Source organism: Pimephales promelas, chromosome 15, assembly GCF_988280905.1.
Source record: "Pimephales promelas chromosome 15, fPimPro1.hap1.1, whole genome shotgun sequence".
In the NCBI taxonomy this organism is placed as follows: Eukaryota; Metazoa; Chordata; class Actinopteri; order Cypriniformes; family Leuciscidae; genus Pimephales; species Pimephales promelas.
In genome coordinates this window covers 20845221-21296494 of record NC_142783.1, presented here as the reverse complement: position 1 = coordinate 21296494, position 451274 = coordinate 20845221, and the positions used below count along the sequence as shown (strand labels likewise).

Genomic DNA, 451274 nt, shown 5'->3' with positions numbered 1-451274 from the left:
AGTCGACTACTAAAATGACTAAAACTGAAATAAAATGAAATTAAAGCCATAACAAACTAACACAAATTACAAAAGTACATACAATTATTAAAACCTAAACTTAAGTTGAAAATATTCCAAATGAAAGCTAGTTCAAAACATTAATAAACACTATAAAGATTTATAAATAGTAATGATATTTTGAAGATTGAATTTTCATTTTTGAAATTTGATTTCATTTTTGAAGTAGTGTACTTCACATCTCCAGCTATGCATTTACCCAAAAGATGGAACAAACCCAAGAGAAATCAGACAGAATTATAAAATTCTTCCAACTTTAATCAGTTCAAAAAGATTCACAACAAATGCAACACATATTAAATGGGAAATTCACCACTGATCATCAGGATTTGGATTGGTACATTCTACTTCCTAATTAGAATGTTGGCATTTACGTCTTTTTCTCTGAATACAAATCTTGTGTTTTATTTGGACAGGACTTAAAGATAAAAATGAAAAAATACAAAATTAAATGTAAACTGAGATTTATTTTGCTCTAAGTAGTGTCCTGCAGCACTACAGCATGGTAAACAATGTAAATAAGTAGAATTTGAAAAACTCCAAAGCAGTCTCTGAGTTAACATGAGCAGTTATAAAGGTGTAGCCTACAAGAACCCATAAATATTTCAACCACTTCTTTTAAACTTCAATTTAATGAAAGCTCACAAAAGGAGCAACCGTCCTCATTGAGGAAAACAAAAAACCTGATGTCGGCTTAGCGACAACACGCACGCACGCTCGCACACCCACAACAAAACAGGACGAAACATCTGTGTGTTCCCATGGTAGCAAAGATGCTGTACAGTGATGCTGATATGAACACGTAGACGGCTGCTGAACACTTCCGTGTGGAAAAAGCAAACAGAGCGCCACTTCAAAGTCCCACTCACAACCGCAGCAGCATCCATCAGACAGCTCAACTCAGCGATCTACTTCACATTCTGCTGAGATCTACTTTAGTCCCGAACCACTTCTGGATTCCCGACACACGAAACGCCGACCAATGAGTACGCAGCACCTCTGCAAACTCACCAATCACAAACATTCTTTGACATTCTCATTGGCTGGATCAGGTGCACAGCTCATTGGCCCACACACTGACACTAGGTACCATCTACCTGCGGCCAGAACACATACAGCTCTCTGCAAACACAACAAACTGCACTCTGGTCTTTATACATGATAATATACATAAACAAATACGTGAGGAGGAAATAGAAGGGGAGAGGGGCAACGAAAAAAAGCGAGCACAAAGCGAGTTAATTGTACAGATGTGACACTTCATGCATCGTTTGGATTACAGGGACCCAACGTAAGCAGTTAACAATGGAAAGGTAATACATAAAAGTGTGTATGAAACACGTGCTATGCAAAAAGGTGATGGTATCGTTTACATATTGGCATTGTTTTGGTCAAGAGACAGCCAAGTGCAGATATCGCCTCCTCACAGGAAGATCCTAAAGTACTCACACACACACACACACACACTTATGAGAAAACACACAGGGGGCCCACAGAAGAGTAGCCACAACACTGCTTTAGCTGTGCGTTTAGTTTGTTTAGGAGTCAGCGGATTGTGAGCGCTGCGTGTTTGCATGCGAACTCAGTCGCACATCTCCTCTGGTATTTCGTGAGGGTTGAGGATGCCAGGCACAGACATCTGCAGCTTGTGTTTTTCCTCCTGGGCCTGGCGCAATGAAGCCTCCCTCTCCTCCAGAAACAGATCAGAGGTGTCCTCGCCTGCAAACTCCTGCAGGTACACAGAGAGAAACATGTGAGCAGCATTTAGTGGGTTTGGCTTGCACTGACTGCTCTGCCAGGATGCTGTCATCTCTGCAGTAATTGCCCTCTCTCCATCTCACATACAGCCTCTGTGCCTGTGCACTACAGATGACCCATATAGTTACACCATGCTTCACGATCCCTTAAAGGTCAAAAGGGACAGCACGCTTTCTCTCACACCATATCTATTTCCTCGATCCATGAACTCCACATTATTACTGATTATTATTACTGATAATCAAAATCGATTTATTTGCCTATTACAAAGACAACATATTTCAATAACCATTATTATGCTATTAACTATTATAGTTCTCAGAGTCCTTGTCTCAGTAGGATAAACGTCTTGCACCTCACCTTGATCTGTACAAGGAAATCCCTCAAGTGTTCTTTGAATGCTGGGATGTCTTGGTTTAAACTGAACAGGCCAGTCACAAATACTTTCACTTGGGCACTAGAAAGAAAAAGAAAAAACAGTCAGAAAGCAAAACTAATAAAACTAGACTTTAACATAGTCCTAAGCAATGATGTCGCACGGCCGCGCACTTCTGATGCCGTGGCAGCGCAGAAAAGAATAAAATGCCACAGAGGACTGCTGAGAAATATGTGGGGATATCCATTTGATTGCAATTATTTCTTATTTACTACAGTGCTCTGGTCAACCGCTATAGAGTGAAAACTGGTGAATGCGGTTTACAGGTTTCATAGAAAGAGAAAGATGTGAGCATGTGATTGGCAGCGAGTCGTATGTGCGGACCAAATAGCTCAATACGAGAGGCAACGGGAAACGCAAAGACGTGAAATAAAATCACATCCTAATGTTTTAAAGAAGAGTGCTTTGAAAAATAACGGTTGATGAACACAGAACGGTAACAATTACACACCCACCCGCATGCAAATTCAAAATACATAATTATTTTAAATAGTAGGGATGGTAAGATTCACCAATTCGCATCGGCATAAAAGCTAACGATGCGATGCATCGATTTAAATAAGTGTGCATCGGATACAAGTTGGCATTTGTAACGCAATGACGCAGGTCTGGAGGGTCCTGTGGCACGAGACGCGTTTTAAGCCCAATTTATACTTCTGCTTCAAACTCACGCCGTAGCTACGCAATTGCGTGTCAATTCATTGAATGTACAAAAACACTTTGTAACAGTGTAACAGCTTACTTTTCTTCCTATTCTATACACTATATTCTATTATTGTAAAGAATTGAACTGTCCTGTAGAAGATTTTGCAAATAATTTTTCATAGGATTTCTTGGTAAAGACTGTACAGTTAATAGCACTGTAAAAAAAAAAAAAAAAAAAAAAAAAAATCAGGTAACCTAAAATGTGCTTCATTTACTGACTTCTTAATTAACTGCTTGTATTTCAAAAATATGATTTAATAACAATAAGTTACATCAAGGGGCAAATAAAATATAAATGGCACATTCAAGTTAAAAGTTACAACTGAATGTTGAAACCATTGTGTTTACGTATGTTGTACAGGTCAGGTATAAAGAATATTTTTGCTCAGGTAGCGAAAAATATCCACCCAATAGAAAAAGAAGTTTAGCTCAGCAAGAAAAAAAATTAGAGGGAATATTGGTCCTAAGCATTTCAAAAAGACTGATGCTGCTGGATTTAACCAATTGCAAAGAACAATTTTCTTTAATATTTCTTTAATAAATCCACATGTTAAGACAACACATGCCAAGAACATACAATGGCCCTACATGTTTTGGAACGTCACACTTTCTATTACATTACACAACAATTTATCAAACCTTGTGACATTTTTATTAAAGATAGGACACTACTGTAATTGTAAAAGTGACATTTCATGCAGTGCCTCTCCAGATGCGTTTTTTGGAGTGCGCAATTTCTTGTGAATAGGGATGCACGATATTGGATTTTGGACGATATTTTCAAACTAATTTTGCCGATACCGATGTATTTTATATATTTTTTAAAGTGCAAAAAAAAACTCTTATTAAAAGCTTCTATTAAAGTTCTCAGTCAAGAGCAGTGAGTGATTTCCTCTGTGTTTTGTTGTTTTATCAACATTAAAGGGATAGTTCTCCCAAAAATTCAAATTGTCAATTTACTCGCTCAAGTTGTTTTAATTTCTTTATTTGGAAGAATGTGGCTAACCAAACAGTTGCTGTACTCCAGTGACTTCCATATATGCATATACTACCCTATACGCACACTACGCAAGTTGTCTACCCTCCTGTCAAAGCGCGTCAATCAAAGTTTACCACATCGATGAGGTAAATTAAGTGGAACTATCCTTCTGGTCACAAAAAGAGAGACAGAGAAAACACCATAAAAGTGAATTGCGGGAACAGCGATCAGGCAGACTTGTGTTCTCTCCTCTCCAAGTTTGATATCAGCAAAGAACAGTAAAGTTAAGCTGATGTGCATCTCTTTCTATCTGTCTAACCTAGCAGCAGTGTATCCGTGTCTTGCTTGCTAATGCCAGCCACTTCCAGGGCTGTGTTCTGTGCCTTTGTGCCAGACAAAAAGAAAAAGGGAGATGGAAATATTTATTACGTTTGATAATACCAAGGGCAGCGGCGTATGTTTATAAACTGCAGCTCGGAAAAGATAACCGCATCGTGCGTTAACATGAGTTCATATGAGCGTGGACGAAATGAAACGTGCACTTTCCAGAAAAACATCTATGGGGACCAGTTACCAGTACAATATGGGCATGATGGCACTCATTATTAGGCACTCATACTTTTAAAACAAGACAATGATTATACATTTTTAAAATTAGCATTTTTTAGCATATAAATTAGATAAATTTATAAGTCAGTTTAGTTACAACTCTGCAATAAAGCAAGATGGAAAGAAATTTTTTAGAAAGAAAGTTTTAGTTCCTGCGAGCGTCGGGTGCATATTAGAACAGCACATCAGCACGTGAATGACATGTTTAACTAGCAAGACTTTGACAAACATGCAAATATTGAACTTTTGTGAATTGCAGTGTCCCGTGAGTGTAACTCTACCTCTGCGTTTACACGTGATGTGAATGTACGTTATGATTTTTCTTCAAAAGCAGATTGTGGAGAGATTTTAATAGTGATTTTAAGCTTTTATCGGCCGGCACCGATGTTTTCCCGATATCATTGTGCATCCCTACTTGTGGAGCATTAGTTTGTAGGATACTCACTCTTGTAAGTGGGGGAAAGCTGATTTGAGCAAGTTGGCAACATACTCCTGGATAAATCCTTGGTTGTTTACTGGGTTTGTGGGGTTCAGAGTTGCACTGATTTTTCCTTCCTCAACAAGGTTAAACATGTACGCCAAAATAGAAGCATGCATGGTCAAACCTGGATGACAAATATGCAGAGGTTGAACAAACGGACGCATTTACAGATTTAATCATGTCACTATAAAAAAATATGCTAGTTTTATAACATAAATAACAAAAACAGATTCTATTAAGGATGAAGAAAAAAACAACAACGTGGCTATAACTTTAATCTTCACAAGATATAAATCAGTAAATATCTGAGCAGTTAAAGATTTTTAAATCATTTATAATTCAAGTTAAATTAGAAAATAATAATTTTAGCAATGTATATGAACTGTTAAATTATTAAATTGATTATTCCTGCACTATTTTAATGATTATTCTAGAAAAACCTTAGTGCTCATGATAACAACATGGTTACACAGTGTTCAGGCAAAAAAAGAGAGAGAGAGAGAGAGAGAGAGAGAGAGAGAGAGAGAGAGAGAGAGAGAGAGAGAGAGAGAGAGAGAGAGAGGGGAGGGTGGCAAGTACTGACCGGCTGTATGTGATGTATCCGTGACAACAGAGAAGATGTGTTGTAGGATGTCACAGAAGTATGTCTGATAGAAGCTCTGAGCTGCCGCATCCTCCTGGGCCACGTTCTGCAGCAGCGTGTAGAGAATCTGAAGGCCTACGTGACATTTTTCATTGTACAGTTTTGTATGCATGTTATGATAAATGATTAGGGTAAATCTGACATCTAGCTGTGATGAGTGCATCTGTGTTCTCACCAGTGTCTGCCACGTTTCTCATAGTGTGTTTAAAAGCCCATATAATGGAGTCAAGCACAAGCTTAAACTGGGCTGGTGGGATAGCCAGGAATGCTGGGAAACAGTGAGAGTTCACTGCCTGCAGCAGATAGAAGAAATGTGTCCGGTGTTCTGGGTATTCTTCAAAATCCTAAAAAAAAGAAAAGAAAAGGATATTATGCTCTTTACAATTCCAAAAAATAGACAAATTTCAAAAGATTCTTCAGATAAAAAAACAAATGCAGTCTGATTTCAACAATAACGGACAATAGAATATTGCATTTTTATCACACAATGTTGCTGGATAAATAAGGGCAGCTTACTTTGTTGATCATGTTTAATGTGCACTCGAACACTGCATCAAATATCTGAGGGATCTCTCCAGTAATGTGTCCACCCAGTTTGTTTACGATTGTTGCCATGGTACTAAGCACTTCCGGTTCTCTTGCTGCTGGGACATTGCGCTGGTAATCAATGAGCACAGCATCCAACAGCGGAGGGACAAAGTTCTCCCCCACCTAGAGTATGAACAATAACACATGCGCAGACAGGCTTAAAGGATGAGCGGATAAGTGTGTGTTGTGTAAGGACAGTGCTAATCTGAACATGTCCAAACTGCCGGCTCTGGATCAGGTATAACAGAATTATCTGCACAGAGATAGAAATACTGGATCTATCAAACACACAACACAGAACAGCCTTGAGCTGGACAAATAGTCTCATCATGAAAAAAAACAGAGCTAGAATCAAGATTTTAGTTTTAAAATTAGATGAATGCATTAGAGAAAGGTCATATTTTACATCCATGTTTTTTTTATTTCTTGTCGTCAATAGTAATGTGCTGTGACAGTTTAAGTAATGTGCTGTGACAGTTTAAAGTAACAATGTGCAGTGTATATATATATATATATAACATTTAAAATTTTGGTTTGCATAATAAATCACATTGCAGAAAAAATATGCTACGGTCATATTTGCTCTTTTTTTCATTTAAAAATGTATTGTATTTGTAAGAATAAAAAATGATGAGAATGCAGTTTTGTTTAAGATTGAGTGGGTCATCTTCTCAAAAGTATTTCAACAACATGTACACAGCTTGATTTTCAGTCCAGACCCTTTGCCTAAATGTAGGGATGAGCCAAAATTTCAACATTTTTGGCCAAAAGAGACAAATGGACGAAAATATACGCTCTAATAATCATAACACCCTGCTGCTTAGGTGTAGTGCTGTGCATAGTCCACTCCAGGACACTAAAAAAAAAATGTAATACTGCAATGCTGCATGTTTTAAAGAAATCTATAGTATAAATTGCTATATAACTAAACATGCCTTAACTGGAGTGCTGAATAGTGTAAATATCAACATCACTCTGATTAGATGCTTTCATGCTGCTGCCACCGCTGTCATTTTCATTGCGTGTTTATTTTGTTATTGAGAGGAAAGCATGGAGCGCATATTTACATATTCTACTGAAACGCCACACTCAGCAGCGCGGATGGTGTGGGGATGTTAAATGAGCTCTCAGATTCAATGTTTCCCGAGTATTGTATTTAGCATGGCTTATTTTGAAAACAACATGACTCTTGTCAATTTCCTTTGTAGTTTCTTTATAGTGGTAACCAAAATGAGTCCAAACTTCAGTGCTGTATACCGTGGCAGTATAATTCTATCATCTCAGGGTTTAGCTGGGCTTACTAATACTAACGCTAATGCTAGCGAGGCACCGTTATGCTTCACCACATCACAGTTTGATTCTCTATGGAATAGCCCTACTGTGCAGTATCATGGTGTGGTATAGCCGTGCTGGGCAATGATGGTAAAGTGACGTTACCCTGTTGTTCACTGATCCGCTTCCCACTACACTCTGCTCACATGATCCGATAATATCAGCTGTGTAGGACAATATATTATTTGGGGAACTGGTCAAAAATAAATCTTTTAAAACTGATTTTGTTGCATTAAACTGAATAAAGAAAAATATATTGATATTTAATATTCATTTATTTTCTACCCAATTTTACTTTCAATCAAAGTGTAATTATTTTATTGGCTTGTATTTCTTAAATTCAGATTCATTAAAATGACTGAATTATATAAGTCTAATATCAATACAATTACACAAAAAAGCGCTAATTTTAAATAATAAATAAATAATTGTCTGATTTGGCCCATAATTTTCATCTCGGTGCATCCCTACCTAAAAGCTGTGATTTGTGTCTCACCATCTGTGGGTCATTGGAGCGGCTGACCCAGCCTGAGATCAGCTTCAGAGTCTCTCTCTTCACGGTGCGCATGCTCCTGATGAGAGGCTGCTTTGTCACCATCTCACCTACAAAAAAACAAATCAAATAAACAGACATAAAGCACTTGAGGTTTTTGAGTTAAGTCTATTATATAATGTTTTTGTCATGTATTCAGGGAAAGTCAGACTTTCTCATTAATAATAATTTTCTTAGGCAACTATTTATTTAAACTTAACTCATTCTGTTCTAGCTATAGTGCTATATATAGCTGCTCAGACAGCCCTGTAATGGACCGCTGTGTTCACACACACACACACGCACGCACGCACGCACGCACGCACACACACACACACACACACACACACACACACACACACACACACACACACACACACAGCTAAGCTCTGTGACAGCCTTTTGTCTTCCAGCTGAGCAGGTTTGTGTAATCAGACTGTCACTCTGAGACAACCAACTAGACATGTGCCGGTATTCGGTAATGCGATAAATCGTGGTAATGAATATGCACGATATAGTTATTGCGCCACTTCAAAATACCATGAAAAATAATAGATCCGAATTCAGATTTTTTTTATGTGCATTAGTTTATTTTCCATCAACTACTGTAAAAAGATATGCTACGCAGTGCGCACTCTAATATAGACTAAAATAAACAATCCTCACATGAAGAAGAAGCATGGCGGAAGGAGGAACGCTGCCGACGATGTATCCCTTCTAAAAACAGGGCTGAGCTTTCAGCTTGAGACTCGCGCAATTTACACTTTTCACATGCTCTCACGCCACACATCCATTTTCTCACGCAGAGAAAAATCGCAGAGTAAAGGGGAAACTGCCACTAACAGACAAGACAGAGCAGGATCCTTATGACATGAAAAAAATATAAGCTCCCAGGTTCTGTCCTTTTTAAATGAAATTTAGAAAATAAATACTGTTTTGGCGCTTGTAAATGTGACTAAACATAATGAAATTCTGTTTAGTTACCAAATGTTTTGACAATCACAATTAGACATTGTGATGCAAGTTGTTTTTTTAGATACCCCCAATCCATCCGTTTCTCGTGCAATTCAAATATCGTGATAACCATATACCGTGATAAAAGCTCAATACCGGCACATGCCTACAACCAACAGAGATGCATATACACGGAAAATATACACATGAATACACTCTAGAATTAAACTTCTTGTCTTAAACATGTGCGCACACATATGATAAAATCTGAAAAGTACAGAGAGATTTGATAGACTAAAGAAAAACACACCGTTGGTCTGGATGGCAGCAGAGATGTTTTCACTGAGGCACTTGTATACATTGAGCATGTCCAGGTAGATGCGACCCAACTGAATAACAAAAGGGTGTCCCACGGCTTTACACGCTCGGACGTTGGTCTTCAGGATGCTTCCCAACTGCTTCACTGTCTCCGGGTCCTTAAGAATGTCCACATTCTATAGAATAACACCATAAACATACAACACCATAAATTTAAGATCAGTCTTAAATTTTTTTTTTTTTTTAATTGAACAAAATTTGATGTTTGAGAAAACACACACCTTGGTGGCCTGCTGAATGATGCTGTCCCACACCTGGTTAGGCAACAACATGTACTTCTCTATTAGGTGTTCCTGTACAGCCTGATCCGTCTGTGCTCCAATCATATAGCCAACAGCCTCGTAAAATGTATGCACCTACAAACAACAAATGGTCGTTCAAGTCCAGCAGAGTTGCAAAAACTTCTCAAATGTTATACATTTCTAAAGCATAATGTGACCGTTAAACATGGAGCAGGCTAACGGAGACAGATGAGGTTATTTGATACCTGCTGGGGCTGCAGGTCACAGATGATGGTGTTGATGTTGTTGAGGATCTCATCAATGAAGGGCATCACCTCTCCCACCTGCACCTGCACAAAATGCCTCCTACACTTCTGAGCTATCTTTATAAACGTGTCACACGCCATGTCTTGAACTCCATCATGGGTTTCTGAGAAGAATAAATAGTAAAAAATAATTGTAAAAGAACTGATGTAATCGTGTTAATTTAATCAAGCTAAAATTAGAACTCTGTATATGTATAATCAAATCTGACATCAAAGATGCTTTTATTTAAAAATCAGACCAAAAGATATCACATCTGTATACAGATGCAAATCTTTGATTCTATTCTAAGGCTCAAAGCATTTGCTACTCACCATGCATAAACTCAAACAATTTATTAACAACAGTCTTCAAGAATTTCCAGTGCGCACGTAGGAACCGTGGGTACTGGCCAACAATGTACATGATGTTGGAGGCAATGATGGCCTTGTTATCCTTGCCTCTCTTCTGCTCACATAGTCCCAGCAGGTCCTGTAGATGTTGTGGGAACATTGTTATGGTTCTTATTTTTCATTACAAGACTTTACATCTTTGCATTTTAAGATTTCCGCACCTTTATGACAGTGACGAGGAAACGCTTCTCATCTTCTTCATGCATAGCTCCACTGATGGAACCAATAGCCCAGCATAGTGTGTTCAGGTTCTTCCAGGACCACTCTGTACCGTTCACCTGATTGTGAAGCTTTTCTGTCATAATACGCTCTGTGTCGGCATAATCCAGATGGGTAAGATAGACTGCAGAGAGAGAGAAATATGATCACACTTATAATAAACACAGATTAGTGGGCAAAAAAAAAAATCTGCATTCATAGTACAAAGGAGCATAGCGCTCACCAAGCGTCTCCCTCATGTTCTTGTAGAGGTTGATGGAGTCTGTATCCTTCATGAACTCTCGAACCACCTCGCCCTGATCGTTCTCCACCACCAGCACTTCCTCTGGCTTGGCCATGCGGCTCACCATCAACAAACGTACCTGCAAAACAGTATCACAAAAAACTCTATTGTTTCTACCAAAAAAAAAAAAAGAAGTATTTCATCACAAATTGTAAGTGAGCTAACCTTAGACAGCACAGGTAGGTAGAGCTGTCTGCGGGGCGGTACATCAAAGTGTTGGCTGCCTGAGAGTAAGGGAGAAGTCGAAGTTGAGAAAGGACTCTCTCTGTACAGCTCAGCTGCAAGGTGGTTCCAGTACTCCAAACAGATCTTAAAGATCTCGGTCTCCTCCACCTCTGACACCAGCAACATGTAATGTAGAGCCTGAACAGAACAAACAGGGTCTTAACACATTGGCATCTAATCAGCAAAGAGACAGTGGTTGATTCTCCACAACCAAGTTCAGTCTGTGCATACCTCCATAAGCGTCTCTCTGATGTTCAGTCTCTTTTCTATCAGCTGTCCGTGCTCTTTGAGGAAGGTGCAGAGGAACAGGCTGAGGTTCTGAATAAAGTTTTGCTCATCATCTTTACCGTTTGCATACGCCAGCCGGATGTTGGTGTTCAGTGGAAGCATCTTCAACACACAAGTAAGAAAGAGAACATCAGAATAGCCCAAGACCAATGGGTATATGGGAATTTTACTTTGATTTAAACAAGAGAGGAGGTTACCTGTTTGAGCTGCATCATGGTCAGAGTGAAGAGACTGACAAACTGCTCTTCGTACTGGCTGACACTGACTCCTGCTATTTCAGTCAAGCATTTCAGTGTCACATTGCGAAACATCGGGACGTTTAAAAACTAGAAATAAATATAGAAGAGAGAAGAGAGGTCAACAAATATCTCAAAGACCACTGCTTGAAATGCAATCTTTAGGGCCCAAGCCCTGAAAGGGCGAAGGCCCTATTGTTTTCCTTGGGATTATTAGGGCCCAAGCCCTGAAAGGGCGAAGGCCCTATTGTTTTCCTTGGGATTATTTTTCTTTACTATTATTATTATAATAATTATTATTTTACTACCTTTTGGGCACTTTTGGGGCCCTTAACGTGCTCGAAAACTCTTGAAACTTTGCACACGGGTCAGAACCCGCGGCCATCAGAGCCGGGCTGAAGCTGGTACCCGGGCGTGGTAGGGCGGCTCGTCAGCGCCCCCTGGAACGGGGTCCGAACACTTGGTCCATAACTCAAACACGCTTGTATGTAATAATATGAAACTCGGTACACATGTTGATCTCATCGTTTCATCTATACCTCACACTCTTACTTTTTACCCCAGCCCAACAGGAAGTCGGCTATTGAGGTTTGTTTGTAAAACGCTCGCAATGGAATGTCATATACTCCTCCTAGAGCTTTGATCCAAATTCGACGAATCTCGGTCAGCGTGAAGTCAAGACATTGAGGATGAAAGTTTGCGAGGGGATTTTTTATATCTCGAACGGTTTGTCCGTGGCGAGGAAACGAAATCATGGCGAGAAACGTGAAACAGGAAGTGTGTTATAACTTCAGCATACATTAACTGATCTTGATGAAACTTCAGCAGTGTGTTCGCTGTAAGAGGATGATCACATGGATGTGACTATTGTGAGTCAAAGTTATAGCGCCACCAACTGGCAGCAGGAAGTGTGTCACTTTCAAAATGCTTTGATATCACCCTTTTATTTTTACCCGATTTGCTTCAAACTTCATCTGTATAATGTAAACATACGGCAGATGTAGACCTGTGAATGGATTCTTGATATCTTTGAAACTGTTGCCGTGGCGACGCATCAAACTTTACCCTTCTTTTAGGATGCTTTTTGGATGCTTTTGAGACCCTTAGCATGCTTCAAATTGCATGAAACTCGACAGACACATCACATTTATTAGCCAGTAGACATGTGCAAAGTTTCAGAAACGGGCGTGGTGAGGGCTCAGTAGCGCCACCTTTTGACAAAAGTGGGGTTGTTAGTTTTAACTAGAGTTACAAAAATTGGTATGTATATTGTACTCCTCGAGCTGGACAACTTTCTAATTGACACTTATTAGCTAGGACCCACAGAAAGTCAGATATTTTTGTTTGAATATGGCCACTCTGAGCCTACATGTCTCTGTGTCTCTGTGTCTTTGGCTGGCTGGCTGACTGGCTGGCTGTCTGTGTGTGTGTGTGAGTGTGCAGGGGGAGGGGGCTTAACCATTTCACTGCTGTGTGTATGGCCTGCATAAAGAAAATACATTTCTCAAGCCTGGTATTTTTTAAATAAGTTTTTATTTTTATTTTTTATAAGTAAAGGCATATAACTAGTTTAATTGTAGTGAATTGACAATAGTTTTATATAATTAGTTTATTAATCAGATTAACTTGGTCAATAAACTTGGTCTGAAAATTTGGTCCATAAATCAAACACACTTGCATGTAATAATATGAAACTTGGTACACATATAGATCTCATCGTTTCATATATACTTCACACTCTTACTTTTTACCCCAGCCCAACAGGAAGTCGGCTATTTAGGGTTGTGTTTAAAACACATGCAATGGAATTTAAATTATTGCTCCTAGAGCACTGAACCAAATTCGACGAAACTCGATCAGCGTGAAGTCAAGACATTAAGGATGAAAAAGTGCCACGGGATTTTTGATATCTCGAACGGTTTGGCCGTGGCGAGGAAACAAAATTATGGCGAGAAACATGAAACAGGATGTGTGTTATAACTTCAGCATACATTAACTGATCTTGATGAAACTTCAGCAGTGTTTTCGCTGTAAGAGACCGATCACATGGATGTGACTATTGTGAGTCAAAGTTATAGCGCCACCAACTGGCAGCAGGAAGTGTGTCACTTTCAAAATGCTTTGAAATCACTCTCTTATTTTTAACCGATTTGCTTCAAACTTCATCTGTATAATGTAAATACACGGCAGATGTAGACCTGTGAATGAATTTTTGATATCTTTGATACTGTTGCCGTGGCAACGAAACAAACTTTAACATTCTTTTTTGATGCTTTTGGGACTCTTAGCATGCTTGAAATTGCTTGAAACTCAACAGATACATCACATTTATTAGCCAGTAGACATGTGCAACTATGGCAAAAGATTAAAGTAATGTGAAAAAAGTAAACACTAAAAGCCTCATATCTTCTAAAAATGTAATTATACATCATTTGTTTCTAAATTAAATTATACAAATATTATAACTTCCCCAATTTTTCCCTTTTTTCATTTAAGAATTATGTTTACGTTCAAAAACAGCCAGAATTGTTGTAAAATTCAGAAAAAAATAATAATCTGAGTCATACGTAGTGCTATACTGCCCTCTTGTGTTCAATATCAGGTAGGCCTATTGTGTATATTCCCACCGGTTAATCAACGTGTGACTCCGCTGGGACTTGGGAGCTTTTAAATCGCTTACTTAAAACCGAAAGTCAAAATACGGATGTCCGCACAAGACATTAATGGTGTGGAGTAGAGCGAGCATTTTAAATAAATTCCTATTAAGTAGGATTGAACTAAACAGAAAGAATGTTCACTCTGTTCTGCTGGTTCCTCGCTGGTGGATCATATGATTACTTTGTCATAATCTATGACAAAAATGCTATTATAAACTATATTAATAATAGATAATACACATTGCTCTTATTTTTAAAAAATACATTCATGAAAAACAAGATAACAAAAATCATAAAAAGATATAGCCATGGCTGCTATAAATGTTTGAAATGCATAGGACAGATGTTTAATGACGCAGCAACATATAATTGAAAGGCAATTAATAATCTGTCATTACGTCACTGCATTATGATATTACGGCTCTAATACGGTGCAGCACAAAGCACTTATGTGCATCCCGAGCGGAGAATGATGTGCTTGAAGCCACATGAAGTTACAGCGCATTGAGTCCGTATTGAAAAGTTCAAAGCACAAAGGAAATACATATTTATGAACAGTGTATTATACATTATATATCTATGCAATAGTTTATTGAGCCTTTTCTTTTAAAGGTTTTAAATTTCAGTTACTGTGTGCGTGAAGAACAATTATAGTGCTCTGACTCTAGTGTTGTGATCTAACCGACAGCGTCCGACACCCGGTAGAAAGTAACACGATTAAGTTACAGCAATAAAGTCCAGCAAGAAAAAGTTTCTTCATTCGAAAATATAGACCTTTAGACCTTTATCTTAAAGACCCAGTATAATAGGATTAACATTGAATCATCTTGAAGATCGTTTCATCATTGACTGTAACCGAATGCGACGTGCTGTTTGAATGCTGAATGGAGAATGACTGACAGGCGCAGAGAGGGAAAAGTTTACGTGTTCTTGAATTTAATGACTTAAATATTAATTTCTATATCACACAATAGCTTCAGAACACTTATAATACAGTACACAAAAACTTTATGGTACTTTAGAAAGTTTTTGTGCCTTTGTGCCTTACATAGAATAGTATATGCACAATATAGAATTTGAATCAGCCTCGTCAAAGATGGCAGTGTCAGAGCCGATACCGATCCTGAGTATCTAATCGGCGCACTTCTTTTCAACAGTCAAATTGAAATTGAAATTGCTTGAAACTCAACAGATACATCACATTTATTAGCCAGTAGACGTGCAAAGTTTCAGAAACGGGCATGGTGCAAGGACTAAATAGCGCCACCTTTTGACAAAAGTGGGGTTGTTAGTTTTATCTACAGTTACAAAAATCGGTATATACATTTTACTCCTCAAGCCGGACAACTTTCTATTACATAGTCATTAGCTCGGACCAAGAGGAAGTCCGATATTTTGGTTTGAATATGGTGAGCCTCTCTCTGAGCCTATGTCCCTGTATAAAGCTAAGTTTGCCTATCCGGAATTAACATTGTATATCAACAACGTCTTTCTGTCTAGTCGTAATTACATTTTGGATAGTTTGTATTATCATTTAAGATATCTGTAACATAATTTTGACTAGTCGAAATGACAGAGTATGGCAAGCCGTTTTAACATTTAATCATGAAAGGGCCAAAGCCTTCGGCACCGCCACCCGGGTGCCTTTAGGTAACTAAAGGAACCGGGGTTGCGGTGCCACCGGCTTGGGCCCGCCATCGCTGCTCGCAGCTATATTTATTCTTTAGTATTATTATTATTTTGCTACCTTTTGGGCACTTTTGGGGCCCTTAACGTGCTCGAAAACTCTTGAAACTTTGCACACGGGTCAGAACCCGCGGCCATCAGAGCCGGGCTGAAGATGGTACCCGGACGTGGCAGGGCAGCTCGTCAGCGCCCCCTGGAACGGGGTCCGAACACTTGGTCCATAACTCAAACACGCTTGTATGTAATAATATGAAACTCGGTACACACGTTGATCTCATCGTTTCATCTATACCTCACACTCTTACTTTTTACCCCAGCCCAACAGGAATTTGGCTATTGAGGTTTGTTTGTAAAACGCTCGCAATGGAATGTCAAATACTCCTCCTAGAGCTTTGATCCACATTCGACGAAACTCGGTCAGCGTGAAGTCAAGACATTGAGGATGAAAGTTTGCGAGGGGATTTTTTATATCTCGAACGGTTTGTCCGTGGCGAGGAAACGAAATCATGGCGAGAAACGTGAAACAGGAAGTGTGTTATAACTTCAGCATACATTAACTGATCTTGATGAAACTTCAGCAGTGTGTTCGCTGTAAGAGGACGATCACATGGATGTGACTATTGTGAGTCAAAGTTATAGCGCCACCAACTGGCAGCAGGAAGTGTGTCACTTTCAAAATGCTTAGATATCACCCTTTTATTTTTACCCGATTTGCTTCAAACTTCATATGTATAATGTAAACATACGGCAGATGTAGACCTGTGAATGGATTCTTGATATCTTTGAAACTGTTGCCGTGGCGACGCATCAAACTTTACCCTTCTTTTAGGATGCTTTTAGGATGCTTTTGAGACCCTTAGCATGCTTCAAATTGCATGAAACTCGACAGACACATCACATTTATTAGCCAGTAGACATGTGCAAAGTTGCAGAAACGGGCGTGGTGAGGGCTCAGTAGCGCCACCTTTTGACAAAAGTGGGGTGGTTAGTTTTAACTAGAGTTACAAAAATTGGTATGTATATTGTACTCCTCGAGCCGGACAACTTTCTAATTGACACTTATTAGCTAGGACCCACAGAAACTCAGATATTTTTGTTTGAATATGGCCACTCTGAGCCTTTGGCTGGCTGGCTGGCTGTCTGTGTGTGTGTGTGTGTGTGTGTGTGTGTGCAGGGGGAGGGGGCTTAACCATTTCACTGCTGTGTGTATGACCTGCATAAAGAAAATACATTTCTCAAGCCTGGTATTTTTTAAATAAGTTTTTATTTTTATTTTTTATAAGTAAAGGCATATAACTAGTTTAATTGTAGTGAATTGACAATAGTTTTATATAATTAGTTTATTAATCAGATTAACTTGGTCAATAAACTTGGTCTGAAAATTTGGTCCATAAATCAAACACACTTGCATGTAATAATATGAAACTTGGTACACATATAGATCTCATCGTTTCATATATACTTCACACTCTTACTTTTTACCCCAGCCCAACAGGAAGTTGGCTATTTAGGGTTGTGTTTAAAACACATGCAATGTAATTTAAATTATTGCTCCTAGAGCACTGAACCAAATTCGACGAAACTCGATCAGCGTGAAGTCAAGACATTAAGGATGAAAAAGTGCCACGGGATTTTTGATATCTCGAACGGTTTGGCCGTGGCGAGGAAACGAAATTATGGCGAGAAACATGGAACAGGATGTGTGTTATAACTTCAGCATACATTAACTGATCTTGATGAAACTTCAGCAGTGTTTTCGCTGTAAGAGACCGATCACATGGATGTGACTATTGTGAGTCAAAGTTATAGCGCCACCAACTGGCAGCAGGAAGTGTGTCACTTTCAAAATGCCGTGGCAACGAAACAAACTTTAACATTATTTTTTGATGCTTTTGGGACTCTTAGCTTGCTTGAAATTGCTTGAAACTCAACAGATACATCACATTTATTAGCCAATAGACATGTGCAACTATGGCAAAAGATTAAAGTAATGTCAAAAAAGTAAACACTAAAAGCCTCATATCTTCTAAAAATGTAATTATACATCATTTGTTTCTAAATTAAATTATACAAGTATTATAACTTCCCCAATTTTTCCTTTTTTTTCATTTAAGAATTGTGTTTACGTTCAAAAACAGCCAGAATTGTTGTAAAATTCATAAAAAAATAATAATCTGAGTCATACGTAGTGCTATACTGCCCTCTTGTGTTCAATATCAGGTAGGCCTATTGTGTATATTCCCACCGGTTAATCAACGTGTGACTCCGCTGGGACTTGGGAGCTTTTAAATCGCTTACTTAAAACCGAAAGTCAAAATACGGATGTCCGCACAAGACATTAATGGTGTGGATTAGAGCGAGCATTTTAAATAAATTCCTATTAAGTAGGATTGAACTAAACAGAAAGAATGTTCACTCTGTTCTGCTGGTTCCTCGCTGGTGGATCATATGATTACTTTGTCATAATCTATGACAAAAATGCTATTATAAACCATATTAATAATAGATAATACACATTGCTCTTATTTTTGAAAAATACATTCATGAAAAACAAGATAACAAAAATCATTAAAAAAAAATATAGCCATGGCTGCTATAAAGCAACATATAATTGAAAGGCAATTAATAATCTGTCATTACGTCACTGCATTATGATATTACGGCTCCAATACGGTGCAGCACAAAGCACTTATGTGCATCCCGAGCGGAGAATGATGTGCTTGAAGCCACATGAAGTTACAGCGCATTGAGTCCGTATTGAAAAGTTCAAAGCACAAAGGAAATACATATTTATGAACAGTGTATTATACATTATCTATCTATGCAATAGTTTATTGAGCCTTTTCTTTTAAAGGTTTTAAATTTCAGTTACTGTGTGCGTGAAGAACAATTATAGTGCTCTGACTCTAGTGTTGTGATCTAACCGACAGCGTCCGACACCCGGTAGAAAGTAACACGATTAAGTTACAGCAATAAAGTCCAGCAAGAAAAAGTTTCTTCATTCGAAAATATAGACCTTTAGACCTTTATCTTAAAGATCCAGTATAATAGGATTAACATTGAATCATTGAAGATCGTTTCATCATTGACTGTAACCGAATGTGACGTGCTGTTTGAATGCTGAATGGAGAATGACTGACAGGCGCAGAGAGGGAAAAGTTTGTGTTCTTGAATTTAATGACTTAAATATTAATTTCTATATCACATAATAGCTTCAGAACACTAATAATACAGTACACAAAAACTTTATGGTACTTTAGAAAGTTTTTGTGCCTTTGTGCCTAACAGAATAGTATATGCACAATATAGAATTTGAATCAGCCTCGTCAAAGATGGCAGTGTCAGAGCCGATACCGATCCTGAGTATCTAATCGGCGCACTTCTTTTCAACAGTCAAATTGAAATTGAAATTGCTTGAAACTCAACAGATACATCACATTTATTAGCCAGTAGACGTGCAAAGTTTCAGAAACGGGCAATGTGCAAGGACTAAATAGCGCCACCTTTTGACAAAAGTGGGGTTGTTAGTTTTATCTACAGTTACAAAAATCGGTATATACATTGTACTCCTCAAGCCAGACAACTTTCTAATACATAGTCATTAGCTCGGACCAAGAGGAAGTCAGATATTTTGGTTTGAATATGGTGAGCCTCTCTCTGAGCCTACGTCCCTGTATGGCAAGCCCTTTTAACATTTAAAAGCTAAGTTTGCCTGTCCGGAATTAACATTGTAGATATCAACAACGTCTTTCTGTCTATTCGTAATTACATTTTGGATAGTTTGTATTATCATTTAAGACATCTGTAACATAATTGTGACTAGTCGAAATGACAGAGTATGGCAAGCCGTTTTAACATTTAATCATAAAAGGGCCAAAGCCTTCGGCACCGCTACCCGGGTGCCTTTAGGTAACTAAAGGAACCGGGGTTGCGGTGCCACCGGCTTGGGCCCGCCATCGCTGCTCGCAGCTATATTTGTAATTGTTATTGCATGAATCATTTGTACAACAAAAAATACATACACTATAAACATAGTTATTACACTACTGTCGGGAACACTTAATTCTGATTGTTCACTTGAAGCATGCTGCTGCTCAATATTGTTTTTTTTTTTAAATAAAAGTGGTGATTTATAGCAGTTACTAATGAGTAAAGGTAAAAATGAAGTCATCTATCAAACAACTATATTCCTAGTTCTTCACAAAGTCTCTAAGAGTAATAAAACATTTAGATATTTTACCTTGTACACCAGGGTACTGATGAGTTTAGTTTCAAAGATATAGCCCAAGGGAATCCAGTTGAGAAACCTTAGCAGAGTCTCCAAGGTAGCATGCACAAGAGGGGCATTCTGGGAATTTTCCTAAAAAAATGTTGAAAAAAACTAAATTTTCAAGCCAATAAAAACTTGATAACATGATTTTTATACATATGCAAAACAAACGTATGGTTCAATTTTAAATGTTATAGCTGTGACATTAAAATCAGAGATTTCTTTTAAGGTTTATGAGAGTTATGTTGACAAATCACAAATTACAAAACACTAGATTGTCAGTTCATCATTTAATAATTAACTAGAAAAGCTGAAAAAGAATTTAGAGAGTGTTTAAATGATTAAGAGAAAGTTTGCATATACTTTCACAAACTCTTTTTGTATGAGAGAAAAACAATATATAAAAAAAAAACAATACATACCATCACAAACTGGCACAACTGGAATATCTGAGAGAACTCATTGCACATGCTGCAGATGGATCACAAAACAATACAGATTAATTTTCAAGAAGTAATATGATACAACTTCGTTTAATAATAGAGGTGTCCCCGAATAAGGATTTTGATAGTGGAATTAGAATCGTCAAGTCTTGCCTTTAGTCAACTAATAGTCGAATAGTGGGTGGGGCTTTAACATTTTAAAGCCACGATGTACAGAACAGTGCTCTTTAAGCATTTAAGCGTTTTTCACTTTAAGTGTTTTAGAATCTCCTGAAGAAAAATAACTTGTTATAACATTATACAAATAACATTAGCCAGCAGAAGTGCGATCATGGTTTAATTTCCTGATGCTAAATCCAGCCTTGGAGAATATCCTTTATGATGATGTGCATCCACACTTTAGATTTTTTTTAATCCATTGTTAAAGATTTAAATCTCTGCTGCCAAGATGCTCCTCTCTCGGTCACGGATCATGGAAAGTGAAAATTAAATCTCTCACATGGGTGGTTGAATTTATTCACACACATTAAAAATATTTATTAAAAGCTTCTTTCTTTTCACATTTTTATTTACAGCATTATCATAATAGGCTGTATATTAACTTCTTGGCAGGTAGTTAGATGTGAAATCAGACACTGAGCACCCTCATTTAGCCAAAATGTTCCTCGTTTCATAACATCTCTGCAAAGATTCAACCATGAGATTGGTAGTCGACTCAAGCTCCTCCTATCAAAGCATTGAATCTTCGACTATTCGGGGTCACCCCTATTTAATAGTAAACCATAAAATATGACAGTTATTCTCTTTTAATGCGATCTCACCTGTCCTTCAGATGTTTGGCTTTTACTTGTGTCATCTGGCCACTGGAGAAGTCAAACACCTCTTCACTGAGGAGTTTCAGAATGATCATGTTGTTCTGGCAAAGGCTCTCACTGGTGCGGCTAGCACCAACAATGTCACTGATAAATGTGGGCCAATGTTTTGGCCATTCCTGCTTCAGGATCTAAACACGAACACATCAAGAAACATGAAGGGTAACAGACATTTTTATTGCAGTCATCAAATATATGCCCCCACATCATCATTATGAATGGCTATGAATCCCTCTAATGTGCACTAAGAATAAGTAGTCAGACAAAACTCACCTGTACTAATATCATGTTGAGTTTTCCAATGTACACCTTTTCTTTCTGAAAGGAAGCAGAGCATAGAATAAAACAGATATCAACTAAAGAAGACAGTAAACAAAATAAGTGGACATTCACTGACCTCAACATTGGCTGCATCTGATGATGTCTTGATAATCAGCCCCACAACATACTTTTTAATGCCTGAAATAAAGCAGAGCAGTGAAGAGCGTCAATGCATACTGTAAGACAGCACATACCTCCAAGAGCTCTCCATTCAGATGGAAGCAGCTCTTCTCAGAAGACTGTCTGATCACCTGCAGATCTGCTAAATCATACTTCCAACAAACAACATTTTTAAACACCCTCAAGTTGTTCCAAACCTGTATGAATTTCTTTCTTCTGCTGAACACAAAAGAAGATATTTCGAAGAAAATGGGTAACCAAACAGTTGATGAACATCATTGACTTCAAATTATTCATTTTCCCCTAATAATTTATTTTGGAACAACTTGAGGGTGAGTAAATGATGACAGAATGTACATTTTTGGGTGAACTATCCCTTTAACTTTGTATAAGACACACACACATATTTATATATATATATATATATAGTCAAGTCAAATATATTTGTATAGCGCCTTTCACAATACAGATTGTATCAAAGCTGCATCTAAGCTGTATCAAAACAACTTAACATTGTTTGTTTACTACTGGAAAAAAAACCATCCAAGTTTGGTAGAGCAGATCAATGGTATGATGGGTCATTTAATTTGAATATCCCCAACTGAGCAAGGAACCGAAAAACTCCATCAAGTGACCCGATGGTGTCCTAAAACTCCATCAGATGACCCAATGGAGAAAAAAAAAAACCTTGGGAGAACCCAGGCTTAGTCAGGGGCCAGTTCTCCTCTGGCGTTTATGAACTAGAGGCCAAATTTACAGTAACTGCAAGATAAAAAATCCCTTTTTTCCCTTATGCCATGTTTTTCTATTTCATTTTATCTTTAACAGAGCAGATTCCAGTCTTTTTGGAAGCAAATGAACACTAAGCTGAGCAGACAGCCTTCCATGCATTTTTAAAAGGAGAATTCAGCTCAACTTGGCAATCACTCACTTGACTAATGAATGTGCTGGCCTGCTAAGAACGTTTTGTAGAGTCCGTCACAGAGTGAAATGTTTACTTCTACCTTTTAATGATCCCTTCACCACTTGTCCAAATCCAGCCTCCTTTGAGCTGCTTATGACTTAAGAATTGATTTAAACTGAGCTATGAATTAGTCATTTATCTCAAAGTGGTAAGGGGGAATTCTTATGAGTAAGTCCTACCTTCACATTGGTTTCTGGGCAGAATCTTCCATCTTGTTTTAATAACTGTTTCCAGAATCTGCAGAGCATAGTACTGTAATGCCAAGAGAACAAATCAAGATGTAAGGATCCAAGCTTTAACCAGCCAATCTGCCAGAGCTGTACCGTTAAACAAGGAAAACAAAAAAATTGCTCTTAACTTTGACTGCCTAATATATTTTCACACATTCTTTAGATTGTTCCAAATGGATTCAGATTGAAAAAAACTTCATGCAGATTTGACTTCAGTGAGAAATTTTTATTACAAACTCAAAAAAGAACACAAAAAAGTCCATAATCCCCCATAAAAACTATACAATGTTTGTATGAGATTCTGTAGAAGTTTTGCTGTTTCTGGCCATGTCACACCAGAATGTGAAAGACAGGAAAGGAGACGTTACGTTAATAGCAAAAAGCTAATGGTTTGATTCTGTGCTCGGCCACAACAAAGCAAGCAGCTTGGGGGAACGACGCAACATGTGTCCAAAAATAAAAAGAACCGAAGGATTCTTTTATGAGTCAATGGCCACTCACAAGGATTTAATCATCATAGATACGTTTTCCCATAGGCGAACTAAAGACCAAACCCCTTTCTGTTTTAAAGTGACACTAATGTTTCCACCAATAACTGGTGTGGGTCTCAGGAACAGCAAGACAAGCCACAGGTTTGGGTCTATAGACTGCCTTAAGACTGCCACCATGCTGCTTTTAAGAGAGTATTCATGGTGCATTAGTGTCCTTGTCATGATCACTATTGTTATTTGGATCATCAGCATTTCGACTGTAGGGATTAATGAGGAAAGAGGAAAAACATGACGCAAAAAAAGTAATGTGTAAAAGCAAAACAGGGAATACAGATCATACACTATGTGAGTGTATTAAAGGTGAGGCCTGGAGAGGTAGGTTACATAACAGACAGATTTAATTTTCTCAAATCACCAGGATCTTTTCACCTTTAATTTTTAAGAGGTTTAAAAATAAACATAAAAGAAAAAGAAAAAGGGCAATGCCAAAAAAAAAAACATTGCAACAGGACGCTTAGTCACTATGGGCTCTATGCACGGCGTTATTGCCGGTGAAGGTGTAAGGATGCTCGATAACTTCCCCGATCATAGAGTCCAATGCAATACAGAGAATTTATATTGAATTTTATACTCCATGGTTATACTAATGAAACGTTAGTCACAAAAACAGATAAAACAGACACCCCTCGTTGTGTTTATGCTTCTTTTTAAAATTATATTAAATAAACATAACTATATATAAAATTACATCTAAACGTATGTAAATTTCGTTTCAAAGACGGGAGGACAGTAAATATTGAAGACTCTGCCATAATCCCGTTTTCTCCGGTTTTCGTCCGCTTTAATCTACACAACCGGAAATGGACGAGCATCCTTGCGTCAAATGCGGAACTTATGCGTGCATATAGCCCATTGTCCACATGTGATGTTGCTATATTTCTTGGTGCATGATCAAGAGGAGAAACAAAATAGGGTAGAGGAGAAACGTGATCCGTGATGGCAAAATTAGTCACGATGAACAAATTTTTAAAAAAATAGTTATTATTTTTACATTCTCTCTATAAAAATATATATATTTTTAATGAAATATGATTTGTTGGAATCAGACAAAAAAAAGATGATTTGTGCTACACCAATTGGTGGATAAAGTCAGCAAAGTCAATTTTGAGAAGAATCGAGTTTTCAGAAGGTTCCAAAACAATTCACCTAGCAATCATCCATTAAGCTCCCTGGTAATAACACCAAATTTGGCACACACCAAGTCAAAACCCATATCTATAGAAAAAATATATATATTAATTTTTTTTTTCCATGATACCATAATTGTTTGATTAACATTGATGAGACAGACAGCCTATATATTAGGACCTACTTAATGCACGGATCTAACGTTAGTACACATCAGATGTTTTTGCCCAACAGTTAAAAAAATGTTAATTTAAGACATAGCAGATGTTTGCAATTGCATGAATACACAAAAATTATTTTGAAATGCTTTAATTCTCTGTATATCGGGATTGCGCGCTGTCTGAGAAGCGTCTTTGTGTGCATGCTTCGGATGTGCCAGTCAGCGAGAGTAAGATCAAATTAAGAATCACATTTCATTGGTTCAGACTCATGCCACTGAGAATTGGCTATGAATATTTTCAAAGTTGGAATGCTGCACTTTACAACGATACCAAACTTGAGAAGCACTAACCGCCGAGAAGCGTGCAGAGAAAAACTGCATTTTATTAAGATTTTGAAAGGTAGCCTAGCCTCTCAGAAAATGTACAAATAAAGATAATTGTAGATGCTTCATCATTACTATTTGTGGCATTGGAATCGCTAGTCGAGGGCTTACTGAAAGAATTTTTGTGAAAACCTCAAATTCAACCAAAACTGACATTTCACTTGTTTTGCCTGTAGCTCATAATTAGCTTGTGCGCATTACGACACATTTTGCCAGCACGGGTCACAAATGCTTGGGGAGAAAATGGGAACCACAGCACACAAAGACACTGATGATCCCTACAGTGGAAACAACTGTTACCATCCATGACTGGGGTAAAAACAAAATGGGGTAAACCGCCTGCCTATCTCCCTGCCGTCTCTCAGCTCCATATGAGGCATGTGCAGTGTGAATGGAGGCACAGCAGAATTGAGAGTAAGGGAATGAAAAGGTAGACCTTGTGGAGGCCTGCCGCCAAAGCCTAGCTGTGTCAAGGTGCACAGGAAGACACACCCCTTTTCGTCCTATTACAAGCAATCAACATAATGGAACATTGTGATTAATATCAAAAATGAACAACTTCAATTAATTGTCTTTTGTTTGCTTTTTCAAGGCTGTAAATAAATTAAGCAAAAAGCCAAACGTTCAAAAAGCACTTTAAATGCGCTCTGTCTGTATTTTGCTTGATGAATTTAGACAAATTCAAAGAATTTACCTGCTCTGCATTTTTTCCTGTCTGTTCTTCTAGAGCCCTCACTTTTGGACCATTATCATTTTGATATTACAGATACTGTTGATAAATCAACTCAAACATTAGTAATGACCAGAGTGTTAAGAGCAATCTTAAAAGGCAAGCAGACGGCAAACTGGGTCAGCAGTACTTTGAGGAAGTCTATTAACACACTGAGGAAGACAATTCATCCCAAATACTACACTATTCACTAAATTATTTACATTCAGTCTACGCACTACAAAGTGAACAAATGTTATGAACTCTGGGAGTGTGTAGTTTATCAGAGCAGAAATTCTGTTTCAGGCTTCCAGAAATTCTACACTACATGGATCCTCTGCTTTCATCATCAATATCAAAATAAAAATCCATGGCTCAGAACTTGGATCACATGGATCAGGTGCTTTATATATCCTGACCTCAAACAGTCAGTCATTAACACACCTCTGGCTACTGTACAGTTGAAGGTAGTACTGAGGTATTTCACTGTCAACAGAGGATCCTCACACACCAACTTTAACTCTGACTTAGCTTGACCAAGACAGGACTGTGAGGAGAGGTGTAGGAAAATGTGATCTCAAATGTGTACAGAGGAATCTGTTTCTGACATGATGCTAAGCAACCCCAATACACATCAGAAAATGGGTATTTGCTGATATAAGGCAATCGTTCTGGTTTGAAGGAAAAGAAAACCAAATTGTGTTCCAGTATAATATGTGATAAGAGATCAGATCTTCCTCAAAGTATAGAAACCATGACCCTCCACCAGAGTAAGTTGGGACTTGGCTTACTTTGGTGTTCATATTCTGAGAGAACTCTAGAATGGTGTCAACTCGTGTCCACGCGTCTGGGTGCTCCTTCAAATGAGTCAGCACCTCCTGGGCCATTCTTTGCTGAAATAGAGAAACACTTGTCTTAACTTACACTATAAAACAAAAACAACAAAACTGTGGACAATATATATAATGATGTCAGAATGTGTATTTATACACACAAATATGATTAATTCTTTTGAAAGACAACTTCACAAAGGCAGCATTTATTTGATTAAAAAAATTATTTGGACAAAATCCCTATCTCTAAAATAAATTTTAAAAACCAATTCAGATGCAGCTCCTGAAAACAAAAATCATGGCCCTAAACATTTATGTAATAAATTCTATGTATTCTATGTAATAAATAATATATTTCATTGTAAAGCTACTTTTTTTAATCTCTATTTGATGCTTTTCTCATTGAACACAATGATGACTTTAAATTATCTTTTGGGGGTAATTTCTCAGCCAAACTTAATGTACGATTAATTCGATTTATTAATCGGCATATCCTGTAAATAATTGGATTAAAAATTGTAATCACTTGACAGCCCTAAATTTAACGTAACATGTTGTAAAATGTAATTTATTCCTGTGATGGGAAGATTACATTTTCAGCATCATTACAGCAGTCTCCAACGCCACATGGTACTTTAGAAATCATCCTAATATGCTGATTTGGTGCTCAAGAAACAGTTCTTATTATTATAAATGTTGAAAACCATGTTGCGGGAACTGTGAACGTTTTTTCAGGACTCTTTGAATAGAAAGTTCTAAAGAATAATATTTCAATGCATCTAATGCAGTTTATTTCTTAGACACACACACACACACACACACACACATATAAATAAATAAATTTATTTATATATATATATATATATATATATATATATATATATATATATATATATATATTTATATATTTACACACGTATACTTACATTTGGTACTATGTTTCACCGGTTTGTGAAATGGTCTTCCTTACCTGTGGCCCGACCCCATGGTACAGGCAGTTGACCACATTATCCAGCAGGTTGATATCCAGTTTCTGGTTAAAGTCCAGCAGCTGTCTGGCTGCATGGTCTGCTAACATTGTCATAATTGCTGGCATAGAGCTCTGTGGGGCACAGGGAGGAAACATCCAGCAGGGGCAAAGTCATGTGAAATGAAGATTTGGGTACACAAATCCAAACAGCTGACCGTCACCCCCCTCCCTCGACCCAGGACTATCCAAAAAGCCTTATATGACCTGGCCTGCCAATGGAAACACACCAATGCCTGCTGGAGGGATCAAACCTCAATTACAATGGGATAGGTGGGTGGGTGGCGCGATAAAGGTAACATGCTTGCAGTCTGCACATGCTGATATGTCCGAAGAACAAGGGCCACTCACTAGGCAAGTGATCACACGAGCCATTATTCTCTGAATGAGACCACGTGCTAGGCAGCCCTTTCGCTGACGTCATTCTGTTTACATATAACACAAGAGGCGTTCTGAATTACAAACTGTTTTCCCTACTCTGATCGAGCTTCCATGAGACCACGAGACTTTAAGAATGTGCACACAGTTGAAGGACAACTGAATGAGAATAACCAATGCTAAAGCTAATTCAATGTGAACCCCGGAGGCAAACTATTGCGTAACGATATAAGCATTACGGCCAAGAATAAAAAAATAAAAAGGAAATTTCGAGAATTTGCTTGTTGGACGACACGACACAGTCGAGCTTTGTGAGTCTTTCAGGCCTAAATAAAGTGATGGTGCCATAACTACTGCTCGTTACTGCGCAACCTGTTGATTTACCCGCCTTATCCACACCATATTTCATTCAGTAAGCAAGTAACGTTACAACTCCTACAATAGGATCTGTCTTCCAACACAGAGCTGCTTATCAGCTGATTTCATGCATGCACACGTCTTCAAAACACAACTAAGTTAGACTAAGATCCACAGCAATGAGCACAACTTGCAATACTGATGCGAAAGCTGTTTTTTATTCTCTACAGTGGTTGTTTAGTCACGTTTAAGCGTTAAAAGCCCCATCGCGTTCCATGCTTTGGCAACAATCACGCATGCATGCTGTCATGAGAATAGGCTTAAATGGACAACGCAACTGACGTTTAAAACGTTCCAGCGAACGACTCGTCTATATTATCAAACACCGATGTTTCTAACGGTCTACGCCATCTAGAAATGACTTCTACGGGGGTGACGGGGTGACTTAGCAATGATCTCCCTTCCTGACTCCGGTGCAAGCCCTCCCACCAATCCCTTGCTCTGCTCCCTACACCCTAACGTTACACCTGAAAGCTCTGCAGGCTTACTTGCAGTAAATCAGGTAAGAAATAAAATTGTGTATTTTTACATGCCGTTAATTATTTAAATGAATTCTACAACTTTAGAATGATTCTGCATAACGTTACATGATTTTACAATTGAATTTTGATAGCTATGTCACGATACCCTGGCCTATGCTTACGGATAGCACTTAGTAGCATTGTGAATTCGTGATTGTTTTTTTTTTATGTTAAGTGAGATATAAAAATTGCTAAAAAGAAAAAAGAAAACCCAGATACATTATCCAGACCAGCGTGACACCAGTGCTGAACACGAACCATCACGCAACACACACCCGCAACATCCCTCATAAACCCTGAGCAAAGCCATTTCACTTTCTTTCGACCTTAACCTCCATACGTACAATTTCTTTGCATTTCTAACGATACACAATCTCACAGCATCATCATTCTCCACAGACCAACCCAAACACTAGCTATAAGTTTTTACCCCATATTTACCTACCTAAAGTCCAAGCCTTTGAGAGAAAGAAGGTGGGCTTGTCTGCCAGAGTTGCTACAATTATGTTTAATTTATCCAGTATCGTTGGTGCCTGTTTGTACAGCTTTCTGGCAAAAAAGCTTTAGGATGAGCCGTTGACTGGCCAGTCACACTTATTCCTCTGTGAAGACTGTACACGAGCTACTTGCTTGATATAAGGACCACTAGGATGTGATTTCCGCACCAACAATCACGGCGAGATGAGTATTTTCTCAGTCCGATTCATTTTACGAAACAAAGTTAAGCTTAATTCAGAAATGTGCTCTGTACTGAAGTATATTTTGCACTAGGGCGGTATTAGAGACTGAGCCTGTGCCTCTTCTTCTCACAAGCAACAAACTCGTAACCGGTTGAAACCGGTTCAGACTGGGAGATTCCATCTCGGTTTAGTTTTCAGCCGATGGCGCCGCGAAAAGTTTGGATTAACGTCACGCCCATGGGGGTGTGCTATTGGCCGCAGCGTTCCTAACCACGTCCTTGCTCACGATCCATTGGACAGCGTGCACGTCAATCAATCTAAACTCTATTGGCCGCCCACGCGAATGCACCGCCCTTTTGGAGAAAAAGAAGGCAAACTGCGTGCTGAGTGGATTTGTAAATTGCGATAATATTACGGTAGTGTATTATTTGTTGCTTTATTTAAGCTTTGTCGCGCGACTTCAAACTAAAAACACTCGCGTTTATACTCTTCTTGAGCTTTAAATGGTCCACTTGTTTATATTTAACAACAGTGGCCGCTTGGTAATTGTAACGTTATACATGTTCGGAAAAATTAATTTCACTGTGGACTGAAGGAGATCGAGGGCATCGAGTCCGTGAGGCGGATGTTAGAGCTTGTACTTGTGCTGATTGTAAGCTGGTAATTTTCCACGAGCCAGAGCCTCGAAGGGGAGTGGTTGTTCAGGGTATGAAACGCATGGCATGAGTCAGAGCCTGATACAATTGGCTTGTGATGGTCTCTATAAACTTAACTACCGAGATATTAACTCCAATGTGGCAGTAATGTATTATAAAAGCATCGAATCACCCGAAAACATAATAACAAACTGTCCGTGTGCTGCTTTAAAGGGACGTCAAATGCTTGCATGTTTCCCCCTTCCCTCCAAATCACGTGACGCAACGCCACTTAAACGTCAGTTGATGGAAAAATACTGGATTTTGCGTGCAAAACTACTGTAGTGTCTGTTGTGAACAAAGAATGAGAAAAAGAATACATTCTCCTTTAGTCTAGCAATCATTTGACAAACATTTTACAAGGTCACGACTGCACTTTTATACATGTTGAATAACTGATAAAGTGTTTTTCTTTAGCTGCATTTGGACGATTTTACACACCTTTAAAATGGTTAACTAAATAAGCAGTTTAGGGCCAGTAGTTTGGTAAATTATATGCTCAGCCTTAACCAACAAACTGATCGCACTTCTAGTGAAGGTGAACCTTAGTCCAATGGCAGCTGGTCTTCGTTTTGTGCATTTAATGGATCCTGTCATCATTTGATAATCAGCTGATGTTGTGTGGATCAGATTCATATTCACTCCTCTTTTATCTTTGTAAACATGTAATAAGTCATTTGCTGCTGTAAACTTTGGAAGCAGAGATAAGTGTGATGTGGTGTAAATGAATTGTATGTGAAAGTGCCAATAGAGAAGTTTCTAGAAACAAGTCAACATGCTTTACAGCATCACAGGCAAAATTCTTAGTTTGAGCCCCTAGACTGATGTTCCACTTTTTAAATATCAATAAGATCAATGTTGAATTCTTTACTGCAGGTTTCATAATAAATCTATTAGTAATTAATGATTTAGTGGGTGTGTTTTCAATTTTTTTAGATTATAAATTGTTAGTTTGTCAGCTGACCAGTATGAGCAGAATAATACTGGATTTGTTGTCATGTCATGTTATGTTTCTGTTTTGTAAAAACTTTTTGTTTCTCAGATCATCATTTAAGAGACATATTTGTGCACGTTGAGTTGAAACATTTTAAAACATTGTAACTGATTTGAAGTCAGCAAATGTGCTTTTATTTTAGAAATAAGAAATGTCTGATGTTCCTCGCCATGCTTCCTTTCTTTGTTGTCTCAGCTGTTTAGAATTATTTTGAAAAATACAATAAACCATTGAAACTCTTCTGGATGTCTGGTTTAGTTCATTGCAGGACAGGTCACCAAGATCATGCATATGTACGAAAGGACCGAATGCGTTTTTGTCATTTTGTCAGTGTTTGATCTGAAAACCTTTCCTCTATTAAAGTATGTCATCAATCAGCAACATGAGTAGGTCTGAAAGTTAACAGGGTCAGGGGCATGATGACTGAAAGAGGTCATCTTGCTGAAGTGAGTAGTTGGAGGTGCACGTGCATTGTGGCACATACATGTGAAATGAAGTGCTCTGCTCAGGATTGGGCTGGTTTAAGCCCGTTCTGTCTGGTCCTGCCTGTTCATTTACATACATTATAATGACATCACCTGCTCCTCCCATGTCACTCAAACAAGTTTGACAGTTGTCTTCTTTAGGGTGTTTTATATATTTTCTCAGTACAGTGGTCATTTATAAGTGCTTTTTTATTATTATTATTGAAAAATGTTTCACTACAAAATCAGCATGCATAACATCATGAAGCATCACAAAAGATTTACATTACTATTATGATTTTGAGGTTATTTATAATTATACTCTGGCTTAATTAAATTGTGCATGACATAATAAAGCATTATAAGCTATTTGTTTTGTATTTCTAGCTCAGGTTTTTTGCAGGAGTCTCTTCATAATGGTGGTCACTATAAATAGCTCTGTCCTTCCTGAGAGAAGTGAACTTCATGACAACAACACAGACAATGAGGCTTGCTGCACAGGAAGTTTGGCTTCAATAAGAGAAGGTCTAGATGCAAACAGCTCCCTCTAGCGACGATACAACAACCCAAAACAGAAGTAATTCATCATTTTCCCTTGATCTAGAAATGACATTGAGGCTAACCAGTGTTGCGATATTTATAGTTTCAGCAGCTAATAGGAGCAATGCGGTATGGGAAGTAAATTAGCTTTAATGAAATATACACTTGTATATTTTATAGGCTAGTGTATTTTAGGTGAAGTGAGATGTAAATAGTGGATTATGTTAAATATAGAAATATTTATACATTAATTAAGTAACATTAATTAAGATTGTTGTTGCAGTATCGTAATACTGTCATTCTTGAAAGCAAACAAATCCAGAAATGTCTTTCTAAACAAATGCACAATGCCAACAAAGCATTTGCAGCAAGTAACAATAGACAAAAGACCATTGAATGATCAGGATGTGACCTTTGACCAAGTACTGAGGGCAGCTACTGTCCGTCCATCTTTACCAAGAATCGCTGCTCTTTCTGCTCCTTATAACTAAAAAAAGACAGGCAACTGGGAACTGTCAGATCCCTGTCACCTGTAGAATTTTTATTACAGCGTGACTTTTTCCATTGACATGAAAGTTCATTTAAAATCTGCATGACACATCTAAATCTAATTTAAACTTGTAAACAAATGTGTTAAAATTGCAGAATTAACATTATGAAATAAAATTAATTAAAAATAATAATTTGTGATGAGATTAGTTATTCTTCTCACTCAAAGTGTAACAATTTGTAATGGAAAAGAAAAAAGTCAGCTTTTCAGAGTAAGAGAGAGAGAGATCCGATGAATTGAATTGTGGGGGTTGTGATGGATCTGGTTCCTACCAGTAAAGAGGAAATTAACACATGATCATTTGTGTTCTTGGCTGGCAAGCGGCCCAGTACTGTAACCCAACCTGCCTGAGCTCAATCAAACATCGCCTGTCACCAAAAAAGGCAGACCAGCTCATCAAATCTCCCCCGCCTCTGTCCACACATGCAGAACGTTCTACTTCCCCTTCCTGTTGCGGTTTTTTTAAACAAGACAATGCATGAAGTCATTGTTTAAAATAGGACTGTGTATTTACATACATGCATTTCTCAGGAAATTACTCGTAACTTGTAATTTAAAACAATTCTGCCATAGTAAAAAAAAGAGAGAGAGACACAGGTTTATTTTAAATGATTTATTCTATTGATTCTGTACTCTACCCCATGTCACATTGGTCCAAATGGCATAGTTGTGACAGTTCCAGTGCAACATAATCATGGACCTCACAGGTATTAGTCGTCAGCGTCACTCTTTACCCAGTGGCTACTTTGCGTATTATACAGGTTTGAGTCATTGCATTAAGACGGCTTAAAGTGCAGGGTCAGTACCACGGAGATGAGCTTTGTCTGGTCACCTGAGTCGGCTAAAATGAAGCAACTCACTGCGGCTGGAATGAATCCTGAGCTAGAGATGAGATAAAATAAAGCCAAAGATGCTAAATAAACTGAAATGGTAATGCATACAATTTCTTTAGTGGGTGCAAACAATTCAATAGCAGCCAAAAGCTTAAATTGTTTACAGTGCAACAGAAGGTTTAATTAGGTCCATTGTTTATGCTCTATAGCTACAATTATGACATCAGAGACCACACCAGCAATCCATTCTTCTCCTGGGATTGTAACGGAAAAGACTATTCCTGCTGTGTCAGGACAGAGTTCGGACGGAGGGTGGGGTGAGGTGAGGTGTGGCGCAAAGGATGGATGAAGAGAGCGATGGTTTCTTCTGCCTCGTCAAACAGCAGAAAACTCTTTTAATCCTCGTTTTTAAAAACTCATCCACTTATCTCCATATTTCCTCTAAGTCGGTCTTGACGGCCCCGAGCGCGTCTTTGCTCTAAAAAAAGACCAAAGTGCTGGTTAAAAATAGAACTGAGAGAAAAAGGAGTAAGTGAGTAAGAAAAAAGGTAAAGCCACACACAAGTAAATCGAATAAAAAAGTAAAGCAATATTATATAAACAGTGGCGTTGGCTCTTTCATAAAAGTATTTTAAAGGGATAGTTCTGCCATCATTTACCACCATAACACCCTCATATTGAACTATCCCTATAAATGTGCCTGACAAGAGCAGACAAGTCAGTTTAGTTAGTGCCCCACAACAAACATGTTCCTAATCCCTCCAAATCTCATGATTAATATCATGAATTATAATTTAATACTCTTTCACTTGTGGCCTGCCTGCACTGTGTCTTCAGTGCTTGAGGTGACTGCGGTACCTTAGAGTTTTCTCTGAGCTGCTGTGTCTTCCGCTGGACTGTGGGGAGGCCTTAAACTGGGCCTCCAGTCTCGGGTAGAGCCCCCCTGCAGGCTGCAAGCACACAAACACACATGGGTGCAAAATACTAGAATACAATGCTGGAATACTGCTCAAAAAGATGGTAATGACATAGCAACAAATCAAAACGTACAATCACAGTCTTAAAGCGCCTTTAGCTGGTTTATCTAAAGGGAGTAAAGATGTTTTGTACCTCTTTTGTGTCTTTAAGCTTCGTCTGCTCCAGGTCACCGAAGCGCATTTTAGTGAGATTTGCTATAATCTCCTCCATTCTCCTCTGATCTAGAAAGAATTTGGACGTATAGACATCCATCAAGATCATTACAAATCTACACATAAGCTCATGATACCTTTAGTGTTAGAAGCACAGCTAAAATTGTCCATAAGATATTTAATACCATTGATTAATTACCATAAAAAAAAAAATCATTTAATAATGCTTAGCTTACAGTTTTAATCCTATTTAGAATACAAAAGTGTTTATAAAACAAAAACATTTTTTCTGAAGAGCTGGCAGATTTTCAAGGGGTTTTCAAGAGGTTTTAAGTCACGATAAGACTTTTATAAGACTGGCTCTACCACTGTACATTTGTGAGGATCTTTATTATAGTCAGAGCATCTGAAAAAGATTCCTACCCTCCTCCCTCTGTGCGTCCTGATTGTACCTCATGGAACGATTGCTATCCCACTTATTCTTCTGGATGCTGACACTAAGAGCGAAATAATGTATTATTCAGAGGCCTAAAAATTCCTTCTCAATCATATGGCATGAGTAAGCATATCAATAAAGCGTTTAAACAGAAGTCTTTGGAATCACTCACGTGAACGGGGTTGAGTCTCGAGATGGTGCCTTTGAAGGAACAGGATAGAATGGAAAGAGAAAAGTGGCATACACAACAAATAAACCAGACATTCATATTTTCTGAAGAAAATGCAGGTGATTCCTATGTAAAAGCTTACAAAAATCCAGCACCAATAAATTTGCAAATCAATGTGTTGGATTCACCTTTTCTCCCGATTTTTCCTTACGCTGAAAATTCGGGGAGGACACCTGTCTTTTCAAAGGTTTGCCAGATTTTCTTGCCTTCTTTGCAGCTGTGTACAAAAAGAAATCTGTCAGAATCCTGAAAATTGTATGGGACTGCCATCTTCTGACCGCAATGAGGTACTGACTAAAGATCATCTGATGATTTTCTCACAGATGGGTAACATTTTAGCTCACCTTGTTTTTTTGAAGTCTCTTCTTCATCCCCGACCTCATCCTCTGTGACCTCTGACCCTGTAGTGTACTCCTCATCTTCAGACAGCAGAGACTGCTGCCGCTGCAAAAGGATATATGAACATGTGAGATGTGTCATTTTCGTTGTAGGCGTGTACCGTAGGAATGGTGTTACGTTAACTATTTGAGGAATTTGCTTCTTACCAGCTGAAGACTCCAGTTTTTTAAGAGTGAAAACTGCAACAGAAGAGAAGGGAATGGTGCTGTCATAATTTGAGATTGTCAACAATAAACTGATGCATACACTCACCGGCCACTTTATTAGGTACCCCATGCTAGTAACGGGTTGGACCCCCTTTTGCCTTCAGAACTGCCTCAATTCTTCGTGGCATAGATTCAACAAGGTGCTGGAAGCATTCCTCAGGGAGTTTGGTCCATATTGACATGATGGCATCACACAGTTGCCGCAGATTGGTCGGCTGCACATCCATGATGCGAATCTCCCGTTCCACTACATCCCAAAGATGCTCTATTGGATTGAGATCTGGTGACTGTGGAGGCCATTTGAGTACAGCGAACTCATTGTCATGTTCAAGAAACCAGTCTGAGATGATTCCAGCTTTATGACATGGCGCATTATCCTGCTGAAAGTAGCCATCAGAAGTTGGGTACATTGTGGTCATAAAGGGATGGACATGGTCAGCAACAATACTCAGGTAGGCTGTGGCGTTGCAACGATGCTCAATTGGTACCAAGGGGCCCAAAGAGTGCCAAGAAAATATTCCCCACCCCATGACACCACCACCACCAGCCTGAACCGTTGATACAAGGCAGGATGGATCCATGCTTTCATGTTGTAGACGCCAAATTCTGACCCTACCATCCGAATGTCGCAGCAGAAATCGAGACTCATCAGACCAGGCAACGTTTTTCCAATCTTCTATTGTCCAATTTCGATGAGCTTGTGCAAATTGTAGCCTCAGTTTCCTGTTCTTAGCTGAAAGGAGTGGCACCCGGTGTGGTCTTCTGCTGCTGTAGCCCATCTGCCTCAAAGTTCGACGTACTGTGCGTTCAGAGATGCTCTTCTGCCCACCTTGGTTGTAACGGGTGGTTATTTGAGTCACTGTTGCCCTTCTATCAGCTCGAACCAGTCTGGCCATTCTCCTCTGACCTCTGGCATCAACAAGGCATTTCCGCCCACAGAACTGCCGCTCACTGGATGTTTTTTCTTTTTCGGACCATTCTCTGTAAACCCTAGAGATGGTTGTGCGTGAAAATCCCAGTAGATTAGCAGTTTCTGAAATACTCAGACCAGCCCTTCTGGCACCAACAATCATGCCACGTTCAAAATCTCTCAAATCACCTTTCTTCCCCATACTGATGCTCGGTTTGAACTGCAGGAGATTGTCTTGACCATGTCTACATGCCTAAATGCACTGAGTTGCCGCCATGTGATTGGCTGCTTAGAAATTAAGTGTTAACGAGCAGTTGGACAGGTGTACCTAATAAAGTGGCCGGTGAGTGTATATCACAATAAATGAAAGCCAGATTCCTCCACCAAAAACATAAATAAAAAAAGAACTCTCACTTTATATCTCACAATTAATTAACTTAATGTTTATGGCTTTATATGTAATAATGCGATTATCTCACAAATGTGAATGTATTTCTCGTAACTGTATTTACAATGTGAATTTGTCATTATGCAACTTCATATCTAAATTTATTTTTATTAATTTAAACGTTGTCTCACAATTGCACATGTAGTTCCTGCAACTTTACTCCTTCCAATTGCAACTATCTTAGAATGTGGCTTTATTTCCTATTTTAAACTATCTCACAATCATTTTATTTTTGTACTCTGGGGTAAAAATTGGTTTCCATAATATAAAGAGGAAATATGTTAAAAAGAAGATAAATTCTCCAGTTATGTAAAAATATCATGCATGTAATAATGACTATGATTTATTTTTTTTCCTTTGATATACTGTATACATTTTTGTATTTTTGTCTGTCTGTATTTGTGCAGTGCAGTATTGTCTTGATTGTGTTAATCTGTGATTGGATGTTGCTGATGGTTGCATAAATAAAAAAGAAAAAAAAGAAGAAAAATAAAAGACCAAAAATGAATAAATACAAAGATGATAGAAAAATGTGATAGACTCACAGCTGTTGTTTCCTTGGGTCTTTGAGCTGTAAGCATCCCTGGCTCCAGTGTTGCATCATATCCTGGCACTTGTTCAATGGCTGTGGAAGGGTCCTCAGAGCTACAGCAAAACAAAAAGATGGATTAGATCTTAAAACATCAGTCAAAAGATCTGAACACAACACTATACAAAGGAAACAAATCTAATATGGCATGCAGATAGTCTAATAGTTTTTTTTCTGAAGGAAGTTACTATAGTCTGACCTATCGGGCACACACACAGCCTCTCTGTGGAGCAGCAGGTCATTGAGTATTCTGGTCTGGGTTGAGTTTACAATGTGATCGCCGCAGTCACCACCATCTACCGCACTTACAATGTGGTCTCTTATTTTACAGCCCTGCACCAAAGCATACACAGGCATTCGCCAAGTGAGACGGGTTCAAAGGTCATCTGAGTTTAAGAGAACGGATTCTAAAGCAACAACACAAACCTTGGGCATGGAGGAGGGATCAAATCGTAGGACCTTCTGGTTGCAACAGGGGTAAAGACCAATGCCGTGCCATCTATGATCTGCCCCAATGCCAGGATACACAACCGCCTCTGGGTGGTATTTACACTGGCCCAACTCCGTACACAGGAATTCCTGCCGTAAGCCAAACAACTTATTCAATTAGTAACCAATCAATATCTATGTTTATCTACATATACACACTGTATTAAAATCTTAAACTATGATTTGTGAATCGTGAAGTACATATTTGTTTTACCTGTTTGCAGCGTGAGCAGGCAAGGAAATTGATGGTGCCCCAGATCCTCCAGTAAACCAGTACCCAGGACTTCAACTCTTCATAAAGCCCATTCAAATACTCATGTACCTCCCAGGCCTTATGTCTACACAGACACAGCACAATTACGTATAAGACTGGAATATCAGCATTTGGAATCGAAGATTTCAATGAAAGTTAAATACATTTGCTGTGTATGTGATAGAAATACAGAGTGCCTCATTTAACCTGGTGTGAGTGAATATAATGTTTCCCCGGGCATCGATGTTGATTTTGTTTGGAACACAAGGGATTTTTCTTTCAGTTTCTTTGGTTAGAAGCTTAAGGCAAAGACTACATCTGGGGAAAGAATCACAACATGAAATTATTACACTGAAATCCACTTAATTGCGCCAGAAGAATAATTTGTAATGTACCAGTACACATCTATACAATATTACATCATGATATTATCATCATTACAGCTTGCACAGGAATGCAAAAGTTTCTCACCTGTACAGAGTAGATGCATTACCAGGGGAATCGTGATTCTGATAACCATGATCAAATAATCTCTCAATCTTTTTCTGAAACAGTTTACTGGTGAGAAAGTACAAATCATCACAAATAAAATACAAATCAATAACAAAATATTTTGTATGAACATTATGTATTGTATAAACAACATTATATTATCTGTACACTACAGTTTTGGGGTCAGTGTTTTTTAAAGTAATGTTTTTATTAAGCAAGTACAAATTAAATTTGTTAAAGGCAACAAAGATAAAGATATTTGTAATGTTTCAAAAGTTTTTTTTATTATTATTTTTTATTCAACAGATAATAAGAAATGTATCTTGAGCAGTTAATCAGCATATTAGACTGATTTCTGAAAGTTCATGATTTATTTTATCATATAAAATGTACCCTTGGCAAACATAAGAGACTTCTTTCAAAAACTAACTCTAAACTTTTTGAACGGTGAACAGTATATACTTACAGAGTATACAATTAAAATCAATTTGTGCATATTATATAATGATATTAAGTATATGTTTACATTTATATTGAAATCTTAAAATGGTATTCATGTATTATTATTACATGTTAAATATAGAATAAAGACAAGAGCGACAACTGAATATAGTGTTTACATGTAAAATATTTAAATGTTAAAGCTAATAAATATCCAGCTCTTTTGAGTAACTCCAATTTTGTCCTGTGTATGTTTGCTCTCACCTTTTGAATTTATCTTTTTTGTCCTTGAGGTCATCTGCCTCATTGTGGCTGAAGAGATCAGCGATGCGTCCAGCCAGGTTGTTGTTGATGCAGTTCATATTGCACGGTGTTGCTATGATGGCATTCATATGTTTGTGACAATACTGGATACACTCCTCAACCTTCAGATCCACAAAACACACACGATAATCAAACACCTGAAGCCCATTTATCAAATGGATGAATAAATAAATAAAATCAACCAAACATGCTTTCTGCACACTGCTCAGACAAGGTTTAAATAAAAGCTAAATTTAACTATAGATAATTCGCTACAAGCACATACAATAATCAAGATTCACCAAGTCTTTCCTGAAAATATTGTGTCTCATTAGCGCTCGTTTGGGCAGTGCACAGTTTTCCAGAAGAACAACACAAATGATGAAACAGCCATCATGCATCATGCTCTTTAAAGTGTCCACTACAACCTAAAGGTCACTCAGCTCAGAGCACACTTACTACATTACCCAAAACATTGTCACCCCTCACAACACTTACTAAAGTTTCCATCTTCAAGAACTCGGAGGAGATCAGGATTGAGATGACATTGCTGTGCTCTGCAACCAAACACCACAATAACATAACCGACAACATCACAAACAGCAAAACGTCAAACTCACAGCCAATGCATAACTGTTTACAACCACGTCAAACACCATTCAGCCAGGTCATAGAACACACATTACACAACACCTCTGATGGCATCTTTGATTATAGAAATAAAAGTCAAATAAAACACAAAAGTAAACACACACACAGAACTTCTGAAACAGTTCCAAAAAGACAATTACCCAGCCTGGGTTTGTCCACGTGTTTTCCGTGCGAATGTTCAGTGTTGTGACTCTTGATGTAGTTCATGAGCCAGTCAAATATCTGGACATCACAGTGGACAGAAATGTCTACCTCGTCCCAGCGCTGTGGGTCCACAGAAAGATACTCTTCAAAGTATCGCATCTCTTTCACCAGAAGGTTTCTTGGACACACAAAGTCCTGCTTCAGGTTCTTTGCCTCATCGCAAACGTGGATTACCATATTGGGGCTGTGTGAAAGGAAAAGAAAACCGCATTTAGTGAACATATACAGGGGCATTATTAGTAGATGATTCATTGGTGGCCCTGGACCTTCTTGCACAAAGTAGCTCATCACACCCGGTCCGCAACACGCTCGTTATGCACAGAGTAATTTTTAACACCACTAACTAACAGAAATGCTATTTTTACAGAAATATAAATGCTATTTGTTTATTTATTTTTTATTGAAATGTTTATCATTAACATTAATGCATGACTGGCATACTTCTTTACATTATAATTAGTCTTTCCTGGTGCACATCTTTTTTCCATACAGGGACTGTTTAATATCACGTAAAGTTCAGTCCATATAACACAATGCTCTGGTATGGTCTCTAGACTGGTCAGAATGTGGACTGTTTTTGTGGTGGCTTTCTTGTGGTTATAGTATCTGTCCTTTTTAGGAGCTTGACATCTCGTGTCAGTTTATGCAATAGAGCTCCAATTGTGAAAAACGAGTGTGAAAAGTCTTATATTTATGAAAAATACAGCATACTAGAATGGTTTCTGAAGGATCATGTGACACTGAAGGCTGGAGAAATGATGCTAAAAAAATTCAACTTTGTTGGATTCATCATTGATTCAACAAGGTGCTGAAAGCATTCTTTAGAAAAGTTGGCCCATATTGATAGGATAGCATCTTGCAGTTGATGGAGATTTGTGGGATGCACATCCAGGGCAATATGAAACTCCCGTTCCACCAAATCCCAAAGATGCTCTTTTGGGTTGAGATCTGGTGACTGAGGGGGCCATTTTAGTACAGTGAACTCGTTGTCATGTTCAAGAAACCAATTTTTTGGGTGAGCACTTGCAAATTGTAGCCTCTTTTTCCTATTTGTAGTGGAGATGAGTGGTACCCAGTGGGGTCTTCTGCTGTTGTAGCCCATCCAGTGGCCAATCTGATTGGTATGAATGTGCCTCACCTTTTATTCCCTTCTGTGGTAGTATCTGCAATCTCACACTCTGCAGAAGCTCCTCGACCAGTAGGGATCACAGCTAGGCCTGAATACATAAAAACAACCCCCTTTTAATGAGTTTTTGTTACCCAGTATCTATGAAATCGTCCCATACAAGTGAGATAGGACACCAAAAATTTTGAGTCCAGCACTAAATAAAAGAGCATTTTTGTCCAGACCCCACTCACTGACTCACCTGACACTGAGAGAGTGGCCTGATTGGACTGTGGTTCCCCCGTATCTCCGGTATTGTCCAATAAATTGGATTTGATGTAAGTGGAAAAGGGTTCTGATGGAGAGCTCACTGCCCCGGTTAGTGGGTTACACTGCTCATCAACATGAGGGAAACTGCCTGTGGTCTTCAGCTCTTCAAACCTCTGTGCACACTACAAAAATATAAGATAAGCTGATAAACATTTCCAAACATTTGCTAATGAAACTTCTAGATCTTTGTATGGAAGGTGTAGGTATTAACCTCTCAAATGTATGTACTGTGTTTGACAGCATTCTGTAATGGGAAATATTATTATTATTACTGGTATTATAATATATTATTATAGGGTCATTCCTTGTCAAATCCACCAAATTTGCGGAAACTTCTGAAAAAAAAAAACTTTTTTTGTTTCTAAAGAAACAAACATAAACAAGTGATGAAAGACAAAATATTAAATAGTGGTCCACTATTTTGTAGAGGGGGGTCAAAATTAAAATTTGCACGAGATTTGGAGCCAAATTTATGTATTTTGATATTCACCCACTTTCAGTTAGAATGTCAGAAAGTAGCTCATGCACGGAATGTTGATGGATTTAGACAGTTTGAAAAGGTTGAAAAGAATGTTGTTTCATTTTACTGGTTATAACAACACTACCAACTATGCCATCTTCAACGAACTTCCATTGAGTTCCAGGGGTATTAAATGCATAAAATACTTTTTCTCTTGTACTTGTGATTTGGTGGGGAACAGTAGCTAAATGTAAACGTTGTGTTTTTAGCAGGCTAGCTAGCTTGCAGATTAAACACTGTAACAGTAACTGCTACAGTGCAGTCACGGCTGCTCTCAAACGCGTCACGTGACAGGTACACCACAGGTATTTGATTCTGAACCATTTGCAGTGTCTGGGTCTCAGAATCAATCTATTCAAGGGCAAACTGAATCCCAGCCAGAGTGTGATCTTTCACAGAGAGCGTGCGCTCTCTATTCAACAGCTCGCAGCCTCTTTCAGGGTGGGTGAAGGCTCACGCCTAAAAAAAGTTTCAGCAACGTTTGGGGCTCATGGAAGCTGCATCATCAGTGGTCTCTTTAGGACTACTGTGCATGCGCCCAATGCAAGGTTGAGGGTTAGAGTTAGGTTAGGGTACTGGCTCAAGCACCGTATGCCAGCCCGCTTGTGGCGGTTAGGCAGCCTATTAGTCACGGTATCAAGACTGGTATCTCAAGGGCGTGAGTTTAGGTGTGATTTCCACTTGGAAGGTGGTTTTCACAGACGCATCCAACCAAGGTTGGGGAGCATTACACAAGGGCAATCAACTGCCTGGAAATTAAAGCAGTTTTTCTGGCCCTAAAAGCTTTCTGCTTTGAGGACAATACATCTGTGGTGTCTTACATAAATAGCCAGGGCGGCATTAGGTCAGGCAGCCTGTGCGCCCTGGTGAGAGATATCCTTATTTGGGCACAAACCAATCTGAGCTCCCTGAGAGCAGCACATATCCCAGGCATCCTCAACATGGGTGCGGATATGCTGTCATGGGGAAACACTCCCCTAGGCGGGTGGTCCCTGAACCCTCAGACGGCGCACCTGATATGGAAAGTGTTTGGTGAGGCCGAAGTCGATCTCTTTGCCTCGACGAACAACATTCATTGCAGTGTTCTTCTTGAAAAGCAGGGATGCGTTGACCCATCGTCGGCCCATCCGCCCCCTTTATTAATTTCCCTCTATCTCAGTGATACCCCAGGTTATCGAGTGGGTCCGGGAGAGCTGATGCCCAGTCCTCCTCTGGAAATCCAGACCGTGGTTTCCAGAGCTGGTTCAGATGGTGGACAAAGTCCCCTGGTCGATTCCATTGAGGAAAGACCTGCTCACGCAGGCGGAGGGGAATGGCTTCCACGACCTGATTCATGGGTTCTCCACGTGTGGTCCCTTCAATGGGTACCCGGGGGCCTTCCTGAGAAGGTCCTGATCATGATCAATATAGCCAGGGCCCCCTCTACCAGGTGCCCGTATGCTTCTAAATGGTCAAGACAAAAGCAAAGTGTATGTGGCAGTCATCGCAGCTTATCATGCTCCGGTGGCTGGCCGGTCACTGGGAAAAAATGACTTGGTGGTAAGGTTTCTGAAAGGAGCTAGGAGAGGATACAAAGAATGACACAACTACCTACATATCTTGTAAATATCTATATAAATTATTTACACACAACAAATATGGAAATGGTTTATGTTTTGTTCTTATTCTTTTTTTAGAATATCATTGTTTTAAAAAGCAGTTATTCATAGGAATATAGTTTATTATACAAGAATATTGTTTATCGTATTTAGTTTAACATAAGAATATAGTTTTACAATATCTTATAATTTAAGAATATAGTTTTTATAGTTAATTGCACAGCAAATACAGTGAGCAAATTCTAGAGGACTTGTGTCTCTTACCTCTTTAGGTGTGAACCCTGGCACTAACTTGGCAACATTCTCCCAGTTGATTGGCTGAGGTGATGCCCATAACGAGCTCAGCACTATGTCCAGGACCAGGAGGTTGTTGTCATATGGAAAGTTATTATTGACAGAGCAAAGACGATTCATTTCTGCGGAAAAGTAGGAAAATGATCATCTATAGTCTAGATTTTAACATTAACATTGGCAATTAAGCCATCTACTAGCTCTCTATTGTCCCTTTGTATTGATCTCCACTCCAGAGAAAGGGACAATTTGATGGAATGACAGCTGTTTCATATTTGGTAATTTGAGATTATTAGCACAGATACAACAAACACTAACGGTGCAAAGGAAATATAACTTATACAGATACGTATGTTAGGTGTGTGGACCTCTAAAAGATACTTAGACAGCATAATAAATACCAGATCGTGACACTCCCCACGTTTCGTGTCGCATCGCTCAGTGAAATGCTAAGCTAGCCTAACACACAATCACATTTACCCTGTTCCAGGTTTATGCGCTGTTTCCTCAGGTAGTAATGCTCTTCTTTCATTCCAGCTGAGCGGTGCTGATAACGGGCTGGATTTGAGTAACATCAACAGAGATGCTGTGGTTTACTTTGATTTTATCCGGGTAAACCAGTAAAGTCCACATCCACACAGCATATACAAATAATAATAAAAACAAATGGTCAGCGTGAGATTCGCAGATTTATTGGGCATGACTACCCACGTTCGTATCTCTCTCTCCTCTTGCTAAAATGCCAGAGATGATGCGGCGTGCACGCGCATCGCTCTGAGTGCTTGTGCCATGATGATGCTCTCGTCTAGCTGCAGTGTCCCCGGTTGAGCGCCTCCTCTCTCTGCTGTCTGTCTGTCTGCTGCGATTTGACTGGATGCCAAAGCTCACGGACCCGTCCCTGATAAAGTGAACTGAGAAAAACGATTAAAGGCAGCCCGTGGAAGAGGATTAATAACTCCTCTTAACATCCCCTGCGCTGCTGCTGTGTTGTGCCCTGTTTCCGGTGCCGCAGTGCAGCAGGTGCGCGCCGGCGTCCACGTTGCCAGGCGACAGCCCCAACATTCTATTTGATTGATGGGATTCTGTTTTTAATATGAGGCCCAGAGAAACAAAAATAAATAAATAAAAATTAACTCTCTATAATCAAGTCAGTTAGATTGCTGAAAGAAATGTAGCACTGTAGATGTTCTGACTGACTAAAGGCTTATTTTTAGACAGAAAGAGAAGAGGTTCAGTACAACTGTGGGGCACATCAAGGTCCAAATTATCGTGCAACACAGTCTCCTGTTTTAATAACCATCGTGTGCAGCCATGGATTTAACTTGTCTACCATTCGAAATTTTGGGGTTAGTATGTTTTCTCAGCATGGACATAATCAAAAGGGAGACATTTATTATGTTGCACTTGCATTGAGAAAAATATTTAGAATAATATACAATTTGTATATTAGAATAATTCCTGAAGGATCATGTGACACTCAAGACTGAAATAATGATGCTGAAAATTCAGTTTTGCCACCACAAGAATAAATTACTTAAAAATAGAATTCAGTTGTTTTAATTTGTAATATTACACAATATTAGTTTTTTTTACTGTATTTCTGTACAAGTAAATTCAGCTTGGTGAGCATAAGAGACTCTTTTACATCTAAAAATGACCAACCCCATACTTTTGAACAGTAGAGAAACTGATTGTTAAATTCATTGTGTAACACATTTTTATTAACTTCCAAATGCAATTTCTTAACCAGCTGAATTTCAACCAGTAATTCTGTAATATTAGAAATGTTGGATCTATTATTTATTATTGTATTTACAAAATTGCACATTGAGTAGCAGTAAGCGAAAACAAACAACGCAGAAAACACACAGAAATGCACAAACTAATCCTTGATACAACAGCTTTAAAAGAAAATATAAAATATTCATAACATTGAAGAAAGATGAACAGCAATCTAAAACTCTCACATTGGAGAGTGAGAGAATTCCCATAATGAAATTCACAAGAAACGCTCTATTACAAATTTAGATTGATATAAGAAATCACAATTTAAACTAATCAGATGCGTTGAAAGTTTATAGATGAATGACAACATATTTGTAATATTTTATGCTTAATGCAAGCATATCATTACAAATTGTATCCATTATTCTTCTAAATAAATGAATGGGTCTTACACAAACTTACAAACTAATGTTGAAATATCCACCATTTTGTTATAGGAAAAAAAAACATTAGTAATGGCTTTGAGCCTAACAGTCTACTGAAATTTGTGAAATTATGCAATTCAAGTTATAAATATAAGACTATTCACCTCCCTTTCAATGCCTTCATTTTTCATTTGTTCCTCTCCTTTTTTTAGCTGTTGGACCAATATATATAGAGGGCGATACATTCTAATGAAGGATACTCTTTTTCTCTTAGCTCCCACCCACACACACACACGCACTATTCATAAGTCCATCTTTTCTGAGGTGATCACTACAGTATCACTGCTAATGTTTGTGGAAGGTTGCACCTCCAGAGAAGCATGAAGGCCTTGTGTCTCCCCGTAAACAGACTCCAGCAGATCATCTGGATGTGACGTGGTAGGGACAGTCAGCCTGGAGTTGGGAAGAGAAACTGCAGCCAGGGCAATTTGTGGTGCTGGAAGGTTCTGTGCCGCCTGCTGGGCCTGTGCAATCCTCTCTAATTCTGCATGCTTTCTGCCTCTCCTCCGGCCCAACACTTTAACGTAGTTGGCAGGGACGAGGCCAGTGATCTGCCCATCCACACTGGCTAACAGCCAGCCACGCACCCTGGGTTGTTGTTCTGCAAATAAGAGTGGAATACACCGAGTACAAGCTGTAAGACAATGCCTAGAACAAAATGTACATGGTACAAAGTGTATATGCTTGACATCAGTCAAATTTAAAACATTACATTGTTGATGAGTTGCTGTGAAAAAAGGATTTGTGTTTTATTTAAATGTTCCCATTGGATTATCTAGACAGTGTGTTTTCGTGTGTTAAAGTGGGAAGTGCACTTCTGTTCAGATTATGTTAAGCATGTGTCTTGTTCTTACCTTTAGGGGCAAGATTAATCATGTCTCCAGCCTGTAGAGAGATCTCTTCCTCAGACGAAGCTGTGAAGTCATACTCAGCTCGTGCAACTACATGGTCATCCTCCCCACTTGCCCAGTTAGTGGCTGAAAAACAGAACATAAGTTATATTAAGCACAAACATACAGACACAACTATATATAAAGCTACTTTTTCAGACACATACGAAAAAAAAAAAAACTACATACAAACATGTTTGAGCGCTAAACAATAAAGGCTGCCTGACATCCTGGGCCCAGCATGAAAGACAGTTGTCAGTTTTGTACCTTTAATAACGTCTGTATTTAATTTATGCAGTTTTATTTTACATTTTTCATAATTTACTCATTACGTTTTATTTATTACATTTTTGTAGCAGTGATTATTTTGAAAGGGCTGGTAAAAAAATCCCTATTGTTGAGCCGTGCATTTACTGTAGAGCAGCAAATATTTTTATAGGGTTCTGATGTACAGGGCTTCTGTATAATTTATGAATGAAGAGTTCAGATGCAAAAGCCTCTAAATGCCAATTGAAATTTTCTTCTTTAATGATGATTTTTGTCAAACTTGTATATTTAAGTTCAGTAATTTCACTTAAATAACAATTAATAGGTAATTATCATTGCCATTTAAGTGAAATCACTGAACTTAAATATACAAGCTTGATAAAAATGATCATTCTAGGAGAAAATTTCAAATGGCATTTAGAGGCTTTTGCATCTGAACTCTTCAAATGTATAAGTTTCTTTCAGAGATGTTTGTTTAGTGGTACAATATACTGATACTTTTTTTTTTTTTTACCAATTTATTGCATCCTTTCTGAATAAAAGTATTCATTTATTGATAACACTTACCAATATAAGGTTTCAATAGTTAAAATTTGTTAACCTCTTTATTTAACAAACTAAGAATGAACAATACCTCTACAGCATTAATTAATCTTAGTTGATGTTAATTTAACATTTACTAATACAGTATTAAAATGAAATGTTGTATTAGTTAACAATAGTTAATACACTGTGAACCAACATGAATTAACAATGAACAGCTGGATTTTTATTAACTAACATTAACAATGATTAATATATATTGTATCAAATGTATTGCTCATTGTTAGTTACTATATCTAACTAACATGACCCCTAAAATATCTTAATGACCCCTAGTTTTTGAACAGTGTAAACCATTCTCATTAACACTCCCATGTTCCTACATTAAAACCAAAATAGAAACGGAAGAGATAGATATGGAGTAATACTGGACTCATGTTAGACCAAAATAAATAGTGAGAAGAGTGGGTGAGGTGTAAGACTGGAATGAGAACAGACAGAATATTAAGGGAATTTCTCACCCTTTTCTTCAGGACCCTCAGCAGAGCTCAAAAGCCTCCAGATCAAATACGGCCCTCCAAGAACAACAGCAAAAAACAAGAAAATAGGCCATGATTTGACAGAATTCACACTGGGGTCATCAATCCCTGCACCTCTAGTTCCTGAAGCAGACACCACAGAGGAGGCTGCACTGTCAGCCCACAAATCGTCCACCTCTGAATCCTGACGCAATCCCAGTAGCCTCTGCAGCCTGCGATATAGGTATCTAAGGGTCCTAACGAGGGCGAAAGCAGACAGCACTTTTGTGAAATGTATGCGTAAGCGGGAGAAGTGATTGGCCACATCCAGAACAGCGCGAAAGCTGTTGTAGACAGCAGAGAAAGTAGCGTCCATCATCATGCTGACCGACGAGAAGGCGTGGACAATACTCTCAATGGACTGAAATGCTCCGCGGCTGCTCTCCTCCGCCTGCTGGACAAAACGGCTGGGTGGGACGTCGTCCCCTAAGTTATAACGGTTATAACCCAGGCCACCTCCAACTCCATAACCACTGTAGCTGTAAGGGCTGTAACCCCCCGCATACATGGAGCTCCCATAAGGGCTGTATGAGGAGGGTAATGAGCTGTATGTAGGGCGGTATGGCTGTTGGATGGATCTTGGAGGGATGGGTGGTGGCACACGTGTTAGAAGTGGAGGACCAGACATTGACGGCCCACTATGTGATGCTGATCCAAAATCAGTAGAGCTAGATAGAAGAAAATGAAAACATTCAAAAGAAATGGCATAACTGTAGAAAAGCAATAATAATAATAAAACATAGTTGAAAGTTGTCAAATATTCTCTATTTAAAAGTAAAAGACTGAACACACTATGTGTGAACTTTGACACTCAAGCAAACACTTATTGACATGCTTGAGTACGAGCCAAACATTAAGTTTACGTAACTTAACAACAAAAGTATACGTTAATTGTCAATGTAATCATACAGAACTTTTTATCAGAATCATTGTAACACCAAACTTATGCACATATTATTTTTACAGTAAAAATAGAACTACGTCGTCGAATTTAGATATTATATTTGCTTGAGAGCTAATACTTGCTAGCGTCCCAACACTCTGTCTATTGGACATGCTGGCTAAAATAAGAAAAGTTATTACGAACCGATAGTTTAATGGTCCAGTTATGGTTCCAGGGATTCGCCTTTCCCATGGTTTTGGTGGAGGCTGTGCCATTATTTAATATTTTACACCAAAAGTCTAGCAACACAATAAACGTCAGGAACAGAACCTGTTCCATTCGCCAGACTAAAGCAATCGATCATCCTCACAGTTCTGACTCTCTTTCGACACGAGACTAAAGCAATCTATAATTGAATCGATGTGGTCGCTTCTGTGTTTAAAGTCTTGTTAAGTTTTACTTTTTTAACATTCTGTATGTGCGAGAAGTCATTAATGAATTCAATATCGAATTCCGGTAATTTGCCGCTAAAATGCCTGAAACCAGACTGCGTTTTCGTCTGATCCATGTATCAAGCACGATCAATGACTAATCTGAAATATTTTACATGGAAATCGTGACCGTGAGACTTGACAGCTAGAAATCTGTTTTTACATTCCTCTTGCTCACGACCTATGCTCACGACGCACCGCGTGAATAAACCTCGTTTTAATTTTGAGTCCTGTCACTCTAAAAGACTCTCGTCAGAAGTGGGATTTGAACCCACGTACCTCGGCCATTCTGACAAGATAGCCTTGCATGATATAATATTATATTATAATTCCATATTTTATTGTACAGACCTTTTTGTTGTAAACTTAGCCTAGCCAAATAGATTCAAAATTGTCTCAAAAACAGATTTTATTTTTATTTTAAAAATCTCTCGTTTAGAAATGGCAAGTCAAGTGATCATTTATATGTGTCTAATTTGTAAACGGAATGCACACAGGCATTTAAACGTATACGTAAGGTATTTTTTATTTAAAAAATCTAAAACATATTGTCAGAAGTGGGATTTGAACCCACGCCTCCATTCGGAGACCAGAAACCTCATCACCTGAGAAGGACGTAATCCTTGAGTCTGGCGCCTTAGACCGCTCGGCCATCCTGACACTAAAAAACACGTGCACTGAAACATACTCCAACACGCACTAATAGCCCTAGTGGTAATTTGCAGTTTTATTACCTAGCTGATTTTTAAATAAAATGTAATTAAAATAAACATAAAATTCTTACTGTCAAATTGTATCCTTCAAAATTATTATCCGAGCATGTTTGTATTGTCTCATAAACATATTCTTACCGAGCATGTTTGTATTGTCTCATAAACATATTCTTACTATGCTTTCACCATTTTCTTTCTTTAAAATGCTAATTTTCAAATTCCATTCATGTTTTAAAGCTTTACCCTTCTCCCAAACCCAGTCTTTCAATGATCGAGGATTAGCTGTCATTAGTCTATCAAATTCAAATGTAGTATTTGTAAGCTTTAGCTCTTTTCATAATACACAGTTTCAATTGATTTCAATTGTCTCAAACAGCGTTTCAGCAGCTTTACAAAAAATGCATATCAGTGTTACTTTCTGAAGTAATGTTAACTAAGGAAGCCCGTTTCTGCCACAGTTGAGTAAACAAATATAATTCTGTAAAAGTCATCATAATGAGAAACTTTCTTAAAATAATGACTGAGACGTTTTCCATAATAATGACTTAACTTCTACGCATGCGCAAAGCCGCGGTGCAGAAGGTAGTGCCACGCTAGCGACATCCGCTGGTCAAAGCCGTGTAAATCAATCACAGCAAACAGGCACACATTACTGAACACAGCACGCTCTGCAGATGTTTGCATTACAGTCTAAAAGTCATTAAAGTTATGAGATGAATTCTACGAGTCGATTTTTTTACTCAACTTCCATATAGTTATCAGTCAGAGATGAGTGAATCAAATTGATGTGTGTGAGATGTGGTAAATATATATATATATGTGTCGAGAAAGTGGTGGACTGGTGGAAAGTGGTGGAATGGTGGACTAACCATATATATATAAATAAAATATATATATAAAAAAAATAAAAATTGCACCGGTTGCAATAGAGGCAGAATAGTGCATTTTTTGCCTGTTCTTATTTTTGCAGCAAGATCTTTGACAGCCCACAAGATGGAGCTGGAGCATTTACCTCAATTTGGATTTGGTTTACCACTTTTGTAATCCATAAATGTGTCTCTGGACTGAAATAAATCAGATCTCCAGCACCAGTGAAACATGAGTTGATAAAGATCAAACAGGATTGGTGAGAGTATTGCTGCCAGCCAACATGGGGATTAATTGTTTCAATCATTTTAATGGCTGCACACCCAGTGGTTAAACATACGCATTGCTATTGGCTGAGACACAATCCTCAGAATCAGCTCCATTGATTTATGACATATAATAATGACACATGTTGCTTTTGAATTTATACAAAACATCATGATGTTAATATCAGAAGATTAACATTATGCAATGCAAATGGAACTTCCACTATTATTAATTATGTTTTCTAATAATTCATGGTTATTGCGTTATATAATCACTTACATCTAGCTGTAAAATTACATTCAGGACTTAAGGAGGAACACCCCAGCACTCCCTCCATTCTCCATCATGAGCAGCTCTCTGGAAGCAGTCGAGTCACTCAGGTTCCTAGGCACCACTATCTCTCAGGGACCTAAAGTGGGACAATCACATGATTTCATTGTGAAAAAGGCCCAGAAGAGGTTGTAATTCCTTCACCTGCTGATACAGTTGTCAGCTATCATTGAGTCTTTCCTGTGTTCATCTGGTTTAGTTCAACCACCAATCAGACATCAGGAGACTAGTCCGACTGATTATTGTGCCCCCATGCCCACCCTCCGCCTTCAGATCAGGCAATATCGCATTTGATTTGTGCAAAATCCTTGTACATTTATTTAGTCCTATTTATTCATATAATTATTCACAATAAACCTAGTGTCAATATTTTTAAGCTGTATGTTTATTCTGACTAAAACTATCTGTGTCTTTATACTTTTTCAAAGTTTTTATTCTTAAACGTTATTATGTGCCTTGCTATATTATATGTATATGTGTGGACTGGAAGCTTCAATACCATGGTAAATTCATTGTGTGCAAGCACACTTGGCAATAAAGCTCTGACTCTGAAAGTTCCCGCTTTATGATATTTGTCAGTTCAAAACATCTTTGCAAATAGACAATGTAAAAATGAATGAAAAAAAAAAATGTTTCATTACAAAAACTCATGACTAGTCAATATTCAGCAGACGTTCGAGTACATGTTTCTTGTGACAATTTTATTTGTTGAGATCACATCCAGAGCCATCACATCCATTCGGTGGCTGCCCGGCAGATGCCGTCATGACGCAGGACTTCCAGCGCGTTGACGTGATGATACGTTCCACCAATCAGCGGAAGTTTCCGAAGCCCAGCCAGGAAAGGAGCAGATGATATGGCAGCTTTGTGAGCGGCCAGGTGGAACTCGCTTTTGTTTAATCGGGGTGACAGCGGAACATGAGTACAGTTTAACCCGCACGCCGCAGCGGGGGATCCGAAAATGATATACCTGATATTAATTTCTGCCTTCTCCGGGGCCATCGTCACGCTCCTTCTGCAGCTCTTACTGGTGTACCGGAGGAGCCCAGAGCCTGTCGCTAGGACTGTTCAATATGTCAAAGCAGTTCCTGATCCCGCACTGAGGGATTACTTTAGCAACCAACAATGCGAATCAACGCAGCTACAACCGGATATCACATCGTCTGCCTCCAAACAACCGGAGGCCTCTTCTCCAAAGCAGCAAGAGACCACCGTCCCCGGCAGCAGCCCCAAACAACAGCCGCCGTCTTCGCCACCGCCTTCCCTGAGCGACTTTCAGCACGCCTCCAAAGCAGAGACATGCGATTTCCTCAATGCCATATTTCTGTTTTTGTTCCGAGAGCTCCGAGACACCCCCGTCGTCAGGCACTGGATCACTAAAAAGATCAAGGTAGAGTTTGAGGAGCTCCTCCTGACCAAGACCGCCGGGCGTCTGCTGGAGGGGCTCAGTCTGCGGGATATCTCCCTGGGCAACTCGGTGCCCGTTTTCAAAACAGCCAGACTCATGAAACCCGTGGCTCTCAATGAAGACAACATGCCAGAGGAGCTCAATTTCGAGGTTGACTTAGAATATAACGGCGGCTTTCATCTGGCCATTGATGTCGATTTAGTATTTGGCAAATCGGCTTATCTGTTTGTGAAGATGACCCGGGTGGCGGGCCGCCTAAAGCTGCAGTTCACTCGCATGCCTTTCACGCACTGGTCATTCTCCTTCCTGGAGGACCCGCTCATAGACTTCGAGGTGAAGTCTCAATTTGAGGGCCGTCCTCTGCCCCAGCTCACCTCCATCATAGTCAACCAGCTCAAGAGAGTTATCAAGAAGAAGCACACTTTACCGAACTACAAGATAAGGTAATGTGTCTTCTATTCATGCTGTCGCATTCCAACTGCAATCTCAATCTGTCCCTTGCCTCTTTGACATGACAGTGACGTTCATCTGTGGTCTCAGGTCCATCAGCTACGGCTGGACAGTCACAGTTAGATCTCATGAAGACCAATGATCTATCTATCTACTTTTTAAAAAGCAGCAGCAGCAGCAATAATAAAATCAGTAAAAGATGTGCCATGCAATTCCTTAGAAGTCTGTTGGTATTTTCTTATTGTTTTTTTAGCATTGCTTTGGAGAGGTTGTGAAACTGGTAGTGTGTGTTCATGTTTGAATGGGGTTGTGAAAACAGGCAAAAGTACAGTGGCACTGCAATAAGAGACTTCTGAGGTGATTGGTAAGGTCATGTGATGACAACAGAAAGTGTGCTGAGGGTGTGAGTCGAAACTGGAAGTGGAGAAAATGGTGGCCTCATTTTGTCACAAATTCTCTTTACTGTGGTCACTCCTTACTGTTAAAACTGAAACAACTTCGAGACTGAGTAACTTCCTGTTTTTATCTGGTCTGTGACTATGGCGATCAACCAAGCTGTGGATTGATTGCTTGCTCTATTCATCCACACCTCACTGCTCTCTATTACTCAACATTACTTGGCATACCTAAAACGTTTGGTTGCCAATACACATTAAGACATCTCAGCAAGTGGGTGTGGTTTGGCTTTCTCAGCTGTTTTAAGTTTTTTAGGTTTAACATTGTCTTTGTAAGTCGGGTTGGGTTCACAAAATGGTCTGATGATGTTTTTTTGGCTCATCAGTCAAACGGCTCATCTTTATGTTGACATACTGTGTCTGTGTACAGTCAATATGAACATAATGTTCAATCACAAAGTCAAACACAACACCGCACTGTGATTTTATCCATTACGGTAATTCCATGAAAGGCAAAAACAGTGCATTTGAACTTTGACCTCACACAGCTGGGTGTGTGATTAGTGAATTAAATCACTGTGCTCTCTGTTAAATGCCATACTTAACTATTGATCAGTTTCTCAAAACAAGAGCATGATTCCCAGCTAACAGTCTCAGAACTTTCGCTATCGTTCTGGCAAGGTTTTCAATGTTACGAACAAACGTTCTTCCAGAATGATAATTTAGAGTTATCTTCTGGTCTTTAATAATGTTCACAAAATGTTAGCACAAAAATGTTATTTATAAATCATTCATGAAAAGTTTTTTTTTCTGAAACTTTTTAGTCGCACGTTCATCCGTTTAAAAAAAAAATGTAATGCTTGTTTCATAACGATCCTAAAAGTAACTTTTGCGAAAATTGTTCCTCAACGTTTGTATGATCAAAAAAAGTTTAAAATGTTTCAAAAATTGACGTTTTGAACTTCTCAGAGAATATTTATAAATAACGTTTTCATGACTTAAGGGGGAACGTTAGCAAAACTTTCTCAGAACGTATGTTTGTTTGCTTGGTTAGTGCTGAGAGTTTAGACTTCATCAAAGACTTTCCTTTGGATCCAGCATTAATGCTGTGCCTTCTGCTTTAGGACGCATGCTACACCAGAACTAAAAGAGTTTTAGTCATCACAACCGGCAGCTAACTCTTAACACTTTAGATTACCCAAAGGGAAAGAGCTTCTCAGTGGTGCGAGACATTAAATGACACAATCATTTTCTCAGTATTGCTGTCTTCCCAAAAGTGGGATTCACTTCTTTTGATCGTTGAGATGGCAGATCTTCCTCTTTAATTCATGCGCTAGTCATGTTTTACTGCCTCAAAGTTCAATGTTTGCTTTAGGGCTGATACAAAAAGTACTTACTGTTTAATTTGTCACGTGGGAGGTGACTTTAAGAAGCTGACAATATTCTCTTTTAAACAAGTGTGTGAGTGGGAACTTTGTTCAAAAAGCAGATAGCATGGCCCAGGGACAAAACAAGGGGGCAGGCCACAATCCATTTCAGTCATCTCTGTGTGGGATGGAAGTGTCACAGATGGAGGAGGTGTTCTGAGCAGGACAAGTGTGTGTGTGTGTGTGGGGACCAAACTAATGAAGACTTGGATTTACGTAGTGTGGTTAAAAGGCTTTTAATATACTTTGGCAATAGATGTGGGATGAAAAATCAATAGATTTGCTGTCTCTATTTTGGATAACTGTTTTATGCATCACCGGGATTAAGAAAGAGAGGGAGGGTGGGGTGTTTTTTTGTGGAATACAGCATTTAATATCTATTTTTTAAATGTTTTGGAACGAAAGTCTATTATGCTCACAAAGGCTACATTTATTATTTATAGGGCTGCAACAAACGATTATTTTGATAATCGATTAATCTAACGATTATTAGTACGATTAATCGACTAATCATCGATTATTTTGCCGGCTAATCATTACGTTTGGAACGTTTATTCAGATTTTTCAATTTTTTAAAACATTGAGTTATACATATTCTTACTATAATGTAAAAAAAGAAAATCAATTAAGCTTTTGAAATGGTTGTTTTAATGAACTTTGAGCCAACTAAACAGGTCATTCTCTTTAAGTTTTCAGATTTCGATCCAACTCAAATCACACACAAATGCTCTCTCTCTCTAAGCATTGTTTAATAGACCCACTGCTTTTCTTAGGACTGAAAAAGAAAATGTTCATTTACTTCAGGACACAAAAATGGTTAAATATTAATCTGTAAACCATTATTATAAATATAAAATGATTACAATCTTTTTTTTAACATGACAATTGAGCTGACATAGACGTTCTCATCCGCCTTTTAATTTACAGAATGAAAAAAATAAGTAACTGCCATATTCTAAGTTCCTAACATCTCCTTTTGTAAAGCTTCGATTATGGAACAAAATAAAGGCAAGTGATAAGACTATAATACCTAATAGTGTTACAATAATAAAAACAGCCCCAACTCCTGAGCTCGATCAAGCTTTATTAAATAAATCATCACATTACTGTAATTATACGATTATTGATAATATTATTACTGTTATTAGTAGTGTATTGTCTTATATAATAAAGGGATTTACGTTACCACTAGTTAGTTGATCCAACTGGAGAACACTCAATTCTCACCGGCTCCTCTTTTGCTGGGATGTTTCCTCTTTAAGTGCTCCAACATGCATGTTGTGCTCCCGTGAAAAGCAAGTTGCGCCTTGCATGTATTGCACATGACAGCATTGCTGGTTTTAAGTTTTGTGAAACTTTCCCAAAACTTGCTAGTTCTGTTCGTTTGCAGTCCGTCATAATTCCAGCATAATTCGCGCTGTTTTTTCTTTTACCGCATTTGTATGGGCTGCATTACACTCTAGCGCCACAGCGCCCGTAGCGGTCAAATCGCGATATTGTACGCCATTACATTAGGTCAAGTGAGAGAAAACGACTAATCGACAACAAAGATATTTGTCGACAATTTTTTTATTCGATTCGATTATTTTATGCTTTGGTGGTCAAGAAACAGTTCTTGTTCAACATTACTATCAATGTTGAAAACAGTTTTTAATTAATAGTCAATAGATTCACTGATTAATAGTTTTTAGGGGAACGTTTTTTTTTTCAGGATTTCTTGATAAATCAAAAATAATCTTTTGTAACATAAAAATATGTATTGTCACTTATTAATGCACTCTTGCTAAATAAAAATAATACTAATTTCTAACCAAATCTTTCTGATCTTTTTCATTTTTTTCTTTTGGGAAAATGGGATTAAAATTATTGATGACTCATCCTGCAGTCTTTGTTTTCATCTTAAATTTAAAACATTTTCTAATAAATAACTAAAATGCTAAGCATGTTCACTAGTGATCTCAGCCTTTTGGAACTCGTACATTTGACAAAAATGCTGCATTTGCAGTGCACTGATTCAATGCAATATAAAGGGCATTTTCAATCATGCAGGGAAATGCTCTAATTTCCTCCGCAAACACCTTCTGTTATTGTATAGCGGACGGTCTGATTACGCTGATCCAGCTCCCATGTCCGATTGTAGATCTTAACAGTCCTCAAAGGCAGTTTTAAAGTGAAATTGCCATCTTAATCTGCAGAAGTGCCATGTAAGGTCTGTATATTGGGATATCAAATGCAATGTGTATAAAGAATTGAATTGGCTTAATGTTGTAATACTAGTAGTAATAGTATATAAATTGTATGCAAATTGGCTATTTAATGCACATGAGTCCTGTACTTTGTACCTGTGGAGGTATTTAGAAAACCCAAAACAGTATGATGTCATCTCTGGTGCATCCTGGAAAGGCTCCAAGTCACAGACTGGCAAAACTTGAGACTTCAGAAATGTGCGTTTGTTGTTTATTTGCATACTTGTTGTTCAAGTGAGTGTGAAGGAATCACTGTGTATTGAGATTGTTAGGGTTTTTCCCTCCCCATAATCACTAATTTCGTTATTAACAATGAACTATGTTCTCAGATGTTGTAGATGTTTGATATGGTGCACTTTGTGTGTGTGTGTGCGCATAAGAATGTATTTTTGCGAACTCCAAGTATTGACCTGGACTGGTCTCTCTCCGGTTACCTTATGCCGAGTTCAGACTGCATGATTTTAGCCACGATTTTGGCTCGCCGACAGGTTTTGAGAAATCGCCGACAAATGCCCGAAATCACAGGCAAATCGGCGCTCGTTCACGCGAGTGACAATCACGCAGTGTGAATGAACAAAGACGCGAACTGAGAGAATCACCGACAAGTCGCCGACGCCCATGAGATATTTGGCATGCTAAATATCTGGACCTGTCGGCGATTCAAAATCCTGCTGTGTGAAAAGTGTTTTGACTGAAAACTACATCGGCGATCACCGGCAGCCAGTGAGAGAGCAAGATACAGAGCAGCAGGGAGTTCGGGGAGGAGTTATAGATCACATATCAACATGATATGGCATTGTTTCAACAAAAAAAGCTTCTTCTCGGTCTATTTGGACACAATAAATGGAAGAAAAATTAGTCGAAATTTGGCAGGAGCACTCGTGTCTGTTTCACCAGCTGTACCACAACCGGGTCGAAAAAAAAAGTCTCACATGAGAACTCCGGTCTTGCACGTGTGATGTCGCGCGTTATTTCCTTTTCATATCTCACGTGTGTTTGTTGTGAAATGTAGTTTGCGTGCAGCGTGCTAGACAGAGTCTGTCGGCGATTTTTCTAAAGTCATGCAGTGTGAAACCTTCTGTCGCCGATCCATCGTCCAGTGTGAACACAGCAGCGACTGAATGCTGGCCAAGATAGTCATGCAGTGTGAAAAGAGCAGCGACCCGACTACTTTGAAAATCGTGCAGTCTGAAAGAGCCATTAGTTGATGTCATGTCTATGTGTGCTTGCGTGTCCAGCTGTTATTGATAGGTGTTTAATGACACCTTCTGTTCTCAGAGTTCTCAGAGGGAGTGACTGACTCTATCTTGGTATGTTTGGGCCAATTGGGGGGTGATCTGTACAAAAGAGTTACTGATAGGCCCCTATCAGCTGCATGCCCTTGAGCAAGGCTCGGGACAAATTTTCCTGACTGTGCTTATTTAATGGTCCAGTTCCTCAAAGGCACTAGAGAAACACATTCTCATTAGAGATAGACATGGCATTCAATCCATTCATCCATCCGTGTGACACTGATGGAGTTTGGCTTTTTAAATTCCCTTTGCCAGAGAAACTGTCAACTGCTGCACTCGTTTAAAACTGTCAATTTACAGCTTCTTCCCGTGGAGCACATTCAGCGTAAACAGGAATTGATATCTCTGTCTCATGATTAACTAGTAACCTGTATTCAAAGTGAGATGCCATTTTCGTTTCATTTGGGTGTTTAATGAAGGGCAGAGACAATGTTGATATTGTAGCACATTTTTGGTCTGCCCAGTTTTTTTGTCACGAGAAAACACATTTTGAAGGACTCATTTCGTAAGATGACCTAGAATAAGAATAAAGTTCAAGAATATTTTATAGGGTTACATAGGCTACAAATAGGCCTTATTTAGGCCGCGTGTCCACCAAAGTGTTTTTAGTCAGCTGAAAACGCCTATTTATGAGCGTTTGAGAGCGTTTTGGATGCGCAGCATTTTTTTCAGTTGAGACACTTGCTCGTTATGATACGGAAAATCCGCGAAAGTGTTACTTCAGTTTCCGGCTGATGGATTACCCCCCTTGATGGTTAAAACCAAGTGGCAACCTCCCTGTCTCTCTCTTGAAACCAACACAGAAGTGAATTAAACTGCAAATCTTCTACTGACCGCTTGTTCCTATTTTATCACTGAGTGTTTACTTGTCTTCAGTGAGCTTGAGGTTTTTTTTTTTTTTTGTATATTAGCTAGGTCTAATTTTAGTTTATGTAATTTTGAGAAGATATTTTTCAATATTATAACTTTATTTAAAGCAGAAATAGCTGTATCGTGATATATTTAGCATTTTTATCGTGAAATAAAATTATTCATATCAAGATTTAATTTTGGTATTTAATTTAAACACCCATTCCTAGTAGCTACAACCGATGTATGCTCAACAGCTAATGAATACCCATAATGCACTGAGAATCTGACCCACTGGTTAATGTGGCTACAGTGTAATAACATACAGGTATACATTTCTTTTTAATTGATTGTTAAATTGTTAAATTAAGGTTTATACATAGTTTATTTCAATGATAAAGTTCAAGATCAATCTTTTCATACTGAGTTGCCAGTTTGCTTAGTTTCAAATAATTATTAAACGGCAACCACAAACTATACAAAAGCAAGCAGTAGGCTTACTGGCACAGTCAGTGTCTGAATTCACTCCCGAATTCGTTTTCATTCTCTCCCTCAAGTGAACTTTTAGTGGACTAATATAGGAAATAGTGAATGGGGGTACAGGGGGCGATTTCGGACACGTTCCTGAGCCCCAGTTTCCTCGTGTGTAGTGTGGTTGTTCTGTTTAGTGTTCTTAGTATTTTAGTTCTATTACTATTTTTCTTGGAGTATATCCTATCTCGTCTTTTTTTGCAACCCAAGTGTGATAATCTCTCAGTGACTCAGTTCAAAATTCATCTTCTGCCTTTGTAATACGCATTGCGGCCGTCTCAGATCATCAGCTGTTATTGACTTGACCATGATGGATACTTGTACCTCATTCTCTCTTCTTTCCTGCTCACCATGTCTCTAAAGTCCACTTATGTAAGTGCTCTCCAGAAAACATCTGTTGTGCTTCCGTGCGTAGTACACGTACGGTATTTTATATCCCCCTCTCACGATATGCATCTCTCTCTCATTTTTCTCTCTGTAGACTTAGGAGTAAGCCTCAGCAGTGCATTTCAAATAACATTAACCTGTCCCAAGCCAGATGGCACCATGATGTCATAATGCACCTCTTCGATCATATGTTTCATCTGACCACTGAGTGATTAGACGTCATATCTCAAAGTGTAAACCTGGAGGAAAGAGCTTGGTAAATACAGTCAGGCCAAAGTTCAGCTGAAATGAAATCCCTTTATCATATTTGTAATCACTTTTATTTGATTGCACCGCAAACCCCTGGGAAAGCACAAACATTACCAAGCACATTTTCCAGTCATGTTAATGCAAGCAGCTGTTTTTGTACCTCATTACTAAGGGCTGAAAATTATCTCGTCTACATAAATCAGGGCTACACATTATTAAAATTCTGGCTTATGCAGATAACCTGATCATTATTTTTAAATAAATGACTGATAATCTACAAATGGACTATATTTAAGCTAGGGATGCACCGATACCATCTTTTTCAGATTCAATCCGATCCGATACCAAAAATTCTGACCATCGACCGATACCGATCTGATACCAGCACAGTTTTTTTATATTTTATAAATCAAGTAGAATTTCTATAACTCTGTATAGACCTGATACTGTAATCACTATTTTGTGTGTTAAACACACAAATACAGACAACTTCATTATAAAACTTAATCTACTTCATACAGATAACTTCATTATAAAGATAAACAACAAATCCCAAAAATAGCTATAATATTTTGTCCAACTATGTCATGGGACCTTTAAAATGCTGGAAGTGTATTTAGGCATCACAGCATTATTTAAAGTATGAAAATAAATATTAATTTTGAGATTTACAAAAGGTTATTATTTGATAGTGTTATTACATTATTAATGTTTATAAAAAAGTAACTAAAGGTAAAAATAAATTGAAAACATTAATACTGGTAAAAAAAGTAAAATGGTACAGATATTGTGCATTGATTATGTAAATTAGATTTTATGACAAATGTTTTTATGGTTCTCAATTGCCCACTCTTTATAACAATTATATCAAATGAAATGCTCATCATATCTTTCCTCTGCAGTGCTCACATGTTTACATGTGCAGTGTGAAACAGGCACAATTTTTTTTTTTTTTATCAGCTTTTTATTTTTTATTTTTTTGCAGTCAGTTTGCAGAACACACGATAAGCTCCTGGCACTCTCTCTCACCCGATTGGCAAAGTCATACATTTCTTCCTGCTGCATATAAAAGCAAAGCTGATGGGGTTTGTCCTCTGTGACCTAGTTGTGGTGTATATGAGGTATTTTAGAGAGGTGCTGGTGATATCATGAGTGGGGTTTTAATCCGGTCAACAACATATTCTCAGTTAAAGACACAGCAGGTGTGTTTGTTTGGCTTTACATGAACTTTTATTACATGCATATATCACCATATAACTGTACTATATTTTCATTCCACTGATAAGATGCTGATTGATATATGTATATGGACTAAAAAACCTAATTGGCTGACACTTACTTTAATGGTTTATCCAAAATGAATGGAAAATGGTGTGCGTGTGGGTATATGCGTGCGCTTGTTTTTTATCTGCGTGTGAGTTATAGTTTGTCTCATTGCAAACCAACGAATTTCCTGTGGTTTCTGGACGATTTTGCAGATTTAGCAGAAATCTGAAATCTGTTGATTTTCTTAAAATGAGAAAATGTTTTTTTAAACTGCTTACACTTAACGCCTCAGGACTCAGGAGTGCAGAGGAAGATAGATGGTGATAAGCTGGACAGGGCCTTCACAGTCAATAGTTGTTTGCTGGCTTTTTTTCCCCTCGGAGGTGATTACAGCAAGTATTCATGCAGTGCTGCTAGAAGCCCTTTAACGTACTTTAAACATCAAAGCATTTCACCACAGGTTAAGTGTTCTTCGTTTTAATTCATTGCCTTGAAGTAATAGAAAGAAATAAAGATTTGACATTTATCGTGATAATTATCGATATCGACTGATATAAAAAAAATTATCGTGATAATTTTTTTTTTGGCCATATCGCCCAGCCCTACATTGAAGTAGTAGCTTAAAGGGATAGTTCAGCCAAAAATGAAAATTAAGTAATTAATTACTCACCCCCATGCTGTACCAACCCCGTAAAACCTTTGTTCATCTTTGGAACACAAATGATTAAATTTGAGTACATAGGATTAGCTAACTCCACCGGAACCGTACAGAGACTGCTTTACTCATTGACTAGAACAGTAGATTTACAAAGTAAATAGAAAGACAGCTAGTCTAGCAGTATGCTAGTGTATGTAAAGTAAACCTGTCATTCGTTACCTAACTCATGCAGAAATTGAATATTGTTTATCAGGTAATTGCTGTTGTTAATATATACCAGTGAATGTGTGTGCATGTATTTTTTGCTTACAGTTGGCTTAGATGTCCAGGTCCAGACTCAATTGTGTGTGTGTGTGTGTGTGTGTGTGTGTGTTTGAGAGGGGTGAGAGTGTTGTATTTTTAATGGTCCAGGCTGGCTATGTTCCTGTAACAGTGTTGGTGGTAAGTGATAGGCCTGCGCTTTGTGCCCTTTGTGTGCTCTGAAACAAACTGAAGTCATGTCCTGCAATTAAGCAGCTGGGAAATGGAGAGGGAGCATTGGGTGCTATCAGAGTGTTACCATACCAGGATGTTGTTCTTAGAATTTTGCATCATGAAGTATTTGAACAGGAAGTAGAATTCATGAACTGCCTGTTTGAGTCATACAACATTTTGGACCATGTTTACACCAGTTAACATTGCATCTTAACATTGACAAAAATAAGTAGGCTAATTAAACATTGGCTACTAATTTTCACAAATACTCGTGGTCGTGAATTGAAATGATATAAAATATGTATATAATATGAAATACATGTTTTAATAGGTTGTGACAATTGTTTGTGATTGTGCATTGGACTCTACTTGTATTATATGCTGGCATGGTCAGTTGAGCAACAAAATCGCAGCACATTGCAGTTCTCACAAGACGCGCTCTGTGTCCTTGCGTCCTTCCAAACTTATTCTTTCAAGGTCACCTGACCTGGCAAGACCGGTCTATACTAGAACCGAATGCAAGTCCATTATTTGCTTTCTTTGAATTGACAAACAGCCATAGTCTTGCAGGCATTTATCCAATGTTGTAATTTTTTCTCTTACGTTCTCTCTCAAGCTAGAATGGTTCAAACTGTTCTCAGGGAATAAAGAAAACATTAAATCAAATTCTCTGTTGTACAGATAGGAGAGAGAATACTGATTAGAACTATGGCATGAAGAGACAAAATTTGAAGAAACTGAGCAACACAAAAATGTTGCCGCTGTCCATGCTGCTATTTTTAGCATGAAATACTAGTACCATTGATCGAAACTATTAAATGCTGAGATATGCGTGTATACAGGCTTTGTTTTCAGGGCGGATGGTGTTTTTGATCATGACTTTTATCCACAAAGCATTAATCTCAGGATTTTGGTTGTGAAAGCCTCATCAGCATTTACATTAGAGAAATTAATGAAATTGCTTTTTGTCTATTTTGTGTGGTTTAGAGGAGTGGTTCATTTCACTTTCACCTCCTTTTTTTAGGCTCATAACAACTTCAAATATTTAGGTATCAGCAGTTTGTGTTTTTTAAAATATAAACGTTAAAGTCGACATGAAATGGAAGATGTGATAGTCTTTTCTTCCATATAATTAATATACACTCACCTAAAGGATTATTAGGAACACCTGTTCAATTTCTCATTAATGCAATTATCTAATCAACCAATCACATGGCAGTTGCTTCAATGCATTTAGGGGTGTGGTCCTGGTCAAGACAATCTCCTGAACTCCAAACTGAATGTCAGAATGGGAGAGAAAGGTGATTTAAGTAATTTTGAGCATGGCATGGTTGTTGGTGCCAGACGGGCCGGTCTGAGTATTTCACAATCTGCTCAGTTACTGGGATTTTCACGCACAACCATTTCCAGTTTTCCACAACCTGCCAGTGTGCGGCAGTCCTGTGGGTGTGAAAATGCCTTGTTGATGCTAGAGGTCAGAGGAGAATGGTTTAAGCTGATAAAAGAGCAACTTTGACTGAAATAACCACTCGTTACAACCGAGGTATGCAGCAAAACATTTGTGAAGCCACAACACGCACAACCATTGCAATATTCCATAAAAAAACAAGAATTTTCCATTTTGATTCCATGGTGATTTAAATTAAGGTCATTACATCCTTTACAATAATTTATCTATTTGTAATATTTTGTACCTCACAAGGGTAAAGTGGAATGCTTTGTCTATGGAGGGAGAAAGCCACTTCCTGTTTTAGGAATGCTAATCTCTCTCCAGTTATTATTAGCACTGGAGAGTCTTAAAATAGCAGAGCCATTCTCCTCAGAGGAATGCTATAATTTGCATGTGGGATCACTCTGTTTGTAAAGTTACCAATGTTCAATCTCAATCTGCTTTCACTGGCAGTTTTTTTTTAATCGAACACATGATGGACCTTTTTTCAGTTTTCATTGTGAAACAAATGCTAACTCATTGTTTATTTGTGCATAAAATCTTCCGAAATTGCAAAAGTGTTTAAAATCTCCAGTCTTCACTCTCCCATTACTAAAATTCAGTTCAATAATTGTTGTTCTAAATTAAATTGTGGGAAACTGTAAAAAACATCTTAATCCCTGCTTGACTGAGTAGATAATGTAAGAGGAAGCTCCAAAAGTTAGTTTTTTTTTTCCCCATGTTGATTTTCTGATCCTTTCTCTTCATTTCACCTTTTTTGGGGTGGTATAAAAGTAATCACAAAGTTTGTCAATTGTGGTTGTGAAGGATTCCATGAATATGGCACAATTTTTTTTTTCTGAGGTGGTTAACCTTTAGAAAATGTCAACCTCTATTTTTGTTCATTTAATGTGATAATGATGATCAGATCATCATGCTAGTTTGATGTTATGTTGGATAGCATTGGTCTTGTACTAATATATAGGATTTGTGCCTCTAATGCTTTATAAAAACATTGGACTCTAATTAATTAATTCCCAGGTAACGATTAGTAGCTCTGACGAGACCTCGAGCAAAGGGATAAGGGTTAATTTCACCTTGATATAGTCGGACAATTAACATCAGAGTTTTCACTTTTAGTTTTGCTTGAATGCCTACTTGTCTGATGATTTGCATAATTTGAAAAGGACTAAAACCCTTGCAGCTGTATTTAACTGAACCTGTTCTTCTGCTCTTTACACACTGTCCTGTTCTGAGCCCCTGAAGTGTTTAGTGTGGAAGGACAAAACAAACAACTAAAATACTTGTTTTCCCTGTAACAGCCGGGTGAATGGGTTACACACACACAAAATGACCGTTGCCTTGGCAAACGTTTCCTGTTGACCTCACTATTCAAGTCATGACTTACTATTGTGCAATAATGAACATACAGTAATATGTGAAAAGCAAGGATTATTTATGCAAAGGCTGATTGTTGATTTGTCTGTTTTTGATTGACAGGTACAAGCCCTTTTTTCCTTTCCAAGTGCAGCCACCTTTGACGTCGTCATGTGACCTGGACATCTCAATCCGAGACACGCTATTGGTGGAGGGGCGTCTACGTGTCACACTTGTTGAATGTAGCAGGTAGGGCAGAGACCTGTTGCTGTTTGACGCAATTAATATTTACCTTTTTAATATTTTTTTTTCTATAAATAAATAAAACACAAGGTGTTAGGAAGCACACTTTACTAGGTAAAAACAGGGATCCGTTATCAAAATTATGGCCAGTGCAAGAAGTGATTTTAGGCGTCACGTCAATGAAAAGTACATCGCAGGCATATTAATTTAAGTTTGTTCTGTTACGCCTATTTCTCCTGTCCTGTTACTTTGTTCTTCCCATCAGAAGGAGTGTGGACGCATGAAGTACGTCAGATATAGTATGGGGCATCAGTTTACAGTTGGGAGTTTGTTGTTGCATTGCACCCCATCAAGTGTAGACAGCATAACTGCTTATAATGGGTTTGATTTGTTTTTGTGGCGCCACTCGCGTTTGGTGTAGACGGTTATAGCTTGCCTTTGTTTTCTTTAGTTCTTTTTACTCGCACACATTTGTTTAAATTGGTGGTACATATAAAACTTCATATAGTACAATGACATTTATATAAGGAGGTTACTGTTATGGGTATGCTGCTTCTGTTTTCTTATTGTTTTGGGACACAAAACTCATAGACGGCCATAACATTCTAAACCAATGAACTTATAAATGGTCTGTTTGCAAGCTGCTGTGTACACACACATCATTCTTCTTATTGTGTCGTTTTTTTGTTTTTTTTTGTCTGATTAGTAACAGACTAATAGTGTTTGTAATAGGCTTCCATTAATAATGCAGAGCCTTTGAAAATTACAAACACAGCTCAGCCATGATGAATGGACACAAACAGTTTATATTCTGCACACTGGATCTTTGCATGTTGCATTAAGTTAAAGAGGTTGGTAAACTTGCTGTTAAATCGCCATCCGGTGTGTTTGCAGCCATCATCCAAGTGGATGCTGCACATTGGTCGTGGTTAAGGAGATTCCCCCTTCCATATGAAGCGCTTTGAGTGCCTAGAAAACTGCTATATAAATGTAATGAATTATTATTTGTTATTAGTTTTTGCGCTGGTCAGTTTATGTCTCAACTGTGCTGAGGCCTATCCGCCATCAGAGGGCAACAGTGGACTATAATTCAGCATTTCGAACAGGAGTGACATCCTGCTTCTGTTCACGGAGAGCCAACATCCATCCAAGAGCAGGATTGACACCTCTGCTTTAGAGTTACAAATGTGATGAAATCAATTGATTTGTATTCATTTGATCAAAAATAATAGTCATAACAGTAAATTATTTTTTACAATTTAAAATGACTTTTCATATGTAATTGTATTACTGTGATGGCCAAGCTGAATTTTCATCATAAATACTGCAGTCTTCGGTGACACATGATCCTTTAGAAATCATTCTACTATACTGATTTCCCGTTTAAGATTAATTTCTAATTTTTTTTTATCAATGTTGAATCTGTGAAACTGATATTTTTTAGCATTCTTTGAATATGATGTTAAAAAGCATTGTGTTTAATTTTTTGTAACATATCGTTACTGTCATTTTTATTAAATAACTGCATAATGCCTGTCTGATTACTATTAATAAAATGAATAATTAATAAGAGGAATAATTAAAAAATAAATATTTCTGGCTCCAAACTTTTGAATGGCAATGAATATATAATAATGCAATTTTATAGCCATTTTGCTTGTTAGTCCTTGTAATGAAAATGTTAGTTAGCTATGTTAGCCTGCAGATGGCAGTAGTGGCTTTATAAATTGTTATTTTATGAACTGAATGACTTTTGATCAGGTTTCAGAGCTACATTTTTGCCTATTCATTTCTTTACATCACATTATTAAAACTTAATATAACATTTCTGTCCTAAACACCTAATCAGTTATTGTATTTATTAATGTTGTAAAACATAGTGGTATTGTTAAATAATTGAAAGTGACTTTTCTCTGTGTCGTCTCTATAGGTTGTTCATCCTGGGCTCATATGAAAGGGAGACATATGTTCACTGCACCTTAGAGCTCAGCTCCGATGAGTGGCGGGAAAAGACTCGCAGCTCCATCAAAGAGGTACACGTACACATCACTTGCATGTGCTTCTCTATGCCTGAGGGCGCTGCAGGACGTTTGCTGCACAAACATGCATGTGCATTGATCCGCATTAATAAATTATACAAGCACATGCATACACACCCATTGTTGTCTATAGCATAGGTCAAGGATATATAGATGAACCAGTAATTATCCAGCTACAATTAAACTATGATTATTTGCTATTCATTATAGTTTGGGCAAAAGTAAGAAAAAGGAGATATTGATGTGCAGCACAGCTCTACAGGTTGAAATTACGTGGGAAAATATGTCTTCACTCCTGGGGGTGTTGTTTGTCAATGCTAGTCATCATGGGAAAATGTTCAGGAAGTGTGTATTTCTATCATTAGAAATGACGCAGTTAAATGCAAGGTCAGCCGTTGTTTTGGTTGGAGTTAGTGTTGCTCATTTGTTCTTCCTTATGAAAAGTTGTTTTCATTAGGCTTCAAAAAGTTGATGTTGGGTGTGCTTTATTGCATAGAAAATCTATGCATTTATTTTTTTAGTTCAGCTTGTTTCTTTTTTGCTTGTTTGCCAAAATGGGCAGCTTTTTGAAGTGCCTTCTCCATAATAGATTTGTGATCTCTCTATTATAGATGTCTATTTGTCTTCCTTTTGGAGGAAGGACAAACGCGTTGTTGACTATTGATTTAAATGAATGCATATTTTACATAAACCCTTTCGTTTTCTACCTGACAACTACTGCTTATCAAAGCAGTCAATGACGGCAGACAGAAAATGTCAACTTTAATGGCTCCATTCTAGTCTTTTTATTTAGTCTCTCCTCAAGCTCACTTCCGGTGTAAAAAGAGTAGGTTGTTTACATGTCACTCACAACTTCTGTAGATTTCTGTGCTGAACTACGTTCACAGATGTTCGTAGATCAGCGATTGTACAACAGTGCATCCAATGCCATTTGTTATCTGTGAGTCTTTTGTTTTTTAATGTGGCTGTTACTTAATGTTGGAGCTGTTTGTGCACTGATGCCAGATTCATCATTCATTTGTTATGAATAATCTTATCTTTTGGCTTGTGTCCAAAAGATGCTAGTAGAGAAGAAAATAATCAAATGTGATGAAGCACCTTTCATGTGATAAGTATTTAATCCAATGGAATATTCATAGCAATTAATATATGGCAATATAAAAAGTTGTATTTCTAGTAAAAATAACCATATTGTGATTCATGATTTTATACCAATTATATTGATATTAGAAAATCACTTATACCATTATATCGGATCTCTGTAATACTAGTTTGTTACTATCTATATATTTTTAAGTAGATATAATACTCCATTAGGTATAGGTATATACCATTAGGAAGTAGGTATAAACTCCATTATAAATGTAAACTGGAGGAAAACACACACACACACACACATACTGTGTGTATGATTATGTATGTATGTATTTATGTATAAATTAAAAAATGGCCTTATGCACACTAAGGCTTTATTTATGTGATCAATGTTCGCTTTATATTTTGACAGTTTTTTCTCCCCAGACTTTTAATGTCATTTTTGATCAATTTATATGCATCCTTGCTAAAGGAAAGTATGCATTTCTAAAAAAAAAAAACAAACAAACATCTTACATTTATTTATTTATATGTGTTTTTACTTCTTTTGAAATGAACCGCTGAACTGAAACGTGAATAGATTTCTTTGTGTGTGGCTGTTGACTCTAATTAAGAGGCACAATGACCCAGACTTTGTGTGAGTGTGTGTTTAGGTGTGGAGGGGATGGTTATGAGTGTGTAAGAGATCTCTCATCTCTATAACAGGCTTGCACCAGCACTGACACTGCATGTGTTCATATGCTTGGTGACTGTTCGTTTATTTAAGGGTTCACATCTTTAGCATTAATCAGTCCCATCACCAATGACTTGCAATGTTGTGTTTGGATGACTTTTTATCCAGTGTGTGTGCATGCATGCAAAAGTGTGTGTTTGAGTATGAATGGTATGTTTGAGTATGAGCATGTTTGTTTGAAATACAAAATTGTGCACGGAGATGCAGATGCACATTGTTCGCAGTGCGTTTTTATCAGCTTCCCCCAGACCCCCAGATCCCAAGACCTCAGCAGGGATTCAAACACAGGATTAGTACAGATATCATCTGGAAAAGGTCATTGTTTTCTTTCCCTCTCTCTCTCTCTCATGTTCTTCTCCCACTCCCACCCTTCTCTTTCTCTCTCACTTCACTTGATATCTCTTTCCTCTCTGTGTTTTTTTTCCTCTCTCAATTCCACTCCTCATATCCTTAACCAATTTTACATTTTCCACATGTAAAATGTCTCTGGTTACTGATGTAACCTATGTTCTCTGAAAAGTGAACGAGAAACTGCGTAGCTTAAGACTGAGTGGGAACAACTAAATTCAATGGCACTTCACCGGAAGGAGAAGTGAGTTTCACTATTCGCAGTTGCCGAAGTGCAGATGAAGAATGCTGAATCCGAATTATTTGGGCCAGAAAATCTGAGACCAAAGGGCTTAAGATGGCCACTTCATGAAGGCAAGGAAATCTGAGCAGCCATCAGATTCCCATTGCGTCTTAAGCTACGCAGCGTTGAGTGAACCTATGAAAGAGAACAGGACTGTGATTTCATAAGAGCAAGCGCAACTTTTCATATACATGGTACTTCTGGTTATAAACATTTTATGTGCCCAAAAAAACTTGTGCATGAGATCATAGCACTTTTGTCTTCGTGTGCATGCTGGGGTATTGTTTTTTAACACAATCTAAACACTAAAGTGTTAAAGCATGTTTTCTTAGCCTACGGCTCTGGTGCAGAGAGGCTAACACCGCTATCAGTAATAAGTAAGTGATACTGAGCCTCTGGGGTCTTTTCATTTGTTCTTATCTTCCAGCCGCTCTCACCATCGACCTGCACTGCCTCGCCCACCCGTCGATGCCCATTTCCAAGACACCTCAGTGTACGTGGCCATCTAGAGATTTTAGAGACTGCAAAGAATGTCCATGCAGAGAAGAGCTCAAAATTAATTCAATGTTTTTAACATTTAATAATTACATTACATCTAACATTATTTATATATATATCCTGTTATATTACATATTAACAGGATTGTTCACCCAAAGATTAAAACATCTGTCATTCATTAATCACCCTCATGCCGTCCCAAACCCAGAAGAGTATCCAACCCAGACCTTCTTTCATGTTCGGAACACAAATTAAGATCTTTTTGATGAAATCTGGAAGCTTTCTGTCCCTCCATTGATGCAACTGACACTTTGACGCTTCAAAAAGTTCATTTTGAAAAGCATTCATAAAAAAAAAGTTCATAAAGATGTAAAGAATTCATTTTTCGAAGCTGAAAATAATTCGATTGTATATATGAATGATCTCCATAATGAGTAATGGTTCGTCATTAATATATCAATAGTCATATTACAGATTGATTAAATGAGATAACCTCACATGGAATTTATTTAGTTATCAAACAATCTGTTTGTCCAGCAAACGGCCGTAAGATTAACTTATCAACCTCCCAATAAAGTTATCGCTTCTTATAAACACCAAGAAATATAAATTTTCTGGCCTTGAACATTAATTTTCCTGTGTTTATAAAATTAACCCTTTCAACGTAGTAAAAATAAGGCTTTTGTAGCCAGGATCAACATCTCACTGACTTTTTTTTTTTTAATACGAGCATTTAAAGAGAAGCAATCATGGATGTAATGTAATACGATTCACACAGAGTAAATATGTTAACAACAGAAACAAACACACGAAAAACATTACTAACACGAACAAGAGAAAATGAGAGAGAAGTAAAAGCATGGCAAAAATCACGATGTAATCTTGCGAGAGACAACAAGAAATTACGTCAAATCAAATCAATAAACAATATACTCTTTCTTACAGTAGTTCTCGTTGTATTGCTGAGGAACTTTGTATTGCGTGTTCTTTTGTGTCTTCCAGGGCGAGCAGACTCGCAGGACGTTTAAAGGTTCAATGAACATGACGCTAACCAAGAAATGATTCAGAGTTCATCTCCCTCGTGGAGGGAGAGGAGAACGTGAAAATAAAGAAAAGACTTAAATAAAAAGAAAATAGAAATGGAGAAAAGCTCCGTCATGTTCCACGGAAAACGCCAGCCTGATCAGCGCCTGCTGATCGCCATGCCCCAAGGGACTCGTAAACAGAGTGTTCTTTATTTACTCTAGAAGAAACGGACTTGGTTTGCCAATCAATATTTGGGAACATTCTTCCAATAAACAGACACATTAGAAAACCACACCTCTATTATAAACTAATCACACATGCATACCTGAGTGTATTTTAAAGGTGCTCTAAGCGATGACCGCTCGATTCATATTTATTACTTTTACAATCTCTTTATGATTTTTTTGAAGCGTCAAAGTGGTAGTTGTGTAGACTGTCAATGGAGGGAGAGACAGTTCTCAGATTTCATCAAAAAGATCTTTATTTGTGTTACGAAAGTCTTACGAGTTTGGAATGACATGATGGTAATTAATGACAGAATTTTCATTTTTGGGTGAACCCACCAGGCTATTTTGCTCATTTGTATTTCCAATTGATTTTTCTCTGTGTGCCAATGACAATAATCAAACTAATTTGACAGCTGTCCCTGTGCATGACAGAGCGTCTGATGCGTGTATTACCAACATTACAGACACACCAACACTCATTGCTGGCTATTCCAGTCCCATTGCTAAATTAATCTAAGCCATGCCCTCCACAACAGAAAAACCAGCGCTCTGATTGGTTGGCAGAATCTTGACGCATGCAACACACAAACAACAACATAGTTTTGTTATGTTTCAAAGATGACGGCGCAAGTTGCAACAGATAACGGAAATGTTATTTTTAATAAATCAATATTTGTGAGATCCGTTTAATGGATTTCTATCTTAAGACACAAACAGGCACAATTTTTGCCGCCACAAAGATTTGTATCTAATGACAGCATTAATATACTTTAGTCAGTTGCGTAGCACCACAGTTTTTCCTCAGCCGCGTGTACAGGGTCAGGGTCGAGGGACTTTGTTCTGAAGTATGTATTGCCCGCAGTCAGCTGCTGGTGTATTTTTTGGTTTGTAGTAGGGTGTCTGACAGGCCAGCTGCTCTTTGTCTGTGCTGCTACGATTTGATGCAGTCTGAAGTATATTGCCATTAAATCTCATTTTTATGCAGTTTATTGCTGCTCTCTGCTTGTCCGAGCACCTTCCAGAGAGAGAGAGAGAGAGAGAGAGAGAGAGAGAGAGAGAGCTGTAGACAGATCAGGACCAGAGAGAACCATGAGGCTCTAATGTTATTTTCAGTTTCTACTGCCTTTTATTTGTTAAGCTTTTTCTTCCTTTCCTTTCCTTTTCTTTCCTGTCCCTTTATTCATTTTCTTTACCCTTTTACCTTCGCTCCTTCCTTTTCCTTTCTGTACTCCTTTAAATAATTTACTTCCATACTCCTTTCTTCCTTTCCTTATTTTGTTATTCTCTTGTTGTTATTTTGTTTTTTGTCCCTTCTACTCTCTCGTTCTTTTCCTTTGCGACTTTTCTAAACTTTCCTGTACTACACTTTCCTATTTCCTCATTTGTTCTCTTCCTTCTTCCTTATTTTATTCCTCTTCATTTCATTTCCTCCTTTGTTTCCATTCATCCTTTCTTAATTTCCTTTTTTTTTTTAAATGTACCTTATCTCTTTACTCTTTTTCTTCCTTCATTTCCTTTAATTTTCATCCTTCCATCTGTCTTTTATTCCTTCTTTAATAAGTGTTGTTTATTTGATGGTAATCTACTACAATCAATGGTGTCTTCCTTTGTCCACATTTCTGACATCTACGTTGAGGGCCTTCAGCTGAAACTGATATAAAAGGATTGACAACGTTTGACACACATTTGGAAGTTTCTCACTGGCCACATCCGTTGCCCAGTTCTCAATGAATACCAGCTGACCATTAATTTCTTGCAGTCAGATTGGGGCCAGTCAACCCTCTGTTCAAAGTCCATCACTCTTTGAAGCCAAATGTCACCTATTGAATATAGAGCTCCAGTGGCGGGTATTATAAAGCCGTGAATCTTCTGACAGTATCAGACAGCTGCCCATTTCGTGGGAAAGGGACATTTGAAACTACACTTTTAAGTAACTGACTCAGTTTAAGCTGAGAGAATGAAAATGACAAACAAAATGCCAGAATGATAAGGATGCACATGGATGGCCCTTTGAGTACTGATACGAGAGACTCTTCATTTGGTCATTCTCATTCTACCTTTCTACCAAGACATTTGCATGTGTGTTAAACTGGGGGAAGGGTCTATGTAGACTAGGAGACAGATCCTGAGCGGTTGAATAACAATGAAGGCGCTAAAAACGGAACCGACTCGGACGGATGTTAAAGAACGCTGTGGCCACTGTGAACAATTGCAAATGAGAGGGATGAGAAGGGTCTTGTTTTTTTTAATGTCCTCTGTCTCCATAACAACCCTCCCTTTTGTGTGGCGCTCTCTGAAAAGCCTCCTCCAATCACAAAAACATGAAACATGAAAATTCAGCCCGTCCGTGATGAGACGCGACTGCATTCATCCCAGCTTTGAATATTTTTTTTTTTTTGCAAATCAGTGTTTCCTAGAATAGGTTTGTCCACGAACAGAAAATGAGAAGCAATTAGTGCAACTTGCTGAACCCATGTTTAAGGGTTTCTTCCAAAAAATAAAGGCTTATTCTATGTTTTCAAAATGGATAATATTTTGTAGTACTGAAGTTTGCTTTGGAATCAGAAGATTTGTGGTAGTTTGTTTTGTTAAGGTTAGTATTGATGTTTTGTATTTAGTGTTCCTTCCATTGACAGCTATGCAACTGACACTTTTACTCTTCAAAAAGTTCATTTCAAAAAGTGTTCAAAAAGTTCATAAAGAGGTTTTAAAACGAATCCCTATGAATTGAGTGGTTTAGTCTAAATTCTCTGAAGAGACATGATCACTTCTCATGATGAACAGATTGAATTTAGACTTTTATTCACATACAAACATTGATCAACTAACACATCAGTTGTGGTAAACATACGCTCAAGCGTGTTCACTTGACGTGCAAGAACCAATGATGTTTGTCTCGCAGGTCAAGTTTGGGTTGAGCTTCTGTTTATGTTTGATATTCTATGTTAAAGCAATCAAGTCTCCTCAGAAAATTTGGAATTAACCGCTCGACTCATATTTATTATTCACAATCTCTTTATGATTTTTTTAAAGCATCAAAGTGGTAGTTGTGTAGACTGTCACTGGAGGGAGAGACAGTTCTCAGATTTCATTAAAAACGTCTTTATTTGTCTTACGAAAGTCTTACGAGTTTGGAATGACATGATGGTAATTAACGACAGAATTTTCATTTTTTGGGTCAACTGGTGGGTTTCCCACCAGGCTATTTTGCTCGTTTGTATTTCCAATTGATTTTGCTCTGTGTGCCAATGACAATAATCAAACTAATTTGACAGCCGTCCCTGTGCCTGACAGAGTGTCTGATGCGTGTATTACCAACATTACTGACACCAACACTCATTGCTGGCTATTCCAGTCCCATCACATTGTGTCCCTCAAACTCATAACTTTGAGACTGAACTGGATAAAGCAGATTTCCTATAAAGGTAACCTCATCTCATTATCATGTAAACTGTGTGACAGAGTTTTGTTAATTTGGATGGATTGAAGGATGGGTGAAAAGAAGAGCAGTGAGTGATTGAATTAGCAGTGTCAGAAAGGGCATATTGACGATCCACCACGCCATCACTTATTACATGTGACTCAAACCAGGGAACTTAATATAACACGCATTAATCCACAGCAATGCATCTTGCTAAATTATCATCACTTCCTGACAGATTCGCCTGTCATACGTTTTGAAATTGAGTTTTCATTTAGTTTTTATTTCATTTAGCAAATTCTCAAACAATTTCCATTACACCAGAGTAGATGTTAACTTCATGCTGAATTGTACTCGTACTCGGCTTTCGCCAAGATAAGCACAAACTAAGACATAGCTCTACAGTAAACTGTGCTTCTCCATCCTTTTACGCTTCTTTCCATATGGTGGTGTGAATCTCCTTCTGTCCGGCGTTAACAGCTGGTTTTGCATCGAAAATACATTTTTGGGCCAAAAATAACAAAAACTACGATTTTATTCAGCATTGTTTTGTCTTCCGGTTCTCGTTCTGCATGTTGTGTGCCGTGAGATTTAACGTAGTGAAATTGCGCAAAGCTTCTTGGTTGCAAGTAGGCTCACTATTGGCCGACGCGTGTGATGCATGTGGCGTACAACATTGCGTAGATTCACTACGTGAAATCTCGAGGCCCACAGAGATGGAAATAAATAGTTGAACAAAGGTGTTATTTTTTTTTGTTTTTTGTGCACAAAAAGTATTCTTGTCGCTTGATGAACTTAAGATTGAGCCACTGTAGTCACTTGGTCTATTTTAACGATGTCTTTTATAACTTTTGGGCCGGCCAGTTTCGATCCCTTAAGAAGCCTATTTAATCAAAAATATCGTAATTTGTGTTCCAAAGATGAACGGAAATCTTACGGGGTTGGATCAGCATGAGGATGAGTAATTACTGAGAGAATTTATTTTTGGGTGAACTAATCCTTTAAAGGGTACATATCATGCTTTTAAATCATTCATTTTTACATATAAATCATACCGTTGTGGTCTATATAAAGCATAACTGCAATGCTTGGGTCTGAATTCCTCATTATTATAGCTCCACAGGCCCCTTTTCTACCCCTTTTCTGATGTGCTTCTTTGAGCGACCCGTTTCAATGCGTCCCCTTTAAATAAAAAGGAGATGCGTCACACCCCGTCCGCTCTCCAGGTCGATGAGTTCACGGTCAGTTCAACTCCCCACGTTCGGCCATTATTGTAGTTTGATTAGAGATATACGATTATATACGATACCTTCAAAGAACATTTTTATTCACAAGTTAATAAAATGTCAACAACAGAAGACTTGTCCATCAAGCCTTACATATTCGAGCCAGAGCGAGCGATTTGAAAAAGACGACGACAACGAACCTGCAGAACAACCTCTTCATGTATTGGTATGTGAAGGGGTGGTTAATCTGTCTAATTTCCCGATTCGATTCGATTACGATTATTGAAGTCCCGATTCGATTACAGTCGATTTTCGATTATTAACGATTCTCGATTACCGATTATTTATTTTCCATTTCACAACAGTAAACGAAAATACACTAGACCAACATATGATTATATTAGCAGCAGCAACATTTTGGTATTAATTGCACTTTTTATTTGTTTGATATTCATTGAAAATATAATGATGGTTAGTGAGGACATGCTAACATGCTTGTTGTCTACTACTTAGGCAACTCATTATCTTTAAATTTATTAACTTAAAAATTTTTTTCAAAAGCAATTTTGTTGCATTATAATGCAAATGCACCTGGTTCTATTAATTGACAGCATTAAAATGTATTTTGTGATTTCCTTGAATTGAAAATATTTGAAGCAAGTTTGGGGGACTTGAAGGGCACCCGATTCAGAGAATCACCTAGAAATTCAAAAGAACAGCATTTATCTGAAATAGAAAGCTTTTGTAACATTAAACAATACCGTTCAAATGTTTGGAGTCAGTAAGAATTTTTATTTAATTTTTTGGGCAAAAGAAAAAAGAAATCTATACTTTTATTCATCAAGGATAAATTAAGTTGATCAAAAGTTAAAGTACAAGACATTTATAATGTTACAAATCGATTATCTGAATCTTTTGTGTGTGACTATAAATAATTTGCTTTAAAAGTACAAAGTAATGACCCATAAAGAATTAATGCACAATATATTTTATTAACATTACAAAGAACGACCAGGAAAATAAATGTGTGCTTGAACTAGGAGCATACTTGTAGTAAATAAATAATATAACCACTGGTGCAGCCGAGTGTTTTTCCTCCTCTGGCTGGAAAGGTGTCATATGGCTTATCATATTTGTCGTGTTTCCGTCGTTGGTTTTATTCCACAAAGCGTACAACTAGTGCGGCTCTTGTCCAGCTCCTTTCCCCCTTCAACTTCAGAAGCCAAAATATTTCCACACGTCAGCTTTTAACCGAAGGTGTTTGGATCTCGCGTGCCATCTCATCTCTGTTATGTGCACGCCACAGACGGTCCGGCCACTGCACTTCCGCGCTTCAGAGTTCCGTCTTTCGCGTTCCGTCAATATTACGTTATTATAAATACATGTAAAAAATGTTGTTGTTTTTTTTAAAATCGATTTTTTGACATTTGTGAATCGATTCAGGATCGTCCACGTCCGCATCGCGATGCATCGAGAATCGATTTTTCCCCCCACCCCGTTATTAGTGAAAGCCGACTATTTTCTCTTGTTAAAACAAGCACACTGACAAGATAAATGACTACGGTCTAATCTTACCACAAAAAAAAAAACCTGTATTGATAATATGATACGTTTAGAAAATCATCAGAAAAGCAGCTAAATGACCATTGATGAAACTCAAGAACAATACTGCAAACGTGTAACGTTACTTCAAAACAAAAACAAAGAAAGACAAAGGTACTGCTAAACCATAACCACCTTGTGTTTTAAGAAAGTAAAGATAATATATTTACAGCTTATCGAAATGCTCTGTTCGACGTCAGATAAGTTAGAAGGAATTTAACGTTACCTCTCATTCAGACGAAGTCAATCGCCAAACCCTTCTTTATACTGGCGGAGGTTGTTGAAGTGGGAATCCTTAAGTGCTTCAGGTCACTACATCCAAAAACCGAACATGTTTACTTGCCCTCTCGTAACTTCTGCATCATTGAGCTCGGACTACAAAATCGGAGCGAGAAATAATAATGGCGGATTGCTCGAAGTTTTGGACCGTTAGTCAATGTCCTTATTTGGCAGTTCCGCTGCAAATACGGTGACACTGTAGTTCAAAAAACGTCATAGAAAACAGAAAAATCGGAACAGGTTGAAAAATATGACCAAAACAGAATATAAAGATATAAACGAAGCACCTGAAGAGAATAATCTCATCTTTTCTGTACTTATAAACACTCCAAATATACAACAAAATGCATTTAAGGGCTAAAAAAGTGGATTTTGCATGATATGTCCCCTTTAATATATTTTGCAGTTTGGCAATCAAAGAAAATGATTCCAAGGATGTTTAAATGCTGTATTTTACTGGAAAATTTGAAAAATACTATGAAAATAATTTTTATACTGTAGTCTGATTTATGGTTTGAGAAAACGTAATTTCTAACATTGATGACGTTCACTTCTGTTTTCACCCGATCCTTCTAAAATCCTTGGGTGGTTCAGTCTAAGTCTCCTTTCTTTCACTTGTATTTTTTCTTCTACTTTTGAAATAAAGTATTAATCGGTAGCTCTCTATGCTGTGTGTGTGTGTGTGTGTGTGTGTGTGTGTGTGTGTGTGTGTGTGTGTGTGTGTGTGTGTGTGTGTGTGTACATATGCCTTGAGGGGACTGCTACCCTATACTCTAACACTAATCTCTCTGACATGTGCCAGATGATTCGATTACTGACCATTGCTCTGACGGCTCTCACTACAGCATCAGGCCACCGAACTCAGCCATTGTGTGTGTGTGTGAAAAAGACAGAGATTTTGTGCTGTAGAACTGGCAAATATACTGTAGATAAAATATATATAATATGTTGATATTTTTCATCTTTTTATGTGTTTGCTCTGAAATGACTTTAAAAGATTTGTTCAGTGGAATCTACAGCTGTTATGGGCAGTTAGTTACATTCAAAATGTTTAATGTAAGAAGTGAAATACAAAACAATATAGTTAATGTTCTGTTTTCATCTTTTTCACTAAATTAACCAAATGGAGAATCGTCTAGAATCATCTTGGTCATCTCTACAAAGATGAATTTTAAATATTATTTAATCGAAATTAGAAATATTAATATTAGAAATAATTTATTAGTAATATTTTTCTTTGTAGTGGCATTACTCTTTGGTTGGTGTTTTCTCTGTGCTTGACGATTTTAATTTTGTTAGCTCAGGTTGCAGATAAAACTAACAGATTGAAGAGAAAATATTAATTTTAAAGAGAAACAGGCTCTTACAAAAAGTCTTTTCTAAACTTTCTCCGAGATTGTTCATCCGTTTGTGTTGGTTTAGAGTTGCTGAAGGCTGCTGCCTCGATCCTTACTGTTTGCTCTAGTCACTGAAACATGTCAAACCACATTACATTTCCAGTGAATTGTTCCATCGTTGTGTGACGATGGATATTTTTACCGAACACCTCATTCACTCAACAAAGCACAAAATAAACCTGCTGCTGCTTTGTTGATTTATCACACAAGAGTTTGACTCAAACTCAGCTCTGTTCTAGATAACCACAGTCCGATTCTATGAGGTGCCCCTAGGGACATTATTCAGAAATGCCATGCATATACATGTACTTTTCCTCTCACATACACATATGAAACCAAATTCATTCACATACTATAATGAAATGCTCACACACATACAAGTGAAATGCTTTTACACACACAACTGAAACGCTCTCATACATACAAGTAAAAAATATACGCTCACACACACAACTGAAACGCTCACACACACACAACTGAAAAGCTCTCACACACAAGTGAAACCCTCACACACACACACAACTGAAAATATTACGCTCACACACACACAACTGAAATCCTCTCTCACACACAGCTGAAATGCTCTCTCACACACAACTGAAACGCTCTCACACATACAAGTGAAATGCTTTTACAAACACAACTGAAACGCTCTCGCTCACACAACTGAAAAGCATTTCGGTTGTGTGTGTGTGAGAGCATTTCAGTGTGTTGTATGCAAGCATTTCAGTAGTGTGTGTGAGAGCATTTCCGGTATGTTGTATGCAAGCATTTCAGTAGTGTGTGTGTGAGAGAGAATTTCAGTTGAAACGGAAGCACATTTCAGTTGAAACGGAAGGTGGTTGAAGTCCCCAGTCCAGTTGGTGGCAGTAGTGCACCTCAAGACGAAGAACTAGAAGCTGTAGAAAGCATAGTAAAAACGCGGCAGCCGCGCACCTTTCACAAAGCACCGTTCGTTCGCTCGCAATCGAGCTACGTAACAGCAATGTCTGCTCAACAGCAAAGAACATTAACCGAGGCAGCGGGCTTGCTGAGCACCATATTAGCCTCAGCGGAGTCCATACGAACCCAGTTGGCAATAAGTGACCTGCAGTTGGCATTGGGTAGGGAAGAGCGAGGCTAGGTGGCTGTCCATCGTGTCCACCACACTTGGAGTTGCAACGGTCGGTTGCTGCCCGAGTGTGGTGGCATTTGACAGGGTTCGTATGGACTCCGCTGAGGCTAATATGGTGCTCAGCAAGCCCGCTGCCTCGGTTAATGTTCTTTGCTGTTGAGCAGACATTGCTGTTACGTTGCGCGATTGCGAGCGAACGAACGGTGCTTTTTTTTTAATTTTTTAATTTTTTTTTTTTTACTTTATTCTGAACAATACACAGGACAATAGGTACAGACAACACTACAGATAATGTAACCTGTTCAACAAAATTAAATCAATAGTGTATAGACCAGAGGATAATAACAAATAAATTAATATAATTATAGAAGGGGAAAAAAATTTAAAAAATATGCAGTTCCTTCAGGAGATTAAATGTTCTTGTAGCTTTCATGTTTTCCATGTTTTCTATTGTTTTATAATATAATTTAAACTCCAAATGAAATGCCTTAAAACAAGGTTGTGAATTAGTGAATTACATTTGTGAATATGGTATTTTCCAAGGATAATAAACAACTGAATGACAAAAATCATTTTTTTGGACAAACCACAAAAGTCAAAGTATAGCATGACATCAAAAATATTGATTCTGATGTTTACATTCAATTTTGTAATTATATATTCTTCCAAATCAGACCAAAATTGTTTTGTGTACATACAGTGATAAAATAAATGAAAAATTGTCTCCTTATTAGATTGGCAAAAAACACAAGACTCTTCTATGTTTATTTTAAATCTTCTTAAAGTATCTTTAACAGGATAAATTTGAGGCAAGTTTTTAAATGAAACTTCTTTCACTTTATTATTAATACAGTATTTGTGACGAACGGTGCTTTGTGAAAGGTGCGCGGCTGCCGCGTTTTTACTATGCTTTCTACAGCTTCTAGTTCTTCGTCTTGAGGTGCACTACTGCCACCAACTGGACTGGGGACTTCAACCACCTTCCGTTTCAACTGAAATTCTCTCTCACACACACTACTGAAATGCTTGCATACAACATACCGGAAATGCTCTCACACACACTACTGAAATGCTTGCATACAACATACTGAAATGCTCTCACACACACACAACCGAAATGCTTTTCAGTTGTGTGAGCGAGAGCGTTTCAGTTGTGTTTGTAAAAGCATTTCACTTGTATGTGTGAGAGCGTTTCAGCTGTGTGTGAGAGAGCATTTCAGCTGTGTGTGAGAGAGGATTTCAGTTGTGTGTGTGTGTGAGCGTTTCAGTTGTGCGTGTGAGAGGATTTCAGTTGTGTGTGTGTGAGCGTTTCAGTTGTGTGTGTGAGAGCGTTTCAGTTGTGTGTGTGAGAGCTTTTCAGTTGTGTGTGTGTGAGCGTTTCAGTTGTGTGTGTGTGAGCGTAATATTTTCAGTTGTGTGTGTGTGAGGGTTTCACTTGTGTGTGAGAGAGCTTTTCAGTTGTGTGTGTGTGAGCGTTTCAGTTGTGTGTGTGAGCGTATATTTTTTACTTGTATGTATGAGAGCGTTTCAGTTGTGTGTGTAAAAGCATTTCACTTGTATGTGTGTGAGCATTTCATTATAGTATGTGAATGAATTTGGTTTCATATGTGTATGTGAGAGGAAAAGTACATGTATATGCATGGCATTTCTGAATAATGTCCCTAGGGGCACCTCATACGATTCAACCAAGGTTTAATTTGCCAACCTTTAGCAAGGATATTAAACTGATTAAAAGTCACAAATTTATTAAAAGTCACAGTAATGACATTTATAATGTTACAAAAGATTTCGATTTCATATAAATGCTGTTCTTTTGGACTTAGCTTTGGACTTTCTTCATCAAAGCAAAATAAAAACTGTTTCTTGAGCACCAAATCAGCATATTAGAATGATTTCTGAAGGATCATGTGAAATTGAAGACTGGAGTAATGATAATGAAAATTCAGCTTTGCCATCACAGGAATTCATTACAGTTGAAACAAATTTCACAATATTACTGTATTTTTGATGGAATAAATGCCATCTTGTTGAGTATAAAAGACTTCTTTCAAAAACATTCAAAAGTCTTACTGACCCCAAATATTTGCTGACCCCAATATTAAGCAAAGTGTGTTTCAATTGTGTGTTTTCTGTTGGGCATCATTAGCACCTGTGTTGCTTAAGTAAATGACAAGGGCCTGCTCTGAAAAGGCTAGATTTATATAAGCGAGTCAGGGAGAAAGGTGGAGGATGAAGGGAGTGGGAGGATGAATGAAATGGATAGCAGCAAAAATGGAGGTAGAGAGAAAAATAAAGAGAGTGGGAGGTTTGACTGAACATGCACACACTCACACCTCCAGCAACAGATGTACACACAAGCCAACTGTCCGTTCGGCACAATAGCTTCAATGGGAATCTGTCAACAATCACACCGCTGCACGTAACACATCTACCACCTACAAACACGTACACACTCACCGACACCTGATGACTAGAAGGAACCTTCCATTTTGTGGTACTGGGATGTGTTTGTGAGTGTGTAGGGCTGATGTTGTGTGACATGTTTTCTTTCTCTGTCTGTCTCTTTGAGTGCACAGTACGATTTGATGTCTGTGCTTTATTAGAGGCTATATTAGTGTTAGGTTGGCCAAGCATTTCACTGCATGCATATTTTTTTTTATGTGTGCTGTGCATATGAGAGAGCGAGAGACAGGCATTCTTTATTTGAGATGCATCAGAAAGACTAGAAAAGTAAAATAAATCAAAAGTTGATGCTGTTTTGTTACTTCAAAACAATAATTCAGACATGAAAAGCATTATTTAATCACTGCCATGTTTCTAACTTATTTGACTTGATATCTTCCATGGGACACAAAATGTTGTCATTTGTATGAATGCTGTTACTAAATGCTGTTTTTTTTTATCTTGAACGTCCATATGTGCCTTGCAAACTTAAATATTTGATTTTGTATTATTTATAGAATATTGTTGATGTGTCACTCAAAAGTTTGTGGTTGATTAGATTGTTACTTTTTTTCTTAATAAGTCTTTTATAACCACCAAGGTTGCAGTAAACAGTAATATTGTGAAATATGATTGCATTTGTTTTCTATTTTAGTGTATTTTAAAATAATTTATTCCTGTGTTGACAAAGGTACATTTTCAGCATCATTACTCCAGTCTTCAGCCCTTACAAAAAATCACTGCAGTTTTTTTAGAAGTAATACTGCATGTAGAAAATGCAGTTTTTTGGACACGAAAAAACTGCATTATTGCAGTATACAGTAGTTGGAGTACAACTGCAGTAGAACTGCAACATAACTGCAGTAGTATTACAATAATACTGCAATATAACTGCGGTAGTATTACAATAATACTGCAATATAACTGTGGTAATACTGCAATATAACTGCAGTAGTACTCCAATAATATTGCAATATAACTGCGGTAATACTGCAATATAACTGCAGTAGTACTACAATAATACTGCAATATAACTACAGTAGTACTCCAATAATATTGCAATATAACTGCGGTAGTACTGCAATATAAGCGCAGTAGTACTACAATATAACTGCGGTAGTACTGCAATATAAGCGCAGTAGTACTACAATAATACTGCAATATAACTGCGGTAGTACTGCAATATAAGCGCAGTAGTACTACAATAATACTGCAATATAACTGCGGTAGTACTGCAATATAAGCGCAGTAGAACTACAATAATACTGCAATATAACTGCAGTAGTTCTGCAATATAACTGCAGTAGTACTATAATAATACTGCAATATAACTGCTGTAGTTCTGCAATATAAGTGCAGTAGTACTACAATAGCACTGCAAGATAACTGCAGTAGTACTGCAATATAACTGCGGTAGTACTGCAATATAAGTGCAGTAGTACTACAATATAACTGCGGTAGTACTGCAATATAAGTGCAGTAGTACTACAATATAACTGCGGTAGATCTGCAATATAAGTGCAGTAGTACTACAATATAACTGCGGTAGTCCTGCAATATAACTGCGGTAGTACTACAATAATACTGCAATATAGCTGTGGAAGCACTGCAATACATAATTCGACTAAGTGCAGAGTGCAGAAACTGCGTTATACAATAAGATCTTCATTCTCGCAATCGACAGACTGTCATCTGCTTCTCATTGCTCATCACAGCAACATTTTATGTGATGAGAATCTAAATACTTAAACTTCTCACGATTCAGTAATCTCGATATCTGTAATAGTAAAAACGTATAATAGTAAAAGTATTCAAGAGAGTTTCACATGTAATATGTAGCTATTTCATATGCAAGCATGTCAGCCAATCACAGCAGTGGGCGGTTGCATTGAATCACACAGCAGACACGCCCCTTCAAACAGAGCGTTCAAAGCAGAGGCTAAAATTAAATCAGGCTAGGAAAAATGCCTTTTATTTCTAAATTATGACTATTTTGGATCTAAAAACATACTAACATTATAAGGGCAACCCAGGAAACATTATAAAATAATAATAAAAAAATGTCAGGGGACCTTTAAAACTGCTCTAATAAGGACACTCGACAAAACTGACATTTTGGCACACATTGTGTGTGTGTTATGGTTTGTTCAAGCCTGAAAAAGAACTCGATACTGAAGCGCACCTTTTCCTCCACACAGCTGGACATTTAAGTTGCTGGCGCTCATGCTACGTTCACGGTCGTCACGTGCGCATAGTATATCCACCACATATTGGCAAGGCTCATCGGCAGAGATATTACTATCGGCCGATACCGATGATCATTAAGCTTTTATCGGCTGATACCGATGTCGTGCTGATGTCATCGTGCATCCCTAACACTTGGCTTTATATGAGAGATCTCGGCTCGATTTTGTCACAAATGCAGTTGAGCAACTTCCTCTTCCAAAACAGTAGACAGCGCTAAACTAAGTGATTAATTTAGTCTCCCAAGAGAAGCCCACTTGCCTTTGCATACAGCTGTGGAAAATGACCGGTGAATAGGTGTTTACTGTATCTTATGAACCTTTTTGAGGTTTTCTTAAGCAAAATGTTATTCTATATCTAGACATATCCATATTAGATTTAATCTTATTGAATTACATCCTATTTATGTTAATTTATGGTTTATTGTTCAGCATTAATAATGAGTTTGAACACTCCAGATAAAAAGTTAAATTACTCACCCTCATGTCATTCCAACCCCGCAAGACACGGGGAACACAACTGAAGATCTTTTTGATGAAATCTTTCTGTCACTCCATTGACAGTCTACACAATTTGCCCAATAACATGCATTTCTGGAAAAAAGCAGAGACACACAATTTTTAAAGTCTGTGAGTGCATATTTGTTTCACCCCAGCCATCGTCTTCTATTTTTAGTTGTTACCAGTACATTTTCCTGGAAATAGCAATCACACAAAAAAAGTAAGTTAGCCTACTTAAAAAAAAAAAATCTTTTTCTGCACATAATGTCAAACTACTGAACATATTTGCTTGTATTTTCCAGTAAGTTAGTGTCTGATATTTCTAATATTCCTGATATTAAATTTAAACAAGTAAAGTCACCGTGTATAGCACTTCATACAATACAGATAGTTTTAAAAAAAATGCGTTAAAAGTGATAGACAATAATGCTGCAAAGTGCAAACATAAGTTACACAATCTGCTGTGACGCAGTTAACACTAACGTTAAACAGTGTAACGTTAAACCGGAGAATGGTGAAATGAACTAAAATTACAGAATAGAAGCGGCGTTTCCGAGTAGTATGAAGCTGCAGACTCGGAGACCTGCATCTAGAGTCCCCCTGCACCTAGAGTCCCGCATTCTCAGACCCCTCGTTTTTCGAGACAGCGCCTCCTATCAAATTGTATCGGATAACATGTGAAGAACTTAAGCCAAAAAGTGAGTAGGCTACCTATCTTCAATTTTATTTAGCGAATCGTAGTAGCCTCGTTTGATTTATTTTTTTATAAAACTAATTTAGCTCGTCGATACAACATTATGAATAGTCCATTTAATATTTGTAAAGATAGCATGTATGAAGTAGCATGATGCTAATCTGTCTATTAAAAAGCCATAGCCTGCACAAGTTAATTCCCATGTTCCCCTTAAAAGTCACCGGTGCTTTCTGTAATATGCATGTACTTGCGGGCGTCATGGTTCGGTGCATGAATTTAAAAATAAATAACTCGCGTGCAATTTAATTAATGTAATGCGGAACTACATTACACGCGGGATCTTTAGGGACATAATCTGAGATTGCAATGATGGAATGTGAGATCAAACAGTGGAAACAATGTTGTTTTGTGTGTTTTTAATACCTCGTCATTTAGTTCATACAGGACATTATTTAAACTGCAATGTGTTAACTTATATTTGTTTACAATCGCAATAAAACACAACATTGTGCTTTTGTCAAACAAATTCTTGCGTGTTTGGAGCGAGTTTCTTTCCTGTTTATGCTCGCCAGCCATAATCTCCGTCGTTGTTCGGACAAAAGCTTCATCCATATGGAGTCTAATGACGGGTATAGTGTAAAATCCCGATTTAACTGAACCTCCGGCACGATTTTAACATCCATCGACCCAGCAGGAGATGACCATTTTCACTTTATAGCACGAAACTCATTTCACTTCGTATTGCTTCTTCTAATGTTTTGCCCTCAGCAATGGCGCCGGGTCGGCAAATGCCCGTATGTTGTGACGTCATGTGGGAACTATGTATACGTAAAGTCTTTTTACACCAATCTAAATTAAAAAAAGAGAAATATGAGGACATTATATGTTATAATTTACTCACCTCTAAGCTCAATGACTTGACAAGGCCTCGCGCAATGAACTTCTTTTCTTCCAGAAAACGCTTCTCTCTTCCATTCCACTTAATGACCGTCGTCACCACGAGTAATGCTGTCATGTCTTTGTGTTTTAATTGTGATAGTTCATAAATATGAACGTAAATGAACGATAATTTCAGTGAGGAAATCAACCAAACCGTATTTTATGGAGCATACACTACGCGGAAAGACGCTAACTGACAGTAATGAGCATCAGCTGCTCTCGAGACTCATTGTCTGGACAACGCCCGCGGCGCGTGCGCGTGAAGGAAGCTCTGGTCACATGGGCTATGTCTCATAACTGCAGTACAGTTTAATATTGGTAGGCCAAGACTTCAGATGCAAAAAGCAAAAACTTCATCTGTCTTTTTTTCATACTATAAAGCTCCTTTATTTAGGTTCAGTAATTCCACTTTTTAATGGCAACTAAACTGATATCATTGCCTGAGAGCCCAATAAAAACATAAAACTAAAAAAAAATGGATTAGTTTTCTCTATCAAAAAGAGTCTATCACTTTTTAAAGTGTATCACTGAACTGAAGTTATTGTATCTATAGGCTACTACTTCATTATACTGCAAATCTACAGTTGTACTGCAGTTTTACTTCACTATTCTGAAGTTGTACTTTTTGTACTGCTGTTTTACTGCAGTTGCACTTCAATGTACTCTAGTCACATTGTGTCTATACTGCAGTTATACTTCGTTAATACTGCAAATCTACAGTTGTACTGCAGTCACATTATATCTATACTGCAGTTATACTTCGTTAATACTACAAATCTACAGTTGTACTGCAGTCACATTGTATCTATACTGCAGTCATACTTCGTTAATACTGCAAATCTACAGTTGTACTGCAGTTTTACGTCACTATTCTGAAGTTGTACTTTTTGTACTGTGGTTTTACTGCAGTTGCACTTCAATGTACTGCAGTCACATTGTATCTATACTGCAGTTATACTTCGTTAATACTGCAATTCTACAGTTGTACTTCATTGTACTGCAATTATACTGCTTTGAACTGCAGTTTTACTGCAGTTGTACTTCATTGTACTGCAGTTATTTTTTTAAGGGAGTAATAAGCTGTAAATATACTAACATGTAAAAAATACTGGCAGGGAAACTATAAATCATAATTCATATTTGCTTCTTTTGTATTTCACAGAAGAAATTAAGTCATATGAGTTTGGCATGACGTGGGTGAGAAATTATGACAGAGGTTTCATTTTATCAGCTGTAGGCTTGTTTTTATCCTGGTGGTATTGAATGTGTGTAATAGTATTTAAGTGGGTGTTTTAATTCTGACATTTATGCTATAATCAATGGAATTGACCTGAAAATGTCCCACAGGCCCCGTGTTTGTTTGTTGAAAAGCTGTGAAGGGTGTATATGTGAACCTTGTGGTGATGAGGAGAGACGGACATCAAATTGACACATGAACAGCGTCCTCACGAACCAGTCGGAGCCGCAGCAGTCCGTTTACCTGCACTCAACACATGCAGACACAGACTAACGCACACAATGAGTGTGTGCGCGTTCCTTCTGCTGTGCCTTTCCATGGTTGTGTAATTACGCCTTAGCCACCACTCAGCAACAGAAATCGCCTGTAATTGCCGCTCAATGTCGCTGTTTGTTTCCTGTGTCAGACAAATCTTTCTTTCTCTCTTTCATTTCTTCCCTCTCACTCTTAGAACCTTGTCATTTTGTCATTCTAAAAATGGGAAAACAGAGGTGCACGTTAAGCGCAGATGTCTTTTTTTTAACCCTCTGCTAGTTGTTATTTACTTTGCAGATTCTTGTTTTCTACTGTAATTCCAAGTGTGTTTCGGTTTTTGACTTAGGCTAATTGAAATTAAGTGTTTTGGTAGTTCTTTAGTTGTCCTTGATGTTCGTTCAGTCTTAGTTAATGCATCCAAGAAGTTCTGATGTTGAGATACAAAATGTGCCTGTACTAGAACACTTAGATCCGGATGTTTGGTGGTAATTTTTTGTGCTTGTTAAGGTTAATATCAGATGAAAGTCTTCTCCAGATTACAGCCCTTGCCCACCATGCAACAAACAATGGTGTCTTGTTGTCTGTGTTTGCTATGTTTGTTTCAGCAATTGAAAAATATAAACCCAGAACATCTTTTTAATTCTGGATCCCACGGGTGGTGAATAAGGAGATTACTCACATAGACTTTGCTTTCATTCTTTTTCCTGAACAGGTTGCAATGAATTATCCCCAACATGCTGGTTAAGAAGACCACCAGTGGCCTCAAAAAAAGCCTGAAGCTTTTGTTTTTCTCCCACAAACCCCCTCTGACATGTGTAAAGTGTTGGATCAGGTTGTGTCCTGAGGGAAGACATGTTCAGAATGAATTATCACTGTGGAGAGTTTAACCGCATCCCTTCAGTCATTAAGATTTATGTTCCTGTGTGTTTGTTTTTTATTCTTTCTGCAAATGTATCTTCAGCATCCCAGCCAAGACTTGTCATGTGTGCAAATAGTATTGGCATAAGTGATCTTCCCTGGTATTTTTTCTGATTCACTCCCACAGCTAACGGTTAATTACAATTTTATTAAAAATATTATTATGCCAAGTAATATATTTCAATAACTGTAGTTTGTTTATTTTTGCTAAGTAAAGTAGCAACTGCAACTTCTGCAACAGATAGATGGATGGATATTAATATAAAATTATTTGTTTTATGTTGTTGAATTTGGGTGTTTTTTGTAAGTTACCTTCTAAGACATTTCTGATGGTTCTTGAATGTTTCTATAGACAGTCATTGTTCAAAACTGGGCAAGTCAGTCTTCAGCTTGCCAGCTTGAGTAGATTGTCTGTTTTTTTCATCCCATGTTTAACTCAATCAGTGCCCTTCTCAGGGGTTATAACAAATGACAGCAGCAAAATTACAGTCATCCATCTCGGCAGTGTGGATCTGCATCCTGTCTTTCTTGCCCACCCCCAGCACAAACGAAGTAGAAAGAGAACAAGGGAGACACAGAGGACATCAATGAAAAGAAATCTTACTAGTGTTTGTGCACCTAGTATACAGCCCAGATCACCATTTTTGTGTTTTGGTGGAATTTTTCCTTACATTGGTCCACTTAACTTGCTCCTTGTGTACCTTGTGGGTGTTGTATGGTGTCAAACCGAAGTGCAGGTGGAGCTACAGGTGGATATTGTGATGCAGGCTTTGTGATACAGCCAGCTCTGAAACAGCAGCTGCTACTTCGTGGCACGTTTGGAGTGAAATTAGCAGTAATTGCAGACCTCCCCTGCCTTCGTTTCAGAGAGCATTGTTTTATCACCATGAAAACTGTTGGATGTGATTGGAAGAGAAAGCTTTGTATAGAAAGTGAAGGCTGTTTTTTCACATCATCATGTAGGTTGTCCGCCCTAATTATTAACTACTGTTGCTGTCAAAAGATAAGCTTAAAAAAACTGTCTTTTGGCTTAACACCTACCATTTCTCTCAACGAAGTAACAAAAAGGTTTCCCCTAACTACTTCTATCCTGTCAAGTCCCACTTGGTGATCTTATGACTGAAAGTAATGTATGCCTTAACAACACCTGCAATAAAGAAAAGATGTTACCATTTACAAAGCTACTTGGAAACAAATTATAATTGTGAAGCCCTAGTTTCTTCAGTTACACAACCTTATCATGAAGATTATTAGCAAATCTGAAATTTTTTCGCTTTGTTTTGTGTTGCAGACAGAGGTGATCAAAGGACCATCTGGGAGCGTGGGGATGACTTTCAGGCATGTTCCGGCCAGTGATGGTGACACAGTGCACGTGAGCATAGAAACCGTCACCCCAAACTCTCCAGCTGCCCTGGCGGACTTACAGAGAGGAGATCGCCTCATTGCTATTGGAGGTTAGAGACTACATAAATGTACTCTTTACCATTCAAATGAAATGTTTGACATGGTGGGTACTGGGTAGGTCATTTGATGCCCAATTTTGGATAGTGTTATAATACATTCGCAAAGCTTCAAGTGTTGTTCATGTCTGTTTGCACAGGAGTCAAAGTGACGTCCTCTGTCCAAGTGCCGAAACTTCTGAAACAAGCTGGAGAGAGAGTGATAGTCTTGTATGAGAGGCCAGTCCGTCACCAGGTGCCTGCTGTGGGGTTGGGGACACTCCAAGAAACCCTTGGCCCAATAGAGGAGCCTAGCTATCTTCCTCATCCTGGGGGCTACGAGGAGGACCCAGCCCCAATAACCACCATGGACATATCTGATAACAGAGACAATGACTCTGAGTTTGAGGAGCTGATCGTTGAGTCCAAATCAACTGCAGCTCCAGTCACTGTTGACACTAAGGAGGATTTCCTACTCTCTGTAAACCAAAGTCCCAAAAAAACTGTGGCCAACCTGGCCAAGCCCCTTGGTTCCATCTCACCAATTCTCAACCGCAGGCTGAACCTTCAGTCACCACTCAAATCCCAGTCCAAAGAATCACCAAAGCCCGCAACTCTCAAGACTGCTGAACCTTCCGAACAGCCACAGAGACCAACAGTGCCCCCTCCTCCACCACCTGCACGCCCTCCTGTTCCTCCCAGGCCCCATATAAAAGTCACATCTGCTTCAGAAAGCCAAAGCCTGGTAGAAGGTAATGAACCTGCTGTGGAAAAAAGTCCAGAGAAAACGCAACCCATTACTGGCAATGGCGAAAAAACATTAGAAAAAATCCCTGTTAAGTCACCAGAGTTGAAGCCTGTGAGCAAGCACCCTGATCCCACAGAGGAAATCCTAAATATTCCAGCCACAAACAAACAAGATTCAGCCAAAGACAAAATATCTGAGAGCTCCTCCAACACTAGGGACAGTGTAGACGAGCAGGGTCTCTGGGAATCGTCTGAGACCATGTACCGCAGCAGAACTGCCCGCTGGAACAAAGCCTCTGTGATCTTTGAAGTGGAAAACAACCACAAATTCCTTAATATAGCACTTTGGTGCAAGAACCCCTTCAAGATCGGGAGTCTCTTGTGCTTAGGGCATGTCAGCTTGCGCTTGGAACACATAGCACTGGAATGCTTATCTACGTCATCCGCTGAATATCAGAGCACCTTCCGTCTATGTGCTCCTGAACCAAGGGCCAGCGTCAGCCGTACCGCTTTGCGCAACTTAAGCACTCACAAAGGTTTTAATGAGAAACTCTGCTATGGAGATGTTACAGTCAACTTCACTTACCTGGCAGACGGGGAGTCAGACCTCTCCAGTGGACTGACAGAACGTGAGCGGGATGGGAGTCTTCAGGAAGAGGACTTAAAAGACCGGGAAAAGGAGAGAGACCAGGTGCTCATGGTAACCCGGGATGAACAGAGTTACAGTGGCATGCAGATAGGAGAGATGCGGCACAATTTTCAAGACACTCAGTTCCAGAATCCCACTTGGTGCGAGTATTGCAAGAAGAAGGTGTGGACCAAGGCTGCCTCGCAGTGCATGACCTGTTCTTATGTCTGTCACAAGAAGTGTCAAGAGAAATGTCTAACAGAGCACCCTTTCTGCGTAGCCACCTCAGACCGGCGTGGGGCAGATCCTGAGGCAAAGTCCACCATTAACCGGGCAACTACTGGACTTACACGACACATTATCAACACTAGCTCTCGACTCCTCAATCTGAGGCAGGTGCCCAAAACCAGACTTGCAGAGCAGGTTGCAGAAATAGGATCAGGGGTGGTGGAACCTTCTCCGAAACACACGCCTAACACATCTGACAACGAGAGCAGTGACACCGAGACCTATGCTGGGGCCAGTCCTTCCAAGCAGCCACCTGGTAGTGGTGGATCCAAACTGTTGCGCAAGGAAGGTGGGCTAGATGACAGCGTGTTCATCGCCGTCAAAGAGATTGGTAGAGATCTTTACCGTGGCCTACCGACAGATGAGCGTTCGCAGAAACTGGAGTTTATGTTGGACAAGTTGCAGCAGGAGATTGACCAAGAGTTGGAGCATAACAACTCTCTAAATATGGAAGAACGAGAGACAATTGACTCTCGACGCAAGGCCCTCATCTCTGCAGCTCTGGCCAAGTCTGGTGAACGTCTCCAAGCTTTGACTCTGCTCATGATTCACTACCGTGCTGGCATCGAAGATCTAGAGTCTGTAGAAAGCACATCACCATCTGAACAGCATGGCTTTCCAAAGGCAAAGTCTGAGGGTCTGGAGGAGGCCCTGATGGGCACAGAAGTGTACGACAGTGACATTTGCAGTCCCGTTGATGTTCAGATGCTGGATGACATTACAGAGGAGCAGATCTGTGTAGAGGCGTTTCCGTAAAGATGACAAAAGGCACTAGGGGCTTGGGACTCAAGAACAAAGACTTTTTATCATGTATGATTTGGATTAAGGTTGACCTGTGAGCGTTCCACATGTGATTTGTGAGGTTTGCAAAAGTATTCCTGAAAATCACTGCAATGTACTGTTGAGGAATTTTCAGAGGGTGTCAGTAGTTTACCAATTTTTTTTACTTTTTAATTTTTAAAAATTATTTCCCCCTTTAGTCTTTTAGTTGCAGCTGTAGAGGACAACCCATCAATCTGAAGACTTTCAGCAGTATTACGTAAAATAGACAAAATACATTGTGATCAAGCCGAGTTTTACCTGCCTTACCTGAAAGGTGTAGTCAATTTTTTAAACATTTAAGCTTCAAAAGGGAGAGTCAGTGTGAGCTTGAAGCGAGATGACCTTGAATACGTATTTTTATTCAAACTTTGTGTATTAGTACAGACTGAATTATATATGTGTGCTGTTAGTGATGTACTTGGTTGGAAATACACCCTGCCTAGTGTGTTTTGAGCTTCAAGCCCCCCTGCCTTATCAATCAACTACAAAATGTAGGATTTTACCTGAACAGTCCATAGAACATGATGCCATTCCTAACCAACATTGTCCCCGCTGATAAGCACCTTTCTCATGTTACTTCACAATTGTTACTAATTTTAAAGTGTAATTTCTTTAATATTCTTTTTTGTTGTTGATGTTGATTTTAAAATGTTTAATGCTGAACTGAGAGGGAATCCTCATAGGACAGATAATCTTGATGTTATTATACTATTGGGGACCATTCTTTGTCTAATTTATGTCACAAAGCCAATGTGACTTTTTCTTTCTTTCTTTTTTTTTGAGGGAGGGATATTTATATTGCATTTCATAATATATGTTTCCAATAATTGTCAATAATCTTGTATTTTAATCTTTCAATTAATTTGCTTTGAACCTTTTAGTTTTTAAGTGGTTGCAATTTTTGAATCCGGGTGAATGGTTATGTTTGTGTGAACGTGTCAGCCAGTTCATTTTTGGTTTCCTTTATGTACTGTAATGTTTTGTTTTGTTTTGATGCAAAGAACTTCTCATTGTGTCTCACATCTGTGTGCTTGGGCATGTTTTAGCACCTTCGAACGTTATTTTTTACATGTGTACTATTGAATGTATCTCCCATATGACTCACTTTACAGTCATTATTCCATTCACCTCTCAAAACATAACTTCTCTAAGTTTAAAACTACATCATTAAAATCTTTCTTTTGTCAATGCATACAGTATTCATTAATTCCCAAAGCTAATGTTTAAATTCATATTTTTTGTTGTTGTTATTGTTCTCATCACTCACATTTTATTATTATTTAAATGTGGTCCACACATGGGTATCCATCATTGGGTACATGCATTGCTGGATCTGTTTTCCTGAATTTCCAGTTGTGCTGCCCTAGTTATTGTTTCTGCTGCTATAACATCTATACTATTCACTGGGCCTGGTACATAATACATTTTTAGAGCGGGTCCCCCACACCCTGGCCCAATAATTACGTTTCACCATAGAGGACCTTATTGGGCCCCCTTGTCACTGGGCCTTAGTTTGTTACCACTCAGACCAGAAAGGAACTTTTTCCTTTTGAACAACTGAAATGAAAAACATTTAAATGCTAAGCTCAGTAAAATAGTCTAAGATAATGTCTAAGATTTTTTTTTTCCTGTTTTAATTCTACTTGTCTAGTTGCTGCTACTGTTATCCTGTGCTTCTCAAATTCAACGCCAACAACATACGGTCTCAAAATATTGCTCCAATAATCTCTTTCACAATGGGTGAAAAACAGTAAAATAACAAGTATAAAACATCATATCCACCGTGGCAAACTGTGGTTAAGCTTTTTTTTGGAAAGCTGTTGTTCTTATTGGAAGCTGTCATGTGCTATTGTAAATAGCCTAGAAATGTGGGTGGCTTTAAACCATGTCCTTTCACCCTGAATTTATATAGTGCTCAACATGTGGATCCACCTTTTCTTTTTTTATGTTGTGTTTGCTTTATGTAAATATGATTTTATTCTTTTTGTGAGGTTTAATTACGGTGGAGGGCATCCATCGACAAAGTGCATAGCTTTTAAATTTGCTGCAAGACCTTTACGCACTGACATATCATATTTGCTTATGCACTTGAGATAAATAAATTGTTAGAAATAAAAAAAAAATGTCCTCTGTAATTTTTGCACCTTCCGAATCAGAGAGGTCTAGTGTGTCACGTATCACAATAGACAATCATTGCAACAGTGGTTCTTTTAGTTGCACCAGTTAACTGATGCCAGTTGCAATTGAATGTAATCATCAATGCGTGTCAGCAGCATGATATGATAGACATGAAAGTAGCGCTGGTTTTACCGGATGATATGCAGCCTTGCCATGTAAAGTGGAGAACGCTGCGATTGACCAGTTAGATTGAAGTATTCCATAATATAATGTTGAAAATGACATTGTTTCATTTTAAACTCAATGCCATAGACCAATGTGTTCAGCACTTTTACATGGAAAAACAATGGAAAAGTCGTTCAGTGGAATAACGTTACAAAAAACAAAAGCATCCGTGTGAACTATCCCCTAGCTCTTACATTAAAGGGATAGTTCACTTTGCTTACCTCAAGGGCATCCAAGATGTAGGTGTCTTTGTTTCCACAGCATTTCAATTTTGAAATTTTTTGTTCAAACCGTTCTTGTCTGTCATTCATATAATGCAGTTTTAGGGGGTCCACCTCAAAGAGCATGCACAGGGAATACAAAATTAAACACGATTTAATGACTCGTAAATGTAAGTACACATTGATGGCCTAAGACACGAAAGAGCGGTTTGTGTGAGAAAATGAACAGTATTTATATAGTTTTTACCTCTTGTTAACAGCCATCGAACTGATCTGAATCAGATGTCCAAACCTTAACTGAACCGAACTGAACCGTTTCCAGACGTTACGCCGGAAGTGATCTCTTGCGCGTCTATGTCACGTATTGTTTACACAGAGATTTCGGAAGTTTTACCTTTCACTAAACATATTTAGATATACGGGAAATCGCAATGGAAGACGATTTCGATATATCTAAATATGTTTAGTGAAAGGTAAAATATTCCCGAAATCTCCGTGTAAACAATGCGTGACATAGACGCGCGAGAGATCACTTCCGGCGTAACGTCTGGAGACGGTTCAGTTGGACATCTGATTCAGATCAGTTCGACGGATGTTAACAAGAGGTAAAAACTATATAAATACTATTCGTTTTCTCACACAAACCGCTCATTTCGTGTCTTAGGCCATCAGTGTGTACTTGCATTCACAAGTCATTAAATCATGTTTAATTTGTACTTCTCTGTGTGTGCTCTTTGAGGTGGACCCCAAAAACTGCATTATAGGACTGACAGACAAGAACGGTTTGACCAAAAAATGTCAAAATTGAAATGCTGTGGAAACAAAGACACCTACATCTTGGATCCCCCTGAGGTAAGCTAAAACATATCAAAATTAATTTCAAAGTGAACTATCCCTTTAACAAGGTAAAATTGTATAAACTACAAAAAATATAAAAATAAAATAATAATCCCCAGTGAGCAGATTGCAGGACTATCATAAACGTAATGTTCATAACATTAGCCATTATTAAGACAGTTGGGAGCAGGTGGCATTCTGTTAGTCGGTGGACCCGTTAACAAGATTGCCACGCTGCAGAATCGATAACAGGAAATAACACTTTTAAACCTTGGGCCTATTGAGTAAAGCAACACATCTTTTTAAATCAATAGACCATATTAGAGTTCGATTTGATTGGATAACACAGTCTTGAATTGCTATTCTAGCAGGGTCACTTTTAATGCCAGTATTATTTAAACTAAAATGATTTGTCAATTTTGTTTGCAAAATGGTGAAGATCATTTGGGGAAAACAAACATGACATCTTTTTAAACATTTATTTTCTGTTGCAGTCACACACATTACCTTCAGAGCTCTAAAGCTGATGTAAAACCTAACCACCAGACCAAACACTGCATATAAAACCATCAACTCAACCTCCTAGCTGATAAACACAAACAGGACATACCAGTCTGAAGGCACACACTGACATTGGCACATACACTAATTTCTGATAAAAACAATTCAAATAAATGACGTAATACCCCTAACCCTTACTGGGTAAACGGGTTTAAAAAAAAATGACATTAAAGGACACCGCAGCAACTCAGTAACCTGACAAACATCGGCAGCACACCAATCTGATTAAACCTGTGTAGACAATTCTCATTTGTGTTTGCTTTTCAAAATCTGAACTTGTTTTAGATCATAGTGGAATCAATCAGTGTAGTGTCTCTGGTGGATTTTTACTGCAATGATAGCAGACTGGAAGCAGGGCAGAGTTCCTCACATCAACACAAACAACCTCCAGTTGTTCAGATACTTAAAGTTGAGCTAACATGATTTTTCTCGAAGGCTACTTCTGGTCGCAACTGTTGCGCTAAACTGATTGTGGCTCCAGAGGAAAACATGATTTAATTTTCCTGTGGGCAATAAAAGAACACGTAACCCTCAGTATATAGATGCCAAAGAAAATAAAGGAGGGTCAAGCAGTATTGAAGACTTATTTCCTCGCTATTTTACCGGTACGAGTCAGATCATTTTCCGCAAAAGCCAACCTGTTTAGCCCACATGAAAATGTACTTGATAATGTACTTTATAATCTACTTGATTACAATATCAAGAAAAAAATGGTAGTTACACATATTTTCAATTTTATACTATCCTGTGATTTATCTTGTTAGAATATGAAGAATAGAATGGATATGGTTTCTGAATTGGGTCAAATCACATTTATAGCTAAACTTACCATTAAATGGTGTTTTGCAGCAGGTTGTCTAATTTTAAGGCATGGAATGCAATTTTATTTTACAAAAGCAAAAAAAAAACCCCCACAAAACTATGGAAGCTTGTTTCCGCCACAAAATATAATTATTTTAAAAGATAATTGGCTTTATGCACAGCTGCACTACTTCCTGAACTTAAGCCAGCTCCTTGTTCCCCGTCTTCCATTATTGGACAAACCTGATTAATTCAGGTGTGTCTGATTATTGTTGCCGTGACTACTGAGGTCAGGCACACCTGAATTAATCAATTTGTCCAATAATGGCAGACAGGAAACAAGGAGCTGACTTAAGTTCAGGAAGTAGTGCAGCTGTGCATAAAGCCAACTGCGACTTTTTCTCTGGCAATTCTGGCTTTATTTCTCAGAATTTAGATATAAAGTCAGAATTGCGTGTTAAGTTCACAATTCCATTTAAATTCCATATAAAGTCCATTTCTAAGGAAAAACTAAGGTTTATCTCACAATTTTGACTTTATAACACACAATTGCAACTTCATATCACGCAATTCTGACTTTATATAATGCAATTCTGACATTTTAACTCTCAATTGTGACTATTTCACGCAAGATAAAAAGTCACAATTGCGATGTAAACTCGCAATTGTGAGAAAAAATGTTTTTTAATTCTGTAGCAGAAACAAACTTCCATGTGAACCTCTGGACAATTAACAAATATTTATACTCTTGATAAAACCCCATTAATTTTGTATATGCTTCAAGCATTTATGATTTAAGGAGCTTAATTTAAGGCCATGTTTCATTTCACAGCCAGTTCAGTTTTTTAAAAGAAGATGGTTAACAAATTTGCTAGAAGAATAAATAAATAAATACAATGAAAAAACTGGAACTGGAAAAAAAAAGATAGAAGCAATAGAGCAATATTGAGGCATTCATTACAAATGAACGTATTAGCAATCCAGCACATTCAAAGGACTTACTAAAATATATAAATATACATATATACTATATACACTTTAAAAGCAAAATATAATCGAAAGTACATAAAGTACCTGGATGCTTTACAGCAATAATCTACTTTTCTTTATTAAACTAAAATGAAACAGCTTGTCACCATGTGTAATAAAAATGTAACTGTGGCAAATCTTTGATAGTACAGTATAATTTTCAGCGGACATCACGCAAGTCACACAAACAGAATGTGACAGTAGGACTGGTTGACATTCTGCTTGATTATCTAATGCTGTCAGACCTTTTGCTTTTTCACAAAAATGAAAGGCCTGCGTGTATTTTTAAATGTGTTAAACTTACGTTCACTCAAATGCAAGATAACAGTAAAATCTCAGTTTGGCCTCTCAAACATCTAAATGAAAACAACAGCAATGCAATCAAAGAATGTACCAGATTCAATCGATACCAAACGTAAAAATTAAATTGGCCCGGTTTTAATTGGCCTATCATGTCCTGTAGCTGTTCTCTATAATATATGTGAACTGATTATGATATGAATGGCAACATTTTAAGGCCCATTTCAAGGTTTATCTGACTCAAACGCACCTTCACTAACGTTTACGCCTATGAGAAGACTTCAACAGGACCGATAGATATGAAGACCACACTTTCCTACCACCACAGGCAAACAATTAATATCCAGTACATATCTGTCCATTAAGTTACACTGAATGAATCTTTCATCATTTATCTTCTCAACTGCCTTTTCAGACTTTTGAATTGGGAAAAAATGACCATTGTTGTGTTGAATAAAAGTACAGTTAATATTTCCCTTTGTCCTCCTCTCTCAAATCGGTTTTTGAGTCGAATACAAGTGTTATCCATTTCAATAAGGCTGTTGGTTAGATATTTCACCTCTCCCACATTGAGAACAAACAGCGACAAGAACAACTTTGGTTTGCTTCAGAATAACATGACCATCACAACCACAGGACAGCATGGGACAGATATGGGACATTCTTACAAATTAGCATTGTGGTTTTCTTTAAAGTCATTTGTTTTCCTCTTTCATACAACAAAATAGATACTCTGGGTGACATACATGGCTGAGGGCTTTGAACTGATGAGGCCTATTCAGGGCTCTCAGGATCAAAATCGTCGCCCATTTGGTAGCTGGAGCCCTGGGTGGAGTAGGAACGGGTCTTCATTGAGCAGTTAGAGTCCATTAGAATGGCCTGAAAAAGACAGATATAAGAAACATCACCTCACAGCCTAGTATCTATACATACAAACAAAGCAAATATACTAAGGGTTTACATCGACTTACTCGGCATATACAGTATAAATTTACACAAAAATTATGCAGGAGACAATGTATCACTCGAATGTTGATTATAGATTTGTGTGCACAAAAGACCAGAAACTACGCATAATGTTTTTAGTGCTTCATTATGAAATCCCTTCCATCTCATTTGTATAAAGTAAAATGCTAATAATCCACTGTACACCCCCCGACCCAAAAAACAAATCTGATAAATTATAACAAATAAAAATGACAAATAAATTGATAATCAAATAAATAGAAATCAAATAAGCTAATAAAAATAAAATGTTATTGTAGCTATTTTTGGTCAATTTGAGAAATGTTTATTCACATTTTTATTTTATATACTTTAAGTGGTTTCCGCTTCCGCAGGTTTAAGATGATCAGAACTTTGACAGGATAAATAAATAAAGGATGAGTATTTAACAACAAAAACATAACATTACTGTCTCCATCAACGATCCTATTATTTAATACCCGATACAACCACTTGTGCATGACATCATCAATCGTGGGTGGGGCTCGTCTCATTCAATATGCCGCTGAAAGTGAGCGATGGTGGGTTTATTGCACTGTGTTTGAATGAAGCTTTGATAAAGAGTGCGTAAGCACAGAGGCGTACAGATCTGGCTTGTGTGTGTGTGTGTGTGTGTGTGTGTGTGTGTGTGTGCATGTTAGTGCTCTTCAGGAGCAGTGTAGTGCTCCTCTAGAGAGAGAATAACCATGATGCTTGGCTTTGATCACGCAGCATTTGAGGGCAAACGCACGAGTCTGTTCAGATCAGCATCACTCTTTGATCTTAGCTTAAGGGCAGTTTTTATTTGTATCTATTATGTAACAATTTTATGTTGCAGTCATATTCTATCAGGTCAGTGACTTGAAGTTAGGGATGAAATCAAAAGGAAAGCATATGTGAATGCCAGACAGAGAGTGAAATTACGATTATTATTTGGAATAATGCTAATGAAGAGAATATCAAAGATTATTTGAGAAAACTCAAATAACCATGTCTAAGATTGCACTTGCTTGTACTTGTTTTCATGCAATACATTATTTACAGTTAATTATATATTATATACGCTGACACTGAAACAGTTGGACTATATTCACCAGAATCTACTAATAAATGCAGTATAATGTTTGTTTTACCAAAACTGCCCATCTGTTAAAGGTAACATGGATGCTTTTTTACTTTAATGCATTGTCCTGGACTTTTTGTAAATTATTAATTGGCGCACGGTAATGTTTGTCTTTGTAATATTAATAACTTGCTATGACTTTTTGAGTATGTTGGCTATTTAAACATTGTATAAACAAACATGCATTTGTTGTTCTAATGCATCTAATAAATTCCCTTCAGATACAATTCAATCCCTACATTTTTTTCTCTTTGAGTATCCTGTTTCACTTTGAAATATGTTACATTTTGGGAGTAAATGGGTTGCAAATTTAAATTTACTCAGAAATATGGAAACGGAAAAAAAGCATATCAGCTATAACACTAAATAACCACTTGGACGTTTAAAAGTGAGTAGATTGGAATGAATGTGGTTTTGAATTGATGAATGACATATAGTGGGGTCTGACCATCTTTTCCTCATTGGCAGGAGGATTTCGCAGGAAGTAACAGAGAGGAGCAAACAGGATGTCTATAACACCAATGATGGTCATGAGCCAGGGGAAGCCGATGCTCCGCGCAATCGCTCCGCCAGCGGATGGACCTACACAGCAGACACGAGTGTTAAATTCCAAGTTGAAATTAAAATTAATTCATGAAAACTAATGAAATAATTTAGGATGGATCCAACATAATTAAAATAAATTATCATTTGGTTTATTACCTAAAGCGAACCCCATGCAGAAGGCAACATCAGCAATGGCGTAGACACTACCGTACACAGACACGTGCCTCAGATCCACAAGGTAACCCATGATAGGCATCATCGAAGAGTCCACCATACCTGCAAACAACAAGATATAGACTATTTCTTACAATGGGTCTGATGTAATGGAAAATAATTCCATTAAAAATAATGGGGTCTCGTCTCCAAATCAACATCCCCTTAATTCTGGCTTTTCTTAAGTCCAGCTGGGCCTGGGTCTCGTCTCCTAATCGACGTCCCCTAACGTTTAATATATCTGTGTTTGGTTGTTCCCTGGGTTAAACACTAGAGGTCCTCAGTTTTCATGGTGTCTATGCATTCTCACTACTATTCCCATGATCCTGTCTGTCACTGATTGACTGTTCATTGCCTTACAGCTGTTTCTTGTCACCCTGTTAGCACTTGTGTATACCCCGTCCTGTCTGTTTCAGTGTTTGTCACCCTGTATATTATTTGAGCCCTTGTATATTGTCCCCATACTTCCGTTGTCTTTGAGCATGTTTCTAGTGTTTGTCTTTTATGTTTTTGGATTTTGACCTTTGCCTGGACTGGTTTAGCGTGTGAATTATCCCTTAATAAATATTGCTATTGGATCATACGTTTCCTGTGTGTGAGTATCGTGACAATCTGGGTCTCCTAACTGACTTGCTGTGCAGCATAAATGACAGACAAATGTCCTCTAAATACTTTAATCATGGTGGGAGAGTTCTTGAGCAATTCTCAAAGAATCTCCCCCAAGAAGAAGCATTAAACATGGCCAGGGCATCTTAGACAAATTCCATTGAGAATCCCTCCAGTTAACACGGATACAACAGTTTTTATAGAATAGGGAGGTATGGCAAAATTACACATTTAATTGGTTCTTCATATGCAAACCCTTCTGTTACTAGGTAGAGCAAACTTTGTTTTAATGATTACTTCATTGTTAATCACAAGGTTCTAACCTAGTCATCTGTCAACTTAGTCATTCATTTCCAATATATGTTATTTTACACTCAACAGGGGTATGGCCAACAACAGTAAAAAAACAGAGGAGAACGTTTTAGCACATGGTGTTTTAAAGTGTTAGTATGTTAGATAAGGTTAGATGTTAGAAACATGGTTAGTTTAATATTCCGTTTCAAATTTCCATCACACAAGCAAGCAGATGAACCCAGAATTTAAGTCATTAAGCGTTTTTCCATAGAAAACCATTATAAAGAAAACAATGAACCATTTGGCCAATTGCACTTATATTTTAGGCTCATCTGCTCACCTGTTTATAAAATGCATTACACTGTAAATAAGGTGTACACTGAATTTAATCTTTTAAAGGTGCAATTTGTAAAAATGTTGAGTAGCCTATCTATTAACAGAAATGCAATTTGACATCCATAACTATGTTTTAGTGGTGTATAAAGAACTTACTTAATAAACCGTAATGTTTTACCTTAGAATGAGACATTTATATCTCCATAACCGCAGGCACCCCCATAGATATCATATAGAGACTAGATTCCCTACTGGCCGCTGGGCACTGAGAAATCCGACCGCCGACTGCCATAGCAGCAGCAGATGCCAGCGCACATATTCCTGCTCAAATCGGCGGACTATCGCTCGGGAATTACTTTTCACAAGTAAGATTTAAGATTTAACATTAGCGTACTATTGGTTGTATTTTGTGAATAAAATATCCCATGTTTGTCCACATATTTGTATTTGTATTCTTCTGAGAAGTGATCTAAATATTCGTGGCTTGAAACAGATGGAAAATTGACCAGGTCGGTGCTGCAGTTCTATGGATGTTTTGCCCTCCAGGTCTCAGTGCCCGTCATGTGACTGAAAACTATGAATACTTGTATTAAGACTCACCTATTGCGAATCCAACTCCAAAGTTAGGCACAATGAGTCCATATATGTCTTTTGCAAAAGGCACCTGTAAGACAATTAGAAGAGCTCAATAAAGGGCGTACCTCATATTTCTTTAACATATTATTGATTATGTGAAAACACCAAATACAGTAAAACATTATGTAGAGCATCAGAATAGAGGTTTCTCCATAAGCAAAACTCCAAATGTGTACTTGACTCTTATCTGAACTTGTTTTCCAGACTAATCTGATAAACATCTATAAGAGAACAGACTGTCTTCCTACTAAGCAGGATGTGTCCAGGGCAAAGAAAGTCAAAGCTCTTTAATTTCAAAATAAACCTTCTTTCCAGCTCTCAACAAAGCTAGTCGGCAACAAAATATGTTAGGCTTCTGTAATCCACAACACTGTTAAAAATACAGAAAGATAGGGAGTTGAAATATTCATGTGTTGTGTGTTCTCTGAGAAAAGTTAATCTCGACATGGATTTAGTCTATTACAACTTACACAGAGAATACTGACTCCAACCAGCAGCATCCCTATAAGTGAGCACAGCCATCTATAGAGAGAGAGAGAGAGAGAGAGAGAGAGAGAGAGAGAGAGAGAGAGAGAGAGAGAGAGAGAGTGTAACAATGTTAGTTTGTTTGACCCTTTTTGGCTGATGAAAGTGACCAAAGCAGTTTATATAAAAAATCATAAACACACCGACATTCAAAATGCATCCTGACAAAATCCTGACAAAATCCTGAAAAAACATAAATATAAAGCAGCACAGCTATTTTCAACATGAATAACTGTTTCTTGAGTACCAAATCAGCATATTATTGTAGAATGTCTTCTGAAGGATCATGTGACACTGAAGATTGGAGCAAGGATGAAGAAAATTCAGCCTTGCATCACAGGAATAAATTACATTTATAATATATATTTAATAGAAAACGTCTCGGTTACGTATGTAACCCTCGTTCCCTGAGTAAGGAACGGAGACATTGCGTTGGATGACGACGAATGGGGTTTCATGTATTAGTAAATGTTGAAATTAACATTAACTAAGATTAATAAATGCTGTAAAAGTATTGTTCATTCTTAGTTCATAGTAACTAAGGAAGTTAAAGGGATACTCCACTTTTTTTGGAAATTGCCTCATTTTACAACTCCCCCAGAGTTAAACACTTGAGTTTCACCGTTTTCGAATCCATTCAGCCGATTTTCTGATATTTAGAAGAATATCAGCAACCAGACCGTTTCTGGTCTCATTGACTTCCATAGTATATTTTTTTTCCTACTAAAAGTCAATGAGACCAGAAACTGTCTGGTTACTGATATTCTTCTAAATATCAGAAAATCAGGTGAGTGGATTCAAAAACGGTAAAACACAACTGTTTAACTCTGGAGGAGTTTTAAAATGAGCCTATTTCTAAAAAAAGTGGAGTATCCCTTTAACTAATGAACCTCATTGTAAAGTGTTACCAGTAAATCTTACTTGAACCGTAAAATATATATATATATGTATACAGTATATATATATATATATATATATATATATATATATATATATATATATATATATATATATATATGTACAATTTTTATAAAAAAAAAATTGCAAGAAATATTTTCAGACCCTGCAGACAAGACATATTATCAAAATGGTACACATGCATACACCTTCTTATGGTTCATAATAAGCAAAGTGTATACAATAAATAACCAAACAGTATGCTAAGACTGATGCTTAACGCAAATACAAAACCTGGCGACAGAAACTCATTTAGAGCTGTTTCAAAACAGAGGAAGCTGATATCAGAGCGTAGGAAGATAAGGAAAGAGAAGTAGGGGAAAAAACACATTAATTTCCCTTTCCTACCTCCCCATTTTGTGAGCCAAAACGGCGAAGATGTTGGTCCCTATTAGATATGAGATGCTGGCTGGCACGAATGCAACCCCTAAAAGGAGAGAGGAGAGAAAGAGAGAGAGAAAGAGAGGGGGGAGAGCTCAGATAAGACAACACAATATCAGTTTGATCTCAAAGCTGCTGTTCGTCTCACAGACGCTGTTATGAAGCTGCTTCTTTCATTCTCCCGCTCCTTCTCTTTCATTAGCTTTTGCTGCTTTTCCCTTGCCTGCCAATGACAACTCAATATCCTGCCAGACCAACGACACTCCCTTGCTAGCCCTCACTCTCCCTGGTTCTCTGCTTTCTTTTGTCTTTCTTTTTATTATCTGTCAAATCTTCATAAACAGCAGGAAAACCACGGAGAAACCCAGAAGACGCTAACTGTTTAAATTGTATTTTACAGTCTGGAGTGTGAAGGGCTCTATAAGGAGAACAAGAGTTTACTTGCTTTAGTACTTTTTCAGTAACACTTTCCAGTAAGTTTCATTTGTTAACATCAGTTAACTGCATTAGTTAACATGAACTAAGAATGAACAATAATTCTACAGCATTTATTAATCATTTACTAATACGATATTAAAATTCAAACTGTGAGCCGTGAACAAACACAGACATGGTTACAGTATGAACTAATATTAACAAAGGATAATAAATCCTGTACAAATATACTGCATTGATCATTGTTTGGTTATGTTAATTAATGCATCCATGTTAAAAATTGAGACCTTAATGTAAAGTGTTACCAGATTGTAATTCAGGAATTCTGTGGAGAAAAATTGTGAGTTTCTACATAATATCTGGCAGATAATCCCTTCACTCACAAAGCTGTAGAGATACTTATAATTTATTTATTTTATAATGTAGAGATACTGGTAATGTATTTTTCTTAATACTTATTAGCAATTATGTAAATCTCACTATAAGAAATTGGTGTCATAAATGAATAAATAAAAAATGTGCAATAAGAACACTACATTTTCGTACATTTTGCCTATTTTTTTCATATTATTATAATGACAAAAAATAGAGACATTGATTTCACCCTAAAATTCTCATTACCACATTAAAACTTGAATTAACATAAAAACAATAATGAAAATTTGCATTAATAAAGTTCAGTAAAGTAAATACTAATATGATGTTTACCTACAACAAATTTACAATTATATAATATTATCTTTTGCATTATAGCAGGGTTTCCAAACTGGGGTTCGTGAGTGAACTGCAAGGGGTGAACTGCAGTTGAAAATAAGCTAATAATTAATTATACATTTAATATAAATAAATACATTTTTAAAATATAAAATATAGTCAAAATAAAATATATTTTTCTGTTTTTGTAAAAAAAATTCTAAATAACCACTTGGACATTTTTCTTGATATTCACTCTCTTTAGCGTGTGCCCTGCTAACTTAACATCAATGTACTAATACATAAAACATACTTTGTCTATCTTTCACTGTAAATTATAACTTATTTTCCATCTTCCAAAAGTGACTATTTCTTTGCAAGGACAGGAATTGAAGAAATGTGTAAGTGTGTACATTAACAAGAGGCAGATTCTCCAACCTAGCTGCCATTTCCTAGGACACATCGTCTCCATCATCCAGATGGGCAGAGCCGGCTCCAGCATAGCAATGGCCATGTTAGCAAAACAAATGGAACCTGAAAAAGAAAATGAGGAGGGTAAGTGGATTCATTCTCTGAAGAATTCTCTCTTTCTGTCCCCCCTCCGTCAGAGCCCATTCTTGTCCTTTCTCAGATATAATAAAGAGCATCATCTTGCCCCTGCACTCAGGCCACTGTAATTGGAGAAGAGGGGAGGCAGAGACAAACACAGATGTGTTTCATGACCACTTCACTCTCTCTCTCTCTCTCTCTCTCTCTCTCTCTCTCTCTCTCTCTCTTTCTCTCTCTCTCTCACACACACACACACACACACACTTTCTCATCCTTCTCTCACAGAAAGATAACCCTCTTTATTGTGTCACAACCCCAAAAGCACAACCAGTGTCACACATGCGGTCAAATAATTGACTAAATCTTTCTTTACGTGTTTCCAAACACACACATTATTCACAAAAACATTCACCTTTGAACAGATAATATGAATGTAAGCATAAAGTGTGGTTTATGCATAGATACTAAGGTTTGCAATTTTTATAATATTCCTAACAGTAGGAATTAACCGTTTATTTGTGTTTACTGGCCTGACCTGCTGCGATGAGGATGTAGGGATCCTTCATGAGGGTAAATAGTGCAGTTCCTTTTTGGTTCTGGTAAAAATAAATAAAAAATATTTTCATTAAAATACAGTTTCGAAAATTACAAAGACATTTCCTTGAACATCAATGTTCCAATGGAAAACACCCATGGGGAAAACACAGTCAACATCAAATGTTCTGGTAGTCACCCATTTATTCCTATGGGGAAAAACAAAAGAAATGTTCTATAGATTTTTGCTATTCTGTATCTGAATTGCAGAATACCACACAAAACTTCCAACAATGTTTTTTTTTTTTAATTTTAATTAAAGCCAAATATGCTGTTTTAACATGTCTACTTTCTTTATTAATTTATTAGGATATATATTATGTATTTATTTGTGGTTGATCTCATCCATTAACAATCCAAGAGGTCAGGCACATTTGTAATAAAGGGATGTACTTCAGTGCATATAATGCCATTTGAGAAACATCACCCTAGTCACCACAGCGGTTCCAATGGAAATGGGCTACTTGAGATCACACAAAACAATATATGTAATTCCCTATACGCGGTCTGTTCCCTTTTTGACACCTCTAAGCGATTAGTGAAAAAATCACAGACAACTTTGTGAGTGACAAAATATACCAGGCCTAACTCTATATATTGATGTGGGAATTGTGGCATCTCTCGTGCAAAAGTCAAGGCTACATTTACTGAAGGGAGTGAAAGATTTCAGAAACAACTTTAGCTATGACTGTTTTGTCAAAAGAAAAATAAAGCTTATCAGTTAGACTTTTTTTTTTCAACATGTGATTAAAATATGACGAGTATAACTTTCTTCAATGTTAAAATAGTAGTGACACACTTCAGCTTTAAATGTGACAATATATTTTGGATATTTCTATCATAACAGTGATTTGGAAGAAATGTCCGTAATGACTTTTCCGGAGTAGTCACCAGGCAACGACTGACAAGTACTCCCCTCATTAAATCAGCACTTCTTTACTCCACTTCAGTGCACATACTGCTCCTCTGTGGTGTGGACATGTCATCCCACTCAAAACACCGTCACATTCAGTTGTACTGCCCTGCGAATGCTCTCATTAATGATCACAGGCCCCAAACAATTAGTTGTCAGACACTGCTGTTCTTCCCCATAATCCTGTTGGATATTGACACTCGAGGAGGCTACTGGTTTAATGATCTGTCTTATCATAACTATTGCCTGATGGCCAAGCATTCTCAATTTGATTGATTATTTGAGATGACAGGTACATCACCTTCTGGCCATAACTGTGCTATGATGATAAAAGCAAGTGACCTTTTAACAAATGTCACTCAGTCATTTGAAAATATAAACATTATGTCACATAATTGACCATGTGAGAGCTTTTCTTTGTCAGTGTATATTAAATTAGTTGAGAGCCTGCAGAACCTGCAGAAGGACAGCCTTTATGAGCCGGTGGCATTAGCACTCTAATCTTTTTGTTCTTTTCCAGAGCAAAATGTGTAGCTTCACTTGACTTGATTATTGCTCTTTTACATCACTTCACATTTTACATCAACTGACAGATATGTTAGATAGCAACATTTGCCTTTAGTTTTTTGTTTAGGCTTATTTATTGCTGAAAAACAATGGGTTAAATTTTTCATTCCTCATGAAGGATGACAAAAAAAAAACAGTTCACCCAAAGAAAAGTAGCTACACAAACAAACACACACACACACACACACACACACACACACACACTGTAGGGGCACTTGGGGTCTCCCTAGTAACTGATACCCATCAACACCACTGATCTAAGTCAGACATGTTTTGATTGGATCAGCCATTCAGTTGTACAATTTCCATTACTGTGACGCAAACCAAGGCACACATACACATTACTCTTAATACACCGACACTCTACACACATTGCTTTCAACATGCAGTACAATCTACACAAACATACACTGTAATCCATATAATCTATGGTTTTGAGGTTTAAAAATACACAGCATGAGAGACCCAAACTCCCCTTGAAAATCATTTCTGTTACTGATAAGATTAGAGCAATCACAGTACTTGCACATCATCCCCAAAGCTTCTCCCATTTTGTGCCCACAAGAGGAATACCATGTAAAGATTCAGTGGGCATCTTGCTGAGGTTACATTTCCCCATTAAGGTAACAAACATCAGCCCTTATAAAACTGACCCCAAGTCATGATTAATAAAATAGGCTGTGGTGATGTATTGCTGAGTCATAGTAAGTCTCGTGCTCCGGATATTAGCCCAATAAAAGACATTTTGAGTCCCAAAATATCAATGTAGACAGTGTTTTAACAGTGGAGTTTTAAATCCAAGTTTTTTTCCAAGTAATTTTCTCTCCCACAAATCCTTCCAAATGCAGAGTTTGACCTTAAGGTGATTGTTTACCTACAGTAATACTATAAAGTACATCACTTCTTAAAGGGAGAATGTGTACTTTTAATGTATTTTATTATTTAAAATCAATATTTTTATTCATAAATATGTCCTCAACGGTGTACAAATACCTCAATGGTGTACAAGTAAACAAAGTATTTATTATCTGTATACACATGAGACGGGTAGGTTAAGGAGGCTTCCATGTAGTTACTCCATCTTGAAAAACTATAATAGCAGAGAGGGACAAAAAGTACTAGGCCAACGCGTTTCAAAAAGCAGCAGAAACGGAGGAGCAGAGCAGTGAGAGAGTGAAAGGCGCTTTTCACTGCCTGGCATAAAGTCCAAAATAGATCGTAAAAGGAAACGTGACCAAAGATTACAAAAAACAAGGGTTCATTTTGGGATAGGTTTTTCAAAAGAGACGCTGAAATCCTGCTTTCTTCTCAATAGGTAAGTCAGTGTTACAGTCTTAATTGCAAGCTTTTTTTCATTGTTTGGTTCTTAAAAGTATATGATGATATCTAACAATGCACGTACATTAGAAAATATACGCATAACTACTTATTAAAATAGTTCATGTTTTTTCACAGTCAGTAATTCATACTGTAACATACGTTTGTTCGTTGTGTTAAGTTGCTGGTTTTTTTTAAATAACAAACCTGTTAACCCGAAGGAACACTCGACTCGAGCTATTAGAAGACATCCTGTCATAGCTTTTTGTTACATAACGGCTACCGTAGATGCAACGCAGATTTGAAAAAGCGAGGCGCTGGAGAGCACAATTCGTTTGAGTGCAAAATACATTTTCTCAGCTACATAGGAGAAATTCCTACACATTGTCCCTTTAACCCTTAAAAACTGGTGTTGAAAAACAGATGGTTAGATCAGATCAGAAAAGAAGGTAATGTACTCACCTCTGGTTCAACTTTCGAAGGTTGAAGCACAAATAGCTGCAGAGCTGCTCATGAAAATGAGGGGAAAACGCACACATCAGATATGAAGCAAATATTGTTGAGCATCAGAAACTCTTTTAATTCCACATGTGTATCACAATAACATGAAGGTTTAAGACTGATTCCGTCATTCCCATTGTGTTGAAATGTTGGAGAGATTGACTCACTCACCTCCATCGAGCACCGCCAGCACTGCCAGGATAAGGAAAGGAGCCGTCTTACCGACAAACTCATACATGACACTGCCAAACGGAGGGCCAACTGCACAACATACACACATATACAGTATATATTAGTCACGATTAATGGCTCACAGACTGCAAGCACTGCACTTCAAACTTAGAGTCTTTACTTTGAAAACGTTGACGTTGCCAGTATGCTTTGAATTATCAGATGCCACAAATCCAATACTAATTGCTCTGCAGAACAGGTTACATAATCAAGGGTAGCAAAGCACAGTAATAAAAAATAAAGTGTTCTGCAGGAACACACCCATTTTTCTGAACTTTCTGGATGAATACAGTTTAATAGGTTAATAGGCTCTTGATTATAGTACTGTATGTGCACACTTTAATGACGACTGACACATTTAATCACATTTAATTGCTGTTATCCAGTGGATCAAGTACATTTTTAGTGATTTACTTGCCATTATGAATAAACAATGATCTATCAAGGATTAAACATCCAGTAACAGTGGTTAAAGCATGACACCATTTACAGGAAGGACCAGGTTCAGGCCCCACTCTTCTGACCATTTCTTCTGACCGCTGCTTCTTTAAAGAGGGCACTTAAAGTTAACTGACAATTTTTAACTCAGAGCTTAACTTATCTCATTTTTTTCTCTGTATGTGCTCAAAGGAGTAAGATTAGAATTAGGACTTGGATCACAATCTCCAGTGGTCCCTGTGCAAACCAAGTATGGCAGAATTTGGATCCTAAACATAAAGTACACACCCAAAACTCCCATGGCTAGTCCTCCTAGAGCAATCCCTATAGCATTTCCTCTTTCCTCATCATCGGTGTAAACACTTGCCAGCATCCCCATACCTGCATTACGACACAGAAAAAGTTACAGAGGGTAAAGGTCAGCCACAAAGGGTAAAATGTCCACTAGCTCAGTTCAAGAGAGATGGTAACTTAAAGAGATTATATCAACCAAAAAAATGATTTTGATTTCTTTTGCTTTTTCTCATAAATTGATTCCTCATGATGTCAGCCCTTTAAACTCACAAAATAAACTGAATCAATTATGAACTGTACAATGAAAGAACTACTCAGGAGTTGCAAGAGTCGGTTATAGTGTAATCTAGATCCAAGGCTGTACACATCTTTCAATGGAAGCGGGGTCCATTGTACACCGGCACCTGAACACCATAACATTAACAGTGGCTTTATGCATGCAGAGTACTGAGAACATCAAAGTCAAATGCAATTTAGTGCACTCAGGTTTACAAATTGTGCACTAAATAAGGAATCATAAGACATTACATTGTAGCTTTTCACAGCATCCTTTTGAAATCTAACGTAATGTTGCACAGAATCTGTTACCTGCCACAGAAGAACAGGAAGAGCCGACACCTTGTAGAGATCTGGCCAAAAACAGCAACGCATAGCTCGAGGAAAATGCAAACACTTCACACAGAGTAAAACACACACAGAAGAAAGAGGAAAAGAAGATTTATTATAGAAATATATCACACCGAATCATTTAAAATCATGCATTGCATAAATATATGGCTTCTTCTCCACCCATAAAGACACTTAGATGTGAGATTGATGTTAAAAACAACACTAGAAACTGTATGTACTCACTGAGGGTAGAAAGAAACATGATGCAGAAACCAGCAAACATGGGGATCTGGTAGCCTATTCTGCAATTACAGATAAGAAATGACATTTTAACATTTTTTTTTTACCACAAACATTGAACTTGAAGTGACGAAGCTGTGTTGTTACATATTGCAGTGCTGGCATCTCTCTTAAGTAAAATTAAGATGTAATTATATTATCTTATATATATATATATATATATATATATTCATTTTTTGCCTCTGGTTCGTGTCTTTTGAATTAATTTAACACTTTGTGTATCACTAATAGTCCTGCACATTGCTACTAAATATTACGGCTGACTGATCTCAGGAGTTTACAAAACTCTAGATGGATCTGTTCAATGCAGCGGTGCTGAATTACCGATAAACTGGACTGGCCAAATCTCAGCATGTGGAGAAGGGGTGACAGGGCATGCACGAGTGATCACACAACTGCTGGTCGCTGAACAGCAGCAGAAAAAGAATTGCACTGCAATATTCGCTTTACTTACACTCCATTTACACTCACTGCACACACAAATATCATGCAATCTCATGCTCCTTTTGAAAGAAATGCTATTTGCTATACTTTCAAAGTTAAATGTGTGTTTTGCCATAACACACCTGTTAGTTAGGGGCCCTATGAAGGGGTTAGTGATTAGCTGTACTGTTGCTTTAGAGGCAAACAACAGACCCACTCTCACATTCTCGTTCAAAAGCTGGTCATCTGCTTTGGGGCAGTCTGACCGATTTTGAGGAGGTGTCCCAAAAGTAGGGGCTGGGGTCACTGGGCCAGCATTGCTCATCTGCGGGGTGAAGCCAGTTAGGCGTGTTGTGTTATCGTACAAAGACACAATGCTCTGGAAGGTGCCAGATGGGGAAAGAGGGGACATGGAGTTATTCCGGACCACCTGAGCAGCCTCGTCATCCACGGTGTACAGGTAGCTTGGAATAATAGGCACTACAGAGAGAAAAGATAATATAATAATAACCAAGAGAGATTAAACAGATTTGTTCAAACATGGTCTTAAATTATATCCTATAATACTTTTGAGGTTTCACAGTTAAGTAAGCCAACTTTGTTCTACTCTTAAAAACGTAATATTCTTACTTTATTACTTTATTAATCAGTTTTAGACCGCTTGAAACGCTGTTTACCAACTATAACCTACCATTTGCCTGAAAAAGTGAAGTGCTGTTTACGATTTATCTAGCTGTGTTATTTAAACCCCATTTGACCTTTCAGGTGCGTCCGTTAAATGCGTTTGACATTATCCTGTGTAAATAAATAACCCACAGGGACACCGTGTGCGACAACGCTCGAAAGACTCTTCATTCAACACTTGTGCCAAAGAGCGACGACGGGTTCAGTTTTCGCCTGGTTCCATCTGTATGTACACAAACATCAAATTCAACGTTCCCGTTTCTTGGCTCGCGGACGTGAGAACAAACACAGACAGTTTAACGCGCGTCACTGTCACATTTAATGAGAGAGCGCGGGCAGATGGAGCAGTGGCAGCGCTCGAGGACATGATCCCTTAATTCAGATCAACTGCTGCCACTGATGCAGCAGACAATTTACACTTTACAAGGGGAAATAAACGTTTAGTATAGATAAACACATTTATTTTCTATCATAAGCGTATTAGCAGATGTATCATTTTACTTGATGCATTTTTTTCGAGCAAATAAAAGTTTTTGAAATATTTTAAAACAAACAATTAGCCTAATTTAAATTAGTACTGCAAAATTGCTTATTATATATATATATATATATATATATATATATAGAAGACCCACCCTAATTTATAGAGAATTTATAGAGAAATAACTGATAGTTTTAATTGCGTTATTTTATTTCTATCCACTCAGAATTGGTTTTTGCCCAGTTTTCTATTTTGGCAAAGAAAAAGAAAAACAGACGCGTGCAGACGTTTGAGTTTCGCTTGTAGGATTCACAATTTTACAATGTACAATTTCTAGGCTAATAACAATGCATATATCAAATTAAATTGTAAGGCACGTGAAAAGCCTTTTACATATATTTTTTATTCATTGTGTCAGTAGACTAATAAGCCTAAGTGATCATATATTTGATCACAAAAAACAGCGTTTGCCTATAGAGTGGTCCCAGTGAGGGATGTTGACTTTGCATCATATGTGCGCCTTCACATGTAACAGGTGTGAGCAACATGTAGCACTTACCGACCACCGTCAACAGCATGTTGTCCAACAGCAAAGCAATGAAAACGATGAACAGAATCAGCCTCCGAGACTGCCTTTCTTCTCTTAGCCATGTTAATAAACTAAAATCTCTAAGAGCATCAAATAATCCCATTTTTTATTAAATCCAATTGCCAGAGAGCGAGCAAGAGATCCTGCAACAGCAAGAAAATGACTGTCAAAAATCACCGAAACATAAAAAAATAGGCTGTTTAGTGATACTGTGAAGATGTAACTTCAGGTGACGATTCCTAATATGAGATAAATATGTCAAATATCAAAGTAAAAATAAAATACGTTAAAAAGATATTCCCTAAAGCTTTCTGAAAACAATAAACTACCAACAATATTGTTTTCTTTTTTTGTCATGCTTTTTCTGGGTCTAAGTATTGTAATGAATAATACATTCAGTGTGGTTTTAATTCTTACCTTATGAGCACATTTGCTTTGAGCTTTGCAGTCAGATCCCGGGTGAAAGGCACGCTGGATGGATGCGTTGGTTGCTCGACTGCTGTTTGACGTCACGCTGTTTCACAGAGAACTCAAATGGGCTGTGCTGCTGAGCCACGGACGAATAAACCGTCACACAAAAAGAAGAAAGGCGGGAGCACTTTATTCAGCCTATAATAACTTCTACTTAATTTCATATCTACATAGCCTGTGCTTAAAATCTTTTCAAAGTTCTGCAGTTCTTTAAACAACAAGTGGCGCTCACCGCATCTGGACGTCATGGGTTGAGCTTGACCTTGTCCAGCACCTCTGTGTGTGTGAATAATGGGCAGAGAGGGACAGACAGAGTTAGGTTGGGGTTAGGGTGTGGTTGGTTGGACCTTCTAGCTCCACCTAATACGCCCACATTACATCCAGAGATATCAAGGCTATATGTTAATATTAATATGAGGCAAAAAGTCCCCACACGGTCGTTACACGTGCTTTAACATTGCAATGATGTTGTTTTAGCCAGCTTGACTAGCGTTAGGAAGTTATTAACAGAGGGAAATTTGCAAACTGTTGATGAGTTTAACATTAGAATCGGTCGGATATCAAGTTGTTATTACGCATTTGGGTGAAATTAGCAGCCTTCTCTTCTTTCAACCGTTTTACAACAGCGTCATCTTGTGGCGTAGGGTGATATGGGATGTTTTACATTTGCATTTGAAAGATGTTTTTGTCTAATTTGTCTTACAGAGGAAGGGTGTATTTCATATGATCATATGTGTTGATAGGACACATGATTGCTCAAACTAGTACCTAGTATTGCTCTAATTTGTACCTTGAATGCAATACAAGTCATTTTGGATAAAAGCAGCCAAATGCATACATGTCAATGTGTTTTTTTGCGAATAAATCCTTTGACTTTGGTGCAGTTAGCACCAGCTCAGGAAAATCACATCCTTTATTATTCTTCAAGAGAGATGGATGCAGATAGATAGGGCTATTTTTGCAAACAGGAAAAGCAACTCATCAAATGGCACTGAAAGATTAATTTATTCACTTGGTTTCAATGTGACTGATCAGTGGATAAGATTACATTTCACAGGCAATGTATTACATATATTAAATCATTCATTTACTAGATTTTGTATTAGTAAATAAATTAATTAGAGAACATATTCCATTCTTTATTATTTGCCATTAAATAAACGAACAAACACTGGACTATATCATCATATTTTTGTCAGATATATTATGAATTATATGGTTATAATTATAAATGTCAGGAATAAATGGATTTACTATTGACTTACAAGTGCATTTCTGATAAGTTACAAAAAATGAACAATGTCTCATGCAATTTTCCAAATATAAACATTGAAGTGATACTTTTTTGGGGGCTCAAATAGTAAACAGGAGTGCATTCATCATTCTGAGTCTACTTGTTCATCACAGTTTTATACTGCAGCACTGTAGTCCATTACCCTTCAACCCACTATATCAAACTGGCAGTGAAAGACATTACCATCTTGTGCTGAGAGTGGTTTTGCTTTCCTGTAGTAATTTCATATGCCATTAGCAAATCCACAAAACCCCACTACCTTCAGTTACTGTCTAGGTCTTTGTGTATTCCTATCTTGCCCATACTAAGAAACTTTAAGCACCGCCTGTAACAGCTAATAATTCGTGATTGGCCGAGTTTGAAGGCCATGCTCATGATGGCCATGCCCATGATAATAAACAAAAAAGTAACCATGAAGTACTTTGGGTGTTTAGGCACAATATCACCAAATCCAATGGTGGTCAAGGTGATAAAGATAAAGTAAAAGGCATCAAAGTCGTTCATCTGTGTCTCCCAGAATCTCAAAATTTGACTGCAGACCACCATGTATGCGAACACCACCAGCAAGATGACCAGCAGAGGGACGTTAAAGTGATTCATCTTCTCTCCGATGTCGGTGAATAACTTGGAGCTGTTTATTGGGGAATCCATATGGTCAAGGTCTGAGCATGAGAAGGATTTTGTCATAGAGTCCTTGACCCTGAAGCTCTCCTTAACGATAATGCGGTCAAAGGTCTCTCTGTTGTTACGAACCTTTAAGGATGTGCGTCTGAAGGAAGACTGGGTTCTTATCACCTTCTGAATGTTCATTGTCTCATGCACCACAACATGGTTGAACGTATAGGTGCTGTCAGTATCATCACCTTGCACCTGTTGGGGAGGTGGTGACTTTTCATGCCTTTGAAGGCTCCTTGAGCAATGTACCATACATTGTCTTAAGAACAGGCTGAGGCGAGTGTACGCTTCAGAGAGGAGAATTGCTAAGATATCGCCCGCATCTGAGATGACCAGCAGCATGAGAGGGATGCCCACCATCGCGTACAGGACACAAGCCACCTTCCCTTCATGGGTCACTGGATACATTTGTCCATAACCTGTTATAAAAAAAACAGAGAACTGCAGGACTGAGAGTTAATTTCACTCATTAGACAACACGTTTCAGTACTGCCATCTGCTGAAGGACTTTATCAGTGCATGGATAATGCAATTGCAGTGCAAATACTGTGTTTAAGCAAAGGAACAGGTATGTACATACAACAACACAAATAAAAGTAATATTATATTCTTAAGTGGATTATTATATTCACTATTATTGATAATAAAATAATTAATATTATTACTGATAAGCAACAACAACGTATTATTAATTTGACATAATTAGTAATTATTTTTATTATTAGATTATTAATTACATTATTATTATTTAAATAATGCGATGATCTAAAAAGTGGTTCTCATGGCAATAAATTTAAGATTTTTATTAGTTGTTTTCAGTATGTTACATGATTGCTATATTTTATCCTATCAAGTATTTTTCTATGAAGTTCAATAACCATGCACGTTTTGCTGTCAAATTTTGTCCAAGTACCAAAACCAAAAAAATTCAAACCAATTGAAAATATTAAGTTGTTCAACCTGGAAAATAATCTGTAATAATTTTGTCAGAGGACAAATGGGCAAAACAAGTGTCAGAGCTGCTGATGTACAAAAAGAGTACACAGAGAAAGAGAAATGAACCCAGTCAACTCATCAGTCTCAGCTGCTTTAAAAAAAACTATATTCATTAAGGTTAGCTGAGATGATCAAATACGCCCTTCCTAGATAACATAATGGATATCCACAGCAACAGACTGCTGCGTTTGGCACTTTTGCATTATGCTTTTCTACAAGATGTCATGAAAGATAGAAGTTTATATTCAATTAATATCTGAGCTGTGGTTAGCTGTGATTTACAATTAGGGTTGAAAGGGACTAAGGGAGAGAGATTTCTTCCACTGTCATGAGATTAACAACGGAAATGTGCCACTGGTAGAAGATAGAAAAGTCCTGTATCCATGAGATTCTGTTTAATAAATCATGATTTTACATAATGGTTTATTGAAAAAAGTTTCACTTGTTTTGGATTAGCCTGTAAATCATTTGTCCATTACTCTGCCCCATCTATATTGCTTGAAAACTTGTGTCCCATAACATTTTGATTATTCAAGGACTTTATTAGATAGGAAAATGTAGACGATATGTACTTAATGAACTGTTCTCTTAATTTTTTCCTCAATAACATGCATCATATGAACATACACTTACTGTATGGTGGCGTGGCTACATGTCATTCCTACATTTAATAACTTAATGGAAATTTAAATGTAATTATATGTCTAAGTGCATAATGGACCATAAATAACTTGTACAAAAACTTATGTATGATCTACATCCTTTATGTTTTTTTTTGTTGTTTTTTTTTTTGCAATAAACACTCCACCACACGCAAAATATCTTTTTAGTGTCATAGACCCTCCATCATAGGGGTCTCATCCAATTTTGCTTCCTTAAATTTTTAAGTATAATCAAATTGGATATTTATATTGAGTTAAAGCAATGTAAAAACTTATATTGATCATAGAATATTTACATTGCACAGCCTATTCTGCTGTTATTTGGCATATAATTAATTTAGGAAAATAACAATTTTCTTTCCTGCTGACACCTGTTTCCTGTCTTATCCTGGTTAGGTTGGTTACTGAGGAAGGCAACAGAGCATGCTGTGTGTGCTGGAAAGAAATACAGCCAAAGGTCAGAACTTCTCATGCAAATAACAAACTCAAAGGTGCATTCAATTCAATGACAGTTTTATACAAACATACAGACTTGGAAAACTTTACAAACTTTTAAGTCCAAGAAAAATAACTACTCACCTAAAGTAGTAAACACTGTACAGCAGAAGAAAAGAGAACTATAGAAGTCCCATGTCTGCCTCTTGTTATCATTGAAATCTTTCAAAATACGTCTTATCGAATCTTCCCATGTCGAGGAATCTAATTCATAAAAAGAAATTAATCTTGAACTTAAAAAATCAATTAAAATCAATACCTTACTTAAAAAGTTAAAGCCTGGCACATAAAAATATTTACATTGCAAGTGTGTATTATTCACACTTTGTAATATCATCTATCATCAAGATACACATTTTTTTATTTAAAAAAAAAAAACACTACAGCATATAGGCAGAAATATGTTTAAAAAATATATAATTTCTATATAAGCTCAAGGAAAGACCTGAGTGATTCTGCACTGTCTCCAACACTTTTCCCACCAGTGTACCGAACTGTTCCGAGTCATTGCAAGTCCTGTTCTCAATCTGTTGAAAGACCAGCGCTCCTAAAACTGCATATAAAATGAGAGATAAAATGAGGAAAACGTGAGGAAACCAACGCCAAAACTGTCTCGCACATCTCCCTTTTGCATATGACTTTCGTTCCTCTTCCACCTCCACGGACATGTCTCTCAGTCAGTCAGTCAGTCAGAGACGCGGTAATGGCTGAGCCTGAGATGAAACTGTGTGCTGCCTGCTGAGGAGCAGTCTGGCCACCACCCCGCTGCAGAAAGAAACCACAAACCTAAACTGCCTGTTCAACCGTGTGTTTAATAGCTCAAACAATGACTTCACTGCTGCATGCTCATGCCTCGTTCAACTTTTTTAAACGTGATAGCCTCACAACAATGGAGATTTAACGAGACAACAAGCATAGGCTATTTCTGCATGAAGGAGCTAAGGGCGACAGGTGGGGATGGGTGAAATTTTAGCCTGGATGCCAGGGCTTCAACTTGTTTTTGTCCACAAGAACATGTGTTAACATTGTTTTGGGGTTAGGCTCACAGTTGTAAAACGTGTAAATATACAGTATATGTTCGTGTTGAATACGACAGTAGGCTACCCGAGTTTTGGGGAATTAAGTTACTCACTGTAATTAAACAACGCTAACCAAAGCTAACAACTTTTATTATTAAGCATTTAGTTGGAGATAAATATTGGCTAGGCATTAATTTAATGAATTGTTGGCTTATAAAAATATTAAAATCCTCATCCTCATTGTTTTGCTAGTTGTATTAAAGTGGCCAGAACAGTTCTTTTTCTCAGTGTCTTAGCATTAGGTGTGGCCTTTTAACAGTATCTTGACATGTCTGAATTATTTATGGCCATGCTGCCATGCACTTATTGAATGCACTTGACTCTTTTGCATCTTCAGTGTTTCGCCTATCTGCATGGGTTGTGTATGAAAACTCCACCGGAAAATAAAGATGCTCTTGATGGGTCACTTATAGCTAATAAACCCACATGTGATGCTCTTGAGGGGAAGTGGTATCATTTGATCATTTAGCATAGGCCTACAAGACTACACACATCATGGACACCCCTTGATGGCTGCTCTGTCGAGTCTTCATTGTTGGTTAGGAACCTGGGTGTGGTCTTAGAAACCAATCTTTCATTTTTAAAAAGTCACGTCTGTAAAACTGCATTTTTCCATCTTAAACATCTAAATTACATCATATGTTCTCAATGACAAATGCAGAGCAATTAGTTCATGCGTTTATGACATCAAGGCTAGATTATTGAAATGCTATTGTGGCTGGTCCAAAACGCAGCAGCTCGAGTTCTTACCAGAACCAGGACCAAAGGTTCATTTTGCACCAGAGTTCTCCTTTAAATGTCCTAATTTAATCTAGGCTTAATCTAAGCCCCGTCTTTGAAACTGGCCCTAAATTATTTTTTTGAAGTCAGTGTCATGCTACTAACATCTAAAATAAGAGCTGATGCTTGTAGGAAGGAGATGGAAAATGAATTAAATTTAGACCATACAGAATATTAAATGTTTTATTCAATATCTGCTCCACTCCTTTTCTCATATTTAGAGATTGTTTAGCACAAATAACCTGGTTTACATTAGACAAAAAAAGTAATTTGACAATGCTGGATTTATGATTGACAATGAAAAAAGAAACAAAACCACAACAAAAACAACATGCATTTAGAGTCATCATATCACACAGTTCATTTCTCAAGTCATTCAGTTGGCAGTGTAACACAAAGCAATTAATGGTTGAACAATCTGAATTTCACCAATTCTGGATTAAATAAACACGTCATTATTTAGAACTTAAAATCTTTTATAAGCCAACACTGGTTTGAATAACATTTCTATCGTTAAAACAAAAAAACAAAACAAAACAAAGAAAAAACAATTAAATGGCATACTGAATCCATCCATTTCAACATGGTACATGCACTTTGGCCACGTCACACATTCACAGGTCTTATCCCACTGTCAGTTTCATTCGAAAGACAGAGTACAAAACCATCATGTTACTTGGGGGAATAATAAAATAGTGTTTTATCCTGCAGGTTTATTAACGTGCAGGTCACTGAAGTGCAGTGTTTCGAAGAACTGTGTAGCTGGGCATTTTAAAGTGCTTTTGAATTTCCTTCCAGTTTTAAACTGAGGACTGCCACTTATTGTACATTCAAAGACTTTTACAGGTCCGCCTCACCCATCATTCAGTCTACCTTTCACAAATACTTGGTTGTACCTTCAGTTTCTTTTTGGTTCTTGCTCCAAAACATTTACAACACTTCTGTCTTTTTAGTGAGAGACTTGATGATCCTCCCTTTGGCTAGATAGAGGAAGCACTGAGTGTGGAAGCAAACTCCCTCCTCCTGTTACCAAACAAACCACTTTTATGGTTTAAACCACACAAATAGGATAGGTGACAGATGAGCGTGTTGTTGTACAGTGTACAACAATAATATATGCTATTGAAATGTATGTAAAATACCACATCTACACACACTTACATTATTATCTTCATGTGTAATATTGTAAACATTCAGTTTATATGAGTGAATCTTTTCTGTAAAGGAAGACAATCTGACTTTCCTTAATATGAAGTTGGTTTCCAAAGCCTAGCAGTGATTCTCTATGCATTATTTTTAAATCAGAGCATGAGCTCATGGTTAACAATTTAATTTAGTTAACCAAACACACACTGGGGTCATTCGCACACACGTTCTTGCATACATCTGAACCACTTTTATCTTGCTACGTAAACACGCACTACACAGACATCTCTGACCACAATTGCTGCGTTTCGTAAGTTGAAAACAGGTGAACTATTAAAACACCAAAAACACATCCTGTGTGAACAGCCCTTAAGTCGTGAAAAAAATAAAACACTGTTCAAGTTTCGTCAAACGAGCGACCAGATCGAAACACTTCATTTCAAGCTAGTCTCTCCTCTATTTCTTCATTTCTCTTGAATCAGTTTGCTAGAACAATGGTACGGAGAAGAAAGAAAATCTTCAGTAATTAATAATTAGCACAATTATCCAATTAAAACGTTAGGAAGTGTGCTTCTGTGTTGATTTGAAGGATTGTTGTAATGTGAAAGGCAGAACTGAACTCCCACATTCATAGCTTCTATAAAAACATACCACCCCGGGTCAATCAAAACATTCGGACAAACAACATTGTGGGTTAACACATTATGTAAATGTACATTGTGGATGTATGGATGCATGTGTATGAGCAGTGTTGTGCCTTAATGCGTTAATTGAACGATAGTTCATGAACTTGTTCATATTTTGGGCGAACGTGAACTGAACGTACTGTACTGCCTGATGAACGTTACCGTGAACGCGTTCATTCTGGTGTCAGTGAACGCACGCTCTCTTAGTTTAACTTTGTTCAATAGGGTGCCAGATTTCTATAGAGCCTTCCAGACCAAACCCGGCTTCAACACACATAAACAGGCCTTAATATGTAGCAGAAAAACACCCAATCTGGCAACACAAGCCACCAGTGTCGCACCTAGGCCGCCGCATGCGTCATCAAGACAAGAAGCAGCATGTAGTCAAGCAAGCATCGAGGAGGCGTCGAATTGTATGATCAGTTTTAAGACAAGGTTGGTGAGGATGGGAAAAATCTTAAATTTCTGTGCATACTTTGCCCGCTGATAATTAGCGAAAATAATTGCTGTAGTGGTTATATATGGGTTGTGGCAATAATTGAAAAAAAATAAATAAAAATAGAACTTGAACTAGTTCATATAGAAAGTGAACTTTCTCAACACTGTGTATGAATGTTTATATGTGTGTATGTATGTGTGTGTGTGTGTGTGTGTGGAAGAAGGCACTATAAAACACTGAAGCTGTACATGTTCCAGCAATCAGGAAGGTACAAATCTAGAAAAGATATTCTATTTGGATGACACTTTCTGTAAAATAACCCTGCAAAATATTTAGAAAAAATTCTTGCTCCAGATTTATTAAAATTATTACAAAAAGATGCTTTTTAAAAAGAAAATCTGTTTCTATAAGTGTTCCAGTTTATTCAATACCGTTTTGGCAGGTAAATTAACCTTAGATTACATATTCTGCGAGGCCAAGTCCAACGAGAGGACAGCAGGAAGGCTCAGTTTTCTATGACACCAAGGCCTGACAGTTCCTAACCATAAAGAGCATCAAATCGAATCCAGTTGTTAGATGCTCTGCTCTACATATACATACCTGCTAGGGACATTGAAATGCTTCGAATACAACAAAATAATCGGTGTATATGCGTCACAGTGCTCAACCAGTTTTGTAGGGTTTGGTGGGAAGAGCAATTTCTGTTTTAGAGTCTCACAGAGCTCCAGCCAATCAGGAGTCAAGGGTCACGACTCACGGGAGTCCAGCTTACTGTACTTAACCCGGGTGCTCATCATCGTTCGCAACAAGAACGGTAGCTGGTAGTTTCGAGGCACAATGCCACGGACGTTACTCTCAAAGTACTGGAATGGGCCGAACCACCACACACGAGAGAACAGGTTTCCAGAGGAATTTTCCTTTAGAGCCTATAGGACAGTGAGAGACATTATGTTAGATTTTGAAATACCACTGTTTTCCAGTTCTTCAGAAATTGAGACGCACAGATGCAGATGAAGGAAGAAAGATACCCATCAATTACAGCAACAGAATCAAAATACTGCCTTGATCAATATATTCAAAGACCATCTCTGTACATTTATCCCAGAATTGTTTTCATAATGTCTTGAAAAAGGTCTATTATATGCAGCGTTGGGGGTAACATTACAAGTAATGCAAGGTAAGTAATCAGATTACTTTTTCCCAAGTAACTAGTGAAGTAATGTATTACTTTTTAATTTAAAACAAAACAGAGTAACTTAATATATATATAATATATATATATACTTTGTACATATATATATATATATATATATTCATTTATATATATTATGTAGATTAATATATATGGAGTGCATAATAAATCAATAAAAGCATTAAAGCTATGAGACATGATTTCTTAATTGAGAACATTATTTTTCAAAAATATTATTAGAAAAATTAAGTGAGCACAAGATGCTTAAATCTGGTAAATCAGCAGAGATTTCAACAGAGTTTCAACTCCAAATTTACCTGCTGATTGGCCATTGTATGGTACCACCAGAAGAGGCGTGTGGTCATGAAGTAGGCCACCACCACGTCGATGGTGTAGTGGTCATGAGCCAACAGGATGCAGAAGATGCCGACAGCACTCAGGCACCAGCAGAGCCAGTGGTACCACCAGAACCTCCGTGGAGAATCTGTCACCCATAAAACATTTGTTAATTCTGCGTATTGGTTTCATAGTGTAGGCAGAAGTAACAAACTCACAGATGTTTCATTGGTTTTATGTATGATAGATGGTGTTATTGCTCTTCATGTCCACTAGATGGAGTTATAAACAAAAACAACATTCAGAAAGAGTTTTTCCATGATTATTTATTAATATGTGTACTCACACTCTTTAATAAAGAGGTATGTAAGTGTCAACATCACTGTGTGCCCACTGTAAAGGTAATCTCCACACAAAGAGTGCGAGCCAGTGATTGACAGGCCACCACCTGCCATCATTTTCATTACTCGCCGTGACTGGGCCTCCCAGTCACCAAAGAGCTACAACACACACACACAAACAAACACATAAGCATATACAAGCAAAAAACATGTATAGATAGACAAACAATTCTTTTCTTGACTATTTCTTCTTTGATTTTAAGGACTAGTTCACAAGTATGAACCTATAAACCAGGCGGTGACCAAAAGTTTCTTTGCTAAAAACATAAAAATGGTTATGTGTTATATCAAGTTATACAAGCTTTGTTATAGGTCACAAAATCGCTGCTGTCCCTCTTAAAGTGCGAATGAGATGTGAGAGCTATGGCAAAGGGCAAGATTTTCGATTTCACATCTATCCACTTTAGATCAACAGTATGGCTATTCTTGACCAGCATTAACCATCATGGTTTAGTTACAGTGTTGAGATAAGAGTCCTGTCATTGTTCAGCAGTTACCTTGGGGGAACACTTGAAGTGCATGCCTGGCACAGGTAATGTTGTAACGTACATGGTCACACATCTGTACAGATACAGAGTTCCCACAATAAAAAAGAACCGGCGACCGATTATAGCCCTGCAAACAGAGAGAAATCAGATACAGTCAGAGAAAATACCAGCTAGAGAAGGATCATAGGATTGGCCACATGGTTTAAGGATGTCAATGCTAAAGAAAACATTCTTGATTATTTAGTAGTCACAACAGGAGTTAAATTATTTTGACTCAGCTGCTCAGGAGATGACGCCATGAGTTAGGTTAGGATTAGGCATTTAGTTGTGATGGTTAAGGTTAGGGGGCTTGCTGGGGGTTTCATTATATCAATAAATGTCCTAGCAAAGATAGCCATAAAGATGACTGGAAAAGTCATGTAGGTTCAAGGGCTAAAAAGAGTGGGATCCAAAAAAAAAAACATGTAATCATGTAATTATTTTAACTGCAATTTTTATAATTATTTTAGTTACTTTTCTTATGAACATATACTAGAACTGTCCATAGATTAAAATAAGAATATTTAGAACATTAGAATATTAATGTGGACATTGCAGGTCCTTGGAATCAAAGAGGTTGAAAACCACTAGTGTAATGAGTAAGGAACCAACCTGTGTTTAAGCAGAAGCCACTGTGCAAACCACAGTCCCACGAGCAGCATGCCATTGATCTCACAGATGGAAAATGCCCACTCCACGCGATCAAACAGATCAAAGAATTTATCTGGCAGGGGCGGGGACTCTTCCTTAGGTGGGACGCGTTCATGCACCACTGAGATCACAACTGTTGTTGTGAGGAAGCAACACAGTGCGTACAGGAAGGCCACACCTGTTTTGGACCACTCCGTGGGATACGGCGTTCGCTCCTGCTCAGGCAGAGGTGGAATCAAGATACGAACTGCATTAGAGTGCAAGCTGTTCTTTGAAAAGCCATTGAGGATCTTGCCGTTGCTAACACTGCCGTTGACAAGGGCGCCGCTGACGTGTCCGTTGGCATGGTGACTGTTTTCATGGTTGTTGCTCTTGTGTGTCTTCATGTGGCTGGTGAAGCGCAATGTCTCTATGCGCTCCAAAAGTTGTCGACCACCGTCCCCGGTGACCAAGGACAAAGGCGAGGCATTAAAGTCTTCCTCAGCGAGTTGCAAGAGGGCAGGGCCGTCCTTGTTCCGCAACGCATCCGTGTACTCCTGCATGCCCTCATCTGTCAGCCAATCGGAGACATCACTGGCTGTCCACAGCCTCACCTCCTTCATGTCTGGGTGAGAGAGAGTAGGGGGCTGTTTCAGGGGCTGGGGAGGGGAGTTAAGCCCACACTTAGCAGTTTGGTGCCCCGACAGCAGTCATAGCGTCTCTGGGACATTGGAAGAGAGTAGCTGGGAGGTACAGTTTTTCACCCCCTCCACCTCTGTGGTGATAAACTCAGTAATGGCAAACTCTGACAAATTTCGTAGTCTCAAGGGTGCTGAATCCCTTCAGTGTGCACCAATGTATGGCCCTGAAAAAGAAAAGCACATTCGAGTAGGTTAACAGACTGTGACGTATACTGGAAAAGCAATTATCTGCCATAGCAGTATATCAGTAATAAAAAAAAAAACATAATATGTGCTGCGAATTATGTAGACATTTGTCTGTGTATATAGCAGGCATCCTGTTCACCAGTTTTGCCCAACGACAGTAATTGTGGCATAGAATGGGGGGGGGGGGGGGGATAAATAAATAAAACTTCATTCCTCCAGTCTTTGGTCCCACAATCCTTTAAAATCATTAAAATATTGTGATCTGGAGCTCAATGAACATTTCTTAATATTATAAATGTTGAAAACAGTTGAGCGGCTTAATATTATTGTGGAAACCTTATTTTCAGGATTCTTTGATAAACAGAAAGATCCAAATGATAGCATTTATTTGAAATATAGTAACACTAAAAATGTCATTTAATGCATCCATGATAAATTAAAGTAATACTTTTTAAAAAAATGTATACATATGTAAATATTTTACAAATATTCTGTTTGAATACTTAAAACCAATAGTTCATAATGATTCATGGGATGTGTCATTCCTTGAAAAAAAAAAAAAAATCTCATACATTAAGTGTAGCTAATTTTAGAGCTGTACAAATTTTTTATAAAAATTTATATTTCAGTTTTAACTATGTATGTACCATATGTTGATGACACAGCTAGATATTATTACTTGTTACACAACAATTCGCCACACACCACCTGAATGTTCTGGTATGAGGATAATGACTTCTACTTGCCAAGCTATAACTTGTATTTGTGTGTAATTGAGCATAAACAATACAAGAGCAAACAAACTTAGATCAACAGTCTGGCTATTCTTGATCTTGACCAGTATTAACCATCATTGAGAGAGATTGAGAGATTGAGAGATTGAGAGAGAGAGAGAGAGAGAGAGAGAGAGAGAGAGAGAGAGAGAGAGAGAGAGATTAAAAGTCTCTGACTCAACATTATGTCTGGAAGACCTTTGGTTATTAAATCAGCTTGGGGAAACACACACACACACACACACACACACACACACACACACACACACACACACACACACACAAAGAATAACCAGTCAGCATTAAGAAACAACAACAACAACAAGAAGTAAATAGCAACTTGGAAATGATGCCAAATAACCACAGGACATTTGTCAGATGACTAGCCAACCATTAGCTTTTATCCTTTTAGCAGCAATTGAACTGACCTGTGGGTAAAAGCTGATTTAGGGTTTCATTTTCCACAGCATGCACTCTTGTTTTATTCTAAAATGATGTTTTTTTTTCATTTTTTTGTGTTCTCTAAACCTTATAATGTTGCAAAACGGGTTCTGCCAGATTCATCAGCTCATATTGTTTCCTTATTTTTGTGATGCACATTAACAGTGCTAAAACACTTCCTTCTTGAAATATCTTTTTGCATGTTAAAAGTTACATTTTAACTGAGGCTGTTAAACTTCAACACAACCTTGTTAAATAACAAGAAGACTAATTGCAGGCTATTGGTATAATTATTTTAAACTAAAAAATTAGAGCAACTTGAGCAAGTTTAACTCTGTTACATAAACATTATTAAAGGGCACATGCACTTTTTCAAGTTGATTGTACTGAAATGTGAAACAGATCAAATGAGCTTTTGCATGACTGAATAAACAGTCGAAACGTACAGGCTTTTCATTCGCGTATAGCTGCAGTTTTGATAACCTCTCATTTCCCATCATCTTAAAACAAACATGGCCTCTCAACACACCTGGCTCAGTTCCTATTCACAAAAGGTGGCAAATATTTACAGAACACACATACAAGGACACAACTCCTTTCATATGCATCTAGACGCAAGCTAGAAAAATGAACAGAAGAGTCATCTGGCATAGAAATCTACATCATTACAATATTGTTCGTTCTTTATTATGCAGTCTGATGGTAAGGTGGAAACAGTCATGCATGTCATTGTTGAAACTTTTGTTTAACACATGAAATTTATGCAAACACACCTGCTAAATCACAAAAGAATACCTATAGGACTATAGATAGCCAATATCACATAAAGCAAAATATTGGGCCAAACAGCACACAGTGATGTCTTTACTAACTGCAGTTAGTCATGCAGCAGTACACACACACACACACACACACACACACACACACACACACACACACACACACACACACACACACACACACACACACACACACACACACACACACACACACACACACACACACACACACACACACACACACACACACACACACACACACACACACACACACACACACACACACACACACACACTTGTGCAGGTCAGAACACAAAAAGGACACCTAACCACTATTGTTAGAAGACAGTTCTTTTGAAGTCACAGCACTAATAAATAGCTTATTTGCCTTTATTCAGAGTAAGTGCACTAGCCGGATATAAAGATTTGTTTACAACTGGACAATTTGGTTAATATTTACATTTTACAAGCAGTTAAACGCACATAACAGTACAAGTCATTCGTTTGGCAACCCATACGATTCTATCTGTCATTTCTGAATGATAGAACTAATTTTTTGGCATCATAATCTTGGTTTAGTTCAGACTTTTATCATTTAAGTCACATTTAAGAAACAGTGTTTGGTTAGTTGTATAAGGTTTTTGGAGTTCATATGACCATTCAAATTACATGCCGTTATCAGCAAAATTATCTAAAGAAGTCTTACGTATTTCAATACTTTAGGACCTGTTTTACATTTTACTTGTTATCTGAAAACATACTTTTTTTTATTTGTAATCTGTAAACATACATTTAAAAAATTCAAATTTAACAGATGACATAAAATGTGCTTATCTAACTATCTTTCAATTTTTGCCAGAGGGCTCAGTCAAGCCCAACATGTGAATACTGTATACAACATCTTAAGACTCCAAATCAAAGGTCATGCTGTTAAGGAGTAATTTATGGAAGACGCAGGTGTATGAACCACCAGTTGTGCAACCATAATCACTGAGAGATCCTTGAGAGCTGCAGTTTCTCTACTTTCCCACAAGCTCTAGCTCTTGGCAGTGGGAAAGCAAATGTTTCTTTAGAGAAGAAAAGCAAACCATCTACGAGAATCTCTGACTGTGCTTTGCAAGTGTGTGTGTTTGGATTTTTCCATTAGGAGACGTTTTCAGTGTCCATCTCTGTGACTCTATATTGTACAGACTAATTCCTCAGTGCTCCTATACATAAACACCATTTTGGTGCTCTGACCTATCTACAGCTCACATCCTCCTCAGTACTCGTAGACACAGAATCTGCCAAAGATGCTATTTTTGTTGCGTTTATTTCCATTTATGCATTAAGCCAGGGGCAGCTCAGTTCCTGTAGCGCAAGAGACCTGCAGAGTTTAGATTCAATGCTAATTTTAACACACCTGATCCAGCTAATCAAGTCCTTCAGGCTTATTAGAAAACTAATGCTGCCTTTGCATGCTGTTGGAATTATAATAAATTACAAATTTCCCAGTTCAAAACTAGACATGAACACCCTCTCAAGTCGTATTTACCACAGGGAAGCTCAGGGATTCATTTTGATATCCAAGTTCCTTAGTTGAATGGGCCAAACTTTGAACTTAGAGGGGAGAAAGATTGCCGCTGTGACTGCTATTCATTATTAGTTTTCTCCAACAGTGTCATAGCATTGTCAATCTTGTCATTAAAGTAATACATATTTACTTAAATGAATCATTTAAAGCATATTGTATGTTTTATACACAGCAAAAATGGCATTTATTTGACAGAAATTCCAGTATCGACAGCAAGCTATCCATAGCAAGCTGAATATTTAGCGTGGTAAACATTCAGCATGGGAAATGTTAAATGTCAAACACTGGGAAATGTTTTCCCTATAGGTCAAAGAATGGGAAGCTAAATATCATTTTGGCTTTAATAAGATTTCCCCAATCATTAGGCAAGAATAAACCTGGGGTGCTTCTCATTTCTTATTTGTGCATCCTCGTTTCCTTCCCTCGCTTCCTTTCCTTGCGTCTCAGCTCCACCCCCTGTAGGACGCGAGAGAAGGAAGCGAGGAAAGGAAAGGAGGACAGAGGAATCGAATAAAAGCTTTTTTATACATTGGAGTACTTGATCACTCGAGCGTCACTCCACAGTGTCATCAGCAGCGCTAAAAGGATCTGCCCTATGTTGTTGAAGTTTGGTTATTTAATAAATTCATAATAAATAATAATAAAGATAGGCTATACTGTTGAAATATCTGAGATGTGTGGTTTATATAAACTGCAAAGGTAAAGTATAAATTAAAATGATTGTGACCGATGTGAAGGGGGAGGAGAATTGACACGTGCGTCACGTTTAGTCAACATAACAGTTCCGCGTAGGATGCACCTGTGTATCCTCGCTTATGACTCCTCAGGAAGCCTCCTATCTCCTCGATCCTCGACTCCTCACGGTGCAATTAGAGAATTGAGATGTCCTTCAAGATGGCTGAGCTCGATCGGTTTCCGGGTCATAGGAGGGAGGACGGAGGAGCGAGGAGACGAGGAGGGATATTGAGAAGCACCCCTGGTGTCCTCCATGATTCCAGGTCTTCCCGACGGAAAGTAGGAAGTAAGGAATTTCAGAAAGCATGTGAAGGCAGCATGTTTGAGCAGGGTTGGAACGAAACTCTATAGGGCTGTGTTCCCTTGGAATCAAACCCATGGCCTTAACATTGCTAGCACCATGCTCCACCAAATATAGGCTACAGGAATGCAACTTAAACAGCTGATGCCAGTGGGACTTTTGTTTTCTACTCTATTTATAAGAAGAGAGAAAGCTATTTATTTGTGATGGTAGTTATAGAGACCGTTTGCCCAGAAGTTATTATTTAGTCATCATTTGACATCACTCATCCACATGTTATTTAAAACCTGTATGACTTTCTTTCTTCTGTGGAATAGAAAAGAAGATATTCTGAAGAGGGGAAGGTGAACTTCATTGACTTTCATTGTATAGACGACAAACAATGACATTTTATCTTTTGTTTTCCATAGAAGAATGGGGTATGAGATATACACACACCTATATTCATATACATATATTTGCCAAGTGCCTCTTTAAAGTCATTATTGTGTTAAATGAGAAAATCAGCTTAGAGAAAAAGTAGCTTTAGAATTTGTATTACTATTTGATTCATCATATAATTTATTACACACACAGACACACAGACACTTGGATTAAATGGCCATGAGGGTGAGTAAATGATTACATAATCTGAACTAAACGTTTTAATTAATAAATATGGAAATTATGAAAAAAAAAAAAAGATACACAAATTGTCTTTTTTTCCGGTTGGAACCATAAATGGACATCCGTAAACACTCTCAGATAATTGGACAATGAATCGATTACAACTACAAAAATAGGCTAAAATGTGTTAAAAAACTACAAACATGGTGGATGTGTGAGTCCAACAGTTAAGAAAAGAGGTTTGAGAGTGATTAATATTCAGTGTCTACCCTAACGAAAAGATATGTATTCAAAATTATCCACATTGTATTTCATCAGCCCCAGCTTTGTGAACTGCAACCCACTTCGTGTATATACAGACAGGAGCCATCTTTTGGAAAACAGTCTCGACAAGCCGAACCATAAACGCCGTTCATACAGTTCGGAAGTTTGCTGAAGTTCAGCTCACTTGGCACATCGTTCGTGGTTCGACTATTGAGACTGTTTTCCAAAGACGGCTTCTGCCTGTATACACAAAGTGGACTTTTTATAAAGTATCTTCTTATTAAACGGTCTGTACACTTACAAAGTTCTCAATGCTTCGTTTTGCATGGAGGGACCCTCATTATGTTACCGTGTTAGTGTGTGGCTATTTTGAGCCTTGTAAGGGGTATTAACTAGCGATTTCTTTTTAATTATTATATGCCCCCATATACTAGTGTTATAATCTAAACAGTTTTCAGAGATAAAACCCTTTATTCAATTATCATGAAAACAAATCTCAGGGAACAGGTTGACTAGGTACCAATGTTTTATTAGACCAAAGGTTCATTTTGTGCTGGAGTTCTCCTTTAAAATGCAGATTAATTCAGAAACTAAACACCAATGTGTGTTGCTCGGAGACAGAAAACAGTTCTGCTCTGGTGTAGGCTAATATTAAAAATGTTATTAAACATTATATATATATAATATTATATAGTATAAAATGTATGCATAGTAGCATAGTATATAATATTAAAACGCATTATTTATCCCCATAACTGATTAATTCAATTAAATCTTTATACAAACAAGATTACTCCTGTCCTAACCCAGCAATATAGATTACTATTTGCGTGGTGGACTATGCATACACACAATCTTTGGTATTTCTTCAAAGAAAAAGTTTTATAAATCTCCATAAGTTGTCCATTGATATTGTCCACAAGACTGTTGAAGGTCTTTTCATTCCCACACCCCGCCTGTGTGTGTGTTTGTGTGTGTGTGGATAATGAGAAGGAGCATCTGCTATTTTCAAAATACAGTCCCTTATTTTCTTATAAAGAAATACAAAGTAACTGCTGTTATGCAAAGCATGTACTCCTCCTTTCGTGCGACCTTGACCATGTCCTCGTCCATCCCAGCTCCTCTAAACACCTGCGGCTCTAAGCAAACTCCCATAACCTCAGCTCTACCTGCTTTGCATTTGCATTTTTAAAAGTTTCAATCAATTAGGCAGGCCTAATCTTATTTGTATGCAATTCTCATAACCATCCTCTAAGCAGGAACTATCTGACCTCCACATAACTTGAACATTTATGCCACAGAAAGCACAAATCCTCCCCAGAGGTCACACATTCCCATTTTAGTAACTCAACCACAACGTACTTCCTCAAATTAATTTCCTGGCAACACATTTTTAAATTTCTCTTCCTTATTTTCTGCCTTAAAAACAAACAAAAATACAACCAGAAACAGCAATGTATAGAAAACCCTGGCAGTTGAACACACACATCCATAAACAGCATATAAGAATATAATAGTATAATCTTACAAATTACAAGAACACTATGCTACAAACAGAGTGGTATTGAGGGCATTCGGGTCTCCCAAAACATGCTTTACAGTTGTTATTACCTCATTATACTCACTCTGTGCCTTCACATTTTGTTAATAAGACCTAATTCTGATATTTAACCTTGAGTAATTGTGTATTTTTTATGCATGTTATGAAGCGAAGTGTGTAATCAGTGCATTAACTGGTTGAAAACACAGCTGGAATACTCCAGAGTCTTGCACTTAAAACCACATCAAAACACCACCTGCCTTCTAAACGCACTTATGAAGCTTGTCTAACATTCATACAAACATGATGGCGAGGTATTGCAAACCGCAGTTGGTTTTCATAGCTTTCGAAGAGTAAATGGGCTGTTCACACATGGCAGTTTTGGTTCGATTAAAATGGTGCTGTTCATTTGATTAAGTGTGAATGCTGCCATCTGAACCCTGGTGAACACCGAGACCGCTGAAATAATCTCGTTCCACTTCCAAATGAACTTTGGTGCGGTTCGACAGAAACATGAACACAGCATGGATCAAAGACATCTAAACGAACCAAAAAAAAGCATACCTGTTTTTCACATTCGTAGCTACATTGCCCAATACAGTTTGGTACAGACATGCAGTCCGTGAGGATGTTAACGGTGGGTCCTCAAAGGCAGGAAATCCAAACATTCTCTAATCATCCATCAACCTCAAATATGGCTTATTATTTGAAACATGCAAGTAACAGAAACTTAACATGACTGCTTCCTCTAAGTTAACCTAGATAAATGTGGTGAGAGGGGAATAGGCTATATTTCACACCTACACTTAACAGACAGAAAAAGAGAAACAAACAGATTACTACAAGACAACCTCCCACTTACCTATGATCTGTAACAAAGGGGACCTACTAATGTCTCCTAGGATAAGGTGTCTCCTCACTGAGCCCACCCATTAAAAAAAAAAAAACTGTCCCGGGCCCAATGATTTTGAGGGATGGCACTGCTTGTGAATGTTGTTATTAACCTCCTTGGGATATTGATGATAAAAATATAGACCTCTTCCTATAATTAGACTGTATGACACTTCACTTTAAGTAGGACACATTGTATGAAGTAACAGGAACAAGATAATGTGTGCGAGTAAAAAAATTAAAAACAGAGAGATAGAAAGAAAAAGAAAGCACTGGAAAAACTGAAAGAGAAAGGGTGTAGTAAGAAAGAAACTGAAGAGACATGTCACAAAGACTCCACATCCTTATATTGCAATTTGCAAAACCAGATGAATCACTGGTTTTAATCTTACATCACATCTAACTTGTTTAAGATTACATGGATACATAAAATAACATATCACCAGCAAAATTCATGGGTGGAATAAACATATGGAAGGACTTTTACTTTCTGACCCCTGGACTTTACACGTCTGCTCACCAGAGACCAGTGATTCATATCTTCCTTTATACATTTAGGCCTATGTGTGAAACATGTTGCTATCTCCCTCTTTCCTGCTCTCATTTCCAGTATTTAGAAACACATTTTTCTCACTATGGCTTCCATGATGTGGCCCAGTTTCAAGTCATTCCTTAGTCTCTTTAGACTGAAACAATCTGTTACCTTGGGTCTCAAACTAACAGAACTATGGCCAACTCAACAAAACGGAAAACAGCTGACACTAGATTTTATTCAGCTTTCCCTCCATGCCCTATAAAAAGATCAGGCAATTGTTTTAACTCTTCTCTCTTACTATTTTTAGGTCAAACCGTTCGTGTCTATTAGTCATATAATGGAGGTCTATGAGGTGCATGCTGTTTGAGGTGGTGGTGACCATAGACCTACATTGATAGACAAGAACTAAAAATAAAAGACTAAAAATATCAAAACTGAAACTACTGCGGAAACAAATAGACCTACATCTTGAATGCCCTTGAGGTAAGCTAAAACATACCAAATATTTTAAAGTGAACTATCCTTTTAAGGTCATGTGATTTTACAGCATTATGACGGGTCAATACTCTCTTCCAAGATATTCTCCATATACTGTAAAGCAAAAAGAACAAGGTCAAAGTCCTCATTGCTTTCAGTACATAAATTATCAACTGTGAGGACGCAGGAGTAGTTTTACAGCTCTAGTGGACAAATATTAATAAATCAGTAGAAAAATCAAGAGACATGTAAGAGCCATCAGGCATCACTGATGTATGTGTATCACTCATGTGTCTCTGAATGGATTCAGAGAGAGTGCAAAAAAACTAACTGGATTTCAGGTACAAATGATATTTTTCCTGCCACCATTTAAACAGACCAGAAGACTTTACCACAAAATTAATACTTAATTAACTCACCCTCATGTTGTTAAAAAAAACCAAATTACTGTTTTCCATGGAGCACAAAAAGAGAAGTTATATTAGCCATAATTCATTTTAGTTCATGGAAAAGATGGAAAATAAGTGAATGGTTTTCTAAAACATCTCCCTTTTTTAGTGCACGAAAAAACAGGAAGAAGGAAAGTCATACAGGTTTGGAACAATGTTGGAGCATAGGCCTGATGCTTGAAACCACCCAAAGGAGGTCATAAAAACAGTGAAATATCATTTTAAATATATATATTAACTTTTTTATAAACAAAAATTAGGGGACAGAAGCCTTGTTCAGATTGTTAACCTATTCAAAATATGATTGTTGGGCATATCTGATTTAGCAAGTGTGAAAGGCAATAGTAATATTAACAATAATAAATAAAAAAATTCACATGAAATCCGAAAGCCATTTCAAGCAACATTTTATATGTAACATTAGTTTGAAATCGTATTAAAGTAAGTAGTCCCTAGTAGGGAGGGACTCCAAAAACCATTTGACTTGAGCGAGCGAGGCGAAAATAACAGAGTGAAAGTCTGAGTCACTGGATACTTCCCACACTAAATTTCATTTTTGGGTAAACGATACCTTAATCGTTTGGTGGCATAGTTGGCAAAAATTGTAATTTGGACATAAATCGGACTAAGTTGCGTAAACAACCACAAACAACCTCAGTCTCTTAACTATCACCCTTTCTCACGCCACACTCGACAGCACGTCACTGAGTCATTGTGATTATTTTTGCGGTTATGTTTAACTATTGCGTCTGGCGCGTTATGGTTGATTATTACAAAACGAAATCACCAACAAATATTCTTTGCACTATTGTTGCGAGGCAAGTGCTAGCATTTCCTGCCCGGTGTGTCGTGTCATAACACATCTTTACCTTCGGAATCGGTAGAGCTGGTCCAGATGACTAGGCAAGCGATTAAAGAGAGATTACACAGCAAAGGATCACTCGACCCTAGAGGAAAATAAATCCCCCTAGTCCACAGTGGGGGGGTTATTATTTACATATAGAGGACTAGTTGACGTCAACATACAAGAAACGTGTTCTTAAAAAGGCCCTAGAGAACTTAGAGATCAACAGCTCAGTTCAGTCGAACTCACCGTGTTGGTTTTTCTTCTTTTTTTCCCAAAGGAGACTTGTAGCTGGTCCGATCCTGAGCGGGGGCGATCCAACGCGATCGCGAACCAGGCCAAAACAACACGCCTCTCCTGACAATCCCGCTTTCGCGTAATATATCCCTGTCAGAAGTGGGTAGATGTGTTGTGATGGGGCTAGTGGTGGTTTTGGCCGAGTGTACGAAGCTGGAGACGTGCACGTCAGTGGGCGGATTGCTAAAAAATCGCTCGGTGCTGCGTAAAAGAAAAAAGGAGGAGGGAGGGGGATCCCGTCTTCTTCCACTGTTTGTGACGTGGTACTATGTGGTAACGCCCCGCCCCCTCTCCGAGGTCCAACCAGAATGTAACACTGGATTTACATTCACAAGTGAAGTCGATATTGGCCACCTTATTTTCCGTGGCAAAATAGTTTAAATAGAATTACATTTAGTTATATTTTTTGTATGTGTCTAGTTGTTATACAGACGCCAATAGTCATACAAGGCTAGCTGTTTTCACTTTGATTTAAGTTGATTTACAACTTATTACAACTTTATGAAGCGGTTCATTTAATGAATTCTTTCAACGAAAATGGTTGACCAAAATAAGTGTCACAAAAAAATCTTCACAAAAGTAAAGGTAACCCCAAAAATAATCTCAAATAGCCTAAATTTCTGACAGTATGAATATTCCCTGACTTTTAAGACGCATATTTTCCCTGACTTTTAAGAATTTATGGATTGGCCATGACTTTTACGCGATTGGAAATGCCCAGGGGTTTCATGATAGAATCCCAAGGTATCTTGAAGGGGCAGCACTACCAGCGCAGATGCAGAAAAACAGGGAAAGCTACTATTTGGCCAACATTTCTAGGTCCTCAATGTAAACATCAGCTTGCGAGTAAAGTCTAGTGAAATGAGTCACTTTTTAGTTGCGCAAAGGCAAAACCAGGCAACTAGGAGACGCCGAGCAACGCACCCCAAAACACAAACATGGCCAAACAAGTGGTAACAACGATATGTTTTGTTCTTTTTCACTTCATCATAAGTTACTGGGCGTTTATGTCATCTTGTAGCATCCACTCACCCACAAAACGCAGCATACCAGAGATCGCTAGGTATTTTGGCACCAAAGGTCGCTATGAGGAGGTTAACACGTACTTAATCGAGGATATTTTGACCATAAACAACTCCCTCGTGACGCTGCCTTCCTCGACATGCCGCGAAATTCATTTGACAGCTATAATCCGGCACGGGACGAGGTTCCCAACCGCTAAAAACATCCAAAAGATGCGCGACTTTTATAATCTCGTCGTGCGTAATGCGACCGACAACTTAAGCTGTTTGTCAGAGATAAAGTCACGGTGGGAGATGTGGTACAAGGATGAGATGGACGGGCGACTGGTAAACAAGGGCCGTGAGGATCACATGAACCTGGCACAGAGACTCATTAAATGGTTCCCCTCTTTACTGACCGAGGACAATGTGCGTCAAGGACGCGTGAAACTGATCACCAGCTCCAAGCACAGGTGTGTGAACAGTACCATCGCTTTCAGAGAGGGACTAATGAGAGGACTCCGCATAGAAGAAAAAGGTAATGCATGAGGACCCAACCCTGCAATTACCACAAACACTGAATCGCATGCCATCATTGTTTTCCAGCATGAGCAGCATGCTCATCTGACTCTTCATACATGATGATAGTGCTCACTGGTTTCAGCTGTGAGATTCAGTGGAGAGAAAATGGAAACTTGTTCCATTCTGGTGTAATTAACCAAACAATTCAACTGCATTTCTACATGCTCATAAAGAACCAATTATAGATCTCTTTATTATCTTTACTAATTGTTTTTAGTTGCTTTTTAGTCTTTTCCTCAGATTTTTATCCTGACTGATATATCAATATCATATATCAAAATTAGCTGATATCATTACTGGTCTATCACCTAAATTTGTATCTTTAGTACTATCATGGTTTATGTATGGCACATCAAAAGTCATCATATGAATGCCAAAATGTTGAATACACTAATCATTTATTTGAAAATAAATAAATAAATAAATAAATATATCTTAAGGAGCCACAAGGAAATTTTAAATTGACTTTGGGGCATATAAAAACTTAAATATGCTTATGTGGACCTTCAGCAATCTGCCTTATTGGTTGTGTTTGTCGCCTTTATAACCAGTATACGTATAGAAAGCCTATATATTATGCTTACAATTCACACACAAACAAGACTTCTTGTTAGCTCCAGTATATGCAGATAAGCACAGAAAACACATAAAAATACATTTTGAACAATCAATTTTTTTGGATTGACTTATTTTATTAGACATCTTAATCTATATTTCTTTCTTGATTGGCTTCCCCCACTGATTAAATACGTTTACAAAGTAACATTTTGTTATTCCAGTTTTATGAGTCAAAGTGCCATGTTTATAAACCCATAATGTTAATTCTACAAATTTGTTTTGTTTTGTTTCATTGCTCAGTTGAGTTGGAACCTGCTGTAAATGACGCTTTGATGCGTTACTTTGACCAGTGTGAACGGTTCGTGAAAGAAGTGGAGAACAACAAGAGTGCCTTGGAGGAAGTAAAACGTTTCAGTGAAGGCCCTGAGATGAAAAGAGTAATGGAGAAAATGGCTGACAGGCTGAAGGTCCCTTACACCAGCGTCACCGATGGTCAGTGATTGCATAACATGATCATGACACTGTTACACAGTCCCTGTTGAATTCCTGGAATAAAGCAACATCCACAGTGCTATTGTGCATTTTAAAAGTGTGTTAATGTTGTGATCATTTTTATGTTATGTTTTCTTGACAGAGCTTTTTTAATTTTAAAACACATGCATCCAATTCACTTCCCTTTAAATGTTACGCTCTTCTTGCAACCATAACCACAAAACTTTGCATATGAGTAGATTATTGCACACGCTTTCTCCCCGAATGCATTTCAGGCTGACCTCAGTTCACATGTCAAATAAACCTTTGATGAGAACCTAAAGATAGAAAGTGAATTTTTCTAAGTCTATTGTTCGTGTTTTTTTTTATTTCCTCGGCAGTGAGGATGCATCAGATTAGAGGTTTTTGAGATGATTTATAAATGTTAAAAATCAATAAACAAAATTGTGGTGTCCAAAACTCCAATTGATTGAGAAGGCTGGGCTTTCAAATTTCAAAATTGTACATGGTTTGCAACTACATCACTAATCTGTACCATCATTAAAATAGTAAAATGTAGCCACAGAAATATTTTTTAAACAACTTTTGGTGAAATGGATTGAGGCACTGAGTGTCCATATGAAATGGTGTAGTTAAATTCTATAGATGACGGGCCACGTTTGCTGCAGCTTTTTCTCTGGAGAACAGAAGAAATATGGGAAGAGCTGGGAATGAGAATCACAAAAGCAAGAAAACTACCAAATGTTGTTGAAGCAAGTTTAACTCGGAGAGTTAAGAGGTCAGGACTGCTCAATTGATCTGCTGTTGTCAGCAGTTGTATATCAATGCACAAACAGAGAGTGAGAGATGAGAGTAAGCGAGGGAAAGAATGTCGAATAGTGTTCCTACTGCAGTCTACACTACAACCGTTAGATGGCAGTGTTGATCCTTTTTTCTTTGCCCCAAAAATAGGATGAAAGTGCAAAAATACAAGATTGCCCTGTACACCAGCACATGCTTTTATCAAAGATTTCACAGAGATTATTAATTTATTTTACAAAGATATGAACAAAGAAATGTCTTATTTATTCTACCGTATTACGGAAGAGGATTAGGGCCAACCAATAATAAAAAAAAATAAAACCATCTCGAGATTAAAGTCATTATAATGCGAGATTAAACTCGTTAAATTTCGAGAAAAAAGTCGAAATACAATCTTGAGAATAAACTCATTAAATATCGAGATTAAAGTCATTATAATGCGAGATTAAACTTGTTAAATTCCGAGAATAAAGTAGTGTTTTGAGAAAAAAAAAGTCGAAATGAAATCAGTGTTCACTTACACATTGTCTTAAAATTTGTTTTTCTTTGTAGATTCAATGCAAGCAGCATTCTTCCTGTGTTCATACGAGTTTACTATCCTCAAAGTGAACTCGCCCTGGTGCCAGTTGTTTGACGAGGTTGATGCACAGGTACTGGAACAGAGAAGTTTTTCCTGTTTACCCTTATTTACTTTATCGTAGGACCTAGAAGTATACCAGGAGTATTTCTTCCTCAGATGGAACATTATAACAATTCAAAAGGTAAAAAAGAAATTATTACTTTTATTCAGCAAGAATGCAGACATTTATCAAAATTGACAATAAAGCCTTTTACATTGTTACAAAAAATCCTACTCCTAAAAAATAAAAAATTGAGCGAATAAATGAAGCCTGTGAATAAATGAATACATTTATTCCTGTGATGGCAAAACTGAATTTTCTGCAGCTATTTCTCAAGTCTCCAGTGTCAAATAATCCTTCAGAAATTCTAATGCTAATTTGCTGCTCAAAAAATGTATTATTATTATTATTGATGTTAAAAAAGAGTTCTGTTGCAAATTGTTTACATATGTATATATATATATATATATATATATATATATATATATATATATATATATAAATTACTTGCATGTAACTTTTGATCAGTTTAATGTGCCCTTGCTGATTAAAAGTATTAATTTCTTTAAAAAAAAAAAAAAAGTCAATGTAGCCTTGGTGAACATAAGAGCCAAACACAAACACATTTTAAGTATCTTACTGACCTTGAGCTTTTGAACGGTAGTATATAAGTTTTATGTCAGTGTCAGTGAATGTCAGTCTAATGCCAACATATATTTTTTGTGAATGTGCTTGCACACTGGTGAGAGGTCATATGCTTCTGCAGATGTTTAAATACACTGTGTTGTGTCTCTTAAGGTGATGGAATACGCTGGTGACCTGAAACAGTACTGGAAACGAAGCTATGGACATGATATCAACAGCAAGTCCAGCTGTATTCTTTTCCATGATCTTTTCTATCGTCTTGACCAAGTTGTAACCAATATCAAGTAAGAGGACATGTCTTTTTATATAATGCATATAAGAAAAAATTGATGCTATTCTCACTTTATTCAAAAGTTTTACTCCCACAAAAGAGTCAAGGACCAGCCTTTCTAAGGAAGAATAAAGTATCTGTGACATGTTTTCACAGCAGTATCAGTTATTATGCCTGAGAAGATATTGAATAAGTTCAGCAGGTACAGACAGACGGCTCTGGGAAAGACCTAGTCTTCTTAGCTAGTTGTGTCTAAGTTTAGCTTTGAAGGTGACAGCCTTATTCAACATCAGTTTCATTCTGTGTAATTGTTTACTTCAGTGTATTTTATTTTTAAGAATTCTATAGACCCCTTTTGCGCCGACGTCACAGTTACGTCACGGCGCTAGCTGGAGGCAAAACAAAGTGAAAACTGGAGGCGGCCAGTGCAAAACAGCACAGATTCGGCTACACAGGGAGCTTAAATAATTGTTACTATTATTAAATGTCATCTTGTTGTGTTTTTTGGTGCAAGAAAGGATGAAAAATGAATATGCTGTATCTGGAACTTTTATTTCTAGAAAATATTCACATCATTAAAATCGCACTGTAATGTCACTCTTTATATTGTCGTGGTCTCGGCGCTGGCTCGGCAGAACTGCGGATCGTGCAGTGCACACAAGTCTTGTACAGGACCATATAGGCATCTAAAGATTTATATGCCCTCAGTTTCTATTTACGATCGGTTTCTCTATAAGGTAGGTGTAGAAGTCAGGCCACTCAACGGAGGTAACGTACGTTAATCCTGTCAGATCATCCATGCATCGAGTGAGCGTGTAGGCGGCTACAGGTCGGCCAATCTGGTTCCGTCCGTTAAAAATAACTTTTGGAAATAACAATCGCGGCCCTGGACACTGAGTGACCTTACACATTAAGATAATATCGGATTTTCTCATGGATTTTCTCCAGTCATTGTTAAAAAACAAGCTAACAATCCTTGCTAACTAGCGTTAGTGAAGCGGCCAGATGGATCTTTCTGCCTCCACCTAAGCCCCGCCCACAAAAAAACGTCACCATGTTTACCAACTGTAAAAGGGTCTATTCACATGAGGAAAAGAGAAGAAGGTGGAAAACAGATTTCTTTCTGTTTGTGAGAGGAGAAGTCGTAAAAGGGATATATTTGCTTTTGTTCATACACACGGCTCGTTGAAACTCACATTTTACAACTTAAAGGGTTAGTTCACCCAAAAATGAAAATTAAGTCATTAATTACTCACCCCCATGCTGTACCAACCCCGTAAGACCTTCGTTCGTCTTCGGAACACAAATAAAGATATTTTTGATTAAATTTGAGAGCTGTATTACTACCACATTGGCTCCTAAGGGACTGCCTCTTGACGGCCCAGAAAGTCAATGAAGAAAATGTTTAAATATCCCAAGTGACTACCGTGGCTCAACTATATGTTTATCAAGTGACGCGAATACTTTTTGTGCGAAAAAACAAACAAAAATAACGAGTTTATTCGACTATTCCTTTTCTTCCTTGTAGGCCAGAAACGAGACTTCCTTAGATTTCCACGACGCATGCGCGAGAATTGCGATCTCCTTACACTACTTCAGTTCAGTTCTCGCGCATGCGTCGTGGAAATCTAAGGAAGTCTTGTTTCTGGCCTACAAGGAAGAAAGGGAATAGTCGAATAAACTCGTTATTTTTGTTTGTTTTTTCGCACAAAAAGTATTCTCGTCGCTTGATAAACATATAGTTGAGCCACGGTAGTCACTTGGGATATTTAAACATTTTCTTCATTGACTTTCTGGGCCGTCAAGAGGCAGTCCCTTAGGAGCCAATGTGGTAGTTATACAGCTCTCAAATTTAATCAAAAATATCTTTATTTGTGTTCCGAAGACGAACGAAGGTCTTACGGGGTTGGTACAGCATGGGGGTGAGTAATTAATGACTTAACTTTCATTTTTGGGTGCACTAACCCTTTAAGTGACTCTTAACTTTAAAGAGATACTCCACTTTTTTTGGGAAATAGGCTCATTTTACAACTCCCCCAGAGTTAAACAGTTGGTTTTTACCGTTTTCGAATCCATTCAGCCGATTTTCTGATATTTTGAATAATATCAGTAACCAGGCAGTTTCTGGTCTCATTGACTTCCATAGTAGGAAAAAAAATACTATGGAAGCCAATGAGACCAGAAACTGTCTGGTTATCTATATTCTCCTAAATTTACATTTACATTTATATTTATTCATTTAGCTGACACTTTTATCCAAAGCGACTTACAATTGCTATATATGTCTGAGGTCGCACGCCTCTGGAGCAACTAGGGGTTAAGTGTCTTGCTCTGGGACTAGGGATGGGCAACGATTAATCGCGATTAATCGCATCCAAAATAAAAGTTTGTATTTACATAATATATGTGTGTGTAGTGTGTATAATTAATTTGTATATATAAATACCCACACATGCATGTATATATTTAAGAAAAATGTGTTATTAATATATCAAATATTTATATTTATATATAATATTAATTGTGAATAAATATATATAAAATATATACATGCACAGATTTCTTAAATATATACATGCATGTGTGGGTATTTCTATATACAAATTAATTATACACAGTGCACACACATATATTATGTAAACACAAACTTTTATTTTGGATGCGATTAATCACGATTAATCATTGCCCATCCCTATCTGGGACACATTGGCGTCTCACAATGGATTTGAACCCGGGTCTCTCACACCCAAGGCCTGTGTCTTATCCACTGCGCCATCACCACCCCTATATCAGAAAATCGGCTGAATGGATTCGAAAACGGTAAAACCCAACTGTTTAACTCTGGGGGAGTTGTAAAATGAGCCTATTTCCAAAAAACGTATCCCTTTTTTGAGAATGAGTTCAACTGACATTTACTGAATGAGTATTTTTCGAGCACCAGCTTGAAAAAAAAAGCCCATTTCGTGATGATGTTTGTTGCTACCATTATCACCCTGGTTTCAGGCTTTACTCAAGGGTGTCATGGGTAGTACATTGACTTTGGGTCCCTGACCATTGTTTGATTCATTTCTATCTACTACTAAGAATCAAGTTTTCTTCCCTAAATAAATACAGTGCGTGAACATAGCCAGAGAGTGAGTGTTTGCCTAACCAGTAATATTGCTATTTGAGAACAGCTGCGCATTCATACAAACCCGTTCAAGTTAAATGAATTGCCTAACCAGCATCATAACACAAATACGCCTCACACCCTCTGCCCACTTCCCACGCGGAGCCCGACACAACACATTACACAGAATACACAACATCTGAACAGGAACTAGAGCGATACAATTCTCTTGTGCAATAATCAGCAATCCTCCGATTCATTCTCTGGTCTGTCACATATCCTTACTGAATGTCATACTGAAAGTTAAGCAAACTTGGGTGTGGGGTGTGTGTCATAAATTTACATGGTCGAGGGTATCCACAAATAAGGATATGCATCCTTATATTTACAAACCAATTGTCTGGAAACCAAACCCATACCTTTTTCGTTGCTTGCGCCATGATCTGCTGTTTGAATGAAAAAACTGGGTTACACTTTATTTTAAGGTGATGTAGTTGTACATTGTACTTACTCAAATAAGTACTGAGCATTTTTAATTAACTACATGTACTTACTATAAAGTCACTGTCAATTTTGATGAGCTTAATTTATTCTTGTTGAATAAAACTAAATCATTAATTAAAAAGAGCAGCTTGAATATTGTGCTAAACTTGTCTGTTTGTGTTTGACAGGGGAAAGACAGTCATAGGAGTTTGGAATTGACTAATGATGGAACTATTTTTTTTATTCAACTGTTCCTTTTAATATTTCCAGAAATCCAAACAAACCGGTTTTTCATTCGCTTCTCGATTCTTGTCTGGCTGTTTTATTTTAAATGATCATAACTAAGCAAATGTAAAAGTAGATAATAGCATCAGACAAGAAGCAAATCAGATGATTATACTCCATTAGGTGATAAAATATTGTAAACTGATGTGAATGTCCCTGACAGAACTAAATTATTTTGGCTGTGATATTTATACAGGTGTTTTCTAATAACTGATTGTCACAGTCATTTTACATTATGTTTTTAATGCTGAAGAAGTGGGTACAGATAGTTCCTTAGAGTACAGATGAATCCTGTTGAACCCTGGCAATGGCCAGGTTACCTGTTATTTAGAAACCCACTGCTTGATGTCAAAAGAAGGATGTTACAACATTAGATCAAGTGATTGAGTACATCTGTTAATTTTTGACCAATAAAACCAGAGATATGATATCCTTGCCAACCAAGAAAATTGCCATCTCTAGGTTTACAGCTTACTGCATTTTATTTGCAGCAGTTTTTGTAAAAAGAAAACTTCAAAACAGTCATATGTTTTATTGTGTTGGGCAACAGAAAAAAAGACCCTCAATTGTTGACCAGTTTTTGAACACTCAGAATTCTCAAAGTACATTAAGGGGTTATTCACACAGAGAACATTTTTGCATTTAAAATTGGAAGTGTATTGGGAAAAAAAGCAAAGTGAAGAGATGTGTTTTCTAAAACTACTTATAACTTAGTGCTGTCATACGCATGATGATGCAAAAATGTGAGTACAATGGTCAAATATTTTTGTATCTCGTTTACAGTGGAGAGCACAAGTGAATACTGTACACTCCCTAAAACTCTTTGTTATAGTCTCATTATCACGGACAAATCTTCCTCTCTTTGGCAATTAATCAGCCTATTTGCAGTGACATTTTTTGATGCCCAGCTTTTAACTGGCTTTATCAAATGTGTGTTTACGAAATTATGGCTTTGACCTATTCAGAAATCCCTGCACAGCCCATTAATGATCAATGTGTTTTATGAATGATTGTGTGACAATTGCTGATTCTCTTCTGCAATATGTTGGGTTTTAGCTGTGAAATTTCCCGTTCACCTTCTCTTTGTGTTTGTTGATCACCTTTGTTCGTGTTCAAAGGTTGCGGAGCACTCCTCTAGAATCAGTGGTAGCAAACAGTAGGAAGGGAGAAACCCACAGTACCTAGGGCTGACTCTAATGTCAGCTAAAAATCCAAACCAGTATTTGTAATTCAAGTAGTTGTGGTTTTGTAATGAAAGGGCAATGTGAGATAACTCTTACTTGAACTTGAAAGACATGCATTCAGGACTATTTAAGATAGAGTATTATATTGCATTATTTTTAGACGCAGGATTAAGCATCGTATTAGGTTGAAGGTCAATTTAGTTTTTTTTAATTGTCTGAAATACTGGATGAATTATAGTTTTCTGCTTGAATTTTTGTTACTTTTCTCATTTATGGTCATAAACATGCCTGTAAAGTGTCGACACACTGATGTGTTGTGGAATATGCTTACAACATTTTAAATACAATTACAATGTTTGTGGGTCAATTTGATTGACAGTTAATGTAAACAAAAATGTAAAAAAAAGCTATTAAAAATTTCTCTCTCTCTCTTTCTCAGCTCGGGTGTTACTGTATCAGAGGCTGTAACGGTGCAGGTTGGCCACGCTGAGACACTGATACCCCTCCTCACCCTGCTGGATCTCTTCAAGGATGACGTCCCTCTCAAATCAACTAACTTTGCAACCCAACAGAATAGAATATTTCGCAGTGGACGCATTGTGCCATACGCTGCCAATCTGCTGGTAGTGCTCTATAAATGCCCGGAGGGAATAAGAATTGGTGTGCGACTCAATGAGAAATCTTTGACCTTGCCTGGACTCACCGACCCTGTCCCTGTGTATGAGGATGTGAAGAAACACTACAGCGCTCTACTGGGGGGTTGTGACCAAGAGATTGTGTGTAAAATTCATTCATGAACATAAAATAACAATACAACTCACTACCCAGCCCACTGACACTGAATAACATTTTGAAAACTGTTGGTAGAACAGTATATGGTAGAAAAAGTTATCTGTTATATAAGTATAACACAATTTACCCCCGTACTATTACTTAGCCTACTGATTTTATGGACTGAATTACTGTCTGCATGGACCAATAAGAGACAGAAACTTCCAAAATAGAGTACCTTAAGAAAAGGACATATTAGAGACAGAAAGAAAGCAGAGAAATCAGTTCTAACCAACCAATTAAACAAATAAGCACATTTGACATTTCACATGAAAAATCTTTCAGCACTATAGAATGTCACTTTTAGTAAAGGACGGTCTTCACATTGGTTCATTTTTTAAATTCTACATGATTTTTTTTTTAATCATGACCCACATTGTTTACATGCTTGAATTGTAAATGATTGGTTTTGTTAGGGTCTCCTGAGTCTTTTGTTCTTGCTTACTACTAAAGTATCAATTGTATGTAAAATGATCTATTCAAACCAAAGACTATTTTGTCAAGTACTGTATGTACTGCCTGTTTGATTTTATTTCCAGACCAAATTTATAAAATAAATAAATCGTATGTAAAAATGTGTCATTTAGTGGATTGAATTTGCATGCAATTTTGTACCTCATATCAGTAAGAAATACAATACAAAAACTCATGGAAATGTCTATAGTGAATATGGCAGTTGACGACAATTTTAAAAAGTCGATTCCATAAATCTTGTGCACTCTTCCCAAAATCATATTCATTTGATTTTACACTTGAACGCAGAACAAGGGGCTCTTTTCTCTTCAGATCCTTCTCTCCGCCCCCTTTATCCCGTAGCTCTTGATCCCTCCTCCGTGCCTTACAGTCTCATACCGGTACACTGCTCTCCATTCAGCCGTATGCAGATTGTGGGTCCCGGGAGGTGGGACGAAAACTGGACTGTTGGAATGCGACGTGTCGCGGATCGCTTTTAAAAACACTTCTCTTTCTGCATCTCCACAAACTACCTTCTAAAAGTTCACCTGCGTGTTCAGTCCGCCCCTCCGAGCTAAAGTCCAAACCAGAGCGCACGTCACCGGAGCGAGATGCCTGGAAACACAGCACAAAACCCGGTGAGATTTGGCAGAGAGCCGTAGCTGGCAAAACTTCTCTGTCGTGGATTGTTTATTTTGTCAGAGCTGCCTTTTTCTTTGTTGACATTTATGCAATCGGTGTGTAAGTGTTTAGTAAGAGTTGTCTAAGATGCGTAAACATAGGGTTCGTCGACATTTCAGCCAACTTTTTTTATGTGTTAGCCTATATAATTGCCTGCGATCATTTGGGGAGATATTGGACAAGCGCTTTACTTCAAATCTGTGTTATAGGCTAGACATACTGGCTTGACAAAAAGCTTGTTAAATGTGTATAACTGAAATACTGTCAACAAAATGATGAATATTAAACAGAAACGTGAGAGCAGAAAAGTTTACCTTAGCTACATTTAGTAAAACAATTCTGAATTTTCATGTCGTGAAAAAAAGTAAAATGTAATCAGAAATATAATTCCATTATGTTGGCCAGGTAGGCCTACTGAAATTAATAAATTGTCTATACATTTATACCATTTAAAATAATGTGACACCCTACCACTTATGAAAAAATACCGTAGTATAATTAAAACTTTTAGAAAATATGCCAGTGTAATTTGACTGAGTTCACTTGTTTAACGAACCACTGTATCACAAAAATATTATAATACTGGAATAGTTTCTTAATTTAAGAATGTTTTGAAAAAGATGGTTGCAAAACAATTGCTAGATAAAATAAAAAGTATTACTGTAATTTGCTATTTCTATAATCATTCCTAATATTTGTACATATTGCTAATATAACTGTACAAATATTGAATAATTTATTGTAATATTTGGAAATAGCACAGTTCTATCTATACAATATGAAATGTTTTACGCTTGCCATAGTGCTCTGTCTTAGAGTTCATGTCAGTACTGAGTCATAGACCAGAGTTCAGTTAGAGAGGCAATGTGCACATGAACATTGTTTTTTGTGCATGTAGGCTATATTGAGTGTAAAAACACTCAGACAAATCTTTTACTTTATATATATATATATATATATATATATATATATATATATATATATATATATATATATATACTGTGTATATATAGGCCTATATATTTATTTATTGATATATATATATATATATATATATATATATTTATATATAAAAGTAAAAGGGAGCAGTTAGTTCTTAACTGCCTTTTTTCAATACATTTTAACAAATCATTTAAACATTTTAAAAATCACTTCAAGTGATAGCTGAAAAAAAGAACCCTGTGATTTTGGTGATTTAAAGTATCTGGAATAAAGTTGTGATAATGGCTGCCTTCACTGTCATTTTCTACTCAAAAGGACAAAGAAGTCCTTCACATTCAGTTTGGGGTAGATAGCCAGGTGTCGGAGTCAGATATAAAACATTGTTTTATAAGACAAACCATCAAAGACGTTACAAAATTTCTCTGCCCTGATTTGTTGTCTTAGAATACACTGAAATATAAAATCGGTACTGCAGTCAGAAAGACAAAAATCCAGAAAACAACATACCCTGTTCAGAGCTCAGACTATAATCAGCTTGTTTAATGCAAGTCATTCACTTATTCAGGCTGTTAGTACAGTGTTCATTCATAAAAGCCTTCTGACACTGCATGTCTGGCTTAACAGAGAAACAGTATGTGTTAAAGAAAGGTGGTCTGTTTGTGGGATTCTTTGGAAGTCGTGTGTGTAATGAATTAATCTATTTGTTTTTTAAGCACTCCACAAGTAAATTTGAGATGGGATGGGAAAAAGGAAAAGGCTGTGTGTGAGCCTGGATGCCAGCCCGAACCCCGCCCACAACATTTTTTGGTCGGGAAGTTCGGTCTGGTCCAACCCGATCTCACGACCAAGTCGTAAGGCCCATTCGTATGAATTCATACGAATGACCTACCCCTTACCCCGCCCCTAAACCTAACCATCACGTGGGTTTAGACAAATCGTACGAATTAGTACGAGTGAGGTCGTACGAATTAGTACGAATTAGACACTTTTTAATCATGCGTCGAATTCGTACGAATTGGTCGTGAGATAGTGTTGTCTGGTCTCGATCCATTGAGGAATAATTATGATCGGTTCAGAAATCGTCGGGCCCATCAAATTGCCAGGGCGTAAAATTAGATTTTTGCATCTGACCTGTGTAAGGATGCGCCCTGTCCAAAGTCGCTGCATACATTCCTAGTTAATGAATATAATGGTTTGTTTATAGCAGCTTGGTTTTCCTGCAGCCCGTCCTGCACAAACGGTATTTTTCAACCTATAGTTCTCAGCAGTGGTGGACTAAGTACACCTACCTTGTTCTTGGGTTAAAGTAAAGATACTCAAGGTAAAATATTACTCAAGTACAAGTAAATGTGTTTTAAATAAAATGTGCAGACCCCAGCAGAGATAGAGGGGGCGAACCGAGGGTGGGACTGAGCGGTTGATGTGCACCTCAGACCCGCAGTGACAGGTGCTGTTAGACTCTAAAATGGAGAGTGACTGGAGTGACGCAGGTAGCTTTGCAACAGAGCGGTCATTTGAAGTTGAGGACTTTCCCCCACCTTCACCTGAAGTGGAGGAGGGTGAATTGTATGTGGACACAGGGCCATATCATTTCCAGCCGCTGGCTCAAACTGCGATCTTAACTCCTGCATCGAGATCGGCATCTGATGAGTTTTGTCGAGTTGATGTCAATAGTGCACTCTCTGTAAGCATATATTCATATTGATATTTTGCCGCTATGTGAAAAAATCCAGGAAAATGCGCCAATGCGTTTGTCGACCCCAGAGGATTAACTTTAGCCTAACCATAAATTGTGATTAAAATGTACATGATCACTCACATCAAGACGCCGCTGCGGTGGTGGAGTCCATGCAGGAGGAGAAGTGTTTGGCACTGTGTGGAGAAGCCCATGTCAACCTCTATTCCATTACTATACTGACCACTACTAAACACAGATAAATCTACGCTAATTTGAAGCTATCCTATGCTACTAACTAACTAGGCTACAAAAAATTATCTAAAAAACTATATAAATGCTATGCTAAATAGATGCGGTAACGCTTCCTTTTACAGTACAGTACTTACGTGTACTTACAGTGTACTAAAGTACTGGCTAATCTAAGGTAAGTACAGGGGTTAGGGGTAGGTTTAGGGGTAGGTTCAGGGTTAGTACCTTGTTATTACCCAGTAATTTTAATTGTGCATGTGCTGCTCTTTATTTGTACCAGTTTGTTTTACAAATCTATTTAGCTTTTTTTAGAATTTAAAATATAAGAATATTTTTTGATAAGTGAGATCTCAGATGGTAGTCATTGAAAACTAAAAAAGTAGTCCTTGAAAAATCCTTGAAAGTCATGGAATTTCATTTATAGTATCTGTACGAAACCATACCCAGGAAAAAGCTACTTCTCTACCAAGAAACAGTTTTTATTAAAAACTAGAACAAAACAGCCTGTAAATGCACTGTAAAAAGGCATTAAAAATCTGTGTAAATGCATCTTTTGTTGTAATTGTTTTGTTGTTGTTGTTGGTGGTTTTTGCAAATATGTATTCCTGTACGGTGTACTGTACTTGTTAATGGAACTGTTAAAGAACCAGAATCATTCAATTCTTTATGTTTCCCGTTCTTATTTATTCAATTCAAATTCTAATACAATAAATTAGATTCAAATTTTATTTATTGAATTAGAATCTAACAATATAGTACTGTATAGCATAATAAATAATGATTATATATTATATATAATGATTATATATATATATATATATATATATATATGTAAAAAAACTTTTTTATTATATTATAATTTTTTATTATGAGTTTATGAGACTTGAACTGCAGTGAGTAAATTAGTGTATTAGAATAAAGTGCATGAAGAGTTACAGCATTTCTGTGGTTTAAACAGCAGCGCAAGGCACTGTTAATGCCAATATAGGGTTTGATAACCACGGATTGCATATATCTCTTGAATGCAATGCGGCTACAAGCTCCGGGGGTACATAAGACACAAACTTCCTTGGTGTCAAAAAGCAATAGTACAAAAGCATCTGCCAAATGCGTAAATTTGGATGTATGGTAAACAAAAAATATAACTGGAGTATTAAAGCCCATTGTGTATTCTGTGCTCAGGTATAGTATATAAGATACTAATACTACACAAATTGCTCTAAATGTTAGTATATTTCCATGTGTGTTTGTAGGATCTGCAAAAGTCCACTAATGTGGTATTCCAGGCTCATCATGTCAGCCGCAGCAAGAGGGGGCAGATCGTAGGAACCAGAGGAGGTTTCAGAGGATGTACAGTCTGGCTCACAGGTAATGCATTTCTACACTTTAAAAACAGTAGATATCACACGAGATGTCAGGCCAAGCAAATTTAATAGAGAAATAAAATCACAAACCTGTGATGCCTGTAAAACAAGTTGGTCTGAACTTCAAACCCCAGGCGCCAACTAATAAGAAATACATTAATTTTTTTTTTTTTTAAATGTGTCTCGTAATTCCCTGCCCTATCAGTATGGATCAAGAACACCAAAACAGAAATGTGCATTTATTTGACAAACAAGGCTGCATTTATTTGATCAAAAATACAGTAAAAATAGTGATATTGTGAAATATTGTTATAATTTAAAAAAAATCGTATATTTTAAAATGTTTTTTATTTCTTGATGGCGAAGCTTTATTTTCAGCAGACATTATACTCCAGTCTTGATCCTTCAGAAATCATTCTAATATGTTGATTTAGTGATCATGAAACATTTTTTATTTTTATCAATGTTGAAAACTGTTGTGTTGAAACCAATACATTATTAGGCGGCAGGCCCAGTTTCACAGGCAGGGCTTAAATTAAGCCAGGATTAGGCCTTAGTTCAGTTGGGTGTGCATCTTTAGACAAAACAATGACACTGACAAATTTTAAGACACAGTCCTTTTAGTTAAAAGAGCTCAAACATGCATTGTAATCGCTGTAACTGAGGGTAAATTTCTGTACTGCATTTTTTTAACCAATTTAATGTATTAATTTCTTTAAAAATAAAAACTTTTCAAATGATATCCAACTGTAAGGAATCTCTTATTTCATGGTGTGTGTATGTGCAGGTCTATCAGGGGCTGGTAAGACAACACTGGGATTCGCTTTAGAGGAGTATCTGGTCTCTCACGGCATTCCCTGCTACTCTTTGGATGGTGATAACATCCGTCACGGGCTGAATAAGAACCTGGGCTTTACTTCTGAGGATCGAGAGGAGAATATTCGGCGTATTGCTGAGGTGGCCAAACTATTTGCAGATGCTGGGCTTGTTTGCATTACAAGCTTCATCTCGCCGTTTGCCAAAGTGAGCAACCACACCAGTGACTGTGATTTACTTTATCACTAAACCAGTGAAATTGCTTGAACTAGGTTTTGCAAGGTTTATTAAATCAAATGTGTCTTCTAGGATAAATGTTAATGGGTTTTTCACTGCAGTACAAAAGGTCTTAACATTTACTTAGTGGTTTTAATTCAAAGCCACATACAAATGAGAATAAGCCGAACAGACAAGTGAACATGCAAGCAAGCAAGCAAGATTTATTTATAGAGCACTTTAGATTCCCAAAAAAATTTGGACACAAAGTCCTGTACAGTAAAAACAATACATATATAAAAAATCCCTACATAACCATAGAAGAAAATCAATATAACCAATATAACCAAACCTGGATTATCAGTTTCATGACTGACATGTACAATAAAACAATACATACATAAAAAGCCTTACACAACCATACAATGAAACAATAAAATCAATATAACCAAACCATAACCAAACCTGGATTTTCAGTTTAACTTATCAAAAGCCAAAGAATAAAGATAGGTTTTTAGAAGAGACTTAAAAACAGGCAATGATGATGCCTGTCTAATGTTTCTAAAAGGTAGATCGTTCCACAATTTCGGAGCTGCTACTGCAAAAGCACGGTCCCCTTTTAGCTTGCATGCAACACAAAGACCAACAAACACTTTGTTTTTCTTTTCTTTTTCTTTATTTGAGCATTTTTAATTAAATGTTTCATAAAATACATAATGCTCAACTTTACTCTGCAGGACCGTGCAGAGGCCCGGACCATCCATGAGAAAGCAGGTTTGCCATTTTTTGAGGTGTTTGTAAACGCTCCTCTGGAGGTGTGCGAGGGCAGAGACGTTAAAGGACTCTACAAAAAAGCAAGAGCTGGGGAGATTAAAGGTAATATATAAAAATGTTAACTTTAAAAAGGCTGCTCTAAAACAAAAAGTACAAAACAACTTAACAGAAAACAATAGACACATCCTGTAAAAAGAGCAAACTAAACATAAATACTCAACTTTCTTCTTTCATTCCCATCTTCCTCTGTTTTACATGCTTAATTTCTCTCCCAGGCTTCACCGGTATAGATTCTATGTATGAGTGCCCAGTGACTTCTGAGCTGATTCTGAAGACCGGAGAGCTCACAGTGAACGAATGCATTCAGAAGGTGGTGAACCTGTTGAAGGAGCAGGTCAGTCAGGAGCCACACAGGCTTGGGAATACATTTTATTTACCATTTCCCATTGGTGCATGTAGCCTAAAATTATCTTTATAGAGTACCTCATGGTCAGAACTCAGAAGTCCAAGGTTGAAGTCAATGTCAGGTATTACAACAAGCCTCTCGCTACAGATCTGTCTGAAGGCCCTTTTACTATAGTTTCCTTGTAATACAATTTTATATGGTTAATAAAACCGTCATTATTTACTCAGCCTTATGTAGTTTTTTTTTAAATGAATACTTAGCTGATCAAAGGTGAATATAAAAGACTATATAATAATGTTAATAATAATAATAATAATAATAATAATAATCTTTTGAATGTTCTATTGATCAAAGAAATGCTGAAAAATAAATAAATAAAACAAATCAAGGTTTCCACAAAAATAATATATTTTTATGCAGTATTGGCCAAAGATTTTTTTAATTACTCAACTAGTATTAAACCATAAAAATATAAGGAAAATATTATTACTATGTATTGTTTTTATATTTTAAAGGAAAAACACAATACTACCCTTGTGAAACAAACCTATACCAAAATGTATTTAAAATACATTTATTTCAAACTAAGTATACTGCAAATCCATTAACATAGACTCACTGAACAGTTGTAATGCTCTTTTATTAATGTGAGCACCTGTGTGGCCGAAGCTCTTGCCTCACACAATCCATCAAACCTCATACTTCTGGAAACCCCTCTTTCAAACCCCACCCCCACTGCTCAGCCTCATTCTTCAGAAGAACAGCACACACCTTAAAGCCCCACACAACACATGAAAAAAATGCATCAAATCAAATGCAAATCAATTTACTTATGTAAATCTTAAGTTGAACTTCAGCACTATTTCCGGATAACTTAGTAGTAGGATCTACTATGGAAGTAAATGGGACCAGAAACGGTTACTGATATTCTTCTAAATATCAGAAAATCGGCAGAATGGATTAGAAAACGGTAAAACTCAACAGTTTAACTCTGAGGGAGTTGTAAAATAAGCCTATTTCCAAAAAAAAAAAAAAGTGGAGTATCCCTTTAAGTACAAAATTACTTGTTCCAATTTAGCAGACTTTAATTTAGTATACCAAAAGTACAATTGCTGGGTGTTAATATGTAAATGTATTTGTATTATACTTGGCATAAAATGAATGTATTTCAAATACATTTTAGTATATTTATTTTTCATCATGTCAAAATTTATCTGACAAAATTATTTGGCAAAAAATGCAAAGTACAGGCAGGTTTCATTGTGTTATCACATATAAAACAATTAATTCCAAGCACAACAATGTAAAGTTCTTACAAAATCTTTAATAAAATTTTAACAAAGGTATCTTTGGCTAAAGGTAGATAGTTGATGATATCAACTTTCCCAGGCCAAACATTATGAACATTCGAAAAAATGATAGTATTAAAGTACAAACTATTATAAAAGTACAATATTAATAACGGTTAAAGAAAATGTACTTCATGTTGTAAAATTTAAATGAACTGCTTTCATTCACATCAAGTAAGTTATCTACTATTAATGAACAAACCTGACTTCGGTGCAATTTCAGCAATGAAAGTATTTTTCAAGTGTCAGATCAGGCCACCTGATCACCTCTTTCTCTGTCTTTCTCAGAGCATTGTTCCCAGTGGAGTTGTAGAGGAGATAAATGAACTGTTTGTGCCCGAGAACAGACTCAAGCAGACACGGGCAGAAGCAGACACCCTGCCCCCTATCAGCATCACCAAGGTAACAGGTAGCATTGGTCCTCAAGGCCAAGGACAACACATGTTCAAGAAAAGTGTTCATAAATATGAGTGAATTATTGACAGGATGACACATAGCAGCTTTATCAGCCTGTGAACAGTGTTCCTTTATTACGATGCAAATTTATTCCAGAATCCCACAGCAATAACAATTTAAATTCTGTTCCTTAAAGACCCCCTGTGGTGAAAATCAAGTTTTTATTGTTGTTTATATGTCTATGTGGTGTTTTTAATATGCTTTAAGACAAACCATGTACACATTTTTAAGTCAACACCATTGATGAATATTTTTCCCCTTAAACTCATAAACTACCTTATAACAAGTCATATCATTGTGTGAGTGGGCATTTGCATACCATTAACTATTCTCTCAAGAGAATTCTCCCGCTATATTTTTCTGTTTATATGAAAAATCTGGTACATTTAGCAATATAATGGGTAAATTATGTATGTGATGTATTTTACGATGTTATGATGAATTATATGCCTTTCAGTAGTTTGAAGCATTTCTAAGGATGCTTATTTTTAGAAGGCAGCTTTCTGACTCTAGGATGGCGAACGGGAACATAGTTTTGTGTAACATTAGCAACACATTATTAGCTGTTTGATAACTCAGTCAAGCAAAAGGCTAATCATATTAATTATCGTTATGTGTCAGTCCAACATTGTAGAGAGCCATACATAAAATGCATTACCACTCTGATACATCAAGGCGGGGACTAATACGCACATTCATGAGTCCGCAAAGGGTGTAGAGTTACATTCAAGCTATTTTATGGCCTGAATAAATCTTTTTCACAGGACAAAACTTTTAAATATGTTATTTTGGTTATCAACAATTAGTTTTAATGGTTACAATTATTAACTACAGGGGGACTTGAGACGTATTTTCACTTATTATTGCACAAAGTTGTTACATAATCCTTCCTACAGACAATCAATCATAGCAAGACATTTTGAAGAATATGATATTAGCTAAATGTTCCATTTGTAAAGAGCTTTCTGTGTTTGTGTGTTCAGTTGGACTTACAGTGGGTGCAGGTGTTGGCTGAAGGATGGGCCACTCCTCTAAAAGGCTTCATGAAGGAGAGAGAATACCTACAAGTCATTCACTTCAACACCCTCCTGGATGGTAACATACAAGCACACACATTTAAAAAGGTGTCTCAAATGTTTTAGCCATCGGCAGTCTCCTGTTGCAGTACTAGACATCTCCTTCCAAATATTAGTACAACTTGTTTTTATTCCACACACAAGTAATCACACTTAGTCAGGATAATCGTCTTAATGTTGGCGATGGCTCCAGCCGCAGAAGGCTGAAAGAGAAGATGTCTCATCCATAAAATAGCAGGTGCCAGTGCTGCTTGCAGGAGACAGAATGATGCAATGATCTGGCTTTCTGTGAAACTCGCACGCTTTGCTTGCTTTAATTCGGTTGGTCAGGAAACATCGGTCAGGGGAGGAGGCAGTATTTTCAAAGTATTTGCAAATGCATGCAAGCGAATAATATTCAGTGTACTGACATACATTATTAGGAGCATTTAACCGAGCAGGTAGCTAATAATGATGCTAATGAGCACGTCACAACCTCTCTTCACCAGTTTGCACTGGTTACCAACAGCCACTCCCATCAAATTCAAGGCACCAATCTTTTCTCTGTTTCCCTATACCTAAATTATGTGCCCTCCAAAAAAGTGTGTTCTGCAAGTTAAAAGCGTCTACTGGTGCCATCTCAAAGAGGCACAAAATCACTTTCACAGACTTTTATGATCTGAAAATAGAATGATCTGTTTTACTCAAACTGAGCTGCTGAGTCTTTAGCCATTTCTTGAAAATGGCTCGATTCATTAACACTTTCTACTTTATTTGTATTATATCTATTTTTTTCTTTTTCTTTTAAAAAAATGTGCTATTAAAAATATTGTTGCCCTTTTGTTGGTTTAATTGATTGTATTGTTCTCCTCATTTGTAAGTCGCTTTGGATAAACCCTTCTGTTAAATGTTTAAATGTGAATTTAGCTGTTTTTTTCCTTAATTATTGAATAAATAGATAAAGTGATCTCTTAAAATGATTTATAATATGCGTTGATTAACTTACCTATCCCTAAATACAGGTGGTACCATCAACCTCTCAGTACCCATTGTCCTTCCTGTTGCCACCGAGATTAAAGAACGTCTTCAAGGCAGTGCAGCTCTGGCTCTGGAGTACCAGGGAAAACGCGTCGCCATCTTACGCAACCCAGAGTTCTTTGAACATCGAAAGGAAGAGCGATGTGCTCACCAGTGGGGGACAACCTGTCCAAAACACCCTTACATAAAGGTATTAAATATGTTTTAACCAGTGTCACGATAATGAATGCATAACAAATACTAAAGTATTGAGGAAACCTTTAAGAAGTCTCAGCTGAATACAGGTTTTCAGTATTTGTACAAGAAAAAGGGCTTCAAAATGGCACAATTTGTTTCTTAAATAATACAACTAAATAACTGAAATTCATAATACTTGCTTTAAAAAAAATGAGAATACAACGGTTGCAATGAATGATTGTTATAACTCACAAATGCACATTAACTACATTCTTTAACCGCTTACCTGTGAATAGATGGTTTTGGAAAGCGGTGACTGGCTGGTAGGCGGTGAGCTTGAGGTATTGGAGCGAATCAGATGGAATGATGAATTGGATCAGTACCGTCTCACACCAAGGGAGCTGAAGCAGAGATTTAAAGAGATGAAAGCAGGTATATGCAAATTGGTTAAAGAGAACAGTTAAATGGATAGTTCACCAAAATCATTTACTCATCCTCATGTTGTTCCAAACCTGTATGAATTTCTTTCTTCGGCTGAACACAAATTAAGATATTTTGAAGAATGTTGGTAACTAAACAGTTGATGGGCCCCACTGACTTCCATAGTATTGGAAAAAATACTATGGAAGTCAATTAGGGTTAGGGTTAGGGTGAGTAAATGATGACAGAATTTTAATTTTTGAGGTGAACTATCCCTACAACTAAATAAAAATATGTTCTATATAGTATGAGTGTCTGAACTTGAAATATGAATGTAATACTACATTCGCCATGTTGTCATTATCACGTGATAGCATATGTCGCTTCACTGCCATTCATAAATCCTCTGCATTGGCCTCATGGGATATTAAAGTGTTCATATGTACACTTCAGAATCTCTGGAAGAAGTAGGTCATCCGGGTACTTTCTGCCTACTCTTTCATGAGTACTGTGAATTCGGACGTACTTCTGCTGTTTTACTGTACTACTGTTTTTTGCCAACTCTATAGTAGGGAATTATGTGATTCAGTCTTGGATTTCTGGCTTAGCAGGTTCTTACCCTCTTGAGAAACGAATGATATTCTGGACTTGGTCCACTATGGTTACGCAACAACCAATTAAAGCACTAACTGGAATTGAAAACAATTTTTATTGTTTTTCCAGACGCAGTGTTTGCTTTTCAGTTGAGGAACCCGGTGCACAATGGCCATGCCCTTTTAATGACTGACACGCGTCGACGATTGGAGGAACGTGGGTATCGTAGGCCAGTGCTACTTTTGCATCCTTTGGGTGGCTGGACCAAAGATGATGACGTGCCTCTAGAGTGGAGAATGAAACAGCATGCTGCCGTACTGGACGACGGCATTCTAGACCCTAAGTCCACCATTGTGGCCATTTTTCCCTCCCCTATGATGTACGCTGGGCCTACAGAGGTACATACTAGGTGTTCTTTCATACATGCATTTGAACAATGACATATAGAGCCCTTTTAGGAAGTTCTAGCCTTACACACACACATTTTTAGTAATGCTATGCATTTTGAATCACTTTTTTAGTTTACTCCACGATCCAATATTTTGGGGTACCGGTATATATTTTATTTTTGAAAGAAATTAAGACTTTCAAGCAAGGATCCATTAAATTGATCAAAAGTAAGAGTAAATACATTTATAATGTAACAAAAGATATTTATTTAAAATAAATTATGTTCTTTTGAACCTTCTATTTATCAAAGAATCCTGTATCAGTGTTTTAAACATTGATAATAAATTATTTATTTATTTTTTAGCACCAAATCAGGATATTAGAATGATTTCTAAAGGATTGATAAAAAAAATAATATGGCCGAAATAAATTTTAATATGTAAAATAGTAATAATATTTCACAATATTACTGTTTTACTTAAAAAAAAAAAAAGAAGTAAAAAATCAATAAAATAAAAAATCTTTAGAATGGTAGATTAAATAAAGCTATATATTTTTTTAAAGATTTATCTAAAATTATAACCGGTTCATAGTTTTAGATTCTCATAAATGAATTTAATTTTACACATAGCATATTAGTGCCACCCTTACAAATACTAACCTTGTCCATGGGTCTGTCAGGTCCAGTGGCACTGTCGTGCAAGGATGGTAGCAGGTTCTAATTTCTACATTGTGGGTCGTGATCCTGCTGGGATGCCCCACCCAGAGTCAGGGAAGGACCTTTATGAACCAACTCATGGAGGTAAAGTTCTGTCCATGGCACCTGGACTCACCTCTGTGGAGATTATCCCTTTCAGAGTGGCTGCATACAATAAGACCAAGAAAGCTATGGACTTCTATGACAAAGATAGGTGAGATTGAAGTTTTTACAGATATCCAAAGAAATGAACGTAAATTATTATACAGACTAGTAAAGCACTGTAAGCAAAGTCTCATGACTCATGTTTCTTGACGTTTTCAATTCATTGTGCTCATCGATTACGTCACTGAGTACATGTAATAAGAATGACTAAAATGGATAGACCGATCATTTCCAGTACTTCACAAGGAAGACATTAACAGGAACAGATGAATGTGCATTTAAATAATTGAAAATATGCCGATTGTATGCATTCCAATGGAAATTGCATTTCATGGAAAATTCCAATTCATAGTTTTCAGTCATGTGACTGACACAGCGACAAGTTTATGGCACTTGTGATCCACACACAGCACATCCTGCAGTATTTCGATCACTAAAATCAGTAGGACATTCTAAAACGCTTAACACAGAAATCACTTAAAGTGCCGCAGTGTACTAAAACAGGAGGAAAGCCTTGTTTTGCCCTCCAGGTGAGAGTTCCAATAAGTGTGTGATGCCACGTGAAAACTATGAATAGATGTAAGGTACATAAATGTCTTTCCGCAATAACCAGGAACTTAAGCAAAAATTATTTCCATGTAAATTGGTTGCTTAGTGGTTCTAAAGCATGAAAGTCAGACAGATTTTACCTCTATTTTTCAATTCAGACATGCTGAGTTTGAGTTCATCTCCGGGACCAAGATGCGCAAGCTGGCTCGCAGTGGAGAGAACCCTCCTGAGGGCTTCATGGCCCCTAAAGCCTGGAAGGTCCTCACGGAGTACTACAATTCCCTACAGAAAGACCAGTGATGACACATACAAGAAAGTTCCAACACAGAAAACCTCAGAAGATCAGAGAGCATGTGGTTCACACCGCCTCAAGAACTACTTCAGGCATTGAAAAATGAAGGAGCGCACTTACAACTAGCTGGTGGCAAAAGGTGGTCAAGATGTCCTGTGAATATATTACTACAGCATTGTTTTTAAAGGGAAATATGAACAAACTGTGAAATTTAAACTGATGTGCCTTGATTAATAGATTGCCAGTCCCAAAGACATTATGAGATCTTGTTCTTAAATTGTATTTAGAAATGTGCATTTAAATCAAAATCTATATTTATTGTAATCTAAATGAAGCAATTACTTTACTGTTCAAATGTTTGGGGATGGTAAGATTTTTAAAAAAATGTGAATGCTCACCAAGGCTGTATTTATTTGATGAAATAGTATAGTACATAAATAAGAAATAATTTATTTTATTACTGAGATTGGCAAAGATGAATTTTCATCATTACTGCAGTCTTTAGAGTAACATGATTCTTCAGAAATCATCCTAATATGCTGGTTCAGTGCTAAAGAAACATATTATTTTCGTTGATGAATAGAAAGTTAAACAAATTCATTTTCTCTTACAATGTGAAAGTCTTTACTGTCACTTTTGATCAATATAATGCATTCTTGCTAAATACTTAAAAAAAAAAAAAAAATCTTACTGACCCCAAACTTAGTGAATATCAAAGCAGTCTTCATGTGGCCCAAATTGCAGATTATACATTGAAACCTGAATAATTGTGTTTACATGTTACAATAAAGGGGTTGTTATGTGGGGACCATATTGAGGAAAGCATACTAGGGAACTATTTATTTTGTTCATTCAAAAAAAATAATGAATAACAGTTTTATTAAAGATTTAACAGCAAATTAAATATAATGTCAAGTAGATATCTGTATATCTTATCTGTTTTGATTAAACCTTTATACTGTTATTACATAATTGTGACAATGTGGCTGCTTTTTCAGATGCTCACAGTGTGACTGTATGCACAGCTTGTTTCCTGTTCTTTGAATCAAGGGCAAAAGTTATGCAGCTCATCCACAGAAATATTGATGCTCCTCTGCCATCTGGTGGTCATCAGTATACAGCAAACAGAAACCACACACCACTATTGGAAAAAATAGCTAATTATGCAAATATAACTTCAGCTAATAGTTAAAGTTTGTAACCAAAATGTTGTTGTGAACTTTTTCATTCCCTGTGATGCAAAGAGCAATTCATAATTGGATTAGAGGCCATGGCCTGAACATGCATAATGCAATAGGTCCCAAAATCTGTTACGGGGTGACTCACCCCTAAATTGATGTAGGCCTATCACTTAGGGAGCAGGGCTAATAGTGTGTTCCACTTGACCCTAGGCATTCCCAAATGGGTTTAGGGGATTCCCAATTAGACTTAGTGTGGATAAGAGCATTAGATCTAATATGTTCTATAATTTGCTAACTGTACAGTACGTACTGTACGTATAACAGTGCTATGCAATCCTGAAAAAGGTTAAGGGATGGATTGAGTGAACAGGATGTGTGGCATGGATTTTCGCAGAGAACAAGCATCTATAAAGTAAGCCGCTTGAGGCAGGGAGACCTACTTTGGGTTAAGGACAAGACACACTCACCCATTTCCCTGAATGGTGTCTTGTGAGTTGTGTAGTCGTCTTATCCATTTTGGAGAACTTAAAAGTAGCTGAGTTGAATCATGTTTGATTAGGAAAACTACAGTTGGGGATATCAGGTTTGTGAAACAGTGTTAATAAAGGGTTAACGTGAGCTACTGAGTGAGTTTAAAGTCCCTGGTAGTATTATACATCTAACACCCCTGCTCTTGATGCATTGTGTGTCCTTCTGAAGCATCAGTGAATGTTTTCACATTTTGTAATAGTTGTGTTTGAGTCCCTCAATTGATATCAGCGTGAAAAGATGGATCTCAAAACCATACAGTCACTGCTGGTAAGGGTTTAAATGTGCAAAAGAATTTGCAGAACCAAGAGGATATTTATGTTCATGACAAGCCGTGGTGTCAAGGTAACGATCCAGTACTAAGAATCAAGTGTAGGTATGTAGCTAAACTTTTGAATGGTCATTTTTATAACGTTTATTTTTGTCTTGTGAAATATATGTAGCTAAACATCTTTTATGTAAAATATCTTATTTTTATATAGAACAGTACTATATAAAAACATGCATTTTGCACGATCTTATTTTGTAAAAAATAATTAACATTTAGCAGAATCTGCAAGGTGTAGCTATGTATGTAATCAATAAGGTTCGAGAGGCTGTGCTGTATGTATTAAAGCCTGCAATGCAAAACTTTCATGAAGTAAAACCACTAAAAGGCTTCCTTCCGCTGGAAAAGAAAAATAGTCCCTGACCGTTAACAGCAACAACATTATTTTGCCATTAGATGGCGGTAAAGACTGTCTTTATGAGTAAATTAGGCAGTAGAGAAGACTTTTACATTGAAAGGACTGAAACTTAAAGGGTTAGGTCACCCAAAAATGAAAATTATGTCATTAATGAATGTCGTTACAAGCCTGTAAGACCTCCTTTCATCTTCGGAACACAGTTTAAGATATTTTAGATTTAGTCCGAGAGCTTTCTGTCCTTCGATTGTAAAACGCTGCTTTCGTATTACATGCCTCTGGTATTTTCGTCAGCACCGTCTTACGTCATCAGCGTCACTGAACACTGCTTGACAACAGAACCGGAAGACAATACAATGCTGAATAAAGTCGTAGTTTTTGTTATTTTTGGACCAAAATGTATTTTCGATGCTTCAAAACATTCTAACTAACCCACCGATGTCACATGGACTACTTTGATGATGTCTTAATTTTTTTTCTGGACAAAACCGTATACGTTACATTTACAACGGCGGGACAGAAAGCTCTCGGACTAAATCTAAAATATAAACTGTGTTCCGAAGATGAACGGAGGTCTTACGGGCTTGAAACGAGGGTGAGTCATTATCATTAATGACATAATTTTCATATTTAGGTGTGCACTACTATAAAATTATTTTTATTGATTAATCAAATTACCTATTACCTTTTTCTTCAAGGTTCTCAGATGCTGTAATGCTTCTTTCATAATAAATGTAAAAGTAGGAAGCTGAGTGAATAAGTGGCATTACTAATTAAACGTCAAGGAATACTATAGTTCTTGTGTTTATGGTCTACAGTATCCTAGGTGGCGCAATGTCAGTTATTACTGTGTCAATGTTTTAACCACGGCCTCATGAGCCTAAACAAACTCAACAAAAATCTAAAACAAATAGATATATGGCAAATATAGTGTTTTGCAACCTCCCTCAGGTTATTTTTATTTTTTTTTTTACTATAAATATGCATAGCATTCACTAGGCTATATTAGCCTAGTATATCATAAGTAGAGAGGTCAATTTACATCTAAAACAGCAAAGGTTTAATCTTAAATATAATTTGCAAAGTACCAAAAATCAGTTGATGAGTTCATTGTAGAACTGAAAATGCTGCTGAAGGCCTAACTCTAATGCACCAAACCAGGGGTCATATAGATGCAGGAAACCCCACCCAGACTCTGTCAGCACAGTCAGAGACCCACCAAATAAAATACTAGATCTTCTCAATAACAATTTTAACTTAGGACCATTAACATCACTACATTACATGTTGCTTAACAATAGCATAACAATAATTCTAGCAGTAATTGTTAAACAATAATTAATTTTAACAGATCATTAGTTCAGTTGTTCTTGCCAGGGGTCCTCAGCAAATTTCCAAGGGGCCTCAAGATCACTAAAATGCTGTTTTTTATTAATTAATTAATGTGATTTCTAAACCTCTAAAAAAAAAAAAAAAAAAATCATATAAATTAATAAAACGTTATGGACAATAATCAATATACATTTTGTACATGTTACATAGTTACACCAAAAGCTAAAATATTTTTCGAATAGAAATGGTGAATAAAACATAAAAAATGTTAAAAAGGCTGATAACCAATGCATTAGTTCACAATGAGAACCCACAATGAGAATGTAAGAATATATATATATATATATATATATATATATATATATATATATATACACCACTATATCATGGGGCCCCTGGAGTAGCCTACTTTTAGGGACCATCGACCCTCACAGACTCCGCTGTAAAATTCATCCACGAAAATAGGTTACTCAGTCTATTGCATGTATGTGGGGGTGAGACCAGCGCACTGCAAGGAACGAAACAATGTACCGAAACCGTGCGCGCACGTGATCGCTATGACAGGGAGAATCACTGTGTACATTCTCACATTCATATCTTTCCGCCCTTCAACGTGAATGTCGCTTTATAACCATCGCGTTTAGGAAATCATACAAATTCCCCTCCACACAGCATGTTGTACAGGTTTCATTTTTGTCTTGGCTGATATTTTTTAAAACGACAGCTTGGCTCGCTTTTTTACAGCACTAAACGGCACGCGTCCGCGCACTATTTCTGCTCGTGGCGGTAAGATATGTTTTTTTCTTCTCTGGGTAAACGTGCCGGATCTACGTTCTTTTTTCCTCCGTGGGAAGCCATGATGGCAGTTTAAGAGCGGAGCTGCGGAGTGCCCTGAGGAGAGATGAGTCCCACCGATAAAGCGCACATCTTCACGCTTCTCCAACGTCTACCGTCGCATATCTAATTCACACTTCAGGTGGAGACTGTCAGTTGTCATTTTTCACGGAACCAACTTGGCCATCCAGCGACGACGATGATCATTCGTTAGGAGGGTTTTGGGGAGGGGGGGGTTTAGCTGTGGTGGCTAGCGGGCGATGCTAGTCGGGAAAGGCTCGCCTGTGTGTTTTCTTCTTCGCGCGGAGATGGAGAGGATTCGCTCCTCTCTTTGGACCTGATCACGGCGCGAGCGCCGGACACACAGACTTCTGATTTATTGTTGTTGTTATATCGGATGCGTTCCGGCTTGACCGGGCCGCGGGATCGGAGGACCTTTTCAGCAGCTCGGAGGACTGAGCGATCGGCACCGGGAGAGTCGGGCCTGCTGCGCCGGATCGGATAGAGGCCCGCCTGCGAGAAGCTCTAATCCGGCCCGCTGCGCGAGACCCACCGAGACACCCCGCACGCACATACACACAGTGAAGGGTCAGAGAGGCACAGAACCATCCCGAACAAAAATAACCCCCTTTCTAACAATACACCGGAATAAAATTGAAGTGTTTTGAACTGCTGTCATGGCAATGACTGCAAAAATTAAAGAAATCGTCAGTCGGAACAAGAGGAGGTACCAGGAGGATGGGTTCGATTTGGACCTCACTTGTATCCATACTCATACTGTCTAAACTACTTTTTGTGTTGTTTTTCTTTACATTTTGTGTTGAGTGTGTTTGTTATGTCTTGTTAACGGCAAGTTTTAGTGAGAATGATAGGTATGCTTTTTCAATATGGCTTCCTTTTTTAACGTCTTTTTATATGTTAGGCAAATTCTTTTAAAAATGCTTGGTCATGACGTTCTTGCTGTTTTAATCATTAAATATTGTTTTAACCTCTCCGGTAGGATACCCCCCAGTCAGATCTCTGGTTTGACAGCTCCATGGCTGTAATCGCACAGTCTCTTTCCAGTCTGCCAATATTACATGCATTATTGGATGCTTTATTATTTAGTTTTTTTAGCGCTGTGTGTGTGTATTTTGAAGTTTGACAGCTCCTATATGTGCTTGGCACAACAATGACAACAGTTTGCTGAAGAGAAAGCACAAATAAGCGTGTATTGACAAATCTGTGATTTCTTCTACTGACTAATGACCAAACTATTGATCATGTAAAGACATGAGAGGTCTATTCAGTGAGCATAATGCAGTGTGGAGTGTGTTCTAACCTTGCTATTCTTTGAATCAATTGATTTCCAAACACACTTGTGGAGAGAAGTCTGGTTATCTGGGACACCCTGTGACTCCATGGAAGGTCCGACTTGGTCCATTTTACAGGAAAACGACAAACATCTTTAGCCTGTCAAATGGCAATTACTTGATCATTCATCATCAAGTTCAAACATTTTGTTTATTCTATCTACTATCTATAATAATGGCATTATATTTCTAGACCCATCTCTAGAGAGCACATTAGCCAGTGGCTGATGTGTATCAATGAGAAGTTTTATCAATGTACTATCTTTACATAAAATTCATTAACTTTGAAAACAAATCTATTATCAATTGACTAAGCTGTCAGTTCAATTAGGAACTGATAAAACTGAACTGACTCAATTTCCAGATGCCTGCTGATTGATCAGCTTGGTCATTATGTTATATATTAATCCGCAGCAAAATGGAAGTAATATTTTATTTTCCAATAAATAAAAACAGAAGGCGGAAATTCCCTTTTGGTTGTCAACTCATGACTGTTAAGGGACTTATGATGGATCTCCATTTGCTTTTAGCAATTAGAGACCTCTTCCTCATTTTCATCTGGCTGATACCAGGCAGCTTTTTGTTTTAACTTTGGCCCCTGTTGATGCAGGAGAATTAAGTTAAAGTGTGCGAGTTCTTCCTAACTTTCACGATCTGCAGAGAAAAGATCTCTGGATTTTGCATCTCTGGTTCTGCCTTTTGCAGATTTTGCACCAGCAAGCGGTTGGAGTTTACAGGTTCTAAGCCTTGTAGATTTGAGGAAGTGTGTCAGGTCAGGTGTTTGACAGTAAATGGCATGCTGTCGTTTTGGAATGGAACTAGATGTTAAGTATAAAGAGTAGCCTAGCTATCACATCCATAAATGAGGCTGAATATTTTGAGTGTTTTCTAAATAATCAAGAACTCCAGCTTGTCTAAACCCAGTGATGCTCTTGGTTGTCCAGCATTTCCTTTTTATTGCAGTAGGAAATCTCACCTCTGATTCTGAAAAGCTACACCACTGGACTGAAGTATTGAGCATGCTGGGAAAGGTCATATGTCATACAAGCTGTCTGAGCTGCAGAGTTTAACGCTTTGGTCTGCTCATCAGAGACATTCACTTTGTGTATGTGTAAAAACACAGCCACACTTAATTTGCTTTTGCTTGATTTCTGAGATTTTTTCAGTGTCTGTGTTTGTGGTTGAAGTGTCATATCAGAATTCTTGCATGTTGCTATGTTCAGAAGGGGTGGAGGGTGTTTTAGCATTCTGGGTGGGTGGAAATGGTTTACATGTCAAACCACTAGCTCTAGCAGTGTGCCTTGTGTACTTGGCTGACATTGAGATATTGCTTAGCAGCTGATGAGGGAGAGTGATGCAGATGCCTTGTTCTTTTGCCTGTGGTCTGCTAGGCATAATACTTACACATCATGAACATGCCTGACTTGATAGATTTTTCATTCGCATTGATGTTCCATCTTTTCATGCATTTGTTATAAAAGTGCCATTTCAAAAATGCATGCCTCTGACTAATGACCCTGACCTATTCAATGAAGATGGTGTCAATTTCATGTGTGGATATTGCGTTGGTTGATATAGGATATTTGTTTGTTTTGCATTTTAAATGATTGATGGTATAAATGAAATACATTTTTAGTATCAGGTATTGATCCGTCATTGTCTATAACATTTAAAATAATAATTGGTTTGCATCCTGCGTGTGAGCGCTGATCATTTTGCTCAGTGACATGAAGCTCTGGATTGTGCATTTCAGAAGGCTTGTGAAACACGGGCATCGTCTGTAGTTACCATTTACACAGAATCCGGTTGTGTGCAAGAAGGGCTTAAATTGTCACAACTTTGCTTTGAGAGTCCTTGAAAATGCTTTGCTAACTGTCTGCCTTATTCTGAAGTGCGATTACCTTAAATTTTCCCTTCCACGTACAGAACATTTCTATTTCTCTTTTCCAGCCTATTGTGGTTGGTTCAGTCTGTATGGGTTCTGAGCACCAGCTATTTTAGTGCTTTAGATTTATTTAACATTAGTTATAAATGAGTTGCCAACCGTTTTAAAGGAATTGGGCTAAAAATAATCATGAGTCATCCAATTATAAAGCTTCTGGCTTTTTATTCTGACAGGAAATGAGCAGAACAGAGAAGCCTGTTTCTTTCCCTCTTTCTCCACCTTGTTGTGGTTGAGGTGTGAACCTCCCCCAGAATCTGCACACATCATGGGAGCGAGAGCATACAGTAGAAATGCCTGCAGATGCACAGTGAGCAAGGGAAGTGAGAAGCGAAAGAATGGACGTGAACGGAGACTGCATTGTCTTTCCATGTCAAAAAATAGCTGCACGATTAAGTATCGAAGTTGCACTTGAGCGCAGTGGTTGCTTGGTGACCTTTGACCTGGGTGGTGTAAGTCAGAATTTTGAAGCTGTTTGACCTGCTTTGCGTTGGTGGAAAGTGCAGACACTCCTGTGCCTACGGTCTATCGCTTTGTTAAAGGTCAACTGCTAATGATGATGGTGAGAGTCTGACATTTACATTTTACAGACAGCTGAGCTTTTATATCACAGGTTTGGCCTTTTTTTTTCCTTAGCTGATTTAGAAGTCTTTGGTAAGGTACAAGCCATGGGACCAATTGACCGACTGCATGATTACAGCAGTTTTACTGGACATGGAATGACACACTCTGGGAAATCTCTGTCCAAATAAGCATTATTTTTGCTTGTTTATGTTGCTGCATGTATGTATTGACATTTTTAACGTTCATGTTGTTTTGCTTGTGGTCACTTGTGGATGAATTGTTCTTTGTGAACTTTAGACTTATTTTTTTCATTTTTCTTAACAAGCATATCAGATATTTATCCCAACATTATCGCAATGGGCTTTCCTGCCGAAAGGTTAGAGGGGGTCTATAGGAATAACATTGATGACGTGGTCCGGTAAGTCCAGTCGGAGTTTATCTTTTTTTCTTCCTGTATATTTGACAAATCAAGTTTTTTAGAATTAAATTAGAATTAAATATTGTCTAAATCACTGCCTCTAAATTGTTTTATCTGATTGCTTGTTTGGGGGGAAAGTGATATTTCAGTCTCTTTCATGGTGTTGTTTGTTTTTCCTTCCAGATTTCTTGATTCAAAACATAAGAACCATTATAAAATCTATAACCTGTAAGTATTTAGTTATATTTGAAGAAGTTACAGATAAGTGTTTATTGTAAGAAAAGTGGATTCTCAGAGCTGCTCTTATGCTTTCCGTTCCAGATGTGCTGAACGACACTACGATGCAACCAAATTCAACTGTAGGGGTGAGTACATTCATTTTGCAATAATACAATTTAAAGTGCTTTTTTTTTTTAAATGGCACTTGTTGTTTTTTTTTTATTTTTGTGTGTGAAATTTGTGATGACATGAGTACTTTCCCACAATTCCTCTTTTTCTACACCTAAATGGAAGGCATGCACTCTTTCCAATCAGCCGACATGAAGCGATTGATTTTGATTTTAAGGCTAGAGTACAATACACTACCCATCTTTTGCTCAGATATGCAGTCTGGAGGAGTCATAGTTGTGGAAACCGCAGGCATGTATGATGTGCATAGATTTTTTTTAGATTCAGATTATAATACAGAATTTCAGACAAACATTAGTGGTGGCAAATTGTAACATCTAAACATTTGCTTTGCTCTGAAATCCACAGTTAAACAGCAGTCATCACACATTATATGATATTATTTGATTGTCCACTGTAGTTGAGATAGTTTGTTATTAATGGGAAGTCATTAGGCAGCTTTGGCTGCGAGTTATGATAGTTTTGCGGGCTGTGCTTATCACATGCAGTGACCTGTGACAAGCCAGCCAACACTTGAAGGTCTTTTTTAACGTATTCAAAAAGGATTTAAATTTTTTTTAAATGTATTGTACTTTGTAAGCTAATCTGCTCTCTATTGCTCTTTAAATACAAAAAGCAACTGTTTTGATGTCTGTTTTAAAAATATTGATTGTTTGTTTTAGCTATTCTCATTTTTATGAATCGATAGAGCTGGACAATAATTAAATTGTCAATATGTATCGCAATATAATTTTTTCCAATAACAGCGATATGATTTTTTTTTAAAAACCCATTTCCGATATTTCAATATACATTACAGCATTTGTCACTGGCTACATTTACATGCGCCCAAATAATCCGTTGGTTGATTGGTTCAATCGGTCAAAAAAAAAAACATTCATAATAAAGGGGTAGTTTATTCCTTTTCCAATCTGATCGAGAGGACATGTAAACACTTGATTGGATTGAAAACCGAAACTGAAAGGACTGTGCAATGATGTATAAAAAGCGTAATGTGCGTATTGTGTATGACGTGCGGAGGAAAGTGTTCTTCCTGTTGAATAAACTGTCTCATAAATGAGTGTCCCATCATTCTAAAATTCTCCTTTCATTCATTGTCTATGAAGTGGAGCAGGACAACATCCTTGATCTTTCGGATTCTCATCCACAGACGACTTGGTTCTTGAAGGGGCATTTTTACTGCGTGATATATATAAGCAACACAATGGTTTTATGTTCATTGTCTCTGAATTAAAAAAACAGAAATTGATAAATATTAAGTCTGCTGTTTAAAACAAATAAAGAACTAATGTAGGAGAATGGTTATATTGGTTATAATATTTCGATTTTGAAGCGTTTGATATATAAATGCATACATCAACCCGATCACATTTAGCGTTCATGCAAACACTACATTCAGATTCATCAATCAGAATTAATTCAGGGTGTCATCAACACCCTACCCCACCAACAAGTGTTTTTTTTTTTTTTTTTTTTTTTTGCTCACTTTTTTTTTTTCCTGGCATCTGCTTCAACTCTGAGCAATTTTCATATTCTTTATCCTGGCTGAAGCAATTTTCATATTCTTTATCCTGGCTGAAGCACTTTTGTTCTAATAAATGTTACAAAAGTAACATTCAAGGACTAGAAAGGTGATTTATAGACTTAAATCTTTTTGTCTTCAGTGGCACAATATCCCTTCGAGGACCACAACCCGCCACAGTTGGAGTTAATTAAGCCCTTCTGCGAGGATCTCGACCAGTGGTTGTCCGAAGATGAGAACCACGTGGCGGCCATCCACTGCAAGGCAGGCAAAGGTCGCACAGGGGTCATGATATGTGCCTACCTGTTGCATCGCAGAAAGTTCTCAGATGCACAAGAGGCACTGGACTTTTATGGGGAAGTCAGGACCAGGGATAAAAAGGTACAACACTCTTTACTTCTGCATTCTATTTTCAATCTGGAACAATGAGTTCTCACAGCTCGTTTGCATTCCAGAGTTTTAAACGGTTCACTAAATTGTTTCGTGTGGATGTTACTGAGCCTTTTCATCTTTTTCTTTTTCAGGGGGTGACCATTCCCAGTCAGCGCAGGTATGTGTATTACTACAGCTACCTGCTGAAGAACAAACTGGACTATAAACCTGTCGCTCTCCTCTTCCATAAAATGGTTTTCCAGACTCTGCCCATGTTCAGTGGTGGCACCTGCAGTGAGTCTTACTCTCCTTAAAAAAGTCTTGTAATTAAGCTTTTTTTGAATGCTGAGATGTTTTGAAAGTCTGATGTAACTGACATGGTTATGCTGTCATGTGGGGTTGTGGTCACACTCACAAGGAGCTGCTGTTGTGTTTGCCATTTTAACCCTGTACCACATCTTTTGGTTCTGTCTTTAACACACTAACACTCATGGGTGCATTTTCTGTCTCTGTTCCTGTTTTCTTTTCTTTAAAAATTTCCACTGAGAACTCTTGTTTCGACATTGGCTCCTGCCGCCCACCACAGTCACACATATAATGACATCACACATTTTGCCCTCTGTCCTCCCCTCCCCCCCATTCATACTTAGTGTGCTAGTCCATGTTTTGTTCACGTTTGTGGACTTGTGCGCCACAGCCACTACATCACAATGCCATTTTTGGGAAGTTCTTCATGTTTCGAAATTGGAACTAAAAGTGCTGAGTCAGTCTCAAAACTCCCATGATTCAGAGGTAGATTCCAGAGTTCCAGACGCGTGTGTGTGTGTGTGTGTGTGTGTGTGTGTGTAGAGGTTGCTGTCATGCCAAGGCCAGCGCGGGGCAGCCGAGCTCTTGGTCAGGCTGATGGTGGTGTTTAACTTCCTTCTCTCTCTCTAAGGGGACAATACTGTTAAAAACAGGAGTGAGGTGAATCCCCAGGGCTTCAAGAAAGGCAGCTGGCACTGGGGTAAAACAGCATTACTTTACTACTACTACTACTACAACTACTACCATTACTACTACTGTTAGGAGAAGCATCTTTAAATGTCAGACAGGCCCTGCCCTGTGCAGCATTCAGTACAGTTCAGTACAGCTTTTGTTGCTCTAGTTTCTTCCAGACTGGAGCCTAGAAATATGAAGTACTATGTAACTTCTGGACTTGTATGAATATGCACTAGGGCTGGGCGATATGGCCCAAAAAAAAGATCACAATATTTTTTTTAAATCAGTCGATATCGATAATTATCACGATAATTGTCAAATCTTTTTCTTTCAAGTTTAAAGGCGGATTTTTGCTCCTAAGTGAAAGTTGTAGAAACCAGAGTGTTAATTGTGGTTATAAACTACTCTTTATTGTCAGATCATATTACGGCAAACAGAGAACATTTGCCAAATCTGAGTTCGAACATTCAAACGTGTCATTTTTCCTTAACAAAATTAATTAATTAATAGAAAAAAATATTTCTCAGTTTTTGCATGTGCTAATTTTTATTGGGTAAAATGTGATATTCTGTTTGAGTTTTATTCAAATTTGGACCCAGCGGATAAACAGTCCATGAGGCACGCGGTTCAAATGAGTTTCATTCCGCTTTTGGCACATAAACTTTATCGAACTCTTAATATCGTTTTATTTAGAAAATTAACAGTGAAATAGATGTATTTCCATGACTTTCTAACATTTATAATTATTTTACCAGTAATTTGAAGCCTTTAATGTGTGTCTCATGTTAAGGACAATTTGGATTATGCACTTCCCATGCAGCAGCTCACTCTGTGTCAAATACCCAACGATATTGCCTCTGTATAGTCTATATAGTTTATAAAAATATTTCAAAAAATCATTCAAATCTGACCGCTCAGGCCTGTGATACCTTTTTTCTAGTATCTTTGATAAATAGAAAGTTCCAAAAAAAAAATGGTAGCAATGTACAAGTCTTTACTGCCACTTGATCAATTCTTGCTGAACAAAAATATGTTATCTTTTGAATGATAGTGTGTACATATAGGAACACATCTGTGAGCTGACAACATACCGTCCATACCGCACACCCAGTGTACTTGGTTAAAAGAAGAACCTCCCTTTGTAACATGCCGACTGTGCTGGGTGCATGCAGGGGTTAAGCGGCTGGTTATTCTCGGATACATATTTTCTCCCTTTGCATCAATCCTGTTCCTAATCACTGACATGTCTTTACTGATGATGTCAGAGCTGGGGGTTATTTCACTCAGTGCGGGCTCCTTAATAATTAACACTTTTCATTTTCCCTCTTTTCCTCAATACAATGTTTTTGCTTACCTTTTATTTTTTTATTTATTCCCACCATTTGATCTCCCCTTTCTCCATGTCTCCCTCCCATTCTCACTCTCCCCATCTCTCTGTTCAATCAAACAGACCCTCAGTTCGTTGTGTATCAGTTGAAGGTAAAGATCCATACGTCAAATCCAGCTCACACACGGAGGGAAGAGAAGCACATGATCTTTGAGTTCCCTCAGCCTCTTCCGGTTTGTGGCGACATCAAAGTGGAATTCTTCCACAAACAGAGCAAGATGATGAAGAAGGTAAGATCTCGTGTAAACTTTGATATGTGACCACCTCTCAACCATAATCTCGTTGGTACGTCGTATCACAGGATCTTGACCTCGTTACCATGGCTGCAGAGAGACGTTACCTTCTGGTGTTTTGTGGTTTTCCTATTGTTTCACGTCTTTGGTCTCTGCTTCAGTAGCTATGCGTGTTCTAAATGTTTTCTTCTTCAATTTCTCTTTTTATTTTTTCCTTCCCAACAGAGCATTACTGTCCTTTGCCTGTTTACGTTTCTGTGCTCTATAAAAATGTGTTTATAAGTGCATTTGTTGGAATGTGTATTTGTGTTTGTAAACACTTGCTATTTATGGCCATCCAATGCCCAAATGTAAACCTTTGCTTGTGTGCTTGTGTGTGTGCGCAGGATAAGATGTTCCATTTCTGGATAAACACGTTCTTCATCCCGGGTCCCGAAGAAGCTGGGGAGAAAGTGGAGAATGGGTCGGTGGTCAACGATGTGGACAGCCTCTCCTCTCAGAGCCAGAGCTCTCCGGCAGAGAGGGAGAGGGAGAAAGAGAGAGGAGTTGCAGTGGGTGGATTTGAAAGAGAAAAGGGAGCAGAAAGGGGAGGAGAGCGAGCGAGTATAGTGGATGGAGATAAAGACTACTTGATTCTGACCTTAACAAAGAACGACTTGGATAAGGCCAATAAGGACAAAGCTAACCGATATTTCTCACCCAACTTCAAGGTAAGGAAACACTATTTAATGCTGGACATTTGCATAATTTCAAATATACTTAGTGGCTATAAGTAGAGATGCACTGATTGATCGGCTGGTGACCGTAAATGGTCGATTTTCACGTGATCGGCCATTATTCGGCGTCCGGGCGGTCAGTCTGACAAATGCCGATTTTATGCTGGTCAAATGCACCCGAGCGCCGCATGATTAACGTTGTGCAACATCAACATCACACGTGCACACGGAACGCACATGTAGGAAACCTCGTGAATTTCGGTCGTTTCACACCGCAAGCGTGAGCAGTGCATATTATTTCCGCCGTGCATGTAAATCAATGATGGTATTCACACCAGGAGCAAGAGCAGAGGTGAAGCAAGCGCGGGTTTTGGCGCAGAGTCTGTTTTTGCTGCACTGCTCATGCTCAGTTAAACTGAAAGCACACTTTTGATGGACAAAATAAATAGGATTTCACACAAAAGTGCCTAAAATGCACAGAATTCGCATGTCTGGTGTGTTTTAACAAGAACTTGAGTATATGTCTGAAAATAAAAATTTTTAGTGGATGTGAAAAGAAGGAAATGGTTCTTCCATAACACTGCACTTTAGATGTGTGTTTTTCCCACACCAGGAGTAATTTATTTTTTCCTATTTAAAGTGATTACTGTTCAAAAATGTTCTATGCAAAATGTAAGTTCTACTAAAGAAAAGAGAGAAAATAAATATTTGTGTGTGCTGTAAAGTGGTTAGAAAAAATTAAATCGGAATCGGTTAAAATCTGTATCGGTATATAGCAGCAAAACATGACTTAATTTGGAGACTGGAGACAAAATATCTTCAACATTGAAGCAGTATGAGCCTGCAGCAATGTGGGGTTTTAAATGTTTAAATCACAATTCAAAATATGAATTTGTTTGACTAAGATATGATTTTTATTGTCAATTAGTCATGTTTTATTTATCCTCTTGGGTTAATGGTGTTGATAACATGACTGGCCAGATATTACTCTTTATCTCACTATCTTATCTTTCTTTAAGTGAATCATGGATAACTGCAGATTATATTCACACACACCCTATCATTCAAAAGTTTGGGGTCAGTAGAATTTGAGCGAGGACACATTGAATTGATCGAAAGTAACAGTTAATTTAATTTCAGACACATAATGCTATTTCTATTTTAAATTAATGTTGAACATTTATTTTTTTTTTTATTAAAGACTCACACAGGGCTCCAGACTGTGCAACTTTTCCCCCCTGCCTGTGAGACTAAATTTTGTTAGTTTGTTAACTGACAGCAGCCATTTCTTTAGCAAATGAGAAACATCAAGTGGCAAACAAACCAAAAGTGGAACAAAACCACCACGTTACTCATTTGAGCTGCCTATCGCAGACCGCTTATCAGTTTGAACCAACATTTGCGCAGCGTGAGCTAAGAAGAACAGCTATTTGTAGGCCAGTCCTTGATCACGTGACACTGTTACTACACAGCGCTGGAAGATGCACTGAGAAAGCATTTGAATTCGCTGCAGAATTACCAACATCACAGCGAAATCTAGTGGGAAGCATTTCAATTCAGCACTGAATTTTCTCTTTTAAACTACAGATATCAGGTCAAAAAGCAATGATGTGGAACGCTGTACCATTTAACGGACAAGTCGTAGAAGGCTTTTCAGTCGACATCACCAACATTCACCATGGATTTAATGTAGTAATGCTAACCGTAACGTGATATTGTGGCAGAAACAAAACTACTTTGAATTGCATAGAAAGCAATAAAGAGTGCTCCTTTAAAATCACTGAAGCTGTCAGTTCAGTAAGATAATATAGAAGAACAATGGTACATCTAATAAGAGTAGATTTATATTTCCTTTTAAAAAGTTCTCTCAGCATCTCAACTCAAGTTCAGAGCATTACTGTCCAATGTGCATTTCCAATAAATACACATGAAATATTATTAGTAACTGCAGTTAATGCAAAACAAAAGTAATTTTATGTGATTAAATTGCCTTTATGATTAACAATCTCCCCCCTCTGAGCTACCAACTTGGTGGCACCAGTGCTTCTGCTCACAAATTTTAGCTTTAGCCACACAACTGTTCTCAACTTTTGATAATGATAAAAATGTTTGTTGAGCAGAAAATTCACATATTAGAATTTCTGAAGGATCATGTGACACTGAAGACTGGAGTAATGATGCTGAAAATTCCATCACAGAAATAAAATGCATTTTAAAATATATTAAAATTGAGAAGTTATTTTAAATTGTAAAAAAAAAATATTTTAAAATATTATTAATTGTACTGTTTAAAATATATTAAAATAGAAAAGTTGTTTTAAATTGTAAAAAAAAATATTTTAAAATATTAATTTTACTGTATTTTTTTATTCAATAAATGCACCCTTGATTAGCATATGTGTATTCTTTTAAATCTTTTAGATTTTATTTAAAGATTTTATTTTTCTTGTGTACTCCAGATGACTCTTATTTATTGTACCCTGTCTTTTGTCTCTCTTTCAGGTGAAGTTGTACTTTACCAAGACAGTGGAGGAGCCCTCAAACTCAGAAGCGAGTACTTCAACTTCTGTCACTCCGGATGTGAGTGATAATGAACCAGATCACTACCGGTATTCAGACACCACTGATTCCGACCCGGAAAACGAACCTTTTGATGAGGAACAGCACGCACAGATTACAAAAGTCTGAACACTTTTTGTCAACTGCACACACGCACGCCCACAAATACATGCCGGACAAACACAAGAAAAACCAACCAACACCAGTGAAATAAAAAAAAAAGGAGAAAACTTGAAAATAAACTGAAGAGAAAAAGGACCCTTCCTCCCCACCCCTCCAACAGCTTGAGGACAGTCGTGTCGTACGCCATCTTAACGAAGAAAATATCCTGACCAATATATTGTTTTACTTCATTTTGATTGAGTTTGGTGTGTGGAGAACGACTCCATTGCCTGAGGTGGGAGGGAGGGTCCTGTAGCTATTCTGTGTATATAAAATCCCTTTTTTGTGTCAAAGACAATAAAAAATTTAGGCAATCAGGCGAGGAGAGGGGAGGAGAGAGGAGGAGAGGTAGAGCAGACCACACATCTCTCCTTCTCCCTGTCTTCACCCAGGCCAGTGCTGCAATCACCCTCTCCCCCTCTCCCTCGCTCTTCCCCTCCTTACTGTGAACGCTTCTCGTGCTGTCCGCAGGCGCTGAGACCTTTGACCCCTTCCTGCGCAGTGTGTGCTGGTGTGCGTAGTCCTTCAGGCTGTTGTACAAAGGCTACGACGTGCCAGCATTCCCTTTTCCTAGTCTCACGACCCGACCCGTCCCGTCCCCACCCCCACTGTGTATAACGATAAATTATGCAGAAAAACACGACATCCCATGTAATTGTCGTTTTTTTTTTTTCTTTATTTTTTCTTTTTTTATCCTAAGATAATAAAAAAATATAATACATGAAAGCGCAGGGAACCAGTGTTTGCAATAATGTTAACACAACATTTAAAGGATAAATTGGTGTGCATGTCATTGGAGTCAGTGTCCATGTTTAATAAATGCTATATGATGTGTTTTTATTAAAACAGAAGTGTCAGAACTCTCTTAAACGGTCGTCTGAGATCAATTCACAAAGGTAAATCGGTTTTAACACCTTAAGCTGTAATTGTTTATTTTTTTAAAGCACTTTTAGTGAAACACAATATACAACTATGTTTGCAAGTGTTTTTTTTATTGATCAGTATTTTTAGTATATGCTAATTTCCCGTATTTTACATTTACATTAGCCGTCATCTAATGCTCACTTGGTTCATTTAAAAAAAAAAAGCCTAATAATTTAACTCTTAAATTTAATCTTAAGCAAAAATGAATGTCTATTTTCTTTATACTGTACATATATAATGTGGTCATGCCTAAATTCACTTTTTGTGTGTGTCTGTGTTATTTTCAATTATTACAAAATGGTTCACTACAGTTCAAAAGTTTGGAGTCGGGGTATAAGACTTTTTATTTTTTAAGTCTCCTATGCTCGCCAAGGCTGCATTTATTTGATCAAAAATACAGTAAAACTATTTAAAATGTAATTTCTTCCTTTGATACAAAGCTGTTTTTTTTTTTTTTTTTTTCATCATTACTGTCTTCAGTGTCACATGATCCTTCAGAAATCTTTGGTGCTTAAGAAGCATATACTTATTATTTTCAGTTTAAAACAGTTGTTTTTGTGGAAACTGTGATAACTTTTATAAGGAGTCTTTGACATGAACGTTTTAAAAAAACAGCATTCATTTTAAATATATATATATATATTTTGTAACAATATAACGGTCTATTGTCAATTTAATGCATCCTTGCTGAATAAGATCCAAACTTTTGAACAGTGTAAATTATAGAATACTCTTGGTATTGGCTATTTATTAGTTAGTCTGAATATTAATATCAACATATCCCTTTTTTAACACGTATAACACGTTTTTGTCATTTCAAAAGGTTTTCTAGGTTCACATTTTTGAAAGTCTCTCAAGTAGAAGTTTTTGTCCTTGGTGGATGCTCATTCCCTCTGTAATCTTGCTCTTAACCCTATTGGGCCCACTTTTGTAATATCACAACATCAATTTTAGCAGATGTTTTTTTCTCTCTCTCTCTAAGACCACATTTACACATCTAATAGGTCCACGTATACATGAACTCACACAAACTACGAAATTGCCTCATCTTTTTTTACTGGACTGAATAAATCAACATTCAAGTAAGTAAAATGCCCAAAATATTTTACATTAATATGTCTATATCATTCAGATATTAAGGTACTGTTGAATGCTTTAATCATGTTAGATTTTGAGCTTGTAATGTCAATGTTGTAATTTTTACAACATGGCAACATGACATCATGACTTTTGCGTAAACATATACGCCACTTTCGAGTCAGGTGGCGTGTCATCTCTACGCATTTTGAGCTATCCGCGTGTATGCGTATATGTCTACGCCAGTAACGTCCGCGTCATTCCGCGTGTCTGCACACGCAGTCAAATCTCCAGTCATAAATGCCATTTACCCCAGTGACGGTTAAGTTTAGGGATGGGGTTGAGGTAAGTCATATCTTTTTTTTACCTAGGATGGTAAGGGAACAGTCATAAATGCCATTAACCCCAGTGACGGTTAGGTTTAGGGACGGGGTTGAGGTAAGTCATATATTTATATAACGTTAAGTCAACGGGGTTCATAAACACGCTGAAAGGTGATTATGCGTCTTGATAGCACGCCAAAAAATGGAAATATGAATTGGCGTGTCATACACACGCTACTTCATGAGATCAGTCTGAACATGGGCAGAAGGGGTAGCAAAATTTACCTGTGCACCTTGCACATTACATGGATGAATTTTACTTCTCACCTGTTCCATGTGAAATAGATATTAATAGAAACAATGTTTCTGATGATTCACAAGTTTTAAATGTCATCTTAGTTACGATTTTGATTTTTAATCAAAATATTATTCAATAAGTTCAAGTTGAATCAAGGAATAAGATCTTTGAGAATTTGAAAGTATTTGTGTAACGTTAGCAATATTTGAAACTCTGTATCTTATAATTTTTTTAATAACTGGTTCTGGATGTCTTTTTTGGGCTTTGCTTGTTTGACCAAATATCAGGGGACAGGTGATAATGTTCTGGAATGTGGGGGCTATAAATGCTATTAGTATGATAAGTAGAGGGCACAGTAACCTAGCCAGATAGTATTGTGTGAATTCTTTCAAATGTGTATGATTGGGATATGGAAAATAACCTGTGGTTTTTGTTTTTTTTTTCTATTTCAGAATGCCACCAGCCAGGATAGTCCATATTATCTACAAAGTGTATGTCGTCATTTATGGCATCCAAAATGGGAAGTGATATTGAAATGGATTTTTATGATGAAGTGGAATGTGGAGATGCCCGTGAACCAGAAAAATAAATTAAAACCCATTGACCACCCATCTGATGAATAAAGTCAAGTCAGTCAAGAACGCAGACCATGCCCCGTGACAGGTATCGCTGGCTGAAAAAGGATTTTATCTGTCCCAACTAGGGATGTCATGATACCAAAAATCTAGTAAGTACTGATAACACCAAAACTACACAATAATCAATACCAAAGTCCATATCACGGTTAAAAAATTGTAATTTTTATGTAATTTTGGAAAATGGGGGGAATTCTCCCCTTAGGGGTTACTTTTTGGTTTGGCTAGTAATGGGCTATCTTGCCGAAATGTTTACTCGCTCAATGTATTTGTGTTTTTATGAGGTAATTTGCAAACGCTTTTGAAGCAATAGCATAATCAAATACAATAGAATAAAGATACTAATTAAAACAATGCTGTATATTTTTTCAGGTAGGTCTAACAGTAAAATGAAAACTGTCAGTAATGACTCACCCTCATCTCGTTCCAAACCCGTAAGACCTCATCGTTCATCTTCGGAACGCAGTTTAAGATATTTTAGATTTAATCCGAGAGCTTTCTGCCCCTCCATTGAAAATGTATGTACGGTATACTGTCCTTTTCCAGAAAGGAAATAAAGACATCAAAGTAGTCCATGTGACATCAGTGGGTTAGTTAGAATTTTGTGAAGCATTGGTAACACTTTACATTAAGGTTCATTTATTAAACATTAGTTAATGTATTAACTAACATGAACTAACCATGAGCAATACATTTGTTACTGTTTTTGTAAATCTTTGTTAACGTTAGTTAATACAAATCCAGCTGTTCATTGTTTGTTCATGTTAGTTCAAAGTGCATTAACTAATGTTAACAAGATTTTAATAAAGTATTAATAAATGTTGAAATTAACATTAACAAAGATTAACAAATACTGTAGAAGTATTGTTCATTCTTAGTTAATGTTAACTAATGTAGTTAACTAATGAACCTTATTGTAAAGTGTTACCATGCGTTTTGGTCCAAAAGTAACAAAAACTACGACTTTATTCATAAAAGAAAAGATTCAGAAAAGATGTTGATGCTTTGCCACTATCATAATTGAGCATGGCTATGAACAGAGGTAAATCACGTAAATCCTGATGATTTCATTCAGTTTATAAGGACTTGTAAATACAATCTGAACATTTTTATAATAAATTATTTTTCATTAAAATATTAATCATCCAATTATTAATATTGTGCGATTTATTAGTGTGTACAGGCTACTGTTATGGGGCTATAAGCAGTACACCCTGAAAATGAACCCTGAAATCTGAAATTCTGCTACCAAACATTTCCCTAAAAACTTAATAAAATGTCAGATAAAATAAAAAAACAAAACATTTATTTCTACATTAGAGGCCTCCTACAACATTTTAAAAGTGAAAAAATATATTGCCGTTTTTTTTTAACCATATTTGGGTCTTTGAGGGTTAAGCTTTCTATATTGTGAATAGAGAATGTGTTTCTCTACTGTAATGCTGTGTATTATACATTTTTGAAATTGGGGTCTTCTGTCGGTTTCCAGGTTGATGAGGATATTTTTAGCTTGACATAAATGATGCAAATCCCTGTGATGGGTTTAGGCACAGCACTTCAGTGCTCTGAAGCAGATGTTGTTTCAGGCAGCTATTCAGGGCTTGGTGCTTGATATAAGCAGTGAAAATTGATCCTTATAATTACGATTATAAAATAATCTTGATGGTTACTGTGGGAATTGGGAATTAGTAATCTGACTAGTCTATCCTGTATATAATTGTCCAGCCGTAGTGCTGTCTCTGCATATCTGTAGCTTTCTGCAGTCTTTAGATTAGAGCATGTAGACTTCTTCCTTTTAATTCTCCTCTTGGTCGGTTTTATTCCCCTTTGTCTGTTCGCTCGATAGTTTATCTTTTTCTGATGTTGATAAAAACATCAAACTAGACTCACACCCGCTAATGATGGAGATGGGAAATGTTCCACTCCACCATGATTGGTTGCCCATTGGGGAGTCATAGAAATGAGCCCTGAATGACCAATGAGGTGCTTGTCCTCAGTCGGCAAGCACGGTTTCTTTCATCAGAAAGATGTTCAGTCACCAAGACCGGCTATGCCTCCAGTTTACATCTTAGAACTTGCAGCTGATGCAATGCCACGACAATATGGCAACCGCTGTACCCTGTTATGCATATTTTTAGGGGATTTTAAGAGCTTTATACAGCACTGTGAATTGATCAGAGTTTGGAAATTCTCTTTGCTTTGACTCAAGCTTTATCTAATTGCAGCATTAGCATCTTCGTGTCTTTTGGTGGGGGTTTGGAAAGTTTTTGCTCAGTCTTGCAAGTCAACCCTTCATCTACACTGTGGGACAGTATGAAACTAATTTAGCAAAAACTTGCTGTTAGAGCACAGCTGTACTATGTTTGGATTGTGCCCAGAATAAAACAGGAAGTGGGGATTAACTGGCCTGGGTGGCAAGTTCTGCATTTATTTAAGAGCTAAACAGCTCTGAGAGAAGTAGTTGTGCTGTATATATTTTATTTAAAGGTGTAGTTCACTTTTAAAAAAAACTTTTGCTGAAAATTTACTCACCCCCAGGTCATCCCAGATATCCATGTCATTCATTCTTCAGTCGAAAAGAAATTAAGGTTTTTGATGAAAACATTCCATGATTTTTCTCCACATAATGCACTTCAATGGGAACCAAACGGTTCAAGGTCCAAAAGACACTTTCAGTGCAAAGTGTTCAAAGGGCTTTAAATGATTTCAGAGGATGAAAAAGGGTCTTATCAAGCGAAACGTTCGCTCAAATGACCAAATGACACGAAAAAAGATTTGTTCATTTTGATAAACGAGTTTGAACAGGAGAGTCACGAACGCTTCTTTAGATTTTTAGAAAATATAGCTGTGGTCATAGATAAAATCAGAAAGTGTTGATTAAGAATTAACCTAATGACCTCATTTCAAAAAGAAGTTGCGCAAAAATCGGTTATAAGTGAGGTACTTTAAATGGAAGAGTGAAGGCGCCAGTGTTTAGAAGATTCATCAACAGAAATGTGTTTCGATCCAAATGTGATCCATTTTAGGTGTCATTGCAGGACAACAAAATTGTTCAGTTGGATAACTACCCAGTAAAGGCTATAAATAAGACATTAATTTTTTATTTCAAAGTCAGCATGAATGAAAATTCACCCGGTCTTTTAAATGCATCTTCTTGTGAACAATGTATATAGCCTACATTTATTTTTTTTAATTTAATCAGTCTTCCAGTAAAAACATCAGACTTCTCTTTGCTGAGAGATACACCAGACTTCTCCAATCATTTAGTCCAACCCCACCCCTCCACAAATGACTGCAACAAAGTCACTGCCCTACTTTCTTTTATCATAGTCCGTTACACATTTGCATGTAGCCTACGTAGCCTACAATACAGAAGAAAACATTTCGCTACTTCTGTTTCATCATGACTTAACTCTCATTGTTTACATCTTGTGGCTATACTGTTGAAACCGTATAACATTTTGGATTGGCCTCATTCACTTTAATTTTTAACCCAGATTTTTTTTTTTTTTTTAATGAAAGTAGGGACAAGTAATCAATTACGCCACACATGGGTTTGATTGAGCTGAACTCTGTTGAGCCAGGAATAATTATGGTCTGCCAACCTCAAACATTATGGTTGTGTTTGTGGACAGCACACTAGCTCCAGTATAAGTTAATAAACACTGCCTCTTCAGGTTTCTACGATTAAATCAAAAAGGTTACCTGAAAATGACTATAAACAATATAAATAGACAATAAACTGATATTCCTTTAAGTCTCTGAAAGAAAATCTTTACTCTGAGAAGAGCTGTGACAAATTCTGAGGGACAAGAATTTGCAATGTATAGATGTTTTTATTCGGAGTGTGTTCGCTCTTTCATTTTAAAGAGCGCTTGATTAGACAGAATCCGAAAGGGAAAGGATTAGAGGATTATGGCGTGTTTTCCCTGGAGACGATCGGCCACGCTAGACCAGGCTAACATCCGTCACCGCCAAATTAATATGGGGCTCAGATAACAGGCACCAACACTTCTATCAGCACAGAGGAGTGTGTCCTCTCCATGAACCCGGCTTACTGTCACACATCTCATACGAGCACAAAGGCGATCATAAAGAGGTTTGAAATGACTTCGAGTCGACCCTAGATTATGAAAACTGCAGAAGCCATCTCAGTCTGTGTTGATGTGACACATAACACGTCATGATAAACATACACACACACTAATACCCAACGACACACAAGGATAAAGATAACACCAACGCTAAATGTGAATATGTGCACATGCAGTCCTTCTAATGAGGTTTCGTTATATGTTTTTAAAACCACAAACATCTGTTGGTGCTGTTGGCTTCAAGGTATGAAGACAAACAAGCATAAGAACAGAAATGAATTGGGTTATTACTTTCATAAACGAGGAAATAGGTTGTCTTTAAACAAGCACAAATTAAGATTTCTAATGTAAAAAGTTTTTTTGGTCTTCTCTAACTTGTAATACTTGTCATGCAGGAAAAAGTTTCACCCAACACGTTATGCACTCCAACAGCTAAGTTGATGTGGTTTCCATCCATGTCACCATTATTGTCACTTGAGTAAGAGGTTGACAAATCAATGAATGTGTCAGATGTATGGCCTACAGAGGTGCTAGTTGTGTATTGTGAAAAAGGAAAGTGTTGACATGATAGTTGTTGCTTGGTCATATCAAAATATTTCTCCTGCACTCTTAAAAAAATACATTTCCTTAAAGTTGTTTTTTGCAGTAATGGCAACGAACCACCATTTTGGGTTCACCAGTGAACCTTACAGAGAACAGTTTTTAAAAGAACCATTTGTGTAAAGATCATTTAATAATCTATAGAACTGTTTTTCCACTATAAAGAACCATTCGTTCAATTTAAAGGTTCTATTGGAATTCATCATTTAAACTGACTAATTTTCATGTTCATACTGTGTGAGCCACGTGAATAGGCTATTTGTCAGAATGAGAAGTACTATAGGCCTATGTGTATATAATTGTCCTATAGTGCCATCTGCCATTAACAAAGCAGAAGTAAAACATCCCATAATTCACAGTAGGGGCTCAACCAATAAGAAAATAGCAGAAACTGGGTCACACAGCTGAGAGTCTATGAAAGAATGTGCATGGATGCAGTGTTGTGTAAGACCATGAACACACAATGTCTCAGTTACACTTCCTGGCTGCTGAGAAACTTTGTTGTTCAGGTATGAAGGGTTAACCTGAAATGGCCATCTCAGACTAAGCCTAGTCTAAAATGCATGTTTGAGCTTTGCTTTACTCTCTCGGGGTAAAACTTTTGTGATAGCCTGCAGATGTGAGATGCCAGAGGATTTAATATTTAAGTAAAATGAAAATTTAAACGTACTATTTTATCTGTATAGTTTGATATTGTTTGTACTTCTGCATACATATATATCTATACATATACATCCCTCATCCAATCATCCTTCTATAATGGATCAATATCATGGATAGAGATATAGCCGGAAAGAACTGCACAGTTTTGGAATACATAGTCATTTACAGTGATGAACAGTGATTAATGCATAGTAAACAAAAAAAAAAAAAAAAAAAAAAAAATCCACCATTGCTTGAGAAAGTCCAACAATATATTTATATACATATATGTATATTACTCCCTGTTTCCATTTCATTATATTTGTACACTTGGTGGCGCTATAACACTGCAAAAACCAACCTCGCTGTGAAAAAATAGTTTAAGCCTATCTAGGAGTTGTTGTTAAGGCTATGTTTCACAGTGGTGCTATCTTTTAGCTTAAAAGACAGAGATTAAAGGTAATATTAAGTTAGATTTGGTGACATAGCTACACACTTGACAAATAACAAAACGTCAAATACTGTTAAGCTTTCGATTGTCATATTGTGTGTATGATCCCATATTGTAGTGAAATACATAGCAATATTTACACATGATTTAACAGTCTATTTTCCTAAATATCAAAAATTTAGGAAAATTTTGGTCTTATGTTTTCAAATGCAATTAAATGTAGAGACTTTTACATTCGTTTACGTTTTAAACGACGTTACGTTTACGTCATAACTTTAGAGGCGGTACCAACTTCCAGTTTCCTGATCTCTCTATTTTCACTGTACATGGTAACTTACAGTGTTCTTGTAAATAGGTGCAATTACTATACAACTTCTTATTGTTTGGCTGTTACTGTTCAGACATGTATGTTTGGAATCTCGCCGCATTTATGTGCTGTGTGGTAAGTCATGCCTTTAAACTATTCAATTCTAACGTTAGATATCTGAAAAAAAAAAAAAAAAAAAAAAAACATTATGGGCGCTACATCGACTATTTTACCAGGGGAATACGGGAATTTATGGAATTGGTTTGGCTATTTTTAACTGATTTGAATACAATCAACAAATATAGTAGATTATTACCTACAATTTAATGTCGGTTTGGTTGAAAATAGTATAATTAAATTGTATAAGTTACTAACATTAGTTTCACTTTCGATTTCCCGGTATTATGAACCTATTTGAGGTCCTCACTCTGTTTTTTCCAACTAATAACAAAAGATATATATTTTAAAAAATATTTCAATTAGAAAATATTACTTTAATTTCTCATTTTATCTGTAGGTTTAAAATGCATTTTTTTTTTCGTGTGTCAGATGTTCGCTTTAGGGTTGACGGGAGACAGGCGCATGCGGAAGAGACGCAACACGTGTGATCATGGGACTTACCAGCATGAGGGAACCACTTGCTGCCTTTGTCCAAGAGGTATAAGCTTTGTTAAAGGACCTTATTTTTGTTAGCGAGGTAGACTTCGTGTCTTATTCCACATCAAAAGTGTAATAGGGTCTGGGAAGGGTTAGGTTAATGTAGGGCTACATACAGCAGGGCTTTATATGTTTTCTTAAGTGATTTTGTTTTTCAAAACCATTTTTGTTTCCACAGACAGTGAGAGACCTGAAAGTAGCGTTGTCATGGGCAACGGATAAATAAAAATTTTAGCAGCTAGTAGATATTTGACTACACTTATTGACTAATCAGAATCAAGTATTTCAGAGAACCATGTAATTATCTTTAAAAGTAGTAGTAAAGGTAATAGGATGTTCTCAAATGTATGTATTTGTGTGTGTTACAGGTTACCGAGTCTTGAATGACTGCACAGGTCAAAGAAACACAAGTTGTACTCTGTGTGAGTCGGAGACCTATTCGGACCACCCGAACAATGATTACAAATGCCAGCCTTGTAAAATATGCGATTCTAGCGGTAGGTGTTAACATCTTATCCTTGTTAGTTTACTCAGGTTAATGGTTATTTTGTGAAAATGTTTGTGATTGCTTATTATAAGCCCATTCAGAGTGGCCATTTTTCATTATACTATGTAATAAACATGCAAATTTAACAAATGAACAGTAGCCAGTGACCATAACCAATTATAATGTACTGATGCTTTTCTGACATTATTTGTTGCATCTGTGCTTTGTGCCGTACAGGCGAACACACAAATCAATTTTTGAAACCGAATTGTAAATTGAGGACTCAGTGCATCATAATTCATCGTGATATCGAATTGAACTAAAATCCATTACATGATAATCGTAATCAAACCAAACCTTGAGACCAGTGTGGTTCACACCCCTATTGAAAACCAAACTTTTCAAAATCAAATAAATTAAACACTTTAAATAAAAAAATCAAATAAATTAACACACTGGGGAGAACCAGTTCTAATTTCTCAAATGCAATTTGTCATTCATTGCAATATTTCAATTTTCAAACTTTTGTTTTTGCTCATAAGCTATTTAAAAGATCTTTTGGAGACCTTCTCACAATCTCAGATCCATGGATAAAAATAAAACATTTCTATGTCGTACCCTTTTGGTGATGACAGCATGTGGTTTCAAAAGTTTAAAATTAGATTCATTGTTTTTATTGAATCCAGAAAATTACCTTTAAATGAAATTTTTTTTTTCTCTAGCCATTATGTTTCTTTGGGACACGTTGTGCCCTATATTTACTTTTCCATAGAATTCTGTATAGTCCATAATCTGTTCTCAACAAAAATACATGCTTTTACCACTATCAAATCCAGTCCCAGTGTTTTACCTGATTGGTGAGTCAATCTCTCACTATTGCTATTCTGCTATTGAACTTCCTGTATCAGGGCAGCTGGACTGGTCCCTATTGGAAGCAGATTCAAAGTGTTAGTTTGAGAAAGATGAAGAATTGCTGAAACCAGTGGATAATCAAAGACAATAATCAAGTTACTATGATAATTAACTAAATTTGAAACGTTCTCTGTAGTGATCAATAATGCAGCACCTGGTGCACAAGTGAGTGGATGGAAGTCTTTATTTCCTGTGTGGATTGTCGTTCAGTTGACTTGTTCATGGTTCATCATCAGGCTGCAATGACACTCTCGGTCTGGCTTTGATCCACCCTGGCACAAAATTCCATAATGCATGACACAAATTGTCTTTAGGAAAAGTCACTGTCACCTCAAGTGAACTGTCCATTTCCTCACCACTTCCTCCTCTTCTATCTCCAGTCATTCAATCATTCAAGGTGTCTGAAACCCTGAACACTCAGAGAACTGCAAAACTCAAATTAAACTTAGTTTAATAACTAAAAATCTCATCTGGTATCAATACAGCAGTTCTTCACTTTATTAAAAAGCGTTCTTCATTGCGCGGAAAAAAGCAAGCATTTCTTCTTTGCAAAGATGCAGGAAAAAACTCTAATTATAATACAGTTTTTTTAATGCCCCTTCTTCGTCTTTTTTTCTCTTCTTCAAGAAACCAAAATAAAATGACTGTAAGATAAATGTTATGTGCTTGTTCAAATCACAATCTATATCTGAACTGGTCACCCCACCTCATTCTCATACTATGCATAATGCACATGCATCTTTGTTCAACATAAACCATTGACTCTTAACATTTCTGCAATGGATACACTTAATTTCCCCACACTGTCTCCCAGGGATCAAAAATGTCCTAATTCCCTCAGAATGCATATTTCTATTGTTATGTTTTATAATTGTAACAATTTCTGCCTTTTTAAAATTTATCTATTGATCTGGTTTCAACATTTCTAATTTCTAATTTTCTCTCTTATTATTCAATCATAATTAAAGTCTCTTTCAAACAAAAGCAAGTTTCATTTGGATACTCCATAGCATCTCGGGCTATTTTCCTCCCGATTCTGATTTCTAGCATGACAAGTTGCTATTTTCATGAACTTGGTTGCATTGACAGCTTACTGGAAGCACTCTCACTCTCTACAAATATCAATTTGATTGAATTTAACCAAAATCATTGCCCTTACTAGCTAAGGTAAAAACATAATTTATAGCCTAAATCTTTTAAATGTGATCAGCAGTTTTCAAAATTGTACTTTACAGAAAAGCCAATTTTCAGTCAAACCTTTTAATTAATTGCATTATATTTAGAAGCATTTTTTAAAAGGAAAAGTGCCCTACTTTAGTACTTTTAGCCCGCCTGGAATGGGTCTCTCTCTGTCGAACAGGGTTCTGCAGTCTGGCAGAGGGAAGACAATGTGGTTCCTCGTCCCCGTCCATCCGACAGAGGGAGTTTCCGAGGACTTTTGCAGATTGCTTACACTCAAACCCCAATTAAACCCATATTTCTCTATATTCATGGTACACTTTGATGCCACCACGTTCCATTTTTCTTAATCATATAATTATAAATTGCTTTCGAGAAATCCACTGTCCTTAAAGACACTTTACTATTAGAATTACACAGTTTTTTCCGCACTAAAATAGCCCTTTTCAGAGCCCTTTTCCCCATTTCTCTTATTCAATTTGCTCAACAGTATTTATATTTGCGTATTTAAATCTTTCCCCCATGTGGTCACCACGCTCTCTATTCACTGTATTAATTTTTTCCCCCGCGTGGCCACCACGCACTGCCTTTATTCGTCAAAAAAGGACTTTCAAATTGCCTGCATCCGTCGATGAAGGTCTTTCCCAAAAAAGTGCCTCTGTACTGTTCGAAAAATGACTGTCAGGCTTATTTCGAACAGGCACCCATCTGGTGTTCGAGAAATGGGAAAACAATTAATACATTCTATTTGAGAAAATTTACTATCAGGCTTATTCCAAACTCTGACCCTTTTAGGAAAAGTATTCAATATGCAAATAATTTTCTTATTTACCACGTAAATAATTTTCTTCTCACCGTCTCTTGATGACCTTGTGAGTTCACTTCTAGGAGTGCGTCACCTCCGTCGTCGTGATGAGTAGAACAATTCTCTCTCCTTAAGATTGAGGATTTTGAACCGCAGAGTATATTAATCTGTGGGATGATCAGTCAATCAGTCAATTCCCTCCTCACGCCGATCGTCGGTTCAGCATCCCATCCTCCCCGTCGCCATTTTGTTGTGGAAATAATTCTGTTCGAAAACGTAGGAGGAAGAAGACAAGTGGAAAACCTCTTAAAAGTCCAAGTATCAAAAGTTTATTTCTTGCAAGAAATAAAATTGAAATGGCATTCAACATACAGACAGTGTCTACATGTGAAGGCCAAGGCTTGTCCCTTTTCGCCCAGGTTATATACCCTCAACACAGGAAATAATTCTATGTAGGCTGCATCTGGTTCGCAGAAGATTGTTCCCTACCCAGCCTTAAAAGGAAACATGTTGATGTCGCCTTAACCATATATTCATTTTAGACGGCACAATGACGTCTTCGTTAAAGTTTCCTGCGTTTAGCTGCTGTTTGACTTCACACCCCAACTACTGTTCGACCTCACACCTTATCTCTCATTTGATCAAAACCCTGCACACATACATTTCACACTCGAAATACAATGAGCTAATAAAATGTTTCCATGCTGCTTGGTCCTTTGTTATCTTCTACAGAACAATATGTTCTGAAACGAAGCTTACTCTAACTTATGCATTTCTACCAGCTTGTTATAGCTTTCATAATGTCCTTTGGATTATATGAACATCTTCCTTTATATGCTTATGAGTACATCTTTTTCAACGTTAGTAAAAGTTACACACATCTAAAACATCTAATAAAAGAAAAGAAAACATATGGAAGAAAATAAAAGAACACATATAAAAGAAAAGAAACATGTAAATGTAAAAATTAGCCATCACACCAGTCAACCACAAGTTTCTAATGCCAGAGGTGGTACTGTTGTCAAAGGGTTGTATGGTGCATCTTGAAGCTCAAATCGAAGGATGGGCAAAAAGTCTAATTTGCGCTTTGTCTCCCTGCTTTAGCTAAAATGGAGGACAAAGAGAGATGTTCGCCGTTCAACAACACTGTCTGCCGGTGTCAGAAGGACTATTACTGTCCCCAGGGTGACCAGTGTAGGATCTGTAAGCCTTGTGACATGTATGTAGTCAGCCAAAGACCCTTTTCTTTCTGGACAGAATGATCGATGTGTGTGTGAAGAGAGTTATAATGTGAGTTTTAATGGAGACCATGTTCCCTGTAAAAAGCTGTCTGCAGATGCACACTTATTTTGCTTCCTTACAAATCACAAGAAAAAAGTCAGACTCCGAAACGTGTGTGGGGGAAAAAAACATGTCAATTTGATTTTCACTGCGAAACTGAAGCTGTGTGTGCTAATTCCTCAGTCACTGAAATAGAGATGGATTCAGGCATTATATGTGGCCAAAACAAAAAGCCTTGTCTTTTAACTATCTATTTGTTTATAACTTTTCCCCTCATAATCTCAGCATGTTTTTTTATTTTATTTTTTTATCTTAAATAGACAAGACAGAAAAATAAACAATTAAAATCCTGGAAAAATTGTCCTTAACATTTGAATAATAAATATTTTGTTATTTTTTTGTTTTTATTTTCTGTGTAAAATGAATCGTGCTTAAAGAGGGAGTTGACAAGGGCTTCACTTTTCTGATGTGCTGGGTGTTTCTGCTCTGACCAATATATATTGATTTTATACATTGTTTTTTTTTAATTTATAAAAGGTTTGCTAAGCAAGAAAAAAAGTTAGAGGGAACATTGAAGACCCAGTTGCTTCAAAATCAGAATTTTTGTTTTAGCGTTCAGCATTTCATAAGCTTTATATTTTGAAAATTTGCTTCCAGCTCAGTATTCAGTCTTCACCCTGTCGTGTTCATGTTTATCCAACAGGTGTACAGAAGTGGAAACAAAATGCACAGAAACCAACAATACAGTGTGTAAAGATACAACAACGTCAAATGGCATGTATATCCACAAGCTACACACATCCACAGGCATAGCCAAGGGATAAGTTGTTAAAATGCTCCTGTTCCAAGTGCTCTTCTCTATACACTCACACAGTATAAGAGTAACTGGAAATGTACTCTAAAGCTTATGCTGGTTAAACACAAAGTACAGTAGAGGGGGTGGTAATGTAGAAATATCTATGGTTGCTTCTGTTCCAGGGATCATTGCAGCTGCTGTTTTGGTTCCGTTATTCATAATCGTAATGGTTCTCTTATATTTTTGGAAACAAAAAAAGGACAAAAAGAGAAGAGACAAAGTGCCTAAGGAAGAGGTGATTTATCTTTGTTTAATTGTTCATGACACCCTTGTTGTGTTACAGTGGAACTGCATGTTAGTTTTGTGTGTGTATTTCAAAACATTTGTGCCTGATTTTTTTGTCTTTCTTTTTTTTCATATAGGTACCCCTGAAAGGCAAGTGTGCTTTTTCTTTTCATTTACATAAAAAATGATCACATCACACAAATCAATTTTAGCATTAAACTATACTGTCCCAAATTATGGTAACAGGATTGCAAATCCTTGTATTAAAGGTATCATGGCATGAGACATTAAATTTGCTCTTTACCATTAAAACAACCTGCAAGTTTCGTAACTTAAAATGCCTCCATCTTTTCAAACAAAGCATTTATTTTACCAAGGTGTGGGATCTGTGATATCATATGGGCAAATACATTTAGCATCTGACTGCATAGAGCAAGACATTGACGAATCATCGACATCATCGCACTACAAGCCACGCCCACTGCCAATCATTTGCTTAATGCCTGACGTCCATTATAATCACTGCAACGTCTACACTAAATACAGATGCCTGTTTAATCACTGACATACTGTACTCCACGTGCCTGAGTCTGCTGACAACAGGTCAAATGGAAGTGTAAACAATGTGTCCCGTTTAAACGGCTTCTTTGCGTTTCTGGACAGCTGTCAGAAGGACACCTGCGTGGGGTCCCGGATTTTGTTTGCTCTGAGCGTTTGACTGTAGATTATTTTGTAGGATCATTACACAGAGGCACGGTGTAATGGAGAGTTGGCAAAGTAATTTTTGTTGAAAGATGAGTCGACATCCGTAGCAGTACATCACGATTCATAAGTAAACAATTTGATGATGCTTAATCAGTATTATACGGATAATGCTTTCAAAACACTTACTCTAGTGTAATAATGAGTGGGAATTTGTTTTGTCAATGGAATGAAATTAGTATAATGAACAAGACACCCAAAGTACTTATTTAATTCCATTTTAAATAGCTACGTCTTTAATACAGATGTGTATTTATAAAAATAAAATAAAATAAAAACTATTACATCACATAGATCGCACTGACCAAGGAGTATTAAAGCTGTTTTCAGCAAGTCGTTTGCCATTGTCCTTTTGATCAGCGCAGTCGGTGGAGAGCAACAGCGCGCGACTGCAGAATCCGACATGCGCAAGGTCGTGAGAGTTTTTGGATCTGAGCATTGCGATTTCAGTTTTATTTAACATAATTATCTTTTATTATTTAGGACGCACTGATTGAAAGCCAGAATACATATCTTGAGAGCCAGGCTAGAGTATTGCAGGAAGCCATGGAAAGTTATAAATGAATGATGCGTGTTCTGCACTTGAAAATATTTTTCTCCACAAAAGGGGGGCCTGCCAGAAAAAGTTTAGGAAGCACTGGTTTAAAAAATAGCAGCATAAGAATTTAAATCAGTGATGATGTTTTTTTTTTTTCCATGTAGATTTGGACCTGAACCCTTACCTGTCAGAAATTGCTGATCATCTGGGCTGGAAAGTGATGAAACGTGTTGCCCTGCACAGTGGCATGAATAAAGCTGTTATTGACAATCACGAGTGTAACCACCCTAATGATGCGAGAGAACAGACCTATGGACTTCTGCAGGAGTGGTCCCAAAAACAAGGTTTATATGAAGCCTACCCAGCTCTCATCAGAAATCTTCATGCCATAAATGAAAGAAGAACAGCAGATGAGATAAAGAAAATTGTTGAAAAAGCTCAGCCATAGACTGCACAAGAGATGTACTTCATTTTTAGCATTGAGTATTGCACTTTACTGTGTCAAATTTTAATTATAAATAACAGACATATTGTTCGTTTTAAAGGTTGTATCAGCGATTGTGGGTAACGTCACTTCTATTTGTGTTTGAAGCAAGATCCCAAACAAAACAAGTTAGCTCGCCCCTCTCTCCTGTTTCGTGCATCATGAAAAAAAACATCATGTACGTGCTTTTCTTAAAGCGACAAAAACACACTATTTTCAGATTGATGTCTACCTCAATGATGGCTCATTCGGTGAACTGTAAAATGTGAACTAAGCTGCTTTGGATTATAAAGCATAATGATGTATATAAACATCATTTGGCTACAATGTTGCGGCTACAAGTAGAAGCAACTCACACACTAAATCCCTACAATCTGATATTCGCTAAAGCTATCCAAGTTTAGTCGAGCTTCACTCATATTTTTTTTTAAGAATTATATTTTCACACACATCTCACATACAAAAAAGTCAGCACTAGAAGCTACTCCTGTCAAGAAGAAACGGTGCAACCTCGGCCACCGATTTAAAAATGTTCAATTCTTTGAGTTCTCTCCAACGTTTAAAAGCCTTCCCGATTATTATTGTTTCTTTTTAACGAAAAACGACGGTATTTCCTCGCCCTAATTTTTGTTTGGGCTTGAAATCACTGATACAACCTTTAAGTTTCATATTGAGAAATGTGTTCTGTATGAAAACACCATGAGAAAACACCTGGTTTATTATAGGATGCCCCAAAATAGGTCAGTTTAGACTGATTTGCAAACAGAAAGTCAAACAATCAGAATAATTCAGTCTTTCATTCAATTTCAGTTTCATTTCTTTTTCACTCAGTAAACCTCCACCCTGACTTTATTAACTTGTAAGTTAACTGTTTTAATTATGTTTATCATAGGTAGGCTTTCAGAATTGATTATATCTTTGTTTACAATGTTACAGTCTTAATATGCACTGTAAAAACAAAAGTTGAGAACTTAAGTTTAAGGCAACCAGCTGCAGAACATTTTTGAGTTTTCTCAACGTAGGGTCATCATTATTTCTACAAACTTTTTCATGTTAAATAGTTGAATAAACAAAATGTTTTTTTCGAACAAAATGTAAGTTGGGTTTTTTACAGTGTGGATAACTTCCTTTGAAATGTTGAAAGGCATGTTTCATTTGTTAATATTTAACAGCTAAAATGAACTCAATGTTTGACTAATATTAACAAATATTAATAAAAACTGTAACAAATGTATTGGCATTGTTAAATATTAATAAAAACTGTAACAAATGTATTGGCATTGTTAATCTTAAATTAACAATGCCAATACATTTGTTACAGTTTTTTATTAATATTTGTTAATGTTAGTCAAACATTTTGAGTATATGTTTATAATAATATATAATAAACCTTCTTCCTCATAAGCATAAAGAAACTCTTTAGATGCAGGTTTAAGTGTTAGTGCTAATTATTGGATCATATATTCGAGAAATGTTTAGTCATTTGGTATTGATAAAACTATGTGGGTGTGACCGACTTTATTTCTAGTTGGCTGTTGAGGTGGTTGAATGGATTTGTATTTACCATATTATATTTAAAAAAAATTGATAACATTTAACAATAAGCTCGGTCACACCCACATATTATTATCAATATCAAATTACAAAACATTTCTCGAATATATGATCTAATAATTATCACTGACACCTAAATGCTCTAAAGAGTTTCTTTATGTTTATGAGGAAGAAGGCATGGGCATAGAGTTTATCACAGTCATTACATAAACTACACGTCATTGAAGTAAAAAAAAAAAAAAAAAAAAAAACGAAACCTTAGACAGAATAGAAACAGAACAATCACAAAAGTTCCAAAATCAACTGAGCAGGTCAAGTAAATCTTATCAACAAAACTAAAAAAAAAAACTAGTCAGAAATAAAAGAGAGGCATGTTTATTCTTGTATTTGAGACATGTAGCTACTGTAAGCAACACATCTGTATATCCAAGTTTCAGGAATGAAAGTCTCAAAGGAAAGCAGTTGTGAAAGTATTTTCCGTCTCATATGTGAACAATACGTAGTTATAACTAAATGCAATAAGCATGATCCAGCTCAAAGAAGTTTTTTTTTTACTTCAGTCGAAACAATGAATAGTTATTGGAATCTACAGTCCATTACACAACAAAATATAACACTGAATACAGTATTTTGACTAGAGATTTAAGATGGGAATTAAGATAGTTGTCCTATTTTCATGTTTTTCTTAATTTTCTACACTTCATTAAAGTAAAAAAAAAAAAAAAACGAAACGAAACGAAACCTTAGACAGAATAGAAACAGAACAATCCTGAGCTGACGTGTCTAATGACTGTTAAGGTAGATAAGAAGATGATTTTATGAGCGTGATCATTATAAATACAAAAAAAAATCTCTCAACAACTCACACAAAGCTCAAATCAGCATTGCTAGAAGGACCAAACCAGACCACCACTAACCATTATTATGGAGTAAGTACTTTTCCAATCAAATATGAAAAAAAAAATATCTGTAAAGTAGGAATTTAAAGTGATTGACTAAACTCAAGATTGTGTAAAAATATTGTGGCTCATTTGAAACTGTTGATAATCTGTCCCATGACTGCTACGATATATTTGTATGTAAACCAAAACACACAGCATTTGTAACTCTTTATTAATAGATCTTTATTTCTGAATGTGTCAGTAACTCTAGTCTAAAACAACGTCTTGAGAGGCTGGACTGCCACTTCACCTGGGATCTGGAGTGCAGTACAAATGAACTCCAGAATTTTCTGAGAAAGCTGGAATATTTGGACCAGAAAACATGCACTTGGCTGGTTCACTATTACAACCTGCTGGGCTACATCCATCAGACTCTTGGCTCCAACACAGAGGCAGTGAAGCATCTGCACAAAGCAGAAAGTGTGATCCAGGAGCAGGGAACAGAAGAGGCAGGAGCCCAGTTTCTGGTCAACAAAGCAAACCTAGCTTGTGTCTACTTCCATTTGGGAGACATGGATAAAAGCAAAGGATATCTAGAAGAGGTGGAGAGACTTCAGCGAATGCACCCTGCTCCACCTGGATGCACTTTACACCCTGAAGTCAGTGGAGAGAAGGGCTGGACGCTGGTGAAGCTTAACAAGTCCAACAAGTGCCAGGCGGTTGATTACTTTAAGATGGCTCTAAATGCAGAACCAGATAGGAAGGAATGGCACAAAGGACTTGCCATAGCCATGAACGCGGAATTTGGATCTGAATTCACTCCAGATGAGATTGTACAGCAACTGAAAATTGCAAATGAAAAAGAACCAAATAGTTTGTTCATTTATTCTCATTGGCTAAAACTGTGCAAAGAGAAAAATGTGAACATTGAAAAGGAGATGCAAGGTTTATTCGAAAGAACTCTTGAAACTGGAAACCTGGAGTGTTTGCATGTTATTCTTAGGTATTTTAGTGAACAGGATTTTGATAAAGGTATTCAAAAAGCAAAGGAAGCTCATGAAAAGTTCCCCTCTTCAGCTAAAGTTTTGAAACAATTGGCAGACTGCTACAAATGGAAAGTTTACAAAATGGCAGACAGCGAGGAAAGGGAGACTTTGGCTAGGGAAGCCATTAAGCTCTATGAGAAGGATCTTACATATAATCCTGACTCATACAAATTAAAGATAGACATTGCAGCACTGCATTGTTACACGCACGAAATTGAGAAGGCAGATGAGATTTACAACAATCTCCTGTCAGAGGAAAATGATAGTTCTCCTCATAAACAACAGTACATATTTTATAATTATGCCCAACATCTAAATCATAATAAATTACAAACCAGAGATTCAGTCCCCTTTTACATGAAAGCAGCAGAAATCCCAGTTTCAGGATGCAAACAAAAGAGTATAAGATTCCTTCAAAACATTGTGAGGAGGGGCACAGACCCTCGCTGTGTGGAAATTCGGCATTTTCTGAATGGAATTAATTCTGATTAAAATCTGCTCTAATGCATCAGACAAGTCATACATCAATCCTCAAAAATCATTATGGAGGATCTTTAAATTTCACTCAATGCAGAAACCGTAATTTTAAAAAAATGGAGGGAAAGAAAATTAAGAAAAACATGAAAATAGGACACAATCTCAAGTCAATATACTGTACTATTCAGTGTTTTTTTTTGTTGTGTTAATGGACTGTAGATTCCAATACCTGTTCATTGTTTCCATTGAAGTTATTGCATCTAGTTATAACTATTGTTCAAAAATGAGACGGAAAATACTTTTGAAACTTTACAGTACATGTTTCAAATACAAGAATAATCATGTCTCTCTTTTATTTCTGCCTAGTTTTTTTGCTTGTTGATAAGATTTACTTGACCTGTTCAGTTGATTTTGGAACTTTGTTTGCAGTAACATACAAATTAAAACCGCTTTTTTACTGTGTCTCACAAGTTGAGTGCATTTTAAACATGATTGTCTGTTTTACATTTTCTTAAGGGAACTTTGTAGTTTGCTATAGTGGAAAGACTGAAGATACCTTGTGACAAATTGAATGTTATTTACTGTAACCAGCACCAATACAATGTCACTTTCAAATAAATGTGCATTGTTGAGAATCACAAAGTGTTTGATGTATTTTCTAAAAATGTAAAAAATAAATTAAAATTGTTTCTCTTCTTGTCAAAAACCCATAATTCCTTTCAAAGGCACATTAATGTTCATGACCTTTATCTGAAATAGATAAAGATAAACTGAAACAGGCTATCTGCTTACATATGTAATATTATTCTTGTTCCCTTTGTAATGAAGTCCAAAAGTCCAAAGCAAGCTCTGCTGATTGATGCAGAGTTAGAAAACCTCTATTTAACACATTTGGTATATTTGAAACATTACAACATTCAGTGGAATTCTGTATCAAACATTCTGCAGAATTCAAAACATTCCAAAAAATCAACATGAAAATGTGGAAATAAAAGAAGCAGATTTGATTTAATCTGGGCCATGAGCTATCGTATTGATAGCAGCACTAAAATGAATAACACTTTTATGACACTGAGAGTGACATTTGATTTGAGTGTTTTAAGGCCAGTGAGCTTGACTGTTTGAAAACAGTAGTGCATGTAGGGGCGTAGTAGCAGCCATTACAAAAGTGTGACAAAAGCTGTGTGGTGATTTGACCCAAAGGTCAGTCCTTCCAGAAAAATGCGGAGTTTTTTTTTTTTAGATTGATTCTGGCAAAAATCCTTGATTATGCAACACGCTAAAAAATGCAATGGGATAGGCGGGATATTAATTTTATGCAATCAAATTGCGGGAACTTGCAAAAACTGCAGTTTGATGAATAAGAGAGAAAAAGTGATTCCAACTATGGAGGGATTATTGGGTCAGATTGAAAACCAAAAGTCTAAAACTAAAAGTCTTAAACGAAAACTAAAAGTATAAGTCGAAAACTCAAAGTCGAAGTCGAAAATTAATTTGGTATTTAGGATTGGGCATTTGGTATTTAGGATTGGGCATTTGGCATTTAGGATTGGGCATTTGATATTTAGGATTGGGCATTTGGTTATTTAGGATTTAGGATTGGGCATTTATGTATTTAGCATTGGGCATTTGGTATTTAGGATTGGGCATTTAATCATTTAGCAATTTAGTATTTAGGATTGGGCATTTGGGGATTTAGGATTGGGCATTTGAGGATTGAGGAGTGCATGCAAATAAGGAGGCGTGGCCCAAATACTGGAGGTTGGGTTTGAAATGGCTGGTGCGCAGAGGCACCTTATGGAGAGGGAGCTCGCTAACTGGCAGAGCGTCCTCTTCAAAGTGCTTTGCCATCCACGTTAGCTGTCAGTATGATAGTAACAATGGGAAAGCCAGAGCTGGCATCTTTGTTGAGACAGGCGCTGGACGTTTTGGACAAAGAGAAGGCTAGTAACAGTGGAGAGGCTTTTTTTCTTCGATCAACACATTTCCCTCGTCCACACCTAACGTTAGACCGAACGTGTTCGGTCTAAACGCAACCCCGACTCGCGCCCAACATGCTGTTCAAGGTAAGTTACATTATTGTTAGAAAAATACTGAGTGAAATGTGCTACTGTCAAACTCAAGCTAACGTTACAGCTGCTGCTAAGTATGAGCGGATCCGCGCGCGAGTCAGTCACACTATGGTGAGCGCTATGGAGCTAACGTTAAAGATGAACTGAACTGAAATTTGAGAAAAGGTGATATAACAGATGTATTTTGTTTATTCTCATTGGTACAATTTTTAAAATGGCAAAATTTGTTAAAAGGGATAAAATGGTACATTGAAAGTGTTGTTTTTGTTACACGGGCGCCGCCATGTTGGATTTCAACGTTCGACTACGTCACTGGCATGGTAAGCCACTCCGTTGCCTACCCGCACCAGCAGAACAGCCGTAGCTTGTAAACAGTCTGAGGCTAGCTGACATGGCTAAGGAAACAGATTTTTTAGCGACACACTATTTAGAGATGTGTACTTTCGTCAATGAGTACATGAAACGTCTGACAATGCACGAAATGTTTTATTTACACAAGTTACAAGTTCAATGCATCACGTTAACGTTACTCGAATCCTTGATATTCGGGTGAGGGGGAAAAGATCCCTGATGTAGCCTATAGTTCACTGTAAAGGATGGGATTTTCTCCTTCCTAAATGCACCCTCGCCCATAGAGTGAACTGCCAGTACGCTGTTAATCTAAACAATCTGAGAAAAGTGTAACAAGTTAGCCCAGCCGTCACCTATTCGTAAAATACCCTGCTACTTATGGGGCGCTCGCGTCTCAGCTCGGACATCCATTAGAGACAGCATAGCCTCCTCCAACACGTTTCTCTCACCGAACAGCATCCGAAATGAACGGTGCATGGTGATGCATTTTTCGCCGATCAATAAATGTTCCAGGTTGACCTCTCTGCAACAGATCGTCTCCGTTCAGTGTCTATGCTCCACAGCGCTCGCGCCCACAGTCACTTTCCCCCAAACGATCCTGTACTGCAAGTGAAGCCTGAATCTGATCGTCCTCCATGTGGTGGTAGTTAGACACTACCGGCCTGTCCCTCACGGGCTCAAATGCGTAATCCATGCCGTTAAAAGCGCTCATTTTCGTCTACAGGACCTACAGCTGTTGTCTATGGCGCTCCGCGGGTCCTACCATGCCAGTGACGTCATCGAAATTGCCAGCACAAAAAGATTTGTGTCTAGAACCAGTGCGTTTACTTTACTATAAATTCTATAATGAACATTCCAGTTCAATTTCCTGTTACATTCAATAATAGGCCTACAGAGAGAAAAAGTGATTCCAACACCCTGTTCTCACTAGGCTACTACCTTAATGTAAAGAGTAATTTCTTCTAACTGCCTATGATGAGAAAACATATTACATCACAGAAAGTGCTCGAATATTTTATCTTGTTTTATTTCAGACGTAATAAACACATGGCTCAAACTTACAAAACACTGATGAGTCAAACAAGTTCTGTAGCTTTACAAAAGGAAACTTCTGTAAAAATGAATAAATGAAATATTTAAGAAAATATTTCCTGTTTTACAACTTTTCGATGATGTTCACGTGTTCATAATAGAGTGCCGAAGTGATGACGTCACTTTGTAGGACAACTCGGAAGCTAGCGGCGCATGGGTTCCCTCGATCGTAAAGCTACGCATTTTCCCCCATAGACTTTTTGAAAATCGCAAAAAATAAGATTTGTGTTTAACAAAGAGTTGTGACCCTTACACGTTTTGTTTATCAAGACAATCTTTAAAAGTTAATCTAAAATGTATACAGTTTTTAACTGTGTTCTATATCAAAACGTGAAAATGCTTTGTTCACCACAGACCTTATTTCAGGCGATTTAGCAAAAACCATTCAAAAATTCCATTGACTTTAGAGCGAGGGAACTGGGAGTGCTAAAATGCTAACTCCCGCGTTTTGGCCTACAGAGTGACGTCGTAACTTCGGCACTCTATTACGCCACAGTTCATAACGTTCCCATGGCAATGGGGAAATGGCTGCTCTTGGGTAAAGTAAACGCAACATTTTTCAAATTTCTGCTAAGATATATATGAAGCAACAAAAATGGGGATTATGAAATCATACAAGCCCTGTATATTTTGCACGAAAATCTGCAATTTATTTGGCGAAAATGCGCCGTATTTGAGAAAATGTCCCTGCATAAATATGCAGTCTTTGGCTGATTATGCATTGAATCATGTGATCACATAATCACGTTTTTCTGGAGGGACTGAAAGTTGATGTTCAAAATAATAAATTCTATATTGAATTGACAGCAATTGACATTTTACAGCACCCTAGTGGCAATTTTGGGTACATGCCATGATACAGCAACCTATTTTTGTGAAATCATACTCAAAATAAAAAAAATGCTGCAGCACTTGGGACTTTCAGACCATTGTGGACATCTATACTTTATTTTTATGAAATAAAGATTTTTTTAATGATATTTACAATATTTCAGTTAAACTACTGTAGCAAGGTAAGCAGGAGAAGGGGGTAATCCACCTGCCGGAAACTGAAGACTCCCCAGGAGCCGCCATTTACAAAAATCTTGTAATCTTTTGGCCATGTGTTTGTGGCAGTCCATCTGACAGGTGAGAGGTTTGATTTAAAAACACAAAAACCTCTCACATGATCCTGTTTAATTCCAGAGGAGGCACTTTCTGTATTTTGCTTTCCTTTTCTACTCCTTTAGAAATCTCCTGTACCTGGTTGTGAGTCAGTTTAAGCAAGAGCTCCCTCTTGTGCAGCGGATGAGCACTCTCACAGCAGCCAGAATCACAGCACTGCAGATCAGAGAGACTCCACTGAGGAAGAATGTAGATGTGTAGGAGCCTGTCTGATCCACTAGCCAACCTGAGAGAGAGATTTCGTAAAACACTCTGATTTAGTTAAATATACTCCAGGCACATACAAGTGAATAAGCAACTGTATGTGTAAACAGTAAAGCATAACTCCAATAACTTGTGTGATTGATTCTGGCCACGTATTGGAAAATAAGAATCTGTCGGTGTGTTTGAGCGTGAAAGAGAGAGTGGGTAAATCTTCTCTGACCTCCAATAGGTGGGCTGATGAGGTAGGGGATGGCGTGGAGGAAGTAAACAACTCCCAGAGCTGAGGTCAGTTGGGTGGAGCTGACAGTGTCGGAGGTCACCACAGGAATAAGTGCCACGTAAGCTCCGTCAAAGTAGCCATAGATGAGAGAAAAGGGGACGAGGAGGGAAAAATCACTCAGCAGAGGCAGAAAGAGACAGCTTAGCCCTTCCGACCCCACAGCCAGCATGTAACTCACCACCCTATATGGCCTCAAACACCTAAACATAAGCGTACCGAAACAGATCAAACCACAGGGTTAGATGGGAATCGAATCGTTGAGAATTACAGTAATAAGCAGTTCCATTAACAGTATTTTTAGTACGTTCAAGGAATTAATAAAAAAAGAGAAAATATTTTGAACAATACGGTAAATACATTTTTAGAATACGTGTTTGTTCCAGCTTCTAATGACATTTCAGTGCTTTTTGCTTAAAGTTGTTATGAAACAAAAAGTTCTATTCTTCTATTCTCTATTGTGAAGATGTGTATCCATGTGAAACGGCTTCTAATATGAGAAAAACAATTAGGGACTTGATTTTGTTCAGCGGGAATTGATTGGATAGATGGATTGCTGTCATTTGCTATTGCTGAGACATTGTTTGATAACGTAAGTATATTTGTGCTATTTAATATATTTAAATATTGCAGGTTTGAGTAATATTCCGAGTTTGCATTTCACAGTTTTTATTTATTTTAACCAATACTGAATCTGTTTTTGTGTAAGTGAGATGAGTAAATGCATGCAAGTAAATTGCGTTACTTATTTGACAAAGTAACTCAGGTATATTTTGTTTGTGGTTTTGTTTTACATCCATCCGTAATATTGCAATTTATGAGAAAATAAGAAAAAAAATTCCTTACTTTCTATCAGCAATCCATCCGAAAGTGATAGTTCCGACAATCCCTGACACTCCAAGTATGGACATGAGTAATGCTGCTTGTTGAGGGCTAACGCCTGCGCTCAGTGAATATGGTACAAGATACACAAATGGCACACTGCATCCATATGCAAGGAACAGGAAGGAAACCAACAGCAACAGGAAGTCTGGTATTAAAAGGAAGGAATATTCTCTCAATACAGGCTTCCTTTTGAAAGATTTTCCTTGGACTCCTTCAGTATGTCCATTTTCCTTGGACTCCTTCAGTATGTTTGTGTTCAACACCTTTGATTGTGCCAGGGTGATGTGGTTAGCGTTTGCTTCGGATTTTGGTTCTGGGATAGCTGGTAAGTCATCTGATAGTATTAAAGTTGGGACTGAGATGTTCCGTTCATCTGTGCTTCCGTTCACGATCTCTAAGTCTTCAGGGAGATCCTGTCTATGGTTTAGCTCCCCATCGGAGTGTGTATGCTTTGCTTCTGAGGACCCTGACTTATCTGCCTCCATCTGTTCTTTTCCATCCCATGGCATATTGTCAGCTTGTTCTTTCCCTCCTCTGTCCTTCATCATTTTATCAGTATCCATATGTTTTACCTCCACTGATCTCTGTTCCTGTGCACTCAATTCAACACTGAGGAGTCCATCAAGTTTCACATTCAGCAAATCAACCTTTTTGTTACCCTCCAAGTCCATCTCCTTCTGCCTCCCTCTTTGGCCTTCCAAAGGCCTCATAAGGGCTCCACAGACACACAAGTGAGACACCAAACCCCCCAGAATGAGCAGCGCACCCCTCCAGGAGAAGAACTCAATGAGGAGTTGCACAGCCGGTGCTAGTATGAAGGTTCCAATGCCGCTGCCTGACATGGCGATCCCGTAAGCCAGCGCTTTTCTCTCACTGAAGTAAGAACCCACAATGGCGATTGCAGGAGTGTAGCTGAGAGCAAATCCTACACCTGTGCAGAAAAGCAGGAAGGCTGGTATTCAAGACTACGGATATGCATGGCTTTTGTTGCAAATTAAAGGTACACTATGTACACTATGTTCAAAGTTAAATGTCAATACATAATTTTTTTTTCCAAAATGAGTTTTTTTCTTATCCTGATTTTCTATTATAAAAGAATATAAGCCTATTATAAGTTTTTATGTTTTCACAGGAAATTGCGTTTATAGACGTCGAGACCTAAAGGATTTGAAATGTTGTAAAGTGACGCAGAGTTGCCGTTTTTATTATTCAAACAGGTGAGTAAAGTAAGCTATTTTATTAAACAGATAAACTGCCATATTTAGATCTCTAACAAAGTTCATTAAATGATCTATTGTGAAGAGTCATTCCATTATGGTTGTTATAGTAGAGCTGTGCAGGAATATTTTTTTTAAGGAAGCACTGTGTCTTTTAATGAGTAAATCTACAGTAACGTCTTCAGCTAGTCAGCTTGAGATCCTTTCCATCTAAACTGGTTAGATCTCTTTAACCTAGTAGAGAATGTTTTATGAGCAGTAGGATAACCGTATTCATCCGCACAGTCAAGTAGATCTAAAGCATAACCAAAACAGTGTTCTTTGGCAAATGCAAACAGTTTTGATTTTTAACTGCAAGAGGGCCAAAAGTTACATAGTGTACACAGTAAACCCTTAAAGGATTTGTTCACCTCAAATGAAAATTTCCTTATAATTTAGTCACCCTAATGCCATCCAAGATGTTCATGTATTTCTTTCTTCAGTGGAAAAGAAATTAAGTCCATTGTGTGGATTTTTCTCCACACAATTAACTTCAAGCGCAACCAACATGTTGCTCTTGAAGCCATACGATGGTCATTTAAAAAAAAACAAGTTTATTATTATTTTATTGCCATTACCTGTTTTTCCATTTTTCTTTAGTTGGTTATTGGATGTGAAAAGGAAATGCTTCTTCCCTAATACTGCACTTTAGATGTGTTTGAATTTCCCACACCAGGAGTAATTTATATAGTTCCGTTTTATAGCGATTATCTGTTCAAAAAATGTTCTATGCAAAATGTTCTATTAAAGAGAAGCTAGAAAATACATTTTTGTGTGTGCTGTAAAGTGGTTTGAAAAAAATGAAATCAAAATCGGCTAAAATCGGTATAATCAGGTCAAACTCAAGGAAAAATCGGAAATCGGGATCGGCCTATAAAATTGTAATCAGTGCAATTCTAATATGAATAACAAAGGACCAGTTTCAGCTTCTTTACTGTTCTACTGAAGAAGGGCATCTTGGATGACCTGAGGGTGAGTAAATTAACAGCAATTTTCATTTCCTTTAACATAATAGAAAATGATGATTACCAGTGCAGTTGAAATAGAAGGCTCTGTTTGACTTTGAAATATTTACAATGTTGTGTATGCTGCTGTGTGCATTTGTATCAAACCTGTAAGAACACCCAGTGTAAGATACAGGAACTCTACGCTCGTGGCCAGTGAGCTGAGCACCAGACCGGCAGAGGAAAGAAGTCCACCAATCATGACAGCTACACGAGAAGAGAGGCGGTTCCCTATATAACTACCCAGTGGTGCTATAAAGAGAGAAAGAAAAAAAAGAATGAGGTGGTTTGCATGATAGTGGAAGTTTGTATTATTTTATGACTGATAACCGATTAATGGACAATATTAAAATTCACTAGATGTTGTACTCACATCTTGCATGTATAAAAAAACCCGAAATGCAAAATGTTTAATTTTAAAAGCTACACGTGAATTTACAGTATGAAAAATAAAAGTAGTTTTGTTTTCATTTAAGAGTGTTTTTAAATTATTTAATTTCCACTTTAAATGAGTACAGTAATTAATCTAAATGTAAAGAAGGGAAATGATCATTCACTATTAAATTTTGACTGATAAATATACATTATCAACCTTTACCACTTAATTTAAAAATAATATCAGCCCACCAACTGATATGGAACAGATAAATTGTTCATCATGCAGAAAAATTTAACTCACTAGTATTTAACTAATTATTAAAATCATTGAATCAACCCAATATATTAAATTACACAAAAAAACGGTTTAATATAAAAATAATAAAGTATCAGGTAAAATAAAAGCTCAAGATCACCACTTTAGTAGTTAGTATTAACGTTAACTTTTTAAAAATAAACCCTATCATTTGTATTTATATGGGTTTGTATGGTTTGTCCTCACGATTAATGAATATTGTGTAAATGTATGCATCACAATTGATACGATAAAATAATCTAAATGCTTGTAAAGAATCAGTGGACAAATAGATACCAAAAGATACACCCAAAACCCCCACATAAATAATAAAATGTGTTTCTGTGAATACTCTTTCTCACTGGCAGCCAGATCAATCTGGTCTGTGGACTATGCACTGTAAAACTGTCAACACAGATTTTTTTTAAAGACAAAGTTCTCCTAAAATCAATATAGTTGAGCTGCCACCTCGAAGTCACAGAGTTGTTCAGAGGGTTATTCAGAGTCTTACCACACAACATTGTAGTGCAGTCCAGCAGAGAATGTATCCATGCGGTTGAAGAATAATCTCTGGAAAAGTATGACTGGAATTCCACAAAAAAGATAGAAACACACCTGCAACCAGCATGAAAAGGAAGCAATATGAAAACATTCAACTGTTGCTTACTGCAACATTCATTTTAGTCCTTTTAAGAACAACATTTGCTATCAACATCCAAAACTGGGTATTTTTCCCGGAGTAGTTATCCTGCTTATTGAATGATTCATCTTGGTTGAGTTTAAAGGCCTTTTCCGCAGCATTTAGTTATATTTAGTCTCACATTAAAGAGGATATTTTATGCTTTATTAAATTTTCTACTTCCTTTGTGTGTAATGTTGCTGTTTGAGCATCAAAAATGTCTGCAAAGTTACAGAGCACAAAGTACACTCCAGAGGGAGTTATTCTCTAAATCAGTAAGCAAAAAATGCTTCGACTGTCGTCTTGAGAGTTTTCTTCCAGGAACGTACACGTCACAATATTCCTCATTTAAATAATTCCCGCCAAAAGGCGAGGCATGGTGGACTTGCGTTAGTACTGTGTTGTTACTCGCTGTTATGGTGGCATGGCATTTCTGAAACATGGTGGAAGCAGTTGACCAATCACAACACACTTGTCCAGCTGACCAATCAGAGCATATTACGCTTTCGGAAGAAGGGGCTTTATAGAGACAGAAACTAAAAGGAGCGTTACTGACAGACTGGGAAGAGAGGTGCTGCAACAATGTAAAATATGTGAATAATAATGTGTTTAAAAACCAATTCTAGTAGACTCCAAAAACAAAATCAAGACCTTAATATGGCAAAACAGAGGTGATGTGAGGGTATCACCTTGATTCCTGGTAAGCAAAGAAGTGCATATATAACCACGTGTCTGTGGGGAGTCATGTACTGACCTAGTGACCGCACGTGTGCAAACGGTGGTGAGGAAACATCCAGCCACGATCATCCAGCCCCATCCGCCATCCGGAGTGGCCCCTGAATGTGTTTTTTTTTCAGTCATCTCCAGTCCTCTCTTTATACTCGACCTCACTCTCTCACTCCTTTCAGCCTCTTGTTTCCTCTTCAGTCCAGTTTTAGCTGGTTTTGTTCTCTCCAGCTCTGTTTGGGACGTATTTACTTGTTGTTTTTCTCTCATTACTTCTGTTCCTTCTTGCTTTCATCTATAAGGAGCTTTTAAATGCCATCAAGCAAAATCTGCAGCAGAAACAGAATTTTTTTCAATCCTAGCCGCCACCTAAAATTGTATGTGCAATCTAAATCAATCTATGTTAAGTAAAATCTGTGGTAATAAAAGTGAAATTGCTTCAAATTATATTGTCGTGTTTTGGATTAAAAAATAAATGTCTCTGAGATTAATAAAAAAAAATTTGAGACAAGAAAATTAACATTCTTGTCATAATTTACTCAGTGAGTGAGAGACCTGGCAAAGAAAAAAGAACAAAATTGTCGCAGGCCGAATCTATCCTGCTACATACTACACCCTGAGATGTTTTCCATGATACAGAAAGTGACCAAGTTACACACACACTAGTCTGATTCAAAGGGAGGCGAGGAACAGTGTGTTTTTTATCAATGCCAAGAAAGAGAGCCAAAAACGACTTCATGGGGCAATAGCAGTTACTTATTTCAAAAATTAGTAAACATGAAACGAAGCTTCATTCAGTGTTAGATTTGGTCCTGGACTCACCTCAATCTATGTCTGGTAAACCAGATCAAAGTCAGACCTGATGCAATGACTTAGAGTCCTTAATTTAAAGACTTAACAGGCCGCCTCACTGATGGAACGTCTTGAAAAAAAGGTCACAATAACATTAAAGACAAAAGATTTCAACTTTTTCAACTTTGGCCTAGCATACACAACACACTAGACATCTAAAATGTGCCGGAACCCGGTACATGTCACGTAAATCCTGATGTACTTGGTACATCATAAGAAGGATGGTGTCTACTCTAATTTTAGTCTCTCTGTTTATCTCGAGGGACCCTCTATGGTGGACCTGCGCCTGGACCCATTTCAGCTCATCCTGAAGTGCCGACCTCATCAACCCTATGAAGGCCTCATCGATACGACAGCCATCGGCACTGATCCTCAACAACTCGTCTCCATACCGGCGTGATTACTTCCAAACAGATGGAAATGGATAAATACTCTAAATGTTCTGATCCAATTTGACTTGTAGTTCCGCCTGAATCATACACTGTTTCTTCATTGGCCAGAGGAGAACTGGCCCTCCTACTGAGTCTGGTTTCTCCTAAGGTTTTTTTCTCCATTCAGTCACCTGATGGAGTTTTGGTTCCTTGCCACTGTTGCCTTGGCTTTTGGCTTGCTTAGTTGGGGACATTTAATATTCAACAATATTATTGATTTGCCTTTCTTAAGGTGGACGTTGACGTAATTTTCTTCTAGAAACAAACTTTGTTGTATTATTTTCATATTAATTCTGTGAAGCTGCTTTGATACAATATGTATTGTAAAAAGCGCTATGTAAATAAAGGTGTTTCTAAAGGTTTCATCATCATCATCATCATCATCAAAAAAAAACTGTATTACAGTTTCCACAAAAATATTAAGCAGCTGTTTTCATCGGATATTATATGCTTTAGTTACAATTATCAATAAATAAATTAATGTTGGCTAGTATGCACTATATTGTAGCTAAGTGAAACAAAATAATTAGTCATTGAAAAGTTGTAACCAGTAGAGGTCAGAAGAGTGAACATGTAAACATAATTCTGGATCAATGAAGGTACAAGCTCAAGGAACAAGATAATTATGAATTAGCATATGTGAAGAGTAATTGTTAGGGAGTTTTTCTTAACAACAAACAACAAAATTCATGACTGAGCTTTCGAAATGGTCAAAAAGAAGCGCACTTACTTTGCAACATATTTCCCAGTGTACAAAATCTGGAACAGACGAAGATCAAAAATAACCACTGCTCTCCTCCAAAGTGTGGTACACATTGGCGCACATGGCTCTGCATCACTGCGGGGCGTGCGCGCGCTCTTGGACAGATCAACAGGGCGGAAACTACAGCCAGCCAACGTGAGGTGGAAGTAGAGGGGGCTGCTCTAAACTCGCTGTCCTGGTAAGATATTTACCACGGTTCCCCTTCACTTCACCCTGTGTGCAAATTATTATTATACAGCGACTTTCAGAGGGTTTCACTGTTAAATGGAATTTCAAAAAGAAGTTTTCAGGACACAATCTATTGAAGTTCGTCTCGAGCAAACCAAGCTCTCTTTTGGGCAAACTCCCATGGAATCTTGTGTCCGCCATGGAATATAACAATTTAAAGGATAATTTCGACTTTTGAAGTCAGAATTGTGATATATAAAGTCAATTGTGAAATATGAACTCGCAATTCCGAGGTAAGTTCAATTATGAGGGGGGAAAGACTGACTTCTCGACTTTTTCCTCATAATTGCGAGTTTATATCTTACAATTCACGTAATTCTTTTTTTAATGACACAAAAACGTTCATTGAAATATATTTAAAATGCAAATCTATAGTTCTAAATAATAGTGTTTGTTTTGCCCATAGACTGGTTTTGCAGAGGTGAAAGCCAGGTGAAAATACGCCTTGAATTAATTGTAACGTACTTTTTTGGCTACTGAAGTGTTTGAAAACCCAAGAGAAACATAATATATATATATATAATTTTAAAACTGTCCCTCACAGTTTGTTTTGAGTTCCCGGATCAATCCCATGCTTAACTGAGGGGATTTGGACCTGATCGGGACAGGAGATAACGGAACGGCGATTTACCCCTAGGGGTAATTGGGGTATGGGATTTAATTGTTCTTTTTGGCCCCCTTCCTTCTCTCAGGTTCAGTATAGTGTAGGCGTACTTTTAATAAGTAACTAAAATGTATACAATCAAATATTAAGACAAAATAAAAAAAGAAAATGCGGAGAGATTTTTTTTATTATTATTATTATTTTTTTTTTTTACGATTTTCGCATCAGTGATGACTTTCACAAACCTGTGCATTTGTTAAAGTGTAAGCCTTTCAAATGGGTGACTGAATAATTGAAAATAATATAAAAGTGGTTATTTCCTGGTGGAGAAATAGCTATTTTTATAAATGATGATAGAATTTTCATTTTTGGGTGAACTATCCCTTTAAGAGACTTATATCCCAGTTTAAGAGATCCTTAAAATTGACAGTAGGATTCAAAAGAAAAGATACAGACAAAAAAATCTTGAAAAGAAAAGAACAAAGTTGCAAATACTACCCTTTTCACTCTGCATGTGTAGCATTATTCAATTTGAAATGTAATTTGCAAAATGACAATGCAATATGTAAAATGGCATTGCATTTTGTATTTAATTTTACATTTTACATTACCATTCTTGCAACATTTGGTGCACTGCAAAATGAAAATGAAATGACATAATTTACATTTGCCATTTCATACACTAGTTTTAATATGCATATTTAATATGCATAAACGCTTTATAAGTGGCAAAATGAAAATGCATTACAGAAATGATTAAATATGTGTAACATGTTAAAAAAAAACTGTGGCAAAATGATCATTCAAATAATATTTTTATTAATTGCATTTACAATCACAGTCAATACACTCGCGACTGCATTTTCTTGACAGGCCAGGAGGGGGCGTGATCGGCTCGGAATGCATTTTCTAAATAGACATGAATATTGCTACATCCATTGCGGGGCATTTCATGAAAATGCAATTTGCCACAGTTTTTGCTTGAACATGTTACACATAGCCTATCTAATCATTTCTGTAATGCATTTTCATTTTCATTTTGCCACTTATAAAGCGTTTCAATATGCATCTTAAAACTAGTGTATGAAATGGCAAATATAAATTATGTAATTTCATTTTCATTTTGCACCAAACGTTGCTAGAATGGTAATGTAAAACGTAAATTTAAATACAAAAAAAATGCCATTTTACATATTGCATTGTCATTTTGCATATTACATTTCAAATTGAATAATGCTACAAAGCTTCCATAGAAAATACAACAACAGAAAGAAATAAAATAACCACTCTAAAAACCAAACCAAACTAAACAAATGTGTAAAATCTGCAACAACTGAGAAATGCGCACACAAGACACAAATCTAGCGTTTGCGCATTCATAACGCCACAATGACGTGCACGAGCACACGCTCCCAGCAGCCTTTGCTGCTGCTCTCGCTTATCCGATTGGTGGAATTTGAAAATAAGTACGCGCGACAGTTTGGGAGACGAGACAACACAAATAAAACACATTAACCGAAGTCAAACACAACATAGCACACACTCTGTCTTTTGACAGCCTGTAAGTCAACTAAATTATCTTGTTTTAATGCGCATGCTTTGCTGACCTGTTCTTATCTGCTGTTTTTACTGCTGTTTGTGAAAGTCCTGGTGTAATTCCCCCCTAGATTTAACGTTAACATATTTATAAAATATTGTGTACATTTTCTGTTTAAATGTACGTCGTAAGGTAATTGAGAAAGTTTAAAAATAATTAGGATCTTTAAAATGTCAAATGGTCTTATTAACATAAGAGGCTGTTGTTTCATTTTCCAAATTTTATGTCTCAAATGTTTATTTAGAGCAGAATGATGGAGTCGGGGCTAAAGGATGATCCGGCAAGACCGCAGATGTTGGTCGTGGAAGATCTAAGGAGAAATCTGTCGTCCGAGTTCAGCGAATGTTCAGGTTTACAGGTAAGATGACAGGCGGCCATGACTTTATGAAAGTGTATGTTTGTAAATGTATGATTTTTGAAATGGTCAACTGAAATGGTTGGAGCCTTGATGTTTCTTTTGTAGGACCCGTCAGACCAGGAGAAGGAACATTTGAAGGTGTATCTTAGAATAAGACCATTTTCATCAGCTGAGATGGTGAATGGAGAATCACAGGTGAAAATTAGGGAAAAATGGTTAAGGGGTATTTCACAAATTTCAAGCACCCCTAAAATTTAGACCCTAATGTAGAAGGGTTTTGATATGGTGTGCCTTGTCTGTGTTTTTGAAGGAATGTGTGGCCATTCAGACTCCAGAGACTGTGCTTCTCAAAGCTCCACGATCATCTCTCTCTGCCAGGCTCAGTGATAAATCAGTGCCAGTTACTGCTCAACGTTTCCAGTTCTCTCAGGCAAGCTAATCCATCAGAACACACCGTCTAGTGACTGATTGTGTTGGCTAGTGGTTTTTTGACAACCAATTTTGGACAAACATATATATCTTTGTAAATAAAATTCTCTTCTGTTTGGAAGTTCTGCTCTGTCTTGAATTATGGTCATATTTTCTAATGTATGACATACAAGGTTTATATTATTGTGTGGTATTTTTAGGTTTATGGCCCAGACGCTACACAGAAGGATATGTTTGAGGGCACAGTGAAGGGTCTTGTAAAGGATGTTTTAGAGGGACAAAATTCTCTGGTCTTCACATATGGTGTCACCAATGCTGGGAAGACCTTCACATTTTTTGGTTTGTATATTTTGTTATTGCATTGACACTTAATTATTTTCTAAAAAGAGGTAAAAGTTACTACATTTTAATAAAAAATTACAAAGATTTTATTTTCATTGAAGCAGTGTGCACCTAATGAATGTTTCGCCAAAAGGCCAGGAATGTGTATTAGGGTCAACAAATTAACATCAGTTTTTTTGATCAGAACAATCTTGTAAAGTAGGTTCTGTATTGATGATCTTGGGGATTTAGGCACAATGAAACAGAAGTAGACAATGAAGATATTTTTGATTAAATCCAAGAGCTTTCAGTCCCTCAATTTTAATCAATGCAATTTACACAGGTCCAGAATGATATGAAAGACATCATTAAATTAATCCATTAATCCAAACTTCAATGCTTTGTTTACGCAAAAAAAAAAACAACAACAACAAAAAACTATATTTACATAAAAATATTATCAAAAATCACTTTCACAGATTAACTTCTTGATGTCTTTCCTATCGTTCTGGATCTTGATTATGTAAATTGCATTGCTCCCAACGGAGGGACTGAAAGCTCTCGGATTTCATCAAAAAGATTAGTTTAAAAAAGAAACATACTCATGGATTATTTGCAATAAGATCATTAAGATACCTTTAGTAAATAGAAAGGGTGAATTTCCTTTTCATGCTAAATTTAACAGACTTGCTTTGCTTTAGTAAAATATTCAAATTTAAGCATAATGTCCTGATTGAGTTTATGCATTAGGTCCAGATACAGATCCAGGCATCTTGCCACGTTCCCTCAACATGATCTTCAGTAGTCTGGATGGACGCATCTTCACTCAAATGTGCTTGAAACCCCAGAGGTGCCGGGATTTCATCAGACTCAACAAAGAGCAGCAAAATGAGGAAGCAGTTTGCAAACGCAACCTGCTCAAGCTTTTCAAAGAGGTACAATAATGCAATAAGTTTAACCCCCTCAGTTTTTACAGGAGTGTTCATTTGACTGAATCTTTAGATTTAATCTTCTCTTTAGACTGATGCACAGAAGTCTTCCCTCAGCTTGCAGTCTGATCTTGAAGGTAAAGAGAGAATTTTTCAGCTAGTGTGCACATCTCAAAGGTTGTGCTTGGCAGTCTGTTTATATTGTTTTTCTGGCTGAAACTATTTTTTGATTTCCTGTTAGATGGTTCCACTCTCTGCGATAGAAGCTCTGTAGCGAATGAGAGTAGTTTGCCTGCAGATATGGACAGTCACACTAAGTTTTCTATATGGGTGTCGTTCTGCGAGATCTACAATGAGAACATTCACGACTTGCTAGAACAGCATGCGAGCAATGCTTCACGGAGAACCAACCTCCGCCTTTGTCAAGACGTCAAAGGAAACTCATTCATCAAAGGTAATGGAGCACCTGCGTCTGTAATTTGCTGCTGTTTTTTCTGTATATTTTTTACTGTATATCCTCTCCATAAATTAAGATGGAGCTCATGGTGCATCCAAGTCATACAATAAAGGTTTGCATGTAACAACAAAATGAGTCCAGCTTGTAAGGCTGGAATAGGAATGCAATAATGTGTCTTCATTTACATTTGACCCTTTTTTGCATTCCCTAGGACTCAAACTCATTGGCCTTTCTATTGCCATGAACTGTTTGAGCTACAGGAGTATTACACTGTAACATTTCTTTATTAAATCATTCCAAAAAAAATAATTACATATAGGTTCATTTGAATGTACTGGAGTGACATTCGGGTTTGTTTGTTTGGAAATAATGTGTAATAGCTAAAACTGGCCAGGTGCTGGTGCTAGAGCAACAAGAAATAAATGTAGCAATAATAGCATTTCCATAGGTGATTCAGTTGGGTGATTAATAAAACTGTGTCTGTAGTGTATGCAGATTGCATTGTTCTTTTTTTGTTAATTTTCCAGATCTGAAATGGGTTCAAGTGAGCAGCGCTGATGAAGCCTTAAAAGTGATGAAACTTGGGAAAAGGAATCAGAGCATCTCCAGTACTAAACTCAACCTGCTTTCTAGCAGGAGGTACAAATTCCTTCCTAGTGCTTATCTGTTTTAATGTGGTGGATTCTGTATGGATCTGTTATTCTGACTTTGTCTCTCTTTGTTTAATTTTTAGCCACAGTATTTTCTCTGTCCGGATCCTGAAGGTGGAGGATGTGGGAATACCCAGAGTGGAGTCAGTCAGCGAGTGAGTCTGTGTGTTCTGGTCTGAGCTCTCTGCAGGGTGGTGTTTGTGTTGTGTTTCAGAATGTTTTGTAAAAGTATGTACTCTGCTTCCAGGCTGGCATTGTGTGATCTGGCTGGATCGGAGCGATGTGCTAAGACACAAAATAAAGGTGAACGGCTGAAAGAGGCGGGAAACATCAACACCTCTCTGCTCAGTCTGGGAAAATGCATCAATGCACTCAGAAATAACCAGCAGGCCAAGTATGCTAGTGCCTTTTTCATTTCTTTTATTCTCCCATTTCTTTGTCTTTTAATCACTCTTTGTCCGTTTAGACAGCACATTCCATTCAGAGAGAGCAAACTCACTCACTATCTGCAGGGATACTTTACTGGCCGGGGCAAAGCCTGTATGATTGTAAACATCAACCAGTGCGCCTCCATGTATGATGAGACGCTCAATGTGCTCAAGTTCTCTGCCGTAGCTCAAAAGGTATGTAAAAGTGCTGGGCTATATGACCAAAAATCCGTATCATGGTATTTTTCTAAATTATACCGGTTTCACGGTATTTGACAGGTTTTTTTTTTCCTAAGCATGACTGGGTTAACCACATTTTTTAGTGAGTGAGAGAGGAAATACTGCAGTAGATTGACTTACAATGTCCTATTTTACTGTCATGAGTGAATATTGTAGAAAAAATCCACACTAGTCTTAATACAGCTTTGCATAAGCTGCTTACAAATAGGTGCCAGCAGGCGGCGCTTTAGGAGCGACAGAAAAGTCAGGTTTCAATAAAACTATCTTGGTTATATTTGTAATGAAAATGAACGGTCTCATGGGTTTGAAATGACATTTTTTGGGTGAACTATCCCTTTAAAATCGTTTTATTGCTTTCCCATCATGTTTGTCAAATTTCTTGACATTACTCAAATTTGTATTTAATTTTTTTCTTTCTCTGCTGAAAGGTTATTTGTAGTTGTGTTAATGGACAGTTCTGTCTTGTTTTTCAGGTGGTGGTCATCACCACTAAGAGCGTTCCAGTAGTGGTGAAAAGGAGTGCCAGGGAGGTGTCCTTCATTATCAACAATGTTGATCGACGGGAAATGCGACGTAGCTCGCTTGTACGATGGGACACCAGCCTTGAGGATGTCCAGGAAGATTCTGACACTGAGGAGGGGTGGGATGAAGAGGGGAGTGAAATGGAGGACACCATGCTGGACTCTGAGGAAGAAGGGAAAGAGACTGTGCTGCTTGATAAAAAGGTCTATGAGGTGAGATTTGGCACATCTATGGTAACTTCAACAAGCATCGCACAAGAGGTTTTTAAGAATTATTTTTGCTGCATGATTTTGGTTGTATAACAATGAGGTTTCTGCATTAATCTGTTTTGAATGTGTATGTAAAGGCCCAGCTGCAGTTCATAGAGTCGATTCAGCAGCAGTTGAGGAAGGAGAAATTAGAACACTTAGCTCTCGAGGCGCATGTTCGGGATGAGGTTACAAAAGAGTTCTCTGAGCTGATTTCCCAGATGCAGGAAGATTACAGGTCAGAGATCACAGGCTCGCATGTTCAATTATGTATAATTATAACAAATTACAGGTCCTGCTTTATGATGACCCTGACGGCTTTCTATGTCTTTTTTTATTTTAGTGAGCGCATATCCAGAGAGAGGGAGCTGATTGAAGAACGGTGTGAAAGGAGGCTGGAGATTCTCAAAAAGTTGGTGGGAAAAACAGCTGTGGAGGACGACAGCATGGTTTCAACTTCGACAAAATCAGAGGTTCATATATGCTTTCAGAATAGATATTCAAGGTTATATAAACACTTTCTTTGAAAGATTATCATATTTCATTAGGGAATAGTAATTGTAGATGTGAATTTGTGTGTAGGAGGAGAACCATGTCTCTCTAGACAGCATGTATGACTCTATGAGCAGTGACCTAGCTGAAATCAGACAGGATGCCCTGGCTGCCCATTCTTGCTTGGTGACCTCTGACCCTACAGTCTCTACAAAGTTGCATGACCTTGAGAAAAAGGTCACAGAACTTTCACAACTGCTCATTGAAACTCAGAATCAGCTGTCACTCAAATCAAAGGGTGAGAACCTTGCCGATGAGCTGACTTCTGAGCTGAAATCTCCACCTGCACACTTCCACAGAAATATGCTCTGCATCCCCTACCCCTTGTTTGTTTAATATTTTTCTCAATTTAGGGTTCCCACTCTTCTGGAGAACCTGCAAATTTCAGGGAATTTCAAAGTTTTTTTTTTTTTTTTTTATCTTTCCAAAAGGTGTTTAAGTATTAAAAGGTTTACCTTTTTATAATATAATCTTCAGCAAGAAAATGCTTTTTGTGAGATCAAAAAAAAAACATTTCGTGGAAAAGTCATGGAAATTCATTCGCCAGAAAGTGTGGGAACCCTGTATTTTGAGACGCAGGTGTTTTTATTGTAAAATTGTAAGCACAATACACTTGCTTAGTGTTCATACTCCCAACTTACCAGGCTTCCTAATCCCTTGATCTAACATCAAGCCTCATACTCCCTCACAGAGATTGAAACCCAGAGCCGAATATCAGATGAACTAGAGGAGGTTAAGAAGGTAAACTTGTAAAATGCCTCTGCCATTTTAACACGCACATATATGAAGTCCAGACTGTGAGGTTATGCTATGCATCACTGTGGGTTTTGCATAAGCAAGCACCCCCCTTTTTTTTATTCAAAAATTGCAAAAATCTTGTAGTGACGTTTTGACTTGTTCTGCTGCTTTTAGGCTCTGGAGAGCCATAGGCAAAGGGAATCAGATCTGAGTGAAATGTGCAGACAGAAGGATGAGATGGTTTCTAAACTCAAGACAGCTCTTGACCAACATGTAGAAAACAGTAATGTGAGTGTGAACGTCAACATCTAGACATTGTTTTCCAATGTTCAAAATAATTTTATGGTTGTTTATGAAAATTTAATTTTAAAAAAGTTTATGGTTGGTAAGATTTTGAAATGATTTTGAATGTAGTCTCTTATGCTCTTCAATCCTGCATTTATTTAATTTAAAACAAAACAAAACACCAAAAACATTTATTTTATATTTTAAAATGTTATTCCTGTAAAAGCAAAAGTGATTTTTCAGCAAATATTATTCTAAAGTTCAGTGTCACACCATCCTTCAGAAATCATTCTAATATGTTGATTTGGTGCTAAAGAAACATTTCTTATCAATGTTGAAAACAGTTATGCTTAATATCAGTTGTTGAGGTTTTATTTTTCTTCCCCCAGGATTCTTTGAATATAAAGTTAAAAAGAAAACATCCTTTATGTGAAATGGAAATCTTTTATAATGTTATAAATGCATAAACATGAATAAATTAAAAGATATTTATATAAAAATATAAACTTTTGAACATTAGTGTACCTTTTGGTAATGGTTAAAGGGATATATTATAAAAAAACAAAAACAATTTTCATTATTAACTCATCCTTTCATGGTGTTGATCCTATTTGAAGCTTTACAGCCCATTATCACAATAAACTGTTGCGTAATTTTGGGTTTACGGTTACTTAAATACAGTTCCTACCCTATTCAAATTTTAGCTTTTTTTTTTTCTCTTTTGTTCCCGGATAACTAGAAAAAGGAGATCATCCAACTTAATCACAATTGTACCTGCTCAGAGCAGCAGCCCAGTGCCCGGACTGAAACCAGAAAGCGGCGTCAGGAAGGAGAGGGGCTTGATGGACAGCCCCCACTCAAGAAAGGTATAGACTCCATCCCAGTTGCTGAAAAGTGCCTCCCAGCTTTTGTCACAACCAGAGGGACCAGCCGAGAGAATCGGGTCAAAGGAAGACGATACCTCCACGCTCGAAAAAGGCGCTCAAGCATAAAGAAATGATCATTAAAAATGTGTTTTTGTTTTTTTCACAAAAGTTACCGCAGTGCTTGAAAAGCCCTGTATCTTAAAGTACTTTTGTGAAGTGTATTGTTTTTATGAGCTCTATTGAATAAAGAAGCATATTCATTTTATGCACGGAGAGCATTGCACAAAATTAAAAGCACTTTAAGTCATATAAATTGGACAAAGGTTGCTTCACTTTAATAATAAAAAGAATGAGAGTAAAAGAAATGTAATCATAGTATCAAAGCATCCCAGGCACATGAGGTGTTTTCTGTGCACAAAGGCTCTCAAGACTGAGTGATTTCACATTTTAATGCCCCTCTTTCATCTTCAGAATGAAATCAAATCGAAAATGTATTTCACACCCCATGTGTAAGTAAAGACTAGTGCAATTTAGATCAAATAATTACTGGCCTTGATTGCTAGGCCAGTAGCAATACATTGTAAATACCTGGTTGTACCAAACTTTTGAATGTTGAAGAAAATTTTAAAGTAAAACAATTTATATTAAGCACACAGATAAATATTGTGTTATTGCATGTCACAGAAAGCTCAAAGCTCTCCATTCTTCATAGGTCCCCTGGAAGACTTTAAAGTCCAAGATGATGTTGCAGATAATGAGTGTCAAGACTCCGCCCTTCTTGAGGTCAAAGGTCAGCTGGAGTGTTGCCTTGCTGAATCCAAACTAAAAGACAAGCAGATCACAGAACTGGAGCAGGAATGCCACACATTAGAAGTTTGCATACAAGATCTGAAGTCTAAACTGGAAGAGAGAAATTCACAGGAACATATTCCATCAGAGAGGCTTTTTCAGACGTCCTTGGAAACCAAACATATGACAATGGATTGCAGGAATTTGAAGGTAGAAGTTGTGTCCAGTTCTATCAACACTACAGAACTTTTGAAAGAACTTTCTGCTGCCAAATCACAAATGGATCAGCAAGATCAGGAACTGGGAGAAAAGAACAAACACATTTTGACACTTGAACAAGAAATTACACTACTAAAAAAGGAGGCTGAAACATTTGCTTTGCTTCAGTCTAAAAATACATCAGCTGACTTTGATGACCTCAAAAAAGTCAACTCTGACCTGCAGACTGAGGTTGCCACCCTTCGTGGTGTCAAAGCTGAACTAGAGAAGAAGATTGGATGCCTTCAGAAAAAGGTGGAGGAAGATACGGCACCTCTGTCTAAAGATGGGGAGGTGGGGCTGACAAACCCTAACACTCTTGGATCTAAAAGCAGAGTGATCGATAGTGAAATAAACATGCTGTCTGAAAAGGAGGCTGAACTTTCACAGAGGGAGAAAGCCCTAATGTCAAAGGAGGCTCAGCTTTCAGTCCTGCAGAAGAGACTGAAGGAAGCACAGGATCGTCTGGAGGAGGAGGAGGCACAAGCGGTGCAAGAGGCCCGCAGGAGGGAGGTGGAGAGAAGGAGAGAGCTGCTGGCTGTGGCAGAGGAGGCCATCGCTCAGAAAGATACAGATCTACAGAAGAAACAAGAAGAGATTAACCGGTCAGTTATTTTCCTCTTGAATTATAATACAGTTTCCTAAAACACAAGTCACATTAAACCACCATACAAAATCAGTCCAATTATAATACTGTTGCCAAACGTACTATTATTTTTGTATTTTACATATTTGTTTTTGTTTATATCCAATACCATTCAAAAGTTAAAAGAAATGAATACTTTCCATTTAGCAGTGGTGCATTATATTGGTCAAAAATGACAGTAAAGACTTTTACATTGTTACAAAAACAATTATATTTCGAATGAATGCTGTTTTTAAACTTTATTCATCAAAGAATCCTGACAAAAAGGTTCATGGTTTCCACAAAAATGTTTAGTTGTGGAACTATTTTCCACATTAATAATTGTTAATGTCACATTAAAATATTACAATTATTTCCGGACAGTCAGTTGATACTGAAGACTGGAATAATGACTGCTAATCAGCTTTGCCATCATAGAAATAAAAAATAAAAAATTCATACATGAAAATACAAGAAAACAGTTGTTTTAATGTTTCACCGTTTTACTGTTGTCTTTAAAAAAAAAAAATTGATCAAAGAAATGCAGCCTTGGGTATGCATAAGATACTTACAAAACTTTAGAATGTAGTGTAATTTTAAAAATATGTAAAATACCAAAAAATATATGTATTATTATATTAGGACTAGTGGTGCAGAAATTAGACAATTTTAGACAATTAGACAATTTTCACCTGTAAATGTTCCTTTGAATTTAAATAAATTGCTTTTAATGTTGATTTCTTGCAAACCAGAGATTTATGTCTTCGAACTGACTTTAGTGGAATTGGGCATTAGCAGCTTTTGTATAAGCAGTGATGATTTGTTTGATTAATACTAAGTTTTTAGGAAAGCATTAAACAATTTGAGAATTGTTTTATGCTCAAGATTGCAGCTTTTGTTAGATTATCATCCCATTCCCACACACAAGAAGAGATTGATTTATTTTGGTAGTTTGAAAGCATTTGTGTTGTTTTTTGTTCTTTCTGAATAAGCATGAGAAGACAAGTATATTTGTGACAGGGATTATGTGTAGATTGATCTGTCAGATGAGTGGTCTATTTTTTTAGTTTTTAACTAGTTTATCAACATAGATTTTTCATTAGCTAATGCCAATATCTAGAGAGGGTTATATAAAAAACTGAGCAATCAATCAGACTACAATTTATCAATACTTTTGTCTCGGACGTTTTTTAAATTGTTATTCATTTTGTGTGTATGTGGTTTTTCATCTCTCAGGTTAAAAGAGGAGATTAAAACTATCGAGTGTAAGATGAGCAGTCTGGCTGTTGATCTACGCCGAAGGGAAGATGATTCATCTGATCTTCGGGAAAAACTTGGTGACTCGAAGAAACAGATTCAACAGGTCCAGAAGGAGGTGTGAACTCACTCTTCACTCATTCAAACGTCTCTACTGTCCGGGCTGAAACGTGTCAGAGCAGAGCTTGAATTTAATCTAACTGTTGCTGACGTGTGCTAAATCTCCTTATGTTGTTTGATATAGATCTCCTCCATGCGAGATTCTGAGAAATCTCTGCGACTGAAGCTCAGTGATCTAGAAAAGATTAAAGCCCAGCTCCAGAATGAGATGGCCAACAGGGACCGCATCATCAACCAGCTGAAAGCTGTAAGCACCATCCAGCAATGAATACCTAAAACCACATTTAGTGAAATTGCCATGTGACTTGAATATTTTCTCTTTCTTCTAAAACAGGAACGATCCTCTGAATCTAAGTCAAATGAGAATCTGCTGCTCTATCAGAAAGCATGTAAAGGTATCTTTTTTTCCATGTATCTGCGTGATTGTGACCAATATGGATGTCATTTATTTTTAATATTTTAGTTTATATTTTAATATTTACGTATTTGAGGCGTGGCATATGAATGCCCAGAGCTATTTATTGGGTGCTGAGAATGTCTATCAAATACACCTGTACATAGCTCATAGCCAATCGTTTCAATCATAGACATAATAAATACATAGGCTATTGGCCACTTTGGAACGTTGCTGCGATACGTCAACACGTCCACCATTTTGCAGAGGTCAAGACTGCACTGTAATCAAATGCAAGTAAACGGTGAGCTGCGGTTTTTCTGGAAAAAAAAACAAAACATGTATCAACTGATTTCAGTGGTTTGTACGTGGTGTACAAAAAAGTTCCTGCATCGAAAGGTAAAACGCGTCTGCTGCCATGTTGGATCCATAGGTATAAACAAACTGCTTGGGTGTGTCGCATAGACTTTGTCATGGTCTTGCTGCTCCCGCCCTGTTCTGTGATTAGTTCCCTAGATGAGGTGAAAATTTGATCCATGGTATCCAGACTACCTAGCAGCATGAATAAAATCGCACTGTGACAAGGTAATATAGGGAAACCCAGGCTATAGCAACATGGTAATGAATGTTCATTTTTGTTGATGGTTTCTGCAGATTTGCAAGAGCGTGAGCATGTTATTGAAAACATGCGTTTGGCTCTGACAGAACAGGAGGAAACACAGACACAGCTGGACCTGGAGCTGGACAACAGAGATACTCAGATAAATGAGCTCGCTCAGGGTATATGATTATATGGACAATATTGCATTCATGATACCTTAATGTATTGTAATATACAATTAAAAAAGGATTACCGGTATACACAGAAAAAAAGTTTAATGTGTATGTGACATGTATTTCAGTGTTGCTTATTCTAATGTAATAATTGTTAAAATAAAAAAAGAAAAAACAAAAAATGCACATTTTATGTAACAATTTAAATCAAGTTTAATAGAAAAATGTAACAATTTCAACAATTTCTACACTATCTTACTATTTGGTGTGTCCTCATTTTGCTTTATTGACAGCAACATTTGATTATGTTCTCCAGCATGATTTGAGATGATTCAAAGAACATCTGACCGTCTGATCTGTACGAGAGAGTTCACTTGACCAGTGTCAAAAATGCATTTATTTGATTGTGACCTAGAATAATTGCAAAATCTTAAATATTTATTATACTTGTCCATCATACAAAAAATTGTTTAAATTTATAACCTTTTATAATTAATGAATTCATGGTAGATATTGAATCCCTGTTTTTCAGTATGGTCTCAGATTGTTGACATCACTATATTTTATTTTCAGAATTGGTGAGGTTAAGAGCAACGCTCTCTGAACAGAGGAACAGGAGAGATTCTAGACCGATCTCTGATGACATTTTACAGGCCAAACAAGAGACCACTCAGGCCCAGGAGAGCTTGCAGGTCTGGTGTCCAAATATTTTCTCAATTTCTCTTCAACTGTATAGAGAAAATGTGTGCTCATGGTCTTATAGTGTGGTTGTTCGGTGTTCATGTTTGTAGCGAACCAATGAGAAGCACCAGGCAGAGCGTAGGAAGTGGATGGAGGAGAAGTTGGCTCTGATTGGTCAGGCTAAAGAGGCTGAGGAAAGGAGGAACCAGGACATGAGACGATTTGCTGATGATCGAGAGCGGCATGCCCGCCAACAGGCTGAAATGGTAAAGAGCATTGTGTGTTTCCAGAGACAATATCAGACAGTTATTTTAGTTAAAAAGAGAATGACTCTTTTGATATATGTCAATTAGGAGTCTCTGTCTGCATGTCTTGCTGCTCGTGATGAAGAGATGGAAAGCTGGAGAAAAGAGAGAGACACACTTGTCTCAGCTCTGGAGGTTCAGCTGAAGAAACTCATCATGTCCAATGCAGAGAAAGACCAACAGATCAAGATCCTACAGTCCAGTAACACCCCCCAAACACCAGAGGTCAGTGTTGGTTACAGATCTCACCATCTACAGAAACTCTTTTAACCCTCTGGGGACTAAGCCCTTTTTTGTCCGTTTTCTCTGTTTTTTACATTTGGGCTTTTTGTAATACTATTTGTAAAACTATTTGTAATGGAGATGGAACACTATGTGTTTGGTGTCTATGGATTCAGAATACCCTAAGCTAACATAAGCATGCATGTGAAGTGTTTATAAAGGAAGTATGAGTGAAAAATGTACAATATACTAGAGAATTTCAAAAACGGCGATTCGATTTTTGTCATTTATTTCTGAAAATCACACAACAATAGTGAACAGATTTTGAACAAAAAATATATTTGTCAAAGCCTTTGCTTGACAGACATGTGTAATTGTTAAATACAATGTGTAAAGAACAATGAAAAATCTGACTTTATTTACAAATACTCCCAGGCGTTTTTCTTAGGAATGTTTAGAATTTTCTAAGCAATGCTTTCTCCTCGTCACTTTCCAGTAATTGTTCCAGAGCTTGTTCCACCATAAATTGTTTACTGCTTGCCATCATAAAAGAGCTAAAATAATAAATAAAGCTATAATTGTATATATATATATATATTACAATTGTATATATATATATATTATATATATTATAATTCTTCTGTCTCTCTCTTATGTAAATCTCAGTGCGCTCTCGCTCCATAAAGCCTTGTTTATACTTGACGCGTTTGGTTTCAAGTGTAAAATTACGCGTCAGAGTAAGTGTGCCGATTGTCTGAAGCCCATATAGAATCACGCCAATCCATTGGCTGATGGCGCGGGTGCCGTCTTGACACTCTTACGTTGTCATATAATATTAGCGCATTATCTGATTTCACTGTGCGAAATGATTTCCAGGCGGTAGCGTAGAGTGGAGCTCAACTCTAGTCTACATTGATGGGCGGAGTAGTGGGAGTGGCCTGCTGAGCATTGCAATGCACTATGATGATTGTTGTCTACAATCCACAAGCACTAAAAAGTCATTTTTTGCCTTTAATCGGCCATAAAGGACCCAAATTAGAAATTTACGAAACTATTCTACTACATATACTGTATGACCCACTTTCAATACACATTCATGTCTCCACCGGTGGAATTACCCTTCAACACTATGTCTCTGTCTTAGAAGGTCACTGAGGACAGCAGGACCGAGGCACTGCGGGCAGAGCTGACTGCAAAGGATGCAGAGATTCAGAAACTGAAGGAACTCCTCAGTGTCAGTGTCATGGATGCCAGACTTCGCAGAAACTCATCAACCCAGGTCAGAAACACGTGTCTTATTACTGCCAATTCACCTGCTGCCTTTGATTCGTTAGAGTCTGCATATGACAAATAGAATCACTGTCAAAAGACTGAAGTGGCTTTACTTTGAACGTTGGCATTTGTACAAAACACACTGCTAAGTAAATTGTGGCCTTATCCTTCAAACAATCATTTTTTTTATTTTATATAATTCAGCTCAGATGAGCTGAGTTGACTGTTTGCTTGGAAGAACTGAGAGTTATATGAATTGAGCTTTTATATGGATTGTATTGTAAAATTATAGTATTATATATTACTTTTTAGTTCTTGGTACAACAATGCCTTCCAAAGAAATCTATCCCCAAACTGTTTTGAACACATGTAATCATTCAGGGAGCTCTCAATCTATATTTGTTCCAACCTGTGGTGATGTGTGTTGTTTATTAGACATAGCTGTGTAATTAAATTGAGTTGGTAATTATATAGAGAGTGAGGAATGTTTATTGACTATCTCTTAATTGTTATGCTAGACGATGGAAGAAGAATTGTCTGATGTGAAGCCTCTGAACACCAGTACACTCAAAAACACGAGCAGAAACAGAGGATCTGTCACCAGTCAGGTAAAACAGAAATACACCCTACCTAGTAAACATTTCATTGTGAATATGGTGAATCACAATTACTTTCTTTACCATTTTTTATTTAATACACACCGTCGTCCAGCCTCTCAGGAACCTAGTGTCTGAGTTGCATGTACCCCATGCACACCGTTTGACCATTTTAAACTTAAAATGACAAGAAACAACGAATGAAAACTGACTAACTGCAATACATTTCAACGGACGTGGAAGCAGAGAATGTCCGAGTGTATTAGGTTAGGTGCGCACTGTGATTGGCTCATCGCATTTTAGGGCGTGGCTTAGCCATAGGTCAATTCCGTGAATTACTGCAATTGCAGGTTTCGAACAGAAATTGCGACAATGAGGAAAAACTGCATCTTTAAATAAAGAAAGTTTACTTTTTGTGGCACCTCTCATGTTACATAGATTTTTTTTTGTGTTTGATAAATAAATAAATGCACAGATTTCTCAGTCCATTGATTATCAAGTTGATGATATTAATCTTCAAATCACAGAGTTCGTCCGCTAGCTGTCCGCTGGTGCTAGATTCGTCAGAGATCTCCACGGAAACAGGCAGGCGTTCCAGGTTTCCACGGCCTGAGCTCGAAATTTCCTTCAGCCCTCTGCAGCCGGATCGTTTCGCTCTTAAGCGGCAGGGAGAGGACTCTACCGTTACTGTTAAAATCTCCCGACCCACTCGCAAGAGGAAGAGCGGGGAGATTGAGAAGGTGAGAAATTCATTATTCAGGGATAGTTCACCCAAAAATCTAAATGATGTCATTAATGAATCACCCTCATGTCGTTCCAAGCTCGTAAGACCTCCATTTATCTTCGGAACACAGTTTAAATTTTTATTTAATCAGAGAGCTTTCTAAGTGTTGAGAGGAAGACCTGCATTTATTTGCCCAGCAATTTTTTTTTTAACCCGAATACACGGACGCACTAGATCATCAGCATCACTGAACGCAGATTGACAACAGAACCGGAAGACAATACAATGCTGAATAAATTCGTAGTTTTTGTTATTTTTGGACCAAAATGTATTTTCGATGCTTCAAAAATTTCGAACTAACCCACTGGTGTCACATGGACTACTTTGATGATGTCATTTCTGGACAAGAACAATATACCGTACATACAGTTACAATAGTGGGACAGAAAGCTCTCGGATTAAATCTAAAATATCTTAAACTGTGTTCCCGAAGATGAACAATTACGTGCTCGAAATGACATGAGGGTGAGTCATTAATGACATAATTTTCATTTTTGGGTGAACGAACCCTTTAATTGTTTTTAAATTATTAATTTTTTAATATAAAATCCATTGACCATCTGCTGCTGACCTAATCTGCACAGCCAGTCCTCTTAAATTGTCCTAATTAGTCATTAACAAGGCTCCAATTTTGCTCACATACACTTAACATCAGTCTTCATTGTGCATGGGCTATAAAATGGCAGTCCTTTTAAGCATAAAGTTCTGAGTGTAAGAATATATTTATGTGTGTGGTTAAGTGTATATTGGCCTAACCTCACACACTCTCACCAGGCAACTTAAACACTTGCGGATACTTGCTCTGGGAGCAATAATTATAGAATACACAGTAGGTTTATAGGTTTTTAAAAACCTGTTTATGGAAATTTAATTGAATGGTTCAGACAGAGGGATTACCAATGCACAAATACAAATCGACCATAAATGCTGACTAAACAGTGTGTTAACATTTTATTATAACACGCTTAAAAAGGGTAGCCATGCACAGAGTCTGTAGTCTAGGTAGGTTGTGCTAGTCTCTCAAAACACTGCAGTGAAGATGTAATTTGCACTCTGTAAGAATGCTCTTCACTCAAAATAAGTGACCTCTGATTGTCAAAGAATCTTGTGCTCTCACGCCGGTTGCCCCTGGCAACAGAGTCAAGCTTCCAAATGCTCTGTACCTGCTAATTGTTGGAGAGTTTTGTAATTGAATGGCACAAACCATTTTTCTGGTGCTTCTATTCACTTGAAGCATAAAGGAGGCAGGAGCAGCATGGTGAAAAAGAAAGCTTTCTTTGAACCCAGTCCTCAGGTACCCTTTTCCTGTTTAATCCTACTTCAACAGCTGTTCCACCTTCAGGATTCCTAATGGTTTGGCACCAGTCATTCACAGCCAAGACTCTAAGGGTCATGTTAATTTAATCAGGTTAAGCCATAGGGATGGAGATTAGAAGTAAAAATACATTAATTATGCGATTACTTTTTTGCCCTTTGAAATATTCCTCCACACCAAATCAATTTGAGCAAGTCTGTGTGTGGTGTAAGTGTCCCATTAAATAAGATACTGGGAGAGCTTGTTCTTAAAATCAACATGAAATCCAAATTTGGATCTTTACTTGCTTAAAAGATGCAAAAATGAAAATTCTGTTATTTGCTTGTCCTCATGTCGTTTCAAACCCATAGCTGTTATATTTTCAGTGGAATACAAAAGGAGAATTCTAGGGAAATTGAATGCAGCTGCTCTTCATACAAATAAAAAGAGAAATAAGGATAAAACTGAATTCCATGTCTTTTGTGGTGCAGGTTGGATGTCAGTGACAAATGTCATTGGTTCTTGCACCTTTTTTTTTTTACCAGTAGTCTAATGTCTAATCTGCTTTAACATACATCAAATATTTTTTTTAGTTCCACAGAAAGAAAATTACATGATATGTATTGACAGAATTTTCATTTTCCAGTAATCTATTCCTTTAATATACATTTATTGGTTTGTTCACAATTCACTTTTTTAAAAAGCAGAACATGGCCTCGTCCAGATGTCTTTGAAGTGTAAAGATACAGAAATTTAAACATTTGCTTCCACCAGTAATCTTATCAACCCTATTATTATTATTATTATTATTATAGTTCCTAATAAAGTTTTTATGAACATCTTATCCAGGCCATTTGGTTAGAGTTCCCGATGGTGGAAAATGCAGCTTATCATCATTATCCATGAGTCATTATCCCTGAAGCTTTTGATGCATCAAAGAAATAATAACATTTCTATCAAGGTGGATGTGTAAATGGAGTGGGTTTTGCTACTGTATGTGGTTTTACAGATCCATTATGGTAATATTGCCTGTAAGAGCTGTCCATGCCCTCAGTGGCAGGGCAAATTTTTTTTCTTCATGATGCATAAATGACAAACGCTTTGGGAGATAATATTCTGTACAACTTAAAGTAGACCTATAATTCATAATTCACCCATAAAATCCTTAAGGTCATGATTTTGGTCATCACAGCCAAACATTCAGATTCAACTAAGGCCTGTTTCACTGTCTGCGGTGTGTGTACTGCGCATATTAGACAGCACATTTTCTGCATTTTATGCAAACCCTTTTATTATGTATATCTGACTAGATGTAAACAACACTGGTCCAGAAGCACTTCCTGTTTCAGTTTGTAACTGTTTTCTTTATTTCACATGTAAAGAAAACATCTTAAAGATGTTTGTTTAACTTTTTGATTCAGTTTTAAATGTTCTGTTGGTTGTATTTTATGCCAGCTTTCATGTAGTGTTAAAAAACTGTAAAATTGTGTAAATTGTATTTCAATTTCAAACCGTTTTATATTTTAATATGTATTTAAATTTCTGCTTGAAAGACTGCATTTTTTCATTCAGAATATGCAAATATGCTGCTCCTCTAGAAACTTTTCTTATTATGATTTTTCTTATGCTCACTTTTTTTTGTGGAAACAGTGATGCATTTTGTCAGGATTCTTTAAATAGAAAGTTCAAAAGAACAGCATTTATTTGAAATAGAACTAGTGACCATATAATAAATACTTGACTGTCACTTTGGATCAATTAATGCAGGCTTGCTGAATAAAAGTATCAATTTCTTTACATTCTTTACATTCCATCCTTATATAAGATTTCTCACTTCCAATAGCCATTTTACAAAATAATAGGCTTTATTATATATAAATATTTAATCTTGTAAGTCTGAAATCACGTTTTCTGTACAGAGCCATTGATCTGTTACACAGCAGAAACAGTGTTAGTGTGAAAGCACAAAACAAGCCTGCTGTTTTGCATGCTGAAGTTGTTGTTTTGCTCACGCTTCTCAGACACAGAATGCGTGAAACAGGCCTAAAGAAAACAAAGCATTTATATTAGCCTTCCTAACTCTAAAATGTTTGATTACTCTTGCACTTTGCTATTCCTCAGGATGGGATGGAAAGGGAGAACATTAGGAATACAAGGAGTAGAATGACTCCTCACCTAACACCTCATCAGGAAGAGGTGAGTTACAACACATTCTAACATTGAGAAAATGTATTCTTTGATAATGACCTGTAAAATCGCTCTTACAGTATGATACTGAGATTCTTGTCTAGAACAATGTGAATTAATAAAGTAGAAATCAGGTAGAAGGTGTAAGTATGGACCGAGGAGTTAAGAGAGGAAAAAGTGCCTCAGTCTGTTCCTTAAAACACTCAAAGACTTTGATTGGGAGAATCATGATTTCTGATCCCATCGGTATTGAGTGATTTCAGTGACTGATGAACTCCCTCCTCATAGCCCTCAACTTCCCAGGAGTCAAACCAAAGAGGGAACAAAGACAAAACGATCCAGAAGATTGGAGATTTTCTTCAGGGATCTCCCACCTTTCTTGGGAGTAAAGGTCAGGATTAGACTTATTCCATCATTTATTACCCTTTTGTTCATTTCTAGACTTTGTCATGCTCAGGCATCCTATTTGTTTTTCTGACAATCACAATCTTTCTCTGTCTCAGCAAAGAGGATCATGGGGTTGATGAGTGGAAAGTCCCCTGATAGTGGGAAGATCTCTCTAAAGCTTAAATCCAAACATGACAAACGAAAACACGACAGACCAGATATCTCCTCCCCAATGGACATACCGGCACATCAGGTACTGTAATGGTTAAAAAAAAAACTTCGGGGTCTGTAAAAATTTTTTCATCATTAAGGTTGCACTTATTTGATTATTTGCAGTTGTGCTGCCTAATATTTTTTTTTGTAGACTGATCTATTATTTTTCTTCAATAAATGAAGGTTCAAAAGAACAGCATTTTTTTTAAACGTCTTTAATGTCACTTTTAATCCATTTCATTTCCTTGCTGATTAAACTTGCTGAAAAAAATCTTAATGACATGATAGTGTACTTTATATAAATATCTATGTTAAAAATGTAAAATTACATGAATTTAAATTTAAAATTACGTTCTCAGTAACAGCTGATATTTTACCCTTCTTATAGATCATTGGCCGGAATCCAGGTGTGAAAGAGAGTGAAAACCTTATCAAGAAACGTCTTCGTACGAGGACTGCTAAATGAGCTGGAGGGAAATGTTTTGTTTTGTTCTTTTTCTTCTTAATTTTTTTTTTTGTATTTTAAATCAAACTATTTTTTTTCTTTCAATCTGATGCACTGTTCATAAATATCTATTGTTTCTTAGTCAAATTCTCTTTTTAGTTTTTATCAAATATGCCACATAATATATATTATCCTGTAAAGTAGCTAACACTTGTGCCACTTTTAATGGCAAGTTGAAATGATGGACAGTTATCATAAGCTCATGTATGGTGGAATGAACACATTTTTTGCTGCTAGAGTTAGAATGAAAGTTCAGAAATCACTACTGCACATTTCTGACACAAGGATTCGCTGTACATTTAAACCACGGTTATTCGTTTACATTGTGCTTATGTTCCCTGCAAATTAATGCAAAATGGTTGTTTTCCTCTAACCACTTTCTGTTTTTCAAGAGTTAAAAATGCACACATGCAAAATATAGCACAATGTTATTGTGGGGGGTTTTCCCCACTTGTCAACATTCTTGTTTTTTTCCAGTGTTAATTACCCTGTCACAAACCTTTTATATGTGCCACTCACTTGATAAAGACTCTCTATTACCATGTCAGTAATACCGTGTGCCAGATGCCTAATGAAACCCAAAAGACTATTTATTTGAATTACTGAACAAATGTTTATGTAACAGATGGGTAATAGAATTTCCTGATCACAGTATGTGGCCCGGTGCTCTTATCTAAAATGGCATGAAAGGAGTGCAGGGAAAGGGTGAGGAACTGGGAACAGGTCTATCTCTTTTTTTTTTTTTTGGCACTGAATAACAGGATGTGAACGGGGTGGTTGCTTGCAATAATGAATCATGTTGTGAAAGTGTGGGAGCATTGGGTGAAGACAAAATGGAGGAGTGAAAAGTGACTGTGTGGAGGAATAAAGAGATAAAGAAAAAACATACAGAATGAGTCACGTTCAGCCCACCTGTGCTTGTGTGGGTCTTTGTTGCACAATTTTCTTCTTTTGTTATAATTCTGTGACCTTTGGGAATGAGGTCTGGAATTCATAGTCATAGTCTGTTTTGTTTGCATGCCCATTTCCTTCCTGTGTACTTCCTCACATCACAAGTGTATGATGTATACACATTTTTATGTGATTCCTAGTGTAGTGTCAAGAGACAGATGGTAATCAGTTTTGATTGTACGTGTAAAATTGTTTTGGGGGGGTGGGGGTTGGTTCAAGGGGAGTCATTGTCCCTGTCATTTGATTGCATCATTTAATTGACACAAAGTGTAGTCTTTTTTTTCCCATTTCCTTTTGGTCTCAATCCTCTGCATGCAGAAAACAGTAGGGGGGCTTGAAAGCATCAGCCTGATCCAAGCCTGGTAAACAATGCAGTAATAATCATCTGCTGCACCTATAATTTAGAGCAGAAAATTACCACATGATTTGAAATGATAAACCGTCTGAGTGCAGCTCTGGAGATCCTGGATGGGTCTAATTGCTTGGCTTCATCGGGAGATGCGCTTTAAATAGGTTTGAGACAACGTAGTGAGACCGTCTAGAGGAATGCTTGTGAAGATTTCCACTTAAGTGTATCTGGTTGCTTTAATCCAAGCAGTTCGTTCAGATGGTAAAATTAGCGCGCAAGCCATGCGCCATTTTGCCCTAGATGTGCCTAGGTGAAGGTGAGGATCTTTAGCTGCTATGTTTCAATAAATAGTTATATCCTGCCATATGTTAGTTGTACACAAAATAAAATTTTAAGAGTTTTTAGAAATTGAATGACCAGCATTGAATCAGGGAAACTGAGTTAGGTAGGTCGTTCATGAGAGGCAGTGTGGAGATATTGAAAAGAAAGAGGAACCTCGAAGTGCATTTTTTCCACTTTATTTTCTTTCGTTATTTTCTTTTAAAAGATGCATTTCTTATAACCACTATTAAAACAGATGGCGCTACAGTAAAAGACCAAAGCTCATGTTTGTAGACAAAATAAAAGCTCAATGAGGTTAAAACTTCTTAACTTTACCCTTTGTCTTGTTCAAATTGTTTTCACCATGGAATAAAAAGGTAGACTAATAAATTCCTACTTTAGATCTCACAGTTAGTCAGAAAAGTGGGTAAAAAAGTAGCTAATTGCCACTTTTTAATTTCAATTACCTTTTGTATTTTTTTTCCCGCAGCGATCAAGCTATGTGCGAGACGCGGCCCAACAGGACATCCACCTTGTTCATTTACATGATGGAAAAAATTATTAATTCTATGTGAACCGGTTCTCATACCTACTGCTGTCTGCTACATTTGCTGTGGTGAAATTGAAGGCTAGGTAAGTGGAACTCTATTTTAGCCCATAAAAGCATAGCCTTAGTGAGCATTTTTCAGCTATATGCACAGCAGCTATTGAAGTAGGCTACTTAAGTTGCTTTTATTTTATTTTCCACACATAAGAAACACATTTATGTTATTGTTGTTATCGTTTAGCACTTGCTGTTAAACACTTTCACACCTCTGGCACCCTACACTTGCAAGTGATTCTGGACTATTTACTGTCTACAAACAGGCTAATGGATTTGACATGTATGTGAGTTGGGTTTAATGACCACTAATCAATGTAGGCTCACATGCTGGTGCTTTTATCAAATCACACCAGCAGCCCGCCAAATGAATCTATTTTAGAATTGCATAATGTTCCTAATTGCAATGGTGTTAATAGCCTTTCTTTCTGGTTTAAATAACTTTTTCTAAAACAAATGTCCAACTCGAATGTATGGACTAGCAAGGGTCATCACTGTGCAAACTAAGATAACCCAAAGAGGCAACAAAATCTGTCACTTTCATTCTCCCCCTCACTTCATTCTGATGTTGTTTGACAAGTATACCTCCTCCACCTTTTTCTTCTTTCTTTTCTTCTGGATCGTACCTTTAAGTTGTTCCTCTACCTCAGTGAGATTTGGTGTCTGACAAGTGTAAGTGTCAAAAATCACTTCGCTCCACAACCTCCACTATGGTTTCTCCAAAGCTAGGGAATTCTAAATGAATTGAGGGTTTAGGGAATGAAGCAGTTGGTATAGTTGAATTCTCTCACTGTCTGAAGTGGTGCCCCAAAGGAAAAACGGGTCATTGGTGTGCTGGTTTTCCTGATACGGTCAACTTCCTTTCACCATTTCTCATCCCTTCTTTGAGGACAGTCTATAACTTAGTCAAAGATCTTTGCATGAAATTTTTGAAAATGTCATCAAACCATTGATTCAGTGCATCTCTGAATACAGCTTCATGGTTTACTGCACTCTCAATGGATCTTCGAAGACCATCAATGAGTTAATTGCATCACTTAATTCTTGGACTGATTGAGAAAGGTTTTGATATTACTAAATCTGTTCTTCCAATCTCATTTCTTACTGGGTTTACAACCGGTTCAGCCTCATCATCAGCTTGGCTGTCAATATACATTTTACCTAGTGAGCTTATCTCTACTATGGATCCTGGATTTGTATATATTTCCAGGTAGAGCAGGATTGAAAGAAAGTTACTCTGCTACTCCCACATCGTCTACTGGAATTATCTCTGCCTCTGAATTAGAATTAACAGTTTCCATTGTAAGTATAAAACACTGTTTGACCAAAATGATAAGTAACAAAGCAGATAACAGAGTTAATTCAATTCATTCCAACACCACCATTCACATTTTCTCGTACGGACCACCAACTTAAATCAAAGAAGCTGTGTATGGTCAGAGAAGGACAAAACGATACCTTCAAACTTATTTTACCACCTCTGCTACAAAAAATAAAATAAATAAATAATAATAATCAGCTGTTGTACTTAATTAAATTCTGGAAAAAATAAATAAAGTAGGCTACAAAAGAATAATTTAGCTTTTTTCAGGGTGGTACTTTGCCATTTGGCCATGGTTTTGCTTTTCTTCTTTGACCACAAAGAAATAATTAACTTTTAAAACAATTTAAAAGGCAGTTAAACCAAATGGCAGTCAGACAAAAAAAACACAGATTTCCATCTGGCCATGTAAAACGAGACTCTAATAGTAAGATCTTATTGCGTTTGTTTGAATGTAAAAATTCATTGTTTCTCATTATTGCAAGGGAATAAAGCCTTTTAAGTGAGAATTACTGTTGCACAGGCCATTGGGCAGAACATGGCTTCTCTCACCATTGCTGAGAGACACCTATGGCTGACGTAATCTGAGATGCGCCCATCTCCACAGCTGGCCTCTTTGGATTATCTATCAAAGATTACACGAATAGATTCGCTGAGGTTCAGAAGACGTCACAGGCTATGAAGCACTTCTTACCAAAGCGCTCTAGCTTCGCAGCAGATCGCCCAAAACGTATCGGTTACCTAACGTACACTGTAAAAAATTTCTTGTCAAATTAACAGTAACTTACTGGCAACAATTATCCAGTACTTGCTGTATTTCATTTAACAGTAAAATTACCGTAACACTAACAACAGTACTGTTAAGCATACTGCAAATTAAATAACATTATTTTACTGTAATTTCTTACCATATTAAAGTACAGAATTACACTGTTAATTTTTAATAATACTGTGTAGTATGAAATGTTATTGTATTTATTTTATAGTGCTACTGTGTAACCTGTAGAAAATCCGTAGAAATATTATTTTAACTGTTAATGGGAAATAGAAAAAAGAACAATTGAAGCTTTAACTGCACAAGGTTTATTGTGTATTTTCAAACACATTAGCGCATTTATAATATACATTTAAATACATTAATACAATTAAATACATTAATAATAAAAATGTAATATAATACAATAAAAATCATGCATGACAATCATGAACAATTATGCATAAATACATGCAAAAAAAAATATCAGGTAAAATAGAAAAGATTAAAGGGGTGCTATCTGATCAATCTATTAGAAAGATAGTTCATAACAACTCATCCACCCACTCCCTGCTGGGGTAAAACAGCTTAAACTAGTCTAAGATTGTCTATTGGTTTGAGATAGACTGTCTAACTGGTCAGTTGCTGATTTTAAAGGGTTTTGGCTGCTTTCTATCTAAGGGACCAGATTTGCAGGGCTGCGAGACACATATAAACTTATAAACTATAAAAGCTTTGACAAGTAAACCACCAATCCAGATGAGTATTACAAAATGACAAGTTATCCAGTGTCCTTTAAAAAAATAAAAAATAAAACACAAAACAACCTCATCATGCACATGTGCCATGAAAAACTTGCATTATGGTATTAATAATCATTTATATGTAGACTTATGTTCTAACTTTTGCAATAGGAAGTTTTCTATCCAAGCTTTTATGCAATTAAACCTTAAACTGTACAACAACGTTTATTTTCACACAACAATTCTTAACAACTTGCAGATAGACAAAATTCACAGATGGATAATAATCTGTTTAAAATGTTCTCAGTGGGTCAGTACTGGACCAAGGTATAGTAGTAATAGTTAGATAAATAGAATAATTAAATTAGATTAGATTTACAATTCATCGGTCGTCAAGATGGATAGGGGTCTTCTTAACATGCACAGCTCACACCTGTGGAAAAGGAGAACAGACAAGACAGTTAAAATACAGTACGTTTTTGTTGTTGTTGTTTTGGCTAAACAGCAAAAACAGACAAAATTATGTCTAAAGTGTAATTCACTTAATACTAAAATCTTGTTTGTTGGACTGTTGTTTAAAATCAATTGTTAAAGTATGTTCATTATGTCCTCAGTTGTATGCTGTGTAATATAATGCAATGCTATACTGTTCAGTGTTGTGCATACGTTTATGCCACAAGAGGGCACTAAAGTATAGGCTATGGAGGATGCGTTTGTATTATTATTATGTTTGTCCAAGTTGATTTACCGTAGTTAAGAGGATCATATTACTGAGAGAATCTTCATTAGAGACTGATGTGTCAGTGTCAACAGCTGAAATAAATATGCCAAGAACGGCTAAAGATAACTCATCTCTATCGTCCACTCTTTTCTTTTGAATGCAACGCAAGCTGAAACATAACTCAACATCAATTCATTTACGATCACGTGAAAATGTAGGTTAAATCTTGCTTGTGTGATACATGACTTAATATTTTGGACAAAAATACACCTGGGCGCTTTCCGTGGTCCATCAGTTATCACTGAGGTAACGTTAACGTTAAATGGCAGAACGCCAGGTCAGGATTTACACGAAAAAAAAGCGTGAAAAAATCAATAAGAGGAATTGACACTTTAATTTTATAACAATAAATCCGAATCCTAACCTTGGATATCCGATTTCAGGATATCGATTTTCAATTCCTAACCCCTATAAGTTATAAAATAATGAACGTGCAGGCGCTTTCACCGACTTAACGTGGTAAATAACAAAATGATTAGACCATTTTGACCTTAGGTTACATATGAAATATATGTTAATAAAATCACATATTTAATCAAGTAAGTTAGGCTATCAAGATGAAAGAAATCCGCGTCTGACTTATGCTAGGCTTATAACATTCCGCGGCCAGTTCTTTCTAACGTTAATCTGTTAACGTACGTAACTCATATGGTTTGCATAAAAATATGAATTACTAACCAGATATGTATGGCGAAAACGTTGCCGACAGCGACGCGATGCACGGCCTGCGCGTTCTTACAGAGAGAAGGGAACTGAAGAGTTCTTCATAAAATGGCAGCTGGTAGTGGTTTTTTTTCGCGGTCATTTCGTACTAATGTATTTGAATTTACAGTAACATGCCCCAAATGGCTACATTGAAGAGTAGCCTATCATATACATATTATATTAAAATGTCTAGAATAGATTAAATTGAATGTAGAAATCGTGGTCAGGTATTCTAAAAAACTTTAAAGTTATTAGCTAGAATCCGTATACACATTATAAGAATTATTACTTACCAGATGAAGAAGTTGCAGGTCGGCAGAAAAGACAGCAGCACCACTGACACGACAGAGAAACTCTTCCAAAGTCAAATATGCTTTCATGCACACCCCACTGACATAAATTATGTCATAAATTATGACTGTTAATGGTCAACCAGTGCTACATTTTTATTTTAAATGTAAGAATAACATTAGTAGGCTAGCAATTTTTCCGTGGAACTGTGTGTGGTGTTTTTCGCGGTCAATTTGCACTGTATTTAGATTAACAGTAACTGATAATTTCCCAGAATGCATTGAAATTCTACAGTAACATACTGTCAACTGTGTGCACAGTACATAACTGTTGAAAAAACAATTTAATACTGTGAAAACAACTAAATCTACTGTAACTTACTGTACATAGATTATACAGTAAGAAACTGTTGAGAAAAACAGTATAATCCTGTGAAAACAACAGAAATCATTTACAGTGTAACCTCGGTTCTCTCTAGAAGGGGGAACGAGTATTGCATATAAGTTAGCTTACGCTACGGAAAAATTATGCCACTGACTTAACCTCAAGTTGTTCCAAACCCTTTATGAGTTTCTTTTTTCTGTTGAACACAAAAGATGATATTTTAAAGAATGTTAGTCACAGTTGACGGTAGGTGGTAGCCATTGCCCTCCATAGTATTTTTTTTTTCAATAAGGGGTACTGTCAACTATGTTTATACATTCTTTAAAATATCTTATTTTGTGTTTGGGAGAACTATCCCTTTAAGGAGTGTCATAAACATTTTTTCATAGAAATTTGTAAAGTAACTGTTTAACCTTAATACTGGGATTGTCAGAATGGTTTCTTCCAAAAATGTGGCCTAAGGTGACTCAGTGGCGTGTGACATTTGATAGAAAAATGCCTGGAGCAGCAATGGTGCAGGAGATTAGTTATGTTCAGATCTGACCATCTGCAATAAAGGTCACCACCCTTATTACCACTGATGTTTTGACCTTAAAGTTAACATGATGCCACTTTCATTTTTACACCCAAATAAAGAGCATGTTTTTTGTCTTTTGTCATTTTGTGGTTAATGTTGAGCATTTTGTCTGATTGCTGTGTTCACATGCTTGTTTGCCATGCTCTGCAGAGCGTGAATAAGACACACAGCAGGCTCAAAAGAACTATTTCTGTCTTATATTGCCCCTTTAAAGGTCACTCAATAAAAGCGAAATTACTTTTTTTAAGTATCTTACCAGATTTGAGTGTCCAAAGTGGGCTGGTCTATCTTGTATGGTGTAAAGATAGGTCAAAAGGGTCTCAATCAGCCCCTGTGGGAATTCCTTTAATTCGTCCGGGCTACAAATCAATTTTCACTTTTAGGTATCCTGTAGTTATTATTACTTTCAATAATCCATCTCAAAATAAAGCAAGTGTTGTGTTCTTAAGGAACATAAATCAGTTAGGAGAATTCTAAACACACATTTTTTCATGTTTTTTTTAAAGACTTTTCATAGACACAATGATTTTTATACTGTACAAACTGTATATTCTATCATCTAACCCAAACAAAACCCTTCTGCATTTTTATATTTTCAAAAAAAAACATAATTTAGTGTGATTTACCAGTTGTTTTCTTCTGGGACCTCAGTCTTACCAAAAATGTTTTCCAATAACATACCAGGACCACCAACACACATACACCCAAACACAAAAATACATGCACACTGTTGTCCTTAAGAGAACTCAAAGTTTAATAAATGAGTCATGTGTTGATTATTCCAGTGAAAGATTTGTTGGATGTTTTTTTATTGTTAAATATGGGCACATTACAGTAATTTATTTGTGATTCTGATAAAAAAAAAAATCTAGCATCTTGCAGTTGATGAAGATTTGATTTGTGGGATGCACATCAAGAGCCCAAAACTCCCGTTCCACCACATGCCAAAGATGCTCTATTGGGTTGAGATCTAGTGACTGTGGGGGCCATTTTAGTACAGAGAACTCATTGTCATGTTCAAGAAACCAATTTGAATTGATTCAAGCTTTGTGACATGGTGCATTATCCTTCTGGAAATAGCCATCAGAGGATGGGTACATGGTGGCCATAAAGGGATGGACATGGTCAGAAACAATGCTCAGGTAGCCCAATTGGCACTAAGGGGCCAATTAACATTAACCAATTAACTAAACATCCCCCACACTATTACACCACCACCAGCAGCCTGCACAGTGGTAACAAGGCATGATGAATCCATGTTCTCATTCTGTTTATGCCAAATTCTGACTCTACCATCTGAATGTCTCAACAGAAATCGAGACCCAAGACTCTATTTTTTCAGTCTTCAACTGTCCAATTTTGGTGAGCTCTTGCAAATTGTAGCCTCTTTTTCCTATTTGTAGTGGAGATGAGTGGTACCCGGTAGGGTCTTCTGCTGTTGTAGCCCATCCGCCAAATATAACATACTCCTCATATTTTGATTGTTTATTAGCACCTGAAGTGTAATTAAAAGCAAATATTTTGCAAATACCCCACTCCAGGCATCACTTGTCACACATTACACATCTTGATTATAACTTTATTTCAAGTATTTTGTGCAGTTTTATTTAAAAACTAAAATGAGGAATTTTAGATAAGCAGCAACAAGTCCTTTTAGCAGACAGCCCAATCAGAACACAGGTTAAAAAAAAAAAAATCATGATTTTTGTTTTCTGAATGCCACTGATTGTTAAATAATGTTGTATATAATGCAAATTGTGTAATCATGATTAGTGTCTGTAATTACTGTTGTAGTGAAATAAGCCAGGTTTTACTTTTTTTAAAAGCATAAACACAAGTATGAGCTAATCAGTCTTAAGTGCTCAGAAAGCTCAAAGATCAAGCCTCTTGTTATTTTTCTGGTTCTCGGTGCTCTCATCTCTCACGCTGTCTTTCAGCAGGAAGTCAGAGCGATTTCTGTGAACAACCTTCTGAGGCACTTCAAAATGGCATGCAGACTGATGAAGAATGCAGATGTATCTATTTTTCTAGCATACAAATCACATAAAGAGCAGTTCAACAACCGACTGACTGATTCTATAGGCCTACAGCAAGACGAGAGTGAGAAAAGCAAGAGGAAATTGTATTATTATGATTATTATTTATTGTGCCCAGAGTACTATAAAAAGTTGACAAAGTGTGAATGCCGAGGACGCAAATGAGCTTCACGGAAAATATTAGCAGAATTTTAGCAGGATAATTTAGCTGGGCCTAATGTGATTTTCAGAATTAATCTCCAGGTTCCAAATGTAATTAATTTATGCAAAGAAAATCTATAAATAATTAATGTTTATAATGAGAAATGGACTCAGGTGAGTCAATAATCTGGGATAATAAACATTACTGATCATTTGTCATGACGAATGGAGAGAACACCTTAATGCTGATGGAAATAAAGAGGAAAATTAGGAAAGTAATAAAAAGACACAAATAAGTGTGTCGCAGGTGATTATAGCCCACTCAAAATGGGCTATTATCGCGCTTTTTATATGACTGAAAGGATTTTCTTAGTGGGGGAATTATTATGAACTATAATTTTACAGTCCTCCAGTCCTCTGCAGCATCAGCCTTTACGTTATTTTATTTCTTCAGCTCAGCAGGCAGAAATTATTTCTTTGCGTCAGCAGGAGCTCTTACTCAGATTCATGTTGAGTGAAACATTGGTGTGAAATCAGGGCCATCATCATCATCATCTTTGGCAGTCCAGCCTCTCTGTGAACGAGTCTTTCACCAGTGGCAGTTAGTTGTCACAGGTAGACACTCTGGACCCTTGAAATAGAATTCCCAGCAGAGCTTCAACAACTGGGCAACTAGTTAGATTTAATAAGTGCTTTAGTTTGAATTACAGGGGTGTATGGATGAATGCAAGTTGCTAGCTGGCGTCTATCTTGTTGATTTTACAACCTTCATTTATTAACATATTTTGTTCTTTATAGCTCATGTCATGTCTTCATACATTGAATTACCAGGTACTTACCCACTGAGGCTAGTAAAGTAGAATTTGGTTAGTTAGCAAGGTTAGGTAGCAAGATAATTCTCTATTTAACCCTAGGGTGACCAACAGTCCCGTTTTTATTATCATCCGAGAACCCTATCTATCTTAATCTTAAAGGGATACTCCACCCAAAAATGATCTTCCTTTGTGTTCAGCAGAAGAAAGAAACTCATACAGGTTTGCAACAACTTGGGGGTGAGTAAATGATGACAGAATTTTTTTCATTTTTGGGTGGAGTATCCCTTTAATGAAACTTTGATTTTTTTTCACAGAGACACTATGAGGAAAAGGAAAGGGCACACAGACATCAGGCACTTTTGGTGCTATAAGAAGTAAAGAAGCAGTACCCCCCAATAATGGTGAGGTAATTAGCACTCGTGTTTACCTCCCCGCACTTCGCTTCTCTTTCTTTTCTTTCTGCCGCCATGCATACTTCACTCACCCTGAGTGTGTATTAGACACTAGGTGTATTCAATATTCAAGGTTCAGTCATAGAAATGGCATGCTAATGAGGGGAAAAAATATTAGTGGGGTAACTAGGCAGTTCAGTTTTTATAGACTTTTGTGGGAAATGTATGGGAAAATATGCACAAGAAGTGACATAAAAACATGTATACAACAATGAAGACACAGTGAGATAGGTATCTTTCCATTTTGGTGCATTTTTTATATTTACACATTTAGACAGCACCATACAAAAGTCATTACAAATTTGATGATCTTATATTTATGCACAGGTAATTCTGAGGCATTCAAAAGAGTGACTCTGATCACAACGAGATGAATTCTTGACAAGTGACAAGTACTAAATAAAAGCTAATTGCATAAGAACCGAACTATAAATAGCTGCCAACAAAAGAAAAAGAGCCGAGTCAATCTCATCAAAACCCCCTTAATTACTGATTGGTGATCAGATTACCTCCTGTTGCTTCTGGCTTAACCACAGCTGCAGGAAGAAGCTTAGCTATTAGACCTGTGATTTAAACGCACTTTCCATCAATGCATAAAATCAGTGATTTTATACGGAGTGAGCATGTGCAGACTGAAAGTAGAAATGACAAGTTGTGTTTAGCATAAAGTCCAAAAGTCGCAAGAATCAGACACAGATGAATCACACTTAGTGAGCTAACAGGTGCTGACAGTTGACAAACCAGTTTCTCACAGCTCATTGAGCTCGATTAACATTTTTAAAGCAGAAACAGAGCTGGGCGGTTTTCTATTTTTAAGACTGGATCATTCTAAATAGATTTCTCCCTAAAGTTCTGTTTAATCTGTATATCTCAATTCCCTCAATATTTCACAATATTAAGTTATCAGGATACTGATGCAATATTACACATGTGACCATATGAATGAAAAAAAAAATCATTGATTTCATATACATTTCATTTCATATACAAGATGTATATTTTTAAATATATTTAAAATATATTAACATTCTGTGAAATGGGTTGGTCCATTTCTTGTTTTGTGGTTTGAAACAAATATATGTATTTTCTCTTAAGTTCCAAAGAAAAGCCAGTGATAGTGCATGTGTCAGTGAAGATGAGAAAATGCAACTGCATTGACCATAATGCACCTCTGTCCGAAGTGGCCACTGTTTTGTACGCACTGTCAGTACACCGTGACACCTTCCAGACATGACACATCCTAAATGCCATCATGACCATTTAGGCTTGTGAGTTCCAAATGTTAACCTCTGAACTCTTTGTACGTTATGTGCACTGTTCGGGTCACCCAGAGACAACCCCCTCTGGTCTTTCCACCAGTCGTAGGGCCTCATGCATCCCGGCGGCTGACAGTCTGCGGTTAATATTACGGTAACGGCAGCTGAGCAGACTTCGGTAGGTGGTACGCAGGTCGCGGTTGAAGAAAGCATAGATAAAGGGGTTGATGAGTGAGTTGGCGTAGCCCAGCCACAACAGAGTTCTCTCCACCCACAGCGGGACACAGCTACACTCTGTGCCACAGATGAAGGGCCGGGCCGTAGACAGGAGAAAGAACGGGAGCCAGCAGACGGTGAACGCTCCTACCACTACCCCGAGCGTGGCTGCCGCCTTCTGTTCTCGCTTGAATATGGAAATGCTCCTGCGGTCCGAGCTCCTCCTGCCCACTCCACGCAGGATTCGAGGCAGACACGCACACTCTTCCACTTCTCTCTGAAGCTTGATCGCAACGGTTACGCAATCCACACCCATGGGACCGTCCATCCCATCGCCCCCTTCCACTTCCACCTCGTCCTCCTCTTCCTCCTCCTGTCCTGCACGAGGAAAGCCAGTGATGGTGTGTTTGGCAGCGCTGAGCTTGGCGGCGCGGTAGATGCGGTTATACATGACTAGCATGACAGTCATGGGGATGTAAAACGCAACAGCTGTAGAGTAAATAGTGTAACCAAAGTCCTGGCTGATCAGACACACGCGGTCATCGTTCACGTTCTGCGCCCAGCCAAAGAGCGGTGGCAAGGTGATTGACGCAGAGAGCAGCCACACTGAAAGCACCATTTTGGCCATGCACCATCCGTTCTGCCTCACTGGGTATGTTAGGGGTCTGGTGATGCCCAGGTACCTGTGATAGAGGGAAAATACAGATGGACACACTTTTTTTTTTTTTTTACATCATTGTAAAATATTGCATGTAACTTAAAATAATAATAAAAAATATATATTTAAAAAATATTTATTAAAAAATAAAAAAGATATTTATTTTGTTTAACAAAATTTATTTCAAGAAAAAAAATAATGGTTGATTGTTAGTTAATTATACCTAATGGATTCACTAATGATAACAAACTGACCGTCATTGTAAAGTGTTGCCAAATCATTTATCATGTGAGAAAACTCACCGGTCGATGCTGATCACGCAAAGGGTCATGATGGACGCGGTGCAGCACATCACATCCATGGCTATGAACACGTTACAGAAGAACTTGCCAAAAATCCATCGGCCACCGATCAGGTCCGTGATGCTGACGAACGGCATCACCGCGAGGGCAACGGAGAGGTCCGCGAGCGCGAGGGACACGATCAGATAGTTGGAGGGCTGCCGTAGTTTTTTCACAAAACACACGGAGATGACCACGAGCAGGTTCCCGCAGATGGTTATGAGTGTGAGCATAGTCAGCACCCCACCGATCAGCACCTTCTCGACCTCTCCGTAGCTGAGGATCTGCTCCGCGCAGCTCGTGCCGTTTGCCACGTCCATCATCTCCAGTAGGATCGACGAGCTGGAGGGCTTCATATTCAAGGAAGCGGAACCCGTAGACACTGCCATTTCTCCAGACTCGTCTGCAATTTTGAAGAGTCGAGGGACGAGGATCTCGGAGATCATAATACCGTTAGATGTTTCAACACATGCACCTGTCTCTCGCGCGCGCTCCTCTGCCATGAAGGGCTTCATAGTTTGTCCGTGGCTTTGCGCGACACTAGTTCTGTTGGTATCGCCCAGCACCATGCCGTGCTCCTTTTATCCATGAACTTTTCAAAGAAACAGATGATGGCACGAGATGAGATCACAGCTGCGCGCGCAAAGATTGATGCGCATCTGATTAACGTTCAGTGACGCGCGGATAATTTCTCTATTTTTAGAGGAGATCATGGTGGTTCGTCATTTTCGCACACAATGCCCCCCCCCCCCCCCCCCCCCCCCAAAAAAAAAGAGAAAAGTTTGTCATGTCGTTTTTATGCAAGTGATCTAAGCTGGTGTCAGGCTATTTTGTCCCATCGCAACAACAAATAGCCTACGAATTTGGAAGATAATAGGCCATAACTTTTAACACGGTTGCAGTTTATAATCGTGATAAATTAATTGATACTAGCTATATTACAGTAACAGAATATAGCCTAGTCTATCGACATTTTGTGTCTGATGTAATTTGCAACCCGATGCACGTACAAATTTTATTAGGTGGCTAATTTCGAATACGTACTTGTACGAATACGTGAGAATGGTATTCCATACTGACGATTTTTGCTAATTCGTACATAGGCCTACTTTACGAGTTACCAAATTCGTATGATTTCGTACGAATGACCTCCCTGACCCCACCTCTAAACCATGGGTTTAGACAAATCATACAAATTCGTACGAGAGATCGCCACAATTAGTGTTGCAGTAAGCCTATTTTTTGTCAGTGAAAAGTGGTAATCAAATAAATATTTTACCACCACCAATAGGCCCATGCATATAGGACAATTTATAGTCTACTCTACCGTCCCTTACTGATTGGCTTCATCACTGTCTCTTCACCAGGAAGCTGGTGTGTGGTGAGCGTTCTGGTGAAATATGGCTGGCGTCGCATCATCCAGGTGGATGCTGCCTGCAAATTGGTGGTGGTTGAGGAGACCCCAACCCCCCACCCCCCCCCCCCCAAAAAAAGAAGGAAAAAAAAAAGGAAATAGTGATATGAAAATAGAAAAGCATTGCTCTATTGTTATTATCGATCTGAAGGTCTCTATATTAATTAGGTCTTTAATATATTAAGATCAGGTATATCTATGGGTCTGATATAGAACTATTCTGCAAAGTGTGCCACAACAAAATCACTATTTAGCATTAAAAAATAAATAATAAAATAACATTATTCCACAGAAACCAGACGGAATATCATTATTCTTTTTGTTTTGTAAAGTACCGGTACTATCCTGAAGTTTTATTTAGAAACAAGCATTGTCGTCTCCTAGTGGCAGTAGTGGCAATATCTATATACCGTCTATGGCATGCTACATTCAAACGAAAAAGGCAAGATTACAGCTGCGCGCATGAAACACATTTGAACATATTTTTTTTCTCTTTCCTTTCTAAGACACATGTGCTCCTGAGAGCAACTGAAATCATAAATTGACCTAATGAAATTGGGACCAGCTGCTTAAAAGTAATTGCAAAATGTAAAAGAATTAGTAGTCGTTAAATCTAATAAATGTTTTAGCAGATTTTTCTCAGATTTTTCACATAATATGCCTCTTTTCGAGTCTGCAATGACTCATAAGAGTCCCTTAATGGTCTAAATGCTTTTAGGGCTGTTTAATAACTATCCTACACTGGCTTCTACTGATAATAAAGTAGGCTAAGCCTAAATTTGCAAATGGCTATTTCTTTTCTGGCTTATTATACTTTAGTATTAGTCGTACACAGGGGCGTTTCTAGGTTTCAAAAACATCAGGGGCTGAACCCGAAACATCAGGGCCTGGGGTGGGGAATAAGATAGCATGATTCGATACAGAGAATAATGCATATTGCAGGCCTATGCAGTGGCAGACTGGCATCCCTGGCACTGTAACCATACCAGCCCACATTACCACACAGTCACACACATTCAAAAGTGAGGAAGTTAGGGGGGTTGGGGGGCATACTCCCCCGAGAAAATTTGGATTTCTCAGACCATGTGTGCATTTTAGGGTGTTTAAAGGTCATAAAAATGGTATAACAATAGCTTTAAAAGTATGTCAGTGGGCACTGGCAGTAGCATAAAAGATGACAGATTCTTAAATATGAGAATGAGGATAAATGTTGAAATGAATGATCCACACTTGGATGCAAATGCAGAATGTTTCTGCTTATTGTTGACAATACACAATCCATATTCCTGAGAAATCTTTCAAGGATTATTTTGCATAGCCTAGATGAATTTCTACAGAGGCGTATTGCATTCACTTGAAGAAAAAAAAATCTACTCTGTTTTTCTGAATTAACGAGTTAATTTTTCATGAGAAAAAAATTGCTCTGTTTTTCTGAATTAATGAGTTAATTTTTCATGAGAAAAAAAAGTTTTTGCTCTGTTTTTCTGAATTAACGAGTTAATTTTTCATGGAATTTTTTTTTGCTCTGTTTTTCTGAATTAATGAGTTAATTTTTCATGGATTTTTTTTTTGCTCTGTTTTTCTGAATTAACGAGTTAAAAAAATAGACTGAAAAAAATAGACGGAAAAATAGACATTTTACTCATTAGGCTGCTTCATTAAAAACGTGACATTTAGACGTTTTCTTCGGGGTGGATCCAGGCAAATGAATCCTTTTCACCTTGAAAATAATAAATGTTTTTTTTTTTTTTTTTTGCTTTTTAAATAATAGACCTCTCAGTGATCGTCAATAAAAGAAAATTCCAAATAAATATATATATATATATATAAAAACTTTTTTTAATGCCATCTGAATTTCTCCCAACATCTAGTACGGAAACACGCTAGATTATAGTTACAAAACTAGTTTGTTGTGTAAGCGTCCTTCTGCCGCCCATAGAGGGCAGTCAATACAGATTCACGTGCGTCTGATTTTCTCGAGGAGTGAAGTCATGGCTGCTGTGGCGCTCGTACAGGGAGCAAGCAGAGGTTTGGGTTTAGACTTCTGCAAATATCTACTTTTAAACAAATCTACAGCATCCGTTATCGCAACATGCAGAAATCCGGACACTGCACAATATCTGGCAGCGCTGAGCGCGCAGCACGCGGGCAGGATGACTGTACTGAAACTGGATGTCAACAAGGAAGATGACATCAAGAGAGCAGCTGAAAATGTCAAATCAGCCTTTGGGAAAGTGGATTTGATCATTAATTCTTCAGCTATGCTTCATCCATCCGGTAAAGGAGAAACAAGTTTACGGGACGTGTCCGCTCAGGTGACCAATGGACCTTTTATCAGTATAGATAGGCTATGTTGTGGGGCAAATTCAAATGCCATTTTTACATGTTTTTTTTTTTTTACAGGGAACCATTTCCACTTTGGCCACTAATACGGTGGGTCCTCTAGTGATGGCCAAATATTTTGCCCCTTTGCTTCAGAAGGGAACAGGGGCGTTTGGCCAGCAGCCCCCAGAAAAAGAGAAACAACACAGTGGCATCATTGTGAACATGACTGCTAGAGTGGGATCGATAGGAGACAATGGTTTGTATCCCTATGCAAAACAGTTTTTCTTCATTAGGTTTAGAGGGGTGTTTCATTTGAGGAGGTAAGGGAGACATGTACACTACAATGAGAAAAAAAATCCACAGTACAAAAATAAAACATGTATATTACGACATATGACATTAAAATCTTCCAGTACACAAGTATTTACAAGCAAGAGTTCATTGTTTATTCATCAGCAGCACACCATGCAGACGAACAATAGATACGTGACTAATTTCATTGCACAGCATCTCAAATGTTTTATATACATAAAAAAGAGCATTACTTGAGGGGACAGCCATTTGTAGTGGTGTCCGAAACCATAGTGGATGTTATCGAGTACACTCATTCAATCCTATATTGCACAGCAATTAATTACGAGATAACGTAAATTAATTGCTGAAATAAATACACTCATTTTCATTCACTTCAAGTAAACCAAGTGAGTTTACTTCTTCAAGGAAGAGATTTTAGTGAGGCCAGCAGGTGGTGCTCACCCTGTGGTCTGTGTGGGTCCTAATTCCAGTGTAGTGACTGGGACACTATACTGTCAATGAGCACCGTCCTTCAGATGAGACGTTAAACCGAGGTCCTGACTCTCTGTGGTCATTAAAAAATCCCAGAATGTTCTTCGAAAAAGAGTAGGGGTGTTACCCCGGTATCCGGGCCAAATTTGCCTCTTGGCCTCTGTCCATCATGGCCTCCTAATCATCCCTATATACTGATTGGCTGCATCACTGCCTCCTCTTCACCAGTAAGCTGGTGCAATATGGCGGCGGTCTCATCATCCAAGTGGATGCTGCACATCAACGCATTCTCATCCCAAGGCATCATATACGTTGCTTTTGCCAATGCACAGACAATGCACAGTTGAGAACTCCTGCCTTAAATCATGCAATGAGTTTGGTTTAGGGCCCGGGGTAATTGAAAATGATGAGGTAAAGTCACATGAGAGGAGGCAATGCCTCCATTGGGTTATGCTTGGTGGCATGACATAAATTTGTAGGCCAAAACGCAGACATGAGTTTTAGCACTTTGGAATTTTGACACTTCCGGTTTCATCCTCGTCCCAAATTCAAAGGATTTCTTGAATGGGTTTTGGTTAAATGGCTGGAACAAGGTCTGTGGTTAACACCAGCTCAAGACACTGTCACGTATTCTACGAAATAAAATACATCAGTATTACCCACTCATGCTTTTTTTAAAACTGTTACATGTCTTGAAAAAGGCAGTTGCTATGCTAACGTGTGGCTACAGAGGCAGTTGGGGAGATTAAATGTCATCATGCCAAACAGGTAAACTCAACTTTCATGGAAAATGTTTTTTAGATAAAAACTGAGAGTTGTCGGAAGCTTAGTGATGGTGACGTTTAAGTCATGGGATTGTGGTGTAGTGATCTGTGAAAATGATCTTGATGGACAAAATGTGTATAATAAACGTTTGTTGACCACAGAGCTTGTTTTATGGTAAATATTTTTGTAGAGGGAACCAGTGTAATGCTAACTGCCAGTTGGCCTACAAAGTGATGTCATATCCATGGTCTATTACGCTGTTAGTGCATTAAATAATACCGCCTCTCATTTTTGTGCGTGTTCAGCATTCGCGAAACAGTCTAAATTTATAATGGCTTTATTGGGATGACTAATTAAAAAGTAAGTAAACGACTCACCCAATTAGATATCGCCGCCTTATGTCACATCTAATTCAGACTTGAAAACACTATCTGTGAGGGTTTTTTTTTTGTGGGCAATCAGTTTGGTGAAAATAAAGGTGCATCTCTGTGTCTGTCTAAAAAACACACTTGCAACTTTGAGCCGGCGAGCCGCCGGCCGCAGCAGCAGGAAGTGTCGCGTGATATCAGGTCTCGCGATGTAACAAATTGCTTTACGGCAAGAAAGATCTGCTAAAATGAGCATCAAACAGAAATAACCTGGCGCCGTATACATGTGGTGTTCGAGGCGAATACAATACAGACTGCCGACAGTTCAACAGGCAGCAGCTCTTAAAGATGAACTGAACTGAAATTTGAGAAAAGGTGATATAACAGATGTATTTTATTTATTCTCATTGGTACAATTTTTAAAATGGCAGAATTTGTTAAAAGGGATAAAATGGTACATTAAAAGTGTTGTTTTTGTTACACGGGCGCCGCCATGTTGGATTTCAACGTTCGACTACGTCACTGGCATGGTAAGCCACTCCGTTGCCTACCCGCACCAGCAGAACAGCCGTAGCTTGTAAACAGTCTGAGGCTAGCTGACATGGCTGAGGAAACAGATTTTTTAGCGACACAATATTTAGAGATGTGTACTTTCGTCAATGAGTACATGAAACGTCTGACAATGCATGAAATGTTTTATTTACACAAGTTACAAGTTCAATGCATCACGTTAACGTTACTCGAATCCTTGATATTCGGGTGAGGGGGAAAAGATCCCTGATGTATAGTTTACTGTAAAGGATGGGATTTTCTCCTTCCTAAATGCACCCTCGCCCATAGAGTGAACTGCCAGTACGCTGTTAATCTAAACAATCTGAGAAAAGTGTAACAAGTTAGCCCAGCCGTCACCTATTCGTAAAATACCCTGTTACTTATGGGGCGCTCGCGTCTCAGCTCGGACATCCATTAGAGACAGCATAGCCTCCTTCAACACGTTTCTCTCACCGAACAGCATCCAAAATGAACGGTGCATGGTGATGCATTTTTCGCCGATCAATAAATGTCCATGTTGACCTCTCTGCAACAGATCGTCTCCGTGCAGTGTCTATGCTCCACAGCGCTCGCGCCCACAGTCACTTTCCCCCAAACGATCCTGTACTGCAAGTGAAGCCTGAAACTGATCGTCCTCCATGTGGTGGTAGTCAGACACTACCGGCCTGTCCCTCACGGGCTCAAATGCGTAATCCATGCCGTTAAAAGTGCTCATTTTCGTCTGTGTATACAGGACCTACAGCTGTTGTCTATGGCGCTCCGCGGGTCCTACCATGCCAGTGACGTCATCGGAACTGCCAGCGCAAACAAGCGCAATTTTGCGTTGCTTAAAAAAGCTATATTAATATATATTTTAAAAAAATGTTTAGTGTAATTTACTTTTAATTGTCATAAACAACACGTTTTCAACGTCGAAATTTTTCAGTTCAGTTCATCTTTAAAGGGCCCACACCTTATTTCCACTCGTTACAGCTTCCATCCTACTGAACAGGTACCGGTATACAGGGGGAGGGGATCAGGCCGTGAGTGCAGAGACATCTCTGTGCGAGTGCTATTTATGACAGTACAAGTACTCCACAGCGGCTGTAGAGGTCAGAGTTGGACAAAAACGGAAATCCTGCATAGTGCTGCTTTAAAAATCAACTTGATGAGGAAATATATTTAGTTTTTATAAACAGAACATTTATTACATTGTTAATGTAAAAATACTAAATAAAATTGTACTGCTTGATTGTTTATTTGATAGTTTAAGTAGCTAAAGCTTATTTAACCTGAAAAAAGTGGCGTCAATATTTTTTTTTTTTACTTAGTTACTTAGTTTAACTTAGGTAATTAATTTACCTCCTTTCCCTTCTCAATTCAGAACACATCTGCATGAGCTTCAGATAAATACTTTTATGAAAAAAAATGTATGCTGTCAAAAATCAGATGAACTTGTGTGGAAAACTGATGATTTAAAACGTTTCCTGTACCTCAGCTTAAGTTTATGCTACCAATTACCTGATAAGGGCCCTTCAAATATGACAATAATGAAACTGTACATGTTACATGAAACAAATTTGTCTTATAATTTTTTAAGAAACTCATGCACACATTTTCAACAATGTTTTCTTAAATCTGTTTCTCAAAATAAGACAGAACTTGGATATGATGTTGCATTTTAGAGGCCCAAATTATTTACTCATACTAACATATAATTATAATTTATAGCTACCTGTTAGAAGTGACTTCAGATAAACTTAACTAGTTGTTTACTGCCACATCTGAATTATTTCTTTCTTAACAGTCTGAAGCTTACCACTCTGTTGGTTTATATTTCTGTCTACAGTTCTTGGAGGATGGTACAGCTATAGGATGTCTAAAGCTGCCTTAAACATGGCCACCAGAAACCTGTCCATTGAGCTGGGTCGAGGGCGATCTAAAATTGTGTGTGTATCCCTGCATCCTGGAACCGTGAATACGGATTTGTCTCGGCCCTACCATCGAAACATAGCTAAGGACAAGCTGTTCAGCGCAGAATACTCTGTCCAATGCCTTATGAACATAATAGACAATCTAAACATTGAAAAAACAGGGAAAGCCTATGCATGGGACAACAATGAAATACCTTGGTAAACAGTCACGTCAAAAACAACAGCGTTGGGTCTACCTCATTTTAAAATAAGGTGAATAACAAAATAATGCTGAAACAAATAATCAGGTAATGTAAATCTTGCACAGAAAATAAATATTTGCATATTAATAAAACACTGGGGTTTAAATTTGACTATTGTTTTTTAGAGACACACATGCATTCCAAGATTTATGGATGTTTTAGCAGATAAGACAAGCTTATCCCAAATTAATTTCACAATAACAAAAAATCATAAAAATACACTTGTATTTTCCATTTTATTGTTTTAAAGTCTATAGGTTTAGATCAAATGTTTAATAAATTACATTTTCATTTTGAATTCTTTTGTTTGGATCCAAGAAAATATTGATGTTTGTGTTGCCTTACAGAATTATTCAGTTGTCCTCATTACATTTTGTCAAAGATGTCCAGTTCTTTAGGATGGTTCCAAGTAGTTGTTGAGGTCACTAGTGTCTTATTAATAGCAATTTCCTAAATGCTTTGACCCCTCTCAGTCCTGAAGCTATTTTGGCATGTAAAAAGTACCACACACTACTTTCCAGAAAATGTTCACAGTGAGTGAAATGACATTTGATGGTGCAATTGTTCCGCTGTTCTAAAGCTTACTGAACTGACCAAAGTCAGTTAACTCTGTGGTGTGTGGATACATAAAATGTACTTATTTTATCTCTGGTTATTGTGGTATTTACTGCTCTCTGCCACTCGGTCAACTGTCTTTTACTCTTCTCTCCATTAGGTGGTGGGTGAGCCAATTTAGCAATCAAAAGGAAAATAAAATACAAATTGCAACATTTATTATTATAAGTAGATAATGGTGTGAAAAGTATTTTACTATCAGTCAGAAACTGTTGATTGAAATGTAAATTTGTCTTTCTGTGGGTACTAAAATAAAATACTGAATTTAGCAGAAGGTAATTAATTTGTTTAAACTTCAAAAGCATAATCTATAGTCAACCACATATGTCTGTATTTGGTTAACTTCAGCAAGAAAATAGATGAGATATTTAAAACTAGCCGCGTTTATTTTAAACGACTGGAAAAATTAGCCTGCACGTGTTAATTTGGTTAAAAATCCAATTATTTGAACCCTCCTTTTTCTCTGTCGTCCATGACACTTGCTTGCTAGACACCCGAGAATCACCAAACTGAAACTCCCGTTCGACCTCATTCACCCCCATACTGTTCACCCCACACGTAGTGAGAGAAATCTATCTTAGATAGATAGATGTTGACTTGTAAGGAAAGAGCGTTTTGTACTTTGGTCTTTTGCTTGAGATAATATTAGAAGATTGATTGTGTGAGCCGTAAACTGTCTCGAGCCATTCCTGGTGACGTCATGAACCGGTTGTTTGACGTGGTATCTGCCGCAGCGCCAGGACTATGGAAATATGACCGACAATGACCTCGACCGCAGCGCTTGTTGGTTTATTGCTCGTATCGTTTAAATTCGACACTTGTAAATACGCGATTTTATCATTGCTGAAGTTGTTGTAATAGTCATTTTTTAGATTAAATCCGTGCATTTGGTGTTAGGTCATTATTAGCCACGCGCTTTTTCTTATCTCGAGACGGAGCGCGGCACATTCATCAGCACGTATATCTGTGTGTGTTTTGAGGCTTACAAGAGTCGTACGCTGTTGACAATTCCTGTGCATTGAAATATGGATAAGGCAAAATCAACGATGGATCAGAAAGGTTCTGGTCCTTGCAACACAAACATGCACAACAAGGCAATCCGGCGACAGCTGAGCAACGGGAGCTGTAGCCCATACAGTCCGACGGACGATAATTACCACCATCTTCACCACGACCCTCAAACCAACGGCTCTCCGGCGAAAAGGTGTCGGCTGCGGAGGCGATTGGAGTCGGCAAAGAAAAACAGACCGCGTAAGTTTACAGACACCTTCAATGTTTTTAGGTAAAATCTGTAACTTACATGATTTCCTCAATGTCTGATAATTAAGTGATGCCCTAAAGATACAGACAGACCTCTTGGTAAAGACGTGTTCGAGTCAATATTTAACACGTTGCGAGAGCGGTATTCCTCGCAATTAAATTGAAATGTTGCCAGTGTAATGGCACAATACTTTGCCCTATTTTGAGCCAGTTACTGTCATAGATTTAACGTTACAGATGTCATCGACTTCAGTTAACCCTCACAATTTCACCTCAGTTAACTCAACTGAATAAGGGTCCAAAATGCAAATGAATCGATTGCTTTATGTAGTACTAGCGTTAGGCTACGTAACTTTTGAGGGACTGGATTAAATAAGGCTGCAATTCTTATTTAATTCACTTCGCTCAAAAGTACATTGCCAAATTGTAATATATACTAAATTTAGGTCTAAACCGTTTATGTATGTTGACAGACTTTTAAGTATAACACAGTAACAGTAGTTGGTGTAGTTAATAATAAATCAGAAACCGCTCTAACTGATTCATAAGGGTTTTGTTTCAATAAAAAGAATCGAATGAACCGAGTCATTGCTCTTGCAGTGGATTCGGTAGCATTGAATGGTACAGGAATTGCCAATTGTCAAATTATTTGAGTGGGTTTATTTTCATTCGATGTTACTTCCAAAATAGTAATAAAAAGTAATGCAAGAATCACTGTCATATTATTGTAATACGTTCAGTTCATATCATCTAAGGATGACGTTCGAGTTATTTAACGCTTCTCGATTGAAAAGCTTATTTCATTTTTGCATGAAAATCATTCAGTTGCGGTATTTATACGTATAAAAAACTTCTCAGCTCCCAAACTTTGAACAAACTGTCATGATTTCTGTGCTGTCTGACCTGCTCACTGAAGAGTGTCTTTTGTTTTGATGAAACCTGAGGCTGTTCTTCTCGCTCTATGATTGGCCAGTGTAAAGTCAGGAGGTGTGTTGAAATCGCTCCTGATGTAAAGGCTCGACGCGCTTCGACCAATCAGCGCTTGACTTCGCGTAGCCGCGTTTAAAGGACAGACAAAAACGCCCCCATCCTTCAGTATTAAGAATTTCTCTTTATTTATTCACTTTTGCTAAAGCGACGCCAAGAATTCAACTTGCAAGCCAAACTGAACTTCTAATTTCTGTCTGTTTGTGGGCTTTCCTACTGGTTAGGCTTTTGTGTTTGCACTTGAATGTATTAGGGCTACCAGCAGGATGAAGTTTAAGTGTTTAAAGAAGCCAGGTAAGACATCACCTTATCCTTGTGTAATGTAAAATATTTTGCTTCCTTGGAATTGCTATGACACTTTTTGAAAAGTTATATTTGCAGCATATTCTGGTGATTGCAACACTAAATGGATTAGATTTTTTTCATTGCTTTTTACTGAAGTGCAAAAATGTAATAGAACAAAGTGAATTGATGTCAGGTTTAGTTTCTGTTGCCAAAGGTAATGGCAGCAGAAAAGTAACTATTTTTACAATGCTTTTGCAGTTCTGCAAGTCTAAGTTTTAGTTGCGTCAAGACTGCATGCCAGGCCAGCTTGTCTACATTCCTCCACTCCAGCCAACTTTTGTGTGGGTGGTAACACCTTTGTTGTTGCAGTTGTTTTTATTGTTCTTTTATTTATACTCAACCCATGTTAAAGCAACAATATCGAGGGCTTGGAGCCAGAGGGGCGTAAGTGGTATTTTGGGCGAATATGAGTTCTTTATATCAAAATAAAGGTCTCGATGAGCTCTATCCAATGGTGCCAAAATACCTATCTGAGATCAAACTGTATTGAATAAAGCAACAAAAAGGCGTATTTGACTTATTTGACTTTTTGTTTTTTTGAAAATGTTTTAGAACATTTTGATTGTGTTAATATGCCATACATTTTTTACTTAAATTCTCATTTCATGTAAGTATGCCTGTGGTTACAATGTTTGTGGTTTAAGGTTAATAATACAGGTGATTGTAGCATGGTCAAAATTTTGTTTTGTCTCTCCTGTAAAGTTTGTTAAAAGCCACTTACGCCCTTCTGGCTCCAAGCCCTCGAAATGTAGTTTTTCAACCTTCATAATATATTTCCAAAACCCTTGTGATGGTACATCGACTTACAGTAGGTTAAATGACATGTCTGCCATAGCCTGACGGGGTCTGTATCACTTATAACTGACACTACGTAACTTCGGTAGTAACCCAAGCACAAAAAGAACTACACAATTCGACTGACAAGGTGTGTACAAGGGCTACGTTCTTGCAAGTAAATAATTCATGATTAGACGTACTGCAGGCTGATAGTCATGTTTGTTTGTTTATTTTTCTGGTGAAAGTGTCTTGCCTCAGGCTGTAATGCAAATCGATTTTTCAAATTTGCAGATTCATCTATGGTAGCTTGATATTGTAATATTGACGATATATGGCTATTATCTATCACACAAACATTGAATTTAATTAGCATATTTGAGTAAAACGTTCGCCAATAGGCTACTATAATGACGCTGGCTTGTAAACGTGAGCTACGCAATCTTTTGGCATTTGAAAAAAACAAAACCCATGAACTTATATTCATATGACATGCTGAAATATATGCCACTGTACTTGGGATGAAGACATCTCACACGCAACGCAGGCAGTCTGCCCAAGACGTGAGAACTCCTTCTGCAGAGTTCGGGGGTATCGGCCTGTAAACAAATGCACGTGTAATCATGACAGATTTTACGACAGTAGTAGAAGACAATACTGTTCCCCAACTGTAGGGGGACCCCAAAAGCAAAAGTTACCTGGTGTTACTTTAATGCTGTTAAAAAGTATTCTTACCAGATAAACAGTATTCTGAAGTATTTCACATGGTCCTCTTTCACATGGACACTCATTTGGCTTGCCGACCATGTCAGTCCCTCTCCTTCACTCGGTCACATTCTCTCTCTCTCTCTCTCTCTCTCTCTCTCTCTCTCTCTCTCTCTCTCTCTCTCTCTCTCTCTCTCTCTCTCTCTCTCTCTCTCTCTCTCTCTCTCGTCACTTTTTCGCCTTTCCCAGCTTCTCACATGGACACACTTGCCTGCCAATTTCTCTCTCTCTCTTAGTCTCTCTCCCTTTCCATGCCTCTGCTGACTGGGGGATGTAAACAGACCTCCACACTCACATGAGTTGTTTGATGTCATTATGTCAGACGACTGTCACACGCCATTCACCTGCTGCTTCTGGCTCAGATCATTCAGTTCAACGAAGAAGCAACATTGTTAATTTCTGGCTAGTAGGGCTAAACGATTAATCGCAATGAAACCGCACTCCATTTGGCAAAGGCTGCGATTATTTTATGCGCAGCTTGTGAGTGCTGCATGGCTGATCGGTAGTAAATGCTGCTCCATCTGAAAGGCAGTAGACAACACACGTCATTCCAGGAAATCCCTATGGACATCATACTATCGCTGTAGCTGGATAAACAGAAGATTGAAATGCTTTGATACATTTAATTGAATTAATTTATTAAATGTTGTATTTTGTTGGACAAGAGGTTCATAAATGCTTCTCAAGTTTGAAAAGATGTTTGACGTTATAAGCGATTCAAACTCGCAGTGTTTTCAGATGGAGCTACATTTACTACGGATCACAGAGCCGTACGTCACTGACAAGCTGCACATAAAAAACAACCACAGCCGCTGCGATTTCATAATCGCAATAATCCGAATCGATTAAGCGTTATTTAGGATGCATTTTCCTTTGAAAGCAAAGCATGTGGATATTTATTGAGTTGGGCTCTCGTCCACTTGATTTGCATGCTTTGAAATAAGAGAATGTCCAAAATAAATAAACCTCCCAGCATATGCCCACATCTATATTAAGGGGGAAAGGAAGCGTGAGGGTCATTTGAGATGATGTTGTAGCAGGGAGCATACTGGTCAAAGACAGGTCACCTGTGCAATACCAGCTGACAATGTGGCAGGTGCCCAAATTTTTCCTGACTTCTCTGGGTTCAGCCCAGTGAACGTCTGATGTAAGAGTCATATCAGTAATAATGTACTTATTATCTGATAAGATAAGACTTTGAGCTCTCTGCTTGTTAGACACTGATTGGTAAATTAGGTCGGGTCTGCTGATTTTTTAAATTTATTTTGAAATAGACATGGGAATCTGTGAACATTTGTACTGGTTCTGCTTCTAAGCATCTTAGAATAGCCATTTGCAGCTTCGTGGCTGTTGCCATGGTAACTGCCTTGACTCCTCATTAGCTGCTGCAGTGTTGCTCATCACTGCCTCTCTTTAGTTGGCCAGCTAGTTATGTTCGATTAGTTTACTTGCATTCAAAAGTTTGCTTCTCTCATGTTCTCTAAGTCTGCATATATTTGATCACAGAATACTTTAAAGCAGTAATATTGTGAAATATATTTAATGTTTTTTTTATCATTTATATAATGAAAATAAATCTAATTTATTCCTGATGGCAAAGCTAAATTTGCAGCATTGTTACTCTAGTCTTCAGTGTGACATGATAATTTTAGAAATCATTGTAATATGCTGATTTGTTGTCGTGTTTGAACTGCTTATTGTTTTTGTGGAAACCACCATGATTTGAAAGTTCAAAACAAAACAGCATTTATTTGAAAGAAATCTTTTGTAACATTATTAATGTATTTCTGGTCACTTTTTCCAATGTACTGTGTTCTTGATTTAATAAAAGTAGACATTTCTTTAAAAAAAATATTGTAAAATTGTTCTTAATGAATATAATAATGAATATAAAAATGGTTATTTAAAATAGTTTTTTTACAATATTACTTATATTATATTTTTTTCTGTATTTTGGAATGAATAAATGCAGACTTCCTGAGCACAAGAGACTTCTTTCAAAAACAAAAATAGTAATGTTTCATAACTTTTGACTGGTACTGTATGCATTATTGTTTTTGTGGAAGCCACCATGAATTTAAAGTTCAAAACAAAACAGCATTTATTTGAAAGAAATCTTTTGTAACATTATTAATGTATTTCTGGTCACTTTTTCCAATGTACTGTGTTCTTGATTAATAAAAGTATACATTTCTTTAAAAAAATATAGTAAAATTGTTAAAATGTTTTAACTGACCTTTATTATGTGGTGGATTTGTTGTTTTGTAGTTTTTAGTTGGCAATCCAGTTTGTCTACTTTCTTAATCTTTGGAACACAATTTACACAATGACATTAATCAGTCTCATTGTCTCTTTCTAGCCTTTCCATGGTTTGGGATGGATATTGGTGGTACTTTAGTAAAGCTTGTGTACTTCGAGCCAAAAGACATCACTGCTGAGGAGGAGCAGGAGGAGGTGGAGAATCTGAAGAGTATACGCAGGTACCTCACCTCCAACACAGCCTACGGAAAAACCGGCATCCGTGATGTGCACCTGGAGCTGCGCAACCTGACCATCTGCGGTCGCACAGGGAACCTGCACTTCATCCGCTTCCCCACTGCCGCCATGCATAGATTCATACAGATGGGCAGAGATAAGCACTTCTCAAGCCTGCATACCACACTGTGCGCCACCGGAGGTGGGGCGTACAAGTTTGAGAATGACTTCAGATCGGTAAGAAGATGGCCGCATTTGGGCTTTCAAACGGTTTTGACAATAAAATCAAGTGTTTAATATACACCTATGTGGGGTAGGATTTTGGACCAATGAGATTTCACAGCTACTGCATCATGCCAAAGAAATAGAAACCAGATTTTTTTTTTTTAACTTGGGTCCTACATTTTTTTTGTGGAACTCACCACATCCTAGCTGAATAAAATATAAATTTATTTAAAAAAAAGAAAGAAAAATATTGAACAGTAGTGTATTTTCTTACAAAAGATTTCAATAAACACTTTAAAATAAATGCAGTTCTTTTTTTAATACTTTTTATTCATCAAAAATCCTGAAAAAAGTATTAGCTTTACCGTTACAGGAATCTTAATGAATATAAAAATGGTTATTTTAAATTATTTTTTTACAATATTACTTGTATTATATTTTTTTCTGTATTTTGGAATGAATAAATGCAGACTTGATGAGCATAAGAGACTTCTTTCAAAAACAAAAATAGTAATGTTTCACAGCTTTTGACCGGTACTGTATGATTTGAAAATATCTTATGCTGAACAACTGTGATAAATAGAAATATTATTACAGTTTGAAAAATAACCTTTCTTTATTTTGATGGAAATCTTTTGTAACTAGTTTTTAATGTCACTTTAGGGCGTGTTACTTTTAAGCTGACCTATAAACATATTAAGCATCTTATTTTGGTCCAAATTGCTCAATGGAAAGTCGAAGCCTGATGTTTTTTAATTGTATCATCAATAATTACATTTAAGGGATACGTCTATTGCATGCAGCCATAATTTTTTTTTTCTTTGTAGATGGCAGACCTAGAGCTGCTGAAGTTGGATGAGCTGGACTGTCTGATCCAGGGCCTGCTGTACATAGACTCGGTCGGTTTTAACGGTCATCCTGAATGCTTTTACTTTGAGAACCCCTCCGACACACAGAACTGCATCAAGAGACCCTGTTGTCTTGACAACCTTTTTCCCATGTTGCTGGTCAACATTGGCTCGGGCGTCAGTATTCTGGCAGTGTACTCCAAGGACAACTACAAACGCGTGACAGGCTCCAGGTCAGCACAGCTGAGCAATGTGCACCATGTAGCAGAAACCCCTTAAAATGAGTTACACACTCTCAATAACACTGTGATAAAACAAGTAATTTATGTTTTTTTGTTTGTTTTTTCAAATTTGTCAGAAATTCACACGGAATGTTTTATTTGTTAGAGTAACTGTTGAAAATGGCTGAAAAAGCTTGTAGTACCAAATAACAAGCTAAAAATAATGATAAAATAAAAAAAACACTACATTTATTTATTATTTATTAGATATTCTCTGAAAAACACTCTTTGCTTATTCTGTCTTTTCTGTGAGCAACTTTTGCTAAGATGCATCCAGATTTTTTTCTCCAGCTTGAATTATGAGTTTACCATTGGCTACTTTCTAAATCTTGAACCTGATTGTTTCCTCATCTCTCATGGACAAAGAAAGCCTGTTAGAAGCATAAGAGCACCTGCTGTGTTATTTTTTCCCTTTGAAACATGAGACATGAGTCCTCTTTAGAAGATAACAAATCTGTGATTGACAACAGAGTAGGTTGACGAGTTAATTTTAAACGTGTTTGTACCAGAATGGAACAGCATTTCAGCAGTGACTGACATGAGAGGAGAGGTCAGCAGAAGTAAAAGTATATCACAGTTTCCACAAATTAAGCAACACAAGCTTTTTCAACATTGATCATTTCTAAAGTTTGGAGTAATGATGCTATAAATTCAGCTTTGCCATCATAGGAATAAATAACATTTTAAAATGTATTAAAATAGAACATTTTAATATTTTACAACATTAGGCTACTGTTTTACTGTGTTTTTAATCAAATGTAGCCATGGTGAACATGAGAGACTTCAAAAACCTTTAACATTTATAATATAATATGTGAACTAGTCCTTGCTTTGTGTTGCAATGACCACACACTGTAATCTGGAATGTTTCAGAACTTGGCCATAGGCACATAGTTTAAATTGATTTTAAAGGGCAAAAATGTCTGCGTGTGTGAATGCACATGTGTGCTCTTCAAATGTAGCCGTAATAATGTTTTGATCCTCAATGTTCCTTTCTCACTCTTTTTCTCTTGTAGTCTTGGAGGAGGGACATTTTTGGGGTTGTGTTGCCTGTTGACGGGTTGTGAGACATTTGAAGAGGCCCTTGAAATGGCCAGCAAAGGGGACAGCACCAACGTGGACAAACTGGTGAAGGACATCTATGGAGGGGACTACCAGCGCTTCGGCCTACAGGGGTCTGCGGTGGCTTCAAGGTACAGAAGACACTCTGTGTTTGTGTGTGTGTGTGGTGTCAGATGACAAAGGTCCACAAGTGAAATGTGATGCTATGGAGTCTTGCATGTAGGCCTGCCTGTTTCATGTGACACAAATGTACAGTATGAGACCCCATTCCTTGGTAATTTTAATAAACACTACAGTACTTTTCAAACATTTGCCATCAGTAAAATTATTATTTATTAAAAATAAATTAAATTTAATTATATAATATAATATTTAATATGTATTAAAATGATTATTTATAAAAAAAAATAATGCTTTTATTTAGCAAGGATGCATTGCATTGCTCAAAAGTAACAGTAAAGACATTTATTATATTATAAAAGAAGAAAAAAAAAGAAGTTTTTCTTAAGTTTTTTTTAATTTTCTAAACTCAAAGAATTGTGATGGGGAGAAACTTTCCACAAAAATATTAAGCAATGACTCAGTTCAATTCAAATGTATTTGTATAACGCTTTTCACAATACATATTGTTTCAAAGCAGCTTTACAGAAAGTGCATTTCAGAAATGTATATAATACAGTGATGTCTGAAGGATTGTGTGACACTGAATACTGGAGTAATAACTGCTGAATATTCAGCTTCGCCATCACAGGAATAAGTTACATTTTAAAATATATTCAAATAGAAAACTTATTTTAAATTAAGAATATTTGACAATAATACTGTAAATAAATCCATCGAATAACATAAAAGACTTTAAGAAAGAGACTATGTTAAACTGTAATTTGTATATATAAAATAAAATTTGTGTGTATGCATGTTCATTATATATTTGTAATTATATTTAATACTATATTATTTTAATTTTATATATATATATATATACATATAACTGTTTACAGACTTGGTTGCAGTGCTTTCTGTTAGTGTCTGTTAGAGACATAAATATGTGCTTTTGTTTTTGTTATAGTTTTGGTCACATGATGAGCAAAGAGAAGAGGGAAAGTATTTCTAAAGAGGATTTGGCCCGAGCAACACTCGTCACCATAACCAACAACATTGGCTCCATCGCACGCATGTGTGCAGTCAACGAGGTGTGTGTGTGTGTGTCTGCATGTCTGCACCCACCAGTCAGCAGCAGCTGTGAGCGTCTGTCTGGCCACTCTGGGCTTCTCTACAGTGTTGCCTTGTAGCCTGGTGATCAAGCAGCATTGTACAGGGCTTTCAGGGTGTGCAGAACACCATCAGAGCAGTAACTCCCAACAATACCTGGAGAATACAGGACTTATCACATTAGCAAGTATCTATGACAAGTTGATGGTAACAAAAACAGAGATTTAAGCACCTGCTATAAAAAGTCCATAAAAGGAATTGCTTGTGTCAGGACTCCCTCTGCTGGTGAAGAAGAAATGCTGCTGGAATCAACCTGCTGTTAATTCAGTCAGTGTGAGCTATAAACAGGCCCACGCAGAAACTTGACGCTCAATTTTACCATGATTAAATCTGTTTCATGAAATTCTGTAGATTTTCTACCAAAATGAGTTGACAAATGTGAAAAACATCCACAGATTCTATGGTCATAAAACTCATAACTAAGTGATGTGATTATGTTTTGTCCTGTAGAAAATCGAACGGGTTGTTTTTGTGGGGAATTTTCTGCGTATAAACACCGTGTCTACAAAGCTTCTTGCCTATGCTATGGACTTCTGGTCTAAGGGCCAGCTGAGGGCCCTTTTCCTGGAACATGAGGTAATTTTGTCTTTATTAAGTTTCAATCAATCGTTCTTATTCTATTGCTTATATTTTCTCAAATTTTGGAAATACATTTAAGTTCAAATGTTTGGGGTCAGTAAGATTATTGTAATGTTTTTAAAAGAAATCTCTTATGCTCACAAAGTCTGCATTTATTTGATCAGAAATACAGTAAAACCATAATACTGTGAGAATTTTTTTTTTTTACAATTTAAAATAATATATATATATATATATATATAATTGTATCTTTTTTATACATTTTAAAATGTAACTTATTATTTTGCTGGCAACAATTATAGCAGCCATTACTCTAATGTGTGGATTTGGTGCTCAAGAAACAATTCTTATTATTATCAATGTTGAAAACAGTTTTTGTGGAAACTGATCTTTTTTTCCCCCTTTGGATTCTTTGATGAACAGAAAAGCCAAAATACAAATAACAACGTTAGTTCAATGAAATTATTTTCATATATTGTTTGTTTATATGCACACTAATATGTGTGTATGCACGTTTCAGGGATACTTTGGAGCTGTTGGTGCTTTTCTAGAACTGCTGAAGTCTTCTGAAGACGCATAAAGTAATGGAATCCTCATCTCTCATCATCCAGAAGCTGCTTTAAGACTTCAACAAAGAAGCTCCAACAGGAACACTGGAATACTGGAACACTGGAAAATCTGAAAGAAGCCATTATAGTAATTAACCTGTAAATAACCCTTAAAATAAGATTTTAAAGAATATTTTTATGAGTAACTTAACCTCAGACTGATGACTAACGGAATCTAATTGTTAATTTGTTTTCCTTTAGTTGTTCTCATTTTGTACTGTTTGTAAATATTATTGTGTAGTGAACAGGGAGAGTTTACTGATGGCCAAAACCTGCTGTTTAAAGATTTGCTGTTCTTGACCAGCCACCAGCAGACCCAAATGATGTTTAACACACTATTTTAATTCAGATTTAAGCATCAGGTGCTGTGTCAGGAATGTGTCCCGGCTGTTTGGGATACAGATCCTCTAAGTAAAGACGTTGACACTGTTCTCTGTACAAGCCATTTCTGGTTGCATCTCCTTTCACTCTTCCACTTTGCTACAGTTAACAGTTTTCCATGTAATTTTAAACAGTTCAGTTTAGAATCACTGTTCACTTTTCTATATATATATATATATATATATATATATATATATATTAGCGCTGATTCACATGAAGCCTTTTATTCTAAAAGTGTTGACAAAAAGCTCAGGGTGTCTCACTTTTAGTTCTGAGAGGGAATTCTGTGGGACCAAGTGGCCAATTTGACCTTTCAGATAATAAGTTCCCCTAACATCCCACATTTTTTTGTCCTCTTTGCCTCTGTTTTTTTTTCCATGCTGCCTTTTCCTATTCTTTTTTTGTATCCAAACCTAAACTACTTCATTCATCTTAGTCAGAATGCATAGTCATATATGCATATACTTCCTCTTTGGTTGCCTTCCTCCCATCTATGGTTGAAAAAAACAGCACTAACAGTATTCAAAGTAGCAGAGAGATGACAAAACAGAAGGATTAATTCAGTGTGACAGCTATTACCCACAACACCCCTTACTTCACCATTCAAATATCAAACATGTTTAGACAGTTCAAAGACTCGCCCATTGTGTTGCCATTGTAGTGCCAAACTGAAAAGTGGAGGTGTCAAACCAGACAGCCTACCAATACAAGCATTTCTGTTTTACCACCAGGCTATGCACATCATTACTTCTCCCAAAAGTCACCTAGCATTATAATGTTAAAATGAAATTCAATATGTAATCAAAAATAAAAACACTACTCCCTTACTAGTTATATGATGTTCTTTAGTCCTCCTTGCTGTCTCTCATGCCTTCTATGTGATTGCTCTCTTCTTTTAACTTGTGACTTTTCTTTTTACTGATTTCTAAGAAAAACCTGAATTTGTGCATATATTTTTGGGACCTCATGTCAACTGCAATATTTTCTTTTTCAGAAAATGCCTATCTAGGTGTTTTTTCTTCACCTTTTATGTGAGCTTTTTGGGGGTTATAATTGCTAGGTAAAAATGTTGTATTGCTTTATAATATTTAATTATTGCTTTGGTTGGCCTTGTATGTTTGGCATTAAATTATTTTCATTCTTGATTTGGATGCTTTGTTTGCGTGTTTGTTTGTTTACCAAACACTATATGATAGCAGTAGTATGCCACTTGAACGATTAGCATTCATGATATCGAAGTCGTCTTCCATTGCGATCTAAATATGTCTAGTGAAAGGTAAAACTTCCGAAATCTCCATACAATGCGTGACGTAGACACGCGAGAGATCACTTCCGGCGTAACGCCTGGAGACGGTTCAGTTGGACATCTGATTCAGATCAGTTCGACGGATGTTAACAAGAGGTAAAAGCTATATAAATACTGTTCGTTTTCTCACACAAACCGCTCTTTCGTGTCTTAGGCCATCAATGTGTACTTACATTTACGAGTCACTAAATCATGTTTAATTGTGACTTCTCTGTGCTCTTTGAGGTGGACCCCCTAAAACTGCATAGGACTGTCTGACAGATAAGAACGGTTTGACCAAAAAATGTCAAAATTGAAATGCTGTGGAAACAAAGACACCTACATCTTGGATGCCCTTGAGGTAAGCTAAAACATATAAACAATTAATTTCAAAGTGAACTATCCCTTGAAGTATGGTATTGGTAACAAAAATTGTCCTTGCCGCCCAATCCTAGTAAGATATAAGTGTGAACATGCTTCAAAGTGTTCAAGTGAAATATATCTAAAGCTGTCATCTATAGTGTATTAGATCAAAAATACAGCTTCATTTTGCAAACACGGGTGAGGCCCTCAGAGATTGGTGTAACTTGTTATGACAGCAAGCTACAAAACTAGCTGCCAGTTACAGCCACCTTTTTCTGCTCTAAACAATGCGCGCTGCCATTACGACGATGCCGGTTGTCAACTTCTGGCTCGAGTCTGGTCTATGCTTTTTTTTGCCATGTGTTTTAGATTGTTTGTGTCATCCCCACATGGCTAAACCAAATCGAAATAAACATTCATCAAATGTGATCTGATCACGTTATTTTTTATTAAATCACAGATAAAAACAAAATGAACGTTTTTCTTTGCTTCATAACTTCTAAAGGATAGCTGATGCATGACTCCAAAGTCTCCCAAATCCAGCAAACATCCGACAGTCTCTATCACCCCGACTGCTGCAGAATATCAGTACTATAAGGTTAGGCTGGTTGGTCCTTTGACTCTGTCTACCTCTGCTTTCAAATATGCATAGCGTATTTCTCAGGCCTGTGAGGTTAGGCATAACATTACGCCGAGTTTCATTCATGAGACCAAAAGTCCAGTCTGCGCGCTGGTTGATGGAGTCATGTGTCTCTGAGAAACTAGCTGGGCATGTCCTGTTTGCCACTGTTGGCAGTAAGCTTCCATATATTGCCAGCAATTAGCATCATCATTAAGTAAATTGAAAAGTACTGTTCACAAAGAAAGAAAGAAAGAAAGAAAACATTCAAAATAAAAGTTGTTCATCTGGCTTTGGTGCTTCCTCTTCATTAAAGTTATTCAGGATATTTTTCACACCTTTTTGCCATGAAAGCAGAGTCTCCATTGGTGTCTTTCCATCCTGTAAATGACAGATCAGTTTAAGGATATATCCATTAAAAATATACCTATTCAAACAGATATATTTATACAACTAAGATTTCCAAGGAATTCAGTATGAGACAATTCTTTCATTGTTCCTTTATAATTCCCTTTATCATCTTTTTATGCATATCTTGCTTCTTAAATTTTATAATCTGACTTTATAATAAAGTCAGCATCGGGGCATTAAAGGGTTCGTGACCCCAAAATGAAAATTCTGACAGTAATTACTCACCGTCATGTTGTTCTAACCCCATAAGACACAATGTCCCTTTAAACATAATCCTCTAGTAACTCAATCAGTCTCTAGATCACCATGCACAGTTAAGATTGTATGTACCCTGATTGAACTTACACTGTTTTTGGCATTTAGACTGGCTCCATACATCATCAGCAATTTTATCATATTAAATCTATTTATCCTCACTGCGTCGTGCATTGGTGTGTCTCCATCCTACACAAGCACAAAACATTAGCATTAGAGAAGAAAGCAACATGTGGGACAATGCATTAAATTTACTATTTAAAATGTTTCAAAGAAAAAAGTCACTTTTCCTCAAGTCTATAGTGTCATGTTAATATAACATATTAAAATTACCATATTAAAGCTTCTGAATGTTATGGAAATAGAATTCTTACCCTGTCTTTAGCATTGACGTCCGCTCCACAGTGAATGAGATGCTCAGCACAGTTATAATGTCCCGTCCGAACTGCAACATGGAGGGGAGTGCTGCATAGCTGAAGATACACAAGAAGCGTTTAAGTTAGTCCACCTAGTGCTAAGAGTGCAAACTTCAGTGCTTTATCACTGCTTGCTACATAAACTTTAGCATGTCAAGCATTAGAATGATTTGTGAATGTAATTATCACTGTCCAAAGACCATCTGGTGTCATACGCTTACAGTAGCTTTATATCTACCTTGTCTCTAGTGTTGAATTTGGCTCCATTATTTAAAAGCAGCTCCAAAGCATGCAGGCTTCCACCTCTACAGGCCCAGTGCACAGCTGAGGCATCCAGCTATGATTATGATAAAAAAAAAACATCTCAGGATTATAATATAAAATAAATGTGAGGAAATAATCTTGTAGCTCTGGTGTAAAAGTCACATCAGCCATCTGTGCTACCTTGTCTTTTTGATCCATGGATGCTCCACTCTCCAGGAGCTTCTGCATGATCTCTGTGTGACCTTGTGCACTGGCTTTATGCAGAGCTGAGCGTTTAAACTGAGAGAGAACAAGTGAGAGTCAGGGTTGTTACTGTTAACTAAAAATAAAAAGGGAAATTATAAAATATAAATATCAGGTAAAAAATGTAAAAAGTATTCAGACACCAGATATAATGTTTTATATTTTTTTACTAGTGGGTGCAGGACACTAGTTCACTGAGGATAGCAAAATAAAGTAAACTGTGACATATTATACCCAAAAGTCTTCATGCAAGTGGACTACCAGTAAAATTTATAAAAAATTGCGACCAATTTATTATATTGACACTTTGACCTGACCATGTTTAGTGACCTGACCAAGTGTTTTTTTTTTCTCTAATTGCTAATGCGACCTTTTAACGTCACAGACTGAACAAAATTAAGCATTGTTTAGTAATTTGTTGACCTAAATTGGTATTTAGCTGTCAGCTGACAACTATTCAATCTAATTCATTTGTGAGACAGTAATAGAAAGATGTCCAAAACCAGTGAAATATCAACTGATTTGATAACTCTGAGTTCTTGTAGAAATGTTGAAGGTGTCTGAATAAATTTTGGTTTTACAGTATATACTGTATATATAATGTTTTGTGTTACACACTCACATGATCACAGACATTGGGGTCTCCACCATCTGATAAATATTTTTCAACAACAAGTATTTTATTCTCTGTGACAGCCTTTAGGAACAAAGCCTGGTCCACTGTCTCAGGCTGAAAAAATGTTAGCCAATAATTACACCTCAAATATGTACATTTTAGGGGTTTTGAAATGATACAGCATTATTTGGAGTATACTGTAGAAAGAGTTCCTTACCAGGATATCAGGCTCTGGCTGTTTCTTTAACGCTTGAATCTTCCTTTCCTTTCTCCTCTTCCTCAACTCCAAAATGTTAAAGAGGTCTTCTACAGTTTCTAGTTTTAACTGTCCTGACCGGTCAACCTAAGAAAAACAAAAAGACAATATTTTATGCTACTGTGTGAAAATGTAAAGCCATGTTCTCTTTTATCAAGTTGTAGGCCAATTCATTCTTACATTGAGTTTGAGCTTCTCTTCACTCTGTTTGATGACTTTCTGGGAGGTTTCATTCAGGTCTTGTTGTGTCTGACTCTGAAGACCATCTTGTTTCTCCTGAATGATGCTGGTCTCATATTCCCCTGCAGCGAACGTCTCTGCACAGGCACCTCCTGCCAACTTTCCCTCACCTCTCTTCCCGGTGACCTGTGATTAGATGTGACACCCATAAGTCTTGGAGCTAAGCATCTGTGGTCTGTGACCACAGCTTTTTTTCAAGGATTGAACAACTTCCAGAGAAAGAACAAGTGTGTAGTTTAAAGTAGATGTAATTTGATTTAGTTATTCTGTGGGTGGGGTGAAGGGAGTGTTCAGCTGTTTTGAGAACCTAAAAAAATAAATACACACATTTCTGTTGTTTAAAATAGGAAGACTGACCAATGCAGTTGGCTTATTCTAGACATCCTGGAGCCGCCTTAATCGCTGAAAGATATTTAATAACACCACATCACCCCCTATCACCCCCATATTCTTTCTCTTTTCTTATATTATTTAATGTAAATCTGTTTATATATTCTTTATTTCTTCACCTTCTCTAAGAATAAGTAAGCACACACATTTACTTTTCCCTGTCTCTTATTTTTTGTTATCTTTTTATTCGTATTAATTTTCTACTTTCTTTCTCGTGTTATTTATTTTTCTTATATTCTTCATTTCTTTCAACAGTACAATTGTAGCTTGTAATTGTGAGCAGTGTTATAAGTTTTTATATATTTACATATATATATATATATATATATATATATATATATACACTATAGCTTTTATTTTTTCAGTATTCGTTTTAGCTTTGGTTGCATTGGATATTAAAGTTAGTTCATAACAATGCACAAGTAATTCAGGGAACCTGTTACCACAAATTAAATAAATGCATGGCTGCAAGTTAAAAAAAGTTTTCATTTAATTAAACATTTCAGGTTCTGTTGACACAATGTTGATTAACTTAATAGTGTAATTTAAATTAAATGTTTAGCATTAAATTATTTTTTTAAATTAAGTTGTAACTTAATAATGAAATTGTCTTGATAACTTTCGAAATTGGGTATGCTTTGCACATGACTGGATAAGGAGAATAAATGTTAAAAGTAAAGGGAAATACCTGTTGGTGTAATTCTGTCATTTGTTTAAATGATGTTGGTTGAATATAATTTAATTCAGAACTCAAAAAAGAAAGAAAAAGAGATGCAAACTGTTGAGCCAACATATTAATTTTTAGAGTGTGTCAACAACATTAGGACGAGAACGAGCTGCATGCATCACCACAAACCTTACCAGCTCTTCAACAAGCTGCAGTCCCATGCTATGATCTGGAGTTTGAGACTTTAACTCGTTTTGCTGTAAGGCTGCCTGTCAGTGGGCGATAGTTCTCTTTTGTGGTAAATTAGAGTCCCAAAGCAATCGGTGTTGTCTGCTCAGCCCCCAGATGGTCTGTAGCCTATCTCCTCCACCACCACCCCCCATATATATGGTTCCAGACTCTGGCACCGACCATAAAAAAGTTAGATCATATCCCTTACATTCTCTCCCGCTTTTTCACCGCCCACAAAATTGCAATGACACCTTCATTCATCCTTCCCGAACCTCTGATAAATCTCGTGCGCACGATGACTGCAAGAGCCAGGAACGTGCGGCTTCCGTTCTGGAATGGACGGCGCTAACGCCGGCTCACGCTTACCAATAGCTCTAGACTTACAGTAGGCTACTGACCAGCAGCGACCACTGACATGTGTGCAACAGGTGCACAACGGCAAGAATGATGTCTATTCCGCTCGTGAGAAAAGCAATAAAGCAGTGTGACGTGGCCTTTTTGTCAACCATTAGTAAGGCCGACTAGACTACTTGTCACCTTATTTAGCCTACTGTCTATGCTTGTCACTCTTTTCTGGCCTGCTGCTCCAAATAATATTTCTCAGGGTGGGTCTATTTTTTAATTCAGCTTTTGTTAAGGCACATATAGGCTATGATACTTATCTTGACTCTTGCCTAACAAAAGTTATTTCCCCGGATATGTTCCGGTAAAAAGACAGGTGTCAGGATAAGTTGTCACAATTGGTTACCATTAAGTTCAGTTTAATTTAAAGATTAAAAATAATTATAATAATTAAAAAAAAAAGATAACAAAAATATTTTAAAATAAAAAAATATAACAAAAATACTAGGGCTGTGCAAAAGTTAATTGCGATTAATCGCATCCAAAATAAAAGTCTGTGTTTACATATATATTTGTGTGTGCTGTATATAATTATTTTGTATATATAAATACACACACATGCATGTATATGTTTAAGAAAATGTGTTATTCCTATATAAAATATTTATATTTATATAATATAGATTATGTATTTATATATATATATACAGAATTTAAGAGCAAATAATTCTTAAATATATGCATGCATGCATAGGTAGCCTATTTATATATACAAAATAATTATATACAGCACACACAAATATATTATGTAAAACAGACTTTTATTTTGGGATGCGATTAATCGCAATTAACTTTTGCACAGCCCTAAAAAATACATCATCTTTTTGGTCAAGATAATATACAAAAACGACAAAGATGCAATAACTTCTAGCCCCAGTCACCTCCATAGAAAAGTAGCTTCAGTAGACCAAATAAGAGTCTTCAGTGCAGTATACAATTTATTTTGTTTGTGATGATTATATTTATATTCAAGGACATTTATTTATTTTTGTGCTCTCTGTTTTCACATGGGCTCGTGTCACCATGCGTCCTTTAGCAATCAAGAGCTGTTAACACTCACTATATTAATGGCCGTTATAATTCAAGACTCCATTGTAACAAATGTTTCAAAAATGACGTGCCAGTCTGTGAAGTTGTGCAAGTCTGGCATGAGCATGTCAGGTATGGAATGATGTCTGTGAACTTCCTTTCACATGGCAATGCTGTCTGATGACAGTCAGTAACAGGCTTTTAATAGCCTTATGGTAATGACAGAGTGACATTTTTGAGACACCTTTTCACCTCTTATGGACAGAGTGCAATATGTACAGATAAATCTGAGCTGATGTCATCCATCAACAGCCGAGTTTTTGCAGGTGCATGTATCTGCAAGGCGCTGAAATGCCACAAGCTGAGCAGGTGCAGAATTGCACACTAGTGTGATCACTCAGTGAAATAAAGTTTACTGTAAAGAGTGAGGAGCTCAACCAGTCCATCAGCCATAAATCAAAATCAATCTTTTCCTTAAAAGAAAAAACACTTCACTTAAAAAGAGACATTCCTTAAAAGGAGACACTTAGGCCAGCTCCAAGTCTCCTTTCTAACAATAAAATATTTAATCCACAATATGTTATCCACAAATAACACATGACTTTGGTATTTAAACAGATCTTAAAAAGAGAACATAAATGAATGATCTATAGCTTTCTACTAAACTGAATAATATACATCATTTTCTATCAATTTTAATGCTACAGAGGATTTTTTTTGAGGAAAATTTGTATTTAATAAAATTTAAAGAAACTTTTATAATATTTTTCCTTTAAAATTCCTTTGTAATGGCGGTTTTATGCACAAGTTCCCTCATCGAGTTGGTCTCTCAACATTACGTATGGGGAAATCCATTTTCCTCGAGTCATGAAGTCTTTTGCTTGCAAATAGTATTGGCGGTCCCGCCATCACCTGATTGGCTGACACTCCTCAATATAGGTGACGGCGGGTGCCTCAGAATCTTTTTTCTTTACTCAAGTCTGTTTCACCGTTGATGTACGTGTTCAGAGCGGAGTAGGCTATATTAAGGAGTTTTTATTTCTCCTCTCGCATTCCGGTGGATTATTAATATAATCCGGTGGATTATATTATGAACTCGAATACAATAATTTCCTGTGCACAAACAGTAAATTACTGTTGATTTCACATGTATTTTTTGCAGTGTAGGGTTTTAAGGCATAACTTTTAAGAATGTGTGTCTTTAACAGTTGTGATGTTTAGTTAAATTTAATTAGGGTTGTCTCTAATAGGGTTATCTACAGGGTGTTACCAGTTTCAGTATCACTAAAGGCTTGTTGGGATTCTGAGCTCTAACATACTAACCTTAGCAAATGGCTTCTCTGGCAAGTGATTGCATAGGGGAAGCAGATGCAACAGCTGCCTTAGTTTATTATTGGTATAGTGATGATTTTTATTTTAGTGGATCCAAACATCCCACTCTTCTTTGCCCACATGCGTGCATGCAAACATACTCGGAGACATACATGTAGAGTATGATTTAATAATCATGAAGAAACATGCATGCATGGAATAAATGAGCACAATACGCAAATAATAATGTTCTGCTAAAAAAACAACCAACAAAAAAACCATGCAGTTCCCAAAACAAATGGCTATTTGAAATTCTTATTTAACCCTGAAAAAAAAAACTGAAAAAAAAAACAAACTCTGGGACAGGGGCAGTAGAACACTAACAAATCAAACAAGAATGTTGGTATCATGTTCTCACAATGGCAAGGGCTTGGAATGCTACAAGGATTCGGAAGTGCTATGAAGTTTTGGGAATGGTGATTTGGGGATTTAGGATTCTATGTCCTCAGCTGTGGCCATATGTGTTGTTTTAAGATAATTTATCTCCCCTCTTGGTTCACATGACAAGTTGCATGTGAATCACTTGATCTATTGTGAATTACTTGAAGTGTCCAAAACAAATATATTTCCTCAACACCTGACCATTCCAACAGCACCCAACAAGGTTCTGTGACAACATTTTTCTCTGTTGATTTACAACACATGTATTAAATGTGTCCACATTTAGGTCTGAGTGATGAATTGGCACAGTCTGTGCTCAAACTATAAAAAATAGAAATAAAAAAAACCATTATCAATCAATTCATGCATTATATGTTCTATTGTTAATAATAGGTTATATTGTCATGAATACATTAATTTACATTTTTATTTTATTGTAAAATTCATTGTAAAATTTTCAAGTTTACGAAATATTTAGATCATACAAAGACAAGGGTCTGGACCAATCAGATACACACAGATTATTCATATTCATTATATTTAATGAATATAAAGGTCTATGAAACTCCCCCAAAAATTAACATCACAAATCAAGTTATTATGTCGGCCGGGTGTCCTGTTACAGAGCATCTTAAACCCATGGGCCTTCCGAGCCAGGTACCTGTCCTCCACCTCGCTGCCCCACCCTGGGTATGCCTGTGGTGCCTCTGGTCCCCCTGGTCCGGTTCATCGAGGCCTGGACAGCGCTTCCCAACCCATCCAGCTGGCTCCTCCGTACCATCAAGCGGCTACATGATTCAGTTCCACCGGCGCTCGCCCAAGTACAGTGGCATCTGATACTAGCTCGGCCTCGAGAGCAGTTATGCGAACACAGGGATTTGCTGATTCAGAACATCAGCTAGTTGGGTCTTCAGGTCAACTGGGAAAAGAGCAAACTTGCCCCCTGCAGAGGATTTCTTTTCTCGGTTTGGAGCTGCACTCGGTCCAAAACACGGCGCGCCTCTCGGTGGATCACATCCGGTCGGTGCTGAACTGCCTGAATTTCATCAAGAGCAGAACAGTGGTTCACCTGAAACAATTTCAGAGGCACCTGGGGCATATGGCAGCCGCAGTTACGCCGCTCGGCTTGCTTCATATGAGGCCACTTCTTGTTGAATTTACCTCTCATTTCATCCCTCAGGCTTATAAAAAATGAATGAATTATTTAAAGATATTAAATCATTGTAAGCCTAAGTAGATTGTAGAACCATTAGTGTTGCCACCAATGGCATTGTAAAATTTTGGAAAGTGTTTGGTTTTTGTGTAAGGTTTCTGAGACTTCACATGGATTGTGTGATCTGTGATGCTTTGTCTCTAAACACTAAACCAGCCACAAACACTGTATAGGGAAAAGGGATTGTGTGTTTGCCTATACGACATTTGAGAATGCAGTCACACACTGGTATGAACATTTGGTTTTGAGATTTAAGATTGTATTTTTATGGTCTTTTTGCAGCTGTTGAAGTGTTATAAATTACATGGACATACACACACACAATTATGGAATGGGCCTGTATTCTGTTCCCCTTCTTTGTGCCAAATTTGATCACTCTTTCACACACAGTCATAATGTGATCACCTGGTACGTTGGTTCTTCCCACAGAAGTTCCCTTTTAGCTGAAATGATCTCTTATGAGTCTGTGTGTTATGATTTAAGAATGTGTTTTGCCTATGTTACTGTAATTAAAGTCCCTGTAAAGGCAATTATACTGTATATATATATATATATATATATATATATATATATATAATAGTAAAATTTTCAAGAAGAGCATTAATTAAAGTAATTTCTCTGAGTGATCATGTGCAACATTTTTATAGCTTATTATGTGTGAGGGTGATCCAAAGGTATTTTTTATCGCAAGTAGGCTATATTCCTCCTCATGACAGGTTAGGCTTTGACAAGCAAACGGCTAGCAACCCAGCTGTCAGAGTGACTCAATAGACACCTCAAGCTTTATGCACTGTTAGTGAGACTCTTCTCTGATGTTATAATCTGTGCAATGCTTTGAACATCTAGCTGGTCTTTAAGATGTAATTTGTGCGTTAACAACTCCAGCTCTTTGAGTTGTGTACATTAAAATCCTTTGAAATGAAAGGCGATCACTTCCTTGAATCTCACTGTTTTTATTTATTTAATTTTCTATAAATAGTGGCAAGTGAAATCATTAGGATTTGAAGGACAGACAGCGGTATAAAAAAATCTTACTAAAACATTTTTACCCACTCTAAAATGCATTTTCCACTGTGTATGTTATGTTTGCAGTTGCACACATAAAGAAAAAGAAAAGAAATGATGTATTGTTCTGTATGTCTATGGGGGTTCATGCATGATAAACAATGCATTAGTATACACATCTGAATAAAGACAGAAATGAGGGAGCAGAGATGTCAGAAAATCTTTCATTGAGGAGCTTGAGATTCAGTTCAAAGGGCACTGCACTGATGTTGTGTTGCTAGGGTAACATACGGATGGAGAGTGTTTACATTATTCAAAGCTGTAACACACAGATGTGTATCTCATCAAGAAAAGTACATGTATCACCATTCACCCATCAGAGCCTGTGTTATCACCCACACAAGGACTCACCCACACACTTAGGAGTAGAGCAAGGTCCTAGTAGGCTACAAATATACTATTCTGTATGGGAAATGTTAGTAGAAAGGTTACCAGCATCTTAAACAGTATTAGAATGCATGGGCGGAAAACGGAGCTATATAACAGCATTATAGTTGCACTGGTGTGCCATATGAATGCCAAAGCTGACTTAATTAAAAATAAATAAATACATAAATAAATATACAGAGAAATGTAAAAAAAAGCAAAAATAGATAAATAAATATACAAAGAAATGTAAAAAAGTAAAATAAATGAGTATTTATTTATACATTTATATCTTGATTTATGTATAATTGTATTTTTTCACACATTTATTTTTGTAAGTAAAGTAAGTAAAATTTATGCAATTTATACAGCGCCTTTCACAGACTTAGTCACAAAGCGCTTTACAATATACAAACATTTTGATAAAAAATAAAATTAAACAGACAAAATCATCAACATATAAAGTACAGAGATTACCTAAAAGCTAACCTGAACAAGTGAGTCTTCACTTGTCCCTTAAAACTGTCCACATTCTCAGCCAACCTTATAACCTAATATGTGTATTAAATTTATTTTTTTCTACATTCATTTATGTATTTATGTTTTTTTCTACATTTATTTATTTTCACATTTATTTATTTCTACATTTCTTTCTCAGCATGCTAATGAGGGGGCCGTGTTTTAAATCAGACAAAAAAATAATAATAACAAAGTTTAAGTTTTATAAGCTCAAATGCTGGCCTTGCTCTCTACTGCGATGCACGTTCGTGACTCTCCTGTTCGAACTCGTTCATCATAATGAACAAATCTTTTTCCGAGTCATTTGGTTCATTCAACGAAAAAGACTCGGAAAAAGAATTGACTCATGTGCAGGTCAGTTTTATCTGTAAATAAGCCTACTGTCCTTTTTTCTTCGTTAATTTAGTTTTGCACTGCTAGCAAATGTACGCAATAGCTACTATATGAAGCTAAAAGAGTAGCAATACTCGAGAGCACGTAGATGTGTATTTTAGAACTTGTACATAAATATTCGTACGTGAACGCAAACCTTTACACTCACAGGCAGCTCCATGTGAAAACCTGCAAAATAAAAAAATCGGTTGTGTGTGTATATATATATATATATATATATATATATATATATATATACTATAGGCTATATATTTATACATATATAAAATTATTAATTTCAATTCAGTCTGTCGTGTGGCCCAATGACTTTCTCTTAATAATGTTATGAATACTGCTGGGAAGCGTTTCTAAACTGTTCTCTCCCTCCGCTGGTCTCAATCGACAGAACCGCGTAAACAAGCGCGTGAGTCCCCCGCCCCTTCACTGCGCGAGCGCTCCTCTCTCTGCGCGTGCTGCTGCCAGTTCCGTGTCGGCCGCGAGTTTACCAGCCACGCACTGCCTGCACCCGCTCAATCCACCGCCGGGCTGTAACGGTGTGACTCTCTCTGGCTTCCAGACCCCTCCTCCCCCGCTTCAGTCTCCATTAACGGCCGAGCACAGAGCGAGGCGAGGGGATACGTAACGGTGAGTGTATTTCGGATGGCCACGGAACGTGGAAATCTGCGCTACGTTATCGGGTTGGGGACACTGTCACCGAATGTGTGTAAAGTTTGGGGATGGGAGAAATTGTGTCATGTGGTAAGACATAGGCTGTGTGCCCGCCAGTCCGCTCTAGTGGAGCAGACAGATGCATAATTATAGACTGTAAAAACGACGTCGCGCGAGACAAGCTCAACTTACCATGTGTTATAATTTCCATAGGGATGACGTCACGCAGTCCTTGACGCCGTGCGCGCAGCTTGCGCTGATGAGATAACGGGACTGTGACACGCGTTTCTGATGCAGATTAAAAGCTTCATAGGAACAAGTTGTTGGTTTATAATGCGTTTAAATGAGATGCTAACAATCCATTCGTGTTAGTTATTATTCACATAGTAGCCTGTGAGTTGCCGTTTTCCTCTTATACATATGTATTACATAAAAGGCAGAGAGCATCGTAAGGAGTACGTCATCGTTAGAAATGATTGACCGATGGCGTTGTTTCTGAAACACAGTAACAGTGCAAATGTGTGCATCTGTAAAAAGTTTAACCCTCAGAGACCCAAGTAGCCTATTTACAATTGTATGTTCTCTTCCCGTGTTGAAAGTGCTTTAGAAAGCTGCAAGTTATAAAAATAATCATTTAAAGCATATTTTGTTTTTGATGTGAATTTTGACATGGCAAAAATGCTGGACTTTCACAACTGTTTACGATCATAGGCAGGCTCCTCCTTATACTGTGAGGACTTGTAGTGCCATGCTGTTGGGGCACATTGTCACAAGGGGGTCAGCGTGACATACTTTCACGTCATGTTTAGAGGTCTATACTGATCATTTGGAGTAGTTTATTCAGTCTATTTTTCATTTCCTTAACATAGAGAAAAGTTCAAATGCTTACTTGAAAAATAGATAGGCTATTTGTTACAAAAAAGTTAACAATTGTGTTAATAGGCAGTAAGCTTATTGTGTGGCTCTCGAGAGATGTATGATATTTTTGTTTTTCCCCACCAAAACATTTGCTGTGATAGTTCAGATTATTACCCTAAACTAAAAATAAAATATGTAAATGAATTGTTTTACTCAAGCATTGCAATTTAGCTATAGGCTGCTATATGCCTTGGTGCAACACTTCACAAAACACAAGTGATTAATATGATGCTAGTGTACAACAATTAGTACCGAGTCTGACCCACTAAAAATATTGATTCATATTCTTCTTTTTGGGAGACTTTGCTCAGTAGTACTGATATTAATTTTAAATAGGCTAGACTTTGTTGTGTGTGCTTTTGATGCAAAAGGAAGAGGGCCTCACTATCCTGCTGGATCTAGTGGTTATATTGTGGCCAAGCCAATGAAAACTCAAAAGAACTCTTTAAATGACGCACCCTTCGCTTTTCCCGTCTCTCCTGACAGGGACTTTCCTAAAATTTTTTAGACTGAAAGGAGGCTCAGCTCAAGTCTGGTTTGAGTTGGACTGGTTTCAAAACAGAATGTGTGGTGTAATCATTTTTGATACATTCCTTGTCGTGTGCAGTCATAATATGTAACTGAAAATTCACACTAAAATTTGGTAATTGATATTCTTACAATAACAAGTCAATAACTTTTGCATATGTTTTTTTTTTATTTTTTATTCTAGGATCACTCTCTCACCAATGTCTTCGGCTCAGAGTTACAACTGCCTCAAAACTGAGGCAATGATGAAATCACCGTGGCAACCCTGTGTGGGAGCACAGGCAGCACTGTGACTCTAGCTTGTGATCTCCTGACCTCTGTGAGTCGAGATGGCAACCCACCGAAAACACCTGGTCCGAGATTTTAACCGTCACATTACCTGCTCAATTTGCCATGGATACCTGATCAAGCCCACCGCTGTCACGGAATGCCTGCACACTTGTAAGTCATTCATGTCTCGCTAATCCGCATTATGTTCTCTATGACCATCTCTCTTTTCTGATAGTAAAAGAAAACCAAATATTTTGGTCCTTCTTCTACTTTGGCCTGATTCTCTCATTCTCTCATCCTTCTTCTGTTCTTCCTTTTCTTCTTATTCCATTGTCCTCTAGTTTGTAAGAGTTGTATCATTCAGCACTTTGAGGAGAGTAATGAGTGTCCAGAATGTGGGATACAGGTCCATGAAACCAACCCTTTAGAGATGCTGAGGTAACCAAGCTCACCCGCACTAATTTCTCACATGCACAGATTAAGTACACACGCAAGTCCTCTGTTTTATGTGGTATCTTGGCTTCACTTTTTTGCAGGCTAGATAAAACCCTGGAGGAGATCATCTTCAAGCTGGTGCCTGGACTAAGAGAGAGTGAGATTTATAATGCACTTCAGAGATACACTTTGTTGGCTATGTAGTTGTGCTTTAGTTGGTAAGTATTTCTATATCTGTAAATTGTTTCTTAATGTACTTTCTTTAAATTGTGTTTATTTACTAGAGGAGGAACAACAGGAAAGTGAGTTTTGGAGAAAAAATAAAATCAAAGCAAATGGAGAAGGTAATAATTAACCATTCCATACACAACCCCTTTACACACACAGTCGCGTGTACCACACGTACAGATAAACCAGATTAAAGGTCTGCTTTCCTTTGTCTTCTAGATGGCCCAAGGGCTAAGAAAGCTCGCCTAAGTGATGAAGAGGATGAGGACGGGAAAGGTGGAGACTACCACAGGAGTGATCCTCAGATCGCTATTTGTCTGGACTGTCTACGTAACAATAGCCAATCAGGAGAAAGCACTGTTAAGGTGCACAGACACAGTATAGTTTAATATTTTGTGTGTATATGTTGAGATGTATGTTTGTGTGTGTGTGTTTATAATTTGCACCCCATGTCTCTTTGAAACAGGGTTTAATGAAGAAATTCATCCGTTGCTCCACCCGTGTTACGGTGGGAACCATTAAGAAGTTCCTCTGTGTAAAATTGAAGCTGCCAAGCTCTTATGAGGTAAAATACTGTTTTATCACTCTATCACTGTGCTGTCAATTCAGGCACTGCATTTGTGTGAGTGTATTGAGACTTAATAGATTTCTTTCACAGTTCAGCACAGATATTAATAAATAAGCTCTTGATGGGTTTACCCGTCAGACTCAGTTGTGAAGCTTGATATTCAATGAAAATTGTTTCATTTGAGGTTACTTTTCTTAGCCTCTGCTGTAGTGCATGTGTAACATGCCATATTCTTCATAAAGTTCATAAAACAAGCTTGTCCGTATTTCTTACAGCTCGACGTTTTGTGTAACGGGGAGATCATGGGCAAAGACCACACCCTGGAATTCATCTATCGCACTCGCTGGAGACTTCAGGGTGACAGCGTAAGTCTGTATGTGTGTGGGTCAAATTTTTCCAACATTGTTTAGGCTGAATGTCCCCCAAGGATAGTAAAACCAGAATAACTTACATTATATGGAACAGCGTATCATCCCCAGAAGGAAAATGGCTTTATAAACATGCTTAATATTTTCTCCAGGGTTTGGGGATGAAAAATATCATTACCTCAGTTTTAAAATCATCAAAGTTATTTTAAAGACACCACAATTATTGAAAAGCAAATGTATGTATATATGTTTATCTGTGTGTCAACAGTACCTTTAATTTATTATTTTCTGGGTTGTCAAAGTTACTGTTCACTTAACATATAGGTTTTTACATTTACGGTCACATTCACCAAGTCTGATAATATTACTGCTATCATGAGATTAATTGTGATTATTTTATTCTGGTATTCTATTTTTTACCAGTAAGAACAAAACAAAACAGTTTTTGTCACCAAAACACTCACTAAAAAGTACATTTTCCCCCAGATAACAGTTTAAAGCCAGTATAAAATGGAAATAGGAAATCTATTCCACATCTAAATGGGTGTTATTGATCAGATTATAAATGATTAATCTGTGCATGTTTCATTTTTTTGGTAACTTATCATTTTTAATCTTCTCTCATTTAGTCTACTTAAACCTAGCACCTTTCTAACAATCTGCTGCAAGCTCACATTTAGACCTGTCTCCATCCAATCAACAACAAATGGATAGAACCAAGACCCACCGTACATGTTTTGCTTTTTCGATTAACTGTTTCACTTGGATATACATCACATTACGGAATAAGAAAAACTGTCACTACATTTGTTTCATTGTGTATTCTTTCACACAGTATAAATAAAAAAATATAGCTGCATTTATATTTTAGGATCACGGATCATCATATTATATTCAAAATCTTTGGCATTGAAAGGTTTGAAAAACCTTTTCTAGAAACATTGACAGGTAAATTATTGAAAAGTTAGTTTGACCCTGAAAATCTGGGTGTGTGCTCATGAGAAGTGTGAACAGCTGTCTCTGAGTTGGTGGTAGTGGTGGGGCAGAGGCAAAAGGAAAAAAAAAAACTGCTCACAGCTACTGACAGATCTATGAGTCATATTTCTCCAGTTACACAGAAACACACACACACACACACACACACACACGGGTATGTCGCTAGTGGGGCGAAGGGTAGTGACAATTATAGGGGCACAAAATCCAGCAGTTAAACTATATAGGCCCCTGTTGTATGAATAATTCTAATATTTATATTAGTTCTATGCCTGAGATTTAAATGAAAACCATGAAAAAAAATGCAATTTGGTTAAATCTTTTTTTTTTCTCCAAATATCTGTTTCTCTTACCTCCCTAAAAATGGTTTAGTCTGATCTAAAGTATTTATTAATTATTCAGTCAGTGACAAATATCAGATGGACCCAATACATTTGTAAGTGCCACCCACCCTAGCTCGTGAACCGAACCAATCAGAGTTGAGGCGACATATCTGAAGTTAACAATGAACTTGGTGGAAGAGCAAGAGATTGACTGTCGGAAAAATGTTGTGGAAAAGATACTGTAACATAGATCAGGGTACCAGAAACGCCATGAAAACAAGGAGAGGGAGGCCATGAGAGTTGTTGTATCCCAGTCAATCAGGTTATGTATTGTTATTTAGCTGGAAATAAAAACTACCGTCTACTCTACATTACAGCCTGTCACTTTTCATTATCGGTGTGCACCACAATCAACCAAATGATTACGTGGTCAAAATCCCTGTCTTTTTACACTATTGTTAATAGAGTTTAAAAAAATTGACATGAGTCACGATGCATTGCATTAGGCACCTGACCTGCTGGCTGATGATGTATTCATTACATCATCAGAATCCTCTAGGTATGGTCCTGCACACACACACACACACACACACACACACACACACACACACACTGGAGGTTGAAACAAAATCAGATCTGAGGACACATAGATGCCGCTAGGTTTGTGTCCTTGCCTTTTACACCACAAGGACTATGACAATATAATGGATATTATATTGCGCATCAGAAAATGTGAAGTCATTCTTTACTTTCGTTTTCACCCCAGGCTTATCCCATGGTTCTCGAATACCGTCCGAGGATTGACTTTGGTTAAACAGCACTTACAGCTTTTGTGGAAATCTCATGCAGACTGATGTCAAGAGATGGACAAAAAGCAGAAAAACTGAATGATTGTGCCTCTGTTGAAAGTCAACAACACAAAGCTCCATGACTGACAGGACTGCTCTCCTTCCTGTGTACTGCTTCAGCCTCTACTCCTCCATTCCTCCCTCCTTCATGTTCCTGTTTGACAGTTGTGGCTCCGCCCACTGGCACTGTATCAAGTTTGATGATTATATTCCTCCAAAGCTTTCTCTGCATGTTGTCTCTATGACAACGCCTTAGCATTCAGCGGCCCGTTGGGATTATCTGATAGCAATCTAGAAATCACAGAAAGTAAGCTAAAACTCATCGCAAAGCTGCGTCTTGGCCAGGTGACAGGAGAGAGAGAAAATGGAGACGTTTTTAAAATGAAGTCTCGCTAGGTAGATTTTAGAATGTTTTATTAGGTGTTTTTATTCAAGATTTTGCACTAGAGTCAAATCCAAATGTCTCGCTATAGTGTTCCTAATCTATCTTACCTTTTACACTCTCTCTATTTACTTTTATTTACTTTTCTTTCCTGCTCTAACCACCCACATTGTCCCTCTCTCTCTCTCTCTCTCTCTCTCTCTCTCTCTCTCTCTCTCTCTCTCTCTCTCTCTCTCTCTCTTTCTTTTGCACACACACACACTCACTTTCTCAGCCAATTTCTATCTTCCCTCATACTCTCATTTTTCTCCAATGGTGTTTTTGGCTCTAGTCAGAAGTATTGATGGATCTCATTCAGATGGAATTGAATGAGAGCGCTGTAGATGTCCCAAAATAACAGCACTGAAAGGCACTCTGGGTAAGCATTTTTCCTTCACACTGTGAAGGCCAAGTCTTACATTTAACCAAACCAGATCATTTTTTTATAGAAATGATATAAGATTAACTGATACCAGATATGCTTAATGCATTAATTCATTGAAAATTCTCATCTTTAAAAACAGCTGAATGGGGAATGACTGAAGGGTTCCAGCTGCATCTATCTAAGAGCCGCTTTGAACTCACAGTCTGTTAGCTGTAAACATTCTGTTGTTTCCTGTTAATCAGAATTATATTTGAGACATTCCAATCAAATCCACCTCAATAGATGTTTTAATTTTAAAACCCAGAATGTCAATAATGCACTTTTTACAGTGTGTTTTGAGTGTGATGCGGCAAAATAATGCTATACTGATGCAACAATGTTTGGTTAAACATAATTAAGTGGAAAACATGCACTTTCTAAAAATGTGTGATGTCTGGAAAAACAACTGCACAAGGGACATGCAATAATGCATTTGTCTATTTCCACAAAGTGGAAGAAAAGTTCAAATCCAATATTTCTCAATGTGTTCCTCTATATCAAGTCACGGACATGGACTTTAAAATTCAGTCATCACGTTTTAAATATTTTAAATATTAAAGGTGTGTTTTGGAGCATTAGTTCAGACAAGGTAATAGGTTAGCTTTCTACGTTTGTTTAAATGACAGTGTAAATCTTTACTGTATGTTTAGTGGCCTAGAATCATTTAAAATCATAATTACAAGTAAATGATCGCCAAACTGAAAAAGTTGCCAAACCGATTTCATGCACATTAAGGGGAATTAAGGGTTCAAACCATCTAGCTTTGCCAATCCAGATTATATTCCACAAAAATGATGTGATGGTAAAGGATTACATGAATCATTACGTAAACCTTTGATTTGGATCATCTCAGGGGGTGACGACATGCGAAATGAGGGTTTGTTCTGTGTTCTCCAGTTTTGGAATCAAGGAATCTTAACAATGGGTGTTTGAAATTAGAGTCGCTTCAGTGCTGTAAATCATTACAGTTAATCTAAAGATGAATTTAGAATGAGTCTGAATTGCTCAGCAACACTGTTTTAAGTGGATTGTACCTATGTCTACCAATAGTAAAAATATATTTGTCCAAATGTTTCTTATGACAAGCTAAAACTTCATGTTATACCAACATGATCTATTGTACTGAATCTTATAAATCATTTGCACTGTCTGTCAGTTCAGTGGAATTCTTGACGTTGTTGTTTTGGACAAAGGCCACTGGCTGCTCTCCCAAATCCAATTTCCTCCCCACTAAGAAAACATGCAAATCAAATATGAAGTGTCTTTAAGCTCTGATTATAAATACGATGTATTTTTGTATGTTGACGCACTTATGTATATTTGAACCTATAATCAAAAGATTTTGTCAATGCTTGTCTTTTTCCTAATAGATGATGCTGCTTGGGGTAATTAGGGCCCAAGCCTTGAAAAGGCGAAGGTCCTATTGTTTTCCTTAGGATTATTTATTCTTTTTTTTATACGTCCCCCCGCCTGCTATATGTGTTCCTCTTGTAAATGTTCGCACTGTACATGAAAAGCTACCTAATGCGGTTCTCATTACATATTGTTATTTAATTAATGAACATTAAAATATGACAAAAATAGTGGGTTTTCTTCGACTGAATTCTAGAATCATTCGTTTTTTTCTGTAAACATTCTGAAAGCTGCCTAATATACTTGCATGACAGTATAACTTGCCATTAGATCTTCTTAGATTGAAGAATTTTAGAAGTCTTTGCATTAAATACTAATATTAAAATAGACTGAGGGCAGCAGACCTTAAAACAGAGAAGCTAAAACTTTGAAGTTGTTGAAAGCCATTCTTTGAAACCACCGGCTCAAGTGTGATGATATTAGTGTGTCTTTAAATCTGACAATGAATAACAAAGACATGGAATGTGCCTTCTTTTAGACTGTTTCTATGCACAGCTCCCGGCTTCTCTCTCTTTCTCGCTCACTTTCTTTCTCCCCCACTCATGCAAAAGGAAGTGGAATGTGACATGCATTCTTCTTTTAGTCCGTGCATCACTTGTTCAGCTGTCTGTTTGCCCTGCCGTTCTCTCTCAAAAGAGAAGGTCAAAAATACTTAATCTAGGGCAAAGGCAACACACACTTAATCACAAATATGTCCATGCCCATGCAGCAACACTTATTTTATTGTAGTTATGAGCTGAAGTTGTTCAAATGTTTGCTGTTGGATTTTAGAAGAGCTGTCAGCAATAAGTTTGTTTGGATGTTTGCAGTACAATGCAAGTGTTTGCAGATTTTTTAAATTGTGAAATAAATCAGTCACCCCAAATTCTTTAAATGTGAAATCTACACGATGAACTGTTAATGTTAACATAGACAAGAATATAAACATGTTTATAAAAAACACATTCATCCCACAAATGTAAATAAACAAAGAAAGTCTGGCACTGTCTCTCTTTTTTTGTCTTCCCTTTCATCGTGGAATGTTACAAACAACTCTATTTTTAGTCAGTCAAGATTGTTGACAAAAGATGCCAGTTTCTCAGCATTCTTGTTATTAATCAATAACAAAGAGTTATAAAAAAGCTAAAAAAAAAAAAAAAACTAATGAAACAGACATTAGGAACTTTAAAAAATAAATAATGATTATATATAATCATTTGCTTTGTAGGTTCAGCCTCGAATACAACAATGTTCTTGATTCAAGTCACTTTTCTTTCTTGGGATAGAATCTCCATTACAACAACTATAATTTCAGTACCCATATTGCACTAAAGGTGCTCTTAGTTCCATATATAAGTACTTTATTTCATAAACACATTTTTATTTTTTGATAGTCATCATACGGAGAGGGAAGGGAGACACAAAATAGTGTTTAATTTGTTATCCTCTCAGTCTCCACTTCTTGCTGTTTTGTTGCATCATTCTGCTGACATGTGTTTTAGCCTATTATCTATTGGCTAATTGCATTATTCAAGAGAGTGACAGTCATGGTCCCTCCTGAGTCCTGTCCAATGACTTAATAACACAGCTGTTCTCTTTTAGACCTGTCACTGGCCAGATAATGGAGCTGATCGAGCCCGTTCTCTGGCTGATCACTGGGTGTATTCTGGTAGCACTGTGTTCATTTGGATCTTGTTAGCATAGATGATCTAATTTGAACTTCTATCCTATATTTCTCTCACATTTTCTTCCCATGAAGTCATAAGTTTAATGTCAGTGGTATCTTGACCTTCCAAATTTAGACCTCAGATCAAGCCACATGGCACCAATAGGATTATATATAGGTGTGACATCACTACAGTTTTTTTTTTTTGGGGGGGGGGGGGGGGGGGGGGGCACGTGTTACGTTTCACAATGACATCACAACTATGCCAAAGGTCAGAACATATTTATAATAAATTCCTATTCAAAGAATCCTAAAAAAAGTCTCAGTTTCTGTAAAAAGATTGAGCAGTACAACTGTTTTTAACTTAGGTTATAATGAGTAGGCTATATTCAAATGATTTCTGATGGATTGTGTCACACTAAATTAAGACTGGACAAGTGGCCTGTGAAAATTCAGCTTTGCTACGAGACGAATAAAATAAAATTACATATTAAAATAGAAAAAAAGTTAAATTGTTTTAAATTGTAGTTTTATGTCAAAATATTACTGTGCTTTCTTTAAAAAAAAAAAAAATAGGCTACATGTTTTCAGTGAAACTGCGGACAAACGGCCTTGGAGCGCCGCGTTGCATTCTGGGACGTGGCGCCCATGTTGACAGCTTCGCAAAATGTAAACATACCAGGCAGCAAGTCGAACGAGGAGAAGCAGCTGAGTTGGGAGAAAGAAAATAAAAAAAAGATGTTAAAACCCCTAAAAGGATGCGGAATTTACCGAGATACGTTTAATAGGGAAACCAGGGACCGATGTGGATAAAACGGCACTTTTAATGGGTTGGATCCATTTGAAATTTCCAACAAACAGTGCAGTGGGAGCACTACGTTACGCTAACTTGGAAAAAGGTAAACTGCGCTCCACCTAGCTGCTAGTTTAGTAACAGTTATGGTGCTAACAACCATTCACACATGTAACATACTTTTAACTATGTGTTTTCAAAAGTGTAGTTGTTAGTAACGTTAGCTGTTTTAAGTAGTGATGGCGAGATGAAGCTTCATAAAGCATTGAAGCGTTCCATCCAATTGGTTCACTCATGTGTGCCGAAGCTTCATGGTGCTTCATTTGCTCTATTGTGCCATCAAGTGGACAGTAAATGTAAAACGTGCAGTGTGATTGTAATGACACTATGGCTTTGGTGTCTGAAGCATTGAATGAATTAATCAATGATGTTTGTGATGCTTATACATAAAGTATAAACTTTTACATGGTGTCTGTCTTTATGATATTATGACAGGGTCAAAATGAAAAGTGGAAACAAGGGAGAGCATTGAATGTCAGCGTTGAATGTGCTTGTGTTACTTATTTTTTATTTTATTCACTTTTATTTAAAAATAACAACTTCTCCAGAGTGCTCGGCTTCAGGTGGCTTCTTTTTTTTTAATTTTTCATTCATATTTCAAATAGACCGCCAAACCAGAGCCCGTCTAACGGAGAGCCTTGGCACTTCCTATTAGCCCCATTGTCTATTATCTTGGTTGCAGTTCCATCAGAATTCCATTGGAGGTGATCGCGGGCGAGTGCAGAATGAATGGGGGTCTATGGGGCTAAACTGCTAAAAGTGTCTCTTTCACCTGCTTGTCGTTTAATCAAAATAGATTATATTGTTGATTCCGCAAGTTTAATATAGATTATAGGCCAAAAGTCGAATGAACGAGTACTTATGTCCTTTTGATTTCTTACAGGTTAGGCTGTTGTTGGCCGGAACACGCTAGCATTCTGCTATTGTGTGACGTCATCACATTTTTGAATGGATTTTTAGAAAAGATAAGTGAACTTAAAAATGCAATTTTCAGCTGAGTGTATTTTCTTAGCCCTCCCTTTTGAATGCAACTTTCAAATTACTTGACAAAAAATTACATCCTGAGAAAAGTGGATTTCTGGGGGTGAAACCCCATTGACTCCCATTCATTCTGCACTCGACCGCGAGCGCCCTCGCATGGACAGAGCCAGTCCAGAACCCGGAAGTAACCAGCCAGTGCCAATAGGGGATTATCATGCTTCCAGGTTTCATGGGCGGGATTTGTCAACTTTGTGCATGTGCATGTCCACTTCCGACGCAGTTCAACAATGCCTGAGACGAATGCTATATATGTCACTGCTCTGTTCCACGTTGTAAATCTAACCAACAACGCCAACCCTACTTACGTTTTCATGGATTCCCGACTGAATTGAGTATAAGGAAGAAGTGGATTAAAACTTTAAAATAAAACAAGGTAGCACGTTTGTTTGCAGCCGGCACTTTAGTGAATCAGACTAATTTACCAGGGATGCCGTATAAATAAACTTAGTGTAGTCCTTCATCAGTTCGCCAGTGAGATCGGTAATTCAACGGAAATGGCAGTGCACAAAGATCACTGAATCCGGAAGTACTACGTATCATCGTGATAATCCCCTATTCTCTTCAATTAGACATTCTCTGGCCAAACCGCGAACCACTTCCTGAAGTTGTACTGCCAAGTTGTCTGCCACATTTGAGCAGTCCATGAATATTTGAGAGCAAGTTGAGCATCTGTTGCAACCGTAGTTAGACCTTTTTTACAGTCTATGAGGAAGACAAATGAATATAGCCTAATAACTATGAAATAGACTTTAGCATATGATTTTGCTAAACTAACATAATACAGCAAGACGAAGGTGTTAAAAATATTAGGCTACAATTGCCTTAGTAAAAACATGTAATATTGAGTTAATAGTCTACAAAACAACAAAAACAACACATTCTTATATCTGCTTACTCTAACTTATGTTGTTCTAACAGCTTGATTATATCTTTAATAATGTCCTTTAAATTATATGAACATCTTCCTTTAAATGCTTATGAATACCTACAGTTTCAATGTTAGTAAAAGTTACACACATCTAAAACATGTAATAAAATAAAAGAAAACATATAGAAGAAAATAAAAGAACACATATAAAAGAAAAGAAACATATCTAAATGTAAATATAAATGTAAAAATAGCCATCACAACTGATACATAATATACAATAAAAAATAAAAACAATAATGATGTGTAGTGATAAAAGGTACCCTGGCATCCTGGCTAAATTTGCCCCTTGACCTCTGTCCATCATGGCCACCTAATCATCCCCATATATATATGTATATACACCAATTGACATCATCACTCTGTCTCCTCTCCACCAGTAAACTGGTGTGTGGTCAGCGTTCTGGCGCAATATGGCTGCTGTCACATCATCGAGGTGGATGCTGCACATTGGTGGTGGTTAAAGAGATTCCCCCTTCTATGTGCAGAGAAATGTATAAATTAAATATAAATTAAAGTATAAATGTAATGAATAATAATAATAAATCATTTATAATAAAAATGGGAGCAATATTCCATATAAAATAATTCTATGGTGACTTTAAGAGAGTTGTTTCAATGAAATAAAGTGTCAGCATTACTTGACAAGCTTTACTTGTTATTTGTTCTGTCATAAATTTGAAAAGGATGTTTCTTTGTGCACAGTCACACTATAATCCAAAAACGTGTAAAAGACGGTAATGTTGGTGTTTTTGAGTCTGCATGGAAGGTGCTGCTTCCCCCCCACAGTCGTTTCTTTTTCATGCCTAAAAAATGTGCCTGTAGATTTCGCCTGCACATTCACTAAGCACCTCATTTGAGCCTGAAGTACATGAAAAAAGCCAATGTTGGTGCTGGAAGAGCCTTTGGCCAGCAGGGGGTGCTCGTCCTGCAGACTCTGAGATTTATGTAAAAAGGCACCTTTTGTGGTAAAAGGTGAATAATACAAATGGTCAATAATCTGTCTCAGAAGGACTATGGCATGGGTGTAACCCTGGGATGAAATAGTATGTAGAAATGAACTGAACACAGTACTAATAATAGCCCCTTTCACCTTCTGTTATAACCCATGAGAGGGAGACAAAAAGCTTTTCAGAGACTTCAGACTTTAGACATTCAGACTTCACTGACTGGCTCAGTCTTTTTCAGGCTTAATCTATCCTTATTTTCTTTTGCTAATCTGTCTATGTCATGTATAGAATTAAAATAATGGCAAATGTATTTGAAAAAAAAAAAGCTAAAATCACGCTACTTAAACCTTAGTAAACTATGCTTGCATTTTAGTGCGTCGTATTTTTAGGGCTTGCATTTAAAAACTATGGTTTAGTTAGCATTTAGTTGCGGCCTTTAGTCCATATTAGCTCGTTCACAATCAACACAAGACCAGGACCGCACATATCAAAAATCACAGACGGAAGGTGGCGTTTCTGACATCCACAACGCCCACAACAATCCGCATCGCAGCACCACCGATGGAAAGTCTGTGTTTCGTATGACCCCACTGGTACTGTCTCTGGGAGCCTGGGTAGAGCTTCCCAACCTGTCCCACTGGGTCACTCAGACGATCAGGCTTGGCTATGCGATTAGGTTTGTGCGGCCTCCTTCCCGCTTCAGGGGAGTCCGCTCCACTTTGGTTGGTGGCAATGCCCCTATCATGAGAGCGGAAATTGCTACCCTTGTGAAGGGTCCGATCGAGACTGTCCCTTCAGCCGAAATGAGGTACGGCTTATACAGCCTGTACTTCATTGTCTCAAAGAAAACCGGCGGGTTACGACCAATCCTGGACCTGCGCATGCTGAACCACTCCCTTCACAGGGTGCCGTTCAAGATGCTCACCGCCAAAAGCATTTTCGAATGTGTGTGGCCCCAGGATTGGTTTGCAGTGATCGACCTGAAGGACGCCTACTTCCATGTCTCCATTCTCCCTCTACACAGACTGTTCGAAGGGCAGGCATACCAGTACGTGGTTCTCCCTTTTGGGCAAGCCCTGTCTCCTCCTCGCGTCCTCACGAAGGTCGCCGAGGCAACCTTTGTTCTCCTCCGAGAGCATGGGGTTCGCATCCTGAATTATCTCGACGACTGGCTGATCCTAGCTCACTCTCAAGATCCGGTTTGCGAACACAGCCTATCAATGGGGGTCGGCCTGAGGCATCACAGCTTCTAAATGTCTTCATTGTTCCCCTCTCTCTAAAGATAAGTCTATGTGGGAATTTTCTTGCGGATAAAACTTATGGATATAGTGAACATGTATATTCACTTGTGTGTGATGACGTGTGAGACGACCAAATTTCAAAGTTTTTTACATGCCCCCTGATAAATATAAAATAGATTTTAAGTTCAAGTCAAGTTTAATTTATGATTCATGAGACGAGCTCCAGTTCACAATCCGGCGCCGTGTCGTGATTATGTCTAGTCCGTTATACCGAAATCCAGGCAATTGGTCGATGAAACATTAAGATGATTAAATCTTTATTAAAATGAGAGTTTATTAGACAAGAGATTTCCACGACCCATGCGCAAGAACTGAACTGAAGTAGTTGAAGGAGATCGCAATTCTTGTGCATGCGTCGTGGAAATCTCTTGAACTCTCGTCTCAGGCCTACAAGAAAGAAAACGAATTGTCAAATAAAGTCGTTATTTTTGTTTGTTTTTTCGCACAAAAAGTATTCTCGTCGCTTGATAAACTTCTACTTGAGCCACTGTTGTCAAATGGAAAATTTAAACATTTTCTTCATTGACTTTCTGGGCCGTCAAGTTTCGATCCCTAGCCTACGTACAGTAGCAGTGATCCACTTCTCAAATTTAATTAAAAAATATCCTCATTTGTGTTCCGAAGATGAACAAAGATCTTAAGGGGTTGGTACAGCATGGGGGTGAGTAATTAATGACTTAATTTTCATTTTTGGGTGAACTAACCCATTAAATGTTTCCCTTACCTAAGAGAACCATTTAAAAGATTATATGCAACACCTTTAAGTTATTCTCTTAGGTAAGGGGAAGAGGGCAGGACGAACTCGTCATTGGAGTCTGAATAGTCGCAGATGATTAGCATTTCTTTGTACATTGTAGTTAGCAGTGAACGCAAGCAATTGTTGTCGCGTCAGCATCTGCGAACTCAAATGTGTAAATACCACTCTTTTACAGTAAGAATAAGGACGTGATTAGATAGATTTGAAGGTAATTAAGTAATGCAGTAATTAAGTCTTCCTGACAGAATTTATGCTAAACTTTTATTTTTCAGTAATTGGCATTTATATGTGAGTTTGTTGCGCTGTGTGAGACTATACAGGCATATAGAACCCGTTGAGTCTGTGAATGGTGAATAATGAAATGTTTAAGCCTCAGTGACCTCCCTGGCCCCACGCTTAATGACCTGCTCAGTCCATGTAGCTAAAGACCAAATCCATTTTGTCGAGCAATTAATTTATAAAAATTGGCACATTACACAATGTGTATTTATTTTCATAACAGGTTTTTGATGAAAAGAAATGCAAAGAACTGAAAAAAAGGAAAGACATCATGTGTTAAATGGGGGGAAGCCAGAGCGAGCAGTTTGATGTTTTGGAGCTGGTTTGTTATGAGAGTAAAGTCCATGTTAGCATAGGACCCTTGTAGGTACATGTACGGGGCAGGTGGTTGATGGTTTAAGGCCAATTGGATGATGGTGCATGTGGGTCATTTTCCTGAGGGAAGAAGCCAAATATGCTGGAACCAGGCCTTGAAGTCTTACAACACACCACTGACCTCTGTCCCTAATGCCCTTATTTGCTCTCACACTTTCTCTCTCTCTCTCTGTATAACATATTTATGTGCACATTAATTTATTATATATGTTTATATTATATTATTATATTTATTTATGTTTTATTTCTAGCGTTTCCTTCATTGGGACAGGACAAACGTGCAAATTAGCATCTGATTTAAGACATGCTTTTTTGGGGGCAGTAAATGCAAATACCAGTATATTGGCCTGTGCAAACCTTAGTAAATCAGCTTGCGTGATTAATATAAATACTCTCATCCCATAAAAATTATGCATCTAAAAGTGAAACTCCTACATATACATGTGTTGTAAGGAAAAAAAAAAATTATAATAATCCTGTCCATGGCTTTTCACTGCGTATCTTTCATAAATCCTGACAATAGTTTTTTAATTCCAAAAGAGGGTTTGCGTTGGCACAAGCTGTTAAATCTGCCCTTAAAGAACACTTAAAACTGTATTTTTGGTGTTTTCTTTCCTGAAATAACGAGGTTCTTGAAATAGCTAATTTCTTGTAGTGTTTTGCACTAATATAAAATCTTACTTTCTTTACTTAAAACTTAAGCTTACCTTTCTTTGTTTATAATTTTCATTTAGTTTAACTTGATGTAGGCTACTAAAATAACAAACTAAAACTGACATAAATAATACAGTAAAAGCTATTTTCAGGATACAAGGCACACAGAGTTTGAGGTATAGAAAACAGCTTTATTCAATGGTGCAACAAATCATGGTGAGGATCAGGAGTTAGAAGACGTGAGAAAACACAGGATGCAGGATCCACAATAGGAGAGTTCAAACACTCCAGGTAATTAATAATATAACATATCAATAATTAATAATAACAATCCTTTTTGGGATATTAATACTGGTCTTTTTTCTTACAGGTTCTGGCGTTGGTACAACGGGTGGCAAGCGAATTCAATGAAACACTGGAGATCGCTGGATGTCAGGTAACAAGTGGATACTGACAAAGTTCCTGGAGGTCACAGATCAAGAAGCCAGAGGTTAGTCAATCACAGGTGAGTACTTTAACATTCAGAAGTTTTACAGGGATCTCAAGGAATCGGAGACAAAAGGATAAGGGTCAGTTCCTGTTGGAGGCTTGACAAAGTACTGGGGTATTGCAGCATGTTTTATGTGTTGGTGGAATGAGGTGGATTAATGTGAAGAGGTGTGCGTAATCAGAATTCTAGGGAGAGTGATTGTTGTGTGGTGAGGGAAGCTGAATCTGATTGGTTCCTGACTATACAAGGCCTATTTCTCTCAAATATTGTTAACAAATCTGTCTAAATTTGGGTTAGTGAGCACTTCCCGGAGTTTCATGTCAACTTTTCTCACTTTTTGTGACAATTATACTAAGCCACTCCCACACCATACACACGTCAAAGTAACCAGAACTTTTCTCTATTTAGTAATATGACGAGAATCGCATGGGTGACAGACGTATGTATGCAAAGTCTAAATTATAAAAATGTATATGAAGAATGCTATAGTGAATCAGGATAAGACAAAACCAAGTTATGGAAGAAGTATTGATGATGTATTGACATTATTTCAATTGTGTTAATTCTGAACAAAAAAAGGTACAGTGATTTATGTAAATTAAATACATTTTCACACATTTTTTTTAAACAAAGTGCAATTTAATTTAATTCAATATGTAATTTAATTTAACGTCTTTGTTTTAGGGTTAGTTTAATAATTGTCGTATTTTAAGAATGGCTATGGCACGTCTTTGCATAGAAAGCTAAAAAAATTATTCAAAAAGTTGCTTAAACAGCAATGCAGTAGAAGAGAAGAACATTAATCTTTAGATTTATCCTATAATTACTAAACTGAAAATCAATCAACAGATTAGTGGACTGCAACTATTGACTGAAAACTTGTACACAAACATGCATACGTGACATGGCTGGAAAGTAGATAAAAACAGAAGCCTGTGTTCCTCTAAAATATGTTCTCCTTTCACATAAAACCCCTCCGATCACCGATTCTTCTTTGGTCTGCATATCAGGGGATGTCTTTGGCATGTTCTCAATGTGCAATGGTACACGTACTCAATGTGCCACTGTAGGAGTGCAGTGTTCTGCCAAAGTGGTTACTTAATGAAAATTATCCCATGTTGGCCAACAAGTCTCTATCAATAGTCTGTAATTCATATGCTTTTGTGTATGTGTGTTTTGAAGGGGTGGAAATGTTTTCTTTTGTAACTGGACAACAGTCTTCTGTGACTTTTGTTTTTGGACAAAAATTCAACAAAAATGTGGCATAAATAAAATTTGGTATGCCTTTATACTTGAGTCAACAGATGGACATCAACAATCAACAATCTTCCCCCACAAAGGTGAAGTGCGTCAGAAAATGAGCGCGATCAGTTTACTGTTGCTGTTGTGCAGCTTCGCCCCTCGCCACATCCAATGTAGACTGCATTGCTTTCTTTTGAGGGAGCTTAACACACTCAAGCAGAGTGTTCCAACATGCCTGCGCACATATATTCAAACACGCATACCTTGAATGAACTCTTAATACACATGTGTACGCTATCAGCGTTCTCACAGGTTTGCTTTTTTAAAATTTGCGTAGAGAAAACTTAAGAGTTTTTTGTTAAAATGGCGTTGCGTTAGCGGCCCCTAAGTTAATAACTAAGATCGTTGCGGCCGAAGTGAATCATTCAAAACTAACTTTAGTTGGAAATTATCTTCATTATAGCTGACATAAAGCCAAAATGAATCTGTGACTTTTATTTCCTATTATTACTGCAAATCCACTTTCGAACAATCTTCCTTGTTAAAAGCGCTTTATAAATGAGGCTGAATTGACTTGATAAACACAAACACAGCTTTTCATTTTAATTCATGTTTGAGTTGGTGTATTATCAGCAGTGAATGTGTGAAGCACATTCCGTTCTCCAACTAGTCATCCTGTTCACACAGTTGTTTCACCAGTTACAAAGAACATAACTTATCTACAAATCACTAATGCCTACTTACTTTTAAGAAACCTTGTTCAAATATATAAATCATGAGAAATAGATTTGCTTTTTCCGAAAGTAAACAAGTTATAGGTAAGCTTATTTTTATGCTTTGCTTCTGTGAAAATGAAATGGCATCAGACCTGTTGACTGTGCATGAGAATCTACACATAAAGTCATGTAAAAATTACAATAAATATTTACGTCATAGCTGTGTGGAAGAAAACACCAATAACAGAAAAGTATGTAAAAACTGCAAAGAGGCTGATGACCTTGCTGGACCCTAATCTATCCTTCCACTCATACACAACACAAACTCTGCCAATCCCTGCACCTCTAGCTGTACTTTATCCCTGAAAGTGGTCAGAGAAGAACTGGCCCCTGACTGAGCCTGGGTTCTTCCAAGATTTTTTTTTTTCTCCATTTGGTCATCTGATGGAGTTTTAGGACACCATCGGGTCACTTGATGGAGTTTTTTGGTTCCTTGCCACTTTTGCCTTTGGCTTGCTCAGTTGGGGCTATTCAAATTAAATGACCCATCATACCATTGATCAGCTCTACCAATCTTGATTGTCTTTTTTCATGCATAAACAAACACTGTGATGTTGTCTTGATTGATACTGTGAAGCAGCTTTGATACAATCTATATAGAGGGAATGCATTGACGGGTGACTTTCCCGCCGGAACAACCCCCCTCAGCCTGACCGAGTGGCAAAAGATCTGCTGCGTGACTGGATTTAATATGGGGAAACTGCGGAAATGCGACTAAAACAAACAATTTGATCAATTTAAACTAAAGGTTGGAGTCAATATAGTGTTCATTACACCTTACTAAAGATAGTGATCCATGGATATTGACCTGCAGCCAGGAATCGTGTTGCCTAATATTTATGTTTGCCTGATTTTGACACCGGGGAAATAAAAGCAAAATAGACCTAAACATAAAGCAAATTTGCCTGTGAACGCTTTATATAAATATAATATAGGTAGGTCTAAATCCGGATGATCACTTATATCAGTGTTATATTTAGCATATCATATCGTCCAGCCCTAAAACTTTATACGTTTTTTTGGTCAGTGTTTATTAAAAAAAAAAATCCAATAATGCAGAATATACAATGATAAATATTTAATTGATGAGTTGTTAAGGTATATAACAATACAAAATATATGGGTATGGTTTTACAGCTAAATTCAGCATATTGACACAAAATGATAACTGCAAATCCACCTTTCGCTGACTGGAGTCCAGTTGTTTCTGTGAATTGCAGCGATCCATTTGATCCTCTTTAGCAGTCTGTAAAAATATACCTCCGATGTTTTGTCAAATCTAGTTGTAGGCCTACAGTCAATGGCAAATCTCGTTCCTACTTTATTTGTGTGTGTTGTGTTTGTTTTTCGCGGCATTCGCGCTGAACACATATACAGCCGCTCAGTCTTTTTGCCACTCACTGTGAGGAACTGCAGGCACTCCGGACGACGGTGACGCCACGCGCATTCCCTCTATTGTGAAAAGCGATATATAAATATATTTGACTTGACTTGACTTGAAAGTCATTGTGAACTAAAGTCCTCCTCTACTATGAAAAACAGTTGAGAGAATACTTTCTACTCTATCAGTAGGTTATCCATGTGGATTTTGTCCTGTTTCATAGTCCATAGTTGCTGTGGAACAATCACTGACTCCCAGTTCAGATGAGTCTCTTTTTTTCATTGTGTCGTTGTTACAGTGTAATTAATATTTAAGTACTGAGTAATAATAATAAACTACATGCACTTACTATAGGGTTATGGTGGAATTAGGGTTTGGTTGCACAATGCTATTCATGTCATGCTGTCATAAATCCAAGATGACCTGCATATCAGTCAAGAGCAACCAACATAAACAAAAATGTGCTCTATTCAAGTGCGTCAGCTTGAACTTATGACATTACATACAATAACATTATAATGTTCAGTTGTTACTTTAATCCAATACAAGTTACAATATTCAATATCTTATTTAGACATCTCATAGGGAGCACAGACACACAGCCCATAAACATATTTTACAACACTTCAGCTCCTGTAGGTAATGCAATATTTGATCACATGACCGTGGCAGCCAGTGAACTATCACAGTGTTTAGTCGTGAAGGTAGAGTGTACAGAGATGTCCTGAAGGATGGATGATCCTGATTGGTCAGCTTGTTTGTTTACTTCACAACCAAATTAACAAAAATAAATTGAAAAGTCATTATGGTGAGATTTATACATTATACAGTCAAAGCTTTACTATAGAATAATAAATTAACAATAAGTAATGAATGTTTGACTCCCTATTATGGTAATATTGACCCTTGCATGAAAATGAAGTATTGATTATTGTTATTGTTATAATAAAATAAATTAAAATAATTATCATTAAAATTTTGATAAAATTGTTTCAATAAAATTTTGCAAATATATATGTTTACATTCATATAAATGTATTACAGGCCTTGTTTTAAAACAAAAACATCACACATATACAAATTATGGTCGTTAACAAAAAACATAAAAATTAAGGTGTATTTGGCAGTCACCCAGAATAAAAGAACTGGTGTTGATTTAATCATGTGATTTAAAGAGCTGTACGTGTAAGTCTGTGGCTCATTGCATCATGATGTTTTGCAATTTATTCTTATCGTCTGGAGTGAAATTGTGTGTGTGAGTGTGGGTAGGTAGGTTTCAGATACTGAAAATTCCCTCTCAGGAATAGCTCACACTGGGTCAAACCAGCCTGTAGGTCGGTTAAATATATCATCTGCATGTCAAGTTCACTGGGTTCATGTTTATGGCTCTATGTATTGCAGTGAAAGATTGTAGACCCTGAAGAAGATGTGAGAGTGGAAAGAAACCCTTCGCAATCATACTACAAATCATGCGGAGTTGCCCAGTTACCATATGTACCATCAGAAAAAAAAAAAAAAATGTCTTAACTGCAGAATCAGAAAAACTCTTTAAACTAATGTTAAGTGTAATTATTCTATTTTATGCAATTTTTTTGTTTCTGGAAATGTGCTTAGCTACAGTATATAGTAAATTCTCTGTGATGCAATCGGCCTTCAAATACGGCCTTCGGAGGATGCAGCCTTCACATTGGGACAAAGCTAGTCCTATGTTTGCCAGATGCCATAAAAAAACATGAAGAAGACATCGTCACTTATTCATATCAGTGATACTTAGCGGTTGTATTTCCGATTTGAGTTTGAACTTTAGAAATACTGTGACTTGTGCTTATTTTCTTCATGAAAGCAAAGTTTTGAGCATATATGTGTGCACACTGTGATCGGGAGTTTCAGCAAAAATGACTTCTTTCAGCTAAATGGAATAAAATAAATAATATTTTCCAGTACTGGCACCTTATGAAATGAGGTTTCTGCAGCTAGATGACTTCATAACAAAGTCTGCACACTGTGATCGGGAGTTTCTGCAAAAATGACTTCTTTCAGCTAAATGGAACAAAATAAATCATATTTTCCAGTACTGGCACCTTATAAAATGAGGTTCCTGCAGCTAGATGACTTCATACCAAACTCAAACAATGGCTCACTGACCAAGTACTGGCAAAAGCAAACTGTAAACAGGGTGGTGTTCACCACCGAACTGGAATTAATGAAAGATTTGACTTAATGCGGATACAGAATTTGTTTGTGAATGAGAGTATTCTAAGATCTGTGCCATAATGTTAATTTACTGCTGGCTCTGGTGTCCTGTGCTGTACAAAAGATATTCTCAGATATCACATTAGGTAAACTGCCAGAATAGCCGAATGAAGAAACAATGTAAGAGAAGAATTTATGTTTACATGGAATCTGAATCCTGTGAGCGCATCCTAAACCATGTGTTTGCAATTCGTGTACAGGAAATAAAAAAGCAAATTAAACCTTTGAGTTTGTAATGCCAATACCTGGGGGAAAACTTGCTTTGCAGAGCAGGAAATCACAGCTGTATTAACAAATCCATTCCATACTCTCCTTTGCACTCAGTAAGAGAGACCTTGTTCTTGACTGACTGTGAATGCACTGTTCTCCTGCCATCTCTTAGGCCTGTTTATGGCTCCTGCCTCAGCTCTCTATCTGCCCTCGAATGTTTGCATAACTTTAATTTTAGAATCATAAAAAATGGAGACCAAGGCAAATGGCTTAAGGTTTGGAGACTAAAAAAGGACTGCCGAGGTACCAAAAGGTAGTCGTGAACATTTTTGCTCCAATTAACTCTTATTTGTAAGCAACTACAGTTAAGGCAAATTCCAAGCCTGCTATATATAGGAAAGAGCGGAGCCATTTGACCTATTTCACATATTCCACAAAGTTGAAATATCAGCAGTCAGAGCCAGTAAAGTCTATTTATTGTCATGCTGTCCCTTTGACAGATAGACAAATACATAAATACAGATTGACAAATAGACACATCTGACAGAAGACAGATCGAGAAATAAAATGTAGAATCGTTGGGTTCTCCATTAGGAAGTGGCACACAAGAATGAGATAAGAGTTGCAAAATACTTGGCGGCCACTTGATATGCAGTTTGAGTGAATGTATGTGTGATTGTGCCTATGTGACCTTTTAGCTTTTTAAAATTCAGTTGCATTGCCCAACAGAGGCATGACATGTTCTTCATATTTTTCTCATAGTTATTTAAGGTTACCACAGTCTGTACACTAAAATTGATAATGGAACATCCTGAAAGAATCTCTGCTATCAACATGGTGTTCCTGTTCATTGATTTAATAAATGATGACCAGATGAAATAAGGTTGGCATGACAGAATGTATTTTTGAACTGTGTTCAGCTATGATTTGGCAGAGGGTGTTGATATCCAGGGTTATCAGAGGTTACTCCTCAGTCTAAATCAACCATCATTTCTCTGTTTTAAAGAGTTGTTTCATATATGCATGAATGCTTAAAAAACAAACAAAATGGAAATCTCTCAACATTCTCTGCATTCCGCATCGAGTTGAGAAATCCCTGAGCAAACATAGAATCTTTGGCTGCTTCAAGTGCTTTTATGATTTTAAAGAGAGCATTTATAAGCCTGTGATTCACATATCCATTACGTGTCATACACCAACTTATCTTCTCTCGAAGTCCTCGGAAACTGCATTATTATTCACGTTTTTGTTGGTGCTTGAATGTTTAACTTGAATACTTGGCTCAACTTGCTTACAGCTACAAGAGTAAACTCAGGTCTCACTGTCACCGGTGTTTGTTTTTTCAAGCAACATTACTATGATATTAAAATCCTGCCATGATTCAAAACTGAAAATAAAGTTCTGAAAGGTTGAAACAAAGTCAAAATCTTAAAAAAAAAGTTTTGCAAGATCAAAAATTAAGATTCTAAATATCTCTACAAACACTATGCTGTTTTGAGTTTTCCTTCTTCAGAAGTGCACCACTCTTTAATACGGTGTTGTGCAATCATTTTTTTCCGAGTTTCTAGGTCTACCAGTGTATAGTTTGTTTTACAGATTGGAAATCTTGTAAATGTTGATCTGAAAACTGGTGTGCGAGTGTGAATAGGTGAAATAAATTTTGACACTCTGAAAACTGAGTTTTGAAAGGGCGAAACGTATTACATTACATTTGCACTCCTATTGCAGACTATTTTTCCAGAGCTGAGTTTACAACACCCACTTTGTACACCAACACAGTTGTAAGCTTGCGACTCATGTGATTTGTGGCAGCGTTGACACGCAGCTCTCTGAAACTCTGAAACTCAGACTGAGCGAAAATGAAGCTTCGCTTCCTCGCAACTTAAAAAAAAAGCCTGAAGGGAGGGCCTTCTGCTCTTGGCCAATGCTTTGCTGTTTGCTGACATACAGTCCAATCACAAGTCATATTTACTGGAAAGGTGGGATTAACCGACTGCTCCGCCAATGACGAAAGCAAATGGGATGAATATATAGTATCAAAATGATTAATACGTGCAAACACAGTTATCAATGAACTTGATTAATGTTGCAGAAATGTTTTACTATCCGCAACCATAGGCCTTTTCAACTTGTGTGTGCAAAATTCTAAATTGAATGAATGTGTTGCATTTTGTACAAATAGAGACATTTTTGAGAATACAAATATTTTCTTTTGTATTAGTGTATCATAACTATCATAAGTTATGATACAGTAATACAATTCCATTTTCTGTCATGACAGTGTATGATCGCGGTGTGGGACAGCCCATTCTCACCCCCAAGGCGTCACTTAACTGACGCCTTGGGAAGCATTTGGACATGCTTCAATATCTGACGCTTTAGGCGCCCTTTAGCGTCAGTCAGATGACGCCCTAGGATCGCGTGTACCCTACCCCCACCCCACACCTAAACCTAACCGCGTCCTCTAACTGATGCTTTCCTTTAGCGTCAGTTAGATGACGCCGTAGGATCGCGTAATGTAAGTGACGCTAAATGGCGCCTAAAACGTCAAATATTGAAGCATGGTCAAAGGTGACGCCTTGGGGTGAGAATGCGTTGGGTGGGATGAGGTTGTACCACAACTGCTCTGTTCCACATGCTGCCTTGTTTGATGCGGCAGCTTTCACCAGGTTGCAGGTAAGGCAGTTCTCTCTTTTCCCGGTTATAGTAGTGTGACATCTGTTGTTGTCGAGCCACTAACTCATCTCTACCTTGCACCGTGGCTTGAGGCATCAGTCAACGAGAGGTTATAGGCAAAATCAACTTGAGATGGCGACCCATAAGCAATTGTGCTGGAGTGACTTTGGAGTCCACTAATAGGAGATCAAGCAGGCACCTATAGATGTCCTTGCCATTCTCTCCTCCTTTTCTCATAAGCTGTTTTATTGTTTGCACAAACCTCAAACTCTGTCCATTAGATTGAGGATATGTAGGACTAGACATCACCAGGTTAAAGTTCCAATCTGTGGCAAACTGTCGAAAAGCATGACTGGCATATGGCATATTGTCACTCACCAGCATGTTCGGCACTCCATGCTTGGCAAAATGAGATTTCAGCTTGTTGATGATCTCTTGTGCTGTCTTTGTTCTCAGACTCACCACTTCAGGGTACTTAGAGAAGTAGAGAAGTACGTTGTATAACGACAACACTCTAAAAAATGCTAGGTTGTTTCAACCCAATTTTGGGTAAAATATGGACATACCCACTACCCAGCCATTGGGTTAATTTTTTTAATTAAATTTTTAACCCAATGTTTGGGTTTGTCCATATTTTACCCAAAATTGGGTTGAAACAACCCAGCATTTTTTAGAGTGAAGTAGGTATCTGTTCCATTATAAGTAAATATGTCAGAACACAGCTTAGCCCATGGACAATCTGGCACTTTATGTGGCTGTTGAGTGTTGTTCAAGTAAAATTTTGCGCACACACACTGCAACAATCAATTGCATCTTGAATGTCCCTAGACATCCCCTACTGTCATCATTGGTCTGCCATACAAGCACTGGTTGAACTTTTTAGTTGCGAAACAGATTGCCAGCAGCTCCTTTTCAATATGAGAGTAATTTTATTCTGATGTGGTCAGAGAACGACATGCATATACAATGGGATGACTATCCTGCAGCAAACAGGCTCCAAGACCGGTTGATGACGCGTCACACTGTATCACAGTGTCTTTGGTTATGTCAAATAACTTGAGCACTGGCTTGCTGCTGATAAGTGTTGTCAAAATCTTGAGAGCTGCTGCATGCTGCGGTTCCCATGTCCATGCTGTATCTTTTTTGAGTAGACTATGTAGTGGCGTTGTTGTTGTGGGCAGATTAGGTATGAACTGTGACAAGTAATTGATCATGACTATGATCCTTAGAAGATCCTCTTTTGAAGTTGGGTCAGGCACGTCAGTTATTGTTTGGCTGTTACTTTTGAAGGTAAAGAACTTATCTGAATCAGCAGGGAGGAGCAGCAACTGGCTGTGGTTGAGTTGGAATTATTCTGGCTGGCTGTGTACAGGCCGCCACTCTACGGCTGTGTAGAATTCTTGAAAAACTTGAAGAGTCTGTTGGTTTATTTGTTTATATTGCCTGAATGAGGGTTGGTGTTTTTTGCAGTAGGGAGTATGCCACACGGAACTGTTGATACTGAACCTACTGTAACGAAGACAGTGGGGCTCGACAGCCTTAGTCAAACGGGTTGGTGCGTATGGTTGGGTTGCGGAGAGATTGTGAGATTGTGGTTAGGTCACATGTGAACTACAAGGAAGGAGTAACCTCAGCAACAGGAGGGATGTAGAGGTCAGTAAGCTGGGCTGAGTTGAGTGGGGGACGGAGGGGGGCGACTCGCTGTCGAGACCTCTTGAAATGTCGTGGGCTAGTTGACGAAACACTGACGGACGGTGCCCACTTGAAGACCCTAGAGATGTCCCCTACTTGGCTCAATCCAGATGGTTGTCATACTGGTCCACTGGGGAGACCACACTGTAGTTGCAGCTGTTGTGTGTGCTGACGCGCCAAGTACACTGTAGCCGTTAACAACGGACAGTCACACCACCATATGGAAAGAAGCGTAAATGGATGGAGAAGCATAGATTGTGTAAAGCTATGTCTTAGTTTGTGCCCTATCTTGGTGAAAGTTGAGTGCAAATCAGCATGAAGTTTTAACATCTACTCTCGTGTAATGGAAATCATGACTCGTCGGGCTTCAGACCTTCCTTGCTGATCACATGGCCCATGAACACGAGTTCAGACCTCTTGAATATGATCTTTTCTTGAACTTACAGCCCATAGATCTAGTAAGCCGACAATCAAATCATCTTCTATAATATGCATGTCTGGGATGTCCCCAAAAACCATCTTGATTTCTTCGCTGTAGGACTTTGCTGGCATTTTCTTCGCTTGCAAAATTTCTTGGTGGTACATTACACGCGTCACACACATGACCAGCGTGGGCCAATAGTGAGCCTACGTGTGACGTGCAACCTAGAAGCTTTGCGTAGAAAAGAGAAGAAAAGACGTCAAAGTGCAAGGAATTGTGGTAGCTATGTAAATAAACCAGCATGGCGGACCTTATGGGGCTTATGCGGATTTAATAATCGTCTTAATAATCACGTGACTGAAACCCAGCTATAGGAGTGCCAATGTAATGTAATAAGTTTCGCTCTTTCAAACCACTTTAAAAGTTTTTAAAGTGAAAACTTTTTTTCACCTATTTGCACACCAGTTTTCAGATCACCATTTTACAAGGTTCCAAACTCTGAAAAATTATTTGCACAACATCGTAAAAAAATGTTGCTGTATATTATTCCCATACATATCGTCCTCAGACCGAAACAATATTCTTGTCACTTTGGCAAGAAAGTATGAATTTTATAGAAATATACATTGGGCAGATCAGACGTATTCGCACTGACTCAAGTTAATTAGAAACAGAATCTGAAAAGTGAATTTTTATTTTTAAAAATCACATCACATACATACTCATTTATCAAGGCATCCATTCTTTCTTTAATAAAATACAGCCATTCTTATCTTCACATCTGGTTCATACATAATATCACAACGTCATATTCACTGAATTGCACAGAGACCATTTATTTAGCATGTTGCATTCAATTGCATAAAATTCAGAACATTACATTTCTAACATCCAAACCAAACATAAAAAAAAAAACATATGCAATAAAACATATGCACATCTTGCAAATAAAAAGCTTGATAAACAAAATGATCTAAACCAAATTCATTTTAAGGGCAATTTATTCAAGGAGTACATATTAAAAATGATAAATATTAATATTTCTTTCTTTTACCTAATTTTTTTGTATCCAGTTAAAGTTGACCCCTTTAGTATGAAGGATAACCTCACTGGTTGCACACAAACGGTTCATCTCTTCCATAATAAAATCTTCAACAGAAATCAGAGCCCTATAAGGACATAGTGATGAAAACAAACATGACACGGGAGGAAAAATTACATGTCATGCGTTCTGTCGCAAAATGTTTGGGAGCACAAAGGTTTGACAAGGTTTTTCCACCCATCTCCTGTTTTTTTTTTTCCATCACTGTGTCCCTTTAGGAGCTCCGTAGAAAATCGGCCATTGAGACAGGCTTTAGATATATCCTCTTCAAATAATCTGACTTGATCTGTTCTTGGTTTTATTTTTTATAGTGCACAGTCAGCAAATGTGGCACAAAATGGCAGATGTTTAACAAAATTTATATTCGGACAGACAAAGGCACATTTTAAACAATAAACTGACAAAGCAGTTATATAGTGTTTACTCTAGACCCCCAGTGGTTTTGTTAAAAGATGTGTTTGGCTCTTCAGTCATCACATACGTTTTACTTTTTATTATAAAGAATAAAACATGCTGTATTGCACAGTAGCAACATGTAATTTCAACCAGCCTCTGTTCTCTCTGCAATCTGGTAAAGTTTTACTTCCAATCAGTCGGTAAATCATATAAAACTTTTGAAAGAATGTTAATCTTCTTCTGTTTTCATGCCGAGAGAAATATTGTTGCTAAAAGCTTAACACTTTTGGATAGTTAGCTAGTTAATTACGTCAGCTCAAGTCACCAGTAGGGGCTGCAGGTTGAAATGTTTCCCCAACTCTGCCAATGTGGGGAAATTCGATTGGATTGGGGAGGACTTTTACATTTATAAACTTGTGTTATGTCTTGTGTTTTCTTGCCTAACTTCCTGGGTTCATTTGGTTTCTTACTCTGAGTTGAGGAATTCCATTTATTGTTTTGTTGCCAAGAGGTTGAAACCAGTCCATAATTTCGGCCATCGTTGTTGTCCCAGTAAGTCTGCCCTCCAGTTCTGTAGCTAATGCAGAATTCTACCTTATTCTGAGATGCCACATACGCAGGTAATTCAATGGCAAATGAGAATGTGTCTGTATCCTGGCAACCATAGACATTATTCATAAATATGCATTCAACATCCTGGAACCTCTTCCATGTGTCGAAAGTGATTCGCACATGAACCGACTTATCATAAACCAGGTTACGCACTTTGATCGTGCCGGTGAGGGCCCGCTCCTGCAGGGTACAGTTCTCCAAGCAAACCATATTCTTCAGCAACCGACTACGGAAATCCAGATAGTCTGCCGCTGGCTGTGGAAAGTCTAGAATTCTCCTCTGGACAGAATTCATATGCAGAGTGGCTGTGAAATTCTCTAGGTCTTCCAGGTTAAACTGAGGTTCGGATGGGACGGGTTCTCTGTTATCGGAAGTAGAGAAGACATGCACCACTGTTAACGACATGCCTTTTGAGTCTGCAAACGCAACCTTCTTCTTGGTCTTGGATTTTGGTTTCTGCCAGCCCAAACAGGGGGGCTCCAGGTGGGCTCTGGAGCTCAAGCAGGGCCGCAGGGGTTTGTAGCAGGTTTTGACCAGGTTGTGTGCCCTATAGTCTTCATAAGAGCTCAGGAAGCTGCACAGTGGGGGAGAATGTGTAATGTACAGCTGCACAGCCACATCCGCAGGCATAACTGGACCCGGTATTGGGGGACTGAGAATATGAAGAATTCTAAACAAAGACACACAAAAGACAACCCAGATGTGTGAGTACAAACTCATTTGTTTTTATGAGTTTTGAATGTTAAATGTTTTATTTGTTAAATTAAAAATAAAACGTATTATAAACTAAACAAATCAATGGTTCATTGTTGGCAAAATGATCATGATAGCCTTTATATATCTAGCCTATATGGTACATTCTTGTACATTTACATTGCTATTCTATAAATATAGGTCTAATAAGCTGCACTAGAATATACCATAATGTATGAATTTCAAGAGTTATTTATAGATTAAATTCTAACCCTCATGTTTCATTTTCTCCACCTATTTTTATTTATTTATTATATTTTTTTCAGTACATTTTACTATTTTGATGACATTAAACATATTGTTAATATATTGTGTATATTGTATTCAACGTTATAGGCTATGTCAAACATCTCATCTCTGTATGTTTTGCTAAATAAATAAAATGTTTAAAAAATAAAATATGTAGATTCACTGAGCTAACATGATCCAGCCGGGTTGATCTGTCTTGCGGAGGTGCTGTTTGCAGTGCGTGGGATCGTATATACTGGTTGTGTTGTGAATTTCTGCAGCAGATTTCTGTATTTGGTTGTATTGTGAACTTTTGCAGCGCGTTGAGATCTCTCAGCCACCGTATGAACTTATCCATTTAAATCCATGTAAATGTGCTTCACTTAGAGTTACTTCGAAACAGTACAGTAACCACAGAAGTTGTCATCATTGACAAAACATAAACATTGTCATTATGCATCATTACAACATACCGGTATGTCACATAAGTTTGTTTAACTGCACCAGAGGCACTACTACAATGCATTGAAAACAACAAAAAACGTCCTTACCTTGTGGAACTCATAGAGAAAGTGCTTCAGTTTAAAGTGGTCTCTTGAGCAAAGCACATTACAGCAGACAGACACACGACTTTTAAACAATTCCGAGCGCTGATTTTAATGTAAAATTGGTTATTTCAAGACTACACCAGGTTTGCAGCCTGACTGTCTGCCGGCACACGCGACAACAGTGCGAGTCCTTTAATAAAGACTCGTCCCGCATATTTGCATATTCCACACCCCAAAACCAACTCGATTTTTGTCTTGACCAATTATCACTGGAATAGAGTTGCTGTGGGGACCCCTGCCGGTGCAGATTGTATCACACACGTGTGAATATACTGCCAGTTGCCATGGTTTTGTTAAATTGACACCCTCTCTGGTATAGTAGCTAATGGCTAGTAGTTGATTAGATCATTTATTGCAAGACTTGTAAATGCTATCTATCTACATTCAGATGAAGGTGACATAGCACGGTAATCTTTATTTAAGTGTGGTGGTTTGCCCGAATGTAGGCCATTATATGTAAAGTGTATCTTTATTTTCTGAAGGTTGTAATGAACCATGACTCTAAACTTAGCACTGACACTAACATATAAATGTATATAACACCATCATTAAGACCCAACAATGGTGTGTTTACCATGGTCCAAAGGTCCAGATGGTCCCTTTTTTGCCCCATCCCATGACTCCAAAATCAGGTCATCTACATGCCAAAGTTCTTATATATCACTACACCATTGTAAATATTGACTAAAACTCAGCAAATATTACCTTAGTCAGTCAGCCTTCCCTATTTCTTTCAGATTTCCTAAGCTAGCATGCTGTAGCCTAAAGACCTATGTTAATGACCTGCGTTATTTTATCATAATTTTTTCTAATCATTATCCTCTTTGATTAACGATTAAGTAATGAAACAGGCTGATTGATTGATGACATCTGAGTGATAAATACCTCCTTACTGATGTGCAAATGTGAAGCTATTGTTTTTGGTGAGAGGTTAGCCAAAACCAGCAACGTGCAATATAACACTTAAAGACCTCTCTTTCACTCTCATCTCATATTTTATTCACAGACAAAGGGGAATTATAAATGATTAAACTCCTTTGAATTCCTACGTGAATCTTTGCGTTTGCTCCCAAAACTTTTGCGTTCCACAGAGAAACTTTGGTTTCACTATAGCAAAACTTTATCATTCCACATGCAAACTTTGCGTTCGCTAGCAAAACTTTTCATTAGTTAGGAAAACTTTTGCAATCTTTGCGAGTGTCTCGGGGGAATGCAAGTTTTGCTAGCGAAGATCCTTGAAATAATTATTCCTCCAATCTTGTATTTCCATGTCATCATGTCCCCCTAAATCAAGGGCTCTGTAATATTGTGATAACATGTAGCCTAGATAAAAATGTAATTTTAAAAGTACTGGTATAAATTTAGTCATGTAGCCTATATTAATATAGGACATGCCTACTTCAATAATGCATTTAGACATTTGAGTCATTTGTGTTAGAGAACATCTGCAAGGATTTAGCGTGACCCAGGCCTGGCACCATGAGGAGGCAAAAGGGAGCTTTCCCCCCTCAGATCTGAATTGTGCTTGTTTACAGAGTAACCTTTTGAATAAAGCAAGTTCTTTGTGTTGTGAGTGTGTGAACTAAAAAAAAAAAAAAGTCCTTATTCCAGAAACCTTCTGTCCGCCCGCTGTAGCATGGAAACAGTTCACTGTGTTTCTGAGAACCTGAGCTTTCTTGGATATAGAGTGCAGCCTTTCAGCTCCATGACTATCTTCTGCAGTACCCCAAAGGTACTTTTCATTTCAGGAGGGTAGTTGAGATTTAAAGCATAGCCTACATCAGACCAAAAAGCTTTGCCGTAGCTAATGGAACGGTATCCAAGCCTTACAAGATGTTCTGGCCTTCAAGGACAATCCCGATGTCGTCAGACCTGTCATGGAATTTGAGAATGTAGGTCTCCTCTTAGGATTTTTGAATGAAGGCTTCGTCACCAGCCTGCAGAATGAACAGATAAAATGAGATTCTACAGAACATGGGGCACTTCTTTGGGAATAAACAAATGTAATTTCAATCATTTAATAATGTAGATATCATAAAAAATGTGAACTTGTCAAGTCACGTCAAGTATATTTATATTGCGCTTTTCACAATATAGATTGCATCAAAGCAGCTTCACAGTATCAATCAAAACATAATAACAATGTTCGTTTCTTAGTAGAAAAAACATCCACGTTTGGTAAAGCTGATCAAGGGTTTTATTGATTGGTTAATTCATTTGAATATCCCCAACTGAGCAAGCCAAAGGCAACAGTGGCAAGGAACTGAAAAACTCCATCAAGTGACCTTTGGTGTCCGAAACTCCATCAGGTGAGCCAATGGAGAAAAAAAAAAAAAAAAAAAAAAACCTTGGGAGAAGACAGGCTCAGTCGGGGGCCAGTTCTCCTCTGGCGTTTATGAACTAGATGCTGGATTTACAGTCAGTGCAAGGTAAAAATGTATGACTTTACGCGAACCTAAACGCTGATGCCGTTCACATGCGCATTAAAAATTGATTCTATTTATAAAAGTCCAAAGCCAGAAAAGTCCAAAAATAGATCATAAAAGGAAACGTGACCGGAAATTACAAAAAAAAAAAAAAAAAAAAAAAAAACACGAGTTAGTGTCAGGATAGCGTTTTTCCAGATAGAGCTAATGCAGTAGAAAGAGTTCAAAAGAGGCGCTATAAAGTTGCCTGCTTTCTTCTCGAAAGGTAAGGCAATGTTACAGTCTTAATTACAAGCTTTTTTTTTCATTGTTTGGTTGTGTACTTTATTAGACAGATTAACATTTTTTAAAAGTTGATGGTGATATCTAATGCACGTAGGCTACTTCAGAAAAATAAAGAATAAAGAAGGCTTAAATAGGCTACTTATTCACAGTCAGTAATTTATACTATAGCCTAACATTCGTTTATTATTTGTTGTGTCAAGTTGCTGTTTGTTTGAAATGACAAACCTGTTCACTCGAAGGGACACTCAATGAGTCGCTAATCCTCTTATAGCTTTTTGGTAGGCCTACATAATGGTTACCATTGCAACGCGCATTTGAAAAAGCAAGGCGCTGGAGAGCAGAATTCGCACTGTCTGGAAAGTGGAAAGGCGAGACATGGTAGGCAAAACATCGATTTTTTTATGCAGTGATCTGAAAATTTGGGCTAGTTACTCCTTCAATGTGTTCTTTCAAGCTGATATAAAGGAAACGTTGAAAATTAATTTGTTTATTTTATTACATTTTGTTTACTTGCAGCAGTTTCTCCCGAATTTACCAAGAAGTTAGCATTCCAATCCGTCACGCTGTGTTCCGTCTGTTTACTGTCAGTCATGGCCGATATCGTGGTGTAGGCTACTCTGCCAATTAATTCATTGAGTTTTTTTTGTCATTCTCCAGTACAAACATCTCAGCCTAGCACCTATAGGCTACACCAAACTTTCCAGTTATGCACTTAGCAGTATTCAAGATATTTTCAGAGGGATTTATTAATCAATCATTCCTGGCCTGATTTGTGTGATTTTTAAAATAAATAAATAAATAAATAAATAAATAAATAAAATGACGAAAAACTATTTTTTTAAGGCTATGGACAGTATAATTAGATTTCCTAGGTAATGAAAGCATATATTCTGAAATCCCTCTGAACTTTTTTTTCATTTTGTTTGTTTGCACCTGGCTTTATCATATGTTCAGAACTTGGCTATCTACCGAAAAGATATGCAAATTCGTGCATATTTAATGAGATAATGCCTAATTTGCATTATTGAACATACAAATTTCAAAAATGTATGATACAATTTTTTAGGCTAGCCTACTTGTTATTTGAATAACTTGCAAGTAATCAACTGAGGACGTTTCATGGTGATACAGTATATTATTTAAACTCTATTCATATGTAGTGTCTGTAAATGGGTTATGCATAATAAATTATGCTGGCTTATCATTTTATTGGTGTTTCACAAATTCACACTTACATATAATTTTGAGGGAGTAGATTTAATGCGTATTTGGCGTGTTGTCTGGAGGGAGGTATTCAGCCTGAACCCAGTGTAGCTACTTGAACTAGGGAGTGTACGTGGAGAACTAGGAGTTTGGAGAAGGGCTGGAGGGGGGATGCTGCAAACTGTCAATGGATCGAGATAAGACTGCTGAGTCTATGTAGCCTACCCTCTTATCATTGTTTGCTGATTGCTGTTCACTCGTGTTAATTATCTGAATGTACTCCTCCTGAACTTAGTTAATAAAACTTCATTTAAACTTTGTTGGTCAGTTTATGGTTACTTGTGCAGTTGCATATGGAGTGTTTTAGGGAGTTGCATGAAGTGTTGCATATGGAGTGCTTTTTAAAAATATGTGTTCCAAAGCCAGTTCTCAGTGTGTATTGTTCATTGATGGTATAAATTTAAGCCCCCTTGACAATGTCACATGTCAATTTCTCAGTAATTTCAACCTGCAGCTAGGCCTGGGCTGACCTCATCCAGGTCAGTCATTGTTGCTTCTGTGGCATAAGGATATGATTAGTCTATTTATAGACTTACAATTGCATAATAAGCCTTGTGTCACACTGCCAAACCCAACACAAGCCTGGAATAAAATGTGTTTGGCTATGTTGTACCAATTGGGCATATGCAGTGGTGGAGAGAGCCATCTAGTGGACACCTCAAAAAATGATTAATTTTAAATGATCAACCTGATCACCTACCTTGTGTTTGCTTGGCTGCCATGTCCCATATAATACTGTTATAATTTTGTCTTTTAGATAGATTAAACAGTGTGGCACAAGACACATTGCAGTTTCATGTGTATTTCAACACTCCTCAAGCAAAGACAGACTGACTGTTTTGTGTCACGCAGATGGCTCTGGTGTCATGGTCAGATTTCCAAACACATGACCCAATTCAGCCAATCAGTGAGCCAGAAGCTGTTCTGACTATCTATGTTTGTTTGGGTCAATGCTCCATGCCAACCAGCTGTCTAAAAAATAATAGGCAACAGGGTTATTTGGCATGTTACACCTTACAAACTGAAAAGGACAAGTGCAAATGATTTGTCATGACTGTACTAAAAATGTGATCACCATTTATCAGTGGTTGTATTGTATAGAAATACCGTTTTTGGTTTTGAGTCAAATATTTTTACAGAACTGAACAGTTAGAACAGCTGTGAAGAGGGATGACCTCTGGGACTACAAAATAGCTGAGGATGCTGGCCCATCAAAACCCACAGAAGATAATGCCCAATTATCTTTTTCACAAATTAATTTGATACTAATGAGAAGACTCCTACAACGATTTGCCTTATCCCAGATGATTTTAATACAAAATAAATAACTATTTTTTCCTCCTTTCCTTTCTTTTCCTTTTTGTTTACTTGTTTGCAACAGCTAGCTCAGGTCGACCATGCAGGATAAGAACAGCTTTTAGAGGTCTCAGGTTTGGAGGTCTGCATTAATATGTCTCATCCAGCAGGGGCTACTGTTGTTCTAATTCGAATTTACGGTGGGGGGGTGGGTGAAGCACTGTTTGAGAGGGCGCAGAGATATCACGCAACACCTGAAATAAAGCTTGCCACAAAGAACCGGCGAAAGTAATGATTATGCATGAAACATTTGAATTGTCGATAAAGTTGACGGTGTAGCCTCGCCATCTTCCCAGTAGAGAGAAATGCACACACCTGTGCACTCTGTGTCCTGATTATAATGTCCACTATATTTGGTTATTTATTAATCCAGGCAAATTTGTTGATGAAACATCGATGCCTGGTTGATGAGTTTTTCTATACATCTACCTATATATCTACTGGTTGAGCCACTCGTGATCGAGTAGTTATGCCGTAAAATAGTTAAATTCTCCCGGAATCTAGAGCGAGCGAGCACATGAAACGGAGATAGTGCTCCAATAAGCCGCTTGAGGTGAACTATCTGGAGAATGAGACAGATGTTCAGGAAAACCAATTGGTGAAGCCACAAACGACCCTTTCTTCAAAGTACGGCCCATTTTTAGTGCACTGAATGAGTCTTAGAAAATGATGCAATACCAAAAATGGTTATCAGTTGACAAAAGCATGATGCCTTATAATGGCAGGTATGGTTGCAAACAATTGATCAGGGGCAAACCAATCATGTTTTGTTATAAGTTGTGGACCATTTAATCACCTACAGGGTACATGTATCATATGGAGCCACATAGCGGAGTGCACACACATCTCCCTGAAACTGGCCTTGGACAGAGCCCAAGTATAGTCCTTGGTCTAGCTGAACAAGCAGAAGTTCCTACAGGGTATAACTTTGTATGCGACAACCTTTTCACGCCTCAGCCACATTGATGAAATGACAAAACGAGGTTATGGATGTCTTGGCACTTTGAGACTGTGCCGCCTGCACGATGTCCCTTTTACAGATGTGAAGAATTTCCAAAAAATGCCTTGTGGAAGCTCTGAAGTGCTTACACAGGGGAAAAAGTTATTGGTACCGTGGAAGGATAACAATGTTGTAACCATGGCAACCAATGCTGCTGAGAAGTATTCTGAGGTGACTGTAAACAGGTGGAACAAAGAGAAAAAGCCTATGACAAAGTTCCACAGCCCATGTGTATTCTCACTAGGGTTGGGTATCGTCCAAATATCTCGCTAGATACTTTTAAAAATGCAATTCTTCTCACTGGTAAATAACATCTTTATGAATTTGAATGGATCTTTATAGAAATTAGCCCTGGCACATTCCTTCTTTTTGTATAGTTTCCGTAGGCGCTCAGCTCTGCACAATGTTGCCAGCTTATCTTGTATATTGAGTGCCTCCTTCTGACTTTGTTCTGCGCTTTTCCATTGCTTCCTCAACTGTTTCCTTTCTCTAACTAACCCTTCAATTTTCTGTTGCTGTCTAGACATTCCAGGAGTAGTTTGTACTTTTTCCTTACTTTTTTCCACACCAAACCTTTTGTTTGCGTAAGTAGCTAAATGGATGTCGACAGTGGAGCTCGTTTAGCTAGATTAAAGTTATTTTCACAACAGAGTCAGGACACTTACAATCTTCTCGTTTTAAGAAGAAAATTAAACAGAGAAACGTGTGGGTGCGGAGTTGCAGCCACGAGTGGTGGGATACTGATGTGAGTGGCTTCACTGATACAGAATTCATCAGTAACTTCCGAATGACCAGATCCACCTTCGATTATGTTTGTGAGCGTCTTCGATCAACTCTGTCACGGGACAAGAGACACGTCTGCGGCGGCCCATAACAGTGCAGAAACGCGTTGGAGTTGGAGTGTATTGGCTAGCTAGAGTTGTGTGCAATGACGTGCGGGTCGGATATATGTGACCTGGCCGTTCAAATTGAAGTCGCATTTCAAAAGATCGGATAGATATCGGATTTTGACCATATACCCAAGTGGCCTGGGTCGCATTTGAAAAGATCAGATCTGTGTTGTTCAGACTGTCATGAAAAGATCGGATACAGGTCGCATAGGGCCAAAAAAAAAAAAAAACAACGGAATTAGGTTGTTTCGGCCTGCAATGTGAACAGTTGAACAATGCGTGCTAAATAATAATATCTGGTCGGAGGTTAGTGGTGGCAATCTTAGGTGAAAAAATAAGCCATTGATCAAGATCAGCCAACATTTTCCAGTCCCTAGCAGCTTCCAGTTTTCCTGGGCGAGAATTGGTTTTAACTCCTTTTCTTGGTGGTTGCTCGCCTGGATGGAGGAATATTGAAATGGTCAAGTGCCAATCTTTTCTTGGTTCTTTCAAAGTGCTGTTGTGAATAGCTGGTTGTTCTTCAGAGATATTGTTGGTGGTTAATATGACCTCCTGGCCTTTCAGTGATCTTGATAAGAAGCAAATATATGGTGAACAATATAATCAGGACACAGAGGCGTCGGCGCGTGAACTGGAGCGCGTACTCATGAACCGAAACTCAGCGTATAAGCTACTTGCCTCACAGACCTGTATATCCTTAGAAAGCTTGAAATGTGTACTTTTAAACAAAACAATTAAAATCTAAAAGAAATCGGCTACTCTCTGCTTATGTAGGCTAATTCATATGAAGTGTGCATTTCTCTCGCGTTCACTACTGCGAAGATGGTGTGTCTGCATCGTCAACTTGATCAATTTATCAACTTCATCAACAATTCAAATGTTTCATGCATAATCATTACTTTTGCCGGTTCTTTGTGGCAAACATTATTTTAGGTTTTGCGTGATATCTCTGCGCCCTCTGATGCAGTGCTTCTCCTGTGTGCATTTGTTATTGTGTACTGATTTTCAGTATTTCACTGTAAGTCATGGGGTCGGTTGCTTAATCTGTGTCCATAAATCATCTTTAAAAATAAGCTTGCTCACTGACACAAGATGCAGTGCATCTAAATTCTGATACGGTGAACAAATAACCTCTTCGTCAACAGTCACTGGTGGTGTCTTGTTATTTTCTTATTGACCAAATGCCCCTTAATTCCACATGGCACAGCTTCCAACCTCTACTATGTCAGTACTAATTTTGTGTCTTGTGTCACTCTTTGCCATTTTCCATTGGATCGGTGTAAGGCTTAAGAGGGTGAATGTGGCGTAAGGCCAGGTTGTAGAATAGAACATTGCAAGGGTGTCTGAATGGGTCACTTCTCCACTTTGTACAGAACTGTTCTGATGTGGGAAGCGCCTTGAGTCCCTTTGTGTGATTTTCAGGAGTCCCAGTTGGGTTTTGGGGAGGCTGGTAGTGTTGTTTCCCTGTAGATCAGGATGGGAAAGGAGGCCTTAAAAGGGGCATCTGGCTGAATGCCTGTTTTAAACACTTGATTTATGTGCACTGCTAAGAGCCAGTCTGTTTAGTAAGTGATGTGTTTGTGTAAGAGAGTGTGTGTTTGAGTGTGTATTTGTTTGATAAACTGGGCTGAAGCAACTCATTGAGATTCTGTCTCCAAACACAGTCTGTAATGAACAACACACTGTCTATAAAATACTCTGGTAATATTCAAAAACATTGTCATTTCCACAGGTCTGAAATTCAAATCAGAATGAAATGAACAAGTATGCTGACAGTATATTTATGTAATTTGCTTAATATAAAGTAACTCAAAGAACAAAAAGTCAAAGTTCAAAGAATTGGTTCCCTGTTGGCATCAGCATCATTTCATGTGTCATGTTCCTCCCATCTCCTTGAACAGATAAAATAGAACAAAACTTGTAATTTCCATGTTAATTGTACATAGTAGCCTGAACTCGAAATCAGTTTATATTTAATCTGTTCATGTTTATTAACTGCCTGAATGAACCGATTCAGCAAAATTTATCGAACTTTCCAAAGTTTTAGATTAAAATCTAAAACCTTTTTTTAGATTTTAATTTTTACTATATTTTTCAAAAGATGGGGACCATTTATAAATCAGATTTTCTAACGCTACATATGATAAAGATCCACGTAGGATGAACTGAATAAGACTTTCGACGCTATACAAGAGGGAGTTTGTTTGATTTTCCCCTTCTGCTTGGACATTAAATGTTTGGTCACACAACACCGGTATACTTTGAAAATGTATTCAATGTCATGTCAAATATGTGACTATTCACGTTGGAACATCATATACAATATATATAGACCATTTCACAAGATGTAAACAACACTGGTCCAGAAGCACTTCCTGTTTCAGTTTTTTAACACTACATAAAATCTGGGATAAATTACAACCAACAGAATATTTAAAACTGAATCAAAAAGTTAAACAAACATCTTTTAGATGTTTTCTTTACATGTGAAATAAAGAAAACAGTTACAAACTGAAACAGGAAGTGTTTCTGGACCAGTGTTGTTTACATCTTGTGAAATGGTCTATTTATATATACACACACACACACACACACACACACACATATATATATATATATATATATATATATATATATATATATATATATATATATATATATATACTGTATAGCCTAACATTTTCTCTCTCTCTCTCTCTTTCTCTCTTTCTATATATATATAAAATCCAAAAAGTGTTGTTAGGATTTCCAACATGAATAGTCGTCATGTTATTTGATATGATATTTATGTTTTGTACTTTTGATCAGATCATATATAACATACATTATTTATGTCTGATGTAAGTTATACATATATATATATATATATATATATATATATATATATATATATATATATATATATATATATATATATATATATATATATATATCATATATACTATAAAACTATATCATAATAAAGTTTCTCACAACATGAGGTGAAAATATGCATCTGCTGTATTTAACCCTGACACTGAGTCTATTGGTAAAAATTAATTTGTGACAATGAGCATAATATTGTTCTTTCACTGTTAGACATGTGTGAGCTAAGCCTTCAACAGAAGTATCTGAATCTAACCTGTTGTAAGACAATAGAAAACCCCTGAACAAAAGAGCAATTTATTGCACAATATTTTCCCATTTTTAGAGTTTTGGGTCATCAGGTGGAAAGTGAATGCCACTTATATGGCACATTTTATCGATTTGAACTATGTACTGTTTAGACCACTGATATGACAAGCTGACTATTGATGCAAAACAGAGAAAGCTATGCTGTCTGAATACCACATATGTACTGACAAACACCTATACACATCTATATAGACATAAATACACCATATAAATAGTTATATAATGTTATTTTATTCATCCTGTGTGATCTCTGAAGAACTTTTAATCTTATCATCCAGCTGTGTTGAATGAATGATAATAAGATTTTCTGCCATATATCTAGGCAAAATGTTTAGTTAAAAAATATATACATACATAATTAATTACATTTGTTTTTGATTGATTTTAGTATTATTTGCAAAAATCATATACAACAATTTTCATAATGAATAAAAAAAATCAAAGGTCATGTGTGGAATTCAAATCACAATTAGTCATTTACAAAAAGGCAAATCAGGTTTAGTTGCAGTATTCACAAGTAATACATTTTGTTTAAGCAATGTGATTAGTGTGTTCTTCACAACAGGACTGTTTTATGCATGATGTTTTTAGGGTGCAGACTAGCGGGTAAGTTTTTATCTAAGTCTGTTTTTTTTTTTTTCTGACACCTGACGGCGTTGTCTTCTGTCTTTTTTTCATGCATCAACATTCTTATCCTCCATGGGTCTGAAAAAGCATTGATAGCAGATTTTTTAACCATCAAAAAACTTGACAAAAAAGCTGCAGACGGAATGCCATCCCTCTCCGCAGTAGCTCACATCAGGCCCTATGTCTGAGACTCCATCATTCAGTACTTCTCCGAACCCCTCATCCTCTTCTTTCTTCACCTCCTCTTCCTTCTCTTTCTGTCCTTCTTTTTCTTTCCTCACGGGCGCCTCTGTTTTGCGCTTGCTCTCTTCATGCGTTCCCTTGCTAACGTGTGTGGTCGTCTCTTCTCCGCTTCTCTCTGTGAGTTTCATGTGAGATGCGCTGGGTGCTCTCTTACACAGGCGTGTTTTCAGGACTTTGTCCCCCTCGCAAGCATTCTTTCGCTTCTTCAGTTTGCTCACCACCTGTTTCCAGTATTGGGAGGACTGGGTGCTGTACACAGAGCATTCCTGAGGTTTTCCAGCAAACTGGCATGTGTAGGGAGGTTTGAGCCCCTCCTCCTCAAGGGTGGAGCAGCTCACCTGGAGCAGAATGTTAGCTCCTCTCTCTAACGTCTCCCAGGTGCAGCGGTGCCCATCCTTAGTGCTTAGTTGACCAGACCCCAGCGAGGGATTTATGGCAGTACTTTCGGATCCAGTCACTGCATCTGATGGTTGTTTGGACTTCTTTTTTGCCTCAGAGAATGATAGGAGGAGGAAGACGAGGGAAAAGATGAAGAATAGACTCCGCCCTCGCATGGCTGTGTGTATAAGGTTATAGAAAGGAAGAAATCTCTGGTTCAGGGCACACACGGCACCCTCAGAAAAGAGAAATCAGCACCTGCAAAATTAGAGAGGAAAACATTAATGCATGATGAAGGGTTAATATAGTTAACTAAAACCCCTAAAAAACATGTTTCTTATTTTGATTCAAATAAACATTTACTGAAGTAAAATATTTTATTTACTTTATATTTTATATTTATTATCTTTTCTATTATATTTAGACTTTTTATTTCAAATAGCTGCCAATGCAGCATTTCTCCTTTTCATTTGGTTAAATACTCTATAAGGACATATAAAAAATAAAAAGACAAAACACACAATAAGATAGCTAAACTTTGATTAAAATTAAAATGACTTTGAAAATATAAAAACGAATTCAAGTCTTAATAAATATAATAGCTTCTCAATCATACTAAAATTCCACTGACATGATGCAGACTAGATAAGTCTTAAATTATTTTAAATATCTCATTTCATATGATTTTAAGAATTTAATTTAATAACAATTTATGTAATTTTAAAATAATAAACCCTTTTCAAATTTCTAATTTAAAACAACTACCTTTTATTTGCATTCATAATAGATATGGAATAGATATGCATGAGTCTGTATGCATCAATTTAATATAACAACAACCTGATCACATCCCATCCTCGTTATCCTATAACGTAGCACAGATATGATGTTTCCCTCCTTATCCACCACTCAAACGCTTGCATTCTAGAAAACAGAGCTGTAAAGTTCTAAATTTAGCGTTTCTCTCAGAGTTTTTTACTTACCGAGCTGACTTCTTCTAAAGACTGCGAGCGAGAGAAGCTTGTGGAAGGATGAGAATGGAGTTGGGAAGAAATAAAGGATGGAATCGAGGGATAAAGGAAAAAAAGTGGGGGCTGCATGGTGGATGTTTTTTGGGGGAATCAATAGGGTATCCAAACCTTCCAGAATCTGGCACCTCCCTCCTCGTCTGAAGACAAATGGACGCCCCTCACCCCATCCCTTCTCTTCACTCCTTTGTCTCATTTCAATCGTTCCGTTTCTCTCTCGCCTATCTTTCTTTCCAACGCATTTTGTGTTGTGTACTTTTTTACTATTAAATAAATAAAATAATAATTAAAACCATTTCAAAAGGGAAACTGGCAATTACTTTATTGCAAAAAAACAAAAAAAACAAACATCAAACAGTTTGTGCTTGTTTCTTTTTAAATGTAGATCCTTGGATCAGCAAGAACTATCAGTTTTCCTCAGGGGACTTTTTACATTTTCATTCTTTTATCCAGTTAAAAATAGTCCTGTTATTTGTCAGGGTATTTGTGTGTGCTTGTTTGTTATTCGCTTTTCCTATGCTTACATAACTGGCAACACTTTCTAATCCTAAACCTAAACCTAAACCATCCCTATGGCCGGGTCGTGCCCTGCTCTTTATCTGTTCAGTTGACGCAGAATCTTAATAGTCAGTTGTTGTTGTTTCTCCATACCAACCAAACCCCAGCTGCTGACCCACAGCAGACACTGGTGAAGTCATACATGGCTGTTGTCTTGCTTTGGGCCTCACAGGCAGTTTGGATTCATTCCAAACCCTGAGTGTGCTTTTGGGGTTGCATGTTGAACTCAGAGGCAAATTTTCAGTCCAGTGCGGGCTTTGCTTTATCTACAATTTTTTAAAATGATTAATAAATTAGTGTTTTTGCTGTTTTCATTTTTCTCTTTATATAGTGACTCTACTGACTAATGAGCACCACTGAGCAAAAGCAATTCGCGTATTAGATGCGGCCCTGAGATTCTTCTCATTGTTCTTCATTTTGAATATTAATGAAATGGTGTGATGAATGAGAAGCGTGAATAGAATGTGTGGCATGTGTGAGGGTGTTTCTGCTCAAATAATGCGTTCTTGTACAGAATCAGAATAAATTCCACTCAAGGTAATTTTCAGCAATTTGTCGATCATAGTAGCAACATCTCCCTCTGCTGGTGGTGGTGATGTGCTTGGGAGTAAGTTTCTTTATGAGTTTTAGATTCAGGTGACCCATTTGCTGAATATACATGCATTGTTGTTGTTGTTATTATTATTATTATTATTATTAATTACCAAATAATTAATTATAATATATTGATTGATATGGATTAAGGACCCTGGATTTCTGTCCTATAAACTTTTTTAGATCTAGAACTAGAAAAAAAAAACGTAAATTCATAAAAATGTCCATGTTTTTTCTGATGTTTTTTTGGATAATGTTAAGGGTCACCTTTGAAGTTAGCTATTTTCTTTTTGAAATATTTTTTTTTAAATGTGTATTTCAAACTTGACAGGTGTCTTGCTATAGGCACGAGTAAGTGCAGTGCCAAGTTTGACGTTGTTTGGTTTAGAAATGCAAAAGATATCGGTACATATATCAGTAAAAGAAGTATACATTGAAGTTGTGGTTAAAAAGAAACATTCTGAAATTAGAGAGGGTTGGGGTTTAAAAATAAACATTCTGTCAGCTAAACATTAAGGCCGTGTGTCCACCAAAGCATTTTTCCACGCGCCTGGCGTATGTTTTCAATGGGAGCGCAGCGTTTTTTAAATGCCATGCCTGCGTTTTTTTCACCCTGAAGCAAATACCACTCTGACCAACTGTCACAACATTCTTTCTGTTCAACGACATCAACTGGCAGAGCTAACCGAACGAAATAGATGAAAAATACATTTTTAGTATGAAACAAATTATCTGCGAAATCAGTTACAAGTAAACTGTGCTGCAAGTATTCTGTAAATGAAACGTCTCAACGGAAAAAACGCTGCGCTGCCAAAACGCTCAAGCGCCCACAGCTAGCGTCTAGCGTTTTCAGCTCCCTAAAAACGCTTTGGCGGACACACGGCCTTAGTTAGCTGCATTGTTTACTTCTGAAGTAAAAAAGTAACGATTCTTTTCGAAAAATGTAACAATGTAGTTCAATGTAGTTTTCAAGGATGTTATTATACATTACAATGTTAATGTTAATGCATTGTTATTAACATTGTAATGTTGACATGTTAATACAAACAATACATTGTTTACAGTGTTATATATGTATTACAATGTTATTATAAATTTATTACAGTTTAATTATAGGCCAACATTTATTATATTATTATATATCTGTTACATTATTATTTTGTTACATTATTCTTTTTGAAAAAGTAGTGATTCTTTTCTGAAAAAGTAGAGACTCTTTTTAAAAAAAGTAGAGATTCTTTTTTGAAAAAGTAGCGATTTTAAAAAAAAGTAGTGTAAAAGAATGCAATTTTACATTTTAAATTAGCCCTGTTGTACTGTATCCTACACAACAACGTAAGCCCTATTTAGGGTCAGATCAGAAATGTTATGTTCTATTAACGATTTGTGATATGTTGTGGTAGGTAGCACTACAGCTAAATTCATGTAGGTAATAGTTGCAGTCATTGAGAAGGCGTAAGATGAGTGAAGTGCTCCCAGCACCTGTCAACAGACGCATCAAAGTCGCAATCCAGCCACTCTCCCTTTTTCATTTTAATGACATTCAGACACTTTTCTCCTCTCTCGCGTAATGCTGAAGTCCTTGTGTCTGTTATGTTCCCCTACCGACTGATGACATGTGAGATAATCGTCTTCATTGAGCGGCTGATGACACTACACGAGTCCTTGATGAGGAACAGCATTTCTTCAACACCCAGTCCCGGCTTGTCTGGCAAGCAGTTCTGCAATCAGTGAGCGCAGTGGCCATCCAGCCCCATCGACGGTGATTACTGAGCAGGCGAGATGCACCCCGTGTCGACCTTGCGGGCCGCTAATGACAGGGGAGAATCTAATTGTGAATCAGACGAAGTCTGAGGCACTCTGGACAGCTGCAGACCCATCAAACGGGTTCTGAATGCATGGAATTTAGATTTCTTCACTCACCCTATGCTATATAAATTAACATATGGTCACCCTATGAATGTGGTCACCATGACAACACGCCACTTACCGCACTTCACTTGGAAGATCATCACCTAGTCAAGATACAGTAGTGAATACTGTTTTGTGTAGAAGTTCAGCACCTCTAGCAGCAGATGTCTCATGCCTCATCTGAGTGATGGATCTCATTGATGGATCTCAGGTTGATCTCTTTGTTCTATTTTGGTTTGGGATTTGGGAGAAAATATTTGATATGGTGAGGGTCATATTGTTTCTGACTTAATTAATATTATTCTTATATTATTTCTTAGTATGTATTGTCGGTTACATATTTAAAAAATAGTGTCCTCCATATCCTTTAATGTATTTTTACAATATAGTTGTGGTCAGAATTAATGGCACCCCTGGTATGTTAAAAAAATGGCTGTAAAAAAATTAATGTACATTGTTTATCCTTGATCTTTCAATAAAAAAAAGAAATAACATCTAAATGAAAGAATTGAAAATGGGGGGTGGGAGGAGATCACATTATGATTTTATTTTTTCCAAAACACGGTGGCCACAATTATTAGCACCCTTTTATTAAATACTTTTTGCAATCTCCTTTTGCCAAGATAACATCTCAGAGACTTCTCCTATAATGCCTGATGAGTTTAGAGAACAACTGACGAGAGATCAGAAATCATTCCTTCATACAGAATCAATACAGATCCTTCAGATTTCTAGATCCATGTTGGTGCTTCTTCTCTTCAGTTTACTCCAGTCATCAGGTCAAGGAACTGGTATGGGCATGGCAGAAGCTTTTGTGCTCCGTAACAAATTTTTGTGTTGATTTCGATGTTTGTTTTGGATCGTTGTCCTAATAAAAGATCCAACCACGGCCCATTATAAGATTTCTAGCAAAAGCAACCAGTTTTTAATTTTTTATCTCTTGATATTTGATAGAATCCACAATGTCATGTATCTGAACAAGATGACAGAAAAACATGCCCACAACATTAAAGATCCAATGGTACATTAAATTGTACATGGGGTACTTTTTATCGTGCACCAAACCCACCAAGCGTGTTTGCTGCCAAAAGGGTATTTTTTTTGTTTCTTCTGTTCACAGCCCTGTGCCGTTTGAAGTTCCAGTCGTGTCTGACAACTGAATTTGCTGGAGTTTGTTTTTGTCAGTAATGGCACAGAAAGAATGAGTAGAGTCCAATTGCAAAGAACAGCAGTTTATTCACAATGAGAGATTCAGGGTCAACGCGCACTCTCTCGGACGAGACAATATACCCCAAGAACGGAACTGACTGTGCATGAAACATGTACTTCTCCGCCTTGACAAAAAGCCCATTCTCTAACAGTCTCTGGAGCACTTGTCTGACATGTTGAACATGTGTTCCTGGAGAGACGAAGAAAATATCAATTTGTCATCTAGGTAAACATAAATGAACTGATCGTCCATGTCTCTCAGCACGTCATTGACGAGTGCTTGGAAGACGGCTGGGGAGTTGGACAGGCCGAAAGGCATAATCAAATATTCAAAATGCCCCCTGGGGGTTTTAAATGCTATCTTCCACTCACCCCCCCCCCCCCTCTCCTTATCCAGACCAAATGGTAAACGTTACGCATGTCTAATTTTGTGAAAAGAGACAGAGAGCGAGTATAACTTGCCGTTGGGCGGAGACGTACCTGGCAATAAATCTATAGCACAGTCATAGGGATGATGTGGAGGAAAAGAACCAGTCAGGGACTTCCTGAACACTTCCTTCAGGTTGAGATACTCCGGTGACATGTTAGACAGATTCACTGACTCCTCCTGCAACAGAGAACAAGAAACAGATGGACACGCAGACAAGAGGCATAATAATGATTAATCCAAGTCGATACTGAACTCGGACCCCACTCAATCTTTGGTTGATGCCTGCGCAGTCTCATACCAAGACGTCATATAACTGACGTCTTGGGACGTCTTTTGACCATACGTCAACATCCGCCTTTTTAGGGTACCCTTAAACGTCGATTAGATGACGTTATCGAATCCTAACCCAGACCTAAACCTACCCCTAAACCTACCCCGTCACCTAACCGACGTTAAAGGTAAAGCGTCAGTTGTATGATGGCCCGAGATCGCCATGTAACCGACGTTTGAGGGTACCCTAAAATGCGGATGTTGACGTATGGTCAAAAGACGTCCCACTGACTCCAAACATGAATGCAGAATGGAGATTTGAAATCTCAACTTATGGCCTGCACATCACACAAAGCCATCGTATGACTTCAAAAAAAGAGTAAATGGAGTATGGCAGTGATGCTTTAGAGGAAATTTTTGCTCTTATTTTAGCCAGTAGTCATTATAAACTCCATTTTCTCTATTTGGGAGTCATACTGAAACATGACAGTTAAAAAAGAGAATTTTAATTATTTGGTGAACTAACTCCTATGATAGCTTATTAAAGATAAGCCATGTATCATCTTAACCTTAAATACCGGCCAATCCTTTATTGAGAGGTCTCGACCTTTATGGAGAAGAAAGAAATTGATAGAATCAATGTTTTGTGCCGCACTTATTTTCATCTCACTCTCTTTGCTACTCTCTGTGTGTATGTAGGAGAGTATTTTGTATTTTCAGCCTGACGCAAAAGAAAATATAAAAGCTAAGCATTGTTGAGATGTTTTTTCCACAATCAGCCGACACATTGACAGAATAAATTTAAAATTGCCTACAATGTCTGTGAATTCAAAACGTCCAGCATTCGTCCAGCATTCACACTGCACTATTGAGCACGTTCATCTCCTTGAACTTCTTTGATTTGTTCTTGTCCTCTTTCTGAGTCAGAGGTAAACAATGTCCTTCAACACCCCTTAGGAAAGAAAAAATTACTTTACGTTCCTCAAACTAACAGATATGACTTCTCTTTTCACACTAAAGGACTACACTATTAAAAGAAAAATATCAACAACAGCATGCCAAGTTTATAGGCTAGCACTGACATCTCCATTCCAAGTAATCAACAAAGGAAAACCTTAGAGATGATGTGGTGTATAGACTCTTCTGACTGTTATCTCCAAGTCTAAAGTTTGTCTACCCATTCAGCCTTGATAGTTAATGGTAAACAAACGTCTCGGTTACGTATGTAACCCTCGTTCCCTGAGTAGGGAACGGAGACGTTACGTCAGAAGTGACGGAGATTGGGGGTTTCGCATAGAAAGCCAATCCTCTTCGAGTATTAAAACACGAGCCAATGGCATGCAATGCCTTGGGGCTGCGGAATTTTGCATAGCGTACTCCGCCCTACTCCGTGAGTATAAAAGGAGGAAGTGAACGCAACCGCAGTATGTCTTCGCTGAGGAGCCAAGACTGAACTCGGCCTCTACCCAGCGATACAGCAGAAGTGGCAGGGAGACGTAACGTCTCCGTTCCCTACTCAGGGAACGAGGGTTACATACGTAACCGAGACGTTCCCTATCGTAGTCACTTCGAGTTACGTCAGAAGTGACGGAGATTGGGGGTCTGTGCCATCACGCCATCTTCAAGCTGTCTTCCAGTGCCCTGCGAAAGACTGAACCCCCGAGCCTTACCTCTTTTTTTTTTTTTTTTTTTTTGGGGATCCGACTTTGACACAGGATTACCAAGGTACACTGGGAAACATATCCCGAAGGGGACATGCTACCAGCTGCCTACCGAAGGGAGGACTTAAGGATACACATATGGCCACATAGGAACGCATATGGAACACTGGAGTACCAACCGCAGGTGGCTACTGATTTAAACTCCAGGGGTGGCAGATGGCTTGCCAAGGGAAGACACATGCTCAGAGAGGCTTACAGTGGATAATACACATGAGACGGTTACCATGGGGAACCGTGCGCATGGAGGCACCTAGCTAGCATCCAGAGCAACGCAGTGGTGCCCGCATCGTCGGTGCTGGAGGACTCAAGACTTCAATGGAAGAACTGAGGAAATATCGCACTTATCCAGTCCGGGGAGTGGAGTGGCGAGCAAGCGAAGACACCTGAGCGGATCCAGAACTGGCCGAAACGAGTACGTGAGAGGATACCGGCTCAATTCGCAGATTAAGAATCTGGCGAAGGTGTTGGGTGTCGCCCAGCCTGCAGCTCTGCAGATGTCTGTTAGCGAGGCGCCGTGCGCTAAAGCCCAAGAGGAGGCTACACTCCGAGTGGAATGGGCCGTCACACCAAGGGGGCACGGAAGGCCTTGCTGCTGGTAAGACAAAGCAATGGCATCCACTATCCAGTGGGACAGCCGTTGCTTTGAGAGAGCCCTTCCCTTCTGGCTCCCCCCATGACAGACAAAGAGCTGGTCTGAGGTCCTGAAACACTGCGTTCTGTCGACATAGGTGCGGAGAGCACGTACCGGACAGAGCAGTGCCAAGGCTGGGTCTGCCTCCTCCAGGGGCAGCGCTTGCAGGTTCACCACCAGGTCCCGGAGGGGAGTGGTAGGAACCTTGGGCATATATCCAGGCCGGGGTCTCAGGAATACGTGAGAGTAAGCCGGCCCGAACTCCAGGCACACTTCGTCAACAGAGAGTGCGTGCAGGTCCCTTACTCTCCTGATGGATACCAATGCAATCAGGAGTGCTGTCACATAGGACAGGGCAAAAACTCTACCGACTGCAAAGGCTCCAGGGGAGGCCTCTGCAGAGCACCCAGGTCTACTGAGAGGTCCCCAGAGGGCAGGAGGGGAGGGAGGCGGATTTAGCCCCCTCACTCCCCTCAGGAACCTGATGACCAGGTCATGCTTCCCATAGACTTACCTTTCACTGCATCATGAGACGCGGCAATGGCCGCGACATAATCCAAAGGGTGGAGGGCGACAGCCTGCGCTCCAACCCCTCTTGCAGGAAGGAAGCATGACTCCGATCGAACATCTCCGGGGGTCTTCTCAGCGAGAAGAACACCAATTGACGAAGAGGTTTCACTTCAACGCATAAAGGTGTCACGTGGACGACGCTCTTGCGGAAGTGATGGTTGCCGCCACCGCAGGTGGCAGCGAACTCAAACCTGCCTCGTCCCGTCCTGGAGCCACACGTCCAGCCTCCAAGATCGGGACGAGGGTGCCACAGAGTGCCCCGTCTCTGAGAGAGTAGGTCCGGTCTCAGAGGAATAGGCCAAGGAGGTGCTGTCGCGAGGAGCAAGAGTTCGGAGAACCACGTCTTGGTGGGCCAGTAGGGGGCTACCAGCAAGACCTGCTCCTCGTCCTCCTTGATCTTGCACAACACCCGTGCAAGGAGGCTCACTGGGGGAACGCACACTTGCGTGGGCCCCGTGGCCAGCTGTGCGCCAGCGCATCCGAGCCGAGAGAGCCGCGGGTCAGAGAATAACTGGGCGCAGTGGGACGAGTCCCGAGAGGCGAACAGGTCTAACTGTGCCTCCCCGAACTGGTCCCAAATCAGCTGGACCGACTGGGGATGGAGTCGCCATTCGCCGGAGATGGGACGGGCCCGGGACAGCTCGCGGCTGCCCGGTTCCGGTCTCCAGGAATGTAACTGCACGAAGGGACCTCAGGTGCTTCTGACTCCATATCAAGAGGTGGCGGGCGAGCTGCGACAACCGGCGCGAGCGTAGACCCCCCCTGGTGGTTGATGTACGCTACTGCCGTAGTGTTGTCTGAGCGGACACGCACATGCTGGCCCTAGAGCACGCTCGGAAGCGGTGCCGGGCGAGCCGTACTGCCAACAGCTCGAGGCAATTGACGTGCATGAGGCGCTGGGCTCCTGTCCAGGAACCGGCGGCTGCATGCCCATTGCACATGGCACCCCAACCCGTGGTAGACGCATCCGTGGAGACAACGAGATGCCTGGAAACTCGCTGAATAGGGACCCTGTCCGTAAAAAGCTGAGGTTCGACCACGGGAAGAAGGATCGGCGGCACGTCGGAGTCACTGGAACTCGGAGCGAGCCGCGATGCCATGCCCACCTCGGGACTCGATCGCGAAGCCACAGCTGAAGCGGTCTCATATGAAGCAAACCGAGCGGCGTTGCCGCGGCCGCGGATGCCATATGCCCCAGGAGCCTCTGAAATAGTTTCAGTGGAACCGCACTCTTGCCCTCGAACTGTCGAAGACAAGCCAGCAGTGAGTGCGCGCGCTCGTTCGTGAGCTGCGCGGACATGGCGACCGAGTCTATCTCCATGCCGAGAAAAGAGATCCTCTGCACGGGGCAAAGTTTGCTCTTTTCCCGGTTGACCCGAAGGCCCAGACGGGCTAGGTGCCGTAGCACCAGGTCTCTGTGTTCGCAAACCTGAGCTCGAGAGTGTGCTAGTAACAGCCAGTCGTCGAGATAGTTCAGGATGCGAACCCCGTGTTCGCGAAGGGGAACAAGGGCTGCCTCGACGATCTTCGTGAAGACGCGAGGGGACAGAGCTAACCCGAATGGGAGAACGGCGTACTGGTATGCCTGGCCCTCGAAGGCAAACCGAAGAAACGGTCTGTGTCGAGGGAGAATGGAGCCATGGAAGTACGCGTCCTTCAGGTCGATCGCTGCAAACCAATCCTGATACCGAACACATTCGAAAATGCGTTTGGCCGTGAGCATTTTGAACGGTAGTCGATGGAGAGAACGGTTCAAAATGCGCAGGTCCAGGATCGGTCGTAACCCACCGGTCTTTCTTGGGGACAATGAAGTAGGGGCTGTAAAGCCCGGACCTCACCTCGGCTGGAGGGACCGTCTCGATTGCACCCTTCGCCAGCAGGGTCGCAATCTCCGCTCTCAAGACTGGGGCATTGCCACCAACCATCGTGGAGCGAACTCCCCTGAAGCGGGGAAGAGACCGTGCGAACTGAATCGCGTAGCCGAATCCGATCGTTCTGATGACCCAGCGGGAACCCCGGGAAGCGCTAGCCAGGCTTCCAGGAAGTGAGCCAACGGGGTCATGCGAACCACAGACGTCCCCCCGGAGGGGCAGCGAGGCGGGTCGACCGGCATGCGTGCAGGAGTTACCCCGTCCGGATGCACCGTCGAAACCCGCTCCCCGACAGAAGAGACCAGGGAAGGCAGAGCGTTCCACGGGGGTCTGTTCTGCCGGGGGTCTGGCGACAGAGGGGGAAGGGATTGGCGTAGCCCGGGGACGACACACGCACCCTTCCGCGCCCTCCGAGACAGAGAGGAATGAACGGGGCGACGCACTGGACGTCGTGCGCGCTCATTCCAGTCTGTGTGCTCAATGACAGTGTCAGCTTTTCCTCAACCAGCTCAGGGAGCTAGCTAGAACAAAAGATTCTCCACCGGCCCTCCACCGGGGAAGGAGGGGCCCTGCCACCGCCTCCTGAGAAAAACCATGACACTATCACTGAGCGGCCCGCCTCAGGAACATCGCTTCGCCTGGCATCTAGCGGGGCACGCGGCCTGAGGGGGGGCTCTTTTCTTGGGACGCTTACCTGTGGCCTCCTCCGCGACGCGAACCGGCTGAAGGCTGCTGCTGGGGCCGCGTGGGAGGGAAGGGAGCCGCAGGGGGGCGTCCTCGGCGGCGAGCTGGCGGAGGCGTCCGAGCCGACGGCTGGTTGGAGGCAGCAGCTGGCCGTCGGGGCAGAGAAACCGCCTTCGTCTGCTCCTAGGCGGTCGAGAAGTGCTGGGCAAAGTCCTGGACCGCACCGCCGAACATTATGATGCTCCTGGACCACAGCGGTGGGCATCACCTGACCAAGGGAGCGAGCGACCGCCTCCGTGACCCGTTTAAGGACAAGGTAGGCGACAGGCTCGCAGCTCGCTTGGTCCGTCACCTCCTCGTGCACATTCCTGAGCAGCTAGCTTTGTAGGTGCTCATCATATGCAGGGCGGAGGCTGCCTGTCCCGCCGCTCTACAGAATCGCGCCGCCATAGACGACGAGAACCCATAGGCTTTGGAGGGGCATCTGAGAGCAACCGCCGGTTGACCGGGGGAGCCCCAGCGTACCCACAGACAGCCGCATCGCCGAGGGGAGGAAGGGCGGGGAACTAAGCACGCTTTTTTTTTTTTTTTTTTTTATTTATTTATTTATTTTTTTTAGTGCGTGTCAGTTCCGCATGCAACTCGGGGAAAAAAGGAAATTGGGGTTGGCCGTGGCCGTAAGGCGGCAGCGTTACCCAAAAACCAATTATTCAGCCGCGAGAGATCGGGGAGGGGCGGAGTTCCACCCCCACCCGATGCTCACGGACGCCCGAGATAGCACGGCCATCATCGCGGGATCAGACACGGCGGCGCTGACGCTCCCGAGGGAGGCAACGCGGCCGCATCCTCACTTCCCGAGGAGTCAAGCCCGCCTAGTGATGCTGTGATCGACATCGCATCATCATCTGGAGCGCTGCCCGAAGCAGCCGGTGCCACCGAAGAAGCAACCGACTGAATCGACCTAACGCTCGCTGGCTCTCGCACTGAGGCGGGAGGTGTGGCCCGAGGAATCGTCGGGGCTTATCCCACACCATCACCGTAAATCACCAGGTCCCCGGGTCGACGGGCCCCCTATGGAGGAAACCGATCGAGCGGGGGGGACCGGGACTCTCACTCAAGTGAGATCATTGAGTCTCGACCTCAGTGTAGAGATGGTCATGTTCCCACAGAAGGAAAATGAGTCATCCACGAACGCTGCTGCTGCATGCTGAAATGCCCAGGCATACAAAGCAGCGATCGTGACCATCAGATGACGACAGAAATCAATCACACCCAGAAGAGCACGGGCGAACCGTCTTTAAAAAGACGTGCGCGTGCAGCTCTTTCAATGAGAGGAGGAAATTCACTCTTTCAGCGCTGAAGCGACCAGGGAGAAGCGCAAAGTCTGGCAGACCACTGCTCAGATCGCAGGCGATGCAGAATCTCGCTGGGTACCGCCGTCACACCAACACTGAAGAGGACGCTCGTCTCGAAGAGTCTTGAACAGTGCTTTCAGGAGTGAAGAGGTTCTTTTGGCTCCGAAGCGAAAACATACTGCGGTTGCGTTCACTTCCTCCTTTTATACTCACGGAGTAGGGCGGAGTACGCTATGCAAAATTCCGCAGCCCCAAGGCATTGCATGCCATTGGCTCGTGTTTTAATACTCGAAGAGGATTGGCTTTCTATGCGAAACCCCCAATCTCCGTCACTTCTGACGTAACTCGAAGTGACTACGATAGGGAACTTAGCTTTTTTCCCTTGAAGAATGCTTAAATCTGGGGCTCAAGCTCTGAAATAAACCACCATTTAACAGTACTAGACTGTAGAGGAAGAATAGGAGAAATAGAGGAGGAAAGATACAGAGGTGGAGGGATGCCGAAATAATTGTCACTGGGCCGGTCTCATGACTGCTTCTTTTAAGCTTGTAATGATGATTGAAAGGACTGAATAATAATCTTCCTGAACCTACGTTTGGAACTTATTTTATTGATTTGTTGCTTAATACATACGTCTTAATAAATGTGCAGTAAGCAATTTCTGAGAAACACTGTTGATATTTAAAATCAACCCAAACACACCCCTTCCTTTATTGATCTGTACATCTACGATAAAAGAATGTATGTTTCTTTATCATAGCTGAAGCGAAGCAAAATAATGCTTGTTGAAAAATAAATCACAGTTCTTTCTTTATGAATGTACAAAAAATGAACATACAGTACACACGTGTTGTCTGTCAGCCATCACGATGGACGACACGTGATGTTGGATGACAAAATAACGTTATAAAATTCATTCACTACACTGTTGAGTACATAGTGTATAAGTACATAGTGTATAGTGCGTCATTGGGGCACAACTAATGACACTCAAAACTGTCCTGTTTTTTAACTTTTGTTGGTTGCAATTTGTAACCTCACCACCAGATGCCACTAACGATCACACACTGCACCTTTAAATATTGACTTTAGACCAGGTTTTGGCTCAAAATATGCCATCAATGCACCTGAACCATAGACTGTAAAAAAAGACCTGAACGCGCCTCGTTTTCAGACCAGCACGCCCATGGGCGCACAGATGGGTGCAAATGCATTTGCTATTTAAACTTGAAAAAGTTTCCAGGACTTGAAAAAGATAACTGCGTCGGGCTGAAACTAGCAAAAAAAAAAAAAAAAAAAAAAAAATAGCTTGCGTCTCGCCTGGCACTGCATTGTGCGGGTTTTATTTGCACACACGGCCAGTTACAATATTAATGTAGCAAACTTGCATATAGGGAACATCACAATCAATTTATCATAGCCAACAATATTTGCAGTACACAATGCCAAGTTTCAAGAACAAGATTAATACACAAGTTGGCCAGAAGTGAAATTAAGTAGCAGGGGGGCACTGCCCAAATAAACAATTATAAGCATAATTTTTCAGAGTGGCTTACCACAATTACATTACCACAAAATTCTGATGAGTTAAAGAATGTTTTCTGCACATTTCTCTATGATGCACCTGAAGAAACTTGATTGCCAAACTGATGACTAATTAAAGAGCAAAGAGAGTGTGAGCAAGAGTGCTGCTAAGAAAAGTTAGTAGTGATAATTACACACCCCCATTCACACACACACACACACACACACACACACACACACACACACACACACACACAATTATGACTCGGTTTATTAACAACAGTCTTCTGGGACCAATGCTGCTGTTGTCATGGTTATGCAGCTAATTAGTGAATAAAGCTAGTGCTTGGTTTTGTCTACTCGAAAGCAGCGATACACACTTATACACAGTTCGATAAGTGTATGACTACATACAGTGCGTTTACTGTACGTTTAAGTGTTTATATATTACAATATTTTATAAAGGAATTGACGCTTTTAATATATTTAAAAATATGTTACAATATATTTACTAATATTTCATAATTCATGCATACATTTGTGCAATGTATGTACACAATAAAAGATAAAACTTTGTGAATTTTACATGCAATGCTATTTTTGTCTTCATTTATAAATATTTTATATGTATTAATATATAGTCATAACATGGTCAATGCATATATTGCAGTATATAAAAAAATATAAGACAGATACCCATATATTGAAATGTATTATATAATATATTGCATTATTGCGATATATTTTTGATCCATAAGGGGTGGGTCTAGGAGGGCAGCTAGATTGACGAGTCACCATTTGGAGTGATTTACTTGTTCTCTCAGACAGCCACATAATGATGAGTCTCAAGAAGAGAAAGGGTCATTACGGCTGTTGAAATGCCCTCTTAACACAAAGCGGCACACCTCTGGATCTAGTGCAGGTATGTCCCAAGGATAACGTGAAAAAAAGTCTAAGCATGACACCCTGAGATATCAAGTTTTGTTTCAGGACAAAAAGCTTGTTTTTCAAAGCAAAACCTGTTTTGCAGGCACAAATCATGATCTATAGGGTTTCAAATATTTCTGTAACACACACGGGGTTTTGAATATTAACATTGTAAATCATGTGCCATACTTAGATTACAATTTAAAATTAAATAAATTCCTTACTCCACAATGTGTTGTAGAGAATTTAAGGAATAACCTTGTAGTAAATTCTGGATTAATCCCTTGGGAAATATTCATACTGAGCATTCAACCCCCTTTAAATGCTTTAGTAAATAAATCTGCAGTCCTGCTATGAGATGATAATTATGATATTTTATGATAATTACATGTGAGCCTCATTCAGACTGTCAGTCCAAATCCGAAGATTTTGTTTTTTTGCATATCAGATTGAAACCTGATCAGATTTAGCAAGTGTGGATGGAAATAAATGACATGAAATGCAATTTTCACAAATCCTTTTCCAGCTACTTTCATTTGTGATTTGAAATCCTATTCAAATCACATTTCTGGAAATCCGTTTCAGTCTGACCTCTCTGACCATATTTTGCGTGGTTTATGTGACTTTCTCACACCAAAGTAAAACGTAAACGTTAGATGTTGTTATAGGAAACACTCTGAAAGTCACAAGGTTGTGTCGTTGCAAAATGTTGGATGAACAGAAAATACAGTATTAAAATATCTATACACATCTTGATTAATGTAATGCCCTTTTCAGTGGTTTATCTGCTAGCTCCATTTCCAGATTGCAATACATTCAAAACTCTGCTGCTAGAATACTTACCCACACCAAGCGTTTTGCTCATATCACCCCAATTTTGTACCCATCGTGATGGACGACAAGTGATGTTTGACAAAATAACCTTCAAAATTCACTACACTGTTGAGTGCATCTTCACTTGCTTCCAGTGGTTTAACTTTAACACTGAATGGGGTTGGATCATTCAGTGTTGTTGCACCCAAACTATAAAACTATCTCCCCCGATCTGTTGTGTTTATACTATTTCTAAATTTAAAAGTTTTGCTCAAAACTCACTTATTTTCTGAAAATTACCATTTTTAAGTTGTATTACATTTTGTTATTCTGCTGTATGCTACTCCGTCTACATAATTCTCCTTTACTGTACTTTTACTCTCGTCTCTCATCATGTTTTGTTTGTTATCGTTGTACATTGCCATTATTGTTGCTTGTTCATTATAAAGTGTCCTTGAGCCCTGGAAAGGCACTATAATATATATATATATATATATATATATATATATATATATATATAAACGTATTATTAATATAATGGAGACATGTTTTGAAACCGGCATGATGATGGAACAGAATAGAGCCAGCTTCCTACGTTTCTGCTTCTGCCTCAGAAGCAGCCGCAGCTCATCTGTAAGTGCACTTGGGGCCCAAAACAGACCTCTATATAAATTAAATGTGTTCAGCATTCTGAAACAATTTTTCTTCTGATTTTTTTTAGATTATTTAAAGTCAGCAGGATATATTAAAATTTAACATATGGCTTCGGAAAGGCATGTATCATAACCAGGGCAGACAGTGCCCTGACAGTCCTCCTCAGATCTACTGTTTACCAGTGAAAATCTGTGGTGAAAAATGGAACTGCAGCACGCTCTAATTTAGACCCATTGGAGCAGATTTCAGACTATCACGCTTATTTTCCTGTTACCTAAAGAAGTAAACCTCGCTCCAGAGTCCAGACTGAGACAATTTGAATCCACTTCAGCTATGTGTATAAGTCCGCGTTTGGTCAATGGTTGGCAATAGTACTACTAGTCTGTTCTTCCTATGTGGAGTACCGTATCAAATTAATGAAAGTATAAATTATTTTGTGTTTTTTTTCTATGTTTGTAATAACAAAGATGAAAGCCTTTTCCACCTTTGTTTTGCAGGTCTAAATCCATTTCAGGTCAATGAGCCACGACTCCATGGGTGTGTGTCAGAGGCTGTTTCAATATGACTTCACTGGCTGCATAAATGCATTCATAATTTTATGGGTCAGTGGTATCAGGTTATGTTTTAGTGACCCTGGATTTCCCCTTGACAACCACATGTCTCCCTCAGAATGCAACACTTGTCCTGCACCTTTTATTTTTATAGATTGCCTAAGGCCATTCTAGTATTGATATGTAACAATATTTCTCTCAAGAATTGACAAAAGCTGACAAAATATTGACAGTAAGAATCCTTGGTGAGTGGGGCCGTCATCTTTCGGCAGATTTCAGAAGAGTCTCTCACATAAAATTGCTAGTACAGATTCTGCCTCTTTTCTCTTTTTCTTGATTTAAAAGAGCATATTCATTTGTTATGTGTAGTTTGGGACAACAGCTGCAGAAAGAAATTACATTACGACTATATTTTATTATTTTTATTTTCAAGTTTTGTGAAGGAACGTGACTAGTTTTGTGAAGGAAAGCTAATCACATTTAAAAACAGTAGGATTCTGTCTCTGTTTCTTGCTCTATTTCCTTACTCTGGCCTGCGACCTCTATTTTCATGAGCCTGTCAATGATTCATGTGGTATTTTAATTTCTCATTATTTACCTGTCTCTTCTCTTTTCTTTCCTTATTCATTTCATCATGCTGTTCCTGCATGTCCAAGCTCTCTGTGCATGAGAGCTCAGCCTGGAAATTGTACAAGCTAATTAGAAGCACTATAGATTGCAGTATACTGCTGCACTAATGACAGATCAGAACTGAAATATCATCTTTGTTTCAGTAAGACCATGACATTTTCATAAAATCTTAGTTTGCAGTGTACTGTTGCATTAATGACAGATCAGAACTGAAATATCATCTTTGTTTTTAGTAAGATCATAACATTTTCATAAAATCTTTCTGACTTCCTGCTCAGCTACTGTTCGGACGCTCTTGCTGCTCTGCGATTTGCCCTCGCTTTTTAATTTTTATCGCTCTATCACTTTTATACTTTTATATTTTATCTCCTTTTATCAACTAATTTTAAAAAATCAGCACAGTGCTCAAACGCTTGATTACTAGCCTACAAAAAAGGCACAATTCTTTTACGTGAGGTGAAAGCTTACATTCCGGGGAAGGGAAAACTCATTAACTACATTCAAACTCATAAACTACACAACATAAAAAGGGGATTTGGTTAATAGCTATGTAAATATAATTACATATTTAGATATTAAATGTATTATATAATGATTAATAATCCTCAGTACCTCCATACTTTCTTCTGCGAGAAGCTAGCCTATGCTGGATAAATCGTAATTGCCTTTATTTACAGCGCACTGTCATGTCTACTCACAGCTGTGTCTTCTGGCCTGTAGGTAGGACCATTGGGGTTTTTAGGGGTTTCGGTGGGTCAGGCCAGATTGAGGTTGCAGTATGACTCAAAGGCTTTGTTCTGACTAGATGAAACACTTCCTGAGCCAGGTGATGCCCAGAGCAGTATCTTTTTATCAATATTTTTTTTCTCTCTCTTTTCAATTTGTTTTGAAGAGCTTTTGAATACTCCAACAAGACTGAAGAATTTCAAGAACAAGACTGAGTGAAAGCAGAATGACAGTGAAAAGCAAAAAAACAGAAATTGCTACATCTCTGCACAGCGTCACTCTCTGTGACATAAAAAACAAGTTGCTGAGAAATTGCTCAAAATTAGGAAATATTACAGTGAGTCTTTCATTGTTCTCTGTGCATTCTCTAATGCAAAAGTCTGGTTGTATTATGTACAGGTAAGGCATAAAATAAACAACAAAAAAAGATATAATAAAACATGTGATTGACCATACTGATAATAAAAGAGACAGACAGTGGCCTAAATAAATATTGATCACTATAGATGAAATATTATATAATTTATGCTGATATTATTTTTATTTTATTTCTCAGCTGCCTATACATTTGATGATCACACTCTCCTTGCTTGATCAAGAAGGCTGTGCTGAATAGATCAACTCTGCAAAAAATATAACCCCATGAATATTTGCAATGTTCATACAACATGATCAGTTTTAGAACAGGAACTATGAGATTTCCATTGCCATTGTCTTAATGCCCAGATTCCTGTTTGTGGTATTCTGCATTTTACAATGAGAAACCATGCCTATTCATCACATAATTCAATCTAGCACGAAGTAGGTTAGAAACAGGGAGGAGATGAGACATAAATCATTCTACCTCTTGATGGAATGACCTGGTTGTCCTGTTAACAATCACATTCAACCAATAAAAAAAAGATCTTATTACATGACCTCAAACTATATTGCTAAATTATCTAAATGCACTTAATGAATACAAATGATTGCAAGTGATTAAAATGATATTTAATGGGAAAAAAAAAACATGCAAAGGTGTGTTATGCACATTTAAGGTCAGAATCAGTTACCTTACTTATAATGTCAACTGTGAAAGGTGTTGGTAATTTCAGATCAATGTGTTTTAAGATCTGTGTGTGATCATTAACCTTACAGAGGATAAAACATTGGACCAAATTAATGTTTCTCATTCTTTCTAATGCTTGAAATAATTTTATAGAGACAATTAAGGACCGGGGAGTGAAGGGAAAGTAAACAAGAAGTCTCCATCATGGATCTCAATTCAGGAGGCTATTAAAAGCAGTCCAGGTGGCACCTCATGAAGTTAGCCGAGAGAATGCCAATATGTGCAGAGCTGTGATGGAGGTGGATATGACAAATATAGAATATATGAGACTATTGTGTAAAAAGCAGTGGGGGTGTGCTAAATGTGCTCAATGATTATAGCTACATAATCGGCAAAAGTTGCCAGCAAATTCAAATTTCTCACATTAAAACACATCTAATATAACACAACATACAATTAGTTATATTGAAATTCATATTTTACTGTATATGTACATGGAAAATGAACAAAAACATTTGTGCTTAATCAGATTAAGTTATTTAGGCTAATTATGCTTAAAATAAACATAAATCTGTGTTTTCTTTCAAGAAAGCCACTAAGGTCAATAAGGGTCATGTGACCCACTCCAAACTTAATCAAAGATTGAATGAAATCGCTTCAGCGTGCTTATGAATAATGCTAAATTTCATGGGACTTTCACTTTAGTAATTTATAACTATATGCTAGGCCTATGTCTTGGGCTAGTGTGGTCTGAGTCTCGCTTAAATTTTTCAGTCTGCAAATTTCTTTTATGTTTGTAAAAAAAAATGTTATGAAGTGATAAACAGAAGGCTATAGCTATAGGCTACTCGAGCAAACGTCCTTTGTGGCAGGCGAAAATGAGACATAGCCTAGGCTACTTTTTGGTTACTTTAAGTTGTTTGAAAAGCATGTAGAATGAAACTCGTTCAGTGTAGCATACTTTGCAAGACCCCAACAGTTTGTTTTGGCTTTATTTGGCTCGGCAAAAAAAATAAATAAATAAATCCTTGGCTAGGCTACCCCCCAAAACTCGCCATTCGGAAACGAGTCATTCCCTGATTATTTGACCTGGGATTCCCTCGCATTCCATGAGTCCCGTGGAGGTGAATGGTGTGATAGTGTCCAGGGAAATCTCACCGTCGCACTCAAACTGTCCGATATTGGGCAAGTGCATGTTTTTGTGATTCCGGGACACGTTCGATGTAACCGAATCCTTATCGAACGGGAGACTCGGCTCCTCTCGAGGGTTCGGCATCTGGATGGCCAGTGGCTGCGCTTCCTTCTGAAGTGTCGTGTCGTGGTGATAGGACACCAGCTCGTTACTAAAATTCACCGTCTCAACGTTTGTGCTGGGGAAAATTTTATTGCAACCCAAAATCGAGGAGAACGCCTTCCTGAAGTCCGCGTTGAACGCGTAGATGACGGGATTGAGGGAGGAATTGGCCCATCCAAACCACACGAAGATGGTGAAGGTAGTGTCACTCACGCATTGGCAGAAGGGTACCATGCAGTTGAGTACGAAAAACGGCAGCCAGCAGAACACAAAAACCCCCATAATGATCGAGAGTGTTTTTAAAACTTTGGTCTCTTTCTTGAAGGTGGTTTTCAGCGAGTTCTCGTTAGAACAGTCGTTGGAATGATGGTGGTTTTGCGCGTGCTCCACTGCCCTCTCCAAAGAGGATATTCTGCGGATCTGTGTCTGCGCAATACGGAATATCCTCGTGTACGTGGCGATCATGATGATTACGGGGATGTAGAAACTTATCAGCGAAGACGAGATGGCATATGTCCGGTTTAGGTTGGCTTTGCAGTTGTCGCTGTAGTCGGTGCCATTACCCGCTGTGCCATCCTCACCTTCGTCAGCCATGTGCCAGTTGAGCTGAACCGGGATGAAGGAGATGAGGATGGACAAGGTCCACGCCACCCCGATCATCATGAAAGCCACCCGGTGGGTCATCTTGCGCTCGTATCGGAACGGGCTCGCGATGGCCCAGTAGCGGTCCACGCTGATGATGCACAGGTTGAGGATGGACGCGGTAGAGCACATGATGTCAAAGGCTATCCAAATGCCACAAAACCGGCCGAATAGCCACGTGCCCGCCACCGCGGATATAGCCTCCCACGGCATCACCAGAACGGCCACGAAGAGATCCGAAACAGCCAGAGAAATAACGAAAAAGTTTGTTACTTTGGAGCGCAGGTGCCTGAATTTGACCACGGCGGCGCACACAAGCGTGTTGCCAAGTAGTGTGGAGATAATAAGGAGGAAGAGCACGAAACCCAGCAGAGCTCGCACGCTGTTCTGCCCGTCTCCATCCTCTTGCTCCTGCGCTCCGTGCGCGCGGTCCTGCGTGTGGTTTGTACCGTTCTCCATCTCTATGAACATGTCTGTTAATATTGCATCTCACCAAAGCTCTTCATAATGGCCAGTTACCTTGTTTTAGGATATTGGTTAGGAATGACCAGTCCGATATCCAGCTCTGTCCCATGTTGGAAAGTTGGGAAATCTGCGTCCGTTCCCGGGTGATAAGCGCGCGGAATGACCCACATTCATGCGCTGGTGCGTCTCGCTCGAGAAGTTCTCGCTTTGTGATTGGTTTATGTCCACACCGCTGACTCTGTGTGATTCACACAAACATTCATTCCTCCGAATGACTTGCCAAAACCTGAAATATCATTTTACGAGTTCTACAGAAATTACGGAAAGATAAACAATAATAGTACTTTCCAAACGATAATGACAAATGGTATCAACGGATAAATTAATCATATTATTATTAAAGATGCAAAGTTCTGCATGCTGTTGAATTATCAAAACCTACCTCGGATCGATTTAGTGATAGCCTAACTTTTGGGAGTCAGATGTAATTGGTTGAAGCGATTTAAAAGGCACAGTGATTGATTGATTGTTTGTTTTTGCTAAACATATAGGCTAATTAAGGTGATAACTGAATTCAAACATTTCATTTAATTAAAATAGGCCTATGCTAATGTCAATAACTTTCCGAATCCTTTTACATATTCTATTCAAAATTATTTGCAGTAGGCCTACAAGAGTCAAGAATAGTTAGGCCTACTTGTTTAAACAAGTTTTTAAAAAGTCTGAAAAAATGCGTTTGCTGTCTTGAGAACAGTGTTTGAGTAGGAGCTCCGTGCGTCGAGCTCCATCTCTTGGTTTTAAGTTTCCTATGCAGTCTATTCTCTGTGGAACATCTTTTTATTCACATGTCAAACATGTTACTGGATACTGCAATATTTATTTGCAATTCTCCACATTATTTTTTGTTGTTGTTCGTGTGGCAACCAGTGTGAACACATAATCTGTTTTATAAAGTGTGCCTTTACTCATGATTTCAATTGTCCTAGTGTTTAAGGGATGAAAGGGAACACGTTTATGTCAATGCATTTGGCTAAAACGAATGCATCCTAATGAATATCTGGCATTTATATACCCAGAAAATAACACCCTGCTTTTTAATTTATGAATGCATGCATTGAGACATGGCCCAAGTCTACTACATTCTCTTACATGAATTCAAAGAGTGAAATAATTTTTTTTTTTTTTTTTTTTTTTTGCACACAAGAAAGCGTACACAAGGTCTTTATGGAATTTAAATAACAATGCACGACTATAGTGTCAAAATACATGAGTTAATTTGGGGGAAATCCTGTAACTTTCAAAAACAAACCTGTTTAAGAAAAGCTGTGGAATACTGGAAATTTATCTCAAATGAGTGAAATCCCAAACATTAGCCTATTATTTATAAAAAAATATATAAAATAGCATACTGCTGATGTTTTAGATGTTTTTAATAGGTTATTTGTTACAAAGGGGTCGAATACAGTGTGCATTGCCGTCCTCTATGATAGATAGATAGATAGATAGATAGATAGATAGATAGATAGATAGATAGATAGATAGATAGATAGATAGATAGATAGATAGATAGAAAAAAAAACAAGTTGATGCTTTTTACGCTGGCTCAGATGAAATATTTTTTGTGTTGAATGCGTAGGTGGAATGTAGATTGTCCTGCAGTTACTCCAAGTGTCCGGTGGATGTCGTGTTAACTCCTGGAAATCCCACTTCCAACCTTTTGCTTGGGAGAGACACGCCGACACACCACATTCAAAATGGCCTCTATCAGCAACTGCGCTGGACGTGGATCAAAATGTGGATAAACAACACCCAACCGTGGTTTTACTTTTTGTCCGTAACGCTTAAAGTTTGGGAGGCGCAATGTCATGAATGTACTGGACTGGCAGAATCGGTAAGATACATAAGATGAGAGCTAGTTTTGCAGACAGCCCAGCCGAACCGGGGCGCCGCCGCTGCAGCAGGGCTTCATCTGCCTTTCTGAACCACCGACACCTCCAGTGAGATGGAAAGAGTGGAAGATGCTGATGAGCCAGGACTCACACCGTCCATCGATGTCAACGACAACCGGGAGGAGTATAAAGCACGCGTTTGCGTTTCATCCTCCGAAAGAGCAGGGCAGGGCTCTGTTTACAATTCGGCATACGCTAATCCGGGCAGTGCTGGACTGCCGACTAACATTATATCCTCGGTGGTGGTAAGGTGCAGGGCCGGAGTATTAAACGGGTTTCCCGAAGAGCTGGAGGTGCATATGGTGTGTCCGGATGGAGAAGAGGGGAGAAAACTTTCCAGCTCGAATGAGCCCGAGTGCGTAGAAAAACCCGACAATGGTTATTTAAATTCCCAGCTGAGGTCTGCAGTGTCATTTATGGGTAAAAGCTCGTCGGATATGAAGATGCCTAATGGAGATGTTACCCATGAACACATGGATCACGGTCATACTCCTTTAAGGTGTTTGGATTATGCACCAGCAGAAGGCTTCAACAGGAAGGTGTCTGCTTCAGACAGAGGTGTGAAAGTGGGCAATGGGGGCTTGTTGATTGTGAACAGTTATGACACCCTCTCTCAAGTCCCCTTTGGTGGCCTTTCTGCTCCAGAAAGCCATGTCTTTGTTCATCAAAGCGGCAGTGTCTCCTCCACTGGGAAGTCATGTGAAAGGATCAATCGAGGCAGCACTGAAAGCTCGGAGGAGGCCCGGCCCTGTGACCCAGATCCTGCTGACACCCTCTCCGAGCTCAGTGCCAAGCTGTCCTTGTCACCCCTGGCAGAAAACACCAGTGATTACACAGAGACAGACCCGAGCCCAGAGGAGGATTTTAGTGACGCGGGCCCCCCTCTAAGGCCCCGGAGCCTCCAGACTAATGCCAGTCACACAGTCTCCCTCAGCTGTGATGCCACTCCTCTTAGCCCCGTGGATGATGGGTACTTTGGAGCAGAGGGTGGTGTGGACGAATGTCTCGGCTCTGGCGGTCGAAGGCAGAGTGCTCCAGATAGGGTAGCCGCTGACCCCGATCCCTCATCTGACCAGACGCTTGGCACTAAGAGACATGGCATTGCTGAGTTCTTGACCAGGTAGACGGCAGAACGTGCTGACAAGTCTCTCCATTATCTCTAAACCTCTTTTTGTCTTTTTTAATTAATTTTTTTACAGCTGCTACATTTAGATGACTACAAACAGTTCCAGCTTTCTATTTCCTTTTTCCTTGCTTAATTTAAAGGGCAGGATCATATCAGTTATTGGTTGATTTTAGTGAGGGGCTAAATTTATTTGATCACAAAGAACAAAATAAAACGTAATGTGATATAGTATTAGAATTAAAAATAGCTGTTTTCTATTTTAATATATATTTTTTTAAATTTGTGATGGCAAAGCTGAATTTTCAGCATCATTACTCTGGTCTTCTGTGACAACATGATCCATCAGAAATCAATCTAATATGCTGATTCAGTGCTCAAAAGTAAGTAAACTATTATACAAATTGTTTTCAGGATTATTTGATAAATAGTCAAATAAAGAACAGTTCTCAAATGAACAGCATTTATTTGAAATGGCAAAGCTTTTTGTAACATTCTGGATGTCATTACTGTTACTTTTAAACAATGTGATGCACCCTTGGTGAACAAAAGTAGCCAAATACTTTATTTTAAAAATGACATCAGGTTTTTAGAACAGCAGTCTATTCACTGTTTGATATAGGAACTTTAAAAAAAAAATCTTCTAGTGCAAATCTATAGATACATATAATTCTTTAAAAGAGCTACTTTATCATTTTACTACTAGCTAAATCTCATACGCTGCTATATTGTCTTGTGATGCTTACTTAAGCATTCCAGTATTGATTTGACATTGGATGGAACTATAGATTTTAGTTGTTTTACATTCTATTTATGAATTGATTTTAGCCAAAAATATTTTAAAAAGTACTATTTATTCTTTTGACCCACAACAATAAAATTGTCAACTCAGCATTGATGCATCTTTATGTAAATATTTTGTTATATGCTTTATTTGAAGCATCTGTGAGGACGATGTGTATTGTTTCAGAGCAGAAGTCACACTGTTGCACGCATGATCAGGTAATGAGTGACAGGCTTTGATTACCACTCACCTGTGGCTTCTCCGTTCATTGACATGCTTCGTCGCAGAAGGTCTGAGGTGTGCTGTTTTACTTTGAACACAATTTCTTGCTTTATTTTTCAGATGTTTAATCGAGAGAAGGCGCTTTGCTTTATCAAAGTCAAATCCAATACATTTTGTCATCTTAGTCTTGCATGGATTTCAAACACTGCATCAGAGTCGTCAGCCTGCATATCTGACTTGCATCTGCTCCATTTCCATTATGTTTTGGTTGAAATTTAAGTGCCTTAAAGTCCTCTTCCCAGGAGATTTGGTCTCTACAAAGAACTAGAATGCCTTTGCTCTGGAAAAAAATACTCTCACCCACACACACACACACACACACACACTCTCACTGAGGAATTTTAATGTCAGCTTTTATGAGTTGGGCTTCATGGCGTTCTGCTGCCTTGACCTTGTTTCTGCTCACATTGTGTCTTCAGTTCCCTATTTTGTTGGAACAAACTTCTCTTTTCCCACTGTACCATACCATATCATCCTTTGTCACACTTTCTCTCTTTGTCTGTCTCCCTCTCTATTGTGTCTGTCATCCTATTAGTCTCTTCCAGGACAGTATTGACCTGCCTCAGTGGCTTTATGATGTAATTAAAACGGCATTAGATCGATTGTCCCTTTAGAAAGTGTGCTCATAGATTTAATGAGCTCATCTCCACAGCAGGGCCTGCTCGTATGTGTGTTTGTATAAAGGGCACCTGTGACTGGCTCAGGGCTTTATTTGCAGGATGCTGGTTGCAGCTACATCACGCGCATTAAAACCTGAGACCTGCTCTGCTGAGTTGTTTAAGCTCTTAATTCCTATATAGCCATAGTCTGAACTTAATGAGTTTTTGAATATGAATGATTGTCATGTTTTGGCCTCTTTATATCACAGAATATGAAGGCTTAACTCTTTAGGGATTTTCTGACAAACTTATGTGGCATATGTTTTCGAATATTCACTCTTTTGATCTCTCTTCTTATTGGTCTATCTTCAAAGGAGTTTGTTTTCCTGGAAGCCCAAGGACTCAAGAGCCGCAGCATCCCAAAGTTCTCCAGGATGGAAGCTGTTTGGGAAAATTCCACTGCGGGACAACCCTCCGAGAGACTCTAGAACCATCCAGGAGGTAAGAGAGGCGGTTTAAGGGAATGGCATTTTCAAAAATGAGAATTCTTTATTCATTTACTCAGCCTCATGTTATTTCAAACCTGTCTGATTTTCTGTTCTGAGGAAATTATTAGTCTTTTTTTTTTTTTTAAGTATCGGTATCAATATTTTTTGTGCTTATTTCCTACTATTTTCACTCAAAGACCACTTGTGCCATCTTCTAATGCTCACTTGAGATAATATCTAACACACAAGTAATTGTAATACAACTGTATAATGTAATATCAAAATTCAAAACTAGTATAATGAACATTATAGTGTTATGATGCCTAAATTCACTTTTATGACTTTAAGTGAGAAATAGATTTATAGAGAAATTTTGTATTTATTCAATCAAAATACAGCAATAAAAAATTGTTTTCTATTTTGTTTCTATTTTAAATATATTAATTGATTCCATTAATGGCAAAATTGCATTTTCAGCATCATTACTCCAGTCTTCAGTGTCACCTGATCCATCAGAAATCAGTCTAATATGTTGATTTAAAAAGTATGTTTATTTGAATATATATATATATATATATAATGAATAATTTACATAATTTTCAGTTTTTGGTGGACTCTTCCTTGAACAGTTTATAACCCAATAAACAGCACCTCTGTTTCTGTGACTAAAAATGCTGAAGTTGATCTTATTTGTGCTGAGAAAAGGTAGCAAGGTACAGTGGTATTATCAGAAGAGAGAGGGAGAGTGAAGGCAAAAGAGCCAGGGGGAGGAAGAGAAACAGAGAAAGATAGTGTCCATGAAATAAATATGGATCGAAATTGCTGTTGGAAGCTGTCTGTTATTTTGTGGGTCTGCCAGGAGAGACAAGTGTGTGTGCAGCAGGCCTGGTATTTGTGTGTGTGTGTGTGTGTGTGTACAGCTGTCTTTACTCTTCCCCTTCAGTAAGCGATGACTGAGCCTGTGTTGTTCAACTCTTGATTTGTGCTCAATTCACCCTCTGCAGGTGTCTCTCTGTATTCCAGTGAGAGAGAGATCTCTGATTAAACTCACACACTGAGCCTTGTCTCTTGTGTGATCTTACAAAGCCTATCTTTAATTTCAGATCCTTGTTTCCTTAAATTAATATTGGTACTTTCTTGTTTCAAAAGTATGTAATAGCTGAGCATTTTATGTTAATAGAATTGTGTATGGTTGTTATAGCCTTTAACTTTTTTAAATCAAGGTCATGTAATGTCTTCCACTGCCATGGCCACATAAAAAAATAAAAAAGCTAATAAAGCATATAAAGCTAGTAATATTTCACACATGGCTTCATTCCAGCATTTATACAAGTTAATCGAACTACAGTTGGCCTCTGTATTTAATACCTCAATTATTCAAATATGTGTTGTCATGTATACTCGGACAGTAGCTTGACTTTGGCAAAATCAACGGTAACTCGATAATAACTGCACATGTAAACGTGTTATTTCTCTGGCTGACCTTGTATCAGAGTCATGCTGGGCAGCTGTTGCCTTTTAGGTTTGAGTCAGAAATCTGTGTCACTCACTGACTCATAAATGTTTCAGTTATAATATGGTTTTAACATTAAGGGCCTTTGGGCCCTTTACTCATAGCATGTGGTTATCTCATGACGGAATTCTTCTCCCCTTCACGCCTCCTCTGGATACATGTGCCAGCTGAGAAATTGTAGACACAGATCTGCTGTAATCTCATAATGACTTCTCTTCTTTCCTTTAAAAAAAAAAAAGGACTACGAGTCCAGGGCGGGACATGCCACAGGACCATCCTCTCACCCTCAGCCAATGAAACGCAAGAATCTGGAGTTTGAGCCTTTGTCCACGACCGCTCTCATTTTGGAAGACAGACCTGCGTAAGTTTGAAACATACTACATTCCCATAATGCAGTACTTCAAGCTTCCATTTAATAAAATATTTACCTAAATTCCCTTGCCACTGATGGTAAAACACAAACGTCACACCAAATAAGTCTGAAGAGCAGGGGGGTTTTATTACAAAGTTCAAATGCATGTAGCAGAAAGTATGTGATGTGTGTATTTGGTAATTATAAAAAAAAGCTTTCTATATAGTTAATTATTGTGAGTCTCAGTTAGCCATATTTAGGCAAATTTCATACTGGAGTAAAAAGAATAGTTTCATCTGGTTGGAACTTGGGAGCTTGTGAACTGAAATTAGCTGGAATGTATATGTGTGTGTATATATATATATAGTACTGCGCAGAAGTCTTAGGCACACTAGTATTTTCGCCTCAAAGAAATGGTTTTAAGCCAGTTATTTATATATTTTGTTGTAGTGTCTCAGTAGGAAATATCAGTTTACATTTCCAGACATTAATTGTGCCATTAATTGTAATAATCCAGTGAAATTTGGATTCTGACAACAGCCAATGCTCCACACGGAGGTCGGATCTCACCATCATCGAGTGCATCTGAAATTATATGAAGAAACAGAAAAAACAGAGACTAAGACCAGAAGAACTGCGGCAACGTTTCCAAAGACGCTTGAAAAAACCTGCAAAACTAAAAACTATGTGCAATACCTGGACAAAAGCTGTTTTAACCGTAAAGGGTACAAAACACCTATTGATTTGATTTAGTTAACTGTTAGCTTTGCAGGCAGGCAGGCACTACCTTCGAGACTTTGCCGCAGTTCTTCTGGTCTTAGTCTCTGTTTTTTCTGTTTCTTCATGTAATTTCAGATGCACTCGATGATGTTGAGATCCGACCTCCGTGTGGAGCATTGGCTGTTGTCAGAATCCTTGTGCATTCAGAAATTTCACTGGATTATTACAGTTAATGGCACAATTAATGTCTGGAAATGTAAACTGATATTTCCTACTGAGACAGTACAACAAAATATATAAATAACTGGCTAAAAACCATTTCTTTGAGGCGAAAATACTAGTGTGCCTAAGACTTCTGCACATTACTGTATATATTGTAGGTATGCATGTAAGTATATATATATGTGTGTGTGTATGTGTATACAGTATGTATGTGTGTGTGTATATGTATTGGTTTGTATATATTGATATTCATACATACATACACACATACACAGAAGTTTGTGATCAGCAAGGATGCCTTACATTGATCAAAGAACTTTTACATTGTTACAAAAAAAATTTCTATTTATCAAAGAATCTTGAAAAAATGTTATCATCCTGGTTTTCACAAAAATATTAAGCAGCACAAATGTCTTAAACATTAATGGTAATACATTTTCTTTGAGCACCAAATCAGCATATTAGAATGATTTCTGAAGGATCATGTGAAGGCGGTTATGTCTATGCAGCTTCAAGGACTACTTGTATTTTTTAGAAACCTGCCAGCTAAATCTGAAGAGGAATCTCAGAGACACCGGCAGGAATACAGTGAGATGGTTGCAGGGGCCAAGAGAAGGGGTGAGTGATGTGCGTGTCTGTGTGCAGACGCCCATTGGGGTGTGTTTGCAGTAGTAATGACTGTTGGCCATGTGCACTTTAGCACTTCACTCATACAGCTGCCCCTCTCACACAAACACAAATTGTTGTTGCATTAATGTTGATGCTACCTATTCTCAGGCAGACGAACACTTTCTCTTTTACTTAGAGATGAAAGAGGCATTGAAGAAAAAACGACAAATGAAGGACCGATACCGACAGGAGGAGAACATTGCTAATGCCATGGTAATCTGGAACACAGAAGTCCTGCCGAATTGGGAAAGCATGTAAGTCGCTTATCAATGTCCAGTATGTGGATTTGTCTTTTAATGTCTTCTAATGATGTACTCTGTTGTCATGGCGAAGGCGTAACACACGACGTGTACGTGACCTCTGGTGGCAGGGCGTCCCGCCTAGCGTCCGCGGGAAAGTCTGGAGCCTCGCTATCGGGAATGAGCTCAACATCACCCCAGGTAACCATGGCAACTGCTGCACTCCTCACATTTGGTTAGTCTTGATCATCTGTGGACGTCTGGCTCTGCGTAACATCAATCTGACACAAACAAACACAGATTGTGTCCAGATGAGCTGTGTTAAAAACAAAGCAGCTGCTGCTTTTGTCACATCAATTGTGCTTGTGTGTTTTAGAACTGTATGAGATCTTCCTGTCCAGAGCCAAAGAGAAGTGGCGGAGCTTCAATGAGACGAGTTCAGTAAATGAAAATGAAGGTCTGTGTTTGTTGACACTATCAAGTCAAGTCACCTTTATTTATTTAGTGCTTTATACAATACAGAGTTTTTCAAAGCAGCTTTACAGGAAAATGATGATTCAATGATGCAAACAGAATTTAATTTTGCTGTAAAGCAGTTCTGAAAAGACATTAGTAAACAGTCATTATTCAATTATTGTTATTTGGTTCAATAATGTCATCATCCTTCTCAGTTCAGTTCTCATCCGATAGTGTCAGTGCTGTCAAATCAATAACATTGCCGAATATTAAAACACTCTGATAGTGACTATTTTTACCCTTCACTAACCTGTCTGCAAACTAAACTACTTCAAATGACATAAATAAACAATCTTATACTTCAAAGTGGAGCCAGATTGAGGTGAATAGTGTTTTGTTCACATTGTCATTGTTCCATTAACAATTTCTTGCATCACATGAAATCATAAAGTAGATAACTTGACTGCTGTGACTTGGGTGATACAATGAATATTTACAACAACATATTCATGATCGTTTTTTCTGTAATCTAAGCGAATATTGTGAAGAGTCATTGGAAAAGATTTGCTTTCATTCTTGTCTCATGATTTGCAAGTATGACAACAATAAGACAAAGATAATTTAATGCGCATCTCTGATTTAATTTTTAGTAGCACAAATAGAATTGGTGAGATACAAACTTTTCAGTGCTATAGTCAACCAATCAAAACTCTAATCCAATTATTCATTTGCATCATCACTCAAAATTCATTATGCGTATTAAAATGTTTTAATAAAGGATAAAGGTTCAAAAGTTAGATTTTTTTTAAAAAGAAAGTAAGTTTAATCATCAAGGATGCATTCAATTGATCAAAAGTGACAGTAGGGACATTTTTAGTGATACAAAGGATTTCCATTTCAAATAAATGCTGTTCTTTCTATTCATCAAAGAATCTTGAAAAAAAGTGGAATGGTTTCCCCAAACATATTAAGCAGCACAACTGTTGTCAACATTGATGATAATATGAAATGTTTCTTGAGCACCAAATAAGCAAATTACAATTATTTCTGATGGATGACACTGAAGACCATCATAGGAAAAAATAAAATTTTCAAATACATTAAAATAGAAAACTGTTCTTTTAAATTGTATTTTACAATATTACCTTTTTTTTATCAAATACTATAAATAAAGGCATGTTGAGCATAAACATTTTTTTAACGGTAGTGCATGTAGCTACATATAGCTTTTACTGATTTTTTTGTTGCTAAATCTTACTTAACCACTGTGGCTATTTAGTTTTTTTTTTTTTTGTTTTTTTTTTTACATTTATTCATTACGTTTGAATTTATTCTAAAGTGGTAAATAACATCATTTTAGGCCATTTCAGAGCAAATCCATAAAGATTGAATTTTGTTCAATAGCTGAAAAATCTTGATTTTGAGCTCTGTCAACCAGCTCTAGTCTGACTGATGACTTCATCTGATTTTAATTGATTAGATTATGGCGTGACACTGGCAGACAGAGAATCCAGTCTGGATTTAATCAAGCTTGATATTTCCAGAACTTTTCCCTCTCTCTACATTTTCCAGAAGGTAAGAACATGTGTATAGGCTCGACATTGTTTTGGGGGGGGTGGTTTGTCTGTTTTTTGTTGTTTCCAATTTGACTTGTTTGTGCCTTTCTTTTCATCAGGGTGGACCATATCATGACATATTGCACAGTCTGTTGGGGGCATACACCTGTTATAGACCTGATGTAGGCTATGTAAGTAGTAGGTCATTTCAACCATCCTAGTTCAGGGATGTCCTTCACGGAGAGCTTGACGTGTTTGTGGCATGTTTCAGGTTCAGGGGATGTCTTTCATTGCTGCTGTTCTCATTCTGAATTTGGAGGAAGCCGATGCCTTCATTGCCTTTGCCAACCTCCTTAACAAACCATGCCAGATGGCCTTCTTCAGAGTGGACCATGACCTGGTAAATACATGCACTCTCTCTTCATCTAACTTTATTGGTGGTAGACTTGCTACAGCACCTACATTTGCTTTTAAAATAGAGGGAGTGTTGTGGCTGCGTTTTCAATCAGCATTTATTCCGAACATCTGTTGACCCATTTATAGAGATTTCATTTGCCAGACAAACTCTCGAGTAGAAGCCAAGAACTCCCAAAAGTTGTTATCTGCTGACGAACATTCCTTTTATCTTACACGCTTATTGCTGTGCTTTTAATCATGTTTGCGTTTAAAATGGAGTCGGCTTTGCACTGAAATGATACTTTGTTTTCTTCCCAAGATGCTGAAGTATTTTGCAGCCTTTGAGGTGTTTTTTGAAGAGAACCTTCCCAAACTATTCCAGCACTTTCAGAACAACAGCTTGACGCCTGACTTTTACCTCATAGACTGGTAAATCTGCTCTTAAAATCTCTCTTCCTGCTGTGCTTGTGGTTCCTCTCTGTGTTTCTTTTCTTTGTTTTGAAGTCAGAGAGGAGAGAAAGATTGAGTAGTTTTCCTACAGCAACTCTTTATCGCCCCCTTAGGGCTCCTTAAAGAAGATCACTTACACCTTACACCTGAGTGCAAAAATATGGGGAAGTAAGGAATATGGGATCTCAATATCTCAGCTCTGGAAGGGTCTAGAGCCTCCATTTTTGCACTCAGGTGTAAGTCCCATGGCCCTCTATCAGAATCCAGAGTTTCAAGAAGATCAGAGAAACTCAAAATTTCGAAAAATTTCCAAAAAAAACCCGACAGTGGTACCCCTTTCGTTTTTTTTTTTGGTGCAAAAAAATAAGTTTCTCCAATCTTCTTGAAACTACGGATTCTGATAGAGGGCCATGGGACTTACACCTGAGTGCAAAAATGGAGGCTCTAGACCCTTCCAGAGCTGAGATATTTAGATATATAATAATGGCATAAATGCTACGTGGGATCTCAATATCTCAGCTCTGGAAGGGTCTAGAGCCTCCATTTTTGCACTCAGGTGTAAGTCCCATGGCCCTCTTTCAGAATCCAGACTTTCAAGAAGATCAGAGAAACTCAAAATTTCGACCCCCCCCCAAAAAAACGACAGCGTTACCCCTTTCGTTTTTTTTTTGGTGCAAAAAAATAAGTTTCTCCAATCTTCTTGAAACTCTGGATTCTGATAGAGGGCCATGGGACTTACACCTGAGTGCAAAAATGGAGGCTCTAGACCCTTCCAGAGCTGAGATATTGAGATCCCACGTAACATTTATGCTAGGGATGAGCGAGTACAGCATTATCTGTATCTGTATCTGTATAACCATATGAATTATCTGTATCTGTACTCGGACTGGGCGGGGCCTAAACCCGGAAGTGGGTCGGGTAGTCTTGAAATGGGCGGGGCTTTAACCGGTATGTTATTTTAAGCATGCAATTGATATGGGTTGATCAGAAATTGTTATATTTATTGCTGATAAGAAAACTATTTACATGACAGCATCAGCATTGAGCTTCAGATCAATGGTTTTGATCACGATAACAACGAACTACAGAACAAGTTTTGCAACAATGAATACAACACATGTGGTTGCAAATATGAAGTAAAATGTAACGAACAAGAGTTTTCATCTCAACTAGGGCTGGGTGATATGGACCAATAGTCATATCCCAATATATTTAGGCTGAATTTCAATATACAAAATATATCCCGATATTTTTTCTGCAAAGTGAGAGCAAATGTTCAGTCAAAGCCAAATATGACATGTCACAAGTAGTTTTATTGAAACATGAACATTTGCAAAATCAAATGAATAAATAATTAACAGGTTTCTTCACCTTAGGGCTGCATGATTATGACAAAAATCTTAATTGCAGATTATTCCCTTGGAATTGTAATTGTGATTTATTAATTGGTTTATATATTTTGTCAATACAACGTTGGTATGAGCCATTACATTCATTTAAAAAATATAAAAAATAACACAAAGAAAAATAGGGGCATTAAGGGGTTAATATAGACATGACAGTTACCTTGGTGAATAGACAATACTGTTAATGAAACATTGAAACTGCTCCTGGTGAATAGAATTAAAATCATACCTGCTTTGTTTTTATTTCGTGTTATTTACAACGCAACAGTGTTGCATGCTCATTGTTTCTTTTGCACTTTATATACAGTGAGGCGATCCAGCGCGTGCCGCCGCATTTGCGCGTGCAATTGAGTGTGCGCTACGACTAACGTTACAGTATAACGGCTGACAGGACAAAGTCCGTTTTGCTGAGGTGAAAGACTTTATTTCATGTTATAACATAACATGCTTTAATCAAGCACGCAAAGTGGAAAAGGAGTGACTGGGGCGCGGGGAGCAGTGCAGAGAGCTCTGGGTCAGCACTAAGCAGCTTGCTTGGAGCAAGGCGTGCAGCGCAAACTCTAATTACATATCACATTTAAAATATATATTCTTTATATTGATATATCGCTCAGCCCTAATTTCAACATTACTTTTTTTTTTCTTTTTTTTCTTCTTTTTTTTTATCCGAGCACAGATATTGACTCGTATTACTTGTATAATATTTGTACTCGACAAAAGTGCTTTATCCGTACCGGATACTCGTTTCAGCCGAGTATCCGGCTCAACTCTAATTTATGCCATTATAAATATCTCAATATCTCAGCTCTGGAAGGGTCTAGAGCCTCCATTTTTGCACTCAGCTGTAAGTCCCATGGCCCTCTTTCAGAATCCAGACTTTCAAGAAGATCAGAGAAACTCAAAATTTCGACCCAAAAAAAAAAAAACGACAGTGTTACCCCTTTCGGTTTTTTTTTTTGGTGCAAAAAAATAAGTTTCTCCAATCTTCTTGAAACTCTGGATTCTGATAGAGGGCCATGGGACTTACACCTGAGTGCAAAAATGGAGACTCTAGACCCTTCCAGAGCTGAGATATTGAGATCCCACGTAGCATTTATTCCATTATAAAAATAGTGGGTTCGTGGACGGTGGAATTATGGGATGGCGCTTGGTGCTACGGACTCAGGGGCCCAAGCTGAGTGCACTAAAAAAGTTTTTTATCATGAAAGAAACTTTAATTAAAATGTCCAAAAAACACACTACCCAAATCCCCATTCAATACAGTATGTTCTCTCATGTGAGGTGAAAGTCATTCATATTCCCTCATGCAAAGGAAGCCCTAGTCAAGTTTATGGCGGCGAAGTCAATTTAATAGGGTTGGGAGCTAAGAACCAGAAACAAATAACGCAACCAGTGCAGTCTCATTCCCAAACGATTGACACTCTTTCCTACATGAATTATTCTTTTTAGCACACCTAACACTAAGTTCTCCCACTTAGAAATCATGGAGGGGTCTGAAATTGTCATTGTAGGTGCATGTCTACTGTAAGAGACATAATCTAAAAAAATAAAAAAAAACAGAAATCACAATATATGATATTTTAACTATTTATTTGTATGATACAGCTGCAAAAAAGTATTTGAACACCTGTCTATCAGCTAGAATTCTGACCCTCAAAGACCTGTTATGCTGCGTCCCAATTCGCTTACTTATACTACGCCCTAAAAGTATGTACTCTTTTTGTGAGGAAAAAGTACATACTTTTGAGTGTGTAGCAAAAGAGTAGGCAAGCTTTGGGACATACTATCACGTCATCTTTAACGGACAGCTCTGTCTCGTGCTCCGTGCATCCTGTCACCGTAAACTGCCCTGTCAATCATCTTGTCACAGTTAAAATTCTCCATTCTATCTAATTTTATTTCCTACCGTTTCGGAGAGCACGTTCATCTGCCAGTTGTGGGTCTTTCATGCTCTCCTCGTGTTTGCAATTTGAATATGATGCATTTAAAACGTAATGGCTAAACGTGTCTTTACAAAAGTTCACAATGCTGCTGCAAATGCAATATAATGTGGACAACATTGAATAAATTCATTTTCGTCAGGTTAGATACTGATAATTAATCACTGAAAGCACTTAATCTAAACCTCTCTACACAACCGCGTGGACTCGCGCGTCCTCCGTATTGACTTCGAGTCTGTAGTTTTTTAACACTTTTTACTCGTGTTTGTAGTTCTAGCCGAATCCTCGTCCAACGCGCAATGGTTTGTGGGCAATATCAGCCGTTAGAGTGTGCATCGATCTACACTTCGGATTCTGACCGGAAAAAGTAGACCATCCGGGTATCTTTGAAACACTCATTTCGACATACTACGATTTGGGACGTACTAATTCTATTTTCGAATACTATTTAGGACGGATAGTATGCGAATTGGGACGCAGGGTATGTCTTCTTTTAAAATCTCCACCTCCACTCCATTTATTATCCTAAATTAGATGCACCTGTTATGGTAAATGGTAAATTGACTGCATTTATATAGCGCTTTCATAGACCTAATGGTCACCAAAGCGCTTTACATTTGCCTCACATTCACCCATTCACTCACTCATTCATACACCGACGGCGGTGGCTGACTGATCTCTGATCTGACTTTGCACCACTCCTGCAAACAGTGCTACTGTGGCGCTCTTACCATTTTTATCTCTGTCATGCTCCCAGGATCTTCACTCTGTACAGTAAGTCATTACCGCTGGATGTGGCATGTCGCGTTTGGGATGTGTTTTGCCGAGATGGAGAGGAGGCATTATTTCGGACAGGTCTGGGAATTCTGAGGCTGTACCAGGATGTTCTACTGCAGATGGATTTCATCCATAGTGCACAGTTCCTTTCTCGGCTGCCTGAAAACACTCCTGCACACACACTCTTCTCCTGCATCGCTAACACACAGATGATCAGTAACAACCGCCGGTGGAACCAGGTGAGAAATAAATGCAGTGGTGGGAATTACATTTTTGGAATCAAATTGCCTACTGTTTTGACTTGACAAGTATAATTTCACAACTAGCATTTTATGTGTCCTAAATAAGCACAATTCAATAATATTCCACACTAATCCACAATTTTTGGATCATTTAAAAAAAGTAAAAAATGATATTTTCTGTGATTTTCTTCACACATCGTGTGCACTTTGTTTGGACTGTATTCTAGATTAACTTTGATAGGGCAAAATTACATTTAAGTGCCCCATTATGCTTTTTCGTATATGTCCTTTTTATGTAGTGTATAATATTGCTCTTTGTGAATGTAAAAGGTCTGCAAAGTTTCAAAAATCAGTCCATGACAACTAAAGTTATTGACTCCTTAAAGAGAGAATCAGTTCTGAACTGCCCAAAATGAGTCATCAGTAAATCCAGCCTTATTTCCTTTATGAACCTACATAGGCTGACATTATGCAAATATGTTACAAACCTATGGTCTTCATTGGCTGCCTGTGATCAACATCTACTTTGACCTGCCATCAAACACTGTAGTTTTTTGCTAAGACTGGAAGATTAGATTTAAGATGGGAGATTTTAAGATTGGATTTGATTTAAGAGCATTATATATATATATATATATATATTTGTTTTATGCTCTTTTTTATGCTTTTTATGCTCTATATATGATTTTTTTGCTCTTAAATCAAATCCACTTTGCACACTGTGTATAAAGCCCAGAGGAAGCCTCTGGAGGTAAAATTTAGATATAGCAATTGGCATTTTGTTTCCAAAAGTACTAAGTGGTAGACCAATCCGACTGGGACTAAGCAATCGGAATGAAGTGGTTTCCTTTATTGAACCATTTCAGACAATAGAAAAGAAAAGTTCATGCTCCATTTTTTTTGTCCTTGGAAGTTAACCTAATAAAAATGAATAAAAGAGGGCTTCCTCACTTTCTTCTGCAGGTTTTCTCCACTCTAATGAAAAATGGACTCAAAGAAACTGAAAAAAGCAGCAGCAACAACAGCCCTGCCTTAAGAAGCTAACAGCTGACTCTCTCCTAGAGGAAGTTATATTTCTGAGACTTGTCATAGATGGCGGTCATCACTCTGCACTTTGACCTCTGCAGTGTGCCTGATGAGGACCTGAATGTCTGAGGGGACAGCTCAGGCTCAGCCCTGATGTGCTGACTGTCCCGTTTGAAGAATCTCATAATGGACCTGTGTCCTGTTGAAGGGAACATGTCTTAACTTGCGCTTGTGAGCGTGTCCGTGCATACGTTTGTGTAAGAATGAGCCTGAGAATAAGAGCAATGCGAGTCAGGTGACCATATAATGTGCCAACTTTGTCAATGTTACGTTTGTAATGGTGTGACTATAAGAAAACAAACTAATCAGAAGTGTTTACACACACACACACACACAGGTCAGCGCCACATTATTTGAACACTCCCTTTCGAAGTGAAGTAAACCAGCGGTGAGACACACATGAGCCTGCTGTAGCCTTTTATTAGCACATACCAAATCTGTCATTAATGTGTTTGTTCGGCTGTTTCTCTCTGTTTATCTGAATTCAGCCTGTTTGCTAACATATATGCCTCCGACAGCAGCATTGAGCCATTGAACTCTGTACATCCTCAGTATGTCCCAAAAACAGACCTCTACAGGAAAAAAAAACAGTATCTACAGGTGCTGACATATATTAGCACTCCAGATTTGATGCTTCACTTATAAAAAAATAATCAGCTATAGTAATTTAAATACAATGTTTTAGCACACACTTATATAACAGATGTACACACACTAACCAACCAACCAACCAGCAGCAAACAAGAGATTAACTTTCAACGTCTGCACCTTCTACTACACTCCAAATTAATGAGCCTTGACATTTCCACGTTGTTTTTTTTCTTTCAGTTATTTAATGTCCTTTTTTTTGTTCGTTTGTTTTTTATTTAAGAATAATTTCTCTTGCTTTTTTTGTTTTTTAAATCTTCCTCACTGATGTACAGGTTTCTTACATAACAGTTGTTAATATAAATTTCTGGTGTGAGGGCTCTAGTGTAGATGTGGAAAAATCGCAGTATTGGAGACCTGCTGTCTTCCTGTCTTCATTTCTTTTTAACATTTAGAGCATCTTGTGAAATGTGATGTTACATAAAAGTTTGCTAGAAGGTGCAAACCAAAACGTGGGCTCATGTCTTTGAGGAGTGCCATTTGCAAACCATTGGAAAATGTATTTTAAGATTTGCTACTTGATGAGAAGTGTATGGTTCATTGTCTTCAAAATCCTTGTTTTTAAGCATTAAATTTAATGAAATACCTGCTAAAGAAAAGGTGAATTCTCCTGTTAGCTTTGCACAGAATCCCGATGTGTTTTGCTGTGTAAATGCTACACGAGTATATTTTTATGTCTTGCGTCTTTTGCAGTCTCGCATTCAACAGTGTTCAAGTGTGGTGATTAGGGTTGGGTATCGTTTGAATTTGAACGTTTCTGATTCCGATTGCGATTCCTTGTTTCGATTCCGGTTCCTAACGATTCTCGATTTCGATTCTTTTAAGAGGCAGGGTCAAAAAAGTTTAGCTAACCTTGCTAACCAATGGCCTTTCTGAAGGAAATAATCCTTTCTGAAGGAAATACTCCTTCTGTAAAAATACTCCTTTTGTCACAAATTTTGCATTTTGCCAAGATTTCGTTATTTTTAGAAAAGTGAAGCCACACTTTGGATCGCCGACGTAAGGTAATCATGTTCGACTCACGTGGTTATGCCAACACTTCCGGTAGACGCTTCTTCATTGGTGTTGTTCAGCGGTTTCTTCTTCCACTCAGCGGACTGTGAATATCGAAACTAGGATTCGAAATTTTAACTTTTGAACGATTCCGGGAAAAACGAAAAGTTAGTCTCGGTTCCAATCGATACTCGATTCTCGATACCCAACCCTAGTGGTGCTCAAGTTAAAAGATGTTCAACTTTAAAAAAAACCCTCTTGAAACACTCCCCCCTCAACAAAAACGTTGTTTGTGAATGGCTTATTAAAAGATTACACAGATTATCTTTCTTTTTAAAAAGCAGCTATACTACTATAAATGCATTCCTATGACCTAATTTGATCTTCTTTTGTCAGGAGTGTCTTTGAAAGACCCATGAAAATGCTTGACAAATGTATTTTTAGGGCCCGAGCACTAACGGTGCAAGGCCCCTATTGAAACTGTGTTAGGATTATTATTTTTTTATTTTTTTTAGGGCTCGAGAAAAGTGAAATTTTGGAAAAAAAAAAAATGTAAAAAGTTAATTGGTCAGCTTTGCGTTCACCAGCAAGTAGTTGGTCTTAGAGCCATAAGCAAAATAACAAAAAACACTATACTTATTCTACATAAAGATAATAAAGTTTTTCTTATTTTGTGTTAAAGGTTCTATATGTAACTATTTTTTTTATAAAATGAATCCTTTTTTTATTGCCTGGGTTTAAAGGGGTTGTAATCACACATTGCAACGATCCACTTTTTGGGTTTTGCCATTACCTCTGAAGGCCAATATTCTTATTTATATGCAAGGTCTCCGGGTCGGATTTCCGGCGAAATCCATCAGATGTGACGTGCATGCGCGCTCCCGAGCCTCTCTATCATACAGTCTATCATGCGACCAACAGCACGTCAGCTGACGACATGGAGTGTGATAATCCCCCAAAACATCCTGCCTCCAGCACAACACAGACTCAAACACAAACTCCACATAAATATAAAAAACAAAAAAAGTTTTATCTGCTCAAGCTCGTCAGTCGTCAGGAAAAACTTGAATCTGATCGACTCCGGACGAAAACGCGGATCAACATAGTAAACTCAAGTGAAATAACAAGGTAAACTACATGAAACATGACATGAATACAAAAAAAGAATGTTCCAAGATAACATTAGTATAACATTTAGTATGTAATTATTTTATTTACTAGATCTACTAACTAACGTCGTCATCCCACTTCCATATTGATTCTGATAGAGGGCTGTGAGACTTTGACCTGAGTGCAAAAATGGAGGCTCTAGACCCTTCCAGAGCTGAGATATCAAAATTCAAAATTTCGACCCGAAAAAAAACGACAGTGTTACCCCTTTCGTTTTTTTCCGTTTTCGGGCGAAAAATTAAGTTTCTCCAATCTTCTCAAAACTCTGGATTATGATAGAGGGCTGTGAGACTTTGACCTGAGTGCAAAAATGGAGGCTCTAGACCCTTCCAGAGCTGAGATATCAAAGTTCAAAATTTCGACCTGAAAAAAAAACGACAGTGTTACCCCTTTCGTTTTTTTTCGTTTTCTGGCGAAAAATTAAGTTTCTCCAATCTTCTCAAAACTCTGGATTATGATAGAGGGCCACAAGACTTTGATCTGAGTGCAAAAATGGAGGCTCTAGACCCTTCCAGAGCTGAGATATCAAAGTTCAAAATTTCGACCCGAAAAAAAAACGACAGTGTTACCCCTTTTGTTTTTTTCTGTTTTCGGGCGAAAAATTAAGTTTCTCCAATCTTCTCAAAACTCTGGATTATGATAGAGGGCTGTGAGACTTTGACCTGAGTGCAAAAATGGAGGCTCTAGACCCTTCTAGAGCTGAGATATCAAAATTGTAAATTTTTACCCGAAAAAAAAAACGACAGTGTTACCCCTTTTGTTTTTTTCCTTTTTTGTGCGAAAAATTAAGTTTCTCCAATTTTCTCAAAACTCTGGATTATGATAGAGGGCCACGAGACTTTGACCTGAGTGCAAAAATGGAGGCTCTAGACCCTTCCAGAGCTGAGATATCAAAGTTCAAAATTTCGACCTGAAAAAAAAACGACAGTGTTACCCCTTTCGTTTTTTTTCCGTTTTCGGGCGAAAAATTAAGTTTCTCCAATCTTCTCAAAACTCTGGATTATGATAGAGGGCTGTGAGACTTTGACCTGAGTGCAAAAATGGAGGCTCTAGACCCTTCCAGAGCTGAGATATCAAAATTCAAAATTTCGACCCCAAAAAAAAAACGACAGTGTTACCCCTTTCGTTTTTTTTCGTTTTCGGGCGAAAAATTAAGTTTCTCCAATCTTCTCAAAACTCTGGATTATGATAGAGGGCTGTGAGACTTTGATCTGAGTGCAAAAATGGAGGCTCTAGACCCTTCCAGAGCTGAGATATCAAAATTCAAAATTTCGACCCGAAAAAAAACGACAGTGTTACCCCTTTCGTTTTTTTCCGTTTTCGGGCGAAAAATTAAGTTTCTCCAATCTTCTCAAAACTCTGGATTATGATAGAGGGCTGTGAGACTTTGACCTGAGTGCAAAAATGGAGGACTTCTCAAAACCCTTCCAGAGCTGAGATATCAAAATTCAAAATTTCGACCCGAAAAAAATCGACAGTGTTACCCCTTTCGTTTTTTCTGTTTTCTGGTGAAAAATTAAGTTTCTCCAATCTTCTCAAAACTCTGGATTATGATAGAGGGCTGTGAGACTTTGACCTGAGTGCAAAAATGGAGGCTCTAGACCCTTCCTGAGCTGAGATATCGAAATTCAAAATTTCGACCCCCCCAAAAAAAACGACAGTGTTACCCCTTTCGTTTTTTTCCGTTTTCGGGTGAAAAATTAAGTTTCTCCAATCTTCTCAAAACTCTGGATTATGATAGAGGGCCACGAGACTATGACCTGAGTGCAAAAATGGAGGCTCTAGACCCTTCCAGAGCTGAGATATCAAAGTTCAAAATTTCGACCCGAAATAAAAACGACAGTGTTGCCCCTTTCGTTTTTTTTCGTTTTCGGGCGAAAAATTAAGTTTCTCCAATCTTCTCAAAACTCTGGATTATGATAGAGTGCTGTGAGACTTTGACCTGAGTGCAAAAATGGAGGCTCTAGACCCTTCCAGAGCTGAGATATCAAAGTTCAAAATTTCGACCCGAAAAAAAAACGACAGTGTTACCCCTTTCGTTTTTTTCCTTTTTTGTGCGAAAAATTAAGTTTCTCCAATTTTCTCAAAACTCTGGATTATGATAGAGGGCCAAGAGACTTTGATCTGAGTGCAAAAATGGAGGCTCTAGACCCTTCCAGAGCTGAGATATCAAAATTCAAAATTTCGACCCAAAAAAAAAAAACCGACAGTGTTACCCCTTTCGTTTTTTTTCCGTTTTTGGGGCGAAAAATTAAGTTTCTCCAATCTTCTCAAAACTCTGGATTATGATAGAGGGCTGTGAGACTTTGACCTGAGTGCAAAAATGGAGGCTCTAGACCCTTCCAGAGCTGAGATATCAAAGTTCAAAATTTCGACCCAAAAAAAAACAAACGACAGTGTTACCCCTTTCGTTTTTTTTCGTTTTCGGGCGAAAAATTAAGTTTCTCCAATCTTCTCAAAACTCTGGATTATGATAGAGGGCCACAAGACTTTGATCTGAGTGCAAAAATGGAGGCTCTAGACCCTTCCAGAGCTGAGATATCAAAATTCAAAATTTCGACCCAAAAAAAAAAAACCAACAGTGTTACCCCTTTCGTTTTTTTTCGTTTTCGGGCGAAAAATTAAGTTTCTCCAATCTTCTCAAAACTCTGGATTATGATAGAGGGCCACAAGACTTTGATCTGAGTGCAAAAATGGAGGCTCTAGACCCTTCCAGAGCTGAGATATCAAAATTCAATATTTTGACCCGAAAAAAAAACGACAGTGTTACCCCTTTCGTTTTTTTCCGTTTTTGGGCGAAAAATTAAGTTTCTCCAATCTTCTCAAAACTCTGGATTATGATAGAGGGCCACGAGACTTTGACCTGAGTGCAAAAATGGAGGCTCTAGACCCTTCCAGAGCTGAGATATCAAAGTTCAAAATTTCGACCTGAAAAAAAAAACGACAGTGTTACCCCTTTCGTTTTTTTCCGTTTTCGGGCGAAAAATTAAGTTTCTCTAATCTTCTCAAAACTCTGGATTATGATAGAGGGCTGTGAGACTTTGACCTGAGTGCAAAAATGGAGGCTCTAGACCCTTCCAGAGCTGAGATATCAAAATTCAAAATTTCGACCCAAAAAAAAAACGACAGTGTTACCCCTTTCGTTTTTTTTCGTTTTCGGGTGAAAAATGAAGTTTCTCCAATCTTCTCAAAACTCTGGATTATGATAGAGGGCTGTGAGACTTTGTCCTGAGTGCAAAAATGGAGGCTCTAGACCCTTCCAGAGCAGAGATATCAAAGTTCAAAATTTCGACCCGAAAAAAAACGACAGTGTTACCCCTTTTGTTTTTTTCCGTTTTCGGGCGAAAAATTAAGTTTCTCCAATCTTCTCAAAACTCTGGATTATGATAGAGGGCTGTGAGACTTCGACCTGAGTGCAAAAATGGAGGCTCTAGACCCTTCCAGAGCTGAGATATCAAAGTTCAAAATTTCGACCCGAAAAAAAAAACGACAGTGTTACCCCTTTTGTTTTTTTCCATTTTCGGGCGAAAAATTAAGTTTCTCCAACCTTCTCAAAACTCTGGATTATGATAGAGGGCTGTGAGACTTTGACCTGAGTGCAAAAATAGAGACTCTAGACCCTTCCAGAGCTGAGATATCAAAGTTCAAAATTTTGACCAGAAAAAAAAAACGACAGTGTTACCCCTTTCGTTTTTTTTCGTTTTCGGGCGAAAAATTAAGTTTCTCCAATCTTCTCAAAACTCTGGATTATGATAGAGGGCTGTGAGACTTTGACCTGAGTGCAAAAATGGAGGCTCTAGACCCTTCCAGAGCTGAGATATCAAAGTTCAAAATTTCGACCCGAAAAAAAAAAACGACAGTGTTACCCCTTTCGTTTTTTTCCGTTTTTGGGCTAAAAATTAAGTTTCTCCAATCTTCTCAAAACTCTGGATTATGATAGAGGGCCAAGAGACTTTGATCTGAGTGCAAAAATGGAGGCTCTAGACCCTTCCAGAGCTGAGATATCAAAATTCAAAATTTCGACCCAAAAAAAAAAAACGACAGTGTTACCCCTTTCGTTTTTTTCCGTTTTTGGGCGAAAAATTAAGTTTCTCCAATCTTCTCAAAACTCTGGATTATGATAGAGGGCTGTGAGACTTTGACCTGAGTGCAAAAATGGAGGCTCTAGACACTTCCAGAGCTGAGATATCAAAGTTCAAAATTTCGACCTGAAAAAAAAACGACAGTGTTACCCCTTTCGTTTTTTTCCGTTTTTGGGCGAAAAATTAAGTTTCTCCAATCTTCTCAAAACTCTGGATTATGATAGAGGGCCAAGAGACTTTGATCTGAGTGCAAAAATGGAGGCTCTAGACCCTTCCAGAGCTGAGATATCAAAATTCAAAATTTCGACCCAAAAAAAAAAACGACAGTGTTACCCCTTTCGTTTTTTTCCGTTTTTGGGCGAAAAATTAAGTTTCTCCAATCTTCTCAAAACTCTGGATTATGATAGAGGGCTGTGAGACTTTGACCTGAGTGCAAAAATGGAGGCTCTAGACCCTTCCAGAGCTGAGATATCAAAGTTCAAAATTTCGACCTGAAAAAAAAACGACAGTGTTACCCCTTTCGTTTTTTTCCGTTTTTGGGCGAAAAATTAAGTTTCTCCAATCTTCTCAAAACTCTGGATTATGATAGAGGGCCACGAGACTTTGACCTGAGTGCAAAAATGGAGGCTCTAGACCCTTCCAGAGCTGAGATATCAAAGTTCAAAATTTCGACCTGAAAAAAAAACGACAGTGTTACCCCTTTCGTTTTTTTTCGTTTTCGGGCGAAAAATTAAGTTTCTCCAATCTTCTCAAAACTCTGGATTATGATAGAGGGCCACAAGACTTTGATCTGAGTGCAAAAATGGAGGCTCTAGACCCTTCCAGAGCTGAGATATCAAAATTCAAAATTTTGACCCGAAAAAAAAACGACAGTGTTACCCCTTTCGTTTTTTTCCGTTTTTTGGCGAAAAATTAAGTTTCTCCAATCTTCTCAAAACTCTGGATTATGATAGAGGGCTGTGAGACTTTGTCCTGAGTGCAAAAATGGAGGCTCTAGACCCTTCCAGAGCAGAGATATCAAAGTTCAAAATTTCGACCCGAAAAAAAACGACAGTGTTACCCCTTTTGTTTTTTTCCGTTTTCGGGCGAAAAATTAAGTTTCTCCAATCTTCTCAAAACTCTGGATTATGATAGAGGGCTGTGAGACTTCGACCTGAGTGAAAAAAATGGAGGCTCTAGACCCTTCCAGAGCTGAGATATCAAAGTTCAAAATTTCGACCCGAAAAAAAAACGACAGTGTTACCCCTTTTGTTTTTTTCCATTTTCGGGCGAAAAATTAAGTTTCTCCAACCTTCTCAAAACTCTGGATTATGATAGAGGGCTGTGAGACTTTGACCTGAGTGCAAAAATAGAGACTCTAGACCCTTCCAGAGCTGAGATATCAAAGTTCAAAATTTTGACCAGAAAAAAAAAACGACAGTGTTACCCCTTTCGTTTTTTTTCGTTTTCGGGCGAAAAATTAAGTTTCTCCAATCTTCTCAAAACTCTGGATTATGATAGAGGGCTGTGAGACTTTGACCTGAGTGCAAAAATGGAGGCTCTAGACCCTTCCAGAGCTGAGATATCAAAGTTCAAAATTTCGACCCGAAAAAAAAAACGACAGTGTTACCCCTTTCGTTTTTTTCCGTTTTTGGGCGAAAAATTAAGTTTCTCCAATCTTCTCAAAACTCTGGATTATGATAGAGGGCCAAGAGACTTTGATCTGAGTGCAAAAATGGAGGCTCTAGACCCTTCCAGAGCTGAGATATCAAAATTCAAAATTTCGACCCAAAAAAAAAAAACGACAGTGTTACCCCTTTCGTTTTTTTCCGTTTTTGGGCGAAAAATTAAGTTTCTCCAATCTTCTCAAAACTCTGGATTATGATAGAGGGCTGTGAGACTTTGACCTGAGTGCAAAAATGGAGGCTCTAGACACTTCCAGAGCTGAGATATCAAAGTTCAAAATTTCGACCTGAAAAAAAAACGACAGTGTTACCCCTTTCGTTTTTTTCCGTTTTTGGGCGAAAAATTAAGTTTCTCCAATCTTCTCAAAACTCTGGATTATGATAGAGGGCCAAGAGACTTTGATCTGAGTGCAAAAATGGAGGCTCTAGACCCTTCCAGAGCTGAGATATCAAAATTCAAAATTTCGACCCAAAAAAAAAAACGACAGTGTTACCCCTTTCGTTTTTTTCCGTTTTTGGGCGAAAAATTAAGTTTCTCCAATCTTCTCAAAACTCTGGATTATGATAGAGGGCTGTGAGACTTTGACCTGAGTGCAAAAATGGAGGCTCTAGACCCTTCCAGAGCTGAGATATCAAAGTTCAAAATTTCGACCTGAAAAAAAAACGACAGTGTTACCCCTTTCGTTTTTTTCCGTTTTTGGGCGAAAAATTAAGTTTCTCCAATCTTCTCAAAACTCTGGATTATGATAGAGGGCCACGAGACTTTGACCTGAGTGCAAAAATGGAGGCTCTAGACCCTTCCAGAGCTGAGATATCAAAGTTCAAAATTTCGACCTGAAAAAAAAACGACAGTGTTACCCCTTTCGTTTTTTTTCGTTTTCGGGCGAAAAATTAAGTTTCTCCAATCTTCTCAAAACTCTGGATTATGATAGAGGGCCACAAGACTTTGATCTGAGTGCAAAAATGGAGGCTCTAGACCCTTCCAGAGCTGAGATATCAAAATTCAAAATTTTGACCCGAAAAAAAAACGACAGTGTTACCCCTTTCGTTTTTTTCCGTTTTTTGGCGAAAAATTAAGTTTCTCCAATCTTCTCAAAACTCTGGATTATGATAGAGGGCTGTGAGACTTTGACCTGAGTGCAAAAATGGAGGCTCTAGACCCTTCCAGAGCTGAGATATCAAAGTTAAAAAATTTCGACCTGAAAAAAAAACGACAGTGTTACCCCTTTCGTTTTTTTCCGTTTTTGGGCGAAAAATTAAGTTTCTCCAATCTTCTCAAAACTCTGGATTATGATAGAGGGCCACGAGACTTTGACTTTGACCTGAGTGCAAAAATGGAGGCTCTAGACCCTTCCAGAGCTGAGATATCAAAGTTCAAAATTTCGACCCGAAAAAAAACGACAGTGTTACCCCTTTTGTTTTTTTCCGTTTTCGGGCGAAAAATTAAGTTTCTCCAATCTTCTCAAAACTCTGGATTATGATAGAGGGCTGTGAAACTTAATGAGTGCAAAAATGGAGGCTTAATGAGTGCAAAAATGGAGGCTCTAGACCCTTCCAGAGCTGAGATATCAAAGTTCAAAATTTCGACCCGAAAAAAAAACGACAGTGTTACCCCTTTCGTTTTTTTTCGTTTTCTGGCGAAAAATTAAGTTTCTCCAATCTTCTCAAAACTCTGGATTAAGATAGAGGGCCACAAGACTTTAATCTGAGTGCAAAAATGGAGGCTCTAGACCCTTCCAGAGCTGAGATATCAAAGTTCAAAATTTCGACCCGAAAAAAAAACGACAGTGTTACCCCTTTCGTTTTTTTTCGTTTTCTGGCGAAAAATTAAGTTTTTCCAATCTTCTCAAAACTCTGGATTATGATAGAGGGCAACAAGACTTTGATCTGAGTGCAAAAATGGAGGCTTTAGACCCTTCCAGAGCTGAGATATCAAAGTTCAAAATTTCGACCCGAAAAAAACAAACGACAGTGTTACCCCTTTTGTTTTTTTCCGTTTTCGGGCGAAAAATTAAGTTTCTCCAATCTTCTCAAAACTCTGGATTATGATAGAGGGCCACGAGACTTTGACCTGAGTGCAAAAATGGAGGCTCTAGACCCTTCCAGAGCTGAGATATCAAAGTTCAAAATTTCAACCTGAAAAAAAAACGACAGTGTTACCCCTTTTGTTTTTTTCCGTTTTCGGGCGAAAAATTAAGTTTCTCCAACCTTCTCAAAACTCTGGATTATGATAGAGGGCTGTGAGACTTTGACCTGAGTGCAAAAATTGAGGCTCTAGACCCTTCCAGAGCTGAGATATCAAAGTTCAAAATTTTGACCAGAAAAAAAAACCGACAGTGTTACCCCTTTCGTTTTTTTTCGTTTTCGGGCGAAAAATTAAGTTTCTCCAATCTTCTCAAAACTCTGGATTATGATAGAGGGCTGTGAGACTTTGACCTGAGTGCAAAAATGGAGGCTCTAGACCCTTCCAGAGCTGAGATATCAAAGTTCAAAATTTCGACCCGAAAAAAAAACGACAGTGTTACCCCTTTTGTTTTTTTCCATTTTCGGGCGAAAAATTAAGTTTCTCCAACCTTCTCAAAACTCTGGATTATGATAGAGGGCTGTGAGACTTTGACCTGAGTGCAAAAATAGAGACTCTAGACCCTTCCAGAGCTGAGATATCAAAGTTCAAAATTTTGACCAGAAAAAAAAAACGACAGTGTTACCCCTTTCGTTTTTTTTCGTTTTCGGGCGAAAAATTAAGTTTCTCCAATCTTCTCAAAACTCTGGATTATGATAGAGGGCTGTGAGACTTTGACCTGAGTGCAAAAATGGAGGCTCTAGACCCTTCCAGAGCTGAGATATCAAAGTTCAAAATTTCGACCCGAAAAAAAAAAACGACAGTGTTACCCCTTTCGTTTTTTTCCGTTTTTGGGCTAAAAATTAAGTTTCTCCAATCTTCTCAAAACTCTGGATTATGATAGAGGGCCAAGAGACTTTGATCTGAGTGCAAAAATGGAGGCTCTAGACCCTTCCAGAGCTGAGATATCAAAATTCAAAATTTCGACCCAAAAAAAAAAAACGACAGTGTTACCCCTTTCGTTTTTTTCCGTTTTTGGGCGAAAAATTAAGTTTCTCCAATCTTCTCAAAACTCTGTATTATGATAGAGGGCTGTGAGACTTTGACCTGAGTGCAAAAATGGAGGCTCTAGACACTTCCAGAGCTGAGATATCAAAGTTCAAAATTTCGACCTGAAAAAAAAACGACAGTGTTACCCCTTTCGTTTTTTTCCGTTTTTGGGCGAAAAATTAAGTTTCTCCAATCTTCTCAAAACTCTGGATTATGATAGAGGGCCAAGAGACTTTGATCTGAGTGCAAAAATGGAGGCTCTAGACCCTTCCAGAGCTGAGATATCAAAATTCAAAATTTCGACCCAAAAAAAAAAAACGACAGTGTTACCCCTTTCGTTTTTTTCCGTTTTTGGGCGAAAAATTAAGTTTCTCCAATCTTCTCAAAACTCTGGATTATGATAGAGGGCTGTGAGACTTTGACCTGAGTGCAAAAATGGAGGCTCTAGACCCTTCCAGAGCTGAGATATCAAAGTTCAAAATTTCGACCTGAAAAAAAAACGACAGTGTTACCCCTTTCGTTTTTTTCCGTTTTTGGGCGAAAAATTAAGTTTCTCCAATCTTCTCAAAACTCTGGATTATGATAGAGGGCCACGAGACTTTGACCTGAGTGCAAAAATGGAGGCTCTAGACCCTTCCAGAGCTGAGATATCAAAGTTCAAAATTTCGACCTGAAAAAAAAACGACAGTGTTACCCCTTTCGTTTTTTTTCGTTTTCGGGCGAAAAATTAAGTTTCTCCAATCTTCTCAAAACTCTGGATTATGATAGAGGGCCACAAGACTTTGATCTGAGTGCAAAAATGGAGGCTCTAGACCCTTCCAGAGCTGAGATATCAAAATTCAAAATTTTGACCCGAAAAAAAAACGACAGTGTTACCCCTTTCGTTTTTTTCTGTTTTTTGGCGAAAAATTAAGTTTCTCCAATCTTCTCAAAACTCTGGATTATGATAGAGGGCTGTGAGACTTTGTCCTGAGTGCAAAAATGGAGGCTCTAGACCCTTCCAGAGCAGAGATATCAAAGTTCAAAATTTCGACCCGAAAAAAAACGACAGTGTTACCCCTTTTGTTTTTTTCCGTTTTCGGGCGAAAAATTAAGTTTCTCCAATCTTCTCAAAACTCTGGATTATGATAGAGGGCTGTGAGACTTCGACCTGAGTGCAAAAATGGAGGCTCTAGACCCTTCCAGAGCTGAGATATCAAAGTTCAAAATTTCGACCCGAAAAAAAAACGACAGTGTTACCCCTTTTGTTTTTTTCCATTTTCGGGCGAAAAATTAAGTTTCTCCAACCTTCTCAAAACTCTGGATTATGATAGAGGGCTGTGAGACTTTGACCTGAGTGCAAAAATAGAGACTCTAGACCCTTCCAGAGCTGAGATATCAAAGTTCAAAATTTTGACCAGAAAAAAAAAACGACAGTGTTACCCCTTTCGTTTTTTTTCGTTTTCGGGCGAAAAATTAAGTTTCTCCAATCTTCTCAAAACTCTGGATTATGATAGAGGGCTGTGAGACTTTGACCTGAGTGCAAAAATGGAGGCTCTAGACCCTTCCAGAGCTGAGATATCAAAGTTCAAAATTTCGACCCGAAAAAAAAAAACGACAGTGTTACCCCTTTCGTTTTTTTCCGTTTTTGGGCGAAAAATTAAGTTTCTCCAATCTTCTCAAAACTCTGGATTATGATAGAGGGCCAAGAGACTTTGATCTGAGTGCAAAAATGGAGGCTCTAGACCCTTCCAGAGCTGAGATATCAAAATTCAAAATTTCGACCCAAAAAAAAAAAACGACAGTGTTACCCCTTTCGTTTTTTTCCGTTTTTGGGCGAAAAATTAAGTTTCTCCAATCTTCTCAAAACTCTGGATTATGATAGAGGGCTGTGAGACTTTGACCTGAGTGCAAAAATGGAGGCTCTAGACACTTCCAGAGCTGAGATATCAAAGTTCAAAATTTCGACCTGAAAAAAAAACGACAGTGTTACCCCTTTCGTTTTTTTCCGTTTTTGGGCGAAAAATTAAGTTTCTCCAATCTTCTCAAAACTCTGGATTATGATAGAGGGCCAAGAGACTTTGATCTGAGTGCAAAAATGGAGGCTCTAGACCCTTCCAGAGCTGAGATATCAAAATTCAAAATTTCGACCCAAAAAAAAAAAACGACAGTGTTACCCCTTTCGTTTTTTTCCGTTTTTGGGCGAAAAATTAAGTTTCTCCAATCTTCTCAAAACTCTGGATTATGATAGAGGGCCACGAGACTTTGACCTGAGTGCAAAAATGGAGGCTCTAGACCCTTCCAGAGCTGAGATATCAAAGTTCAAAATTTCGACCTGAAAAAAAAACGACAGTGTTACCCCTTTCGTTTTTTTTCGTTTTCGGGCGAAAAATTAAGTTTCTCCAATCTTCTCAAAACTCTGGATTATGATAGAGGGCCACAAGACTTTGATCTGAGTGCAAAAATGGAGGCTCTAGACCCTTCCAGAGCTGAGATATCAAAGTTAAAAAATTTCGACCTGAAAAAAAAACGACAGTGTTACCCCTTTCGTTTTTTTCCGTTTTTGGGCGAAAAATTAAGTTTCTCCAATCTTCTCAAAACTCTGGATTATGATAGAGGGCCACGAGACTTTGACTTTGACCTGAGTGCAAAAATGGAGGCTCTAGACCCTTCCAGAGCTGAGATATCAAAGTTCAAAATTTCGACCCGAAAAAAAACGACAGTGTTACCCCTTTTGTTTTTTTCCGTTTTCGGGCGAAAAATTAAGTTTCTCCAATCTTCTCAAAACTCTGGATTATGATAGAGGGCTGTGAAACTTAATGAGTGCAAAAATGGAGGCTTAATGAGTGCAAAAATGGAGGCTCTAGACCCTTCCAGAGCTGAGATATCAAAGTTCAAAATTTCGACCCGAAAAAAAACGACAGTGTTACCCCTTTCGTTTTTTTTTCGTTTTCTGGCGAAAAATTAAGTTTCTCCAATCTTCTCAAAACTCTGGATTAAGATAGAGGGCCACAAGACTTTAATCTGAGTGCAAAAATGGAGGCTCTAGACCCTTCCAGAGCTGAGATATCAAAGTTCAAAATTTCGACCCGAAAAAAAAACGACAGTGTTACCCCTTTCGTTTTTTTTCGTTTTCTGGCGAAAAATTAAGTTTTTCCAATCTTCTCAAAACTCTGGATTATGATAGAGGGCAACAAGACTTTGATCTGAGTGCAAAAATGGAGGCTTTAGACCCTTCCAGAGCTGAGATATCAAAGTTCAAAACTTCGACCCGAAAAAAACAAACGACAGTGTTACCCCTTTTGTTTTTTTCCGTTTTCGGGCGAAAAATTAAGTTTCTCCAATCTTCTCAAAACTCTGGATTATGATAGAGGGCCACGAGACTTTGACCTGAGTGCAAAAATGGAGGCTCTAGACCCTTCCAGAGCTGAGATATCAAAGTTCAAAATTTCAACCTGAAAAAAAAACGACAGTGTTACCCCTTTTGTTTTTTTCCGTTTTCGGGCGAAAAATTAAGTTTCTCCAACCTTCTCAAAACTCTGGATTATGATAGAGGGCTGTGAGACTTTGACCTGAGTGCAAAAATTGAGGCTCTAGACCCTTCCAGAGCTGAGATATCAAAGTTCAAAATTTTGACCAGAAAAAAAAACCGACAGTGTTACCCCTTTCGTTTTTTTTCGTTTTCGGGCGAAAAATTAAGTTTCTCCAATCTTCTCAAAACTCTGGATTATGATAGAGGGCTGTGAGACTTTGACCTGAGTGCAAAAATGGAGGCTCTAGACCCTTCCAGAGCTGAGATATCAAAGTTCAAAATTTCGACCCGAAAAAAAAAAACGACAGTGTTACCCCTTTCGTTTTTTTCCGTTTTTGGGCGAAAAATTAAGTTTCTCCAATCTTCTCAAAACTCTGGATTATGATAGAGGGCCAAGAGACTTTGATCTGAGTGCAAAAATGGAGGCTCTAGACCCTTCCAGAGCTGAGATATCAAAATTCAAAATTTCGACCCAAAAAAAAAAACGACAGTGTTACCCCTTTCGTTTTTTTCCGTTTTTGGGCGAAAAATTAAGTTTCTCCAATCTTCTCAAAACTCTGGATTATGATAGAGGGCCACGAGACTTTGACCTGAGTGCAAAAATGGAGGCTCTAGACCCTTCCAGAGCTGAGATATCAAAGTTCAAAATTTCGACCTGAAAAAAAAACGACAGTGTTACCCCTTTCGTTTTTTTTCGTTTTCGGGCGAAAAATTAAGTTTCTCCAATCTTCTCAAAACTCTGGATTATGATAGAGGGCCACAAGACTTTGATCTGAGTGCAAAAATGGAGGCTCTAGACCCTTCCAGAGCTGAGATATCAAAATTCAAAATTTTGACCCGAAAAAAAAAACGACAGTGTTACCCCTTTCGTTTTTTTCCGTTTTTTGGCGAAAAATTAAGTTTCTCCAATCTTCTCAAAACTCTGGATTATGATAGAGGGCCACAAGACTTTGACCTGAGTGCAAAAATGGAGGCTCTAGACCCTTCCAGAGCTGAGATATCAAAGTTCAAAATTTCGACCTGAAAAAAAAACGACAGTGTTACCCCTTTCGTTTTTTTCCGTTTTTGGGCGAAAAATTAAGTTTCTCCAATCTTCTCAAAACTCTGGATTATGATAGAGGGCCACGAGACTTTGACCTGAGTGCAAAAATGGAGGCTCTAGACCCTTCCAGAGCTGAGATATCAAAATTCAAAATTTTGACCCGAAAAAAAAACGACAGTGTTACCCCTTTCGTTTTTTTCCGTTTTTTGGGCGAAAAATTAAGTTTCTCCAACCTTCTCAAAACTCTGGATTATGATAGAGGGCTGTGAGACTTTGACCTGAGTGCAAAAATGGAGGCTCTAGACCGTTCCAGAGCTGAGATATCAAAGTTCAAAATTTTGACCAGAAAAAAAAAACGACAGTGTTACCCCTTTCGTTTTTTTTCGTTTTCGGGCGAAAAATTAAGTTTCTCCAATCTTCTCAAAACTCTGGATTATGATAGAGGGCTGTGAGACTTTGACCTGAGTGCAAAAATGGAGGCTCTAGACCCTTCCAGAGCTGAGATATCAAAGTTCAAAATTTCGACCTGAAAAAAAAACGACAGTGTTACCCCTTTCGTTTTTTTTGTTTTCTGGCGAAAAATTAAGTTTCTCCAATCTTCTCAAAACTCTGGATTATGATAGAGGGCCACAAGACTTTGATCTGAGTGCAAAAATGGAGGCTCTAGACCCTTCCAGAGCTGAGATATCAAAGTTCAAAATTTCAACCCGAAAAAAAAACGACAGTGTTACCCCTTTTGTTTTTTTCTGTTTTCGGGCGAAAAATTAAGTTTCTCCAATCTTCTCAAAACTCTGGATTATGATAGAGCGCTGTGAGACTTTGACCTGAGTGCAAAAATGGAGGCTCTAGACCCTTCCAGAGCTGAGATATCAAAATTGTAAATTTTTACCCGAAAAAAAAAACGACAGTGTTACCCCTTTTGTTTTTTTCCTTTTTTGTGCGAAAAATTAAGTTTCTCCAATTTTCTCAAAACTCTGGATTATGATAGAGGGCCACGAGACTTTGACCTGAGTGCAAAAATGGAGGCTCTAGACCCTTCCAGAGCTGAGATATCAAAGTTCAAAATTTCGACCTGAAAAAAAAACGACAGTGTTACCCCTTTTGTTTTTTTCCGTTTTCTGGCGAAAAATTAAGTTTCTCCAATCTTCTCAAAACTCTGGATTATGATAGAGGGCCACAAGACTTTGATCTGAGTGCAAAAATGGAGGCTCTAGACCCTTCCAGAGCTGAGATATCAAAGTTCAAAATTTCGACCCGAAAAAAAAACGACAGTGTTACCCCTTTTGTTTTTTTCCGTTTTCGGGCGAAAAATTAAGTTTCTCCAATCTTCTCAAAACTCTGGATTATGATAGAGGGCTGTGAGACTTTGACCTGAGTGCAAAAATGGAGGCTCTAGACCCTTCCAGAGCTGAGATATCAAAGTTCAAAATTTCGACCTGAAAAAAAAAACGACAGTGTTACCCCTTTTGTTTTTTTCCGTTTTCGGGCGAAAAATTAAGTTTCTCCAATCTTCTCAAAACTCTGGATTATGATAGAGGGCTGTGAGACTTTGACCTGAGTGCAAAAATGGAGGCTCTAGACCCTTCCAGAGCTGAGATATCAAAGTTCAAAATTTCGACCTGAAAAAAAAACGACAGTGTTACCCCTTTCGTTTTTTTCCGTTTTTGGGCGAAAAATTAAGTTTCTCCAATCTTCTCAAAACTCTGGATTATGATAGAGGGCCACAAGACTTTGATCTGAGTGCAAAAATGGAGGCTCTAGACCCTTCCAGAGCTGAGATATCAAAATTCAATATTTTGACCCGAAAAAAAAACGACAGTGTTACCCCTTTCGTTTTTTTCCGTTTTTGGGCGAAAAATTAAGTTTCTCCAATCTTCTCAAAACTCTGGATTATGATAGAGGGCCACGAGACTTTGACCTGAGTGCAAAAATGGAGGCTCTAGACCCTTCCAGAGCTGAGATATCAAAGTTCAAAATTTCGACCTGAAAAAAAAAACGACAGTGTTACCCCTTTCGTTTTTTTCCGTTTTCGGGCGAAAAATTAAGTTTCTCTAATCTTCTCAAAACTCTGGATTATGATAGAGGGCTGTGAGACTTTGACCTGAGTGCAAAAATGGAGGCTCTAGACCCTTCCAGAGCTGAGATATCAAAATTCAAAATTTCGACCCAAAAAAAAAACGACAGTGTTACCCCTTTCGTTTTTTTCCGTTTTCGGGCGAAAAATTAAGTTTCTCTAATCTTCTCAAAACTCTGGATTATGATAGAGGGCTGTGAGACTTTGACCTGAGTGCAAAAATGGAGGCTCTAGACCCTTCCAGAGCTGAGATATCAAAGTTCAAAATTTCGACCTGAAAAAAAAAACGACAGTGTTACCCCTTTTGTTTTTTTCCGTTTTCGGGCGAAAAATTAAGTTTCTCCAATCTTCTCAAAACTCTGGATTATGATAGAGGGCTGTGAGACTTTGACCTGAGTGCAAAAATGGAGGCTCTAGACCCTTCCAGAGCTGAGATATCAAAGTTCAAAATTTCGACCTGAAAAAAAAACGACAGTGTTACCCCTTTCGTTTTTTTCCGTTTTTGGGCGAAAAATTAAGTTTCTCCAATTTTCTCAAAACTCTGGATTATGATAGAGGGCCACGAGACTTTGACCTGAGTGCAAAAATGGAGGCTCTAGACCCTTCCAGAGCTGAGATATCAAAGTTCAAAATTTCGACCTGAAAAAAAAACGACAGTGTTACCCCTTTCGTTTTTTTTCCGTTTTCGGGCGAAAAATTAAGTTTCTCCAATCTTCTCAAAACTCTGGATTATGATAGAGGGCTGTGAGACTTTGACCTGAGTGCAAAAATGGAGGCTCTAGACCCTTCCAGAGCTGAGATATCAAAATTCAAAATTTCGACCCAAAAAAAAAAACGACAGTGTTACCCCTTTCGTTTTTTTTCGTTTTCGGGCGAAAAATTAAGTTTCTCCAATCTTCTCAAAACTCTGGATTATGATAGAGGGCTGTGAGACTTTGACCTGAGTGCAAAAATGGAGGCTCTAGACCCTTCCAGAGCTGAGATATCAAAGTTCAAAATTTCGACCCGAAAAAAAAACGACAGTGTTACCCCTTTCGTTTTTTTCCTTTTTTGTGCGAAAAATTAAGTTTCTCCAATTTTCTCAAAACTCTGGATTATGATAGAGGGCCAAGAGACTTTGATCTGAGTGCAAAAATGGAGGCTCTAGACCCTTCCAGAGCTGAGATATCAAAATTCAAAATTTCGACCCGAAAAAAAACGACAGTGTTACCCCTTTCGTTTTTTTCCGTTTTCGGGCGAAAAATTAAGTTTCTCCAATCTTCTCAAAACTCTGGATTATGATAGAGGGCTGTGAGACTTTGACCTGAGTGCAAAAATGGAGGACTTCTCAAAACCCTTCCAGAGCTGAGATATCAAAATTCAAAATTTCGACCCGAAAAAAAACGACAGTGTTACCCCTTTCGTTTTTTCTGTTTTCTGGTGAAAATTTAAGTGTCTCCAATCTTCTCAAAACTCTGGATTATGATAGAGGGCTGTGAGACTTTGACCTGAGTGCAAAAATGGAGGCTCTAGACCCTTCCTGAGCTGAGATATCGAAATTCAAAATTTCGACCCCCCCCAAAAAAAACGACAGTGTTACCCCTTTCGTTTTTTTCCGTTTTCGGGTGAAAAATTAAGTTTCTCCAATCTTCTCAAAACTCTGGATTATGATAGAGGGCCACGAGACTATGATCTGAGTGCAAAAATGGAGGCTCTAGACCCTTCCAGAGCTGAGATATCAAAGTTCAAAATTTCGACCCGAAATAAAAACGACAGTGTTGCCCCTTTCGTTTTTTTTTCGCTTTCGGGCGAAAAATTAAGTTTCTCCAATCTTCTCAAAACTCTGGATTATGATAGAGTGCTGTGAGACTTTGACCTGAGTGCAAAAATGGAGGCTCTAGACCCTTCCAGAGCTGAGATATCAAAGTTCAAAATTTCGACCCGAAAAAAAAACGACAGTGTTACCCCTTTCGTTTTTTTCCTTTTTTGTGCGAAAAATTAAGTTTCTCCAATTTTCTCAAAACTCTGGATTATGATAGAGGGCCAAGAGACTTTGATCTGAGTGCAAAAATGGAGGCTCTAGACCCTTCCAGAGCTGAGATATCAAAATTCAAAATTTCGACCCAAAAAAAAAAAACCGACAGTGTTACCCCTTTCGTTTTTTTCCGTTTTTGGGGCGAAAAATTAAGTTTCTCCAATCTTCTCAAAACTCTGGATTATGATAGAGGGCTGTGAGACTTTGACCTGAGTGCAAAAATGGAGGCTCTAGACCCTTCCAGAGCTGAGATATCAAAGTTCAAAATTTCGACCTGAAAAAAAAACGACAGTGTTACCCCTTTCGTTTTTTTTCGTTTTCGGGCGAAAAATTAAGTTTCTCCAATCTTCTCAAAACTCTGGATTATGATAGAGGGCCACAAGACTTTGATCTGAGTGCAAAAATGGAGGCTCTAGACCCTTCCAGAGCTGAGATATCAAAATTCAATATTTTGACCCGAAAAAAAAACGACAGTGTTACCCCTTTCGTTTTTTTCCGTTTTTGGGCGAAAAATTAAGTTTCTCTAATCTTCTCAAAACTCTGGATTATGATAGAGGGCTGTGAGACTTTGACCTGAGTGCAAAAATGGAGGCTCTAGACCCTTCCAGAGCTGAGATATCAAAATTCAAAATTTCGACCCAAAAAAAAAACGACAGTGTTACCCCTTTCGTTTTTTTTCGTTTTCGGGTGAAAAATGAAGTTTCTCCAATCTTCTCAAAACTCTGGATTATGATAGAGGGCTGTGAGACTTTGTCCTGAGTGCAAAAATGGAGGCTCTAGACCCTTCCAGAGCAGAGATATCAAAGTTCAAAATTTCGACCCGAAAAAAAACGACAGTGTTACCCCTTTTGTTTTTTTCCGTTTTCGGGCAAAAAATTAAGTTTCTCCAATCTTCTCAAAACTCTGGATTATGATAGAGGGCTGTGAGACTTCGACCTGAGTGCAAAAATGGAGGCTCTAGACCCTTCCAGAGCTGAGATATCAAAGTTCAAAATTTCGACCCGAAAAAAAAAACGACAGTGTTACCCCTTTCGTTTTTTTTTGTTTTCTGGCGAAAAATTAAGTTTCTCCAATCTTCTCAAAACTCTGGATTATGATAGAGGGCCACAAGACTTTAATCTGAGTGCAAAAATGGAGGCTCTAGACCCTTCCAGAGCTGAGATATCAAAGTTCAAAATTTCGACCCGAAAAAAAAACGACAGTGTTACCCCTTTCGTTTTTTTTCGTTTTCTGGCGAAAAATTAAGTTTTTCCAATCTTCTCAAAACTCTGGATTATGATAGAGGGCCACAAGACTTTGATCTGAGTGCAAAAATGGAGGCTTTAGACCCTTCCAGAGCTGAGATATCAAAGTTCAAAATTTCGACCCGAAAAAAAAACGACAGTGTTACCCCTTTTGTTTTTTTCCATTTTCGGGCGAAAAATTAAGTTTCTCCAATCTTCTCAAAACTCTGGATTATGATAGAGGGCCACGAGACTTTGACCTGAGTGCAAAAATGGAGGCTCTAGACCCTTCCAGAGCTGAGATATCAAAGTTCAAAATTTCAACCTGAAAAAAAAAACGACAGTGTTACCCCTTTTGTTTTTTTCCGTTTTCGGGCGAAAAATTAAGTTTCTCCAACCTTCTCAAAACTCTGGATTATGATAGAGGGCTGTGAGACTTTGACCTGAGTGCAAAAATGGAGGCTCTAGACCCTTCCAGAGCTGAGATATCAAAGTTCAAAATTTTGACCAGAAAAAAAAAACGACAGTGTTACCCCTTTCGTTTTTTTTCGTTTTCGGGCGAAAAATTAAGTTTCTCCAATCTTCTCAAAACTCTGGATTATGATAGAGGGCTGTGAGACTTTGACCTGAGTGCAAAAATGGAGGCTCTAGACCCTTCCAGAGCTGAGATATCAAAGTTCAAAATTTCGACCCGAAAAAAAAAAACGACAGTGTTACCCCTTTCGTTTTTTTCCGTTTTTGGGCGAAAAATTAAGTTTCTCCAATCTTCTCAAAACTCTGGATTATGATAGAGGGCCAAGAGACTTTGATCTGAGTGCAAAAATGGAGGCTCTAGACCCTTCCAGAGCTGAGATATCAAAATTCAAAATTTTGACCCGAAAAAAAAAACGACAGTGTTACCCCTTTCGTTTTTTTCCGTTTTTTGGCGAAAAATTAAGTTTCTCCAATCTTCTCAAAACTCTGGATTATGATAGAGGGCCACGAGACTTTGACCTGAGTGCAAAAATGGAGGCTCTAGACCCTTCCAGAGCTGAGATATCAAAGTTCAAAATTTCGACCTGAAAAAAAAACGACAGTGTTACCCCTTTCGTTTTTTTTCGTTTTCGGGCGAAAAATTAAGTTTCTCCAATCTTCTCAAAACTCTGGATTATGATAGAGGGCCACAAGACTTTGATCTGAGTGCAAAAATGGAGGCTCTAGACCCTTCCAGAGCTGAGATATCAAAATTCAAAATTTTGACCCGAAAAAAAAACGACAGTGTTACCCCTTTCGTTTTTTTCCGTTTTTTGGGCGAAAAATTAAGTTTCTCCAATCTTCTCAAAACTCTGGATTATGATAGAGGGCCACGAGACTTTGACCTGAGTGCAAAAATGGAGGCTCTAGACCCTTCCAGAGCTGAGATATCAAAGTTCAAAATTTCGACCTGAAAAAAAAAACGACAGTGTTACCCCTTTCGTTTTTTTCCGTTTTCGGGCGAAAAATTAAGTTTCTCTAATCTTCTCAAAACTCTGGATTATGATAGAGGGCTGTGAGACTTTGACCTGAGTGCAAAAATGGAGGCTCTAGACCCTTCCAGAGCTGAGATATCAAAATTCAAAATTTCGACCCGAAAAAAAACGACAGTGTTACCCCTTTTGTTTTTTTCCGTTTTCGGGCGAAAAATTAAGTTTCTCCAATCTTCTCAAAACTCTGGATTATGATAGAGGGCTGTGAGACTTCGACCTGAGTGCAAAAATGGAGGCTCTAGACCCTTCCAGAGCTGAGATATCAAAGTTCAAAATTTCGACCCGAAAAAAAAACGACAGTGTTACCCCTTTCGTTTTTTTTCGTTTTCTGGCGAAAAATTAAGTTTCTCCAATCTTCTCAAAACTCTGGATTATGATAGAGGGCTGTGAGACTTTGACCTGAGTGCAAAAATGGAGGCTCTAGACCCTTCCAGAGCTGAGATATCAAAGTTAAAAATTTCGACCTGAAAAAAAAACGACAGTGTTACCCCTTTCGTTTTTTTCCGTTTTTGGGCGAAAAATTAAGTTTCTCCAATCTTCTCAAAACTCTGGATTATGATAGAGGGCCACGAGACTTTGACCTGAGTGCAAAAATGGAGGCTCTAGACCCTTCCAGAGCTGAGATATCAAAGTTCAAAATTTCGACCTGAAAAAAAAACGACAGTGTTACCCCTTTCGTTTTTTTTCGTTTTCGGGCGAAAAATTAAGTTTCTCCAATCTTCTCAAAACTCTGGATTATGATAGAGGGCCACAAGACTTTGATCTGAGTGCAAAAATGGAGGCTCTAGACCCTTCCAGAGCTGAGATATCAAAATTCAAAATTTCGACCTGAAAAAAAAACGACAGTGTTACCCCTTTCGTTTTTTTCCGTTTTCGGGCGAAAAATTAAGTTTCTCTAATCTTCTCAAAACTCTGGATTATGATAGAGGGCTGTGAGACTTTGACCTGAGTGCAAAAATGGAGGCTCTAGACCCTTCCAGAGCTGAGATATCAAAATTCAAAATTTCGACCCAAAAAAAAAACGACAGTGTTACCCCTTTCGTTTTTTTTCGTTTTCGGGTGAAAAATTAAGTTTCTCCAATCTTCTCAAAACTCTGGATTATGATAGAGGGCTGTGAGACTTTGTCCTGAGTGCAAAAATGGAGACTCTAGACCCTTCCAGAGCAGAGATATCTAAGTTCAAAATTTCGACCCGAAAAAAAACGACAGTGTTACCCCTTTTGTTTTTTTCCGTTTTCGGGCGAAAAATTAAGTTTCTCCAATCTTCTCAAAACTCTGGATTATGATAGAGGGCTGTGAGACTTCGACCTGAGTGCAAAAATGGAGGCTCTAGACCCTTCCAGAGCTGAGATATCAAAGTTCAAAATTTCGACCCGAAAAAAAAACGACAGTGTTACCCCTTTCGTTTTTTTTCGTTTTCTGGCGAAAAATTAAGTTTCTCCAATCTTCTCAAAACTCTGGATTAAGATAGAGGGCCACAAGACTTTAATCTGAGTGCAAAAATGGAGGCTCTAGACCCTTCCAGAGCTGAGATATCAAAGTTCAAAATTTCGACCCGAAAAAAAAACGACAGTGTTACCCCTTTCGTTTTTTTTCGTTTTCTGGCGAAAAATTAAGTTTTTCCAATCTTCTCAAAACTCTGGATTATGATAGAGGGCCACAAGACTTTGATCTGAGTGCAAAAATGGAGGCTTTAGACCCTTCCAGAGCTGAGATATCAAAGTTCAAAATTTCGACCCGAAAAAAACAAACGACAGTGTTACCCCTTTTGTTTTTTTCCGTTTTCGGGCGAAAAATTAAGTTTCTCCAATCTTCTCAAAACTCTGGATTATGATAGAGGGCCACGAGACTTTGACCTGAGTGCAAAAATGGAGGCTCTAGACCCTTCCAGAGCTGAGATATCAAAGTTCAAAATTTCAACCTGAAAAAAAAACGACAGTGTTACCCCTTTTGTTTTTTTCCGTTTTCGGGCGAAAAATTAAGTTTCTCCAACCTTCTCAAAACTCTGGATTATGATAGAGGGCTGTGAGACTTTGACCTGAGTGCAAAAATGGAGGCTCTAGACCCTTCCAGAGCTGAGATATCAAAGTTCAAAATTTTGACCAGAAAAAAAAAACGACAGTGTTACCCCTTTCGTTTTTTTTCGTTTTCGGGCGAAAAATTAAGTTTCTCCAATCTTCTCAAAACTCTGGATTATGATAGAGGGCTGTGAGACTTTGACCTGAGTGCAAAAATGGAGGCTCTAGACCCTTCCAGAGCTGAGATATCAAAGTTCAAAATTTCGACCCGAAAAAAAAAACGACAGTGTTACCCCTTTCGTTTTTTTCCGTTTTTGGGCGAAAAATTAAGTTTCTCCAATCTTCTCAAAACTCTGGATTATGATAGAGGGCCACGAGACTTTGACCTGAGTGCAAAAATGGAGGCTCTAGACCCTTCCAGAGCTGAGATATCAAAGTTCAAAATTTCGACCTGAAAAAAAAACGACAGTGTTACCCCTTTCGTTTTTTTTCGTTTTCGGGCGAAAAATTAAGTTTCTCCAATCTTCTCAAAACTCTGGATTATGATAGAGGGCCACAAGACTTTGATCTGAGTGCAAAAATGGAGGCTCTAGACCCTTCCAGAGCTGAGATATCAAAATTCAAAATTTTGACCCGAAAAAAAAACGACAGTGTTACCCCTTTCGTTTTTTTCCGTTTTTTGGCGAAAAATTAAGTTTCTCCAATCTTCTCAAAACTCTGGATTATGATAGAGGGCCACAAGACTTTGACCTGAGTGCAAAAATGGAGGCTCTAGACCCTTCCAGAGCTGAGATATCAAAGTTCAAAATTTCGACCTGAAAAAAAAACGACAGTGTTACCCCTTTCGTTTTTTTCCGTTTTTGGGCGAAAAATTAAGTTTCTCCAATCTTCTCAAAACTCTGGATTATGATAGAGGGCCACGAGACTTTGACCTGAGTGCAAAAATGGAGGCTCTAGACCCTTCCAGAGCTGAGATATCAAAGTTCAAAATTTCGACCCGAAAAAAAAACGACAGTGTTACCCCTTTCGTTTTTTTTCGTTTTCTGGCGAAAAATTAAGTTTCTCCAATCTTCTCAAAACTCTGGATTATGATAGAGGGCCACAAGACTTTAATCTGAGTGCAAAAATGGAGGCTCTAGACCCTTCCAGAGCTGAGATATCAAAGTTCAAAATTTCGACCCGAAAAAAAAACGACAGTGTTACCCCTTTCGTTTTTTTTCGTTTTCTGGCGAAAAATTAAGTTTTTCCAATCTTCTCAAAACTCTGGATTATGATAGAGGGCCACAAGACTTTGATCTGAGTGCAAAAATGGAGGCTTTAGACCCTTCCAGAGCTGAGATATCAAAGTTCAAAATTTCGAACCGAAAAAAAAACGACAGTGTTACCCCTTTTGTTTTTTTCCGTTTTCGGGCGAAAAATTAAGTTTCTCCAATCTTCTCAAAACTCTGGATTATGATAGAGGGCCACGAGACTTTGACCTGAGTGCAAAAATGGAGGCTCTAGACCCTTCCAGAGCTGAGATATCAAAGTTCAAAATTTCAACCTGAAAAAAAAAACGACAGTGTTACCCCTTTTGTTTTTTTCCGTTTTCGGGCGAAAAATTAAGTTTCTCCAACCTTCTCAAAACTCTGGATTATGATAGAGGGCTGTGAGACTTTGACCTGAGTGCAAAAATGGAGGCTCTAGACCCTTCCAGAGCTGAGATATCAAAGTTCAAAATTTTGACCAGAAAAAAAAAACGACAGTGTTACCCCTTTCGTTTTTTTTTTCGTTTTCGGGCGAAAAATTAAGTTTCTCCAATCTTCTCAAAACTCTGGATTATGATAGAGGGCTGTGAGACTTTGACCTGAGTGCAAAAATGGAGGCTCTAGACCCTTCCAGAGCTGAGATATCAAAGTTCAAAATTTCGACCCGAAAAAAAAAAACGACAGTGTTACCCCTTTCGTTTTTTTCCGTTTTTGGGCGAAAAATTAAGTTTCTCCAATCTTCTCAAAACTCTGGATTATGATAGAGGGCCAAGAGACTTTGATCTGAGTGCAAAAATGGAGGCTCTAGACCCTTCCAGAGCTGAGATATCAAAATTCAAAATTTCGACCCAAAAAAAAAAAACGACAGTGTTACCCCTTTCGTTTTTTTCCGTTTTTGGGCGAAAAATTAAGTTTCTCCAATCTTCTCAAAACTCTGGATTATGATAGAGGGCTGTGAGACTTTGACCTGAGTGCAAAAATGGAGGCTCTAGACTCTTCCAGAGCTGAGATATCAAAGTTCAAAATTTCGAACTGAAAAAAAAACGACAGTGTTACCCCTTTCGTTTTTTTCCGTTTTTGGGCGAAAAATTAAGTTTCTCCAATCTTCTCAAAACTCTGGATTATGATAGAGGGCCACGAGACTTTGACCTGAGTGCAAAAATGGAGGCTCTAGACCCTTCCAGAGCTGAGATATCAAAGTTCAAAATTTCGACCTGAAAAAAAAACGACAGTGTTACCCCTTTCGTTTTTTTTCGTTTTCGGGCGAAAAATTAAGTTTCTCCAATCTTCTCAAAACTCTGGATTATGATAGAGGGCTGTGAGACTTTGACCTGAGTGCAAAAATGGAGGCTCTAGACCCTTCCAGAGCTGAGATATCAAAATTCAAAATTTTGACCCGAAAAAAAAACGACAGTGTTACCCCTTTCGTTTTTTTCCGTTTTTTTGGGCGAAAAATTAAGTTTCTCCAATCTTCTCAAAACTCTGGATTATGATAGAGGGCCACAAGACTTTGATCTGAGTGCAAAAATGGAGGCTCTAGACCCTTCCAGAGCTGAGATATCAAAATTCAAAATTTTGACCCGAAAAAAAAACGACAGTGTTACCCCTTTCGTTTTTTTCCGTTTTTTGGCGAAAAATTAAGTTTCTCCAATCTTCTCAAAACTCTGGATTATGATAGAGGGCTGTGAGACTTTGACCTGAGTGCAAAAATGGAGGCTCTAGACCCTTCCAGAGCTGAGATATCAAAGTTCAAAATTTCGACCTGAAAAAAAAACGACAGTGTTACCCCTTTCGTTTTTTTCCGTTTTTGGGCGAAAAATTAAGTTTCTCCAATCTTCTCAAAACTCTGGATTATGATAGAGGGCCACGAGACTTTGACCTGAGTGCAAAAATGGAGGCTCTAGACCCTTCCAGAGCTGAGATATCAAAGTTCAAAATTTCGACCTGAAAAAAAAACGACAGTGTTACCCCTTTCGTTTTTTTTCGTTTTCGGGCGAAAAATTAAGTTTCTCCAATCTTCTCAAAACTCTGGATTATGATAGAGGGCCACAAGACTTTGATCTGAGTGCAAAAATGGAGGCTCTAGACCCTTCCAGAGCTGAGATATCAAAATTCAAAATTTTGACCCGAAAAAAAAACGACAGTGTTACCCCTTTCGTTTTTTTCCGTTTTTTGGGCGAAAAATTAAGTTTCTCCAATCTTCTCAAAACTCTGGATTATGATAGAGGGCCACGAGACTTTGACCTGAGTGCAAAAATGGAGGCTCTAGACCCTTCCAGAGCTGAGATATCAAAGTTCAAAATTTCGACCTGAAAAAAAAAACGACAGTGTTACCCCTTTCGTTTTTTTCCGTTTTCGGGCGAAAAATTAAGTTTCTCTAATCTTCTCAAAACTCTGGATTATGATAGAGGGCTGTGAGACTTTGACCTGAGTGCAAAAATGGAGGCTCTAGACCCTTCCAGAGCTGAGATATCCAAATTCAAAATTTCGACCCGAAAAAAAAACGACAGTGTTACCCCTTTTGTTTTTTTCCGTTTTCGGGCGAAAAATTAAGTTTCTCCAATCTTCTCAAAACTCTGGATTATGATAGAGGGCTGTGAGACTTCGACCTGAGTGCAAAAATGGAGGCTCTAGACCCTTCCAGAGCTGAGATATCAAAGTTCAAAATTTCGACCCGAAAAAAAAACGACAGTGTTACCCCTTTCGTTTTTTTTCGTTTTCTGGCGAAAAATTAAGTTTCTCCAATCTTCTCAAAACTCTGGATTATGATAGAGGGCCACAAGACTTTAATCTGAGTGCAAAAATGGAGGCTCTAGACCCTTCCAGAGCTGAGATATCAAAGTTCAAAATTTCGACCCGAAAAAAAAACGACAGTGTTACCCCTTTCGTTTTTTTTCGTTTTCTGGCGAAAAATTAAGTTTTTCCAATCTTCTCAAAACTCTGGATTATGATAGAGGGCCACAAGACTTTGATCTGAGTGCAAAAATGGAGGCTTTAGACCCTTCCAGAGCTGAGATATCAAAGTTCAAAATTTCGACCCGAAAAAAAAACGACAGTGTTACCCCTTTTGTTTTTTTCCGTTTTCGGGCGAAAAATTAAGTTTCTCCAATCTTCTCAAAACTCTGGATTATGATAGAGGGCCACGAGACTTTGACCTGAGTGCAAAAATGGAGGCTCTAGACCCTTCCAGAGCTGAGATATCAAAGTTCAAAATTTTGACCAGAAAAAAAAAACGACAGTGTTACCCCTTTCGTTTTTTTTTTCGTTTTCGGGCGAAAAATTAAGTTTCTCCAATCTTCTCAAAACTCTGGATTATGATAGAGGGCTGTGAGACTTTGACCTGAGTGCAAAAATGGAGGCTCTAGACCCTTCCAGAGCTGAGATATCAAAGTTCAAAATTTCGACCCGAAAAAAAAAAAACGACAGTGTTACCCCTTTCGTTTTTTTCCGTTTTTGGGCGAAAAATTAAGTTTCTCCAATCTTCTCAAAACTCTGGATTATGATAGAGGGCCAAGAGACTTTGATCTGAGTGCAAAAATGGAGGCTCTAGACCCTTCCAGAGCTGAGATATCAAAATTCAAAATTTCGACCCAAAAAAAAAAACGACAGTGTTACCCCTTTCGTTTTTTTCCGTTTTTGGGCGAAAAATTAAGTTTCTCCAATCTTCTCAAAACTCTGGATTATGATAGAGGGCTGTGAGACTTTGACCTGAGTGCAAAAATGGAGGCTCTAGACCCTTCCAGAGCTGAGATATCAAAGTTCAAAATTTCGACCTGAAAAAAAAACGACAGTGTTACCCCTTTCGTTTTTTTCCGTTTTTGGGCGAAAAATTAAGTTTCTCCAATCTTCTCAAAACTCTGGATTATGATAGAGGGCCACGAGACTTTGACCTGAGTGCAAAAATGGAGGCTCTAGACCCTTCCAGAGCTGAGATATCAAAGTTCAAAATTTCGACCTGAAAAAAAAAACGACAGTGTTACCCCTTTCGTTTTTTTTCGTTTTCGGGCGAAAAATTAAGTTTCTCCAATCTTCTCAAAACTCTGGATTATGATAGAGGGCCACAAGACTTTGATCTGAGTGCAAAAATGGAGGCTCTAGACCCTTCCAGAGCTGAGATATCAAAATTCAAAATTTTGACCCGAAAAAAAAACGACAGTGTTACCCCTTTCGTTTTTTTCCGTTTTTTGGCGAAAAATTAAGTTTCTCCAATCTTCTCAAAACTCTGGATTATGATAGAGGGCTGTGAGACTTTGACCTGAGTGCAAAAATGGAGGCTCTAGACCCTTCCAGAGCTGAGATATCAAAGTTCAAAATTTCGACCTGAAAAAAAAACGACAGTGTTACCCCTTTCGTTTTTTTCCGTTTTTGGGCGAAAAATTAAGTTTCTCCAATCTTCTCAAAACTCTGGATTATGATAGAGGGCCACGAGACTTTGACCTGAGTGCAAAAATGGAGGCTCTAGACCCTTCCAGAGCTGAGATATCAAAGTTCAAAATTTCGACCTGAAAAAAAAACGACAGTGTTACCCCTTTCGTTTTTTTTCGTTTTCGGGCGAAAAATTAAGTTTCTCCAATCTTCTCAAAACTCTGGATTATGATAGAGGGCCACAAGACTTTGATCTGAGTGCAAAAATGGAGGCTCTAGACCCTTCCAGAGCTGAGATATCAAAATTCAAAATTTTGACCCGAAAAAAAAACGACAGTGTTACCCCTTTCGTTTTTTTCCGTTTTTTTGGGCGAAAAATTAAGTTTCTCCAATCTTCTCAAAACTCTGGATTATGATAGAGGGCCATGAGACTTTGACCTGAGTGCAAAAATGGAGGCTCTAGACCCTTCCAGAGCTGAGATATCAAAGTTCAAAATTTCGACCTGAAAAAAAAAACGACAGTGTTACCCCTTTCGTTTTTTTCCGTTTTCGGGCGAAAAATTAAGTTTCTCTAATCTTCTCAAAACTCTGGATTATGATAGAGGGCTGTGAGACTTTGACCTGAGTGCAAAAATGGAGGCTCTAGACCCTTCCAGAGCTGAGATATCAAAATTCAAAATTTCGACCCAAAAAAAAAACGACAGTGTTACCCCTTTCGTTTTTTTTCGTTTTCGGGTGAAAAATTAAGTTTCTCCAATCTTCTCAAAACTCTGGATTATGATAGAGGGCTGTGAGACTTTGTCCTGAGTGCAAAAATGGAGACTCTAGACCCTTCCAGAGCAGAGATATCTAAGTTCAAAATTTCGACCCGAAAAAAAACGACAGTGTTACCCCTTTTGTTTTTTTCCGTTTTCGGGCGAAAAATTAAGTTTCTCCAATCTTCTCAAAACTCTGGATTATGATAGAGGGCCACAAGACTTTGATCTGAGTGCAAAAATGGAGGCTCTAGACCCTTCCAGAGCTGAGATATCAAAATTCAAAATTTTGACCCGAAAAAAAAACGACAGTGTTACCCCTTTCGTTTTTTTCCGTCTTTTGGCGAAAAATTAAGTTTCTCCAATCTTCTCAAAACTCTGGATTATGATAGAGGGCCACAAGACTTTGACCTGAGTGCAAAAATGGAGGCTCTAGACCCTTCCAGAGCTGAGATATCAAAGTTCAAAATTTCGACCTGAAAAAAAAACGACAGTGTTACCCCTTTCGTTTTTTTCCGTTTTTGGGCGAAAAATTAAGTTTCTCCAATCTTCTCAAAACTCTGGATTATGATAGAGGGCCACGAGACTTTGACCTGAGTGCAAAAATGGAGGCTCTAGACCCTTCCAGAGCTGAGATATCAAAGTTCAAAATTTCGACCCGAAAAAAAAACGACAGTGTTACCCCTTTCGTTTTTTTTCGTTTTCTGGCGAAAAATTAAGTTTCTCCAATCTTCTCAAAACTCTGGATTATGATAGAGGGCCACAAGACTTTAATCTGAGTGCAAAAATGGAGGCTCTAGACCCTTCCAGAGCTGAGATATCAAAGTTCAAAATTTCGACCCGAAAAAAAAACGACAGTGTTACCCCTTTCGTTTTTTTTCGTTTTCTGGCGAAAAATTAAGTTTTTCCAATCTTCTCAAAACTCTGGATTATGATAGAGGGCCACAAGACTTTGATCTGAGTGCAAAAATGGAGGCTTTAGACCCTTCCAGAGCTGAGATATCAAAGTTCAAAATTTCGACCCGAAAAAAAAACGACAGTGTTACCCCTTTTGTTTTTTTCCGTTTTCGGGCGAAAAATTAAGTTTCTCCAATCTTCTCAAAACTCTGGATTATGATAGAGGGCCACGAGACTTTGACCTGAGTGCAAAAATGGAGGCTCTAGACCCTTCCAGAGCTGAGATATCAAAGTTCAAAATTTCAACCTGAAAAAAAAAACGACAGTGTTACCCCTTTTGTTTTTTTCCGTTTTCGGGCGAAAAATTAAGTTTCTCCAACCTTCTCAAAACTCTGGATTATGATAGAGGGCTGTGAGACTTTGACCTGAGTGCAAAAATGGAGGCTCTAGACCCTTCCAGAGCTGAGATATCAAAGTTCAAAATTTTGACCAGAAAAAAAAAACGACAGTGTTACCCCTTTCGTTTTTTTTTTCGTTTTCGGGCGAAAAATTAAGTTTCTCCAATCTTCTCAAAACTCTGGATTATGATAGAGGGCTGTGAGACTTTGACCTGAGTGCAAAAATGGAGGCTCTAGACCCTTCCAGAGCTGAGATATCAAAGTTCAAAATTTCGACCCGAAAAAAAAAAACGACAGTGTTACCCCTTTCGTTTTTTTCCGTTTTTGGGCGAAAAATTAAGTTTCTCCAATCTTCTCAAAACTCTGGATTATGATAGAGGGCCAAGAGACTTTGATCTGAGTGCAAAAATGGAGGCTCTAGACCCTTCCAGAGCTGAGATATCAAAATTCAAAATTTCGACCCAAAAAAAAAAAACGACAGTGTTACCCCTTTCGTTTTTTTCCGTTTTTGGGCGAAAAATTAAGTTTCTCCAATCTTCTCAAAACTCTGGATTATGATAGAGGGCTGTGAGACTTTGACCTGAGTGCAAAAATGGAGGCTCTAGACCCTTCCAGAGCTGAGATATCAAAGTTCAAAATTTCGACCTGAAAAAAAAACGACAGTGTTACCCCTTTCGTTTTTTTCCGTTTTTGGGCGAAAAATTAAGTTTCTCCAATCTTCTCAAAACTCTGGATTATGATAGAGGGCCACGAGACTTTGACCTGAGTGCAAAAATGGAGGCTCTAGACCCTTCCAGAGCTGAGATATCAAAGTTCAAAATTTCGACCTGAAAAAAAAACGACAGTGTTACCCCTTTCGTTTTTTTTCGTTTTCGGGCGAAAAATTAAGTTTCTCCAATCTTCTCAAAACTCTGGATTATGATAGAGGGCTGTGAGACTTTGACCTGAGTGCAAAAATGGAGGCTCTAGACCCTTCCAGAGCTGAGATATCAAAATTCAAAATTTTGACCCGAAAAAAAAACGACAGTGTTACCCCTTTCGTTTTTTTCCGTTTTTTTGGGCGAAAAATTAAGTTTCTCCAATCTTCTCAAAACTCTGGATTATGATAGAGGGCCACAAGACTTTGATCTGAGTGCAAAAATGGAGGCTCTAGACCCTTCCAGAGCTGAGATATCAAAATTCAAAATTTTGACCCGAAAAAAAAACGACAGTGTTACCCCTTTCGTTTTTTTTCCGTTTTTTGGCGAAAAATTAAGTTTCTCCAATCTTCTCAAAACTCTGGATTATGATAGAGGGCTGTGAGACTTTGACCTGAGTGCAAAAATGGAGGCTCTAGACCCTTCCAGAGCTGAGATATCAAAGTTCAAAATTTCGACCTGAAAAAAAAACGACAGTGTTACCCCTTTCGTTTTTTTCCGTTTTTGGGCGAAAAATTAAGTTTCTCCAATCTTCTCAAAACTCTGGATTATGATAGAGGGCCACGAGACTTTGACCTGAGTGCAAAAATGGAGGCTCTAGACCCTTCCAGAGCTGAGATATCAAAGTTCAAAATTTCGACCTGAAAAAAAAACGACAGTGTTACCCCTTTCGTTTTTTTCCGTTTTTGGGCGAAAAATTAAGTTTCTCCAATCTTCTCAAAACTCTGGATTATGATAGAGGGCCACGAGACTTTGACCTGAGTGCAAAAATGGAGGCTCTAGACCCTTCCAGAGCTGAGATATCAAAGTTCAAAATTTCGACCTGAAAAAAAAAACGACAGTGTTACCCCTTTCGTTTTTTTTCGTTTTCGGGCGAAAAATTAAGTTTCTCCAATCTTCTCAAAACTCTGGATTATGATAGAGGGCCACAAGACTTTGATCTGAGTGCAAAAATGGAGGCTCTAGACCCTTCCAGAGCTGAGATATCAAAATTCAAAATTTTGACCCGAAAAAAAAACGACAGTGTTACCCCTTTCGTTTTTTTCCGTTTTTTGGCGAAAAATTAAGTTTCTCCAATCTTCTCAAAACTCTGGATTATGATAGAGGGCTGTGAGACTTTGACCTGAGTGCAAAAATGGAGGCTCTAGACCCTTCCAGAGCTGAGATATCAAAGTTCAAAATTTCGACCTGAAAAAAAAAACGACAGTGTTACCCCTTTCGTTTTTTTCCGTTTTTGGGCGAAAAATTAAGTTTCTCCAATCTTCTCAAAACTCTGGATTATGATAGAGGGCCACGAGACTTTGACCTGAGTGCAAAAATGGAGGCTCTAGACCCTTCCAGAGCTGAGATATCAAAGTTCAAAATTTCGACCTGAAAAAAAAACGACAGTGTTACCCCTTTCGTTTTTTTTCGTTTTCGGGCGAAAAATTAAGTTTCTCCAATCTTCTCAAAACTCTGGATTATGATAGAGGGCCACAAGACTTTGATCTGAGTGCAAAAATGGAGGCTCTAGACCCTTCCAGAGCTGAGATATCAAAATTCAAAATTTTGACCCGAAAAAAAAACGACAGTGTTACCCCTTTCGTTTTTTTCCGTTTTTTTGGGCGAAAAATTAAGTTTCTCCAATCTTCTCAAAACTCTGGATTATGATAGAGGGCCATGAGACTTTGACCTGAGTGCAAAAATGGAGGCTCTAGACCCTTCCAGAGCTGAGATATCAAAGTTCAAAATTTCGACCTGAAAAAAAAAACGACAGTGTTACCCCTTTCGTTTTTTTCCGTTTTCGGGCGAAAAATTAAGTTTCTCTAATCTTCTCAAAACTCTGGATTATGATAGAGGGCTGTGAGACTTTGACCTGAGTGCAAAAATGGAGGCTCTAGACCCTTCCAGAGCTGAGATATCAAAATTCAAAATTTCGACCCAAAAAAAAAACGACAGTGTTACCCCTTTCGTTTTTTTTCGTTTTCGGGTGAAAAATTAAGTTTCTCCAATCTTCTCAAAACTCTGGATTATGATAGAGGGCTGTGAGACTTTGTCCTGAGTGCAAAAATGGAGACTCTAGACCCTTCCAGAGCAGAGATATCTAAGTTCAAAATTTCGACCCGAAAAAAAACGACAGTGTTACCCCTTTTGTTTTTTTCCGTTTTCGGGCGAAAAATTAAGTTTCTCCAATCTTCTCAAAACTCTGGATTATGATAGAGGGCTGTGAGACTTCGACCTGAGTGCAAAAATGGAGGCTCTAGACCCTTCCAGAGCTGAGATATCAAAGTTCAAAATTTCGACCCGAAAAAAAAACGACAGTGTTACCCCTTTCGTTTTTTTTCGTTTTCTGGCGAAAAATTAAGTTTCTCCAATCTTCTCAAAACTCTGGATTAAGATAGAGGGCCACAAGACTTTAATCTGAGTGCAAAAATGGAGGCTCTAGACCCTTCCAGAGCTGAGATATCAAAGTTCAAAATTTCGACCCGAAAAAAAAACGACAGTGTTACCCCTTTCGTTTTTTTTCGTTTTCTGGCGAAAAATTAAGTTTTTCCAATCTTCTCAAAACTCTGGATTATGATAGAGGGCCACAAGACTTTGATCTGAGTGCAAAAATGGAGGCTTTAGACCCTTCCAGAGCTGAGATATCAAAGTTCAAAATTTCGACCCGAAAAAAACAAACGACAGTGTTACCCCTTTTGTTTTTTTCCGTTTTCGGGCGAAAAATTAAGTTTCTCCAATCTTCTCAAAACTCTGGATTATGATAGAGGGCCACGAGACTTTGACCTGAGTGCAAAAATGGAGGCTCTAGACCCTTCCAGAGCTGAGATATCAAAGTTCAAAATTTCAACCTGAAAAAAAAACGACAGTGTTACCCCTTTTGTTTTTTTCCGTTTTCGGGCGAAAAATTAAGTTTCTCCAACCTTCTCAAAACTCTGGATTATGATAGAGGGCTGTGAGACTTTGACCTGAGTGCAAAAATGGAGGCTCTAGACCCTTCCAGAGCTGAGATATCAAAGTTCAAAATTTTGACCAGAAAAAAAAAACGACAGTGTTACCCCTTTCGTTTTTTTTCGTTTTCGGGCGAAAAATTAAGTTTCTCCAATCTTCTCAAAACTCTGGATTATGATAGAGGGCTGTGAGACTTTGACCTGAGTGCAAAAATGGAGGCTCTAGACCCTTCCAGAGCTGAGATATCAAAGTTCAAAATTTCGACCCGAAAAAAAAAAACGACAGTGTTACCCCTTTCGTTTTTTTCCGTTTTTGGGCGAAAAATTAAGTTTCTCCAATCTTCTCAAAACTCTGGATTATGATAGAGGGCCAAGAGACTTTGATCTGAGTGCAAAAATGGAGGCTCTAGACCCTTCCAGAGCTGAGATATCAAAATTCAAAATTTCGACCCAAAAAAAAAACGACAGTGTTACCCCTTTCGTTTTTTTCCGTTTTTGGGCGAAAAATTAAGTTTCTCCAATCTTCTCAAAACTCTGGATTATGATAGAGGGCCACGAGACTTTGACCTGAGTGCAAAAATGGAGGCTCTAGACCCTTCCAGAGCTGAGATATCAAAGTTCAAAATTTCGACCTGAAAAAAAAACGACAGTGTTACCCCTTTCGTTTTTTTTCGTTTTCGGGCGAAAAATTAAGTTTCTTCAATCTTCTCAAAACTCTGGATTATGATAGAGGGCCACAAGACTTTGATCTGAGTGCAAAAATGGAGGCTCTAGACCCTTCCAGAGCTGAGATATCAAAATTCAAAATTTTGACCCGAAAAAAAAACGACAGTGTTACCCCTTTCGTTTTTTTCCGTTTTTTGGCGAAAAATTAAGTTTCTCCAATCTTCTCAAAACTCTGGATTATGATAGAGGGCCACAAGACTTTGACCTGAGTGCAAAAATGGAGGCTCTAGACCCTTCCAGAGCTGAGATATCAAAGTTCAAAATTTCGACCTGAAAAAAAAACGACAGTGTTACCCCTTTCGTTTTTTTCCGTTTTTGGGCGAAAAATTAAGTTTCTCCAATCTTCTCAAAACTCTGGATTATGATAGAGGGCCACGAGACTTTGACCTGAGTGCAAAAATGGAGGCTCTAGACCCTTCCAGAGCTGAGATATCAAAGTTCAAAATTTCGACCCGAAAAAAAAACGACAGTGTTACCCCTTTCGTTTTTTTTCGTTTTCTGGCGAAAAATTAAGTTTCTCCAATCTTCTCAAAACTCTGGATTATGATAGAGGGCCAAGAGACTTTGATCTGAGTGCAAAAATGGAGGCTCTAGACCCTTCCAGAGCTGAGATATCAAAATTCAAAATTTCGACCCAAAAAAAAAAACGACAGTGTTACCCCTTTCGTTTTTTTCCGTTTTTGGGCGAAAAATTAAGTTTCTCCAATCTTCTCAAAACTCTGGATTATGATAGAGGGCTGTGAGACTTTGACCTGAGTGCAAAAATGGAGGCTCTAGACCCTTCCAGAGCTGAGATATCAAAGTTCAAAATTTCGACCTGAAAAAAAAACGACAGTGTTACCCCTTTCGTTTTTTTCCGTTTTTGGGCGAAAAATTAAGTTTCTCCAATCTTCTCAAAACTCTGGATTATGATAGAGGGCCACGAGACTTTGACCTGAGTGCAAAAATGGAGGCTCTAGACCCTTCCAGAGCTGAGATATCAAAGTTCAAAATTTCGACCTGAAAAAAAAAACGACAGTGTTACCCCTTTCGTTTTTTTTCGTTTTCGGGCGAAAAATTAAGTTTCTCCAATCTTCTCAAAACTCTGGATTATGATAGAGGGCCACAAGACTTTGATCTGAGTGCAAAAATGGAGGCTCTAGACCCTTCCAGAGCTGAGATATCAAAATTCAAAATTTTGACCCGAAAAAAAAACGACAGTGTTACCCCTTTCGTTTTTTTCCGTTTTTTGGCGAAAAATTAAGTTTCTCCAATCTTCTCAAAACTCTGGATTATGATAGAGGGCTGTGAGACTTTGACCTGAGTGCAAAAATGGAGGCTCTAGACCCTTCCAGAGCTGAGATATCAAAGTTCAAAATTTCGACCTGAAAAAAAAACGACAGTGTTACCCCTTTCGTTTTTTTCCGTTTTTGGGCGAAAAATTAAGTTTCTCCAATCTTCTCAAAACTCTGGATTATGATAGAGGGCCACGAGACTTTGACCTGAGTGCAAAAATGGAGGCTCTAGACCCTTCCAGAGCTGAGATATCAAAGTTCAAAATTTCGACCTGAAAAAAAAACGACAGTGTTACCCCTTTCGTTTTTTTTCGTTTTCGGGCGAAAAATTAAGTTTCTCCAATCTTCTCAAAACTCTGGATTATGATAGAGGGCCACAAGACTTTGATCTGAGTGCAAAAATGGAGGCTCTAGACCCTTCCAGAGCTGAGATATCAAAATTCAAAATTTTGACCCGAAAAAAAAACGACAGTGTTACCCCTTTCGTTTTTTTCCGTTTTTTTGGGCGAAAAATTAAGTTTCTCCAATCTTCTCAAAACTCTGGATTATGATAGAGGGCCATGAGACTTTGACCTGAGTGCAAAAATGGAGGCTCTAGACCCTTCCAGAGCTGAGATATCAAAGTTCAAAATTTCGACCTGAAAAAAAAAACGACAGTGTTACCCCTTTCGTTTTTTTCCGTTTTCGGGCGAAAAATTAAGTTTCTCTAATCTTCTCAAAACTCTGGATTATGATAGAGGGCTGTGAGACTTTGACCTGAGTGCAAAAATGGAGGCTCTAGACCCTTCCAGAGCTGAGATATCAAAATTCAAAATTTCGACCCAAAAAAAAAACGACAGTGTTACCCCTTTCGTTTTTTTTCGTTTTCGGGTGAAAAATTAAGTTTCTCCAATCTTCTCAAAACTCTGGATTATGATAGAGGGCTGTGAGACTTTGTCCTGAGTGCAAAAATGGAGACTCTAGACCCTTCCAGAGCAGAGATATCTAAGTTCAAAATTTCGACCCGAAAAAAAACGACAGTGTTACCCCTTTTGTTTTTTTCCGTTTTCGGGCGAAAAATTAAGTTTCTCCAATCTTCTCAAAACTCTGGATTATGATAGAGGGCCACAAGACTTTGATCTGAGTGCAAAAATGGAGGCTCTAGACCCTTCCAGAGCTGAGATATCAAAATTCAAAATTTTGACCCGAAAAAAAAACGACAGTGTTACCCCTTTCGTTTTTTTCCGTTTTTTGGCGAAAAATTAAGTTTCTCCAATCTTCTCAAAACTCTGGATTATGATAGAGGGCCACAAGACTTTGACCTGAGTGCAAAAATGGAGGCTCTAGACCCTTCCAGAGCTGAGATATCAAAGTTCAAAATTTCGACCTGAAAAAAAAACGACAGTGTTACCCCTTTCGTTTTTTTCCGTTTTTGGGCGAAAAATTAAGTTTCTCCAATCTTCTCAAAACTCTGGATTATGATAGAGGGCCACGAGACTTTGACCTGAGTGCAAAAATGGAGGCTCTAGACCCTTCCAGAGCTGAGATATCAAAGTTCAAAATTTCGACCCGAAAAAAAAACGACAGTGTTACCCCTTTCGTTTTTTTTCGTTTTCTGGCGAAAAATTAAGTTTCTCCAATCTTCTCAAAACTCTGGATTATGATAGAGGGCCACAAGACTTTAATCTGAGTGCAAAAATGGAGGCTCTAGACCCTTCCAGAGCTGAGATATCAAAGTTCAAAATTTCGACCCGAAAAAAAAACGACAGTGTTACCCCTTTCGTTTTTTTTCGTTTTCTGGCGAAAAATTAAGTTTTTCCAATCTTCTCAAAACTCTGGATTATGATAGAGGGCCACAAGACTTTGATCTGAGTGCAAAAATGGAGGCTTTAGACCCTTCCAGAGCTGAGATATCAAAGTTCAAAATTTCGACCCGAAAAAAAAACGACAGTGTTACCCCTTTTGTTTTTTTCCGTTTTCGGGCGAAAAATTAAGTTTCTCCAATCTTCTCAAAACTCTGGATTATGATAGAGGGCCACGAGACTTTGACCTGAGTGCAAAAATGGAGGCTCTAGACCCTTCCAGAGCTGAGATATCAAAGTTCAAAATTTCAACCTGAAAAAAAAAACGACAGTGTTACCCCTTTTGTTTTTTTCCGTTTTCGGGCGAAAAATTAAGTTTCTCCAACCTTCTCAAAACTCTGGATTATGATAGAGGGCTGTGAGACTTTGACCTGAGTGCAAAAATGGAGGCTCTAGACCCTTCCAGAGCTGAGATATCAAAGTTCAAAATTTTGACCAGAAAAAAAAAACGACAGTGTTACCCCTTTCGTTTTTTTTTTCGTTTTCGGGCGAAAAATTAAGTTTCTCCAATCTTCTCAAAACTCTGGATTATGATAGAGGGCTGTGAGACTTTGACCTGAGTGCAAAAATGGAGGCTCTAGACCCTTCCAGAGCTGAGATATCAAAGTTCAAAATTTCGACCCGAAAAAAAAAAACGACAGTGTTACCCCTTTCGTTTTTTTCCGTTTTTGGGCGAAAAATTAAGTTTCTCCAATCTTCTCAAAACTCTGGATTATGATAGAGGGCCAAGAGACTTTGATCTGAGTGCAAAAATGGAGGCTCTAGACCCTTCCAGAGCTGAGATATCAAAATTCAAAATTTCGACCCAAAAAAAAAAAACGACAGTGTTACCCCTTTCGTTTTTTTCCGTTTTTGGGCGAAAAATTAAGTTTCTCCAATCTTCTCAAAACTCTGGATTATGATAGAGGGCTGTGAGACTTTGACCTGAGTGCAAAAATGGAGGCTCTAGACCCTTCCAGAGCTGAGATATCAAAGTTCAAAATTTCGACCTGAAAAAAAAACGACAGTGTTACCCCTTTCGTTTTTTTTCGTTTTCGGGCGAAAAATTAAGTTTCTCCAATCTTCTCAAAACTCTGGATTATGATAGAGGGCTGTGAGACTTTGACCTGAGTGCAAAAATGGAGGCTCTAGACCCTTCCAGAGCTGAGATATCAAAATTCAAAATTTTGACCCGAAAAAAAAACGACAGTGTTACCCCTTTCGTTTTTTTCCGTTTTTTTGGGCGAAAAATTAAGTTTCTCCAATCTTCTCAAAACTCTGGATTATGATAGAGGGCCACAAGACTTTGATCTGAGTGCAAAAATGGAGGCTCTAGACCCTTCCAGAGCTGAGATATCAAAATTCAAAATTTTGACCCGAAAAAAAAACGACAGTGTTACCCCTTTCGTTTTTTTCCGTTTTTTGGCGAAAAATTAAGTTTCTCCAATCTTCTCAAAACTCTGGATTATGATAGAGGGCTGTGAGACTTTGACCTGAGTGCAAAAATGGAGGCTCTAGACCCTTCCAGAGCTGAGATATCAAAGTTCAAAATTTCGACCTGAAAAAAAAACGACAGTGTTACCCCTTTCGTTTTTTTCCGTTTTTGGGCGAAAAATTAAGTTTCTCCAATCTTCTCAAAACTCTGGATTATGATAGAGGGCCACGAGACTTTGACCTGAGTGCAAAAATGGAGGCTCTAGACCCTTCCAGAGCTGAGATATCAAAGTTCAAAATTTCGACCTGAAAAAAAAACGACAGTGTTACCCCTTTCGTTTTTTTTCGTTTTCGGGCGAAAAATTAAGTTTCTCCAATCTTCTCAAAACTCTGGATTATGATAGAGGGCCACAAGACTTTGATCTGAGTGCAAAAATGGAGGCTCTAGACCCTTCCAGAGCTGAGATATCAAAATTCAAAATTTTGACCCGAAAAAAAAACGACAGTGTTACCCCTTTCGTTTTTTTCCGTTTTTTGGGCGAAAAATTAAGTTTCTCCAATCTTCTCAAAACTCTGGATTATGATAGAGGGCCACGAGACTTTGACCTGAGTGCAAAAATGGAGGCTCTAGACCCTTCCAGAGCTGAGATATCAAAGTTCAAAATTTCGACCTGAAAAAAAAAACGACAGTGTTACCCCTTTCGTTTTTTTCCGTTTTCGGGCGAAAAATTAAGTTTCTCTAATCTTCTCAAAACTCTGGATTATGATAGAGGGCTGTGAGACTTTGACCTGAGTGCAAAAATGGAGGCTCTAGACCCTTCCAGAGCTGAGATATCCAAATTCAAAATTTCGACCCGAAAAAAAAAACGACAGTGTTACCCCTTTTGTTTTTTTCCGTTTTCGGGCGAAAAATTAAGTTTCTCCAATCTTCTCAAAACTCTGGATTATGATAGAGGGCCAAGAGACTTCGACCTGAGTGCAAAAATGGAGGCTCTAGACCCTTCCAGAGCTGAGATATCAAAGTTCAAAATTTCGACCCGAAAAAAAAACGACAGTGTTACCCCTTTCGTTTTTTTTCGTTTTCTGGCGAAAAATTAAGTTTCTCCAATCTTCTCAAAACTCTGGATTATGATAGAGGGCCACAAGACTTTAATCTGAGTGCAAAAATGGAGGCTCTAGACCCTTCCAGAGCTGAGATATCAAAGTTCAAAATTTCGACCCGAAAAAAAAACGACAGTGTTACCCCTTTCGTTTTTTTTCGTTTTCTGGCGAAAAATTAAGTTTTTCCAATCTTCTCAAAACTCTGGATTATGATAGAGGGCCACAAGACTTTGATCTGAGTGCAAAAATGGAGGCTTTAGACCCTTCCAGAGCTGAGATATCAAAGTTCAAAATTTCGACCCGAAAAAAAAACGACAGTGTTACCCCTTTTGTTTTTTTCCGTTTTCGGGCGAAAAATTAAGTTTCTCCAATCTTCTCAAAACTCTGGATTATGATAGAGGGCCACGAGACTTTGACCTGAGTGCAAAAATGGAGGCTCTAGACCCTTCCAGAGCTGAGATATCAAAGTTCAAAATTTTGACCAGAAAAAAAAAACGACAGTGTTACCCCTTTCGTTTTTTTTTTCGTTTTCGGGCGAAAAATTAAGTTTCTCCAATCTTCTCAAAACTCTGGATTATGATAGAGGGCTGTGAGACTTTGACCTGAGTGCAAAAATGGAGGCTCTAGACCCTTCCAGAGCTGAGATATCAAAGTTCAAAATTTCGACCCGAAAAAAAAAAAACGACAGTGTTACCCCTTTCGTTTTTTTCCGTTTTTGGGCGAAAAATTAAGTTTCTCCAATCTTCTCAAAACTCTGGATTATGATAGAGGGCCAAGAGACTTTGATCTGAGTGCAAAAATGGAGGCTCTAGACCCTTCCAGAGCTGAGATATCAAAATTCAAAATTTCGACCCAAAAAAAAAAAACGACAGTGTTACCCCTTTCGTTTTTTTCCGTTTTTGGGCGAAAAATTAAGTTTCTCCAATCTTCTCAAAACTCTGGATTATGATAGAGGGCTGTGAGACTTTGACCTGAGTGCAAAAATGGAGGCTCTAGACCCTTCCAGAGCTGAGATATCAAAGTTCAAAATTTCGACCTGAAAAAAAAACGACAGTGTTACCCCTTTCGTTTTTTTCCGTTTTTGGGCGAAAAATTAAGTTTCTCCAATCTTCTCAAAACTCTGGATTATGATAGAGGGCCACGAGACTTTGACCTGAGTGCAAAAATGGAGGCTCTAGACCCTTCCAGAGCTGAGATATCAAAGTTCAAAATTTCGACCTGAAAAAAAAAACGACAGTGTTACCCCTTTCGTTTTTTTTCGTTTTCGGGCGAAAAATTAAGTTTCTCCAATCTTCTCAAAACTCTGGATTATGATAGAGGGCCACAAGACTTTGATCTGAGTGCAAAAATGGAGGCTCTAGACCCTTCCAGAGCTGAGATATCAAAATTCAAAATTTTGACCCGAAAAAAAAACGACAGTGTTACCCCTTTCGTTTTTTTCCGTTTTTTGGCGAAAAATTAAGTTTCTCCAATCTTCTCAAAACTCTGGATTATGATAGAGGGCTGTGAGACTTTGACCTGAGTGCAAAAATGGAGGCTCTAGACCCTTCCAGAGCTGAGATATCAAAGTTCAAAATTTCGACCTGAAAAAAAAAACGACAGTGTTACCCCTTTCGTTTTTTTCCGTTTTTGGGCGAAAAATTAAGTTTCTCCAATCTTCTCAAAACTCTGGATTATGATAGAGGGCCACGAGACTTTGACCTGAGTGCAAAAATGGAGGCTCTAGACCCTTCCAGAGCTGAGATATCAAAGTTCAAAATTTCGACCTGAAAAAAAAACGACAGTGTTACCCCTTTCGTTTTTTTTCGTTTTCGGGCGAAAAATTAAGTTTCTCCAATCTTCTCAAAACTCTGGATTATGATAGAGGGCCACAAGACTTTGATCTGAGTGCAAAAATGGAGGCTCTAGACCCTTCCAGAGCTGAGATATCAAAATTCAAAATTTTGACCCGAAAAAAAAACGACAGTGTTACCCCTTTCGTTTTTTTCCGTTTTTTTGGGCGAAAAATTAAGTTTCTCCAATCTTCTCAAAACTCTGGATTATGATAGAGGGCCATGAGACTTTGACCTGAGTGCAAAAATGGAGGCTCTAGACCCTTCCAGAGCTGAGATATCAAAGTTCAAAATTTCGACCTGAAAAAAAAAACGACAGTGTTACCCCTTTCGTTTTTTTCCGTTTTCGGGCGAAAAATTAAGTTTCTCTAATCTTCTCAAAACTCTGGATTATGATAGAGGGCTGTGAGACTTTGACCTGAGTGCAAAAATGGAGGCTCTAGACCCTTCCAGAGCTGAGATATCAAAATTCAAAATTTCGACCCAAAAAAAAAACGACAGTGTTACCCCTTTCGTTTTTTTTCGTTTTCGGGTGAAAAATTAAGTTTCTCCAATCTTCTCAAAACTCTGGATTATGATAGAGGGCTGTGAGACTTTGTCCTGAGTGCAAAAATGGAGACTCTAGACCCTTCCAGAGCAGAGATATCTAAGTTCAAAATTTCGACCCGAAAAAAAACGACAGTGTTACCCCTTTTGTTTTTTTCCGTTTTCGGGCGAAAAATTAAGTTTCTCCAATCTTCTCAAAACTCTGGATTATGATAGAGGGCCACGAGACTTTGACCTGAGTGCAAAAATGGAGGCTCTAGACCCTTCCAGAGCTGAGATATCAAAGTTCAAAATTTCGACCTGAAAAAAAAACGACAGTGTTACCCCTTTCGTTTTTTTTCGTTTTCGGGCGAAAAATTAAGTTTCTTCAATCTTCTCAAAACTCTGGATTATGATAGAGGGCCACAAGACTTTGATCTGAGTGCAAAAATGGAGGCTCTAGACCCTTCCAGAGCTGAGATATCAAAATTCAAAATTTTGACCCGAAAAAAAAAACGACAGTGTTACCCCTTTCGTTTTTTTCCGTTTTTTGGCGAAAAATTAAGTTTCTCCAATCTTCTCAAAACTCTGGATTATGATAGAGGGCCACAAGACTTTGACCTGAGTGCAAAAATGGAGGCTCTAGACCCTTCCAGAGCTGAGATATCAAAGTTCAAAATTTCGACCTGAAAAAAAAACGACAGTGTTACCCCTTTCGTTTTTTTCAGTTTTTGGGCGAAAAATTAAGTTTCTCCAATCTTCTCAAAACTCTGGATTATGATAGAGGGCCACGAGACTTTGACCTGAGTGCAAAAATGGAGGCTCTAGACCCTTCCAGAGCTGAGATATCAAAGTTCAAAATTTCGACCCGAAAAAAAAACGACAGTGTTACCCCTTTCGTTTTTTTTCGTTTTCTGGCGAAAAATTAAGTTTCTCCAATCTTCTCAAAACTCTGGATTATGATAGAGGGCCACAAGACTTTAATCTGAGTGCAAAAATGGAGGCTCTAGACCCTTCCAGAGCTGAGATATCAAAGTTCAAAATTTCGACCCGAAAAAAAAACGACAGTGTTACCCCTTTCGTTTTTTTTCGTTTTCTGGCGAAAAATTAAGTTTTTCCAATCTTCTCAAAACTCTGGATTATGATAGAGGGCCACAAGACTTTGATCTGAGTGCAAAAATGGAGGCTTTAGACCCTTCCAGAGGTGAGATATCAAAGTTCAAAATTTCGACCCGAAAAAAAAACGACAGTGTTACCCCTTTTGTTTTTTTCCGTTTTCGGGCGAAAAATTAAGTTTCTCCAATCTTCTCAAAACTCTGGATTATGATAGAGGGCCACGAGACTTTGACCTGAGTGCAAAAATGGAGGCTCTAGACCCTTCCAGAGCTGAGATATCAAAGTTCAAAATTTCAACCTGAAAAAAAAAACGACAGTGTTACCCCTTTTGTTTTTTTCCGTTTTCGGGCGAAAAATTAAGTTTCTCCAACCTTCTCAAAACTCTGGATTATGATAGAGGGCTGTGAGACTTTGACCTGAGTGCAAAAATGGAGGCTCTAGACCCTTCCAGAGCTGAGATATCAAAGTTCAAAATTTTGACCAGAAAAAAAAAACGACAGTGTTACCCCTTTCGTTTTTTTTTTCGTTTTCGGGCGAAAAATTAAGTTTCTCCAATCTTCTCAAAACTCTGGATTATGATAGAGGGCTGTGAGACTTTGACCTGAGTGCAAAAATGGAGGCTCTAGACCCTTCCAGAGCTGAGATATCAAAGTTCAAAATTTCGACCCGAAAAAAAAAAAACGACAGTGTTACCCCTTTCGTTTTTTTCCGTTTTTGGGCGAAAAATTAAGTTTCTCCAATCTTCTCAAAACTCTGGATTATGATAGAGGGCCAAGAGACTTTGATCTGAGTGCAAAAATGGAGGCTCTAGACCCTTCCAGAGCTGAGATATCAAAATTCAAAATTTCGACCCAAAAAAAAAAAACGACAGTGTTACCCCTTTCGTTTTTTTCCGTTTTTGGGCGAAAAATTAAGTTTCTCCAATCTTCTCAAAACTCTGGATTATGATAGAGGGCTGTGAGACTTTGACCTGAGTGCAAAAATGGAGGCTCTAGACCCTTCCAGAGCTGAGATATCAAAGTTCAAAATTTCGACCTGAAAAAAAAACGACAGTGTTACCCCTTTCGTTTTTTTCCGTTTTTGGGCGAAAAATTAAGTTTCTCCAATCTTCTCAAAACTCTGGATTATGATAGAGGGCCACGAGACTTTGACCTGAGTGCAAAAATGGAGGCTCTAGACCCTTCCAGAGCTGAGATATCAAAGTTCAAAATTTCGACCTGAAAAAAAAAACGACAGTGTTACCCCTTTCGTTTTTTTTCGTTTTCGGGCGAAAAATTAAGTTTCTCCAATCTTCTCAAAACTCTGGATTATGATAGAGGGCCACAAGACTTTGATCTGAGTGCAAAAATGGAGGCTCTAGACCCTTCCAGAGCTGAGATATCAAAATTCAAAATTTTGACCCGAAAAAAAAACGACAGTGTTACCCCTTTCGTTTTTTTCCGTTTTTTGGCGAAAAATTAAGTTTCTCCAATCTTCTCAAAACTCTGGATTATGATAGAGGGCTGTGAGACTTTGACCTGAGTGCAAAAATGGAGGCTCTAGACCCTTCCAGAGCTGAGATATCAAAGTTCAAAATTTCGACCTGAAAAAAAAACGACAGTGTTACCCCTTTCGTTTTTTTCCGTTTTTGGGCGAAAAATTAAGTTTCTCCAATCTTCTCAAAACTCTGGATTATGATAGAGGGCCACGAGACTTTGACCTGAGTGCAAAAATGGAGGCTCTAGACCCTTCCAGAGCTGAGATATCAAAGTTCAAAATTTCGACCTGAAAAAAAAACGACAGTGTTACCCCTTTCGTTTTTTTTTCGTTTTCGGGCGAAAAATTAAGTTTCTCCAATCTTCTCAAAACTCTGGATTATGATAGAGGGCCACAAGACTTTGATCTGAGTGCAAAAATGGAGGCTCTAGACCCTTCCAGAGCTGAGATATCAAAATTCAAAATTTTGACCCGAAAAAAAAAACGACAGTGTTACCCCTTTCGTTTTTTTCCGTTTTTTTGGGCGAAAAATTAAGTTTCTCCAATCTTCTCAAAACTCTGGATTATGATAGAGGGCCACGAGACTTTGACCTGAGTGCAAAAATGGAGGCTCTAGACCCTTCCAGAGCTGAGATATCAAAGTTCAAAATTTCGACCTGAAAAAAAAAACGACAGTGTTACCCCTTTCGTTTTTTTCCGTTTTCGGGCGAAAAATTAAGTTTCTCTAATCTTCTCAAAACTCTGGATTATGATAGAGGGCTGTGAGACTTTGACCTGAGTGCAAAAATGGAGGCTCTAGACCCTTCCAGAGCTGAGATATCAAAATTCAAAATTTCGACCCAAAAAAAAAACGACAGTGTTACCCCTTTCGTTTTTTTTTCGTTTTCGGGTGAAAAATTAAGTTTCTCCAATCTTCTCAAAACTCTGGATTATGATAGAGGGCTGTGAGACTTTGTCCTGAGTGCAAAAATGGAGACTCTAGACCCTTCCAGAGCAGAGATATCTAAGTTCAAAATTTCGACCCGAAAAAAAACGACAGTGTTACCCCTTTTGTTTTTTTCCGTTTTCGGGCGAAAAATTAAGTTTCTCCAATCTTCTCAAAACTCTGGATTAAGATAGAGGGCCACAAGACTTTAATCTGAGTGCAAAAATGGAGGCTCTAGACCCTTCCAGAGCTGAGATATCAAAGTTCAAAATTTCGACCCGAAAAAAAAACGACAGTGTTACCCCTTTCGTTTTTTTTCGTTTTCTGGCGAAAAATTAAGTTTTTCCAATCTTCTCAAAACTCTGGATTATGATAGAGGGCCACAAGACTTTGATCTGAGTGCAAAAATGGAGGCTTTAGACCCTTCCAGAGCTGAGATATCAAAGTTCAAAATTTCGACCCGAAAAAAACAAACGACAGTGTTACCCCTTTTGTTTTTTTCCGTTTTCGGGCGAAAAATTAAGTTTCTCCAATCTTCTCAAAACTCTGGATTATGATAGAGGGCCACGAGACTTTGACCTGAGTGCAAAAATGGAGGCTCTAGACCCTTCCAGAGCTGAGATATCAAAGTTCAAAATTTCGACCCGAAAAAAACAAACGACAGTGTTACCCCTTTTGTTTTTTTCCGTTTTCGGGCGAAAAATTAAGTTTCTCCAACCTTCTCAAAACTCTGGATTATGATAGAGGGCTGTGAGACTTTGACCTGAGTGCAAAAATGGAGGCTCTAGACCCTTCCAGAGCTGAGATATCAAAGTTCAAAATTTCGACCTGAAAAAAAAACGACAGTGTTACCCCTTTCGTTTTTTTCCGTTTTTGGGCGAAAAATTAAGTTTCTCCAATCTTCTCAAAACTCTGGATTATGATAGAGGGCCACGAGACTTTGACCTGAGTGCAAAAATGGAGGCTCTAGACCCTTCCAGAGCTGAGATATCAAAGTTCAAAATTTCGACCTGAAAAAAAAACGACAGTGTTACCCCTTTCGTTTTTTTTCGTTTTCGGGCGAAAAATTAAGTTTCTCCAATCTTCTCAAAACTCTGGATTATGATAGAGGGCCACAAGACTTTGATCTGAGTGCAAAAATGGAGGCTCTAGACCCTTCCAGAGCTGAGATATCAAAATTCAAAATTTTGACCCGAAAAAAAAACGACAGTGTTACCCCTTTCGTTTTTTTCCGTTTTTTGGCGAAAAATTAAGTTTCTCCAATCTTCTCAAAACTCTGGATTATGATAGAGGGCTGTGAGACTTTGACCTGAGTGCAAAAATGGAGGCTCTAGACCCTTCCAGAGCTGAGATATCAAAGTTCAAAATTTCGACCTGAAAAAAAAAACGACAGTGTTACCCCTTTCGTTTTTTTCCGTTTTTTGGCGAAAAATTAAGTTTCTCCAATCTTCTCAAAACTCTGGATTATGATAGAGGGCTGTGAGACTTTGATCTGAGTGCAAAAATGGAGGCTCTAGACCCTTCCAGAGCTGAGATATCAAAGTTCAAAATTTCGACCTGAAAAAAAAAACGACAGTGTTACCCCTTTCGTTTTTTTCCGTTTTTGGGCGAAAAATTAAGTTTCTCCAATCTTCTCAAAACTCTGGATTATGATAGAGGGCCACGAGACTTTGACCTGAGTGCAAAAATGGAGGCTCTAGACCCTTCCAGAGCTGAGATATCAAAGTTCAAAATTTCGACCTGAAAAAAAAACGACAGTGTTACCCCTTTCGTTTTTTTTCGTTTTCGGGCGAAAAATTAAGTTTCTCCAATCTTCTCAAAACTCTGGATTATGATAGAGGGCCACAAGACTTTGATCTGAGTGCAAAAATGGAGGCTCTAGACCCTTCCAGAGCTGAGATATCAAAATTCAAAATTTTGACCCGAAAAAAAAACGACAGTGTTACCCCTTTCGTTTTTTTCCGTTTTTTGGGCGAAAAATTAAGTTTCTCCAACCTTCTCAAAACTCTGGATTATGATAGAGGGCTGTGAGACTTTGACCTGAGTGCAAAAATGGAAGCTCTAGACCCTTCCAGAGCTGAGATATCAAAGTTCAAAATTTTGACCAGAAAAAAAAACGACAGTGTTACCCCTTTCGTTTTTTTTCGTTTTCGGGCGAAAAATTAAGTTTCTCCAATCTTCTCAAAACTCTGGATTATGATAGAGGGCTGTGAGACTTTGACCTGAGTGCAAAAATGGAGGCTCTAGACCCTTCCAGAGCTGAGATATCAAAGTTCAAAATTTCGACCCGAAAAAAAAAAACGACAGTGTTACCCCTTTCGTTTTTTTCCGTTTTTGGGCGAAAAATTAAGTTTCTCCAATCTTCTCAAAACTCTGGATTATGATAGAGGGCCAAGAGACTTTGATCTGAGTGCAAAAATGGAGGCTCTAGACCCTTCCAGAGCTGAGATATCAAAATTCAAAATTTCGACCCCAAAAAAAAAAACGACAGTGTTACCCCTTTCGTTTTTTTCCGTTTTTGGGCGAAAAATTAAGTTTCTCCAATCTTCTCAAAACTCTGGATTATGATAGAGGGCTGTGAGACTTTGACCTGAGTGCAAAAATGGAGGCTCTAGACCCTTCCAGAGCTGAGATATCAAAGTTCAAAATTTCGACCTGAAAAAAAAACGACAGTGTTACCCCTTTCGTTTTTTTTCGTTTTCTGGCGAAAAATTAAGTTTCTCCAATCTTCTCAAAACTCTGGATTATGATAGAGGGCCACAAGACTTTGATCTGAGTGCAAAAATGGAGGCTCTAGACCCTTCCAGAGCTGAGATATCAATGTTCAAAATTTCGACCCGAAAAAAAAACGACAGTGTTACCCCTTTTGTTTTTTTCTGTTTTCGGGCGAAAAATTAAGTTTCTCCAATCTTCTCAAAACTCTGGATTATGATAGAGGGCTGTGAGACTTTGACCTGAGTGCAAAAATGGAGGCTCTAGACCCTTCCAGAGCTGAGATATCAAAATTGTAAATTTTTACCCGAAAAAAAAAACGACAGTGTCACCCCTTTTGTTTTTTTCCTTTTTTGTGCGAAAAATTAAGTTTCTCCAATTTTCTCAAAACTCTGGATTATGATAGAGGGCCACGAGACTTTGACCTGAGTGCAAAAATGGAGGCTCTAGACCCTTCCAGAGCTGAGATATCAAAGTTCAAAATTTCGACCTGAAAAAAAAACGACAGTGTTACCCCTTTTGTTTTTTTCCGTTTTCTGGCGAAAAATTAAGTTTCTCCAATCTTCTCAAAACTCTGGATTATGATAGAGGGCCACAAGACTTTGATCTGAGTGCAAAAATGGAGGCTCTAGACCCTTCCAGAGCTGAGATATCAAAGTTCAAAATTTCGACCCGAAAAAAAAACCGACAGTGTTACCCCTTTTGTTTTTTTCCGTTTTCGGGCGAAAAATTAAGTTTCTCCAATCTTCTCAAAACTCTGGATTATGATAGAGGGCCACGAGACTTTGACCTGAGTGCAAAAATGGAGGCTCTAGACCCTTCCAGAGCTGAGATATCAAAGTTCAAAATTTCGACCTGAAAAAAAAAACGACAGTGTTACCCCTTTTGTTTTTTTCCGTTTTCGGGCGAAAAATTAAGTTTCTCCAATCTTCTCAAAACTCTGGATTATGATAGAGGGCTGTGAGACTTTGACCTGAGTGCAAAAATGGAGGCTCTAGACCCTTCCAGAGCTGAGAAATCAAAGTTCAAAATTTTGACCAGAAAAAAAAAACGACAGTGTTACCCCTTTCGTTTTTTTTCGTTTTCGGGCGAAAAATTAAGTTTCTCCAATCTTCTCAAAACTCTGGATTATGATAGAGGGCTGTGAGACTTTGACCTGAGTGCAAAAATGGAGGCTCTAGACCCTTCCAGAGCTGAGATATCAAAGTTCAAAATTTCGACCCGAAAAAAAAACGACAGTGTTACCCCTTTCGTTTTTTTCCGTTTTCGGGCGAAAAATTAAGTTTCACCAATCTTCTCAAAACTCTGGATTATGATAGAGGGCTGTGAGACTTTGACCTGAGTGCAAAAATGGAGGCTCTAGACCCTTCCAGAACTGAGATATCAAAGTTCAAAATTTCGACCCGAAAAAAACGACAGTGTTACCCCTTTTGTTTTTTTTCCGTTTTCGGGCGAAAAATTAAGTTTCTCCAATCTTCTCAAAACTCTGGATTATGATAGAGGGCTGTGAGACTTTGATCTGAGTGCAAAAATGGAGGCTCTAGACCCTTCCAGAGCTGAGATATCAAAGTTCAAAATTTCGACCCGAAAAAAAAACGACAGTGTTACCCCTTTCGTTTTTTTCCGTTTTCGGGCGAAAAATTAAGTTTCTCCAATCTTCTCAAAACTCTGGATTATGATAGAGGGCCACGAGACTTTGATCTGAGTGCAAAAAAAAAGGCTCTAGACCCTTCCAGAGCGGAGATATCAAAATTCAAAATTTCGACCCAAAAAACCCCGACAGTGTTACCCCTTTCGTTTTTTTCGTTTTCGGGCGAAAAATTAAGTTTCTCCAATCTTCTCAAAACTCTGGATTATGATAGAGGGCTGTGAGATTTTGACCTGAGTGCAAAAATTGAGGCTCTAGACCCTTCCAGAGCAAAGATATCAAAGTTCAAAATTTCGACCAGAAAAAAAAACGACAGTGTTACCCCTTTCGTTTTTTTCCGTTTTCGGGCGAAAAATTAAGTTTCTCCAATCTTCTCAAAACTCTGGATTATGATAGAGGGCTGTGAGACTTTGACCTGAGTGCAAAAATGGAGGCTCTAGACCCTTCCAGAGCTGAGATATCAAAGTTCAAAATTTTGACCCGAAAAAAAACGACAGTGTTACCCCTTTCGTTTTTTTCCGTTTTCGGGCGAAAAATTAAGTTTCACCAATCTTCTCAAAACTCTGGATTATGATAGAGGGCCACGAGACTTTGACCTGAGTGCAAAAATGGAGGCTCTAGACCCTTCCAGAGCTGAGATATCAAAGTTCAAAATTTCGACCAGAAAAAAAAACGACAGTGTTACCCCTTTCGTTTTTTTCCGTTTTCGGGCGAAAAATTAAGTTTCTCCAATCTTCTCAAAACTCTGGATTATGATAGAGGGCTGTGAGACTTTGACCTGAGTGCAAAAATGGAGGCTCTAGACCCTTCCAGAGCTGAGATATCAAAATTGTAAATTTTTACCCGAAAAAAAAACGACAGTGTTACCCCTTTTGTTTTTTTCCTTTTTTGTGCGAAAAATTAAGTTTCTCCAAAAATCTCAAAACTCTGGATTATGATAGAGGGCCACGAGACTTTGACCTGAGTGCAAAAATGGAGGCTCTAGACCCTTCCAGAGCTGAGATATCAAAGTTCAAAATTTCGACCTGAAAAAAAAACGACAGTGTTACCCCTTTTGTTTTTTTCCGTTTTCTGGCGAAAAATTAAGTTTCTCCAATCTTCTCAAAACTCTGGATTATGATAGAGGGCCACAAGACTTTGATCTGAGTGCAAAAATGGAGGCTCTAGACCCTTCCAGAGCTGAGATATCAAAGTTCAAAATTTCAACCCGAAAAAAAAACGACAGTGTTACCCCTTTTGTTTTTTTCCGTTTTCGGGCGAAAAATTAAGTTTCTCCAATCTTCTCAAAACTCTGGATTATGATAGAGGGCTGTGAGACTTTGACCTGAGTGCAAAAATGGAGGCTCTAGACCCTTCCAGAGCTGAGATATCAAAGTTCAAAATTTCGACCCGAAAAAAAAAACGACAGTGTTACCCCTTTCGTTTTTTTCGTTTTCGGGCAAAAAATTAAGTTTCTCCAATCTTCTCAAAACTCTGGATTATGATAGAGGGCCACGAGACTTTGACCTGAGTGCAAAAATGGAGGCTCTAGACCCTTCCAGAGCTGAGATATCAAAGTTCAAAATTTCGACCCGAAAAAAACAAACGACAGTGTTACCCCTTTTGTTTTTTTCCGTTTTCGGGCGAAAAATTAAGTTTCTCCAACCTTCTCAAAACTCTGGATTATGATAGAGGGCTGTGAGACTTTGACCTGAGTGCAAAAATGGAGGCTCTAGACCCTTCCAGAGCTGAGATATCAAAGTTCAAAATTTCGACCTGAAAAAAAAACGACAGTGTTACCCCTTTCGTTTTTTTCCGTTTTTGGGCGAAAAATTAAGTTTCTCCAATCTTCTCAAAACTCTGGATTATGATAGAGGGCCACGAGACTTTGACCTGAGTGCAAAAATGGAGGCTCTAGACCCTTCCAGAGCTGAGATATCAAAGTTCAAAATTTCGACCTGAAAAAAAAACGACAGTGTTACCCCTTTCGTTTTTTTTCGTTTTCGGGCGAAAAATTAAGTTTCTCCAATCTTCTCAAAACTCTGGATTATGATAGAGGGCCACAAGACTTTGATCTGAGTGCAAAAATGGAGGCTCTAGACCCTTCCAGAGCTGAGATATCAAAATTCAAAATTTTGACCCGAAAAAAAAACGACAGTGTTACCCCTTTCGTTTTTTTCCGTTTTTTGGCGAAAAATTAAGTTTCTCCAATCTTCTCAAAACTCTGGATTATGATAGAGGGCTGTGAGACTTTGACCTGAGTGCAAAAATGGAGGCTCTAGACCCTTCCAGAGCTGAGATATCAAAGTTCAAAATTTCGACCTGAAAAAAAAAACGACAGTGTTACCCCTTTCGTTTTTTTCCGTTTTTTGGCGAAAAATTAAGTTTCTCCAATCTTCTCAAAACTCTGGATTATGATAGAGGGCTGTGAGACTTTGATCTGAGTGCAAAAATGGAGGCTCTAGACCCTTCCAGAGCTGAGATATCAAAGTTCAAAATTTCGACCTGAAAAAAAAAACGACAGTGTTACCCCTTTCGTTTTTTTCCGTTTTTGGGCGAAAAATTAAGTTTCTCCAATCTTCTCAAAACTCTGGATTATGATAGAGGGCCACGAGACTTTGACCTGAGTGCAAAAATGGAGGCTCTAGACCCTTCCAGAGCTGAGATATCAAAGTTCAAAATTTCGACCTGAAAAAAAAACGACAGTGTTACCCCTTTCGTTTTTTTTCGTTTTCGGGCGAAAAATTAAGTTTCTCCAATCTTCTCAAAACTCTGGATTATGATAGAGGGCCACAAGACTTTGATCTGAGTGCAAAAATGGAGGCTCTAGACCCTTCCAGAGCTGAGATATCAAAATTCAAAATTTTGACCCGAAAAAAAAACGACAGTGTTACCCCTTTCGTTTTTTTCCGTTTTTTGGGCGAAAAATTAAGTTTCTCCAACCTTCTCAAAACTCTGGATTATGATAGAGGGCTGTGAGACTTTGACCTGAGTGCAAAAATGGAAGCTCTAGACCCTTCCAGAGCTGAGATATCAAAGTTCAAAATTTTGACCAGAAAAAAAAACGACAGTGTTACCCCTTTCGTTTTTTTTCGTTTTCGGGCGAAAAATTAAGTTTCTCCAATCTTCTCAAAACTCTGGATTATGATAGAGGGCTGTGAGACTTTGACCTGAGTGCAAAAATGGAGGCTCTAGACCCTTCCAGAGCTGAGATATCAAAGTTCAAAATTTCGACCCGAAAAAAAAAAACGACAGTGTTACCCCTTTCGTTTTTTTCCGTTTTTGGGCGAAAAATTAAGTTTCTCCAATCTTCTCAAAACTCTGGATTATGATAGAGGGCCAAGAGACTTTGATCTGAGTGCAAAAATGGAGGCTCTAGACCCTTCCAGAGCTGAGATATCAAAATTCAAAATTTCGACCCCAAAAAAAAAAACGACAGTGTTACCCCTTTCGTTTTTTTCCGTTTTTGGGCGAAAAATTAAGTTTCTCCAATCTTCTCAAAACTCTGGATTATGATAGAGGGCTGTGAGACTTTGACCTGAGTGCAAAAATGGAGGCTCTAGACCCTTCCAGAGCTGAGATATCAAAGTTCAAAATTTCGACCTGAAAAAAAAACGACAGTGTTACCCCTTTCGTTTTTTTTCGTTTTCTGGCGAAAAATTAAGTTTCTCCAATCTTCTCAAAACTCTGGATTATGATAGAGGGCCACAAGACTTTGATCTGAGTGCAAAAATGGAGGCTCTAGACCCTTCCAGAGCTGAGATATCAATGTTCAAAATTTCGACCCGAAAAAAAAACGACAGTGTTACCCCTTTTGTTTTTTTCTGTTTTCGGGCGAAAAATTAAGTTTCTCCAATCTTCTCAAAACTCTGGATTATGATAGAGGGCTGTGAGACTTTGACCTGAGTGCAAAAATGGAGGCTCTAGACCCTTCCAGAGCTGAGATATCAAAATTGTAAATTTTTACCCGAAAAAAAAAACGACAGTGTCACCCCTTTTGTTTTTTTCCTTTTTTGTGCGAAAAATTAAGTTTCTCCAATTTTCTCAAAACTCTGGATTATGATAGAGGGCCACGAGACTTTGACCTGAGTGCAAAAATGGAGGCTCTAGACCCTTCCAGAGCTGAGATATCAAAGTTCAAAATTTCGACCTGAAAAAAAAACGACAGTGTTACCCCTTTTGTTTTTTTCCGTTTTCTGGCGAAAAATTAAGTTTCTCCAATCTTCTCAAAACTCTGGATTATGATAGAGGGCCACAAGACTTTGATCTGAGTGCAAAAATGGAGGCTCTAGACCCTTCCAGAGCTGAGATATCAAAGTTCAAAATTTCGACCCGAAAAAAAAACCGACAGTGTTACCCCTTTTGTTTTTTTCCGTTTTCGGGCGAAAAATTAAGTTTCTCCAATCTTCTCAAAACTCTGGATTATGATAGAGGGCCACGAGACTTTGACCTGAGTGCAAAAATGGAGGCTCTAGACCCTTCCAGAGCTGAGATATCAAAGTTCAAAATTTCGACCTGAAAAAAAAAACGACAGTGTTACCCCTTTTGTTTTTTTCCGTTTTCGGGCGAAAAATTAAGTTTCTCCAATCTTCTCAAAACTCTGGATTATGATAGAGGGCTGTGAGACTTTGACCTGAGTGCAAAAATGGAGGCTCTAGACCCTTCCAGAGCTGAGAAATCAAAGTTCAAAATTTTGACCAGAAAAAAAAAACGACAGTGTTACCCCTTTCGTTTTTTTTCGTTTTCGGGCGAAAAATTAAGTTTCTCCAATCTTCTCAAAACTCTGGATTATGATAGAGGGCTGTGAGACTTTGACCTGAGTGCAAAAATGGAGGCTCTAGACCCTTCCAGAGCTGAGATATCAAAGTTCAAAATTTCGACCCGAAAAAAAAACGACAGTGTTACCCCTTTCGTTTTTTTCCGTTTTCGGGCGAAAAATTAAGTTTCACCAATCTTCTCAAAACTCTGGATTATGATAGAGGGCTGTGAGACTTTGACCTGAGTGCAAAAATGGAGGCTCTAGACCCTTCCAGAACTGAGATATCAAAGTTCAAAATTTCGACCCGAAAAAAACGACAGTGTTACCCCTTTTGTTTTTTTTCCGTTTTCGGGCGAAAAATTAAGTTTCTCCAATCTTCTCAAAACTCTGGATTATGATAGAGGGCTGTGAGACTTTGATCTGAGTGCAAAAATGGAGGCTCTAGACCCTTCCAGAGCTGAGATATCAAAGTTCAAAATTTCGACCCGAAAAAAAAACGACAGTGTTACCCCTTTCGTTTTTTTCCGTTTTCGGGCGAAAAATTAAGTTTCTCCAATCTTCTCAAAACTCTGGATTATGATAGAGGGCCACGAGACTTTGATCTGAGTGCAAAAAAAAAGGCTCTAGACCCTTCCAGAGCGGAGATATCAAAATTCAAAATTTCGACCCAAAAAACCCCGACAGTGTTACCCCTTTCGTTTTTTTCGTTTTCGGGCGAAAAATTAAGTTTCTCCAATCTTCTCAAAACTCTGGATTATGATAGAGGGCTGTGAGATTTTGACCTGAGTGCAAAAATTGAGGCTCTAGACCCTTCCAGAGCAAAGATATCAAAGTTCAAAATTTCGACCAGAAAAAAAAACGACAGTGTTACCCCTTTCGTTTTTTTCCGTTTTCGGGCGAAAAATTAAGTTTCTCCAATCTTCTCAAAACTCTGGATTATGATAGAGGGCTGTGAGACTTTGACCTGAGTGCAAAAATGGAGGCTCTAGACCCTTCCAGAGCTGAGATATCAAAGTTCAAAATTTTGACCCGAAAAAAAACGACAGTGTTACCCCTTTCGTTTTTTTCCGTTTTCGGGCGAAAAATTAAGTTTCACCAATCTTCTCAAAACTCTGGATTATGATAGAGGGCCACGAGACTTTGACCTGAGTGCAAAAATGGAGGCTCTAGACCCTTCCAGAGCTGAGATATCAAAGTTCAAAATTTCGACCAGAAAAAAAAACGACAGTGTTACCCCTTTCGTTTTTTTCCGTTTTCGGGCGAAAAATTAAGTTTCTCCAATCTTCTCAAAACTCTGGATTATGATAGAGGGCTGTGAGACTTTGACCTGAGTGCAAAAATGGAGGCTCTAGACCCTTCCAGAGCTGAGATATCAAAATTGTAAATTTTTACCCGAAAAAAAAACGACAGTGTTACCCCTTTTGTTTTTTTCCTTTTTTGTGCGAAAAATTAAGTTTCTCCAATTTTCTCAAAACTCTGGATTATGATAGAGGGCCACGAGACTTTGACCTGAGTGCAAAAATGGAGGCTCTAGACCCTTCCAGAGCTGAGATATCAAAGTTCAAAATTTCGACCTGAAAAAAAAAACGACAGTGTTACCCCTTTTGTTTTTTTCCGTTTTCTGGCGAAAAATTAAGTTTCTCCAATCTTCTCAAAACTCTGGATTATGATAGAGGGCCACAAGACTTTGATCTGAGTGCAAAAATGGAGGCTCTAGACCCTTCCAGAGCTGAGATATCAAAGTTCAAAATTTCAACCCGAAAAAAAAACGACAGTGTTACCCCTTTTGTTTTTTTCCGTTTTCGGGCGAAAAATTAAGTTTCTCCAATCTTCTCAAAACTCTGGATTATGATAGAGGGCTGTGAGACTTTGACCTGAGTGCAAAAATGGAGGCTCTAGACCCTTCCAGAGCTGAGATATCAAAGTTCAAAATTTCGACCCGAAAAAAAAAACGACAGTGTTACCCCTTTCGTTTTTTTCGTTTTCGGGCAAAAAATTAAGTTTCTCCAATCTTCTCAAAACTCTGGATTAAGATAGAGGGCTGTGAGACTTTGACCTGAGTGCAAAAATGGAGGATCTAGACCCTTCCAGAGCTGAGATATCAAAATTCAAAATTTCGACCCGAAAAAAAAAACGACAGTGTTACCCCTTTCGTTTTTTTTCGTTTTCGGGCGAAAAATTAAGTTTCTCCAATCTTCTCAAAACTCTGGATTATGATAGAGGGCTGTGAGACTTCGACCTGAGTGCAAAAATGGAGGCTCTAGACCCTTCCAGAGCTGAGATATCAAAGTTTAAAATTTCGACCCCAAAAAAAAACGACAGTGTTACCCCTTTCGTTTTTTTTAGTTTTCGGGCGAAAAATTAAGTTTCTCCAATCTTCTCAAAACTCTGGATTATGATAGAGGGCTGTGAGACTTTGACCTGAGTGCAAAAATGGAGGCTCTAGACCCTTCCAGAGCTGAGATATCAAAGTTAAAATTTTCGACCCGAAAAAAAAACCGACAGTGTTACCCCTTTCGTTTTTTTCCGTTTTCGGGCGAAAAATTAAGTTTCTCCAATCTTCTCAAAACTCTGGATTATGATAGAGGGCTGTGAGACTTTGACCTGAGTGCAAAAATGGAGGCTCTAGACCCTTCCAGAGCTGAGATATCAAAGTTCAAAATTTCGACCCGAAAAAAAAAAACGACAGTGTTACCCCTTTCGTTTTTTTCCGTTTTTGGGCGAAAAATTAAGTTTCTCCAATCTTCTCAAAACTCTGGATTATGATAAAGGAACACGAGACTTTGATCTGAGTGCAAAAATGGAGGCTCTAGACCCTTCCTGAGCTGAGATATCAAAATTCAAAATTTCGACCCGAAAAAAAAACGACAGTGTTACCCCTTTTGTTTTTTTCCGTTTTTGGGCGAAAAATTAAGTTTCTCCAATCTTATCAAAACTCTGGATTATGATAGAGGGCTGTGAGACTTTGACCTGAGTGCAAAAATGGAGGCTCTAGACCCTTCCAGAGCTGAGATATCAAAGTTCAAAATTTCGACCCGAAAAAAAAAACGACAGTGTTACCCCTTTCGTTTTTTTCCGTTTTTGGGCGAAAAATTAAGTTTCTCCAATCTTCTCAAAACTCTGGATTATGATAGAGGGCTGTGAGACTTTGACCTGAGTGCAAAAATGGAGGCTCTAGACCCTTCCAGAGCTGAGATATCAAAGTTCAAAATTTCGACCCGAAAAAAAAACGACAGTGTTACCCCTTTCGTTTTTTTCCGTTTTCGGGCGAAAAATTAAGTTTCACCAATCTTCTCAAAACTCTGGATTATGATAGAGGGCTGTGAGACTTTGACCTGAGTGCAAAAATGGAGGCTCTAGACCCTTCCAGAACTGAGATATCAAAGTTCAAAATTTCGACCCGAAAAAAACGACAGTGTTACCCCTTTTGTTTTTTTCCGTTTTTGGGCGAAAAATTAAGTTTCTCCAATCTTCTCAAAACTCTGGATTATGATAGAAGGCTGTGAGACTTTGATCTGAGTGCAAAAATGGAGGCTCTAGACCCTTCCAGAGCTGAGATATCAAAGTTCAAAATTTCGACCCGAAAAAAAAAACGACAGTGTTACCCCTTTCGTTTTTTTCCGTTTTCGGGCGAAAAATTAAGTTTCTCCAATCTTCTCAAAACTCTGGATTATGATAGAGGGCCACGAGACTTTGATCTGAGTGCAAAAAAAAAGGCTCTAGACCCTTCCAGAGCGGAGATATCAAAATTCAAAATTTCGACCCAAAAAACCCCGACAGTGTTACCCCTTTCGTTTTTTTCGTTTTCGGGCGAAAAATTAAGTTTCTCCAATCTTCTCAAAACTCTGGATTATGATAGAGGGCTGTGAGACTTTGTCCTGAGTGCAAAAATGGAGACTCTAGACCCTTCCAGAGCAGAGATATCTAAGTTCAAAATTTCGACCCGAAAAAAAACGACAGTGTTACCCCTTTTGTTTTTTTCCGTTTTCGGGCGAAAAATTAAGTTTCTCCAATCTTCTCAAAACTCTGGATTATGATAGAGGGCTGTGAGACTTCGACCTGAGTGCAAAAATGGAGGCTCTAGACCCTTCCAGAGCTGAGATATCAAAGTTCAAAATTTCGACCCGAAAAAAAAACGACAGTGTTACCCCTTTCGTTTTTTTTCATTTTCTGGCGAAAAATTAAGTTTCTCCAATCTTCTCAAAACTCTGGATTAAGATAGAGGGCCACAAGACTTTAATCTGAGTGCAAAAATGGAGGCTCTAGACCCTTCCAGAGCTGAGATATCAAAGTTCAAAATTTCGACCCGAAAAAAAAACGACAGTGTTACCCCTTTCGTTTTTTTTCGTTTTCTGGCGAAAAATTAAGTTTTTCCAATCTTCTCAAAACTCTGGATTATGATAGAGGGCCACAAGACTTTGATCTGAGTGCAAAAATGGAGGCTTTAGACCCTTCCAGAGCTGAGATATCAAAGTTCAAAATTTCGACCCGAAAAAAACAAACGACAGTGTTACCCCTTTTGTTTTTTTCCGTTTTCGGGCGAAAAATTAAGTTTCTCCAATCTTCTCAAAACTCTGGATTATGATAGAGGGCCACGAGACTTTGACCTGAGTGCAAAAATGGAGGCTCTAGACCCTTCCAGAGCTGAGATATCAAAGTTCAAAATTTCAACCTGAAAAAAAAACGACAGTGTTACCCCTTTTGTTTTTTTCCGTTTTCGGGCGAAAAATTAAGTTTCTCCAACCTTCTCAAAACTCTGGATTATGATAGAGGGCTGTGAGACTTTGACCTGAGTGCAAAAATGGAGGCTCTAGACCCTTCCAGAGCTGAGATATCAAAGTTCAAAATTTTGACCAGAAAAAAAAAACGACAGTGTTACCCCTTTCGTTTTTTTTCGTTTTCGGGCGAAAAATTAAGTTTCTCCAATCTTCTCAAAACTCTGGATTATGATAGAGGGCTGTGAGACTTTGACCTGAGTGCAAAAATGGAGGCTCTAGACCCTTCCAGAGCTGAGATATCAAAGTTCAAAATTTCGACCCGAAAAAAAAAAACGACAGTGTTACCCCTTTCGTTTTTTTCCGTTTTTGGGCGAAAAATTAAGTTTCTCCAATCTTCTCAAAACTCTGGATTATGATAGAGGGCCAAGAGACTTTGATCTGAGTGCAAAAATGGAGGCTCTAGACCCTTCCAGAGCTGAGATATCAAAATTCAAAATTTCGACCCAAAAAAAAAACGACAGTGTTACCCCTTTCGTTTTTTTCCGTTTTTGGGCGAAAAATTAAGTTTCTCCAATCTTCTCAAAACTCTGGATTATGATAGAGGGCCACGAGACTTTGACCTGAGTGCAAAAATGGAGGCTCTAGACCCTTCCAGAGCTGAGATATCAAAGTTCAAAATTTCGACCTGAAAAAAAAAACGACAGTGTTACCCCTTTCGTTTTTTTTCGTTTTCGGGCGAAAAATTAAGTTTCTTCAATCTTCTCAAAACTCTGGATTATGATAGAGGGCCACAAGACTTTGATCTGAGTGCAAAAATGGAGGCTCTAGACCCTTCCAGAGCTGAGATATCAAAATTCAAAATTTTGACCCGAAAAAAAAACGACAGTGTTACCCCTTTCGTTTTTTTCCGTTTTTTGGCGAAAAATTAAGTTTCTCCAATCTTCTCAAAACTCTGGATTATGATAGAGGGCCACAAGACTTTGACCTGAGTGCAAAAATGGAGGCTCTAGACCCTTCCAGAGCTGAGATATCAAAGTTCAAAATTTCGACCTGAAAAAAAAACGACAGTGTTACCCCTTTCGTTTTTTTCCGTTTTTGGGCGAAAAATTAAGTTTCTCCAATCTTCTCAAAACTCTGGATTATGATAGAGGGCCACGAGACTTTGACCTGAGTGCAAAAATGGAGGCTCTAGACCCTTCCAGAGCTGAGATATCAAAGTTCAAAATTTCGACCCGAAAAAAAAACGACAGTGTTACCCCTTTCGTTTTTTTTCGTTTTCTGGCGAAAAATTAAGTTTCTCCAATCTTCTCAAAACTCTGGATTATGATAGAGGGCCACAAGACTTTAATCTGAGTGCAAAAATGGAGGCTCTAGACCCTTCCAGAGCTGAGATATCAAAGTTCAAAATTTCGACCCGAAAAAAAAACGACAGTGTTACCCCTTTCGTTTTTTTTCGTTTTCTGGCGAAAAATTAAGTTTTTCCAATCTTCTCAAAACTCTGGATTATGATAGAGGGCCACAAGACTTTGATCTGAGTGCAAAAATGGAGGCTTTAGACCCTTCCAGAGGTGAGATATCAAAGTTCAAAATTTCGACCCGAAAAAAAAACGACAGTGTTACCCCTTTTGTTTTTTTCCGTTTTCGGGCGAAAAATTAAGTTTCTCCAATTTTCTCAAAACTCTGGATTATGATAGAGGGCCACGAGACTTTGACCTGAGTGCAAAAATGGAGGCTCTAGACCCTTCCAGAGCTGAGATATCAAAGTTCAAAATTTCGACCTGAAAAAAAAACGACAGTGTTACCCCTTTCGTTTTTTTTCCGTTTTCGGGCGAAAAATTAAGTTTCTCCAATCTTCTCAAAACTCTGGATTATGATAGAGGGCTGTGAGACTTTGACCTGAGTGCAAAAATGGAGGCTCTAGACCCTTCCAGAGCTGAGATATCAAAGTTCAAAATTTCAACCTGAAAAAAAAAACGACAGTGTTACCCCTTTTGTTTTTTTCCGTTTTCGGGCGAAAAATTAAGTTTCTCCAACCTTCTCAAAACTCTGGATTATGATAGAGGGCTGTGAGACTTTGACCTGAGTGCAAAAATGGAGGCTCTAGACCCTTCCAGAGCTGAGATATCAAAGTTCAAAATTTTGACCAGAAAAAAAAAACGACAGTGTTACCCCTTTCGTTTTTTTTTCCGTTTTCGGGCGAAAAATTAAGTTTCTCCAATCTTCTCAAAACTCTGGATTATGATAGAGGGCTGTGAGACTTTGACCTGAGTGCAAAAATGGAGGCTCTAGACCCTTCCAGAGCTGAGATATCAAAGTTCAAAATTTCGACCCGAAAAAAAAAAAACGACAGTGTTACCCCTTTCGTTTTTTTCCGTTTTTGGGCGAAAAATTAAGTTTCTCCAATCTTCTCAAAACTCTGGATTATGATAGAGGGCCAAGAGACTTTGATCTGAGTGCAAAAATGGAGGCTCTAGACCCTTCCAGAGCTGAGATATCAAAATTCAAAATTTCGACCCAAAAAAAAAAAAAAACGACAGTGTTACCCCTTTCGTTTTTTTCCGTTTTTGGGCGAAAAATTAAGTTTCTCCAATCTTCTCAAAACTCTGGATTATGATAGAGGGCTGTGAGACTTTGACCTGAGTGCAAAAATGGAGGCTCTAGACCCTTCCAGAGCTGAGATATCAAAGTTCAAAATTTCGACCTGAAAAAAAAACGACAGTGTTACCCCTTTCGTTTTTTTCCGTTTTTGGGCGAAAAATTAAGTTTCTCCAATCTTCTCAAAACTCTGGATTATGATAGAGGGCCACGAGACTTTGACCTGAGTGCAAAAATGGAGGCTCTAGACCCTTCCAGAGCTGAGATATCAAAGTTCAAAATTTCGACCTGAAAAAAAAACGACAGTGTTACCCCTTTCGTTTTTTTTCGTTTTCGGGCGAAAAATTAAGTTTCTCCAATCTTCTCAAAACTCTGGATTATGATAGAGGGCCACAAGACTTTGATCTGAGTGCAAAAATGGAGGCTCTAGACCCTTCCAGAGCTGAGATATCAAAATTCAAAATTTTGACCCGAAAAAAAAACGACAGTGTTACCCCTTTCGTTTTTTTCCGTTTTTTGGCGAAAAATTAAGTTTCTCCAATCTTCTCAAAACTCTGGATTATGATAGAGGGCTGTGAGACTTTGACCTGAGTGCAAAAATGGAGGCTCTAGACCCTTCCAGAGCTGAGATATCAAAGTTCAAAATTTCGACCTGAAAAAAAAACGACAGTGTTACCCCTTTCGTTTTTTTCCGTTTTTGGGCGAAAAATTAAGTTTCTCCAATCTTCTCAAAACTCTGGATTATGATAGAGGGCCACGAGACTTTGACCTGAGTGCAAAAATGGAGGCTCTAGACCCTTCCAGAGCTGAGATATCAAAGTTCAAAATTTCGACCTGAAAAAAAAACGACAGTGTTACCCCTTTCGTTTTTTTTCGTTTTCGGGCGAAAAATTAAGTTTCTCCAATCTTCTCAAAACTCTGGATTATGATAGAGGGCCACAAGACTTTGATCTGAGTGCAAAAATGGAGGCTCTAGACCCTTCCAGAGCTGAGATATCAAAATTCAAAATTTTGACCCGAAAAAAAAAACGACAGTGTTACCCCTTTCGTTTTTTTCCGTTTTTTTGGGCGAAAAATTAAGTTTCTCCAATCTTCTCAAAACTCTGGATTATGATAGAGGGCCACGAGACTTTGACCTGAGTGCAAAAATGGAGGCTCTAGACCCTTCCAGAGCTGAGATATCAAAGTTCAAAATTTCGACCTGAAAAAAAAACGACAGTGTTACCCCTTTCGTTTTTTTCCGTTTTCGGGCGAAAAATTAAGTTTCTCTAATCTTCTCAAAACTCTGGATTATGATAGAGGGCTGTGAGACTTTGACCTGAGTGCAAAAATGGAGGCTCTAGACCCTTCCAGAGCTGAGATATCAAAATTCAAAATTTCGACCCAAAAAAAAAAACGACAGTGTTACCCCTTTCGTTTTTTTTTCGTTTTCGGGTGAAAAATTAAGTTTCTCCAATCTTCTCAAAACTCTGGATTATGATAGAGGGCTGTGAGACTTTGTCCTGAGTGCAAAAATGGAGACTCTAGACCCTTCCAGAGCAGAGATATCTAAGTTCAAAATTTCGACCCGAAAAAAAACGACAGTGTTACCCCTTTTGTTTTTTTCCGTTTTCGGGCGAAAAATTAAGTTTCTCCAATCTTCTCAAAACTCTGGATTATGATAGAGGGCTGTGAGACTTCGACCTGAGTGCAAAAATGGAGGCTCTAGACCCTTCCAGAGCTGAGATATCAAAGTTCAAAATTTCGACCCGAAAAAAAAACGACAGTGTTACCCCTTTCGTTTTTTTTCGTTTTCTGGCGAAAAATTAAGTTTCTCCAATCTTCTCAAAACTCTGGATTAAGATAGAGGGCCACAAGACTTTAATCTGAGTGCAAAAATGGAGGCTCTAGACCCTTCCAGAGCTGAGATATCAAAGTTCAAAATTTCGACCCGAAAAAAAAACGACAGTGTTACCCCTTTCGTTTTTTTTCGTTTTCTGGCGAAAAATTAAGTTTTTCCAATCTTCTCAAAACTCTGGATTATGATAGAGGGCCACAAGACTTTGATCTGAGTGCAAAAATGGAGGCTTTAGACCCTTCCAGAGCTGAGATATCAAAGTTCAAAATTTCGACCCGAAAAAAACAAACGACAGTGTTACCCCTTTTGTTTTTTTCCGTTTTCGGGCGAAAAATTAAGTTTCTCCAATCTTCTCAAAACTCTGGATTATGATAGAGGGCCACGAGACTTTGACCTGAGTGCAAAAATGGAGGCTCTAGACCCTTCCAGAGCTGAGATATCAAAGTTCAAAATTTCAACCTGAAAAAAAAACGACAGTGTTACCCCTTTTGTTTTTTTCCGTTTTCGGGCGAAAAATTAAGTTTCTCCAACCTTCTCAAAACTCTGGATTATGATAGAGGGCTGTGAGACTTTGACCTGAGTGCAAAAATGGAGGCTCTAGACCCTTCCAGAGCTGAGATATCAAAGTTCAAAATTTTGACCAGAAAAAAAAAACGACAGTGTTACCCCTTTCGTTTTTTTTCGTTTTCGGGCGAAAAATTAAGTTTCTCCAATCTTCTCAAAACTCTGGATTATGATAGAGGGCTGTGAGACTTTGACCTGAGTGCAAAAATGGAGGCTCTAGACCCTTCCAGAGCTGAGATATCAAAGTTCAAAATTTCGACCCGAAAAAAAAAAACGACAGTGTTACCCCTTTCGTTTTTTTCCGTTTTTGGGCGAAAAATTAAGTTTCTCCAATCTTCTCAAAACTCTGGATTATGATAGAGGGCCAAGAGACTTTGATCTGAGTGCAAAAATGGAGGCTCTAGACCCTTCCAGAGCTGAGATATCAAAATTCAAAATTTCGACCCAAAAAAAAAAACGACAGTGTTACCCCTTTCGTTTTTTTCCGTTTTTGGGCGAAAAATTAAGTTTCTCCAATCTTCTCAAAACTCTGGATTATGATAGAGGGCCACGAGACTTTGACCTGAGTGCAAAAATGGAGGCTCTAGACCCTTCCAGAGCTGAGATATCAAAGTTCAAAATTTCGACCTGAAAAAAAAACGACAGTGTTACCCCTTTCGTTTTTTTTCGTTTTCGGGCGAAAAATTAAGTTTCTCCAATCTTCTCAAAACTCTGGATTATGATAGAGGGCCACAAGACTTTGATCTGAGTGCAAAAATGGAGGCTCTAGACCCTTCCAGAGCTGAGATATCAAAATTCAAAATTTTGACCCGAAAAAAAAACGACAGTGTTACCCCTTTCGTTTTTTTCCGTTTTTTGGCGAAAAATTAAGTTTCTCCAATCTTCTCAAAACTCTGGATTATGATAGAGGGCCACAAGACTTTGACCTGAGTGCAAAAATGGAGGCTCTAGACCCTTCCAGAGCTGAGATATCAAAGTTCAAAATTTCGACCTGAAAAAAAAAACGACAGTGTTACCCCTTTCGTTTTTTTCCGTTTTTGGGCGAAAAATTAAGTTTCTCCAATCTTCTCAAAACTCTGGATTATGATAGAGGGCCACGAGACTTTGACCTGAGTGCAAAAATGGAGGCTCTAGACCCTTCCAGAGCTGAGATATCAAAGTTCAAAATTTCGACCTGAAAAAAAAACGACAGTGTTACCCCTTTCGTTTTTTTTCGTTTTCGGGCGAAAAATTAAGTTTCTCCAATCTTCTCAAAACTCTGGATTATGATAGAGGGCCACAAGACTTTGATCTGAGTGCAAAAATGGAGGCTCTAGACCCTTCCAGAGCTGAGATATCAAAATTCAAAATTTTGACCCGAAAAAAAAACGACAGTGTTACCCCTTTCGTTTTTTTCCGTTTTTTGGGCGAAAAATTAAGTTTCTCCAACCTTCTCAAAACTCTGGATTATGATAGAGGGCTGTGAGACTTTGACCTGAGTGCAAAAATGGAGGCTCTAGACCCTTCCAGAGCTGAGATATCAAAGTTCAAAATTTTGACCAGAAAAAAAAACGACAGTGTTACCCCTTTCGTTTTTTTTCGTTTTCGGGCGAAAAATTAAGTTTCTCCAATCTTCTCAAAACTCTGGATTATGATAGAGGGCTGTGAGACTTTGACCTGAGTGCAAAAATGGAGGCTCTAGACCCTTCCAGAGCTGAGATATCAAAGTTCAAAATTTCGACCCGAAAAAAAAAAACGACAGTGTTACCCCTTTCGTTTTTTTCCGTTTTTGGGCGAAAAATTAAGTTTCTCCAATCTTCTCAAAACTCTGGATTATGATAGAGGGCCAAGAGACTTTGATCTGAGTGCAAAAATGGAGGCTCTAGACCCTTCCAGAGCTGAGATATCAAAATTCAAAATTTCGACCCCAAAAAAAAAAACGACAGTGTTACCCCTTTTGTTTTTTTCCGTTTTCGGGCGAAAAATTAAGTTTCTCCAATCTTCTCAAAACTCTGGATTATGATAGAGGGCTGTGAGACTTTGACCTGAGTGCAAAAATGGAGGCTCTAGACCCTTCCAGAGCTGAGAAATCAAAGTTCAAAATTTTGACCAGAAAAAAAAAACGACAGTGTTACCCCTTTCGTTTTTTTTCGTTTTCGGGCGAAAAATTAAGTTTCTCCAATCTTCTCAAAACTCTGGATTATGATAGAGGGCTGTGAGACTTTGACCTGAGTGCAAAAATGGAGGCTCTAGACCCTTCCAGAGCTGAGATATCAAAGTTCAAAATTTCGACCCGAAAAAAAAACGACAGTGTTACCCCTTTCGTTTTTTTCCGTTTTCGGGCGAAAAATTAAGTTTCACCAATCTTCTCAAAACTCTGGATTATGATAGAGGGCTGTGAGACTTTGACCTGAGTGCAAAAATGGAGGCTCTAGACCCTTCCAGAACTGAGATATCAAAGTTCAAAATTTCGACCCGAAAAAAACGACAGTGTTACCCCTTTTGTTTTTTTCCGTTTTCGGGCGAAAAATTAAGTTTCTCCAATCTTCTCAAAACTCTGGATTATGATAGAGGGCTGTGAGACTTTGATCTGAGTGCAAAAATGGAGGCTCTAGACCCTTCCAGAGCTGAGATATCAAAGTTCAAAATTTCGACCCGAAAAAAAAACGACAGTGTTACCCCTTTCGTTTTTTTCCGTTTTCGGGCGAAAAATTAAGTTTCTCCAATCTTCTCAAAACTCTGGATTATGATAGAGGGCCACGAGACTTTGATCTGAGTGCAAAAAAAAAGGCTCTAGACCCTTCCAGAGCGGAGATATCAAAATTCAAAATTTCGACCCAAAAAACCCCGACAGTGTTACCCCTTTCGTTTTTTTCGTTTTCGGGCGAAAAATTAAGTTTCTCCAATCTTCTCAAAACTCTGGATTATGATAGAGGGCTGTGAGATTTTGACCTGAGTGCAAAAATTGAGGCTCTAGACCCTTCCAGAGCAAAGATATCAAAGTTCAAAATTTCGACCAGAAAAAAAAACGACAGTGTTACCCCTTTCGTTTTTTTCCGTTTTCGGGCGAAAAATTAAGTTTCTCCAATCTTCTCAAAACTCTGGATTATGATAGAGGGCTGTGAGACTTTGACCTGAGTGCAAAAATGGAGGCTCTAGACCCTTCCAGAGCTGAGATATCAAAGTTCAAAATTTTGACCCGAAAAAAAACGACAGTGTTACCCCTTTCGTTTTTTTCCGTTTTCGGGCGAAAAATTAAGTTTCACCAATCTTCTCAAAACTCTGGATTATGATAGAGGGCCACGAGACTTTGACCTGAGTGCAAAAATGGAGGCTCTAGACCCTTCCAGAGCTGAGATATCAAAGTTCAAAATTTCGACCAGAAAAAAAAAACGACAGTGTTACCCCTTTCGTTTTTTTCCGTTTTCGGGCGAAAAATTAAGTTTCTCCAATCTTCTCAAAACTCTGGATTATGATAGAGGGCTGTGAGACTTTGACCTGAGTGCAAAAATGGAGGCTCTAGACCCTTCCAGAGCTGAGATATCAAAATTGTAAATTTTTACCCGAAAAAAAAAACGACAGTGTTACCCCTTTTGTTTTTTTCCTTTTTTGTGCGAAAAATTAAGTTTCTCCAATTTTCTCAAAACTCTGGATTATGATAGAGGGCCACGAGACTTTGACCTGAGTGCAAAAATGGAGGCTCTAGACCCTTCCAGAGCTGAGATATCAAAGTTCAAAATTTCGACCTGAAAAAAAAACGACAGTGTTACCCCTTTTGTTTTTTTCCGTTTTCTGGCGAAAAATTAAGTTTCTCCAATCTTCTCAAAACTCTGGATTATGATAGAGGGCCACAAGACTTTGATCTGAGTGCAAAAATGGAGGCTCTAGACCCTTCCAGAGCTGAGATATCAAAGTTCAAAATTTCGACCCGAAAAAAAAAACGACAGTGTTACCCCTTTTGTTTTTTTCCGTTTTCGGGCGAAAAATTAAGTTTCTCCAATCTTCTCAAAACTCTGGATTATGATAGAGGGCTGTGAGACTTTGACCTGAGTGCAAAAATGGAGGCTCTAGACCCTTCCAGAGCTGAGATATCAAAGTTCAAAATTTCGACCCGAAAAAAAAAACGACAGTGTTACCCCTTTCGTTTTTTTTCGTTTTCGGGCAAAAAATTAAGTTTCTCCAATCTTCTCAAAACTCTGGATTAAGATAGAGGGCTGTGAGACTTTGACCTGAGTGCAAAAATGGAGGATCTAGACCCTTCCAGAGCTGAGATATCAAAATTCAAAATTTCGACCCGAAAAAAAAAACGACAGTGTTACCCCTTTCGTTTTTTTTCGTTTTCGGGCGAAAAATTAAGTTTCTCCAATCTTCTCAAAACTCTGGATTATGATAGAGGGCTGTGAGACTTCGACCTGAGTGCAAAAATGGAGGCTCTAGACCCTTCCAGAGCTGAGATATCAAAGTTTAAAATTTCGACCCCAAAAAAAAACGACAGTGTTACCCCTTTCGTTTTTTTTAGTTTTCGGGCGAAAAATTAAGTTTCTCCAATCTTCTCAAAACTCTGGATTATGATAGAGGGCTGTGAGACTTTGACCTGAGTGCAAAAATGGAGGCTCTAGACCCTTCCAGAGCTGAGATATCAAAGTTAAAATTTTCGACCCGAAAAAAAAAACGACAGTGTTACCCCTTTCGTTTTTTTCCGTTTTCGGGCGAAAAATTAAGTTTCTCCAATCTTCTCAAAACTCTGGATTATGATAGAGGGCTGTGAGACTTTGACCTGAGTGCAAAAATGGAGGCTCTAGACCCTTCCAGAGCTGAGATATCAAAGTTCAAAATTTCGACCCGAAAAAAAAAACGACAGTGTTACCCCTTTCGTTTTTTTCCGTTTTTGGGCGAAAAATTAAGTTTCTCCAATCTTCTCAAAACTCTGGATTATGATAAAGGAACACGAGACTTTGATCTGAGTGCAAAAATGGAGGCTCTAGACCCTTCCTGAGCTGAGATATCAAAATTCAAAATTTCGACCCGAAAAAAAAACGACAGTGTTACCCCTTTTGTTTTTTTCCGTTTTTGGGCGAAAAATTAAGTTTCTCCAATCTTATCAAAACTCTGGATTATGATAGAGGGCTGTGAGACTTTGACCTGAGTGCAAAAATGGAGGCTCTAGACCCTTCCAGAGCTGAGATATCAAAGTTCAAAATTTCGACCCGAAAAAAAAAACGACAGTGTTACCCCTTTCGTTTTTTTCCGTTTTTGGGCGAAAAGTTAAGTTTCTCCAATCTTCTCAAAACTCTGGATTATGATAGAGGGCTGTGAGACTTTGACCTGAGTGCAAAAATGGAGGCTCTAGACCCTTCCAGAGCTGAGATATCAAAGTTCAAAATTTCGACCCGAAAAAAAAACGACAGTGTTACCCCTTTCGTTTTTTTCCGTTTTCGGGCGAAAAATTAAGTTTCACCAATCTTCTCAAAACTCTGGATTATGATAGAGGGCTGTGAGACTTTGACCTGAGTGCAAAAATGGAGGCTCTAGACCCTTCCAGAACTGAGATATCAAAGTTCAAAATTTCGACCCGAAAAAAACGACAGTGTTACCCCTTTTGTTTTTTTCCGTTTTTGGGCGAAAAATTAAGTTTCTCCAATCTTCTCAAAACTCTGGATTATGATAGAAGGCTGTGAGACTTTGATCTGAGTGCAAAAATGGAGGCTCTAGACCCTTCCAGAGCTGAGATATCAAAGTTCAAAATTTCGACCCGAAAAAAAAAACGACAGTGTTACCCCTTTCCTTTTTTTCCGTTTTCGGGCGAAAAATTAAGTTTCTCCAATCTTCTCAAAACTCTGGATTATGATAGAGGGCCACGAGACTTTGATCTGAGTGCAAAAAAAAAGGCTCTAGACCCTTCCAGAGCGGAGATATCAAAATTCAAAATTTCGACCCAAAAAACCCCGACAGTGTTACCCCTTTCGTTTTTTTCGTTTTCGGGCGAAAAATTAAGTTTCTCCAATCTTCTCAAAACTCTGGATTATGATAGAGGGCTGTGAGATTTTGACCTGAGTGCAAAAATTGAGGCTCTAGACCCTTCCAGAGCAAAGATATCAAAGTTCAAAATTTCGACCAGAAAAAAAAACGACAGTGTTACCCCTTTCGTTTTTTTCCGTTTTCGGGCGAAAAATTAAGTTTCTCCAATCTTCTCAAAACTCTGGATTATGATAGAGGGCTGTGAGACTTTGACCTGAGTGCAAAAATGGAGGCTCTAGACCCTTCCAGAGCTGAGATATCAAAGTTCAAAATTTTGACCCGAAAAAAAACGACAGTGTTACCCCTTTCGTTTTTTTCCGTTTTCGGGCGAAAAATTAAGTTTCACCAATCTTCTCAAAACTCTGGATTATGATAGAGGGCTGTGAGATTTTGACCTGAGTGCAAAAATTGAGGCTCTAGACCCTTCCAGAGCAAAGATATCAAAGTTCAAAATTTCGACCAGAAAAAAAAACGACAGTGTTACCCCTTTCGTTTTTTTCCGTTTTCGGGCGAAAAATTAAGTTTCTCCAATCTTCTCAAAACTCTGGATTATGATAGAGGGCTGTGAGACTTTGACCTGAGTGCAAAAATGGAGGCTCTAGACCCTTCCAGAGCTGAGATATCAAAGTTCAAAATTTTGACCCGAAAAAAAACGACAGTGTTACCCCTTTCGTTTTTTTCCGTTTTCGGGCGAAAAATTAAGTTTCTCCAATCTTCTCAAAACTCTGGATTATGATAGAGGGCCACGAGACTTTGATCTGAGTGCAAAAAAAAAGGCTCTAGACCCTTCCAGAGCGGAGATATCAAAATTCAAAATTTCGACCCAAAAAACCCCGACAGTGTTACCCCTTTCGTTTTTTTCGTTTTCGGGCGAAAAATTAAGTTTCTCCAATCTTCTCAAAACTCTGGATTATGATAGAGGGCTGTGAGATTTTGACCTGAGTGCAAAAATTGAGGCTCTAGACCCTTCCAGAGCAAAGATATCAAAGTTCAAAATTTCGACCAGAAAAAAAAACGACAGTGTTACCCCTTTCGTTTTTTTCCGTTTTCGGGCGAAAAATTAAGTTTCTCCAATCTTCTCAAAACTCTGGATTATGATAGAGGGCTGTGAGACTTTGACCTGAGTGCAAAAATGGAGGCTCTAGACCCTTCCAGAGCTGAGATATCAAAGTTCAAAATTTTGACCCGAAAAAAAACGACAGTGTTACCCCTTTCGTTTTTTTCCGTTTTCGGGCGAAAAATTAAGTTTCACCAATCTTCTCAAAACTCTGGATTATGATAGAGGGCTGTGAGACTTTGACCTGAGTGCAAAAATGGAGGCTCTAGACCCTTCCAGAACTGAGATATCAAAGTTCAAAATTTCGACCCGAAAAAAAAACGACAGTGTTACCCCTTTTGTTTTTTTCCGTTTTTGGGCGAAAAATTAAGTTTCTCCAATCTTCTCAAAACTCTGGATTATGATAGAGGGCTGTGAGACTTTGACCTGAGTGCAAAAATGGAGGCTCTAGACCCTTCCAGAGCTGAGATATCAAAGTTCAAAATTTTGACCCGAAAAAAAACGACAGTGTTACCCCTTTCGTTTTTTTCCGTTTTCGGGCGAAAAATTAAGTTTCACCAATCTTCTCAAAACTCTGGATTATGATAGAGGGCTGTGAGACTTTGACCTGAGTGCAAAAATGGAGGCTCTAGACCCTTCCAGAACTGAGATATCAAAGTTCAAAATTTCGACCCGAAAAAAAAACGACAGTGTTACCCCTTTTGTTTTTTTCCGTTTTTGGGCGAAAAATTTAGTTTCTCCAATCTTCTCAAAACTCTGGATTATGATAGAGGGCTGTGAGACTTTGACCTGAGTGCAAAAATGGAGGCTCTAGACCCTTCCAGAGCTGAGATATCAAAGTTCAAAATTTCGACCCGAAAAAAAAACGACAGTGTTACCCCTTTTGTTTTTTTCCGTTTTTGGGCGAAAAATTAAGTTTCTCCAATCTTCTCAAAACTCTGGATTATGATAGAGGGCCACGAGACTTTGATCTGAGTGCAAAAATGGAGGCTCTAGACCCTTCCAGAGCTGAGATATCAAAATTCAAAATTTCGACCAAAAAAACCCGACAGTGTTACCCCTTTCGTTTTTTTCGTTTTCGGGCGAAAAATGAAGTTTCTCCAATCTTCTCAAAACTCTGGATTAGGATAGAGGGCCACAAGACTTTGATCTGAGTGCAAAAATGGAGGCTCTAGACCCTTCCAGAGCTGAGATATCGAAACTCAAAATTTCGACCCGAAAAAAAAACGACAGTGGTACCCCTTTCGTTTTTTTTTTTCGGGCGAAAAATGAAGTTTCTCCAATCTTCTCAAAACTCTGGATTCTGATAGTGCCATGAGAATTAGACTTGAGTGCAAAATGGGAGGCTCTAGACCCTTCCAGAGCTGAGATATCGAAACTCAAAATTTCGACCCGAAAAAAAAAAACGACAGTGGTACCCCTTTCGTTTTTTTTTTTTGGGCGAAAAATTAAGTTTCTCCAATCTTCTCAAAACTCTGGATTCTGATAGAGGGCCATGAGACTTAAACCTGAGTGCAAAAATGGAGGCTCTAGACTCTTCCAGAGCTGAGATATCGAAACTCAAAATTTCGACCCGAAAAAAAAAACGACAGTGGTACCCCTTTCGGTTTTTTTTTCGGGCGAAAAAAGAAGTTTCTCCAATCTTCTCAAAACTCTGAATTCTGATAGAGGGCCATGAGACTTAAACCTGAGTGCAAAAATGGAGGCTCTAGACCCTTCCAGAGCTGAGATATCGAAACTCAAAATTTCGACCCGAAAAAAAAAACGACAGTGGTACCCCTTTTGTTGTTTTTTTCGGGCGAAAAATGAAGTTTCTCCAATCTTCTCAAAACTCTGGATTCTGATAGAGGGCCATGAGACTTAAACCTGAGTGCAAAAATGGAGGCTCTAGACCCTTCCAGAGCTGAGATATCGAAACTCAAAATTTCGACCTGAAAAAAAAAACGACAGTGGTACCCCTTTCGTTTTTATTTTTTGGGTGAAAAATTAAGTTTTTCCAATCTTCTCAAAACTCTGGATTCTGATAGAGGGCCATGAGACTTAAACCTGAGTGCAAAAATGGAGGCTCTAGACCCTTCCAGAGCTGAGATATCGAAACTCAAAATTTCGACCCGAAAAAAAAAACGACAGTGGTACCCCTTTCGTTTTTTTTTTCGGGCGAAAAATAAAGTTTCTCCAATCTTTTCAAAACTCTGGATTCTGATAGAGGGCCATGCGACTTAAACCTGAGTGCAAAAATGGAGGCTCTAGACTCTTCCAGAGCTGAGATATCGAAACTCAAAATTTTCGACCCGAAAAAAAAAACGACAGTGGTACCCCTTTCGGTTTTTTTTTTCGGGCGAAAAAAGAAGTTTCTCCAATCTTCTCAAAACTCTGGATTCTGAGAGAGGGCCATGAGACTTAAACCTGAGTGCAAAAATGGAGGCTCTAGACCCTTCCAGAGCTGAGATATCGAAACTCAAAATTTCGACCCGAAAAAAAAACGACAGTGGTACCCCTTTTGTTTTGTTTTTTCGGGCGAAAAATGAAGTTTCTCCAATCTTCTCAAAACTCTGGATTCTGAGAGAGGGCCATGAGACTTAAACCTGAGTGCAAAAATGGAGGCTCTAGACCCTTCCAGAGCTGAGATATCGAAACTCAAAATTTCGACCCGAAAAAAAAACCGACAGTGGTACCCCTTTTGTTTTGTTTTTCGGGCGAAAAATGAAGTTTCTCCAATCTTCTCAAAACTCTGGATTCTGATAGAGGGCCATGAGACTTAAACCTGAGTGCAAAAATGGAGGCTCTAGACCCTTCCAGAGCTGAGATATCGAAACTCAAAATTTCGACCCGAAAAAAAAAAAACGACAGTGGTACCCCTTTCGTTTTTTTTTTTTCGGGCGAAAATAAGTTTCTCCAATCTTCTCAAAACTCTGGATTCTGATAGAGGGCCATGAGACTTAAACCTGAGTGCAAAAATTGAGGCTCTAGACCCTTCCAGAGCTGAGATATCGAAACTCAAAATTTCGACCCGAAAAAAAAAACGACAGTGGTACCCCTTTTGTTTTTGTTTTCGGGCGAAAAATGAAGTTTCTCCAATCTTCTCAAAACTCTGGATTCTGATAGAGGGCCATGAGACTTAAACCTGAGTGCAAAAATGGAGGCTCTAGACCCTTCCAAAGCTGAGATATCTAAACTCAAAATTTCAACCCGAAAAAAAAAAAACGACAGTGGTACCCCTTTCGTTGTTTTTTTCGGGCAAAAAATGAAGTTTCTCCAATCTTCTCAAAACTCTGGATTCTGATAGAGGGCCATGAGACTTAAACCTGAGTGCAAAAATGGAGGCTCTAGACTCTTCCAGAGCTGAGATATCGAAACTCAAAATTTCGACCTGAAAAAAAAAAACGACAGTGGTACCCCTTTCGTTTTTTTTTTTTTGGGTGAAAAATTAAGTTTCTCCAATCTTCTCAAAACTCTGGATTCTGATAGAGGGCCATGAGACTTAAACCTGAGTGCAAAAATGGAGGCTCTAGACTCTTCCAGAGCTGAGATATCGAAACTCAAAATTTCGACCCGAAAAAAAAACGACAGTGGTACCCCTTTCGTTGTTTTTTTTTTCGGGCGAAAAAAGAAGTTTCTCCAATCTTCTCAAAACTCTGGATTCTGAGAGAGGGCCATGAGACTTAAACCTGAGTGCAAAACTGGAGGCTCTAGACCCTTCCAGAGCTGAGATATCGAAACTCAAAATTTCGACCCGAAAAAAAAACCGACAGTGGTACCCCTTTTGTTTTGTTTTTCGGGCGAAAAATGAAGTTTCTCCAATCTTCTCAAAACTCTGGATTCTGATAGAGGGCCATGAGACTTAAACCTGAGTGCAAAAATGGAGGCTCTAGACCCTTCCAGAGCTGAGATATCGAAACTCAAAATTTCGACCCGAAAAAAAAAACGACAGTGGTACCCCTTTCGTTTTTTTTCGGGCGAAAAATGAAGTTTCTCCAATCTTCTCAAAATTCTGGATTCTGATAGAGGGCAATGAGACTTAAACCTTAGTGCAAAAATAGAGGCTCTAGACCCTTCCAAAGCTGAGATATCGAAACTCAAAATTTCGATCCGAAAAAAACAACAACAGTGGTACCCCTTTCGTTGTTGTTTTTTCGGGCGAAAAATGAAGTTTCTCCAATCTTCTCAAAACTCTGGATTATGATAGAGGGCCATGAGACTTAAACCTGAGTGCAAAAATGGAGGCTCTAGACCCTTCCAGAGCTGAGATATCGAAACTCAAAATTTCGACCCGAAAAAAAAAACGACAGTGGTACGTACCCCTTTCGTTTTTTTTCGGGCGAAAAATGAAGTTTCTCCAATCTTCTCAAAATTCTGGATTCTGATAGAGGGCCATGAGACTTAAACCTGAGTGCAAAAATAGAGGCTCTAGACCCTTCCAGAGCTGAGATATCGAAACTCAAAATTTCGATCCGAAAAAAACAACAACAGTGGTACCCCTTTCGTTGTTTTTTTTTGGGGCGAAAAATGAAGTTTCTCCAATCTTCTCAAAACTCTGGATTCTGATAGAGGGCCATGAGACTTAAACCTGAGTGCAAAAATGGAGGCTCTAGACCCTTCCAGAGCTGAGATATCGAAACTCAAAATTTCGATCCGAAAAAAAAACGACAGTGGTACCCCTTTCGTTTTTTTTTTTTCGGGCGAAAATAAGTTTCTCCAATCTTCTCAAAACTCTGGATTCTGATAGAGGGCCATGAGACTTAAACCTGAGTGCAAAAATTGAGGCTCTAGACCCTTCCAGAGCTGAGATATCGAAACTCAAAATTTCGACCCGAAAAAAAAACGACAGTGGTACCCCTTTTGGTTTTTTTTTTCGGGCGAAAAATGAAGTTTCTCCAATCTTCTCAAAACTCTGGATTCTGATAGAGGGCCATGAGACTTAAACCTGAGTGCAAAAATGGAGGCTCTAGACCCTTCCAAAGCTAAGGTTATCGAAACTCAAAATTTCAACCCGAAAAAAAAAAAACGACAGTGGTACCCCTTTCGTTGTTTTTTTCGGGCGAAAAATGAAGTTTCTCCAATCTTCTCAAAACTCTGGATTCTGATAGAGGGCCATGAGACTTAAACCTGAGTGCAAAAATGGAGGCTCTAGACCCTTCCAAAGCTAAGGTTATCGAAACTCAAAATTTCAACCCGAAAAAAAAAAAAAACGACAGTGGTACCCCTTTCGTTGTTTTTTTCGGGCGAAAAATGAAGTTTCTCCAATCTTCTCAAAACTCTGGATTCTGATAGAGGGCCATGAGACTTAAACCTGAGTGCAAAAATTGAGGCTCTAGACCCTTCCAGAGCTGAGATATCGAAACTCAAAATTTCGACCCGAAAAAAAAAACGACAGTGGTACCCCTTTTGTTTTTGTTTTCGGGCGAAAAATGAAGTTTCTCCAATCTTCTCAAAACTCTGGATTCTGATAGAGGGCCATGAGACTTAAACCTGAGTG

General features: G+C 38.0%; 23 protein-coding genes, 3 long non-coding RNA genes and 1 other non-coding gene across 41 annotated transcripts; 13 read left to right on the top strand and 14 right to left on the bottom strand.

The window, feature by feature from the left end:
• Positions 1 to 297: 297 nt before the first annotated feature.
• Positions 298 to 30185, bottom strand: xpo1b (exportin 1 (CRM1 homolog, yeast) b). Of its 3 annotated transcripts, XM_039655204.2 has the most exons (25): positions 29760 to 30185; positions 27942 to 28073; positions 26930 to 27031; positions 23156 to 23228; positions 21969 to 22030; positions 21845 to 21889; positions 21521 to 21702; positions 20679 to 20727; positions 20227 to 20346; positions 11605 to 11733; positions 11351 to 11509; positions 11060 to 11257; positions 10835 to 10973; positions 10554 to 10735; positions 10315 to 10471; positions 9943 to 10106; positions 9677 to 9811; positions 9388 to 9571; positions 8088 to 8194; positions 6188 to 6382; positions 5847 to 6015; positions 5612 to 5746; positions 4993 to 5152; positions 2179 to 2275; positions 298 to 1789 (listed from the first exon to the last, which is right to left on the bottom strand). In XM_039655204.2, exons 2-25 carry the CDS (start codon positions 28065 to 28067, stop codon positions 1643 to 1645), a joined length of 3216 nt encoding a protein of 1071 aa, XP_039511138.1. In that variant the 5' UTR covers positions 28068 to 28073; positions 29760 to 30185; the 3' UTR covers positions 298 to 1642. The 3 variants fall into 3 exon arrangements, with proteins under 3 accessions (XP_039511138.1, XP_088976470.1, XP_088976471.1); XM_089120344.1 differs by lacking the exons at positions 26930 to 27031; positions 27942 to 28073; positions 29760 to 30185 and adding exons at positions 25866 to 25932; positions 26124 to 26140; XM_089120345.1 differs by lacking the exons at positions 26930 to 27031; positions 27942 to 28073; positions 29760 to 30185 and adding an exon at positions 25866 to 26124.
• On the top strand, positions 28416 to 39268 carry LOC120466569 (uncharacterized). Its single transcript, XR_005619981.2, has 3 exons — positions 28416 to 29295; positions 38749 to 39001; positions 39131 to 39268. It is a non-coding gene; the product is annotated as an uncharacterized LOC120466569 (long non-coding RNA).
• sanbr (SANT and BTB domain regulator of CSR) lies at positions 33836 to 46255 on the bottom strand. Of its 2 annotated transcripts, XM_039655216.2 has the most exons (21): positions 45575 to 46249; positions 45068 to 45219; positions 42618 to 42807; positions 42389 to 42467; positions 41187 to 41434; positions 40894 to 40952; positions 40357 to 40517; positions 39631 to 39717; positions 39367 to 39477; positions 39121 to 39244; positions 38844 to 38996; positions 38617 to 38750; positions 38374 to 38473; positions 36411 to 36443; positions 36210 to 36309; positions 35994 to 36082; positions 35809 to 35837; positions 35624 to 35697; positions 35181 to 35269; positions 34929 to 35020; positions 33836 to 34548 (listed from the first exon to the last, which is right to left on the bottom strand). In XM_039655216.2, exons 1-21 carry the CDS (start codon positions 45624 to 45626, stop codon positions 34512 to 34514), a joined length of 2193 nt encoding a protein of 730 aa, XP_039511150.1. In that variant the 5' UTR covers positions 45627 to 46249; the 3' UTR covers positions 33836 to 34511. The 2 variants fall into 2 exon arrangements, with proteins under 2 accessions (XP_039511150.1, XP_039511157.1); XM_039655223.2 differs by lacking the exon at positions 33836 to 34548 and having other exon boundaries at positions 35181 to 35264; positions 45575 to 46255.
• Positions 46256 to 46870: 615 nt separating this feature from the next.
• On the bottom strand, positions 46871 to 50847 carry pex13 (peroxisomal biogenesis factor 13). The gene is made up of 4 exons (XM_039655274.2): positions 50670 to 50847; positions 49526 to 50250; positions 48159 to 48281; positions 46871 to 47905 (listed from the first exon to the last, which is right to left on the bottom strand). Exons 1-4 carry the CDS (start codon positions 50738 to 50740, stop codon positions 47547 to 47549), a joined length of 1278 nt encoding a protein of 425 aa, XP_039511208.2. The 5' UTR covers positions 50741 to 50847; the 3' UTR covers positions 46871 to 47546.
• Positions 50848 to 51505: 658 nt separating this feature from the next.
• Positions 51506 to 51616, bottom strand: trnal-caa (transfer RNA leucine (anticodon CAA)). The gene is made up of 2 exons: positions 51579 to 51616; positions 51506 to 51551 (listed from the first exon to the last, which is right to left on the bottom strand). It is a non-coding gene; the product is annotated as a tRNA-Leu (tRNA).
• Positions 51617 to 53941: 2325 nt separating this feature from the next.
• pdzd8 (PDZ domain containing 8) lies at positions 53942 to 97447 on the top strand. Its single transcript, XM_039655385.2, has 5 exons — positions 53942 to 54984; positions 67695 to 67820; positions 69745 to 69847; positions 93623 to 93785; positions 93932 to 97447. Exons 1-5 carry the CDS (start codon positions 54095 to 54097, stop codon positions 96187 to 96189), a joined length of 3540 nt encoding a protein of 1179 aa, XP_039511319.1. The 5' UTR covers positions 53942 to 54094; the 3' UTR covers positions 96190 to 97447.
• Positions 97448 to 100120: 2673 nt separating this feature from the next.
• On the bottom strand, positions 100121 to 118691 carry slc18a2 (solute carrier family 18 member 2). Its single transcript, XM_039655483.2, has 15 exons — positions 118537 to 118691; positions 116956 to 117292; positions 116333 to 116391; positions 116069 to 116152; positions 115475 to 115567; positions 114689 to 114778; positions 114479 to 114522; positions 111161 to 111221; positions 110515 to 110610; positions 108916 to 108994; positions 107556 to 107607; positions 107050 to 107113; positions 105157 to 105276; positions 104903 to 105036; positions 100121 to 103226 (listed from the first exon to the last, which is right to left on the bottom strand). The coding sequence occupies exons 1-15, from the start codon at positions 118667 to 118669 to the stop codon at positions 103122 to 103124; spliced, it is 1551 nt and encodes a 516-aa protein (XP_039511417.1). The 5' UTR covers positions 118670 to 118691; the 3' UTR covers positions 100121 to 103121.
• A 1343-nt stretch (positions 118692 to 120034) lies between these two features.
• kcnk18 (potassium channel, subfamily K, member 18) lies at positions 120035 to 124975 on the bottom strand. The gene is made up of 3 exons (XM_039655760.2): positions 123605 to 124975; positions 123244 to 123363; positions 120035 to 121425 (listed from the first exon to the last, which is right to left on the bottom strand). Exons 1-3 carry the CDS (start codon positions 123825 to 123827, stop codon positions 120593 to 120595), a joined length of 1176 nt encoding a protein of 391 aa, XP_039511694.1. The 5' UTR covers positions 123828 to 124975; the 3' UTR covers positions 120035 to 120592.
• A 210-nt stretch (positions 124976 to 125185) lies between these two features.
• Positions 125186 to 142026, bottom strand: sgms1a (sphingomyelin synthase 1a). 2 transcript variants are annotated; one of them, XM_089120343.1, is made up of 7 exons: positions 141720 to 142026; positions 141496 to 141593; positions 130358 to 131240; positions 129716 to 129833; positions 129164 to 129317; positions 128799 to 128965; positions 125186 to 128215 (listed from the first exon to the last, which is right to left on the bottom strand). In XM_089120343.1, exons 3-7 carry the CDS (start codon positions 130996 to 130998, stop codon positions 128036 to 128038), a joined length of 1260 nt encoding a protein of 419 aa, XP_088976469.1. In that variant the 5' UTR covers positions 130999 to 131240; positions 141496 to 141593; positions 141720 to 142026; the 3' UTR covers positions 125186 to 128035. The 2 variants fall into 2 exon arrangements, with proteins under 2 accessions (XP_088976469.1, XP_039512022.2); XM_039656088.2 differs by lacking the exon at positions 141496 to 141593.
• Positions 142027 to 142589: 563 nt separating this feature from the next.
• Positions 142590 to 153206, top strand: minpp1a (multiple inositol-polyphosphate phosphatase 1a). Its single transcript, XM_039655982.2, has 5 exons — positions 142590 to 143306; positions 144209 to 144400; positions 145754 to 145851; positions 146620 to 146750; positions 152238 to 153206. Exons 1-5 carry the CDS (start codon positions 142706 to 142708, stop codon positions 152593 to 152595), a joined length of 1380 nt encoding a protein of 459 aa, XP_039511916.2. The 5' UTR covers positions 142590 to 142705; the 3' UTR covers positions 152596 to 153206.
• A 266-nt stretch (positions 153207 to 153472) lies between these two features.
• Positions 153473 to 168362, top strand: papss2a (3'-phosphoadenosine 5'-phosphosulfate synthase 2a). The gene is made up of 12 exons (XM_039655865.2): positions 153473 to 153720; positions 157886 to 158000; positions 158784 to 159019; positions 159766 to 159904; positions 160078 to 160196; positions 161846 to 161959; positions 162997 to 163108; positions 164091 to 164296; positions 164580 to 164715; positions 165427 to 165695; positions 166369 to 166598; positions 167257 to 168362. Exons 1-12 carry the CDS (start codon positions 153694 to 153696, stop codon positions 167396 to 167398), a joined length of 1845 nt encoding a protein of 614 aa, XP_039511799.2. The 5' UTR covers positions 153473 to 153693; the 3' UTR covers positions 167399 to 168362.
• A 3604-nt stretch (positions 168363 to 171966) lies between these two features.
• Positions 171967 to 184685, top strand: ptena (phosphatase and tensin homolog A). 2 transcript variants are annotated; one of them, XM_039656129.2, is made up of 10 exons: positions 171967 to 172710; positions 176140 to 176224; positions 176408 to 176452; positions 176546 to 176589; positions 178297 to 178535; positions 178679 to 178820; positions 179464 to 179532; positions 180958 to 181124; positions 181514 to 181837; positions 184346 to 184685. In XM_039656129.2, the coding sequence occupies exons 1-10, from the start codon at positions 172626 to 172628 to the stop codon at positions 184529 to 184531; spliced, it is 1386 nt and encodes a 461-aa protein (XP_039512063.1). In that variant the 5' UTR covers positions 171967 to 172625; the 3' UTR covers positions 184532 to 184685. The 2 variants fall into 2 exon arrangements, with proteins under 2 accessions (XP_039512063.1, XP_039512072.1); XM_039656138.2 differs by lacking the exon at positions 179464 to 179532.
• Positions 184686 to 193890: 9205 nt separating this feature from the next.
• Positions 193891 to 203194, top strand: fas (Fas cell surface death receptor). The gene is made up of 8 exons (XM_039656185.2): positions 193891 to 194050; positions 194465 to 194573; positions 194941 to 195069; positions 199060 to 199174; positions 199940 to 200010; positions 200215 to 200327; positions 200455 to 200467; positions 201782 to 203194. Exons 1-8 carry the CDS (start codon positions 194012 to 194014, stop codon positions 202063 to 202065), a joined length of 873 nt encoding a protein of 290 aa, XP_039512119.2. The 5' UTR covers positions 193891 to 194011; the 3' UTR covers positions 202066 to 203194.
• A 408-nt stretch (positions 203195 to 203602) lies between these two features.
• LOC120467776 (antiviral innate immune response effector IFIT1) lies at positions 203603 to 206329 on the top strand. Its single transcript, XM_039656306.2, has 2 exons — positions 203603 to 204584; positions 204799 to 206329. Exons 1-2 carry the CDS (start codon positions 204580 to 204582, stop codon positions 206072 to 206074), a joined length of 1281 nt encoding a protein of 426 aa, XP_039512240.2. The 5' UTR covers positions 203603 to 204579; the 3' UTR covers positions 206075 to 206329.
• A 1540-nt stretch (positions 206330 to 207869) lies between these two features.
• LOC148973561 (uncharacterized) lies at positions 207870 to 210932 on the top strand. Its single transcript, XR_016146683.1, has 3 exons — positions 207870 to 208125; positions 210570 to 210702; positions 210804 to 210932. It is a non-coding gene; the product is annotated as an uncharacterized LOC148973561 (long non-coding RNA).
• slc16a12a (solute carrier family 16 member 12a) lies at positions 209489 to 218609 on the bottom strand. Of its 3 annotated transcripts, XM_039656812.2 has the most exons (8): positions 218456 to 218609; positions 217265 to 217364; positions 216471 to 216771; positions 215549 to 215652; positions 214473 to 214616; positions 212066 to 213035; positions 211163 to 211422; positions 209489 to 210964 (listed from the first exon to the last, which is right to left on the bottom strand). In XM_039656812.2, the coding sequence occupies exons 3-8, from the start codon at positions 216710 to 216712 to the stop codon at positions 210828 to 210830; spliced, it is 1857 nt and encodes a 618-aa protein (XP_039512746.2). In that variant the 5' UTR covers positions 216713 to 216771; positions 217265 to 217364; positions 218456 to 218609; the 3' UTR covers positions 209489 to 210827. The 3 variants fall into 3 exon arrangements, with proteins under 3 accessions (XP_039512746.2, XP_039512903.2, XP_039512820.2); XM_039656969.2 differs by lacking the exon at positions 217265 to 217364; XM_039656886.2 differs by lacking the exon at positions 218456 to 218609 and having other exon boundaries at positions 217265 to 218401.
• On the top strand, positions 218608 to 241744 carry kif20ba (kinesin family member 20Ba). 7 transcript variants are annotated; one of them, XM_089120340.1, is made up of 35 exons: positions 220624 to 220881; positions 221162 to 221275; positions 221381 to 221470; positions 221586 to 221705; positions 221905 to 222043; positions 222776 to 222960; positions 223046 to 223091; positions 223196 to 223408; positions 223939 to 224050; positions 224145 to 224216; positions 224309 to 224455; positions 224528 to 224684; positions 225203 to 225463; positions 225598 to 225737; positions 225843 to 225972; positions 226082 to 226289; positions 226743 to 226792; positions 226964 to 227077; positions 227814 to 227940; positions 228653 to 229592; positions 230849 to 230987; positions 231114 to 231236; positions 231324 to 231384; positions 232038 to 232163; positions 232731 to 232849; positions 232949 to 233104; positions 233192 to 233368; positions 234510 to 234644; positions 235156 to 235245; positions 235761 to 235973; positions 237252 to 237311; positions 239433 to 239507; positions 239787 to 239889; positions 240002 to 240138; positions 240487 to 241743. In XM_089120340.1, exons 2-35 carry the CDS (start codon positions 221168 to 221170, stop codon positions 240562 to 240564), a joined length of 5151 nt encoding a protein of 1716 aa, XP_088976466.1. In that variant the 5' UTR covers positions 220624 to 220881; positions 221162 to 221167; the 3' UTR covers positions 240565 to 241743. The 7 variants fall into 7 exon arrangements, with proteins under 7 accessions (XP_039512529.2, XP_039512443.2, XP_039512603.2 ...); XM_089120341.1 differs by lacking the exon at positions 237252 to 237311 and having other exon boundaries at positions 220625 to 220881; positions 234513 to 234644; XM_039656725.2 differs by lacking the exon at positions 237252 to 237311 and having other exon boundaries at positions 220626 to 220881; positions 240487 to 241742.
• An 11319-nt stretch (positions 241745 to 253063) lies between these two features.
• On the bottom strand, positions 253064 to 254974 carry htr7a (5-hydroxytryptamine (serotonin) receptor 7a). Its single transcript, XM_039657049.2, has 2 exons — positions 254258 to 254974; positions 253064 to 253980 (listed from the first exon to the last, which is right to left on the bottom strand). Exons 1-2 carry the CDS (start codon positions 254863 to 254865, stop codon positions 253149 to 253151), a joined length of 1440 nt encoding a protein of 479 aa, XP_039512983.1. The 5' UTR covers positions 254866 to 254974; the 3' UTR covers positions 253064 to 253148.
• A 2672-nt stretch (positions 254975 to 257646) lies between these two features.
• On the top strand, positions 257647 to 263544 carry LOC120468641 (uncharacterized). Its single transcript, XM_039657208.2, has 3 exons — positions 257647 to 258025; positions 258114 to 258291; positions 262335 to 263544. The coding sequence occupies exons 1-3, from the start codon at positions 257702 to 257704 to the stop codon at positions 262619 to 262621; spliced, it is 789 nt and encodes a 262-aa protein (XP_039513142.1). The 5' UTR covers positions 257647 to 257701; the 3' UTR covers positions 262622 to 263544.
• Positions 263545 to 263756: 212 nt separating this feature from the next.
• Positions 263757 to 276283, top strand: pank1a (pantothenate kinase 1a). 2 transcript variants are annotated; one of them, XM_039657061.2, is made up of 7 exons: positions 263757 to 264527; positions 269767 to 270119; positions 270935 to 271188; positions 272253 to 272429; positions 273368 to 273491; positions 274021 to 274146; positions 274670 to 276283. In XM_039657061.2, the coding sequence occupies exons 1-7, from the start codon at positions 264302 to 264304 to the stop codon at positions 274727 to 274729; spliced, it is 1320 nt and encodes a 439-aa protein (XP_039512995.1). In that variant the 5' UTR covers positions 263757 to 264301; the 3' UTR covers positions 274730 to 276283. The 2 variants fall into 2 exon arrangements, with proteins under 2 accessions (XP_039512995.1, XP_039513037.1); XM_039657103.2 differs by lacking the exon at positions 263757 to 264527 and adding an exon at positions 265640 to 265817.
• LOC148973560 (uncharacterized) lies at positions 272390 to 273865 on the bottom strand. The gene is made up of 3 exons (XR_016146682.1): positions 273743 to 273865; positions 273526 to 273666; positions 272390 to 272527 (listed from the first exon to the last, which is right to left on the bottom strand). It is a non-coding gene; the product is annotated as an uncharacterized LOC148973560 (long non-coding RNA).
• A 932-nt stretch (positions 276284 to 277215) lies between the features above and the next one.
• ankrd1a (ankyrin repeat domain 1a (cardiac muscle)) lies at positions 277216 to 281555 on the bottom strand. The gene is made up of 9 exons (XM_039657387.2): positions 281358 to 281555; positions 280047 to 280232; positions 279828 to 279953; positions 279617 to 279724; positions 278932 to 279030; positions 278726 to 278824; positions 278446 to 278544; positions 278162 to 278260; positions 277216 to 277786 (listed from the first exon to the last, which is right to left on the bottom strand). Exons 1-9 carry the CDS (start codon positions 281382 to 281384, stop codon positions 277673 to 277675), a joined length of 957 nt encoding a protein of 318 aa, XP_039513321.2. The 5' UTR covers positions 281385 to 281555; the 3' UTR covers positions 277216 to 277672.
• A 6992-nt stretch (positions 281556 to 288547) lies between these two features.
• pcgf5a (polycomb group ring finger 5a) lies at positions 288548 to 297506 on the top strand. The gene is made up of 9 exons (XM_039657499.2): positions 288548 to 288757; positions 290412 to 290668; positions 290839 to 290935; positions 291034 to 291089; positions 291217 to 291276; positions 291380 to 291525; positions 291627 to 291725; positions 292004 to 292093; positions 294179 to 297506. Exons 2-9 carry the CDS (start codon positions 290557 to 290559, stop codon positions 294224 to 294226), a joined length of 708 nt encoding a protein of 235 aa, XP_039513433.1. The 5' UTR covers positions 288548 to 288757; positions 290412 to 290556; the 3' UTR covers positions 294227 to 297506.
• A 20608-nt stretch (positions 297507 to 318114) lies between these two features.
• On the bottom strand, positions 318115 to 320307 carry ppp1r3ca (protein phosphatase 1, regulatory subunit 3Ca). Its single transcript, XM_039657613.2, has 2 exons — positions 320085 to 320307; positions 318115 to 319222 (listed from the first exon to the last, which is right to left on the bottom strand). Exons 1-2 carry the CDS (start codon positions 320096 to 320098, stop codon positions 318262 to 318264), a joined length of 975 nt encoding a protein of 324 aa, XP_039513547.1. The 5' UTR covers positions 320099 to 320307; the 3' UTR covers positions 318115 to 318261.
• A 10440-nt stretch (positions 320308 to 330747) lies between these two features.
• Positions 330748 to 332856, bottom strand: fgfbp3 (fibroblast growth factor binding protein 3). The gene is made up of 2 exons (XM_039657731.2): positions 332767 to 332856; positions 330748 to 332041 (listed from the first exon to the last, which is right to left on the bottom strand). Exon 2 carries the CDS (start codon positions 331957 to 331959, stop codon positions 331267 to 331269), a length of 693 nt encoding a protein of 230 aa, XP_039513665.1. The 5' UTR covers positions 331960 to 332041; positions 332767 to 332856; the 3' UTR covers positions 330748 to 331266.
• A 19100-nt stretch (positions 332857 to 351956) lies between these two features.
• LOC120469091 (dopamine receptor D1.S) lies at positions 351957 to 353988 on the bottom strand. The gene has a single exon (XM_039657852.2). It carries the CDS (start codon positions 353893 to 353895, stop codon positions 352558 to 352560), a length of 1338 nt encoding a protein of 445 aa, XP_039513786.2. The 5' UTR covers positions 353896 to 353988; the 3' UTR covers positions 351957 to 352557.
• Positions 353989 to 355628: 1640 nt separating this feature from the next.
• On the top strand, positions 355629 to 371232 carry tbc1d12a (TBC1 domain family, member 12a). Its single transcript, XM_089120337.1, has 13 exons — positions 355629 to 356958; positions 359001 to 359127; positions 360867 to 360988; positions 362457 to 362539; positions 362727 to 362844; positions 362924 to 363030; positions 363206 to 363286; positions 364766 to 364860; positions 364961 to 365032; positions 365113 to 365241; positions 365557 to 365666; positions 369791 to 370049; positions 371016 to 371232. Exons 1-13 carry the CDS (start codon positions 355892 to 355894, stop codon positions 371094 to 371096), a joined length of 2451 nt encoding a protein of 816 aa, XP_088976463.1. The 5' UTR covers positions 355629 to 355891; the 3' UTR covers positions 371097 to 371232.
• Positions 371233 to 451274: the final 80042 nt, after the last annotated feature.

Bases quoted from the DNA above. Each gene is read 5' to 3' on its own strand.
- sgms1a (XM_089120343.1), bottom strand. From the start codon at position 130,998: ATGAAGGAGGTGAGGCTGTGGACAGCCAGTGATGTCTCCGATTGGCTG. The intron at 129,318-129,715 runs GTAACTGCTGAA...TGTGTGTTGTAG, and splicing joins ACTTCAAGTGTTCCCCCAAG to CTCTTTGGTGACTGGGAGGC. The intron at 128,966-129,163 runs GTGAGTACACAT...TATGGGTGACAG, and splicing joins ATACCTCTTTATTAAAGAGT to ATTCTCCACGGAGGTTCTGG.
- pex13 (XM_039655274.2), bottom strand. From the start codon at position 50,740: ATGGCACAGCCTCCACCAAAACCATGGGAAAGGCGAATCCCTGGAACC. The intron at 50,251-50,669 runs GTTCGTAATAAC...TCTTCTATCTAG, and splicing joins ACTGGACCATTAAACTATCG to CTCTACTGATTTTGGATCAG. The intron at 48,282-49,525 runs GTGAGAAATTCC...TCTGTTTTTCAG, and splicing joins TGAGGGTCCTGAAGAAAAGG to CCACTAACTGGGCAAGTGGG.
- fgfbp3 (XM_039657731.2), bottom strand. From the start codon at position 331,959: ATGCGAGGGCGGAGTCTATTCTTCATCTTTTCCCTCGTCTTCCTCCTC.
- kcnk18 (XM_039655760.2), bottom strand. From the start codon at position 123,827: ATGTCCGTGGAGGTGGAAGAGGAACGAAAGTCATATGCAAAAGGGAGA. The intron at 123,364-123,604 runs GTCTTTCCTTGA...TTTATGAATTAG, and splicing joins GACAGTGCAGAATCACTCAG to ATTCCTCGACATGGGAAGAT. The intron at 121,426-123,243 runs GTGAGTAGTTAT...TTTTTATAACAG, and splicing joins TACAGTGTTTACTACTTTAG to GTTATGGACAAATGTATCCA.
- pcgf5a (XM_039657499.2), top strand. From the start codon at position 290,557: ATGGCAACCCACCGAAAACACCTGGTCCGAGATTTTAACCGTCACATT. The intron at 290,669-290,838 runs GTAAGTCATTCA...ATTGTCCTCTAG, and splicing joins CACGGAATGCCTGCACACTT to TTTGTAAGAGTTGTATCATT. The intron at 292,094-294,178 runs GTAAGTCTGTAT...TTTTCACCCCAG, and splicing joins GGAGACTTCAGGGTGACAGC to GCTTATCCCATGGTTCTCGA.
- pdzd8 (XM_039655385.2), top strand. From the start codon at position 54,095: ATGATATACCTGATATTAATTTCTGCCTTCTCCGGGGCCATCGTCACG. The intron at 67,821-69,744 runs GTAGGGCAGAGA...TCGTCTCTATAG, and splicing joins ACACTTGTTGAATGTAGCAG to GTTGTTCATCCTGGGCTCAT. The intron at 69,848-93,622 runs GTACACGTACAC...TTTGTGTTGCAG, and splicing joins CTCGCAGCTCCATCAAAGAG to ACAGAGGTGATCAAAGGACC.
- papss2a (XM_039655865.2), top strand. From the start codon at position 153,694: ATGCCTGGAAACACAGCACAAAACCCG. The intron at 153,721-157,885 runs GTGAGATTTGGC...GTGTGTTTGTAG, and splicing joins GAAACACAGCACAAAACCCG to GATCTGCAAAAGTCCACTAA. The intron at 158,001-158,783 runs GTAATGCATTTC...GTGTATGTGCAG, and splicing joins ATGTACAGTCTGGCTCACAG to GTCTATCAGGGGCTGGTAAG.
- minpp1a (XM_039655982.2), top strand. From the start codon at position 142,706: ATGGCCAAACAAGTGGTAACAACGATATGTTTTGTTCTTTTTCACTTC. The intron at 143,307-144,208 runs GTAATGCATGAG...TTCATTGCTCAG, and splicing joins ACTCCGCATAGAAGAAAAAG to TTGAGTTGGAACCTGCTGTA. The intron at 144,401-145,753 runs GTCAGTGATTGC...TTTTCTTTGTAG, and splicing joins TTACACCAGCGTCACCGATG to ATTCAATGCAAGCAGCATTC.
- fas (XM_039656185.2), top strand. From the start codon at position 194,012: ATGTATGTTTGGAATCTCGCCGCATTTATGTGCTGTGTG. The intron at 194,574-194,940 runs GTATAAGCTTTG...TGTGTGTTACAG, and splicing joins TTGCTGCCTTTGTCCAAGAG to GTTACCGAGTCTTGAATGAC. The intron at 195,070-199,059 runs GTAGGTGTTAAC...TCCCTGCTTTAG, and splicing joins TAAAATATGCGATTCTAGCG to CTAAAATGGAGGACAAAGAG.
- xpo1b (XM_039655204.2), bottom strand. From the start codon at position 28,067: ATGCCAGCAATTATGACAATGTTAGCAGACCATGCAGCCAGACAGCTG. The intron at 22,031-23,155 runs GTAGGACTTACT...GCTTTATTTCAG, and splicing joins GCCCAGAAACCAATGTGAAG to GCATTAAAAAGTATGTTGTG. The intron at 10,472-10,553 runs GTGCGGAAATCT...CAACATCTACAG, and splicing joins TCCTCGTCACTGTCATAAAG to GACCTGCTGGGACTATGTGA.
- slc18a2 (XM_039655483.2), bottom strand. From the start codon at position 118,669: ATGGGATTATTTGATGCTCTTAGAGATTTTAGTTTATTAACATGGCTA. The intron at 116,153-116,332 runs GTGAGTACATAC...CTCTGTGTGAAG, and splicing joins CATGTTTCTTTCTACCCTCA to TGTTTGCATTTTCCTCGAGC. The intron at 105,037-105,156 runs GTAATAAACCAA...TCTGCTGTGTAG, and splicing joins CTGCATGGGGTTCGCTTTAG to GTCCATCCGCTGGCGGAGCG.
- kif20ba (XM_039656595.2), top strand. From the start codon at position 221,168: ATGATGGAGTCGGGGCTAAAGGATGATCCGGCAAGACCGCAGATGTTG. The intron at 223,092-223,195 runs GTAAAGAGAGAA...ATTTCCTGTTAG, and splicing joins CTTGCAGTCTGATCTTGAAG to ATGGTTCCACTCTCTGCGAT. The intron at 230,988-231,113 runs GTGTGAACTCAC...TGTTTGATATAG, and splicing joins TTCAACAGGTCCAGAAGGAG to ATCTCCTCCATGCGAGATTC.
- slc16a12a (XM_039656812.2), bottom strand. From the start codon at position 216,712: ATGAGAGAAAAACAACAAGTAAATACGTCCCAAACAGAGCTGGAGAGA. The intron at 211,423-212,065 runs GTAAGGAATTTT...GCTTATGTTTAG, and splicing joins GGATGGATTGCTGATAGAAA to GTGTTTGAGGCCATATAGGG. The intron at 210,965-211,162 runs GTCAGAGAAGAT...TCTCTCTCTCAG, and splicing joins CATCAGCCCACCTATTGGAG to GTTGGCTAGTGGATCAGACA.
- sanbr (XM_039655216.2), bottom strand. From the start codon at position 45,626: ATGAAAGAAGAGCATTACTACCTGAGGAAACAGCGCATAAACCTGGAA. The intron at 40,518-40,893 runs GTAAGTGTTGTG...GTGGATCTGAAG, and splicing joins TCTTGAAGATGGAAACTTTA to GTTGAGGAGTGTATCCAGTA. The intron at 35,838-35,993 runs GTGAATCCAACA...GTTCCTTCAAAG, and splicing joins AGGAAAAATCGGGAGAAAAG to GCACCATCTCGAGACTCAAC.
- LOC120468641 (XM_039657208.2), top strand. From the start codon at position 257,702: ATGGCTGCTGTGGCGCTCGTACAGGGAGCAAGCAGAGGTTTGGGTTTA. The intron at 258,026-258,113 runs GTGACCAATGGA...TTTTTTTTACAG, and splicing joins TACGGGACGTGTCCGCTCAG to GGAACCATTTCCACTTTGGC. The intron at 258,292-262,334 runs GTTTGTATCCCT...TTCTGTCTACAG, and splicing joins GGGATCGATAGGAGACAATG to TTCTTGGAGGATGGTACAGC.
- ptena (XM_039656129.2), top strand. From the start codon at position 172,626: ATGGCAATGACTGCAAAAATTAAAGAAATCGTCAGTCGGAACAAGAGG. The intron at 176,453-176,545 runs GTAAGTATTTAG...TTTCCGTTCCAG, and splicing joins CATTATAAAATCTATAACCT to ATGTGCTGAACGACACTACG. The intron at 181,838-184,345 runs GTAAGGAAACAC...TCTCTCTTTCAG, and splicing joins ATTTCTCACCCAACTTCAAG to GTGAAGTTGTACTTTACCAA.
- htr7a (XM_039657049.2), bottom strand. From the start codon at position 254,865: ATGGTGCTGGGCGATACCAACAGAACTAGTGTCGCGCAAAGCCACGGA. The intron at 253,981-254,257 runs GTGAGTTTTCTC...CCTCTATCACAG, and splicing joins TGCGTGATCAGCATCGACCG to GTACCTGGGCATCACCAGAC.
- ankrd1a (XM_039657387.2), bottom strand. From the start codon at position 281,384: ATGGGACTGCAGCTTGTTGAAGAGCTG. The intron at 278,545-278,725 runs GTAGATATAAAG...GTGTATCTTCAG, and splicing joins AATTCAACACTAGAGACAAG to CTATGCAGCACTCCCCTCCA. The intron at 277,787-278,161 runs GTAAGTTCAATC...TGTCATTTACAG, and splicing joins GTCTAAATGCCAAAAACAGT to GATGGAAAGACACCAATGGA.
- tbc1d12a (XM_089120337.1), top strand. From the start codon at position 355,892: ATGGAAAGAGTGGAAGATGCTGATGAGCCAGGACTCACACCGTCCATC. The intron at 363,031-363,205 runs GTAACCATGGCA...TGTGTGTTTTAG, and splicing joins TGAGCTCAACATCACCCCAG to AACTGTATGAGATCTTCCTG. The intron at 363,287-364,765 runs GTCTGTGTTTGT...TTAATTGATTAG, and splicing joins TTCAGTAAATGAAAATGAAG to ATTATGGCGTGACACTGGCA.
- LOC120469091 (XM_039657852.2), bottom strand. From the start codon at position 353,895: ATGTTCATAGAGATGGAGAACGGTACAAACCACACGCAGGACCGCGCG.
- pank1a (XM_039657061.2), top strand. From the start codon at position 264,302: ATGGATAAGGCAAAATCAACGATGGATCAGAAAGGTTCTGGTCCTTGC. The intron at 264,528-269,766 runs GTAAGTTTACAG...GTCTCTTTCTAG, and splicing joins GGCAAAGAAAAACAGACCGC to CCTTTCCATGGTTTGGGATG. The intron at 274,147-274,669 runs GTAATTTTGTCT...TGCACGTTTCAG, and splicing joins CCCTTTTCCTGGAACATGAG to GGATACTTTGGAGCTGTTGG.